Source organism: Ambystoma mexicanum, chromosome 6q (assembly GCF_040938575.1).
Source record: "Ambystoma mexicanum isolate Mex_15411 chromosome 6q, UKY_AmexF1_1, whole genome shotgun sequence".
Lineage (NCBI taxonomy): Eukaryota > Metazoa > Chordata > Amphibia > Caudata > Ambystomatidae > Ambystoma > Ambystoma mexicanum.
In genome coordinates, this window is record NC_090937.1 from 1,664,060,852 (window position 1) to 1,664,637,567 (window position 576,716).

General features: G+C 46.7%; 5 protein-coding genes across 6 annotated transcripts; all 5 read left to right on the forward strand.

Moving 5' to 3' along the window:
* The first annotated feature begins 15,099 nt into the window (after positions 1-15,099).
* On the forward strand, positions 15,100-16,185 carry LOC138515422 (uncharacterized PE-PGRS family protein PE_PGRS46-like). The gene has a single exon (XM_069630267.1). It carries the CDS (start codon positions 15,100-15,102, stop codon positions 16,183-16,185), a length of 1,086 nt encoding a protein of 361 aa, XP_069486368.1.
* A 3,719-nt stretch (positions 16,186-19,904) lies between these two features.
* On the forward strand, positions 19,905-21,500 carry LOC138515423 (uncharacterized PE-PGRS family protein PE_PGRS54-like). The gene has a single exon (XM_069630268.1). It carries the CDS (start codon positions 19,905-19,907, stop codon positions 21,498-21,500), a length of 1,596 nt encoding a protein of 531 aa, XP_069486369.1.
* A 36-nt stretch (positions 21,501-21,536) lies between these two features.
* Positions 21,537-21,920, forward strand: LOC138515424 (sericin-1-like). The gene has a single exon (XM_069630269.1). It carries the CDS (start codon positions 21,537-21,539, stop codon positions 21,918-21,920), a length of 384 nt encoding a protein of 127 aa, XP_069486370.1.
* A 12,130-nt stretch (positions 21,921-34,050) lies between these two features.
* Positions 34,051-274,766, forward strand: AUP1 (AUP1 lipid droplet regulating VLDL assembly factor). Of its 2 annotated transcripts, none has more exons than XM_069632508.1 (12): positions 34,051-34,307; positions 64,904-65,041; positions 71,382-71,532; positions 105,816-106,003; positions 106,661-106,733; positions 107,844-107,917; positions 166,861-166,927; positions 175,934-176,039; positions 176,199-176,354; positions 200,881-201,041; positions 228,200-228,288; positions 272,525-274,766. In XM_069632508.1, exons 1-12 carry the CDS (start codon positions 34,267-34,269, stop codon positions 272,571-272,573), a joined length of 1,293 nt encoding a protein of 430 aa, XP_069488609.1. In that variant the 5' UTR covers positions 34,051-34,266; the 3' UTR covers positions 272,574-274,766. The 2 variants fall into 2 exon arrangements, with proteins under 2 accessions (XP_069488609.1, XP_069488610.1); XM_069632509.1 differs by lacking the exon at positions 34,051-34,307 and adding an exon at positions 57,443-58,288 and having other exon boundaries at positions 272,525-274,442.
* A 178,758-nt stretch (positions 274,767-453,524) lies between these two features.
* Positions 453,525-542,429, forward strand: HTRA2 (HtrA serine peptidase 2). The gene is made up of 8 exons (XM_069632510.1): positions 453,525-453,971; positions 474,289-474,493; positions 475,847-476,041; positions 478,907-478,939; positions 490,363-490,471; positions 508,987-509,053; positions 509,698-509,793; positions 542,061-542,429. The coding sequence occupies exons 1-8, from the start codon at positions 453,553-453,555 to the stop codon at positions 542,224-542,226; spliced, it is 1,290 nt and encodes a 429-aa protein (XP_069488611.1). The 5' UTR covers positions 453,525-453,552; the 3' UTR covers positions 542,227-542,429.
* Positions 542,430-576,716: the final 34,287 nt, after the last annotated feature.

The window sequence follows — 576,716 nt, forward strand, 5'->3', positions numbered from 1 at the left end:
CCCTGAAGATGGATTTCCTACAATCCGAAAGGCATTGGCACTGACAACTCAATAGGAGTGTCTTTAGAACTTCTGAGCTGAATGAATGTGATGGCTCAGAAGCGGGAAAATTGAAATTGGACAACTGTTTTTGTTCTGTTTAGTATATGAATGACTTGTTCATATTACACTGCTATAAAGTGTACCCTACCTTTGTTACCTACAATATATGTTTTTGTTAGAGAGCATTCTGTCCAGAGCAACTGAAATGTTGTCCTTTGTTTGTGAATTATAAACTTACTTAGATATACTATTTTGGGAATTGAATTTATTGATCCTCACACCTCTTATACTTTGAAGTGTGGGAAGTTGAATTTGTTTTCAATGTGAATGATTTGACTTAATGTCACCCAGGTCAGCCTATTAACTGTGTTTGCTCCCAGCCGGATTGTTTGTTGACTGGGGGCCTTCAGTGAGATAGAGCGGGATGTACCAGGTGAACCACTTTAACACTTCAATACTTTAAACACTTGATTAAGTTGATCGCTTTTCTTTGAAATTGTTGAAAATTTGCCTTGCTGAACAACTACACCCATCTGGGAGTGCTTTGGTTTCAGTCAGGCTTAATCACTAATTGGGATATCATTCCCACTAGGAGTGCAGTACAGGGTTACCGACTGGCAACAGTCTGTGCATGTTTTGTTCCTGAGTATTCTGAATCTCGAGTGGCCTCGAGCTTCTCCCTGCTGCACCTGAATTATTACATACCTACATTACATACAATACATAAGACTTTTTGGGTCAATTTACTTTGAGTTACTTTAAATTATAAATTATAACTAGTAGTGCCTCCCACCTACTCTCCTTCCATATATTGGAGGGACATTTTTGGAGACAAATTTTGACCTCGGCTCAGTCCACTCTGATGGCTTACTTCCGTCTGTAACTTGGCCTTATTTCATTGCGAGCGTAGTGTATGTTGCGGTGGCTGTTGCTGTATATGAAATCGTGCAGCAATCCGAAATGTGCACTTTTAAACAAACTGGGGAGAGCAAAAAAGCGCAGTATAAAATTAAAATCACCAGACTTCGTGAGTTTGCATGGGAAATGTTTCTATAAAATTGACTGGGTACCCAACTTTAGCAGGGCACCGGTTTCCAAAAGTTAGAGAAAATATTCAAGAACAAGATGGAAAGGCACAACTGGTTGAATAAGTATGTTCATTTGGAAAAATTACACAGCTACACCTATATTCTACGTGTTTCCCATAAATACCTCCAAACCCAGCATTACCTGCTTAAATTGCCAAACTCGGAAGTGCACAGCTTTATTTTACGATTTACAACCAACCAACCCCCTTTATTAGTGAATAAGGTGCCTTTATAAAAATGCCTAGAGAAACCAGAATATGCTGTATCTGCAAATGTACTGAGAAATTAGAAAACCCACCACGTGTATTTACCCAATGTATACAGTTGGGCTCAAACTATATGTGTACATTGGGACATTTTGTTAGAGAATATGATGCCATTAGGTCAGATGACTTTTGGCGTTATTGCTTACAACAGATTCAGATACAGTACATCATGCATTGTTTGACCTATGCTTACATATAAAGGAAGCACTTTTGGCATGTTGAGTAGGAGGGAAAGTTTTGAAATACCCAGGAAGGCAAAATATAAATATAACAAATAATAAAATAGTATCTGATGTAGATGTTTGGGCAGATTACCACTCTACTAGGGCCCCTGCATTTAGTCTACTGTGTTATTGTTTATCCTGGAAGTATCTTCTTTTTACTTTCCTCTCTCTCTTCTCTTCTCTTCTCTCTTCTTTCTCTTCTTTTTCACTTTGGAGAATAATGCTATAATTACTATAGGAGGCCTATCTTTGAGAATGTCTGATCACTCAATAGTTTCATATGCGCAGCGTGACTTGATGTTTAGCTAATTTTAATTTTATTTAATTTTATCTAAGGATCTCATCATTGGATTAACTGACTATTTGACTGGTCTAGTTACTAAATGTGGAATGTTTAACTAACTATATCATTTGTTTGTTTATTTATATGATGTGAAATCACTTGTTTTTTTATTTTGGTGTATTTTGTATTTTCAGATTTTATTTGCCTCATTATATCTTTACATTTGTATTTTCTATTAATGAAATTTGTAAAAGCTCATTTTGGGCTAATACAAATAAAGATTATTATTATTCTCAAAGCTGGTGGAAAACCAGGAAACCTAAGTCTAAGGTGAAACACCTTAAGACTGTTGGATCTTCTGCTGAAGACTCCAGCATACATCCTAGTGTTAGGAGGGAAACTTCTACACAAGGTAAGATCAGATCTAAGAGGAAGTCGAAGCATGTACCTTGCTTCACCACAACCCCTCCAACTAAGATACCAGAGACCCAACATGCTCTTGTGAGAGAGGTGGTGAGGAATCATGGAGGCCCCTCTAGATCTAAGGGATTTCTTTCTAAGAACCCCTTGAAAAAGCCTATGGTAGGTTCAAAAGTTGTCACAACTTCTGTGGGATTGTTCAATCAGATCCCCTATATCTTTAATAAGAAAGATGTACCCTACAGTATGTGTAGGTCATATAGCTTGCAAATGAAAACCAATGTGAAAAAGTGCCATGGCAATGGTTACAAAAGATTGCTGGTGTTCTCAGCAGACAGTTTAACCGACTTGCAACAGGAGATCCATCCTGGTGAGGCTTAAATCCTCCTGTCCTTTAGTTTGGGGGGGGGGCGAGTGTTAGGGAGAATTTTCATTTTAGGGCTTAATTCCTCCCACCAGAGAGACCCCCAGCTCTTTTGCTGGACTTTAGGACTTTTAATTTTAACCCTGGAGTGAGTGAGACCTTTTTCTCACTCTCTCGTGTGTTTTGGCCTGATTTGGATGATATGTTACCTCTGTTCTTGGAGTCTGACAAACTCCATGGGCATCTTCTTTTTGTATGGTGACACACAGCATATTCAGGACAGTGTCACAGAGAAATCCTTTAGATTTCTCATAATGTTTGAATACCTTTTCTTCTGTGAACTACCGTTCCCAAGAGTAGTAAAGTGAAATGTACTTCACTTACCTTTTCCCTTTGTAGGCCCAGCACACCCCATCCTATGTGGAGTGCTGTGGGGCTACCTAGTAGCCTCTTATCCTACTCTCTCATGTAACAGTTTGTAAGTTACCCTCACTACTTTCAATGACTGTGGCATTGGTTTAATTTTCCTACCAGTGTGTCTGGAAGGGCAGGATGTGAGGGAGGTTCCCGAAACTCCCCTGTCCTTTGTCTCTAGGAATGCCTGAATGCAACCAGTACTGATTGGCTGGCTGGCTTGCTGTGCTTTCAGGACAGCCACCCTGCTGTGTGATTGACAGTCTGGGCTGTGCATGAATCGGAGAAACCTGCTTAAAAGGCAAGGGTTTTGGGACTAGAGGCAGAGTTGACCACTGGGAGAAACACCAGAGAAAAAAAAATGAACAATGCTTGCTGCATCCTCCTGGACCTTTGAATTGCCCCATGCAGCCCTGCTGCTATGCTGAAACTTCTTTAACTGACCGACAAGAGAAGCTCCGAAGGGACGACTTCGTCCTTTGGGTTAGTAGAACCAACTAACCCTGAGACGAACTCCACTGGACCATCTTCCCTGACCGGCTGTACTTCCTCGCTGCTGCGGGAACTGAGTGCCTGGGGTCGAGAAATCCATAGTCGAGTGAAATGTATGAAATCCAGCTAGAAGCTCTGGGAGTCTCCTAAGGACCCTCCAGAAGCAGGATGAGCAGAGCTCGAGTCCCCTCATCAGAGTGCAGGACCCAAGGAGTGAAGGAAGCCCAACCGGTATCTGGGATCTGCAGTGCTGCTGTTGACCCCGCGCTCACACCGTTAAGTGCAGCTGATCTGAAAAGAGCCCGTAGCTGCCAACGACCTCACAATTGCTGCTGCAGGAGTTCTCCAGACGACCTTCTTCTTGTCCCCACGACTGAGGCTCAGGAACCCAGGACCTGCATCACTACAACAGGACAGAATACAGCTGGAACACTCTTCTTCAAACCGGAGATTCATTGCCAGTTCATTGAACTCTGATCACTTGTGTCTGACCTACTTTAATGCTATGCCTTCCTTACATAACCAACATACACCTGGTGAGAAAACCCCCTGGAACCAATCCTGGTTCCTATTTTTGTTGAACCATCACTTTTTCCTTTTAAAAGACTTCCTAACACATTTTGGTCAAAGAGTGAGGGCAAACATAGGTTTAGACACAGATGGATTTTTCATCTTGGACTCTCAGACAATGACAGCCCATAGAAACATCAGTTAAGGGAAACATCCCTTTAGTGTTAGGGCCAGTTAGGCATTAAACCAACCCAGGAACTTAAGGAAATAAAGGTTTTCAAAACAAATATCTTTGAGTCTGTGTGTCTCTTGATACCATGCCTGTCTTACAGTAGTCAAAACCATAAGTAACCAACGTGGTTGTTTGCAAGAGTAAAAAATGATAGCTTGATACATGTTGTGAAGCAATGCAATAGGTATATTTCCACATAGCAAAATGTAATACATCTTGGCAAGGAGAAACACATAGGGGAAAGGTACATTTAAGGAAAAAAGGTATAAAAGCAAAGGGAAGAAGGTAAAGCAGTAGAAAGGTATAAAAGAGAAGAAAGATTATGAATGAGTACAATAGAGAGAAGCAGAGAGCATAAAGGAGTGCAAATTTAATTGGAGTAGCCAGAGGCTAGAACAAGATGGTACTAGCGAGATCAAAAGTGCATGAACAAGCCAAAAAGAATAAGGTAAAGGTCAATAAAGGCCTTATGAACGGGTAAGCAAATACTTAACTATCTTGGAGGAATATATTAAACAAAGATAGAAATTAACTTTATGAGGTTGCTACATCAGCGTCAATTTGATTCATGCGTAACCTGGATTTATCCCAGAGTTTATCAGAGGACTCGTGAATGGTTCAGAGTCTAATCTATTTGTGGAATGATGAGATTTACTATTCTTGAGTTTACAGTAGTTAGCAGAGCTGGATGCATGTATAGGCTGGAATATATTGGAGCTTGACGATTAAGAAAGAGATGAAGTGGGTGTTAGGTGATCCTCTGCACACCGACCCACTGCACACCAGAATACTGCTCACATTTCACCAACACCTCCTTTCAGGGTTCGAGGCTCATGTGATTCGGTTTACCCAAAGGACCGAAAGCTCCGTACCAGGTATGGTGTACGGGCTCGACTACAACCCTTCCTGCACTGGCAGTTGCCATGGAGAACATACAGCAGAAGGGGCGGCGTTACATCTCCACGCCGTTCACGTGATCCAGAGTGGCGTTCCTCACGTGACCTTGGTGGACGTCACATGACCCCGAAACGCACAGTATATAAGACTTGAGACACGGAACACCCATTGCTTCTCAGCTGTCTTCAGACCCTGTTTGGTGTTACGTTTTGGTTTGCTTTTCTGGTTTACCTTGATCCTGGAACTTTCTCGTGGACTCCTTCGGATTATCCCTTTGTACCTTTGCTTGGAACTGTTTACCTGTTGCTGGATTTCGGACACGAACCTGACTTGCCTTCGGATCATCCTTGGTACCTTGTTGAACTTCTACGTCATTTCCTTTTTGGGATTCAAGTCACGCCTTCAGTCTTACAGGTGGTTCATCCTGCATCCACACTTGTCTGCGGTCCTCATGTTATAGGGATCGCCTCATCTGAGTCTCGAACCTCCCTCCTAGGTTTCCTGGGTTTTCCAAACACCGGATAGGTAAGGCTATTCAGATTCTTTGGGTATCGTGATTATATACTGTAATTGCCTTGTACTTAACCTCATTCTTTTTGACAGCAGCCTTGCTGTTCCAGAGGTTCTGTGGATCCAGGAAGTAACATCTCCCACCTGTGGCCCCAAAGGTCGCACAGCGGGTTTCTTTTAGTTCCCCTGTGCGTCACTTGAGGACGGAGGTTTCTACGGTCTACACGACACTCAAGTCAGAACAGACTGAGAAGCCATATAGTCGTGTTAGACAATGCAGGGGTCCACGGAAGAACCCATAGCTGCTTTAGTTCAGGCAATTACAGTATTAAGGGCAGATATGGCCGCCGCTAATACGGTGATTCACCAAAGGTTAGATTCCATACAGAGTGTTCAGCATTCTCTCCCTGCAGACCCTGAATTCGGGGATGCTAGCACTTCAACCACACCGCCTCTGTTGGCAAGTACCCCAACTCCAGCTCCGGTGGTCCTCCCAACCCCTTCCCCTTTGGCTGCTCCTGAATGCTATCAAGGTGATCCCAAGAAGTTATGGACTTTCATCAATCAGTGCAAGTTACATTCCTTGTGCAGACCCCTGGCATTTCCTAATACCACCGCCAAAGCCGCTTTTGCCCTTTCCCATCTGGCCGGGATAGCTGCCACTTGGGCTAACCCTTTATTGGAGAACAATAGCCCGGTTCTCTATGATTTTGATTTGTTAGTTCAAGAGATGTCTCGAGTCTTTGATACCAGACACAAGGCACAGTGTAGGGATTTGGAGTTGTTAGAACTAACCCAGGCTAGAGGGACTTTGATAGATTACATCACCCGGTTCAACCAATTGGTCGCCGAGACATCATGGCCAGAAAGCAAGCGGGCGGTCATATTCTATAGGGGGTTGAATAACGCAATGAAAGATGCCTTAGCAGTAATTCCTTCCATGCCCACTGAGTATCAGGAACTAGTGGATCTTGCCCTGCAGGTGGATGCACGGCGATCAGAGCGCAGAGCTGAGTTGGGGGTTTCTTCCCACCCTACAGTTGTCAGTACCCCTGCTTCCAGTACTGAAGAACCTATGCAAGTAGGAGGTTTACGTAGCCCTATCACAACATCTGAGAGAGAACGTAGAAGGGTGGATAATGCATGCTTTTATTGTGGCACCACGGGACATTATGTGAAGGAATGTCCTCGACGTCCCAAGAAGAGTCAGGTTTTTCGGACGGCTCGACCTTAAATCCGGGGACCAGGTCGAGTGTTCAGTCTTCATCTCCGGGTACCCCTCTTGCCTTTGCTCGTGTCCAGCCCATCTTTGTACAGGCCACTCTTTGTCCCTCTACGGGTATTTCTCATGCAGTCACGATCATAATTGACTCAGGTGCCACTGGGAACTACATAGACATTGCGTTAGCCCATTCCCTCAATCTACCCTTAGTGGTAAAAACCCAACCTGACCCTGTTCAGGCTGTAGATGGCACTGCACTAGTCTCTGGTCCCGTTAGACACCAAACTGCACCTCTATTATTGACCATACAAGACATTCACACAGAGACGTTAAGTTTTGACTTGATCACCACACCTCAATTCGTTATCATATTAGGAATACCATGGTTACGTGAACACAATCCTCTGATTAATTGGCAATCAGGCACGGTGCTCTTCGAGTCTGAGATTTGTCAGAACTATTGTCTCCCAACCCATCAAGCAACAGATACTCCTTCTCGGGCATTGGAAGCTCTTGCTCAACTCACGCTGAATGATGATGGATCAGAGGTTGTGAATTCCCACACCGTTGGGGGAGGTGGTGTCAGGGATTCCATCTAAATATAACGCTTTCGAATCAGTTTTCGATCGCGGTTCTTCCGAGGTACTTCCCCCACACAGACCATATATTACTGTCCAATTGAATTAATCCCTAATTCCACCATTCCTTAGGGCAGGATTTATTCTTTGTCTCCCTCGGAAGAACAAGCATTGAAACAGTATGTACAGAATGCCCTACGACTTGGACATATCCGCCCCTCTACTTCACCAGCTGCAAGTCCTATATTTTTTGTACCTAAGAAAGAGGGGGACTTACGTCCTTGTGTGGATTATCGGCGTCTTAACGCTATCACAAAAAAAGGATAGATATCCAATTCCATTAATCACACCTCTTGTGGACCACTTATCCCATGCTTCTGTTTTCACCAAGCTGGATCTTCGCGGCGCATACAACCTAGTGCGCGTTCGCGAAGGCGATGAGTGGAAAACTGCCTTTTGCACCCGTTACAGCTTGTATGAATATCTAGTCATGCCCTTCGGTCTATGCAACACCCCGGCAACATTACAGCATTTTATGAATGACATATTCAGGGACATTCTGGACGTATACATGGTTGTTTATTTGGATGACATCTTGATCTTTTCACGGAATCTTGATGACCATGTAAAGCATGTCCGGGAAGTATTGTCCCGTCTGAGGGAACATTCACTATTTGCCAAACCCGAGAAATGTCAATTCCATAAAACGTCTGTTGAGTTTCTGGGCTTCCACATTACCTCTGGGGCTTTATCCATGAACGAATCCAAGGTTAAAGCAGTCCTAGATTGGCCAGTTCCTCAAACACTCAAGTCCTTGCAGGCCTTTTTGGGCTTCGCCAACTTTTATAGACGCTTTATTTCCTCCTTTTCCACAATTGTAGCCCCGCTCACGGCCCTGACTAGCCGTCAGGTACCCTATCGATGGCAGAAGGAACATCAAGAATCTTTTGAGGCTTTGAAAACCGCTTTCACTACCGCACCGGTGCTCCAGCACCCCAATCCCGATCTTCCATTCATAGTTGAGGCGGATGCCTCTTCTTTTGCTCTTGGTGCGGTATTGTCTCAGACATGTCCTACAACAGGCAAGTTGCACCCGGTGGCATACCACTCCCGTAAGTTTTCCAATACTGAGAACCATTATACTGTAACGGAGAAGGAACTCCTGGCTGTCATGGACGCCTTTCGTGTCTGGCGCCATCATCTTCTGGGGGCTAAACATCCAATCACTGTATACTCAGATCATCGAAATCTACAGGATCTGGCCTCCTTAAAGTGCATCAATAGCAGACAGGTCCAGTGGCATCTTTTCTTTTCCGCTTTTGATTTCCACATTATGCATCGTCCTGGAAACTCACATGGAAAATTGGACGCCTTGTCACGTTCTCCGGGTGGGGTTGAATTGCCAACCTTCCCTGATACGGTTCTTGGAAAGAGTCATGTGATTTGTCTCTGCACTCCCTCTTTGTCATTTATGATTCTGTACGAGCTTGGACGAGCAATCATTCCGATCAAGTGCGGGATTGGGACCCCGTTTATTCTGATGGTTTGCCTTTCGTACATGAACGTCTGTTTCTTCCCACGCCTGACACTCGTAACTTGGCCCTTGAGTGGTCTCATGATGCTCCCTTTATTGCCCATCCCGGTCAAGAGCGCACTTTGGATCTCCTAAAGCGCTGGTGTTGGTGGCCCTCTATGAAGCGCGATGTGGAATGCTATGTCAATTCATGCGCTGTTTGTGCCCAGGCTAAACATCGAAGAGGACGACCAGTTGGGCTGCTGCTTCCACTTCCGGTACTTCCAAGACCTTGGCATACACTGACAATGGATTTCGTGACCGATCTCCCCAAGATACAAGGTTTTGACACCATTTGGGTGGTGGTGGACACGTTCACAAAAATGGCTCGTTTTGTTCCTTGTAAGGGTATTCCTTCGGCTCCAGTCTTGGCAGACTTGTTTTTTGAACATGTGTTTGTGTTATTTGGACTCCCTTCGGTCATTGTATCTGATCGAGGGTCGCAATTCACCTCTCATTTTTGGAGATCATTGACTAAATTACTTGGCATCGATACCAGGTATTCCTCGGCCTATCATCCTGAGACTGATGGGCAGACCGAAAGGACGAATCAATCTATGGAGCAGTATCTTCGGTGTCTTATATTGCAGCAACAGGCCTCCTGGTTGAGCGCCTTACGGCTTGCTGAGTTCGCATACAATAACGCGGCTCATTCTGCTACAGGTTTTTCTCCTTTCTACGCCCTCTATGGGCAACACCCCAAGGTCTTGCCTGTCCCTGATGCTTCTGTCTCTTTGAATCCTGCGGCCACGGCTTGTTTTAGGGATCTGTCTGCTGTTCATGCTAGTACTGTGGTCCATTTTACTGAAGTGAAGGCTTCTATGAAGGCTCATGTTGACGGCAAGCGCCTGGCTGCTCCTCCCCTGGTGGTGGGTTCTAGGGTCTGGTTATCTTCACGTCACCTTCGCCTGGTGGGTTGCCGGAAACTACTGCCTTGTTTCGTTGGCCCATATGTGATCTCTCAGGTTGTGAATCCGGTGGCTTTTCGTCTGGTTCTCCCGAGTTCTTGGCGTATCCATCCTGTTTTTCATGTCTCTCTCCTCAAGCCTTGTCCTGATTCTTCCCGCCTCCGTGCCCCTGTAGCTCCGGTGTCCCTGGCCTCCCCTGATGTTTTTGAAGTGTCAGCCATTTTGGGTTCTCACTGGTTTAGGGGTAGGCTCCAGTATTTAGTGGATTGGAAGGGTTATGGACGGGAGGAGCGTTCTTGGGTTTCCGCTCTGCATCTTGACGCTCCTCGGTTGGTGGCCCGCTTCCATAGGGATCACCCGTCCTGCCCACGGGGTCGTGGGCCTTTGGGGGGGGCTATGTTAGGAGATCCTCTGCACACCGACCCACTGCACACCAGAATACTGCTCACATTTCACCAACACCTCCATTCAGGGTTCGAGGCTCATGTGATTCGGTTTACCCAAAGGACCGAAAGCTTCGTAGCAGGTATGGTGTACGGGCTCGACTGCAACCCTTCCTGCACTGGCAGTTGCCATGGAGAACATACAGCAGAAGGGGCGGCGTTACATCTCCACGCCGATCACGTGATCCAGAGTGGCGTTCCTCACGTGACCTTGGTGGACGTCACATGACCCCGAAACGCACAGTATATAAGGTATGAGACACGGAACACTCATTGCTTCTCAGCTGTCTTCAGACCCTGTTTGGCGTTACGTTTTGGTTTGCTTTTCTGGTTTACCTTGATCCTGGAACTTTCTCGTGGACTCCTTCGGATTACCCCTTTGTACCTTTGCTTGGAACTGTTTACCTGCTGCTGGATTTCAGACACAAACCTGACTTGCCTTCTGATCATCCTTGGTACCTTGTTGAACTTCTACGTAATTTCCTTTTTGGGATTCAAGTCACGCCTTCAGTCTTACAGGTGGTTCATCCCGCATTCACACTTGTCTGCGGTCCTCATGTTATAGGGACCGCCTCATCTGAGTCTCGAACCTCCCTCCTAGGTTTCCTGGGTTTTCCAAACACCGGATAGGTAAGGCTATTCAGATTCTTCGGGTATCGTGATTATATACTGTAATTGCCTTGTACTTAACCTCATTCTTTTTGACAGCAGCCTTGGTGTTCCAGAGGTTCCGTGGATCCAGGAAGTAACATCTCCCACCTGTGGCCCCAAAGGTCGCACAGCGGGTTTCTTTTAGTTCCCCTGTGCGTCACTTGAGGACAGAGGTTTCTACTGTCTACACGACACTCAAGTCAGAACAGTGGGCGAGGAATCCATCTGCGAAGACTCACGTGATTTGATTAGGTCAAAAGTTTCCTCAGGATTAGAGTACTGGTGATGCTATTTGGAGGCGAGGAGGTAATAATCATCCTAGTAGGAGTCTGGAGAAAAGCAAATTCTATTGCCCTGAAAAGTTAGAGGAAATTAGCTGTCTGAAGAATGAAACGTGCTTGCTGATGGCATATGAGACAGGTGATGAAAGGCCTAGGAGAGGCATTGTTAGTGAATTGAAGACTGATTCTTTGCGCTCTTTGCAATTCCAGAGCCAGAGTGAAAGAGCTTTTTAATAATTCAGGAATCCACTGACATAGGAACTTAGTACGGTCATTGAGGTTGGATCTTTCTGGAATTCTGTATATTCTAATGTTATCTCTTCTGTTTTTGTCTTCTAGGTTAGTGATGTCTGATTCCATTTGAAGTCATTTGTGCTGCATATGCTTTAAACCCTTCAATCTATCCTCAAGAGTGGAAATGCGCTCTTCAGTTTCATTTGACCTTCCATTAATGGAGTGATACAGTTAATACCACGCATGACTGAGCACTGTTTAACAATTGCAGAACCACGGTATGGAACGTGCTTCGAGTGCTATACCCTGACACTTCTGATATTGGAGCTTTAATGTCACGGAAGATGAAGGAGTCAGATGATCCTTTGATTTAAATTCAGAATTTCCAAGACTCCTGGGTGCTGGAAACTCATGAAATTTCGAGGGAAGTCTATACCCGTGTTTTACCATATATTGTGCCAAGAGCTGCCAGAAAAGGTACAGAAGCAGCTCAAGAAACTGGTAGGGATTGAGGCAAAGCCATGGTCTGAAATACAGTTGACCATTGCACACTATTGCAGACTGCTGCAAGAAAATAATATTGACTATACTGGCCACGAAAGTATATAAAGTTGACAAGGAGAAGTTACAATATTGTCAACTAGAAGTGCTGTATATAGGCCAGCTAATCCCACACGAGGGGAAAAGGGTTACCCCTGAAAGAGCTGAAGCCATTTCAAAGACAGCCAAACCACACACGATAAAACAAATGCAGAGTTTTCTCGGATTATGCAACTATGTCAGGCCATGGGTCTTTGACTACAGTTCCGATACAGACCCTTGTTACAAACCTTGAAGAAAGCAGGGGCAATAAAAGAAAAAATTGTGTGGACTGAGAGTATGGAACAAGGGTTTGTTGAACTAAAAAAGTTAATTTGTACGGCACCAGTGTTAGGGATTCCCGCTTATGCAGAGGAATTCTACCTGTTTTCACACATGAATGGCAGTGTTATGACAGCAGTACTCACACAAGAGAACCACGCTGGGGTACAAGCCCTTTGCATACTACAGTGGCAATTTAGATCCAGTGATGAGGGGTCACTTCCCGTGCAAACAAAGTTTGGCTGCCACAGCTTTCGCCATAGAGAAGGCTACAATCATTGTGATGGGATGCCCAATGACGTTATTCGTTGAGCATGCACTATTTGCCATTTAAGAGAAACCTAAAGGCACATTGACATCTCAGAGAGCTTCTGCTTATGAAGTGATCATACCAAATCCAAAAATTAAAATAGTTCAATGTAAAATAGTGAACCCAGCTATGTTTATAGCAGAACCAGTCACTGAAGGAGAGCCAAAACATGATTGCGCAAACTATGAAGAATTCTATGATGAGATTCCCAGAGTAAAAGAGGACAAATCGTCTTCGTTAACAGTTCTTCGAGGATCGATCAAAATGATGGACAAAGATATTCAGGTGCCACTGTGATGAAGCACAAATCAAATGGGGAATTTCAAGTACTCATTAGTGCACGATTACCCTCACACTATTCAGCACAAGCTGCAGAATTGTTGGCGTTGATACTGGTGCTCGAGAATCACGCAGACCAGGAAGTGACAGTGTACAGTGACTCTACCTATGTGACGTCAACAGTGCATGCAGGCTTAGTGCGCTGGAAAAGGAGGGGCTACCTCTAGGCGGATGGCACACCAGTGCAGCACGCAACCCAGGACAGGCTCATCAAGGCACAAGGCACTCTCACGTGGAAATCAAGCAGCAGACACTGAAGCCAAGCGTGTGGCGACTAAAGACAAAATAATCATGAGTGTGGAAATAACTGATGTGCATGAGAGAATGACTGTTGCACGAAGCGAGCCAGTACCCAGTTAGTGGAGCTTCAGGGGGAGGCACTACAGGAGGAGAAGAACCTATGGAAGCAACAAGGGTGTTCTTTAAACCCCTCCAAGAGCTTGTGGCAACAAAATAGCACTGGTAAACCGGTGATGCCTATAGCCTTATTGAAGATAGCACTGGAAAAGTTACACTATCCAGCGCACATGACAAAGAAAAATCTAGCAGCAACGATTACTTGGCAGAATACGTTGAATTTTTCATGGTGAACTGTATAATTTGCCAGAAGTTCATGGCTGGGCATACACTACATGTAATTAGAGGAGTTATCCCAAGGCCTAATGGGCCTTTTCAGCACTTGTATATCGACTACGTCGACATGATTCAAGTATGTAACGGGTACAGGTATCTAATTGTTGTTGAGTGTCCATTCTCTAGATGGATAGAAGCAGGTCCATGTACACACTCAGACTCTACCTGTGTGGCCAAATTCTTGGCGAGGGAGGTGTTTCCCAGATGGGGAGTGTGTGTAATCATGAGATCAGACAATGGTCCCCATTTTGTTAATGCAGTATTTGAACAGATCAGCTTGTTGCTTGGTATAAAGCACAGGTTTCCTCAGCGTATCATCCTCAAGAGAACAGCATATGTGAGAAGCTCAACGGCTTGTTAAAGGAAAGGATAGCCAGGTTGAAGCTTACTCTGAAGAAAGGATGGCTACACTGTCTTCCACTGGCACTGTATGCACTCAGAAACCAGCCTGGTTCTGACCATCATCTCACGCTGCACGTGAAATGATGGTCAGAATGCATGATGTACTGTACTGAATCAGTTGTAAGCAATAACTGTAGAAGAAGATAGAAGTGTTGGTGGAGTTAGCACAGAGGGCATGGGTGGAAGTGTTGGTGAGAGTGATGCTTCTGCTGAGAGAATGAGTGGTGCTGCCTCTGTAGAAGAAGATAGAAGTGTTGGTGGAGTTAGCACAGAGGGCATGGGTGGAAGTGTTGGTGAGAGTGATGCTTCTGCTGAGAGAATGAGTGGTGCTGCCTCTGTAGAAGAAGATAGAAGTGTTGGTGGAGTTAGCACAGAGGGCATGGGTGGAAGTGTTGGTGAGAGTGATGCTTCTGCTGAGAGAATGAGTGGTGCTGCCTCTGTAGAACAAGATAGAAGTGTTGGTGGAGTTAGCACAGAGGGCATGGGTGGAAGTGTTGGTGAGAGTGATGCTTCTGCTGAGAGAATGAGTGGTGCTGCCTCTGTAGAAGAGGATAGAAGTGTTGGTGGAGTTAGCACAGAGGGCATGGGTGGAAGTGTTGGTGAGAGCGATGCTTCTGCTGAGAGAATGAGTGGTGCTGCCTCTGTAGAAGAAGATAGAAGTGTTGGTGGAGTTAGCACAGAGGGCATGGGTGGAAGTGTTGGTGAGAGTGATGCTTCTGCTGAGAGAATGAGTGGTGCTGCCTCTGGATAACAAGATAGAAGTGTTGGTGGAGTTAGCACAGAGGGCATGGGTGGAAGTGTTGGTGAGAGTGATGCTTCTGCTGAGAGAAGTGTTGGTGAGAGTGATGCTTCTGCTGAGAGAATGAGTGGTGCTGCCTCTGGATAACAAGATAGAAGTGTTGGTGGAGTTAGCACAGAGGGCATGGGTGGAAGTGTTGGTGAGAGTGATGCTTCTGCTGAGAGAATGAGTGGTGCTGCCTCTGTAGAACAAGATAGAAGTGTTGGTGGAGTTAGCACAGAGGGCATGGGTGGAGGTGTTGGTGAGAGTGATGCTTCTGCTGAGAGAATGAGTGGTGCTGCCTCTGTAGAAGAAGATAGAAGTGTTGGTGGAGTTAGCACAGAGGGCATGGGTGGAAGTGTTGGTGAGAGTGATGGTTCTGCTGAGAGAATGAGTGGTGCTGCCTCTGTAGAAGAAGATAGAAGTGTTGGTGGAGTTAGCACAGAGGGCATGGGTGGAAATGTTGGTGAGAGTGATGCTTCTGCTGAGAGAATGAGTGGTGCTGCCTCTGTAGAACAAGATAGAAGTGTTGGTGGAGTTAGCACAGAGGGCATGGGTGGAAGTGTTGGTGAGAGTGATGCTTCTGCTGAGAGAATGAGTGGTGCTGCCTCTGTAGAAGAAGATAGAAGTGTTGGTGGAGTTAGCACAGAGGGCATGGGTGGAAATGTTGGTGAGAGTGATGCGTCTGCTGAGAGAATGAGTGGTGCTGCCTCTGTAGAAGAAGATAGAAGTGTTGGTGGAGTTAGCACAGAGGGCATGGGTGGAAGTGTTGGTGAGAGTGATGCTTCTGCTGAGAGAATGAGTGGTGCTGCCTCTGTAGAAGAAGATAGAAGTGTTGGTGGAGTTAGCACAGAGGGCATGGGTGGAAGTGTTGGTGAGAGTGATGCTTCTGCTGAGAGAATGAGTGGTGCTGCCTCTGTAGAAGAAGATAGAAGTGTTGGTGGAGTTAGCACAGAGGGCATGGGTGGAAGTGTTGGTGAGAGTGATGCTTCTGCTGAGAGAATGAGTGGTGCTGCCTCTGTAGAAGAAGATAGAAGTGTTGGTGGAGTTAGCACAGAGGGCATGGGTGGAAGTGTTGGTGAGAGTGATGCTTCTGCTGAGAGAATGAGTGGTGCTGCCTCTGTAGAACAAGATCGAAGTGTTGGTGGAGTTAGCACAGAGGGCATGGGTGGAAGTGTTGGTGAGAGTGATGCTTCTGCTGAGAGAATGAGTGGTGCTGCCTCTGGATAACAAGATAGAAGTGTTGGTGGAGTTAGCACAGAGGGCATGGGTGGAAGTGTTGGTGAGAGTGATGCTTCTGCTGAGAGAATGAGTGGTGCTGCCTCTGGATAACAAGATAGAAGTGTTGGTGGAGTTAGCACAGAGGGCATGGGTGGAAGTGTTGGTGAGAGTGATGCTTCTGCTGCGAGAATGAGTGGTGCTGCCTCTGGATAACAAGATAGAAGTGTTGGTGGAGTTAGCACAGAGGGCATGGGTGGAAGTGTTGGTGAGAGTGATGCTTCTGCTGAGAGAATGAGTGTTGCTGCCTCTGTAGAACAAGATAGAAGTGTTGGTGGAGTTAGCACAGAGGGCATGGGTGGAAGTGTTGGTGAGAGTGATGCTTCTGCTGAGAGAATGAGTGGTGCCGCCTCTGTAGAACAAGATAGAAGTGTTGGTGGAGTTAGCACAGAGGGCATGGGTGGAGGTGTTGGTGAGAGTGATGCTTCTGCTGAGAGAATGAGTGGTGCTGCCTCTGTAGAATAAGATAGAAGTGTTGGTGGAGTTAGCACAGAGGGCATGGGTGGAAGTGTTGGTGAGAGTGATGCATCTGCTGAGAGAATGAGTGGTGCTGCCTCTGTAGAAGAAGATAGAAGTGTTGGTGGAGTTAGCACAGAGGGCATGGGTGGATGTGTTGGTGAGAGTGATGCTTCTGCTGAGAGAATGAGTGGTGCTGCCTCTGTAGAAGAAGATGGATAACAAGATAGAAGTGTTGGTGGAGTTAGCACAGAGGGCATGGGTGGAAGTGTTGGTGAGAGTGATGCTTCTGCTGAGAGAATGAGTGGTGCTGCCTCTGTAGAACAAGATAGAAGTGTTGGTGGAGTTAGCACAGAGGGCATGGGTGGAAGTGTTGGTGAGAGTGATGCTTCTGCTGAGAGAATGAGTGGTGCTGCCTCTGTAGAAGAAGATAGAAGTGTTGGTGGAGTTAGCACAGAGGGCATGGGTGGAAGTGTTGGTGAGAGTGATGCTTCTGCTGAGAGAATGAGTGGTGCTGCCTCTGTAGAAGAAGATAGAAGTGTTGGTGGAGTTAGCACAGAGGGCATGGGTGGACGTGTTGGTGAGAGTGATGCTTCTGCTGAGAGAATGAGTGGTGCTGCCTCTGTAGAACAAGATAGAAGTGTTGGTGGAGTTAGCACAGAGGGCATGGGTGGAAGTGTTGGTGAGAGTGATGCTTCTGCTGAGAGAATGAGTGGTGCTGCCCTGTAGAAGAAGATAGAAGTGTTGGTGGAGTTAGCACAGAGGGCATGGGTGGAAGTGTTGGTGAGAGTGATGCTTCTGCTGAGAGAATGAGTGGTGCTGCCTCTGTAGATCAAGATAGAAGTGTTGGTGGAGTTAGCACAGAGGGCATGGGTGGAAGTGTTGGTGAGAGTGATGCTTCTGCTGAGAGAATGAGTGGTGCTGCCTCTGTAGAACAAGATAGAAGTGTTGGTGGAGTTAGCACAGAGGGCATGGGTGGAAGTGTTGGTGAGAGTGATGTTTCTGCTGAGAGAATGAGTGGTGCTGCCTCTGTAGAAGAAGATAGAAGTGTTGGTGGAGTTAGCACAGAGGGCATGGGTGGAAGTGTTGGTGAGAGTGATGCTTCTGCTGAGAAAATGAGTGGTGCTGCCTCTGTAGAACAAGATAGAAGTGTTGGTGGAGTTAGCACAGAGGGCATGGGTGGAAGTGTTGGTGAGAGTGATGCTTCTGCTGAGAGAATAAGTGGTGCTGTCTCTGTAGAACAAGATAGAGGTGTTGGTGGAGTTAGCACAGAGGGCATGGGTGGAAGTGTTGGTGAGAGTGATGCTTCTGCTGAGAGAATGAGTGGTGCTGCCTCTGTAGAAGAAGATAGAAGTGTTGGTGGAGTCAGCACAGAGGGCATGGGTGGAAGTGTTGGTGAGAGTGATGCTTCTGCTGAGAGAATGAGTGGTGCTGCCTCTGTAGAAGAAGATAGAAGTGTTGGTGGAGTTAGCACAGAGGGCATGGGTGGAAGTGTTGGTGAGAGTGATGCTTCTGCTGAGAGAATGAGTGGTGCTGCCTCTGTATAAGAAGATAGAAGTGTTGGTGGAGTTAGCACAGAGGGCATGGGTGGAAGTGTTGGTGAGAGTGATGCTTCTGCTGAGAGAATGAGTGGTGCTGCCTCTGTAGAAGAAGATAGAAGTGTTGGTGGAGTTAGCACAGAGGGCATGGGTGGAAGTGTTGGTGAGAGTGATGCTTCTGCTGAGAGAATGAGTGGTGCTGCCTCTGTAGAACAAGATAGAAGTGTTGGTGGAGTTAGCACAGAGGGCATGGGTGGACGTGTTGGTGAGAGTGATGCTTCTGCTGAGAGAATGAGTGGTGCTGCCTCTGTAGAAGAAGATAGAAGTGTTGGTGGAGTTAGCACAGAGGGCATGGGTGGAAGTGTTGGTGAGAGTGATGCTTCTGCTGAGAGAATGAGTGGTGCTGCCTCTGTAGAAGAAGATAGAAGTGTTGGTGGAGTTAGCACAGAGTGCATGGGTGGAAGTGTTGGTGAGAGTGATGCTTCTGCTGAGAGAATGAGTGGTGCTGCCTCTGTAGAAGAAGATAGAAGTGTTGGTGGAGTTAGCACAGAGGGCATGGGTGGAAGTGTTGGTGAGAGTGATGCTTCTGCTGAGAGAATGAGTGGTGCTGCCTCTGGATAACAAGATAGAAGTGTTGGTGGAGTTAGCACAGAGGGCATGGGTGGAAGTGTTGGTGAGAGTGATGCTTCTGCTGAGAGAATGAGTGGTGCTGCCTCTGTAGAAGAAGATAGAAGTGTTGGTGAAGTTAGCACAGAGGGCATGGGTGGAAGTGTTGGTGAGAGTGATGCTTCTGCTGAGAGAATGAGTGGTGCTGCCTCTGGATAACAAGATAGAAGTGTTGGTGGAGTTAGCACAGAGGGCATGGGTGGAAGTGTTGGTGAGAGTGATGCTTCTGCTGAGAGAATGAGTGGTGCTGCCTCTGTAGAAGAAGATAGAAGTGTTGGTGGAGTTAGCACAGAGGGCATGGGTGGAAGTGTTGGTGAGAGTGATGCTTCTGCTGACAGAATGAGTGGTGCTGCCTCTGGATAACAAGATAGAAGTGTTGGTGGAGTTGGCACAGAGGGCATGGGTGGAAGTGTTGGTGAGAGTGATGCTTCTGCTGAGAGAATGAGTGGTGCTGCCTCTGGATAACAAGATAGAAGTGTTGGTGGAGTTAGCACAGAGGGCATGGGTGGAAGTGTTGGTGAGAGTGATGCTTCTGCTGAGAGAATGAGTGGTGCTGCCTCTGGATAACAAGATAGAAGTGTTGGTGGAGTTAGCACAGAGGGCATGGGTGGAAGTGTTGGTGAGAGTGATGCTTCTGCTGAGAGAATGAGTGGTGCTGCCTCTGGATAACAAGATAGAAGTGTTGGTGGAGTTAGCACAGAGGGCATGGGTGGAAGTGTTGGTGAGAGTGATGCTTCTGCTGAGAGAATGAGTGGTGCTGCCTCTGTAGAACAAGATAGAAGTGTTGGTGGAGTTAGCACAGAGGGCATGGGTGGAAGTGTTGGTGAGAGTGATGCTTCTGCTGAGAGAATGAGTGGTGCTGCCTCTGTAGAACAAGATAGAAGTGTTGGTGGAGTTAGCACAGAGGGCATGGGTGGAAGTGTTGGTGAGAGTGATGCTTCTGCTGAGAGAATGAGTGGTGCTGCCTCTGGATAACAAGATAGAAGTGTTGGTGGAGTTAGCACAGAGGGCATGGGTGGAAGTGTTGGTGAGAGTGATGCTTCTGCTGAGAGAATGAGTGGTGCTGCCTCTGTAGAAGAAGATAGAAGTGTTGGTGGAGTTAGCACAGAGGGCATGGGTGGAGGTGTTGGTGGAAGTGATGCTTCTGCTGAGAGAATGAGTGGTGCTGCCTCTGTAGAAGAAGATAGAAGTGTTGGTGGAGTTAGCACAGAGGGCATGGGTGGAAGTGTTGGTGAGAGTGATGCTTCTGCTGAGAAAATGAGTGGTGCTGCCTCTGTAGAAGAAGATAGAAGTGTTGGTGGAGTTAGCACAGAGGGCATGGGTGGAAATGTTGGTGGGAGTGATGCTTCTGCTGAGAGAATGAGTGGTGCTGCCTCTGTAGAACAAGATAGAAGTGTTGGTGGAGTTAGCACAGAGGGCATGGGTGGAAGTGTTGGTGAGAGTTATGCTTCTGCTGAGAGAATGAGTGGTGCTGCCTCTGTAGAAGAAGATAGAAGTGTTGGTGGAGTTAGCACAGAGGGCATGGGTGGAAATGTTGGTGAGAGTGATGCTTCTGCTGAGAGAATGAGTGGTGCTGCCTCTGTAGAAGAAGATAGAAGTGTTGGTGGAGTTAGCACAGAGGGCATGGGTGGAAGTGTTGGTGAGAGTGATGCTTCTGCTGAGAGAATGAGTGGTGCTGCCTCTGTAGAACAAGATAGAAGTGTTGGTGGAGTTAGCACAGAGGGCATGGGTGGAAGTGTTGGTGAGAGTGATGCTTCTGCTGAGAGAATGAGTGGTGCTGCCTCTGTAGAACAAGATAGAAGTGTTGGTGGAGTTAGCACAGAGGGCATGGGTGGAAGTGTTGGTGAGAGTGATGCTTCTGCTGAGAGAATGAGTGGTGCTGCCTCTGGAGAACAAGATAGAAGTGTTGGTGGAGTTAGCACAGAGGGCATGGGTGGAAGTGTTGGTGAGAGTGATGCTTCTGCTGAGAGAATGGGTGGTGCTGCCTCTGTAGAGCAAGATAGAAGTGTTGGTGGAGTTAGCACAGAGGGCATGGGTGGGAGTGTTGGTGAGAGTGATGCTTCTGCTGAGAGAATGAGTGGTGCTGCCTCTGTAGAAGAAGATAGAAGTGTTGGTGGAGTTAGCACAGAGGGCATGGCTGGAAGTGTTGGTGAGAGTGATGCTTCTGCTGAGAGAATGAGTGGTGCTGCCTCTGTAGAAGAAGATAGAAGTGTTGGTGGAGTCAGCACAGAGGGCATGGGTGGAAGTGTTGGTGAGAGTGATGCTTCTGCTGAGAGAATGAGTGGTGCTGCCTCTGTAGAACAAGATAGAAGTGTTGGTGGAGTCAGCACAGAGGGCATGGGTGGAAGTGTTGGTGAGAGTGATGCTTCTGCTGAGAGAATGAGTGGTACTGCCTCTGTAGAAGAAGATAGAAGTGTTGGTGGAGTTAGCACAGAGGGCATGGGTGGAAGTGATGGTGAGGGTGATGTTTCTGCTGAGAGAATGAGTGGTGCTGCCTCTGTAGAAGAAGATAGAAGTGTTGGTGGAGTTAGCACAGAGGGCATGGGTGGAAGTGTTGGTGAGAGTGATGCTTCTGCTGAGAGAATGAGTGGTGCTGCCTCTGGATAACAAGATAGAAGTGTTGGTGGAGTTAGCACAGAGGGCATGGGTGGAAGTGTTGGTGAGAGTGATGCTTCTGCTGAGAGAATGAGTGCTGCTGCCTCTGTAGAAGAAGATAGAAGTGTTGGTGGAGTTAGCACAGAGGGCATGGGTGGAAGTGTTGGTGAGAGTGATGCTTCTGCTGAGAGAATGAGTGGTGCCGCCTCTGTAGAAGAAGATAGAAGTGCTGGTGGAGTTAGCACAGAGGGCATGGGTGGAAGTGTTGGTGGGAGTGATGCTTCTGCTGAGAGAATGAGTGGTGCCGCCTCTGTAGAAGAAGATAGAAGTGCTGGTGGAGTTAGCACAGAGGGCATGGGTGGAAGTGTTGGTGAGAGTGATGCTTCTGCTGAGAGAATGGGTGGTGCTGCCTCTGAAGGTGATGTTGGTTAGGCCAGTGCTACAGCTGAGTGCATGGTTTGTGGCGGCGGCACAGCCACTGAGGGCATGATAAGGGGCGGTGCTGCGTGTAAGGCCCTGGGTGATGGTGTTGGTTGCACTGGGCCCTGGGTGGCGGGGGTGGTGCTGCCGCTGAGGTCCTGGGCAGTGGTGGTGCCGGTGCTGCCTCTGCAGCCCTGGGTGGTGGTGTTCATGGGGCCAGGTATGACATTGGGGGCCAGGGTAAAGTGCTAGCGTGAGGGTGACAGAGAAAAGGTATGTGCAAAGACGTGCGTGGGTGAACATGCATGCTGCGCACCAGGAACAAGTGTTTGAGAGGGTGAGTGTGGGTGCAAGGGTGTGAGAGATTTTATTTATTTTTTATTTATTACATGTGTTACTCGACCAGACCCTGAGGTATCACGGCAAGGTTACAGACAGCTTAAAATACATTGTGAGTGTAAGGGGGGGGTGTGCATGCTGAGCCAGTGTGAGAAAACTCACTGTAATTGCAAGTGTACATGATGGAAGAGAAATATGGGAGTCAAAATAAACACGGGGCTAGAAGACAGATGGCCGTTCAGATTTGCAACCGGGAGGTCCAGTGAAAGGTTGACAAAGTCGAAGGGGGAAGCCAGAGGAATATGGTACAGTTGGGAAAGTAAACAGAGGCGTGAAGTGAGGACTTCGGGAGTTGCAGAGAGGAAGGGGCCAAGAAAGTGTTGGTAATAGGATGGGGGAGGGGGTGCTCAGTGCAGGGAATGGAGGCAGAAGGGGTCATTAAGGTGTCGTAATTGGCACATGGTAAATGGAGGGTCATATTGGCAAGGGGGGGTGAAATGATGAACGTGCTAAACAAATGGGAAAGGGGAGCCGAAAGAAAAGAAGGAGCAACAAAGGTAATGGACAACACTGACAATCTGGGTCCCTGTGTTCATGTGATAAAAAGGAATAAGCAGGAGACTGAGAACGAGAGATGGTATGACGATGCATAAGGACGATGTGAGGTTGTGTGGTTGTATGCTAGGCAGCGGCTGCAAGAGAATGTGTGTAAGAGAGCGAGTGTGCATGCAATGTTGGTGTGAGGGAAGTGCACATTAGGGTGAAAGAGGCACAGAGGGCGTCGGAATAGATACATTGAGGAAAGGAGGCAGATGGGGGCTCTGATTGGCAACGGGTAGGAACACAGGAATCTAGGTAAAACATGAGAAAGAGGTTTTTTAAAAGAAGAAAAAAATTTAAAAAAAGGAGGGTGGTGGATGAAAAGTGAAACAATGGCAGGTAAACGAAGGGTTAATGCGAGCAACAAGTTTAGCAGGCAGAGGACTAAACAAATAGAAGCAGTATGAGATTACAGGCCTGGGAGGGGCTGCTCACCTTTGGCCAGGGTCAACAGAGGTCTGCTGAAAACAGAGCCAAAGCAGATTCAGATTGAATACTTGTATTTATGCTCTGTGGGTTGTTGACATGGCCGCTATCCTATCTCATTCGGATTTAGAATGCCCCGGCAACCTTTAGGCTGCAGTCTCAATATGGCAGGGGCTCCCCCATTACTCACACACGCTGATCCCGGAGAAGCCTTCACTTGCTTCATTGGTGTAAATCATTTACCGACATCTTTTTCAAGAGGACCACATCAAGTTCCAAACCATGGGCATTTCAGACTGGATTATGAGCAAAATGTTGTAAAGGTACCCGAGGCCTTCGTGTGGCCGATTAACCTTTCAAATGAAAGGGTGTGTCTGCAGAGTTGTCTTTAGGATTACATGACGATAGGCGGGCAGATGCTAAAAACGGCAAGCAGTTGTTAAACACTTGCTCTCCAGACAGCCTGGAGGGAAATGTTTGATGTGTACATTTTCTAGACCATTCACATATTTATTTAATTTTCATTTTTATAGCGCTCAGAGAGCCCGGAGGCATCGAGATGCTGCTACAGGAATATATCTTAGTTGCGTATTTATAACGCGCTTAATACCCAGAAGTTTGGGATCAAACCTGTGCTGTTTCGTGTCATCTTGTTTACAAGGCGTGCACGTCACCGCTGAGCTATCCTCCTGAGACGCGGAGTAGCAAATCTCAAAAACGCCATAAACTGGGGGGTCTGTACATTGGAGGAAACTAAATAGAAGTGCACAATGGAATTGTGGACACTAGGAACCAAGTGACACAACAAGAGACCGTAAGAGAGTCAATGACGTTTAATGGTAATACACGGTATTATTCCCTAAGCCCAAATCAACAGGAACCACACCCAAGAGAAGATGGTAAGATCTACCAAACATTAGATGTGATAAAAACACTGCAAATGTAGCGATTGGGTGGCAGGTCCAACAGAATGTCACCATTTTCAATTCTAGACTAAAACACCAATAAGGCCTCCCACCATACAAAATTGTTGAACTAACTCACCTGGCGCATGGGCTACAGGGTGCATCGCGCAATCACCATAATAATATTAAAGCACAAAAATTATAAACAAAAATTTGAGGATGGATGAAGGAGACAATAAGCACCTTACACTGCGTTTAATGAGAATGTTATAATGAACAGCAGCTATCATGCTGGCCTTCTAATGATACCATACCTTTGTCTATATTTTTTCTATGCGCCAACAACCTAAACTTCAAATCGTATGTAACATGATGATCTATACTATTTTTATATCAAAATGTGACTTATGGACTGTGTATTTATAGGTTATGTAGTTATCTGTTATAAACTTTTCAACTCGTACATGTAAAGCCTTGAGGACGACCAAGTGTCGAAACACGTGTCGGCTGTCAACAAGTAAATAAAACTCGAACATAAAAAATGGTTTCTGTTAATTATCGTACTATATAGGAGAACACATTATCCTTGGCCCGTACAACATTACCAGTCATACCTCGACAGAACCACAAACCACAAGTACTCCACAAAACAAAACACCAAATCTTGCACAACACCACATGACGGCCAACAACCGCAAATCACACTTGCACTCAGTGAACGTGTATCCGAACTGAAGCTGCCAACAGCACATCACAGCTCTTTTTCCCACGCAATCCCACTAAACCCACCCCCTAGCATTACCGATCCGCCAGACAGGGTCAGCCATAGGATTTGCAGGGCCATGGGCAGCAACATGTGTGGGGCCTTCTTATCAGAGAAAATGAGACCACAACATTAATCTTTAATAACCATGGTAATTAAATAAACTGACAATTAGTGTATGAATTGTAACTGTTCATATAACTTATCGAAGCAATCAAAGCAAAACCTATTTACTGGGAACGTATTAAAGCAGTCAGAATAAGCAATTCTGCAGGTCTTCAAATGTTATCAATGGGGCTTTAGTCCGAAAAATGAGGGCAGGCCTCTTGAACAGACGCACAGGGACTGAACATATCCAAAAGTGACATATGCTAATTTAATTCAACTGGCCTTCCCCGATGGAAGAAAATTCACAATACAAAAGAGCATTGCCTTTAAAAAAATGAATCGTAAATAACCAAAAAAATAACCAGAGAGGAGATTTTCCTATAACGTTCCTGGCAAAGTATAAAAGGTGTGCCCCTTTTAAACGCACAATGGCTAATCCCCCACACTAACGTGAGATGGGGGTTTAGATTCTATTAAAGACAATGAGGTGATTATTATGCATAACAATCTTTACTCTGAAACCAAAGCAGCAAAGAAAAAAACTTTTACAAACAAAAAAGTTGTAAAGCACAGAACTAAATAGAGTTCAATTTCAATGCAAGGGAGCTCCCCAATCCATCATGGAGGACAGGCCATCCCCTGCAGGAGACCAATGAACAGGGACCATTCCTTATATAAATCCATTACTCTAATCCCAATTCCTCTTTCTTTGCTGCTGAAATACACAGCTAAGTCACTCCTCCTAGTTCTTGCCTTAGTGTTGAAGTTATGGAGTTTAGAGTATTCTTTTCGGTTATTTATGTATATTGAAAGTGATTTATGGCACTGTGCCAGTGAAAGAGTCATGTATTTTCTGACCCTCGACGCCAGGCGTCGAAAGTCTCTGGGGCCCCCAAGGGACAGGGAAAACATTTTTCCACGCACGGAGAAGGGGGGAAACAGCGGAAAGCACAGCCTTACACCCCTGTAAAGCCTAAGCAGACAAGCAAACACAAGTCTACCCTTGAAAATAAATCACCTGCTAAAGTAATACCCTGTTCCAGGGAATGGTCCAGTGAAGACATAGACAGGGTTATGTCTAGGATGTCTTCCTTGGCTGATTTTTATGATAAGAACCCAAAACACTTTCTTTCATATAACCCTCAAGGGGCCACACCCTCAGGCTCCTCCGATCCTATCCCGCTAAGTAAAAAGCCCCGGGTCGAAAGACCTGAACCTTTCGAGGTTCAGCCTTACTCCACTCCATATTCTACTCCACTCCCCAGTTATCAGGGACAAGTTTTCCCTGAAGAGGACCAGGAGTTTGCAATTATGGAAGAACAAACCGGGACAGATTACTATGCAGAGGATGAGGACCTGGAGGAGGGAGAAGATGAGCAGGAAATTTACAGAGTAGATTCCCCAGTACAAAGCGAAGCCCCAGTTACTGACTCTCCAGTTGATAACCAGCCCCTCCTTAACGAGGTTCTCGCTCGAGCAGCGGAACACTTCCACATCGACACCCACGGTGTACAGGAGGAAAGGGACTTCGCGGAGGAGTTTGTAGGAGAGAGAAGACCGGTCGCTCAGACCATCCCTATCCTCAAATCCATCCAACGAAGAATAGATCCTTCCCTGGTGAATCCTAACCTCACCAGAGCTGTCAACCCCCCACTCTACTAGAGGCATTGGTGCCACTCTGGCTTTCATTGCAAATGTTCCCCTCGACACCATTTGCAAAGTGGCTACTTGGAGCTCTATTCACACCTTTACTCAGCATTACTGCATTGACACTCATTCCAAGACAGATACACAAGTGGGACAAGCGGTTCTAAGACACCTGTTTGCTCATGACCCTTCTCACATCCCACCTCCTTCTTCTGGTACTGCTCGCTAATCTATGCACAGCATGTGATCTAAGCAGATTCCACAAGCCTCAGAAGGGATACATTACTCACCGTAATCGTATTTCTGATGCTTGTATCTGCTTAGATTCACATGCGACCCACCCTTCCTCCCCTCCGAGAGAAGGCGCATGATTGCTTGTAGTCTTACCTTTTCTGTCTATCTGCTTGGATTATCTGTACTCACGCTACTCCTCATGCTTCCTCATGTCAGAAAAAATACAATCTGAGGATCCTACACGCGTGAGGGATCTTGGGTACAGTGGACGTCACACTAGGGATAGTATTACTGGCACGCCTGTGTCGACGCCCATTTTCGACTTTCGAAAAACAAACTGTAATACTCCGCAGCTTCCACTAGATGTCGGCCTATGCACAGCATGTGAATCTAAGCAGATACAAGCATCAGAAATACGATTACGGTGAGTAATGTATCCCATATATATATATATATATATATATATATATGGTTTCAGGAGGCCTACTGTTCCAGCACACAAGCGACATAGCTCTGAATTTATATGTATGTGTATATGTATTTACATGTGTATATATATGTATTTATATATATATTTAAAAATTGATATTTTATTTGGTGTTTTAATTTGATATTTTCAGCTTATATTAACACCAGTTTGTCTACTGAAGAGCCTCATACGCTGCCATACTGCTGGTTTTTATTTATTTATTTATTTAAGTGCTGCTCAGAGCATGGATGATTTGCCTTCACTGTAGGTGCCATAACCTGTTTCAGTTTCAGGTTCTGCCTGAGTTCTATTGCGAGGTTAACCCCTCGTCTACTGCTGATTTCCACACCCTGCTGGGGTGAGCAGTTTCAGGTACACTGGCTTACTGTATTCCTCCCTTAAACTTGCAGTTTTGTTTAAGGGCGGCTGGTAACAGATGTCATCATCCTCCATGGAAAGGTAACGTCACCTGCTCGGTGGCAGGTTTCGCCTATGTTTTTTTGCTGCGAGGTGGCCTTCGTATACTGCTGGTTCCACACCCTGCTGGGGTGAACAGTTTTAGGTACACTTGCTCAGTGTATTCCTCGCTTAAAGTCGGAAACTTTGTTTGTGTGCTGCATATGGCTGTTTGTGTGCCATAACCTGCTCGGTTTCAGGTTCTGCCTGAGTTCTACTGCGAGGTTACCCCCTCGTGTACTGCTGGTTATCACGCCCTGCTCGGGCGAGCAGTTAGACGTGCACTTGCTCAGTGTATTCCTCCCTTAAGGTCGGCAACTTTGTTTGGGTTCTGCATATGGCAGATGTCATTGGTTTTTCTGTAAGCCTGCCATTACCTGCTCGGTTTCAGGTTCTGCCTGAGTTCTACTGCGAGGTTACCCCCTCGTGTACTGCTGGTTGCCACACCCTGCTAGGGTGAGCAGTTGAGACGCACTTGCTCAGTGTACTTTTGCTAAACAATAGGTTTAAGGGATGACTGGAAAACATTTGCATTTTTGGAATGGTCAGTAGCCTGCATAGCTCAGTAGGTATCGGCTTATATAAGGGCCGGGGGGGCCGGACCCCTGTGAGGGCGTAACCCCTCTTCTTTGGATATTTTATATATTTTATTTTATATATTTTATATTCTTTATTTATTAAATACTTTAAAGAAAAGAGTGTGTGGAGGTTGTTGTAAACAAACCCATGTGGGGGGACCTTCCTCTGTAGCCACTGGTGTTGACCTTCATCTTTTAGTTAAATTCTGTCGCCCTTTACCGTAGTTAGTTTCAGGACAACTCAGTCCTTTCCTTAGGTTTTGCTTTCCCCGATATCAATTGCTCCACCCAATACCTGTGCTGGTTAAGCTGCAGTATTTTTTCCCAACATGAGAAAGAAAAGATGATTCGTTATGCCTCTATTGAAGTCTGCAGGGCTTGAGGCTCTCATTAGTGGGGACGTGATGTCCCTTACTATTTGTCCCTTTGGACATTCATTATTCTATTGGACTATTGGTGGAGTCAGGGTCAGCACGAGGGTAACTGTTCAGTTTTGTTGCATGGCAAGTTGAGCAACCATGTTCTACTTGGAGGAAGTGTTTGGGAAACACTTGATGATATCAGATAGGCGAGTTGCCAAATAATAACTTTATGACGCCTGCCCCATGGTTTTCCTCCCAAAACTTGGCCTGTGGTTCAATTAACAGTCTAACAGTGTGTTGCACTTTCTCCTCTGCTCGAGGAGTTCAAGCAGGCTTCCGTACCCTCAAGAGCGTTGCTTAACCTCTTTCGTTGTATATATATAAAGACATATTTTCTACAGTGCACCGAATAGATTGCTCGTTTTCACATCCGTGCTGACCCTACTGATACAGATTCCTAATTTTGGAAAGGTCTAAATCAGTCTTTTATCCTGCTGAGATCGATAAATGAACACCTCACACCACACACCGTTCATAGTAGTGATATGCACCACTCGTATACCTGATGGTTCGTAGTATTGTATAAGTATTGTTTTGCTATGGACAATGTGCTTAATTTTTTCCTTCCCCTGATTCCCTTAGTGGCCAGTCAGCCTCACACGAATACAGAGACTCAGTCCTCAGGGTTTGAGGGGACAGTGGTCCCAGATTTCTTTCACAACCTGCATTTACGAGGCATTGATAATTTTCCCTGAGTTCTTTTCCCCCTCATTCCCATGCTCGTCATCCCTGGGGGAGATTGTATCATGATATACACCTCTTGGAGCATCTCCCGATGGTTTTCTGGTTTTCCTTGTACAGGAGTTCTGACTCGGGGCCAGTGCAGACTCGCACTGAGCATTTCCTTCCCGTCAGTTACTTTCCTTTGCGCTAATTCCTGGTATTTCAATAGGTTAAGCGGAGCCTGTCCACGGTCAGGGGATTGGTTAGAGGTGCTAGAGTGTATTTATTTCTCTTAAGGGTGTAAAAAAGGGGGTTTTAATGTGGTCCTTAGGGTAGCCCTCTTCTGGGTTGCAATGTTTTTCCCTTGGTTAAGTGGGGGAAGGTTCTCCTCATTTGTGAAGGCTCAATATTCCTTGGTGGGATAGAGGGGTCTGGGAGTGACACTAATCTCCCTTCCAAGTTATTATGACCCACTATCACGGTGCGTTCCAGCGTCTCTACATTAACTATCAGAAGGGGTCTGCCACTACGATTCCCAGAGGGCTGGGATATTCTATTTCGTTAATGACTTGATTCTCCTAGTCACCTGCATGGCAGGTGGACCTTTGGGTTTTCACAAGAGTTTGTTTTTACAATAAGGTGCCAGCTCAGGGTGCTGTGAGCTTCAAGGCTCTCCAAATTGACTGAAATAGAGGTTAAACCTCTTCTGGTGTGCAACTTCAGTTTAACTGTTTAGTGATCACTTCTTTGCAGTTTACAGTCTTATTAAGACTTTGGAATTTAGGTGTCCTTCGGTTAGTTTTTGATCCTCTAGGGGATTTATCACCAGGGAGGAGGGAACAAGGTTCAAGCACCGGGCATATCTACAAGGGGGTTTTAGATATCACTATAATGCTAGCGATTGGATGTAAGATACATTTTTCTCCTTGCCAAGTTTGGCCTCTTAAGGATCAGGTTTGTAAATATATGCCTCTTGTCATGGTAGCAGAGTTCTTCTTCGAGTGTTCGGGAGGTCTGAAGGTCTCTGTGTTGGCGGTTTGACAGGTTTAGTTTCTCAGGTGGGGTCCCGCTCTTCCATTCTGCTTCTGCCTCCAGAAGACATCCCTCCGTAGTATACACATATGTCTGAAGAAAATTGTGGGTTAAGGATGAGTCGTCCTGTTACAAATTTAAAAAATGACTTTTTACTCCCATTTTACCTCTTTGAAGATTGTCTTTCCCTCTTGGTTCCCCAGTGTAGTTACGTGACATGCCCTGTTTCTAATGTGATATCTTCCTTTTATGCATGGGATGGAACCTACAAGACTTTCACCCCTATGGGGTACTTTTCTTTATCTCCAGGAGAGGTAGGTGCTTATTTTTCTTTGGTTTGCTTTCTAGGTTCCCAAAGATGGTATGAATTTAAGTGTTTTAAATGTTTGATTGGACAACGGAGGCGTTTATTTCAGATGAGTTTTGTCCTAACCTATTAGTATAGGAAAACTTTGTTTAAGGGTTTTTCCCCTCTTTAACCAGTTGGTTTTGGCGGCCTGTAAGGAACGCTGGAATTGGCACAATTTCCTGTTTTTCTTGCAGTGGATTTGACGATGCCTTATAAGACAGTTTCTCGGGCAACCTAGTCTTGGGCAATTCTCTTGCGGTCAGCTGATTGATTTAATGAAAGCATTTTAAAAAATAAAAATGTTTTTCCCTTTCCTATTATTTTATTATATTGTTTTATTATATTGGCTCTATTGTATGGATCATGTTGTACTAATGAGACGCAAGGCTTTGAACTTGCATAATATGAGCTTGCTGTCTTGTCATAGAATGGCTAATCCCCCACACTAACGTGAGATGGGGGTTTAGATTCTATTAAAGACAAGGAGGCGATTATTATTATCCCACCCACCCACCCTGGGTATGATATGATATGACAATTTTGACACGCATGTACACAGGTGGTTCAAGAGAGAACATTGTTTGGTTTGTTGTTTTTCCCAACCACCCACCCTTCTTGCTTGTTGTTCTTACAGCCACGAGTTGAGGTTCTGATCAGGAGTGTGGCTCGCAGTTACAAGTTATGGAGTGCGTGGTACGAGAGCTTTGCTGGATTTGCCTTCATCGTTTATCATCTGATCTGTGCAGTGGACGTTTGGTTCAAGACAGCTACAGAAAGAGAAATTGGGATTAGAGTAATGGACTTATATAAGGAAGGGTCCCTGCTCATTGGTCTCCTGCAGGGCATGACCTGTCCTCCATAATGGACTGGGGAGCTCCCTTACATTGACATTGATCTCTATTTAGTTCTGTGCTTTACAACTTTTTTGTTTGTAAAAGTTTTTTTCTTTGCTGCTGTGGTTTCAGAGTAAAGATTGAAATGCATAATAATTGCCTCCTTGTCTTTAATAGAATCTAAACTCCCATTCACGTTAGTGTGGGGGATTAGCCATTGTGTGTTAAGTCTATTGCTTTTCAGCTCCGCTCAGGATAGGTCGTCCTATTACAGATTAATAAAACAACTTTTTTACTCCCGTTTTACCTTTCATGAAGATTTGTTTTTCCCACTTATTCCCCAGGGTAGTTATGTGACATGCCCTGTTTCTAATGCGATATCTTCCTTTAACACATGGGATGGAACCTAAAAAGCTTTCACCCCTAAGGGGTATTTTTCTTTATCCCCAGGAGAGCTAAGTGCTTATCTTCTTTGGTTTGTAATCTGGGTTCCTAAAGATGGTATGAATTTAAGTGTTTAAATGTTTTATTGGACAACAGAGGAGTTTATTATTCCGATGGGTTTTTTCCTAACCTATTAGTATAGGAAAACTTTGTTCAGTGTTTTCACCCCTCTTTTAAACAGTTGGTTTTGGTGGCCTGTAAGGAACACTCGAATTGGCACATCTTCCAGTTGTTTTTCTTGCAGTGGATTTGCTATGCCTTATAAAACCGTTATTCAGGCAGTCTAGTCTTGGGCAATTCTCTTATGGTCAGCTGATTGATCTAATGAAAGTATTTAAAACTTTTTCTTCTCCTGTTATTTTATTATGTTGTCTCTATTGTATTGATCATGTTGTACTAATGAGATGCAAGGGCTTCGAACTTGCAGAATATGAGCCTCCTGTCTTGTCATAGAATGGCTAATCCCCCACACTAACGTGAGATGGGGGTTTAGATTCTATTAAAGACAAGGAGGCGATTATTATCCCAGTCACCCACCCAACCTTGATATGATATGATATGATATGACATTTATGACACGCATGTGCACAGGTTTTTCAAGAGAGAACATTCTTTGGTTTGTTGTTCTTACCATCCACCCACCCTTCTTGCTTGTTGTTCTTACAGCTACGAGTTGTGATTCTGATCAGGAGTGTGGCTCACAGTTACAAGTTGTGGAGTGCGTGATATGAGAGCTTCACTTGATTTGCCTTCATCGTTTATCATCTGATCTGTGCAATGGAAGTCTGGTTCAAGACAGCTACAGAAAGAGGGGTTGGGTTTAGAGTAATGGACTTATATAAGGAAGGGTCTCTGCTCATTGGTCTCCTGCAGGGCATTGTCGGGGGGGCTGTTCCGGGTCACCGGGCAGCCCCCATACTCATGTCGGGGGCACCCGACGGGACACACAGGTGCGGCGATCACGCCGCAGACTCATGGGTTGCGGGTCATCCCACCCGCTCCGGATCACCGGAGCGCCACACATGGCCGGACTCACATGGCAGGGGAGACACACAGGGACGGCGTTGCCCGGCAGGGGCACCGTCCGGATGGCGTTGCCCGGCAGGGGCACTGTCCTCGAGCTGGGCCCCGTCCTTGTGCCCAGCGCATGCAGCGCAGCACCAGCATGGTGCGCAAAGGAACAACGCTGGAGCCTGATGGTGGCAAGACTGACGTTGGGAACGTGGCTACTGCCATGTGTCCCATGACAACATCCTGGGAGCTACCCTGCTCCCAGGGGTTTACTTTGCAACAGGCATGACCTGTCCTCCATGATGGATTGGGGAGTCCCACCTTGTATTGACATTGAACTCTATTTAGTTCTGTTTTCAAACGTTTTTGCTTGTAAAAGTTTTTTCTTTGCTGCTGTGGTTTCAGAGTAAAGATTGTAAGTTATGCCCTATTGTTATAAAATCCGAGGAAAAGAGCTCACCTTTTCCGTCTCAGGTCGAGTTTACTATTTACAAAAGGTACGGTTCGAACCAAAAACAATAACTCCTGCTTTCCATTTAGTTTTAGCTATTCAGAAGTGCACTCTGCACGGTCCATTTACTCCTATATGGAACGTGCCTTATCACTAAGGAGCCAACTATATAGGTGAATGGATTATTGCACCGGGTACATGTTTTTATCCTTCATTTCATTTATACATTCATGATTTTGTGATTGTGATGTATTTGTAACATTGTTCTACTTTTATCTTTTGTGGGCATGTTTTCAGCAGCAGCAGCCCTCTCTCTGTGTCTATTACCGCCTCCGTCATCACGCGGGGAGACACGTGATTTGACGTGGGCCGAGCAAGGCACTGACAGCTGAAGATGACGGCGCTCTACGACAGATACTCTGGTCGCGGTTTCCGCTCCCGGCCGCGTTGCTTCTCGGGAATTGTAGTCTATTCTTCCTTGGTGAGCGGCAGGTAAACAAGGCTGGTAACTGCTTCTCCCATCAGCCCCTGCGCCGCCCAATCGGGTCCGGCTACGGCAGCGGAAGATGGCCGCAGCCTCCCCGGCCTGACAGTGGCCCAAGGCAGCCGCAGGCCTGCGGGGCGAGCCATGGAGGCGCCACGAGTGGAGAGGCTGTTCCACGCGCGCAGGTGAGCCTGCCGGGAAGGGGCCCCCGGTGCTGACGGCGCGGGGGCGGGCGAGATAGACAGACGCTGGCAGGAGAGGGGACATGTCGCAACTCACAGGGACAGGCGTTGGCGGCGTGAAGGGCCACAGAGCTATTCGCAATAAGGGGAGGGCGCCAGCAGCAGGGTGGGGAACCAGCAGGGCCTGCTGAAGACGCCAGCAGCGGGGCTGAGGGGCTCAGCAGGTGCAGCAGGAGTGGGCGGCGTTTCCAGGTATAGGGTCATGCTAAGGCCCTTTGCACCTACCACTATGGGCCTCTGCTGTAGCGCGCACCATGGGCCCCTGGGGGATCTGAAAGCAGAGCGTGGAGGGGGTTAATAGGGTGTAGCGCCCACTATGGGCCTCTGGCGGATCTGAAAGCAGAGCGTGGAGGGGGTTAGTAGGGTGTAGCGCGCACCATGGGCCTCTGGGGGATCTGAAAGCAGAGCGTGGAGGGGGTTAATAGGGTGTAGCGCCCACTATGGGCCTCTGGCGGATCTGAAAGCAGAGCGTGGAGGGGGTTAGTAGGGTGTAGCGCCCACTATGGGCCCCTGGGGGATCTGAAAGCAGAGCGTGGAGGGGGTTAATAGGGTGTAGCGCCCACTATGGGCCTCTGGCGGATCTGAAAGCAGAGCGTGGAGGGGGTTAGTAGGGTGTAGCGCCCACTATGGGCCCCTGGGGGATCTGAAAGCAGAGCGTGGAGGGGTTAGTAGGGTGTAGCGCGCACCATGGGCCTCTGGGGGATCTGAAAGCAGAGCGTGGAGGGGGTTAATAGGGTGTAGCGCCCACTATGGGCCTCTGGCGGATCTGAAAGCAGAGCGTGGAGGGGGTTAGTAGGGTGTAGCGCCCACTATGGGCCCCTGGGGGATCTGAAAGCAGAGCGTGGAGGGGGTTAATAGGGTGTAGCGCCCACTATGGGCCTCTGGCGGATCTGAAAGCAGAGCGTGGAGGGGGTTAGTAGGGTGTAGCGCCCACTATGGGCCCCTGGGGGATCTGAAAGCAGAGCGTGGAGGGGGTTAATAGGGTGTAGCGCCCACTATGGGCCTCTGGCGGATCTGAAAGCAGAGCGTGGAGGGGGTTAGTAGGGTGTAGCGCCCACTATGGGCCCCTGGGGGATCTGAAAGCAGAGCGTGGAGGGGTTTAGGGTGTAGTGGGAATAGGCAGAGTCCTGATGTCCTGTTGACAGCTTCAGCTCGGTTTGCACCCTTTGCAGAACTTGGGTGCGATTTACAGGTCGGTGCAATTCCCATGTGCTGTTGTGCATGGCTATGTGGTGTTTGTCGTTGCAGTGTGATGTGGCAAAGTGCGTGCGGATTGCTGTGCGGAGATGTGGTCATTTGTTTGCATGTGAGAAATTTATGCAGAAATGGAGGTTTTAGGGTTGGGTTAGTGGTGCTTTTCTTACCTTGTTGCTTTGGACTTCGTCTCTGTCTGTCCTGTGTGCTGGACGTTCTGTAGCGGTTTAATTGCCTAGCGGTTTGTGGGCATGAGGTAGTGGCGGCCTGCACCGGCCTAGAGATGGTTAAGTTTGGGGTTTTGGGTGTGGGCGGCATGTCAAGAAGTTAATGAGGGTAGAAAGCAACAAGGTAGTGGAAATGCAAGCATCGTTTGGCGGTGGTGTACTCGGGGGACAACTGAATAGTGGCTCCTGGGTGCTCGCCCAGACCATAACACTTGATATTCATAGATAAGCATGGGGGTGGTGCATGATGAAGTACAAAACATATATAGCGCAATCATAGAAACTCGTGAAAATTAGACTAGTGAATATTGGTCACTCCTTTTTTATAGAGGCGGTAATATAGCATGCGGCATATGGCTTTCCGGGTTCAATTTATAACTGCGCTGGCATCGTGGGCAATTATTTTGCATGTATTTTTTCAAAATTCTGTTCAAAAGAGCTATACTCCTGAAACCTTGCAGTGTTTTACGTAATTCACATTCAAGAAAGCTATCCAGGAAATCCTGCAGAGTTGTAAACTTGCTTGGACAAAAGTAACCAGTAAGCTTTTTGCTACACTTCAGGGGTTAAATAATGAAATAAGGATTTGTTTTGCGGGAGCTAAAATCCGCTCGTGGGTATCTACCTCTACCCATTGAAGCAGGACATAACTTCCACATGACAGGCACACTATGTTATAATAAACGCTGTGCTCGTGCAGTATCCAGTGTTAGGCACACGTGGCGTACACCATGTGATGCCTCCAATAAAAGGGGTGCACCACTACATCAGTGAAGACCCTGTGAAACCAGCATTACTGTGACAAGTCCACATAGACCATGAAGAATCCAAACCCACGACTACATACGTAACCCGAGAAGATGGAGTAATGAGGCTCGAGCCTGGTATCCAAAAATCACAGCTAATGGATATCAGCAAGAAGGTATCCAACCGTACACCAGTTTCCCACCAAAATCACCACTTATGTCCATGTAAAGCAGGTATGCAGGAGGGGTCTGGCGTGCTGGCCCCAATAACATCTGCCAATGAGGACTACTGCAATGTCATGCCGGAACACGTTTGGGGAGTGTCTGCCGTGCAGGGCTCTCAACTAACAAGTCGGATCATGTCCAACAACCCTCGGCATGGCTGCCGAGGTTCTATGGTGGCCGTCCGCCTGTTCTCTGGAGTCACCAGTGCAGGCTTTAAGGCAGTGCTGCAAGTTTAGCCGCTGCATGAATATGAGACAGGCTGCCAAAGATGAGTAGCTCCCGCCCAGGTGAGAAATGAAATGAATGAAGTGGCTACAACCGCACTGAGGCCGGTGGTGTGAGGCTGCACGAAACAAAGAAAGGCTCCCACCTGGGAAGGAGGAGGGTGGCTTGTACCATTGACGAAGGGTGATCGATACCACACTTGAGAATACAACCCCCACGGATGATGACAGTGTGCTTCACCACAGGGCCCAGTCTAAGTGACCCAACAATGGACTTTTGCCACCACAGCAAGAAAGGGAACAGCACCGTTCCTGCACACCATAGAGGCTGCTCCCGATAGGGGAGTGTAAGGAGGTGGCCCGTAACCACAACCCGCCATCTGCCTACAGTCATCCCCCATGAGGAGCATGCAAGGTTATTAAGGGAGCGGGCGGAGGGGACAGCTAGATCCTCAAACGGCCTCGAATGGAAAAACGGGCACGTACCTCCTGAGGCTCAGGGTGTACAAGCATCCCGTCGGGTAAGATTACACGAACCCAACTGGTTCAGTCCAGGATAGAGATGACTAAAGAATACCATTAACAATTTCCTTCTCTGCATACACCTCTCAAACTCCAAACCAAACACAACCACAAACCTCTAGCGCAGCAAACCGCACGAACTTCACCACACTGCAACAACAAAACAAAAAAACACATAGACTCGCACATCAGCACACAACGACTACCGGCCGCATACACCCAGGCCCAGCCGACGGAACCACGGGGCTGAGGCTGCCAACAGCACATCACTGCAATCTTGCACTTTTCCAGCCTCCACCCACTAAACCACCCCCCCCCCCTCTTTCAGAGCCGCCAGAGCGCTAGGGGACCACTCCGGTGGTGAAAGTGTGCGGTACAAATGACCTTTAACATTAACTTGTTCTATGAACTGCAGCCGACGTGGTCCCTGGGTGTGACTTTCCCGGTTTACCATCAGTGCATAAAACCTTTTCGGCTGTGAACTAAGTGCTCTTGCCCAGGGGTTTAGCCTGGTGACTGTGATGTGCTGTCTGAAGTAGTGAAACTGTAGGTGCCAAATAATTTAAAATAGGTGCAGTAACAAGTGGGATCCCGGATGTTCTACATGCTTAAAGAGGACCCAGCAAAAGCTGTGTTTTCGTTGGTTCCATAACCATGCTTAAAATGGATCTAGTAAAGGCGCATTTCGTGCGTGCCCCACCTCTCCTGAACTAATGGTGTTTTGGGTTTGAGCAATGTCCAGGGTAAACTACCTGGATTTTTAAATGTATGTGGTTAGTGTCTTCCACCCCATGACTAATTGCATGATTATAATTAAGGCTTCCAGATTTCTGAAACCATCGGTCTGTATTCATAAAAATTGAGAAAAAACAGATCTTTCTGTCTGGTTCTCTAGGATGTCACTCATGCATCGCAGGCCAGTCTCATTGCAGATTGACTGCATGGACAGTGTAAAAGTTGTATACAAATAGCATTGACGTTCTTCAAATTACTGACAGCATACATCTTAAGGAAGCAGCAGTCACAGGAGCAACTGTTATTGAATAATGGAGCTAGCATTTCTTTCCTATATGGCTGCATGTGTGCTTTAAAAAATGAACAATAAATGCAGAAAAATTGGTTGCGAATTATCTTTTTATGACAAAAAATAAATGTGGATAAATACAGAAAAAAGTCCAACAATAAATATGGATAGACAGAGAAAAAATACCTTTAAAACCAGGAGCCTTAATCATAATTTGTTTACAAGTGTAAGGCATAAAATGCTTTGCCATGCGCATAACTGTACCAAGTGTCACATCATGTCGTTCTTTGAACATTTACTGTTGGCATGGGATGTAACATAAGCCTCTTCTGGGCTCGTGCAGAGTCACGTGATTGGCGCAAACCTGTATTCGCATGATTGACCTAAAAACATTTGATCTAATTTTTTTTTTTAAAACATTTTTTCAGTCGAATTTAATTATATGGGTAAGGGTATAGATTGGGTTGTGGGGAAGTGGGGTTGTCAAATTTGTTTTAGGTTCAAATAGACCCAAACCATGTGATGCATCCAATAAAAGGGGCGTCAGTTTGCCACCAAACTCAGACTCCTGTGTCCATGTATAGCAGGTATATTGTACTTTTTTGCTTGGTCTCTCCAGTTTTATTTTAGCTTTGTAAAGTGAGGTATCTGGTCTATACTAGAATTGTGAAAACAAAATTTCACTGAAAAGTGGAAATGTGTTTGTATTTGTTTTCACCTAGTGGTTACTCGTGCACACTAAAAGATGCATGTTTTGGGGGAGGTGGCCAAACGGCACATACAATGGCTTCTTAAGTGAGCGGCTCCTCGGAACAGCGCAAGAATTCATCAAATATGGGCACTTTATTTTAATACTAACATCTCAAAAGCATTGAGATACTTTATATAGCAGCAAGTCTTCATACCGCTGTGTTTCCAAGCTGAAACATCCACAGAATTCGGTTAAGAGACTTCGCTTGTGAGGAAACATGACACTAGTATCCCGCTGAATCCATCTCTCTCATATCTTCCTCTGGACTTCCAGGGTGAGGCAGGCCAGAGAGGATAAGGAAAACTGCCTCGTAACGTCCTTGGCAGCAGCACGTACATATTGCCGGTGAGTGCCTTATTCAATGACAACCCCCCCCGCCCCCGAGGTAATCTTCCCGAGCAGTTACCGAAATACGCTTTGCAGTGGCTCCCATTATCTCAGAGATAAGCTCACAGGGGAAGAGCTCTGGTCGCCCTCTTTATGCCCATGACTTTGTCCTTCGTTGGGCACCCTCTCGGGCGCTAACCAGAGTGCATGCTTTATCTCTCACACAGCTTCCTGCTTCGCAGCGTAATAAATCACGTTGCACCCCGGCTTCAACGTAATCTGTGGCCTACTCCATACTGGCACCCGGTTTCCAAAAAATATATTGCATGCCTCTTATTGAGTTAATTTATCTTTGACATATTTATCTGCATTTCTTTAAAAATATGTCTGATAACACCAAAGACAGCCCAATATCAGATATATCATCATTTAATGCGTGCATGGAGAAGATTCTAGAAGCGCTTAGCAATATTTGATTTTCCATCTCCATATTAGATTCTCATTCTTCCAACATTCAAGATGACATAAAGACTTTAAGTGCAAAAGAATTTTTTTTTCAGGCAGACTAGATGGAGCTGAGGAAAGAATTTCCGTTGTGGAAGGCCTTGAAAACATGCAGCAAAAAATTAATCAACTTGACACCACAGAATTAGAAGACAGAAACTGTAGTGACAACCTTATGTCTTTACAGGATCCTTGAGAACACAGAAGCAGATGACCCTATAGATTTTCTTACCAAATGGATTCCCTCTGCCTTAGGAATTACATTATCTCCCCCACTTGGAACTGCAACTGGCTCATCGACTAATACCTTGGTCAATAAAAAAACTCCCATACCATTTATTGCCTGCTTTCTGAGACGTCAGCAGCGTGCCAAACTTCATTAGCTGCCAGGAAAAAATCTCCTATTCTCTATCAAGGGCTTAGGATCTTCATCTCTCCAGAAGACGTCTCCAAAATTACCCAAACCAAAAGGAAGACACTTCTGGATGTGAGAACCAGCGAAAAAGTATAATCACCATACCGGATGGACCAACCAAAAAGAGCCCAGCGATCTCTACCCTGCTACAGTCTCTTCAATCTACTCCAATGAATACTACCTCGTTGCAATCAACATCCTGCTCCCCTTTGTCAGACCCTCATTCTCAATTTAGGAGATCAAAGAATCTACATACCAAGTTTATTTTCTGAAGTGTAGCAGATCCGTCTCATCTATCCCTCCAGATACCTCCTCTTACTCTTTATGTCCCAGAGACAAAGAATTCCTATTAAAACCTCGGCTCCTGCTCTCTGCCTTGTAAACCTGATTTTATTATGAGCAGTCTTTCACTTTATCCACATTTTCCTCTAACTAACTATTGCCTAATCTTGGGCATTACCTATAGCCCCTGTCCACTATCCCGTTCTAACTCTCACCTTGCTCGTGATCTTGTATCCTCCATGATACTTTTTTCTATTTCTGTTCTAATTGGATTCTTCTCATTCTGACTATTTATTCTTTCATACATGATTACATCAACCTTAATATATTCCTTGCATTCTCCAATCTGTTTTCCTCTCTTTTTGTTATGCCCCCTCCCATCTGTATATCCCCACACACCGTAGTGGCTCTTTATTGCATAAACAATTATTCCATCTATTCATGAAATGTAACTATATATATATATATATATATATATATATATATATATATTCATTCATGCATATTATATTGCTTTCATGTGTACTGCATACTCTGGCTAACTTATATACTTATTTATGATTACTAATGTCTATTAAGGTTACTTGGAATATTAAGGGGTTAAATCATCCCATCAAATGTACCAAAATTATTACTCCACTCACAAAAATGAAGGTTGATGTCGCTTGCCTTCAAAAGACTCATCTAGATTCAGACACTGAAAACCTCAAAGTCAAAGCTTCATGGAGTAGCCACACATGTTTCTCGAACGCCTTAGACAAAAAAGACCGGTCTTCATTCTGATGAACAAACACCTCACCTTGGCCCTCATCAGTGAAGATAAAGATCCAGAGGGCCGTTGGCTAATTGTCAAAGTGACTATTAACTTGCCATATATTTGCTATATTACTATAATTAATGTATTGGGCCCCCACACTCCAAACACCTGTTTTGGTCCGACTTTGTGTGCGGAGATGCTAATAAAATAATTGATTTCACCCTCATCGTAAATCTACCTCCAATTTTTGTCATCTCCAAATCCTGTAATACTTTTCTCAATATGATACATAACTTTAATTTGATTGACTCTTGGCGTTTTTGCCATCCAGACAGAAGACTTTACGTTCTACATTCTCCCCCACCCCCTAATCACTCTTTCTCTAGACTAGATTACATCTTCATTAGTCCTTTAACCTCTGCGATTATTAATTCCAAAATCCACTCCATTACCATTTCTGATCATGTTCCTGTCTCTATGTTAGAATGGATACCTATACCCAAACACTCCCCAAGATGGAAATGTAACTTTCTCTTCCTTAAGGACAGTTCCTTCAGTCAAAAAAACTTTTTTGAGGATTTCTTTCTCCATAATCGTCCAGAACATACTTCCTTTCATAACAATTGGAATGCCCTCAAAGCCACCATACAGTTTTATTTTATTCTCGGCTACTAAAAAACAGCAATCTGAATCCACTCATAACACACTATCAGCCTCCATTAACGATTTGGAGAGAACATACTATGTTAACCCAGATCCCAATATAGAAAAAAACGAATGAAACAACGTTTTGAATTCAACTAATTATGAACTGATAAAGCGGCTTATTCTGTGCTCTGCTCTAAATCTAAATTGCATGGTGATTCCAAAAAATCCAGCAAAATGTTGGCATATTATTTAAAAAGAGCGAAGGAAAAATCGCTCATCATTCGCGTCGCCTTTTTCTGAGGGTAACAGATTAACCAGTCATAAAGATAGGAGCCTTTCTGGACTTCTATATTCCTCCGACAGCTCTATAAAAGAATCAGAAACACTCCTTTTTTGAGAATAAGAAAAACTCCACTGACCCATAGAACGTTCTCCTCCTTAATACACTCATATCCTTAGCAGAAATTAAAGGAGCCATATTAGATCTTAAACCTAATGAAGGATTTGCCATTGATTTTTGTAAACCGTTTATTGATTCCATCCCTCCAAAACCTTTAGTTATATTCCTATTTTACTAATATCGGCCCAAGCCCTGGCTCCTTTGGCAAAGCCCTCCTTATATTATTCCCCAAGCTCATGCCTACTGATCAATCGGGTTTTATTAAAGATCGATACACATCCTCCAGCACTAGGTTACGTTTACATTTTCTATCGGTCCCAAAAATCTAATGATCCCGTGGCTCTTTTTAAAAAAAGTTTTAATTGAAATTAGCTGAAATTAATCAACTTTTTCAATCATTACATAAATTCATCAATAAAATTATCGAAAAGAACAGTAAAAATTCATCAATAAGAAAACATCAGAGATGACATAGCCAAACAATATACATAGTGACAATATACATAGTGAAAAAGAAATAACTACAGATAAAATATAAAAGAAATATAGAAAATAAAAGGGAAGAAAAAAAGCAACAATATAAGCTGAATCAAATAAGAACTCTATAAAGAGACCCATAAACAACTCATAAAGCAAATATCAGATCACATCGTGAAATATCATAACTCATCATAAAATACGTTTTTAAAAAATATGCTTTTAGCCTCTAAGTAGCAACATCTATCTTAGAACATAGAAACATCTCAGGTCTGCATGATTTACATATTTCCTTTAGTGCAAAGATCTTGATATAACAGCTTAAACTAATATCCGCATTCTCATTAGCTCATACTTTTATAAGAAGCAGTAAAGTATATTATATATCTTTTGACCAACTCGGAATCAATTCAATGTGTCTCTTCCAATTTCAAAGCATTCATGAAGTTTACTGTCGCCATCCAAATGCTCGTACTCTTAGTAGCGACTATTGCCACCCACCTATTTTCTGGTTTCATATGTGCAAGTATTCCATATGTTTAATGAAGTGTATTTGTCTTAGCCCCATCAGCGCAGGACAATCTACTATCACGTGTTCTAAAGTTTCCTTGACCTTGTGATTGCCACAGAAGCGACAACAGTTTTGTTTTGCTTTAATTTTCTGCGAGCTTGAACACCACGTGTTGCCCATAAGTTAAATGGAACTCGTAATATTGCACTTCTCAGAGAGGGTTTCGGTGCTCTGCAGAGATGAGGTTCCATATCTCTATACCTCTTTGGCCCAAACAATTGATTATTAAAGTCTTTATATATGAGACATGTGGCTCTTGTGTTTATCCAGTCCATCATGTACAGTTTTTTTGCTCGGTCTGGATTTGAAACTAGTGTATCAACGGTAATATCACCATTTGCCATTTTGGAGACAATATGTTTGGACCATAATTTTGGAAACGCCTGATGGGAAGACAGCATATACTGGGAGACAATCGCTAGCGTAGTCATTTGAAGCTGAAAGTAAACCTTTCCGAAAGAGGCTACACAAATGCCAATTGTACATAGCCGTCAATGATGTTAACCCCAATTCATATTGCAACCAAGGTCCTGGTGTCCCCTGTGGTAATTGAAGGGTTGATCGCCAGAATTTGGATTCTAATTGATTCAAAAAGGCAGATTGAATAACTTTTTGTGTTTCCAAACCATACAAAATTGTTGGTTACATTTTGAATCCAAAACATTACCGCTGATTTAATGGAAAGTGTACCATATTTATATAGAATACGTCTTGTCTGTGATATGGCTGAGGTTAATTTATGTTCAATTTTTCACATTTGGGAGTGGGCAGATGGAAGGCCATAAAAAATGAGGCCCAAGTATATGTACTTTGGTATCGCCTCAATAGTGGTAATCTCGATTTTTCATTTTAACTTGTTTGTTCACGATACTCTTGGTACGTAAAGTACAATTTTCTTTTGTAATTTTTTTTTATATTACAATCAGTTAATTGATGCTGAAGTAATCGCAGAGTGCTGTTAACAGAATCTGAAGCCCAATAGGTGTTTTGGAGACTAGTACCAGATTGTGCGTGTACCATGAAACGTTTATTTCGACGCCATTCAGTTCAGAGGAATCTGCCCTCACACTCTCAAAGATCCATTTGACATAATTAATGAAGAAATTGAAGAGGGCTGAAGCAAGAATACATCCCTGCTTCAGCCCTCTTGCTGTCGCGATGGCAGTTGATAGGGGCCCCATAGCTGTTAGCCTTATCTGCACAGAGGTATTTGAGTGTAGGGTATAAATAATATCGTGCAACGATGCCGGACATTCCTCCTCGATAAGCTTTGTCATAAGTTTAGTTCTAGAAACTGAATCGAAAGCGGGATGCAGGTCAACAAAGGCAAAATAAATGGGCTGTTTGGTTACTTGGGCTTGGCTTTTAATGGCATTGAGAGTGATGAGGTTTACTGCAGTCCCCATAACAGCAACAAATCCCGTCTGGTTTGGATCTCCCTGATTTGCCTGAATAGTCCATGTATTAAAGTCCCTTAGCACTAATCGTGAGAATATTTTGCCAGGTGCATCGAGCAATGCAATTGGACGGTAACTTTTAGGGTCCTTGTTTTCTCCCTTTTTAAATATAGGGACGATCAGCAAGGAGCGCCATGACATTGGCAGATGTTTAGTGAATAAGATATGTTTGAAGGTGTTCATAAGGATGGCAGCCCACTGTTTAGGGTTTTCTTTGAACATGTAATTGGTTAACCCATCTGGGCCTGCCGCTCGTGAAGATGATGATTTATTTATAAATTCTCTGACGATGTGCTCAGAGCACTCTAGTTGCCAGCATGAGATAGATCTACCTGTGTACAAGAAATCGCCCGTTTGCTCATCAGCATAGAGTCTTGAGAAATGTGTTGGCTACTGTGCTTCAGTGACCCCATTGACCTGATTATCAACCTGGCTCTTTGTAGTACATTTATTTAGCATTTCCCAGACCTGTGCTGAGTTTTTGTTATCACAGGCAGCCATAAAGAGTTCACCATCGGCTTGAAAGAGTTTGGCTTTCCTGGACCGTACCCAATTGCGATAGGAACACTTTGCTGATTTAAGAGCCTTGTCTCTTTCTACTAAAGGTAATTTGCGCAATTTTTGAATTTCTCTTCCATAGGCAGCTTTTCTCCTTGGCTCTTCTTGCACTAGATGCAGAAAAAGCCTTTGACTGCGTTTCTTGGATCATTGTTACATTCATTAGAATGGCATGGTTTTTCTCCTTACTTTATCAACCTTATTCAAATTTTATATTCTTCCCCTTCCACTCGAATCCTCACCAATCACTCCCTCTATCCTTCTTTCCAAATAAAGAGGTACCTGTCAAGGCTGCCCCCTTCACCCACATTATTTAACCTTGCATTAGACCCCCTTTTTGTAAACAAAATATAAGAACTAATACTAACATGAAAGTCTAACTTCTATGGTATTATTGAAGATGCCTATCGTCAGCCTTGGCAGATATTCTATCTGTCGGACCCTGCCTCGTCCATGCAACACTTAATCTTTACCATAAATATTTTCTCTTGTTTCTGGATACAAACTTAATCTTGATAAATCTGAAATGATGCCTCTTGCTAATTTGTATTTGTTTATTTATACAGCACACCTGGCCCAAGGGCATCCAGGCTCATCACTTATTTTACATGGTGGATTGACATACAAAAATAAATGGGTTACATGGCAGTTTAAAAAAAAAAAAAAAGCATAGTATACGGGTAATATACAGTAGAAGAGAAGCAAGCACACATTTAGTCATATAGGATAGCAGAACAGTGGTGATAAGCAAGGGCTAGTCGCCAGACACCAGGTATGTGCAGGTAAATATGAGGACCGTAAGATTGCAGGAAATATAAACAAGCAACTTTATACAATGAAGCAGAACAGCACAGATGGTGAAGGCATGTTACTAATGCATGTACTCTAATCAATACTCCACTGTTTGGTATGACATGGTAATCTTCTCATATCAAATACCTAGGTCTTCACATATCTAAAGATATTCGTACTACAATCACAACACCAACCTCTTGATAGAAAAAATTGCAACAGTGGTTTCTGGATGGTCACCCCTTTTCTTATCCTGGTGGCGACGCCTTGATGCTATAAAAATGATCAGCCCTATAATCTTCTATTCACTATCTATGATCCCTGTTGCAATTACAGCAACTTTTTACAAAAAACGGGTTACTTCTTAAATTCGTATGGAATCAGAAAACGCCAAGAATTGCCATTAATAAACTTAAACTCCCAAAGCCAAACTTTCAACTATAGCATCAAGATTTTATTCTATAACGAATTATCTTCAAACACTATGAAAATCATCTTAGAGATGCCTCCTTATGGATTTAAATAGAGGCAAATAATAATGCTGGGTTCTCTCATTTCTTAACCTCCATATGGCCTAATATCACCTTACTCCCATCTCTACATTTTCTTCAAATCCATTTGGAATAAACTACCTCCAGCTCTTTCTGAATTAGGAAACAATTTCCTTTGGTTTAATAAACACTGCCCTATCAAATCTAATCCTACTAATATACACAGATGGTACCTATTGGGTGCGAAACCTGTTCATAATTCCATAGAAATCCCTTTTGCACAGTGTTCTGTATTCTATACAATATCCCGGAATCTGACCTTTCACACATCTCATCTCAAATTGGGAACTAAATCCTTACCCACTAAAAAAAAAAAAGTCCCCCTCGCTCATTTGTCTAATTAGTAACCCTTCTGTTAAAGCTGCCAAAATATTTATTTCTGAATGAGCCCTTGTCTCCTAACTTAATTTCTAGTACCATTGGGCAATGGGAGCTTGACTGGTACTTTCAACCCACCTCAGAAATATGGTCAAAAATATGGAAACTATATTACTCAACATCTGTAGCAGCCAATTTAACTCACTCATTTCTTTATTTTACACCTTGAGATTCTTGCGCCACTGAGAATTGCAAAAGTAGCGGGTAACTCATCGAACAATTGCTGGTCATGTCATTTACCAAATGCCAATTGTATTCATTTAATTTTTTATTGTAAATTTATTCATGCATTTTGGCCAAAAATCTGGATATGCTTGCAAAAAATATTTAACTTTAAAGAACCTTTGTCACTCTGTAATCTTATGATCGGCACCATTGTTAATCTTTATATGCAACAGATTGAATCACCCTCATTATTTAATTATCAATATTGCGTACCATAATATTACTTATAACTAGAAACATACTTCCAACTTGTCTTACAACACCTGGTGGATCTGCTCTATGCATTGGATCAAAAAATGTTATGCATTTTCTATTGATTGCACAAATTTAACAAAATAATACTGATGAAGATTAATTATATATCAACGCCACTATTTGCTAACCCTTCCCTAATGTACTTTCTTGTTTGTCTCCCCTGTTCGTCCCATTATTAATTCACATAATAGCTTTTCTGCATTTATCATATCAACCTGTTCTATCAATTTCAATAGTTTAATGTTCACAAACATATACAATTTGTTATATTGTCTGTAAACTAACATGCCTAAAAAAACAAGTTACATTTTTCTTTTTAAAAAGAAGCAAGTTTACTCCTTCCATCAGGCAGTTAAAATAGTTTATTCCTGTGGTCCTATCCAACATACCCATGGAGCTGTGAGGGTGAAAGCAGGGGTACAAGATTCTACAAGTCTTTTCTTTTTTTTTTTTTTTTTTTGGGGGGGGGGGGGGGGAGTATGTTTACTCCCCATTTTAATTTTTTGGAGTAAAAGTGGCTGATCTAGTCATTATTTGTAGGGCTGTCCTCTAATGATAAACTTTGGAAGTGAGATTGCGATTTATGATCATTTATATAAATGGTCCGAATATGTGTAAATCTCTATTAGAATTGATGTATTGCAGCCTTACAAATATACATTCGTAATCCAGACCATCCGGCTGATATTAATGATTGTGTTTTAATGCCATCACCAGTCTGGCTATAGAGGAACCTTGGAAAGAGGAAAATATTGAATATGATAGTTTATTTATATAGAGCCTGTAGACAGTGTTACAAAGCGCTTCAAGGCAAGGGAGGGTACAAGGGAAAATACAATGATATTCTTACAGGCCATGAACAGTAAGGTTGGGAAATCAACTATCGTACTCGGCCTGACAACATTTCAGATAGTGCAAGAGCTGAGACATAGATGAGGAAGAACGGGAGGGGCAGAGTGGGAAAGGAAATGGAAACGAGACAGGCGACTACCGTACTAGGCCTGATGACATTTCTGGTAGAGCCGGAGAAAAACAAAAGGGGAGGGGAAGAGGGTTGCAGAAAGGGAGGGGAGGAACAAAACAAGCGACGTTTGTGCTAGGCCTGACAGCATTTCAGATAGTGCAGGATGGGGGGGGTGGGGGAACAGGTGGGAAAGAAGGGGAGAAAGAAGGGGAGGAAGGAGGAGACCGACACGGTTGCTATCATGCTATGTCCAAGGACAATTTTGATAGAGGAAGTGCATAGAAGAAAGTAAGGGGAGGAGGTGGGGGAAAAGGGAGAGGAGGAGAGAACAGAGTAAGCAGTGAAAGAGTGGAATGGCAAGAGGGGAGATTGAATACAATTGAAAGTCAGTAGTAACACATTATGTTGCAAGCCAGGATACAAGATGAAGATGGGAACAGCATGATTCAGGGCCACCATGAGTACAAGATGCAAAGGAAGTTCAGCATGAGAGTTGAGAAAGGGTGAAGCACACCGTGAATCAATGAAGTCCATAAAAGTCAAATCCTGTGTTAGCCACAAGACTGATGGTGAAACCAGAATGTATCGTGACAGACTCCTGCAGAAGTAGGCTGTAGGGCAGGGGAGGGAGCAGCATAGAAGAACCAAGAAAAACAGGCAAGACCTGTGTGCAGGAAGGGGGGGGCACAAGGAAACATCACAGGTGGACCAGAGGGGATGGCCTGTGGGGACAGAGGGAGTAAACTCATGTTGGTGCATGCTTACCTGCTTTCTGCGCAGGGGGTCGGGCCCTGGGTCGTCGTGGTCCAAACAAGAATTGCCCTTTTCTTTGTCTGCCCTTCGCTTTGGAGGCCCGGGTGAGAGATGCCCTTGATCCTAGAGTTAAGAACAGGAAGGAAGAGGCAGGGCTAAGAAGGTGGAGCGGGCTTAGGCAACGTGACCTAGATCCACTTGCCATCACCAGTTTGGCTATAGAGGAACCTTGGAAAGAGGAAAATATTGAATTCTGTATTTGCTGTTTGTCTTAAGGTATTCTAGAGTCCATGAAACATGCACAATCTGTGACGCTTTTGCACTTTGGGCATTTTGGATACGATCCAAGTTTTTTATCGTCTGAAATGTTTTGGGTACTGCTAATGCAGGGAGCACAATAGGCCTTACTGACTTTTTAAATGATTTGGTGTAATGAGGATTTTCATAGATTGTGTCTGCAATAATTTGATTTTCTTGTAAGTTTGTTTTTAATGCAAATTATTTAATTTAGAACTAGTCAACAAGTCATTTACTTTAGCATAATCATATTTGGCCATGTGGGGTTTTGCCTCAGCGTTCATATATAGAGTAAGCATTATATTAGATGCGTGCGTATATGATTGTGTATACATTTAAATCCCTTTATTTTCTTTGTTCTGGAATGTTGTATTCTCTGTTGGCACTTTAATTTCCTCTCTTCCCCATACCTATGTGTAGTATATGGCACAGGAGAGCGGATTGTCTCCATGTCATACCCTTCCCGTACGCAGAGAGAGAGGAATGTTGCATTTCAGACTTCTCAATGTCTGGATCCTTGCACTCTATTCTTGGATGGATCATCTTCATTTGTGTTATCCCTGGCATATGGCCTCAGCAGTTTTCCTCCTCGTTCATGTGCTTGCTTGTTCTCACATGCCTAGTCTTCGGCTTCTTTGAGGCCCTGCTACCTCATAGTACATGCCAACAAGCACCAAGCTTTTTGGTTGATGGTAGTCCAGTACTGGGTTTGGTTTTATCTTTGCATTATAGCACATGTAGTCCTGGATTTATCTCAGAATGCAAGTAAACACCAGGACTGGACTAGTATCTCCTGACTGGAATGGGGCATGTATGCAGCTTGTTAATAGTTCTTCAGTGTCTTGATTTTTCTTGCCTCCTCTATGTTCCAAATCGTTTCCTATGTGGTTGGTAGCGTGTTTGTTCACTTTGTTAATTTGGCATAACTGTCTCCGTGCCCCAGTCTGATATTTTTAGTCAATCGCCTTTATGGAATATGAACATCTTTCTATCACAGTTGATTTTTCATTCTTGTTTTGGTTAGTTTCAAAACTTAGTGTGTTCCAATGCAGTGCTAAAGGCATATTTGCATTTCCATCACTCGTGATCTAGAACATGGACGGTCCTATAGAAGTGTTTGCTGTTACTTTCTTCATGCACCTTTGTAGTACATTCCGGCCTCCCTTCTAGATCAACTTGCATTATCCCTTTTTTGTTTTATGATCCTGTTCACTTCATGGAGTGTAGTACAGTACTGTCAGTTATGTGGTGTACTGCACGATGCCCAGAGATTCCTTGCTGACAAACTGGGCACCATTGTCCACCATATATAGTGGCCAATGTTGGGGAGAATTTTCAGAAATGTGTTAATTCCCTTCTACCTTAGAGACCCCCAGCTCTTTTTGCTGGACTTTAGGACTTTTTATCTCATGTAATTTTAATGTGATTTTATTCTGTTTCTTTTGACTTTGGAGTCAAACTCCATTGGCATCATCTTTGCATTGTGACACACAGCACCTTCAGTGCAGTGGCACAGGGAAGTCTTTTAGATTTCCCAAAAGTTTAAATACCTTCTCTAGGTCAAACTATTTCCAAGAGCAGTGTGAAATTGACTTTACTTTTTGTAACTTTCTAGACCCAGCACACACTCTTACCATATAGGTTGCTGGAGGGGTTACTTAATATCCCCTTCGTCTAGTTTCTCAGGTAAGTTTTGTATTACCCTTTCCACAATTAATGGCGATTGACAGTGGTTTACATTTTACTGCCATTGTGCGTTTTTACCGCGGTATGCGTTCGCAGCCAGAGCAAGGCACCCATGGATGCCCATTTCATCAAAATGGCCCCTGTCTTTTTTCACCATTTCCTGAAGAAAAGGTCCTTCTTGAGATTGTCTGCACGCCAAACCAGGTTTGGTCCCTTTGTTCGTTTTTGTCTTTGGCGGGATTCATGAGTGAAACCCGCCTCTGGCTCCAGTATGTCTGGCAGGGGCAGGAAGTGAGGGAGATGCCTGAAACTAACTCCCTGTGCTTAATGCCCTTGGTTACAGGAATGCACCCAAAGGAGATTGGCCAGCTGGGCTGGCTCTCTGCCAAGGACAGCCACACTGATGTGTGAGTGACAGCTAGGCTGGAATGAATGGGAGAATCCCGCATAAAAGGCGAAGCTTTTTGGCTTGGAAGGCAGAGGTGGCCACTGTACGAATGAATCCGAAGAACTTGGAAGAGACGCCTGCTGCATCTCTTGGACTGTTGGTTTGCCTGGTGAAGCCCTGCTGCTGTGCTGAAGCTCCGAATTCGCTTCGACTAGAGAAGCCCTGAAAGGACGACTTCTCCACTTGGGTTGATGGGACCAATCAACTCCAAAGTAAACCCGTCTGGACATCCTCTTGAAGCTGGTTGTATTTCAGCTGCGGGAGTGCCAGGGAGAGGAACACCAGATTGTGTGCGTTGCTTTTAAGTCGGACCCGAGCGCTAGGAAGATCCTCTGGACTTCCCTGATGCAGGACTGACCAAGCCTGAGCCACATCAACAGAGCGCTGGACCCCAGAATAAAGGAAAGTCTGAAGTGGTATCGAAAACCACGGTGTTGCTATTTGCTGTCGCACATGAGGAGCTGAAACACTGAAGGATAGCTGAATTAAAGGTTGCCCATTGCTGCTGCTGACCTTCCCATTGCAGAGCAGGAGAACCCAGACGTCCTTCTTGTCCCCACAACCGAGGCCCTGGAACAACGGGATCTGCAGAGCTGTACACTAACAGAAGCCAGCTGGAACCATTTCTTCTAACAAGAGGTACTTTAAAGTCTAAGAGTACTTACTTACCGCTTGCTGTGTAGCCTTACTTGATCTCAGTTGAGACCTGTCATGGTTACCTTGCAGAGTTGCTAAAGCTTTGCCCCTCAGCTTATGGTCCTTTAAGTGTTCGATTTTCTACAAATATTTCTAAAAACTTGCCAAGACTTTTCTTTTTTTTTTTTTTAATCTGCAAAGATCTTCAGCTCCTCTTGACATTGTGCAATTAACATTGGTTGTCCTGGCTCTCTGAGAGACTCCTCTTTACCTCTGACTTTGTGCTTTGGCCTTTCCTCCAGGAAAGGGTTAATTTACTGTGAATTGGACGTTTTAAAAAAAATACTTACCAGTTTGTGAATGGTTTGTAACCTGTTTTATTCCACTATTCTAACCAAACTCAGTATTGCTCTAAATGTACCAGTGATAAATCAATGTCCAGTGCCCTAGCTATTTAAGTCACCTGAGAATGTAGGAAGTGTCTGTGTGCCATCCCCAATGGTTATAATCTGATTTAGAGAAAGTGTGTTTTGAAGTGTATTATTTATTTAAATATATATATTGCTCCCATCTGAAGAGGGCTTATACAAGTGAGTATGAAATAAATTAGTAATTGTTTCATCAAGAAACTTGAGTGTAAGTGTTTTATTTGAATAACTGCTCCAGTGACTGTCACGTTGGTGCTCACATTGACCCCTCTTCAGATACGCCCTGGCTGCTCAGCCACATTACCAACCTGTGTAGTTCAGATTTATACCAAAGGTTGGGTCAGGGTTATTGTAGTGCACACAAAGGGTACTGCATCCAATCTTGGCTAACAGCCACCTCGAAACATTTCATTGCTATCTTGTTAGTGATGCGTTCTCGAAGCTTTACACAATGGCACTCGTTTGCCATTGTAACGTGTGCTCCATGGAGCCGATGACTTGAACTCCTTCTTTCTCCCAGACTCGTGCTGGCACCGCATCGATGCTTGTGGATGTTCACTGGCCATCAATGGTCGTGCAGCTTTTTTGTGACTATTTTCTCTAGATGCCCTCATAGGCCTCACTTGGGCCTATTGTGGCAGGGCTGCATTGGTGTGCGGTGCATCCACCACTTTATGATGCAGATATAGGCTTGCTCTGCTCGTAGTTTCCACTCGCATGGTAACTCATTACTTGATGTAATAAAAGGCTACACTCATAAAGTGTCCAGTTGGGTAATGGTATTGTTGAATGGCCACAATGCTAGCTACTATGCACGCTCATTCACGTATATGTGGTCACCTGCAAGTGACAAGCGGGAGGCCTCGAATTTGGCGTGAAGACTAAGTGCCAAGTGTTGCCAAAATCAACTTGCAGTTTCTTAACTTCAAGTGAAATTTTTAGGCATTTTGAAAACCTCACTAAAGTATTAGGTTTTTAACTTGGGCACTGCTAAATTTTGACGGGTTGTTTTTGGTCCATTTATCTTCACCATAATCATATTGTCAGAGTATATCCGCCAACGGCCTGATTACTCAGTTATCAAAGTGTTCTCTTGCAGGCTTAGACACTGAATGAACACTATTCTGTTCTTTCAGAAAGCAAACCTAAATCAGTCTATTTCCATTGCTTTCCGTTGCACTTGGCAAAGATGATGCTACGAGTAGTAAGCATCAGCCATTTGGAATCTCCTTATGTGCTGGAAATGAGCCATTTTGGGTCTCCTTATGCAATGCAAACGCTTAGTTAGCTGAGCATGACGGTTACGTTTGTAACATGGTGTGGAATGAGTTAATCTACATGTTGCAAGTTTGACTCATTTGTGGTGATTTTTGGTTAGTTTACCTGGTCTTCACAGCAAAGCGTCCTTGGTTTCACGTTGTTTACCAGCATTTTGATTGTTTCTAAACACTTCAAACAACATTCCCCCATATATAGCATTTGATAAAATGCAATGACAGAGTTCACAATTGAGGGGAGAGGGGAGCTATTTAGCTCCTGCTTGTAGCCCAGGAGAGGCAAGTCTGACGCCGAAAACTGCCAGGAGCTACATCTGGCTCCCAAGGCCAACTGATGCCAAACAAACACCATGTGAATTTAACTCTATGCATCTGGTACAATATATACACATTTGGACACATCTATACAATATTTAAAGCATAAGGGGTCATAAATAATAGACACAATGTTATGTTTCCTTCATATATGCAAGTTAGATTTGAGGAACGCTATGTACTAGCTCCTCGTTCACCTGTGGTAGCTTCTAGTTAATAGAGATACCCAGGAGCTGTTTTTAGCTCCTACTTATCCAATCTTAGTTTCGAACCCTGACAGTTATTGAAATAATGATTTTGTGTGCAGGCAATGAAAGTGGCTCTGCAGCATCACTTAGCCAGCAGGAACTACCTGTGGCGATTGAGAAGCGAGTACAACTTGCGCCACAATTTGTTTCTTACGTGAGATGCCAACTATAACTCTTTCCAACACACACAACCCTATTATGCTTTGTGTCTTCCAGATGTGCCCTAGTGCTCCTTTGAACAGATTGTTAATGTCACATAGGCATGTTTGACTCTAGTGGCGGTGATCCAGAAGTCCTAATTATTTTTAATGTGGATGCTAAAAATATCTGTGGCTGATGTGAACGTGAGCTCTGCCTTCCCAATCAACACTGGTGGGAGTGTTTTGGTTGTTGTTCAGCCTTTTATTTATTGCCCTTCCTAGAGAGATGTGTCCTTTGCTATAATATGCCAAGTGAAGAAGCTGCAAGACAGTGCAATAATGGCTAAATTCAACCCCAACAGTTGTTCCCCCATTTACGCAGTAACTGCGAGCGTGAACCTGTTAAGTTTGGGTTTAATGAGGGGACGGGTGGCAGAGATAGCCGGTATGTTTGTTTCTGGCGGGTGTGGTGATTATAAGGGAAGGGTGGTGTTTTTACAGTGTCCATTGTAGATCTACATACGATTGATACATTTATGTTACCTGATAATACTAGGGTAGATGGTGTTTCTTTTTGCAAAGATGGGAGTTTCGGATATGCAATTTGGGGGATGTATGGATGTCTACAGGCATGTGTAATGAGTGACATTACGGTCATGACGTGGAACATTTGGTGTTCATGAATGCCAAAACATTCTGGCTGATAATGTATCGAGCCAAGCATTTCCATGCTGGGATTCTATTGCTCCAGGAGACCTATTTAGGCAAAGATGGGAATCTTCCCGGGGCTCTGTGCAGGAGGCTCCATAGATATGGCTTGTCCTTTTCTTTGCACTCCAGAGGCGTGACATGGGTCTCTCGAATTTAACCTGCCTTATCAGATGAGCGACACGGAAGGGAGATTGTAGCCAGTGCTCCAGATAAGATTTTGATGTGTAGTATTTTACCCCCTATTTTTAAAGGTTGAGCAAAAAGATTTTTTAGAGCGTAAAAACATGAGTCTCGTCCCTGATGGGAGTATTTTATAAACGAGTAGAAATGTTCTGCTGTAAAACACATTTTTGTGAGATACTTCTTAGCACCAAGTTATTCATGCACGTTAAAAAATAAATCTGACCTCTTCCATAATTAGTTTCTTCCTGCGGAACTACTGGTCCAAACACGTCCACGGATCTGTTTGAGTGAAAGCAAAGGCAGAAGCTCCTATGTGTACATTTCCCCCCTTTTTTTCGTTTTCTGGGAGTATCTACATTTTTTGGAAGTATATGCCTATTTTTAGGGAGTAAAAGTGCCCGATAAACCCCTTACCTCTACGGCTGATTCAAGCGGCTGCATGCTTGCGAATGAGGAGTCTCATAAATGCATGTGCCGCACATTGAAACGCAGAGGTTTTACAGGTCTGGGCAAATTCTATATATGCCTATCCTATATACGAAATTAAATGGATTGGCGACTGTTGTATCATAACATTGGCATACCACTAGGTAGTAATAGCTCCTGGAAATGAGGACTTTCATTAAAAATCAAAAGACAATTTTGCTATCGAACCTCAAAATACATGTTTGCTTTATTATGTAATTGAGTAGGTTTTTGTGTTTTCAACACATAAAATATACAGGAGAGATCAGATGGCCAGGCGTCGAAATGTGTATTCTGTCACAATGAAGAAAGCTGCTGCATGGTAATGATTTCCATGCAGTTTTGCACATGTCGACTGGATGTCACATGCTGCCCGCTATTTCTGCAATTGTGTTGTGCAGCCAGTCGTACACATGTGCTCAACTATCTCACCTGTGACACTCTCCAATGGTCAGGCTAACATGGCTTGGCTCTTTCCTTTTGAATGTCTCTTTGCACACCTTTGCACTTAGCTGGTTGCAAATGGTGCAGGATATTGCTTTACTTGACTTTTACTTTGTTTCGGTTGTTCCTGCACCCACAATCGCATCTCTGATAACCATTTGTGTTGTAGCTAAAGTTTTAAATAACCTAGATTCCTGGACGTTAGGACTTTTTAATTTTAACCCTGCAGTGAGTGAGACCTTTTTCTCCCTCTCATGTATTCTGATCCGATTTGGATTATGTTTGCTCCGTTTCTGGAGTCTGTCAAACTCGATAGGAATCTACTTTGTGTGGTGACACACAGCACTTTCGGTGCAGTGTCACTGAGAAATCTAAAAGATTTCTCATAAGGTTTAAATACCTTTTCTAGTGTGAACAAGGTTACCCCCCCCCCCCATCTCATGAGGTTGAATCCTCAGCTGCAGTATGCCCCGGTTTTCTTTTTTGTCATTTTCTGTTTGTGAGCTCTATCTTGGGGTTTGCTCTGCATGGTGAGCCAGGTTTGAGCCCATTATTTGTTTTTTCCTTTGGCAGGCTTCAGCCCGGAAACACCCACCTCTGGCTCCAGTGTCTCTGGAAAGAAAGGATGTGAGGGAGGTTACTGCCTCTTCTGTCCTTTTGTCTCTAGGAATGCCTGAATGCAACCAGTCGTGAGTGGCTGGCTGGCTGGCCGTCCTTTCAGGAAAGCCACCCTGCTGCGTGACAGCCTAGGCTGTGCAAGAATTGGAGAAACCTGCTTCGAAGACAAGGGCTTTGGGAGTAGAGGCAGTCTACCACGGGGAGAGACACCTGACAAAGAAACCGTGAACAAAGCTTGCTGCATCCTCCTGGACCTTTGAATGTCCTGCTGCTATGCTGAAACTCCTTCTTCTGGTCGACAAGAGAAGCCTCGGAACGGACGACTTCTTCCCTTGGGTTAGTGGGACCAGCTTAACACGAGACCAACTCCACTGGGCGATCCTCCCTGATTGGCTGAACTTCTTCACTGTTGCAAGAACTGAGTGCCAGGTGTCGAGAAATCTGTATTCAAGTGCAATGTCTGAAATCAGGCCAGAAGCTCCAGGAGTCTCCCAATGACCCTCCAGAAGCAGGACGACCAGAGCTGGAGTCCCATCACCAGAGTGCAGGACCCAAGGAGTGAAGGAAGCCCAACCAGTATCCAAGATCCGCTGTGGCGCTTTTAACCGAGCGCTCACACCACAAAGTGCTGCTGATCGGAAAAGAGGCCATAGCATCCGACGACCTCCAAATTGCTGCTGCAGGAGCCCTCTGGACGTACTCCCTCTCTTGTCCCACAACTGAGGCTGAGAAACCCAGGGTCTGCACCGCTGCAACAGGACAGAATCCAGCTGGACCACTCTTCTCTTCTACAAACCAGAGGTACGGTTTAGACTTGGGGTACTTGCCTCACTGTCTTTTTAGCTGTGCTCTTCTCAGTTGAGGTTTGCATTGGCTGCTTTTGAGAGTTGATTCCAGCTCTCCTTTCACAGGCGTAACAACTTGCAACGCCTGCAGGTGATTTCTAGAAAACTTTACTTTTTATCTAAGTGCCTCCGCTCCATAGACTGTGCTCCAATTGACTTTGTGTGTCCTGGCTCCCTGCAGACTCTACTAGTCCATTCACTTTGATATTTCTGTCCCTCATAGGTGGTAACTTGTTTTAGACTTATTGCTGGGAAAGGCTTGTCTAGACTTCATTGGAAGATTTAAGTTTACTCGCATGCCCTGAGAACCTGTTTAACCTTTTCCTTCTTCTATCCTTTTCTTTCTGCAACCTCTGAATAGTATAACTAGTGATATATAAATGCCATTACGATCCTTGTGAATGAAGTCACCTCCGGGTGTAGGAAGTGTGAAAAAAGCATAGTATCCAGTATTTGATTGTTACATATCTTGCCCTTTTTAAAGAACGCTTATTTAAAAATTGATGTTAAATAACTATTTATAACAAACCTTGTGTATTACTTGGCTACCTGTTTTTGAGAATTTCATTGATACAGCTCACATTCTCCCCTCTTGAGATAGTCCTGGCTGCTCAGTCACACTACCAACTTGTGTAGTACAGACCTATACAAAATGGTGGGTTACCTAATACCAAGCAGATAATTGTTGCGTAGTCTCATATTAGTACATCAGTTCTTACCTAACACTGCTAATCTATTAAATAGCACATCCTGTGTATCTAGTAGCTAGCTGACCAGATTCACATCACTTCAGAGCCTTTCCTCCATCCCAGCGGAGTGTGCTAGAAGCCCCCGCCTCCCCCCACCGAAGAGATTGTGGTAGAAATAGAGTTTTAGAAAAGGGTTACCAGTCAAATGGTCAAACATTTGGTCGACACCCAATTTGGTCGACACCATTTGGTCGAATGCCAAATGGTCGGAATTTTTTTTTTAACAACCCATTTTTTGGTTTTTTTTTGGGGGGTCCCCCCCAACCCCCATATATATATATATATATATATATATATATATATATATATATATATATATATATATATATATATATATATATATAAAAAAAAATTCGACCATTTGGCATTCGACCAAATTGCAGACGACCAGTTTGTTGTCGACCAGTTGACTGGACACCTTAGAAAAGCATATACCTGTCACTGTGCATCAAAAGAGAGAAAGCACTACACTCCTGCAGCGGGTTAGCCACCCACACAGGACAGATTTACTAATATGTACATTTATTGATTGCCTACTGTTCAAACCCCTACCAACCCATTCCTATGAACAACATTAGCCATGTACAGTAAGACAATCTACAGTACTTTAAATGGATCTCCACACCTAATACATATGCACACATTCTTTGCACTTGATTCTCAATAATGAACACTGACTGCTCTCACACACTCTCCCGTAAAGTGAAATAATGAGAAAGAAGTAATGAAAAGCATTGTCAATATCATTGTGACGACACCCAACACACTCAATATGCAAACGGTTATAAATGGAAATACAGCTGTAATTTTCTTGGCCTCTGTCTACGCAAGATGAGTCAACCATCTCAAAAACATAATGGCTTCTTGAAGGCTATTGTATGCCTAAATCAACTGGGCTTATGTTCAGAATGGGCGGTTGGTCGGTGCCACTCATTTTTATCTTACGTGAATATGAAGTTCAGTGGGGAAGTTTTGCCTTTCCATCAATCCACCATCTGGTGCAGAGTTCTCCAGGAGCTTAGCCTCCACCCCACCCCCCGTTTTGTTCAATTGTTATATAAGGACACTGCTCGCTTTTGGCCGACCTAGGTGTAAACCAACTACACTGATGACACCCAGCTAGTTCTCGTATCTTCTGGGGATCCTTTAACTGACACCTTCCTTGGTAATATTTACCAACAGATTGAACTCTGGATGTCGTCCAACTGGCTATGTTTAAATTGCAACAAAACAGATTTTTTTCTTTGGTTCAGACAGGTCCGGACAAAATTAAGCCTGTCCTTCAAGTGTTTCTTGATCAGTGACATCATTCCTGTTCAAACTAAGGTAAAGCCACTGGGCGTCCAGTTGGAGAAAAGTTTGAAATCCGAGGCCCCTGTCAAAACTTTAATTACCATCTTCGACTCCTCAAACATTTGCTCCTACATCTCAGTGGAGAATAGTGCCACCATAGTTCGAGCTACCATCACTCGGCTAGACTACTGTAGCCCCTTGCTAATCGGTGTATCTAGCACCAGTATCAAGAAATTTCAGATGGAAAATTACGCAGTACGCATGAATGTTTCCCGGTGTAACCACATCTCTAAACACCGTCAGAATCTTCATTGGTTCCCCATCAAGGAGAGAATCCTGTTCAAGACTGGAACCTTGGAGTACAAATGCTAAGCCCCCTGCCTACTGGATGTTAGGGAGAATTCTAAAAAAATTGCTAATTCCCTTCACCTTGGACCCCCCCTCCCCGGAGATTTGCTGGATTTTCAGGACTCGATTATTTTACGTGGAGAGAGTGACCCTTTTCCCCACTCTCGTATTTTGATATGTTTTACCCCTGTGTTTTCTTTGGTTATGGAGTCTAACCAAGTCCATAGGCATCATATTTTACAATTGTCACACTGCACCTTCAGTGCAGTGACACAGGGAAGTCTTTCAGCTTTCCCAAGGTTTAAATGCCTTCTCTGGGATCAACTACTGTTAACCAGAACAGTGGAGTGAAAGTGACTTCAGTTAGCCCTGTAAATGTCTAGACCCAGCACACTCAGTCTTACAATAGAGTGCTGGTCTAGCTACTCATGTAACAGTCAAATGTTCCCCCTTCCTCTCCAGAATGGCTGGTGGCAGTGGTTTTACAACGAACTACCATGATTTTTCCCGACCGTGAACTATTCACAGCTCCGGTAGCGTTAACTCGCAGGAGCCATGTTCTTCAAGATGGCACCCAGCCATCGTTACTAAAAACAGGTCCTGGTCGTCTTTTTTTCGACATGTCTTCGTGGAAAGGTCCTTCTAGAGTTTTCCTCTACGCGCAAAACCAGGTTTGGTCTGTGTTCATTCGCCTTTGGCGGGCTACAGGGGTGAAGTTAGCCTCTGGCTCCAGAGTGTCTGGGGTAAGCAGGAAGTGTGGGAAGTGCCCGATACTTCCGGTGCGTATTCTCATAGGAGACCCAAATGCACTCTGTGATGATTGGCTGGCTGACTGTCTGGCAAGGACAGCCACCCTGCTGGGTGAGTGGCAGCTAGGCTGGAATGAATGGGAGAGAACTGAATAAAAGGCGGTCTCTTGGCTTGGAAGGCAGAGTTGACCACTGGAACGAAGGAACCGAAGAAGAGCATGAAGAGGACGGCTGCTGCTGCAACTCCTGGACCGTTGGTGTGCCCGGTGAAGCCCTGCTGCAGGCCCGAATTGCCAAGTTCGCATCGACGGGGGGGACCCAAGATTGTGTCTTACTTGTAAGATGGCCAAAAGCGTTTGGTAGATCCTCTGGACTCCCACGGCGTTGGACCGACGAGCCTGACCCTCCTCAACTGAATGCAGGACCTCTGAAGCAAGGACAGTCCACCTTGACAACCAGGTTACCACTGCAGTAGCTGAAAAGCGAAAAGGCACTGAAATTGAATTTTTCCATTTGCAAGCTTTGACAAGTCCCAGTGCAGTGCATGAGTCCCCCCAACGTCCTCCCTCTTGTCCCCAAGACTGAGGCCCAGGAACAGTGAGATCTGCAGGAGCTGCCAGGAACAGTCATCAGCTGCATCTTTTTTTATTCATTGTAAGGTACTGAAAACTTCTCACTGTGAAAGTGCTTGAAACTTTCACAACTCGCAGATCTAATCAGCTTGTGGCCCAACATATGATTCTTGTTTTTACAAACTACCTCTAAGAACTTGTGCAGAGACCTTTCTGTTTAACCACCAGAACTGCTCTATCCTATCCAAGACTTTAGCCCATTGACTTTGGCCTAGCCTACTGAATTGACTCTTCTGGTGAACTCCAAGTATTTGCACTTTCTAAGAATAATTAGTCTTTCATGTTCTTACAACCTTTGCCTTTTATTCCCTTTTTAAAGCGTGTACAGTATTGAAGTATATTTTTGTGTTACTATATGATTGCCTCTTTCTAATGAGGTTATAATTGAACTGATATATAATTGTTATAGGAGAAACCTTGAGTGTAAGTCTATTTGAATAACTGTAATTACGAATCTGTGTAGCTCCACTACTGCTCACGTTTCCCCTCTTGAGATGAGCCTGGCTGCTCAAAATGCTACCTATACTGTGTAGTGCAGACTTGTAGCAAAGGTTGGTTTGCTTAAACCTGTAGTCCTAGTTGTGTGTAGTGTTCCTAGAGGGTACTGCATATAAACTTTGCTTAACTCTGGAAGACCTCTATTTCACAGTATTGTCCTGCCCGAACTGTTAACCTGCCTTTTGCTAGAGGAGCTATCTGGCCGGAGCATAAACGCATGCACAAACAGACTGGGAAGATCTTTCCCCATTAAGGCAGCACTTCCCATTGTCCTGAGGTATGAAGCTGTTTTGGCTACTTTAAGGGAATCGCCAGGAGAAGAGAGCTGAAGGCAGGATACATGGAGCCTGGATTGAAGGTTTGTGGTCTGTGCAATCCATAAGAATCCCAAAAATATAATTTCCAAATGGAAAAACCACGTATCAGAATCATCATGGGCTTTTAGCAAAAAGCAGCAAAAAATGCCATAAAACGATTTAGTGGCAATTGGTATTGACGGTGATGCAAACAGTACTAAATCTGCATGAAGTAGTTCCATTGGTGGTGAGCAGATTGTCATAGGTAGGATTGCTGCCATATGCAGATAATCAAAAAAGCAAAAAGAAAAGCTTTCAGTCTCTGCAGCCCAAAATTGCAATTTCAAATGCTTCAAAATCCCAGCGTTGAACCAGTATTCGCGGACAGCACTCCTGCTCCTTCACAAAAAACTGTCCCTTTTATAGCTTTAGCAGAGTTGTTTACCAGAAGTCTGAAGCTTTTTTCTTTTATTTTTTATCTCCAACAGTTTTTTCTACATACACCTGAGGATTGTGTATCTCGCAGGCACTATCTTGCAGGCACCAGACAAGGTTTATTTTTATCTCCAAGCTCCTTGAGTGAATTTATCTCTAGACTCATCAGGCAACTATCTCCCTCACGTCCAGCTGGAAGCCTTGTAGCAGCCCAGAAGTAGCGCTAGCTGCAGTGTGCGTAGGCGTTCCAAAACGACATCTCAGCATGACTCGAGGCACAGTAAATGCTAACCTTTTATCATACTTGTTGATATGTGATCATGAATCCATATCAAGTCAACCTACTTATTTCAAGCCGTGAACACGGCTTAAGACCATGCTCATTCACAGCTAGGGTGCACCACCCGGCTATACCGCTCTTCCACGGCATTGTTGGTAGAGCCAGAGTAGGCTGTAATCAGGTCGCCATTGTCATACATGGGCCCGTAGCTCTATGCCTCGCCCTCTGCGTTTGGTTAAATCCTGCTCAGCCTTCTCCTCTCCTCATTTGTCAGGATCTCTTCCTCCTCACCATTGCCGATATTTACCACCTTGTGCATGTTTGTATATGCATGTGTGTAAATAAATATATATGTATAGAAAGGCTAGATCATGTGAAAAAAATGTAATCTATCATTTTTGTTTGCATTCCTTGTAAATTATGTTAACGTAGACTATGTGCACGATTGTTTTTTTTTTTTTTTCTTCCCTCAAGTCACACTTTTGGTCCTCTCCGTTTCCAGTCCTTGTGCAGCCTCATGTCCCCAGTGCAGCAGACACACAGAGGACTGCCATTACAGTAACCGTGCTGTCCATTTGGAGTCTGATGAAAGTAGTTCCAGGCACACCTTGGCCTCAATGCTAGGTAGCAACAGCCCATGCACTTGCGAGAGTGCTTCTGTGGCCGCAGATAAATGGAGTGTATAGAATCGGGACAATTCCACAGCGCTGCCTTAACCATTTCACACATGGATCCCATTGGTTAATGTGCCTAGTACCTTCCCTCGCCCTACTCCTGATTAGCCGGTAAGATGGCTCAGCAGGTCATCTGTGTGTGATCTGGCGGTCCCAATCCTGGCAAGGCCAGCGCAGCATTTCATCCTTTTGAGGTAGAGAGCTCCTACTTCAATTGGGTGATAATTGTATGTGCACATGTTCTCTAAAGCTCTATGCCGTCCAGTAAGTGCAACGGGTCATTGTTCATATAGACACTTTAAGGTTATTCCACAGTACATTTCGATTTACACGCTCAAAGGGTGCAGTGGATATGCTGCTTTAAATTTGAGTAGGATTTTATTTTATTTTGTCTGGTCTATGCACAGCCATGTGTTTATGCTTGAAATATTGAAAGGCAACACTTGGCTCTTCTCCACTCTTACAGGTATTACATTGCAACTTACTTTTAAAACGTTCTCAATGTTAGGAACTGTTGCAGAGTAGTATGATTTAGCTTTTAATGGCTTCATATGAACTTGTCAAAGAGTGAACCTTGCATAGCCCGATGCCATTCTAATTTAATCTTCTTTTCTCAGGTTACCAAACGATGGCTTTCTCCTGCTGCTCCTCTTACTTTACTCTCCGGTTGGGCTGTGCCTTCTCGTCCTCCGAGTATTCATTGGTGTGCACGTGTTCCTGGTGAGCTGTGCTCTGCCAGACAGCCTTGTCCGAAGGTGAGAGCGCGTTTGTACCTTTTGCTTTCCCTTGTCCGGAAGGAAGTGTTCTCCTGTCATTGGTATGGGCCCTTCTAGCATTGGTGACTCTGAAATGGCATATAACGAATTGCAGACTGGTCTAGATTACATCAGTTGTGTGATTATGTTACCGAGTGTTGTGAAAGAATTTCCATTGTTTCCTATGGAACCCCATTCTTTTTGATCGGTTTTTGATGCTGTCCTGTTGTTTTTTTTTTTTTTTTTTTAATGTATATTTTTTTGTTGAAGGGAAGTAAAGCATTTACTTCCCTTGCCTTTTGCTCACATGTTATGTGAAAACTGATCAGTCCTGGGAAAAATGTGTTCCCTTTATGAATCTTTGTATTTTTAGCATTGCACACAGCACCTTACAATGCAGTGCAACAGGGATATGTTTGTATCGCCCTAGCGTTTAGGCATAGGACTTTAGGTTACTTTAATGTGCCTAAGGAAGCTGGTGGCAGTAGCTACATTTTTCAATTTTTGCGTTATTTTTGGTGTGCACTGTTAGGCATTGTATGCAGTACTCTTTGGGACCACTACACACAACTATGACTACAGGTGTAAGCAAAACCAACATTTGGCATAAGTCTTTACTTACACAATTTTTGGTAGCGGAGCTGAGCAGCCAGGCTTATCTCAAGAGGGAATGTGAGCTGTAAAGATGTTACACAGAGGTCTATAATCGCAGGTATTCAAATAAACTTACACTCAAGGTTTCTTGGTTAAACACTTATTATTCAACAGTCAGTTTTGAAACATTCACTAGAAGGAGGCAGTTAAATATCATTCATCAATACACTTCAATACTTTACTTGTTAAGTTTCTGAGGCATTCAAACTACTTTGAAGGAGGAGCAAAATTGCATTCCTATTATTTTGGAGGAGCAAAAAGGAATAGGTACAGAACATATAAATATTACAATTTCTTAAGTGCAGATACTTTGAGTTCACCAGAAGAATCAATTCAATAGGCTAGGCCAAAGTCAATGGGCTAAAGTCTTGGCTAGGTAAAAACGGTTCTGGTAAGTAAACTGTAAAGTCTCTGCAGAAGTAGTTTGTAAGCAGAAGAATTATACGTTGGGTCACAAGCTGATTAGGCTTGTTAGTCGCAAAAGTTTCAGACACTTTCACTATGAGCGGTAAGTACTCTTTTCACAGTGTCTTTCAAATTAAGAGCAAGATGCAGCTAAAGACTCTGTTCCTGGCAGTTCCTGCAGATCTCGCTGTTCCTGGGCCTCAGTCGTGGGCGCAAGAGGGAGGACGTCGGGGTACTCCTGCACTGCACGGGGACTGGTCGAAAAAGCTGATACTTGGCAAATCTTCAATTCCGGTAGCTGTAGTAAAGCACACAAACTGGTGTCCCTCTCCCTGGTTATTCAGTTTCCTGCAGCACTCTGAGGAAATTCAACCAGCTCCGAGAATGGTATCCAGGTGGCTTGCGGGTCGAGTTGATTGGTCCCACCAACTCAAAGGGAGAAGTTGTCTGTCGAGATGAACTTAACAATTCGGACCTGCAGCAGGGCTTCACTGGGAAAACCAACAGTCCAGGAGTTGCAGCAGCTGTCCTCTTCAAGCTAGTCTTCGGTTCTTTAGTTCCAATTGTTGACTCAGCTTTCCAAGCCAAGAGACTCGCCTTTTATCCAGTTTCCGCCCATTCATTCCAGCCTAGCTGCCGCTCACCCAGCAGGGTGGCTGTCCTTGCTGGACAGTTAGCCCGCCAATCACCACAGAGTGCATTTGGGTGTCCTAGGAGACTAAGCACAGGGAGCTTCGGGCACCCTCACCTCCTGCCCACCCCAGACACTCGGGCGCCAGAGGTGGTCTTCAGTCCTGAAGGCCACCAAAGGCGATGGAACAAAGGGACCAAACCTGGTTTGGCACGCAGAGCAAAACTCTAGAAGGACCTTTCCATAAAGAAACAGTGAAAAAAGACCAGGACCTGTTTTTACAGAGGGGGCTCAGACACCATCTTGAAAAACATGGCTCCCTTGATTTAACGCTACCAGTGTTTGCGGTCGGGAAAAATCATGGTAGTTCATTGTATAACCACTGCCACCAGCCATTTCTGTAGGAAAGGGGAGCATTTTACTGCTACATCTAGACACAGGGGATACTAAGTAACCCCTCCAGCACTCTAGGGTGTGGTGGGTCTAGGAATCTAAAGACTAGTAAAGTCAATTTGACTTTACTTTCTCTGGGAAACAGTAGTTTATCCCAGAGAAGGTATTTAAACCTTGGGACAGCCTGAAAAGGCTTCCCTATGTCACTGCACTGAGGGTGCTGTGTGACACACATGAAAAGATGCTATGGAGTTGTCTAAAACTCCATACCCAAAGAAAACACGAGTAAAACACATTTCAAAACACACGAGAGTGGGGAAAAAGGGTCGCACTCTCTTCAGGTAAAAAAATCAAGTCATCAAAATCCAGCGAAGTTGCTGGGGGTCTCTAAGGTGAAGGGAATTGGCACATTTTTGAGAATTCTCCCCAACTTGCGCATTAAGGTTTACCGTGCATGGTTACTAAACGTGGTTGGTGCCCTAAAATGGCCGTGCCATGATAATCTTGCTTCTTTAGCCATATTGTAGTTTGGCCTTTTCTTATAAGGTTTTGCGCTTTCAGGGGCTATTGAGCCTTTGTATGTGGAGGTCAGGAAGGGTGGATGGGGCTGTCCGGCCCTAGTCCACATCTTTTGTGCCAGAAAGTCTGTTTCTGAGATGGATGTGAAACCAGTAGTTGTCACTGATTGGGCAACTACTGGCTGTTTAAATGGTGCAGATCCTTGCCATTCGTGGGCTTGAACTTGATTCCAGCTTGAATTTTGGATTAAAAGGGGGCCTCTGCAGCTATTCTTCAAATCTACATTAATGCCAAGAATCCCTTCGAAGAGTAGGCGGCTGTAGACTCCTGGAGTGGACCAGCATCCCTACCAGTCTCCGGCCCACTGAGCCCTGCTCCTTTGCCTGGATCTAATCTCTCCCTGGCTGTTCAACCAGTATCTGGCACTCCTTGCTCACTGCATCGCCGCTCTCTACCCCAACTTTCAGTGCTGTGCGGACGATACCCAGCTCATTTTCAGGCTACCCTCGGCCGCCTCCTCTTCTTCCCTCATCTCTGACTGTCTGTCTGCTATCCAGGAATGGTGTGCTGCCAATGACCTCTGCCTTAATGCCAGTAAGACCGAGATTCTACTTATCGGCTCACCCACTGCCTCCTTCCCTGCATCTCTGGGCAGCCTCTGCAAGGCAAAAAACTTCGGCGTCTTCTTCGACTCCACACTCTCCTTCTCTCCTCATATATCGGACATCTCTAAGTCGTCACACTACCAGCTGCACCTCAGAGGTATCCTTCCTTTCCTCTCCTTCCTCCAGAAGCTCAGTGTCTCCCGAGCCCTGGTTCTCTCGAAGCTGGACTACTGTAACAGCCTCTATCTAAATCTTCCTGCCTCTTCTCTCCGCCCTTTGCAACTCATCCAGAACAGGACTGCGAGACTTGTCCTTGGCCTCGAGCCCAGGGACCGGATCTCTCCAGGACTGAAATCTCTACACTGGCTCCCAGTGGCTGCGAGGATTAAGTTCAAAACCCTCTGCATTGTCCACAAGGCCTTCTGGGGCCTGGGGCTTAAATACCTTCAACTCTCTCTTCCTAAATATCTTCCCTCCCGAGCCCTTCGCTCATCCGTCTCCAACTCCCTCAGGGTCAGCCGCATCTCGAAGCAACGAGCTGGGGGTAGATCTCTCTCCGCGGCAGGGGCCTCCCTCTGGAACAGCCTTCCTGCCTCCCTGAAACTTGAGGAGAACCATCTCCGGTTCCGGAAGCACCTCAAAACCTTCCTCTTTGCTTCTGCTTTCTCTTTCCCTCTCCCCTGCTAAATTCTTCACTGAAACTGCACTGAATCTGCAACTGGGCCCCCCCTTCCCAGCACTTGCCTGCACTTACCTTGCACTTGCCACCAGCTGGCCCTATTTATTTTATTCTACTTACCTTGTACTGCATTCCCCCCTCCCACTTTTTCCCTTCCCCCTACCCCTGCACTTGCACAATCTAAATGACACCTGGCCTAGTAGGATCGTTGTCTGTCTTCCCCTTGTTCCCCACCCCTCCCTGCCTCGTCGCGCCTTGAAACACTTGTGTATAGGCACGTTACAAATGCCATATCATATCTCTGAAGACCATGAGTGGTGCTACAGCCCTTGGACTAGTGGGACCAACTAGTCTTGCCCCCTTTTCGAGGATCCATCCCTTCAGAGCCTTCGGAAATGTCCCTGGACACCGGGCGGGCAGACCAGCTCTCTTGGGCTAATTTGACAGAAGTGTCGCCTTCCTGAGATCAAGTCTGTAACTTCAAGTCACCTTCTCTGCAAATTTCAACTTCCCTCCTTCAAAGGAGCTGCTGCTGTGAACGCGACTGAAAAAACTGCTGTAGTCAGCAAACCATGCTAGTCGCTAGAACTCTCCTTCCTTCATCCTGTGTCTTAAGAAGGCGTGCGTCATTTGATTCTTAATTTCTTCACTGATAAGTGGATTGCATCTTGCAGTCCCATATGCCTGGAAGAACACTAACTCCCACCGCAACAAAAGGCAGTGAAAGTAATTACAGCTCCTTTTTTCCTTGTACCGATTTCCCTTCATTATCTGAGACTATCGATGCTGAGGACATCGACTGGTTCCATGTCGGTTTGTTTTACGGTGAGGCCAGTGCCCGTCTGTGCATTTCATACATCTTTAGCTTAAATCAGTTGTCGCTATGGTAAAACCTGTGGACTCGACCAAATTCCGTGGTTCTAGTATTGAGAGGACCCGATACAGGAGCTGGTCAGACCGTGACCAGTGTCCCCCTGCATCGCTGTGCATCAGTGACAGTTGTCCAAAACAGCTTTCCTGCATTCAGTCCTGTTGAGTCCCCCTGAATTGAGTTTTTGTGCATTGTCCATCCGGAAGACCTTGCACCAGCATTTGTCACCAAACGGATAAGTGCTCGAACCTGCAACCCCATTGCATCGGGGACTGTAGCTGAAGGTGAGAAAAGCAACCTTGGACACTCTTCCGAAGACTTGCCTAGTCCTTAGAAAAATGGGAGTATGTGTGTACCATTGATTGCTCATGCAAGCATTCAGAAAGTGGGGGACACTTTTATTAGCTAGGATACTCTACCATTTGGAACTCTTCATTGGAACCCAGCCCTCCACTAATTCCGTCTCAAACTGTGGAGCTTTGGTGAACATTTGGGCGCAATGCCCCTTACATCTTAGGGATGGACATTTAAAGCTAGTGTTGCATCAATGTGGGCCTGTAGTGCTGCACACTAATAATTACCTTCCTTTGCAGATGTTTGTGTTTTTGCCCTACTCCAGTGATTGTACATATGTATCTTCTTGTGTGATATTACTAGTTGTCATTTTTCAGTGTTATGTGGCCATAGACAATCAGTTATCAAAATATTAAGTACACCTTACAAGCTCACCAACTCTTGAGACTTAGCCTAGACGACTCCTCCACCTACCTTGCTGTAGTTTGGCTACAGCTTGCAGAGTTGTCCCCTTCACTAAACCAGGTTGGCATTCTATACATCTATCCACCAGGCCAGTGTTTAGCTAATCAGTTCTAACAAGTGGCATGTTGAAGTAGCAGGGTAGCAGTATGGCATGGTGAGATGTAATGAGCCGATAAATGCTGATGGGTCTTGGATCTCAATTCATGACTTACTCAGGTAGCCATTGCAAGTTGATGTCTGGAAGGTTTAGAATTAATCTTAACCTCTGGCATTGCTCTGGCAACCCTCCAGACCATTGTTCTTCGCCTGCCCAGCCGTTTAAGGGGAAAGACCACATGCAAATAATTTCTGTCCCACCCCAAAAGGGGCAAGTCAGCCTGGACTGCTGGGTTGCATCCCTTCTGCACAAGATCACAAGCATCCCCAAACATGTTTCGGCATCAGGAAAAACTACAGCAAAAACAAAGGCGGTGATGGCTGGGTAATTCTAAACCTTCTAGCCATCACCTCTTATGTTTTATGCAGCAAACCATTTCTATGTGGGCACTTAACAGTTATTTCGCCAATGTAAGCCTGTATTTGAACTAACCAAATGAAGGTTTAGGTAACTTTGTTTTTCAATGCACCAGGCGATTTTTTAATAACATTTGAATCGACATTTCTTGCTGCTTTTTCTGATCCTTGACAATGTAGTTTGAAGTGACTAGTCTGTGCTGTGCACAGTCCTGTGAACTTTCACTGTAAAATACTCTACCTATTGTCTCTGTTGCAGGGGTGTGTGATGCTGTCCGATCTATTCTGTCTTACCAGGGTTTGTTTTTCAGGTTTATTGTGCGCATAATGTGCTCGTTACTGGGGATGTTAGTGAGCCAGAATGACCCCCGTCTGCGGGACCGGACTGTGAAGGTGTATATCTGCAATTACACCACCCAATTTGACCATAACATCATTAACTTCTTGTTCTCCTGCAACACGGTGAGCAGACTCCTCCTTTGGTCTTTTTTCAGTCTCTACTTATCCTGGTGCTCTCCAGTCTCATCTGTTGGCTGTCATTGAACTCTGAAAAGCAGTACATTAACCCGCTTCTCCATTCACCCACTTCTGTTTGTGTTCCCCTCTTATGTGACCATGGCTCTTTTCCATTCGCATCTTCTGTTTGTGAGCATGGCACATGGTCTCAATTAGGCCTCTGTTCCAGGTTTCTTTTGTTACTGTATCTGTTATGTTTTTTTTGTTGTCCCTCTTCGTGCAATACTTTCCCATCATACACTTCGGACAGATCCTCTGTGTAATGTGATGGTGTTTCACTGTACCTACATGTGCAGAAAAAATTGAAGTATTCAATTGATCATGGTTTTTATTCTAATCTGATCTATTAACCACTGAGGCCGATGTCGTCCCAACACTAGGGACTAATGCAGGTCCCACTCGTAAGGGAGGCATAGTATCAACAGTAAGTCTGACTCGAGTGACCACATTCCAATGGTGTTTATTGAACCTTATTTGGGTTTGAAAAACGCCTATCTAATCCTAAATCTAAAGAAGGGAGCAAGCTACGACAATCAAATAGCTACGACCATCAAATAACGCAGTCCTATTGGTGTCTTGTCATAATAAAAGGGCCTACACTAATAAACCTATTGCTAATGCTAATCTTACCTCTAAATACAAATGGTGTGGGGAAACCATGTTATGCAAAAAAGTTTTCAAGAAATGTCAGGATATTCAAGCCATTGGTTTCCCTCCCCCATGTTTTCAGCACGGGACAAGGTGGCACTCTCGTGCCTGGAATGGCTTCTCTAGCACGGGGGTGCAGTTAAAAAATAAACTCCATCACGACCTTCTGTACCAAGTCTCTTTGCCGTTCAAAAGTCTCTTTGAGAGACTGATGCAACAAACAAATAACAAAGTTCATTTACTTTCAGAATTCTCCTACGCACACCTTTCTCTGGTGATCTGTTAACCTTGGATCCCTCACAGCTGGACTCAGATCCACTTTAACGCAAAGTTCATTTTTCACATATAAACAATTTTCTTAGGATTTCCACATACCTCAGCAGAGAGGTTTTTGCAGTAAGAGGATTTAAGGATCTGAAGCCAAAAACACAGTTGTGAATTCCTTCATTCAGAAGACCAAAGACAGGACACTGGAAGTACTTTTGCAGCAAGGATCACAGGGAACGCTCTAGGCAAGGTTTTCATTGCGGCTGGATGAGGCTCTGGATTTGGCACCTTTTTCAGGAGCATAGAAGACAGAATATCGCTGGTCATATTCTCGTTGTGTGCATGGTCCAGCACCCTAACGAGGGGACCTTCGGACTGGAATCGTTCCTCCTGGAGATCTAGCAGGGTGCCAACGAAGTTTCAGCGCACAATGGCTCGAGGTCCCATGGTATTGGGGTATTGCTTCCCCGCAAGGCGGCAGCACAGCCGTTAGGTAAAATTTTCATAGCAATGCTGCATTTTCCTGTCCCATGTCAACCCCAGAACCTCTTGCTTTTACCGGTGGATTATTTTTCCCTATACCTCTGAGTGGGCCCACCGTCACAGAATCTTGTACTATTTCATGGGTGTAATTTTTAAGATTCCAGAAAGTGTCTTTTAAAAGTTATCCTCTTTGACAACTTTTTGGCACCAGGTTCCTATTGTTGCTGGGTTGCCCTAGGGGGGCTCCCCTTTAACTTTTTCTGGCTAACCTTGTGAGAACTACAGTTCACAAAGATAGGATCTTTGGATCCCTTTTACATTTTATTAGGTGAGACAGCACCCCCACCTTATGTGGAGTGCTGGGAGATGCAAAGTATCCCTTCATTTGTTACCAGGACAAACTTAACGTTTAATGGCTAGTGACAGTGAACCTTTTAATTAATTTGGTGCACCTTTAACGTGGGCTGTTTGCGTAGCTGTGGTGAAGGCACCCATGGGTCCTCACTTTACCAAAATGGCCAGTCTTCCTTTTTCGCATTTTAGCGTTACTTGTCCTTTCTTGTTCCTTCCCCTGACATCCAGGACGGGAAATTACTTTGAAGAATTTGTCTTCAGCAGGAGTGCTTTGGACTCCTGGAGGCCCCGCCCAGGCTACAGTGTGTCTGTGAAAGCAGGACGCGAGTGAGGAGTCCAAAACTCTGAAGCCCTTTGTCTTACAGCCTGCGTGCGAGATTCCAGTTCAAACTGGGAGGCTGGCTGTCAGAAAAGGATTGCCAAACCCCCCCCCCACCGCTCCCCAAGTTTGAATGTTGCAAGGCTATTTGGCTGGGTTCCTGCATAAAAGTCACAACCTGGAAGCTGAATAGGTAGTCGTCCACTGGAACATAATCGAAGAGGAAGATTAAGAATTTGGAGCTGAAACTATTTCCAGCGACCAGAGAGCCTGCTGTGTAACCAGATCCTGTTGTAGCCCTTCCTTCCAGTTGACCTGGGGACTCCAAAAACGATGACCCAGATCCTCGTGAGACCCACTACAAAGACCTGGATTTTGAGCCATTCAACTCCGTGCTGCATCCTTGCAGGGCAGCAATACCCCAATACCCTGGGACCTCGAGCCATAGTGCGGTGCACAGTCTTCCGAATCTCGCAGAAACTTCGTGGGCATCCTGCTGGCTCTGCAAAGGCACGCTTCCAGTCCGAAAAGTTCCCTCAAGTGCTGGACCTGGCAAACAACGAGAATCTGACCTGCGATATTCTGTCTTCTGTGCTCCTGAAAAAGGCACCAGAAACAGCCACGAGGAAACCCTTGCTTAGAGCCTTCCCTGTGATCCTTGCTGCAAAAGTCATTCCTTTCTTCTTAATGAAGGAATTCAATGACCAGGTTTTTGGCTGCAGATCCTGATGTTCTCCTGCTGCAAAATCCTCATCTATGCTGAGGTACTGTGCTGGCTTGGGAATTTACTTACCCCAAAAACTACACCGGAATTACAAGAGACTTAAGGCGTTTTCTGTGATTGGGCGGCCTCTCGTCCAGTGCACCCATGCACCTGCTGGACTCACCTAGGGTGTCTTCTCTGAAGCCCCTGGACCCTCTTAACTGTAAAGAAAAGTACCTGCTTGTTCGAACAGTCTTCCTTAGGAACTCTGAGTTTTGCTACTTAATAACCTATCGTGACCTGCCTGTTTGACACTAGATCCTAGTGACACCCCCTTCTGCCACTGAGGACACTCCTGCTCCAAGAACAAGGGGAAGACTTCTAAGATTTGGGCCTTTTGCATAGAAAAGAGAATACCTGTTCAAAAGTGACTTACTTTCAAAAGAAGTTGGTTGGTAACTGTAACACTGAGTTAATAGTTACAAAAGTTATTACCTTAGAAATGTTTTTCCATTCTGAAAAGGATATGAAATATCCTTCTTTTCTTAAACTGTTTCGCCATTCTAACTAAAAGTAGATGTGAGGGTATATTACTTACCTGTGATTTGGTTGTGCCTCTTTCCAAAAGTAAAGCTGTTGGTTTCACTTCACTATTCCTGTTAAGATACACGTATGAGTGTCCCAACTGGGTCTTGCTTTCCATGACTTGCAGTTAAGTCCAGAATGTCTGCATTAAGTTTTGCCTACCTAAATTAACCTCGAGTCTGTCATAAAGAGTAACATTGGGTTTTGCTTTCCCTGGTCTGTTTTAGACTGACACAAGAGTCTTACACCTGCCTTTAAGTGGCTGATGGCTCCTGTAAAAAGTGTAAAGGTTTTACTTACCTTGAGTATAACTGTTATCCTAAAATGAGTTGGTTATTGCTTCCCTTAGTCTGTGAACTGAAAAACAACTGTATTTGAATACTACACCACAAGGTTCAACTCCCCTAGAATAACGGTTTTATCCTGAATCAGAGTTATAGCTATTTTACTGTTACTAGAATAACTGTTCCACTATTCCTAAAAAGTAGATTGTCCAGTTGGCTTACTAAGTGATTTCTTACTGAGCGTCACTGTACAACTGCCAGGGTCTACGACCCCCTATATTACTGAAGGTAATCTAAAAAGTAACTATTGGTTTGACTTCCCTGGAACTACTGTTTGGTGTTCCAAATTAGGTTACATGCTTTGGTCTGGTCACCTTCAAGCATAGTGTTGTGCTTTTAGAATTAGTTATATATATAATGTGATAGTACTTATTGTTAGGTAAGATTTTCATAGAAATCGTAAATCTTCCTGACCTAGGTCAACCCCAGAACCCTTTACTTTACTGGTGGGTTATTTTTCCTAACACCTCTGAGTGGAAACCGTTTTCGACACCCACAGAATATTTTACTCTTTTTATGGGTGTCCGTTTTTAGGCTCCCCATAGTGTCTTTTTAAAGTTATCCTCTTTAGAAAATGTTTGGCAATACGTGCCTGTTGTTGCTGGGTGGCCCTAGGGGCTCCCCTTTTGCTAACATTGAGGGAAATGCAGTTTCCAAGGGTAGAAAGGATCTTTGGATCCCTTTTGCATTTTTTTTGGGTGAAACCAGCACACCCCACCTTATGTGGAGGGCTGGGGAGATGCAATGTATCCCTTTTCACACTAAAACTGTAACAATTCGGTTACAGGGACAAGCTTACCTTTTTAATGGCTGGTGACAGTGATACCTTTTTATTAATACGGTGCACCTTTACCGTGGACTGTGTTCACAGCTGCAGTAAAGGCACACACAGGTGCTCATTTTACCAAAATGGCTCAGGTCGACTTTTTTCGCCATTTTAGTATTTCTTGTCCTTGCTTGTTCCTTCCCGTGAAATCTAGGGCGTTAAATTCCTTTGAGATTTTTTTATCTTCGGCGGGAGTCCCCTGGACTCCCCGCCCAGGCTCCAGTCTGTGTATGTGAAGGCAGGAAGCAAGGGAGGAGTCCAAAACTCCACATGCCTTTGGCTTCCTCCTTGCCTGAATGGGGACAAATCCCAGTGGGGGGCTTGGACAACCAGACCGCCTCTTGTTGTTAAAGGCAGGGAGAGAATGCAGAAATTGTGCTGTAGTTCCTGTTAAATACTGCGAACCGGGAAGCTGAAGACAAGTCGACCACTGGAATTGAAACCGAAGAGGATGATTAAGGAAAAGCAGCTGAAACAATTTCGGCGACCGGAGAGTCTGCTGTGTAACCGGAGCCTGCGATAGCACTTCCTTTCAATCGACCTGGGGACTCCGAAAATGACAACCCTGACCAGAGCCTGGTGAGAGCCACTAGACTCAATAAAACCTGCATTTTTTACCATCCCATCTCCTCCCTCTTCTATTACCACCCTGCTCCTGGGCAGCCCTCTGCCCGGCAGCCCCCTGCGGCTAAGGGCCCCAAGGCTAAGGGCGACTCCTGCAGTTGCGGCTCCCTGTGTCTGCAGGTGTCCGCAGGGGACGCAAGGCGCAAGTAAATTTCGCCTTCTCCACCTTCTTCCTGCCCACCCCCGCCTGGCCACTGCATTCGCACGGTGTCTTCACCTCACTGTGTTCCACAGTTGTGGTAACTAGGGTTTTTCTCTCCTCGCAGGATTCTCAAACTTAGGTGGCCTCTCCACTGTGTTCCTAAAACACAATACTGTTGTTGTTTTGAAATGTGGTAATATGTCTTGCCGTTCCTTCCTGTCTGTGGGCTCTCGCATCATCTGTCTCCCCCTCCCCCCCCCACTCCATGGTGCTCTCTATCTCGCCTATCTTCTATAACTGCTTCTCTATTGATTATCCTGCTCTCCTCACTAAATCTGGTAGGAAAAAGTTTAAAAAGGACATCCTGGTCTCCAACCCAGGCCTCCCTATCGTTGACACCTACACTAGTGCCTGCTCTAAGGAAACTCTCACTGACATCCTCTTTTTCGTGCTTCACCTGACCTATGGACCCTTCATATGGTCTCTGTGCTCTCTCCTTTTTCCTCTTCTCCCATTAATGGTGGCACCCATTGGGATGTCCTCTTGGCCCCCTTCCGCTCCTCTAAGGCCATTATTAATGTCTACGCTAATGGGACAGTCTTGGTCCAAGGCCATCAGGCCAACCTTCACCTCTTTGATAGACGCTTCCCTCGCCTCATCAACTTCCTTTCCTTCCCTGCTGCCCCTCCCCCTCCCCCTTGTCTTCGGCTACCTTGCCTCTACCCTCCCTCCCTCCCTGCCCCCTCTCGCACTCCCTCTTCACCTCCTTCTTCTACACCTCCGCAGGGCGTACCTCTGATCTGTACCCCTCCCCGGAAGTCCTTCAAGGATGGCAACCTTCTCCACTTTGCCACTCGTAACTCTCGCTCTGCCATCAAGCATTCCTCCGATATCTGTCGCCTTCTTGAGGAACTGGACCTTGACGTCCTCGGTCTCACTGAGACATGGTTCACAGCCAGCTCTGTCACGAGCTTTGACACACTCCTACCTGAAGGTTACAAGACCCTCTCTGTGCCCAGGACCAACCGTGCAGGGGGGTTGTTGCCCTTATCTTCCCTGAGTGGATTCCTGCCACTGTCACTCCTACGCAGACCTACTCCTCTTTTGAATGTCTTGTCTGCCGACTCTCTCTCTCTCTCCTAGCCATTCCCTTACCATGGCTATCTATCGGCCACCTGGTCAAATTTCCTCCTTCCTCTCTGAGTGGGCTGACCTCTCCTCCTCACTCCTGTCCTCTACCACTCAACGCCTCTTTCTTGGGGACTTCAACATCCATCTAGATGCCTCCTGTCCCCCCCACTGGACTCTTTCGTGACCCCTGCGACTCTCTCTCACTCTCTATTCTCCCGTCTGGGCCTACTCATTCTGCAGGGCACACTCTTGATGCTCTGATCTCTTCTGACCTTCCCCTCTCTGTCCCTCTCTCCACTCCTCTCTCCTGGAGTGATCACTTTCTCCTATCCTCCCACCTCACCCTCCCTACCCCACAGGCAAAGCCACCCTCATCATTGCCACCCACCTTCTCGGTCATCCGACCCATGAAGCGCGTGTCAGTTGCGGCTTTCGCTGCCACCTTCTCGACCCCCTCGTCCCCCTTCGGCTGACTCCCACCCTGACACAGCCCTCTCCTTGCTCCACTCTGCTATATCTGATATTCTTGATATCCTTGCCCCTGTCATGAAAATCTGCCTGAAGCCCAAAGCCAAATGTAACTCCTGGTATGATTCGGATCTCGTCACCCTAAAACGCAAGTGCAGGGTGGCAGAGAGGAAATGGCGTGCTTCATGTTCATCCTCTGACAAACTGGTCTGCCGCCTGCTCCAAAGGCAATACCGTCTCTCTGTTCTCACCAAGAAGAGAGCCCTTATCCAAGCCCGCATCTCTGTGGCATCTAACAACTCGGCTGAACTCTTTAAAATCTGCAAGGAGCTTGCCAACCCTGCTGCAGTCTCTACCTCTCCTGTCCCCTCCCAGGCCCTCTGCACTGCACTGGCCTCCCACTTCATCTCTAAAACTCAGGACATCCTGTCCTCACTCTCCTCCTATCACCTCCCCCCCGCCCCCTCTCTTCCCTGCTCTTCCTCTGGCCCTTCTGCAGCCACCCCTCCTCCCTCCTTCTCTGCCTTTCCCCTTTTTTCTGCTGACGAGGTTTCCAGACAAGTCCGATCTATGAAAGTCTCGTCTAAACAGATTCACCCCTGTTCCTCCAACTATCGAGGACCACATCGACTCCCTGGCTCCTGCCCTGGCTGACTTTTGCAACCACTCCTTCGCCTCTGGAGTCTTCCCATCCCCCCTCAAGCACTCCCTTGTGCACCCTCTCCTTAAGAAACCCTCTGCCGACCCCTCCTGTCCGGCTAACTATCGCCCAATCTCCATCACTCCCTTCCTGGGCAAGCTCCTGGAGAAACTGGCCATCTCCCAGCTTAACCTCCATGCTGAAGCTGTTGATAGTCTCCATGACCATCAATCTGGCTTCAGAGCGGCCAGAAGCACGGAAACTGCTCTCCTGAACATCCGTGAGGACCTGCTCTTGAACCTCGACTCCAACACTCCGTGTGTTCTCATTCTGCTCGATCCCTCTTCTGCCTTTGACACTGTCAACCATGCCATCCTGCTCAACCGTCTCCGTGATAACCTGGGTATCACTGGTCAGGCTCTGGCGTGGCTGACCTCTTTCCTTTCCAATCGACCCTCCCAGGTCCAACTTGGGTCCTTCCTCTGACATCTTTTTCGCCACCTGTGGCGTTCCCCAGGGATCTAATCTCTCTCCCTGGCTGTTCAACCAGTATCTGGCACTCCTTGCCCACCGCATCGCCGCCCTCTGCCCCAACTTCCAGTGCTATGCGGACGATACCCAGCTCATTTTCAGGCTACCCTCGGCCTCCTCCTCTCCCTCCCTCATCTCTGACTGTCTGTCTGCTATCCAGGAATGGTGTGTTGCCAATGACCTCTGCCTTAATGCTAGTAAGGCTGAGATCCTACTCATCGGCACACCCACTCCCTCCTTCCCTGCAGCTCTCTGGCCGGCCTCTCTTGGCCCTCTTCCTGCTCCTACCTGCAAGGCAAAAAACCTCGGGGTCATCTTCGACTCCACACACTCCTTCTCTCCTCATATATCTGACGTCTCTAAGAAGTCACATTACCAGCTGCACCTCAGAGGTATTCTTCCCTTCCTCTCCTTCCCCCAGAAGCTCACTGTCTCCCGAGCCCTGGTTCTCTCGAAGCTGGACTACTGTAACAGCCTCTATCTTAATCTGCCTGCCTCCACTCTCCGCCCTCTGCAACTCATCCAGAACAGAACTGCGAGACTTGTCCTTGGCCTATTTGGCCTTGAGTTCAAAACCCTCTGCATTGTCCACAAGGCCTTCTGGGGCCTGGGGCCTAAATACCTTCAACTCTCTCTTCCTAAATATCTTCCTTCCCGAGCCCTACGCTCATCCGTCTCCAACTCCCTCAGGGTCAGCCGCTTCTCGAAGCAACGAGCTGGGGGTAGATCTCTCTCCGCGGCAGGGGCCTCCCTCTGGAACAGCCTTCCTGCCTCCCTGAAACTTGAGAACCATCTCCGGTTCCGGAAGCACCTCAAAACCTTCCTCTTCACTTCTGCTTTCTCTCTCCATCTCACCTGCTAAATTCTTCACCTAAACTGCACTGGTTCTGCAACTGGGCCACTCTCACCGACCTCGGTACTGGGCCCAGTCACTCTTCACTTGCACTGCCTCCCTGGCAACCCCTGCACTGCGGGACTGTCTCTGTATCCCTACAGCCCCCCCCCCCCCAGCACTTGTCTGCACTTACCTTGCACTTGCCACCAGCTGGCCCTATTTATTTATTATTTTATTTCTATTCTACTTATTTGTACTGCACTCCCCCACCCCTCTCCCCCTTCCCCTTTTTCCCTTCCCCCCCCTTCCCCCTACCCCTGCACTTGCGCGGTCTGAATGACACCTGGCCTAGTAGGATTGTTGTCTGTCTTCCCCTTGTTCCCCCCTCCCTGCCTCGTCGCGCCTTGAAACACTTGTGTATAGGCACGTTACAAATGCCATATCATATCATTGCTGCGACCTTGCGGGGCTGCAATACCCTGGGAACTCGAGCAATTGTGCGGTGCAGTCTTCTGGATTCCGAATCTCGCGGAAACTTTGTAGGCAATTGTCAGACATGATTTGAGTCTGAAAAGTCCCCTCAACAGAGTGCTGGACCTCGACGAGAATTTAACTGAAATGTTCTGTCTTCTGTGCTCCTTGAACAGGCGCCAAATCCACAGAACTGCATTCAGCCGTGAGGAAAACCTTGCCTAGAGCCTTCATCAATCCCTGCTCGAAAGTTCCTTCTGAGGTCTTGTTTTCAGTCACCACGACAAGGAATCCACTGACCGGGTATTTGGCTGCAGAAGTCCTGCTGCAAAGTCTACTTCAATTCTGAGTTACTGTGTTGGCTTGGGTATGTACTTACCTTAAGTCTCTTAGGATTTCTGTGTAGCTGTGGGGTGTTTTCTGTGAACGGTGTTGGTAAAGATCGTATGCAGTACCCTTCGGGTGAACTACAACAACCCTGTCGTCCTAGCAATAGGAACCCAACCTTTTGGTATAGGCTTGTACTACACAGGTTGGTAGCATGTTGTGCAGCCACGCTTATCTCAGCAGGGGGTCAATTTGAGCTGTAGGAGAGTTGCACAGTTTCACAGTAACAAGTATTCAAATAAATTTACACACAAGGTTTCTTGAATAAACAATTATTAATGTATTGATCAGTCAGTTAGAATAAGCCTTCTTCAGAAGGGGGCAATATAACAGGAACACTCCTACACTTGAAAAATACTCTTAATATTTCTAAATCGGTAAGTACCCTTTTGGAATGGCCCAGGGGCACTACCTACACCCTTGGGCGACTTCAATAGCTAGGGTACTGGGGACATTAATATGTCACTGTTGCATTTAGAATCAGATGTAAGAGTTTGTCAACGAGAGAGGTTATTATGATACAACCAGAGATCTCGCAAATATTTCTCAAAGCAGGCAAGTACTTTTGTAAGCCCCCAATGCAAAGTTAGTTAACCCACCCTTTCCTGGAAGGTCGACAAAACACATTCACAGTAGGAAGAAGTCATTCAGGGAGCCTGGCTAAGCCAGTCAATTTGAGCAAAAGTCTAGGTGAAACTGAAGCACTTCTCAGAGGTAGGTGAAAGTCTTGTACAATGTTTTAAAGTCTTTTTAGAAAGAATAATTCAAAGTAGGGCCACAAACTGTTTGACTTGTGAAGTCAAGAAGCTATTAGCAACTCTACACAGCAACCACAAGTCTCACCAACAGAGAACAAGTGTAGTTCCACAACAAGAGGTAAGTTCTCTTAGATTGTACAGTGCCTTTAGGTTGAAGAAAACAGTGTTTAAGCTCCTCGCGTCTACCGCAAATAGCAACACTGTGGTTTCTGTCTGTCGAGCTGGACTTGCATCTGGGGTCTAGCATTCTGAGGTGGCTCAGGCTCGGTCAGTCCTGCTTCCTGGGAGTCCGGAGGACCTTTCTGGAGCTCTTGTCCAACTTAAAAGCAAAGCACACAATCTGGTGTTCCTCTCCCTGGCCTTTCGGTTTCCAGCAGCAACTCTGTGGAAATTCATCCAGCGCCGAGATGATGTCCAGGTGGCTTAATTTGGAGTTGTTTTGTCCCACCAGGGGGGAGTCCTTGCAGGGGCTTCTCTGTAGATACGAATTTGGGGTTTCAGCACAGCAGCAAGGCTTCACCAGGCAAACCAACAGTCCAGGAGTTGCAGCAGGCGTCCTTCACTTAGGCCTTAACTTATATTATTACTTGCATCCCTCCTTCGGTGTCGTAGCTGCAAAGCTGTTCACTGCCGATCAAGAGATCCGACGGCGGTGCCTTCGACGGAGGAGGTTGTTCGGCGTTCGCCGAACACGTGGCCTGGCCTCGACGGCCAAATACAGTAGGGAGAGTAGGGTCGTGGGACATTTATTGTTTCTCTTTGAGAATGCCTTTCCCCTTCCCCTCCCTTTCCTTCGGGGTTGTTGTCACATGCAATCTGTTCCTCAGCTATGGAGAGGGACACCCTTTAGGTTTTGCCTGCGTTGCAAAGGCAAATTTACCTGGAAAGACTAGCATAAACGGTGTAACCGTTGCTTGCCCCTCGACCACAAAGATGATGGCTGTGCGGCCTGTCAGCTCCTTAAGCCGAAGACTTTAAAAGACTGTAGGGTCAAGAGGTGGGCAGCCTACGCCATGTCTAGGTCTGATTCATCACCAGCTGCGGCCGAAAGTGACAAGGAATGTGACAACCCGACATCCGTTTCGGAAGTCGTAGACCTCTCTAAGGAGCGTTCACGCTACTCGTCGTCTGTCCCCGGCCCCGACAAGCGCGGCTCACGCCCTGCTTATGGGGTTGAACACCCCGGCGACAAGGACGCACACAGAAAACCCTCCCATAAACACGGCTCTTCCTTGTCGAAGACGAAGAGGGCATTGGCGCCAACAGAGACGCAGGTCCTACCGGCGGCCTCCTCAGACCGTAAGAGTCTGAAGCCCCCCCTCGCAACCGCGACTGGGATACCCCCAGATAAGGGCGCTATCACTAAACCGCCAGACAGTTTAGTTGTCGAGAGCCTGGTGCGGATTATTTCCACCGATAGCCAGAGGCGGACGGCGAAAGAGATGTCAGTTACTGCTCATAAGGCCTGGAAGACGCCGAAAAGGCCAGAAGGAAGTCAGGAACCGCCCGCTCTGTCGAGAGGGACTCCCAGCCTACCAGAAGGCTTTTCAGAAGGGGAGGGGACCCTCTCTTCGACGTTATGGGATAGATCGAAGTGTTTTCTAACGGAAGGCCCTCCCTTTTCTCCCCCTGACCGCTCCGGGGTACCTCAAGAAACCCTAGTGAGACTCCAGTTCTGTATGGACAAAATGGAGAGGTTTATGGAGACTTAGAACCTTCCAACACCCAAGAGATCAAGAGAGGGACCTCCGGAGGATCCCAGGGCCAAGTACCCCAGGCTGTTTGATCCCCCCCCAGGAGGATGGAGATTTATGACCTCACGTGAGAGGACCCCCACTTTCAGGAGAATGACAAATTTTTAGGCAATGAAGGGGAATAAAACCTAGAGGAGGAAGGTTTTGAAGACAACCCAGTTATGTGTGATGGGGGCTTCGGAGAAGACCCAGAAGAAAGCGCTTAACAGCCCTGGCAGTCCCCATCAGCGTTTTCAGAACCTGAACCCATAAACCTGTCACCACCCAAAGACTCACCTATTAGGAATACATCACCTATAGACGATCAACCTACCTTTTAATGCACTCCTACGCAAGGCAGCAGCGCATTTCGAGATCCTAGACCGGGGAAACTTCTCCTGACATCGACTTTGTAGAAAAGATCATTAAGGAGAAACCCCCTGTCAGCCAAACCAGTCCCCTCTTCGCCTCAGTAAAGAGACAAATTATTCCTTCACTATCCACTCATGTTGATCAGAGGGGTCAACCCGAGGATAGAAAAATGATTGTCCTTCTCCATCGGACCCGTTATACATCAGGGGCCACTCTGTACCAGACACCTTAGTGGTGACAAATACCAGGAAGAGAGCAGGGGTCCCGCTGTCAACTAGCGAGGCACCACCAGATAAAGAGGGTAAAAAATTGTATGCCCTAGGAAAGAGGATTACAGCCTCAGCTGCCTTTTCCGCAAGAATTGCCAACAACTCCTCTTTGCTGGCAAGTTACGCAGATGCACAATGGAGCAAACTACGTAAGGACATTGAGGAGGTACCGGAATCCCTACGTACTCGCCTTCTAGCCACGGCGACTGAAGGGACCTTAGTCAACCAAAGCATCATTAAAAATACTCTGGATGCTGCAGAGACAGCTGGGCGTTCCCTAGTCCAAGGAATCCTACTCAAACACCATGTATGGCTACGTAATTCAGGCTTTAAACCTGAAGCACAAGCATCTCTTAATAATAAACCTATAGAAGATGCAAACCTCTTTGGTAAAGCGGTGGATGAGGCACTAGAGACCGCAAAGAAGGAATTTGACTCAATCAAGACACTAGACCATATTTCAAGGCCTCCCAACAAACGTGGTTATTTGACTCAATCAAGACACTAGACCATATTTCAAGGCCTCCCAACAAACGTGGTTATGGCAACAAAAGTTTATTTCGAGGCCAACGCCAGCAGCAGCAGCAGCAGCAGCAGCAGCAACAGCAGCAGCAATACTCTGCAGGTAACTGGTCCTCTAACCAAGGCACCAGTGGACAATATAACCAAAGAGGACAACGTCGTGGCAAGGGAAGAGGTTGGGGTCCCACCCCTAGAGGTTCCCAAGCCACCAACACCAAATGACAAAGATTTGGGTCCCCTCCCATGCTTCGCTGGTCGGGGGCTGGTTAACATCCTTTCTTCCAGTATGGGAGGGTATAACATCAGACCGCTGGGTACTATCAACCATAGCCCGTGGCTACTGTATAGAATTCAACAGTTCCCCTACGTACAGACCCCCAAGGGGATGATGCATGTCGCCAGAACACCTCACCATCCTTCTTCAAGAAGTGGACAACTACTAGAAAAAGGAGCTATAGAGGCCGTGCCTCTATCCCAGGTAACGGAAGGTATTTATTCAGTGTACTTCCTTGTACCCAAAAAGGACTTAACCATGCCCCCTGTACTAGATTTGCACCCAGCGAACAAATTTGTCAAACCTCAAAAGTTTTGTATGGTGACTCTACAGGAGGTAATCCCCCTGCTTTCTCAGGGAGATTATATGACAACACTGGACATGAAAGATGCATACTTATATTTTAATGTTGCCAGCGCACAGGAAATGCCTCAGGTTCATGATAGAGGGCAAACATTACCAGTTCAGAGTGCTACCCTTCGGCATAGCATCAGCGCCGAGAGTATTCACGAAGGTACCGGCAGTGGCAGCGGCCCACCTGCGCAGTTTGTCCATCCCAGTTTACCCTTACCTCGACGATTGACTCATAACGGGGGATTCTTACGAAACATGCTTCTCAAATACTCAAGACTGTAGACCTTTTGTTTCAACTGGGCTTCTCCATCAACGAGAAGTCCAACTTAGACCCCAGCCAGATCAAACAATTCCTAGGGGCTCTAATTTGAACAAAGGACGGCCTCATCTTCCCCTCCGAGAGGGTCCAAAACATTCTGTTTCAAATCCCTCTATGTGGCCGGTCAAGAGGTGACGGTACGCAAAGCACTGCGCTTACTAGGAATGATGGCGTCCTGTATTTATTTGGTACCTCACGCGTGCCTGCGCATGCACTCAATACAAGAGTGGCTCAACAGCCAGTGGTGTCAGGCCAGCGGACAATGGGATGATCTAGTGGTGGTCTTGCAGACCTTGGTTCTCTCGCTACGGTGGTGGTCGAAGGAAAACCTGGTAATAGGGAAACCATTCGCCACCCCTGCAGTGGAAGACACTCTTAGCCGCATCCCTCACAGGATGGTGGGGCTCACCTATCCCATAAGACTGCTCATGGAGTCTGGACTCCGAGCGTAGCATCCAAGCACATAAACTTACTGGAGCGAATATCTGTGTTCAAAGCATTGAAAGCCTTCGAGGCACACCTGCAAGGGAAGACAGTGATGGTCTTCACGGACAGCACCACAGCCATGTACTACCTCAACAAGCAGGGGGGGGCACTCACTCTCCAGGACTGTCCAAGCTGTCCCAGAACATCTGGAAGTGGGCTCTCAAACACGTTCCTACTGTCACAACATGTACCAGGTGAACTCAATCTGCTAGCAGACGAACTCAGCAGAGACTTCCCTCTGCCCTCAGAGTACGAATGGGTGTTACACGAAGACATCGTATTCGACCTCTTCACACAGTGGGGATTCCCAGAAATTGATCTGTTCGCAACTCTGGAGAACTCACAATGCCAAGATTACGCCTCCAGGTACCCTCAGAACCAATCCAAGGGGAACGGTCTATTGATTCCCTGGTCAGGGAAATTAGTTTACGCTGTCCCTCCCCCGACTCCCCTTCTTAACAAGATAGCGCACAAGATGCACCAGGAACAAGTTGCCATGATACTGGTGGCCCCTATGTGGGCCCGGCAGCCTTGGTTCGCTCACTTGATGGAGATGCCCCGATCTCCTCCAGTGAAACTTCCCTGCCCACACAACATGCTGTCACAGGACAAGGGCAGGACACTGCATCCATGCCCTCAGACCATGAATTTAGCAGCCTGGCTCCTGAGATCATAGAATTTGGACATTTACAACTCCCGCAGAGATGCATGGACATTCTCAGGGAGGCTAGAAAGCCTAACACTCGTCACTATTATTCTAGCAAATGGAAGAGATTTGTCATCTGGTGTAGGGAAGGAGCATCAACCCAGTATTGACTGCTCTCCCACACAAATTGGTCTGTACCTGACTCACCTACTAGACTCGGGCTTGGTGTTAACTCTAAAGTCCATCTAGCTGCACTTTCCGCATACACCACTTCCCAACTTAGTGTCATGGTGGAAGGTCCCAGTTATTAAAGCCTTCATGGAAGGAATGAAGAGGATCTACCCTCCCATAGCTAACCCCGCTCCTGGATGGGACCTAAATGTGGTACTAACCAGGCTCATGGGGTCACCCTTTGAACCCATGCACAAAGCAACACTTAAAGACCTCACTCGACTGCTTTTCTAATAGCGATCACCTCCATTAGGAGAGTAAGTGAACTACAAGCGCTCTCTGTACTAGACCCCTTTGTAACAGTTCACAAGGATAAGGTGGTTCTACGCACACATCCTAGGTTTGCACCAAAATGTATCTCTAAATTCCATGTCAACCAGTCAATAGAACTACCAACGGTCTTTCAAAATCCTTCAAACTTAGGTGAGAAGAGCCTGCATACACTGGATGTTCGCAGAGCAGTGATGTTTTATATGGAGAGAACTAGACCATTGAGAAAGACTAATCAGTTCTTTGTCTCGGTGGCAGCAGGAAGAGAAGGAGATGCAGTTTCGAAATCCACTATTTCTAGATGGATTGTACAATGCATCACTCTGTTTACCTCTTGCTAAGAGGAAACTACCCTTCAAGCCACGAGCACACTCCACTCGAGGCACCGGGGCTTCCATAGCTTTCATTGCAAATATCCCTCGAGTCCATTTGCAAAGCGGCAACCTGGAGTTCTGTTCACACCTTTACAAAACACTACTGTCTTGATGCACACTCTAGATCTGATTCCCAGGTGGGCTAAGCAGTATTAAGACATCTTTTCTCTACTGTTGCTTCTCACAACCCACCTCCAACTCCGGGTACTGCTCGCTAGTCTATGCACAGCATGTGATTCTAAGCAGATTAACAAACATCAGAAGACTTGCATTACTTACCATAAAAGCATTTCTGATGGTTGTATCTGCTTAGATTCACATGTGCCCACCCTTCCTCCCCGCTCGGATGGAAGGAACATAGACTTTCTTCTATATCTCTTTTCTGTACTCACGTCTAATAGGCTCCCTCAGGGCAGAAAAAAATAGAGGGGCCTAGACGCGTGAGGGATTGTGGGTACACTGCACGTCACTATAGGGATAGTGTTAGACACGCCTTGTCGACGTCCCCTTTTCGACTACGAAAAACAAAATGCAACACTCTGCAGTGACCACTGGATGTCGGACTGTGCACAGCATGTGAATCTAAGCAGACACAACCATCAGAAATGCTTTTATGGTAAGTAATGCATTATTATTTGCTTAATACGTGTTCCCTACACCCTGAAGTGACCAGGGATAGTATTTTCACGTAGCTATCGCACCAATATAATTTGTAGACGTGAGTTTCAGAAAGGAAGGGTTAAGGAAAGTAAAAGGTTACATCAGTTTCTACAAAAATGTGAGGAGAGCTGAATCCTCCAATGAAGTCTAGGTAAGCCTTTCCGAGCATTCACAGTATTTAACGAGCTACAAACTATGGCGGGACAAGCAGTACCAACATCGATGGACTTAGCAGAGTGCCTTTCGGGTGCCAGGACAGCCAAAGTCATTTGGACAAAGTCTAGAGTTCTGATGCACATCTTCGATAAAGTTTTTCACAAAGTCCGATTTGTTCACAGAAAATCACTAAAGACGCGCACACTGTTAGGCCTGTGCAAAGGGAAGTTGACATCAACTTAAAGTTAAGCAAGTGCAAATCTAAAGTGAGACCGCACGGCTCAAGTCAAGTACCTCCAAGCCAAAATGGTACCTCTGGTTAGAAGAAAAGTGGTCCAGCTGGATGTCTCCTTGCTACAACCATTCAGACCCTTGTTCCTGAGCCTCAGTCGTGGGGACAAGAGGGAGGCTGTTTGGAGGGCTCCTGAGGCAGTACTCTGGATGGTATTCGGCAGCTACGGGCTTTCTTCGATTCAGTAGCACTTCGTGGTTTCAGCGCTTTGCAAACGGCACTGGTGCAGTTCGAATATCTCCGGTTGTACTTTCCTTGCTCTGTCGTTCCTGGACTCTGGTGAGGGGACTCTGGATTTCCTGCTTCTGCAGTGTCCCTAGGGGAGGCTTGTGTAGCCTTTGACCGGCTTTGATCCACGGCAGACGTTGCACTCGGTTATGGACACTCGACCACAGGCATTGGGCTTCTGCAGTAAAGAGAGGCACAGTAAGTTGGGGATTGCGCCAAAGTGGAGTTCGTCTCTGGTTTAGTTGGTCCCACTAACCCAAGGAAAGAAGTCGGTCAGTCCTGAGCTCCTCGGTCGAAGTGAAGGTCAGCACACAGCTGGGCTTCACCGGGCAATTCAGGGTCCAGGAGTTTGCAGCAAGCTTCTCTTCACCGTTTCTTTCTTCAAGTGGTCGACTCTGCCTGTAGCCCCCAAACCATCGCATTTTAAGCACGCTTTCCTATTCATGCACAGCATAGGGTGTCAAATGCACAGCAAGGTGTATGTCCTTGCCAATCGGGACTGGTTTCGTTCAGGCACACCTAGAGACAAAGGAGAGGGGAGTTTCCTTCCAGACACTGGAGCCAGGGCGGCCTCAGGGCTGAAGCCCGCCAAATGCAAATCGCACAAAGGGATCAAATATGTCTGAACACACAGAGTAAAAGCCAAGAAGGACCTCACAAACAGAAAATGTCAATAACTGAAGACCGGGTCCATTTTGACAAAATGGACGCCCATGGGTGCTGTATTGCAGCTGAGGGAGTGGTAGGACACATTAAACCACTACCACCAGCCATTTAAAGTAGTGAGGGTAACAAAAAAATATGTACATGAGAAAGTAGGATAAGGGGTTACTAAGTAACCCCCAGCACTCCATATAAGATGGTGTGTGCAGGACCCACAAAGAGAAAAGCTAAGTAAGGTTCATCTTACTATTTTTGTGATCGTAGTTCACACAAGAAAAGGATTTTTTCAGTGACACTGCACTGAAGGTGCTGTGTCGCCATACAAAAAGCAGATGCTTATGGAGTTTGTCAGACTCCAAAAACAGTGAAAACGTAACATCCAAATAAGGGAAAAACACATGAGGGAGTGAGAAAAGGTCCCACCAACTCAGGGTTAACATTAAAAGTCAGAAGTACAAATAACTGGGGGTTTCTAAGGTTGAAGGGAATTGGCACAGAAATGAAAATTCTCCCCAACACCAACTAACATAAATGTTGCATTTAAAATGAGAAGGGGGATGCTCAGTATCCTCCCAGCACTCATAAGGTGGTGGGCGCTGGTCTCGCCTAACAAAATATAAAGGGGGTCCAAAGATCCTTTCAACCCTAAGGAACTTTAGTTCTCACAAGGTTAGCCAGAGAAAGTTGAAACGGGAGCCCCTATGGCAACCCAGCAACAATAGCCGCTTGGTGCTGTTAGAGGATAACGTTTTTAAAAGACACTATGGAGAGTCTTAAAAATGACACCTTTAAAGAGTAAAAGATTCTGTGAATGTCGAAAAAGGTTCACACTCGCAGAGTAATACAGAAAAATAATCCACCAGTAAAATCAAAAAGTTCTGGGGTTGACACAGGTCAGGAACATTTATAATTACTATGAAAATCTTGCCCAACACTTGCCTCTGGAGGTCCAACTAGAGCGCACCAAATTTTTGGGTGTATTCATTCACAGGTAGACTATGCACTGCCATTGTTGGGAGTACCCCTGGTATTGGTGGTTTGCAGCCCAGAAAGGTCACAGCACGTCGGGGGGGGGGGGGGGGGTGGAGGTGGGGTTTGGATCATTCTGCAGCTCATCTTATGACTAGTTGGTCCACTAGCCAAAGGGAAGGGGGGGGGGGTCTTCCTCTTCGGAGCTCCTCTGTCGAATCGGAAACTAGGGCCCGACAGCAGGGGTCTCATCGCAGTTACTGGAAAAGGGCTTGGTTGGCTTCAGATCTTCTGTTCCAGTGGTCGGCTTGCCTTCTGCCTCAGGAACCTCCCGTTTTATTAGGATTTCACACTCGTCCTCTGCAAACTCTGCCTGCAGTTTACAGAAGGAGGCAGGTGGCCGCTCCAATCAGGACAGCCAGCCACCCAGTGGGAACTGGTTCCTTTCAGGCATACCAGAAGATAATGATGGCAGAGTTTTGGGATCCTCCCATGCTTTCTGTCCTCGCACACTGGAACCTTGGCGGGCTACACAAAGGATTCAGCCAAAGACAAAAAACTCAGGATATGTCATTGCATAAGGTGCCTGTAAGTGTTTCTAGGTGTGACGAGACAAGGGAGGGAAGATGGAGGGAGGACAAAAACTTACCTTACTAAGCCTTGTGGCTGAATGCAACCTGAATTGCATGTATGTTGTATGCTTGAAGCGTAAACACAAACCATTTAGCCTGAGCTATTATTACAGGAGGACAGTTAAAATGCGCCCGAATTTCATGTGATGTGACAAGAAAAGTAGACCTTATTTATTGTGTACGTTTCAAGCATAAACGTTCTGTAAGCTGGTCCGGGTCTGCATGAGCATTGCCCTCCTTTCCTTACCTGTTTGTATGCCATTAAACCTATCGGCTGCTTACTCTGCCCTGGTCTGTGCTGCCACCTTTCTTTCGATGATGCCCCCTTGTGCCTGCAACATTTTGTTGTAATTTACTTTGTTTGACAATAACGGGCTGCAAACCAATAAAACGAAGACTCTAACTATTCCATTTGGCTCTGTTAACTGTCTTGTCCCTCTCGTCATTAAGCTGCTAATTTGTTTGTCGTTAGGACTTGCACCATGTTTTTTAGGTTTGCAAGCTGTGAGAGTTGCAATTTTCTTTCTGTAAACATTTCTCAAGCAGCGCCTTACTGGTCCTTGGCCATAGACCCTCACCGTTGCTGGTTTTGATTATTAACACATCACCCCTCATGTCAAGTTGGCTTTTTTCATTTACTTTCAGGCTTTTCACCTTGCATGATGGGCGAAGGAGGGTGGGGGGTGGGGCAAGAAGAGTTTGAGCTCTAAACGGCTTGCCACGGTAGGGGGCACAGTTGCCAGAAATTCTGCTTGCTACGGCAGATTGCTGCCTTAGATTGCCCAAAATTGCCCAAGACCAAGCCAGATTGGGGTGAGAGGTTGACCTAATTCGTAATTGAATACATGTTTAAATTGCTGTAATGTTGACTGGTGTGGGTTCATGGCCGCCCAGGTGCCCCCAAAAGTCACCTATGTACATCGTTTCATAGCCAGGGCCTTAAAATTGTTAGTGAAAATCTCCATACCTAGCATGGACAGGTGTACTCCATCTGCCCAGAACAAGTCTGGGGTTCCCACTGTTATGCTGCCATGCCTTATGAAATTCAAACCGGTGCCCTTGCAAAACATTTAGCCAAGGCTGAGTTCAACTTCCTTCAGGACTTTAAAGTTCCACTGCTTTATCTCATGCAGCACCTCTCCAGAACCACCGAAGTGGTATTAGTACCTCTGCTTTCGGTGAGGTAAATATTCCCCTTAAACCATTTTCTGCCACGCTTGGCTAGATCATTTCCTCCGAAGTGTTGGTATGGGAGGTCTTGAAGGGCCCCTAGGGGACCCTCGCATAGTCGAAACAATGCAAATCACCACACACGAACTGACACGCCAGACACAAGGTTGTATTGCCAAAAGCTACGGTTTATTGCAAAGCAAAAAGTCTCAGTTGGCCAACTCGGTCTCACGCCCCGCGACGTGTCTCCAGACCTCGAGGGACGCAAGAGAGCAAATAAAGTGCATCGGTTACATATATACAAAATGGACATCCTGCAATCAGTCATGACATGTTCATTAAGCCCATTGTACAGTTTCTTTGAACTGGGTCTGATGATTGCCAATTTCGACAAATATGACACCTTCAAACATCTATTTTAGCAACAATATGCAACATTGCGAGCCTAGAGACTTATTTCTTTGTTGAACAGAACACAGTGCTTCTGTTCTTGCAGGCAAGCTGCATACGGGGGAAGAGCCTCATTCCAGGACTTTCTATCTCCTATTTGCTATTCGTGTCCTGGGAGTCAGCACGCTCTGCTGGGCTTAGGAAAGGGGGGACCGGAAGAAAAACATAATTCAAGCCTTTAGCTGTTTCTTTCTAGCATTTCTACCATATTAACGAGACTGGCTGGCATCAGTGAAATGATTAAATGCTGTGTTGCTCTCCTCCAAAGCTACATTCGGGAGGGGATTGGGCATTCCTCTCTGGGGCTGCCTACGTTATGTTTCAACGAATAACTCCCAGCCTCGCGGCCTTGCTCTTTCGCTTTGAACAAAGTAATCGGTGAAGCAGAATAAGCTTCCGGCTAAGCAGTTTTAGACAAAAAGCAATGAGAAAACGTTAGTGAACAAAATGGCGATTCTAGCTACCTCAGAATGGCTGCACATTGGTCAAACTTATGGGTCTGTATTTCTGATGTTTAGTGCATGAGACAGTTGGTCGTCGGCCAATATGATACATTGCCATTGGTCGTGAGAGGTATCTATTTTTCTAGACTGACAGTCTCAAAGCCTTACAAATCAGCCAACCTATCATGCAAATCATCACACATCCCATTTGTACCCGACCACGTGATTGTGGTGTTGTGAAAAGGGGTGGAGTGGGTGGCATCCAAACACCCGTTGGCTCTCGCAATGAATGTGTGGGCCACTATCCGGGCAGACTTCAAGGGTGGCGGGGGGTGGACCTGTGGAAAAAATATGGGTTTGTGAGTAAAATCTTGTGCCTAATGTACCCCTTGGAACTCAACTTCCAACCACCCAGCTTTTGAAACTCTTTGCTCCCCAGCCTGCCAATCCAGGCTGCGGTGGCCTTCCCAATCTTGAAGGAGTGGGTACCGAATTCAGTCAGCTCCCAGCCCGTCCCCCTAATTGCTTTTTTTAAGGATGGCCTGCAACTGGAACCTACCAAGACCTAACATGCATTAATGTATTGCCCCTCGGTGGCCTGATACTTTCATGCATGTCCTGGCGATGCCTATTGGGCAGTGAACTTCATCTGCACAATACAAGTTAATTATTCTGCCTTTGCCCAGTTTGTCCGTTGGTCCGCTTTGGACTTTTTTGACATGATGGACATGCTATCCTTGGATAAACTTACATCGGCCTATTGAGAATTCTCAGAAATGTGCTGATTCTCCTCTACATTGGAGACCCCCAGCGCTTTTGCTGGACTCTTAAGACTTTGATTTTTTGCCTGCAGAGGGAGAGACCCTTTTCCCCACTCTCTCGTATTTTAATGTGATTTTTAACTCTTGTTTCTTTTGGTTGTGGAGTCTGACAAACTCCATAGGCATCTTTTACATTGTGTCACACAGCACCTTCAGTGACGAAGGAAAGTCTTCCAGATTTCCCAAAAGTTTAAATTCCTTTTCTTGGATAAACTGTTTCCAAAGTGAAATTGACTTTACTTACACATGTAACTTTATAGACCAAGCACTCACTCTCTTACAATAGGGTGCTGGAGGGGCTACTTGTTATCCCCTTTTGACTAGCTTCTCATATAACATTTTTTTTTACCCTTTCCTCGATGAATGGCTGGTGGCAGTGGTTTACTTTTTTAAAAAAATGTTTATTTTAACCCAAGGCAGGACGACAACCATATAGCATCAACAAGGCATGAAACACATTTTCAACAATCCCCTTCGACTCCCACCCCCCCATTCTTGGTCCGGGGCCTCTCCCCCCATCCCCTCTGGAAGTTACAAGGGTTTGTCCCGGGTGAAAAGGTCGGATTGTGGAAAATTGGTGATAGGGGGCTCAGTCCTCTCAGAATTCCCTTTTCGAGGGTATTGGGTCCTCCAACGTATTCCATATCTATGACGGTAATCACCACAGCTGTGCAGCTTCAGAAAACTTTCTGTGTCGATACGCTGTCCTCAAGCCGACGTCACTGGATGTTATAAGTAGGACGCACAACCAACTCTTATTAGTAATTAACTTTTAAACCCTCTCTTTTTTAGGCAAAAGGTCCAATCCTTTCAAAGTCTTTCCCTTATTCTCAGAAGTGTGGTCACTAGGGTCTGGTGTGGATCAGGCAGTGTCGGGATAGGCTCCTAAGTAGCAAAGGTCAGAGTTCCTTAGGAATACTGTTCAAACAAGTGAGAATTTTAGAGTTAGTGGAGGGTCCAGGGGCTTCACTGAAGACACCCTAGGAGGATTCCAGCAGTGAGCCTGGATGAACTGCATGACAGGCCTCCCTATCCCAGAAAACACCCTAAAACTACACAATAATCACAAGAGACTTATACCCAAGGCAGCACAGAAGATTTAGCAGCAGGACTACTTCAGAATCTGCAGCCAAAAACCTGATTCCTTGTTGTGGTGACCGAAAACAGGACCTTGGAAGGAACGTTGTATCAGGGATCAACGAGGAAGGCTCTAGGCAAGGTTTTTCCTCACGGCTGGATGCAGCTTTGTGGATTTGGCGCCTTTTCAGGAGCATGGATGAGACAATATTCCTGGTCGGATTCTCCTTGTTACAAAAGGTGCAGCACTCTGGTGAGGGGACGTTTCGGATTTGATTCGTGTCTCTGGAGATCCAGCAGGATGCCCATGAAGTTTCAGCGAGATTCGGAAGACTGTGCACCACACAATGGCTCGAGGTCCCAGGGTATTGGGGTATTACAGCCCTGCAAGGTCGCAGCACGGCATGGGATTGCTCAAAATGCAGGGTTTCACCAGGCGCTCATCGTTTTCGGAGTCCCTGGCTCGATTGGAAGGGCTACAGCGGGCTCTGGTTACTGGAAACAGTCTCAGCCGCTTTTCCTTACTCATGCTCTACGGCTTTGATATGATAGATTATTTATAACGCGCTTAATACCCAGAGGTTTCTAAGCGTAGTCCCTAGGTACCAAACGTGTGTTGTTCCACGTCGTCTTGCTTCCAAGGGGAACAAGTTGCCCCTGAGCTATCCTCCCGAGGCTTTGGCTCCAGTTGTCTACTTGTAGGTTTGGAGTATTTAACAGGAACTACAGCTCAACTTCTGCATTCTCTCCCTGCATTTTACAACAAGGGACAGTCTGGTAGTCCAATCGAGACATCCACCATGTCCCCCTCAACTGGGATTTGTCCCCATTCAGGCAAGGAGGAAGACAAAGGGCTGTGGAGTTTTGGACTCCTCCCTCGCTTCCCGACGCTCAGACAAGACTGGAGCCTGGGTGGGGTTTCCAATGGGACTCCTGGGAAAGATCAATCGCACAAAGGAATTTCCTGCCCTGATAAAAAGGGATCACTGCCACCAGCCATTGAAGGTAAGCTTATCCCTGTAACAGAATTGTTAGTTTTAGTGTGAAAAGGGATACATGGCATCTCCCCAGCACTCCACATAAAGTGGGGGGGCGCGGGTGTCACCTAATAAAATGAAAAAGGGATCCAAAGATCCTTTCTACCCTTGGGAACTGTAGTTCTCTCAAGGTTAGCCAGAGAAAGTTAAAAGGGGAACGCCTAGGGCAACACAGCAACAGGCAAAATGTTGTCAAAGAAGTTAAAATTAAAAAGGCACTATGGCGAATCCAAAAATGAAACCCATAAAAATAGTAAAGCTGAGTGTGGAAAAAGGTTCCCACTCAGAGGTATAGGAACAATAATCCACCTTTAAAGTAAAAGGTTCTGGGGTTCACACAGGTCAGGAAGATTTACCATTACTATGAAAATCTTACTTAACACTTAATTTGATTATTTGCAGTGGTGGCCATTGTCGCTGCTAAACACACACTGCAGTAAGCATACAAATGATATTCATGCGAGACCTCCGACCACTCGGTGGGAGGTCCTCTTGGCCTCCTTCCACTCGAGACCATCATTAATGTCCATCTGAATGCCACGATCTTGGTCCAGGGCCCTCAGCCCTGTCTCCTATTCGATAGTCGTCTGTGTCTCATCTTCCTTCTCCCGACACTTCTACCAGCACCTCTTCTACCAACACCTCTGGGTCCTGCACCACCTCCTTCCGTGACCTCTCTGGCACCCTCATCTTCTCTGGCTACCTTGCCATCTTCTACCTCCTCTGCCCATTCTTAGGCCCCTCCACCACCTCAGCAGGGCGTATCTCAAGCCTGTACCCTTGCACGTAAAACTTTCAAATGTGGCAACCTGCTCCACATCTCTCAAACACTCCTCTGACATATGCCACTGCCTTGAAGAAATTCACCTGGATGGCCTACAGAACATCAGTTGTGTTAGCAGCAATGGATGACCTTACCATTATAGTGGGGCAGTTGTTGGCTAGAAAGCAGGTGCCACCCCCCTCTGCGCCCCCCGCCTTCACCAGAAAACACAGAATTAAAGAATCAAAGAACACATTTGAAACTGCACTTTAAATTCTCCTGGAAATGCAGCTGGCACAAATAGTTGGCTTTGCTACACAAGTAGGGAAAAGAGGAGGCATTACCTTGCACCATTAGTGTGTCTTTAAATAGAATAGACTAGGTGATAGGAAAGCGTGTACCAAGATAGGGACTCGCAACACTAGTAGGGCATTAGTTTTTTTTTTTAATTTGATTTAGTTGAAAATCCAACTTTACAAATATATAAAATTCATCATTTAGTAATATCGTATGTTGCATTAACATCGCATATATGCATAAATATTAATAAAACAACAAAAATTGTAACATAAATTCAACTTATTCACTTCAAGATCATTTAAAAGGAAAAAAGAAAAAAAAAGAAAAATAAGACTTTAAGAATGTTTAGCAGATCATTACTCTATAATGAGAGTGCATGATTGATGCATTTTACATTCATGATTAGAATTTCGCTCATACGGGAAAGCAGCATCAAGAATATGAACAGTTGCAATTCTAACCGAAATGTTTAAAGTCCCAAATATTTCGGCCCAGAATTCGTTATCGGTTCTTTGAATACATTATTCAATAGGGCATTATTTCTATAGGTAGGGTCATGTTGCAGCATACCGATATGGACAAATGTCATGCACCAGGCCAGTAGGCCGCAAATAAATCCAGGGCTAATGTGTGTTGCAGAAGAAACCAAAGTGACAAAATGCCATTTTAAAAAATTTCACCAGCAGAGAATTCAACTGTGCTACTTTAAGAAAAGCCTAGTTGAACACGCTTGAATAATCGGAGAAAATGATGTAGCCGGCTTCACTTGGTGACTAAGCCAAAGGAGTGGCAATGCTGAGCTGTTGCAGGAGTGCACATGGCGGAGTAAGATATTATTGTGTTCGGTCAGTTGTCGGATAAATCAAGTTACAAAGGACAAAGCAAACCGTTTGAAGTTTAAAACATCCTTGGAAATCAGAAGTTGGTGACGATTCATATTTTCTGCGCCCAGCTAGGCGTGAAGGGAAGATGCAAGAAGCAGCTAATGAAAGAACAATTCAATGCTATGATGAAATCTTAACAGGGTGAGAGTAGGATGACGCTCTGAAATAATTATTCAGAAATGTCAAGAATAGGATGGCGACACAAAGGCCTTGAGCATGGTATAGGAGGTAACCTGGGCTATTTGATTTAATTAAAGTGACACGCTCACCCCCCCCCCCTCATATATGATGAGGTAGCACCTTTTTAGGGGAAGGTCCATGGGTGGGGGTCTTAGCTAACGATTGTCCAATCCCTAGCTACACATACAGGTTCCATATGTAGCTTAGTTGTGGGAGTCAATGAGCAGGAGCAATACGTTTTCATAACTGTTGACATCACAGGGACCCTTCTGTACTATATAAACTCCTGTTATCTGTTCAAACATTGGAGAATTCTGGAGTGGTAGCTTGGCTTTCATCTTGATTTTTCACCAGGATATTGCAGTACTAGTTACCCTACATTCAGCATACCACACTGCTCTCTTTGACAAATGTCGGTTAGAGGAAAATTTGACCTTTCATGACCCTCTTATGATCAGGGACAGGCGGTTCGGCAGGCCTTATTTTGCTTTACCCGTCTGCTGCCTTTGATTCCATCGATCATGGGACTTTGGTATCCAGGCTGCAGGGATGTCGGGACCAGTCTTGGACTGGTTCTGCGCTTTCTTATCTTCAGGTCCAAATGGTTTCTCTTCCTCCTTCTATAGGTTCTCAAAAAGGGCTGAATTGTAGGGTCCCACAGGGTGCTGCCCTGTCTCCCCCTGTCCCCACTTATTCAGTCTTTTGGGGTTTCAGTTCTTTTCTTATGCAGACATCAGTCATCTTTAGGATGGACCTGGACCAGACTGCGACTGCGGCCCAGCTGAAGCTGTCTCTGGATGCGTTCAGGGTCTGGATGGAAACAAATGTGCTAAAGCACAACAGTGGTAAGACCGAGGTCCTGAGTGTTGGACCCGCCGGAGCTGCTACTAATTTTACCTCTGATTTCTGGCCACTGTTAATGCGACTATTGCCAGCTCAAGTGGAATTGTCAAGGAACCTCAGCGTAAAGTTATGTTAGTGTTAATCGGACTTTATAGATAAAGACTATCTGTGGCATTGGCTTTCTTAATTTGAAGCAGTTAAAAGTCCTTTTTGGGATACAGATTCCAAGATGGCCGTGTGTGGGTAAGCAATGAGACCCCAAACTCCTGAATCGCGGCAGCTACCCAAACCCCCCCAGACTCTGCACCGTAGCGATTTAGCCCAAAGAAAGGGGGCGCTCCAGCTACATTCATCAGCAGGCCCCTCCGAGCTGCCGGCCTGCACGCTACGCACTTCACGAGGGACTGAGGCCCTCGGACCAAACGGAACACACGGGGCACCGGCAGGCTCATAACATTGGGCAAACACTGGCTCTGCCAGACCGAGCACCTCCCCTTGCATCGGAGGCCGCTCAGTAAGCGGCCCTTCAGGACCGGCACAAGGGAGAGGCTGACACTGCTACCCCTGCAGTACGCCCAGTCTAACCTGAGCACCTGAGCAGCCAATCCCTGGGATGGGAAGGGTGCCGGGGTCCCCCACGGAGCCGTGGATGTTCCAGGCAGCCCATCAGGACTGGAATAAGGGAGAGGCTGACAGTGCTGCCACGCCCAGTGGACCCGGAGCGGCCGATCCCCAGGATGGAAAGGGCGCCCGGGAGCCACGGATTATCCCGATGGCAGGGTGCCCCCTGAAGGAGCAAACGGCAGCAGACATATGCTGGCACGCCACAAGGTTGGGGGGAGACTGGGGCCAAACGGAGAGAGGCCCTGGAGGTGTGGTCCCCTGCGCAAAGACTGGCTGGGCAGTTCAGTCCTCCAGAGGAGGAGCAGCGGTGTCTGGGGAAGCAGTGGAGCGAGGGGGCCGACCGCCATAAGTGCAGTGGGGATCCCAAGAAGAGGCCCAGTGTCCCACAGAAAGGAGACTGCAACATTCGAGGGGTGGCCAGTGCTCGCACCGGCCACCAAACTGCAGAGAACCCCTGGCCGGCGAGGACTATTGGGGGCAAGGGGTCCTGCCCATGGTGGCTTCCTCCAGCCCAGTACACTGGAAGACCCAAGGGGTAGAAAGGAGGGCCAGCGGAATACGCTGGTGCCCAGAGGCGGGGAAAAGACCCCAGCATCTGGCAGCGTGACCCCCCAAAGCGCAGGAGGGCATGCAGACCCTAAGGGTACACAATTCAAAAGAAAGGGCGACGCCCATGCTCCGTTCCTGGGGACACCACACAGAAGACTAAAGCGCCACATTGATACGCCCGGGGAGTCCAAGGCCAACACAGCTGGCTGGCCCCGGGACTAGCGAAGGCAGACAGGATATGCCAGAGGCGGCACAGGGCCGCCACCCTACAATTCAGGAAACAGCGGCCGAAAATGCTCTGAGGCCAATTCGGTTTCCGGCCCCTGCTGAGGGTAGACTGGAAAAACACAGAATAGAGTTCTAGTGAGTGGACACCGGGATGTCCAGAAACTGGATCAAGGAGACCCTGTCCACCCACAAAACCCTAAAAAAATAAAATAAACACGAAGCAACTCTAGCGCAGACATGGGCCAGGGAGGCGGATGCTGTGGGGAGCCACACAGCAGGTGACTCTGCTACGGACACTGAAGCGGCCGCCCCACAGGAAGATCGTGACAGACTGGTGACTCACGCCTCCCTCAAACTCCTCCTGATAGAGCTAGTAGATAAGATCACTGCGGCGGGCCAGAAGAAAATGGACACGCTGAGAGAAGATCTGGCTGAAGGAATACAGGATTAGAATTAGAAGGGACATTAACAAAATCGAGTAGAGTGAACACCAACGAGAGTGCCATTCAGGACCTGACAGATTATGCGCGGAAAGCCGAATCCCTCCTGGAAACTCTTGCAGTGGCACCCATAACCTCGAGATACAGACTGAGGACCTGGAGAATAGGTCCAGGAGACCCAACATCTGGGTTAAATGTCTGCCAGAACAAAAGCTAGACCTAAATCAGGTGATGAAGCTCATCTTCGGGGATCTTCTGGAGGTAGAAGCGACCGAAGAGATCCAATTCGACAGGATGCACAGGGTAGGCCTGCTGCGACAGGAACCAGGGGCGATGCCGAGAGACGTCCTGGTGGCATTCCACAGCTACACGCTCAAGGTTCGAATACTAGCCAAAGCAAATAAAAGCCAAGCAAATCACCTATAGTGGGGCGAAAATATTCCTTTATTAGGAGCTGTCACAAATAACCCTCAACAAAAGGTCTCAGTCCTAGACCACCTGAGATAACAAGTCAGATACAGATGGACTTACCCTTTCGGACTGAGTGTTGCATGGCAAGGGAAGCAGCACAAGGTCACGACTTGTGAGCAGGGGCAGCCCTACTAATAGACTAAGGTCAACCCTTGCGCCCCTCAACCACCACCCATCACAAAGCTAGGAGAGCATGGGAATCGTCAAGTGTAGCCGAAAAAAGCAAAGAAAGGAGAAACCCACCCAGCTCCCAGTAGCCCGCCAAACTACAACGGCAAGAATTTGCACAAGGTTTGTGGCAGCGAGGTAACTGAGGCAATCGCCTGGGGAGGACGCACGCAGAGATAAGTGCTGTTCTTTAAAGTTAGAACAGTTCTTTAGAAGTTTCCCGCGAGGAGGGGTGGTGGTGGTGGTGGTGGTGGTGGTGGTGGTGGTGGTGGTGGTGGTGGTGGTGGTGGTGGTGGGGAGGGAATGGAATGGGAGAGGGGAAAGGGCAGAGGGGGAAATGTGTCTTGGAATGGGATTGGGATATCCCTCGTGAGGAAGATACTGGGGGGGTCCATGGAGGTTCAGCATCCGGGTCCACACGGCTCGAGGGGCTTTGAGCCAGCTGAGGAGTGAGGGGGTCAGAGGGGGAGAGGGGCAGGGGTGTTCTGGGAGTGGAGGATGCAGGTGGAGAATTCTTATGACGGGCACTAGAGGGGGGCCCTAAAATCCAGTCTCAGAATAAATGGGGCCAGTAGGAGGGCAGGGGCAACGAAAATGGCGGACACATCATCTGAGGGTTCGCTCTCTAAACGTGAATGGCCTAAATTTCCCGACCAAAAGAAAGAAGATGGAAAGATTTGTGAGGAGGGAGAACCTGCATATTCTTGCATTGCAAAAGACTCATTCATACGCGGGACACAGAGGATAAAACTGTGGGGATATAGGAGAATACTCCAGGTCACGCATACTACCAATAACTCATGACCTCGCTCTCCTCTTCCTCTCTTGGCCCCGCCCCTCCAGCCATCGCTCCCTCTCCTTTTTCTCTCTGACCACACCCAACAATGTTTCTAGAGCTATCTATGAAAGTGTCGTCCATGCAGGTGCTACCTGTTCCTCCAGAACCATTAAGGACCATATTGACACCCTCGCTCGAGCCTTGGCCGATTTCTGCAATCACTTTTGCCACTGGAACTTTTCCCTCAAGCACTCCCTTGTGCACATACTCCTGAAAGCCTTCTGGCAATGCTTACTGTCCGGCATTCTACCACCCCCATCTCCATCACTCCTTTCCTGGGAAAACTCCTGGAAAAGCTAGCCATCTCCCAACTTAATCTCAACACTGAATCAGTTGGTCGTCTCCATGACCATCAGTCTGGTTCAAGAGCAGCCAGAGGCACGGAAACTGCTCACACTAACCTTGATTCTAGCCTTCCTTCTGTCCTCATCCTCCTTGCAGGGACGACATTTCACCGAAATGCTAGGGGCAGCAGAAGTGACATCACACGACCCTTAACATCACAGGAAGTCATGTCATTTGACTCACTGGACGCGATGGAACAACCTTTCACTCCTTGACAAAACAGGAACTGGCATCACATAGCATTACACTCAAGTACACTGAAAATAGGGTAGAATATAACTAATGTGATCTACATTTCGTACAAGAATGGATCACCATATGTATCACTAATATCGGTGTACAGGCCAATATTACCAAATCCGTGTGAACGCAAGCGGATGTCCAAAGCCAAATGATAGTGATGGCTTATTATATAGCACTTGCGCTTAAGAGCTTCATATAGAACAAATACACTTACAATATCACCCAACCTGTGTTGGTACTAATTTATCATCCTCAGAAGGATGAAAGGCTGTGTTGGCCTTGCTGGGTTTCAAACCTGAAACCTGCAGATCACACACATTGCAGCAGCAAGTGCTCAACCACCTGAGCTAGTTTACCTGCTATAGTAAAATTAGCACTTGCATGTCTGAATGTTCTCAAAGTCAGAAAGCAAAATTACACTCTGTAGTGGATACCATTAAACGGTTAACTGAGATTTCATCTACTGTTTCCAAGAGCAGTGAAGTGAAATTGACTTTACTTACATTTTGTAACTTTCTACACCCAACACACACTATCTTACCATAGGGTGTTGGAGGGGTTATTTAGCATCTCATAACATTGTTACTCTTTATACAATTAATGGCTGGTGCCAGTGGTTTACTTTTTACTGCGGGCTGCTTTCAAAGCCACAGTTAAGGCACCCATGGGTGCCCATTTTGTCAAAATGGGCCCAGTCTTTTTTTGCCATTTCTTGTTGGAAAGGTCCTGCTTGAGATTTACACCCCGCGCCAAACCAGGTTTGGTCCCTTCTTTCATTTTGTCTTTGGCAGGATTCACAAGTGAAACCGGCTCTGGCTCCAGTATGTTTGGCAGGGGCAGGAAGTGAGGGGGGTGCCTGAAACTCTGTGCTTAATCCCCTTGGTTACAGGAATGCACCAAAAAGGTGATTGGTCAGCTGGCTGTTCAGCAACGACAGCCACCCTGCCGTGTGATGGACAGCAAGGCTGGAATGAATGGGAGAAACTTTCATAATAGGTGAGGCTTTTTGGCTTGGAAGGCCGAGTCGACCACTGGACGAAGCGATCTGACGAAGAACTTGGAAGAGACGCCTGCTGCAACTCCTGGACCGTTGGTTTGCCCGGTGAAGCCGTGCTGCTGTGCTGTAGCTCAGAGAGAAGCCCTGCAAGGACGACTTCTCCATTTGATTTGGTGAGACCAATCGACTCCAAAGTAAGCCCGTCTGGACATCCTCTTGGAGCTGCTTGCTGGAACCGAAGTGCCAGTTAGAGGAACACCAGACTGTGTGTTGCTTTTAAGTCCGACCCGAGCGCTAGGAAGATCCTCCTAAATCCCTGATGCAGGACTGACCAAGCCTGAGCCACCTCAACGGAGTGCTGGACCCCAGATGCAAGGAAAGTCCAGGGAGTTACCCAAGAACCACGGTGTTGCTATTTGTTATCCGAAGCGAGGAGCTGAAACACAAAAGAACCGCTGAATCGAAGTTTGTCCATTGCTGTCGCTGACCTTTCCATTACAGAGCAGGAGTCCCCAGACATCCTCCCTCTTGTCACCACGACTGAGGCCCAGGATCTGCAGAGCTGTAGAGGAAGAGGAAGCCAGCTGGAACCAGTTCTTCTGACCAGAGGTTCTGTAAAGTCTAAGAACTTACTTCTTGTTGTGTAGCCTTGCTTGTTCTCAGTCGAGACCTGTCTTGGTTACCTTGCAGTGTTGCTATAGCTTTGTCCCCCACAACATCCCAAAAAAGGATCACATTACAGCCACCAGAAAAAGGGCTCACTCTCTCCTGATTGGAGAGTCTTGAAGATGATCCTTTATTTATCACCCACAAATGTTTGAGTAGGACTGCCCCAGAAAATTGAAAGAGCAAAATCCAACAGAACAATATGATCCCTCCATGCCCACAAACTAGCCATACCAAGAGTGAAAAGAGCCCAACTGGGGGGAGGGGTAAGCTTTCCAGCAGTTGCAGTTAACCACTTGAACTCCCTCCATCAGAACTAAGAGCAGAGAACTCATACTGGGTCTTCCGAAAAACCTTGAAAACCTAGCTGTCTGCCTAAACTACTGTCTACCAGGATATTACCCTGCATGCAATGTCTTGAATGTCCTGAACTTCTTTTTTCTTGTCTTTTCTCAATGGATTACTGATATATACACACCTGTTATGAATCAAGCTTGTGTATAAATGTAACTGGTCTGCAACAGCGCCCCGGTGCCTGAGGGTTCAGGTGCTCTACAAATGAAATCAATAAATAAACAAGGGATGTGAGGAATGTAGAACCCTAGTGTCTTGATGCAGTGGTAGATGGGTTGGCTGAAAGCAGGTCTACACACTTAACCTAATGAAGCCTGGATTTCTTCCCTGTATATTAATGCTCTGTGCACCCCTCTCATTTTCTCTTTGTAGCCCATGCTGAATGGAGTGCCTGGCTTTTGGTGCTGGGCTCGGGGCTTCATGGAGCTGGGGACCACCTGGAGCCGATCAGAGCTGGTGGAGCACTTGAAGCAATATGTTTCCCAAGAGGGCAGCCTCCCCCTACTGCTCTTCCCAGAAGAGGTGGCCACCAACGGCAGAGTCGGCCTGCTCAAGTTCAGGTGAGTGCCGATGTGCATCCTTGAGAGGCACTACGGTGTGCATCTGCCGTTTTATTGCAACACTTGGTGATAGTAAAATCCTATAATTTTTTTCCAAGTCCTCCGTTGCTCCCTTATCCAGCATATAACCATTGCCATGATTTAAAGCTCACTTTCTGAGAGCAGCAGTATTGTATGACCTTATTGTGATCTCCTTCCTTCTGGACTTCCAAGAAGTGCCTAAACGTGAATGCTGTGATACTAGAATGTTGGCCCTCTAAACCACGCTTTGGAACAGACCAACTGCTGTGATGGTCTTTAAGAGAAGCTCTGTGTCCAGTTGGCCATGGTGCCGTAGTGACTCGATCCTAAGTGTGCCTCCCTGTGTGCTAAGATCTGCTCGGCCATTGGCTTGTGTGATCTATGGTGATTTTCATTTCCTACTGAATGACACTGGTCCTGTTCTCTAGTGCTTACGTTGATTCCTGTCTCTGCAGTGTATTCTTTTGGTTGCCTCCATGCAGGTGTGCCAGTATGCTTTGCTCCGAATTGCTTGTTCTTGTAGTTCTGCTTGACATACATGTGTAATCTGTGCCTTGGCGCTGAAAAGACCTACATATATTGTTTTGTTTTATCACAATTGCTGTGTAAGAGGTTTTCTTTGTTTTTTTTTTCTAGCTCATGGCCATTTTCTATCCAGGACGATGTTCAACCAGTAGCAATGCACGTTCAGAGACCATTTGTAGCTGCCGTGAGTGTGCGCTTTGCTGTGAAGAGGGTTGCAGGATTTTTGTGGTGTAGAGTTTTTAGTGAGGGATTCAAAATGGGATGTGTGAGTGCAGCGGACAGTGCATAGTTCCTCTGGGCCACAGCAAACAGAATTTGGAGACCGAGAAGAAGTGAGTGGGGAGGATGGAGAATTGAACCTGTGATGCTTACAGTAAATGGGTACACCCATTGGCTGGGCAATATGAACATTATGGAGGATGCTGCATGAGATGAACACCTTAAAGCAGACATATTATGAGCACAGGTGGGATTTCATTAGTCAAGATTTAGAAATGTATACTGGGAGCAGCAGAATGATGGCGCTGAGCTGGCATATAAGTTGGCAAAGATTTAAACCTCCCAACATAAAGTATGGTATGGTAGGAAAATGTACAAAAGACTGCCTCTTTTAAACAAAAAATTGGTATGGGAGGTTGTTGCACTTGCGCAATCAGAACCTCAAAATGCAGAGGTGAGCACAGGAATGGTGATTGGAATCTGGTGATATCTGGCAGGGCAGAGAAGGACCTTGATGTTTATGGAGAGCCCGTGTCTGGGCCCTACTCACTCCCCCCCGTTGACCCCACACATCTCTCTGCTAGGATAACATATCTATTCCTCTAATCTTATTTGTTGCAAGCATTTTAGTTTCCATCTCCATGGTGAATTTATTTCCAACTCTCTACATCTTGAGTGTTTGTTTCCTTGTCTTTAGGATTGATTTGCCACTCACCTCTGGGTCTTACCTCGCTCCTCTCCCTGTAGTTTGGCACCCTACTTGATATCTAAAGTTTGCAAACCTGCCCCCCTTCACTGATATCCCCTCACTCCCCTTGTCAGTAGGAGCTTGCACTCCATTTTATCCATCTGCAGCTCACCATAGTACCTTGTTTATTGACCTGCTTGATTGCCTCTATTAGAGCCATTCATTTCCTTCTTAGGCTTTACATAACATGGCATACTCTCCCACCAACCCCCACTGATGATCTGTCTTTTCTGTCGGTTCTGTATTCCTTTTCTCTCTTGCACCCTTCATCGTTGTGTGGCTTGGGTCCGATCATCTCTCATGCTTCTCTTCCTCTTTTCTCCCCAGAGTTTGCCAGATTCCTCTTTCGTGACAGAGCTGTTTTGGACCCTGTTTGTGCCCTTCACAGAATATCAAGTAAGGTACTAAATATCTCTCACTATCATGGGGTAGAAGGGGGGTGATTATAAGCTGGAAGACTGTGCCACTGTTGTCCGATTCTGTCTTCCCCCATAAGAGTTCTTCTTGGAATGAGACGACTTCTGTTTAATGGGCTTGTGTGGGACTTGGGTGACGATGCTTAAAAATGTACTTAACTGCTGTTAAACTTAACTTTTACTATGGCTAGTTAGTTCTGGAACTGTATAGGGCTATTCAATTTAAGATGTGTTTGAATCAATTTGATCATGTGATCTGTTCCTTTCAGGCCTTTCTGTTACAGTCTGTAGTATCTGCTATCTTAAAACCTGTCTACAGCACTAGGGCCAGGATTCCTTTCACTCCTCTGGGCAAGGTTCCCCTCAAAGGTTCCCCTCATATTGTATAAGGGCATTCCTTTGTTACAAGCCCAGCTCTCCTTTTGTAAGCTTTCTGGATCTCATAGAAGTTGCAAACTAACCCGTTCAGAATTTTATAAACGTGTGTTCTTTTGAAAACCTGACAATCTTGCAGCGCCTCCCCTTTCTCATTGCCATCATCTCCTCCCTCCCATGCTTGCTTCATTTAGGTTCGTGTTGAAACGGAATTACATTTTGAAATGTATGCATGCCCTTTTTAGGGCCCACCTAAACTATATGCTTTTTCCCTTTCTCTTGTTTGTATCGGTCCATTTTGACTTTCTTTTCTGGATTACAGTCCTATCTTTGGTGTTCAGAGGGACGTTGTTAAAGCAGAACTCCTATTTTGGGGGATTCTAGGGCCAATCTTTAGGATTCCTCAACATTTTGCTTTTTTGTCTTTATTTCATGGATCACTCATTTTTTTTTTTCTGGCCAGAGGGACGACTTCTTACCTGCTCTTTAAAGTCTGAGGCAGTACATAAGCCCCACTCTTGGTATAAGGCTGTAGCACCTGAGGATTTTTTGGCAGCTTGGACAGAGCAGACAGGCTTATCTTAGGAGGGAGAGAGGGCTGTAGCTTGGTACAAAGAAATAGTAGCATACGTATGGTCCAAAGAAACTCCTATACTATGTATTGTAAAAATAAAGGGTTTATTTAAATACAAGTAGACCAAGATAAATCTTGGGTAAATAATTACTATCACGTTTATATATACGTTTATATATAAACACAATTATAAAAACAAATTCAATACTTTAACCTTATTCATAATAGCAATCAGCAGTTCAAGGTGAGTCAAACCTATAACACATTCAGAATGTCAGCCAACTATTCATGGGGAGTAAAACCAGGTTATATATACTTTTAGAATACAATCAGTAATTGAAGTGTAGTTGATTGTGTCCGTCATGTAGTGACACTGTTATGAAATCACATAACATATCACCCCTGTATACTTCTTGCAACATTACATTTTAGAACTCAATTCAGAGCTAGTAAAACAACTCGTATACTTTCTGGAGGGGTCTTAGCTACTCGATTACCAGTTCTAACCCGATTTCTGAATGCAAGGGAGAATTCTCATTTCTGTGCTTATTCCCTTCAACCATGGAGATCCCAAGCTCTTTTGCTGGACTTGGGACTTTTTAATATTTTTTTTTAATTCAATTTTTATTGGTTTTTCGAAAACAGCATAGGTACGCAAATTACAAGATTTGGGCAATCGCCCTCAACAAATCAAACTATAAGCCATTATACCTGCGTTTGTTCCCCCCACACAGTATCTCTGCTGTCTGCTTATAGAAATGATGCGGCACAGGGCAGCGTCAATCCGGGTTTTCTCCGCCAGTGATCGACCGTTATAAGTTCCAAGGCCATTCGTTCCATGTCGGGGCTTGATTTTGGGCCGGGCCAAGGATACTTGAGGGTCTCAAGACGTGGCCTGTGTATTGCTAAACACCTCTTGAAATTGCAGCCAGTCTGTCTCTATTTGGGTGCTTGAGCCATGTAAAGCCGCAGTAAGTCTTTCCAAAAGGAATAGGTCTTTGGCAATCATCACCCATTCTTTCTTCGAGGGGAGGGCGGGGCCTCTTCCACGTTCTAGCGCGGGCCGCTCTGCTGCCAACAGTAGGGAGTGCGAGAGGTCCGGTAATTTTTCCCAGTGGTCATCCTTATGCTGCAGTCCAAACAGTATCAACATCGGTTCCAGTGGGAGCACACCTTCTCCCGCTTCTTTCAGCCAGCTAAGAAGCCTGGAGTGAGAGACATTTTTCTCGCTCTCGTGTTTTGACCTGATTTGGATTGTTTCCTTTTTGGAGTCCAACAAACTCCATAGGTATCTACTTTTTATATGGTGTGAGAGTGCAGCTTCAGTGGAGTGTCGCAGTGAAATCCTTTGGATTTCTCATGACGTTTAACTACCTTTTCTTAGGTGAACTACTGTTCCCAAGAATAGTAAAGTGAAATTGACTTTACTGATTCTCTTTGTAGGTCCAGCACACACCATCTTATGTGGAGTGCTGTGGGGGTTAGTTACCTAGTAGCCCCTTATCCTACATTCTCATGTAACATTTTTGTTACCCTCACTGCTTTTAATGGCTGGTAGCAGTGGTTTACTTTTTCCTGCCATTGTGCATTTCTACTGCCGGCTGAACCCTCAGCTGCAGTACAGCACCCATGGGTGACCATTTTGTCAAAATGGCACTGTCATTTTTCGCCATTTTCTTTGTGGTCTTTATTGGGTTTTACTCTGTGCGTTGAGACAGATTAGAGCACTTTGTCTTGCTTTTGGTGTGCTGCAACCCTGAAGCCAAGATTGTATGCTGTACCCTTTGGGTGCACTACAACAACCCTGATCTCGTAGCAATAGGAACCAAACCTTTGGTACAGGTCTGTACTACACAGGTTGGTAGTGTATTGTGCAGCCAGGCTTATCTCAAGAGGGGTCAATGTGCGCATTAGGGGAATTGGAGATTCAGAGGCAAGTATTCAAATACACTCTTAGACACAAGGTTTCTTGATTAAACAATTATGCATTTATTTAACAGTCAGTTTGAGTAAGCCTTCTTCAGAGGGGGCAATATAATAGTACCACAATACACTCCAAAATACACTTAGTTTCTCTAAATCAGCAAGTACCCATTGGGGATGGCACACAGACACTGCCTACACTATCAGGTGACTTCAATGGTTAGGACACTGTGGACATTAATATATCACTGTTGCATTTAGGGCAATACTTAGGAGTGTGTCAAAGAAAAAGGTTACTAGAACACAACAAGAGATTTCACAAATATTCTGAAGCAGGTAAGTACTTTTGGTAACCCCCAATGCAAAGTAAGTTGACCCCTTCCTGGAAGGAAGACCAAACACACAGTCAGAGGGAAGAAGTCATTCAGGGAGCCAGGCCAATGTCAATTGGGCAAAAGTCTTGCTGGTACTCTTGCACAATGTTTTAGAAGTCTTTGTCGAAAAGAAGAAATCAAAGCAGTGCCACAAGCTGATTAGTCTTGTGAGGTAAAGAAGCTGTTAGCAACTCTACAGAAGCAAACAAGACTAGTCACAAGAGGGAAGTTCTTAGACTTTACAGTACCTTTTGGTTAGAAGAACATTTCTAGCTGGCTTCTGCAGCTCTGCATAACCTGTGTTCCTGGACCTCAGTCGTGGGGACAAGAGGGAGGACGTCTGGAGTACTCCTGCACTGCAATGGGACAGTCGCCAACAGAAAAGGACCAACTTCTATTCAGTGGCACTTCACGGTTTCAGCTCCTCGTGTCTCAGCAAACGGCACCACTGCAGACTCTTGGCTTTTGAGATGGGCTTTCCTTGCATCTGGGGTTCAGCACTCTGAGGTGGCTTAGACTCGGGTCAGTCCTGCTTCTTGGAGTCCGGAGGATCTTCCTGGAGCTCTTGGCCAACTTAAAAGCAACGCACCCAAACTGGTGTTCCTCTGCCTCGCGCTTTGGTTCCAGCAGCAACTGCAGTGGAAATACAACCAGCTTCGAGAGGATGTCCAGGTGGCTTAATTTGGAGTTGCTTAGTCCACCACTCAAGGGGAGAAGTCGTCCTTGTAGGAGCTTCTCTAGTCAAGGCGAATTCTGAGCTGCTGCACAGCGTCAGGGCTTCACTGGGCAAACCAACGGTTCAGTAGTTGCAGCAGGGTTCTCTTCCAAGTTCTTCTTCGGATTCCTTCGTCCAGTGGTCGACTCTGCCTTCTAAGCCAAAAAGCCTTGCCTTTTATGCAGGTTTCTCTTCATTCCAGCCTAGCTGTCAAATCACACAGAAGGGTGGCGGTTGTCCTGTAACCAAGGGATTAAATAAAGGGAGTTTCGGGCACCTCCCTCACTCCCTGCCCCTGCCAGACATAGTGGAGCCAGAGGCGGGCTTCACTCGTTAATCACGCCAAAGACAAGATGAACAAAGAGACCAAACCTGGTTTGGCGGTCAGAGTAAATCTCAAGAAGGACCTACCCGAGAAGAAATGGCGAAAAAAAGAGACTGGAGCCATTTTGACAAAATGGGCACCCGTGGGTGCCCTACAGTGGCTGCGAACGCAGCCAGCTGAAAAAACACAATGTTAGTAAAAAGTACACCACTGCCACCAGCCATTAATTGTAGGAATGGGTAACATAAAAATGGGAATACCAAGTAACTCCTCCAGCACCCTATGGTAAGATAGTGTGTGCTGGGTCTAGAAAGCAACACATTGTAAGTAAAGTCAATTTCACTTCACTGCTCTTGGAAACAGTAGTTTCACCAAGAGAAGGTTTTTAAACCTTTGGTAAATCTAAGACCTCCCTGTGCCACTGCACGGAAGGTGCTGTGTGACACAATGTAAAGATGACTATGGAGTTTGGAGTCTGACAAAGTTAAAAAGAACACAGAATTTAAATAACATTAGATTACATGAGATATAACATTAGATTACATGAGATAAAGTCCTAAAGTCCAGCAAAAGAGCTGCGGGTCTCTCTAAGGTAGAAGGGAATTAACACATTTCTGAGAATTCTCCCTGACAAAGGTGTTTCAAGGGAAGTAACGGAGCCTATGACTATATTGGAAATGCACTAAGCAGTTTGAGGCAGCACTATCCTATTGCTACAAGTTTAGTAGAGCAGCAGCTGTTCAAGACAAGTTAACATAAGAGTGGCTTCATGCAACTCCAAGGCATATATTAACTCTAGGTAGTTTTAGGTCTGTATAAAGCAGCTCAGGGGAAGTAATCCCTATGGTACACTTTAAGAAGAACCCAATGTTATTCAAGGTAGGTGACCCTTTTGATAAGCGTTTACTCATTCATTTAATCAATGATGAAACAGTACCAACACGTATTACTTTTCAGAAGGGGGGGGGGAAACCCCATTTAAAGTGAGTAAAGCAACTGCTATACTTTGTAGATGTAACGCTCACCTGATTCTCGCAGAGGCGCCGGTCTTGACTGGGCGACTACCGTATCTTCAAAGGTGATGTGCAGCACCCGATTGGCTCTTTGGGCTGGACCTCTGTGCCCTGTATGCCTGACGTGCAGAGTAAGATGTCTGCAGATAGAAAATACGGGGTTAATGAACTGGGGTTATTGGGGTGTCCCTATCTCTTTCCTCTTCTCCTCTCCTGTAGACCCCCACAGGTTAACGCTCTCACCTTAGGTAAGTGAATGCCGAGCTCTCCATCTGCCTCGGGGCAGGGTGCTGTAGCCAGTTTCTTCACTGGATAGGTAGCGCAGGCCTCTTGACTTCAGAGGACTGCTTACCGTCGTTTACTGCACGAACGGTAAGTTTCGAGTAACTCAAATGTCTTTAAAGTCTTTAATAATGATGTCTTTTGTTTTGCAGGGTTCCGGCGATGGCGGATGACGGGCTGAAGTGAGTTGAAGATGGAGCCCGTGTGATGAATAGAAGCGCCTGGAAGCACGTAAGTAAGCGCTTGTTGCCAGCTTCACAAAGCGCTCCAACTGTCTTTTTATTTTGCAGGTACAAGTTCGCAGCGGCTGCAGGGTGCCGGGATACCCACTGGGTTAGATGTGGAAAGGAGTAATGGCACGTGAGTATTTTAGTTCCCCAATGTCTTTAAACGCACCTTGTTTTGTCTTTCAGATGCGAGATGCAGCGCCGACGGCCTCCGGAGCGTGCGAAGAGTAGGTAAGCCTTTGCCTTTCAGATGCCGGAATGCTAACCTGTTCTTTCTTGTCTTTATAGGTGTTGCTGAAGACTGGATTCAGGATGGTAAGCCTTTTTCCTTAGGCCCAGGACCGGATGCAGAAGACACGATGAGCGTTCTGCTGCAGAGGGTGCAGAATAACGCAAAGCAAGATTCATCCACCGGGTGTGGTTTAAATAGCCTCCTGTAGTGCTTAGGTGTCTCCTTCCACAGCCACGCCTAAGTAAGAAAAGAGTTCCTGGTAAAAAAAGAGTTCCTGCCTTCCAGAAGAGTTCCAGTGTTCTGAATCTATGGAGTGGCTCCAGCCCCACCCAACAGGAAAAGTAGTTCCAAACAGAAGAGGATCAGAGGCTCAACTGGCAGGCAAGTAAGCAGTATGGTCTGCTGCAGGTAAGTCCACCCAAGCATTATGAGCCCGGCGCTTCCAGCGCTGGGACTGGGCATATTTATGAGCCTGGTGCCACTGGCGCCAGGACTGGGTCCAAAAGGTCCCAATTGGGACTGGTTGGCACTCGTAACCTGGCTTATGGATCTGCTTCCAAGGGAGTTGGGAAAACCCTGACCTTTTGGAAGCAGAGATCATGACAGTAGAGGGCACTTGTATTTGTTTTATTTATATAGCACAGACCAGGCCCAAGGGCAACCAGGCGCATAAAGCATGACATATAGTTACAGTGGTTACAATAAATTGTGAACAAGATATACAATTGGCATTACAATTCAGAGCAACACAACACACAAAGCAGTATCTTTGGCAGATAGCTATCACACTAATTGTTTGAGCAAGTACTTTTACACTAGTGGTCTAAGAGCCAGCTTTGTAGGCAGGTGGAGGACGGCAAGTTCCAGAGATCTTCGTCTTCCTTTCAGAGTTGGTTGAGTGTTCGGGGAATTCTATGAAGGCTCCATATATGCGTTCCCCTTCACCTAGGAACAAGGTAAAGCAGTTGCCTAGTAAAAGCAAAATGTTCTGGGGTTGACACAGGTCAGGAAGATTTATCCTAGATAGGAAAGACTCAACCCAACATTGACGTCCGTGGATGTTTTGTCAGCAGCGGGAATCCTGTGGATTCCCTGTCCAGGCTCCAGAATGTCTGGAAAGGCAGGAAGCAAGGGAGGAGTCCAGAACTCTGCAGCCCTTTGTCTTCCACCTTACCTGAAAGGGGGAAAAACTCCCAGTTGGGGGTGGTTTGGCTGTCCTGATTGGACAGCCAGACCAACCCTTTCTGTAAAATGCAGGGGGAGAATGCAGAGGTTGTGCTGTAGTTCCTGATAACTCCGAACTTGGAAACTGCTGACAAGTCGACCAATTGAGCTGAATCCATAGAGGTAGATTAAGAAACCATGCCTGAGATGATTGCCAGCGTCCAGAGGGCCTGCTGTGTATCTTGAGCCTGCTGTTGAACTACCTACCAAGCAACCCGGCGACTCCGAAGACCACAAGCCCAAGCGAAGATTTGTTAGGAAGACTTGTCAGAAATGTGCTAATTCCTCTCTACCTTTAGAGACCCCCAGCTCTTTTGCTGGACTCTAGGACTTTGATTTTATACCTGGAGAGAGTGAGACCCTTTTTTCCAACTCGCTCATGTATTTTTTTTATGTGATTTGAACTCTGTTTCTTTTGGTTGTGGAGTCTGACAAACTCCATAGGCATCATCCTTTACACTGTGTCACAGCACCTTCAGTGCAGTGACACAGGTAAATCTTCTCAGATTTCCCAAAGGTTTAAAAACCTTCTCTTGGATCAACTTCCGTTTCCAAGAGCAGTGAAGTGAAATTGGCTTTACTTACACTTTAACTTTCTAGAGCCAGCACATACTATCTTACAATAGAGTGCTAGAGGGGTTACTTAGTATCCGCTTTGTCTAGCGTCTGATGTAACATTTCTGTTACCCTTTCCTCGATGAATAGCTGGTGGCAGTGGTTTACTTAACTACTATGGTGAGCTTTTACCGCGGGCTGCGTTTGCAGCTGCAGTAAAGCACCCAAAGGTGCCATTCTTTTGTCAAAATGGCCCCGGTCGTCTTTTCGCTATTTCTTTGTGGAAAGTTCCTTTTTCAGATTTATCCTGCACGCCAAACCAGGTTTGGTCCCTTTGTTAGTTTTGTGTCTGTCGGGATTCACGAGTGAAGCCTGCATCTGGCTCCAGGGTGTCTGGCGGGGGCAGGAAGCGAGGTAGGTGCCCGAAACTCCCTATGCTTGGTCTCCTAGAAGACAGGAATGCACTCTTTGGTAATTGGCCGACTGTCTGGCAAGGACAGCCTCCCTGCTGGGCGACCGACAGCTAGGCTGGAATTAATGGGAGAAATCTGCATAAAAGGCAAGGTTTTTTCACTTGGAAGGCAGTCGACCACTGGACGAAAGAATCCGAGAAGAACTTGAAGACGCATGCTGCAACTCCTGGACCATTGGTTTTCCCGGTGAAGCCCTGATGCTGTGCTGAAGCTCTCGACTAAAGAAGTCCTGTAGGGACGACTTCTCCCATTTTTTTTTCTTGGTGGGACCCATCAACTCCAAAGTAAGCCACCTGGATGGACATCCTCTCGGAGCTGGTTGAAATGCCACTGCAGTTGATGTTGGAACTGAATAGCCAGGGAGCGGAACACCAGATTGTGTGTTGCCTTTAAGTTGACCAAGAGCTTCAGGTAGATCCTCCGGACTCCCAGGAAGCAGGACTGACCTGCTTCAGAATATTTGTGAGATCTCTTGTTTTGTTCTAATAACCTTTTTTCCTTTAACATAAAGTCTGATTCTAAATGCAAACAGTGGTATATTATTGTCTAGTGTCTTAGTTACTAAAGTCACCTGAGGGTGTAGGAAGTGTCTGTGTGCCATCCCAACAGGATACTTATGATTTAGGAACATTGAGAGTGTATTTTGGATTGTATGGCGCAGAAGACATTAAAGAATTGGGACCATTTGGATTCCACCGATGGGGCTTTACCATGAGTCGCAGCCGTGATCTTTTCCATGAGAGATATGTCCTTGGCAGTTCTCACCCAGTCACTTAAAGTTGGGAGACGCATTCTCTTCCAGTGTCTAGCCCTTCGGGCCCTTGCTGCCAGGAGCAGGAAGTGAGCTAGTGACGGGAGCTTTATCCATTGTTCATCTCTTTCCTCCCGGCCAAAGAGTACCCAACACCTCTGTCCAGACCATCTGCACCTTTCGGCATGACCACCACATGTGCCAATAATTGGCTCTTCCTCCATTCCCCCACACCCGTGCCAGCAGTGGGGATCAACCGATGGGTATATCCTAGCGATGGGACACTTGGTCATACTGCCATCTGTGTAGCAATTTCACTGCGTGCATCTTGTATTGGCTTGCAATCGAAGTCTTGAAGGCACGCACACATCTGAGCCCAGAGTCTGTCCACCTATGTCACGACCCAGGTCCCTCCCCCATTTTGCTCTGAGATTGTCACCTCTCCCCTAGGTTCCAGTAGTGTCCTATAGAGTGTGGAGATCAGCCCCCTCATGTCGACACCAGTGTCCAGGATCTTCTCGGCCGGAGTGAGTTCTCTCCAAATCAGGGGTTTAAGCTTTGCGGCTGTGAATATATTAGTGAGGTAGAGAAGGAGGGGACAGGCGACCAATATTCAAGGCCTCCTCGAGGCTCTGTATATCAATGAATTTGCCGTCCCTTATCAGTTGACCTATTCTGGCAAGGTCCGCCTAGAACCAGGCCTGATGATGCTCTACTTCGTGGATCGAGTCCCTCACTGTCAGCGGCCAGATGTGCCTCATCGGTGAGGGCCAGGTGGTAATTTGGTCCGCTCTAGTTCCTCCAGCTAGGGCCTCCCACATGGTCCTCAGGAATGGATGGTCTCTAATTCGCCTCAGAAGCTTTTTAATGGGGACTCAGAGCCATACGGCCACTGTGACTGGGCGCAAGTGGTAGTTTTCAAGATAAACCCATTGCTTGTCCTTGTCCTCTCTTAGATGGGGTGGAGGGGTCAGGGCTCCAGGTTGTGCCACTCTGTAATATAATTGTAGGTCTGGGAGCCCCACTCCGCCCTTTTCTTTGGGGATTGTGAGTGTCTCATAACCCACCCTGAGTTTTCGGTCTTGCCATATAAATCTCAGGATACAGCGCTTTGCATCCTTTAAGGGGGCTTCAGGGGACCTGGTGGGGAGCATCTGGAAGAGGTAAAGGGCTCTAGGGAGAAGGTTCATCTTTATCGCGTTGAGTCTCCCCATCCACGATATCTGTCCTTTGCCCCATTTCTCCATCTCCACAAACAGTTTATGAAATAGTGGGGGGCAGTTAGCCAGACCTATATCTTCGTCTACTCGTACTAGGGTTACACCCAGGTATTTTATGCCCTCTAACTGAATGTGCAGTCCCAGGGATTTTAGTTTAAGGTTCCTCGCTGTATCTGGGGCGAAGGGGAAGACCTCTGATTTACCCACGTTCACCTTGAAGCCAGAGAAGCGGCCATAATGGTCTATAACCTGTAGTGCTGACAGGACTGACTGGGCCAGGTGTCTCAGATGCAACAGTATGTCATCTGCGTAAAGGCCGATTTTAAAGGTTCTCTGTCCTACGTCTATCCCTTTCACCCATTCTGACCCTCTGAGTTACTCTGCCAGGACTTCCATGGTCATAGAAAAGAGGATCTGCGACAGGGGGCAACCTTGTCTTGTCCCCATCAGAGTTGGAAGCTACGGGAAAGCCACCCATTAACTCTGGCTGTCGGCTTTTCGTAGAGGCCATGAATGGCCCATTGGAGTCCTTGATCCAAGCCAAATTTTCCAAGTACCCATGAAGGAAGGCCCAGGTTACCCGGTCAAAGGCTTTTTCGGCATCTATGCCCACCAGTATGGGGTTACCCTCCTTGGTCGCTGCCTCACGCATTAGATGTAATGTCTTTCTCATTGTATCTGCTCCTTGCCTCCCCTTTATAAGGCCCACCTGGTCAGAGTGGATACGCCTGGGCATCCAGTCCTCCAGTCTTGTGGCGATTACCTTAGTAAAGAGTTTAGCATCTACTTTTAGGAGTGAGATGGGTCTATTTTCCCTCCTTGGGATGACAGTAATTGGTGCCTTTCCCTTTTCCATAATATGCGTAAATAATTCTGCCAGAAGCCCTGAGAAGGTCTTGTAAAAACCTGGCGTAAACCCATCTTCCCCGGGGGCCCTCCTTATTTTCAGGTCCGCTATTGCCGCAAGGACCTCTTCCGTGGTGATTTGGGAATCCCACTCCTGGCCTCTCCCCTCTCTTGAGCACCGGCAGGGTTACTCTCCCCAGATAGGACTCTAATTCTTCCTCATCTGATCTTTACTCTTCCCTCGTAGTAGTTGGAGAATTCTCCCGCTACAGCCTCTGGTTTTGACTCAATCCCATCCTTCTTCCACCAGACTCCATCAACCCACCTCTCTGCCCGTTGGCCCCGGAGTCTGGCCGCCAACATTGTCCGCCTTGTCCGCCTTCTCATAGTATCGCTGTTTCAGGTAATGGAGACTGGAGACTACCTTTCCCATCTCTACCTCTTTTTTAGTTTGTGTCGTTTACCTTTTGCTGTTTCCAAGTCTCCTCTCCTACTTTCCTCTCCCTTCAAGCCTCTCCAGACAGCAAATTCCCCCCCCCCCCCACTTAGCTTAAGGGCCAGTAGAGTCCTGATTCTTCTCTTCGCAGCTCCTTCCCTCATCATGGTACCCTGCCAGGTTGTCTTGGCTGCATCCCACACCATCCCCCTTTCCACCTCCCCTGTGTCGTTAAGAGAGAAGTATTCTTTGATGGCCTCATCCATCTTTTCCTTGAAGACCGCATCCTTAGGAGCAAATCGTACAGCGCCAGAGGGATTCCTTTGCTTTGAGCCCTGTTATCGAGAGGGATTCCTTTGCTTTGAGCCCTGTTATCGAAAAATCTACCCCCACTAATGGAGGGACCAACTGACTGTGGATCTCTGCCCCATCTGCCCTAGAAGCTTGGTGGGATTCCATGAAGAGGTAATCTATTCTGATTTTGGACCCATGGGCTGCAGAATGAAAGGTGTATCCCCTGTGTTGTCGTATGAGCTTCTCTACAAATGTCCACTAACCCTTATTCCCACATGAAGTCTGCAAATTCCTGGTTCGCAGTCTCTCCAGACTCTCGGGGGGGAGGCGGGGGGCGATGGGCACCCCCACTGTCATCCAAACCTTTATCAGCCCACATGTTAAAGTCACCCCCCAGTACAAGGATCTCCCCGAGCGCCTCCTTCAGGAACAGCATCTTGCCCATGTTGGTGCAATAAAGAGACGCCATGGTTTTCCTGGTATTGACTGACTAAGTTCCCATAGACCACCAGTACCCTACCATCTGCTCTTCCCCCACAGAGATAGCTCGGACAGCCTATGTTTTTTATGAACCAGGATTCCAACACTCCCTTTCTTATCACCGCCAGATTCTCAGAAAGACTGGCCAACGTGGGAGCCTGGGATCCGTGTCTCTTCTCCTGCCACCAGTCTAGTTTCCTGGATGAAGAGAATATCTACGTACGCGTTTCTCTACCTAACTCACCCACGAAACGTTCTTTAAGGCCCTTCACATTGAATGTTCAATGTCCCAGCTTTTAATGTTACGGCCCGGCCATCTCTCAGGAGTAGCTAACAAGGAGCAACTGGTCACTCGCATTACCTCAGGCCCAGGAAAGTCTCTTCACAAACTGTTTTGTTCCTGGTCCGTGCACCGTCCCGTTCAATCTCCCCCTCCACTCCTTCCCCTACCCCCCCTCCCTCTATGAGAAACCTGTCTGAAAGCAGGCCACTGCGGATTGTGAGGCGGTGGTGAGGTCCTCTGTCGTCCTCACTATCGTCAGCCTTCCCCCGGCAGGGGTCCAACTTCTGCACATCCGAGCCTGGCGAACTTTGTCCTCCCATGGTTACTCCTGGTTTGGTCCCCTTCACGTGTCGGAGTGTATAGTTTCATAAACTTTCTTTTTCCTTTTTTCTGGTGGCACAGGGGCCCTCCGGGGCTCTGGAGGAGTCGGAAGGTGAGGTGTCTCCCTCACCAGTGTCTGGAGGGGTCCCCTCTCCCTTTAGGACCTGGAGCACCTGGAGGGCTTCCTTTCCACTCGTCACCCTGCAGTCCACTCCATTTCTCTCGAAGGACAGGGTGAAGGGGTAGGACCACCTGCATCTGATCTCATGTCCAGTGTGACATCGGGTAAGAGGGCAACAGTCCCTGTGTCGGGAGAGAGTCTGAGTCGAGAGATCCTGGAAAATTCTGATTGTCTCCCTCAAAGTTGAAACTCTCCAGCCTCTTTGCTTTCTTGTGCACCTCAATATTTTCTCTATAGCAGAGGAAGCGTACCACTATAGATCTGGGGCCCCTTCCCCGAGCACCTCCGCCTCTGTGGGCCCTCTCGAGATGGACCTCCTTGCCCCCCTCCAGGGCAAACAGCTGTTTGATCAGCCCCTGGATTTTCCTTCCGACCTCTGCCGCCGTCTCCACGCTCTGCTGCCTTACCCCAAGGATGCAAAGGTTGTTACGGCGTTCCCTATTTTCAAGATCGTCCATCTTTGGCACCATGTCTTCCTCTCATTTCAAGGTCGGTCAGCCTTGCCTCATACTTCTTGTTCAGGAAGTCCGTCTGCAGGTTATTTTTCATTCCTTCCATTTTCTCCAGTGTCCACTCTGCCCCTCAAGTCACAGATTGAGGCCTGGATATCTGTCCTAATTGCTTTAATTTCTTGAAGGATATCCTTGAGCTCCTTCCTCGTCAGTGTGGGGATTGGGGGTCGTCCCCCGCCGACATGTTGGCTGTGTGAGCCTGGTGAGGACCTTTTGGTACCCTCCTGATTGCAGCGATCGGATTGCCCGAGTGGGTATGCGGCTTGCTGGGAGGCTTGTGTGTAGATTAGCCAGATTCACCTTGTGGTATTTCCCCCTCGCCTCAAGCCCAGGTTCTAGGTGTGCTGTTCTGTCAAGGTACGTTCTCCCCCTTTTGTGCCACAGTCCCGGAGTAGGGATGTCTGCAGGGCCTAACCTGTGGGGCCTCTGACAGGGGTGCTCCCCTTTGAGTCTGGGTTCTCTTGGGATGGGTGTTGTGCTTGTAGGGTGATCCTGTCAGTTCCCGGGGACAGGGGTGTCCTTCCTGTTGTTTATCCCCCTTCCTTTCCTGCTTCGCCTCCCTCGTGGGGCTGATTCGGCAAGCTTGTGGCAGTTTCCTGGTAGCGTCCTCGCGAGGCCCAGCTGAAGCTCTCCGGGCCTCTGTGGGCCGACCACCTCCGGGAGCTCCTCCGAGGTTTTCACTGGATCTGTGCGCTTTGGGGCTCTGTGTTCGCTATTTTTGCTCTTCCCCTTGCCTTCTTATTTTCGCCCCCCTTGTAGAATCCTGGGCCAGAGGAGCGAGGGACAGTCGAGCCTTGGCCCAGCCTGTGTCTATTAAGTCTGTTGTCTATGGGCTGGTGTGTGATGCCCTTTCGCCTTTCTGTATGGTTCGTGGTGTCCGGTAGGAACACGTGGGTGCCTGCGTCGTTTGGTGATGCTCTGGTTTCGGGGCCTTGCTCCCCCATATCTGTGGCAGGTCCCGGGATCCACTGGGGCCTCCCGGGGTCCGTTGCGGCAGGTGTCGCTACAAATCTCGTCTGCTTGCCTGTCTGCTGGGGAGGTCGTCGCAGGCCCTGCAGCTCTCTGCGAGCTCCCTTGGATGTTGCCCTTCATGCGATGGGCCGTCGGGGGCTAAGTTGTTGTGGATGGGCTCGGATGTCAGTCCGCAATGCTCCCCAGGGCGGTGTGCAGTGAAAATATCGAGAAAAAGAATGTTGAATGACAAAAATGTCGAACAAAAAAGGTAGAAAAAAGTCATTTATTTTTTTACTTAGTTTTATTTTGGCTCTCGTATGTAAAAAAAAAAAAGGTAAAATCAAAAAAAAATTTAAAGGGGTGGGTTGGACCCCCATTTCGAATAAAAAACCTTTTTTTTCGACTTTTTTTCGATATTTTGAATTTCGACATCTTGATTTTCGAGGTTTTGACTATGAATCCCCCCGACCTCTCCAACATCTCTCCCTGATCGGGTGCCCCGTGCTGTGTTGCTGCTCACCTACCGGTCCTCCCTCGGCCGGGGGGGAGGGTATGCAGTGCTTGGTGGTTGTGTTCTGGTCCGGGGGGGCTATGGCACTCTGGGGCACGCTGTGGTGTCAGCCCCGGCTCACTGGGTGAGGGGCTCTCCAGAGCGCACCCTTTTGTTGGGTCTCTTGTCGGTTCTTCTCAGGCTGCTATCTTGGGTCGGGCTTGGTGCCTCGGCTGTGTTGGTGACTGGTGTACCCCCAGCGGGCAATGTTTCAGATTGTGACCAGGGTGCCCCGGCGCTAGGGCCTCGTGGTCCCCCACAATGCCCTCTGTCCATCCTCTGATGGGGCAGCGGCCCGGGGCTAGCACTGGTGTCGGACTCTGGTGTCGTCTAATCTCCTGTTCATGTCTCCCGAGGCCCTTTTCGGATGTCCAGGAGGGGGTTCCTTCTCAGGAGTGCTCCGGTGACTTTAGGCTCCGGACGGCTAATCGTCGTAGGCCCCCCACTGGGGTGTAGCAAGCTTCAATAGGCCAGACGGACGAAGGAGCTCTCGAGGTACACGCATCCACCATCCTTTGCGCCCCCTAGCGGTCTCCCAAGGATCTTGATCTTTTGATCGGGAAATCGAGATAAGTTGTCTTGCAATTCACCATAGGCTCTTGCTTCACGAGCCTAGACGTTTGTTGTGAATCGCATGTTTCGCACCAGTCAGATCTCCCTAGTTTTTTTTTTTGTTGCCGAGTTAGGATTATCTAACAGTGTTAACTGAATGTCATGTTGTTTCAAGACTTCAAGGCATTGTTTGCTCCACATCGATAAGACCGTGTTCATCCTATCGTTGCCTGGTTTATGTTAATAGCATTGTTTTCCTAAATTGGCTTAAAAATTCCAGCATATTCTTGCATGGATTGAAATTAATCCTAGTTCGTAGTGTATGCATACAGTTGGAGTTCCTTTTGGTAGTTGAAGTACCCTGGCCCAAAACATATTTTCCAATGAGCCCCACAGGTCATATGAGCATCCAAATGCATTCTCCGCGCCATACATTAGGGCTGGTACCACCTTTTGTTGATAGAAGTCAACAGTTGACTTTAAAGAGAATTTTCCATATTGTTTATAATGGAAGCTTGACAAGCCAGCTGCCAGCACTAGCTTTTCACGGTTTCCACCCATGGAGCATCATTTATATTGGCGTTGATCCTCATTCCTAGGTATTTTGTGTTTCTTCTGATCTTTACATTTTTCAAGGCGCCGTTTATTTTGTCTGTTATTTTTCCTCATTGTCAAGTTTTGGAGAATCATTATTTCGCATTTTTGTTTGTTGAATTTTTAGATTGTTGTTTGACACAAGTTTCGAGGACATCTAATTTGCGCTGTAACCCAATGGGAGTCATGTCAAGTAATAAGTTGTCGGCGTATATATGACAACTGACATGCGATCCGTTGATTTTGGGTGGAAATGTGCGAACCCCATTTAAGGCATCGCCGATATCCGATAAGAACAGACTGAAAATGATCACGGCCAAGGAGCATCCCTGTTTGTGTGGATTGGGGTGGATAAAATCACACTTTGGTCCAGTCTGATCGTAATAGTAGTGTCGGTATGGAGTTCTCTGATTGCATCCAAAAGCCTGGGTGGACAGTTCCAAGTGCTTAACCTTTTCCACAACATTCGTCTGATGCTATCAAAGGCATAGGAAAAATCAATAAATGCCATATAGACTTTAGTTCTAGTTCTTATAGCTTCCATCTTGACTAAGTTCAGGAATACGAGATTTAGGCCACATCCTGCACCCCTGACAAAACCGGCTTGTCTCAGGTCCACATGATTACTTTCTATGGGCCATTTTAGCAACTTTTGTTGTAGTAGGGTTGCGTAGATTTTTCCCAGTATGTCAAGGAGGGCTATTGGCCTATAATTTCATGGATTAGCTCCATCTCACTTCTTGAAAATCGGTACATTTACCGCACTTTTCCACGATTTAGGGGTGGCACGTTTAGTCACGATTCTCTCAAAAAGGGTCACACAGAAATCTGCCCATATCTCTGGGTTGCGCTTGATGGTGTAATTTGTCAGCCCGTCAGGACCTGGAGGTCTTGAGGCACGTGCTTTGTGGATTGTACTCAAGATGCTGTCTCTTTCGAACACCAGGTCCCACTGAGTGATTGTTGGTGGCTTCCAGTCATCATTGTCGCCGCTCTTACTAAACATTTCAGTATAGAATGTAACCCATGAGGCTTCAGGAACCAAGTTTGCTTGTAAGGTGTCTTGTGGAGAAAATGTGTTAATAATCCTCCCAGTATTCTGATGAATTCTTGTTCTCCATCTTTGCCATCATTAGTTCAGAGTTGTTTTGTAGCATCACTGCCTTATGCGCCTTGAACCAGTTTTTATATTTTTGTTTAGCAGCTCCAATCATGACAAGGAAACCTGTAGGGTCGACTCTAGAGAGGTTTCTTATCTCAAGGAGCATAGCTCTTTTTCACTGCTGAATGTCTAGGAATGTCTCAACAATGTTTATGTTGAGTAACAAATTTACGATGTTAGACCCTGATTTTGTTATCTGAATTGGATTAGCAAATGTTGATATTCTGTAGCATTCACTTCATGGTGAAAACCTGTTGTAATTTGGTTTACGTCCGCGTCTTTGAGGTTTAGTCGTATCCTACTGGATCAGATTGTCACTGTGTGAGGCCATTCTAGTCACTCTGGCTTACTAGTAGAGTTAAACCTCAACTTGACCATATCATGGTTGCTATGAGCCATGGGTGTGACCCCTAAGCCTATGGCCTTAATGTGAACAGACTGGGAAATGAAGATGTAATCAAGGATCGAACTTGGGTCTAGTCTTCATGTTGGACAGGCTGGAATATCGCCGATTAGGTTACCGTTTAGCATGGACCGCTTTCTTAAATCCATTTTGAGACACCATTGCAGTACAACCTGATCATGTGTGAGCATGGCACTCTTTGTCCTGTTGTCTTGTGTTCACAAAGTCAATGTTTAAATCACTGCAAATAATTAGGTCAGTGGGACCAAATTCTTCAAGTAACGAGTCAACCGTTGTATTTACTTGGTCTATAAAAGACACAGTTCCAGCAGATTCATGATTCCAGTATACATTAATGATATAAATGGACCCAGAGTCAATCTTGATTTCCCTTGAAGATGTAACAGTTGAAACCTGAATAAACAGAGGGCTGTTTACAGATTTCACAATCCTAAGCCCAGAGGATTTCCTTACAGCCGTTAGAAGTCCGGCCATTGGTCTTCCTTTTGATTGTTTTAGGGCCGGGTTTAAAGCCATTTCGAATCCTTGTAAGATCGGGAAATCCGTTATCCAGGTTTCCTGTAGACACACCAAATCTAAGTCATCTGACCAGGCTGTCTGGAACAGATTAGTACACCCTCTAGTATTCCAAGAGCCTAGTGTGTATGTAATAGTGACTACAGGCGCCTGGCATTATTTACTGGTTTTAGAGCTTAAGGCTGACGCAATCCAAGACCAGGTGTTGGTTTTGGCTGAACTTCTTGGGTGCACTTGTATGGGATTTGAAGTTGCTGAGGCTCTTTCTAGGCCTTCAATGGCTATCTTTATTTGATCGTCAACTTGAGGTTTTAGTGGTGTTTCTTCATTTTATCGACTTGCATGGATCCCATCAAGGGTGCCTTAGATGTGCCATCTCGTTCACTGACTGAGTCGACTGTTTTGTTTCCAGACATATTTCATGGAGCTGGCCTTTTGACAAATTTTCATGGTCTCAGAGGCTGCCATACTATTGTCTGCGACCTTAGATATCAAAACCAAGCGACATCAGTGTGGGCCCTGCATTTAGCACAAAGTCATATTATTTTTGATTGTAGGTGTAAAATCACTTTGTCGTTCCTGGTCTCATCTGTGAATTAAACTATGTTTACGTCCTCCGATTCAATTGCCCTTAAGCTAGGGACAAGATGGCACAAACGTAGTACGTTGTGACGATTTAGCGTTGGGTCATCAGTTTTCAACTTGTTCTAGTCTCACTCTGTGAAGGGCTGGTGCTTTTAAGGGGCCATTTTCAAGTTGGTACCCTGCTTTACAGCTACACTGTTGCACGCCATGTTGTCCACTTTTTCCTACACCTGAGAACTTGTTGTGTGGACCCATTTGTCTGGCCATTTTTAGAATCATGCTAGGTTCCCCCAAATACATTAGGTATCAGATGACTGACAATACAGGGCTTCCCAGAGCCTAATGTGCTCTTTGTGTATTCTGTCAAACAGGTTACCAAGCCTCAAGGATGTTGAGCCGCTAGCTGCTTCCATTTTTCATTTAAGGTCATAAAGGGGAGAGCTATACTTTCTTCTTTATTTTCGATTATTGGGATAGCTTGGGTAAATGTACATAGTCTTCGAAACTTAGGGGCTTCAGGCATGTGAGGTACCTTCGCTAAGGCCAACTTCAAGGCAACGTCATCAGGTACCTCGTTCATTATGGCATCTGGTACATTGGTCTGAAAGGTTGCAGCTTCTTCGTCCTCATAGGTTGATAAATTCATCAGATCGATCGACATGTCGTTGATGCAGATGGTTTCCAGAACTGCATCTAATTTTGGTTACTCTTCAACACCAAGATGATCGTTAGTTTGAGACTTTTTCCATTCAGTGTGTTGCCATTTACAGTCACGTGTACTGTTTTTATGTTGCGTAGAATTTTTCTCAAGCTGGCTCCTCTTCTCATTTTTTTTTTTTGACTAATTGTTTTTTAGTTTATTTTGTCTGAATTCCACTCACATGCAGCTTTGTAGATTTCTCGATTTAGACCAGAGGAGCTCTTAAAGATATCAAATATCCCAGGTTGTTCATTTGCATCCACAATTATAGCACTCGGACTATCAGTTTCTAATGCCAAGCTTTCGTTCCGACTTGATTGATATTTTATTTCTATCGCGCTCGTACACAAGTGTTTCAGAGCGCGACAAGGCAAGGGAGGGGGAACCGGGGAGAACAAAACGGCGATCTTACTAGGCCCAGTGACATTGAGAACGTGCAAGTGCATGGGAGAGGGGGGAGGGGAAAAGTGCAAAGCAGAGGAGAAACCAATAAATAACAATAAATAATAAAGGCAACAAACAGTGGTAATGCAGCCAGCAACTTGCAAGTTCTGGGTTTAAGGCAGCAGACAGGGTAGGTCTGATAAGTGCAGGAAGAAAAGGGAGGGGGGCTGTATGGGTACAGATACAGACCCCAGTGCAAGGGGTGGCCCGGGGGCAATGCAGGAGGGTGGCAGGGTGAGAAGGTACCTGGGCCCAAAAGACAGAGGATGGCCAGGTGCACAGTGCCAAGAGAGAACAGATCAGCAGGGGAGAGGGGGAGCGAAGGCAGAAGAAAATATGAAGGTCTTGAGGTGTTTCCGGAACAGGAGATGGTTCTCCTCAAGTTTTAGAGTGACAGGGAGGCTGTTCCAGCGGGAGGCCCCAGCTGAAGACGGAGACTTGCTGAAGTAGAAGCAATTTGTGGATTGTGTAAGGCTGGATTTTCAGTAGATTGACTATTTATAAGGGCCACAGAGTATGGAATGTTTTGCTCATCGGGTTGCGCAATAACGTCCTTTGGGCCAGAATGGGGCAGAGAAGTTATTTGAATTTTCGACCCTGTGTGCGTTTAGAAGGGGTCATGCTCTCCAGTAACTTCTACACTCTGCGTTTGTCGGCACCTTAGGTATAGCTCTGCATATGTCTCTGGTGCAGGCTGCAGGGGTTATTTCAACGGCCGTCCTCTTCCGGCATGTCGTCTCATTTGCTAAAGTATCTTCAGTGGCCCTGTCACAGACACGATTGTCATTTCTCAAGAGTTCACAACAGGGCAACGTGGAGTGACATAAAACACCGAGGTTTTTGTCTCCATGACCTGTTGAGGCGCCTTTTATTTTTGAAGCAACCCAATGCCTCCTTTGCCACTTCTACCAGTATTTCTTTTTTCTATGTTGGTGGTCTTCGTTTGGTAGTCATTTTGTTTAAAGAGGACTCTATTTTGTTGGTCAGAGTAAAGTGGGCATCTTTAAATTTGTCATCACTTTGTGTTTGTTATGGCAACCAGTGTTGAAGGGTCATTAAGGTTTTCATTGAGATGTTCGTATAACTTAATGAACGGCGCGATTGTTATCGCCATTGAGGACATTATAGTTTCTTGTAGCTCTCTTGACCGATTTAGGTCTCTAATGATGGTTTTGTCATGACTTGTCCCAGAGGAACTTAGCCTCACTCGATTTTTCACTCTCCTGATTTTTGAATCGGGGCGTTCCATTATAGAGCAGTCAGTTGTTGAACATTCAGATGAACACATACTCGCTTGGGTCCTCTTTCCCGAGCCTCCTGTTTCTATATTGAGTTGAGGATTGCCTTTTGTGGAGTTTCTCTTGAGTGCAGCTAATGCTAGGTGAAGTGCTGGTCTCAATAAGTCTGCGTTTTGCTAAGCCCCTAGACCATGTCGTCGTAAGTTGGGGGCACCCCGGAGTTACAAGCTTTTCGTCCTTTCCTTTCTGCGTAGTTTGCATATGACTAACCGGCTCATCTCTCGCTCTGTATTTGAGAGTTCTATCTTTATTAAGCCGTGTTAAGTCAAGCAAGAGTTTGTTCACCACATCCAAAGAATTTCTTCTGTTTTCCTTGGCAGGAACAACTTGTAAGTAAATTTGATTTGAGCTTTTTTGTGGGTCTAACTGATGCAGAGACAAGTCCGGACGATCAGTGGACTGAAAAAATACATCATCTTCTACGTTAAGATCCTTACTAGACGGTGCAACGGACACCAAATCAATAGAGGTAGCAATTGCACTGTAGAATTCGGACCGTCTCAAATATGGGTCAATTAGGAAAGTTTTTGTTGGATTTACAGGAGATGGGGAAGGAAGACTAGGCTCCCCAGACAGTTGGTCGTGTAAAGAAAGATCTTGTGCACAGTACACTTCAGTAGTCGCCAGTTCAGTACTGTTATGCACTTCATTGAGTTAGCTGTAGTTTTTTATATATTTTCCAGGCTAACATCCGCAGCTGAGGAACTGTAGCTGAGCCTAGCTCTGGGGGGGACGCATCAGTGGGACTGGAGCCATTCCTTTTCGTCGCGTCTGACTCCACTTTACAACGTCCAGCACCATCTGAAAATAACCCAGACTTTGACATCAAATCGCTTTGTGTAAGCGGCTCAAGGGGGGGCGTTTAATAAGTTCACACACAGCGATTGAAAAGGGCCCAGTGTGCCCAACACCTCCGTGCCCCCCATGGTGACAGCACTTACTTGAGTTTTGGGTGCAAGCACTTCAGCAGGTGGAGCTTCTACCGTCGACTCGAGTCTCTGCTGTGCTCGTGTCTTGGTAGTCAAGGCAGCTTTGTATTTCTCATGTGTGGAGCCACTCATGCTTAGGGTGGTTACAGCAACAGTTTGAGTCCGTTACAGGAGTTACAGAAATCAGCCCCAGAGTACGCAGTCTGCCACGGACTGTCACGGACACTGTGCCTGCTCCGTGGGGAGAACTGATCTGATGACGCCCTCATCAGCTGTAGCCCACGGATCAGGAGCTCTACCGAGTTGCATCTGACCCTGCAGGAGCAGCGGATGTCCTGCTCATTCGACATCAAATGGTAAGCGCTGCAGCCGCTGCATGTGCAATTGGAAAATCTATGCTTGTGCCTCCATATTACCGCACACAACATACCTTTATTGGCACTAAAAGCAAAATTCTACATTTGCAGTATTCTGCTGCTGATTTTAGTAACTTTGTGTCCACCACCATCCGCCTGGCACCAAGAGGCACCTATCACACCCCAAATTGGCCGACCGCTACAAGTATCTTACCCCCACTGCCTAACCAGGTCCAATAGTCACTACTGAGCACTGACTGGCTGTTGTGCCACTGTCCTCTAAACATCTACTTGACACCAAGATAATTCTAAGGTAACTCTCCCAGACTTCTGTACTTTGCCGCTGACTTTGCCATCACCTTGCCACTACAGGTGTCCAAACTTTTCTGTCCGCTCTATGCGCCCCCTCACTACGTTTTTCTCTCCATTATGATCATACTCTACTGCGAACATACTACTACGCCCCATGCTCATGCATACGCTGTATACTGATCAATGTTAACAGTGAGCCTGCCTGACAAATAGCCCGTTATGTGTAGCCTCGGGTTGCCTACACCTAACATTTGTGCCCACACTTTGTGTGCCCATACTCTGCTATTGCGTGCCCATACTCTGCTACAGTGTTGCCTAAACTTAGCCATGATGCTACCCATACCTAGCCAATATGTTGCCTGTACCTAGCATTCATAGCCCTATGCCTACCTATTATGTCGCCCATACTTAGCCATTGTTCGCCCATATCTCGCTACTGTGTCGCCCATACTTAGCATGTATAACCCTATGCCTAGTTATTGTGTCACCCGTACTTAGCTATTGTGCTGACCGTACTTTGATATTGTGCTGCCCATACTTAGATCTAGGATGCCTGTACACGCCTGCACATGCAAAACCGTCACCTACCAATTTAGATAGTAATTGCATTTAGGTTGCAATAGCATTTAGGTTGCCTACCCTAGTAATTGCATTTAGGTTGCCTGTCCTAGTAATTGCATTTAGGTTGCCTGTCCTAGTAATTGCATTTAGGTTGCCTGTCCTAGTAATTGCATTTAGGTTGCCCGCTCTAGTAGTTGCATTAAGGTTGCCTGCCCTAGTAATTGCATCTAGGTTGGCTGCCCTAGTAATCTGCATTTAGCTGGCCAGTACCCCAAGCCAACTACAATAGCTTACTATGCATCAACCACTACTCTACACAGTTCTATTCAGAACCATCCTCTATTTGACCACCCTTCAGATCTCGAATTTACCCCAGCCACAGACCCAGCTACCTCACAGAAGTGTACCCCAGGAGCAAACCATCATGGCCACTAATCCTTGTAGCCTCCAACAGCTTAACTTAAGACTCTGCGCCAGACTCCCAAGAATTTATGACCCGCTATCTAAGGCCAAACCCACCTCCAATCACAATAGGCATACCCTGCATACCACCAACACCCCACTACACACATAACATTGGCCGACAGACTACAACTCAACAGTCGAATCTTTAGGGATCCCATCCCCCCAAAAATGCCAGCACAAAATCCAGCCGTCCTCTACCCCAACCACCCTACCTGGAATAAAAGCGCCCTAATAAACGCCCGCTGTATGGCAGCCCATGCCACTGAAATAGCGGACATCATCCAACTTGAGAACCTAGATCTCTTGACCATCACAGAATCCTGGCTTCATCCCGCTGCTGGTCCAGCCATCATGCTAGCCATCCCAGATAATGACACTCTTATACGCATGGATCGCACCCCGTCTAGAGGCGGTGGCCTTGAAATAATTATCAGAAATCACCTAGCCCTAAGACTCTCCTCACCCCATAATACCAACTCCTTTGAATCCCTCACAACTAAACTCACTATTGACAACAACCAAACTATTACTATTCACCTCATATACTGCCCACCAGGCCCCTTAGGTTCCTTTGAGGAAGACCTTATGAACCTATTATCTGACAATCTAAAAAAAATTCTACCCAATGTCTTACCTTAGGCGACTTCAACCTCGGATTCAATGACCCTCGTGACCCTAATGCACTACAAACTAACAGCACCCTCGAGGAACTAGGATTTTCCCAAAAGATTTCTGATCCTACACATCAAAGGAAGGACCCTCGATTGGATTGCTGCACATAATTGCCCAATCACCATCACTTCTATAGTGCCTTTGCCTTGGTCTGACCACCACACCCACCAACAACAGCATCCTAGCTCCCACTGCACCCACTACAAATAAAAAAAAAACATTACCCCTGAAAACCTCACCCCCCTTATTCTACCCACCTTAAACTCCACCTCAGATCAGTCTGTCCCTGCCTCCATGGTAGAAAAGTACAACAAAGTGATGCTTGCCTCTCTGGACACTATCGCACCACTGAAAATTAGGAAGAGCAAACCCTGCCACCATTTAAACACCTGGTTCACTCCCCTACTGAAAGACATCAGACAAAAGAAACGCCAAAGCGAAAAAACCTGGAGATCAGACCCCTCCGACATCAATAAAAATAACCTGAAGAAATTAGCCACCCTCTACAAAAAAGAAATCATCCTTGCGAAACAAACATCCTACAACACCCGTATCACTCAAGCCCAATCCAACACCAAAGAATTATTCGCCATCCTAAAAGAAATAGAATCCCCTATCCAAGCTTCCGACTCCTGCCTCAAGGATAAAGACTGGTGCACAGGCATACACAATTTCCTTGCTAATAAGATAACTATGCTTCAGGCGAAGATTCACAACAAAAAAGCTTCCATAACTATCCCTAATACTGTCAACATAGGTACCCCCTCCAAGACTACCACAAATTAATTACTAACTTTGAAATCCACCCCTCCTCCACTCACACTTGACACCCCGCCCTTCCACTTCCGCAAAGTTTCCACCAAAGAAGTCGAGAAAGGCATCCTCACTCTCAAACCCTCCAACTGTCAGGGCGACCCATGCTCAGCCCAAATCATAAAAGACGCTGCTCGTGAACACACCCTTCATCACTAAACTCATAAACGCATCCTACACTTCAGGTACCATACCTAGCAATTTGAAACACTCATGGGTCTCCCCCCCCCCCCCCTCCTCAAAAAGCAAACCTTGGACCCCTCCATCCCTACCAATTACCTCCCCATAACCACTGTGCCGTTCCTACTGAAAACCCTGGACATGGTAGCTTACCTACAAATTCAGCACTACTTGGACCTTAACCACCTTATAGGAGTCTGGCAGTCCGGCTTCAGCCCACAACATGGTACTGAGACTGCACTCCTAGACCTTAAGGCACAAATAGACACTCTAAGAGATAAAGGCACGACTTCACTCCTACTACTCCTCGACCTCTCTGCGGCAATTGACCTTGTGGACCACGCAATACTCTGCAGCCACCTGGTCACGGCAGCCTGCTTCTCCCATGAAGCAGTCGCATGGATCTAGTCCTTCCTAGACAACAGGACAATGTGAGTTTTCTCCCCTCTAGCATCAGCAGACCCTGCACCCATCTCATGCGGCGTACCCCAAGGATCATGTGCATCTCCCACCTCTACAATATTTTCACAAAGCCCCTTTTCGATGATCTAGACGGTCTTGGTATCACCTATACTAACTATGCCGACGATACACAGATCCTCATCCCGCTGACGGGAGATTATGACAAGGATTTGGCCTTTGTGAACAGAGTCTACCTCATCATCCAGGCATGGATGGCCTCCCACGATCTATGCCTGAATGATGACAGAACTGAACTCCTCATTCTAGGCACTTCTTCCAACATTAAAAAACTAGGCCCCAACTATGACGCCTTCACAATTGACAATAACATCATTACTGTGGCCAAGGTAGTTAAAACCCTCGGCTTCTACATAGACTCTACCCTCACCTTTGTTAAACAAGTGAATGCCGGGGCCTCAGCTACTTACGACACCTGCAAGTTAATCGGAGCAGCCAAACCTTTCCTCTCAGCTAATAAATGCGTCATTCTAGCAAGAGCACTAATCCTATCGAAACTAACTATTGTAATGTCCTCTACATAGGTAGTAACAAATACATCACCGCCAAAATACAGACACTCCAAAACAATGCCCTGAGAGCCACCCTAAACTTCCCTAAGAGCGCCCATATATCAGATCTCGGGAGATCTACTAACTGGCTCACAACAAAAGACAAAATCCTCCTCACAACAGCATCACTTACACACAAATGTCTCAACCACGCAGCCCCACAATACCTCATAGATAGATTCACCAGACAAACAGCCTCTCGCCCCCTAAGAAAAGCTAATTCCAACCTTTTGCTAGTACCCAGATACAAACTTACTAAATCTGGCGGGAGCAGCTTCGCTGTCAAAGCAGCACAATTTTGGAACTCCCTTCCCCCTGCTCTAAGGGAAGATCTCCCCTACCGGCAATTCAGATACAACCTGATTCAATGGCTAAAAGATCATTTCTAATTTCTCACCCTATTGACTTCCAGGATCTTATGTATATTTTGTATTCTTGTTCTGCCTTATTTATGCCATACCTGCACTATTGTAAACTCGCTGCATATACCTTTTTGTGATTCTGTAATACCTGCATTCCTAAACCTACAATATATAGACCTGCGATTCTCCGACAATACATATCCACAGCAATGTAACCGCCGCTGTACCCCCATGTCTAATCTGTAACCTAAGTTGAACAACCCTCTTTTGCCTTAGCGCCCGAATACCCCCGGGGTCTGGTGCGCAATATAAATAAATAAAACAAAGAGTCACGCCTGGCAAGTGTAGAAACAAAGAAAATACTCCAGCAGGTTGTAGCAGGGCTCCACCTCGTTCACCTCGACACTCTGCCAGACTAAGTTAGATAGCACAGGGAAAGCAAAACCCAATGTTACACTTTACTGAATGACTCAGTTATTCTAGGTAGGCAACAAACGAGTACAGACTTATTCTGGATAGGCTAACAGCAAGTCAGGGGAAGAAAGACCCAGTTGGGGGACACTCATAAAATTACCCTGCAGGAATAATCTGGTGAAACGAACAAGAGGTACAACCTAATCTATCAGAGTAATATACCTTCATATCTACTTTCTATTAGAATGGCAAAACAGTTTCTAAGTAAGAAAATATGTTAACCATACTTTTAATAGTGCATTACACATCTAAGGTAAGTAAGAACTTTGTAACTGTTCACTCCTAGAGTTAGTTACCAAACAACTCTTTACAAGTAAGTCACGTTTACAAACGTATTTTCTTTTCTAAGCAAATGTCCCAATCCCTTAGGTCTTTCCCTTATTCTTGGAGCATGAGTGTTCAGTGGCAGATGGGTTGGGGGGAGGGGGTGGTTCACTAGGACTAGTGACCAACAGGCAGTGTCAGAATAGGTTCTTTAGTAGCAAATGTCAGAGTTCCTTAGGAAAACTGGGCAAACAGGCGAGTACTTTACTTCTGAGTTAGAAGAGGGTCCAGGTGCTTCGCAGAAAACACCCTAGCCGGATTCTAGCAGTGGGACTGGGTGCACTAAATGAAAGGCCTCCCCATCACAGAAAACACCCCACAGCTACACAGAAGTCATAATACTTAAGTTAAGTACATACCCAAGCCAATACAGTACCTCCGCATTGAAGATTTTGCAGCAGACTACTTCAGGGTCTGCAGCCAAATAACTGTTCAGTGGATTCCTTGTCGTGGTGACTGAAAACAAGACCTCAGAAGGAACCTTGCAGCAGGGATCGATGAAGGCTCTAGGCAAGGTTTCCCTCCCGGCTGAATGGGGTTCGGCAGATTTGGCACCTTTTCAAGGAGCATAGAAGACAGAAAATCGTGGTTGAATTCTCATTGCTACAAAGGCCCAGTACTCTGAGGGGACCTTTCGGACTCGATTCGTGTCTCCGAAGATCCACCAGGATGCCCACAAGATTTCAGCGAGATTCGGAAGACCGTCCCCCAGAACGATGGCTTGAGGTCCCAAGGTATTTCAGCAATGCAAGGTCGCAGCAACGCGTGGGATGGCTCAAAATGCAGGTGGTCTTGAGTCTAGTGAGTCTGGGCCATCATTTTGAGAGTCACCAGTTCGGTTGGAAGGAAGGGCTACTGCAGGCTCTGGTTACACATCGGGCTCTCCCATCGCTGGAAATGGCTTCAGCCGCTTTTCCTTCATCGTCCTCTTTGGTTTTGGTACCAATGGTTGACTTCTCTTCAGCTCCCAGGTTTGCAGTAATTTAACAAAAACTATAGCACAACCTCTGCATTCTCTCCCCGCATTTTACAAGAAGGGATGGTCTGGTTGTCCAATTGGGACAGCCAGCACCCCACTGGGATTTGTCCCCATTCAAGCAAGGTGTAAGACAAAGGGCTGGGAGTTTTGGACTCCTCCCTCGCTGCCTGCCCTCACACACAGACTGGAGCCTGGATGGGGAGCCCAAGGTACTCACGCTAACGATAAAAATCGCATAAAGGAATTTCCCGCCCTCGATGTCAGGGGAAGGAACAAGAAACAACAAACACTAAAATGGTGAAAAAAGTCTGGGGCCATTTTGGTAAAATGAGCCCCCTTGGGTGCCTTTACTGCAGCTGTGAACATAGCCCACATTAAAGGTACACCAAATTAAAACAAGGTGTCACTCCCCCCAGCCATTGAAGGTAAGCTTCTCTGTGTAACAGAATTGTTAGTTTGAATATGAAAGGGGATACCTTGTATCTCCCCAACACTCCAGATAAGGTGGATTGTGCTGGCTTCACAGAATAACATGTAAAAGGGATCCAAAGATCCTTTCTACACTTGGGAACTGTAGTTCACCCAAGGTTAGCAAATGGAAGTTAAAAGGGGAGTCCCTAGGGAAACCCAACAACTGGCACTTATTGCTACTAAGTTTTTAAAGAGAATAACTTTAATAAGACTCTATGGAGTTGGGGGACCCTGCCGGGGTTCCCTGGAACTGTTGCTGGGCCTGGGGACGGTCAAACCACATGGTGCATCGATGGCCAAGGCCGGGGAAAACACCTCCACCCGTCCTGGAGTTCTGGCTGGGTTGCGTTACAGCTTTTCCCTTCTGGGCGGTATTGGCACACTATTGGGATTCCCTGGTGGAGAAAAGCTGTAACACAGGCCAGCAAGAACTCCAGAACGGTGGCAAGTGATGTCCCCGGCCGTCGGCATCTGTTTCCCATTTGGGTGTACCGTCCCCAAGCATAGCAGCAACGGCAGGGAGCACCTGGCAGGGTCCCCCATACCTCCCCAGGGGGAAATTCTGTAACGCAGCCCAGCCAGCGCTCCAGGATGGGTGGGGCTGATGTCCCTGGCCGTGGGTGGCTGTCTCCCATGTGGTTTGACCGCCCCCAAGTTCAGCAGCAGTTCCACGGAGCCCCTGCAGGGTCCACGACCTTTCCCAGAGGGAGAAGCTGTACTGCAGGCCAAGCGGAGCTCCAGGAAAGTCGGGGGTAATGTCCCTGGGCTTGGGCAGCTTTCTCCCATGTGGTTTGACCATTTCCCCACGCCCAGCAGCGGTTCCAGGGAGCCTCAGCAGGGTCCCGTCCTTTCCCGGAGTGAGAAGCTGTAACACAGGCCAGCCAGAGTACAAGGGTGGTTGGGGGAATCACGTACCTGGCTTGGGCACCCGTATCCCATGTGGGTTGACCACCCAGAATTGGAGCGACAGCCCCATGGAGCCACGGCACCATCCACATTCCTCCATAAAAGTGACCTCTGTAATGCAGCACAGCCAGAGGTGCAGCTTGGGCTTGCGGATGGTCAACCCAAATGGGAGACAGCTGCTCCCAGGGAAACGCCAATGTTACGCTGGCATGGGGGACAATTTGTGGCCTGTTCCTGCAATTGAGTCCCAACCCACCAAAATACCTCCCCAGGCAGCCCACTCCCGCCCACTCCACCAACAATCCATCCACAGTCCCACCCACCCAACTGACCATGGGCACTAACCGTAGAATAATAAAAATCAGTACTCAACGGTGCAGCTGCTCACGTAGAAAAAGCTGTAAAGGAAACAAAATCATTTACCTATGGTCAGCCCAGCAAAAACAAAATAACTACTACTCTCTGATCATTTTGGGCCGGGGTGGAGAGGTCCACACCCCTTTCCACTAAAAAGATCCATGGTGGTTTAAGGGCCCTCCGCCCAAAAAGTTATATATTTTTTGATGAAACATTTTTTGTTTTTATATCGCAATTAAAACGACAATAACATGTAGGGACTAGCCTGTCCTTTCACAGGTCTAAAATAGCAAACGTATTACCAATCGCCCAAAGCATTTCCCAGAACCCTCTACATAATTATTCAAAATCGCACCACCCTTGTCTTGTGAGATCTAAGGCCCTCCTTTTTCCCACCTCCCCCATATTTTGGCAGCTTTGGTATGGCAGCCTCTTGCATTGTATAATCTATGCTCAATCATTGTACATATGTCCGTTGCCCATTGCGCCACCGTCGGGGACTCTGGGGCTCCACATTTTTGTGCTATGTTACGCTTCATCAGACCCGCTGCTGTGTTCAAAAGCAGCCTTTCCCACTTATTAAGAGCATTCCCATCCGGAATACCCAGGATTAGGATCTTTGGGTCCAGTGGTATATTACAGCCAAGGATCTTAGTGAGTTAATTGCAGCATGTGTTCCAGAAGGTGCGAATCCAGGGGCATGCCCATAGAAGCCCTCTCCACACCGGAGACAGTTCGGGTTTGGGGCCCTCCTCCAACTCTAACATCGTTCTAGGATAATACTCTATGCAAGATTTTTAGTTGCACCAGCCGGAGCCTAGAGGAGATAGCAGTCTCCCGCGGATGCCTGGATCTAGTCCTCTGGGTCCATCTCTCCCACATCCACCTCCCATTTAGCTTTCAAGCTCGTCAGTTCAGGTGTGACATAGGATGTGATAGCATTGTATAGGATGGAAGTGCAATTAGTGGGGATATATGCTGGCAGCATGTTACGTTCTATTGGTGTGTAGTCTGGGAGGTGTCCAGTCAACTGGTCGAAAAAAAACTGGTCGACTGCAATTTGGTCGACGCAATTTGGTCGAAAACCAAATGGGCAATTTTTTTTTTATTTATATATTTATTTTTCGGGTTTTCGTTTAGTAAAAAAAGGGGTTTTTAGAGAAAAAAAGGGGGTTGGGGGGGACCCCCCCAAAAAAATGAAAAAAAAGGGTTAAAATAAAAAAAAAAAAAATTTGACCATTTGGTTTTCGATCAAATTGGTTCGACCATTTGTCTGGTCGACCAATTTTTTTCGACCAAATGTCTGGCAACCGTCTGGGACATTGGCATTTGCAAGTATATGGGTTTTCAGGGCATGGGCCAGTTGTACATGGTGGTATCGCTCGGTACCCGGGAGTTGGAATCTTAGTTGCAAGGCCTCAAACGAGGTTAGTTTCCCTTCTTCACGGATGTCTTCAACTCTCAGAATCCCGGCCCTCACTCATCGAGGCCATGGGTCGTGTTTCCCTATTTCCAATAAATTGCTATTTTGCCACAGGGGTTGTGCCGCGGTTATTTTATTTTTCCACCCTACAAACCCATGCGCTTGTTTCCAAACAGTAATAATGTGAGTCGTGGTTGTTGTTGGTGGGTGTGGGAGGGGGGGTGGGAGGTCTCGAGAGAGCTTGGTATAGTAAATTCAGTGGGTCAGTATTAAGCGGCGAGTTCAGCCCTTATTTGGGGCAGTTCCCTGTCCCCATGTAGCAGGTTGTTGACCACCACGAGTTGTGAGGCCCAATAAGTTAACCAGCGCTCCACCCTTGACCGGGAAGAGAACGGATTTCCCCCAATGAATTCTTAGCCCGCTAAACTCACCAAAACGGATGAGCATCTGTGTTACTATCGGGCAGGTCCGGGCTGGGTCCCCCAAGTATATCAGATCATCTGCGTATAAGGAAGTTCGGTCCTCATGCCCCTCGGGCCATCTAAATCCTATCCAGGCTGCATTCTGGCGGAGCCAATGGCGAGAGGTTCAATCGCGAGGGCGAAGAGGAGGGGAGAGAGGGGGCATCACTGCCACGTACCTCCTCCCCAGAGGAAAGGAACGGGAGGGCCATCCATTCACCCTGACCTCTGCCTGGGTGTTCGTATAGAGTAGTTTTACCTATCCCAGGAAGCCGTCCCCAAACCCCATGCGTCTCATGATTTCCCAAAGGCTGTCCCACCGGATCGAGTCGAAGGCCTTTTCAAAATGAATTGCCAATAGGGCGAGTGGTGTATCAATTATTGGGGCCCGTTCTAATGCCAAGTGGAGCCGACGCAGATTCATTCGAGTTGACTTGTGTGGCATAAAGCCACATTGATACGGGTGGTTCAGGGTGTGGGCTACCAATTGCAGTCGATTAGCTAGGAGCTTGGCAAGGACCTTGGCTTCACTATTAATTAGTGAGATAGGCCTGTAGGAGCCGCACCTCTCCTGGGGTTTGTCGGGTTTAGGGATAACTACGATGGTAGCCTTACAGAAGTCTGGCGGGAGGGTTCCCTGTTCACGGGCGCCGAGCAGCATTTTGTAAAGGGGGGGGGGGCTATTTGGTTCCCGCTTAGCTTTTGCCAGGTTTCGGTCGGGAACCCATTAGGGCCTGGTGTTTTCCCTGCTTGGAGTTGTGCTAGGGCTTCGACTAATTTCGATTCAGGGCGATCGGAGTCTAGTTCCGCTCTGTTGTGCTGTCAATGATGGGAGTGTTATATCGTCTAACAGAGTTGGGTCGAGTGGTGATGTCTGGGCTCGATATAGTTCGGCATAGAATTGGGCGAAGGCCTCTATTTCGACATCCGCTTGGCACCTCTCGTTTCGTGGAGTGATAATTTCCCGGACATAGCATTGTCCCTCGTCTCTTTTCCAGCCGGGCTAGCATTTTGCCTGCCTTGTCCCCAAGCTCATATATTCTCACTCTGGAATCCCAATGGGCTTCTTTGGCGTTATCCAGCGTTATATTCCTGAGGCGCTCGGTGGCTAGTTTGAGGAACCCCTAGGTCTGTGGGGTTGGGTCAAGAATGTTTATTTTCTGACTATCATCTCCCTTTCTGCCTCTATTATCTTTTGGAGTCTCACTCTTTTTATTCGCTGTCCAGGAGATTATCTCTCCCCGCAGCACTGTTTTGTAAGCCTCCCATACTATTACTGGGTTGTTCACTGCAGGTTCGTTTAAGTATTCAGTAAGGCGGTCAATCAGTACGGGGAACCCAAGATAGTAATTGTTCAGTCTCCACGTTCTGGGAGGGGTTGTGCCGTGCATTCGCAAGTCTACTGTTAAAGGCAAGTGATCCGAGATTCCAGGAGGGAGGAACTCTGCGGATATTACCCTATGTAGGTCTGTGTTCGGGAGGAAAAGGTAGTCCAGCCTGGAGAGGAGCCATGGACTCCCGAGTGGAACGAGTAGCCCTTATTTCTGGGGTGTAGTTCCCGCCACACATCGCGAAGGCCCAAGGCAGATACAAAGTTAGACAGCTTTGTGGGGGTATCCGGGTTGCGCCCTCTGAGGTGAGTACGATCCATGGTATTGCACATGATGTCGTTAAAGTTTCCCCCCAGAATCCACCTATTGGGTTGATGTTTACCCGAGAGTGGTCAGGTCGTCCAGTAGTTCTTGCCCCAATCCGGGTGGGAGTATATCGACACAATGGCCAGTTTCTCGCCCCAGAGCGATCTCAGGATGGACACAACGACCCTGAGGGTCCTGTTCTATGATCTGCGGGGCAAATGGGACTCGTTTGTGTATGAGAATAAGGGTGCCCCTGGATCCCATTGTGTATCCCTCATGAAATGCGGTCTGGTGGTTGGTTCTCTGGAAGAGGGTGCAGTGTGTTCCTGCTAGAGGTGTTTCGGTTAACAGGGCCACATAGGGGGAGTGCCTATTCAACAGGTGTTTAACCAGGCGTCTCTTGATCCAATCGCTCTGCGGGGCGAGTTGTGGCTGCGGCATTATCTCCCTTTCCTGCTCCTCCACTCGGGGTCAGTGCTTTGCGCCTGTGTGCCCGTGCGGGTGTCCGGTCGGTGCTCCTATCTCTGGTGGAGCTGTATGTAATGGCTCGCCGCCTCTTCTGCTGCTGCTAATGATTGTTCCCCAGCTAAGGGGGGAGAGGTGATGCCGGGGTGGACTCTGGGTGGTCCATGGAGCGTTGGTGTGTCTTTATACCGCTTTTGGGGAGCCTGTATAGGGGTGCAATCCCTTTCCTTTCCCCCCGTGTCCTGCGGGGGGGAGGGAAGGGCCTTGGGTGTTGGTGGTATTGTCCCTCTTACAGGTCCTTCTCGCCGACTTCCAGCCTCGTCCCCCGTTGGGTTGTGGCTGCGTCTCAAGTGGAGGCTTTGTGGCGGCCCGGGCACCGACAGGGCTGCAAGTTTCGTCCGCTTGCTACTGCAGAGTTCCTCTCCCCTCTGTCTCTTCCGCGTGGGAGCTGCTCCTTCCACCAGCTCCAGACGGGGCCAATGCTGTGTGCCCGCGTGGATAGCCGATCGATGTTCCGGTCTTGTCCCCCGTAGCGATGTGCTTTGCTATGGGTCACCTCTTCGTCCGCTGCTGGTGTTCGCAGCGGTGGGCTCTAGGCGTCCCAGGAAGGTTGGGTGTGCGAATGCACTGCTTTTATAGGACCGTGTCGGGGAGCAACCCCTTGGTTGCTTTCCTCCTTCAGGAGACTTCCGTGCGCAGCGGGCACTGTTTTTTGTTTTGTTTGCCGCTAGGGTCCGTGTCCCGGAGTCGGCGGAGCCTCGGCTATCTACGGCACCAGTCGTCGTCGGCCATCTTGGAACCCGCTCGAGTGGGAGCCCGCCGAATTGCAGCTCGAGCCGTATCTGTCGGTTTGCCGAGACTCGGTCTTCAGCCTCTTCATGTGATAGAGTCGGATGGTGCCCCCATTCCGATCTCTGACCCCTATATATATTTTCTAATGTATTTTTTGTTTTGTCCCTTTCCTAGGGGTAGATGGGCACTTTAGTGTGCCCATATTGCCTCACAGTGGAGAAAACGTACTACCCCAGGCTTTGGGGGGGAGGGGGGCGCCCTGTAGCAAGATTTCTGGTCGCTCTCTCCCACCAGCCCAAATAGATTGGGGCATCTCATGTACCCCTTCCTAGTGGCAGAGATTTGCCCCCAGGGAGGGCTACATGAGGTGTCCCATCCACTTGTGTCCCCCTCAACCCCCAAATCATCTTTGTTTTCAAAATATTTTTTGTTTTGCCCTTTCCCTAGGGGCAGATGGGCACATGTGTGCTCATCTGCTTCCATTTGGGGGGGGGGGGGGGGGGGCACAACACGTACTGCCCCAGGCTTGGGGATGGGCCCTCTGCCAATAATTCCGGTGGCCCCCCATACCCCCCCACCCAAATGGATGGGCTCAGGGAGGGCTACATGAGGTGCCCCCCTCCACTTGGGGTGGGAGGAGAGGGCCAAACCCCATCCTTTAAAAATAAAATCCTGGTGGTCTAGTGGCCTCCCACCGGCACCCAAATCTACATTTATTTTTTGGCCCCTTTCCTAGGGGCAGATGGTCACCCATCTGCCCCCAGGGGGTGGGGGGGGGGGGCAATATGCTGCGCCCAATCCATGTCCAGCAAGGCTTCAAAAAAAGGGTTGTTGGAAGGGGGAGATCCTCCTCTTTCCAACGACACCTCCCTCGATCTGAACAGCACAATAGCGCCGCTGATTGAGGGGGAGGAAGGTGGACACTCGCCTTTCATTTTCACCACGGCAGCCAAAAATGGCTGCCGCTGTGAAAATGACTGTTTCACATTTGCATGTATTACACATGCTGACGTGAAACAGAATGAAATCCAACCCCTGTGCCGTGAGGAGAAGCCTCTTTCTCGTGTAGCCCGGGGTTTGGGTTTCAGTTTTGTGCGATCCCTGCGTTAGAGGAGCAAAGTGCCAAGGACGAGCTCGTCCTTGGCACTTAAGGGGTTAAATCTTCCAATAAAGTCTAGATAAAACCTTTCCCAGCAATAAAAGTTTAAAAACAAGTAATTACCTCTGAGGGACAGTAACTATCAAAGTCAAATGGACTAGTCTCAAGGGAGCCAGGACAGCGAAAGTCGATGGGAGCAATCTATGGAGCTGGGGCACTAATTGGATAACAAAGTTCTGAAGCTATCTCACTGAAGGGTCAAAAGCTGTTATACTTGTGGAGGGTAGGGTGAAAACAAGTGTAGCAAAAGATTAGCTACTGCAAGTCTTAACTGAGAAGAGCAAAGATAAACACACTGAGGGTAAGTACCATTTGTCTGAACAGTAACTGGTTAGAAGGGGTCCAGCTGGCTTCTGTCGTGTTGCAGCGATGCAGATCCTGGGTTATTGAACCTCAGTAGTGAGGACAAGATGGTGGCAGGCAGGTACGGGTACTTTTCAGATCAGCAGCACTTCGCGGTTTCCGCACGCGATAAGCGGCACCAGTGTGTTTCTTGGATGAAGGGACTCGAGTTATGGTCGTCCTGCTTCTGGAGGGTCCCCGGGAGACTCCTGGATCTTCTGGCCAGATAGCAGACGTTGCACTCTACTATGGATTTCTCGACCACTGGCACTCTGTTCCTGCAGCAGCAAAGAAGTACGCCCAGAGGAGTTTGTCTCGGGATTAGTTGGTCCCATTAACCGAAGGGAAGAAGTCATCACTTGCGAAGCTTCTCTTGTCGATTAGGAGTTACAACACAGCAGCAGTGCTTCACCGGGCAATTCAAAGGTCCAAGAGGATGCAGCAAGCTTTGTTTACTGTTTGGTTTTTTCTGATGTTTCTCCCAGTGGTCGACTGACTCTAGTCCCAGAACCCTTGCCTGTTGAACAGGTTTCTCGCATTCATACACAACCTAGGTTTCAATCACACAGCAGTGTGGCTGTCCAGACAGCCAGCCAATCGCGACTGGTTGCATTCAGGCATTCCTAGAGACAAAGGGCAGGGGAGTTTCGGGAACCTTCCTCACATCTTGCCTTTCCAGACACAGTGGAGCAAGATGCGTGTTTCAGGACTGAAGCCCGCCAAAGGCAAAACGAACAAAGGGCTCAAACATGGCTCAGCACGCAGGGTAAAATCCAAGAAAGGCCTTACAAACAGAAAATGGTAAAAAAAAAAGAGACTGGGCCATTTTGACAAAAATGATCACCCATGGGCGTTATACTGCAGCTGAGGATTCAGGCTGCGGTAGAAAAGCAAAATGGTAGGAAAATGAAACTACTGCCACCAGCCATTTAAAGTTGTGAGGGTAACATAAAAATGTTACATGAGAATGTAAGAAAAGGGTCTATTGGGTAACCCCACAGCACTCCACTTAAGATGGGGTTTGCTGGACCTGCAAAGAGAAAAGGTAAGTAAAGTCAATTTCACTTTACTGTTCTTGGGAGCTGTAGTTAACATTAGAAAAGTTATTCAAACCTTATTATAAATCTAAATGATTTCTCGAACACTGCACTGAAGGTACTGTGCGTCACCATTCAAAGAGCAGATGCCTATGGAGTTTGTCAGACTCCACAAACAGTGAAAACACATTATCCAAATCAGGTAAAAACACATGCGGATGTCAAAGGGTTGAAATTAGCCCTGAAGTCAAGCAAAAGAGCTGGGGCCTTTAATGTGGGAGGAAGTAGCACTAAAATGAAAATTCTCCTTAACATATGGAAATAGCCCCTTTACTCTTGAACAGTATTTCACCCAAGATATCGAGAGAAATTAAAAAAGGAAGTGTTAGGCAGAATTGCATGCAGTACCCTCTGGGACTACCACATACAATTAGGACTACAGGTGTAAGCAAAACCAACCTTTGGTATAATTCTGGTTCATCTCAAGACGGAATGTGAACAGTACAAGGATGTTAAAGAGAGGTCTTACAATCACAGTGGTTCAAGTAGGCACTTACACTCAAGGTTTCTTGGTAAAACACTTATTAATTTATTAGTCATTTAGAAAACCTTCACTAGAAGGAGGCAACTTAATATCATGCACAAAAACCAAACTACGTTTCTGGGTAAATTAGGCTCCCCTGAAATAGGAGCAAAATAGCATTTGTCACTTTAAATAGGAGGGCAAAGGCACAAGTTAATAGAATAGATCACTAATACTTTCTTAGGCAGTGCAAATAGTTTCAGTTCACTAGAGGACTCGATTCAGTTCAATAGGCCTAGCCTAAAGTCAATGGGCTAGTGTCCTGGATAGGAAAGAACAGTTCTTGAAGTAAACGGTAAAGTCTTTGCCAAAGTTCTCAGAAGTAATCATATGTTGGGTCACAAGCTGATTAGGCCTGTAAGTTTGGGAAAGTTCCACGAACTATCACCGTGAGAGATGCGTTCTCTCAATCGGGTTGGCACAGTACCTTAACATGAAGCAAAAGATGTAGCTGAAGACGTTGGTTCCTGGAAGTTCCTGCAGATCTAACTGTTCCTGAGCTTCAGTCGTGGGGACACCTGCAGTGCACGGGATCATCGGAAAACGCTGACAAAATGGAGTCATTTCAGTTCGAGTAGCTGTAGTCAAGCACACAAGCTGGTGTCCTTCCCCCTGGTTAATCCTAACTAGTTCAGAGAATGGTATCCAGGTGGCTTAAGAGTTAATTGGTCCCACCAACTCAAAGGAAGTCGTCCTTGAAGGGGCTTTTCTGTCCAAAGGAGCTTGGCCGATTCAGACCTGCAGCAGGGTTTCACCGGGCATACCAACAGTCCAGGGAGATGAACACCAGATGGAGTGCATTGTTTTTAAGTCGGACCCGAGCTCCAAGAAGATCCTGCAGACTTCCATGATGCAGGACTGACAAAGCCTGAGCCACCTCAACAGAGTGCTGGACCCCAGATGCGAAGAAAGTCCATAAAGGTTCTGAGAATCGCGGTGGTGCTGTTTGCGAGAGCCGCGAGGGGCTGAAACCGTGAAGTGCTGCTGATCTGAAGTTTACCCTTGTAGCCGTCAACCTTGCGTTCGTAGTGCAGGAGTCCCCAGATGCCTATCTTGTCCACACGACTGATGCCCAGAAACAGGATCTGCAGACCTAAACAGGACCAGAAGCCAGCTGGAACCAGTTTTCTTCAAACCAAAGATACTGTAAAACTAAGGGGTTGCTTACCTCTTCTCCTGTAGCCTTGCTAGCTCTCGGTTGAGACTTATCTTGGTTGCTTTGCAGAGTAGCGTGCAGCTTTGCCCCTCACAAGCCCTCTGGCTGTGGCTCTACAGCGATTTCATTTGCTTCAGACTTCTAAAACTTTGCAAGTCTTATTTACCTACCAGAAGTGCTTCAGTTCTCCTAGACTTTTGCTCAATTAACATTGGCTGTCCTGGCTCCCTAAAAGACTGTTCTTACCTCTGACTTTGTGCTTTTACTCTCCACCCCCTCCCCCCCCCCCCCACCCAGGAACGGGTTAATTTACTTTGCATTGGAGGGTTCGAAAAGTACTTGCCTGTTAAATCCGTCTTTTCCTTTTGATACTAAACCGCAGTATTGCTCTAAATGTACCCGTGATATAACAATGTCCAGAGTGTCCAAGTTATTTAAGTCACATCAGGGTGTAGGAAGTGTCTATGTGCCATACCAAACGAGTATCTACTGATTTATTGAAACTGGGAGTGTGTAGTTTTGAAGTAGTTTTGTTGCATATTTTTTGCTCCCTTCTAAAGAAGGCTTATTCAACTGACTGTTAATAAATAATTGTTGAATCAAGCAACCTTGAGTGTAAGTGTTTATTTGGATACTTGTCACTGTGCATCTCTGTGTAATAACCCTGCAGCTCACATTGACCTCTTGAGATAAGCCTGGCTGCTCAGTAACTGTTAGGGAGAATTCTCAAAAATGTTCCACCTTCGAGACCCCCAGCAACATTTTGAGGACTTGATTTTTTTTTTAACCTGGAGAGAGTGAGACTTTTTCCCACTCATGTATTTTAATGTTATTTTATACACTGTTTCTTTTTGGTTATGGAGTCTAACCCACTCCATAGGCTTCATCTTTTACATTGTATCACACGGCACCTTCAGTGCAGTGCCACAGGGAAGTCTTCCAGATTTCCCCAAGGGTTAAACACCGTCTCTGGATTCAACGGTTTCCCAGAGCAGTGAAGTGACATTGACTTTACTTGGCATTGTACTTGTTAGACCCCCCTATCTAACAGTAGAGTGCTGCAGGGGTTACTAAGTATCCCCTTTGTCTAAATGCTCATGTAACATTTTTTGTTACTCTTTCCTCAATTGACTTGCTGGTGGCAGTGGTTTTGTTTTGAACTACCTTGGTTTGCATTTACCGCGACCGTTCGCGGCTCCAGTAAAGTAACCGCTGGATGCTTCTTTTTCAAAGTGGTGTCCAGCCATCTTTGCTAAAATGGTGCCTGGTCTTTTTTTCACCAGGTCTTTGTAGAAAGGTCCTTCTCTGGAGTTTCTATGCGCACCAAGCCAGGTTTGGTCACTTTGTTAATTTCGCTTTTGGCAGGGTTTCTGAGAGAAACCCGCCTCTGGCTTCAGAGTGTCTGGGGTAGGCAGGAAGTGAGGGAGGTGCCCGACTCCTTGTGCTTAGCCTCCTAGGAGACCCAAATGCACTCTGTGGTGATTGGCTGGCTGGCTGGCTGACCGTCCGGCAAGGACAGCCACTCTGCTGGGTGAGTGTCTCTAGGCTGGAATGAATGGGAGAGAACTGAATAAAAGGCGAGTCTCTTGGCTTGGAAGGCAGAGTCGACCACTGGACGAAGGAACCAAAGAGCTTTAAGAGGACGCCTGTTGCAACTCCTGGACCATTGGTTTGCCCGGTGAAGCCCTGCTGCAGGGACTACTTGCCAAGTTCGCATTGACAGAGAGGCCCCTGCAAGGGCAACTTCTCCCTTTGAGTTGGTGGGACCAATCAACTCCAAAGTAAGCCACCTGGACACCCATCACAGAGCTGGTTGAATTTCCTCAGAGTTGCTGCAGGAACCGTATAGGCAGGGAGAGGGACACCAGATTGTGAGAGTTACTTTTAAGCTGGCCTAAAGCTTTTGGAAGATCTGCCGGACTCCCAAGCAGCAGGACTGACTAAGCCTGTTCCCTCAGAGTGCGGGACCCCAGAAGTGAGGACAGTCCACCTCGACAGCCAGGAACCGCACTTATTGCCATTTGCTGTATCGCAAGGAGCTGAAACGCGAAACAGCCACTGAAAGTAAAGTTTGTCGGTTTCCAGTTTTGACAGTGCAGTGCAGGAGTCCCCTGACGTCCTCCCTCTTGTCCCCATGACTGAGGCCCAGGAACAGTGAGATCTGCAAAGATACACAGGAACAGAAGTCACCAGCTACATCTCTTCTTCTTTACCAAGGTATTGTAAAACAAGTCTAAGAACGTACCTCTTACTGTAGAAGTACTTGTACCTTCCACAACTCACAAGTCTAATCCGCTTGTAGCCTTACATTTGATTCTTCTTTTCGTCAGACTCCTAAGAACCTGTGCAAAGACTTTTCTATTACTTACCAGAAGTACTTTATCCTATCCAAGACTTTTGCCCATTGACTTAGGCTTATCCTATTGAATTGAATGACTCTTCCAGTGAACTCTAAATGTATCTGCACAGCTTATATTTGTGGTCTCTTGTGTTCTAATAACCTTTACCTTTTACCTCCTTTTTAAATAGTATTCTGAATGCCAACATTAAGGTATTGATGTCCCCAGCACCCTTGTTACTGTGGGTGTTGCTTGTCTGTGGGCCATCCCAAAAGGGCCTTGTCTGATTCAGAAACTTGGTGTACACACACCTGCTCAGAGATGGGCTGTGAACCCGAGAGTCGGAAAATTATTTCGGCCTTCTCCTTCCGACTCTCTGTATATTAAAGGGCACGCCATCCCAGACTCACTGGTAGTGGCTACCACTCAAGAGGGCAGGGGTACCCCTTGCCACGGGAGAATCACCACCGGACAAGAGTCTAAAAGGTTGTATGCCCTGGGCAAACGTCACATCAGCAGCTGCATACACCATTCGGGTTGCTAATACTACGCTATTAGCAAGCTATGCTGATGCCCAATGGAACTTGCTCCAAGAAGGCCTCCAGGAGGTTCCTGAACCCGCCAGGACAAAGCTTCTCGCCATTGTTGCGGAGGGAAGACTTGTTAACCAGAATGTGGTGAACACCCTGGACACTGCAGAAACAGCAGGCAGGTCTCTTGCACAAGGGACTCTTCTGAAAAGACACGCATGGTTGCGTACATCGGGATTTAGACCGGAGACTTGGGCCTCCCTCATTAATAAACCCACTGAGGAGACTAACCTCTTTGGGAAAGCAGTGGATGAAGCGTTGGAAAGAAGGAGCATGAGACTATAGTCTCTGCACCAAATTACACAGAAACCCTCATCCCAGAGGGGTAATAACACTCAGCTGTCCTTTCGAGGACAAGCCGGTGCTAGTCAAAACAACTATGGCACGTATAACTTAAACACAAACATCTGGAAGCCCCACTTACTACCCCTCAAGGAGTCAAACACTGCAGAGGCCCCAATCCCAGAGGAGCCACATCCTCTGGTCAGAAATGAACACCAAGTCCAGGTCCCCTCCCATGTCTCCCTGGTCGGGGGGCGATTAACAATCTTTCTCAAGGCATGGGACGGGATAATTTCTGACCAGTGGGTCTTAAAGACGGTCGCCCACGGTTATTGAGTGGAATTCGCCCGACCTCCACAGTTCAGACCGCCAAGCTCACGGCACCCACTGGACCATCTGGAGATCCTGATCCAAGAGGTGGAAGCACTGCTGGGAAAGGACGTCATAGAAGCCATCCCTATTCTTCAGGTAAACGATTGTACCCAAAAAGGATCTCGCCATGCGTCCTGTTCTAGATCTGCGCCCAGCAAACAAGTTAATAAAACCCCAGAAGTTTTGCATGGTAACACTGCAGGAGGTGATCCCATTGCAGAAACGGGGGGAATTCATGGCAGCATTGGACATGAAAGATGCATACTTTCATAATTCAATGTTGCCAGCGCACAGAAAATACCTAAGGTTCATCATCCAGGACAAACGCTACCAATTCAAGGTACTCTCCTTCGGCATCGCCTCGGCGCCAAGGGTGTTTACCAAAGTCCTGGCAGTGGCAGCAGCACACCAGCGCAGACTATCAGTCCCAGTTTACCCTTACCTCGACGACTGGCTCATTACGGGGGACTCGTTCGATGCTGGTTTTTCGAACCCCCAAAAAGGGTAAATCTCCTTCAGCCTGGGTTTTTCAATGAATGAAAAGAAATCCAGCTTAGTCCCCAGCCAAGTAAAACAATTTCTGGGAGCGCTAATTCGGACAGAAGACTGTCTTGTTTTCCCCTCCAGCGAGAGGGTTCAGAACATGCTCTCGGATTCCTCAATATGTAGCCAGTCAGGAGGTGACGGTACGCAAAGCCATGCATTTGCTAGAGATGATGGCATCATGCATATACTTGGTTCCCCACGCGGGGCTGCGCATGCGTCCCATACAAGAGTGGCTCAACAGCCAGTGGTGTCAGGCCAGCGGACAATGGGAAGATCTAGTAGTTCCCTCGCCAGCCCTCGTTCTCTCGCTGCAGTGGTGGTCAAGAGAAAACCTCTTGAAGGGGGAAGACCATCACCACCCCTGCAGTGGAAGCCACTCACTACAGACGCATCTCTCACAGGGTGGGGGGGGGGCTCACCTGCTTCAGCAGACGGCACACGGAGTGTGGTCCCCTCAAGTAGCATCCAACCTTATAAACTTACTAGAGCTATTAGCAGTGTTCAAAGCATTGAAAGCCTTTCAGATGCAACTGCAAGGGAAGACGGTGCTGATCCTAACCGACAGCATTTGGATATGGGCTCCCAAACACAAGATGTTTTTCTTGTCCCAACATGTTCCAGGGGAACTCAATCTTCTGGCAGACGTACTCAGCAGAGGTTTTCCTCTGCCAGAAGAATACGAATGGTGACTGCACAAAGACATTGTGTCCAACTTCTTCGCAGAATGGGGTTTCCCAGAGATCGACCTGTTCGCTAATCAGAACGCCCAATACCAAGACTACGCCTCCAGGTACCCCCAGAACCGAACCAAGGGGGAACAGTCTCTGGATAACTAGGTCAGGGAAATTTGTCTACGATTCCCCAGACCCGTCCGAAACCAGGCTCATGGGAGCTCCTTTCGAGCCTATGCATAAAGCAAGTCTGAAAGACCTGACTTATGAGACAGTATTCCTAGTGGCTATCACTTCTATCAGAAGGGTTGGCGAACTACAGGCTCTTTCTGTTTTAGACCCCTTTGTGACAGTCCACAAAGATAAGGTAGTTCTGCGCACACATCCCAGGTTTGCGCCTAAATTCATTTGGAAGTTCCACGTGAACCAGTCAATCAAACTACCCACTTTCTTCCAGAACCTTACTAACATTGCTGAAAGAAGCCTTCACACACTAAAAGTGCACAGGGCAGTGCCGTAAGCCCCTGTGAGTGTATGTGTTCCCCTCCTTGCCGCCTGTGTCTGTGTGCCCCGCCTTGCCCAGTTAGTGCTTCTGTGCCCCCATGTCCCCTGTGAGTGTCTGTGTGCCCCTGTGAGTGCTTCTCTGCTCCCCATGCCTCCCGTGATGGTCTTTATGCTCCAGTGTCATCACTTGTGTCTCTGTGTGCCCCTGATCCCCCTCGTGAATTGCCTGTCTGCCCCTTCCCCCTTGCCCCCACCATGAAGCCCCCTTTTTTGCCTCTCCTACTCTTCCCTCCTCCCCGCCCCCTTGCCTCCTCCTGTTAACTTCCGGCACTACCTCAACTGCCGTAAGACACAGTAAATACATAGCTGCTTGCCTTTTGCATCCACCTTGCCTCCCCACCAATACCCCCCCCCCTTTTTCCTTGTTCCTTTTTCCTTTTTAAGCCTGGCACTATCCCAATTGCCTTTAGGCATAGTAATCATAGCTGCCTGGCTTCGCAGCCATCCTGCCCTCCCCTCCTCCCCATCTTTCTTTGTCCTGTGCACTTACTCTCATCATTTTTCCTGTGACCTTTGATAGCTTGTCTGTCTCCCCTCCTTCCCTCCTTGTCTTCTCCTCCTGCTCTCCCCCTGCTCTTTAAAATTTGTCTCTGACCTATTTTGACAGTAGCTTGTGGTGTTCCTCTCCTTCACTCTATAACCCCCTCCCCCTTTTCCCCCTCCTCCTGTATACTTCATGCACTACATCAATTGTCGTCAGGCATAGTAATGTTACTGCTGGTTTTGTTTCCTTTTCCCTTCCCCTTTGCCTTATCTGTTCCATGCACTTGCACTATCTGAAATGTCGCCAGGCTTATTACGATAGTTATTTTTCACATTCTGTATTGTTTCAAGGACTTTAAGAATGTAACTGTATTTTCCCATTTTCCCTCCCTCCTTGAAGCGCTTTGAAACACATTGTGTATAGGCACTATATAAATAATCAGGCATGTTTTATCTGGAAAGAACTAAACCACTAAGGAAGACTAAACAATTCTTCATTTCAGTGGCAACTGGTAGAAAAGGGGATCATGTCTCTAAATTGGCTATCTCAAGGTGTATTGTCAAATGCATCACACTATCTTAGACTCTTGCTAAGAGAGAACTGCCCTTCAAGCCTAGAGCACACTCTACTCGAGGCAGTGGGGCATCCATAGCACTCATTGCAAATGTTCCCCTTGAGTCCATTTGCAAAGCAGCAACCTGGAGTTCTGTACACACCTTTACAAAACACTATTGCCTAGACACTCATTCTAGGTCTGATTCTCAGGTGGGACAAGCAGTACTGTTCCTTCTCACAACCCACCTCCAACTCCGGGTACTGCTCGCTAGTCTATGCACAGCATGTGATTCTAAGCAGATTAACAAACATCAGAAGACATGCATTACTTACCGTAATAGCATTTCTGATGATTGTATCTGCTTAGATTCACATGCGCCCTCCATACCTCCCCGCTCGGGGTGGGAGGAACATAGACGTCTTACTACTTTCTCTTTATGTACTCGCTCACTATAGCCTTGGGCTCCCTCATGGCAGAAAAAAATACAATCGGAGGGACCTCGGCGCATGAGGGATTTTGGGTACTACACACGTCACGATGGGGATAGTGTTAGACACGCCTATGCTGACGTCCCCTTTCGTTCCCCGAAAGACCAGATGCAATACTCTGCGGTTACCACTGGATGTCAGACCATATGCACAGCATGTGAATCTAAGCAGATGTAATCATCAGAAATGCTATTACGGTGAGTAATTCATGTCATACCAAAGGTTGGGTTAACTATTGCCAAGAGCACAAGACTGGTGCAGTTTCCCACAGGGTACTGCATACAATCTTGCCTAACCTGGCACAAAGGAAAAGGTAAGGGATGGAAACAATAACAATAATAATAATAAATAATAATAATAATAATAATTAGGCATTTATATAGCGCTACGAACCCTCAAGTATCTGAGCGCTGCTTATTATTACCCACGGTGTGTGGTGCTCATTTATCGACCTCGGAAGGATGAAAGGCTGAGTTTGGCCCTGCCGGGATTCGAACCTGCGTTAACAGGCTCTGCACGGATGTCAAAGCGAGCGCTCTACTCGCTGTGCCACTTGACCGGCTTGACAATGGTTAACAATTTTCTCAAACAGGTAAGCACTTTAGAATCCCCCAATGTAATGTAGGTTAACCCTTTCCCAGCTATTCAAGCAGGGTATGTATGACTTTTTGGAGGGACAGTTGAACACAGAGGGCAAGAAGAGTCTTCAGGAAGTCAGGACTGCCAATGTCACTTGACGAAAATCTAGGGGAACCGAGGCACTTGAAGATTAGCATACACGTCTTGCACAATGTTAAAGAGTTTTGTTGTAAAAGAAACCACTGTTGGGCCACACGCTGGTAGGCTTGTGGAAGGGCAAAGCTTCAAGCAACTCTGTAAAAGGCAGCCAATGCAAGTCTCAATCTCAGTTGAGATTGCAAGCTGCACACCACGAGAGGGAAGTACCCCTAGTAACAGTACCTTGAGTCTGAAGAAAAAGGTTCCAGCTGGCTTTTGTTTCCGTCATTCCAACAGATCCTGTTGTTCCAGGGCCTCAGTTGTGGGGACAAGAGGAAGGACGTTTGGGGACTTCCTGCACTTAGATACGAAGGTCGGCGGCAGCAATAGGCACAGTTCAGATAAGCGGCACTTCGGTTTCAGCTACTCGCAAATTGCACCACTGCGTTTCTTGGACACCTTGTGGACTTGCCTTGCTTCTGGGGTCCACTGCACTGATGTGGCTCAGGCTTGGTCAGCCCTGCTTTGAGGGAGTCCAGCGGATCTCACGTCCGGTTTAAAGGCGATGCACACGATTCTAGTGTTCCTGTCTCCTGGCAATAGTTTCCTGCAGCAGCAATGAAGTACAGCCAGCAGAGAGAGGGGTTGCAGTGGAGTTAGTCTTGGGGCTGATTGGTCCCATCAACCCAAGGGGAGAAGTTGTCCTTGCAGGGCTTCTCTCGTCAATTAGAAATTCGTAACTACAGCAATGCAGCAGGACTTCACCGGGCAACCCAACGGTCAAGGAGTTTACAGCAAGTTCTTCTTCGTTTCCTTCATCCAGTGGGCGACTCGCCTTCCTTGCAAATGACCTCGCCTTTTTATCCAATTTTTTTATCATTTACACAGCAGGCTGGCTGCCTTCCAAGGCCAGCCAGCTAGCCAATCACCTTTGGGTACATTCCTGTAACCAAGGAGCTTAAGCACAGGGAGTTTCGGACGCCTCCCTCGCTTCCTGGCCGGCCAGACACGCTGGAGACGGGGGCGGGCTTCAGCAATGTACTCTGCCAAAGAGAAGGCAAACAAAGGGACCAAACCTGGTTTGGCGCGCAGAGTAAATCTCAAGAAGGACCTTTACAACAAGAAATGGCAAACAAAGACCAGGCCATTTTGACAAAATACTGTGGCTGCGTACGCAGCCCGCAGTAGAAACACACGATGGTAGAAAAAAGTAAACTACTGCCACCAGCGATTAATTGCAGAAAGGGTAACGTAACATACAAATGTTACATGAGAAGGTAGTCTAAGGGGATACTAAGTAACCCCTTCAGCACTCTATGTAAGATAGTGTGCTGGGCCTACACATTTAAAAGGCAAGTAAAGTCATTTTCACTTCACTACTCTTGGAAACAGTTATCCAAGAGAAGGTATTTAAACCTTGGCATAAATCCAAAGGACTTCTGCGACACTGCACTGAACACGCTTGCTTGGTGTTTCAATGTAAAAAGATGATGCCTATGGGGTTTGTCGGATTGCAAAAGAGAAAGTTCAAATCCAATAAAAATACAGGAGTGGGAAAAAGGTCCAGCAAAAGGTTCTGAGTTTTGAAAGCAAACCCCAATTTACAGGGGACCCATAATCCCCATAAACCAGAGTAAATGCACCCCTGTAGGGAATTAAAAGCTATGAGTGTACCTTACAGGTGATAACAAAACTTTAATCTATACGGATCAGGGAATTAAAAGCTATGAGTGTACCTTACAGGTGATAACAAAACTTTAATCTTTACGGATCATGAGGTTTGGAGGAAATGGCAGAGGACTCTGCCATTTCCAACCAGCACTCTGTCCTCTGTGGCTGGCTCCCAAGTCCTGAAGACTGGTGCTGGGCCTGGGGCTTAAATAATCTTGACTTGGTCACTGGCTACCAGCAGAGCGCCTTCAAAACTGTTCTTCTTGCCATAAAACGGTTGCTGCAGAGTCTCCAGTGTTGCATGGCCAGGTTCCGTTTGGGACAAGCTACATAACTTTATGCTACATATGCAGGAATACTTTGTTGCTTCTGTTTAGCTTAATTTACTGTTATAAATATTCATACATAAACACATCTTCCCACCATTCTCTCAACATTTAACAAAATTATATTTGATGTGGTCCAGTAATTCCTACAAAAAACCCTTGTTTTCCTAGAAACGCATGTTGTGCTGTACCTTTTTTTTAGTCTCCATTGGCTTGCGATTGATGGGAACAGCTGCTGAGTAACCTTGCGCTATCTACCAGCCTGCCTAAAGTCTATATTAAGCACAGCCTGAAACCACTGTGCTTTCAGCAAAGCTAGCTACAATTTAACAGTTTTACAAAGGTATCCATCTACATAGTTGTTTGCACCTATATTTCAATCCTCACTATCTTTATTTAGTGACCCGCCTCCCCCATGGACTCTTGTAGAGCTTGGAAAACAGTTAACAGACGTCTTGCCTAGTTCTAGAGCGTTGGAAAGTTTGGAAATTAAGGAAAGCACTAGGCTACTTCCAACAGTTTGACACAGGTGAGGAAGATTATTCACATTTATGAAAATCGCACCCCTCCCCACAGGTTCTGAAAAACAAATCTGCCATTACATTTTTGCTGTTCCCCCTTGATCGCTGTTAGGCAAAGTTTGTATGCAGTACCCTCTGGGACCACTACTCACTACTCGGCCTACAGGTGTAAGCAAAACCAACCTTTGGTATAAGTCTGTACCACACAGTTTTTGTTAGCGAGCTGAGCAGCCAGGCTGATCTCAAGAGGAAATGTGAGCTTGTAATGAGGTTACAGAGGTCTACAATCACGAGTATTCAAATATTCTTATACTCCAGGTTTCTTGGTAAAACGCATATTAATTTTATACACAGTCAGTTAAAAAACATTCACTAAAAGGAGGCAATCGATATCGCACAAATATACAATAGCACTTCACACTATCAGGTTCTGAGGCATTTAAACTACTTTGTAGGAGGAGGTGCAAAATGGCATTCAGAGCATTTGAAGTAGAAGCAAAAAGGCATAAGTTAATATAATGAATAATAGTTACTCTTAAACAGTGAAAGTAGTTTGAGTTCACCAGAGGAGTGGTTCCAATGAAATAAATAGGCCAAAGTCAATGGGCTAGAGTCTTGTAGAAAAAACTGGTTAAAGTAGTTTAAGCGGAAAAATATTTACCACGGTTCTCAGAAGTAGTTCATAGAAGAAAGGTTTGTATGTCGGGTCACAAGCTGACTAGGCCTGCAAGTTGCCAAAGTTTCACGCACTTAAGCAGTGAGAGGTACGTTCTCTCGGTCAGGTTTTCACAGTACCTTATATTGGAGAAAAAGATGCTGCTGAAGACTTCTGTTCCTGGCAGTTCCTGTAGATTTCGATGTTCCTGAGTCTCAGTCGTGGGGATAAGAGGGAGGACGTCAGGGGACTCCTGTACAGCATGGGGACTGGTTGCAAAGCTGACAAATCTTCGATTCTGGTAGCTGTCGTCAATCACACAAACTGGTGTCCTTCTGCCTGGCTATTCGGTTTCCTGCAGCATGCTGAGGAAAATACAACCAGCTCTGAGAATTGTTTCCAGGTGGCTTATGAGTAGATTGGTCCCAACTCAAAGGGGGAAGTCTTCCTTGAAGGGCTTCTGTCGAGATGAATTTAGCGATTCGGACCTGCAGCAGGGCTTCACTGGGCAAACTAACAGTCCAGGCGTTGCAGCAGCCGTCCTCTTCCAGCTTGTCTTCGGTTCTTTTGTTCCAGTGGTCGACCCTGCCTTCCAAGCCAAGACTCTCCTTTTAAACTGTTATCTCCCTTTCATTCTAGCCTAGCTGCCACTCACCCAGCTGGTTGGCTGTCCTTGTTGGAAAGTAAGCCAGCCAATCACGCAGAGTGTATTTGGGTCTCCTAGAAGACTAAGCACAGGGAGTTTCGGGCACCTTTCTCACTTTCTGCCCACCCCAGACACTCGGGTGCCAGAGGCGGTCTTTAGTCTTGAAGCCCGCCAAAGGCGTAGGAACAAAGGGACCAAAGCTAGTTTGGCGCGCAGAGACAAACTCTAGAAGGACCTTTCCAAAAAGACCGGGACCTGTTTAAACAAAGGGGGCTCAGACGCCATCTTGAAAAACATGGCTCCTGTGATTTTTAGCTACCGGTGTTCGCGGTCGGGAAAAATCATGGTAGTTTGTTGTAAAACCACTGCCGCCAGTCTTTTCAATAGGAAAGGGTAGCATTTGACTGCTATGCGAGTTTCTAGACACGGGGGATACTAGGCAACCCCTCCAGCACTCTATTTGAAGATAGTGTGTGCTGGGTCTCGTAATTTAAAAAGACTAGTAGTCAATTTAACTTTACATTTTCTGGGAAACAGTTTATCCCAGAGAAGGTGTTTAAACCTTGGGACAGCCTAAAAGGCTTCCCTGTGCCACTGCACTGAGTGTGACGCACATGAAAAGATGATGCCTATGGAGTTGTCTAAAACTCCATGATCAAAGAACACGAGTAAAACGCACACCAAAATACATGAGTGGGGGGGGAGGCTCACACTCTCTCCAGGAAAAAAAATCAAGTCCTTAAAATCCAGCAAAGTTGCTGGGTGTTAAGTTGAAGGGAATTAGCACATTTATGAGAATTCTCCCCAACAATCGCCTACCTCTTGCCCCTTTAGTTGCCATCCAGGGGTTGCGTGGCAAAGGTAACTCAGTGAAGTGTCCATGGCAGTCGCCACGGTTGCCCTGCTCAGCTCCTCTGTTTATTTATAATGCGCTCCATACCCTGGGGCATCAGGGTGCAGCAGAAAAGAATATGTTCAACTTAGTTACAGGGTACATAGGTACATGGTATACATAGGGAATATACAAGAACTTGGACATACTACAAAGTACAGGAATATACAGTGTGAATTGAGTAGTCAAATATCATAGAATTAAGTCCGTACAGTGTATATTACATGATCAAATGCCATAGTATTAGGGTGAGCATGATACGTCCAGAAGGCAATTCACCTAAGCAAACACATAGAAGGCGATTCAGTGAGCAGAGGGTTGGGTGTCGAGACCAAGGTAGTTATCATTCTTTTTTAGCCAGTTTGTCAGATTCAGTCCAAATTTAAAGAAGGGCTGGGGTTCTCTAATGTCAGGTGGTAAGGAATTCCACAGTTGCGCAGCCTTAACTGAGAAGCTGTGTCCTCCTATAGTCGAGAGTCTAAATCGTGGAACTTGGACAGTTCAAGTTGGCTGTTCTATTAGGTCTGCGGTTTGGCGGTGCGTTATTGTTGAGGCACTTGTGAGTAAGGGAGGCAATCTTTAAGTTGAATTTTGTCAAAAGTGGATAACCATTTGTGTTCTCTTCTTAGAGAGGATGTGTTCATTTCTGTTGATTTTAGGAGCTGCTCTTAGGGCATTGTGTTGTATAAATGTCTAGCTATTTCATGGTTTGCTTAGCCATGCTTATTCTAGAATCGCCATGCGAGTGAATGTTCTATTGGAATGTGGAATGTTTTAGCAGTGTTGTTGTTTCTTAAGTAAATTCAGTTAAGGCTGATATCCTGAATGTGTTGGGGGGGGGGGGGGCTTTATATGCTGTGCTTAACCTTGCACAATAAAAGCACTGAAAAGACATTACTGGCGTGTTGGCTTTTATAAGAATGGGATGTGTGTTCCTGTGAAGCCTGCCCCGCTTCATCAATCATCGATCCCCATGGAGACCCCCAACACCGGCTGACCGAAAGAGCAACGCTCGCCGTGTCTCATGCAGTGAAGAGGAACTGGCACCCAGCGTGTGGTAGCGTTGGTTTGCCACCTGCGCCTCGTCTATGCAGAGGAGCGGATTTGTGCTGACCCAGACAGCTGTGCCGATCCGAGTAGCGGAGGGAGCAGTGAGATGCCGGGCGCAGAATCTCATCCGGACCTGGAGGCGCGGCACGTCCTTTCAAAGCCCAGTGCACTGAAGGAGCTAGTTTTCGATCACGGCGCGGAGATCGCTCTACATTTTGGGTGAGGCGTGACATAGAACGCGTCCATACGTGCGCCTATCCCGTGAACTGTCACGTGTCCGGATATTGAGCAATCATCGCATTTCCTCGGATCGCGGCTCCGAGCAAGTGAGTCTGCGGCTGAATAAGCGGTCTCACATTGCGGTTCGGAGTGAACCTGCCCAGGGCCCCCTGGGGAAGGCATTCTGGGAGTACTGTGGTGCACGGAGACGCCCAGGTGAGATCGCACTGGGGAGGTGTGTCCGCAAGGGAGGAAAATGTTTTCCCAGCGGGAAAGAGTACTGACTTGCCTGTGTAATTCCCATAATTCCTTTGACAAGGGAGAACACTTTGAGGAGGACTGCCTCCAGTTTCGTGACGCCAATTATAACGAAAGGGGAGGCGCCATCTGTGTTGGTGCTCTGGTGCTGGACAAAAGATCCCAGGCGCTCATTTAATATCCAGTGTTGTGGAGTGAAGATCTAACATTGCGCTTTCTGGGGTTCCTGGTCCCCTAGTGTTTATGCCCACTCCGGGCCCTCTCTCTGTGTTTTATAAATGTCTAGCTATTTCATGGAAGCGTTGGTGTGCCATTGGGGGATAGAGAAAATGAAGAATTTCGTGTGGGGACAAGATTTTACCTTAAGAACAGACCATAAGCCTCTGAAGTCGATTTTTGAATGTAAAGGCCTTGACAAAATATCTAGGAGCATTGCGGCTTGGGTGACAAGGCTACAATGCCACAAATTCACAATAGTGGTGGTTGCGGGCAAAAAGAATGTACAAGCAGATCATGTCTCAAGGGTGAAAGTGGAGAATGGTGCCAGTGAGGGAGACAGCAATGGATATGGTGAAAATGAAATGGTTTTTGTAACCTTGGAAGGTATTATACAGAAGCAAGAATGGATTTGTGTTTTAGAATCAGATGAAATGTTGAAACGTGTGACTTTTGTAGAAGGATGGCCTGAAAATAAATTACTTACTGGAGAGGAAAGGTCACTATGGGAAGTAAGAATTGAATTGTCGGTGAAAGGGGGTTTGCTATTTCGGTGGGACAAATTGGTGGTTCGTGGAAGTTTGAGGGAAAAGTTGATAAGATCTGCCCATCAAGGACATATAGGCATGTGTAAAACGAAAGGTGATAAAAGCAGATTATTGGTGGCCAGGGATTGACCGTGAAATTGAGAGGGTAGTTGGTGCATGCACTGATTGTGTCAAATCCGGGAAAAATTTGTTAGCAGTTTCCCAGCCAATGGGGCAGACGAGCACTCCTGAGGGAGTGTGGCAGGATTTAGCGATGGATGTTTTGGGTCCGGTTGACATGGGGATGGGTAGAGGAAGGTTCATCCTTGCCCTAGTTGATACCTTCTCGAAATGGACTGAATTCAAGATTGTGAGAGAAGTCACTTGTCAACGTGTTATAGAATATCTGGAGCATGTATTTGAGAGGGCCTACCTAAGAGTATTCTCACTGATAATGGTCCACAATTCACGTGAAAGTTACTCTGGGACTATCTTGTTAAATGTGGGATTGGGCACAAAAGAACTCCTCTATATTATCCTCAAGGAAATGGTATGGTTGAAAGGGTAAATCGATGTATTATGGAAGCCATTTGAGGAGCAAATGCGTGTGGCCTAGACAGAAGAGTGGCGGTGAAGGGAAGGTTGTATGCGTTGCGGATGGCTCCACGTGTCGAGACAGGTATGAGCCCTTTTGAACTCATGAGGGGCCGTAAAGCAACACCATGGTGTCACCAGCCTGGTTGGGCAGAGCGAGAGAGACGGATGTGGTTGTAGATGAGGTAAAAAGGAAAATGGATGTGTGCAAAGGTAAATGGGTGGAGAGAGTCAATGAGAAATATCCAAAAAAGAGAACTGTGGTTGAAGTTGGTGATTGGGTTCGAATAAGAAAAGATGTGCTCTCGAAGAAAGGAGAGCCCCTGTACACTGATCCTGTTAGGGTTGTGCGAGTTTTCTGGAACGCTGTAGGGTTGGAAAGTGGTCAAGTCTGGAATATGTCCAGCGTTGCGAAGATTGAAAGATGATTTAAATTTTATTTGTTTTTCATTTATCTAAGACGAAAATCTGTGTTCTCGTATATCATTTTTGTTTGTAAAATGGGGGAGGGGGATGTGTTGTATAAATGTCTAGCTATTTCATGGTTTGCTTAACCATGCTTATTCTAGAATAGCCATGTGAGGGGATGTTCTATTGGAATGTGGAATGTTTTAGCAGTGTTTAAGTAAATTCAGTTAAGGCTGATATCCTGAATGTGTTGGGTCTTTATATGCTGTGCTTAACCTTGCACAATAAAAGCACCGAAAAGACAATACAGGCCTGTTGGCTTTTATAAGACATTGTTCTGGAGAACCTATATTTTATGGATAGTGTGTTTATTCGGTCCAATGTAGAGTGCGTTACAGTAGTCCAATTTTGAGAGTATAAGGTCCCTGGCAAGCATAAGGCAGCTATCTGTGGAGAGGAACTGTTTACTAGCTCTGATGAGTTTGCATGTGTATGCAGTGGCAGAGGCTAGGGAATTGACTTGTGAAGTTCAAGGTGGCGTCTAGGTAAAAACCTAGTGTCTTCACTTCTTTAGCTACTTTTGTTATTGCCATCAATAGTAAAGTTGGCATAATCAGTGCTAAATTTCGATATGCATGTTGGGGTGCCTAAGATAATAAGCTCAGTTTTGTCGTCGTTCAGCCATAACCCATGAGTAGCCATCCATGCCTGAACTATACTGTAGATTCTATTCACTAAGGCCAGATCCACGGCGTAATCTCCTTAAAGCGGAAAGGTTATCTGGGTATCTTCTGCGTAGTTCATGTAGGCCATACCCAGAAGGTCCATTTCGTCAAAGAGGGGCTTAGTGAATACATTGTAGAGTGTTGGTGACACGCAACATCCCTGTGGTACGACACAGGTTATAGGGATCGGGTCTGCTGAGGCCGATGGAGAAAAGACTCTCATGGTCCGGTTACTCAGAAAGGACTTGATCCAGGTTATAGCATCTTCCGAGAAATGGGCTGCGGAGTCTAGGTGGCTGCATTGGACTGTATGGTCAACCAATTCCAAAGCAGCCAAGGGTCTAGGAGGAGGAGTAAAGCGTCTTGGCCTTTATCTCTGCACTCATCTATTTGGGCCTTGAGATCAATTAGGGCCGTCTCCATACCATGTTGAGGGCGGAATCCAGATTGGCGAGATCCGTGTAGACGGTTAGATTCCAGAAAATTCTGTATTTGAATATATGCCACTTTGTCTAAAATGTTTAGAAGAAATGGCACAGTTGTGATGGGCCTGAAGTTTGTGGGAATGGCCTGGTCAAGGGTTTGCTTCTTTAATAGTGGCAGTACCCAAGATTCCTTCAAATGGAACATGTGGTGAATGAGGAGTTGATAAGGTTGGTTATGAAAGGGGGGGGGTTCTCTCGCAGCATCCTTGATGAGTTGTGCCGGGCATTGGTCACCTTCGCAGTTGGATGGTTTAAGTCCCAATATGACCCTTTCCACCTCGATGATCGATACTTTAGAGAAGCTAAAGTGTATTTCATGATCAGAATGTGGTGGTGGAACTGTACTCTGAGGGGTTTGAGGCATTAGAGAGGCTTTCTTGAGTGCAATTTTAGTTCGTAGGTTGGTGACTGTTTGTTAGGGCATGTTGGATACTGGAGCACCATTTTTTGTCTTTGGTACAGCGTTCTTGTGGTACAATGGGAGTTTCTAGTTCTTTCAAAATACTAAACAATTCTTTGACACTAGATTTAGATTGAGAGATTCTGTTGTTGTAGGTCTCCTGTTTGGCTAATAGGATGCCTTTCTTGTATTGGGTTGAGGCCTTGGTTAGGTTGAGTTTATTTTCTGCTGATGAGGGGGAAAGTCTCCAAATGGTTTCAAGCTTTCTTTTGAGCATCCTGAGTTTTTTTTTAGATGTGGGGTGTACCAGGAATTAAAATGTTTAGGTTTGCTGTTCCTTAGTTTGATCGGTGCGATCTGGTCGAGGGCTGTGTTCATAGCTTTGTTGTATTGGTCGACTAGCGAATTTGGGTCCATGTCATCTGAGGCCAAATTAAGTTTGGGCATTAAGAGGGGCAGCAGTTTTTCAGTTGTCATAAGTTTTGTGTTCCTTGTAGGCACAGGTGGGGCGAGTGAGGACTGAACCGTAGCTAGGTTAGTTGTCAATGTGAATAGTAGGAGATTGTGGTCAGTCCGGATCTGAGGTATAATCCGTAATTATTACTTCGCAGTTATATTCTACTATCCAGTCGAGAATTCGACCTTTGTCATGCGTGGGTAAGCTAACTTTCTGGGAGATACCCAGCTCTTTTAGAGTGATGGCAGTGGCAATTGAGTGAGTATCATTAGTGTAATTATAACCTAAATTAAAATCACCTAGCACTAGCGATTGGGAGGTTTTTTTAGGTTATTGGACAGGGTTGTGGAGAAATCTTCCACAAAGGTTCCGATGGGACCTGGTGGTCTATAGATGAGAAGGATGTTTAATATTTGTGAATTGGCAGAGCCAATTTAACCGTGAGGCATTCACAGGATTTCTTAGTGGGGGATGTGACAATTCTCATGTCTAAAGTGGACCTGGTTATAATTGCTATTCCACCACCTCGAGAAGTGTCTGTCTGCTTGCAGGATCGTGTTGTTGTCGGGGATTGCCAACGATCGGGCTGGGCCAGCCGCCTCATGTAGCCAGGATTCTGAGATGGCTAAGAAGTCCAATTTATCTGTTAGAATAATATCTAATATCTCAGTTGCATGGGCGACTAGAGACCTTAGCGTTTATGAGTGCTCCTTTAAGATTAGGTCGGTGACTTTCTAAGGTAGGGTGGGCGGTACTAAGACTGTCTTTGGACATCTGTTTAGTACAGTTCAGTGTAGGTTTTTTGTGATTGGTAAGATTTGTATTTGGCTCTACAATTACTTTCTGGGATTGGTGCTCTTTTAGTTTAATTGTTCAATTTTTCTGGCTGGTAACTCATGCAGTTTGGATAGGTGAGCACATAGTCTTAGGTTTCTGTCAGGGGTTTTGCATGGTATTTGTATAGTACGGTGTTCATGATACTGGTTCATTTTATGTGCCATATTCTGCTTTTGAGAGTCTTGCAAGGTGGGGCAGGTGAGATAGCTTGAAGCTTTCATGGTGCATAAGGACCGGGTGCTGGTTTTAATTGGCAGGCTGTAGGTCTGTAATTCTAGTGTGCAGGAGGAGGCTATGAAAAGTGGTAACCAGGCTATCATCCAGAGGGTGCCTGATAAGAGTTTACCTGGAGCGAGAATGTACATTCTGGTAAATGAACAGTGGGCTGTCCAGGGTGGACCAGATATGCTACCGGTCTGCTGATTCTAGGGCGCCATGTAAAGGTGCGGAGTGGGTAGACTCTGGTCAGCGACTCTGGTCAGTAACGTTAACTACCTATGATATTCCCCATGGTATGTAGTTGCAGAGGCGGTATTAGAAGGTGGCGGACATCATGCCAATGCAGTTTGTAAGTAGCTAAGTACTAGCAGACCAGATGCAGCCTCTGATGGCTGCTGTTGTAATTCTGTGCTGTTCTTTAGTAAGATGAAGAACAAGTTTGCATTAATGGCTCCTTGGCCCTATACACAGTACTGGGTGTGCTTATTTCTTTGAATTTAAAATATTCAACCTGCCCCCTCTCATTTTGTTTGGATGACTTATGACCTTTCACCTTTTTCTTCGTTCTCAGATGGTTGCCAACAGTTTGCAAACGGGAAGGAGAGTCGAATGAAGAGTTGGCGGTCCGCGTGCAAGAGGTAGTTTCTGAAACATGACAATAGTTTTGTCATAATTTGGTTCGCATAGACAGCAGACACTTGATATTGAGTGGGGTGCTGCCGTTCAGTGAGTTACTGGACTGTTCAGGTTAATGTGAAATTCATGCAACCGTGTCACCTATCGCACTTGGTCACTAGTGATTGTGTCATCAAAATGAGGGCTGTTATAGCTCCATTGTTTACAAATGGTTCATCCACCCAAAAAGTGGATGTAAAATAACTGCCACTGTCGCTTTAACTGTGAATACACCCTGACCCCCACTCCACAGCTCTGGTCCCTCTGTGTCCTGCTTTTTGATACAAACGCAAGGTGGCTGTGCTACTATTGTGTAATGTACGCCATTGGATTGACTAGAATGGTTTGTACAAGCTGATATAGTCGCTGTTGGGCAGAATTGCATACAGTACCCTCTGGGACCACCACACACACAATTGGGACTACAGGTGTAAGCAATACCAATCTTTTGTAGAAGTATTTACCACACAGTTTGGTGGTAGCGAGCTGAGCAGCCAGGCCGATCTCAAGAGTGAATGTGAGCAGTACATGTAGTTAAGGAGGACTTTCAATCACAGTGGTTCAAGTAGACACTTATACTCGAGGTTTATTGGTAAAACACTTAGTAATTTGTTTACACAATTATTTATAAAACATTTCACTAGAAGAACACTTATTGTAGACCAATACACTTCATTGCAAATCTCTAAGCTTTTGAGACAGTTTGAGCTCCCCTGAAAAAGGAGCCAAATGTCAGTTCAGTTACTTAGCAGTGAGCAAAAAAGGACAAAAGTAAGTAGATTATATATACTTTCTAGGCAGTGCAAATAGTTTCAGTTCGTGTTGGGGAGAATTCTCATAAATGTGCTAATTCCCGTCACCTTAGAGACCCCCAGCAACTTTGCTGGATTTTGAGGACTTGAATCTGTTTTACCTGTAAAGAGTGCAAGCCACCCTCTTCCCCCCCCCCCCCGCCCACCCTTTCATGTATTTTGATGTGTTTTACATTTGTGTTCTTTGACTTTGGAGTTTTAAGATAACTCCATAGGCATCTTTTCATGTTTTACCCAGCACCCTCAGTACAGTGACACAGGGATGTCTTTTTAGACTTCCCCAAGGTTTAAATACTTTCTCTGGGATAAACTACTGTTTCCCAGAGAATGTAAAGTTAAATTGCCTTTACTAGTCTTTTCCAAATTCACAGACCCAGCACACACCATCTTACAATGGAGTGCTGGAGGGGGTTACATAGTATCCACTGTGTCTAACCGCTCTTGTAGCAGTCAAATGCCACACTTTCCTATTGAAAAGGCTGGCGGCAGTGGTTTTACAACGAACTACCTTGATTTTTCCCGACCGCAAACACTGTTAACTAAAAATCACGGGAGCCATGTTTTTTAGATGGCGCCTTATGACCCTTAGTTTAAATGGGTCCCGGTCTTCTTTTTTCGCCATTTCTTTTTGGAAAGGTCCTTCTAGTGTTTGTCTATGCGCGCCAAACCCGGTTTGGCCCCTTTGTTTGTGTGCCTTTGGCGGGCTTCAGGACTGAAGTCCACCCTGGGGTGGCCAGGAAGTGAGGGAGGTACCCGAAACTCCCTGTGCTTAGGCTCCTAGGAGACCCAAATGCACTGTGGCGTGATTGGCTGGCTGACTGTCCGGCAAGGTCAGCCGCCCTGCTGGGTGAGTGACAGCTAGGCTGGAATGAAAGGGAGAAAACGGTTTAAAAGGAGAGTCTTGTGGACTGGAAGGCAGTCGACCACTGGAACGAAAGAACCAAAGACGAGCTGGAAGAGGGCGGCTGCTGCAACCACTCGACCGTTGGTTTGCCCGGTGAAGCCCTGCTGCAGATTCCTCCACCTCCAATGTGTGGGAACCTGCTGCTAGCCATTTCCATCTCATGCCATTCAGTGTTCCTTGTGGCCTTTGCTGCTATCATAAAGTGGTTATTATTTACTGCCTGCCCACATAGATTTGGTCTGCCCCTATTTTGACTTCTGTAAAGTACAGCTGTAATACCCCATTTCCTCTGAGCCCATTTACTCATAAGGATTTTACATTTTACTGCAAAATGTAGTGGGGGTTGGGTTTAGGTATTTCAAAATGTGAGGGCTACCCGGGGGGTAGCAAATGTGCTTTGAGGAACTGGCTACGAGGAAAACGCATAGATCCAAGTACAGCAATGCATCTCATTTCAGGTTCTCATGCTGTGCAATATGCTGCCATCTAGTGTTGGGTCCTGATGCCATGCATTTCTCCAGCATTGGATCTTGTAACTTAAAAATAGTATTTTCCCTATGGAAAAAATTGTTGCCACCTTGTGTCCCATCAATGTCGTTATGGGTGCTTTGGGCAGCACCGATGGGACGTCAAGTGTATAGCTCTGCCTCCACAGCTCTTCCCCTCAGATTTCAACCGTCTTCCAAACCGTTAGGATTACAGAGAATTCTTTTTGTGAGAAAATACAACTTCACTTCAACTTTCGCTGCTTCCAGCCTTCTGATTTAGGAAAAGTGTTTCCGGCCCCATTATGGAATCCTTGGGTCAGAAGAAATCTTTTTTTTCAGACCATGTGAGACCTGAGCCTCAAGAATGTTTACGAGGGAGACAGGCACTCGGGAGTGCCTTTTATTGTTTGTACCCTAACCATTCGGCCGAAGATTGCGATATCTGTCAAGGGTTCTTCCAAAAAACCCTCAAGGACAGGAATAGATGCCTAATTGATTGGCTAAATGAAAGAGCTTATCCAGCGTCGGAGGTCGGCTCTTCACACGGTGGCAGGGCTACCATTCCCTCAAGCAAGAGGTTGCCTTCACGCCAAAGATCAAGATCTGAAGAGCAGCTGCCAAAGAAACAGAGGACAGGTGAGACAAGATCCTCTTCTGGTCAGGATAAGGCTGTCCTTTCTTTACCTTAGAAAAGGCTTTTGTCGAGTGGTGAGGATAGTTTTCCCTGGCTCAGGACACTTCCATGTCACGCTCGGAAGGACCAAGTGACAAGGGCTCACACCCGCAAAAATGTGCAAACTTGGCCCAAAAATCTGCATCGACAGAAAAATCGAGGCAGACGTCCTCGTTGGCAAAGAATTCTTCTTCTACTGGTGATAAACATCACTCATTGTCCCATGGGTCCTCATCTGGCCACTAGTCATCAAATCCAAGTTGTCATCCAGGCCGTCTACATCGGCGACATTGTCGGTGACTAAGCCAACATCCACGGCAGTGTTGCCTCCATCAAAGTCTGGACTACCATCGCAAATGCATCGACGGCCTTCCCGTCGACTACCACCCTGTCCACTACTGTCCCGACGACAACCACACCGTCGACACACAATCCGTCGACGACGGCCCGTCGATGCCGAAAAAGAAAAAAATTCCCTGCCGACGTGTACATGCTCTACTGGACCGGACAAGCCTAAGTCCTGTCTCCCAAGGGCAGATCAAAACAGACAACTGAGCCTATACTACAGCATGAAATTACACCTGATTTTGAGGCACCACCTTACGACGATCAGGCGTTCGAGTCAGTTTCCCAGCGAGGAGGTTCACAACCACCTTTTCCTGATCCATCTATCTTGGGCCTGCAGCGCCCAACTCTGCGCCTTCCCTGCCGTCCATCAATAGGCATGGGTGTTGCCCCCTCTAAATATACTCTCATCTCCATTTGTTGATGTCTATGCAAGTACTCTCCTCTGCAATCTCTCCTAGGACAACTGGATGCTAGGCTTCCCATGCCTCAGACACCATCAGGTCCACCATTGGCAAGCCCGCCGATTACTCCTCGCCAGAGGGATACGTCCGACTCCTTATGAGACCAGGGTTTCGCCTCAGAAGGCAATCCCCGGCTAGACCACCTCCGTCCCCTAGAGCATTTAGTGCTTGTAGGGAGCACGAGGAAGGAGAACTGGTTGACTTGGACTATGACATTGCCTCACAGGACACGCTTTCCACCGTCTCTTCTCCAAGGAGAGCGGACACTTGGGATACAGACCCAGACCAGGATGCTCTGAGTAGTCCAGCTCAACTATCCCCTCCGGATGACATAGCCAGCATGGAATGGAATGCCCCTAAGGCCTGTCTGGAATTCGGCCTTATTCCAGAGGAGGAAAAGGATTGCTTCTTATTCGATCACATGAGGGAAAAGGAGTAAGGATATCTTTTCAATTCCAATACTAGTTCATGTATGGCAGGAGGGCCTCAGTACAATGAAGCACCCTCTTATGAACCAGCAGTCAAAGGTCACCTGGAAAAAGGTTTAAAGCACCCAAATCCACTCCGAAGTGTTTAACATCACAACCAACGCCAGAGTCTGTCAGCGGCTGCCAGCCGAAAAGCACGCACCCAGCAGAAGTGTGCCACTCCACCAGATAACTATAACCGCATGTTCTTACCCTAGGAGAGACTGTCAAAGCTGCAAACGCTCTGGCCATCGTTGCAAGGTATGACCACGAGATGTGGCATCGTCTTGCTTCACTACTGGACCACCTTCAAGAGCAGCAGAGGAAAGAAGCAATGCTTTTGGTGCGAGAGAGGTAGGAGGCATCGAACCATAGCATAAACATTGCGGTAGACCTGGCCGAGACTGGCTTCAAGCAAATTAACAGGGTGGTTCTCAAGCAGCAAGCTCGACAGATTTCTGCCAGGAAGTACAGCCCAAGGTTGTGGACATGCCTTGTGAGGGGGGGGAGAATCTTTTCTGGAAAAAGATAGAAGAGGCTTTGAAGAACATGAAAGCGGATTCGGATAGAGCAAGATTTCTTGCGGCTCTACAGAGCAGGAGGTCCTTTTGCCCTTTTCGTTCATTTCATGGAGTCTCATGAAACGCAAGATATTCAGGTTCTTGAGACAACAAGGGATACAACAGATCCACATACTATTCCCAAGGCTACAGGCGTACCTTTCAAACGGCCTAGTGCAATAAGGACTACCAGGGCTAAGGAAAACAGATCTTCCTCCTCACAAAGAGGACGTCCAAGCAAAGCACAACAATGACTGCCACAAGGGCAGTCAGATATGAGGGAAGATGGCGTTCCACCTCAGCGAGTGCCGTTCAATATCCACAAACATATGGGTCCTAGATGCTATCCAATACGGCCACTTGTTGGAGTTCAAACGTCCACAATTTCCCATTCCTCCTGTAACGTCTCAATCTCACCTACACATCTCACATCGAAGTTCGTCTCATGTTGCAAAAAATGGCCATTGAGAGGTTCCCCTCTCGGTAAGAGGAAAGGGCACCTCTTCCAGGTTTTTCATAGTCAAGAAACCAAACGGAAAGTGCCGCCCAATTCTAGACCTGCGGGCCTTGAACGAAAACAAAAGAAAACAAAATTTTGGGATGCTAACGTTGCAAGACGTAATAATAAATGCATCCCGAGGAGTTCTTAGCGTCTCTAGATCTCGGACGCTTACTTTCACATACCAATTCACTCAAGGCACTGGAAATTCCTCAGGTTCACAGTGGGCAACAGCCATTTCCAGTTTTCTGGTTCTCCCCTTTGGCTTAAAATCAGCTCCCAGAACATTCACCAAATGTCTGGCTTGTGTAGCAGCTTTCCTACGCAGGAAAGGCCATCACGTCTACCCGTACTTTAACGATTAGTTGGTTCGGGGGACAACTTGCCAACAGATGTTGGAATCTCTCAACAGCACAATTCTACTATGTCTGGACTTCGCCATCAACTACAGCAAATCCTGATTGACTCCCTCAAAGAGTTTGGTCTTCCTGGGAGCACAATTCCAGACAACCCACAATCAATTAAAACCCTCGGAAGAGAGAATATAGAAATTGTTAGCGCTATCGGGCTCTTTTACACCAGACAAATCTGTCATGATCCGCTCTTATGTCTCTGCTAGGCACCATGTCGTCTTGCACCCCTCTCATGCCAAACGGTCAGCTTTACAAGCGCCCAGCACAAGCATTCCTCTCATCCAGATGGTCCCAGACCCAGGGCTCCTGGTCGGACAGAGTAGTCCTCTCTGCCCCTGGCAGAAGCTTTACGGTGGTGGACTCGCACTGTCAACATCACACGGGGCATGCCCCTGGTAGAACTGGACTTCCTTTACACTATCCTGACCGCCACACAGATGGGATGCGGGGGGAGGAGGGGCTCATCTGAACCAGTTCCAAGTCAAATGCCTGTGGTTACCTGCGGAGACCTCTCTACATATCAATGTCCTAGAGTTCAGGGCGGTACACTGGGCTCTCAAATCCTTTCTCCCCCCCATCAAAGACTTGATGGTGCGGGTTCCCACCGATAGCACAAGAACAATGTTCTACTTGCGCAAGCAGGGAGGAACACGCTCAGAAATCCTATCCCTAGAATCTCAAACCATGTGGCACAGGGCCATTGAGCACGAAATTCAGATCCTGGCGTTCCACCTACCAGGGACTCGGAACAAACATGCAGATATCCTCAGCAGGGACTCCTCCCAGACACACGAGTGGCAGCTGAACAGCTCCCAGGTGTCAAGGGGCCTCCCCCCCTCCCCCCCCTCCCCTCCTCTAGACCTTTTCGCCAGCCCCAAAAACAAACAATGCCAGCAGTTTGCCAGCAGGGTCCCTCATCCAAACGCCTGAGGGTATGCATTCTCGTTTCCTTGGACCGATATGTTTCCCTACACATTTCCCCCTGTTACTCTCTTGGAAAACAGTGCAAATGATTAGCAAAGTTCCCTGCAAAATCATCCTAGTAGCCCCGTCCTGCCCGAGGCAGACCTGGTTCTCTGACCTGCTTCACTTTGCAGTGGATGATCCGTTACATCTAGCCTCTCAGCCAGATCTCCTATCTCGGAACAAGGGACTTGTATGGCATCACAACCCTGGCTCCCTCAAATTGGCGTCATGGTTGACAAATCAGAGTTCAGAAATCTAATTATACCCCAAGACTGCCGCCGCATTTTGGCCGCGGCAAGAGCTCCATCGACCAATACATCATATAGCCGGAAGTAGGAAAAGATTTTGCTCTTGGTGTGCACCACACCCTAACCTACAGCCTTTAAGTGTAACACCTCAACTCCTTCCTCATCTTTTGTTGGCGAAGGAGGGTCTGGCAATATCTTCTATCAAGGTTCACCTTTCGGCGATATCCAGATTCACACGAAAAAGAACATCTACCCCACTTTACAGCAACGGATAATTAGAGCATTTCCTGAAGGGGCTTTTCAGAAACTTCCTCCAAGGAAAAGGTTTCCTCCTGTTTGGAGTCTAAACCTAGTTTTAACAGCCCTCATAAAACTGCGGTTTCAGCCTCTGTCATTACATTTCTCACTTTGAAAGTAATCTTTTAGGTGGCCATTACGTCCTCCAGACGAGTATCAGAACTGCAGGCTTAGGTCATCAATCTACCGTACCTGCGTTTCATGAAGGACAAGGTAGTTCTCTCTACGAACCCACATTTCATTCCGAAGATTCCATCGGATTTTCATAAAAACACTTCTATCGCTCTTCCAACCTTTTTTCCTAATGCTTCTACTCCGGCTGAAACAGCTCTACATTCTCTGGACATTCAGATTAAGAGAACTTTAAAGCACTATTGGACCATACAAGATCGTGAAGATCCTCCAATCAGCCCTTTGTGGCTTTTGGCCCTTCCAATAAAGGTAGGCCAATTTCAAAGCAAGGTATGTCACGGTGGGTGGCCTCTAATATAAGCCTTCTGCCACACAAAAGCCGACTGACCGCTACAATCAGCTCCCAGAGCTCATCCCACAAGGTTCACGGCAGCCCCCGCAGCTCTATGGGCAGGCATTCCAATTGGAGACATTTGCCAGACAGCAACGTGGGCAGTGCCTACTGGCACTACTGGCTGTATCAACATGCTGATGAAGTACAGATGGGACGAGCGGTGCTTCGGCGTCTGTTCCAGTAAGGTAAGCCCTGCAGCTTCGGGTTTTGTTCTGCTCCTGTCTTTTGCCTTAAGGTTATATGCTGCTTCAGTAATATGACGAAAAAGGTGTGTCCTGTTTGCCTGATATGCATCTCTACTGCTATCTAGTCACAGCATGTGAATCTATGAAAATTCCAATGCTGGAGAAGGGAGTAGTTGCTTACCTGTAACTCCATTTCTCCACCATTGGTATCTTTCATGGATTCACATGCACCCTCCAGCCTTCCCCCTCAAAAATCCTCCTTCGAGCTTCCTCCTTTTGGAGAGGTTTAAATCTGAGGGGAAGCTGCAGAGCTTATACACTCGACATCCCAATGGTTCTGCGAAAAGCACCCATAGTGACGTTGATGGGACACTCAAGGTGTCAACGTTTTTTCTATAGGAAAACTATTTAAAGTTACCAGGGTTTTCCATTCCTGATGGGGGAATATTCACAGCATGTGAATCCATGAGAGATACCAATGCTGGAGAAATGGAGTTACAAGATAAACTACTCCCGTATGTCCTTCCTACCCCTAATTCTTGGTGCTCTGAACTTTCCACAACCCTCTGCATATGCTCTGGCTAAACTGAAGGGTTTTGTTTTGCAGTATCAGGAATTTGGAACTAGGAGTTTGGACCTAATTCTCTTCAGTTGTAGTTTTTTCATATTTCAAACTCTTGTGAACTGATAGAGAAGAAAAATGACGTTCTCTGGTACGCATGATTTGGACAGCGGAATCCTGATTGATAGGAAACCACGCATTGCGTGATGGAACCCTTTACTGCTTGCTGTTTCCTTTTCCAAGGCGATACATGGAAATAGGATTGAACTCCTTTTTTTAATAAGTTCTTCTCACATGCACACTGAAGTCTTCAACTCTCACACTGCTTTTACCCGACACTATTGAGGGAAAAGAATGAGGAGATGAAACTTCATTTGAAATGACTTGTAGCATATAAGTGGCTTTGCCGAGTCATCTTTTCGGCATCTCGAGTTTGTTTGAAACTAAGACTATTGTCAGTCCCTCTAAATTGTGTCCTGTACTTGTGATCTTATTTGGTTTTTGGCGTGTTTTATGCAGAGGAGTAATAGTCTTTCCTAACTTAAGTTTTTCTCCTACAGTTGCTGGCGGTGGAGCTTGGTATAGTTTCTACGCATTTTACACCTGCTGACCGAGCAGAATATCTGAAGCGGCTGAGGCACATCCCACCGGAAACGTCCACCACAGGTCTGTTATGCCTGTGCTGAATGAGCCAAGAGGTGCAGATGAGACATTTCATTTTGTCCTTAAGACCTTGTCTTAGTTGAAGACTGAGCAGTGTTCAACAGCTTGACATTGTGTACCAAGCTTGCTGTTTCCACTGAAGTCTTATGTTTTGCTTTTCAGCACGCAACCGCTCTATGGGAGCCAGGGCAAGGGTGCCTGCCAGCTTGAGTGGTATAGGGCTGTTTGCCCAGGAAGATGGGCGGTTATCTGGCATGGCCCAGCAGGTAAAGGAAGTGCTGCCCCATGTCCCACTCAATGTCATCAAGAGAGATCTAAGTAAGTGGACTACCAAATGAGTGCATCAGAATGCCTAAAGGTACCTGTTGCGTGTTGCTTTTCTGTAATACCCATGTATTAGCAATTTTTATGGAGTGTGTGTGGAATATGTAATACTTTTTTACCAGGAGTTTTAAGCAACTCATTGTGTCAGCCAAAGCTCTGAAATAGTCTTGGAACCCATGGGTACAGACACAAGCCTCAATAGCTGCCTGGAGCTCTGACTGTGTTCACTGCAGTGCCTCCTGTTGTCATTACGGACACTTTAGAACCTTTCCTTTTCATGGTGACCATTTCTGTCCTCTCGAAGAAGAGCCTACATCTCTGCAGCATCTAACAACTTGGCTGAACTTTTCAATATTGGCAAGGAGTTGGTCAATCCTTCTGCAGTCGCTCATGTCTCTCCTAGGCCATCTGCATGGCCTTGGCCTCTCATGTCACTGCTAAAACTCAAAACATTCTGTCCACCCTCTCTTCCTCTTCTTCCACTCCTGGCCGCCTGAGGCTGTCTCTCCTCCTTTCCCCTGTTCACCCCTGACAATGTGTCTAGACAAGTCTGATCTTTGATCACACTATAGGTTTGTCTCCCGTTGCTAGGAAAGATTGTATGCAGTACCCTTAAAGTGCACTAGAACAACCCTGACCTCCTGGCAATAGGAACCCAACCTTTGGTATTAGTCTGTACTACACAGGTTGGTAGCGTGTTGAGCAGCCAGGCCTGTCTCAAGAGGGGTCTATGTGATAGATTCACAGGGACAAGTATTCAAATAAACCTGCACACATGGTTTCTTGATTAAACAATTATTCATTCAACGGTCAGTTACAGTAAGCCTTCTTCAGAAGGGGACAATATTATAGTAACACAAATACATTCCGAAATCCACACTCTTAATATTTCTAAATCTGTAAATAGGCTTTTGGAATGGCACACAGGCACTGCCTACACCCTTGGGTGAATTTAGTAACTAGGACACTGTGGTCATTAATATACCACTGCTTACATTTATAATCAGACTTAAGCGGTTGGCATAGGAAACGGTTGTTAGAACAGAACAAGAGTTCACACAAATTTTCTGACGCAGGTAAGTACTTTTGGTAACCCCCAGTGCACAATTAGTTAAACCTTTCCTGGAAGGGAAGACAGAACACAATGTCAGAGGGTAGAAGATTAATTCAGGGAGCCAGGCTAGGCCAAAGTCAATTGGGCAAAAGTCTAGGTGAGCTGAAGCACTTCTTGCAGGTAAGTAAAGGCCTTGCACAATGTTTTAGAAGAAGAAATCAAAGCAGGGCCACAAGCTGATTAGGTTGGTGAAGTAAAGAAGCTGTCAGCAACTCTACAGAGCAACCACAACTGGTCTCGCCGACGGAGAACAAGTGCAGTTACATGACAAGAGGTAAGTTCTCTTAGACTGTACAGTACCTTTATGTTGAAGAAAAAGTGCAGCAGACATCGGTTCATGTGCAGCTCTGCAGATGCTGGTGTTCCTGGGCCTCAGGCATGGGGACAAGAGGGAGGACTTCTGGGTACCCCTGCACTGCAATGGGACGGCTGTCGCAATGGGCTTTCCTTGCATCTGGGGTCCAGCACTTTGTTGAGGTGGCTCAGGCTCGGTCAATCCAGCTTCCTTGGTGTCCGGAGGATCTTCCCGGAGCTCTTGGCCAGCTTAAAAGCAATGCAGACAATCTGGTGTTCCTCTCCCTGGCTATTTGGTTCCAGCAGCAACTGCAGTGTAATTTTAACCAGCTCCGAGAGGATGTCTAGGTCGCTTACTTTAGAGTTGATTGGTTCCTCCCCACCCCCCCCCCCCCATCTCAAGGGGAGAAGTCGTCCTTGCAGGGCTTCTCTTGGCGTTTCAGTACAGCAGCCAGGCCTCACCGGACAAACCAACGGTCCAGGAGTTGCAGCAGGCGTCCTCTTCAAGTTGTTCTTCGGATTCCTTCGTCCAGTGGTCGACTCTGCCTTCCAAGCCAAAAAGCCTTGCCTTTTATGCAGGTTTCTCCCATTTAGTACAGCCCAGCTGTCAGTCACCCCTTGCCAGACAGCCAGTCGGCCAATCATTTAAGAGTGCATTCCTGTCTCCTAGGAGACTGTTAGGGAGAATTCTCAACAATGTGCTAATTCCCTCCACCTTGGAGACCCCCAGCAACTTTGCTGGATTTGGAGGACTTGATTTTGTTAACCTTTCCTCAATTGACTTGCTGGTGGCAGTGGTTTTGTTTTGAACTACCTTTGTTTGCATTTACTGCGACCGTTTGCGGCTCTTGTAAAGTAACCGCGGGAGCCATCTTTTTCAAAATGGCGTCCAGGCATCTTTGCTAAAAAGGTGCCCGGTCTTCTTTTTTCGCCAGGTCTTTGTAGAAAGGTCCTTCTAGAGTTTCTCTGCACGCTAAACCAGGTTTGTTATCTTTGTTCATTTCGCCTTTGGAGAGAAGGTCAGGGCTAGGCAGGAAGTGAGGAGGTGCCCGAAACTCCTAAGAGACCCAAATGCACTCTGTGGTGATTGGCTGGCTGCCTGTTCAGCAAGGACAGGCACCCTGCTGGGTGAATGACAGCTAGGCTGGAATGAATGGGAGAGAACTGAATAAAAGGCGAGTCTTTGGCTTGGAAAGCAGTGTCAACCACTGGATGAAGGAACCAAAGACGCCTGCTGCAACTCCTGGACTGTTGGTTTGCCCGGTGAAGCCCTGCTGCAGTGACTACCTGCCAAGTTGGCATAGACAGAGAAGCCCCTGCAAGGATGACTTCTAGTTGGTGGGACAATCAACTCCAAACTAAGCCACCTGGACACCCATCGCAGAGCTGGTTGAATTTCCTCAGACTGCTGCAGGAACCGTATAGGCAGGGAAAGGGACACCAGATTGTATGCGTTACTTTTAAGCTAGCCTAAAAGCTTTTAGAAGATCCTCCGGACTCTACAAAGCAGGACTGACAAAGCCTGAGCCCCCTGAGCAGGGTGTGGGACACCAGAAGCAACGACAGTCCTCCTTGACAGCTAGGAACAGCGCTTATTGGCATTAGCTGTACCGCAAAGAGCCGAAACTCGAAACAGCCACTGAAAGTAAAGTTTGTCGGTTGCCAGTTTTGCCAGTGCCAGAGTAACTGAATCTTTGTGTAACGCCACTACAGCCCACATTTCCCCTCATGTGTTCCCAGAGGGTACTGCATTCAAACGTTGCCTAACAGACTAAGCACAGGGAGTTTCGGGCACCTCCCTCGCTTCCTGCCCTCGCCAGACACCCTGGAGCCAGAGGCGGTCTTCACTCGTGAATCCTGCCAAAAACACAACGAACAAAGGGACCTTTCCACAAAAATTATGAAAAAAGACTGGGGGCATTTTGACAAAAATGGCACCCTTGGGTGCTTTATTGCAGCTGCAAAAGCAGCGTGTGGTAAATGCACACCACAGTAGTTAAAAGTAAACCACTGCCACCAGACATTCATCAAGGAAAGGGTAACATGAAAATGTTACATGAGAAGCCAGACAAAGGGGACACTAAGTAACCCCTCCAGCAGCCTTTTGTAAGATAGTGGGTGCTGGGTCTAGAAAGTTGCAAGTGTAAGTAAAGTCAATTTCACTTAACTGCTCTTGGAAACCGTAGTTTCTGATTGTTAATCTGCTTAGAATCATGTGCTGTGCATAGGTCCGACATCCAGTGGTCACTGCGGAGTATTGCATTTTTGTTTTTCGTAGTCGAAAAGGGGACGTCGACAAGGCGTGTCTGTAACACTATCCCTATAGTGACGTGTGTTGTACCCACAATCCCTCGCGCGTCGAGGTCCCTCAGATTGTTTTTTTCCGCCCAGCTACTGGTCGCCTTTACGCGGAGCTCCTCGAGAGACATTGCAGATTTCATCTCCTCGACCTTTGGTCGTTTTCCTATATTAATATAGAACATATCGATCCCCCCCCTCGACGCTGTTGTGAAGCTGTCTCCGCCGAGCAAGATCTTCGACGGAGGGGACGAGCGGAGGAGATCCTTCGGCGTTGCCGAACACGTGGCCTGGCCTCGCAGGCCAAATACAGTAGGGAGAGTGGGGGTCGTGGGACATCTCTAATTCTTTTCTGAGAATGCCTTTCCTTTCCCCTTCCTTTCCCTTGGGGTGGTTATCACGTTTTATTGCCTCGGCTATGGAGGGGACACCCATTAGGTTTTGCCCGCTTTGCAAGGGCAAGTTTACTTGGAAGGACAAGCATTCACGGTGTAACCGCTGCTTGCCCCTCGATCACAAGGAGGAAGGTTGCACGGCTTGTCGGCTTCTTAAGCCGAAGACTCTAAAAGACCGTAGGGTCAAAAGGTGGGCGGCCTGCGCTATGTCGAAGGCCGACGCTCCACCCACCGTCGCTACCTCCGACAGTGAGGAGGAACGTGATACCACGACCTCCGCTACGGAAGTCGTAAACCCCCCTAGAGAGCGCACACGCGCTTCGTCGTCTGTCCCCGGCCCCGACAGGCTCGGCTCACGCCCTGCTTATGGGGATGAACACCCCGGCGACACTGACGCACACAAGACCACACATAAGCACACAACCCATGGCTCTTCTTTGTCGAAGGCAAAGAGCATCAGCGCCCAAGGAGACGCAGGTTTCACCGGCGGCCTCCTCGGACCGTTCGGGTTCAAAGCCCCTCTCGCAACCGCAGCCGCGACCAGCGACTGGGCTTTCGGCAAATAAGGGCGCCGCCCCCAAATCATCGGCCGGAGCGCATCAGCAGAAAGCGCATGCCGCCGTAGAGCGTTCGACACCCATAGCGTCGAAACCACAGCTCTCCGCTGACAAACGAGTCGCTGAGAGCTTGGCGAGGATCGTGGTAGCCGACGCCCACAAGCGTACGCCGAAAGACATGTCGAGCGCTACGCAAAGGTCGAAAGACACGCCGAAAACACAGGGACGATCTCCTTCAGCCGAAGGGATTCCCAGCACACCTGAAGGCTTTTCGGAGGGCGACGGGACACTTTCCTCGACGTTATGGGAGAGGTCGAGTCGTTTTCAGCTACAAGACACCAATTTTCCCCCGCTAGACCGCTCAGGGGTACCCCATGAAACCATGGAAAGGCTCCATCTCTGCATGGAAAGAATGGAGAGGTTTATGAATGCCCAAAACCCTCCCACTCCAAAGAGAATAAGAGAAGGGCCTCGGGAGGACCCCAGGGCCAAAATTCCAAGATTAGTCAATCCTCACCAGGACACAGCCTCAGACTTCCACAGTATGTATGACCTCACTGGGGAAGAACATTATTTTGAGGAAGAGGATGATTTTATGGACGAGGAAGACGGACGGAACCAGGAGGAAGGTCTGGAAGACAGCCCAGACTTGGTAGGAGAAGGCTTCGGAGAAAATCCAGAAGAAGGACCTTCTCACCCCTGGCAATCACCATCAATATATTCCGACACTGATGTCCTGAACCTAAATCCTCCTGACATTTCACCTGTTAGAAACATGTCTCCCATTGACTATCAACCCACATTTAATGCCCTGTTGCGCAGAGCAGCAGCACACTTCGAACTGGACACTGGGGAGCTCTCCCCTGAATTAGACTTTGTAGAAAGGGTAATTAAGGAGAAACCCCCGGTCAGTCAGACAATTCCCCTCCTCGCTTCGGTGAAGAGAAGAATCATCCCTTCGCTGTCCACACCCGCACTAATCAGAGGGGTCAATCCTAGAATTAAAAAACTTTTCACTCCTTCACCCTCAGACCCGCTGTACATCAGGGGACATTCCATTCCGGATTCCCTGGTAGTAACCAACTCAAGAAAGAGGGCAGGGGTACCACTTTCCACCAGTGAGCGCCACCTGACAAGGAGGGCAAACGGTTATATGCCCTTGCAAAAAGAATTACATCCTCGGCCGCCTTTTCGGCAAGAATTGCCAATAACAATTCTTTGCTCGCTAGCTATGCGGACGCGCAGTGGCCAAACTGCGCAAAGACGCCGAAGAAGCGCCGGAACCATTACCTATACGCCTGCTTTCAACTATTGGCGAAGGAACCCAGGTCAACCAGAGTATTGTAAAGAGCTCTCTGGATGCGGCAGAAACTGCGGGACGTTCCCTAGTTCAGGGAATAGTCCTAAAACGACACGTATGGCTGCGCAACTCGGGGTTCAAACCGGAGACACAGGCGTCTTTAATAAATAAACCTGTTGAAGACTCAAACCTCTTCGGGAAAGCGGTGGATGAGGCTCTGGAGATGGCTAAAAAAAGAGTTTGATACGATCAAAACTCTTGACCAAATCTTTAAGCCCGCTACCAGGCGCGGCTATGGCAATAAACGCTTTTTTCGTGGCCAACGCCAACAACAAAACCAGCAGCAACAGTACCCTGCCACCAATTTCCAGACCAATAGTGGCCAGTACAGCCAAAGAGGACAGCGCCGGGGCAAAGGAAGAGGGCGAGGGTCCACCCCCAGAGGTTCCCAAGCCCCTAACAACACCAAGTGACGCGAAGATTCGCGTCCCCTCCCATGCAACACCGGTCGGGGGCCGGATAACATCCTTTCTTCCAGCATGAGAGGGTATAACGTCAGACCGCTGGGTACGTTCCACCGTAGCCCACGGATACTGCATCGAATTCAACAGTTCCCCAACATACAAACCCCCGAGGGGACGACGCATGTCACCGGAACATCTTGCCATCCTTCTACAAGAAGTACAACTACTGCTGGAAAAAGGAGCCATAGAGGTCGTGCCTCTATCTCAGGTAACGGAAGGTATTTATTCAGTGTACTTCCTTGTACCCAAAAAGGATCTAACCATGCGCCCTGTATTAGATCTGCGCCCAGCGAACAAGTTCATCAAACCCCAAAAGTTTCGTATGGTGACCCTACAGGAAGTAATCCCACTGCTATCACAGGGAGATTATATGACAACATTGGACATGAAAGATGCATACTTTCATATTTTAATGTTGCCAGCGCACAGAAAATACCTCCGGTTCATGATAGAGGGCAAACACTACCAGTTCAGATTGCTACCCTTCGGGATAGCATCAGCACCAAGGGTATTCACGAAGGTACTGGCAGTGGCAGCGGCCCACCTGCGCAGGTTGTCCATCCCAGTTTACCCTTACCTCGACGACTGGCTCATAACAGGGGATTCTTACGAAACATGCTTCTCCAATACCCAAAAGACTGTAGACCACTTGTTCCAGTTGGGCTTCTCCATCAACGAAAAGAAGTCCAGCCTAGACCCCAGCCAAATCAAACAATTCCTAGGGGCTCTAATTCAAACAAAGGACAGCCTCGTCTTCCCCTCCAAAGAGAGGGTCCAAAACATGTTGTTTCAGATCCCTCAATATGTGACCGGTCGAGAGGTGACGGTACGCAAAGCAATGCGCTTGCTAGGCATGATGGCGTTGTGTATTTATTTGGTACCTCACGCGCGCCTGCGCATGCGCCCAATGCAGGAGTGGCTCAACAGCCAGTGGTGTCAGGCCAGCGGACTATGGGACGACCTAGTAGTGGTCTCGCAGGCCTTAGTTCTCTCGCTACAGTGGTGGACAAAAGAAAACCTAGAAAAAGGGAAACCCTTTGCCACACCCGCGGCGGAAGCCACTCTAACCACAGACGCATCCCTCACAGGATGGGGGGCTCACCTATCCCATCAAACTGCTCACGGGGAGTGGACTCCGAACGTAGCATCCAAACACATCAATCTTCTGGAGCTACTAGCGGTGTTCAAGGCGCTAAAAGCCTTCAAGGAACACCTACAAGGCAGGACAGTGATGGTCCTTACAGACAGCACCACAGCCATGTATTACATCAACAAACAGGGGGGAACCCACTCTCCAGGACTGTCCAAACTGGCCCAAAACATATGGAAGTGGGCTCTCAAACAGAATATGTTCCTTCTGTCACAACATGTACCAGGGGAACTCAATCTGCTGGCAGACAAACTCAGCAGAGATTTCCCCCTGCCCGAAGAGTACGAATGGCGACTGCATGAAGACATCGTCTTCACGGAATGGGGGTTCCCAGAAATAGACCCGTTCGCAACCCTGGAGAACTCACAATGCCAAAGTTACGCCTCCAGGTACCCCCAGAACCAATCCAAGGGGAACGGTCTGTCGATTCAATGGTCAGGGAGATTTGTTTACGCTTTTCCCCCCCGACTCCCCTTCTCAACAAGGTAGTGCACAAGATGCACCAGGAACAAGTAACCATGATACTGGTGGCTCCAATGTGGGCCCGACAGCCATGGTTCGCTCACTTGATGGAGATGTCTCTATCTCCCCCAGTGAAACTCCCCTGCCCGTACAACATGCTGTCACAAGACAGGGGCAGGACTCTGCATCCATGCCTCCAGAACATGAACTTAGCAGCCTGGCTCCTGAGATCATAGAATTTGGACATCTACAGCTCCCGCAGAGATGCATGGACATCCTCCGGGAAGCCAGAAAACCTAACACTCGCCACTGCTATTCTAGCAAATGGAAGAGATTTGTCATTTGGTGCAGAGGAAAGAGCATCAACCCAATTGACTGCTCTCCCACACATATTATTCTATACCTGACCCACTTATTGGATTCAGGTCTAGTGTTCAATTCCATTAAAGTCCACCTAGCGGCACTTTCTGCATACACCACTTCCCAACTCAACGTGTCGTGGTGGAAGATCCCTGTTATAAAGGCCTTCATGGAGGGAGTAAAGAGAATACACCCCCCCGATAGCTGACCCAGCTCCCGGATGGGACCTTAAAGTGGTACTTACCAAACTCATGGGCTCACCATTTGAACCCATGCACAAAGCAACTCTTAAAGACCTCACTCTTAAGACTGCTTTTCTATAGCTATCACCTCCATCAGGAGAGTAAGTGAACTACAGGCTCTTTCTGTTCTAGACCCCTTTGTTACAGTTCACAAAGATAAAGTGGTTCTACGCACTCACCCAAGGTTTGCTCCAAAATTCATCTCAAAATTCCATGTAAACCAGTCTATAGAACTACCAGCGTTCTTTCAAAATCCTTCCAACTTGGGAGAAAGGACTCTGCACACACTAGATGTGCGCAGAGCGGTCATGTTCTACATGGAAAGAACCAGACCACTGAGGAAGACTAATCAGTTCTTCGTCTCGGTGGCAGCAGGAAGAGAAGGGGATGCAGTTTCAAAGTCCACTAGTTCTAGATGGATTGTTCAATGCATCACTCTCTGCTATACTCTTGCTAAGAGAGAACTGCCCTTTAGGCCAAGAGCACATTCTACTCTAGGCAAGGGGGCGTCCATAGCATTCATTGCAAATGTTCCCCTTGAGTCCATCTGCAAAGCGGCTACCTGGAGTTCTGTGCACACCTTTACAAAACACTACAGTCTAGATGCACACTCTAGATCTGACTCCCAGGTGGGACAGGCAGTATTAAGACATCTTTTCTCTACTGTTCCTTCTCATAACCCACCGCCAACTCCGGGTACTGCTCGCTAGTCTATGCACAGCATGTGATTCTAAGCAGATTAACAAACATCAGAAGACAATGCATTACTTACCGTAAAAGCATTTCTGATGGTTGTATCTGCTTAGATTCACATGCGCCCACCCTTCCTCCCCGCTTGGATGGAAGGAACATAGACATCTTTCTATATTTCTCTTTTCTGTACTCACTCACGTCTAGAAGGCTCCCTCAGGGCAGAAAAATACAAACAGAGGGACCTCGACGCGTGAGGGATTGTGGGTACAACACACGTCACTATAGGGATACTGTTACAGACACGCCTTGTCGACGTCCCCTTTTCGACTACGAAAAACAAAATGCAATACTCCGCAGTGACCACTGGATGTCGGACCTATGCACAGCATGTGAATCTAAGCAGATACAACCATCAGAAATGCTTTTACGGTAAGTAATACATTGTCTTATCCAAGAGAAGGAATTTAAACCTTGGGGAAATCTGGAAGACTTCACTGTGTCACTGCACTGAAGGTGCTGTGTGCCACAATGTAAAAAGATGCCTATGGAGTTTTTCAGACTCCCCAACCAAAAGAAATGGAGTTCAAAATCACATTAAAATACATAAGCGAGTGGGGAAAAAAAAGAGCCTCTCTCTCTCCAGGCAAAAAATGAAAGTTCTAGAGTCCAGCAAAAGAGCTGGGAGTCGCCAAGATAGGGAGAATTCTCAGAAATGTGCCAATTCCTCTCTAACACCGGTCACATGCGGTGTACCTCAAGGTTCCTGCGTCTTCCAAACTGTATACAACATATTCACAAAGCCTCTTTTTGATCGACTCGATGAACTGGATGTCACCTACACTAACTATGCAGATGACACCCAGATCCTCATACCGAGGCTCCTACGACACAGACTCTGAATCATTACATCTATCAAACAATCCAAGCCTGGATGGCTCTTCATGGGCTTTGTCTCAACAATAAGAAAAAGCTCCTCCTCATATGCTCCCAATACAATCTCAACAAACTATCCAACTCCTTCAAATCATGTAACATATATGGCAACACAGTCAAGGTGTTGAATGAAGTAAAAACCCTTGGGTTTTACCTTGACCCAACAAGTCAATGCCACTACCTCAGCTGCAGCTTACACATCCAAGCTTATCACTGTCTGCAGACTGTTGAAATGTGCGAATTCCTCTCTATCCTCGAGACCCCCAGCACTTTTGCTGGACTCTAGGACTTTTACTTTTTTAACCTGGTGAGAGTGGGACCTTTTCCCCACTCTCATCTATATTACAGTGCTTTAAACTGTTTCTTTTGGTTGATATGTTATTTATAACGTGTTTAATACCCAGAGGTTTCTAAGCGCAAACCCGTGTTGCTTCGTGTCATCTTGCTTCTAAAGCGAGCACGTTGCCACTGAGCTATCCTCCCGATTCTGACAAACTCCATAGGCATCATCTTTTACATTGTGTCACAGAACCTTCAGTGCAGTGACACAGGGAAGTCTTCCAGATTGCCAAAAGGTTTGAATACCTTCTCTTGGTGAAACTACTGTTGCCCTTTCTACAATGAATGGCTGGTGGCAATGGTTTACTTTTTCTTACCCTTGTGTTACCGTGGGCTGCAATTGCAACTGCAGTAAAGCACTCATGGGTGCCCATTTTGTCAAGGTGGCCCGGTCTTCTTTTTTCACCGTTTCTTGTTGGAAAGGTCCTTCTTGAGATGTACTCTGTGCGCCAAACCAGGTTTGGTCTCTTTGTTCGCATTGCCTTTGACAGGATTCACGAGTGAAGCCCGCCTTTGGCTCCAGGGTTTCTGGTGGGGGCAGGAAGTGAGGTAGGTGCCCGAAACTCCCTGTGCTTAGTCTCCCAGGATACCCAAATGCACTCTGTGGTGATTGGCCGGCTGACTGTCTGGAAAGGGCAGCCACCCTGCTGGGTGACTGACAGCGGGGCTGGAATGAATGGGAGAAACCTGCCTAAAAAGCGAGGCTTTTTGTCTTGAACGGCAAGAACTCGAAAAAGACGCCTGCTGCAACTCCTGGACCGTTGGTTTGCCCGGTGAAGCCCTGTGCTATAACTCCAAATTCATATCGACTTAGAAGCTCCTGCAAGGACGACTTCTGCCTTTGAGTTGGTGGGACCAAACAACTCAAAGTAAGCCACCTGGACATCCTCACGGAGCTGGTTGAATTTCCAGAGTTTCTGCTGGAAACCGAAACGCCAGGGAGAGGAACACCAGATTGTGTGCGTTGCATTTAAGCTGGCCAAGAGCTACAGGAATATCCTCCGGACTCCCAGGATGCAGGACTGACTGAGTCTGAGCCACCTCAAGAGTGGTGGACCGCAGATTCAAGGAAGTCCATCTCGACAGCCAGGAACCGCAGTGTTGCTATTTGCGGTAGACTCGAGGAGCTGAAACACCGAAGTGCCACTTGTTTGAAGATTGCCAGTTGTGGTCGGTTACCGTCCCATTGCAGTGTAGGAGTCCCCACACTTCCTCCCTCTTGTCCCCATGACTGAGGCCCACGAGCACCAGGATCTGCAGAGCTGTACAGGAACAGATGCCAGCTGAAACCATTTCTTCTAACAAAAAGTACTGTACATCTAAGAGGGCTTACCTCTTGTTGTGTAGCCTTACTTGCTTTCAGTTGAGACTTGTCTTGGTTGCCCTTGAAGCGTTGCTTACAGCTTTATCCCTCACAAGCCTCACAGCTTGTGGCCCTTCAAGTGAATCTTATTTCTACAAACATTTCTAAACATTGTGCAAGACTTTTACTTGCCTGCAAAGAACATCTTCAGCTCCGCTATACGTTGCCCAACTAACTTTGGCTGTCCTGGCTCTGTGAGACTCTTCTTTCTGACTCTGTGCCTTAACCTTTCCCCCAGTGTTAGGAAGAATTCTCATAAATGTGTCAATTCCTCCCACCTTAGAGCCCTCCAGCTCTTTTGTCAAACTTTGAGACTTTGAACCTTTAATTCTGTGTGTTTTACTCTTGTGTTTTCTTTGGTTATGGAGATTTAGACAACTCCACAGGCATCATCTTTTCATTTGTCACACAGCACTCTCAGTGCAGTGGCACAAAGAAACCTTTTCAGGCTTTCCCAAGGTTAAATACCTTCTCTGGGATAAACTGTTTCCCAGAGTAAGTAAAGTGAAATTGACTTTACTAGTCTTTTTAAATTCCTAGACCAAGCACACCCTATCTTACAAGAGTGCTGGAAGGGTTACCTAGTATCCCCTGTGTCTAGACACTCATGTAGCAGTCAAATGCTACCCTTTCCTATTGAAATGGCAGGTGGCAGTGGTTTTACAACGAACTACCATGATTTTTCCCGACCTCGAACCCCGGCAGCATTAAATCGTGAGAGCCATGTTTTTCAAGATGGCGTCTTAGTCCCCTCTGTAAAAACATGTACTGGTCTTCTTTTTTCACCGTTTTTGTGGAAAGGTCCTTCTAGAGTTTTGCTCTGCGCACCAAACCAGGTTTGGTTCCTTTGTTCATTCACCTTTGGTGGGATTCAGGACTGAAGACCGCCTCTGGTGCCAGAGTGTCTGGGGTGGCCAGTAAGTGAGGGAGGTGCCCGAAACTCCCTGTTCGTCTCCTAGGAGACCCAAATGCACTCTGGCGTAATTGGCTGGCTGACTGTCTGGCAAGGACAGCCACCCTGCTGGGTGAGTGGCAGTTAGGCTGGAATGAATGGGATGAAACTGGATAAAAGGCGAGTCTCTTGGCTTGGAAGGCAGAGTCGACCACTAGAACTGGAACATCAAGTCTCCTCCGAAAGCCTCCAACTTCAGACCCTCTGACTTCTGGAAACCTGCAATAAATAAATCTAATGGTTAGACAGTTGATCTCTTTTCTATCCTTGATTACCTGACTACCTCCGCCATCAGCTTAGAGGTAACTCTAGTTCATCTTTCTTTTCTTTAAATGCTCTGTTCACTTGCTGAAGACATTCATGCCGCTGTGGCTTTTTATAAAGTTCAAGTTACTGTAGACAAACACTTTCTCTGGCACACTTCCTAAGTTCTGTATTTCTTGTAACATGTGTCTATTTAACTCAAGAGTCCCTAGGTCTCTTGACCACTGAAAAAAGGTTAATCCCTTAACCATTTACTGCTTTAGTTTCTCATCAGTTTTATCCATAGCTCCTTTTAAAACTGACATGTCAATGCTTATTTTTTTTTCTCCTCATAGTAAGGAAATTAGCCCTTCAGTTTAACAGTGCTGTTTGAATCCTGCGTTTAACACTCACTGCAAACTTTTAAACTTGAGAGATTTCTGACTTTTACTTTCTCACTATAATCAGATGCCGCGCTGTTCAGAATATTCATCAGCTTCCCCACAGCCTTGAAATTTCCTCATGATGTAGATTCATCTTTGGGTCCTTTCCTTTAAAGTGTGTATTAACGAAAAGCTAAGAGTGCTTGTAAATAGAAGCATTGCTTTCCACACACTCCAGATGACGTATGCGCTCAAATTACATGCGCACAATGTTTTTTCTCCTTATAGGCTTACTCGAATCCACTGATGAAGGCGCGCATCTAAATTTCACACGCGCATTGCTTTTCTCTTAATCTATTTACAGGGAACAGCTGACGATCATGCGCACCTATATTTTGCACGCGCAGTCGTCAATCAAACGGAGCAATACACTCACCAGATCAGCAGAACCATTCACAACTAAGTTCACTTAAAAACTAGGTTCAACACATTACTTAACAATGTCTCAAGGCTCTTCTGATTTTCTGTTAGTTCATTCCTTAAGAGATTCAATTTGCAATTCAATTTCTTTTACGTGTAATTTCACAAACATAGCTTTTCTTTTGCTGTCACTTATCTGAGTCTCTATTTGCAGATTTTGTCAGCGGTTAATTCCTTGTTGCTTATTTCTTCAGTTTATTCTTCGTTTCAAGATACTTTCTAGGGAGGTTCATGTAGCTGTGACCTTCCTGGAGCTTGACTTGAATGAAAGGCAGTTCCAACTACCTCACAATACTCACTGGATCAATCATTGGTGTTCAGTAGAATTACCGTCTTGTGTTGACACAAACCCTGCTGACTGTATGCATAGTTAAGGAATAGAACTGGCTATAGCCAACACCACCATCAGAGAAAACTCATCTTCCTAGAACCACAACACTGTCCCATGCCCTTAACCTTCTTTTAGCTGCGATATTGAATGGGAACCTGAGAACGGGAACCTGGCAACATTACTGCATTGACACATTCTAAAGCAGATTCAAAAGTGGGACAATCGGTGCTAAAACATCTATTTGCTGCCCACCACCTTTTCCAGATACTGCTTGGTAATCTATGCATAGGGTGCGTGCACGTGAATCTAAGCAGATCCACAAGCCTCAGAAGGGATAGATTACTCACTATAATTTTATTTCTGATGCTTGTATCTGCTTAGATTCACTTTCACGCACCCTTCCTGCCCTCCTCAAGTTGAAGGTGCATAGATGTTTCTTGCTTTATCACGATTTATCTGCTTTATTACATCTGTACTCATGTCAGAAACCAAACAATCTGCGGTCCCTCTGTGCGTGACGGACCATGTGTACTGTGGACGTCACACTAGGGATGGTATTACTGGCACGGCCAGTCGATGTCCTTCATTTGAGTTTCTAAAAACAAATAATGTAATACTCTGCAGCTACTGCCAGATGTTGACCTATGCATAGCATGTGAATCGGTACAGTATTGGATACAAGAATCAAATACGATTACGGGGAGTTATGTATCCCATATACTGACCAATAGGGTCTGCTGCCCTTTGATTACTTATTGTATTCTGAAAGTATATCTAACCTGGTTTTACTCCCCGAGAATAGCTGAATGCCATTCTGAATGTGCTATAGGTTTGTCTCACCTTGAACTGCCGATTGCTATTCTTTGGTTTGTAAACCATAAGTATTTAGTTGGTTTTTATAATTGTTTATATTATATGTTCTTGTTCGATTTATCTTGGCCTACTGTATTTAAATAAACCCTTTAATTTTACAATCCCTAAAGTTTCAGTGTTTCTTTGGACCATATGTATGCTACTTTTTATTTTTATTTTGTAATTTTTTTTTTGTAGTCCTCTCTCTTAATGTTAGGAAGAATTCTCAGAAATGTGCTAATTCCCTTCATCTTAGAGAACCCAAACAACTTTTCTGGATTTTGAGGACTTGATTTTTTTTACCTGGAGAGAGTGTGAGCCTTTTTTCCCCACTTTCATATGTTTTGATGTTTGTTTTTACATTTTGTGTTCTCTGATTATGGAGTTTTAGATAACTCCATAGGCATCATCTTTTCATGTTACTCAGCACCCTCAGTGCAGTGACACAGGGATGTCTTTTAGACTTCCCACAGGTTTAAATACCTTTTCTGGGATAAACTACTGTTTCCCAGATAATGTAAAGTTAAATTGACTTTAGTCTTTTTAAATTCCTAGACCGAGCACACACTATTTATTTTATTTATTCGCATTTGTTAAGCGCACAGCAGCCCGTAGGCATTGTGGCGCTAATTACAGAAGAAGTTCATATCTTAGTTACAGCAGTCACGTGAAAACATACAGTATAGGTGGCATTGTGGCGCTTGTAAAATAGGTGCAGAGGACATGGCTGTGAGCAAGTACATACGGTGAGCTAACAGCTAATTGAAGAGTGTCGTTTTTAGATTTTTCCGGAAGGCATGGAGAGGGGTTTCAGCTCTGAGGGCTGTGGGTAGCGTGTTCTAGAGTTTAGGTGCCAGATAGGGGAATCCTATTCCTCCTGCTTTGGCCCTTGAAATCCATGGCACAGTGAGTTGGTTGGTGTACTCTAGTCTGGTGGATTGTGTTCTGACTAGGGTGTCTGATAAGTAAGGGGGTGCGGTAAGGTTGATGCATTTGTGTGCGGTGGAGAGAATCTTGAAAGGGATTCAGTCTTTAACTGGTAGCCAGTGAGCATTTCTTCTTGCTTGAGAAATGTGATCTCTTTTAGGAATACTGAGAGCTGCTCTGAGGGAGTTGTTTTGAGTGGTTTGGAGTCTGGCTAGGTTATTTTTGATGTACCAGCTAGGAGTGAGTTGCAATAATCCAGCTTGGCTCCTATGGTGGATCTCGCAATGGAGAGGCAGTTATCTTTAGTTAGACGGTTTTATGGCATTGATCAGTTTGGTATTCAAGGCGGAGGCCGATACAATGGCGCTAACTTGTTAATCCATAAATCGAGTAGCATCAATGTGGACTCCGAGCGTTTTAACTGAGGATAGGACTGGGATGACAGTTGTCCACGCAGAAGTTTTGAGAAGTTGGACCCAATTTGGCTAGTGTGGATTTTTGACCGAAGATGAGGATTTCAGTTTTATCCCTGTTGAGGCATAGGCCATTGGTGGCCATCCAGGCTTGGATTGTGGAGTAAATTTGTTGAAGGGTAGAAGCGTCTTGGAGATAGCTCTCGGTGAGGGGAAGGAGCACCTGGGTATCAGCATAGTTTGTGTATGTGATCCCAAGTGCATCCAGTTTATCAAAGAGTGGTTTTGTGAATAGATTGTAAAGCGTTGGGGCAGTGCAGGATCCCTGTGGAACACCACAGTGTATGATAGGGGGTTCAGCGTTTGCTATATTGGAGAACACTTTCATGGCTCTGCCTTCTAGGAAGGAAGTGATCCACGTTGCTGCGTGATTGGAGAAGTGAGCTGCATGCGTGAGGTGGTTGGTGAGGGTGCTATGGTCAACGAGATCAAACCCCGCGGAGAGGTCTAGGAGCAGGAGTAAGGCAGGCTTACCCGTGTCAAGGATGGAGGTGATTTGGTTTTTCAGATCTAGTAAGGCGGTTTCCGTTCCGTGTCCTTTGCGGGACCCTGATTGTCTCTTTCCAAGGATTGAGTAGGTTTCGAGGTACAGTTGGATTTGCCTGCGGGCAGCCTTATCTAATATTTTAAGAAGAAATGGGACGGTTGTAATTGGTCTGTAGTTATTAGGTTGAGAAGGGTCTAATGTAGGTTTATTAGGAGTGGACGTACCCAGGCCTCTTTGAGGCAGTTGGGGACTATACCTATTTTGAACGAGGCGTTTATGAAGGCGGTAATTATAGGAGCGAGTTGCTCAGCGCATTCTTTGATGATTTTAGGGGGGGCCATACATCGCCCTTGCATAGCGATGGGTTGAGATGTTTTAGGATGTCTAAGACATCAGTCTCAGATATTTCAGTGAAGGAGAATTTAGGAGAGTTATTACCTGTGCGCTTAAGGTGTGTTTGCTTCTGGAACTTCTGCTTAGGTAATGCTTTGTAATGGTCAGAGATTTTGTTTTGGAGGAGGTCTATTTTTTTTTTTTTTATCATGGCGGCGTGTATGCTGGCGCACCAGGCTTCACTATCTTACACTAGAGTGCTGAAGGGGTTACCTAGTGTCCCCTGTGTCTAGACACTCATGTAGCAGTCAAATGCTACTCTTTCCTATTGAAATGGCTGGTGGCAGTGGTTTTACAACGAACTACCATGATTTTTCCCGACCTCGAACACCGGCAGCATTAAATCGTGGGATCCATATTTTTCAAGATGGCGTCTGAGCCCCCTTTGAACAGGTCCCGGTCGTCTATTGTCGCCATTTCTTTGTGGAAAGGTCCTTCTAGAGTTTTTCTCTGCGCGCCAAACCAGGTTTGGTCCCTTTGTTTCATCACCTTTGGCGGGCTTCAGGGCTGAAGACCACCTCTGCCGCCCGAGTCTGGGGTGGCCAGGAAGTGAGGGAGGTGCCCGAAACTCCCTGTTCGTCTCCTAGGAGACCCGAATGCACTCTGGTTTGATTGGCTGGCTGACTGCCCCTCATGGACAGCCACCCTGCTGGATGAGTGGCAGCTAGGCTGGAATGAATGGGAGGAAACTGGATAAAAGGCGAGTCTCTTGGCTTGGAAGGCAGAGTCGACCTCTGGAACGAAAGAACCGAAGACCAGCTTGAAGAGGACTGCTGCTGCAACTCCTGGACCGTTGGTTTGCCCGTTGAAGCCCTGCTGCAGATCCGAATCGCTAAGTTAATCTCGCCAGAGAAGCCCTGCAAGGATGACTCCTCCCTCTGAGTTGGTGGGACCCATCAACGCCTGAGCCACCTAGATACCCTTCTCGGAGCTGGTTGTATTTTCCTCAGAGTGCTGCAAGAAACTGAATAACCAGGGCGAGGGACACCCCAGCTACCGGAATTGAAGAGGTGCCATGTGCCAGCTTTGACCAGTCTCAGTGCAGGAGTCCCCCGGCATCCTCCCTCTTGTCCCCACAACTGAGGCTCAGTAACAGCGAGATCTGCAGGAACTGCCAGGTACAGAAGTGTTCAGCTGCATCTTTTTCTTCATTGTAAGGTACTGTGAAAACTCGACCAAGAGAACTTACCTCACTGTGAAAGTGCTAAGAGCTTTGGCAACTTGCAGGCCTAGTCAGCTTGTGACCCAACATATGAATCTTTCTTTTACAAACTAATTCTGAGAACTTTGGCAAAGACTTTTCTGTTTAACTACCAAAACTGCTTTATCCTACACAAGACTTTAGGCCATTGACTTTGGCCTAACCTATTGTTTTGAATTGGCTCCTCTGGTGAACTCAAACTATTTGCACTGTCTAAAGGCAACTGTAATATTTGTTTTATTAACCTATGCCTTTTTACTTCTCCTTCAAAGTAGTTTAAATGCCTCATACCTGTACCGTGTAAAGTACTGAAGTATATTTTTGTATGAACTAGATTGCCTCCTTCTAGTGAATGTTTTATAACTCACTGTTGAATAAATGTTTAACCAAGAAACCTTGCGTGTCTGGTTATTTGGATACTTGTGATTGTAGACCTGTGTGTAACATCCCTACAGCACACTTTCCCTCTTGATCGGCCTGGCTGCTCTGCTCCGCTACCAAAAACTGTGTAGTACAGACTTATAACAAAGGTTGGTTTTGCTTACACCTGTAGTCATAGTACTGTGTAGTGGTCCCAAAGGGTACTGCATACAAACTCTGCCTAACAGTGCATCAAGAAAAGGGGTAGGGGGAAACGGGGATGAAGAAAAACAAAACCAGCGTTCCTACTAGACCTTGAGACGTTCAAATCGTGCAAGTGCTGAAACAAAAATGAAGGGAGGGGAAGTAAGTGCTTCAACTGTGCACAAGCAATGAACACAGTTCAATACAAGTGAATGGAACTGTCAGTCACTTAGATAATGTTCCGTTGTAAGGAAAACTCGCTCTTCAGTACTTGCAATATACTTCTTTGTAATGCTTTTCAATGATTCTAATACTTGAGCAGTCCACCCCCTAACTAGTTCTTTAATGTCAGTTATGGGAGGGATGCAAATGTCATGTAACAGAAAAGGCAAAGTTACTTTCAAGTAGAATGCTTTAGTGGAATATAAGTTAATAGGGACATTGGAAAGGACTCCCTATGGGTGCCCAAGCTGCTAGGCCTGGGTCCTGGGTGAACACAAACACTTGTCGCACAGGGGTGACAATTTGGCTTGAGGCAAGTACCTTAGCGGTACTGAAGAAAATACAGCTGGCTTCTTTCCGGTGCAGCAACAAATGACCCGGTCTCCTGTTCCTTGGTCTCGTGATGAAAGGAGTGACTCTAGAAGTGATGTTGCAGCAGCCGTGCAAATGGACCCCTCAGCAAGGTATTCTTCAGTGTCTCACATCGGTCTGCAGTTTTAGTGTATTTTTACAATCTAGAACGGTTACCGCCTGGTCGATCTGCCTCGGTTCTGCTGTCCTACACTCTGGTAAGTGGACTTTGAGGGCAGCCGGGGCCTTCTTCTGGATGTTTAACTGGAGCTCACCAAAGTTATGGAAGGATTTGTGCACTGGAAGACTATGCACTGCAATTGGGTCGGAAGTCCCCGGGTATTTGCGGTTTGCAGCCCTGAAAGGTAACAGCACATCGGGGATGGCACGTTCTGCAAATCGTCTTATGGCTAGTTGATCCCACCAGCCAAAGGAAAGGAGTTTTCCTCTTCGAAGCTCCCATTCTGATTAGAAATCTTGGTCCGGACAGCAGTGGTCTCTTCATGGTTACTGGGCGGGTCTACTGGCATCTCTGGTCGTCTTCTGCTCTGCTAGAACAGTTCTTCAACTTGCCTTCTGCCTCAGGAACCCCTCTTATCAGGATTTTCCTTTCATTCTTCTGCAACTCTTCCTGCAGTTTACAGAAATGGGTGGCTGGCTGTCCAATCACGACAGCCAGCCCACAGTGTGAACTGGTTCAATTCAAGCACATCAGCAGACAAAGGGCAAGGGAGTTTCGGGCTCCTACCCGGCTTCCTGTCCTCCGACAAATTCATACCTCCTGAGGATGGTAGAAGGGATAAACAAGGACAACCACAAAAGAAATGGCGGAAAGAGACGGGCACCACCATGTTAGAACATAGGTGACCCTCCTGTGCATAACTGCAGCTGTGAATACAGCCTGCAGTGGAAAATTCAGTTAGGGTTGGCCCTTCTTCCTGTATGTGTGCTGTGCTAGGACTGATGTCATCTGTAGAGAGTTGGTTGTGAGTGGTGAGTGTGAGGTTAGAATGTTTGGACTTGAATTGGTCCAAACATTCTAACCTCACACCCAAGGCCGTTAGAGTATGTGAGCCTGGGTGGTGGGAGCCAGTGGGTTTGTGTCCCTTGTTCCTCTTATCTCTTAATGACTTGATAACATCTGATCATTGTAACTACGAAGCTAATAAAGTAACCACCAAGAGTACCTGTCCTGAGTAACCTGTGTCCTTGATGAGTGAACCCTATGGCCGAAGGAGTGGTCATAACAATTGGCGAAGAGGATGGTCCAAGGTATGGTGAAGGAGGACCTCGGATTGGACATCATGAAAGCAAAGAGAAGCGGGTAACTGTATGATGTCTTGTGAGAGAGAAGACTCTTATGCGGGGGGTGCAGGAAAGAGCACAAAAGTGAATGTTAGTAGAGGGGGAGAGCCCACTGCCCCCATGGATTGTTTAGCGCCCACCACCCAGGGCTGTTGGAGGTAGCTTGGCCCAAGAGACCCCTGGGCAGAAGTTGGAGAGGCACCCAGGAGTGTCCTGTCAGGAACCTGTGTGTGGCACCTGCAGAGATTTGGAGTGATTGTCATGCCAGAGGGGCAGGGTGCATCAGTGGTGCCAGTAATGGATAAAAGGCTGCCTGTTCGTGGATCTCAAGCAGGAGTAACTAGGAGAGCTATGCTAAGAGGCTTCCCAAGACTGAGTTGGCTCTGGCACGGCATGGGAGAAGTGGCCTCCCTGCGCTTTAAGCATTTGGAGACTGTATGCTGAGACCGTCGAGTGGTTATGGTGCCACAGCGTTCCAGTGCCTGGATTTTGTTTTGGAGGGTACTGCTGTTCTGGCTGAAAAAGGGTGTTTTGCCTTGCGTGACAGGCGAACTGAGAACGAGTAAGCAGTGGTCCGCCCTCAGCAGGTGACCGTTGGCAGGGCAGAGCTCAGCCAGGTTCTGCTGCTACTTTGAGACTAGTGACATCACCGGGAAGACACAGGGAGATGGTGATGCAGCGGAGTGTTGGGCCTTCAACGTTCCCGATGGAACACAGTGTGTTCTTCCCGGCACAGTCTGTGTTCCGTGCGGCAAATGGATTTGTGGCAGAGGGAGCGTCATTGGAGGGAGATGTCTGTATTAGAGTAAGGCACCTTGATTCCAGAGTCGGCATGCCCACGCAGGCCCCAACGCCACTAGGAAATAAAGATATATGCATTCTGATGTCTTCAGGACAGATTAACAGCAGTCTCAGTTGCCGTTGAAGATGATCGTGGTCAAGCTTTGGGTGTGCGCTGTGCAGACTGGGCCGCGCAGCCAATCGACAATGTTGAACAAGGGAATCGATCGGCCCATAATGCAAGTGTGGCATTGGGATATGTTGTCCCTGATGTTTCTGTGTGGACGATATGCCGATGTGGACGCTACACTGTGGTTGGGGAAAATATTGGCAGTTGTAAGGGAAGCACGTTATGGACGCTTGGCTGCCACCGTAGCAATGGGGTTTGTAATGGTTTGATGTGGTCGCTGTGTAGGCAACGCTATAATTCTTTGCAGTTTAAGCAGAATAGCAAATTGCAGTGTAAAGCTTGTGATGCACAGTGCTTTCAATTCTGATGGTTGGATATGGCAGCAAATAGGAGGAGAGCAGTGTTTGGGTATGACCGTTATGGGATGCAATCTGGGTTTGACTGTCATGGAATGCAAGTTGAAAGAATGTGTACTTATATGAGATTGTAATGTACAATTGAATTAATGGTATAGTAGATTTAAACATTTTTGAGGCATTCTAGGTTTTAGAGTTGACCCTAGTTGGCAACATGTATTTTTAGGTTTGAACAAAAGGTTTTTGTGTCACTGCTATGACAGCATGGGTTTGATTGTGTATTAAAGCCACACCTCTTACACCACACACAGAGTGGAGAGATCCATATTATGTTAACATAACATTTTGAGACATTTTCAGTTTTTAGAGTTGCCCGTGTGTAAGCAACATGGACTTTTGGGACATCTGCAATTAACAATGTATTACGCAATGCTATGCTTTGAATAACCATTTTGAGATATTTGTAGGTTTGTTGCATTGGTGTATGTTCATGGATGTGTAACCCAATATTTCTGCTAGGGTGACTGCAGCGCTGACTTTACATTCTATGTATGGGTTGGCTGTGTTTGTGTCTTTGTGTTTAGTAGGTGAGTGTTTAGTGCATGACCGTGGAGTGGTCGAGAAACTCTGTGGAATTGGAGCTGTTTTATGTATGGTGATTTGTGGCTAGGTGGAGCCCAGAGGTAACTAGCAGGGGACTAGTACCTGAGGCTTTGCGAAGCTTTGATGTTGTGTTTTGTGTCTCTGTGGAGGCCAGAGTTATCTAGTGGGGACTAGTACCTGAAGCTGTGTTCACTTCGGGGTGATTTGATTTGTGTAGAAGGGCTCAATTTACTGGCCAACATTTGTAGCGTTTTGCTGGTGGTTTGTTTAGTGACAGCTGGTTGCCTTTCTTTATTGGTGTGATTAGGTGAGTGATTGACTGGTGACTTGGTGTGTCTGTTTTGCTTAAATTTCTGATTGGATGTAACAGTGGTATGAGTTGTGTTCCCTTGTTGTTCCGGGTAGATTGTTGAGTTGTTAGTAGGTCTCATGTGTTGTTGCGACAGTATCTGGTCTTCCCGGTTTAGGGAGTTTGTGCTCCGAAGTGGCAGTTCGAGGTTCCTTTGTGGCAGGGGGAGCAGAAGGAGTATTGTGGTGTTTTGATTGGTTAGGAGCATAGTTATGGCAGCTGGGTCTGTCGTAAGGATGTCGGTTACGCCTGTTGGCACAATTTCCCGGATGTTTGTGGAACATGGTTGAGTGTGAGGAGTGTTTGGTTGGGTGTGTGAGGGCATGCCTTTCTGCAAGAGGAGGTGGTTAGGTTGGTCTCCTCTAGCAGTGCTCGAGGTGTACTTGTATGTTGTTGGAAAGGAGGTGTTAGGGTTGGTCTCCTCTAGCAGTGCTTGAGGTGTGCTTGTATGGTGTAGGAGAGGAGGTGTTAGGGTTGGTCTCCTCTAGCAGTGCTTGAGGTGTGCTTGTATGTTGTTGGAGAGGAAGTGTTGGGGTTGGCCTTCTTCCTGTATGTGTGCTGTGCCAGGACTGATGTCATCTGTAGAGAGTTGGTTGTGAGTGGTGAGGTTAGAATACTTGGAATTGGTCCTAACCCAGGCCGTTGGAGTATGTGAGCCAGGGTGGTGGGAGCCAGTGGGATTTTGTCCCTTGTTCCTCTTATCTCTTAATGACATCTGACCCTTGTAACTAAGAAGCTTAAAAGGTAACCACCAAGAGTACCTGTCCTGAGTATCCTGTGTCCCTGATAAGTCAACCCTATGGCCTAAGGAGTTGTCATAACAGGGACTCACTAGGAGAGGGGATTAAGCAGAAAACTGATATATGGGATCAGGGAATCCGAAAGCTAGCTTAGACTTTGTGAAATTAGTAACAGTTGTGTGCAGAAGAGGACTCTGGGTATGTGCTAGCTTTATACTGCTCTTCCACTTTACTTATTTTATTTACCCCTTCCGTCTCCTCACTATAGATTTTCTCCATCTTTTGTCTGCTCCTTGTCTGACTTAAGTTAATTGTTTTTGACCTCTCCAATCGAATCCCGCACTGCTAAAACGTTGAACTTCTTTTGCCAACAGCAAAGACCAGCTGTGTGGACACCACCATTGCCAACCTGCTGGAAGGGACTGTCTCATTTGCAGCAGAGGACACAAGTTCCGGCAGCACATCTGAGTTGGCCCTGTCTGCCACTGGTACAGAGCTGAAGCATTCCCTGTATGGCAGCACACAATCGCCCAAGGTATTTTATTTATTGGGTATTTATAATGTGCCTATACAGAAAATGGTGTTTCAGGGTGCAACAAGACAAGAGTGGGGAGGGGGATAAGAGGGTGGGGGGTGAGTGTGAACAGGGATGAAGAAAAACAAACTGTCCTACTAGGCCTTGTGATTCAGATCGTTCAAGTAAAAAAGTGCAGGGGAGTGGGGGCAGGTCCATGGGCTAGGCGAGTGCTATGGGTGGGGAGGCCAGGTGGACAAGTACCAGGGGAATGCAGTGTCTTCAGGGGAAGACGCTTCATGTGCTGAGAGGGCGGGGCTTGATGGGCTCAGTGGGGGTGCAGCCCAGCCAGGCTAGTGCAGTGAAAGGGAGCACAGAAGGGCAAGTGCAGGTTAGAGGGGGGTGGCGAGAGGGCCAGGTGGATGAGTCTGGAGAGACCAAGTGCTGTAGTAGACTGGTTGAGGAGGGCTGGTGGAACCAGACAGCTAGTCAAATGAGGCAGAGGGGGGGCATTGGTTGTGGAGAGGGCGATTGAAGGCGGAAGAGAAATGCAGTTAATTGAGGAGCTTCTGGAACTTGAGGAGATCTGGCTCCTGTCTGAAAGGGGCAGGGAGGCCATTCTAGAGGGAGGTACTTGCGGAAGAGCGAGATGTACTAACCACACTGCTTGAAAAAGTGACTGATCTTAAGAGTTGGAGCTAGAAGACATAAGGGCTCTAGCAGAGAGGTATTTAGAGAGTGCAAGTTGGATAAGTGGGGTCTCCGGCCCCAAAATGGCTTGTGAATGATGCAGAGGGTCTTGAACTTGATCCTTCGCAGCAACCAGGAGTCAGTGGAAAGATTAGGGCTGGAGATGCTGTCCCGAACGGAGGATTTAGGCAGATTGAGGAAGAGGCTGTTCCAGCCGAGAGAGGACCAGCGCTCTGGAGACATTGAGTGTCTGGGGGAAGGTGAGGAAAGGGAGACAGCCTCTGATGAGGTGCAGCTGGAAGTAGACCTCCTTAGCAAGGTCTGTAATGTGAGGAGAGAAGGGGAGATGGGAGTCTAAGATGACACCAAGGTCTTTTGACTCACAAGAGGGAGAAGGGAGGTGGCCCATTAAGGCGGCCATGGCGTAGGAGGAAGGAGCTGGGGTCCCAATGAGAAGGATCTGTTTTATTGGCATTAAGGCATTGATAGTTAGCAGCACACCGTGCATGAATAGCAGTCAGTCAGGAATGAGAGGGAGGCAGTGGAGGGAAGCTGCATGTCTGTTTTGTCCGCATAACATTGGAAATGGGGAGAGAAGGCAGAGATCAAATGGGCTAGAGGGGCAAGGTAGACGAGCCACAGCGAGAGGCTAGAGCTCTGGGGGCCGCCGGTCAAGCGTGTGATTGGGGAGAGAAAAGAGGCCAGTGAACCTGGGACGCTCGATCAGAGAAAGGCAGTCTACCAGTCCAGTGCAATGTCTGTGATGCCAAGGATATCACAGCTGGTTTATGAAGGTGGCATGAGTGACTTTGAAAGGCAGAGGAAAGGTCAAGCAGGATGTGAACGGAAGGAGAGTTGGAATCAAGATGAGAGCAAGTCCTCATTGTTGTTGGAGTGCAGTTTCCATGCCTCTGACTGCTCAGAAGCCAAATTGCTGGTCGTGGAGACAACCAGTAGATTCAGTGTGGTGGATCAGCTGGGAGATGACCAGCTTATTCAAGAATTTGCCTAGGAAGGGGGTAATGGAGATAGGGCGGTAGTTTGCTGGGCAGGAGGGGATAGCAGAAGGCTTTTTGAGGAGAGGATGCGCAAGAGTATGCTTGAGGAGTAACAGGAAGGAGCCAGTGGCAAAGGAGTGATTGCAGAAATAAGCCAAGGCTGGAGCAAGGAAGGCAATGTTGTCCTTGATATTTCTGGAGGAGCAGGGGAATCACCTGTTTGGAAGAGACTTTCATAGAGAAGACTTGTCTAGAGACCTCATCTGGTGATATGGGTGAGAAATAGGGGAGGAGGTAGGGGGCAAGTTAGGCCTGAGAACAGGTGAGGAAGACAGGATGGGTGTAGAGGAGAGCGAGGACTGGATGTCCTGAGGTTTGGTTATGAAGAGAGAGAAGTGGAGACTACAGTAGGATTGGCGAGTTTCTTGTAGATTGTGAACCGTTCAGCCATGTTAGTGGCCTCAGACGCGGGCTTGGATATAGGCTGCCGCCTTTGAGCAAATGGAGTCTGTATTGCCTTTGGAGCAGGTAGTAGGTCAGTTTGCCAGGATGTGCTTGAAGCCTGCCACTTGGGTTCAGCAGCTCTGCACTTATGTTTCGGAGAGGCTAGGTTGGCGTAGTACAAGGTATTGCGCTTGGAGTCAGGCTTCATGCGGATCCTCATGACGGGGGCAAGGATGTCCATAGTGTTGGAGAGTGTTGGGGAGAATTCTCAAATGTGCTATTCCCCTTCTACCTTGGAGACCCCCAGCTCTTTTGCTGGACTTTAGGACTTTTAACTTCTAACCTAGAGAGAGACCGACCTTTTCCCCACTTTCTCTTGTATTTTTCTGAGATTTGGACTCTGTGTCTCTTTTGAATTTGGAGTCTGACAAACTCCATAGGCATCATCTTTACATTGTCACACAGCACCTTCAGTGCAGTGGCACAGGGAAGTCTCTCCGATTTCCCAAAGGTCTAAAAACCTTCTCTTGTATAAACTGTTTCCAAGAGCAGTTTAGTGAAATTGGCTTTACTTACATTTTGTAACTTTCTAGACCCAGCACACACTATCTTACAATAGGGTACTGCAGGGGTTACTTGGTATCCCCTTTGTCTGGCTTCTCATGTAACATTTTTGTTACCCTTTTTTCAATTAATGGCTGGTTGTAGTGGTTTACTTTTTACTACCATTGTGTGTTTTTACCGCAGGCTGCGTTCACAGCTGCAGTAAGTCAAAAGGTCCCCGGTCTTGTTTTTTCACAATTTTTTTGTTGGAAAGGTTTTCTTGAGGTTTCGGTTTGGTCCCTTTGTTCGTTTTGTCTTTGGTGGGATTCATGAGTGAAGCCTGCCTCTGGATCCAGGATGTCTGGCAGGGGCAGGAAATGAGGGAGGTGCCCGGAACTCCCTGTGCTTAATCCCTTTGGTTACAGGAATACACACAAAGGTGATTGGCGGGCTGGCTGTCCTGGTAGGACAGCCACCCTACCGTGTAATTGATAGCTAGGCTACGAATGAATGGGAGAAACCTGCATAAAAGGCGCGGCTTTGTGGCTTGGAAGGCAGAGTCGACCATTGGACCAAGGAATCCGAAGAACTTGGAAGAGACGCCTGCTGCAACTTCCGGACCGTTGGTTTGCCCGTTGAAGCCCTGCTGCTGTGCTGAAGCTCCGAATTCATTTCGGCTAGAGAAGCCCTGCAAGGACAACTTTTCCCTTAGTTTTGGTGAGACCAATCAACCCCAAGTGAACTCACCTGGACAGCCTCTCGAAGCTGGCTGTACTACTGCTGCTGGAACCGAAGTGCCAGGGAGAAGAACACCAGTTAGAGTGCCTCACTTTTAAGTTGGACCCTTGCCTGAGCCACGTCAACAGAGTGCTGTACCCCAGATGCGAGGAAAGTCTGAAGTGGTAATCAAAAACCGCAGAGCTGAATTGAAGTTTGACCGTTGCTGCTGCCGCCAACCTTCCCATTGTGTTGCAGATGAGGCACAGGAGCAACAGGATCTGCAGAGCCACACAGGAACCTATAGCCAGCTGGATTCACATGCTCATGAAAATTCCCCCGTCAGGCTGGGAATCCTCGGTAAAGGAAAAAATGTTTGTTTCACTTCTGAACTGTCTTTCTCCTAACAACCAATCGCTGGTCTCTGGGTCACGCTGCCCCCAGCTAATGACTGCCCTCTACCTAAGCCTCTCCTCTAGCAGCCAACATCAAATTTTTACCGCACGTTCAAGTGTTGGGAGTCCTCGTGCTATAGCTCTCGAGCTTCTACTGCGTTTTGCGATTTTTCTAAGTTCTACTCTATTTTTTATTTTTCCGGTCACTCGAGCCCCAAGCTCCATCGATCCATCTTCCGATTAACGGGGACCCGTTTTCGGATTCTTCAATGCCCCTCGAGGGCGATTTTTCGTCCAGTTTCTTCTTTGAGGATTCCAGTAGCTTCTTCAGACCTACCCTGTGTGGAGATGGCAGAGAAGGAAGACTCGGCGCCTCTGTCCAGGATTTGTCCAGGATGCGGCCTACGGAACATCTACTTGGATGATGGGCACGCCGTGTGCCTCTACTGCCTGCATTCAGACCAGATTCACATGGAAGATGACTGTGCGTTTTGCCAGGATATGGTCCACCACACCATGAAGGACCGGCGCAGGCGCCTCACCGAGTGGCTCCAGGCCAAGGCCGGGTCCTGGCAGCATGCCTCCGACCAGCCACAAGAAGTCTGAGCGGTGTCCTAAGACCTTTGAGGGCACCCCAACGACGGGGGCCCAACAGAAGGCCAAGCACAGCGAGTCAGCGGGCACCGGAAGCGCCGTTGCGACTGTCTCCCCGGCGGCCAGGGCGGGTACAGCATCTCCGTCACCTTAGAATATGAGCCAACACTCCAGGTCGGCGAAGAAAAGGAAGTCTGACCACCTGGGTAAGCTTCTGGAGAAGCCCCAGACGGACCTGTCAAAGAAGGCCAAGGGGGAACCGGGCGCTGACCCTCCACGCAAAATGAAGCCCCCTAGTTCGACCAAGGCCGTGCAGGCCCATGTTCACCAGGCGAAACCATCCATTGAAGGCGTGGTGGTGTCCCTAGAGAAGGCTGCTGACGTGGGTGCGCAGGGTATGGCCCCCAAAGCGAGAGTTAACCTGTCGGCCAGGAGGGAATGGTCGTTCCAGCCCATAGAGAAGACACCGGAGAAGGGGATGCCCATCATTTTCCCCAAAACAGTCTCCCCTGGTCGAAAAGAGGGAGGGGGGGGGGAATGGTAGTCCTGCAGTGCACTGACATCTCCTCTGAGGAGCTTTCTACTCTCCAGCCCATTTTGGAGGAGAAATGTGTCTAGGCCAAGGCCTCTGGGACAGGCCCCGACGAGGGAGACGTAGATGGTGGCAACAAGACTGACTAGGAGGAGCAGGCCGTAGAGGAGTTGGCGACCCCCTACACCGCTGCCTCCATCTCTCCCACCACAACCCCCAGCGGACAGTTCGGTGGATATATTCTCCAGGCACTCCACACCTTGTGTTCGGAGATTTGGATGAGGATGCCCCTTCCACTGATGGAAGACCCAGCGGCACCAGAAGATCCCGCGGCACCCGGTCCATCAGTTGCGCCCCCTACTAAGAAGAGGAGAGTTCACCCTCCACTACCTTTTCACCCGTTGCCCCCTGACCCTCCCCACCCCCCCACCGAGGAGGATACGGACCCAGATACAGCGACAATGAACGGGCACGGACGATAACGGCAGGTTAGGAGACCTCCGTCTCCGCTGCACAGAGCCTCACCGCCCGACGAGATCGGCTCGTTCCATGCCATGATTTCTAGGGCCTCGCATTTGTTTCAACTGACCCCTGAGGAAAAGGAGGCTTTCCTGTACCAACGCCACGAGGCAAAGAGGAAGACCATGCTGTCGATTCCTCTGTTGGACGACATTTGGGACGAGGGGCTGTCCCTTATGAAGAACCCGTCCTTGGCCCCGGCGAAAAGGGACCGGTACGAAAGGTAGTACAGGGTGCCGGACTCTGCACCCAAGTGTTTGAGGTCCCAGCCTTCCCCAGATTCAGTAGTCTCAGTGGTGGCGAGGAAGAATTCATCTGGCTCTGCTGCGTCAGTGCCCTCCTAACCCAACCCTCACCCCTCACTCACCCCAGAAAGCGAGGGGAAGAAGTTGGATGCCATGGGATGAGTCATCACATCACCAGCAACGACCAAGGCGGCCAACACCATCGCCATTGTGGCGCACTACGACAGCTCTGGTTTAAAATCGCTCCCCTCCTGGACTTCCTTCCCGATAAGAGATCGAAAGTGCTGGAGATCCTGCAGGAGGACGAGGTGGCATCGGACCATGCCATTATAGTGGCCACGGGCATTGCCTACACAGTATTCCGCCAAATGGGGAAACAGTGTTTGCCTTAGTCATCGAGGATGGTTGAGGGCCACCATCTTTCACCAGGAGGTGCAGTCGAGAGTATTGGACATGCCCTTCGACAGGGATAATTTGTTTGGAAAGACCGTGGATAAATCCCTTCAGGCCATCAAAGTAGACACTGAGACGGCTCGTGCCTTACGCACGCTTCAACAGCAATGGCTATCCTTTCAGGCCTCCAGAGGGAAATCCTAAGGCCCCGTCAAGGCCTTTTGCAGAGGATCGACCTACAGTCAACTGTCTCGCTCTTCGGCCCAGGAGGCCTACAGCAGCCGCAGCAAGTCCAGAGGAGGTCGCAGTCATTGCCAAGGTACCCAAGGCGGCGCCTCCGCGACGAAGCAAGATTTAACCGGCCGGTGGGAGACCTGCTGGCGAACTTCGTCAGCGTGTGGAAGTCCATCTCCACCGACCGTTGGGTGCTGGACGCTCTGGCCCATGGACAACCTGGAATTCCAACAAAGGTGTCCGCGCATACCATCCGTGGCCAGGCAGGAAAACCACGTCGCTTAGTTTCTGCTGGAGGTGCGGGCCATGCTGAAGGGCGCGATAGAGCTCGTGCCAAGGAGGCTCCGGAGTTTACTCCCGGTACTTCCTCATCAAGAAGACTGGCGGTTGGAGACCCATCATGGAACTCCGCCGCCTGAACAAGTACATCAGATCCCAACAGTTTCAGATGGTCACCCTTCAGCACGTGCTGGGACAGCTGGAAGAAGTTGATTTCCTGTTGTCGCTGGACTTGGAGGATGCCTACTTTCACATCCCCATTCACAAGGGACACAGCAAGTTTCTGCGCTTCATGTTTCAAGGGCAGCATTACCAGTTCAAGGCCCTTCCCTTCGGATTGAAGTCGGCGCCAAGGGCTTTCACAAAGTGCCTAGCACCGGTGGCAGCACAGCTGCGTCTACGAGGATGCACGTTTACCCCCTACCTGGACGACTGACTCATCCGAGCAAAATCTAGGGTGACCGCCGTCTCACACACGGCGGAAACCACCCAGCTGCTGACTGAGCTGGGGTTCTCAGTGAACTATGCAACGTCCTGCTTGGTGCCATTGCAAGACACACAGTTGGGGAGAATTCTCAAAATGTGCTAATTCCTCTCTACCTTGGAGATCCCAGCTCTTTTGCTGAACTTTGGGACTCTGTACTTTTTAATTCTGTTTGGTTTATGTGTTTTTCTTTTGATTGTGGCGTTTTAGACAACTCCATAGGCATCTTTTTTTTTGTCACACAGCACCCTCAGTGCAGTGACACAGGGGAAGCCTTTTAGGCTGTCCGAAGGTTTAAATACCTTCTCTGGGATCAACTGTTTCCCAGAGAATGTAAAGTTAAATGGACTTTACTAGTCTTTTTAAATTCCCAGACCCAGCACACACCATCTTCCTATAGAGTCCTGGAGGGTTTACCTAGTATCCCCTATGTCTAGGAACTCATGTAGCAGTCAAATGCTACCCTTTCCTATCGAAATGGCTGGTGGCAGTGGTTTTACAACAAACTACCATGATTTTTCCCGACCGTGAACACTGGTAGATAAAAATCACAGGAACCATGTTTTTCAAGATGGCTTCTGAGCCCCCTTTGTTTAAACGGGTCCCTGTCTTCTTTTTTGCCATTTCATTATGGATTGGTCCTTCTAGTGATTGTGTGCCCGCGCCAAACTAGGTTTGGTCCCTTTCTTCCTACGCCTTTGGCGGGCTTCAGGACTGAATGCTGCCTCTGGCGCAGAGTGTCTGGGGTGGGCAGGAAATGAGGGAGGTGCCCGAAACTCCCTGTGCTTTGTCTCCTAGCAGACCCAAATGCACTCTGGCGTGATTGGATGACTGTCAAAGATGTGGAATACGTTGGAGGAACATCCAGTCGAAAGAACGTTACCAGTTGGTAAGTAACTAGTTATTTCCAATGTTGTTCGATGAATGTAAACGCACCTTTGTCCTGCCGGAATCTGAATGGTTCTGCTATGCACAACTGTGGCATTGGGCTTCTCCCTCATGACGAAGGGGGAGGGAGGGGCTACCAGGCCACTATCTGCCCTTGAACTATCGTTCCAAGAGGGGTTGCCACTGGGTCGGCTCTCGAAGGTCTATAAATTGTTGTACACAGGTGACCCAGTTATGCGCCTGCCATATAGGAGTAAATGGGAACCTGACTTGAGTGGGCCCATTGAGGACGAGGTATGGCTGAGAGTATGGGGTAGGATGCTTTCATCTTCCAGATGTTTCACGGATGGGGAGTGTTCCTACAGATTTTGCTACAGATGGTATCTCACTCCAGAAAGATTGCACCACATTGTTGGAGATTATTCTACTAATTGTTGGCGGGGTTGTGATGCTGTGGGCTTTGTCACATGGTGTGGTTGTGGCCTGTTCTGGAAGGAGGTACTCTCTACAATAAAGGACATTACAGGATTGTCACTTCCCATGGACCCATGGGTGGTAATTCTGTGGGATGCGGGTGCCAAAATACTCCCACTTACTGGCCCAATGGCCACCCTGATTTCTCTTGGCAGCGAAATTGACATTTGCCCGATCCTGGAAGTCTGAGGGCCTGGTGGCCCAAATGTGGTGGGTTAAGAAGTGTGACATCTTGGTTGCTGACAAAATGACGGCATTGTGTGAAGGGCGGTACGCCAAATGTCGCAGTCTGGACCCCATTCTTTGACTGTGCTGAGAATTACCCTGCGATTGTTGCTACTGCCCTCCCTTGCTACAGCACTTTTCTTCCTTTTGAGGCTGTTCATTCTCTGTAAGAGCATTTTGGCACACACTGTTGTGGGGGAAAGGGTGGAGGGTTTGGGTTCTGCCTTGCATAGAGGGCATCACTTGCTTTGGATGGTTCCCGTCACCTGAATTCCCTGTACCGTACCTGTCCTTTTCGTTTCTGTACCCACAACATGTTACATAAATGTTTTTTGGGGAAAAAATTTGAGGTTCCTGAGGTGAAAAGCAAGTCGACCACTAGAAACTGAAGTAACCGATGCCGACTATTAGAAATGCCAGCAGACCCTTTGCAACACCGTGAAGCGACCACTGATGTCCTGACCCAGTTTTCCACTCCACAGAGCAACTTCTAAAAGGACTCCTTCCCTTTGGTTGTTGGGACCAACCAGCCCTGAGACGAATTACAACTCGAGCCATCTCCTGAGGTGCTGTGCCTCGCCAAAGCTGCAGACCGCGATAACCAGGAGACCTCTGACCCAATTGCAGTGAATCGTCCGAGAGGCCGAATCTGTCCAAGTCGGTGTGCTGGGAAAAAGGCACGAAAACGTCAAGACTGACCAGAGAAGCTGAAGAAATCCATGCCAAGGGCCCTCTCTTGAAACTGCTGCTGAGATCTCCCTGTCGGACACCGTCCTCTCCTCTCCTCACCAGACCGAGGAATCCAGAGACCAGGTCAGTCTGTGCTACACAGAGGAGAATACAGCCACAAACAGTTCTTCTAACCTAAGGTACTGTGGGGTAAAAAGTTATTGCTTACCTTCAACCAAGAAATCGCTCGATTGTTGGTGTGCACAAAGAGATTTCCGCAGTGTTCACTCTTACCTCTGACTCAAGCTATTGGCTTGTCCCTTTTTGAGAGTCCTTTTAAAGAGGTCTCCAACGTTGTGTTAATTCTTCTAGTATCTTATCCGAGAGACTGAAAGTATCCTCAAACATTTGCTGTTCTGGCTGCTTTGTAAACTTTGAGCCCTCTCCGAACTGAGTTTTACATGGTTGGGGAATCAAACTTTAAAAACGTTAGTTTGCTACGAAACCGCTTGAAGAACATTAAGCTATGCTACTGCATGGCTAACCAACCTTTTTCCTGCCTAAAAGACTTTATCGTATGTGGTTTTGCTAACGTAATACAATTACTGTATATCTTTGACTTTGCGCTAGTGTGCATTCATAACAATAATAATGTAGACTGTCATTGGTGTCAAACTCTGTAACAATGGTACCGTGAACTACCAACTAAGCAATGGCCTTTGAAAAGTGTTTAACATTATTCCCTATGTATGTTGATTAAGTGATCAAAGTAATTTAAGACCTACCTTGTGTAAATATAATATATTTTAATATAACTTTGGTGTAAGTGTTTCTTTGTACTACTGTACTAACTGGCGGTACGCCAAATTTCGCATGATAAGCCTGACTTCTCTGCTACTCTACCAAGTTTCCATGAGTAGTACAGACTGGTGCTAAGGGTTGTAGACTTGTATACCATTGGGATCGTTTTATGAAGTCTTACTTCAGTTGGACTTTAGGAAAACTCCCTAATCCAAGGTGGAGGGAGAGGGTTGGAGATGGGGATGTTTGCTGAGAAGAGAGCATCCAAGGTGTGTCCGGTTGAGTGAATCGAACCAGAGGGAAGAATGAGGAGGGAAAGAGTCACTGAGGCTGCGGAAGTTTCCAGAGGGTGCATCAGGGGGGGGTCGAGGTGTGTGGTGAAGTCTTAGGAAGAGACGCTTGGATGTGGAGGCCAGGAAGAAGAGGTGAGGTCAGACCACTCCGAGAGGGAGACTGGACCAGTGGTCCTGTAGATGAAGGCAAGATGAGATGAGTGGAGAGACACCCAGCCTGCAGACGCTGCATTAGTAGCAGGGAACATCAGGGCCACTCTCCCCCCAGTTCAGTTGTACCTGTGTTTAGAGTGGCTCTTGTAGCCCTCTAGGAGGAGTGTCAAACGGTGCTGGCGGAGAACTACGTCTGTGAGAGCGAGGATGTCGAGGTTGAAGTCTTCAAGGAGATTGCAGGTGTCAAAGGAGTGTTTGAAGGCAGAGCGAGAGTTAAAGTAGCGAAGTGATATGTGATGTGGCATTTATAACGTGCCTGTGCACTAGTGTTTCTAGGCGCAACAAGACAAGGAGGGGGAGAACAAAGGGAGAACTAAAATAACGATCTTACTAGGCCGTGTCATGCAAATCGCGCAACTGCAGGGAAGAGGGAATGGTTAAAGTATCAGAGGGCAGGGGGACAGGGGAAGTGCAACTAACTTGCGTGCGGGTGGCTCATAAGTGCAGAGAGAAGGGACTGTAAGGTTACAGATACAGACCCTTAAGTGCTAGAGAGCCCAGAGGCAGTGCGAGGGCAACAGGACATGCAGTGGCCTGGGTTCAGAGGGTGACCAGTCAAGTCCATCAGCAGGGGGAGAGGGACAGCGGAAGCAAAAAGGAAGGTCTTGGGTTGCTTCCGGAACCAGGGGTGGTTCTACTCAAGTTTGAGAGAGGCAAGGAGCCTGTTCCGGAGGGAGGCCCCAGCTGAGGAGATAGATATGTTCCTAACTCTCTGCTTGGAGAAGCGGCTGATCCTTGGAGAGTTGGAGGTGGGTGAGCAGAGAACTCAAGGATGTTTTGGACGAGAAAGTTGGAGGTAGAATGGTCCCAGGCCCCAGAAAGCCTTGTGGGTGATGTTGAGGATCTTGTACTTGATCCTTGGAGCCACAGGGAGCCAGTGAAGAGCTATCAGAGCTGGAAAGATGATCCCTGGACTTGAGGCCAAAGACACGTCTCGCATTCCTGTCCTGGATGAGTTGTAAAGGTTGACGAGTAGAGGCAGGAAGATTTAGAAAGAAGCTGTTGCAAGGAGATGGTGAGTTTCTGGGGAAAGTGAGAAAGGGAACAATACCTCGAAGGAGGTGCAGCTGATAGTTTGACTTCTTAGAGACATCAGAGATGTAAGGAAAGGAGATGGTGGAGTTGAAGAGGACACCAAGGTTCTTGGCCTCACAGGAAGGAGCAGGAAGAGGGCCCAGTGTGGGTGGCCGAGAGGAAAGGAGGGGAGAGGGTGTCCTAAATGAGGATTTCAGTCTTACTGGCACTAAAGTAGAGATCATTGCAGAGTCATCCGCATAACATTGAAAATTGGAGCAGAAAGTAGAGCTGCAGTGGCCAAGATGTGCCAGGTAGTGGTTGAAGAGCCAGGGAGAGACGTTAGACCCCTGGGGAACACCACAAGTAGAGGGAGGTATAGAAGGGAGGAAAGACCCCAGTTGGACCTGAGTTGATGGGTGTGAAAGGTCAACCAGGCCAGTGCCTGTTCTGTAATACCAAGCTTGTCGCAGAGGCGATTGAGCAGGATGGCATGGTTGACAATGTCAAAAGCAAATAGACCAAAGAGAATGAGGACAGAACGGAGATTAGAGTCAAGACTGGAGAGCCAAGTCTTCATGGGTGTTCAGGAGAGCAGTTTCCATGCTTCCGGCAGCTCTGAAGCCGGACTAGTGGTCATGGAGGCAACCAACAGATTCGGTTTGTAGATTAAGCTGGGAGATGGCCAGCTTTTTCAAGTGGTTGCCCAGAAAAGGAGTGATTGAGATCAGGCGATAGTTGGCCAGAGAGGAAGTATTGGCGGAGGGATTCCTTAGAAGGGGGCGCACAAGAGTGCCTAAGGGGGAGGGGAAATTTCCAGTGGCCTGGAGTGATTGCAGAAATCTGCAAAGGCTGCAGCAAGGGTGTTGATGTGGTCTTTGAGGGTTCTGGATGAGCAGGGGAGAACCTGCTTAGACGAGACTTCCATAGATTAGACTTGTCTAGAAGCATCATTAGCGTTGAACAGGGGAAAGAGGAGAAAGGAGGAGGAGAGATGGCCTCAGACAGGCCAGCTGTGATAGAGGAGTAGGAAGATGAGGTAGAGGAGGAAAGGGTGGGCAGGATGTCCTGAGGTTTAGTAGTGAAATGAGAAGCCAAGGCTGTGCAGAGGGCCTGGGATAGAACAAGAGGTAGAGACTGCAGAAGGATTTTCTGCCAGGAACTCGGAAAACTGATGCTGATGGATCCTGCAGGAGTGAAGCTGGTCCTCCAGACCCCCTAAGCCTGCCAGCCCAACAATCCTGATTCCTTAAAACTATTGGACTGGCAAACCCAAGGGGAAGGGGGAATGGAGAAAACAATTCACAAACTCCTACTGCTGCACTTCTGTCTGTCTTCAATGGAATGTCTTTGGTGTATAACAGTAGAGAACCTAAAATGAAAAGGCAATCTTTTTAAATATATATTCTAAATCTCTTCACATGACTAAACTTCCTTAATAAATACTAATCTAGTTACCTGTAGCCTAAGCTTGATAGCCATTAGGCTGTTTCTTAATGTGTCTTAGAAAATTGACTGTTGACCACTGTAAATGCTTTTCTTCTCAAATTGTAGTATTGAAATCCAAAAGAACTTCTTAATAGTCTTTTCACTTTAAAACTCTTCCATAGCACACAAAATTATTGTCTTTCAATAAATAAATACCCAAAAGGATTTACTGCTATTGAAATTGTCTTTTGAAAATTAGAAAATAAACTTTGAATAAAGTTTCTTGTTTAAATACCTGGCGCTTCATCTGAATATTAATAGTCTGATCTGCTTTCCGAAATAACAAAAAATCGGAAGAAAAATACCTTCAAAATTAACTTTTTTACTTCAGAGTCTCTCGTAATAAACGTTACGGAGAAAAATGAAATAATCTATAATCCAAAATGGCCGCTGTGACGCACACGACGTATCCCAAAATGGCTGCAACGCACGCACAACACTGAAGGGTTCTTTACTCTAATAGCGCGCATAAACAAACTGCAAGATACGCACTGCCTGAAACACGTGTCTCGCACCCGTATAAAGTTACTAAGTTAGTAATGTTAAATGTTAAAAAAGTAACATGGCAAATTAGAACCGCTCGCCCTATTAATAAAAATACGCAGAAATTGAAGTTACAAAAAAAATCCAATTTACAAAATGTACAGTTCAAAATTACAGTTCCATAAAACTTAGTTGATAAAAAACAAATTCTTGAATCCTTTACAAAATAATTACTGGAAGTCCAATTTCACTTAGCTTAGTCTTTTTCTTGAAAACAGGATGCTCAGCTGCACTGCAAATAGAGGGGGTAATTCATGGATTATTTGCGCTGAAAAAAACGGGATGTGTGCGCCATTCTGCCTGCAAATCCCCATTTGTTAAACAGGGATTTGCGGGCAGAATGGCGCACAAATCCCGTTTTTTTCAGCGCAAATAATCCATGAAATACCCCCAGAATCTCTTGAGTTTTTTCTTTCTTCAAAGAGGTGAAAACTAAGTATTCAGTAGTCTACAACTTTTAACATGAAAACTAATACTTTATTCACTGGAGCTTAACTAAAACATGACCTACTCCGGTAGAAACTTTAATGAAAGGCAGTTTAGAACTATAATGAACATTCCAAATGACAACACAATGCTGACTGCTGTAATCTAAACCAATCACTGCGGGAAAGGTGTTCCACCATCTTGGCTTGAGAGAGTTTCATCTTTCTAATTGAGAATTAGTTAAAGGAAGATGAACAAACTTAAATATGAAATTACTACACTCAAACCAGAGTTAATCTAATGCTTAAACCTCCCTTTCTAACTCTCCAGAAATAATGTCTGAAGCGCCCAAATCTCCTAGGACCCTTGCAAATGTGAGATACATAATGTGAAAACCTGACCGGATTGGCCAGCTCCTTGCAGATTCTGAAAAGTTCGGCTGAGGTGTTTCATGCTTCAGAGATGTGGGATTGAAAGTAGTCTCTCTACTTGGAGAGGACAGGGAATCTGCACTGCCTTTGGAGCAGGCAGCAGGCCAGTTTGTCAGGGGGGTGCGCCAGATGCCCTTCACATCCGCTCTACACATGTGTTTAAGGGCGGCGAGGTTGGAATCGTAGCAAGAGTTGCACTTCGATTTGGGCTTCAAGCGGATACTCATGATGGGGGGGCAAGGACGTCCATAGTGTTGGAGATGGAGAGATGAACGTTAGAGAGGGCTGTCTCAGGGTGTGAGTCTGCCAAAGGAGGAGGGGAGAAAGTAGCAGCGACCGCCTCAACTGACGCACACTTCATGGGTCGGATGACCGAGAAGGTAGGTGGCAGTTCTGGAGACGGCTTGACCTGCAGGGAAGAGAGGTGGGAAGAAAGGAGAAAGTGATCACTCCATGAGAGGAGTGGTCAGAGGGTTAGAGAAGTAGAGGTCTGAGATCAGAACATCCAGGGTGTGCCCTGCAGCGTGAGTCGGGCCAGAGTGAAGAATAGAGGGAGAATTTCAGAGGTTGCGATAGTCCTGAAGGGCTGGTAGCATCCAGGTGGTGGTCAAGTCTCCGAGGAGGAGACGTTGGGAGGTAGGTAAAGAGCGAGGAGGCAAGGTCAGCCCACTCAGAGGAAGGTGACCTGGCCATGCGGCCTGTAGATGGTGGCCACAGTGAGAGAGGCCAGAAGAGATCGAGAGCCTGCAAACCAGGCATTCAGAGGAGTAGTGCTGCATTGGAATGATCGAAACTGGGATCCACAGGCTGAACCCCCACCGGGACAGTTGGTTCTGGGTTCGGGGAGGATCTTGTAGCTATCAGGAAGGAGAGTCCAAACTCGTGGCAGAGCTAGCCGTGAACCAAGTCTCTGAGACAGAGAACATCCAAATCAAGCTCTTGCAGGAGACGGCAGATGTTCGAGGAATGTTTGACAACTGAACGAGTGAGTAGCGACATGGAGCAGGTAGAGGGTTTGGGGTAGTTGGGCTGGAGGTACACCCTGCGGAAGTGTTTGAGGTGCTGGAGGTTGGGCAGAGGAGGAAGGAAGAGAAGGCAGGGTAGTCAGAGAGGTTGCCAGAGGGGTGGCAGAGGGAGGCAACAGGGTGGCCAGAGAAGCAGCAGGGGGTGCTGCCAAAGAGGTGCCAGAGGGGTGAGCAGGGATAGCAGGAGAGGAAAGAAAGTTGATTAGGTGCGGGATGCGTCTCTCAAAGAGGAGATTGGCCTGAGGGCCCTAGACCAAGTTGGTGCCATTTAAGTACACATTAATGAGATCTTGGAGTGGAAGGGGGCCAGGAGGGCCACCCACCGGGTGCCACCATTAAGGGGAGAAGAGGAAAAAGGAGAGAGAACAGAGACCATATGGGGGGTACAAAGACTTGGAGAGGTAACAGTGGATCAGTAAGGGTCTGTCTGGAGGAAGCACTGGTATAGGTATCAGCAAAAGGGAGGCCTGGGCTAGAGACCAGGATGTCCCTTTTGAGTTTCTTCCTGCCAGACTTACTGAGAGGGGTAGGATAGTCGATAGAAAAACAGTTGGAAAAGATGGGTGAAACCGAGAGAACCATAGGGGGTGTAGGCAGGGAGGAAAGCGGGGGGTGGTGGGGGGCGGTAGGGAGAAGGAGCCCAGGCAGAGGGAGGAAAGGTCATGCAGGGGAGGAGGGGTGGGGCAGACAGGAGGGAGGCAAAGCGGAGTGACAAAGGGAGGGGGGGCACATCCAAGAACGGAACTTCAAATCAGATGCAGTTCAGAACCATCAAAGAAAAGGGCACAACAGGGAACCTAGAAGTAGAGAATGCAGATGTAGTACAGAACCACTACACACAACTAGGACTACAGGTGTAAGCAAAACCTGCCTTTGGTAGAAGTCTGTACCACACGATTATTAGTAGCGAGCTGAGCCGCCAGACTAATCTCAAGAGTCAATGTGAGCTTGTAAGGGTGTCCCCAGACGTCCTCCCTCTTGTCCCCACGACTGAGGCCCATGTACACTGAGGTCTAATGACACTTATACTCAAGGTTTCTAGGTAAAACACTTAATTGATTACACAGTCAGTTAGAAAACATTCACTAGAAGGAGGTAATCAATATCACACGGAAATATGCTATAGTACTTTACACTATCAGGTTCTGAGACATTTGAACTACTTTGAAGTAAGAGCAAACTGACATTCAGAGCATTTGAAGTGGGAGCAAAAAGGCATAAGTTAATAAAACAAATAATAATGTTCACTTCAACAGTGCAAATATTTTGAGTTCACCAGAGGAGTTGATTCAATGCAATAGATAGGCCAAAGTCAATGGACTAGTGTCTTGTATAGGTAAAAACGGTTCTGGTATTTAAACGGAAAAGTCTTTGCCACAGTTCTCAGTAGTTCACGGAAGAAAGGTTTGTATGTCGGGTCACAAGCTGACTACGCCTGCAAGTTCCCAAAGTTGTACGCACTTTTGCAGTGAGAGGTAAGTTCTTTTGGTCGGGTTGTCACAGTACCTTAGATTGAAGAAAAACATGCATCTGAAGATTTCTGTTCCTGGCAGCTCTCGCTGTTCCTGAGCCTCAGTCGTGGGGACAAGAGAGAGGACGTCGGGGGACTCCTGCACTGCACGGGGACTGGACGCAAAGCTGGCAAATCTTCGATTCCGGTTGCTGTTCTTAAAGCACACAAACTGGTGTACTTCACCCTGGTTAATCCTAACCAGCTCCGGGAATGGTATCCAGATGGCTTACGAGTTCATTGGTCCTAGCAACTCAAAGGGAGAAGTCGTCCTTGAAGTGCTTCTCTGTCAAGATGAACTTGGCAATTCGAACCTATAGCAGGGCTCCACCGGGCAAACCAATGTCTAGTAGTTGCAGCAGCTATCCTCTTCCAGCTCGTCTTCGGTTCTCTCGTTCCAGTGGTCAACTCTGCTTTCCAGTCCAAGAGATTCATCTTTGAACCAGTTTTCTCCCATTTATTCCAGCATAGCTGCCATTCACCCAGCAGGGTGGCTGTCCTTGTCGGACAGTCAGCCAGCCGAACAGGCCAGAGTGCATTTGGGTCTCCTAGGAGACTAAGCACAGGGAGTTTCGTGCACCTCCCCCACTCCCTGCCCACCCCAGACACTCTGACGCCAGAGGCGATCTTCAGTCCTGAAGCCCGCCAAAGGCATAGGAACAAAGGGACCAAACCTAGTTTGGCACGCAGAGACAAACACTAGAAGGACCTTTCCATGAAGAAATGGTGAAAAAAGACCAGGACTTGTTTAAACTGAGGGGGCTCAGACGCCATCTTGAAAAACATGGCTCCCGTGATTTTTAGCTACCGGTGTTCGCGGTTGGGGAAAATCATGGTAGTTTGTTGTAAAACCACTGCCACCAGCCATTTCGATAGAAAAGGGTAGCATTTCAGTGCTACATGAGTTTCTAGACATAGGGGATACTACATAACCCCTCCAGCACTCTATTGTGTGCTGGGTCTAGGAATTTAAAAAGACTAGTAAAGTCAATTTAACTTTACATTCTCTGGGAAAGAGCAGTTTATCCCAGGGAAGGTATTTAAGCCTTGGGACAGCCTAAAAGGCTACCCTGTGTCACTGCACTGAGGGTCCTGTGACACAAATGAAAAGATGCCTATGGAGTTATCTAAAACTCCATAATCAAAGAACACACAGCAAAATACATAAGTGGGGTGAAAAGGCTCACACTCTTTACAGTTAAAAAGAATCAAGCCCTCAAAATCTAGCAGAGTTGCTGGCGGTAAGGTGAAGGGAATTAGCACTTTTATGAGAATTCTCCCTAACAGTGCCCATTTCGTCAAAATGTCCCTGGTCGTCTTTTTTCGCCATTTCTTGTTTGAAAGGTCCTTTTTGAGATTTATTCTGCGTGTCAAACCAGGTTTGGTCCCTTTATTCGTTTTCTTTGCCGGGATTCCCTGGTGATGCCCGCCTCTGGCTCCAGCATGTCTGTCAGGGGCATGATGTGAGGTAGGTGCCCGACTCCCTGTCCTTCCCTTGGTTACCGGAATACACCCAAAGGTAATTGGCTGGCTGGCCGTTCTCGGAGAACAGCCACCCTGCTGTGACAGCTAGGTTGCGAATGAATGGGAGAAACCTGCATAAAAGGCGAGGCTTTTTAGTTGGAAGGCAGTCAACCACTGACCGAAGGAATCCAAAGAAGAACTTGGAAGAGATGCTTGCTTCAGCTCCTGGACCATTGTTTTGCCTGGTGAAGCACTGCTGCATTGCTGAAACTCAGAATTTGCCTCGAATAGAGAATCCCTACAACAGACTACTTCTTCTGTTGGGTTGGTGGAACCAATCAACCCCAAAGTGAACTTGTCTGGACATCCTCTCGGAGCTGGCTGTACTTCCATTGCTGCTGCAGGAACCGATTGCCAGGGAGAGGAACACTATATCGAGTGCATAGCTTACAAGTCAGACCCGAACTCCAAGAAGATCCTCTGGACTCCCATGAAGCAGGACTAACAAGCCTGATTCACCTCTACAGAGTGCTGGACCCCAGATGCAAGGAAAGTCCATTAAGGTATCAGAGAACCGCGGCGTTGCTATTTGCGAGGAGCTGAAACAGCAAAGTGCAGCTGATCTGAAGTTTAACCATTCATGCCGCTGACCTTCCATTTGTAGTGCAGGTGTCCCCAGACGTCCTCCCTCTTGTCCCCACGACTGAGGCCCAGGTACACAGGATCTGCAGACCTGCACAGGAAAAGAAACAAGCTGGAAGCGGTTAGCACTGTAAAACTAAGCAGACTCCTCTTGTCGTGTATCCTTACTTGCTCTCAGTTGAGATTTGTCTTGGTTTAGTTTATTACTTGTATTGCGCACCAAACCCACAGGTAGTCGGGTGCATCGCATAAGATTACTCACAGCTTAGTTGTACATAAAAAGATATTGCAGTAACAAAGTTGTTGTTTGCAGTCAAAGAGCATAATAATAGTTGACATTTTTACAATTTTTTTTACAATTTTCATAATAGCGTAGAGAATATATATACATTATATACAAAATGAATGAATGCAAAGTCTTTATAAATGGCATACCGGTTTAGGTCCGAAGTAGAGGAGGGTGAGATCTGGGTGAAGAGGGCAAATGCCAGAGTCACGCTTAGCCATCAGAATCTTTGAACATTTTTATAAGGGTGTGGCAAAATTTTGTGTAAGAGGGTTCTAGTCTGAGTGAGGTAGGGAGTGAGTTCCATAGTTGGGTAGCCTTGACCTGGAAGCTTTTACCTCCCACTCTGGCCAGTTTTAATCTGGGGGTCAGGAGACAATTAGTCTTTGAATGTCTAGTTAGTCTTGTCTCGCGTTTAGTAATGATTCTGTCCATGAGATAGCGAGGGGCTACTTTGTTGACACATTTGAGTGAGGGAGGCAACTTTGAGTTTTATTTTGTCAATCGTAGACAGCCAGTTGTGAGCTCTTCTGGTGTCGGAAATATGGCCTCTCCTAGCAATTCCGAGCGCAGCTCTGAGGGCGTTGTTTTGCAGGAGTTGGATTTTCTTAGTAGTTTGCTCACCCCAAAGTACATGGCATTGCAGTAATCGAGTCTTGATAATATGAGAGCTCTAGCAAGGGTGATGCAGCTGGCATTGGAGAGGAAGGTTCTGCCAGCTCTGATTGATTTACAGGTATAGGCTGTTGCCGAGGACAGCGAGTTTACCTGTTTGTTAAACGTTAAGGCAGAATCCAAGTAAAATCCTAATGTTTTTACTTCCTTGGCAGTTGTAATAATGTTGTTGTCGACGCCAAAGGCAGAATAATTTGGGCTTAGTTTCTTTAATGATAGTTGTGTACCCAGGATGATCTGTCTTGTCATCATTCAGGCATAGTCCATGGGAGGCCATCCATGCCTGGATGATGAGGTAAACCTTATTTACTAAGGCCAAATCCTTATCATAATCACCGGTAATTGGTAGGAGGATCTGAGTATCATCTGCATAGTTAGTGTAAGTGATACCCAGATGATCCAGATCATCGAAAAGGGGCTTAGTGAAGATGTTATATAAGGTAGGTCGAGACACATGAACCCTGGGGAACACCGCACGTGATGGGGATAGGGTCAGCAGAAGCAATAGGAGAGAACTCATGGTACGATCACTGAGGAAGGATTGTATCCAAGCAATGGCTTCAGGGGAGAAGTGTGCTGGTGAGTCCAAGTGGCTGCACAAGACCTGGTGATCGACCAGGTCGAATGCAGCTGATGGGTCCAGGAGCAAGAGGAGAGTCGAGTCACCCCTGTCCCTGAGGTCATCAATCTGGGCCTTCAAATCATTTAACGCAGTTTCAGTCCCGTGTTGGGGCCGGAAGCCTGATTGTCTAGATCCCAGCAGATGATTGGATTCCAAATATTTTTGAATTTGTAGATAGGCTATTTTGTCTATGATTTACAGGAGGAATGGTACTGTAGTGATAGGTCGGTAGTTCGTGGGAATTAGGGGGTCTAGAGTTTGTTTCTTTAGTAAGGGGAGCACTCAAGATTCCTTGAGGTTGGTGGGGATGCGGTTGGTCCTAAATGATCACGGCACCCTGGTTTAGAAATGTTGATTTAAGCTGTTACAAGGCACTGTATTGTCAAAGTGTTGGACTAATTCCAGTGCTTTTGCTGCATCTCTACTGCACCCAGCCTGTGGCTACGGCATTGTTATGTGCGACTGAATGCTACTGTACCCTAAACTAGGCGTGCTCTTTTAGACGCTATCACATTACTATTAGTTCAGTGCCCCCCTCTGTATTTTGGTAGAGAAGTGATGACACAAACATAGATACTGCCATAGGGCACTGTACTGCTAAGTGTCTCCCTAGACTATTGTATCTGAGTCTAGAAGTGCTGATTCCAACCTAGATGTTGCCACAGGGCATTGTACTGCTAAGTGTCTCCCTACACTATTGTATCTTGGTCTAGAAGTGCTGATTCCAACCTAGATATTGCCATAGGGCACTGTACTGCTAGTGTCTCCCAAGCTCGTTGTATTCTGACCTAGAAATGTTGACTTAAACCTAGATATTGCCATAGGGCCCTGTACTGCTAAGTGTCTCCCTAGACTATTGTATCTGGGTCTAGAAGTGCTGATTCCAACCTAGATGTTGTCATAGGGCACTGTACTGCTAGTGTCTCCCTAGCTCATTGTATTCTGACCTAGAAATGTTGACTTAAACCTAGATATTGCCATAGGGCACTGTACTGCTAGTGTCTCCCAAGCTCGTTGTATTCTGACCTAGAAATGTTGACTTAAACCTAGATATTGCCATAGGGCTTTGTACTGCTAGTGTCTCCCTAGCTCATTGTATTCTGACCTAGAAATGTTGACTTAAACCTAGATATTGCCATAGGGCACTGTACTGCTAAGTGTCTCCCTAGACTATTGTATCTGGGTCTAGAAGTGCTGATTCCAACCTAGATGTTGTCATAGGCCATTGTACTGCTAGTGTCTCCCTAGCTCATTGTATTCTGACCTAGAAATGTACTTAAACCTAGATATTGCCATAGGGCACTGTACTGCTAAGTGTCTCCCTAGACTATTGTATCTGGGTCTAGAAGTGCTGATTCCAACCTAGATATTGCCATAGGGCATTGTACTGCTAGTGTCTCCCTAGCTCATTGTATTCTGACCTAGAAACGTTGACTTAAACCTAGATATTGCCATAGGGCACTGTACTGCTAGTGTCTCCCAAGCCCGTTGTATTCTGACCTAGAAATGTTGACTTAAACCTAGATATTGCCATAGGGCACTGTACTGCTAGTGTCTACCAAGCTCGTCGTATTCTGACCTAGAAATGTTGACTTAAACCTAGATATTGCCATAGGGCACTGTACTGCTAGTGTCTCCCAAGCTCGTCGTATTCTGACCTAGAAATGTTGACTTAAACCTAGATATTGCCATAGGGCACTGTACTGCTAGTGTCTCCCAAGCTCGTCGTATTCTGACCTAGAAATGTTGACTTAAACCTAGATATTGCCATAGGGCACTGTACTGCTAGTGTCTCCCAAGCTCGTCGTATTCTGACCTAGAAATGTTGACTTAAACCTAGATATTGCCATTGGGCACTGTACTGCTAGTGTCTCCCAAGCTCGTCGTATTCTGACCTAGAAATGTTGACTTAAACCTAGATATTGCCATAGGGCACTGTACTGCTAAGTGTCTCCCAAGCTCGTCGTATTCTGACCTAGAAATGTTGACTTAAACCTAGATATTGCCATAGGGCACTGTACTGCTAGTGTCTCCCAAGCTCGTCGTATTCTGACCTAGAAATGTTGACTTAAACCTAGATATTGCCATAGGGCACTGTACTGCTAGTGTCTCCCAAGCTCGTATTCTGACCTAGAAATGTTGACTTAAACCTAGATATTGCCATAGGGCACTGTACTGTTAGTGTCTCCCAAGCTCGTCGTATTCTGACCTAGAAATGTTGACTTAAACCTAGATATTGCCATTGGGCACTGTACTGCTAGTGTCTCCCAAGCTCGTCGTATTCTGACCTAGAAATGTTGACTTAAACCTAGATATTGCCATTGGGCACTGTACTGCTAAGTGTCTCCCTAGACTATTGTATCTGGGTCTAGAAGTGCTGATTCCAACCTAGATGTTGTCATAGGACATTGTACTGCTAGTGTCTCCCTAGCTCATTGTATTCTGACCTAGAAATGTTGACTTAAACCTAGATATTGCCATTGGGCACTGTACTGCTAGTGTCTCCCAAGCTCGTCGTATTCTGACCCAGAAATGTTGACTTAAACCTAGATATTGCCATTGGGCACTGTACTGCTAAGTGTCTCCCTAGACTATTGTTTCTGGGTCTAGAAGTGCTGATTCCAACCTAGATATTGCCATAGGGCACTGTACTGCTAGTGTCTCCCTAGCTCGTCGTATTCTGACCTAGAAATGTTGACTTAAACCTAGATATTGCCATAGGGCACTGTACTGCTAGTGTCTCCCTAGCTCGTCATATTCTGACCTAGAAATGTTGACTTAAACCTAGATATTGCCATAGGGCACTGTACTGCTAGTGTCTCCCTAGCTCGTCGTATTCTGACCTAGAAATGTTGACTTAAACCTAGATATTGCCATAGGGCACTGTACTGCTAGTGTCTCCCAGGCTCGTCGTATTCTGACCTAGAAATGTTGACTTAAACCTAGATCTTGCCATTGGGCACTGTACTGCTAGTGTCTCCCTAGCTCGTCGTATTCTGACCTAGAAATGTTGACTTAAACCTAGATATTGCCATAGGGCACTGTACTGCTAGTGTCTCCCAAGCTCGTCGTATTCTGACCTAGAAATGTTGACTTGAACCTAGATATTGCCATAGGGCACTGTACTGCTAGTGTCTCCCTAGACTATTGTTTCTGGGTCTAGAAGTGCTGATTCCAACCTAGATATTGCCACAGGGCCTTGTATTGCCATTATACCTAGCACCCCTAAAATGTACACTACCAGGAGCCTATTGCCCTGCATTACTCTTGTCCTAGCCACCACTCTGCTAATAAATACACTGGTTAATTATCCCTATCCCACCATCATACTAGCATCACACCCACTTGGGATTAATGTAGAAAGGCTTTCTAAACTAACCATGCAAGAATTACTGTTATCACTACCATGCATGACCCCTGTTAGAAACAGCAGACTCCGGGCAAGACTGCCTAAATTGTATGAACTGCCTGCCAGAACACTAGCACCTAGCAACAACAAATCCCACATTTCACCTAATATTAGTAAAGGTAACCAACCACAAACACAGACCGCATCACCGGCCTACCTGGCCATACTCTTAAAGGCGCCCTAATAAATGCCAGATCCCTGGTAGCACACGCCATTGAGATATCGGAGATTAGAACAACTAGACCTATTAGCAGTCACTGAATCCTGGCTGCACGCCGCTGCAGGCCCATCATTATCACTAGCTATCCCTAAAGCCTACACCATCCTCAGATCAGACAGAACTGAGGCACGAGGTGGAGGAATTGCACTCATTGTAAAAGACTTATACCACACCTGGATACCAATTCCAGCTTGAACCTATCAGCTAAGCTGAACCTAAATTGCACCCAAACCCTTACAATCCACCTAATAATATATAGACCACCAAATTCCATTGGGACCTTCGAAGATGACCTATCCAATATCATAGCAAACAACTTAAAATATTCTTCCCAAGGAATTCTATTAGGAGACTTTAACTTTGGATATAATGACCCTAAAGACGCACATGCATCTTCTGTGGCAAATATCCTTACAGAACAAGGTCTCACCCAAAAAGTATTGGACCCTACACACTCAAAAGGAAGAACTCTGGATTGGATAGCGGACCACAACTGTAATGCGACCATCTCTTCCAATTCACCTGTGTTATGGTCAGACCACCATCGCATAACCTTCACCCTCAACACTGAGAAAACTATTGCCCCGCCCGCGCCTCTAGCTCCCCCAGTCCCTACTCGCAACAAAAAAAGCATCACTTGCGATAAACTACTCCCCCCTGATCTTACCCACCCTTAATGCCCTCCCAGAAAACTTGGGACCAGAGGCCTTGATCAAAGTATTCAACAATACTATGACCACCTCGCTGGAGACAATTGCGCCACTTAAACTTAGGAAAAGCAAACCTAAGGCGCACCTCAACTCTTGGTACACACCCCATCTAAAAACATTACGCACTAAAAAAAGATCATGCCAATTACTATGGATATCCCACCCTTCTGAAGAAAATAAAACAAATCTGCGCGCTATCTCTGCCCTCTACAAAAAAGAAATTCTCCTAGCCAAACGTGAATCCTACAATTCAAGAATAGCCCAAGCTAACTCCAGCACTAAGGAACTCTTTGTTATCCTCAAAGAACTTGAAGCACCCATCCCCGTACCTGACAATTGTGTCAAGGATAAACCTTGGTGCTGGTTGCCCTTGCAAAGTTGTTTGCAGCTTTGCCCCTCACAGGCCTCCCAGCTTGTGGCCCTACAGTGATTTCATTTGTATTCCGAAACTTCTAAAACATTGCGCAAGACGTTTTACCTACCTGCAAGAAGTGCTGCAGCTCACGTAGACCTTTGCTCAACTTACATTGGCTGTCCTGGCTCCCTGAAAGACTCTTCTTACCTCTGACTTCGTTCTGCCTTTCCCCCGGGAAGAGGTTTTTTTACTTTGCATTGGATGGTACTAAAAAGTACTTACCTGCTTCAGGATATTTATTAACCATCGTTTTATTTCCTCAGCCTCTTCTTTTGACACTAACCTCAGTATTGCTCTAAATGTAACAGTGGTAAATTAATGTCCAATGTCCTAGCTATTTAAGTCACCTGAGGATGTAGGAAGTGTCTGTGTGCCATCCCAAATGTGTATTTGTTGAGTTAGAGAAACTAAGAGTGCATTGTGAAGTATGTTTGTTGCATCTATATTTCTCCCTTCTAAAAAAGGCTTATTCAACTGACTGTTTAATAAATTAATAATAAGTTAACCAAACCTTGAGTGTAAATGTTTATTTGGATACCTGTCACTGTGAATCTGTGTGATAACCTTACAGCTCACATTGACCCTTCTTGGGATAAGCCTGGCTGCTCAGTCACTCTACCAACTTGTGTAGTACATGCTTATACCAAAGGTTGGGGTTAACTGCCAAGAGGTCAAGGCTGCTGCAGTCTCCCTCAGGGTACTGCATACACTCTTGCCTAACAGTCACCCATGGGTGCTGTACTGCAGCGGAGGGTTCCGCCTGCGGTACAAATGCACACTGGTAGGAAAAATTCAACCACTGCCACCAGCCGTTTAAAGTAGTAAGTGTAACAAAAAATGTTATATGAGAAAGTAGGATAAGGGGCTACTAGGTAACCCCCCCCCCCCCCCCCCCCCACCCCCCCCCAGTACTCCACATACGATGGTATGTGCTGGACCTACAAAGTAAAATGGCAAGAAAGATCAATTTCACCCTAGTATTCTGGGGAACAATAGTTTACCCAAGAAAAGGTATTTAGACCTTAAGAGAAATCCAAGTGTTCTCTCTGTGACACTGCACTGAAGGTACTGTGTGTCACTATACAAAAAGCAGATGCCTATGGAGTTTGTCAGACTCGAACAACAGAGAAAACATACAATCCTAGTCAGGGACAAACACTGGAGTCAGTTAGAAAAAGGTCCCCTTTTCTCAGGAGTTAAAAATTAGTCATAAGTCCAGCAAAAGAGCTGGGGGGCGGGGGGGTCTCTAAGGTGGAAGGGAATTCAGCACAGAATTTTAAATGCTCCCTCTTCGTGCCCCTTATCCCCCCCTGCTTCCCCAGCTCCCCTCATGTTTCTCCTCATCTCACCTGCCCTAATCTCATCCGCCCTCTCGTCTTGCATGCCCTCACCCCCTCACCTACCCGAACCCCCTCTCCCAGCTTCTCACCTGCCCCCTCTCTCAACCGCTCACCCACTCCCAGCCCTCATCTAGCGGGCTCCTGCCATCACACTTTCTAAGCTCTCTGCAAGCCTTGTAAACCTGCCTTGGGTGGAAAGCATCATGTCTGATTGCTCAAGACGAACACAAGTGTATGATTTCTCTAAATCTAGTGGGTGTTGCGTTTGTTTGTTATGCACTGTTTGTTATAACTGTTTCAAGGTCACTCAATTTTATTTCTCTCCACAGCCCACAGCTAAAACCTTTGCTCGCTCTCCAACAGCAAGGCATCTGTCACTTCAGGAAAGGAAAGATGCCCTTTACGACTATGCAAGGAGGTATGGCCGATTTGTAGGAAATATTTACATATTTAAAAAAATCAGAGTAAGACAGACCTGTTTGACTGAACTTGCTTTTTTTTTAACAACCGTTATCAATGATTAATAATGAAGCTTCCATGCTAAAGAACATGTACTTTTTATGGTAATGCATTTCATGGATCCATGAAAACTAGATTGTTTACGTTACAACATAAAGTGTATGTGTTAGGACAGTTTTTCTGAAGTCCAACCATTCAATTGACGCAGTACTAGACTCACTCTTAGTATAAGGCTGTACCATCTTAGTATATGGTAGCGTAAACGGAGCAGCCAGGCTTATTTTAGGAGGGAGAGAGGGCTGTAGAATCAGTACAAAGAAATTGTAATACACATGGTCCAAAGAAACACTGACACACTGTGTATTGTCAGAATACATGGTTTATTTAAATACAAGTAGGCCCAGATATATCTTGGGTGAGGTGGGGGGGGGGTGGAATAAGTAAAATCACATATCATGCATAAACATTAAAAAAAAACACACTATGCTTGAAGTTACACAGACCAAAGCATATAACCTTATTTGAAACACCTAACAGGAGTTCTAGGGATGTCAGACGAATAGTTACTTTTTAGATTACTTTCAGTAATATAAGGGTAGTAGACCCTAGCAGTTGTACTGTGACGCTCAGCACGAAATCACTTAGTAAACCAACTGGACAATCTACCTTTTGGCAAAAGTAGAACACTGATTCAGTTATACTAGGTGAGTAAAACCTAAGGATGTAATATTCTTAGAAGTGCTTTTGAGATGAGCAATAACTCGTGTAACTTATTTTAGGATGGCAAACCGCTACCTCCAGTAAAGTAAAACCTATGCACTTTTTAAAGGAGAGATTAGCAATTTAAAGGCAGGTATAAACCTCAGACTGTTTTTGTCTAACACAGACCAGGGAAAGCAAAACCCAGTGGTACACTTTGTATATGACTCCAGGTTATTCTGGGTAGGTTAAACCTAATGTAGACTTATTCTGGACTGGCTAACAGCAAGTGGGGGGAAGCAAGACCCAGTTCGGAAAAGTATGCAACTATTCTCTGAAAGAAATAATTAATGAAGCCAACAGCATTACTTTTGTCTCAGCTAATTAACAGGTGAGTGAAATAAGTCTAGGGGAGCTGAAGATCTTCTTTTCAGGTAAGTGAAAGTCTTGCATACTGTTTTTAGAAAAGTTTGTCGAAATAAGATTCACTTGAAGGGCCACAAGCTGGGAAGCATGTGAGGGGTAAAGCTGCAAGCAACTCTACAATGGCAACAAGACAAGTCTCAACTGAGAGCTAGCAAGGCTACACAAGAGGTTAGTCCTCTTAGGTTAACAGTACTTTTGGTTAGAAGCAATGGTTCCAGCTGGCTTCTATTCCTGTACGGCTCTGCAGATCCTGATGTTCCTGGGCCTCAGTCGTGGGGACAAGAGGGAGGATGTCTCTGGACTCCTGCACTGCAATGGGAAGGCCAGCGGCAGCAATGGGCAAACTTCAATTCAGCTGCACGGTTTCAGCTCCTCGGGTCTACAGCAATTGGCAAAACTGCGGTTCTCAGATATCACTTCAGACTTTCCTCGCATCTGGGGTCCAGCACTCTGTTGAGGTGGCTCAGGTTTGGTCAGTCCTGCTTCAGGGAAGTCCAGAGGATCTTCCTGGCGCTCAGGTCCGACTTAAGTGATCCACTCGGTATGGTGTTCCTCTCCCTGGCACTTTGGTTACAGCAGCAGTGGAAGTACAGCCAGCTCAGAGAGGATGTCCAAACGAATTCACTTTGGGGTTGATTGGTCCCACCATTTTGGGCTAGATTGTATAGAGTAGCCTTTGTTCGAATGGATTGTGTCCTCCAACGTATTCCTCATCTTTGACATGTAATGTCCACAGCCTGGCTGCTTTGGAAATTTTTCGGCTGAGGGTGCCCTGCGTCAATTGCGTCGAGCTGATGTCCCTCGAAGACCTCCGTCGAGGCTGATGTCATCGGATGTTATAAGTAGCACGCATGGCGCCCGTAGCCTCAGTTCTGTTTTTTCCGCAAACATGTTTGCTTTGTTAAACTCAGCGCGCCTCGTGCTTATTGTGAAGTTACTGTTATGTCTTAATCTTCTACCCCGACAACCTCGAAGTCTGGATTTAAGTGTCTGGCCTGCGGTTCCAAGATTTTGATCACAGATCTGCAGTGGATTTGTCTGTGATGTCTCGGCAAGTGCTGGGGAGAATTCTCATAAATGTGACAATTCCTCCCACCTTAGAGCCCACCAACTCTTTTGCCAAACTTTGGGTCTTTGAACTTTTTTATTCTGTTTGTTTTCTTTGATTATTGAGTTTTAGATAACTCCATAGGCATCATCTTTTCATGTGTCACACAGCACCCTCAGTACAGTGACACAGGGAGGTCTTTTAGACTTCCCACAGGTTTAAATACCTGCTCTGGGATAAACTACTGTTTCCCAGAGAAAGTAAAGTGAATTTGACTTTACTAGTTCCAAATTCCTAGACCCAGCACACACCATCTTACAATGGAGTGCTGGAGGGGTTACATGGTATCCCCTGTGTCTAAATACTCATGTAGCAGTCAAATGGTACCCTTTCATATTGAAAGAACTGGTGGCAGTGGTTTTACAACAAACTACCAGGCTTTTTCCTGACCGCGAACACCGGTAGCTAAAAATCGTGGGAGCCATGTTTTTCAAGATCACGCCTTAAGCACCTTTGTTTAAACAGGTCCCGGTCTGCTTTATTTACCATTTCTTTTTTTTTTTTAAAGGTCCTTCTAGTGTCCGTCTCTGCGTGCCAAGCCAGGTTTCGTCCTTTTGTTCGTGTGCCTTTGACGGGCTTCGGGGCTGAAGACTGCCTCTTGCATCTTGAGTGTCTAGGGTGGGCAGGGAGTGTGGAAGGTGATCGAAAACCTGTGTGCTTAGTCTCCTAGGGGACCCAAATGCACTCTGGTGTGATTGACTGGCTGACTGTCTGGCATGGACAGCCACCCTGCTGGGTGAATGACAGCTAGGCTGGAATGAAAGGGAGAAAACTGTTTAAAAGAGTCTCTTGGGCTGGAAAGCTGAGTCGACCACTGTAAAGAATGAACCGAAGAAGAGCTGGAAGAGGACGGCTGCTGCAACTCCTGGGCCGTTGGTTTGCTCGTTGAAGCCCTGCTGCTGGTCCGACTTGCCAAGATCATCTCGACAGAGAAGGCTTTCAAGGGCGGCTTCTTCCTTTGAGTTGGTGGGACCAATCAACTCATAAGACACCTGGATACCATTCTCAAGGCTGGTAAGGATTAACCAGGCAGAGGGACACCCGTTGGTGTTCTTGAATCTACAGCTATTGGAACTGTGACTCCATCTTTGTTTTTTCGACGATCTCATGCAGTGCAGGAGTCCCCCCGACGATGTCGTCCTTGTCCCCACTACTGCGGCTCAGGAACAGTGAGATCTGCAGGACCTGCCAGGAACCAACGTCTTCAGCTGCATTTTGTTCTTCATACCAAGGTACTGTGCCAACCCGATTGAGAGAACACCACTCTCGCAGTGAAAGTTTGTGAAACTATCCCAACTTGCAGGCCTAATCAGCCTGTGACCCCACAAATTATTCTTTTTTGCCTAAACTACTTCTAAGAACATTCGCAAAGACTTTACTGTTTGATACCAGAACTGCTCTTTCCTATCCAGAACATTAAGCCATTGACTTTGGCCTGGCCTATTGACTTGAATTAAACTCTTTTGGTGAACTGAAACTATTTGCACTGTCTAAAAAGTATGAGATCTATTTTACTTGCCTTGTGCCTTTTTCTCCTTTCTAAGTAACTGAACTACCATTTGGCTCCTATTTCAGGGGCGCCCAAACTGTCTCAAAATCTTAGAATTTTGTATTGAAGTGTATTGGTTTATAATATTAAGTTGTCTTTGTCTAGTGAAATATTTTACAAATGATTGTGTAATAAATTACTAAGTGTTTTTACCAAGAAACCTTGAGTAGAAGTGTTTACTTGAACTACTGTGATTGAAAGTCCTCTGTGTAACTACTTGTACTGCTCACATTTCCTCTTGAGATAAACCTGGATGCTCAGTTAGTTACCAAAAACTGTGTGGTACAGACTTATTCCAAAGGTTGGTTTGGCTAACGCCTCTAGTCCTAATTGTGTGTAGTGGTCCCAGAGGGTACTGCCTGCCAAACAAAAGTTCCTTCTAGAGTTTGTCTGCGTGCCAAACCTAGTTTGGTCCCTTTATTCGTTCGCCTTTGGCAGGCTTCAGGAGTGTAGACCGCCTCTTGCGCCTGAGTGTCTGGGGTGGGCAGGAAATGAGGGAGGTGCCTGAAACTCCCTGTGCTTAGTCTCCTAGGAGACCTAAATGCACTCTGTGGTGATTGACTGACTGGCCCGCAAGGACAGCCCCCCTGCTGGGGGAGTGACAGCTAGGCTGGAATGAATGAGAGAGAACTGATTAAAAGGAGAGTCTTGGCTTGGAAGGGAGAGTTGGCCACTGGAATGAAAGAACCGAAGATGAGCTTGAAGAGGACGGCAGATGAGCTTGAAGAGGACGGCAGCTGCATCTCTGGACCGTTGGTTTGCCCGGTGAAGCCCTGCTGCAGGTCCAAATCGGCAAGTTCACCTTGACAGAGAAGCCCTGCAAGGACGACTTCTCCCTTTTTGAGTTGGTGGGACCAATCAATTCAACAGTAAGCCACCTGGATACCTATCTCTGAGCTGGTTGCAGTTTCCTCAGAGTGCTGCAGGAAACTGTATAACAAGTGAGAGGGACACCAGCTTGTGTGCGTTTCTTACAGCCACCGGAATTGAAGGTTGCCAGTTGCACAGGAACAGCGAGATCTGCAGGAACTGCCAGGAACAGAAGTAATCAGCTGCATCTTTTTCTTCATTGTAAGTTACTGTGAAATCAGACTGAGTTCTTACCTCTCGCAGTGAAAGTGCTTTAAACTTTTGCAACTCGCAGGCCTTATCGGTTTGTGACCCAACATATGATTCTCTTTTACAAACTACTTCTGAGAACTTGTGCAGAGACTTTTCCGTTGAACTACCAGAACCGCTTTATCCTAACCAAGACTTTAGCCCATGTACTTTGTCTTAGCCTATTGAATTGACTCTTCTGGTGAAATCAAAATATCTACACTGTATAAGAACAATTGTAACCTTTCATGTTCTAATAATCTTTGCCTTTTATTCCTCTTGAAAAGTATTCTGAAATAGTATTCGAGGGTTATAGGTCAAATGTTTGAATCAAAATGATCGAATGACAAAAGGGTCGAGTCAAAATGACCGAAATAAAGGGTTGAATATTTATTTAGGGGGGGTTCCACCCCCAAACCCTGTTTTTGGTGTAAAAACATCTTTACCTACACTAAAGCAAAAAAAATATACATTTTAAAAATAAATTCAACCCTTTTGTTTTTGGTCGTTTTGACTCGACCCTTTTGTCAGTCGACCATTTTGATTCGAACATTTGACCGGACACCGTCTTGAAGTGCATTTGTCTGTTATATAATTGCCTCCTTCTTATGAATGTTTTATAACTGTCAAATAAGTATTTATCAAAGAAACCTTGAGTGTAAGAGTGTATTTAAACACCTGTGGTAGTAGACCTCTGCGTAACATTACTGCTCACGTTGCCCCTCTTGAGATGAGCCTGGCTGCTCAAAACGCTACCAAAACTGTGTAGTACAGACTTCTGCCAAAGGTCTGTTTGCTTATGCCTGTAGTTAGTTGCTTGTATTGGTCCCAGAGGGTACTGCATTCAAACTTTGCCTAACGGCGAGAGCCACGATACGGAGGAGTGTTCAAAGTCAGTCGTTGACTGCTAAGGCCTTGTGGGTACGAATGGGGAAACTGAAGGTAGGCAAGGTATCCAAGCCCCGTAAATCCTGGCCTGCTGCCTGAGGTGACTCTCCTCGGCGGAAGAAGTCAAAGTGGTCACGCTTTAGGAGTGGTTCCTGCTGCTTGTCCTCATCGAGCCGTCCCAGGAAACGGCACCATCAGTCGCCTTCCTTGTCTTCGTCGGACGCCTCCCCAAGACGGATGGTATGCCCATCCAAGTCATCGACCCCGGCGGCGTGGGATGCTTTCTGGGTGGCAATGATGAAAATGTTTGATAAACATAGCACTGTTCTGCCCGCACCTTCTAATGAAGCTGGCAGGGAAAGTTCTCGGCCGGATACTTGCGTGCCTTCGAAGCCCGGGTAAACGGCGTGATAAACACCGGGAGCCTTTGCGGCCCCGTTCAGACAAGGCTTAGAAAGATCACTCGAGACGTGCCAAGTCAAGGTCTTTGTCTCCGGCAAAACCTTCGACGCCCTTGAAGACATCGGCGCCATGCCCATCGGGTTTTCAACCCCGGACGTGCCGTCGACGCCATTGTCCACGTCCGAGCCATCGATGCCGTCTGGGCCAATTTTGCCAGTGAATGTCCCTGTGCAAGGGGACCCTCCGAGGAAGGCTACTGCTAAGTCCTTAAGGCCTGTAGCTGATGAGCGCTTCTCTCCTCTCCTGAGGAAGGATTTATTTTAGGTCCCTCAATGACATTTGAGGAGGAACAATCTGAGTATGTTGTCCTTTTTGGTCTCGAGTATAGGACCCCGAATGCTCCTGATTGCCTTGTTTCAGAGGAGAGCCGGATGGAAGATGTTTGTGAAACCTTGCACAATGCCAGTAGTATTGGCACTTCCCCTGAGCTGGAGTTTGGCAAGCCAGACCCAGGGGAGCATGCCGACTCCTCATATTGTAGGCTCATGTCTAGAGTTGTGGAGGATCTGGGCTGGTCCAGGCCTCCTGTGCACTTTGAGCAAGATGATCTTAGGGATATTTTGGTTCAGGGTCCATCTACTGACCCTGTGTTGATATTTCATATGGCTCTGCAGAAAGGGGTGGCTGCCAATTGGAACGCCCCGCAAGCTAATCCGGCGGTGTAGAAGTGTCTGACAAAGAAATACTGTCCATCCAGTAGCAACCCTGGCTACCTGTCCAACCTCCCCACTCGGGAGAGTTTGGTGGTCCAGACAGCTACGACTACCTCTAAGCAGGCGGTGTACCCTGCAATCCCTCCTGATAGGGACGATAAGCGTATGTATCATGTTAAAATCGGCCAACTCTACTTGTGCCTTGGCAAAGTTTTCACACACTCTGTGGAATTGCATTACATTAGCGGCTGAGCATATTCCTGAAGGGGAAGAAAGGGAGGGCTTCTGGCTATTCAGGTGTTACTCACCACTCCGAATAGGTCGAAGATGTGGAGAACACGACCTTGGAGGTGTTGGTAATATAGAATTCCGAATTCAGCCTTCCATCCCAGCTCCCCTGAGTACAAGACTCAGGCTTCCTCAAAGAGGGGCTCTTTTCCACAATGTACCTCTCTGCTGTTTTAGTTAGAACAGACAGAGGTGTCAATTGAGTAAAAGAGCGGGGAGAACACACACCGCCAATACCAAGATATTACAGTGTTGATGTTAAACAAGTGATTAGAACAGTAAAAATGATTGGACAACTACCTATATGGATATTGGAGTGGAGTTGCGTTTCCCCGGGATAATCTACAAAGAATAACACGAATGAGTGGAATAAATCTAAATCAGTATTGTTTCCCACTTTAGCTATAGAATTGATAACTGACCTGAGTAAAGATAAATGAAGTAAGAGGAGGAGTCCAGTATTCTGAAGACGACAGGAGAAAATAACAGGGAAGTTAGTATAGGTAAGTAACCCCGAACGGCACGAGAGACGCACTAGGATCTGGTTGGTGCAGTTCAGGAAAGCGTTCATGTGCACTGAAAAGCAATCTCACAGGAAAGTCACTCAATGTCCCAGAATCCAACAGAGGACAATGTCCATGGAAGACAATAGATATGTACCTGAGTACACGGGTATAGTTGAGTAGTTGAGATGATCCGAATGTAGACCACAAAATTGGTGTGCAGAGCGGCAACCAGGGAAGAACCGCAAGACACAGATGAGTAGCGTTCCGAGTCTTAATAACCAGACGATCACAACAAGAACAAGGGAAAAGACGAAGCAATCCAAATTTCAGGCAAAAGGTCAAAACCAGGAGTTCAGATAAGGATTCGTGTAGGGAGACACGAAGAGGAAACGGATGAAACCGCGTGTAGCAGCAACGAGCCCCTTGGAAGATGGTGGTTTTATAATCGTAAGAGGGGCGTGGCTTGCTGTACGTCTTCCACGTACAAGGCGTGTCAGGTGACCTGGAGTGCTTCGACGTTTGTACAGACGCCATGGTAGCTTGTACCTGGACCATAGAGGAGCCTGTAAAGAAGTTGTATTCTGCAAGGATGCTGGCGGGGAAGTCTGAAGTGTAACATCAGGCTGACAAGGATGCCATGTGTGAATCCCTTCAGTCTGGGTTGGACTGTGTCAGCAGGTCCATGGCTACGAGCACCGTGATGCGCAGGTTTGCGTGGTTGAAGTCTGGTTTTGCCCCAGATGTGCAGGCTTGTCTGCTCAACAGGCCCTTGACAGGTCTCATCTGTTTGACAGCAAGGCTGACGAACCTTCAGAAGTGGAAGACCTTGAAAGCAGCTGCCAAATCTTTGGGCGCTGCTGTTGGACAACCTCAGCCTTTTTGTCCTAGGGGGGACAACAATGGAGGGGTGGGTCCTTTTGCTTCTACTCCTCATTTGGAAGGGCGAGAGAAATGGCCAGTCAAAAAGCCCAACATACATTTCCTCATGGTGGATGAGGTAGAGGTGCCAAAGCCGCTCAGGCAGCAGCCTGTTTGCCATCAAGCTCTGCTACTGCCGCTTCAAAACCGCTCTGAGGCCTTTGGTCACAGCTCACCAGTGGGAGGGGGTGGGGGTGGCGGCAGGCTGTCTCAGCAGCTAGAAGAGTGGCAAGTATTTACTTCAGATGCGTGGGCTCTGGAAACTATAGACCATGGCTACTGCCTACCTTTTCTACAACTGCCTCACGACAATCCACCGGGGAATCACTCTTTGAAGGTTCCAGATCCGCTCCTTGTGCAGGAAATATTGACCCTGCTGGAGAAAGGCGATTATAGAAACAGTGCCTGCGGCGGAGAGGAACAAGGGTTGGTATTCCCCGTATTTTGATTCCCAAGAAGGACGGAGGACTGAGACCCACCTTGGACTTGCAGTGCTTGAACAAGTTCCTCAGGAAGGACAAGTTCAAGATGGTCACTTTCTCAGATCCTTCTGGCCCTCCAGCTTCAGTATTGGCTGGTGTCATTGGACCTGCAGGATGCATATTTTCATGTGCCGAGCCATCTCCAGCACAGGAAATGCCTGAGGTTTGCAGTTTGCGGCTTGCATTCTGTTTTGGGTCCTGCCATTCGGGGTGACCTCCGCCCAAGGGTTTTCACCAAGCTCGTGGTGGTGGTGGTGGTGGTGGCAGTGCATCTCAGGAATTGGGGGGGATTTACGTCTACCCCTACCTGGACGATTGGCTGATGAGGGCGCTTTCTCCCGAACAGGCCTTGGATCATCTCAATGTCACCTGCTACTCCCTTCACAAACTGAGCTTCTCCCTCAAGTTCAAGAAGTCACATAGGACACCTTCCCAACAGCTCCAGTACATCGGGGCTGTGTTGGACATGTCCTATGGGGAAGTGCTCGCCACCTAAGGTGAGGGCTCAACGCATTCTACAGATGGCCACCAAATTTCAACATGCCCAGAGTCTTCCAGCTATCGAATTCTTAAGGTTGTTCGGCCTCATGGCTTCCTGCCTTTTTCTAGGTGCCAGAGGCCCGACTGAGAATGAGATCCCTTCAATGGTTCTCAGGACGCAATGGTCTCAATTCTCAGGCAAGATGATGGATCTCCTTCGGATTCAGATTCGTTTCTCACAGGATCTCCTGTGGTGGGCCTGCAAATGAAATCTCATGAAAGGAGAACCTTTTTGGCACCCGTGGCTGGAGGTAACCATAGTGACGGGCGCTTCCCTCACAGGGTGGGGGTGAGGTCACACCAACAATCTGACCATCAGCGGTCGTTGGTCTCCATCGGATTCCAAACCACACATCAATCTTTTGGAGCTGAGAGCAATCAGGCTAGAACTGAAGAGTTTCTTGCCGCCTGTACAGGGGAAGAATGTCCTGATAATGACGACAACACGGTGTACCACCATCCTTGGAACGGACAGGACCCACTCACATGGAGGCGGTGTCGCAATCATTGCCAAAATTGCCAACTTAGATCTTCCCCATAGAAAACATTGAAGGCTATGAAATTGTGCTTGCTAAAGCCCCCATAAATGAAAAAACTACCATCAAGTGATATATTGATCTCCAAAGGTCACCCAGAGGTTGACATCCCTCAACTACTAGCTCCACTCATAAAACCCAACACCAAATGTATCATCTTGGGGGACTTCAATTTAGGTTTCAATGATAGCCATGACTCTAAAGCAGAAGCACTACTCATCCCTGAAAGATATGAGCTTTATGCAATTAGTGAATGCCCCTACTCCTATCAAAGGAAGAATTTTAGATTGGATCCTCTTGCTCAACACATCTATAACCATTGACTCCATCTCTCCGCTCACTTGGACAGACCACTAGAACATCAAGTTCACCCTTAGTCCCTCTGAACCACTGTTAATCAAACCGAAAACTACCAACTCCTACGAAACCAGAAATTCCTGTAATCTTACTCTGGAAAGTCTAGTGCCGTTGCTCTCCAAAGCTTTAGACACCATCTCAACCACCAGCAGACACTTACCACAAGTGCCTCACCTCCACCATCAATGTTGTAGCTCGTCTTACCACCAAAACAAAACGCTCCGACAAACTGTCTTGTTTCTGGTTCAATGACGACTTAATCTCACTCCGGAGAATTAAACGTGCTCTTGAACACGCTTTTAGAAACCACCCCACTACAGTCTAAAAAAGCCTTCCAGGAGCCAAATAAACCCTATAAAACAGCCATCACCCACAAAGCGAATGCTTCCAATGCTCGGATTAGTAATGTCGCCTCCCACTCAAAAGAATCGTTCTCAATCCTAAAAGAATTGGAAAATCCCTCCCCAGTCTCCAATCCTACCAATGCCAGTAAAGAGTGGTGCACCACTATTCAAGAAGCCCTAGCAGCTCAGATTGAACTACTACAAAACAATAATGCAACTACTAGCGGATAGACCCGTCTGTATCAATCAACCCCTGTCAACTCAGAATACCAACCCACCTTTCCACTTCACCCCAGTCTCGCATAAAACAGTTCTTGATACCATATCTAAACTCAAAGCTTTGCATTGCAAAGGAGACGCCGTCCCAGCACAATTAGTTAAATGGTGTCCCATTAGCACTAACTTTGTAAATGCTTCCTTCAATACCAATCGAGACCCAGCAAGTATCAAAGAAGCCTGGGCCGCTCCCCTTCTAAAAAGAAAACCACCCTTGACCCCACTGTGCCCACCAACTACAGACCAATAACTACAGTTCTGTTTCTTCTTATCCTCGACAAAATAGCCTATAATCAAGTCCGAGCACATCTAGAACAGAACCAACTCCTTTGAACCAGGCAATCAGGATTCCGCCCTAATTACAGTACAGAAACGGCCCTCCTGGACCTTACAATCCAGATGGATACCATAAGAGATACAGGAAACTCTGCATCCTTCTCCTATTAGATCTATCCGCAGCTTTCGATCTAGTGGACCACAACAAACTCTGCTCTAATCAAAGACTTCAACTTCTCCACAAACGCTACCACATGCATCCAATCCTTTCTTGCAGAAGGCACCTCCAGAGTTTCCATAGGTAAAGAAGCTGCTGACCCTATCAGTCCCCATCTGTGTACCTCAAGGCTCCTGCCTATCACCGACCCTCTAACGCCTACACTAAACTCTTTTCTCAGCCCTTGATGCTATGGGTGTGTCATCTATACGAACTTTGCAGATGACACCCAGATCCTCATCCCTCTTACAGGGGACTACACACAGGAAACTCAGACTATCAACACAATCTATGCCATAATTCAAAATTGGATGGCTCTAAACAGCCTCTGCCTCAATGATGAGAAGACCGAGGTGCTCATCATAGGACGCCAGTCTAAAATAGCTACTCTCCATCCGACTACTCCTCCATCAATAACGATGGCACTATGATTCCCGTACTGAAACATGTCAAAACTCTAAGTGTGTACACATTAACGCTTGCTCATCCTCCACTTCCTATACCGCAAATCTAATTGCCCTACGCCGCCAGTTCCTGACCCCCACCAACTGCATCACCCTGGCTAGGGCACTGATATTATCAAGACTTGATTACTGTAATGATTTATTACTCGGTACATCTAGCTCTAACCTTAATGAATTACAGCTAATAATAAAGCCCTAGGGGCCGCCCTCAGAATAAAAAAAAATCTGACCATATTTCCAAGATCAGAAGAGACCACCACTGGTTGCCCATTAGAGCCAGTCATCTTTAAAACCCTCTGCATTACCTTTAAATGCCTCCACAAAAATTGACCCATTTACTTTAACCATGCATTAGCCAAAAAAACTCCCAAAGATAACCACGCACTTTTAGCTATCCCTGGTACAAAAAGAGAGCAGGTGCCAGTAGCTTCCAATATATAGCCCCCCCAAACATTGGAATATACTCCCTCCTTGTATCAAGAACGAGGAAACGCTCACAGGTTTCAAGAAACTACTTAAAACCTGGCTGTTCAACCAATTCCAATAACATCCACTATTATGCTACTTCGATAGAGAACGCCATCTGCGCTGCACCCCTGGTTGCTGCAAATAGCTCTGATTATGCATGCTTTCTTCTCTGCCCGGATTGTTAATCTACAGTCTTCACCACAGCCTTATGTACCCCTGTATCTACTGTTGGAATCTCAACTAACTGCCTGATTAGCCCCTCCAATGAATGTTTTAACAACCGGTCTGTAACCTCGCCGTGATACAGAAGGGTCTGGGCGTGTAACAAATGCAATAAATAAACACGTTTATTAAGCATTTTTCCCTGGATACTTCACATGTTCAGGATGTGGCCTTTGGGGAAGGCTGTACTTTACTCAGCCATTTAATTGGGTATATCTAAATTCTTCTCCCTCCTCTAGTCTTGGATACTGCTTTGGGAGTCTGTCAAAGATGAGGAATATGTTGGACACAATCCATTCGAAGAACAAGTTACCAACTGGTTACGTTCTTTCGACTGGATGTTCCTCCATCGTATTCCTCATCGCCCTCCCAGCCTACCCCTCTGAAGAATTTCCCGTGATGTTGCAACTTTCGTTCCAATAAGGCTGAATGCAGTCAACGCTATTTTGTGCACACATGGCCTGCACAATGATGGGGGGAGGCATGTACCGAGGCTACGGGCGCCATACGTGCTACTCCGATGAAGTCACCCTCGACTGAAGCCTTCGAGGGACATCGACCCGATGCAGTGCGCCCTCTGCCGAAAAATGTCCAAAGCAGCCAAGCTATGGACATTACATGTCCAAGATGAGGAATATGTTGGAGGAATCCAATCGAAAGACCGTTACCAGTTGGGGAAGTAACTATCCTGACCTGCCAGTTGGACGTCAACGCAGAATATTTTGCAGCAGGAGAACTTCAGGATCTGTAGCCAAAAACCCAGTCGTTGAATCCCTTCATTAAGAAGACAGGACGCTGGAAGTACTTTTGCAGCAAGGATCATGGGGAATGCTCTAGGCAAGGTTTTCCTCGCGGCTGGATGCGGCCCTGTCGATTTGGTGTCTCTTTCAGGAGCACAGAAGACAGAATATCGCTGGTTGGATTCTCGTAGTTTGCAAGGTCCGGCACACTGGTGAGGGGACTTTTCAGACTGGAATCTGGCCTCTGGAGATCCAGCAGGATGCCCACGAAGTTTCAGCAAGATTCGGAATTCGGAAGATGTCACCGCACAATGGCTCAATGTACCAGGGTATTTGGGTATTACAGCGCTGCATCTGCATCCATCGCTCCAGTACCTACTGGAAGAGGAAATCGGCTAACCCAGTGAAGCTGTGGGAAAAGCCAGCAAAGGTGCAGGAAAAGGTCTGACCTGCCGCAGAAGGCACAGGCGGCTAAGGTGATTTTGACGTTCCAGTTTGAAGTGGATGTTAGGGAGAATTCTCAGAACTGAGCTATTTCCTCTAGAGACCCCGAGCAACTTTTATGGATTTTGAGGACTTTAATTTTTAACCTGGAGAGAGTGAGACCCTTTTTCCAACTCTCTTGTGTATTTTTGTTATGATTTGAACTCTTGTTTCTTTTGGTTGTGGAGTCTGACAAACTCCATAGGCATCATCTTTTACATTGTCACACTGCACCTTCAGTGCAGTGGCACAGGGAAGTCTTTTAGATTTCCCACGGTTTAACTACTTTCTCTTGGATAAACTACTGTTTCCAAGAGCAGTAAAGTGAAATTGACTTTTGCTTTTGTACATTTCTAGACCCAGCACACACATTCTTACAATAGGGTGCTGGAAGGGCTACCTAGTATCCCCTTTGTCTAGCGTCTCTAGCAATCTTGTTACCCTTTCCTCACTGAATGGCTGGTGGCAGTTTCGTTTTTAACTACCGTCGTGTGCATTTACAGAAGGCTTTGTCAAAATGGCCCCAGTCTTCTTTTTTCCCCATTTCTTTGTGGAAAGGTCCTTCTTGAGATTAACTCTGCGTGCCAAACCAGGTTTGGTCCCATTGGTTGCTTTGCCTTTGGCGGGATTCATGAGTGAAGCCCGCCTCTGGCTCCAGGGTGTCTGGGGTAGGCAGGGAGTGAGGGAGGTGCCCAAAGCTCCCTGTGCTTAGTCTCCTAGGAGACCCAAATGCACTCAGTAATGATTGGCCGGCTGACTGTTCGACAAGGATAGCCACCCTGCTGGCTGATTGACAGCTTGGTTGGAATGAATGGGAGAAAACTGAATAAAAGGTGAGGGGTTTGGCTTTGAAGGCAGAGTCAACCACTGGACGAAGGAACCGAAGAATAACTTGAAGAGGACGCCTGCTGCAACTCCTGGACCGTTGGTTTGCCCGGTTGAGCCCTGCTGCTGTGCTGAAACTCCAAATTTGTATCAACCGAGAAACCCCTGCAAGGACTACTTCTCCCCTTGAGTTGGTGGCACCAGTTCACCTGTACATCCTTCTCGGAGTTGAATTTCCACAGTTGCTGCTGGAAACCGTATAGCCAGGGAGAGGAACACTAGATTGTGTGTTGCTTTTAAGGTGGCCTAGAGCTTCAGGAAGATCCTCTGGACTCCCATGAAGCAGGACTGACCGAGCCTGAGCCGCCTCAGAGTGCGGGACCCCAGAAGCAAGGAAAGCCCATCTCGACAGCTTGGAACCGCAGTGTTTTGCTATTTGCGGTAGACGTGAGGAGCTGAAACACTGAACAGCCACTAATTTGAAGATTGCCGGTTACAAGCGGTGACTGTCCCATTGCAGTGCAGGAGTCCCCAGAACAACTCCCTCTTGCCCCCACGACTGAGGCCCAGTAACAGTGAGACCTGCATAGGAACAGAAGTCATCTGCTGCACTTTTTCTTCAATTCAAAGGTTCTCTACAAAGTTTTAGAGAACTTAACTCTTGCTGTAGAGTTGCTTGCATCTTCTACCCCTCACAAGTCTAACGGCTTGGGGCCCTACATGTGGTGATTCTTTTCTTCAAAGACTTCTAAAACATTGTGCAAAGACTTTTTTACTTAACTACCAGAAGTGCTTCATCCTAAATAATACTTTTGCCCATTGATGTTGGCCTAGCCTGTTATACTGAATGATCCTGCTGTGGGGGATCCAAAAGTATTTGCCTGCTTAAGAATATTTGTGGTCACTTGTTCTAATAACCATTTCCTTTTACCTACCTATAACAGTATTCTAAATGCAAACTGTAAGCTATTCATGTCCCCAGCACCCTAGCTATTGAAGTCGCCTGAGGATGTAGGTTGTCTATCGGCCATCCCAAAAGGGTCTTTACTGATTTAGAAACCAAGTGTACCGTATTGAATTGTATTTGTGTTACTATTATGGTGCTCCCTTCTGAAGAAGGCTTATTCTAACTGACAAATGAATAATTGTTTAGTCACGAAGCCCTGAGTGTGTGTTTATTGGAATACTTGTCACATTGAATCTCTAACTCCCCTACAGCTCACATTGACCCCTCTTGACTTAAGCCTGGCTGCTCAACACGCTACCAAAACTGTGTACTACGAGCTTATACCAAAGGTTGGGTTTCCTATACCTGTAGTCTGAGTTGTTTGTAGTGTTCCCAGAGGGTACTGCATACACGCTTTGCTTAACAGCCGTTGTCTCTCCTAAGGTGGCACGCAGGCCCCGAAGCAAGATAAAACCGGCCAGGATGTCAGGACCCCATCCATGCACCCCGGTGGGAGGCTGGCTGGCTGGCGGGCGGGCTTAGTCAGCAAGTGGAAGAAGATCTCCACTGATTGCTTCTGGACACTCTTGCCCAAGGACACACTCTAGTTCCAGCGGATCCCTCTGGTGGCCTGGCAAGAGCAGCACATCACTCAGCTCCTGCAGGAGGTATGGGCTATGATAAGAAAAGGGGAGATACAACTGGTTCCAAAGCAAACCCCCGTCCCCCCGGGGATTCGGTGTCTACTCGAGATACTTCTTGGTAAAGAAGACTGGTGGCTGGTGCCCCATTCTAGACTTGCAGTGTCAACAAATACAAGTCCCAGACATTTGGAGGGTCCTGTTGCAACACGTGCTCGGCCAACTGTAAGAAGGGGACTTCCTGACGTCGCTAGATCTGGAGGATGCATACTGCTGCGTCTCCATTCACGAAGCATTGGAAGTTCCTGCGCTTTGTAGTGCAGGGAAGGCACCATCAATTGAAGGCCCTACCCTTCGGACTGAAGTTGGTGCTGAGGGTGTTTACGAAGTGCCTGGTACCAGTGGCGGCCCATCTGTGTCCAGAGGGGATACACATGTACCCATGCCTCGACTGGCTCATCTGGGGCAAGTCAAGGGAACTGGCCGTTGAACACACGTAGAGGACTGTCTAGCTGCTGACGTTTCTAGGATTCTCTGTCAACTAGCCCAATTCCTGCTTGATGCCATCTCAGAACGTGGCACCCTCTGAGGAGTGGATAGCAGCCCTGCTGGGCAAGGTGCAACGGCTGTTATGATATGGCATTTGTAACGCACCTATACACAAGTGTTTCTCTGACTCTGTTGACTCTGAAGAATGCCGTGGTTCGGACCATCAAGTCGCTGCTCAGCATGTTGTTGTGCATACATCTGATCCGGCTCTGCAGGTTCCGGATGTGACCCCGTGAGGAGTTCTTGGACGTTTGCTGGATCAAGGTGTCCCATGGGTTCGCAGATAAGATTGCTCTTGAAAAGGAGGTCTGCTGAGCGATAAGGTGGTGGGGCGTACGCTCGAACGTTGCCATGGCACCGATTTTCAGAGCACCCTGTACCAGGAGACAGTAACCACAGATGCTTCCCTGGATGGCTGGGGAGTCCACATCGGATGTCTCCATGCCAGAAACATGTGGCTGCCAGATGAGAGGGAATCTCCACATCAATATCCTCGACCAGTGTTTTGGGCCCTCAAGTTGTTCCTTCCATCTGAGGCGCAGGCTTTGTGGCACTGGGCTTTGCCCAAAAGATGTTCCTCTTCCCCTTTCACCTGGCAGGAGTCTAACATTGCCAACTCCCTCAGCAGGGAACTGCACTCCTGCCACGAGTGTGAACTTCGACGGGACCAAGTGGACCGCCTCTTCTGCAAGTGGGGCAGACCCCCAGATTGATCTGTTTGCGACGGCGTTGAACTTCATATGCCAGAAGTTTGCCAGCAGATTCCACCAGCCGAGGAGCATGGGGGACGCGTTCTTCCCGTAGGAAGTTCTGTTCCTATATGTGTACCCTCCGTTGCCTCTCCTGCTGCGAGTCATAAATCAACTCACAGTGCCGATGCAGGGTGATCCTCAGCGCCCAATCGTAGCCGAGGCAGATTTGGTATCCCGACCTTCTCAGCCTGTCAGTGTCGCCTCCAGTCAAACTGCCAGTGGCTGCGGATCTACTCACCAAAGGAGGCCCAATTCTGCATCACGGCCCAGGATAGCTGAACCTGAAGGCTTGGCTTCTGCAGCCTTGGTGTTTGGAGGGTACAAGTTGCTGGCGGACTGCAGGGGGGGTCCTTGCCAGAGCATCGTCCCCTCTTGCTATGGACACAAGTGGAAGCTTTCCACTATGAGATGCTGGGCACAGAAGATCAATGCTCTGAGGGTCGCGGCTCCGCAGATTCTTCCGTTCTTACTGTCCTTGGCCAAGGCGGGGGCTGCACACACCCTTATCTGCTGCCCACCTCCTGCTACACAAGCTCTCCAGAACGGCCTTCTCTTTGGTCCCAAAGTCTCATCAAGGAGTTCCTCAAAGGACTGTTTTGATCGGTCCTGCCGGTGAAGGGTCCTTCCCCAGCATTGGAACGCAATGTGATATTGATGAGGCTCACAGGGGCGGGGGACCTTTCGAGCTTATGCATGAGGCCCCCCCCTCCAGATTCCTATCATGGAAAACTGCTTTCCTCGTGGCCATCACATCTGCCAGGAGGGTGGGTGATATCCAGGCCTTATCCTGCGAACAGCCGTATCTGACTTTTCACGACTGGAGTGGTGATGTGGACAAACCCCTCATTCATGCCAAAGGTTCTGTCGGAATTCCACCTCAAAGAGCCTTTGGTGGTGCCTGTTTTCTTTCCCAAAACCTTTGTCGCAGGCTGAAAGGATTTTGCACTCTCTGGATGTTGCGCGTCCTCTGAAGTTCTACGTGGCATGCACAAAGAGTTTTGTGCTGATGTTTATTCGGTATTTAAGATCCTGTGAATTGAGGCCAGACCCCACGCTGTAGAAGGAACAAGTTACTTACCTTTTAACTTGTGGTCTCCAGCATGGGTCTTGCATGGATTCACATGCAAACCCTTCCCTCTACCGCTCTTCTTGGTCGTACTACTACTTTACGTGCGACCAAATCTGAAGATGGCTGCTAGAGGAGGGGCTTAAGGAGAGGGCAGTCATTGGCTGGGGCAGTATGACCCAGAGTACAGTGATCTGTTTAGAGGAAAAATACAGTTTGTAAGTGAAATAGAAACTGTTATTTTTCTTTTAACGAGCATTCCCGGCCTGACGGGGAATATTGGTGAGAATGTGAATTCCTTGCCAGACCCATGCATGAGAACAATAGTTACAGGTAATTAACTTGTTCCAGTACATTTGACTTGACCTCAGGCTATTGGCAAATAGCCATGACCGATCATGCCAAGGAGAAAACTGCATGGTCTACCCGGGGAGGCTTATACCAGTTTAGGGTTATGCCTTTTGGACTAAAGAATGCACCTGCTACATTCCAAAGGATGGGGAGTCAGGTTCTGAATGGGTTAAAGGACTTTTGCTTGGCATACTTCGATGACAGTGCATTGTTCAGTCCCACTTCAGAAAACCATCAACTTGGGTATGTTTTGCAGGCTCTTGAACAGGCCCATATGACCATAAAAGCAAGGAAATGTCCAGTAGGTCAGAGCAAAGTGGTCTTCTTTGTTCATGTGGTAGGAGGTGGTGAGTTTAGGCCCTTGCCTAGTAAAGTACAATCTGTACAGGACTGGGCTGTCCCCCACTACTCCAACCCAGGTAGAGCCTTTCTAGAACGTGCTGGATACCACAGAAACATTGCGAACTATGGGACCATAGTGTCGCCCTTAAATGTCATTGCCTCTCTAATTCCCCAAGACGGTCTAATGGAAGAGTGTGCCAAGGCATTTGAATAGCTGAAACAAGCCCTCTGCAACGCTACATTCTTGAGAGCCCATGATTATAGCCAATCCTTCATTGGAAGCATCTGTCTGTACAATACGGGGATAGGGGCAGTCTTGGGTCAACTGGATGAGCAAGGTAGAGAACACCCTATTTCCTTAATGAGCATAAAGCTGAAGGACTATGAAACGGGGTGGGCAACAATAGAGCTAGAGTGTTTTGCCATTGTGTGATCATTGAAGAAGTTTAGGCTATACTTGTATGCTTCTACTTTCCTTATTCAAAGTGACTACCCACCCTTAAAGTGATGCAAATGAAATGGGGGGAACATCCTAAATTGTTAAGATGGTCTGTCAGCCTCCAAGGGTTTGATTTCACCATAGAGCATAGGTCAGGATGTAATCCCCAAAATGCTGATGGTCTCTCCAGAAAGTATGACCGACTGAAATAGATGTATCCAGGAGTGCAGGTATGTTGCTAAGGGGGCTATAGCCCCCTGTCTCTTGGTTGTAGCCCCAGGTAAAAGCTCAGGGGGTTACAACCAAAAGGCCTGCTAGCCCCAGTTCCCGACAGTCCCAACATTGTAGCCCCGGATCTTTTCCAGACGTACCAACATCCCTGCAGGAGTGGATGAAATCATCCTGTCACTTAGTATGGGGGGGGGGGTTCAGTTTTGGGGAGAATTGCCAATTCCTTCAACCTTTGAGACTCCCCAGCTCTTTTACTGGACTTGGGGCTTTTGATTTTTTTCTTTCTCCTGAGTGGGACCTTTTCTCACTCACGTATTTTTCCTGACTAGGATTTTTGTGTGATACTGTTTTTTTGGAGTCTGACAAACTCCATAGGCCTCTGCTTTCTGCATCATGACACATAGCACCTTAGGTGCAGTGCCACCAAGAAGTCCTTTGGACTTCTTAATGTTTAATTACATTGACACGTATCCATTTAGTGCAATCCCTGACTTGCTGCGCCTCACCAGAGCTGCAGAAGCTCAATGCCAGGAAGGCATTGTCTTGCTAAATCTCAATCTGTCAATCTTTATGGGCATCCAGAGGAGCCTACAGAAGCAGAATCTTATCTAAAGTCCAGGACTGAGGGAGCAAGACACTTCCAAACTGAGCTTTTAATTCTTCATTGGAGCGGAGAAAAGGTGCCAAAACGGCGAAGTGCCACTGAAACAAAGGAAATCCATTGATGGGGAGTCACTCTCCCGAGTACTGCTGCAGGAGGCTGCCAGATGGCCTCCCGTTTGTCACCACGACCAAGGTCAAGGGGCTGCCAAGCTGTAGCAAGGAGGAATCCAGCAGGAACAGTGTTCTGCGATCAAAGGTACTGTGGGGGCATTCATCTTTTAGCCATAAGTTGTGCTTCCTACATTTTGGAAAGTGCTTTTGTTACACGTTGAGTTGCACCCAACTCACCTGTACTGGCCTAACAGCTTGTGTTGGGTAGGAGCAAGCGCCTTTGGCAAGGGCCTGCTGCACGGCCAAATCACTTTGCAAATGAGGCAAGACTTCTAAGCACTATAGAACTGAGAAAGCTTTTTTCATGCAAAATAATCACACACAGGCATGGCCAGTCACTAAATATAGGTTGGTAATATTTAAAATATAATGTACAAATAAATTAGATGAAAAACACGTGTAAATGTTGTTCTGTGTAGTTTTGAAAATTCATGTGAAAGCACACGGTAAAGTCAAGCTGTGCTAAAAATAGATTAGGCAGGCTTGAACAGAGAACGCGGCTGACCAAATGGTCCTGTCAATCACAGGCCAATGGAGGCACGACGGAATACTATGGGAAAACCGGATTCAGCACAACATAGTAGTAGAAAAGTGTTTTTCTGTAGACCACATTGGACCACATCAAATATAATTTTATTGAGTTAATGTTAAGAGAATGGCGGGAAGATGTGTTTATGTAGGAATGTTTATAACAGTAGATTATGCTAAACGAGCGACAAAATATTCTTGCATATTCAGCATACTGTTATGTAGATTGTCCCAAATGGAACCTGGCCATGCAACACTGGAGCCTCTGCAACATCCCTTGTATGGCAAGAGGGATAAGTTTGGAGGAGCTCTACGGATATCCAGTGACTAACTGAAGAGTATTTAAGCTGCCGGCCCAGGAGGAGTCTTCAGGAATTGGGAGCCAGCGATGACAATGACAGAATGCTGGCCTGAAATGGCCCTCTGCCATTTCCCCAATCCTCATGATCTTTAAAGATTAAAGTCTTGTGATCACCTGCAAGACAGCCTCATGACTTTTGACCCCTAGACGGGTGCATTTACTCTGGTTTATGGTGATTATGGGTCCCCTGTATTTTAGGGGTGCGCCCTTGTAAAATGGGGCTCGCTTTCACTTGTGCCCTCTACAAAGTAGCTCACTTGAGCTACAGTGATTTCTTCCTAACTTCCTAACTTTGTCAAGACTTTATCTTAGAAGATGTGCATCAGAACTATTGATTTTGTCCATTGACCTTGGCTGTCCTGGCTCCCTAAAGGCACCTTTCTGAACCTATTGGCTTTGGAAGTACTTGTTCCTTTGTAATTGCTGACACTATTGCTGGGATGAAAGTCTACTTCCCCAGCATGGGTTCTGGCTTGGATTCCCATGCTCATGAATATTCCCCGTTGTCAGGCTGGGACTCCTCGGTAACAGAAAAAATCAGTTTCCATTTTGTTTCCGAACTGTAGTTCCTAACCAATTGCTGAGCTTGGTCATATTGCCCCTAGCAAATGACTGCCCTCTACCTTAGCCCCTCCTCTGGCAGCCAGCTTCAGATATTTACTGCACGTTCAAGTTTTGGGAGTCCTTGTGCTTAGCCAGGAGATGACTGCTTGCATGCTGAAGGATCGACATAGGCAGCTGAAAGAGTGGCTACAGGCCAAGGGCTCTGCTCAGGGTGGATCCCAGGAGCATGCCTCTCCTGGATCCAAGAAATCTAAGCGGGCTTCTCAGACCTTTTGAGGGCACCCCTCCCGCAGGGGTCCAACAAAAGGCTAAGCACTGCGAGTCCACTGCCACCGGAAGCGCAGGTGCGGTGGGCTTCTCGGCGGCCCGTGATCGTCCGTCTTCAGAGACTTCAGTCAACGCTCAGGATCTTCATCCAAGAGGAAGTCGGACCATCCAGGCAAACTCAAGGTGGCTCCGGAGACTGCCAAGGAGAAGTCAAAGTCCAGCCCGCCCTTGCCGGCAAAGGCAAACGGGAACCGGGGCTCCGACCAGCTCTCTAAGGAGAAAGCCAAACATGAGAAGTAGTCTGTATCGGCTACGAAGGCCAAGCAGGACAAGGGACCGGTTCTGACCGCCAAGGCCCAGGTAGACCCGACGAAGGCCCCGCCTCCCATTGAGGTAGTGGTGGCGTCCCTTTTGAAGCCCGCGGATGCGGACCCGCAGTGCGCACTTCTGAAGGCTAGAGTATCCCTTCCTCCCAGGAAGAAGGCTATGTTCCAGCCGATCCAGAAGACCCCGGAGAAGATTCTGGTCATCTCCCCGAGACTGTCCCTCTGGATGCGAAGAAAGGGGGGGGGGGACTCAGAGGTTATTTAGGGCACAGATATTTCCTCAGAGAAGCTCACCTACCTTCAGACCATACAGGAGGTCATTGACAATGAGGGAAATGTCGGAGTCGCGCCCTACGACGAGGGCGCCAATGAAGGCGACGCCAAGGAGGATACCGTCGGGTAAGGTGACGGAGAGCCCAGGGACGATGGGGGGGGGGGGGGGGGCCTTGGCCCTCTCCCTACGCCCCGCCCGCCTACATGCCTTCCACCTCAACTACCCCACCTAGCGACCTCTCAGCGGACATTCTCTGTACTCTACACATTCTGGTATCCGAGATTCAGAGGAGGATGCTGGTTACCACTCCCCCAATACCCCACCCCCCCTCTCCTTACTCTGGTGTCGGCCAAACCGCTGGAGACTGGGGAACCACCGGCTAAGAAAAGGAAGAAGCACCATTTGCTTCCTTGTCATCCTTCACCACCCTTTCCCCCTCCGAAAGATGACAGAGCCTGACAGTGACCACTACGGGCACAGATGATGGCTAGCTGGATAGGGGGGGGTGACTGCCCGTTGCCTCCGCCCAGGTCGTCCCCTCGGACGAGATTGATTGGATCTTTCCATGCCATGATCACCAGGGCGTTGGATCTGTTCCAACTCAAGCCAGAGAAGGAGGGATTCTTATACCAACGAAGCGAAGAGGAAGCCCATCCTTTCAGTCCCCCTCTTGGATGACATTTGGGGCTGTTGGGGAGAATTCTCAAAATGTACTAATTCCTCTCTACCTTAGAGACCCCAGCTCTTTTGCTTTGGGACTCTGTACATTTTAATTCTGTTTCTTTTCTGTTTATTTCTTTTGGTTATGGAGTTTTAGATAACTCCATAGGCATCTTTTCATGTATGTTACACATCACCCTCAGTGCAGTAACACAGATGTCGTTTTAGACTTCCCAAAGGTTTAAATACCTTCTCTGGGATAAACTGTTTCCCAGAGAATGTAAGGTTAAATAGATTTTACTAGTCCTTTTTAAATTCCTAGACCCAGTACTCACTATCTTCCTATAACGTGCTAGAGGGGTTACCTAGTATCCCCTGTGTCTAAAAACTCACGTAGCAGTCAGATGCTAGCCTTTCCTATTGAAATGGCTGGTGGCAGTGGTTTTACAACGAACTACCATGATTTATCCCGATCGCCAACACTGGTAGCTAAAAATTGCGGGAGCCATGTTTTTCAAGATGGCACCTTAGTTTAAACGGGTCCCGGTCTCCTTTTTTGCCATTTCTTTTTGAAAAGGTCCTTGTAGAGTATGTCTCTGCACGCCAAACTAGGTTTGGTCCCTTTGTTTCCATGCCTTTGGCAGGTTTCAGGACTAAAGACGGCCTCCGGCGTCTGTCTGGGGTAGGCAGGAAGTGAGAGGTGCCCGAAACTCCCTGTGCTTAGTCTCCTAGGAGACCCAAATGCACTCTGCCGTAATTGGCTGGCTGGCTGTCCGGCAAGGTGAGTGACAGCTAGGCTGGAATGAAAGGGAGAAAACTGTTTAAAAGGTGATCTCTTGGACTGGAAAGCAGTCGACCACTGGAACGAAAGAACCGAAGACGAGCTGGAAGAGGACGGCTGCTGCAACTTCTGGACCATTGGTTTGCCCGGTGAAGCCCTGCTGCAGGTCTGAATCCCCAAGCTCATCTTGACAGAGAAGCCCCATCAAGGACGACTTCTTCCTTTGAGTTGGTGGGACCAATCAACTGGTAACCCACCTGGATACCATTCTCGGAGCTGGTTAGGATTAACCAGGGGGAAGGACACCAGCTTGTGTGCTTGACTACATCTACTCGAATGAAGATCTTCTATTTTGCTGGCTTGTTTGACCCCTCCCCGTGCAGTGCATGAATCCCCCGACATCCTCCCTCTTGTCCCCACGACTGACGCTCAGGAACCAACGTCTTCAGCTGCATTTTTTCTTCATATTAAGGTACTGTGCCAACCCGATTGAGAGAACTTGCCACTCGCTGTGAAAGTTCGTAAAACTTTCCGAACTTGCAGGTCTAATCAGCTTGTGACCCAACATGATTCTTTTTCATACAAACGACTTCTGAGAATATTGGCAAATACTTTACCGTTCACTACAAAAACTGCTCTTTCCTATCCAAGACACTAGCCCAGTGACTTTGGTGTAGGCCTATTGAACTGAATCAAGTCCTCTAGTGAAGTGAAACTATTTGTACTGCCTGAGAAAGTATTTGTGATCTATTCTGTTAACTTGTGCCTTTTTACTCCCATTCAAAGTTACTGAAATGCCATTTTGCACCTATTTCAGGAGAGCCTAATTTACTCAAACGTATTGGTTTGGTATTGAAGATTGTGTATAATAAGTTGCCTCTTTCTAGTGAATGTTTTCTAAATGATTGTGTAATAAATTAATCAGTGTTTTACCAAGAAGTCTTGAGTGCAAGTGTCTACTTGAACCACTGTGATTGTAAGATCTCTGTGTAACATTCTTATACTGCTCACATTCCGTCTTGAGATGAGCCTGGCTGCTCAGCTTGCTACCACAAAACTGTGTAGTACAGACTTATACTAAAGGTTCGTGTTGCTTACACCTGTGGTCCCAGAGGGTACTGCATGCAATTCAGCCTAACAGGGACGAAGGATTGGCGCTCATGAATAACCTTTCTACAGCCCCAGCGAAGAGGGACTGCCTGGAGAAAAAGTACATGGTGCCGGACTCTGCTCCAAAGTGCTTGCAGGCCCAACCGTCATCGGGCTCTGGGGTCTCTGCAAGGGCCGGGAAGAATTCTTCGGGTTCTACGTCTTCGGCTGTGTCCACCCCTCCTGACAATGAGGGCAAGAAGTTGCATGTGATGGGTAGACAAGTGACCTACTCTGCTGCGACGACTATCAAGGCCTCCAATTCCGGCACTATCGTAGCGCATTACGACCGGGAGCTGTGGTTCAAGCTCGCTCCTCTGTTGGATTGTTTCCCCGATGATAAGAGGGCAGAGGCATTGGAGATCTTTCAAGGAAGTGAAGTGGCGTCAGACCACGCCATCACGGTGGCCACGGACATCGCAGACGCAGGATTCCGGCAGATCAGCAACAGCGGTGGCTTAAGCCGCTGTGGGGGGCTCAAGGTCACCAACTTTTGTCGGGAGGTCCATGGTTTTGGACATGCCCTTTGATGGTGATAACCTCTGCGGGAAAGCGGTGGATGAGTCCCTGCAGGCTATCAAAGCGGAGACGGCACGTGCCCTAGGCACGCTACAGCAATGATTGCTGTCCTTTCGGTCCTCTGGAGGAAAATCTACCTGCTCCTCAAAGTGCTTCGGCGGAGGATCCTCTACTTACCGTCAACCTTCCCCTTCCTCGGGCAGGAGAACAGGGGGCCGCTTCAAGAACTTCAGAGGTGGACGCCATTGTCGTCGGGGGCTGCAAGGCAGCCTGTCTACCTCAAAGCAGGGATGAACCGGCCGTGATGTCAGGCCACCATCCGTGCACCCCTTTGGGAGGCGGCTGGTTACCTTTGTCAGTGCGTGGAAGTCCATCTCCACCGACCGGTGGGTGCTGGACACTCTTGCCCACGGACACTCTAGAATTCCATTGGAAGTACCCACGGATACCACCAGTGGCCCGACAGGAAAACCATATGCCTCCGCTGCTGTTGGAGATCCGGGCCATGTTAAATAAAGGGGCAATAGAGTTGGTCCCACAGTGGCTCTGGGACTCGAGTGTACTTAAAGTACTTCCTCGTACGAAAGAAGACAGGGCCTAGAGGCCCATTCTCGACCTGCAATGACTAAACCGTTTCATTAAGTACCAGAAGTTCTGCATGGTCAACACAAACTCGGAGAACAGGAAGAGGGAGACTGTCGTTGCTACACCTGGAGGATGTGTACTTCCACATCCCATTCACAAGGGTCACTGCAAGTTCCTGCGCTTCGTTGTTCAGGGGATACATTACTAGTTCAAGTCCCTTCGCTTTGGGCTGAAGACGGCACCCAGAGTCTTCACGAAGTGCCTGGCGCCGGTGGTGTCCCACCTACGACTGCAAGGGATTCACATCTACCCCTACCTGGACTGGCTCAACCGTGCTGGATCGAGGAAAGTCAGTCAACCACACGGCGAGGACCTGCTAACGGATCTGGGATTCTCAGTGAACTATGCAAAGTCCTGCTTGACTCATCGCAGGACGCTCTGTTCCTAGGATCCCGACTTAAGTGTTGTCTGGCGTCACTGTCTGTGGCAAGGATAGTGGCCATCTTGGGTAAGGTGCAACGGCTGTTGGCATTGATGGTCCTCACCGCAGCGACCTTCAAGTCTCTGCTCTGCATGATGTCGTCATGCATCTCTCATCCGGCTCTGCAGGCTACCGATGCGTCCACTACAGGAGTTCCTCGACGACCATTGGAGACAAGTGTCAGGAAGCTTCCAGGACTAGATCACGCTCAATGAGAACTTCTGTCGAGTGATAAGGTGGTGGAGAGTGTGCCCTCATCTGTCCGGAGGTGTGTATTTCCAGACCCCACCACACCAGGAGACTGTCAGGATGGATGCCTCCCTGGAAGGATGGGGAGCTCATACCAGAGGTCTTCATGCCAGATGCCTGTGGCTGCCGGAGGAGAAGACTTTGCACATTAACGTGCTGGAGCTACGGGCAGTGTTTTGGGCCCTCAAGCCCTTCCGTCCTAGGGCAAGGTGGTGCGGATCTTCACGGACAATACCACCATAATGTTTTACATCCAGAAGCAGGGGGGGGGGGACAGATCCCCGGCGTTTTCCGAAAAGGCGCAGGACCTATGGCACTGGGTCATCGCCCAGGGGATGTTCCTCATTCTGTTTCATCTGGCAGGAGTAAAGAACACAGTCGCTGACTCTCTCAGCAGGGATCTACGCTCTTGCCATGAGTGGGAGTTTCAGCAGAACCAAATGAGCCACGTGTTCCGCAGATGGGGCAATCCCCAAATTGATCTTTTTGTGACAGCGATTAACACCAAGTGCTGGAGCTTCTTCAGCATGTTTCCCCAGCCGGGGAGCATGGGGAACACATTCTCATTCCCCCTGGGACAGCTTGTGTCTCTGTGTGTTCCCTCTGTTGCCTTTTCGACTCATCAATCAACTCGGACAGTCCCGGTGCAGGATGATCCTCGTCGCACCAGCGTGGCCGAGGCAGATCTGGTACCCGGACCTTCTCAGCATGTCGGCATCCCCTCCAGTCAAGCTTCTGAAAGTGAATCCCAACTTAAAGGGGCACCCCTTAAATATTTGTGGGTACCTCCTGGTCACCCTCAAATCAGAGTAAATGCACCCCTCTAGGGAATTAAAGCCATGATATATCTCGCAGGCGATAACAAAACTTTAATCTTTACAGATCATGAGAATTGAGGGAAATGGCAGAGGACTCTGCCGTTTCCGACCAGCTTTCTGTTGCCCGTGGCTGGCTCCCAGGTCCTGAAGACTGGTGCTGGGCCTGGGGCTTAAATACTTGACTTGGTTACTGGATACCGGCAGAGCTCCTCCAAAATTGTCCTTCTTGCCATACAAGGGATGCTGTAGTCTCCAGTGTTGCATGACCAGTTTTACTTTTAGACAAACCTATGTAACATACTGCTGGCTCTGCAGGAATACATTGTCGCTCTCGTTTAGCTTAATTTGCTATGTTATAAACATTCATATATAAAAACATCTTCACGCCATATTCTCAGTACTTAACTCAAACTTATATTTGATTTGGTCCAGTAATTTCTACAAAAAAACCCCTAGTTTTCATAGTACTCCGTTGTGCTGAATCTTTTTTAGTTTCCATTGGCCTGTGACTGACGGGAACAGCTGCTGAGGTTACCTTGTGCTCTCTGCCAGCCTGCCTGTAGTCTCTATTTAGCACAGCCTGAATTCACTGTTAGCAAAGCTAACTATAATGTAACAGTTTTACACGTAAATGTTTGCACCTCATATGTCAATCCTAACTATCTTTATTTTGTGACTGGCCACGCCTCTGTGTGATTATTTTTGCATGGAAAAAAAGCTTTCCAGGTTCTATAGTGCTTAGAAGTCTTGCCTAATTGTAAAGCGCTCGAGGGGTGCAGCAAGGCGTTAGCTCCTCCCCAACACTTCCAGTGGTAGCGGATCTTCTCACCAGGGAAAGAGGCGCAGTTCTGCACCACGACCAGGATCGCAGAGCCTGAAGGCCTGCCTCCTGCAGCGAGAGTTTGGGGGTTACGATCTCCCAGCAGACTGCAAGGAGGTGCTTGCCATGTCATCGTCTACTCTAAAATGCTACAAACATGAATGTAAGAGGTTTGCCGTTTGGTGCTGTGCACAGATCAACCCTCTGCGAGCCACGGCTCTGCAGGTGCTACCATATTTGCTGTCGTTGACCAAAGCGGGACTGACACATGCCTCCAAGGTTCGTCTGGCATCTGTCTCCCGCTGCACCAGATCTCCGGGACGGTCGTCATTATGGTCACACCGTCTGGTTAAGGAGATTGTCAAAGGACTCTGTTTGTTCCCGCCGGTGAAGGCTCCAGCCCAGGCGTGAACTCAATGCGGTACTGACTAGGCTCATGGGCCCTCCATTCTAACCTATGCAGACTGTTCCACTGAAGTTCTTGTCCTGGAAGACTGCGTTCCTTGTGGCAATCAACTCTGCATGACGGGTGGGTGAGATTCAGGCTCTGTCCTATAAGCCACTGTACTTAACTTTTCACGACACAAGGGTCGTGCTGCGGACGCACCCCTTCTTCATGCCCAAGGTGCCGTCAGACTTTCATCCAAACGAGCCCTTGGTGTTACAGGTTTTTTTAAATTTTATTTTATTTATTTATTTATTTATTTGGGTGGCTCCTTCGTCGCCGGCTGAAAGGACTTTGCACTCGCTGGATGTGGCTAGAGCGCTGAAGTTCTATGTGGACCGTACAGAGTTTCCGGAAGACGTCGCAATTTTTTGTGAACTTTGGTCCTGTGAACCATGAGGCTTCCATTTCCAGGTGGCTCTCAGGCTGCATCACTCATTGTCACTGGTTGGCAAACTGACCGTTGCCTGGCTATCCGAGAGCCCATTCGAACAGATCGATCGCTGCTACTACAGCGTTCCTGTCTGGTGTGCCCCTGCTTGACATCTGCAGGGCTGCTACGTGGAGGTCGACTCACACCTTCACGAAATTCTACTGCGTATAAAGCGATTCCTGGGAGGAGTTCAGAGTCTGCCAAGCAGTGATGCACACTGTTCGCTTGAAGGTGAGCCTGGTGAGGAGGTAAGGGATGCTCATGTTGAGCCTTGCCATCTGCCGTGGTTGTCTGTGTACACTGCTATGTATTCTTTATTCATGAGCGTGTGAATCCATGCAGGACCCCATGCTGGAGAAGGAACATGTTACTTACCTGTAACTGTTGTTCTCCAGCATGGGTCTGGCATGGATTCACATGCAAACCCTCCCGCCTACCCCTCTGCGGCTCTTCTCTTGTTCCTACTGCCACTTTGTGCTACCGAATCGGAGGATGGCTGCCAGAGGAGGGGCTTAGGTAGAGGGCAGTCATTGGCTAGGGGCAGTATGACCCAGAAATCAGTGATTGGTTGTTAGGAAATACAGTTGAAACACGAAACGGATTTGTTACCGAGGATTCCCCGCCTGACGGGGAATATTAATGAGCATGTGAATCCAGCCAGACCCATGCTGGAGAACAACAGTTACATGCAAGTAACTTGTTCCTTGCCGCCCTTTGGGAAATTGTAATTGTTTTTACAAAAGTGTTGAAAGTGTACTCTACATCTTATTCTAACTTTTCCTTCCTTAACTCAATTAGTAACCAAAGTGCAATATTGACCTTTACTGAAGTCACTGCGTGTGCTGGTACACGTGTTGGCATAAGAGAAGTCTTTACAAACTTTTGTCTTTTAAAAACTGAGTCCCAACTTTGAATGTTACTAGCAGTTGATGCTTTTTATATGCATGCTTATTTAAGCCTTGTGTATTACATGCTATGCATAGGCCGACATCTAGTGGAAGCCGCGGGTTGTTTTCGAAACTTGAAAAGGGACGTCGACAGGGCGGGCCAGTAATACTATCCCTAGTGTGACGTCCACTGTACCCATGGTCCTTCACGCGTTAAGGTCCCTCAGATTTGTTTTTTCCACCATCGTGAGCGTTCGCATTAAGCAGAGTTCAAGTTCGGCTAACGCCATTTGCTTCTGCAAAGTTTCAAACATAGTCTCTTTCTGTCCTTTTACGCCTGATGCTGTGCTCTTGCCGTGGTGAAGAACAGGGAAAAGGACAGGCCTCCGTCGGACAAAGTTGGCTTTCGACGGACCCCTTTCGGCCTTGGAAGGCCCAACGGGCCTAGGCCCTTACAGTAGGCAGAGTGGGGAGCAGTCATTATAAATGTATTTTTTTTTTCTTCCCTTCCCCTTATCGCCTGGCTGCCTTCCCCAGACATGGATAAGACGCCCTTTAAGTTCTGCCCAAATTACAATAAAAAATGTCAGTGGATCGACAAACACAGGGTCTGTAACCTAGGTTTAAACCGCAACCACGACATAGAGCACTGTCGAGCTTGTAAGCTCTTTCGACCCAAGACGCTTAAAGATCGCCGAACGAACCGCTGGACCCATCACGCCATGCAGGCTGAGACCGCCATGGACGTGGAGGGAGTCCCTTTTGGGGAGAATTCTCATAAACGTGCCAGTTCCTCCCACCTTGGAGCCCTCCAGCTCTTTTGCTAAACTTTGAGACTTGGAACTTTTTAATTCTGTTTGTTTTGTGTGTTTGTTTTCTTTGGTTATGGAGTCTAAACAACTCCTTAGGCATCATCTTTTCATTTGTGTCACACAGCACCCTCGGCAGTGCAGTGGCACAGGGAAGCCTTTCAGGCTTTCCCAAGGTTTAAATACCTTCTCTGGGTTAAACTACTGTTTCCCAGAGTAAGTAAAGTGAAATTGACTTTACTAGTCTTTTTAAATTCCTAGACCCAGCACACCCTATCTTACAAAAGAGTACTGGAAGGGTTACTTAGTATCCCGTGTCTAGATACTCCTGTAGCAGTCAAATGCTACGCTTTCCTCTCAGAATGGCTGGTGGCAGTGGTTTTACAACTAACTACCATGATTTTTCCTGATTCTTTTTTTAATTTTTGGAGAAAAAAAAATTTTCATTGTGGGAGCCATGTTTTTCAAGATGGCGTCTGAGCCCCCTTTGTTTAAATGGGTCTTGCTCTTCTTTTTTCGCCATTTCTTTGTGGAAAGGTCCTTTTAGAGTTTGTCTCTGCGCGCCAAACTAGGTTTGGTCCCTTTGTTCCTTTGGCGGGCTTCAGGAGTGAAAACCGCCTTTGATGCCCGAGTGTCTGGGGTGGGCAGGAAGTGAGGGAGGTGCCCAAAACTCCCTGTGCTTAGTCTCCTAGGAGACCCAAATGCACTCTGTGGTGATTGTCAGGCTGACTGTCCGGCAAGGACAGCCAACCTGCTGGGTGAGTGACAGCTAGGCTGGAATGAATGGGAGAAAACTGAATAAAAGACAAGTCTCTTGGCTTGGAAGGCAGAGTCAACCATTGGAACGAAAGAACGGAATACCAGCTTGAAGAGGACGGCTGCTGCAACTCTTGGCCCGTTTATTTGCCCAGTGAAGCCCTGCTGCAGGTCCGAATCGGCAAGTTCATCTCGACAGAGAAGCCCTGCAAGGGCGACTTCTCCCTTTGAGTTGGTGGGACCAATCAACTCGACACTAAGCCACCTAGATACCAATCTCAGAGCTGGTTGTATTTTCCTCAGAGTGCTGCAGGAAAACCGAATACCCAGGGAGAGGGACACCGGCTTGTGTGGTTAACTACAGCTACAGGAATTGAACATTTGCCAGTTTTTTTTATCAGGAGTCCCCCCGACGTCCTCCCTCTTGTCCCCACGACTGAGGCCCAGGAACAGCGAGATCTGCAGGAACTGCCAGGAACAGAGGTCATCAGCTGCATCTTTTTATTCATTTGTAAAGGTACTGTAAAATCACCTCTCGCAGTGAAAGGCTTTTAAACCTTCCCACCTCACAGGCCTAATCAGCTTGTGACCCAACATATGATTCTTCTTGCTACAAACTATTCATAAGAACTTTTGCAGAGACTTTTCCGTTTATCTACCAGAACTGCTTTATCCTATCCAAGACTTTAGCCCATTGACTTCTATCTATCTTGGTTTTTATGCTGCGCAAAATCACCCGAAGACCTCAGAGAGCTCACAAAGACGAGACATTACTTAGAACAGATAGCAGGAGGAGGGGCGTGCACCAGAAGCTTGCAGCATGAGTTACCCAGTGCTATCATCAAACAACTATGTCTTAAGTTGTTTTCTGAATATATTAATGGATGCAGAATTTTTTAATGACAACAGCAGTGAGTTGTAGATCTTCGGAGCCCAAAAGGTGAACCTAGTACTACAGATTTCTTTTGAGTTTGGCACGGTTGTAACAGCTCAAAATTACTGTTGGACCGCAACTGTCTCCTGATAGGTGCTTTCTGTATTTTATCTGAGAGGTATTTCAGAGCCATCCCGGACAGACATTTGAAGACAGTTACAGCAATCTTAAATTTGATTCGTTGTCCGACTGGCAGCCAATGTAGATTCCTCTTGGCTGCTGACACCTTTGAATGTTTACTTAATCCATTGACTGCTCTAACAGCTCCATTTTGAATGGTCTGTAACTTGCTTATATTGGACTTAGAAGTACCCATCATCAGGCTGTTGCAATAGTCAAGTCTATAACGATTGCACCAGCTAAGCCAAGATAAGCTTGGATAAGTATGGACGAATTTCCCAGAGACGGTTGGAGAAGAACGCACATGTGGATTTAAGGTAGGATGTATGTCTTTTGTAGGAGAGATGAACCCATGTAGACCCCTAGGGTCTTCGCATGGTCAGAAACCTTAATAATACTGTTGATTTTAAAATTGAGATACTTGTCATCAAGAAATGTAAGTCTCTGAGGGGTGCCAACAACCATGAGCTCCGTTTTGGCTTCATTAAGAGCCAATGAGTTAGATGCTATCTAGGATTGTATTGCTGAAAAGACATCTTACTCTGCACGCATCTTGTTCATAATTTCCAGGCCGAATGAACACCAGCTGGATGTCATCCGCGTAGTTGGTAAAACTGACACCCATAGAGCGCAGCATGTCGCGTAAGAGTTTGGAGAAAATATTAAATTGAAGAGGCGACAAATGAGATCCTTGTGGAACGCCACATAAGAGTGGAATAATTAGAGGAGAGAAATTCCCCTTGACGACAGCTGCTGATCTAGGGCCTAAAAAAGGATTTGAACCAATCTTCTGTGGCCTGTGAACATCTACCTACTGATATAAGTCTTTCGGCAAGAAGGTCATGGTTGATCAGATCAAAAGCAGAAGAAAGATCCAGCGAAAGGAGAGCCGGATTACCATTCTCTATAATAGACGCAATGTTCTGAAGGTCCAAGGAGGGCTGTCTCAGTGCCATGATTGGCCCGAAACCCAGACTGTTCCTCCGCAAGAATATTATTGCTTTCTACAAAGTTCTGATATTTTTCATAGGCAATCTTATCAATGATCCTCTATAGGAATGGTACATTAGTAATGGGTCTGAAATTACCCGGAATCCCCGGATCAAGGTTCTCTTTCTTTAGTAAGGGAGTAATCCAGGCCTCTTTGATATTATTAGGAATGTATGATTCATCAAAAGACTGATCGACAAAATGAGTGACCCAGGGGGCTAATGGGGCAGCAAAATCTTTAGAGATTAGCAGGGAAAGCATCGCCTTTACAGGAAGATGGCTTTAGTTTATGAATAATCTCCAGAGCTTCCAGTTCTGATACTTTAATGAATGTTTCCTGTTGTAAATGAATACCATAGGTCAGAATCTCTGATACAACAGGAGGATTGGGAAGAGTGTTAAGTTTTTCTTTGATAGCCTGTTGGTGTTTCTCGGTTTTGAGATTGAAGCCATCATGGATGGCTTGGCACCATGCGTTGCTTTCTTGTGGTTGGCTGACGACCAAGGGATTCTTTAGCTCCTCCAGGATGGAGAAGATTTCCTTACTGTGTGATTTAGCCAGATGAATTTGATCCTTAAAATGGTTAGCTTTGGCATCGAAGATGGATTGCTTATAGCTTTTTACAGCGTGTTTGTAACACTAGGTTTTCCAAGGATGGAGCTTTTCTCCAACATCTTTCAACAGAACGTTTGATGTGTCTTGCTGTCGGAATGTCTTCGGAAAACCACTTGTTCTGATTAATGGATTTATTCGGTTTCGCGGCATTTGGGGGGGGTGGGGGTCAAGCTTGTCAAAGATTGTTATTAGCTAGCCTAAACAGTTTGTGGAATTCATCAAGAGGATGGTGTTCTTGATGAGAGGGAAGAAGAGGAATAACCAGTTCTTTAAAAGCGGTGTGCGTCACATTTATTTGATTATGCCAAGTCTTCAAAGGAATGTTGATGTTCTTAGTGCAATTACTGGGTCTTGGAATCACACATTCAAAAGTAATGAGATGGTGATCGGGCCAAATACATTCCGTGATAGTAGAGCTACTAGTGGGTAAGTTTTTAGTAACAATCCAGTCCAATATATTGCCATTTTTGTGGGTGGCACTATCAATTTGTTGTTGGAAACAATGGATTCCAATGCTTGGACTAAGTCCAGGGCGACTTGAAGAGGGTTTTTGTACCAGAAGTTAGTCTCCAAGAATGAGAAAAGGGGTTGAATCTTTAGATATATTGCCAATAATGGCCAGAAGTGGTTCTTCAAATCCAATGGATACTCTGGGAAGGCGATATAACGGTATACTAATGGAGGAGGTGGAATTGATATTTAGTTTAACCATAAGAGCTTCACAGTTCTCAGACATCCAGGTCTCCGTGAGAAATAGAATGTCGAGGTCCAAAGATTTTATCTCCAATTTCCACTGAGTGCTTGACAAGAGAACGGGTGTTCAAAAGATAGCTCTTTCGTTCCGATGAACCCATATGTGTTGTGGGATTGTGGTTATCTATATTAATGACAGAAAGGGAAGCGCAGAGTACCGAAGTAGGTTGAGGGAGCCAGGTTTTAAACCAGTGGCCTTCTTATCTCTGCAGGGACATGCGGTTTTATCAGGAATTTTTTCACAGCCTCCACAGAAGGGGAGGAGGAGACAGCCAGGGACGTAGGAAGGTCAACAGAAGAAACATCCAACTGATTCATACATTGCACACTTCTTACGTCAGAAGCCTGTTTTGCCTGGTTAATGGCATACAGAACTTCTTGTAAGCCCATTTCCTAGCAGAGTAGACGGCAGTACTTCTTCGTACCTTCTACGGACCGCTACTGACTGCCCCCGATGTGCCGGCGCTGACTCGCCAACGTGTCACGAAGTATGGTGAGAAACTACAATCCAGAAGGGAGTTGTAGTTCTAACACACTGTGGTTCAAAGGGGGAGAACAAGGTCCCCTGATTCAGGAGATTACTAAAATGGTTGGTATTACTTTTCAAGGAAGGCGGCACAGTTTTAAAATGTTAATCCAGTGTGTCACTATGAGACACTAAATAAAAGCTGGCCTAACGAGCAGTATTCGAACTACAGTACTCTTCAAAGGGCTAAGCACAGATTTAAAATAAACAATTCTACACAATTATAAAAAAGTATAAAAGCAGGCATGCTCAAATAGGTATTACCAAGTGAGTGGGTAGCCGGTGTTTAAATACACCGCTACCGATTGCCCCCGACGCGCCTTTCGTGTCAAGAAGTACGGTGAGAAAACTACAATCCAGATGGGAGTTTGTTCTATCCTATTGAATTGACTCTTCTGGTGAACTGTAAATATTTACACTGTCTAAGAATAACTGTAACCTTTCATGTTCTAGTAATCCTTGCCTTTTACTCCTCTTGAAAAGTATTTCTGAAATAGTATTGAAGTGTCTTTGTGTGTGATATATAATTGCCTCCTTCTTATCAATGTTTTATAACTGACAAATTAATACGTATTTATCAAAGAAACCTTGAGTGTAAGAGTTTACTTGAACACTTGTGATTGTAGACCTCTTTGTAACATCATTACTGCTCACATTCCCCTCTTGAGATCAGCCTGACTGCTCAGCTCGGCTGCCGAAACTGTGTAGTACAGACTTTACCAAAGGTTGGTTTTGCTTACACCTGTAGTAGTTGAGTAGTGGTCCCAAAGGGTACTGCATACACACTTTGCCTTCCAGCCTGCAGCAACGCTGTATTTTTGGACGGTGATGTGGGGACTACACCCGGCAGAAGGAGCACTACATCTTCCCACCACACTAAACGCACAACCTGGGATTCGCCGTCTAGGGGCAGATCGGTGGATTCCCTGTCCTCTGGGCACTCCAAGTCACGGTCGCCTCCTGTCTGGCCCCATAAGACTAAAGACGCCACCCACAAAATTCCACAACCGAATGTCAGCGTTTCGTCAACCTGTAGGGAAGCCTAAAGATTCAGGGTTATCTCACCTGATTCAAAAACGTGTCCCAGAAACCCGTATTAGAGGTTCTAATTCCAAAAAATCTTCCTCTAAAAGCCCAAATCAGAAGGGCAAATCCCAAAAGACCAAGACCCATAAAGAGAAGTCTCAGAGGGTGGAAGACACTGTAACTGCCCCACAAGAGTAGGAAGGAAGAGTGTGTCCAACAAGATTGGGGCTGGGGGGGGGGGGGGGGCATTAAGTCAGGCCCTACATAATAAAGATCCTACCCAAACACCTACTGAACCTTATTTGGGGGTCTTCCCCAGCTCAGCGGTCATCATAAGACATAGTTAAGTCTAGAATGGCTTTCTTTGCAGACTTAAAAAAAAATAATAATAAAAAAAAATCCTAATGCTTTGGAAAGTTTTGAAAATACACCTCCAACTGATCAGGCCTCAAGCTCCCCGCCCAGGGCTTCCATTATTCAACCCCTGTTTTCATCCCAACCTCCAACTAAAAGGTCTCGCACTGCAGACCTTTATGACATGCATGCAGATGGAGGAAGATCGGGAGGAGGATGAATACTATGATGGGGATGATGACGATGAGTCAGAAGTTTACACTCTCCTATTCCATGAGACTCCCCTTACCTGATTCCCCAGTGGATAAACAGCCAGTCTTTAATCTATTAAAGCAGCTGAGCACTTCGGAATTGAAACCCACAACACTCAGCAGCTCAAGTATTTTGCAGAGGATATCCTGGGGGACAAAAAAAGCAGCCACCCAGTTTATACACATATTCAAGCCCGTTCAAAGGAGGATCCAACCCTCTCTTGAAACGCTCAATCAAACCAGGGCAGTCAATCCGCGAATGGAAAAACTATTCCTGGCCAGCACCATCTGATCCATTATATATCAGAGGACAGCTTAAACCAGATTCACTGGTAGTCACAACTACCCGGAAGAGGACGGGTACACCTCTAGCCTCTTTCAAAGCTCCCCCAGACAAGGTGAGCAAGAAGCTCTACACCGTGGGTAGGAAGGTGGCAACCTCGGCAGCGTACCAAGTTAGAATCGCCAACAATTCCACACTGTTGGCGAGCTAGGACTACAATAAATGGGACGTAATTTCAGCCCTTGGTGATTCTGCTCCGGAGCCTCTACGAAGTAAACTTGCCCTTGTGGCAGCTTAAGGCAAAGCTACTGCCAGCAGTCCGCTAAAGAATAACCTTGACGCTGCAGACCTTGCCAGACGCATAATTACGGAAGGAACCATTCTTAAGCGCCATGCTTGGCTTTGCCAATGTGGTTTTAAGATGGAGGCACAGACAACGTTGCTCAACATGCCAGTGGAACCAAATGTACTATTCGGCAAAGCAGTGGAGGATGCTCTAAAGTTGGCCAAAGAAGAGTATGAAACTCTCAAATCTCTTGGCCAATTTACCAACAAACAACTGAGCAAAGAGGCGTAAACATTTTTTTCATCGATGACAAAACTCCCAAAGAGGCTCAGGCTATGGTCAAAACCAGAATTCTGCATGGAACAGCAACCAGAGTCAAGCGTCCCAGGGCTATCCTGGAGGCCAGCGAAGGGGCTGCGGCAGGGGGAGAGCCTCCACTTCCAGAGGTGGAGGAATGCCTCCCCAACAATGACAACCCACTAGTGGTCCCCTCCCCTGCCTCCCGAGTAAGGGGACGAATTTCAAACTTCACCCACGCATGGGAGGGAATAACTATGGACAAGTGGGTGTGATCAACTGTAGCGTTAGGTTATTGCGTGGAGCTCATAGGAACACCATCAAACCTCCCTCCACGCCAAAGGAAAACATCAAGAGAAGACCTCATCTTAATAGAAGGTCAACGTGCTGCTCCTCTAGGACGCTATCGAGATTGTGCCATAAAATGACGTAAACAAGGCTGTTTATTCAACAATTCTTCCTTGTACCAAAGAGATCTGACCATGCGCCCAGTATTAGACTTGCACCCTGCGAACACTTATGTAAAGCCACAAAAGTTCTGCATGATAAGGCAACAAGAAGTAATTCCACTGCTAAAACGGGGAGATTATCAGCATCAGCGCCAAGGGTATTCACCAAGGTACTGGTGGTGATGCATTTGCGCAGGGAGGCAATCCCAGTGCACCCCTATGTGGACGACTGGTTGATCACAGGAGAGACTCCCCACCTTTTCAGACTAAACACACCAGGAACCATAGATCTTCTCTTCCAATTGGGCTTCTCGATAAACGAGAAAAAATTAAGTCTTGTACCAAACGCATCAAAACAGTTCCTAGGAGCTGTATTGGACACAAGTATAGGCTTGGCCTTCCCTTCCATGGAATGAGTGCAGAACATGCTTAATCAAATACCCCAGTATCAAGCTGGTCTCCAGTTAAGCGTACGCAATGCTATGCGTTTGCTAGGCATGATGGCATTGTGCATATATCTAGTCCCACGTGCACCTCTGCGCATGTGACCAATGCAGGAGTGGTTGGTGAAACAATGGTCTCAGGCAATTGGTCAGTGGGATGATCTAGTGGTCGTTTCACTAACACTGGTACACTGGCCAAGAGAAAATCTGTTGAAGGGAAAAACCTTCCACGGTTCGGAAGCGCAAGCGATTGTCACAGCACACGTGTAACTCTCCATGTGGGGGGTGGGAGCCATTATATTCACCACACAGCCTGAGGACCCAGGTCACGGCACAGGACCATATCGACCTGCTGGAACTGCTAGCAGTACTCAAAGCACTCCAGGCATTTGAGATGCAACTGACGAACCAGTCAGTTCAAATTCTGATGGACAGCATATCTGTGATGTTCTCCATCAACAAACGGGGGGTGCACACACACTCACTCTTCCTCCAAGACTGTCCAAGTTGGCACAGAAAATATGGAAATGGGCACTCGGACGAGGAATATCCCTATCCTCACCACACGTTCCTGGGGTACCCAATACTCCAGCAGACTCTTTGAGCAGAGATCCCCTAACAGAGGAACATGAATGGCAACTAGACTTGGGCGTCATAGACCACATCTTCTCTCAATGGGGTTACCCCACAATAGACTTGTTCGCTACAGGAGAAAACAAACAATGCCCAGACTGTGTCCAGGTTCCCACAGCCCAACGCCCTATGGATGAACTGGTCAGGGAAATTTGCTTATGCTCCATCCTCCTATTTCAAACCCACCACCAGGATGGGATCTCAATGTAGTGCTAGCAAAGAACAATGGGGAAGAGGGGGGCATTCGAGCCTATGCAAAAGTCAAGCTTTAAACACCTGCCATACAAGACTGCCTTCTTAGTGGCTATTACTTCCATAAGAAGAGTTAGTGAATTGCAAGCATTGTCAGTGCAGGAAATAGAACTATGCAAAGAAGAGGGTTTGCTCTCACACTGCGCACACAACTAGTTGTGTGCGCAGTGTGAGAGCAAACCCGCTTCTTTGCATAGTTCTATTTCCTGGTGGGCGCTTGGCAGGCTCCCATTACAGCTCTCACCCGCAGCCCATCCACAACCCATATATTTGGAGTCAAAGTGCTGTACCTTGCTGGCCTTGTTCTGCCAAACTTCTTGTTAATTGTCAGTGCAGGACCCTTTCTTTATCATACATAAAGATAAACTGGTTTTATGTACTCATCCTAGGTTCTCCCCTAAATTAATTTCTAAATTCCACGTGAACCAATCTATTGAGCTTCCAGCTTTCTTTCAGAGACAACTAGCTCAGCTGAGGTAAAACTTCACACACTGGATGTGAGTAGGGCGGTCCTTTATTACGTAAACAAGACCAGACTGCTTAGGAAAACAGATAAACTGTTTGTCTCCATAGCACCAGGCAGAGAAGGAGACTGCTTTTCTAAAAATGCCATCTCCAGATGGATAGTAAGATGTATTCAATTGTGCTATTCATTATCAAGCAAAACTCTGCCTTTTACACCGAGAGCTCACTCCACAAGGAGCACTTGAGCTATTCTCGCCTTAATCGCAAATGTTCCCTTAGACAGCATTTGCAAAGCAGCTACATGGAGCTCAGTACACACCTTTTACTCAGCACTACTGCATTAACACACATTCCAAGACAGATACACAGATGGGACAAGCGGTTCTGAAACTTCTATTTGGCGCTACTCATGGCCCACCACCTTCTCCTAACACTGCTTGCTAATCTATGCACAGCATGTGATCTAAGCAGATTCCGCAAGCCTCAGAAGGGATACATTACTCACCATAATTGTATTTCTGATGCTTGTATCTGCTTATAATCACATGTGCCCACCCTTCCTATCCTGGGAGGTGCATAGATGTTTTATGAGCTTTCTGACTATATCTGTCTGGCTACAACTGTACTCACACTACACGCAACCTCATGTCAGGATAAGAGAATCTGAGGGACATCGACGCGTGAAGGACCATGGGTACAGTGGATGTCACACTAGGGATAGTATTATTGGCACACACTGTTGACGTCCCTTTTCTAGTTTCGAAAACAACTGTAATTCTCTGCAGCTTTCACTAGATGTCTGCCTATGCATAGCATGTGAATCTAAGCAGATACAAGCATCAAAAATACGATTACGGTGAGTAATATATCCCATATATAACTTTTTAAGTGTGTTGGTGTTACTTAGATACTTGTACTTACTGATTTCAATTCTACAGCTCACGTTAACACTCTAAAGATGGGCCTGGCTGCTCAGTCACACTACCAACTTGTGTAGTACAGGCCTATATTAAAAAGTGAAATTACCTAATGCCAAGAGATGTCTTGTGTAGTCTCACACCAGTTGGACTGCACTAATTCTTACCGAACAGGTTCCCGAGTACAGAGTTAAAGACTGAGTGTGGAAAAAGGGTCCCACGCGGGAGAATTCGATTTTAAAAAAATGGGTCCAGCAAAAAGTGCTGGTGGAGATAATTTCACTCAAAAAGCAAATCTAATAGTTCTTTAGCCAGGCTATTTCTAGACGTCAAACTTGATGGAAAGGAACGGTTTAACCAGTGTTTATAGTGGATATTGCAGGGTCTTTCTGATTTGAGGGGGGCTATTTTGTTAAGTGCATAATGTCATTGTTGAGAATGGAAGTGTGTATGGGAGGTGGTAGGTGTTCTGAGTAGTTAGGATTTATCTATGAGTTTGGTTTGTTGGCAGAGTTGTGTGGCAGGTCAGGTTGTCTGATAAAGTGAGTGTGGAGGGGGATAATGAAGTGTGGAAAATCGATTCTGGGATTTGTGATCTGACGAGCTGTGATTTTTGCTTGAAATGAAAAGGTCGAAGGTGTTTGTAGTCGTGTGTGGTGTAGCTGATGAGCTGTGTGACGTCAGAGGGCATGAGCGGAGTTACATGGTGGCTAGAATGGGGGTTGTACGTACAGGAACTACCAGAGTTGAAATTGCTACAGTAGATATTGGTGCAGGGGAGATATGGTTGTTAATGTCGGTCCCGACTGTGTTGGCAATTTTATTTTTTGTACCAGCCTCTGTTGATACTACAATCACTAACCCAAGGGTGAAGGGTGACCCACCTGACCATAAGGGGAAGCCGAAGTATAGGTAATGTGTCCGGGGCGACAAAGTTTAATTCTCGTAGAGGAAGTGGGTTGACACAGAGGCACAAACAAAGCTCCAGCAAACACACTAGACTGATATTTGAACAGATTTTCTTAGATTGGAGTTTGATGTATATATTTCTCTGTGGAAGTATTTCTGGTACACCAGCATATTATAAAAACAGTAAGTCCTATAAAAGAACTCCCCTAACTGCAATGTCTATATCTGGGTCCCAGCAGAAAATAACAGTGGGTTGGGCTGATGAAAAGTGGGAGACCATGAACTCAAACTCTTGAAAGCAGGTAAGTACCCGCTAGTCTGCACAACTAATTGCCGCGTTCCAAAGACACTTACACATTCTTCACCCCTTTTGCTACACACAAGCACCTGGTGGGCCTATATTCAGAACGGCACCATCACAACTGGACCACAACTTTAACAGGTTATTTTCCTTTGGGATGAAAGCTTTATGCTTATCTTCGTCATATTAAACAACATAGGCTGTGTAATATGCTTTTCAAAGGGCCAATCGCAACTGCAACTTGTGCTGACTCCAAATGTGTCCGCTGGTCTGTATTGAGCAGAGGGTGAAATGCCTGCTGTAGTTAAAGGCCAAAGTAAATTATAACTTTAGGTACCGGTTTTGGGCAGTGCCCAGACCTTCTGGCCATAGTGCTCACCCCCCCCCACCCCCCCCCCCCCCCCCCCCATGACCTTTTTCTGCTTACATTAAACTTCAATAATTTTGTCACCCCGTAATAACTGACACATGAAGAGGCCAGCATGCCTGGTTGTGGCAGTGAACTCTGGGTTTCCATCTACCTAATGAAATGGACCCTTCACCAGTGCACAGAGGCTGGAGATGAATGTTTTAAAGTGTTGGCGATGTGGAGGATCTGTTCAGTGTGCTTATGGTGTGATTGAAGGGCAATGTCAACATCTTGGTACTGTCTGTTCTGGTAATGTGCATGCTCTGCTCACTCTGGTGGTGCTCTTGATTTGTTGTGCACAGGGTTTGGAGTACAAATTGTGTTTAATGTCTCACTCATTGCCTTCCTTACAGCCGATACCTTCAGAAATATGGTTCCCCTTCAGAACAAGAACAGGCGTGATAAGTGTCTGAGATGACTACCAAACCTTCAATACCTTGAGCACTTGAAGCCGAAGGAAGATGACGGACCTTCACTTTTTGGGAGGATTGGGATGTGGGGGCATTAAGAGAATCCTGCTCCATCTCTTGAAAGCAAATTCTCATTGCCCGTTGTGTGTGATCTGTACAAGTTGAACAATCCGAGGTTTGACAGCTAGTAATGCACAGTGTGCTGCTAGAAAGGAGGTGGGAACTTGACACTGTGCGTGCATGGCGTTTCTGCATGAGTCCACTTTCATGCTCTTCCCACTTCCTCAGTGAGCAGCAATGTGTTAGTACAGAACCTAGGAGGCACACAAATATGACTGTAACACATCTATGAAACCTGGTGCAGCACAGGGCCTACAGCCCGTTCAAGCCCTACAATGATTTTCTACTTCAAAGATACAAAATATAGATGCATTCTTTACAAGTGTTCTGCTTCATTGTGTGGAATGCAGTGTTGTCTTCCCCTCATTGTCACCATGGTTGCATTTCTGTTGCCCTACACGTGCCAATTTCCTGGATTATAATGGCTTCCCAGAAGGATGATAGTTTAGTGCCTTTGGCACCAAGCAATACACATTTCAGCATTTCGTTTTGCAGAAACATGCAATGAAGGATGTCTTTACCAGGTTGTGTCGGCTAACCAAAGAATGTACTGTGAATGGCAGTATCCCCTTTTGAAGTATGTACCCACTCCTGTAAGATTTCGCAATCGGTGCAATTCTTATTTTCTTCTTGCCAGCATTGCTTCCAAACATTTTGTATGCCTGGTATTTGACCCCTCATACTTGGATTGTTCTATTTTCCTGTACGTGAGAATCTGGTCTACTCCACACATGACAAATGTGCAAAACCGTAAAGAAAGAAAACATTGGTAAGGGGTACAAATGTAGATGCTTGGTTGGTTCCTAACGTTCAGAGCAGGTTTTTAAAGTTGGGACAAGACAATCTTCCAAGAGTGAGCCTTGTGAGTTCCATTACTGCTTTGGTTCAGAGAGCAATTGGTCATACTGAAAAACCCACCTGCCACTGTTCATTGGGTATCTGGAGCATGGATGCAAAGCACTGCCTTTCCTACCCCCCTCTGTGGCAATGCTTCTGGAAATGCACTCTAGAAGCACTGTAAATGTCCACCTGCCCTTATCCCCAGCTGTAGAGTGCAACCTCTACAGCTGGTAGCATTATCCATGGTGGTGTTCGCATCCCCAGCTGTAGAGTAGAGTAGTGTAACCTCTACAGCTGGTATGTAGCATTATCCATGGTGGTGTTCTTGAAGTGCCGACCCAGTCGAGAGTTCCTGCTCACATTCAATGTTTCAAAACTCTGTGGTAAGTGTAATGTGAAAAAGGATCATGTTTTGGTAACTCATTGCACTGACAAACTCCATCAAGGCTGCATAGTTTTGCACTCTGTGCAGGCTAGACAATCCATGTACTGACTTGTGCATAAATGTTTCATATGGTTAGCACAGGGTACCCAGCGATCTTGTAAAGCCTTGTCCTTAATTGGGATGCATGTGATTGATGGCTGGGTGTGTTTTGACCTTGTATTGCAATTGATTTGATGAGGCATCCTCCAAGAGCAGGATGGAGCTGGCCTACTGGTTTTCTAGTAGTGGGTCATGCGAATATATGGTTGGTAGAGGAGACTTTGAACAGCTTGTAGTCTTCCTCACCGAACCATTGATGGAATCGTAACGCATAGAGAGCAGTTTTCATCATGACTGCCATCACAGAGTGTGGCCTGTATTGGAAATGAGTTAAGTGTTCAAAAAGGACGTAAAAAATGTTTGTTTTGCAGGTTATTGGGGTTATCTTTATCAATAAACACAAGTTTTTGGATGAAATTTAACTCCCTAATTGTTACATATTGCTGATGTGTAACAGACCAAAGGAGCATAGACTTCACCTCTACAAAAAAATAGCTGTCCAATAGTCTTAGATTTCAAACTGAAGAATACTACGGTATCCTTAGAGTTTAATACAGTTTGCCTAAAAATGAATGTTTGCAGATCTGTTCTAAATTGACACTTTATACATAAACTTGATGTCTATTGATTGGGATGGTTTAACTTGTTTATATCAACTAAGTGCTTTTTGAATTAGTCACTATGACATATGACCTACAATGCACCGCAGCATTATTTAGATAAAAATGGCCTTTTAAATTCCCTGCTCCCTAGCGGGTTGTTAATTTCTTGCACCACGTAGAGTCTGTCTCCAATTTCTTTCTCTTAAGGGACTTTGCAAGCGCCTCTGTAGACCTGGCACATTGAGGAAACGGGGCTTTCTTGGGTCTGATTTGCTCAACACAAAGGATGCATCTAATTCATTGTAATCCGTTTTCAAAAAATACCTCCCCTGCCCACAATGAATGGCTCTGTTCCTTGGGGAAGATGACTCCTTTCTAAAAGGGATGGTCGAAAGAAAGCTGGCCTTGAATTCACTTAATTCCAAATGACAGTTACCAACAAGAACACGAATACAATTTTTTTTTAAAATTAAAAACCTACAATACCTGTGTTTAAAATCGTATATATTGGAGGGGGGGGGGGGGAGATTTTAAAAGGTATTCTACTACCCTGTGAGTGTGTATTGTTCTAGAGCGAGTAATTTCCAAGTGGATGCACTCTTAACTATTCACAGAATCTCCTGCACAGGTGTACCAGTTTAATTTTTTTTTTAAATTTAATATAAATCCTTTTCATTTAAGCTTGGTATATAAGGCACGATAAAACCAATACAGATTGCCAACGTTTCAGCGTAAATTTCCTCACAGTTCTGCGCCCATGTGAGTTCAGTCAGCCATAACTTGGCTGCGTTCCTGTCCTTCCGCTTTTGCAGTACACATATTTTAGCCATCATGCACCCAATATTTTCAAACGCCCTGAGATGATTGACCGGGAAACTAGCCCAAACAGCATGCAAAGAGAGGAATGCTCTAGTTGAAATCATCCTTCCACTTGGCACTATTTTCAGAAAGGCGTCCAAGAATCCCGCTAGATGAGAGCTGCCACAAAACATGTGTAAATGGTTAGCATTATGTGAACAACATCTCGGGCATTCAGAATTTCCCTTACAGTACATTTTACCAAGTTTCTCAGGTGTAGTATACAATCTATTAAGCATCTTAAATTGCATTAGTTCAAATCTTGAGTTCAATGATACATTTTTAGTATGCAAACACATTTTGAGTTCTGTCCTCCAACTTATTCCTCATCTTGACATGTAATGTCCAGCTTCGGAAAACTTTTTTGGCAGAGGGCAGCCTGCGTTGACAACATCCTGCTGTTGTCCCTCGAGGACCACTGTTGAGGGTGACATCATCAGAGGTAAAAAGTAGCAGGCATCGCGCCCGTTGGCCCTCGTTCTGTTTTTCCGCAACATGTTTGCTTTGTAAGAAACTCAGCGCACTGCGTATTTGTAAAGTATACGTCTCTCGTTATCAAGATATTGACTCGTTATGTTTGGTTATTTAGACCGTCAACACCTTGGACCAGTTTCAAGAAATGCAAGCACTGTGGCTCGAAGATGTCCATCACAGACCCACATCGCGTTTCATGTGGTGCCTCAGTGAGGGCCATGAAACTAATATGTGTTCCAAGTGTAAATCCTTGCCTGAATAGGCCTTGAGGGAATCAAAGGGGAAGCGCCAGGTAGAAAAAGTTTCCAAACCCCCTAAGTCCCGACCTGCTAGGCCTTCGACCAATGAGTTGAGAGACCACTCTCCTCAGAGGAATAAGGCCAAGCGTTCTAGGTCTAGGAGCGGGTCCTGTCACTCATCGTTGAAGAGAAGGCACCGCTGTTCGTCTTTGTCAGATGGTTCCACCGAGAGGTGGCATGCCAGTCCAAATAATCTACTCCCAACGCTTTCTGTGTAGAAATGTTGAAGATATTTGAAAAACAAGATCCTGCTCTACGGAAGCTGAAAAGGAGAGGTCTTGGCTTACAACTTGCACGCCCTCGAGCCGGAGTCAACTGTGTGATCCTCAATATGAGCACTTGAGGCCTCGATCGGAAAAGAAATTCAAGGATAATTTGGGGTTGGGGGAGTCGAGATCGTCAACACCGTTGGTGCCCATTGGGTCCTTGACCCCTATTAAGCCACTGATGCCACTGTGGACCTAGATGCCGACATTGTAGATACTGGCTGCACCAATTTTGCCAGCTCAGCCACCAGTGCCTATTGGACCTCCAAAAAAAGGCACTGATTAAGACAGTCGACTTCTTCGGCAATGTTGTAACCTCTGGTTTCTAAACCAGAGAAGATCTATACTTCTGCCAAAAGATGTTATGAAGTCCCTAACTTCCACATTTGAGAAGGAAGAGCGCTTGTATGAGGAGGATGTTTTTTTTGGACTTAGTACGGAATACCTTATTTCTGACAAGAGTAAAATGCAATGTCTCTGACAACTTGCACAATTCTAGTGGCATTGACACTTCTCCTGAGCTGGAGCTCGGCAAACCAGAACCAGGGGAGCAGGCGGACTCCTCGTACAGACAGCTCATGTCTAAGGTTGTTGAATACTTGGGTTGGTCTAGACCTCCAGCCCCATATGATCAGGATGATCTAACCGACATTCTGGACAAGCGTCCACCTATTGATTCAGTCTTACCTTTCTGTGTGGCACTTCAAAAAAGGGTGGGCAGGAATTGGGTGACTCCGGAAACCAATCCGCAATTTGACAAACATCTTACAAAGAAATACTGCCCCTCCAGTAGCAACCCCGCTACCTGTCAAAACACCCCACTCCTGAGAGTCTGGGGTCCAGGCAGTTACGGCTACCTCTAAACAGGCATCCTACCCTCCCATCCCTCCTGATGGGGACGATAAGAGTGTAGATGGATGGGCAAGGAAGGTAATTTCTGCAGGGAGCATGGCATTAAATTCTGCCAACTCCACTTGTGCCCTTGCAAAATTTTCATACACTCTGTAGGAATGTGTTTTTATGACAGCAGGGCATATTCCCAAAGAGATGAAAGGGACAGCTTCTTAGCTATTGTTAAGAAAGAGTCTCATGAGAGGGGGGAGGGGAGTTCACATCTACCCTTACCTAGATGATTGGCTGATCAGGGCGTTTTCTCCTGAACAAGCACTGGATCATCAGAGAATTACCTGCCACTCTTCACAGACTGGGCTTCTTGATCGATCAAAAGTCCCATATGACACCTTCCTGAAAGCACCAATATTTCGGAGCTGTGATAGATACATCCTTGGTAAAGAGCTTGCCACCCGAGGTGAGGGCTCAAGACCATCTTCAGATGGTGACAAAATTCCAGAATTTTCCGGCTGTCAAATTTTTGACGTTGCTCGGCCTTGTGGCATCCTGCATTTTTCTGGTGCCGCAGACCCGTCTGAGACTATGGTCCCTTCAATGGGCTTTCAGAACACAATGGTCCCAATTCTCAGGAAAAATGTCGGACTGCCTTCAGATTCCATCCAGAGGACAAAACTCTCAACCTTCAAGCTTGATTTCTGAAAGGCTGAGATACAAGGATTGGGACCTCCCGGATGACGTAATGGAGGTGTTGTCATCTTTGGCCAGGTGGCCAGCAACAAAATCTTTGTGCTGTTGAAATAAAATTTGCGACTGGTGCAGAGAAAAGAATGTTGATCCTTTTCAGTGTACAACTCCAGATGTCTTATCCTTTTTGCTTTCATGAGCACATAAAGGTCTTCAGGTTGGCACCATTGAGGGATACTTGGTAGCGCTTTCAATCGTTAAGCTCTCATCAGACGAATGCTCCTATTTTCAAGATCCCATTGGTGACTCCATTTCTAAAAGGCCTCACAAATGTGTTCCCTCCATCTCCTTTTCAGGTTCCGGTCTGGGACCTCAACGTGGTTTTACCGTTTTGATGTGCTCCATTTGTATTTTTGCACACGTGTCCATTGAGGTTGTTAACCTTTAAGGCAGTACTATTGGTTGCTATAACATCAGCCCGTAGAGTGAGCGAATTGCAGGCACTTTCTACCTTTACTGTATTCCACAAGGACAGGTTTGTGTTACGGCTAAAACACTCTTTGTTTAAGGTAGTTTCTGACTTGCATTTAAGTCAGAAGATGTGCTACCAGATTTCTATCATCCACCTCATACTGGGAAGGAAGAGGAAAGGCTCCATAGATTGGGCCCTAGGAGAGCATTAAGCTTTTACGTTTCCAGAATGTCAAAATTGAGAGTGGATGACCAGCGCTTTTTAGGCCAGGCTATTTCCAAACAGACCTTATCTAGCTGGATTGTCCTCGCCATATCGGAGTTCTATAGACTGGCAGGCAAAGACCCTCCTGAGGGTTTACGAGCCCATTCCCCCAGGGACAGCCCTTCAGAAGGGTTTCCCTGTTAACATATATTATGATGCGGCAACGTGGTTATCAATACACACGTTTACAAAGCATTATTCTTTGGATACTTCCCATGCTCATGAGGTTGCTTTTGGTAAGGCAGTACTTTTAAGATTGTCAGTATACATAAATTCCTCACCCTCCTCCAATCATGGATACTGCTTTGGCAGTCTGTCAAAAATGAGGAATACGTTGGAGTACACAATCCATTTGAAGAACGTTACCAACTGGTAATGTTCTTTCGACTGGATTTTCCTCCAACGTATTCCTCATCACCCTCCCAACATACCCCTCTGTATTTCCCTTGCTATTACAGCTTTCGTTCCACCAAGGCTGAGTACGGTCATGCCTGTGTTTATGGGCATTTCTGCTGCACGAGGAGGGGAAAAACATAACTGAGGCCAACGGGTGCTGTGTGTGCTACTTATAACCTCTGATGGCGTCACTCTCTAAGGATGATTTAGAGGGACACCAGTTCGATGTATGGTACCCTCTGGAGAAAACGTTTTCTGAAGCTGGACATTAAATGTCAAAGATGAGGAATACATTGGAGGAACATAGTCGAAAGAACGTTACCAGTTGGTAACTAGTTTTTCTCCATTGAATGTCAATTCAACCCCAAAATCATCTGCCCATTTGAGTCTAGCCCTGTGAGCTGCAGACAGCACTTTGTCAGTTTCGTTCTGTGCGTTGTAGTAAGGAGCCCTCAGCAATCCCTGGAGTTAGATATATACATCAGTTCAGCTTTTTCGGGAGGTTCAGCAGGGTAGTCAACCCACCATTTAGAGATTGCAGTGCAGATCCTGTAATAATGCATCAATTCCGCCACTGTATTCCTATGCCCCTGCCGCCAAGTCTGTGGTGTGATTAACTTCCCATCTGGAAACCTATCCGCCAATGCTCAATAACCAAACTTCCCCACCGTGCTGCCAGTGCTGTGTCCCAAGTGGTTCTTAATCACAGATACTTCCACAGTGGGAGCAATTTGCAATATGGCCGGTCTGCTCCATTTATGGATAGGAAGGAGTGCCAGGCATACACCATAGCCATCACCGCGTCGAATTGGCAGCTGTCTTCATAGTTCAGGTCCAGAATTAGTGTTCTAGTATCAGTTTCCCATGTGGCTAATTACTCCAGTATTATAAACATGGGGCGGATGGGGGTCACCTCTATACCAGTTGGTAGTAAACTGGGCGTGGGCAGCTAGCCAGTATGTTTCCAGGTGCAGTGCTTTGAATACCCCCACTGCCCCCATATGAAATGGCATTTATAACGCGCCTATACACGAGTGATTCAAGGCGCGATGAGGCAAGGGAGGGGAAATGGGAAAAACATTGATCCTACTAGGCCAGGTGACGATGAGATCGCACAAGTGCAGGGGAGGGGGAGGGGAAGAGGAGGGGGCAGTGCAGTACATAGGATAACAGTAAAATAAATATAAAAAATAAAAGTGCAGACATCAGGTGTCGGGGGGCTGTAGGGATATAGGAACAGTCCCCCGAGTGCAAGGGTTGCTAGGGGGCAGTGAAGGTGTGCAACTGGCGGGGAGGGGACCTGGGTCTGAGATCAGAGGATAGCCATGTAACCAGTGCAGTTTCTGATTCAGCCAGAAGATCAGTGGGGAGAGAAAGCGGAAGTTATTGAGGAGCTTCCAGAACAGATGTTTCTTCTCAAGTTTCAGAGAGGCAGGGAGGCTGTACCAGAGGGAGGCCCCAGCAGAGGAAAGGGATCTACCACCAACTCGCTGCTTGGAGAAGCGACTAACATGAGGGCGTTGGATACGGATGAGTGAAGAGCTTGAGAAGGAAGATATTTAGCAACAGAGTTGAAGTTATTTAGGCCCCAGAAGGCCTTGTGGACAATGCAGAGTGTTTTGAACTTGATCCTCACTGCCACTGGGAGCCAGTACAGAGATTTCAGTCCTGGAGAGATACAATCCCTGGGCTTGAGGCTAAGGGCAAGTCTTGCTGTCCTGTTTTGGATGAGTTGCAGAGGGCGGAGAGTAGAGGCAGGCAGATTTAGAAAGGGGCTGTTGCAGTAGTCTAGTCTAGAGCGAACAAGAGGTCTGGCGACAGTGAGCTTCTGGGGGAAGGAGAGGAAAGGATGAGTACCTCTGAAGAGGTGCAGCTGGTAGTGTTAATTCTTAGAGACGTCTGAGATGTGAGGAGAGAAGGAAAGTGTGGAGATGAAGATGACCCCAAGGCTTTCAGCCTCACAGGTGGGAGCAGGAAGAGGGCCAAGAGAGGCTGGACAGAGAGTGACAGTGACTAGGCTGAGCGGGTGAGTGCAATGTTGTAAAGATCTTCAATGTTTTGCCCTCCTGGGCTTTGAAATTATTGCGTGTGTCTGAAATTGTTTTTTTCCTGTCCGTGTCCCCTGTTCTCCCGCTTCCCCTTCCCTGTTGTTCTCCTCCTCCCTGCCCGCCTCACACCCCACCCCACCCGCCATTTGGCCCATCCTCACTTATCACTGGCCAGCCCCACGGCTAAGGGCCCTAGGCCAAGGGTGGCTCCTGCTTGGTGGCTCCCTGTTGTGGACTGCAGGGGACGCCAACTGCCAGTCACCTCCCTTCTGACCGCCCTGCTTACCCCCCTTCCACTTACCGGTGGTTTATCTCCTGCTGTTTCAAATTGTATAAATTGCCTGTATCAGTACCACAAATTGCATTGTGAAACCTAGGCCTTTTCTCCCTCTTTAGGATTCTCAAACTTAGGTGTATCTTCTCTCCTGTCTTAGGATGTCCATTTTCTGAGCTCTCATCCCGAGTGCTGTCGTCTTGTCCCATAGCTCTTCTCACTTACCTCTCGTTGCCTTGTCTGTCTACCCTAGGGTCCCGCCCCTCTCCCTCCCACCCCCCTCCTCTCCCACCTACTCTAAGTGTGCTCTAAGTCTTTCCTATCTTTTCAAACTGCTTCTCTATTGACTATCCTGCTCTCCTCACTAGGTCTGGTAGGAAGAAGTTTAAAAAGGACATCCTGGTCTCCAACCCAGGCCTCCCTATCGCTGACACCTACACCAGTGCCTCCTCCAAGGAAACTCTCACCGACATCCTCTTTGTCTTTCCTTCACCAGACCTATGGACCCCTCAGATGGTTTCTGTGCTCTCTCCTTTCTCCTCTTCTCACATTAATGATGGCACCCGTTGGGATGCCCTCCTGGCCTCCTTACATTCCTCTAAGGTCATCATTAATGTCTACTCTAATGGGACCGTCATGGTCCAAGGCCCCCAGGCCAACCTTCATCTCTTTGATGGACGCTTCCTGTGCCTCATCAACTTCCTTTCTTCTCCTGCTGTCCCCTCTTGCCTTTCCCCTACTACCTCGCCCCGCCCTTCTGCCTCCTCCTTGTCTACCTTGCCTCCCCCTTTCCTCTCTGTCCCCTCTTGGACTCCCGCTACACCTCCAAAGGGCATACCTATGATCTGTACCCCTCCCCGGAAGTCCTTCAAGGATGGCAACCTTCTCCATATTGCCACTCTAAACTCTCGCTCTGCTGTCAAACACGCCTCTGATATCTGCCGCCTTCTGGAAGAACTTGATGTCCTCGGTCTCACCGAGACATGATTCCCAAAGCCAAGTGTAACTCCTGGTATGACTCAGACCTTGTCACCCCAAAACGCAAGTGCAGGGTGGCCAAGAGGAAAGGGCGTGCTTAATGTTCATCCTCTGACAAACTGGCCTGCCGCCTGCTGAAAAGTCAATACCGGCACTCGGTCCTCACCAAGAAGAGATCTCATATCCAGGCCCGTGTCTCTGCTGCATTTAACTACTCGGCTGAACTCTTTAAAATATGCTGTCAAACACGCCTCTGATATCTGCTGCCTTCTGGAAGAACTTGACCTTGATGTCCTCGGTCTCACCGAGACATGATTCACGGCCAGCTCTGTCAATAGCTTCGACACTCTACTACCGGACGGCTCAAAAGCCTCTCCGTGCCCAGGTCCATCCGCTCTGGTGGCGGTGTAGCACTGATCTTCCCCAAGTGGATTCCTGCCACTGTCACTCCTACGCAGGCCTACTCCTCGTTTGAATGCCTCATCTGCAGGCTCCCTCTCTTCCCCCCTAGCCAGTCTTACTGTGGCTACTATCTTTCAGCCACCTGGCCAGATTTCTTTCTTCCTTCCTTTCTGCGTGGACGGACCTCTCCTCCTCACTCCTGGCCTCTACCCCTCAACTCCTCCTTGGAGACTTCAACATCCACCTGGATGTCTCATGTCCTCCCTCTGGACTCTTTCCTGACCTCTGCGACTCTCTCTCACTCACTATTCTCCCCTCTGGACCGACTCATTCTGAAGGGCACACTCTCGATGTTCTTATTTCCTCAGACCTTCCCCCTCTCTGTTCCTCTCCACTCCTCTCTCCTGGAGTGATCACTTACTCGTATCCCCCACCTCACCCTCCCTACCCCTCAGGCCAAGCTACCTCCATCACTGCCACCCACCTTCCGAGTCATCTGACCCATGAAGAGCGTGTCAGTTGAGGCTTTCGCTGCCACCTTCTCACTCCATCCTCCCCCTTTGGCTGACTCTCACTCTGACACAGCCCTCTCAACGTTCCACTCTTCTATATCTGATACTGTTGATATCATTGCCCCTGTCATGAGAATCCACCTGAAGCCCAAAGCCAAGTGTAACTCCTGGTATGACTCAGACCTCGTGACCCTAAAACACAACTGCAGGGTGGCCAAGAGGAAATGGCGTGCTTAATGTTCATCCTCTGACAAACTGGCCTGCTGCAAAGGCAATACCGGCACTCCTTCCTCACCAAGAAGAGAGCTCATATCCAAGCCCGTGTGTCTGCTGCATTTAACTACTCGGCTGAACTCTTTAAAATCTGCAAGGAACTGGCCAATCCTGCCGCATGCTCTACCTCTCCTGTCCCTTCTGCACGGCACTTGCTTCTCACTTCATCTCTAAAACTCGGGACATCCTGTTCTCACTCTCCTCCTATCGCCTCCCTCCCTCTATTCCCTGCTCTTCCGTTGGCCCTTCTGCAGCCACCCCCTCCCTCCTCTGCCTTTCCCCTTTTCTCTGCAGACAAGGTTTCTAGATAAGTCTGATCTATGAAAGTCTCGTCGAAACAGGTCCACCCCTGTTCCTCCAAAACTATCAAGGACCACATCGACTCCTTGTCTCCTGCCCTGGTTTATTTCTGCAATCACTCCTTTGCCACTGGAGTCTTCCCATCCCCGCTGAAGCACTCCCTTGTGCACCCTCTTCTTAAGAAACCCTCTGCCTACCCCTCCTGCCTGGCTATCGCCCAATCTCCATCACTTCCTTTCTGGGCAAGCTCCTGGAGAAACTGGCCATCTCCCAGCTTAATCTCCACACTGAATCTGTTGGTTGTCTTTATGAGCATCAGTCTGGCTTCAGAGTTGCCAGAAGCACGGGAACTGCTCTCCTGAACTTCCGTGAAGACCTGCTTTCCAACCTTGACTCCAACACCCCTTGCGTCCTCATCTTGCTTGATCTCTCTTCTGCCTTTGACACCGTCAATCATGCCATCCTGCTCAACGGCCTCTGTGATAACCTGGGTATCACTGGTCAGGCTCTGGCGTGGCTGACTTCTTTCCTGGTGTGAGTCAGCCCTGGGAGGAGGGTGAGAAAGTGGCCTCAGATGACACATGCTACATGGGTTGGATAACCGAGAAGGTAGGTGGCAATGCTGGAGTTGGCTTGCCCTGAGGGCTAGAGATGGTGTTATGGGAGGAAAGGAGAATGTGATCTCCCCAGGAGAGAGGACTAGTGAGAAGGATCAAAAGGGGAAGGTCAGAAGAGATCAGAACATCTAGTGAGTGCCCTGCAAAGTGAGTCGGGCCAGAGGGGAGAATAGAGAGTGAGAGTTGCAGAGGTCATGAAAGAGTCCAGTGGAAGGACAGGAAGCATCCATAAATAAGAGCCATGTCCTACACATTTTTATGCACTGCACCCGCATGCCACAGGAACTGCGCAAGTGAGATATGCAGTCTGGTTAAAAAAGGCCTTGGCAGGCCATACAGGAATATTCACAAAGATGTGCAGAAGTTTAGGCAATGGGACCATCTTTATTAAGGCCAACCTTCCTGCATGTGTTATAGGCAGCGCTTTGCATCTGGCCGGTCGAATTTTCCAGCCGTCGAATTTTTGACGTTGCTCGGCCTTGTGGCATCCTGCATTTTTCTGGTGCCGCAGGCCCGTCTGAGACTCTGGTCCCTTCAATGGGCTTTCAGAACACAATGGCCCCAATTCTCAGGAAAAATGTCGGATTGCCTTCAGATTCCATCCAGAGGACAAAACTCTCAACCTTCAAGCTTGATTTCTGAAAGGCTGAGATACAAGGATTGGGACCTCCCGGATGACGTAATGGAAGTGTTATTTTTGTCCAGGTGGCCAGCAACAAAATCTTTGTGCTGTTGAAATGAATTTTGCGACTGGTGCAGAGAATAGAATGTTGATCCTTTTCAGTGTACAACTCCAGATGTCTTATCCTTTTTGCTTTCATGAGCACATAAAGGTCTTCAGGTTGGCACCATTAAGGGCTACTTGGCAGCGCTTTCAATCGTTAAGCTCTCATCAGACGAATGCTCCTATTTTCAAGATCCCATTGGTGACTCAATTTCTAAAAGGGCTCACAAATGTGTTCCCTCCATCTCCTTTTCAGGTTCCGGTCTGGGACCTCAACGTGGTTTTACCGTTTTGATGTGCTCCATTTGAACTTTTGCACACCTGTCCATTGAGGTTGTTAACCTTTAAGGCAGTACTATTGGTTGCTATAACATCAGCCCGTAGAGTGAGAGAATTGCAGGCACTTTCTTCCAAGCCACCCTTTACTGTATTCCACAAGGACAGGATTGTGTTACGATTAAAACACTTTAAGGTAGTTTCTGACTTGCATTTAAGTCAGAAGATTGTGCTACCGGAGTTCTATCATCCACCTCATACTGAGAAGGAAGAGGAAAGCCTCCATAGATTGGGCCCTAGGAGAGCATTAAGCTTTTACGTTTCCAGAATCTCGAAATTGAGAGTGGATGACCAGCACTTTTTAGGCCAGGCTGTTTCCAAACAGACCTTATCTAGCTGGATTGTCCTCCCCATATTGGAGTGCTATAGACTGGCAGGCAAAGACCATCCTGAGCGTTTACGAGCCCATTCCACCAGGGACAGCCCTTCAGAAGGGTTTCCCTGTTATGATGCGGCAACGTGGTCATCAATACACACGTTTACAAAGCATTATTCTTTGGATACTTCCCATGCTTGTGAGGTCGCTTTTGGTAAGGCAGTACTTTACTCTGCCCTTTAAGATTTTCAGTATGCATAAATTCCTCACCCTCTTCCAATCATGGATACTGCTTTGGCAGTCTGTCAAAGATGAGGAATACGTTGGAGTACACAATCCATTCGAAGAACAAGTTACCAACTGGTAATGTTCTTTTGACTGGATTTTCCTCCAACGTATTCCTCATCGCCCTCCCAACATACCCCTCTGTATTTCCCATGCTATTACAGCTTTTGTTCCACCAAGGCTGAGTACTGTCATGCCTGTGTTTATGGGCATTTCTGCTGCACGAGGAGGGGAAAAACAGAACTGAGGCCAACGGGTGCTGTGTGTGCTACTTATAACCTCTAATGGCATCACTCTCGATGGCTGCTTTAGAGGGACACCAGCTCGACGTAGGGTGCCCTCTGGCAAAAATGTTTTCTGAAGCTGGACATTAAATGTCAAAGATGAGGAATACATTGGAGGAACATAGTCGAAAGAACGTCACCAGTTGGTAACTAGTTCTTCTCCATTGAATGTCAATTCAAGCCCAAAATCATCTGCCCATTTGAGTCTAGCCATGTTAGCTGCAGACAGCACTTTGTCCAGTATCGTTCTGTGCGTTGTAGTGAGGAGTCCTCGGCAATCTCAAATGACGCACGCTACGTGGGTTGGATAACCGAGAAGGTAGGTGGCAATGCTGAAGTTGGCTTGCCCTGAGGGCAAGAGATGGTGATATGGGAGGAAAGGAGAATGTGATCTCTCCAGGAGAGAGGACTGGTGAGAGGGATCAAAAGGGGCAGGTCAGAAGAGATCAGAACATCTAGTGTGTGCCCTGCAAAGTGAGTCGGGCCAGAGGGGAGAATAGAGAGTGAGTCGCAGAGGTCATGAAAGAGTCCAGTGGAAGGACAGGAAGCATCCATACATAAGAGCCATATCCTACACATTTTTACGCACTGCACCCGCATGCCACAGGAACTGCGCAAGTGAGCCATGCAGTCTGGTAAAAAAAAAAAAAAGGCCTTGGCAGGCCATACAGGAACATTCACAAAGATGTACAGAAGTTTAAGCAATAGGACCCTTTTTATTAAGGCCAACCTTCCTGCATGTTTTATAGGCAGCGCTTTGCATCTGGCCGGTCTACTATCTGCGTAGCGTTCTTGTGTAATGTACTTCTCTCACAGGATAGAAGGCTTCTCCCTAGAGACAACCCCCCCCCCCTAGGTATTTAATACTATCTGGGGACCAACGGAGGGGATATTCACCTCTAGGTTCCTGCGTGCACTTTGTTAGGGAACATTTCTGATTTCGTATAATATATTGTGAACCCTGAATATTCATCCAATCTTGATAAGTTGTGGATGATCGGTTTGAGATTATTCTGTGAGTTCCTAATATAGAGCAGATCGTCAGCTACATATAGTGAAATTATTTCCGTAGGGCTCCTAAGACATTGTTACACCTCGACCTTTGCTATATCACACCCCGGGGTCTACCCCGTGCCTCTTCAGTCTCCCGCGTTAACAAGGACATTTGGGGAGCTCTATGTAAGGCCAGAAAGAGGGACAAGAATGTGATTGCTCTTCATAAGGGGCTACGGCGCCGTCATGCACCTTTTTTCTCACGCTGGCAGCTGCCATGGAGAATAGCTGCAACAAACTACATTTCCCAGAAAACCTGTCATGGATTGTATTTCCCGGCATTAATACGGGAGCCTCATTTTCGAATATGTCACGCCTCCTTGTTGAATTTAAACCATAGCAGTTTTCAGAACGCCGCTTCTGTTCATAGTTACAACCGGCATTTTCTGAAGTGCTCCTTCTGTACCTTAATTCCAGAAGTCTCCTGTTTTTTCCGTGTACCGACCATGCCTGCACACGGACTCCTACATCTTGATTCTACTTTGGTATTGTTTGCTGACCGTCTGTGTACCAGACCCCTTGCCTGCTCCACAGACTCCTGGATTGTGATTTTGTTGTGTTTGCTGACCGCCCGTGTACCAGACCTTTTGCCTGCTCCTGGACTCCTGGATTGTGATTTTGCTACCGCAACTTCCTGTTTGAATACCATATCTCATTTGGCCACGGACTCTTGAAACCCTTCCTCAGAGTGCTTCCGTTCTTCTGGGGAATAACACTGGTAAGAACAATTCTTCATTTTGGAATCCTGTCTTCATCGAACTGTTACCTCATCTTTGGATAACATTGCTTCATTTCTAAAGTGCATTTTGGAACGCTTTGCTGTGGTGCACCATACCGAAACCAGTGCGACCCTCGTTCCGTCCGGGGATAGCTACCCTACTAACCTTCATTTTTGTTTTGTTTTATACTTTCGTTGTTTCCCAGGATTCTTTACACTACTCTTACTTCCACCAGTGGTAAAGTATATTTCCTTGATTACCATCATTGGGCAGTTTCACATTTAGCTAGTATCTAAAGTCTCTTCTGCTTTATAGGTTGCTTCAGGTCCTTTTTTATGGCTTAAGGGGAACTCACTCAGGTACTCTATTAAGGGTAATAGTCTTGGGGGAAAGCCCGGGTTAAATCTGACAGAATATTCATCTCTTGTCTTTTCTTTACAGCTGGGTCCGTGGCGGTGTGTTCTCCCCGCTCTTTTGATTGATCGGTCCCCTTGTCTGTATAGTTCAGCAGGTGGTCATATCAGTTTAAAGAGTTCATTCCCTCACAGAGAGGAGGCTCGGGTGGAGGCTCCAACCCAAGCTCCTTCAAGCAACTCTCCAGCACAAGAGGACCGGTCTGTTTTACACACTCCCCATACCGGTGAGTAACAGACGTGTACTTTTTTGACTAGAGTTGTAGCAAACCAGGTTTGCCTTTGGTTCGATGACTAGGGCAAACAAAATGGGGGACGGGGTAACCAGGCCGGTTGTCCCTCTGTAGAATAATTGTCTGAAACGCATGAATTGATGAGAACCCTGGCCAATGGACAAGTATATAGAAGCCTAATGTATCAGAGCATTACTGAGCCCAGACCATTTTGTCCAACACCACAAGAAGGTATTCCCAAGAGACCATATTGAATGCCTTCTGGGCATCAGTCGTTGCTGCTACTGCTTCAGATTCTGGGTTCAACCTGGCCATGACATTAAACAAATGTTGGATGTTAAGGGATGTGGAGTTGCCTGGGATGAACCCGGCTTGATCCTGGTGGATCTTATGTGGCATTAGTGGGAGCAAGTGATTTGCCAGCACTTCAGCTAACATTTTTGTGTCTACATTAATCAGTGAGAGAGGGTGGTAAGACAAGCACTCATTACTGGGTTTAGGCAGCGTAAGTAAATACAATTACACCACTATCCCAGCACCGACGAAGACGAGAGCGCAGAAGCCCTCTCACACCGTGACCTGCATCCTACAGCCAAGAATCTCCTGCCTCGTGGGATCACTGGTGGGATCAACCTCATCATTCATGGAGTAAGCGTTACTCTCCTAGAACGCCCCTCCATGGTCGTCAAGTCTATACATTCAGCCTGCACCGCGCTTCATCGACTGGCACCAGCTGACGGCAAAAGATTCTAAGATAGCTGCCCTATTCGCCGTGCAACCTTCTGAGGCCACTGAGCCCCCGCAACAAGGATACCCTGATTGGTTAACCTATATCTTCATAAGCCAATCTGTTTAACCGGAGGCGGAAGCCAGCAGCTGCACCCTAAGGGCTCCTTCCAAAGGGCCCGTCTGTCCTGGCTGTACGTGCCGGGCCCGACACTCTGCCCTTCCTACACAACCCGTGAACGTTAAGTACCATTAGCACATCTGTATCTGCTACCAAGTCCTCACACCCCCATTACCCTTTTGTCTGAGACCTTGAGTCTCTTTCTGCTTGTTGGCTCCACCACTATCGCAGAGCAAAAACGCCCTCCTAATCCACAGCCACTCCTGGCCCCCCTCGCCTTTTGCCACATATCTACAATTAGTGAGCTCTTTCAAAGTGCTCGTCCTGTAGAAGTACCGCCACTGCTGTCTTGAGCTGTCAGTCGTTTTCTCCTGTGTTAGCGCTGTTGCTGCACGTTGCACGCTTGACTGCCAACATTAACCAATGTGAGTATCAACACAATTCTGGTAAACCACTTGGTCCATAACTTGCCTTAAACTTGTCTTTGCTGCTCTGCATACTACTTATTGCCTACACCCTCCCACGTGCTGCGCTGTGCAGGCACTGGGTGAGAAACACATTTCCACTGAACGGTTTCCAATTTGCTGTTCCATTGTATTGCTAATGCGCTGTGCATGCACTGCGAGTATCGCATGTATGCAACTGAACTTATGTCAAAACTTGGTCACTTTGCATTTGTAATGCTATCGCACTGTGTCTTGATTACACCTTGTTGCACACCCTACGCTGGCCTGCTTGATATGCCATCTGCCTTCATAAATTCCTGTCTACTGATTCACCGTACGGGCTGCCGGTTTCCCCTGCTAGCACCCACACCAACTCACCTCAGTCTCCACCTCCCTAGTTAGGTCTGACTCCTCGGCCTCATGGTGCCCAGCCAGGCCCCTCCTGCTCCTCAGGTTGGAGCACAAACTGCGTAACACTGAGGATGTCCGTCCCACACCTTTCCTGCCCCCCTTTTCGTACACAACTAGCCAAAGACCAATAGACTGCATCAACCTCACTAACCCTCCTAGTGTCAGACTAGCTAAGCTGCAGGGCCACTATGACACCCCCCCTGCACATCTCACACCCAAGGCCCACTCCTATGAGAAACAATCTACTAGGAGCATGCTCAGGGCAAAGGACAGCATCTGCTGCTAAACCTAAACAAACAAGGCATTCCTACTCCCATGCCCCCACTTCTGCCCAGCCAAATTACTTCACAAAGTCACTACAAGGATACTGCAACACTTGTCCCAATTAATAACCTTATCATACCCCCAGCCGCTTCCATTCTTCTCAAATGCGCCCTTATCAACGCAAGCTTACTTCCGGCACATGCCACAGAGACCTACTCACCGATATGGACCTGGATATGCTCGCTCTCACTGATATTTGGTGTTTGGAAGGAGCCTAGTGCTTTTCTTCATTCCCATTCGCTTTAGAATCGGAAGACTTTGGTTAACTGTTTTCTAAGCACTACAAGAGTCCAGGAGGGAGGAGGGTCACTAAATGAAGGTAGTTAGTATTTAAATATAAGGCACAAATAATTGTTTAGCTGAATATATTTGTAAAACTGAACGGTGCTTTGGGATTAGCCAACAACACTTTAAAACAGCAGAATCCTCTGTGCCAAAAAGAATGCAGCCAATGCTAAAAATAGACTGCAGACATTGCGTGGGGCATGGCTAGGTCTGACAGAGCACACAAGGTAACTCAGCAGCTGTTTTTGAGGAGGACATGCGATATGTGCCAGCATAATTATGGACTGTTAATCCACATGATGATGGGTTACTGAGAGATGTAACCCCTGTACAGATTACAGTAAGGTGCCTAGCACAAATCATCCAGTATGTGGATGATCGCTTGGTATGTAGTGAAAATGAACATCAGTGCAGGAGGGATTCTGCTGCATTATTGTAATTGCTGGCTCACAAAGGGTACAAGGCTCTCTCCCTCTTTCTCTCTTTCATTTTCTTTCTTTCTCTTTCTTGATCACTTTTTTTTCTCCTCCAGGAACAGGCAAAGATGGCTGACAAACCTCTGTTATGTAGGGATAAAATAAATAAACCTGTCATGTATTGTAGAAATGTAGTAGTATAATTGTTTTGTATGACACCGGTTGTGGCTGTTGGGGTGGATGAAGGTATGTCTGTTATATGGGTGGCCATATAAAGGGGGAGAGGGGTGGACAGTTGGAAAATAATGCTAGTATAAATAGATCTATGAAACAAACACACAATCACAAAATGTCTCACTTTTTGCCGGCCACCCAGACAAGTTTTCTTAGAACAATGAAACGAAGTATGAATGATGTATGATTTATATAAGAAGTTGGTATTTGACCCCATTCCTGCCGTCCAAAATGTAGAAACATTAAATAGCTGGTACTCTGATATGCACATTACAGGAAGGAATATAATCAATGAAAACTGTTGCGTGTGTGCACTTATCCCGCACACATCATGGACTCCTAAGGTTTTAGTTCCACTTTCCGTCCCAGTTACAGAGGCAAAATGCCCAGTACATCTTGCACTATACAGGATAAAGGGACCATTCCATGCACATAATGTGCAGTTGAGGAGCATTGATCTCGACCCAGCATTATGCAATGGCAACACAAAATACCGCCATTGTCTACAAGGACCATATTTTTCCTTGAGAGGTTACTCAAATGACAATTACAAATGGCAGGACACCACAGTGATGTGCCTGGCAAATGGGCCTATCGGGTCCAGTGGAGACGCAATATCCCAAATAGAGACTGTGTGGGTAAATATGGTCCCAACACATAACAAGGCTGACATGGATTGCAACAATGAAGAAGCCAGTGCGAATAGATAGAGCCAAAAATGTTGAACTTCGTTTTAGCAATGAAGGAACAGTTCCTGGTGGCGCAAACACACAGTGCAACCACACTCTAGTGATCCCTGGTATGATGAAAGGTACAGCAGCAGTGATGGATTACTACTGGTTTTGTGTCCAGCTAGCCTACCTGCACCTCCTACCATCTTGGAGGGGCAAGTTTTCACTGGCCACCCTGCACTCAGTGCTACTAGTAATCCTGGAAGAACACCTGAAGGGAGAAGAAATACCTGTCTATGTATCAACAGCGATTCTAGCACCTAAAGAAGCAGAAAGAAGCTTGCAGATCACACAAGAATTTGGTATGCTGCCAGAAAAGGGACGATTTCAACGGCGGGGAAGAAAGAAGAGCTCAAACTGTCTCAAAAGACTGTTTCGCACTGCTCAGAGGAATACCAGACGAGTATCAGCTTTTTAGCTCAGCAAAGACTTTTTCATCTTTTTTGGATCCTGGGGTACAAGCGGATGCTGCACTTTTATACCCCGGAGGATGCTCGGAATGGATCACTATCCACATCATCAAGGCAGTGCACTATCTAGGTGTTCAAATGAAGAAAGAATGTGGAGTTCAGAACAGATTGGCCATCACTTGCCTTTGATTGGGTCCTGTCATGGCTGGGGGCAGCAGTAAAAATACTGATTCCTGTGATCGTGTTCTTCTTTCTCTTCTGCATGTGCCAATGGTGTCTCCAGTGTTTTGTTCATATAATCCCTAATAGTGCAAAGGGGATGGTATTCATTGGGAGATCTAAAACACTTTGCCATACAATAAAAGGCGAAACTCAAAAATGAATATTTCTGGGGTTGTGGAACTGTGGGGTGGGGATGAGTTTGTTACTGTAGAAGTAACGAAAGGGGGTAATGTTGGGAAGGATCCTAGTGCTTTTCTTCATTCCCAAGCACTCTAGAATTGGGCAAGACTTATGTTAACTGTTTTCTAAGCACTAGAGTCCAGGGGGGAGGGTGGTCACTATATAAAGATAGTTAGGAGTTAAGTATAAGGCACACAATTATTTAGCTGAATATATTTGTAAAACTGTTAAAGTGTATTTAGCTTATCTCAAAGCATGGTAAAACGGCAGAATCCTCTGTGCCAAAGAAAATGCAGCCTGTGCTAAAAATAGACTACAGTCATTGCGTGGGGCCTGGCTAGCTCTGACGGAGCACACTAGGTAACTCAGCAGCTGTTTCCCATTCATCAAAAGCCCATGTATTCTAAATGGGGAGTGAACAGATTTAATGCATGACATACAGAATTATGAAATTGTGTTTAAAGGTGTAGGACCACATAAAAATGAGTAAGATGAGTGGAGTATGAATGAAAATGTTACTCACCAGCTGGCTGAACTGGCCGGGGTGTTGCTCATGACCCCTGATCTATAGGATTAGGGGGAGCTGCTCTGTGCTTGTATAACCTACCAATAAAGGAAGGTAACCAGAACCAGGCCTCCTCAACTAGAGGTCCTCTTTCATGCAATAAACCCCTCTGCTGTTTAAGTAATAACAGATAAAGGGGTTGATTACCCAAAAGAGCGGGATACCACACCGCTGCATCAAGGCTGTAAAGGAAACAAACTGATGAGCATAGCAATGAGGATACCTTAAAGCCTTGAACTGGAGAACAATGGTATGGGAAACGGTAGTACTGAAGGAATCGACCCCTAGGGAAATGGAGATCTAATTTCTACCACACAAGTAATGCAGGATACCCTTTATAAGCTGTTAATAAGGAAAGCTTATCCTGAAGGGAATGAAGGAGGCTGTATAAGTATGGAACAACGACAGTGTAAAATAAAAAAATGGGAAGATTAGCAACAAGTTCTCCCCGGGTGGCATGAGGAGTGCTGCAAGAGCCGGGTTGGTGCAAGGAAACAGGATAGCGTCCAGATTTGCACATAAATGGTCCAACACACACCGCTGAAACGCAAGTCACTGTGAGATCCAAAATCAGGTTCCACTAGGTCAGTTACAGGGGATGGTTCCTAGGTTGCAGCTTGGTTAGCCAATGGTAAACTACAGATGAGGTAAGACTAACAAGGAGGGCGCTTACCTAAGTTTGTTCGGTATGCTCGTAGGAGAGCACGGAAGTCAGGTGAAATGGCAGGAATGGGTAGCGTGCCTGAGGACAGATGGCTTGGAGAGCGGCGTGTTCGTTGTGTGATCCAAACCCGGGAATGACCGAAAAGGAAGACCCACACCACTACCAGCGCCAGATGGAGCAGTTCGGAAACAGGCAGGTGACGTACTGAGGCGTTTAGAAGGAGGAGACCGTAGGCAGTCCGAGTCGATCCAGGAGAGAGACGTAGCAAGGGAATAGGCAGAGGAAGTCCGAAGTCGTAAATGAAGATCTGATAACAAGGAATAGACTGATAGAGTAACACTTAATTAGAAGCGCCTTTCAGGAGCGAGAGGAGCGATTGAATGGGCTCAGTGGGAGGCAGAGCTTGCGTGAATGTGCAACACGCTGCAAGCTTGTCACGTGACTGGGATGCAGATTCTGATTCCCATACACAGAGATGCTTCGTCTCCAGAGCAACTGCCAACGCTGTAAGCATGGAGCAGCGAATCTCCTGGCCATATAGAGAGATGGATACCTAATGCCCGGGAACCATGCAAGCCGCAGGGTCGTAGATGTAACAGAAAATTTGGTATAAAAATGTTTAGTTTTTCCTGGGGGTTAGGCCTCAAGGGTTGTAAAAATTGCAGGGCTGCCTATGTAAGGTATTAATACGTTAAGTAGCATTATTGCCAGAAATTGCTGATGATAAAGGAAGACATTGCAGCATCCCTTTCATCGAAGAACAGTTTTGGATGAGCCATGCGAGTATCCAGTGACCAAGTTGAACAGTATATAAAGGCGCCTGCTTGCCATTAGTCTGCAGGAGCTTGCAGCGGTTGGGGGGACAGAACAGACCATTGAGCACCAGAGTTCTTTGCTCCTATCCTCATTTTCTGTAAAGATTAATGTTTGTTATCCTTGCAAGATGAAGACTCATGGCCTTAATTTCCTAGAGGGGTGCATTTACTCTGGTGTGAGCATGATCAGGGATACCCCAATATATTTAAGGGGCTCCCCGTAAGATGGGGTTCACTTTCATTAGCTACATGAAGCTGCTGGCCCTGCCATAGATCTAGCCCTCTCACCAGGTTACAACATATTCCGTAAGGATAGAACCACCAACAAAGGGGGTGGGTGGGTTCCCTCATCGCCAAAAACTCCCTATACATCAGAAAAACTAACTCTGCATCTGATGAGCACTCCAATGCTTTATCTGCTAAACATTCCATTTCACCTAATATCACCATCTCCCTTCACATTATTTACCGCCCCCCTGGACCTACACTCTACTTCCAAGTGAACCTCCTCCACCAGCTAGGAGATAACCTAAAGAACACCACCAAAGAAATCCTCTTGGATGACTTTAACCTCGGCTTCAAATACCCCAAAGGCAGGCCAAGCACAGCATTTGCCAAAAGCCTTCCTCCAAAGAGTCACTGACCCAACTCACACAAAAGGTTGCATATTGGACTGGATAGCTGACCACAACTGCGCCAAAGATATCAGCTCCAACACAATCCGCCCCTGGACCGACCACCACCTCTTCCATATCCCTACCAGTAACATCACCAAAGCTAATGCCTCTGCACCCCCAGCTCTGGTCAGAACCTCCCGCTTCAGGAGGCCTTGGCTTTGAAGCCTCTCTTCTCCAATGACCCCTTAGCTCTGATAGAGCTCTACAACACCACCATCAATTAGATCAGTAGTAGATGCTAAAACCAAGAAACACTCTTAACTCATGGTTCACTCAAGAGCTTCTAGAATGAATATCCCTGAAGAGATCTGTGCTCACCAAATAGCACTCCTGCCCTATGGACTGAACACTAGAGGCCTACCAAGCACTCTCCACACGATATAAAAAAAAGTACCCTAGCTAAAACCTAATCCTACAACTATAGAATCGCAAATGCAAAATCTGAGTCTAAAGAACTCTTTGCAATATTGAGGCAGCTGGCCGCACCACCAACTAATACACAGGAAACCGTAAAAGATTAAACCTGCTGCAACAATATTCAATCTTCCATGCTGAATAAAATTAGCACCCTCCAGGAAAAAATCAACTCCCACTATAATGCTCTGCCTAAAGCCAGCAGGCCTTTAACATCAGCCTCCAAACTGGACTTAAGACAGGAAGGTTTTCTCTTTCAGAGAAGTAACAGACAGAAGTACTCGCCATTATGAGGCATAGTGTTTAGTCTTCTACACAACTTGCATTGTTAGGTGTAGACCTCTCTCCCACCGTACAGGATTCTCAAGTCTAGCTGTGTTTAGTCTTGTACACAAACTACATTGTTAGGTTGCTGTGTTTAATCTGGTACACAAACTGCATTGTTAGGTAGCTGTTCTTAGTCTTGTAGACAAATTGCACAGTTAGCAATAGGCCTCCCTCCCGCTGTGCAGGACTCTCAAATCTAACAGTGGTCCGCCTTCTACGCAAACTGCATTGTTAGGTCGCTGTGTCTAGCCTTGTACACAAACTGCATTGTTAAGTTGCTGTGCTTAGTCTTGTACACAAATTGCATTGTTGGGTCACAAAGGTCGTCCTGTTCTACCCTGCACTCAACCTGCACCCTGAAATTTAGTCCTCAAATCTGTAAAATATTCATCAAGGCACCATGTCATTCACTGCAGCTCCCCGGCCCCAGTGAGAGCCTCTGCAGTCGCTCCTTACCCCCTCTACACACAGCTCACCCCCCTTCCACAGCGCACATCCAACTGAGGCCCACCCCGACCCTTTTTCGCCCACCCCAACCTTACCCCCCGCTTCAGACTGTCACTCTCTCGCGTAGTCGCAGATCCTGCTCTGCACAATTAAGAGCAGCAAGATGGAGAGAATGGTCAGATGGCTCCCGCCCTCAAAAAAACACAATCCCTGACGCAGCACACTCACATTCACCCCCAACACAACTACAGACCACTTCCACCTCCCACTTCCCCTCACTGAGCGCAGCAAGAGAAGCTTTAGCCAACACCCCTCGCCAGAGAACCACCCTCTCTCTCCCCCACGCCCATGACCGCAAATAATACAAGGAAAGGGCGAGACTGCAGGCACCTAATGCCCCTTGTAGAATCTCTGACACAGCTTGCAACCACTGCCACCCCAAAACAGGAGCAAAACCTCACTGCCCGCACCCAACCCAGTCCTAGCTCTCTTCCCTTCCTTCCCCGACCACCTACTCCAACTACCCCTTCATCCCCACTCTCCTCCTCCACCCCTCCTTTCCTGCCCTCACTGCCTCTCCCTACATCAGACCCTGCCCTCCCCACAAACACCAACCCCCCTCCACCCATAAAGGCGTCCCTCCAAATATCCTGCACCCTCATCAATGCCAGGTTTGTCTCCAAAAATGAACTCCACATCTACGACCTCATCACAGAAGAAAACCCAGACATCGTCTTCATTACTGAGACCTGGTTCTCTGATGACTACGAACCTCTTGTGCACGAGTCCTTCCCACCTGGCTACACTCACTGTTCGTAAGAGATCTCGTAGGGGAGGTGGCTTTGCAATACTACACATAGACCAATTTAAGCTATTAACCATCGACACCTCCACCTGCACCACTGACTACGAATCCCTCCTTCTAAAACTCCAACTCGCACATCCACCTCACAGTTTCCTTCTCATCTATAGACCTCCCGGCTATAACAATAACTTTGCAGACACATTTGGCAAACCTCTGGCCACCAATCTCATCCAACACCCAACTCGCTACCCTAGGAGATTTCAACATATGGTTCGACTCACCATTAAACCCCATGACGTGGTCGCTTAGATACATTCTAGACCCACTAAATCTGAAAAATCACACATCCACTCCCACCCACACCCTTCATGCAATATTCAGCACCTCAAACATATCCACCCAATCCCCGGGTCCACTGTCATCACTCAGCACTCTGTTTCACCATACCGCTCAATTCCCTGGCCAGCGGCCAACACAGAACACGCCCCCCACAAACTGCCCCCTCCATTTTCATACTATGGAACAAAGTGGTAATCACCCCAGATCTTGAACTCTCGCTCCGCAACTCCCTCAACTCACTCTTCCTAGCGGAAGTACCACCAGCGATTGACTCCTTTGACTTCTGGCTTTCCAATGCCCTCAAACCCCTCACCCTGTCAAAACGTTCCTCTCAGAGATTTTGACCATCGCCGAGCTGGTTCTACCCCCAATCTCAAAACTCTCAAGCACCGTCTGGAACGGGCCTGGAGAGCCGACCCTTCAGCCCAAAACAAAAATGCCCTAGCAAGGACAACCAGAACCTACAGATCAGTAATCAAAAATGCAAGAAATCATATGGTAACCGAATCCAAAATGCCTGCAAGGTAAGGAAGGAACTACATAAAATCATAGCAGAATTCAGATCACCATCATGTTCTCGGCTGACCATCCCAAGCCCTATGCGACACCCTTTCGCTCCACTTTTACAACGCTAACGAAAGACACGCCATCATTGCTAAATTAAAAATCCTACTCCAAACCCAACCCCAATCTCAAACTTCTTTCGACTTTCTCTCCCATCACACTTTTTTTTTTCCCACGCACCAAGAATTCCTCTCACTGTGAGCGGCCAGCTGGCCGTCAGGCTCCCTGGAAGTCCCGTGTCCACCGACATTGCTCAAGAAAATACTGAGCGGCATCTGTGCAGGTAACATCGCTCGCGCAATCCTTAACAACTCACTCACTTCTGGAACCTTCCCGAAAACCCTAAAAACATCCTACGCCAAACCCATTCTCAAAAAAACGATGCTGGACCCTCTTCTTCCCCAAAACTACCGACCTATCTCCAATACACGCTACATCGCCAAACTGATTGACGGCGTGGCTTACAAACCGCTTGGCCATTTTGCTGAATCCAATAACCTCCTAGACCCAGCCGAATCAGGTTTCAGACCACTAAGGGGAACAGAAGCCTCCCTAGTCCCCATCTGGGGCAACCTAAAAAGAACAGCCTACGCAGATCGCTGTGCGGTCCTCATCCTTCTCGACCTTTCCACAGCGTTCAATACCATCGATCAGATCATTCTATTAGACAGACTACAAACACTAGGAATCAAAAACACAGCCCTGTCGTGGATCTCTTCCTTCACCTCTAACCGGTCGCAAATCATGCACCTCGACCAATTCACATCCATATAACATCCAGTCTGCAAAGCTGTTCCCCAAGGAGCATCCAGGTCACCACTAATCTTCAATTGCTACATACAACCCATTCCTGCAATCATCCGTTTTTACAACCTTACCTGCTACAACTACGCAGATGATAACTGCCTAGATGATAATTGTCCCGGGAGGATAGCTCAGTGGCAACGTGCTCGCTTTGGAAGCAAGACGACATGAAGTAACACTGGTTCGTTCCCTGGATCCGCACTTAGAAACCTCTGGGTATTTAAGCGCGTTATAAATATGCAACTAAGACAACAACCAAAACATTCTGTAACAGTTCCTCGATGCCCCCAGGGTTGTGTGAGTACTTTAAAAATGCAAATAAATAAATAAATACCCAGATCATCCTCAAAATCCCAAATTCCGAAGGATCCAGCAGCATCTGCATAGTTCCTCTCTGACATTGATCACTAGATGACGACCAACCACCTAATCCTCAACAGTGGGAAAACCGAAATCCTACTCTGCAGGAAAACGTCCCTCATCCCCCAACCTATCTCTTGGCCCGAATCACTAGGACAAGCACCAGCACCCTCAAATGTGGTTAAAAACCTTGGATGCGAATTCGACTCAGATCTATCCCTCACCAAACACACCACCATCCAAAACCGGTTTCTTTCATTTACATATACTCAGGCGGATTTTCCCCTACCTCGCCTATCTCTACCGTTTCTCGGCAATCAACTCCATCATCCTTTCCCACCTCGACTATGCAAATTGCCTCTACCTAGGAGCCCCTGCATTTCAACTACGGAAACTCCAAAGAATCCAAAATGCGGCAGCACGCCTGCTCATTAACCTTCCCGCCAGACAACACATCAGCCCTACCCTGATAGTTCTCCACTGGCTCCCTATTGCTTGACTCACCACCTTCAAAGCCATGTGTATCACCCAGCGCGCAATCCACAACACTGACCGTGTACTCCTAGAAGATGAAATTGTCCCTTACCAACCGTCCAGGAACATCCGATCTCGCAATGCATTTCGTCTAGTGATCCCACTGCATAGCTCCATAAGACTTGGCAGCTCCTCCTTCTCCGTCCAAGCGCCAATCATCTGGAATTCCATCCCACTACACATTCACAACATTGAAACCACCTGCAATTCAGGAAGGCCCTTAAAACCTGGCTCTTCCCAATACTCTCCTAAGCCACTGCACCCCATGAATACTACACTAATATACGCCTCCGATCACAACTCGCGGGCCGGCAGCCCTCGCATTGGTTTCACCTCACACACCTCCACTCGCCTCTTAACAACACTTCCCGCCATCTAGAACTTCAGGTAAGCCAGCAGCTTTCGTTGTGGCTTTCCTGATCCACCAACACCTTCCCACAACAACATTCCAACCCTACAAACACCCAAGCTAAGCCAGCAGCCTTCGCTGTGGCTAAACTCGCATCACACTCACTGCAAAATCCCTGCCAACCGTTCCACATGAGACAATTAACAATTAGATAGAGATCCTGGCTAGCACACGCATATCATTAACTATTCACTCCCACTGTCAACCCGCACCGCTCACCCTGGAAAGCTCCCACCACTAGCAACTACCCCCCTCCACATCCCTACTCCCCCCTCACATCCCTACTCCCCAAGCTCTAGGTCCTATAAGCCCTCGATGACTGTTACATTATGGATTTTTTCTATACAATAGGCTGTAACCTATGGCCTTTCTTGGCTAGGCCCCCCCTCCACCTACACAAATACACACCGTTTGTTCATTTTAGATGAAGACCCCCAGCACCTCGAAACCGGGGGCCGCGGTCACGCTCGCCTGGTCTCCACGGGGGCGTAGCACGTAGATGCACAAATGATGGCCACGTGGGCGTGGTACTGCACAGTTGATGATGCTGCTGTGACTTTTCCATTGCTATCACCCTCACGAGGTGTTTGTCTGCAAGATCCAAATAAGATATGAGCCACTGAGTGGGGTTGAATTGGACCCACCTCCTTCAGCACCTGATACCCTACTCTCTTGATCTCACCTTAGAGTTTTGTATGGTAGACTCTCCGTCCTGCAATCTAGCAGGGGCCCAATTAATAGTCTTTCCCAGGATCGAGTTACTTCAATGGTCCGATGAGTGGTTGTCGAGTCTTGGAGAGCTGGGTAAACAGGTAAGTCTCTATGCAAATAACTGCTTGGTATAGGTGTTTAAAGTCTTAATCTTGCCTCAACCCCTTTTGATCTGTGTATTTCTTTTCTTTCAGGCGCAGCCTCGAGTGGATTTCGAATGGATATTCAAGCAGTTTTAAGATGCAGAGCAGATTTCCTTCAGGTGAATTGAAGCGCAAGCGCAAGGGCAAGGCGCTGTAAGTCTAAAATACTGGTTTTCCTTCTGTGTGCGACTAATCTGTTTCTTCTTCTTTTTTGCAGAAACGGCACAGCGTCGGAATGAGGAATGGATGAACCGCTCCGAAGATGCTCCGGAAGAATGCTGAACCTGAGTGCGTCTTGCGGCCTGAACGAATACCTTCCCTTCAGCTGATGTGGATGTCCGGGAGCGGCTGAAGAAGCAAACGATGGCAAGATGCTGCAGGTAAGGCTTTGCTGTTGTACTGACTTGTTTTCTCTTGCTTTTCTCCTTTTAGGCACCGATGGATGAAATTCTGAATGGGCGTGGCTGTAGAAGTTCGAGGACAGGACCGACACGGTGAGCGTTACGCTGCAGGAGTGCAGAATAATGCGAAGCGTGTTCTGCCTGCAGGGCGTGGCTTAAATAGCCTTGCAAGTAGTTCCAGGTAAAGTAGTCCCTTTACCACATCCTGTTCTTCAAGTAAAATAGTCCCTCAACCCCACCCAGAGAATGCTGAAAGGCTCAACCTCACTAGGCTGAGCAAGTAGTTTCATGTGCTTCATCCCATCTTATGAGCGGCGCCAGGACTGAGTCCAAGAGGCTCTGGAACACTCCCATGGGGCTTGATATGTCCTTATGGGAGTCGATGACTGTGGGGGGCCCATCGGTTCTTCGCACGAACCATGACAGCCGCCTACACACCTTAGAGGATTCTCAATCTTGGTGCAGCCTCTCTTGGCTTACTATATGACGAAACATACTGCAGGGGGATACCCGGGACCCTCTTCTCAAGGACTCTCCCTACGTAGCCCTCTACTCAAATTTCACTGTTAGTGTAGGTTCTAGCTTGTTTAGGCTTGTACTCGATTGCCTTGTCAGGTGTAGGCCTCTCTCCCACTGTACAGGACTCTCGGATCTAGCTGTGTTCATCCTGATTCCTAAATTCTACTGGTAAGTTTACCCTCACTCGCACTATATACAACTCTCGAATCTACGGTATGTATATCTCACACCACTACCGTGGACACAGGCCGCAGGCACAGCCAAGCAATCCTGCATGATAGAATACGCCTATGGCTATGCACATCCGGCCTAGTGCACACATAGCCGCCCTGACTGAAACACCTGACGTACCTCAACGCCTCTACCACTAGCATACAGCGACCACCACACAAAATGAATTTGGTATAGCTGACCCACATAAACTCTCTCAACAATAGCAATCTATCTCTAACCCTCAACAGCACCCACTTCTCTCGGGCTGCTTCGTCGAGCCTTGCCAGCCACCCAAGTCCTAGATCGGCAACTTGCACACACACGCATCTCCTAAACGAACCCCCTAGAAGACTCCAACATCATCAAATATGGTCAATAAGGGCGTTCAACCGAGGAAAAAGCACATTGAGGCCACACAAGTTAGGGAAGAGCGCTATATAAGTAACAAAAATACAATACAATTTCAAACCATCTCCCTGCAAGGGCGACATCTGCCCTGCTGCCCTCATTAAAGAGTGCACAGACTCCCTAGCCCCATTCCTCACTGCATTTATCAATGCTTCTCTATCATCGGGTATCATCCCCCCCTGTCTCAATGAGTCGTGGGTATGCCCTCTGCTAAAAAAAAAAAGTTTTAAACTCTGGATCTTGATTTACCGAATAACTATAGACTCATAACAACAGTACCTTTTTTGCTAAAGACATTAGACAAAGCTGCATACCTATAAATCCAACAATTTCTTGAAGGTAACAACATTCTGGGTAAGAGGCAATCAGGGTTCCGTCCATGACACGGTACCGAGACTGCCCTACTCGACCTTAAGAATCAACTAGAGGAAACTATGGACACAAGTAAACCAGCTTTACTCCTACTCCTGGATTTGTCTACAGTTTTCAAATTAGTAGATCACAAGACTCTCTGTAGACACCTCCAAGAAACTGCCCACTTCTCCCCAAGCCACCTCCTGGATCACCTCCTTCCTCGAAGGAAGACTTGTGCGAGTGTTGTCTGACCAAGCCTGTGCTGCCCCTGTAGTATCCGCCAGGGTTCCTGTACTCCGCCTACTCTGTACAATATATTTACACTACTACTTTTCAATGATCTGGCCAATAACGGCATATCATATACCAACTATGCAGATGATGCCCAAGTCCTCCTCCCCCTCTCTTGCTCCTATGAACAGGACGCTGCCACGCTCAACAAAACATATGCCTTTATCCAGGCCTGGATGGCGGCCAATGGGCTGTGTCTCAATGGGGACAAAACAGAATTACTTCTGGTAGGCCCAAAAGAAATTCCTAACTTGCCAGCCAATACAAGTCCTTCAGCATTGAGAACACCATAATCACCACGTCCCCAGCAGTCAAAACACTAGGAGTTTACATAGACTCCACCCTTTCTATAGCATGGCAAGTCAACGCCATCTCATCAGCGGCACTTTCGACCAAGATCATAAACACTGTAAAACCTTACCGCTCCACCAAAAACTTCCTCAACATAGCAAGAGTCACCATAGGAGCTAAGCTGGACTATTGTAATGTCTTGTTCCTAGGCACATCATCCAGAAACCTCAACCAACTACAAACTACCCAAAATAACGCCCTCAGAGTGGCACTGAGCATTCTGAAAATGGAGCATATTTCCCAGGCTAGACGTGACGCCCACTGGCTCCCTGTCAAAGAGCGTATTCTCTTCAAAACACTCTCACTCACATGTGCCTTGCCCACACTGCTCCCTCCTACCTTTATGATACAGTATATTTTATTTGTATAACGCTCATACGCAGGTGTTTCAGAGCACGACAGGGCAAGGGAGGGGAACAGGAGAGAACAAAACCAACGATCTTACTAGGCCAAGTGACATTGAGAACGCGCAAACTTTCAGAAAGAATCCACCGTGCTAACTCCAACAGACCCAAGCGAACCCAACATTCTTACCAGCTTTCTGCCCCAGTCTTTAAAAGAACCAAAGCAGGGGGTGCAAGCTTACTCTTCTTAGCACCAAAGAATTGGTAAGCTCTACCGCTTTCTCTTAGGAAGGAAACCTCCATCACAAGGTTCCGAACCAAGTTCTCTTCAGCTAGCCCTGCCTCATTCTAACTCAAGAATTAACTGTTTCCCATGTAACCCTGGAACCTGTCTATGCATTACTGCCTGACTGTACCAATGCCTGTATGTATCCTCTAACTGTATCATGTCTTCACCATACAAGTCCTTACTGTATCTGCTCCCTGTACCATATTCCCTAAGCAAGCCTTCTGTAACAGCGCCACAATGCCCCAGGGCCGATAGTGCGCTTTATAAACTCAAATAAATAAATAGCTTCCCGTAGAGATTCCGGCTAACCTGTGGTCCAGTATCAAGTTCATATCACCTCCGCAAAGGATAGGGACTCCAGTATAAGAGGACAATATTACGTCTATTGCGTGAAAATAGTCTGGGGAGTTAATATTCAGTCCATATGTATTTAAGAGCAAAATCTCGATTTCCTCAATAATATCAAAGACAATCACATACCACCTCTCGGGGTCAATGTAAACCTTTTTCTCAGTAAATTTCAGTGATTTATGGATGAGGGTCATCACTCCCTGTGGCGGAGTCAAGTAAGAGGTGAGGTATCTATACCCTCTGCCCAGAGGGATGCTATTCTGTGACAGACACTCAACATGGCGTGTGTTTCGTGAAGGAGGATATTAGCTTTGTGTCTGTTCACGTATGCCATGATTTTCCTTGATTTGGTGAAATTCCCCAGCCTCCTGACAATCCATTACATTGATCCGCGTTGCGTTACACCACTCCTAGAATTGTGCGTTTGATTTCCCTCGTCAATACCCTTAGCTCCCTTGTAGACCTCCTTGTGACCTAATTTCACATGCCGATCTGGCAAGACATTTATAGAACTCTCAACCAGCCCATCCCCAACTGCCCATGCTAGGCTCAAACTGCTGCCATCTCCGCACCACCCTCCCAGCCCACGCTCACTGTCAGCCCCAACCCTCCTAACCCATCTCCAACCCCGATTTGACTACCACACAACTCAAAGGTTAAACATTAGCACCAACAAATAACAAGCAAATGCTATGGGGCTTACTGTTGCCGCTGTGGCACCAACTTAAAAATACGGCTGAGCCATATAAATCGATGTGGCGATAATCCTTCAAGAAAAGGTACTATTCTCTTGTGTCTTGTGGAGATGACAGTTGTTATTTGGCAAAGAGTCAGTCAGCCCAGCAACTTATCCTCTAAAGCTTCATTGTTTGGACCGGTAAGCAGAATCTTAGCCTTGATCAATTTTACTGCCTCCTCTGGTAGAGTGAAAAATTATAGCTTCTCCTGAAATTGAAAGCAAATGCGAGCTCGGAACAACATTGCATATTGGAGGTTTTATTCCTGTAGCATCTTCTTTACCACCAAGAATTGCTTATTGTCTTGCTGAACTGCCACCGAGAAGTCTGGGAAAGATCCGGGTAATTCGGGAGCCCAGCCGTAGTTCCTTCTTGTCCCTAGCAAGCCTAAGTAGTTGGTCTCTGTCTCGGTAGCTAAAGATCTTTGTGATATTAGGCCAGGGGAAGTCGCCAGGTTTCAGTCTTGGTGACTGTTAGAAAAGAATTGACTCCTGTGGGAGTCTACACAACACTTGTGCTCTTAGTATTGGGTAACCCACCTTTTGGTATAGGGCTGTACTACACAAGTTGGTAGTGTGACTGAGCAGCCTGGCTTATGTCAAGAGGGGTACATGTGAGCTGTAGAGCTGTAGAAATGAAATTCGCAAATACAAGTAACACTTAAACTCAAGGTTTTACTTGAAATAGTTATTTAACATCAGTTTTTAAATAAGCATTCTTTAAAAAGGCCAATATATGTGACAATGAAATATACTTTAAAATACTTTTCCAGAATCACCACAAAGCTAGTAGATACTCTTTAGAGATGCTTTTTACACACTTCCTACACCCTGAGGTGACTTCACTAACTAGGACAGTGATGGTATACTTTGTAGATCCTGAGGTTGGTAGAAAGGAAAGGTTAAGGGAAGGAAAAAGGTTAAACGGGTTCTCAGAGCATGTGAGCACAGACATCTTCCAAAGAGGTCTAGACAACCTTTCCCAGCAATAATAGTTTAAAACCAAGTTATCACCTCTGAGGGACAGTCATTATCAAAGTAAAATGTACTAGAAGAGTCTGCAGGGAGCCATAACAGCCAAAGTCTTTTGGAGCACAGTCTATGGAGCTGAGGCACTTCTTAGATGACAGTCGTGCACAAAGGTAGAGCGTTTGTTGAAGAAAAATCACTGTACGGTCACAAGCTGTTACACTTGTGAAATGTTGGAGCTAGAATCAGCTACTGCAAATCTCAACTGAGACAAACAAGCTACAGACAAAGAGGTAAGAAGAAGAGGATCCAGCTGTCTTCTGTCCTGGTTGCAGTGTTGCAGATCCTCTGTTCCACCGCCTCAGTCGTGGGGACAAGCGGGAGGACGTCTGGAGGTATCCTGTACAGCATTTCGGAGGTCGGCGGCAGCTACGGGCGCTTTTCAATTCAGTGGCACTTTGCAGTTTCAGCTACCGGCAAATAGCGCCACCTTGGATCTTGGACACTGGATGGGTTTTCTTCACTCCTTGAGTCCAACACTCTGGTGCGGTGACTCGAGCTTGGGTCGTCCTACTTTGGGAGGGTCCACAGGATCTTCCTGGAGCTTTGGTCCGGCTTAAAGACGTTCCACGCTACTACGGATTTCATTACCCCTGGCTCTTGGTTCCAGCAGCAGCAGCAAAGAAGTACAGCCACTTGGGGAAGGTCTTCCAGTAAAGTTTGTCTCTGGGTTAGTTGGTCCCACTAACCCAAGGGAAGAAGTCTTCATCTCCGGAGCTTCTCTTGTTGATTCGGAAAAGGAGTTTCAGCACAGCAACCCAATTAGAGAGGGTTGGGTTGGTATTCCCGGTATTTCCTGGTGCCCAAGAAGGGAGGTGATCTCCGTCCCATCGTGGACTTCCTGAGATAGAACAAATTTGGGATAGTGACTTCCTGAGATAGAACAAATTTGGGATAGTGACGTTGAGAGAGATTCCCCACGCTCTCGAACTACAGGACTGGCTGGTGTCAATAGACCTGCAGGACGCTTATTTCCATGTGCCGATACATCAGAAGCACAGGAAGGTCTTAAGGTTCCTCATAGGCGACGAGCACTATCAGTTCTAAGTGCGCACCTTTGGGTCGACCTCCGCGCCAAGCGTCTTCAACAGGCTCATGGCGGTAGTTGCTGCTCACCTCAGGAGATACAGAGTCAGTGTATTTCGGTATCTTGACGACTGGCTGATCCCAAGGAAGTCAGTGAGGCAGGTCTTGTCTCATCTGGAGGACATCTGCCTAATACTGCACAGGCTGGGCTTCTCCCTCAACTTGAAGAAGTCCCACTTAGCACCAGTGCAGCGGCTCCAGTTCATCAGAACAGTCCTAGACACCCGGGTAGGCAAGGCTTTTCCTCCCGAGGAGAGAGTCAGCACCATAGCCCAGATGGACCTGTGCAGTGAGACCTTCCCCCCTGAGGCCATTCTGATCCTGTGGAGCCCCGTTGGAGTGGGTGTTCGGTTTTTCGAGTGGCTGTTGAAGTCCTGTTGGAAGCCCACGGCCTGCGTGCGGGAGGTCTTTCTCTGCCGCTTCGACTTCCCGTGCTGATCCTGGGTGAGAGGCTGCGGCTTGTGTGGTGGAGAGACCCCCGGATGGCGGCGGGATTACTGTGGGTCCGAGAGGGTGAGAGTCTCTGTTTGCTCTGCTGCCCGCGGCGGCGCCGGCGGGGGAGGTTGCGGAGCGTGGCGGCCTCTGCTCAGGTCCCTGAGCTTGCTCCTCGTCTTGGTTGGTGGCGAGGAACCTGGGTGGAGGAGCCCTATCCACTGGGGGAGGGCGGCTGTGCCTCCCCTTCTTTACATGCCTGTGTGGAAGCTGTGCTGAGTGAGGCGGTTGCCAGCTTCCATTAGCAGCAGTGTGTGATTTGGAGACCGCGCCGAGGGCAGTACTGTTTCAGCGTTTCTCCCTCGGCTCTGACTGCCCATCCTAAGTGCCCCTGCATTGCTTCTATCAAGTGAACGCACGGTACTTCATTTATGCACTTACCCCCCCGTCTGGTGTCTGGACTCTTTCTCTTTGAAGGTGGTGGGTTCCCAAGATCTCTTCCTCCTGGATCCTACCCTATGTAGAGGTCTTCAATGTGGGAGCTCTGGATCCTGTTGGTTGCAGTGGGTGTCTACCTGGATTGTAGCTTCAGACTGTGATCTTTGCCCCCCATTTAAACTGTCTTTGCTCTCCTGGCTGGCCCCGAGGTGCTTCCTGCAGGCATGGCTCCCCTCCAAGTTCTTGCTCCTTCAATTCTGGTGCCCAGACGGGGTGCTTCTGGATGTGGGGAGAGCTCTGTTCTACTTTTCTTGTTCCTGGAGCTGGTTGGAGGATGGTGTGGCCCTAAACACTTTTTTTTTTCCTCTGTGGCCTCGCTATAGCTGCGGAACGCTTCTGGGAGCGGCATAGGGTCCGCCCTCGAAGGCCGTGTGGGTCTTTGAGGCGGTGCTTTCCTCACTTTCAATGGACTGGGCCAAAAACTTGCAATATCGTCCCTCCCCACTGATGTCTCGGGACAATAGTCCCTCGTCTAAGACTCCCCAACCAGAGGACATGGAGACCCAGACGGTGAATGGAACAATGATGGCTCTGTTGGAGGAGATCAAAGGCTTTAGAGCTGACATCAGTAAGAGATTGGACACGCCAGACAAGAAAGTAGACTCGGTCAATGACCGAGTCCAAGCTTTGGAAGCAAATCAATCCTCGATTGACATTCTGGAGTCCCAACTAGACGTTCGTCTGTTGGAATTGGAGAGAATAGAGGAGAAGATAGCCCTCAAGTTGGAAGACGTAGAGAACAGAGAAAGAAGATGTAATTTGCAGTTTCTGGGAGTCCCGGATCGAGATGGGGAGACGCCTGCGGACATTATTAAGACTGTGAAGGCAGTAGTGAGCAAACTCTTTGAGGGAAACACTAATGAGCCAACCATTGACAGAGCCCACAGAACGGGTTCCCCAGCGAGAGGCCATAGATCGATTCTGGTAAAGTTTCATTACTATTCCGAGAAGGCTAAAATCTTGGATTTGGCTCGGAAGAGGAAGACCCTGGAATGGGAAGGCTCCAAAATTTCAATTTACCAAGACCTATCAGCCCTCACCCTATCCCACAGGTGCCTGTGTATCCCCCTAACGAGGTGGCGATACAGATGGGGCCACCCGTTCTCTCTCTCTTTGAAGTTGAAGGGTATAAGTACTCTCTGGTATCCAAGCCTGACATACAAAAAGTATCCCAAGAGCTTTTGGGGGATCAAATTGCGAAAAAAAAAAGAGAGGCAAAAGGAGAGTGTGCCTCAAAGAGCCAGGCACTTCCAAGCAATTTACAGAGAGGCGGCGGGTTCGGGGCCACAGGAAATTCAGGAAGATGGTGCCCCCGTCACTCGGTCAGCCGGCACCTTAACTGACTTGGGTCTCTATTGTCTCATCTATTATTAAGGAGGGGTGGGCTTTGGAAGTTGTTGACCTCTCCCCAGATTGATTGTGGTTTGCTGGGAAGGGGATAGGGTCTGGAATCTTTGTGTTTGGTTTTCAGAGTGGGGGGGCTCAGAAAGTTTAAAAGTGTCTTGTTATGTATTACCCAGATGGAGGTGAATCCTGGTGGCCTGGCGAAGCAGCAGTTTTGATGTCGCAAATTGTCCAGGCGCTCGCAAATGGGGGTGGGTGGATTTTCTTTGTTGCTTGGGGAAATTTGCAGGGGCTGGGGTCTCTCCTCTTTGGCAGAGTAACAACTTAAGGGGGAACCAAAGTCAGTCTTGCAAGGGGGGGGGGAGATTTGGGGATTTTTGTGTTTTGTTCATACTAGCGTGCCATTCTGATTTCCCCCCTGGCTGACCCCGTTCAGTTACTGACACTAGGCTCATTGAATGTACAAGGTCTCAATTCTCCACAGAAGCGTTCACTTACCATTAGAGAATTCAACAGATTGAAACTTGATTTTCTCTTTCTTCAGGAGACTCACTGGCTGAGGGGGGGGGGGGGCGTCCTTGAAGGCAAGGCCGCTACAGAGAGTTTTTCACTCTTCATGCCAGTCTAAGAAAAGAGGGGTATCAATAATGGTAGCAGCCAAGGCGCAATTCATCTTGAAAGCCCAATGTAGGGACCCAGAAGCGCGATTCATCATGATTAAAGGCGAAGTTAAGGGCTCCAAGGTGACCCTAATTTATGTTTACGCTCCCAACGAGGCCCAAGATCGTTTTTGGTTGGAGACGAGGTCTAGAATTGCTTCTTTTGCTGAGTGCATCCTAGTGGTGGGAGGGGATTTTAATATGGTCCTGGACCCTGATCGGGATAGGTCCTCTGAGCGGCCTTTTCTTGACTCTCCTTTACAGAGGCGGCTAGCCACCTCGTTTCAAGAAACCAATACTGAGCTTGGGCATCGAGATCCCTTTTTCGATTCGGAAAGGTCATCTCCCTGCTTTCACGTACTTCTCCAAAACCCACTTGTCGTACTCTAGACTTGATTATATCTTACTAGAAATAACTCTCTGTGAGCAGATCACGGAAGTGAAGGTGGAGGTGACGCCCTGGTCGGACCACGACCTGGTAAGGGTTCAATTGGGGATGCCGAATAAGTTGGGGTTCCAGGGTAGATGGGCCTGTAACTACCTCTTGTTGAAGGATAAAGAGCTTTATCAATCTATCCAAACTTCAATCAAGGAATTCTTTGTAATTAATGACAATGGGCAGTTGAAGGCCGAGGGGGTTTGGGAAGCCTTTAAAGCCACTATCAGGGCTGTTCTCATTGGGCTGGGGGTGGCGAGGAAACGGGAGAGGTGCAGGGAGGAGAAACTGCTGAGGGATAAAATCGAGGAGCTGAGACCGGTGGGTAAACTTGGGTCACAGATGTACCCAGGGAAATTGGCGGAACTACAGCAACTGAAGGGAACACTGGCTTCTCTATTGATAGGTCAAACGGAGAGAAAACTTGCTTTCCTCAAGCAACAATACATGGAGAAGGGAGAAAAGGCCGAATAAATCCTGGCCTGGAGACTCTGGGAGTCCAGGAATAGAAAGCGAGTGGAAGCACTAACCTTGCCTGGTGGGGCGATCTGTAGGGATGACCCAGAGATTGCGGAACAGTTCCGACTGTATTATGAGCACTTTATACCTCCGAATAAAAGGGGGATGGGGAGGAGATAGATAAGTTTTAGACGCCCTCCCTTTGCCACGTCAACCCCCTGAGAAGTCCGATCCACTCGAGAGGCCTGTCACTCCTCATGATGTGATTGATACAATCTCCTCCATGAGGTCGGGGTCGACTCTGGGAGATGATGGGTTTACCATTGCTTTCTTTAAGTCCTTTCGGGGTTCTCTTGTCCCCTTCCTGGCTAAGCTATTCAATGCAGTTTTGGACTCGAGCAGCATCCCCTACTCAATGAGCTCAGCCCGCATTGTCATTCCAAAGGATGGCAAAGCGTCAATCATATCATCCTATTTCGCTGTTTAACACAGACGTAAAGGTCCTATCAAAGCTGCTGGCTAATAGGTTGGCTCCGCTCCTCCCGTCATTGGTGCATGTGGATCAGGTAGGCTTCATTCCCGGGAGGCAAGGGGGGGGATAATATTCGGAAGTCCCTCGACTTAGTACATGAAGTTGCCATTTCAGGGGATTAGGCCTATCTGCTGTCCTTGGATTCAGAGAAGGCCTTTGACCGGGTTGAGTGGGCTTACATGAGGAAAGTCCTTCAGAAACTGGGCTTGGGGGAGAAATTTTGTGGCTTGATATCAGCTCTTTATAATGGTCCGTGAGCTAGAGTGACAGTGAACGATAGTTTCTGCGGCCTTCTCTCTATCTAGGGGAACCCGCCAGGGTTGCCCGATTTCTCCCCTTCTTTATGCCTTAGCCATGGAGCACTGGCTCCTGGTATAAGGGAGCACCAGGGAATTACGGGAGTATGCTGTGGGGATTTTGAGTTTAAGCTTTCCCTATTTGCAAACGACATCCTGGCGTACCTAACCAAACCTCGGTCATCGCTCCCGAACCTCTTTGGCTTACTCCACAATTTGGGAGATTTTCGGGTCTAAAGATTAAACTAGGGAAATCCTCATTAATGCCGATGGGTTCAACTGACACGGAGATAGAGGGGAGAGACTCGTGAGGGGGTATGAGGATAGAACAGGAGACTTCACCCTACCTAGGTGTTCTTCTGGCGAGACACCTGTCCAAATTATTTGAACTGAACTATCTGCCAGTGTTAACTAAGATCAAGTCGGATCTGCTCTGCTGGGCCCCCCTGACCCTCTCGTGGTTCGGGCGGATGGCATCAGTTAAGATGAACATTTTGCCGCGACTTCTGTACCTGCTCTCCGCCCTCCCGACCCCTGTCCCGAAGCCCTTTTTCAGGTCCCTGGATCTGGCGATCCGGCGCTTCATTTGGAGGGGTAGGAAGCCTAGAGTAAAATCTCACACCCTAAAGCTCCCGAGATCTCATGGGGGATTTGGCCTTCCGGACTTTAGGCTCTACCACAAGGCAACGCAATTAAGAGTGCTACTGGAACACTCGAGAGATGACATGAGGACCTATTGGTCCTACATAGAGGATGTACAGGTTCACTCTAAGAAGGTAAGAGATCTTCTCTGGTCCCCGATTAAGCTTCTCCCTCACAAGGCCAGGAATCATCCTACCTTAGCGGTCCTATGGGAGGTATGGAGGGATGACCAGGAAAATGCACCTCTCTCGACCTGGCCCTCCCCTTTATCCTCTCTTTGGGGTCCCCTATTTGATCTGGGTGGTCGAGGCTTCAGGCAGATGCACGCCTGGTCGGATTCTGGTCTGGCTCAACTTTTCCATCAGGGTGAGGTCATTAAATACCCTAACTTAAGAGAGGCACAGTCCTAATTACGGCAATGCTTGAGAGCAGACAGGGGTTTAAGAGCCATTGGGAGACTGGGTTGGGAGAGGTTATTGATGAAGCAACCTGGTCAGCCATTTTCAAATCCCTCTTCGCAGGGAATTTATATACAGTGGCGATCGAGCATAACTCTAAGGTTCTTCATGCATGGCACCCAGTCCCATCTAGGCTCGCTAAAATCTACCCGGGAGTTTCACCTCCTTGTCCGAGGGGATGCGCCCTTCTGGGCTCATGGTTTCATTTGTGGTGGGAGTGTCCACTTGTTCATGTTCAAAGACCTTGGCCGTGAGGCCAGCGGTGCGGGTTGCACTCCTATATCCACTTAAAAGTGGCTTATTTCAAGTGAGTCAAAAAATCAATCTCACTGGTACACACAATCTGATGCAGGATGCTTGTATTATATATGTACTATTTATTCGAACAAAACAGAAAATGTTGCCAATTACTCTTTCCTCTTAATGCAAATGCTTTCTGGGATAGGCCAATGCATTTCGGACTAAATCCTTCATCAGGGCCTGTATATAGTCATAAGTAACACAAATTGAAGTCACAAAAATACCAAAAAATAATAAAACAAGCAATATCAAGTCCATGGCCAAAGTTGTCAAGTATGCACAAAAGTGCAAAACATAGCAGTCAATGAATATCACATTACCAGAGCATTAATCCCACATATAAATAAGTAAATACGTATCACCAATAACATGAAGTAAAAGTGCCACCATTTCATACCCATCAGTGCACAAACCCGTAAAAAATATTAAATATACGTACGGAAACGAGGAATGTTGGAATATTAAGCGAATAACCATACAAGAGGAGAAAACACAGAAATGTCATTTAGTCATTACCCAGGGTCACATTACTTAGGCATAATGCTAGGGAACTTATATTTACACTGACCTGGTCTCCCTGTAAACAAATGAAACCTTCAAAAATGGCTGCGCGTTCACTAGCAGAGATCGCAGTATTTCCTCTGGCACGAACAATTTTCAAAACAACAATCTGTAAATATATGTATCCATTAGGTAGTACTCTAGGTCTACTCTGCTTATCATCCATACTGCTGGAGGCACGAGCTTACCTGATGTTGTGTAGAGACTCGTCTCAATACACGGTGTAACCGCAGAAACGCGCGTTTCACTGAATGTCTGCTGTTGTTTAAAGGTTGTCATGGAAACCCCATGGTGCTAATACCTTTGCTAGGCCAACCAAAATTGGCGGCCATATTGGAATGGTGTATTCGCTACTTATCTCGAATGAATCATAATGGAAATTCAAGTGTACATCACAACAATACATAAATCCTCTAATTTAGGATTGACACATAAGCCTGTGCGTTCTAATTATGAAATATAGCTGAAAAAATAATAAAAATTAAGAAACATCCCATTACATAAAAGAAGAACTCTACTTGACGAGACTGATATAATAAAGAATCTTCAATATACAAAACCTAATGTTTATGTTGTGTCTATCTATCGTGGACACGGGAAAGAGCAGAGGTAAAACTAGATAAGGAAAAGGAAACTGATGTATCAACGAATCACGTCCGTGCGATATCTGGGATCGCTGCTGTCTGAAATCCTTAAGTGTGGCTAGTGCCTCATTATCAAAGAATGTATCAGAAAAAGTATGTTATAAACGAAAGCAAATAATGAAGACACACATGTTTCTTGGGAGCTAATATACTTCGAAAGTAGACACGTGTACGAACGGAAAAAAAGGGAAGAAAAGGAAAAGAAAAGGAAGAATGACTACTCGCTTGTCACGTGCATATAGTGCGATAGAAAAAAAGGGTGGTAAAATAACGAATGAGAATTAAAGAGTAAAGTATAACAAACTGCTGTCTGGGATCCTCATGAGCGGTGGTGAGTGCACCTCTCTATTCAAAGAAAGTGGGTAGGATAACTGTAAAAGCTACTAAGCAGCTAAAACTCTAAAAGAAACTCCCTTCTTGTTAACTGCAGTTATTAATATTATGTTACCAAGTGCCAAATTTCACCCCACAGCACAACCCTTTCCTTAATGTAAAGGATAATACATCTGGATCGCATGTTCAAGAAAACATTGGAATCATCCGGAATGATAGAATGTTAATAATTAAAATCACATACATCCAGATCGTATGTTTAGAAAAACATTGGAATCATCCAGATTGATAGAATGTCAATAAATAAAATCGCATAGTAAACCCCTGTGAATGTAGACAAAAGTAACAGTGATAACTCAAGACCAGCTTTAGAGACCAAATCAATTCATACTACAAAATTGAGTCTTACCTCTCAAAATCCCCGATCCTAGTTGGATAATTCATTGATGTGGGAAGTCTGTCTTTCTGTATGCTAGCATGGACCTTCAATAAATTCTAACACATAGTTATAACATCTCAAAAAAGAAAACATTCTCATAGAAAGCAACTCAAATCCAACTCCTCGTTAATTCCATCAGGAGCAAGAGCATCCAATTTGTCTATCCAAAAAGCTTCTTGTTGTGCCCTCCATTTCTTCATATCTTTGTTATGTCTTTTCGTGGATAACACCTCCAGTACTGCATATCTCAATTGTGTAAGAGAATGTCCATTTGCTTTAAAATGTCTTGCCACAGCCGAAGTCATGTTATTATTGCGGATACATGATTTATGTTCATTTATTCTTATCCTTATTTTACATGCCGTTTCTCCTACATAATAGATGCCACAGGGGCATCTAATGGCATAGACAACATTCTCTGACAAACAAGTTGCATGGTACCTCAACTTAATCTTTGCGCCAGTTTTAGGGTGCATTATTGTATTTCCCTTCATCACATTGTTACAATTGCTGCAACTCATACAAGGATAAGTACCGGGGTGTTTATCTGGTTTTCTGTTCGAGTCTTTGCCTCTTGTATTCACCAACATATTCCGTAAATTATTGCTTCTTTTATAGGCAAAAATGGGTAGTTGTGGGAACAGATCCTTAGTTCGGGAATCACTCGTCAAAACATTCCACCTGTTCCGAATTATGTCCTTTATTTTGTTACTTTGTATAGCATATGTAGTAACAAAGACGAGTTCAGGTTTAGTCTTTTCTTTTCTTTTTGTGAGCAATTCTTCTCTAGTCATTGTTCTTGTCTTAGCAGTTGCTGCTCGAAGATCAGCTTCAGGGTAACCTCTTTCTTTTAATCTTTCTTTAAGATGTTCCAATTGTCTCTCGCAATCTTCTGGATTGCTAACTATCCTTTTTATTCTTAGCATTTGGCCAAAAGGTAAGCTGCGTAACATGTTCGGAGGGTGGAAACTCATACGGTGAAGGAGATTGTTGCGATCAGTCTTTTTTGTGTAAAGCGTGGTATCGATCCTGTTCCCGTTGATCACTGTTTGTACGTCTAGATAGTGTACATTAGGATCACCAATTTCAAGTGTGAATTGTAAACGTGTATCTATGTTGTTAAGGTATCCTAAGAAACTATCCAAATCTTCTCTTTTGCCTGACCATATTCCAAAAATGTCATCAATATATCGAATCCAAGTTTTCAAATACGGTTTCCATCTTTCGTTTTCAAGGATATTCTGGCTTTCAAAAGCATACATGAAGCTGTTGGCATAAACTGGCGCCATGGTTGCCCCCATAGCTGTTCCGGATATCTGTCTATAGTATTTGTGATCATACTGAAAACAAGAGTGTGTGGCAATAAACTGTAGTAAGATCATCAGGAACTCCTTGTTTGCTCTGATATCTCCTGTTTGAAGTAGAAGATTCTGGACTGCTTCTTGGCCTTGATCATGAGGTATACTGGTATATAAACTGACCACATCGATTGTAAAAAGGATATCCTTTTCTTCCAATTGTATCTGGTTTAAGTATCTGTAAGAAATGAGTGGTATCTTTAACATAAGTAGGAGTATTTTGTATGATGGGTTGCAAGAAATAGTCTATATATGTGCCAAGGGGCTGTAAGATACTCCCTGTCGCTGCCACAATTGGTCTTCCCGGGGGTTTTTTCATCCCTTTATGTATCTTTGGCAAGGTGTATAGATGCGGCATTTTGGGGTGAGCTGTGAATAAGTATGATTTAGTTTTTTCTGTGATCCATTGATTCTCCAAAGCCTCATCTAAGAGTAATTTGAGTTCATTTCTCACTTCCAAAGTAGGATCGTGTGACAATACTTCATATGTATTTACATCCGCTAGTTGTCTGAGGCATTCATTGTGGTAGTCTCCAGTGTTCTGTATTACTATGGCGCCACCCTTGTCCGCTGGCCTGATTGTGATGGATTCGTCGGTAAACAAACTTTTAATTTGGGACTCTCCTCGACTCAAGTTATATCTGTTGGGATTTTTGAATTGGATCTGGGATAAGTCTTTCAACACCATTTTTTCAAAAATATCTATGGCCGGTATATGGACCGGCGCACAAAATGTACTCTTGGATTTGAACTCTAAGTACTCACTTTCTGGTTCAGGAATCGGTGCATTAGCCGTTTCGGAAAAAAACGTTTTTAATTTTAATTTACGTATAAGTTTATACAATTCCACTTTTGTCTGAAATTTTGTGGTGCTATGTGTAGGTACAAATTTCAAGCCTTTCTCTAATGTTCGAACTTCTTGATTGGATAAAATCCGTCCGGACAGATTGACCACTAGTTTCGACTCATTTGTTGCCTGGTCTGCACTCCTTGGTATCTTTTTCCTCTTCCCCCGCCTTGTCCTCTTCCTCTTTGGTCTAAAAAACCTTCCCCAGGGGTTTGATTTATGGGTTGTGATGGTCTTCTATCTCTTCCTGACCCACTTGCTGTCTCGTTTTCAGTGCTTTGTTGTGGTCTCTGTTCAATGGTGTCCGATTCTGAGCTACTATTGTCACTGGTTGGTCTCTGTGGTCTTATATTTTGCTGCGTGTATTTATCTGCCCAAGTATATACTTCATTATTCAAGTAATCGTACGTATCTCTTCGGAATTTCCTCACTTTCCTAGCTTCTAAGTCTTGCTCATAAGTTTTCAATTTGGTGTTAATATCCGCCAGAATTTCTGCGAAAGATTCACTATTAGTTACTTCGGTGATCTCCTGTGACAATTTCTCAATCTCACTTTCAAGTAGTTCGATATTACCTGATAATTCTTTAATGGTAAGCAGAATTAAGTCGAGGGAACACTTATTGAGTATCTGTTCCCATTTGTCCACAAATTCCTTGCTCTCTTTGCATAACGTAGGGCGTAAAGGAATTCTTAGTCCTCTCGGGATCCGTTGTACTTTGTAGTATCTGCCCAATGTAATCGCATGTAGCTTTCTATTGATTAGTTTTCGTATTGAGTATTAAAGTTGTTTAATTTTGCTTGTTGGGTCGTTAGTTGTCTTGGTACGTGTGGTGTCCTTGATTAGTCCCAGAATCGCATCTGCTTCATCGGCTGTGAAGCCTAATGTTTTCGCTCTTTTATCTGTTAGATGTTCAATGTCTTCATATGACATGTTCACTGTGGTGTGCTGTAACTCAAAAGGATTCCACGGATGAGGAATGCAATATTGGGTGATTGAAGTGAGAACGCACAACCAATCTTTCGTGATATCTTCTTTAATATTTATGTAAAAATTCTTGGAGTTCAGGGTGCAAACCCGCTGTAGATTGTGCCTCCGTGGAATAGCACTGAAAAATGACAATGTTCAAAGACCTTGGCCATGAGGCCAGCGGTGCGGGTTGCACTCCTATATCCACTTAAAAGTGGCTTATTTCAAGTGAGTCAAAAAATCAATCTCACTGGTACACACAATCTGATGCAGGATGCTTGTATTATATATGTACTATTTATTCGAACAAAACAGAAAATGTTGCCAATTACTCTTTCCTCTTAATGCAAATGCTTTCTGGGATAGGCCAATGCATTTCGGACTAAATCCTTCATCAGGGCCTGTATATAGTCATAAGTAACACAAATTGAAGTCACAAAAATACCAAAAAATAATAAAACAAGCAATATCAAGTCCATGGTCAAAGTTGTCAAGTATGCACAAAAGTGCAAAACATAGCAGTCAATGAATACCACATTACCAGAGCATTAATCCCACATATAAATAAGTAAATACGTATCACCAATAACATGAAATAAAAGTGCCACCATTTCATACCCATCAGTGCACAAACCCGTAAAAAATATTAAATATACGTACGGAAACGAGGAATGTTGGAATATTAAGCGAATAACCATACAAGAGGAGAAAAGACAGAAATGTAATTTAGTCATTACCCAGGGTCACATTACTTAGGCATAATGCTAGGGAACTTATATTTACACTGACCTGGTCTCCCTGTAAACAAATGAAACCTTCAAAAATGGCTGCGCGTTCACTAGCAGAGATCGCAGTATTTCCTCTGGCACGAACAATTTTCAAAACAACAATCTGTAAATATATGTATCCATTAGGTAGTACTCTAGGTCTACCCTGCTTATCATCCATACTGCTGGAGGCACGAGCTTACCTGATGTTGTGTAGAGACTCGTCTCAATACACGGTGTAACCGCAGAAACGCGCGTTTCACTGAATGTCTGCTGTTGTTCAATCATTCTGGCTGGAGCTTCAGAGCTGGTTCAAAGATATAACGGGAGTCCCTCTATCCCTTCACCTGATAGCTTTCCTCTTCGGTGTTTCTCCTGAGGGCGACCGCCCGAATCCTCTCCCCAGAGTGGTCCAAGCCATGCTTCGAGCAGGGAGACTGGCATTAGTCCAAAAGTGGAAATGTGTCTTACCCCCGAGAAGGCCAGACTGGATGTCCAAACTTTGGACGATATTCACTTATGAAAATCTCTCGGCCATAACGCATGACTCCATGAACTCTTTCTTACAAGATTGGATGGGCGTTCTCCTTCATGAGAACTGTGAATCGTTGAGACTATAACTGTGCTCGAGTATGCTCGCTTCTTATGCAGTTGGTTTTTTCCAGCAGTTGTCAATTTACTTGTCTTTTTATTTGAGCCTAAAGTGTCAATATGTGCTTTGTCTTGGTCCCGCTTTAACGTAACTCTCGAGACTCCATTGCCTACTTGGTTTTGATTGATTCCTGTGCGGGGGGGAGGGTGGGGCCAGGGGAGAGGGTTGTTTCTCGCAATACCAAGAATTTATTATTGCGATTTATGCTGATGGTTTTGCTTTTTTTTATTGTAAAAGTTTCAATAAAATTTAAGTGAAAAAAAAATGTAATCAACTTGTGACTGTTATTGCTGTAAACTCCTTTAAATCAACTTCCTCCTTAACTCGCACTTTCTCTTCTCACAGATTTCCTTAAAATTAGTGTTTTTCCCAAAAATTATTATTAATACAGTATTTAAAAACTTGACTTACTGCTTATTCTTTTTATAGTTCTTTCCTTTAATAAATACCTTTCACGTATCTGAAGAAGTCTCAAAACTTGTTACAAAAAATAGTCTTGATCCAAATCTGAAAAAATGCGTCTCCTCAGGCAATGTCTTTATCTGTGGATCCCTTTGACACAGAGCGCAGCGAAGAAAATAGTCAAAAATCCAAAATGGCCACGACGCACACACGAAACTTGTGCGCTAAATAGATTCTTCGTTCCGCATGATCCGCTACGCAACTAACTTTAACTCAATTACATTAGATCTAAAGTTAGTACAAGGTTAAAACACAGCGAATCTGATCCGCATGCCTTGTTGGTTATTCTAATAAAAATATAACGCGCAAGCAGAAAATGGAAATTCACTCTACTATCTATTGCTTGTTACCTGTATAAGTTTAGTTTCATTAACTCATATGAACATAAAAAATTCTTCTGAAGTCCTTTTACATAACATTCACTGTTCCAGGTAAAACCTTAATTAGATGAACGCTGTTCTTTCCTTTAAAAGACGAAAACCTAGTAATCTTCAATATAAAACTGAAAGTAACTTAGCTTTATCTTAATTTAGTGGACTCTTCAGATCTGCAACACGGTAGCCAGGTTCTCAGAATATCTCTTCTGCTGCAGGTGATTGCGAATGTCGGATAAAGCCTTTAGCAAGATTTTACTCAAGGTATTCTTTTAGGAACTCGTTTTCCTTCTCAGTAAGAATGGCCGATGAGGAGGTAACTAATTTGCTTCCTTTTTATCAAAAACATCCTGAAAATCCTTATAGCACTCAGGTAAAACACCAGCTACAGCCCCCACAACATGCTCCTTTACCAACCCTGCTGCCAAACGAAATCCAACTGGTTTAGACATTCCTTCCTGACCTTCCTCCGAAACTTTCCCCAAACATTGTTCTCTACAATAGCCTGATTTAAACTCCACAGTTCTTTTTCCCCAATCTATCATAGGATTATTTAACAATAGCCAGGGCATGCCTAAAATTATCTGTAACTGTGGTGCATCAATGAGTTCAAACACAGTCTCCTCACTATGTTCTTCCCCAATCTTCATGTTCAGTAAACAAGTCTTTTGTGTTATCAACCCAGAAGTAAGTTGTGTTCCATCCACTGCTCAGACCTGCTCAGGTACTCTCTTTTGAACTACTGGAATTCCCAATCTACCGGCCAAACCAATATCCAAGAAATTTCCAGTTGCCCCACACATGGACCACCACACTTAAGCTTACCTTCCCAAGTAAAGGATATGTTTAATGTGTGCTGTGTGGATTAGCTGTCTGGATTGTATTTGCCATCTGTTGTCCTCTTCCAGCAAATGATTGAAATCGTCTAGGGGTGAGTGGGCATCTCCCTACACAATGGGTACTGTCACCACAATAAAGACACAAATTCTCCTTACGTCTCCTGTCTTTTTCTTCCTTGGACAAGGGTGGCCTAACGGTACTAGCTTGAACATCCCGCACCGGACCCTTAACCTCCTTCACCACCTGATCTGTTCCGGAACGCTCACTCCTGAACCATACCCTATTCTCAGAAAAATGTCTTTGCTTTTCCAACCTTCTCTCCCCCAATCTCACATCCAATTGCATTACCAAAGAAATCAGATCTTCACAAGAGGTTGGTCTCTCTACAATAGTTGATAAGGCGCCTTCTAACTCATCACACAGACCTCTATAAAAGATGGAAGCTCTTTTCTTCAGGCCAACCACTCTCTAAAACCAACCCCCTAAACTGAGTAATGTAAGTCACCAACTCGCGATTACCTTGACGCAACTCTAAGAGCTCATCATCTACACACTTTGTGTTCTTCTATCGAACATCTTCCCAAAAGCTGCCATAAAATCCAGCCAACATTGTAACTCGACTACTCCTCTCTCAACTAAAGGCACAGACCAAGCTTCTGCTTCCCCAGTGAGATGAGAGATCAAAATGCTACCCTGGAGATTTCTGTTGGAAATGATTGTGGTCTGCACATGTAGTGCAATTCACACTGCATTAGAAAAGATTTGAATTTCCTGAAATCTCCTCCAAATCTTTCCAGGGGTGCTAAGGGTGTAGTAACCATTGTTACTCCTGACATAATAGGAGATCCTCTTTCCTTCTCCGCAACTACTCTTGTCTCATTAACATCTTCTCTTTCAGGATACAAATTGGCAGTGGTCCTTCTAATCCCAAACTGAAACCAGAGGCTCCTGCTGAATCTCCCTTTTTAACTTGACAATTCAACTCCTCCAACTTAACACCCAAGGATAAAGTCTCCTTCCTAGCCTCCCTTAGTTCTTCTTTAACTTCCAATAAAATCTTTCCCAAAGTTGCTAAACTCAACCCAGCCTCTGGGTCCATCTTCACTCAGGCAGGATCCAATTTGTGGGCCTTTCGTTCTGTCAGAAACTGATGCTGAAGGATCCTGCATGAGTGAAGCCCAACAATCCTGCTATATAAAACTATTGGACAGGCAAACCCAAGGGAAAGATGGATGGAAAAAAAATAAACTCAGGAACAACTTCTGCTTGAGTCTCTGCCTGTCTTCACTGGAAAATACAGGTTCAGTGGTTGTCCTAAAAAGGAAGTACAATTTTTAAATATTTATTCTCACCATTTAACTGGACTATCTCAAAGGTAAGTAATTCTCTTTTATTTTAACCCTCATACCTGTTGCCTAAGCTTGATTGCTTTTAGGCTGCTTATAAGGAAGTTCTAGTGCTGAATGCTGGCTTCATGTAAAATGTAATGTTCAACTTGTAACTGTTATTGCTGTAAACTCCTTTAAATCAACTTCCTCCTGAACTCGCTCTTTCTCTTTTTCGTCTCACAGATTTCCTTAAAATGAGTTTTTCCCAAAAATTATTAATACAGTATTTAAAAACTTGACTTACTGCTTATTCTTTTTATAGTTATTTCCTTTAATAAATACCTTTCACGTATCTAATGAAGTCTCTAAACTTGTTAAAAAAATAGTCTTGATCCAAATCTGAAAAAATGTGTCTCCTCAGGCAATGTCTTTATCTGTGGGTCGCTTTGACTCGGAGCGCAACGAAGAAAATAGTCAAATCAAAAAATCCAAAATGGCTGTGAAGGACACGCGACGTCGTAAGGTCCTTTTCTCTTAACTTGCACGCTAAATAGATTCTTCGTTCCACATGATCCGCTACACAACTAACTTTAACTCAATTACATTACATTAGATTTAAAGTTAGTACAAGGTTAAAACACAGTGAATCTGATCCGCAGACCTTGTTAGTTATTCTAATAAAAATATAACGCGCAAGCAGAAAATGGAAATTCACTCTACTATCTACTGCTTGTTAACTGTACAGGTTTAGTTTAATTAACTCATACGAACATACAAAATTCTTCTTAAGTCCTTTTACATAACATTCACTGTTCCAGGTAAAACCTTAATAAGATGAACGCTGTTCTTTCCTCTAAAAGACAAAACCTTAGTCATCATCAATATAAAACTGAAAGTAACTTAGCTTTATCTTAATTTAGTGAACTCTTCAGATCTGCAACACGGTAGCCAGGTTCTCAGAATATCTCTTCTGCTGCAGACTTCAGACTTCTTTCTTGACTTCAATATATTACAGTTGGACAAGAACTAGCAAATATAATTATCTACACTTATATCTTTTGAAGACTTTAACTTTATTTACTGGAGCCAACTATTCTATGACCTACTCAGAGCATAACTTTAATGAAAGGCAGTTCAGAATAATACTGAAAATTCTAAGTGACAACACACTGATGACTACACAAGTCTGCACCAATCACTGTTGAAAGGTAGTTCCACCATCTTGGCTTTGGGGGGCTAAGTCTTTTTGGATGAGGAACAGTTAAGGAAAATAAACTTTAGCCCTTAAACTGCTACACTAAACCCAGACTCAACCTAGTACTTAAACCAACCTCCCCTTCTAGTTCTCCAGAATGAATGCCTGAAACGCCCACATTTCCTATGATCCTTAAAAATGGGAAGAATATAATGTGGGAACCTGACACTGACCTCTTCAGGCCTTCAGGTTGGCATGGTCAAATGGTATTTGGCGGCCGTCTGTGTTCAAGAGGTCCCCAAACCAAAGTTCCTTTTTTTACTATTCCGGTCACGGGCCAGTTTGTGAAGGGCCTTCTCAACAAGTTTCCTCCAACAACATGTGTTCTTCATGATTGGGACCTTAATCTGGTTTGGACCTATTTGATGGTGGCTCCGTTTGAGCCTATGCATTCATGTCCTTTGTGGCTGTTATACCTTAAGACAGCCTTTTTTGGGGTGCAATCACATCTGCCAGGAGGGTTAGTGAACTGCAAGTCTTGTGCAGAAAACCTCCCTTTCTGAAGTTCTTTTGTGAGAAAGTCTCTCTTAAAGTTAGACCCGGATTCCTTCTTAAGGTGGTTTCAGAATTTCATCTGTCCCTGTCTATTGATTTACCTGTTTTTTTTTTACCTACCTCCACATCCCTCAAAAGAGGAAGAGCGGTTCCACCGCCTAGACCCCAAGAGAGCATTAAGCTTCTATGTTGCCCGCACGTCTGAGTTTAGGAAATCGTACCAGTTGTTCATTGACCGTTCCTTGTCTTGAAAAGGTCTTGCCATCACTAAACAAACCCTGTCACGCTGGATTATTTTGTGCATATCAAAGTGTTACCGATCGGCAGGCAAAGAGCTTCCAGCTGGCATCAGGGCCCACTCGGCCAGAGTGGGGTTCCTGTTAGGGGATTTATGCTGGGCGCCCACTTGGTCATCCTTCCACACATTCACCAAGCACTATGCCTTGGATGTTGCACAGGGAGATGATGCAAAGTTTGGTAGGGCGGTTCTACAGGATCTACTGGTTTAAATGTTTCTGCCCTTATCTGTTATCGTAACTGCTTGATGAAACCATCATGATTAGGAATCTGTGGGAGAAAAGCAATCCATTGAAGGAGAAATTACTCACCGTAATGATCTTACTATGAATTCTTCCCTCATCAACCCTCCCATCCATCCCTGCTCAAAGTTCTGTGGGCTGTCCCTTCTGTCCAAACGAGAAGGCATCTGGTGATGGCTCTGGCATGACCGCTTCTGTCTCATTCTAAAAGATTTTTTTTTAAAGTCAAACATTGTTGTGGGGGTTCACCCCTGTTGAGATGTATCCTTGTTTATGTTTGATGGCTGGTTAGCCTGCTCCTGTGGTTTTGCCTTCTGCAGCGTTCAATCGCGGGGCGAGAAAATTGGAAGAACTGAAGCTTGGGACATAGTAATGTGCTATATATACGATGCCTGATGTCAATTCCGGAGCCGACGTTCGAGAGCCAGACAAGACGGATCGACAGCTGAGTCGAGGTCCAATACGCCCCATGTCGAAAAGCTTCTGAACAGCAGAGCTGGATGAAGGATGTATATCATGAGAAATTTGAGGGAGAAGAATCCATAGAAAGATCATTAGGGTGAGTAATTTCTCCATCTACATGCCTTGATCGACTTAGTGATTTGCAACGACCACTGCTTAACACAAAGGAGTGGTGAGTGATCAATCCAAATTGACCCACTCCCTAGACCCTCTCCACAGGTTCTGGTTGTCTCCACTGAATCTCAAGGAGAACCATTGCAATTGTGAGCAATCCATGGTCCTCTTACTGAGAAGGAAAAATGACGACACTGGTCTAACCGTTTATGATTATACTGTGGCTGACAAGGCCATTTTCTGGATTCTTGTCCAGTACGACGACCCCCTTCCCACCCCCCAGGTCATCTCAGAACTAGTGGGCTTGCTGTCTGAGGGGGAAGAAAACAGCAAGCCCATTTTTCCACCTTCTTTTCCAGATTCCTGCTAGGGTCCCATGCTTGCAACTTGTCTCCTGGATGTGGAAGTACACTTGTTTAATCATACCACACAACAGGACATCTCTACCATGGTATTACTAGGTTCTGGAGCCTCTGGGAACTACATCGATCAAGACTTTGCCACCCTAAATGGAATACCTTGGTGAAAAAAGCACCTGGCTACGGTGGCTCTAATCGATGGGTCCCTGATATCTTCTGGTCCTATTACCCATCATTCTGTACCAGCCACATTAAACATAAACCAACACATCTAACTACTAGCTTTTGATCTTCTTCAGACACCCATATCCCTTGGTGTTGGGACTTCCATGGCTCATCTACCACAATCCTTAATTGGGCCACGCAAACACTAATATTTGGTACTACGATGTGCACCACACGTTGCTGTTCATGGTCTCCTAAGATGGTTCCCATGCTTACCAAACCTATTGAATTGATCGCTAGAGTTTGTTTGGTTTAGGGAGTACCACCCTAATACAACAGGTATTTGAGAGTATTTTCGAAACCATAAGAAATTCCTCTTCCCCTGCATTGACCGTTTTCGACTATGCGATTTACTCTTCTTCCTGACAAGGCAATACTAGATGGTAGGATTTATTCTCTGACCCCTAAAGAAGGTCTGGAACTTCAGGACTATATGAAGTATTACTTCCAGAAAGGATACATTGTACTGTCTCAAGCCCTCCTGCAGGTGCAGTGTTGTTTTTTTTAGCCTAGTCCAAAAAGGAAGGCATTTTACTGCCCGGTTTGGACCTCCGGGAGCAAAACATCACCTGCAAGGATCAATATCCCTTGCCCCTTATCCAAGACATCCTGGTGTCCCTGAAGTATGCAAAGTTCTTCATGAAATTGGATCTACTCGGGACATACCACCTTGTCCGAAATAAAGAGGGAAATGAGTGATAAAATGCATGTAAGACCTCCCAGGGGCATTTTGAATACTGAGTCATGCCCTTTGGGCTGTGTAATGCCCCATCTGTTTTCCAGAGATTTATGGATTCTGTGTTTGCAGATCTTATCGGACTGTGTGTGGGTGTATCTTGATGACATACTCCTCTTTTCTGCCACTCTCAAAAAAATATCAACAACGTGACAGGTTCTATGTTGTTTGGAAACCAATCACCTATTTGCTAAACCTACTGTGTGTCTTTCACCAACGGAAAATCAACATATTGGATCATTTCATAGGCGACCAGGGAATCCAAATGCATACTACTAAGATCCAGGCCATCAAGTAATGGCAAAGTCCATGTGATCGAAAACCCACGCAATGATTTCTGGGCATTGCTAACTATCATTGCCAATTTTGCCCTGATATCTCTGGACATAACCCGATTTGCTACAAGCTAACCAGCTTGTTCATTGGGATCAACCTGCTGAAAAAAGATTTTCGGACCTTAAAAAGGGCCTTTATGTCTGCACCCGTCCTCTGACATCCTAATGACAGTGCCTTTTATCATTGAAGCCGAGGCCTTCGACAGAGCAACCAGGGTGGTTTTATTACAAACCGATCCCAACACATCAGTGGAACGAACACCCGGTTGCCTACTATTCTCGAAAGTTAACGTATAGTGAGGTGAACTATGCAGTGATTGAGAAAGGTGCTTTTGGCGATGAAGGGAGCTTTCGAGCAGTGGTAAGACCACATACAAGCAGCATGACATTCGGTGACAGTCTGCACTGATCGCCTTAACCTACAGCATCTGCAATCCTTGCAGTGTCGGGAATAGTCATCAAACCCAGTGGGCACTTTTCTTTGCCCAGTACGATTTTCGTATAACACACATTCCACACATAACAAATTCTTCTAGTGTACGTGCAGATGCCTTGTCCAGATTGTTAACTCCTGAACCCATGTCTGAAAGTTACCCTACAACTCTACTTCCAACCAAACACTTTGTGGGTGTTATACAATTGTTTTTGGACCAAATACGTAAAGCTACAACTACAGAGCTGATGAGACTCCAACTTGCTAGCCTTCAGGAAGTCACTATGAAGGATGGATTGATGTTCTTTTCCAATCGGTTATATTTGCCAACCTCTGAACAATACAAAACAGTCCTTCATGTCCTACACAATGCTCATCAAACCGGGCATAAGGGAAATAAAACCACACACATGTTAATGTCCTGTTAATTCTGGTGGCCAGGGTTATAAGGCAAGTGGCTTCTATGTGACATCATGTCCGGGGAGATGCGCTTGCTACTGGGGTACCGTCCTTGACTCCAGGGACAAACACCAAGGAGTTCAGCACAGCCGGTGAGTCAGAGGGAGAACCGATAGTAAACTAGACTGTGTTGATGGAAGGTTTCAAACAGCAACAGGATATGAATTGAAAGATTGTGAACAAAGAACTTGTGTGTTACTGAACTTTTAAGAAAGCACAGGAAAAGCTGCAGTGTGGTCCAGCACACATGGGTGCTCATTCGAAAGACTGGCTCGTCCCCTTTTGTTGAAACTACAAATACGAGGAGGCCCTAAGAGAGCCTGGCATAAGAGGTCAAAGTGATCATACAAGGGTTAAGTAAAACCCCTTGTACAATCGAAAGTCTTTGACACGTTGTCAAGAGGAAAGTGAATCCTGCATTGTGATATGGAAAAGTGAATTGGGTATCTGGCAATTGTGAACCCGGCTGAGGGATTCCTGCAAGTCGGGGGAGGGGGGGCATAATAACCCTGTGAACATTGTGTTGACAGGAGTGAACCTGACTGAGGATTGTCCACAGTGAATGATTGTTTAAAAAGACATTGAGACTCTTGAACACTGCAGGTGATAATATTTTGAGTGAAAGGCCGTAGTGAACCCGACAGATGGAGGATAACCTTCAAGAAGGATCTGAGCCTAGTTGAGGGGGATCCAGGGGTGAAGAGTCCTCACCCAATGTAAAACATTACAGAAAGGAACCTTTTGTTTTGCTATTGTTGAGACGTCAGGCCTTCCGAGGAGACTGTGTGAAACAGACTTGGCCACAGAAGGTCCTGATATCGCTGAAAAGGATAGTAACCTCGTGCTGGGGAAGTCCAGGTGTGTGCTGTGCTCAGGAATCCCACCTTGTCCCATGCTAAACATGGGGAAGGGAGACCCCAGCTATACCATCTTGATTTACCATTTTGTGAACACTTTCTTTTCTGGTGAACATCATCCCACACTATTTTGTAACTTAGCTGTAAGGATTGATAATAGTGTGTTTTTTTTTGTATAGGCCTTTTTTTTTTTACAAGGTGCCACTAGAACTGCCTTATTATTATTTGATGGTCATAGCTTGGTCCCATCTCAGATTTAGGTTTAGATTAGGCGTTTTTTTCACCCATTTATAATAAACACCCTTGAACTGTGATCACTTATGTCTCTTTACTGTTGCCACCATGAGTTCCTTACACTCCTCCTCGTCCCATTACTTGCTACTTACTCTCTCATGTTATTCTTATCAGATTCCTTTTCAGTCACTCTTTTCTCTCTGACACCCTTAGGTTGTCTACCTTTGGGAGTTCCCATCATCGCTGTTTCATCCACCTCCCGGCCCAGTGTTTAGCACTTCTTCCCCAACATGCTAATACCTGGAGGTGAGCCCTTGGTGTGGGTGTACCAGACCCTACTCTTGCCGGGTTTCCAAACTTTTGGGATGGAAGGTAGCTGTGTCTTCTGCCTGCACTGACCACAAAAACAACATTGCCGCTCATCGATTCCAGCACCGTGTCACAAGTCTCTCCCCATCTCACCTGTTTTTGTTGAGTACTTGTGACCTTCTGGGATTTCTTCTTTTTTACGGTCCGGGATTTGTATAGACCCGAACGCTGATGTTCGGGGTCCAGCGTGAGGATAGCGGTTCAGTTTCCAGGAGTGTTCAGAAAGTCCAGGGTAACACCAGGAAGCAAACAAGTTACGCTCAGAGGCACGGAGGACCGTGACTGGAGCGCAGAAGGATTTCCAGGAGTTTGGAGAGGGTACGGATAGGACGGGAAATCAAGGAGCTGGGAACAAGGAATCAAGCGAGAGCCCCGATCAAACTCCGGCAAAGCACGTCCGACTACAGGTAGCGGTAGCGTTGAGACGCGCAGAGCCGCGGGGACGTGTCTCTCTTGTAGGATGAGCAGCGTGGAACGCATAGACTGATCCGTAGCGTTCCGTTCCGAGTGGCCATGTTGGAAGGAATACTGCATGCAATCCTCTGCGAGTCAGGGACCAGGAGGACGAGAAAGACGTAGACGACGGTTCATGACAGCATGCCTCCTCTGAAAACCAGCTCCTCCGGGTTTGCCCGGATGGATCAGATGAAATTTGTCGATCCAATCTGGGCGCATTCATGTTTGACACTGGTTCCCACGTACGCTCACTGGAAGGGTAACCTTTCCACTCAACCAGATATTGTAGTTGACCTCGTCGATATCTTGAGTCACAAATCCTGGAAACCTCGTATTCCAGTTGATCATTTACAATAACAGGGTTAGATCTAGGAGCTGTTCGGGATGACTGAATGTATGGTTTTAGCAGAGAAGTGTGAAAGACTGGATGAATCCTTTTCCAAGATTCAGGTAACTGAAGTCGAAAGGCCACTGGGTTGATGATTTCTTGTATGGAAAAGGGACTGCAGTATCAGGGAGCCATTTTATTAGGGCGCAGGTGTCTAGGAAGGAGCTTCGAGGATAACCAAACCTTATCTCCTACTGAATAGGGAGGTCCAGGTCTTCTCTTAGAGTCAGCATAACGTTTGACATCTTTTCAGGCCCTTTCTAGGTTTTCTTTAACCTCCTTATGGACTGTGATGAGGTTTTCGATCCAGGAGTCTACTGCAGGTACTAGGGTAGGATGTGGGAGTACAGAGGGTAGGACAGATGGATGGAATCCTTGACTACAGAAGAAGGGACTGGTCTTGATAGCTGAGTGATCTGAATTGTTATAAGCAAACTCGGCCATAGGTATTAGGAGTGACCAATCGTCCTGAACTTTGATGGCGAAACATGTAGGTATTGTTCGAGAGTCTGGTTGACACGCTCCGTGGCTCCATTGGTTTGTGGGTGGTTGCTAGAGGATAAGGCACGTTGGATTCCTAGAATTACGACACACTTGCTTCCAAAACTGAGATATGTACTGGGGCCCTCGGTCAGAAATAATTTTGGAAGGCAGCCCATGAAGTCGGAATATGTGTTCCAGGAAAATTCCGGCAAGATCTGATGTGGAAGGTAGTTTGGATAAGGGTGTAAAATGAGCCATATGAGTAAACAAGTCAATAGTGACCATGATTGTTGTGTAGCCTCTAGAGGGTGGTAATTCCATGATAAAGTCAGTGGCAATGAATTCCCAGGGTCTTGTTGGTATTGGTGGTTGGAGTAGGAGTCCGGCCGGCTTCTTATCATGTTTGTTCTGATTGCAAACGGATGTCTGGACATGGATCCTAATGTCATCCTTCATCTTCGGCCACCAAAACTGTCTTTGTACTAAATGGAGAGTGTTGGTAATTCCACAATGTCCCGAATGTAAGGTATCATGACATAGCCTTGTGATTCTTTGTCTCAGTCCAGGAGTGGGAATAACTAGGCGATTGTCCTTGAATAAATATCCGTCCTTGCTGTTAGATTCCATCTGTTATTTCTCTTGTGCTCCTTCCAGAGGTCCGAAAGTCGATTTTGGCCTTGGATATTCTCCAGGAGGGTGAGTGCTTGGGCAAGAAAGATTGTGTGGGGAAACATTTTTGGAAAGGTCCGATCCTCCGGGTTTTCATTGTCAGGACGTCTGGAAAGGGCATTGGCAATTATATTCTGTGATCCAGGGACATGATGGATGTGGAACTGATACTGGGCAAAGAAGAAGGCCCAACGGACCTGACAACTGTTCCTACATTCCAAGGATTGTAGAACTTGAAGATTTCAATGGTCTGTACGGATCTGGACTGGATGCCTAGCTCCCAGGAGTAGATGTCGGCACTCTGTAAAGGCTTGGCGGATGGCTAATAGCTCCTTTTCCAAGATGGAATAATGAGTCTCACTGGGAGTCAGAGTTTGTGAAAGGTAAGCAATGGGGTGCTCCAATTTGTCCTCAAATTCCTGTTTTAGGACTGCTCCTAATAGCATATCCGTGAAACGTTGAAAAACTGCAGGGGGATTAGTAAGTCCAAAGGGCATGACTAGATATTCAAAATGGCCGAAGGGGGTTCAAAAGGCTGTTTTCCATTCGTCACCTTCTTTTATACGCATGAGATGGTAAGCACCCCTTTAGGTCTAATTTAGTAAAGATTACTGCACCTCTGACTGATTCTAGGATATCCAAGATGAGGGGTAAGGGATAACGGTCCTTGAGAGTACACCGATTTATACCACGGTAGTCCAAACATGTTCTGAGTTCCTTGGTATCTTTCTTTGGAACGAAGAACAATGAAGCGCCCGCTGGAGATTTGGATGGGCGTAGGGTACCATTTTCCAGGTTACTATCCAGGTATTCTCGGAGAGCCCTCTTTTCAGGTTCAGATAATATAAACATTCTGCCGAAAGGAATCACTGCAGAGGGATCGGTATCGATGGCACAATCCTCTGATCTGTGAGGAGGGTAGAGCTTGAACTATATCAGTCGAAAAGACATCAGAAAAGGCTTGGTAGGCTCTGGGAATCTGGACGATGTTAGAAACGGTGACTGGACTTTGTTGGTTCTCTTGAAAGTCTTCAGAAGGCTTCGGTACGGTATCCAGGGATAGGCAGTGAGCCATACAATATTCAGATCCAAGAAACAGTGAGCCGGCTGCCCAATTGATGTAAGGATTGTGCCTTTGTAGCCAGGGCATTCCGAGAACCATCGGATAATGGGCTGATTTAATGAGGTCAAATTTGATCCTCTTTTGATGGTGATTAATAGAAAGTAGAATCTCTTTAGTCGGAAGGGTAATGGGTCCTGAGGAAAGAGGCCTTCCATCTATGGCCTCTACTGGTTGCATTGTTGCTCAGCTTTCATGTAGAATGTTGTGCAGTGACCCAATCTTGATCTAGAAATACGCCCATGGCTCCGCAGTCAAACAATGCCTGGATGAGCGCAGAAGGATTTCCAGAAGTTTGGAGAGGGTAGGGATAGGACGGGGAATCAAGGAGCTGGCAACAAGGAATCAAGCGAGAGCCCCGATCGAACTCCGGCAAAGCACGTCCGACTACAGGTAGCGGTAGCATTGAGACACGCAGAGCCGCGGGGGCGTGTCTCTCTTGTAGGCTGAGCAGCGTGGAACGCATAGACTGATACGCAGCGTTCCGTTCCGATCAGCCATTTTGGAAGGAATACTGCATGCAATCCTCTGCGAGTCAGGGACCAGGAGGACCAGAAAGGACATAGACGACGGTTCATGACACACCGCTGATAAGAGTGCACGGACACTGCAATTCCACAGCAAGGCATCCGGAAAATGTCCCAGTGACCAATGTACATGACAAGTGCTTCCTTTGTATTGGAATTATACTCTGTATAGCTCTTTTGTTTCTTCGTCTCAGTGCTTGACGCACAGGCATTCTTTATCATTCCTTTGTTCTTACTCTTCACAGTACCAGTCTGATTGTCAACTGATGGGGTTGGACTGGGTGTTTGAGGATAATGATAAGGGAGTTCCTCACTGGAAAGGGAGGGGAGTCTCTCCCTGAGAGGTCCCACTTACTGCCGCCCTAGGGCGCACGTTGCTTAGTGGCTCACCCCCTTGGCCTCACAGGAAGTGCCCCCACTTGGAAGAAGTTACTGAAACACACGATTAGTAGCAGGCCCCAGTATATCCATGGAAGGAATGTCAACAATGGGTAATGGTTGTAATGGGGAGGCCGGGGCTGGAGTGGTTGCAGTTTTCTGACATTTCACATGTCAGCACAACATTTTTTATGTCTTTGAATATTCCCAACCAATAAAATCTAGGGGTGATTTGAGTAAGGGTCTTTCCTACCCCTTGATGTGCGGCAGTTAAGTGGGCATGTGCCATTTCTAATACAATTTGTCTATGACTACATGGGATCGGGATCACTAGTTGAGTTCGATAGACTCCCTCTGGGTTCACTTCTCCCCAAGATAACAGTCCCTTTTTTAAAAGGAAGGGGTAGGTTTTACTACGTCTGAGGTTATTTTTCCAAAGGCCTCCGTAAGAACTGGTTTGTTCCTCTGGGCGAAGGGTAGAACGGGTAAGGGGGCTGAAGCCCCTCATTTGGTCTTGGCACCCCGGGATCAGGAAAGGGGGGCTGAAGCACATCAAGACACTGACGCTGGTTTTCAAGAGACATCAGTTTATTCTTCTCAGTGGACCAGGAAACAGCATACTAAAGAACAATCTGCAACTCCCAACTTCCCTGGGCTCTCAGCCCCTTATATACAATCTTAGAAAGTGAGGTAATGCAATGACCAATGTACAACCTCTTTTCCGGTCTGTGATTAGTGGCCTACCTGCCACTCAGAACTAGTTTAAACAGGTCACATCTGACTCATTCTACACCAGTGGACCCTTCATGAACTTCTATGAAAGATATCCACTGACCTCATCATGACTAGCAGAAATCTACCATTTTAGAAATTGCCTGACCATGCCTAACTTATCACAAAATGGTGGATCCATCTATTTTTTTTTATCAGAACTTGGTACCTGCTCCGATTTGAATCTAGATTTTTAGTAACTTATGATAAGCATATACTACTTAACATACTTTCTATCGCACAGACATTATGACCCCAAACAATATACGTCACCCTAAAAATGTGTTTTCTTGCCTTTTAACCCCTACAAATCTGATTTTTGCACACTCGGGACTGTTAATCATCCTGATAAACTATCTATATTCAGTTTGTGGGGGGTGGGTTTTATGTCCTATACATTCAGTTTGAGGGTGGAGGGGGGGCTCATCCCTGTACACCCACCCGCTGGATTGTATTTAATGAATTACTCAATACATACCACTACAACCATGTCCACCTTCCTCAATTTTCAGTGTATTTACACATCTCTGTCCTAATCATTCTTATCTGTGCAACAATGTGTTTCAATATGGGAGGTATTGTAAAACATTTCTACGTCAGTATTAACACATTATACCCTCCTGGTCAAAACATGTATGTGCCCCTAAAGAATACCTTTGTTTACTTTTATCTGAGTCCATTACCCAATTAACTGTAAACTAACTATATGCCTCAGATAATTTTACAGCCACTATGAGAATTTGAGAGAGGGTCTCTCTTTGAGGTAACCCACCAGCCTGTTTCTTTACACAATATCCACGTGTGGCTCATACTCCACATTCTTTCCGCCACTCCCATATCACAACATTTCCTGGTTCCCCATTGTCTTCTCCAATTGAATTTTTACAAGTGCATTTTCTTTTTCTTCTTTATTCATTGTTTGTCGTTATACCTTCCATCTGACTCGTCTTGGCTTGGACTCCATAGATCGTCTTTATCCGGTTGTTTTTGTCCTTTTTTAGGCTTCCTTACAGCAAATGTCTGGGCCTTTCAGTGCATAGGCCACTTTGTTTTTTAGTTTTTGAGTGTCTTTTTCACTACATTATGACCATGGTTTCACAGGTTTCCCCCCTTCTCACCTGTCTGTGTTCATTCTTAGATAGTCTTCCTGTGCACAGTGCGTGTCTTGTATAACCCCGTGCGAGTGTCCTCTGGTTCCAGCGTGCACTCAGCGTCCCGAGTCCTGGATCGTTCAGAAAGTCCGGGAAGTCCAGGAAACAGCGAAGCGTGCACTCTGAAGAGAGTACTCGGAGGTCCAGGATGCAATAGAGGGCAAAGGAAAGGTAAGAATGTGGAGGTAACAATTGGGAACCAGAAGCCAGGAAACAAGAGGTAACGAGAGCGAACTACGGCAGCACACGTCTAGCCACAGTAAGCGGTAGAATTGGGACGCGCAGAGCCGCGGGGGCGTGTCTGCTTTATAGAACGTGATGCGTACAATGCGGAAACTGATGCACAGCGTTCCGCGTTCGGTGGCCATGTTGGGAGTACTACTGAGTGTAAGCCTCTATGGGTCGGGGACAAGGAAGTCCAGAAGGGACGAGTCCGATGGTTCATGACAGCATGCCTCCTCCGAAGGCATGTTCCTCCGGGTTTGCTGGGGAGTATAAGGTGGTACCTTTTCAGTAATCTGGGGGCATTGAGGTTTGAGAATGGTTCCCAGGTGGGTTCACTGGGAGGGTACCCCTTCCATTCGACCAGATATTGTAGCTGACCACGTCTGTACCTGGAGTCACATATTCTGGTCACTTCATATTCCAGCTGGTCATTGACAATCACAGGTGTGGACCTTGGAGCAGTCCGGGAGAACTGAGCGTATGGTTTTGGTAGAGACGTGTGAAACACTGGGTGGACCCTCTTCCAGGAGTCGGTAGGTTGAGTCGGAAGGCCACTGGGTTAATAATTTCCTTTATGGAAAAGGGACCATAGTACCGGGGGCTAACTTATTGGGTCGTAAATGCTGAGGCAGTAGTTTCGAGGATAGCCAGACCTTATCACCTACTGCATAGGAAGGCCCTGGTCTTCTTTTGGAGTCTGCATAGAGCTTGGTAGTAGCTCGGGCCTTTTCGAGGTGTTCTTTGGCTTGCTTGTGTACGTTGATGAGGTTTTCAATCCAGAAGTCGAGTGTAGGTACTGGTGTAGGATGTGGGAGCAAGGATGGTAGAACCGAAGGATGGAACCCTTGGCTACAGAAAAAAGGGCTGGTTTTGACAGCCGAGTGATCCGAATTGCTATAGGCGAATTCAGCCACAGGTATTAAGAGTGACCAATTGTCCTGGACCTTGCTGGTGAAACAACGAATATATTGTTCCAGGGTTTGGTTCACACGTTCAGTAGTTCCATTGGTCTGCGGATGATAACCTGAGGAGAGGGCAAGTTGGATTCCCAGTATACGGCATAGGTGTTTCCAGATTTGGGATACGTATTGAAGTCCCCTGTCTGATATGATTTTGGAAGGGAGCCCATGAAGTCGGAATATGTGTTCCAGGAAAATTCCAGCGAGTTCTGCGGAAGATGGTAGTTTATATAAGGGCGTAAAATGAGCCATGTGGGTGAATAAGTCAATGGTAACCATGATAGTTGTGTATCCCCTAGAAGATGGCAATTCCACAATAAAGTCCATAGCAATGAATTCCCAGGGCCTTGTTGGTAGTGTTGGTTGGAGTAGGAGACCCGCCGGTCTCTTGTTGTCATGCTTGGTTTGATTAGAGATTGCGCAGGCTTGGATATGAACTTTCATTTTTGGCCACCAAAACTGTCTTTGTATCAAACGGAGAGTGTTGATGATGCCACAATGTCCTGAATTAAGGGTATTGTGGCAGTGGTTCATGATCCTTTGTCGCAGTCTTTGTGTGGGAATAACCAGGCAATTATCCTTGAATACCCATCCTTTGTTCTAAGATTCCATCGATTCTTTCCAGTAAATTCCTTCCAGATCTCAGAGGACTGGGTTTGAATTCGAATGTCTTCCAGGAGGCTGATTGCAAGGGCTACAAAAGTTGTGTGGGGAAACATCTTGGGAAAGGATCGATCTTCAAGAGTTTCGTAGTCGGGACGTCGCGATAAGGCATCAGCAATTATGTTGTGAGTTCCAGGGACATGTTGTCTTTGGAACTGATACTGTGCGAAGAAGGCGGCCCAGTGGGCTTGACGACTATTTCTACATTCCAAGGATTGTAGAACTTGAAGATTCCGATGGTCCGTACGGACCTGAACAGGATGTTTTGCCCCCAAGAGTAGATGGCGCCAGTCGGTAAAGGCTTGATGGATGACTAACAGTTCCTTTTCCAGGACATAATAATGAGTCTCGCTGGGAGTTAGGGTTCTCGAGAGATAAGCGATGGGGTGTTCTAACTTGTCCTCGAGTTCCTGCTGGAGAACTGCTCCGATGGCGAAGTTGGAGGCATCCGTCTCCACTATGAAAAGTCGATCAATGTCAGGTTGAGCCAAGATGGGGGGCTTGTGTAAACTCCGATTTCAATCTTTAGAAGGCTTTATCTTGGGCTGCTGACCAAAGAAAGGGAGTATCCTTCTTCAACAGTGTAATGATCGGTTGAACTATCACCGAGAAGGAAGGTATGAATTTCCGGTAAAAGTTGGCAAGCCCCAGGAAGGATTGAATCTGTTTTACGGTGTTTGGGACTGGCCAGGATTGTATGGCTTTTACCTTTGAGTGGTTCATCCCAATTCCTTCTGGACTAAGGACAAATCCTAGGTAGTGAACAGTAGAGACATGGAAAAGGCATTTCTCTGGTTTAGCCAGGAGTTTATGTTCACGTAACCGCTGTAGAACTGCCTTAACATGCTCTTCATGCTTGAGATGGTCCTTGGAGTATATCAGAATATCATCCAGGTAAACTATTACGAAGAGGAACAACATATCGGAGAACACCCGGTCCATGAAACGTTGGAAGACTGCTGGAGCATTGGCGAGTCCAAAGGGCATAACCAGGTATTCAAAATGTCCGAAGGGTGTTCTAAAGGCTATTTTCCATTCGTGACGCTCCTTTACACTGATTAGATGGTTGGCACCTTTGAGATCCAATTTCGTGAAGACTATAGCACCTCTCACCGCTTCCAGGATATCCGAGATTAAGGGGAACGGGTAGCGGTCTTTGAGGGTAAATTGGTTTAAACCACGATAATCAAGACAAGGCCTAAGCTCCTTGGTATCTTTCTTGGGAACAAAAAACAACCAAGCTCCCGCTGGAGATTTGGATGGTCCCATGGTGCCATTTTCTAGATTGGTATCCAAGTATTCTCAGAGAGCCCTTTTCTCTGGCTCCGATAGTATGAACATCTTTCCAAAAGGAATCACTGCTGAAGGTTCAGTATCAATAGCACAGTTTTCAGGTCTGTGAGGGGGTAGATAGCAGTTGAAAACAAATCAGTGTAATCCGGATAGGCCCGAGGAACCTGGATAATATTTGAGACTGTGAATGGGCCTTGCTGTTTTGTCAGCGCACCTTCTGGGGATGTTGACGAGGAATCCAGGGATAGACAATGAGACATACAATGTTCGGAACCAAGAAACAAGGATCCTGCTGCCCAGTTGATGTATGGGTTGTGCTTCTGCAACCAGGGCATACCCAGTACCATTGGATAATGGGCAGACTTTGATGTCAAATTTGATAACCTCTCTGATGGTTTATGGAGAGCTGGATCTCTTTGGTTTGTAGGGTGATGGGTCCTGAAGAGAGGGGTCTTCCATCAATAGCTTCTACAGGCTGCATGATGCCTCGAGTTTCATATGGAATGTGGTGGGAAGTGACCCAATCTTAATCTATAAATATCCCGATGGCCCCACAATCCACAAATGCCAAAATGGGGTAAGTTTCTTTCTTGGATGGCGATAGAAAGGCCTGCAAGATCACAAGATTGCTTTGTCCAGGAGAGTTCAGGGATGGAATAGATGTATAGCAAACATCTCTCTTCCGAAGCTGTGCTCCATCTAGGATCGGGAGCTGGTGTTTCCCGAACACCGTGGAGGAGCTAAAGGACATTCTCTCACAAGATGTTTATCTGAGGCACAATACATACACAGCCCAGTGTGAATCTGTTGCATTCTTTCTTGCAGGGAGATGGGTCCACGGAAGGCCCCCAGTTGCATAGGTTCTGGGTTTTTAGTGGGGGCAGGAGAGGGCTCAAGTTTAGTGGAAGGTTCTATGGAGGCCTTTTGGCAAGGTATTTTTCTTCTTCTTTTCCGCCTTCCTTTCCTGGATACGGAAGTCTATTTGTAAAGAGAGATCCATACGAGCCTGGAAGGAACCTGGGTGAGCTACCCTAGCTAGCTCATCTTTTATTTCCTCATTCAATCCTCTTCGAAAAAGGGTAAAGCAGGCCTCCGGGGACCAATCTGCATCCTTAGCCAGTTGCTTAAAGCGTGTCACATAGGTCAGCATATCCTGGGAACCTTGTTGGAAATCCAGTAATCGTTCCTTGGCACTGTAGACCTGTTCTGGGCAGTCAAACATGGCCTTTAGAGCCTGTACGAACCCATCATAGCCATCCTGGAGGGCATCTCCAGAAGTAACCAAGGGCATAGCCCAAGATAACGCATTCCCAGAAAGATGCGAAATCATAAAGCCCACCTTTGCCCTGGCGGTACAGAAGTAATAGGGCTTAAAGGTAAAGTGGACTAAACACAAATCAAGGAATGGCAAAGGTTTTTTGATGTATCATCATATTTATCCACTACTCCGCCCAGCAATACACTTTCCTTGGTCGCGGAATCACGTGACAGGACCGTTTTAATGTGGCATTCTAGGCTTTGAGATTCTGAACTTCTGTTGTTAACTCCTGCATGCCGTGCATACTTCATGCGCGGCATGCAGGAGTTAACAGAAGTCTTGGACTGCCGCCTCCATGTCCGTATCCGTGTCGGTTTGTTGGCGTCTCAATCTGTCACAAGTTTCCCCCCTTCTCACCTGTCTGTGTTCTTTCTTCGATAGAGTCTTCCTAAGCACAGTGCGGGTCTTGTATAACCCCGTGCAAATATCCTCTAGTTCCAGCGTGCGTTCAGCGTCCTGGATCGTTCAGAATGTCCGGGAAGTCCTGAAAACAGCGAAGCGTGCACTCAGCAGCGAGTACTTTGAGGTCCGGGATGCAAGAGAGGGCAAAGGAAAGGGAAGAATGTGGAGGTAACAATTGGGGACCAGGAGCCAGGAAACAAGAGGTAACGAGAGCGAACTACGGCAGCACACGTCTAGCCACAGTAAGCGGTAGCGATGAGACGCGCAGAGCCGTGGGGGCTTGTCTGCTTTTTAGAACGTGATGCGTACAACGCAGAAATTGGTACACAGCGTTCCGCGTTCGGTGGCCATGTTGGGAGTACTACTGAGTGTAAGCCTCTATGGGTCAGGGACCAGGAAGTCCAGAAGAGACGAGCCCGATGGTTCATGACACATGGGGCATTCGACCACTTCTTGGGGAACTCAACGATATGGGAATTTTTACAGGGGAATTGTCCGCTGTTATAACTGCATAGCAGACACATTTGTGTGTGGATATCTGGTGAGGTCCCTCGACCCTTCTCTCTGCTCATAGGTTTGTGTGCCACCAATTGTCCAAGTATATAGATTCCTCGTAGCCCATCTGTAATATAAAACAATGAGTTTCCTTTGAAAAACAAGTATGTCTCTATCGTCAATACATTTTTTCTCGACCCACCCTTCTACTCTTATGTGTCTTTCACCCCTTCCTGTCTTCTAAAAAAAACTCCATTATCTTAATGTATGAACATCCCTGCCTCCTAGAAAAAATGTCAACATGTTGTGATGATTCCAAATGTGTTTCTCATCCTCCACCCGACATCCAACATGGCCGCCGATTCTGTAGCCAGAAATCGCCCACTCCGTGATCCTGAGGAAACCAATTCCAAGATGGCCGCCGCAGCGGTAACCATCGCAAACGCACAGCACAGGCTAGTTGTTCTCTCCCAGGAAGCCTCTCAATCTTCCACCTTAACTTCCTGTTTACCTCCTTATAACCCAGCAACTTCAGAAGGAAGAGGCGTTGCTACTCTCACAGGAGCCGGCACACGCTTCGTAAGTCCGCTTGCTAGAATTACGAAAAGCTCTCTCTTCCAAACAATTCCTCTACTCCATACTCACGTTCTTGTTTTCCTCTCCTCCCTTTGATTTCAGAAGGTATTACGGAACCCTTCTTTTTCATTTCCGGGATCGGATTTTCATCTAAGCACGCTTAGAACCGGAATCCTCTTCATACCTCCTTCTAGTGAGTTCCTAGGTACAATCTGTGGTCCATCTTGTTTTCGGTGATCAGACTTCGGCTCTTCATTCTTCATCCTTCCTTTCTAGCGATATCCTGTTGGAATTCTTTGGACGCTTCTTTTCTACTCAGGCTGGCTCAAAAAAGACTTGAAAGAGAAAGGGTAGGGTTACCTCCTTATCCATCCCGCTATTTCAGGACTATATTCATTTATCCTAATCTTATGGGTTCTCTCTTTCTACCATTATAGAATCACTTACCTTTTACTTTCCAACGGAGATCCTTTACCTCTCCGCACTCTTCCTGTTAGACGCATGGTAAGCTTCTAAAACCTTTCTATAGGTATTCTTTTTTTCACCAGACTATCAGGATTAACTGTGTTTCTTTTACTTACTACATGTAGCCCAGTAACTAAAACAACTCGCCTAAATCAGCAGGAAATCAGCCAGAAGAATACCCAGATCAACTTTCCTCGCCTGGTCTTCACAGGGAAACAACGTACCCCAGCAGCTCTTCAAGGGTTTTATTCCCCACGAGGGTTTCCCTCAGGGTTTCACTGAGGACAAGCTCTTGCAGGTCCTTTGAGAAATCCTCAGGAGAATTTCTCTTATTCTTCAAAGGATCACACCTATTCGTAGAAACACCAGGGGTTCTTCGGGTACCTGTTCATCCTGCAAGATCCCAGGTAGGTGGTCTTTGCTTCTTTTCCAGAGTATTTTGGAACAAATTTGTTGTCGATTCTTAAACAACCATAATAGTCATAACAGTTAGCAACGCCCGAGTGTACATTTGTTCCTTTTACGCTGGGCAAGAGGCATAAGAATCACAAATCATGGATTCACAACAGCAGCAACAGCAACAGCAAATCCAACAGCTGATTGCTGCCGTTCAATCCTTAACTACTGAAGTACAGCAGTTAAAACATGAGAATAATTCCTTAAGACAACTCCAACAGCAAACGGCCCAACAGGCTGCAGCCCCTCGTACCCCACACTGCTCAGAAGTTCCTCCAGGACCCTTACCTGGAGGACAGTTTGATGGTAACCCGCATAAGGTTAAGGAGTTCTTAGACTCCTGTACTGTGCAATTTGCCTTTAAAGCAGCGTATTTTCATACCGATAGAGATCGTGTGGGATATATGGTCGCACAAATGACTGGACCAGCACTGGCTTGGGCCACACCATTAATCACTAACAATAATCCCATTTTAGATTCTCATACTGCATTTTGCAATAGCATCCGTACCATGTTTGGCCGTCAAGAGATTCGTGTGGCTTCACAGGAACACCTCCTAGATCTAAAACAAGGAAGTTTAGACATTTTGGCTTATATAACCAAATTCAAGCAGATGGCAAGTGAAACCACATGGTCAGATGACGCTCAAGTCACACTCTTCAGAAGGGGATTATCTGAAGACCTCAAAGACGAGGTGTCTCGGGTCCCACGCCCCACTACACTATCTGAATTCATTGCATTGGTAATGCAAATTGATTACCGCATGAAGGAAAGAGTACTAGAGAGAAAGAAGGGAAGGAATACACGAATTACGTTCGCTCCTTCTTCCCGTTCACAGTCTAACGATGAACCTATGCAATTGGGTACAACAGCTCGAGGTCCTTTGACTCCCGAAGAAAGAAACCGTAGGAGGACCTTGGGTTTATGTATGTACTGCGGTTCGAATAACCACATGGTACAGGATTGCCCAATTACACCACCTAGGCGTTCGGGAAACGCCAGCTCCCGGCCGTAAGAGGAACCACGGTACGGGAACCAGCATGTAAACAAGGTTCCTCTCCAACATCCTTCTCATCCTTCTGTACCAGTCAGAGTAATTCTCAGATGGTGGTACTCATGGTATCCTTCTCTTTTGGTAATCGTCTGCTTCAAAACATACCAGCTCTAGTGGACAGTGGAGCAGCCGGAAATTTTATTGATGATCAATGGGCCATTTCACACGGTATTCCTAGGTCCTCAAAGGTAGAGCCCATTCCAGTGGAAAGTGTGGATGGTAGTCCCTTGATTTCCGGGCCCATCAAGGATCATACCAACCCCTTCATGATGATCATCTCAACTCATCAAGAGATTCTTACATTGGACATTATTCGAACAGCCCATCATCCGGTAATTCTAGGATTACCGTGGTTAAAGAAACATAACCCGTTTATTAACTGGACAGCTGGATCTTTCTTTCTGGGATCTGAATACTGTATCACCCATTGTGTCAAGAATCAGCAAACGGTGAGGGTTGATTCGGCTCCAGTACCCTTGAACAACCAATGGGTAACCTCTCTTAACCAGGTTTCTGGTCTTCCAGAATGTTATCATAAATTCCAGGAAGTTTTCTCTGTCTCAGAATACACTCAACTACCCCCTCACCGTAGGGATGACTGTTCAATTGAGCTGGTTCCTGACCAGCCATTACCTTTTGGACGAATGTACATCTTGTCTGAGAACGAAAAGGAGGTTCTTCGTGAATATCTCAGAACCCATCTAAAAAATGGACTGATTACCGAATCCACTTCACCTGCTGCTGCCTCTCTGTTTTTCGTTTCTAAAAGAAACTCCAAGGAACTCCGTCCGTGCATAGATTTCCGTGGACTGAACAAAATCACAGTTCCAGATAAATACCCTATGCCATTAATACCCGACATCCTTGAAGCAGTCAAAGGGGCCAACATCTATACCAAATTAGATCTCAAGGGTGCATATCATCTCATCCGGATAAAACCGGGTGACGAATGGAAGACGGCATTTCGAACTCCGTTTGGACATTTTCAATACAGAGTAATGCCTTTTGGTTTGTCCAACGCCCCGGCTATTTTCCAGAGGTTTATGGATCATATCTTTGCAGACCTGTTACTCCACAATATGGTCGTCTATCTAGATGATATCTTGATATTCTCTTTCAATGTCCAAGAACATCAGAAACATGTTGAAGAGGTGTTACGGCGGCTCCAACAAAATCATTTGTATTGCAAGATAGAGAAATGCTCCTTCCATCAAACTCAGGTTACCTACCTAGGATATGTTCTTTCGGCCAGAGGAATGGAAATGGACCCTGAAAAGGTTTCTGCAGTTCAAAACTGGCCCACTCCCTCTTCCGGCAAAGACATCCAACGCTTTGTTGGATTCGCAAATTTTTATCGAAGGTTTATTCCCGAATTTTCAAGGCTCACCCAACCTTTGACAAATCTGCTCAAAAAGGGAATAAAGTTTTCATGGTCCCCTACTACAGATCAAGCATTCAACAAACTTAAGGAGTTGTTTACTTCAGCCCCTATCCTGTTGACACCGGATCAATCCCGCAGGTTCATTGTTGAAACTGATGCCTCTCAGTACGCCCTAGGTGCTGTTCTGCTTCAACTTGATAATTCTAATCAAGAACGCCCTGTAGCGTATTTATCCAAGACACTTGCCCCTGCTGAACTGAACTATACAGTTCTGGAAAAAGAACTCCTTGCCATCAAGCGAGCCTTTGAAGAATGGCGCCATTTACTCTTAGGGGCCAAACATCCAGTTGAAGTCAGGACGGATCATCATAACCTTCGGATCCTTCAATATGCACAAACCTGCAATAGCCGCCAGGCTCGTTGGGCTCATTTCTTTTCTCCATACAGAATTACTTTTTCATTTATCCCTGGAAGGGACAATTCAAAAGCTGATGCTCTTTCACGCAAGGAACACCTTCCCAACGAACCATTTAAAGCAGAACCCATCTTTCCCCTTACGGCTTCAGGGCTACAAACCACATCAGATTTTTTGTCACGACTCAAGATTCAATCTAGACACATTACCAAGGACCAATTATCACGTGCCAATAGAATGACCTTGACCAAGGTTGATGATTGCTATTTTCATGGAAATAAAGCTTTCATCCCCACTCGACCCCTCCAAAAAGAAGTCTTGGACATGTGTCACTCTTCATTGACAGCGGGACACCGTGGGTTCCTATCAACTCTGGAATTGATGTCACGTTATTTCTGGTGGCCGACATTCCGGAAGGATGTCAAAGAATATGTTGGATCCTGCCCTGTCTGCTTACAAACCAAGGTTCCTCGAAAAGCACCTCTTGGAGAATTGGTAAAGATGCCATTACCCTCTCGCCCTTGGCAGATAATATCAACGGATTTTATCGTTGACCTCCCACCTTCCGGGGGTTGCTCCACTATAATGGTAACCATCGATACCCTGACTAAGATGGCTCACTTCACTCCACTTGTAGGATTACCATCGGCAGCACGGATGGCTCGCATCTTTATCAGTAACATCTTCACGTTACATGGTTTACCCGAAACTATCATCTCTGACAGAGGGTCACAGTATACCTCACGATATTGGAAGCTTATCTGTTCCCATCTTGGTATTTCTCGGGCTCTCAGTTCCGGCTATCACCCCCAATCCAATGGCCAGACCGAGAGACTTAATCAAACACTGGAAGGATATCTCCGAAGTTATGTATCAGCAGCTCAAGACAACTGGAAAGAACTTCTACCCATGGCCGAGTTCACATATAATAACTCATACCATTCTGCCATTAAAACAACTCCTTTTAATTGTACTTATGGATTCAACCCCACATCTTTCCCCACTATGAAGAAATCTGAAACCAAATTTCCAGATGTGGACTCTCTAATGCTTCAGATACGTCACGGGCATAGTTCAGCCTTGACAGCACTACAAAATTCTCAAAACAAAAGAAAGTATTTTGCAGATCGACACAGAACCCCAGCTCCAGTGATTAAAAAAGGAGATTGGGTATGGCTATCCTCTAGGTTCCTTCCTCGCCATCTAGTACCATCCAAACTCTCTCCACGATTCTTTGGTCCATTTCGGGTCATTTCAACTATTGGTACAGCTGCCTTTAAACTCCGACTTCCGGTCTCCTGGTTCCGGATTCATCCGGTCTTTCACGTCTCACAATTAAAACCTGACAATCGAAGTACTTTTCATCCTGTGGTCTCGGTTCGCCCTCCCCCAGAAATGTGTAAAACCGGACCAGAATATGAAGTTAAAGAAATTTGTGACTCCAGATATCATCGGGGTCGGCTACAGTACCTTGTGGACTGGAAGGGATATTCTCCTGCCGACCGCACATGGGAACCTGAAGCTGCAATTCATGCTCCTCGCCTCGTTAAGAAATTTCACCTCAAACACCCGTCTAAACCGGGAGGAAGCAGGTCTAAAAAGGGGCATACTGTGATGATTCCAAATGTGTTTCTCATCCTCCACCCGACATCCAACATGGCCGCCGATTCTGTAGCCAGAAATCGCCCACTCCGTGATCCTGAGGAAACCAATTCCAAGATGGCCGCCGCAGCGGTAACCATCGCAAACGCACAGCACAGGCTAGTTGTTCTCTCCCAGGAAGCCTCTCAATCTTCCACCTTAACTTCCTGTTTACCTCCTTATAACCCAGCAACTTCAGAAGGAAGAGGCGTTGCTACTCTCACAGGAGCCGGCACACGCTTCGTAAGTCCGCTTGCTAGAATTACGAAAAGCTCTCTCTTCCAAACAATTCCTCTACTCCATACTCACGTTCTTGTTTTCCTCTCCTCCCTTTGATTTCAGAAGGTATTACGGAACCCTTCTTTTTCATTTCCGGGATCGGATTTTCATCTAAGCACGCTTAGAACCGGAATCCTCTTCATACCTCCTTCTAGTGAGTTCCTAGGTACAATCTGTGGTCCATCTTGTTTTCGGTGATCAGACTTCGGCTCTTCATTCTTCATCCTTCCTTTCTAGCGATATCCTGTTGGAATTCTTTGGACGCTTCTTTTCTACTCAGGCTGGCTCAAAAAAGACTTGAAAGAGAAAGGGTAGGGTTACCTCCTTATCCATCCCGCTATTTCAGGACTATATTCATTTATCCTAATCTTATGGGTTCTCTCTTTCTACCATTATAGAATCACTTACCTTTTACTTTCCAACGGAGATCCTTTACCTCTCCGCACTCTTCCTGTTAGACGCATGGTAAGCTTCTAAAACCTTTCTATAGGTATTCTTTTTTTCACCAGACTATCAGGATTAACTGTGTTTCTTTTACTTACTACATGTAGCCCAGTAACTAAAACAACTCGCCTAAATCAGCAGGAAATCAGCCAGAAGAATACCCAGATCAACTTTCCTCGCCTGGTCTTCACAGGGAAACAACGTACCCCAGCAGCTCTTCAAGGGTTTTATTCCCCACGAGGGTTTCCCTCAGGGTTTCACTGAGGACAAGCTCTTGCAGGTCCTTTGAGAAATCCTCAGGAGAATTTCTCTTATTCTTCAAAGGATCACACCTATTCGTAGAAACACCAGGGGTTCTTCGGGTACCTGTTCATCCTGCAAGATCCCAGGTAGGTGGTCTTTGCTTCTTTTCCAGAGTATTTTGGAACAAATTTGTTGTCGATTCTTAAACAACCATAATAGTCATAACACATGTATTTTGGTTCATTATATACCAAAGCTACTAATCCTCTCCCTTTTTCATACACATTTACTTTTTTCTTACTGTATGCTGTCTGATTGCTGGGACCTGGTTTGTTTTAAATAAATATATCAAGCTGCATCTTTTTTTTAGGTAATAAATACATTAGCCTGTCTCATTTTTGCCCTTATTTTTTATGGGCTTCTTGTTATAAAAATGATTTCTCCTCTCTGGAGGACATATTTTCCTCCTAAGGTCGACGCTTTCAGACCAAGGAGACAAAAAACAAACAACGGACAGACAAGTTAAGACATGAAAAGAACGGCAGCGTCTTCTTTTCTTCTAGGCGCACCCGCAGCAGAAGAGGACATCACTGTAGAAAACCGCAATAGAGACAAAAGTCATCCGAGAACTGGCAAGGAGGGGGTCAAGTTTCTTCCTAACCCAAAACCTTTCTCCTTGCTGCTAACAAAAATGTTTATGTATGATCATTTCTCTTTTCTTTCAGCCCATTTTAACTTATAGGCTTTCTCTTATTCGTTGGTGCACATAATAATCACACTTCTCATTAACCCTGTACAATGCTAGGGCTGATACTTACTCTTATTCTATGCTTTGCTGACCAGTCTTTGTCTGCTCTGCTGCAAATGCTTCATCAGCTTTGCTGCATGTGCTTCATCAACTTTGCTGCACGTGCTTCATCTTTGCTTCGCCATCATCCTTTCGATTGCGTTGGACCACGGTCGTTTTCCTTCTGTGCTGTATTTCTAACCAGTTTGAGACACAATAAACATCTTGCTACTCATTATCTCCTCCTTATCCCATTACCTTAATCTAGCCTACCCCTGTTTTTCTGGAATCTGGCACTGATTCGTACTACGTGACTTCACCTCTTATCATGAAACTACATTGTTTTGCCTATCCTAAACAGTTCCTATACTTTTTGTCAACTCTTCCCTTTTTTGGCGTCCTGCAAAATACCAAAAAATAAAAAGGTTACCCACCTTTTATTTGAGATCTTCTATGTCCTGCGTTTGTCTGAGTTGGGCATGCTTGCATCTATATGTCAGGGTCTTCCCCTGTTCTCACCTGTTTGTCCTTGGTAATCTTCTTCTTTGGAGGTCTCTCAGCGTTCCGGGATGTCTGGGATTTATACAGGTAAGTTCGTTGGTCTTCCGTATCCAGTGTGGGGACCGTAGGCAGTCTCAGAAGGAGACAGAAATTCAGGATTCCGGGAAGGTAAGAATCAGGTAGTCTATGTCCGGGATGATGCGCGGAACCAGGAGGGGAACAGCACCGCTCACAGGAAACGGGGCGCTAACACGAGTGTGGACGTTACGAGAGGTTTCCGGGAAGGATGAAAAAGCGGTCTCGGGTGGAGGCAGAGGCCGCGCTAGCACTTCTAGAAGGAAGAGGAGGGGAAGGATATCGGGAGGTAGATTGTCTGTGAAGGAAGGAAAACAACGAGCACACTAGCTGCGAACTCGAAAAGGGAGCGTTGAGACGTGCAGCGCCGCGGGGGCGTGCCCGTTTTCAAGAAAGCCAGAGTTCCTGCATAAACGCTGAACTGCTACGTGTCAGAGCCGGCGGCCATGTTGGAAGGATAGCAGCTCCAATGTTGCGGTGTATCATGGACCAAGAAGTCCAAAAGGGGTGTACACGGCGAATCATGACAGCATGCCCCGTCCTGAACCTTGTCCCACCGGGTTTTCCCGGATGAGTTAGATGGAATCTACGCACTAAACGGGGGGCATTCATGTGGGAAACAGGTTCCCATGTCCGTTCGCTGGGAGGATATCCCTTCCATTCCACTAAGTACTGTAGTCAACCTCTTCTATATCTAGAGTCACAGATCCTGGAAACCTCAAATTCAATCTGGTTGTCGATAATCACAGAGTTAGAGCGATGAGCTGATCTGGTGGATTGAATGTAGGGTTTGACCAAAGTATGAAAAACTGGATGAATCTTCTTCCAGGAATCCGGTAACAGAAGTCGATATGCCATGGGGTTGATAACCTCTTTGATGGAAAAAGACCCATAGTATTTGGGGGCCAGTTTATTAGGTCTTAGATGTCGAGGCAAGAGCTTGGAAGAGAGCCAGACCTTGTCACCAATTCCATACATAGGGCCAGGTCTCCGTTGGCATCCGTATGTCTTTTAACATCCATCCTGGCCTTTTTTAGGTGTTCTTTTACATTCGTCTGAATAGTGACCAGTCTGTCAATCCAGGAATCAACCGACGGAACCGGGGTGGAATGAGGTAGGACTGTTGGCAGGACAGATGGATGGAAACCTTGACTGCAGAAGAAGGGGCTAGTCTTGATGGTAGAATGATCAGAATAGTTATAGGCAAATTCGGCAACTGGAATCAAAATCGACCAATCATCCTGGACCTTGGCTGAAAAACACAGCAAATATTGTTCTAGGGTCTGATTCACTCGCTCTGTTATTCCATTAGTCTGGGGGTGGTATCCAGAGGACAAGGCACGTTGAATACTTGACATGTGACATAGATGTTTCCAGAATTGGGAAATGTAATGAGGACCATGGTCTGAAATGATCTTAGAAGGAAGAACATGTAGCCTAAAGATGTGATTCAAAAATATCCCTGCCATTTCTTGAGCTGTTGGCAATTTGTACAAGGGGATGAAGTGAGCCATGTGGGTGAACAGATCGATTGTAACCATGATCGTAGTGAAACCCTTGGAAGCTGGCAATTCCACAATGAAGTCGGTTGTGATTACTTCCTAAGGACGTTCTGGCAAGGAAGGTTGAAGTAGACCTGCTGGCTTTCGATTATCACACTTATTCTGGCTGCAGATAGGGCAGGCTTGGACATATGCCCTTACGGTGTGGATCATGTTAGGCCACCAGAACTGTCTTTGAAGGAGGCGAAGAGTGGCAGTAACTCCTCGATGCCCCGAATGGAAGGTATCGTGACACAGGTTTATAACCTTGGTTCTCAATTCTTGCGTGGGTACTGCCAGTCTTTTATCCTTGAAGAGGTAGCCGTCTTTAGTGGCTAAATTTCATCTGTTTGCTTCGATGTAATCCTTCCAGAGATCAGAAGGTGGTGTTGCCGCACGGATATCTTCCAATGGGAGTTGGCTTGGGCCACAAAAACACTGCTGGGAAACCTCTTCGGGAAGGCGCGGGCCTCCACCAGCACGTAATCAGGGCGCCTGGATAGTGCATCGGCAATTACGTTATTAGTGCCAGGAACATGATGTATGCGAAACTGATACTGAGCAAAGAAAAAGGCCCAACGAGCTTGGTGACTGTTCCTGCATTCTAAGGATTGCAGGATCTGCAGGTTTCTGTGATCGGTTCGCACTTGGACGGGAAATTTGGCACCCAGAAGTAAATGGCACCACTCAGTAAAGGCCTGCCGTATGGCGAGCAATTCTTTCTCCAGAACTGAATAGTGGCTCTCGCTGGGGGTTAGTGTTCGAGATAGGTAAGCGATGGGATGTTCCATTTTATCCTCAGATTCCTGTTTTAGTACAGCCCCAATTGCATGTTCTGAGGCATCAGTTTCTACCAGGAAGGGTTTATTGATATCCGATTGTGCCAGGATGGGACTTTGAGTAAATCGCTGTTTTAGCTCCTGAAAGGCTGTCTCTTGAGCATCTGACCAAATGAAGGGAATGTCTTTCTTTAACAATGCTACTATCGGGTGTACAATATCTGAGAAGGTTGGAATGAATTTCCAGTAAAAATTGGCAAGTCCCAGGAAGGATTGGATCTGTTTCACTGTTGTAGGGGCTGGCCAAGAGAGAATAGATTTAACCTTGGCGGGATCCATTTCTATTCCCTGGGAACTCAGAACGAAACCTAGATAATGAACAGTTTAGGCATGGAATAGGCATTTTTCTGGTTTGACCAGGAGTTTGTTCTCTTGTAAACATTGTCAGACTGATGTCACGTGTTCCTGATGTATCTGGGAATCGTTGGAATAGATCAATATGTCATCCAAGTATACTATGACAAAGAGAAACAGCATATCCGAAAAAACTCTGTCCATGAAGCGTTGAAACACTGCGGGGCGTTGGCAAGCCAAATGGCATTACCAAGTATTCAAAATGCCCAAAGGGCGTCCTGAAGGCGGTCTTCCACTCATCGCCTTCCTTTATTCGGATGAGATGGTAGGCGCCCCGTAAATCGAGTTTGGTAAAGATTACAGCACCCCGGACGGCTTCCAGTATGTCAGAAATGAGAGGCAGGGGGTAACGATCTTTAAGGATGCATTGGTTAAGGCCCGATAATCCAGGCAGGGTCGAAGTTCCTTGGTGTCCTTCTTGGGCACGAAGAACAAGGAGGCTCCGGCTGGAGATTTAAAGCGTTGAATGGTTCCATTGGCGAGATTGGTATCCAAGTATTCCCGTAATACCCTTTTCTCAGGTTCGGAAAGGATAAACGTTCTTCTGAATGGTATCACGGCAGAATCTTCTGTATCGATTGCACAATCCTCTGGTCGATGAGGTGGTAAAGATTGGACAATGGCTGTAGAAAATACATTGGAATATTGTTGGTAGATTTGGGGTACTTGGGAAATGTTTGAAATACGAATGGATGGTTGTTCGAGGATCTGGGGTTCCATAGATAAAGTCTGCACCATGTTTTGGGATAAGCTATGAGACAAGCATAATTCTGAGCCTAGGAATAGAGATCCGGCTGCCCAATTGATATACGGGTTGTGTTTTTGTAGCCAGGGCATTCCCAGAACCATGGGGTAGTGTGCTGCTTTGATGATATCAAAACAAAGCATCTCCTGGTGGTTGTTTATTGAGAGCATCAGCTCTGAGGTTTGCTGAGTTATGGGTCCTGAGGGAAGTGGTTTCCCATCAAGTCCTTCTACAGCTTGGATTATTTATTTGGTTTCACGAGGAATGTTGTGCTTTAAGGCCCATTCGTGGTTCAAGAACACTCCCATGGCACCGCAGTCCACTAGGGCCAGGGTAGAATGAGTTTCCTTATTGGCGGTTGTCAAGGATGTTTGCAGGACCACCAAGGTTTTCACTCGAGGGGAATTCAAGGAAGGAACAGAAGCAGAGCAAGTATGTATCTCCCGAAGGCTGGGCTCCGCTCAACATCAGGAGTTGGCGTTTCCCGAACGCCTGGGTGGAGCTATAGGACAGTTCTTTACGAGATGTTTGTCTGAGGCACAGTACATGCAGAGTCCAGTATTAATCCTACGCATCCTTTCTTGTGAAGATATTGGACCCTGCAAGGAGCCCAATTGCATGGGTTCTGGATCAGGATAGTGCTGTGCAGTCGTTTCCTTTTGGCAAGGGTAGTCCAGAGATACTTTTGGAGAGGCAGTCCTTGTTTTTCTTTTCTCCGCCTTCCTTTCCTGCATACGAAAGTCGATTTGGAGGGACAAATCTATTAAGGCCTGGAAGGAACTTGAACGGGCTACTCTGGCTAGTTCATCCTTGATTTCGTCATTCAGGCCCCTCCAAACCAAGATAAAACTCGCCTCTTGGGACCAATCGGCCTCTTTAGCCAATTGCTTGAAGCGAGTTACATAAGACAACATGTCTTGGTTCCCTTGTTAAAACTCCAGGAGCTTTTCCTGAGCACTGTAGAATTGTTCAGGGCGGTCAAACATGGTCTTAAAGGCTTCTACAAACCCATCATAATTGTCCAGGAGTGGGTGTCCCGCATTCACCAGGGGAGTATCCCAGGCCAAAGCATTACCGGCGAGATGTGATATTATGAATCCCACCTTCTCCCGGGTGTGGGAAAATAGTAGGGTTTAAATGTGAAAGGCACCAAACAAGAATCAATGAAGGATCGCAGTGTTTTAGAGGAACCGTCATATTTGTCCACTATGCCCCCTACCAGGGCACTTTCCTGGAGCGCCGAATCTCTGGAGAGCACAAGTTGTTTTAGCGCAGCATTTTCGGCCTTGAGGTTTTGCACCTCTGTGGTCAGTTCTTGCATTCCTCTCATGAGGTCCTGGACAGCTGCCTCCATATTGAACTCTGTATCAGGTCTTTGGCGCCTCAAACTGTCAGGCTCTGCCCCTGTTCTCACCTGTTTGTCCTTGGTAATCTTCTTTGGAGGTCTTTCAGCGTTCCGGGACGTCTGGGATTTATACAGGAAAGGGCGGTGGTCTTCCGTATCCAGTGTGGGGACCGTAGCCAGTCTCGGAAGGAGACAGAAGTTCAGGATTCCAGGATGGTAAGAATCAGGTAGTCTATGTCCGGGATGATGCGCGGAACCAGGAGGGGAACAGCACTCCTCGCAGGGAACAGGGAGCTAAAGCGAGCGTGGACGTTACAAGAGGTTTCCAGGAAGGAAGGAAAAGCAGTCTCAGGCGGAGGCAGAGCCCGCACTAGCACTTCTAGAAGGAAGAGGAGGGGAAGGATATCGGGAGGTAGATTGTCCGAGAAGGAAGGAAAACAATGAGCACACTAGCCGCAAACTCGAAAAGGGAGCGTTGAGACGCGCAGCACCGCGGGGTGTGCCTGTTTTCAAGGAAGCCAGAGTTCCTGCGTAAATGCTGAACCACTACGTGGCAGAGCCGGCGGCCATGTTGGAAGGATAGCGGCTTCAATGTTGCGGTGCATCATGGACCAGGAAGTCCAGAAGGGGCGTAAACGGTGAATCATGAAACTATATGCTACTCTATTTACACCTATTTGCACCTATCCTGGAAAAATGGCTACATAATTGAAACACTGTGTCCCTATCTGCCTCTTTTTCTGTTACTCACCTGGGTCCTCTTACTCCTAATAATGATCATCAGTGTGTCCACACCCTGTGGTGTGAACCAGTACTTAACCTCTTTTTTTCTTTTCTCCCTATTCACTAGCACTTACCTGTGTCATAATATACTGGGCCTCATGAGTCCGGCAGTAGCCGTCTCAGTAATTACCGGCACGGCTGCTAGTGGAGTCATGAATTTACTGGCACCCGGCAATCAAGATCTACCGGGGCATTCCAGCCCCAGCGGACCCGGTAATTCCCCTTTGCTGGGTGCCGGTAATAATTACTCCCCATTCCCATTGAGCCCCATAGGGCTCAATGCGAATGGAGTGGATGGATGCTCCGGCACTATTCATGAATGATGCTGGTGCCTCTGTCGAGGTCTGCTCGCGTGTGCCGTTCTGCCCGCCAGGTGAGACCTGGCAGGCTGTAAGGCACCCGCAAGCAGACCTTGTAGTTTGCCTCTCCGGTAACAAAGGTACCAGCAAGCTTACCGGTACCGTTGATACCGGACTAGCAAACTCATATGAAGGCCCACTGTCTCTTCCCCTATGTTCACGAAAGGTCCATGATCTTCGTCTATAAAATAAACCAACATCATTACATACACTTAAATAATGGTATTTTACTTACCCTTGTATGTTCTCTTGAATTGTTTCTGTACAAAATTTTCCTTGCACGGTTAACTCTATTTTGGTCAACCATACCCTTTTGGTCCTTTATTAATCCCATCATTCTTTTGTATTGAAATGCACAATTCATTTTCAATTTTTGGCCATCAACCTTCATTGGTGCTGTTTATTTTACAAATTATTTATTGCTTTATTCCAAATTGATTATTTTATGCTCCCTGTTACTCTATCCATTCATCCAATAATTTCTTCATCTTTCTTTTATTCATTTTTTATTTATTTATTTTATTTTACCCGAATAACATCAATTGTTTAAACTGAGATACTTACTCCTATACTGTTTAAAGTGAATTATTTATTTTCATCTTTTCCTAATTCACTTTTATGGACCCACGCCAAAAAGTCCCAAAGTCCACCTGACATTTTGACACGCTCTCCAAATCTTCCTTAAATTATACTGAATGCTGCTATATGTAATAAAATGTTTACTTTCCTTTCTTTTTAGTGTGTGATGTTCCTAAAGAAACACCACTTCATCCTTCTGTAAACCATATCTAAATATGTCATCATTAGTGATGTTTAATCAACCTGGACCTTTCTCTTGAAAACCATCACTGTCCTCTGTGGTCCATTTGTATTATTCATTCCTTGATCATTTGCCATGTTTCCTTATACTATGGCTGTTTCTAATTTTATAGGGGTCATCTGTCCCCCCTCTTTGTTTGTAAATATCTGTGGCCTGAGACTAAATTCATCAAATACTCTCACCACTTCTCCACTGGGTCACATAGCCTTCTGCAGCACTGTGCTCTCATTACAACAATAAAAACCTCTCGTTCCACCAGAGACGTCTCATAGGACCTCTTGCCCTGTGCACGCCACTATGAATTCACCCATATCTAAATGGTGAGTTCTCTAAACAAAACGCACTTTCCCTTAATCACCTATACAAAATCATCATGTTTAGGCTTGTATCATCCAATCCCTTTCTCAAAACAATGACAGGTGCCTGTGACAAATGTAACTAACACACTATCCTCCATAGATTACTAATTCATCACTAGGTAAGAAGACTGTGTTTAACAAAATCCTCAATTGTTCTAATAATCATTCAACACTTTTCTGTCGTTACTGCATGGACATACAGTCCTAATGTCTACCACTAGAACAAAGATTGTTCTCCCTTTGCCATATTAATTTTCGGCACACCTTGAGGCTTAGTGCCACTAAGAATTCTGAAAACACCTGAGGCTTTCCCACTGTGGGTGCATGCATACCCTTGCTTTTTGTGAAAGCATTTCTTCCTTTCATAATGACACCTTCACTCCTGTGTGTCACTATTTATTCCATGTTTGCCCATTGCTGAGTCTTTATATGGGCTGACTGCACTTGCCCTCTGCAGTAAATCTGTTTTGTACTGCTGCACTCCCAGAGCTCATGTCTGATATGTCTAATCCTGGGCAAACCCTTCCTTGACTTGTGAGCTATATACTGGGGGTGTGCTGTCCCCCCTTCTTGAGAATTGCCAAATTCTGCATGAATCCTTGGCTTCTACACATGCGTGCAAGGTGCCCTGACATACTGCATGTGCAACATACAGGAGGTCTCCTAATTTGCCCCTCCTACTTGATTTGACTATTATTCTGCATGCTTTGAAACCCACCTTGGTTACTCTGGAAATGTCCCTGATTATTCTGGAAGCATCTACCTCGGAAGCGTTCCCTACCTTGTGGTATGAATCCATTATTACTTTGATCAACTGCCTTGGTTATTCACCTGTGGCATGCCTATGGTTTACTGCAAACCAGAACCTTCTCCACTAGTCAACATCGCCCCTTCTGTGGCGTATTTTGACTATTTCTTCTGCACTCATTCCGCCTCTTTACCTTTCCGAGCATCATCTTTCTGTCGATTCTTCTCCTTCAATAATCTGTAATAATTTGCGATGGTCTGCTCTATTTCTGACCTTGGCTTTGCTTCCATGCCCACCAATTTTTTTGAGCTGCTTCTGTTCTCGCTCTGGCAACCCTTGACATCATTATAGCTCCTATATCTGATGTATCTCTAAGCGCTTTCCAAACTGCCGCTCTCCAGTTATCAGATGGTGCTCCATCATGAGCTGTGTTCTGCATAGTCACTGTTACTCACCGGACGGGAAGTATACCAAATCGGTGGTCGGAAGGCACAGGACTGAACTATTGATGGAAGAGCTAGGTCGGGGCCTCCAACCTAGCCTCCTCTCTGTGAGGGCACAAGACCTTTTTAACGATATGACTCTCTGCTGGGTCGGACCAGGCAGAGGGACTGATCGCTCAAAAGGGCGGGGAGGACACGCCGCCAAGAACCCAGCTGTAAAGGAAAAACAAGAGGTGAGCAATTGGAAATTTAAGAAAGATCCCTTTCCCTCGATACTACTTTCTAGTAGTACCTGAACTATGCCCTCCCCTTGTTTCAAGGCAACCGGAACCACCTACAAGTAAGAGAGGAGAATATAACCTATCCTGACTATAGTTGTCAATTAGCTAAGGAGAATGGATAATCATACAAAAGAAAACCCTTACCACTGATGTGCTGTTGAGTCTGTAATGTCCAAAGAGTTAATGAAAACGAAGTGCAAAATAACAAATGGGTAGGTTAGTTAGGGAAACTGAACCCGGGTGGAACGAGGGCCGCACTAGAGTCGGGTAGGTGCACTATCCGCAAAGCGTCCCTGTGCACTACTGAAGAATGTCCAATGGAAGTCTGATTGTGGAAAGAGGATGGTAACAGCAACAATAAAGGACACAATTGAGTTGGAGTGTTGCAGGTGATATAGTTCAGCGGCAAGGTACAATGAGTACAGGAGATGTGCTTGTTAGCAAGTGGTGAAAAGAAGAGTCTTACCGATGCCGTGATCAGAAGGTTCCAAAAGCGGCAGGCAAAAGCAGTCCGTGAAAGAGGAAACAGGTCTGGTACACGGGTAATTAAAGTAGGATTGAAGACGGAACTTCTAAATACCGGGATGCAACTTTAATCAGAAGCAGCGTTTCGCCCGGTTCCGAGGTTTAAATCGGGAAAGAGAAGGCGGAACCGGACAAAACCGAGGCTCACGCATCATCGCCTCTGAGCTGACAGCGGGAGGTGGAAAGCTGGGAATTGTAGTCCAAACTTGCCGCAGAGTGCTGCGGAGTGAGCCGAAGCCACTATTTTCCAGGGCAGTTGCCAGTGGGCGTAGAATGGGTTTGCAATATGACGCATACCCTTACGGAGGGCAATAACCTTCCTGCAGGCCTGCCGAGGCGTAACAGTGACACTCTAGTGTCCTACTTTTGACCAAACATAGTCTGCTCTCTTCTTAAGGATAGTGGCTAGAATACCTTTAATATCTCCTATAGCTAACGTGTTGCCTCCTGTAATTTTTTCTAACTCATGTATCCATTTCCCAGCACCAGAAATTAAACTTGAGAGTTTACATCTTAAATTGTCCTCATCCATTTGTGGCAATGGTATATATTGTGGTCTGGCTCCTCCTTTTCTTACCAAAGGAAACTGCGATATCCCAAACTCATATCCATCTCATCCCCCATAGTCTGTCTGTCCATAGCAGGGACAATGGTTCCACACCGCCTTCTACCAGGTAGCAATCTTATCCTGCTTACATAACGTGGTGAGTCCCCCCCTCTCACTTTGGGACTGACCTCCAGGTTAATCTAGCCACGCCAGACATTCTGACACCCTCTGTTTTTGTAGTTCTGGGTACGACCATTCCATTTCTTTGTCTAAGAACACCCCTCCCCTTGGGATCATATGTACTAGCACCCTGCTTCTTTTGAAAAGGTTTTCCCCCAACTTGATCTGACATATTTTTGTCCCCAACTAATGTCACTCTCACCATTCTAGTCTCCATTTTAAATCAACCTGTACATAGAAGCGTTCTATGCTTGAGGCAGAACAAGCCTCTCATATTTTAAATGTGTCCATCCTGTATATTCTTAGTTTTCATGTGTATATACACTGTACCGTCTGTCATCTCATGTATTTAATGCACATAAGGAATTCTTCTGATTAGCCACGTTTGCACATTCATCATTCTGCATATTTCTGAAATCTTTCTTAGTTTTTTCTGCAAGCCTTCTCCTCCTTTAAAATCTGTTCCCTTTGCTTTTGAGCATACACACATCCCTTCCTTAACTCATCTGGCGCTTAATTATTTGCCCATAGCAAGCCCACTGATTGCCGCATTCCCAACTTTCTTCATCACTAGCCAGCCTTGATTTTCGCAGACTTTTCCTCAAAGCTGCCCAGAATGTGCGATAACTACTGCATCCTTCTTTGGTGATCTTACTGGTACTTCCATGTGTTCCGAAAATGCATTCATATCTACTTCAAACAATCTTCGCTTATGACCGCAGTAAAATATAATTACTGTTCCCTACTCTAATAATCTTAATATTTAAAAACACGCACATTTCTGCCCTTCTTATTTTTTCTCTAAAGATTACTAACAAAAGCCTCGTGTGTGTGTGTGTTGTGCATACGTGCAAGGATGCATTGTCTGTAGAGTACTGATTGCCTAAACTCCCATAAAATCACCTGTGCACATGTGTTATGTGTTAATATGTACATGAGTGTATGTGTGTACACGCATGCAATGGTGTATGAGTGTGTGTATGTGTTTGCCTTCTCTCTTCTGTCAGTGCATCTACATGAGTGCCTGCCCATATTGGTACAGTTTGCTAGTACTTTCTTCAATGCTTACTGCTTCTTTAAGCTAAATACAACATTATTCCATTTTTGTCATGTGCCTCAAAAATGTTGTTTTTTTATCATTTACATTTTGTCATTTATCATAAACATCCACTGTATTTAATTCAAATAACATCTATTAGTACCTTGGTCTTTTTTTTGCTGCATTTTGCACACAAAAATACATTGAATCTCAGCTACACTTCTCCCAACCTGTGAGATCCTAGACAAATTTTTTCCGATTTTGTCTACACATTTCCTCAAATTTTACAGACATAATATACAGCACTGGAAACATTGCTCCCTTACTTGCCACTTGTCTACTGTGTTTCAATTGTATTTGGTACAACTTTTAAAATGTGCATGCATTGCACTTCATGCTATTATTGCAGTACAAGATTTCTCCATTTCCACTCCCAATCTTCTCCTCATTCTGGTTATCTAAAATGCCCTCTTGTTTCCTTTTGGCAATCTGTCTCCTTTCCTCTTCATGGTGCAATAAAAGAAATCAGTCAACCGGTGTATGACGCAATAACCTATGGACATTTCTAAGTGTCCCATGTTTTTGCCACACATAAAACCAATAATTTATGGGAATTTCTCTAAGTGCACCCAATTAAAAGCATTCATTGTCAGCTAGCTAATATGACCAAAACAGTTCCCTCACAATGGAACACAGCCGATGCAAAAAGTGTTCCAATAATTCTCCCTCCACATAAAACCTCCACCATTATTTTACCACGTGATCAGTCAACCTCTTATAATTAGAAACAGCTCTTGTAATTCTTAAACATTGCATCAGCGTGGCTTTCCCCATCCTACACATGGCTTTACTGCCGTGAATAGCCTTAAATCATACAGGCAACAACTTCAACTTATTCTATTCACCTTCAGTCTAAATACATCAACTTCTTTCAGCATACCTATCACTAAGGAGTTAACTTGCTCCTTTCTCAGACAAGGACATTCCTTACATCTGTTTTTCATCATTATTCATGGTCATGTTTCCCGCGCATACTGCCTGAATTGGATTTTACTCAAAAGACTGTTTAATGTGAACATATGTTATCTCCCTAACTGTGTTGGCTGTTATCTTTTAATCCTTTAAACAAACACTGTCCTCCTTTCAGCAGTGCACATCTATCTTGGGCAAATGCCAAGCTACACACTTCAAAAAATCTCTCCTTTTCTGCACAAGAGTTATTTTTAAGTCCTGTATATTTCTCAGCTCTGTTCATTAAGCAAGAAAGGAATGTACTGGCACATTTACAGCTCTCTTGTGAGCTTCACAGCCAGCTGAAGACTACTCAAACGCTACCATTTTCCATATCTTGTCAAGTCTTATCTGGTCTCCGTTACCAGCAAAGCTAGTGCGGTTTTATGTCGCGTTAAGTTAATTAAGTAGCTTAATCTGTCTATTTTTTGCAAATAGAAGAATTAACCCTGTATTTACTGTATTCTAGTTTTTGCAAGGGTTCAAAGATGATCACTTTTTCAAATTTTTTCTGCAAATTCTCGCTTAATATTGCATATTTCATAATTTAAATGACACCCGAATACACATTCTCATCCTTCGATCATAGACCCGGGCATTCACTTCTTAGCAATCAAGGTGGGAGGTACAGTGCTAGTCACTGCAGGGGTTAAAACTGCTTTTATTTTTGGAAGTACTAACTCGCTGTTTGCCCGCCTGATACCTTTTGTGTGAATGAAGCAACACATGACTGCCCTATAACAATTGCTTTACTTGTAGCCACAGAAACTGCAACTGTAACAGGAACTGTGGTGCCTAGCTGATAGTTTTGCTGACACTTTGACCTGTTTTGAAGAAAACCTTCAGTGCAAGCCTCTAAGTGCTAAATTCAGTCCAAGCACTGTTAGCTAATAGACGCTCCCATACAACTCACCTGCGAGTCCCTGCTAGTGCAAGTCCTTCGAGAGATTCTGAAACTCACGCCGAACACTCTGCTGACACTGGGGCTCCGAGTTGTACAGTTGCTTAGGCAAATGCCAGCCACTTCGCGGCGCATGTTAACCTACTCTTTAATACAGCTCACGTGAGTAGAAGGCTGTTCCAGCCTCTGCCATTGGCTGAAAGACATATTGGGACTTCAACTCCCAGAAGCACCAAGATCCCTCTTAAAGGAACGTCAGGCGCTTTAGCGCCAAGCTGGTCTTGCGCCGGTCCTCGCCATCCACGGCGTCTGGTGCACACCACGCTGCCCAGGAACCGCAGCTAATTAAAAACAACCATGGGGCAATTATCCTTTGACATAGCTGCTACCATCATGCTTAACTACCAAAACACAAAGCTCGCCAAAGCAGCTTGTGACTCAATCCTCGAAAGAATCAGCCCTGACAAAAAAATTACTACCACAGAAACACTTGCAATTAAGAGACGTGAAAAAAGAACATCACAGACCTTCATCAATAATAAAGTGCCCTCCCAACCTCCTCCAGATCTAAAGATCCGTCTCCTCAACACCTGCTCCCTCAACAAACACGGCATCAGTGTTCATAAGATATCTGCGGAAAATATTGATATCGTGTATCACCAAGACCTGGCTAAAAGAGCCCGTCAGCCCCACTTGCGACCTAGCAGTCCCCGAGGGCTACACCATATACTACACCAACAGAGAACCAGGACAACGGGGTGGCGTGGCCGTTATTGCCAGGGACACCATTCAATTGTTCCCGACTAAAATACAATGTAATGGTACAGAAATCCCCCAAACCAATAATAGTAGCCTCAACTAAAAATTTTTTTTGAGATTCTATTTATTAATGTGTTTATAAATAAACTTTTCACATCTTACATACATGTATACATCATTCAGTAATAAAAAAAGAAGCCATGCTAAGAACCATACCTAAATGCCTAAAATGCAATCAATAAAATCAATTCTAAAACATTTTTATATACATCCATGAATAACCAATCTGCATTTCTACCTCTAAGTATATATACAAATTATGCCATTACTTTACATTACGCTTAGCTCAGATGGAGATATCCAGTCTTTTCTCAATCTCTAACCAGACATTGTACATTGCTATTAAACCTTTCAGTTTTGTGGAATTCAAGATACGCCACCAGAAGATTTCCTCCTTAATGTGTTCAATCTTATGCACAAGATCCCCGTAATATCTGGAATAGATGTTTACCATTCTTGAGCAGCAAGTCAGAACATGTAGCCCCGTCTCAATAGTTGCTTTGTCCTCACATAATCTACAGCATCGCTCCTCAATCCTTAATTTATTTATTACACCAGTGTTTTCGAGTACTGGTAAATAATTAATCCTAACAAGTAATATAAATCTTCGGAGTCTGATGCTTGGACATAGATTTAGATACTGTTGAGGTTTTTTATATTTATATAAAATGTATTTTACAAATTGGTATTTTCTCAGCTGTTCTAAGTGAGTGTAATTGTTGATCCAATCAGCCAAGTCAACTTTCCTTGAAAGAGCAGATTTAGCTGCTAGGGAGAATATCTCCTGGCTACAGTTCCAGTTTATCATATGCATAAAACTTTCAATACTGGTTTTTAAGGTCGATCTCTTTGATTCCATATGCAATTCTTGCCACAATGAAACCAGCAATTGATTACTAGAGGTACTATTGAGATTCAAATAAAATTCTGTCCATTGATTCCAGTCTGATAATGGCCATAGGAATACAGGTTGGGAGTCCCAGCACTTTTCTCCAAAATTTACCCTCCACAACCTGTAGCCACTTTAGATCAATTTTTTGAAGTGCCCCAAGGCCATAGATCATCATAGGGTTAAACACCTGCTGGAACAAAAGCCGTGCAGCCCAAATGCTAAATCCCCCATGAGTTAGAGTGAAACGATGGACTAAGGCTGTTATTTGAGCTGCCCTAATTTTACGCACTTGGACGCAGTGCACATGGTCATTAGTCATCTCAAACTCAATGCCTAGATATCTATAGGAAGGAGTGTAGCATATAATCGATTCCAGGACTTCAAGTCTGACACGTGCAATCTTTTTGTTAGCGAAGACCATTACTTGAGTCTTTTCCAGGTTAATTTCCAGCTCGTTATTCTTACAATATACCCAGAGAGCTTCCGCCGATCGTCGCAGACCACTGAATGTGTGGTCAAGGATGACAAAATCGTCAGCGTAGGCAAGTACCGGGCATCTGTCTACCCCAATTCGTGGGGCACAATTATGTACCTTATCAAGAACTAAAGGGAGATCATACACAAATAAATTATATAGCGTTGGTGCCGTGACACACCCTTGTTTGACCCCCCGATTCTGTACAACTTGAGCAGTCAGATTACCCTGTGTATCAAGTTTTAAGCAGACTGTGTTATTATCATGTAAGAGTGTGAGATAATACATTAGACCGTCAGGGCATCCCAGCAGTTCTAATTTGGCCCAACGCAACTCTCTTTGTACTCTGTCAAAAGCCGCTTTGAAATCCACGAATAAAACGTATATCGGGGGGTTACCCATTTTCCGTGCATTCATACGCAGGGTATCAAGAATAAATAAATTATGCGTTGTGGAGTAGCCTTGCCTAAAACCACTCTGGAATCGATAGAAAAGACCTTTCTAGTCGATCCAGGTTTGAAGTTCTTTTAATAGGAAACTGGCGAAAATGTTGCCCGTGCAATCTAACATGGACAATAATCTGTAATTCATTGGCTCTAGCTTGTCTCCCTTTTTATGTATGGGGATCAGTAATGCCTTACGCCAAGAATCGGGTATTTTACCTTCAGGGAAGACTTTGTCAAACAAGATCTTTAAAAGCTCTGCCCAAAACCTCGGCTTGCTTTTCAAAGTTATATTTGCCAAGCCATTCGGCCCCAGAGCTTGAGATGATTTTAAAACTTTTATTTTATCAATAAGTTGATTAATCGAAATCGAGAAAGGAGGCATAATCTTCCTTATAGGATTGACTTTGTCTTCCGTCTCAATGTTACGTTCTAACAGGAATGTTTCCCATCTCAGGGCACTAATAGGATTAATCATAGAGATTGTCCTATTGCCCCGGGCCTCCCCAAGTATTGCCCAGATATTGCGCGTATTTTTAGTGCATAATATACGTACCGTGTCCTGCCACTGCTTAAGTTTATTTAAGTATCTTTTTTGTTTGATCCACATTTTATACTTATTCTTAAGCAATCTGCTCGATATGAGGAAGGACTGCATATTGGGGGAGAAGATCTTAGCTTTGCGAATTCCTATTCTAAGTAATCTCTTGGCGTCCCTGATTTCTGAGTCATACCCGTTTGCCTTCTTTTGCTTAGACCATGCTAATCCCACGTTTACAGAATTGTATTTAGTAGAAAAGGTAGATATCCAAGTCTCAATGTTGTTAATTGTCATTTCCTGGAAAATATCAATCTCTGGCTGACTTGTCTCCGTTATATGGAGAGCAGCTTTAGCTATATTTTTCTCAGACCAATTTATACATACGTGTGGCCGCATGATTCACCCTCAGAGTACCCAGAGATTTAAATGCATGTTTACTTATGTACGGGGTAATTGTTAATGAGAGTGAAGCATGGTCACTCCACGTATTCTCTAATACAAGAAAGTCTCTAACCAATACAGCCAGTTCAGGGCTAACAAAAATATAATCAAGATTACTCTTACTTTTACCGTTCCCCCAGGTTTCTTTAACTGGACTGTCCCCCCTCGATCTTCCATTAATCGTTTCCATATCCCAGAATTTGAAAAAGCTCAACCACTGCAATCCCTCCGTATCAGTTCTCACCTGGCGCATATTACTCTCAGCCCTTAAAAAAGGATTACTCATGGACCATTTACCTCCCCCCATGTGACAATTAAAGTCCCCCATAATCACAATCAGTTTGTTTCCCTGCTTAATAGACCATTTAATCATAGTCTCATGCAAGGATTCTTGGATTGCTTCGGTATGGGCCGCACCAGGAGGGGAGTACAGAATAATTATCAAGATGTTTACTATGTGATCCACAGTCCATAATTCAAATTCCACGGCAATCACAAATTCGCCTGAGTTGGTCTCAATCTGGCGGGATTTTACATTATGCTTAATTCCCACGATCAGGCCCCCGTAAGGTCTTCCCCTTGGCCCCTTATTCACCAAAGATTGGTAAACTGTATATCCATTTATCACAACTTGAGAGGTCGACCATGTTTCCTGTAAACAGAAGCAGGGGAATTTAGTCATTATAGTTAATGAGCCTCCTGCTTGAAAAAGATGGTTAAAACCCCTACAATTCCAGGACATAATAGCAAAATTTCAATCTTTGTTTAGGACCGCCGGTAATGCTTCCACCAACCACTTCAAAGCGTTCTGAATATCCTCTATCTGAGGGGATCTCTCTTTCATTCCCAAAGGAATTGGAGTGTTATTCTTGATCTCCACAATCTTCTTTCTGGGACAAATATGGTCTTCCTTTCCAGGATCAGCGTCCAATTGTACATCCACCTCCACTAGATTGTCTTTATATGATCTCATATATAGAATGGAATTTACAGTGGAAAGCAGAAACGTTATTATTCACACAAGTTAGGGGTTCAATAAATTCAAAGTCCTCAGATCTTAAAACTCTCAGTTGAGGAATTGAATGTAGTCTAGTGAGTAATTCAGTTCTTGTGAGCCAGTCTGATTCACTCTTTTGATAGAGGTTTTTGATGATACATATACTACTCTTGCTTTCCTCCTGACTCCTCTCAGCCTCTTTCGTAGTTGAGCTGTCATTCTCTCTTATCGGAGAGGTCATACTTCTACTATGAGGAGTGGAAAATGAATCTGGTAAAACAATAGAGTTTTCTGCAACACTATTAACTTCTTCTTCTCCCATAAATGAATCTGGTAAAACAATAGAGTTTTCTGCAACACTATTAACTTCTTTGGTCTTTTCTGCAATTAACCAGCTGGTTAGGTGGCCCTCTGTCACCAGCTTAGGCTTCTTTGCCCGTGTCACTTTTTTTCTAGCTTTTTTTGTGATCTTAGTAGGTGCAGGAGATAGTGATATTGAGGCTGCAACACACGGTCTCTTCTTCATGGTTGCCCTTATGGCCATTCTCCTCTGCTTTGGGGAGGAAAAGATCTCAGAGTTAGTCGGCTCCTCTATATCATGCACCGGGTTTGCATTATTTTCTGGCTCTGCTTCCACTATAGCCATCGCAACTGACAAATTATTCTCCGCATTGTCGATCTCATTGCGGTTTGCTTCATTTACCATAGTCATATTGTTGGTATTTTCCAAAATGCATCCACACATTTTTAATAATATTTTAAGGGCAAATTGCAGTGACGCCACTGATGCTTGTAACTCTTTAAATCCGTCCATCGAGGTGTAGGAGTCATTCGATGGATCCTCTTCAGACTGGTCCACCAGTGCTTCCAAATTCGGTGACACGGATAGCCTAGCTGCCCCGTTTGGTGATTGCGTCAAATTTGACAATTGGGTATTCATAGCCTGTGCTTCCGCAATATTCATTACTGCTGGAGTCATCTGCCTTTGTATTGAGATGCACATATCCAGTAAGGAATTATTGTCTATCTCTTTGTTTATTGTCTGTTCCAGAGAGTGATTATCCAGATCGATCAGAGGTATCACACAATGTTCTTGTGGAGGGTTGCCCTTAGCTGGGGGATTGGGTTGGAAGAAGGAAGTGATCCCTCCCGTTGTTACCGGGAGAAGTTTTTTGTTTTTACCCATCTTGTTATCAATTCCCAGCAGCGGTTCTTTCTCTTTGGTCTTACGCAGATTGTATCCAGGGCCCATGGAACAGGTGGTCATAATCTCTGTCTGTTTCTTTATACAGTCCCACAAAGGATAATAGGTATCTCTTCTACCAATGATGTACCGTTGCTTTCGATTGTTAATTATATAGAATCAACAGGCTTCACATCGTGGAAAGAGAAACCTTGTCTACAAGGACAGTAGTCAATAACACGCAGCGTTCTCACCTGCACTGTTTTAGTCCCGGGGATCAAAGGGTTATTTCCTGCAGTCTCCCCGTCGTATCGCAGCTTTTGTCTACTTTACCTCAGTTCACAGTTACCTATAGCACCTTCTATCAACTTTACCTAGTAATGACTTGGTAAAAGATAAGCAGTAAGTGATAAGCTATGGGACTACTATCCACTCAGGGCACTCGCCCTAGTGGATAGAGTCCCTAAGTGAACTTATAAGTGATCTTATACCCTTATACCTGGGCCGGGTCAATCTACCATGACCAATAGAGGGAGCCAATACTGCCTGTGATTCTACAGGCAGTTTCTGCATGCTCACACCCCTTTTTATCGAGCTCCAATTTAAGGGGCAGACCTTACTGGCTCAAGGTGCTCATTAAATCCAGGTTGCCACTGCTTGTATTCGCGTTATACAAGCCTCGTATCTGCCCTCGCCCCTGTGCGAATCAGCTGTAATCACCGCACGGTGTCTCACAGCAGCAGCCCAGCAACACAAACTAGGGCTCTCCCTCACACGCTCCCAGACGAGCAAACAAACGCTCCTGTGTGAGACTGAAAACAGGCGGAGAAACACGTGCCAGCTAATACTTCGGTAAGGAACAGCTTGAGGCAGCCAAAAGCCAGAAGCCCTGCCTCACCTTACCGTCACTTTCAGCCGTTTGCTGTCTGCCTTCTGCCGTCTGCCTGCTGTATCGTACCGATCCAACAGCTAGGAGGAGTCAGAGGAGTCGGCTGTAGCTGTGCTGTAGATTTGCATATATCCGACGTCTCCGATGCCTCCGACACGCTCTCTAGAGTCAGGGGTTAAAAGTCTGACTGGGAGATCAGCTACTCCGTCGACTTCTTTCAGTGGCGTACAGTCGCCTATTGTCAGTCCAGAGGAAAGGACCTTCGCTGATGTGTCAAGCCGCACCTCATGTGAGCTGCGAGCCGTAGCCGTTGCAAAAGCTCAAAGAATCCAAGGCCGCTTCCGACACTGTAATTCTCTTCCAAGGAGTGCCAAGCCTCCTCAGCCTTGGAAGAAGAGCTTGCTGCTCGAAACACGTGTTGGCTGTCTTCAAACTGCATTAAACTACGCCTAATTGAGCATTATAATTCTTGGTTGTATGCGCAATTCTTGGGAGCAAACCAATCCTCATCATAGTTTATTTATGTGCACACTGTAGGCAGGGTGTTCACACACTGCTCCCATCTGCTGCCCGTCAACCATCTTACTCTTTGGTCAAGTGTGCCTGACCTCAAATTGTCCTTTCTGCCACACTCTCTTCTTTACCAATTACGCTGACGACACTCAGCTGGTAATTGAACTAAGTGGAGACCATCAAAAGGACAACAAAAAACTAAGCCTAGTTTACAAAGCGGTAGAGCAATGGATGGACCAAAATTGGATGTGCCTAAATGGCAACAAAACAGACCTTATGGTTTTTGGCTCCAATCTAGTCAGATCTAAGCTCCATCCCGCATACAACACCTTCACCACCAAAAATACCCAAATTAAGGTCCTAAACAAGGTTAGAACCCTAGGGATGATGCTAGAAGCATCTCTGGGATCAGATGCCCAAACCCTTTACATTAAAAAAACGTGCTCATACCACCTCCGCCAGCTACCATCTTATCTTGCTTAGACTATGGCAATGCCCTAATTCTAGGATCTAACAAAAACTGCTACCACAGCTCCCAAGTCCTGCAAAACAATGCAGTGAGAATCATTAAGCAAAGAACCAGGAATCAGCACATCAGCGAAGCCAGGAAGGAACTTCATTGGCTAAACATTGAAGAGAGAGTCCAATTTAAGTCCCTCACGCTCATGCATAGATGTATTTTCAGAAAAGCCCCTGCATACCTGAAAACTAAAATGATTCCATACAAACCCGCCAGAGAGCTAAGATCAGCCGAACAAGGACTGATTGTGGCAGCTCCTTTCAGACTTAAAAACGGGGCAGGTAAATCCTTCCCTATAACTGCAGCAGGCCTTTGGAACAACCTCCCTGGCCAGATAAGGATGGAAGCCAATTACCAACACTTTCGCAAACAACTGAAAACCCACATCTTCAAGTAATACATACACTACAACCTGCCCACCTACCTATGCAGCTCCAATGTCTCGTGCTACGTGTTTTTTGTTTATCATTTGTCTTTCGTGTTCTTGTCACTGCGCCCCGAAGCTCGAGAGCTACCGGCGCAATACAAATAAATAAATAAAATATTTACACACTTTTTCTCCATAATCACTTTAATTTCTGGTTTAGTGCCAATTTTACCTCACCTAAATAAATATCTTCTTAATTCCACAACATAAACAAATGTACAATACACAACACATAATACAATTTGACAAACATGACAGACTGGCCGGCCACATATATCTCGGTCTTCTCTTCAAGACTTATCCTACAACTAAAATATACCCTGATTGGGATGTGAACCATTCTCTTTAAACTTGTCTTTAACCAAGTTCGTCACCCACAAATGGGGCTCTAGATACGGTTCCTTCTGTTACGTCTTCATGACGCAGGAAACTGGGCGTACTCTTTATTGTGGCCTCTCCTCATGATATCTCTTAATTGCTTGGCCTCTCCTCAAGTCAATTACTTAACACTCGATGCTCATCGTCGCAGATCACTTACCCCATCCCCGTTAATTCTAAGCTACTATATTACACTCAAAACCTTTTTTACCCCAAAATAAAAAATATGTTTCTAAAGACCCACCAAAAAATAATGCTTCAAAAATAAATAACTTTTCTGAGAAGGGTCCCCCAATATAATTAAATAATTTTTCGGAATACCCCCAAAAATGACTCAAAATAGTTTTTCTTGAAAGATTTCCAAAAAATAGCCCCCGCCAATCCCCAGCTGCCAAGGCGTCTTCCCATGCGATCAGGCCTGTGTGTCCCCTCTCCTTTAGTGATTTGTGGGCACCTGCAGTATGGCCCCCATCTCTTTCTCCCCCCCTCTCCATCCTGATAGCCTGTAACTGTATTTACAGATTCATGATATTGAAGAAAAAAATCTTCTTAGGGCTCGTGGCTTGGCTCGCCATGTGACTAGAGGGACCGGACACCCTCGTTTGGTCTTGGCACCCTGGGATCAGTTAAGGGAGGCTGAAGCACATCAAGACACTCAAGATGGTTTTCAAGAGACATCAGTTTATTCTTTTCAGCGGACCAGGACACAGTATACAGCATACTGAAGAACAATCTGCAACTACCAACTTAACAGGGCTCTCAGCCCCTTATATACATTCTTAGAAAGTGAGGTAATGCAATGATCAATGTAAAACCCCTTTTCCCGTCTGTGATTAGTTGGCCTAACAGGCACTCAGAAGTAGTTTAAACCTGTCTCATCTGACTCATTCTACACCAGTGGATTCTTCATGAACCTCTATGAAATTTTTTTAGCCACTGACCTCATCATGACTAGCAGAAATCCACCATTTTAGAAATTGCCTGACCATGCCTGGCTTATAACAAAATGGTGGATCAGCCTATTTTTGATCAGAACTTGGTACCTGCTCCGATTTGAATCTAGATTTTTAGTAACTTATGATAAGCATATACTAAACATACATTCTATCGCACAAGACATTATGACCCCAAACAATATACGTCACCCTAAAAATTGTTTTTCCTGTCCTTTTAAGCAATACAAATCGGATTTTTGCACACCCTGGACTGTTGATCATCCTGATAAGCTATCTACATTCAGTTTGAGGGGTGTGGGGTCTATCTCCTATATATTCAGTTTGAGGGGGAGGGAGGGTTTGTCCCTGTGCAGGGCTACCTCTTCAGACTCTTTGCTGATCTCACTCCTGGGAAGGTCTGCTTCACCAAACCCTCTAGATCCTCTGTCAGTTTAGGTTTGGTCTGCTACTTCTTGTGGTAACGGGAATGGGGCTTTTTCTAGCAACCCTTGTGCCACTTTTTCTAGTTCCTTGACAGTATAGGCATCATTTGCCTGGTTCTGCAGGAGAATTTTAATATCCCCTCGGAAGTCAGGGTCTATGATTCCATCCATAACCTCCAAGTCAACCCAGATTTGGAAGCTAACCTAATATAGGTTCTTCAGGAAGGGGTCTGTGTCAACCCGGTGGGGATTAGCCGTCTCTTGCCAGAGAATACATTTATTTCTTCAGTGCCCTGTATGTCAAACCTGATTGACTCCTCTGTTGCTACTGTTTGTGCTTTGTTCAGTTTCAGAATAGCATGGGTTCCCAACTTTTATCATTTGGTATACATCCCGCCTCTGACACCATATGTGGCAGATCAGAAAAAGGACGCAGACTCTCGGGTGGCATCTTTAGAATAACTTTATTAAAAGATATAGTGAAATCCTGACTATCGCTATGGGACAGTCCCTACCTACTTCACCAACTAAGGTGCTGGTCAGTCGTCTTGAAAGGTCCAGAAATTAATGAGTCCACCATCCAAAAAATGAATGCTACCTGACACTACCACTAAGTTGAACCAAAAAAAGAATAAGGTCAGGAGAATGTCTCCCTTCTCCTGACAGGTGCTTCTTATAGTATTCTCTTTCGTCTTTTAAAACTCCTGTTTAATACGTGATTTTCAAATAGACTTTCGTGACTCCTCATGTTAGCTCATACAACTCTCTTAACAAGCTCTTGCTGCTCCCTTTCTTTGATGTAATGACTTTCCTTGAGTCTGATCGGTTCTTTAGGTCAATCTTGAAAGGGTTTGCATATTCAGGCAAAATATAAGTCTAAGGGATTCTTATTTATCTTGTAGGTATAGGTCCCCTTTCTCTCCTCCGTATTCTCTTGCCAGTTATTATTTGTGAAGGCTTCTTGGGCCTTCTGCTCCTTGTCTTCTGTCATTCTTCTATACCATTCACTTCACAAAGGGTTAATCGTCCCTTCTTTACATACTAATACTGTACTTTCTTGTGAGTTGTTTATCATAAAGGCTTCCCAGACTTTCTCACTTTCTTTGACATGTGTTTCAAACTCTCTTACAGTTCTCTTTCCTTCACCCAGGAAGTTCGTTTGTCCGATTTATTTTCTTACTTTTCTCATTTCTGCTGTGATGAGTTTCATCATTTTCATAATTCTCGCCTTGTTTCCGGTTCTCTGTTACCTTCTCGTTCAAGTGGGAACTTCTCAGGGTTGCATACGGTTTGGGTCTCTCTGGGGGTTCTCTTTTCTTCATTCGTTTCCTTGCTGTGGTCTTTACCCGTTGTTGCTCGTCCTCTCTCCCAACTTCGGTATTCAGCTGTAGCGGTCTCTCTTTGGTAACATGGGCAGCCTGCCCACCACTGTGATATCATGGTCACACCACTAATCTGGTTCTGCATGGGTCGGAGTCTCATCCCCTTCAGTCCCCACGCAGCTCCCTTCTCAGCTGCCGGCTTCCCCCAACATGAATATTGAGAAAGGAACTTTTCTCTGTGATTTCTGGTTCATCAGGTCCTATGAGGCAAGAGACTTTGCACAAAAGAGACTTGTGCACAGAAGTCCCTGCTATTGGAGACAAAAACTGTAACCTCATGCCAGAGAAGCCCAAGAGTGTGCTGTGCTTGAGTGACCAGCCTTGTCCTGTACTAAAAACGTGGGGAAGGGAGACCCATGGCCTAAAAACCTGACCTATCATTTTGTGAGCACTTCTTTCTTTTTGTGAACATTATCCCTCACTATTTTGTAGCATAGTGGTAAGAATTGGCAATAGTTTTCTTTTAGCATAGGCCCTTTTTATTAGACTAGACTCCACTAGGACTCTTATTATTTTTTGATGGTCGTAGTTTGCTCCCATCTTAGATTTAGGTTTAGACAGGTGTTTCTGACACCCATGATAAAGTTCAATAAACACCCTTGAACTGTGATCACGTGTGTCTGTCTTACTTTGAAGCCATGCCTTCTTTACAGTACCCTATTAATCGGGGCAACGCCACCCTGCTGTTGATTTGGCAGGTGCTGCACTTGTATATCAGATGCTTGAGGCTGCTTGTTATATGTATGGTGTTGCCCCTGTATGTACCCTTGACCCTGTTGCGGATACCTTAGCCCTTGGGGTCTTTGGGGCCCTTGGCCCTGATGCGGTGACCCGTAATTATACCCCATTTGAAACGAGCTCCTGCATTCCCTTGCAAAATGCCCCCACCTCAAACAATTCCAACATTGCGATGGTCTAAACCGACCCCCGCTGGGCCCAAACTCCCCTTCTCTTGCTCCTCGGAAGTCCCCTCTTCCTCGCTGCGGTCCGCCTTGCTGCCACTGTGGGGCGGGATACTGTTGCCCCCGCTCCACTGTCCTTGCCCTCCTTCAGCCCAGAGCACAGCAGTGGTGGCGCTTACGACCTGTTGGGTGCTCTCTGTCGCCTCCACTTGTACTGGCGTCAACACAGGTGCCTGGACAACAACGTTTGCCAATTTCTTTTCTACCAGTTTTGCTTCCTCTGTTTGATGCCTTTCGGCTGTTTTCCTGTCCCGCTCCTTGATTCTTTTGCAATGGTGCACCATTATTTTCTGTATCTCCAGCCACACCTTTGCTTCTAGACCCACAATCTTATCTAATGCCTTCTGCACTTCCTTTGGCAAGCCCCTCTTCACAATAAAATAGAAAAATGGTATTAAATGATCCCACGGTCCTCCCGTTTCAGCTCTCCACATCTCTTGGAATTTAAGAATGAATTTAGCTGGGTCCTCATCATTGCCCATTATACACTACATCAGGGACTGTAAATCAGGGGTATCTGGAAAAGCCCTTTTTACCGCATCCCACACCTGTGCTCTAATTCCATTGAACTATGCTCCATCATGTGCATTGTCCCCCAGGTACCCAGCTTTCACCCACACATCCCCGGCCTGGTCCCCAATTATAGCAACCATCAAACTCTTGATATCGCCCACTGTTAGGGGCACTCCTGATCTTTGCTTTTCAAACTCATATATCCACTTACTCGCCCCTGCTGTGAGCTGTGGAGAGCCTTGATCAAGTTGCTTTTATCCATTTGGCGCCAGGGTTCATTCTGTGTCCTCCCTGCCCCCTTATGTTTGTCGCATTGCATAGTCACTCCACTTCCCACACCCTTCTTCATACTTTCCCTTTTCCTTGCTAACACCATCCAGCCAACACTATTCCTCAGCCTACCCCCCACAAGCCTTGCACTTAGACGGTTATTCTCAGCCACCTCTTCACCCCTTACTTCTTCACCCTCTCCCTCATTAAACGTGCCAGTGTCGTCCTCCCTCTCATTGCTTCCCAACACCGTATTCTCCTGTCCCAAGAGTATCCACTCACCCTTTCTTCCCTCCTTCTCAACAAATACACTTCTTATTCCTTCAGTATCCATCCTGTGCAAGAAGTCCCCTGATTTCCATTCTTCTGATCTGCTTTCTGACACCCCTGCATCCCTCCCTTCACTTGGGGATAACCGCAGCCTGTTTATCTCTTCTTGCAACTCGGCCAACATTTCTCAGAATTCTCTATGCCTGACATTTGCGGGTGTCGATACTTCCGGCAGGAGGTACATATCGGGTTGGGGGAGTGGTAGCCTCTGGTGTTACTGGTGCCGAAGGTGTCTCTATCACGGTGGGCACATATGTTGGATTTGTGCACCCTTCTGTGGGACACGCTGTGAAGGGATATAATCCCCTGCACTCCGCTGGTGCCCCACCCTGTCCTCTCCTCCTGCACTTGCCATCTATCTGTATCTGTGCCTCTGCTGTGTCCCTTGGTCCTCTGTGTCCTCGAACATTTGGCAGCATGTCAAAATGTATTTTCTCTTCTGTAGTTGTTTCCCCTTATACTTAGCTACTAAGAACGTGGACATATGTTCCAAGGCACTCTTATTGTGGGAGCCCTGCTCTGGCCACAGGCAGTGTCTCCCTCCTCCCGTTTCCGCGATCCACTGCTTATGGTATTTTTCCACCCTGTCATGATACAGTGGCAGTGCCTTGTACATATACTCTATTGGTATTTCTCCCAGCATGCTGGTGATGTCTATGTCTTACTGACCCCGCAAAGCCCTGCTAACGAGCCTCGCACGCTGCCGCTGCATGTGACAAAAAAAAGAAAAAAAAGAAAATCAACCCCCACCTTTTTCTGTCCCCCTTCCCCATGCACACACACTACTTCACACAATCATCCAAAGCCATACCATACCACACACAATTAATGCCCCTGCTAGGGCTTGTTCTTTATCTAATAAAACACAAATACAATAAACTCAAATAACAAACTAAAACAGCAACCACTAATTATTCCATGTCTACTATTTATACAAGACTGTATCCCTTCTTTAAATAACATATTTTATCCTGGTACCACCTTCCCTCCCCTTTCGAGGAGGGGCTCCCTGTCTTACCTTTGGTTTACCGAAATAATCTCTTTGAAATACTAACACCAATAAGAAATAACACACACCACACCCATGTGACATCAACGACCTCACTCTGGACGTGTTCACACTCTCGTAATTTCCCATGCATCTGTCCCATTCTTATTATCGCTTTCAAGAGTCATCTTAAATGCGTGTGCTCACCCAAAATCCTCTGTCACGGGGTTCTAACACCGGCTGCACTCTCCTCGCAGCCGCACCCGCTTCTAAGGGCAGAGAGCACTTCTCTTAAAATGGCTTCTGCTAAACCACTCAGAACATGTGTTTTTTTTCGGGACCGGTCGCTGTAGGTGGGCGAATCTCCTTCTGGAGAAGCAACGTGGAAGCCTCCGCAAATACGGGGGAACTCGGATCACGTCAGGGTCACCAATTGAAGGCACGCCCATGAATGCTCATACCAGAACAAATACAACCTGCTAGGGAAAAAAGGTCCAAGTCGATCTTGTAAGGATAACAAGTTTTAATCTCAAACAAAAATGAGAGCAACAGCAAAGAATGTTCTGCTGAAAAAGGGTACATGCAGAGGCTTAAGAAGAGACACATCATTGTGACGCAACACCATACAGTAAAAACCTGCGCGGCTGGTTGGTGTGTGTCTATAAATGATCCGCCTGCTCCATAAGTGATGCCAGGCCATTGGTTCCTGTCATGGTCACGGCACCAAAGTCACAAAAACCACACAGGGGGCCTGGGTTTGGACACAGTCCTGGCGTCTTTGGCGCCAGGCCAATGAACAGGAACACTTCATTTGGGTGCAAGAGTGCTTTTATTATTGGAACTTTCCATGTACTTTACTTTAGGAGCAGCCCAACGTGTATAACATTGGGTGTGGCTGCTTCCCTGGGTTGCTTTGCACGTGCTGACTCAGAGAGTGGCAAGGTGTGGCAGGCAAGCCAGGCCTGGTGGGCATGTCCCACGAGCTCAGCTATATAAGCTGCTCCAATCCTAGAGGCTGGCGTTTCATGTTATTCTGCACTCGCATGTAGCGTAACGCTCTCTGCCGCCTGGGTGCAGGCTTACCTCTTGGAATCCAGCTTCCTGCAGATTACAGAGTGCAACAGATGGAGATGAAAGGAAAATTCCTGGCCCGTGGATATAAGCAGAATGAACTTGACTTAGCATCCGACAAAGTTGATGCCTTGTCACGAGAGACTCTATTGTCAGGACAGAATCCCAATAATAAGAGAGAACGGAAGTCACCGGTATATGTGTCCAAGTTTTCTACACAAAGTAACAAAATTAAGAAAACCATCATGAAACACTGGAATATCTTTAAGAATGACACTCGAGTACAGGATTTGTTCAGCGAAAAACCAGTCTTTGCATATCAACGCAGCAGGAACTTGAGAGACGAACTTGTACAAACAAAACCCACAGCAAAGGAACCTGAGACACAGCGGACTGGAACATTTCCTTGTCCTCACTGTGTTAACTGCAACTTTGTCATGAAAGGGAACATCATTAACCATCCGAAACGGGACAGAAGATTATGCTTAAGACTTATGGCACATGTGACAGTAGTAACATCATCTATGGCATAAAATGCCCATGTGGGAAGTTCTACGTTGGACAGTCGACACGAACCGCCAAACTGAGGTGGGGTGAACACCGATCCTGTATCCGCAATGCAAACACTAATTCAGCCGTGGCATGTCATTGGGTGGCTAATGGACATAACGTGTCACAGATAAGATTTGTGATTTTGGAGGTGTTAACCAAGAATAGTCCTCATGAGGATTTATGCCAACGTTTGAATCGCAGAGAGACATATTGGATAGATAAACTTGGCAGATTGGTACCTAATGGACTTAATGAGGAGATCAATTTTCACTGTTTTCTCTAATTGTATGTTGCATTTTCTGTTTGGAATAGTACCGAGGTGCATGTGGCACCATAACTCAAATGACTTGAATGTTGATGGTTACCTATAATTTGTTTAATACTACTAACATATGAAACTATGATCCATATGGTAGTGCCCTGCATGCTGTGCATCCTCATCCAGGACCCAAGGTGTCGTCTGTCTGGACGTCACCACTAGCGGCAATACAGATATTTCTGTATTATCTCATTTAGGTACACATGTATGTTGTATAACACAGCCACTTGGTTGGGATTTATGAAACAGCCACTATTGTTGTTTTTTCCGTATGACCTACCTTCTCCTATTTAGATATGGATTCCAGTATTTTATCTGTGTCAACTATTCTCGGTTTTTCAGATTTTTCCCTTTTATATGATTACTTTTCCTAGTATCAGCCCAGGATGCTTGTAAATTACATTTTTGTACCAGAATCAAGCCCTACGGCTCGACTGCAGACACGGATCGCGGCTCGCGCCCTCTACCTAGGAGCCGCAATCACGTGTCCCATAAAACAGGGTTGCCCGGCAACGCGCCGATGCAACGAAGACAGTCTGCTTGCAGCAGACGCTGAGGGGACAGCTCCGCTTCGTTTTTAGGAAACGGTAAGCTACTTTCAACGCCGGTCGAAACTAGATGCCTTTAGTCAGGCTCTGTAAGGCCCCCTAACATTTACCATCTTATCCACAGACGCTGACTGCGGTACAGCGATCCGTTTTTGAAGTTTAGAATACGCCATTATTGATTTACCTGTTCCAGGTAACGGACCATTTTCCTTCCATTTTGACCACATAACACTATTGCTCACTGCAGCACTGATCTGTTTTTCCTTATTTCTTTTTATTCATTTCTGACCTGCCTATTGATTCTGCCTACATCACGACTGGGTATGTGCAGCATTATGTTTCCTAATACTTTTGATGCTTATGTTTACAAACACGTGTCTTTTTGGATACATATGGATACTTATCATGATATGGTTTGAATTACATGTACATGTGATGTTTAAATTGATCAGACTTGCCCTGATGAAGGAATTGTTGTATTCCGAAATGCATTGGCATAATATAAGTCTAAGGATGGAGTGACTTGTGGCATACTCTTCCTCACTAAGAATAATATTAGTGACTACTTGTTACTTTTTTCTAAAAACTTTGGTTTGACAGATAAAACCAACATTTAAAAACTACTACTATTTGAATTTTTTATGAGTTATCCCTAATGTTCACACTAATTGCATACAGCAAATTGCAACTTACGTAAAACCCGTACTGGGACTCCAGAGAGCGGCTGTATGATTAGGCTTTAGGACTGGCACAAAGTAGGTTCTGGGGCACTCTAACCTCCATACACACATTTCACTCACTCCCTTTCGAGTCATATGATTGTAGCTCAAAGACATGCAATGGCCGTTCTCTTTGAACATTTCAGGACTTATTACTTTAGGGTTGGTGGTCAAAGGGCACCTGGTGCCCTGGAATTCAGGGATATTGGGGTTTAGTCAGTTATATGGGCTATAACTCGTGATCGTCTGGGGATGGGCTGGGTCATGCTTTGGCCAGTGAGAGATAACATGCACTCCAGGCACCGGTCTATGATTGCGGCCTTATAGGGTACATTTCTTTTCGGTAAAAAACATCTTTGCAACACTGTTAGAACAATGAATGAGCTTTATGGCGGCCTATACTAATAAACCTATTGCAAATCCTTACTTCTAAATACAAATGGTGTGGGAAAACGATGTATGCAAAAGAAAAATGTTCAAGAAATAATATGTCAGGATAGTTGAGCAGTTGGCTTCCCTTCACCAGGTTTTCAGCATGGGGCAAGGTGGCACACTCGGGCAGTAGATCACACTATGGCTTCTCTGCTACGAGGATGCAGTTAAAAAAAAAAGTCTCTTTCCCAATAAAAAGTCTCGTAGTGCATGGGCTTAGTCAGGCCTGCTACCACACAGTTGTTCTTCCTGGGATAGGCCAGCAGTGTCCGTCCCCTCTGGTTGGCAGTCCTGGAGTTCCAGTATCGGTTTTGGCATTGAGGTCTCCTCCGATGATTGTTGGAACAGTGGTATCCATCAAAGCATCCAGGTCTCGAAGGTCCTAGCTGGGTTTAGATGCCATGTTAGTTTGTTTCTTCGCCCGGGAATAGGCTCAGGGCGAGGTTTGCCACCATCGTCATGGTGGGGTCGATGTTGAGCTCTGCAACAAAAGCTGCTATCTTCACAATGATGGTCTACCAGTTGATGGAGTTCGCTGTTCCCTCTTCCTGTGCTGGCGTGGCAGATCGCGGCGGGTTGGGTGGTGAATTTAGGTCATCGGCATAGCTCAGCCCGAATGTGGTTGATGTCCTCTGGGTCTTCGCTGGGCCTTGCCCTAGTGGCGGGCGAGGTGGGTTGTTCCTCTCCGTGGCAGTTGTTTGTTTCTAGTCCTGTTTTTAGTCCTGACGATGTGCAGTGCTTTGGTGTGGTTGGTGCGGTCCGCTGCACCTCTGCGAGTCATGTACAGTGGTTGCTGCATTCCATGGTGCTTGCAGTGGTCGTGGCGTCCTCCTCTGCTGCTCATCCTGTTTTACTCTGGTCAGGACCGGGCCTCCCCGGTAGCTGGTAGGGTGAGGTCCCTTGCAGTTGGTGCAGTTGGTGCAGGTTGTCAGCTCTGTTCAGTCTCGTGGGCAGTGTTTCGATTCGTGGTTCTCCCCACATCACACGCAGCGTGGCTGTTACGCTCAGCTGCTGCTCAGGACTGCTCCTGTGAGAATATAAGGGGACGTGAGTATGCCAGTCTGTGATCCAGGTCCCCTTCCAGACCCTTCCTCCCAGGACGTGATTCCTGTAGGTTGCGCTGCTCCTAGAAGGCTCACATGATGATTATTATTGATGTGCTCTCCATCCTGCTACTTCCGGCAGGGGCGCTTGTCTGACTGAAACCGAATTCCTTCACTGGTCCCTGCACGTGGTAGTCCAGTCCAGCTGCGACTAATCCACTTCTCTCCAGGTGAGTGTTTGTTTGTCTTTCCTCGCCTGTTTGCTTTCAGCCTGCTTTCACTGTATTTGTATAGCTCGTTCCTGTATTGTTGTCCGCTACTTCTTTAATGTCGTTCTTTTGCTCTCTCCCCGTGTAGGTAGTATTGCGGGCCCTGCAGCAGTTGCGGAGCTAGAGATGGCAGCCGGAGTGAACGAGGAATGAACCCACAATGGTTTGGTTAACAGGTAAGTGGTCTTCTAGGGATGTGTGCGTGGTTTGAATGCTGCGCGACCCTAGACTGATGGGTGATAGCTGTCTAACCTTGTATTTCATCTTCTTCACAGGAATCGACTTCATGGATGAGGAGCGCGGAGTCTGGGTCAAGATCGCTGGGTTCCAGAGGATGAGTCTGCAGATGAGATGATGAACGCCGGATTCCAGGAGGTGAGTATGCAGATGAGATGATGATAGCCAGATTCCAGGAGGTGAGTGTGCAGATGAGATGATGAACGCCGGATTCCAGGAGATGTGAGTGCAGGATAAACGCTGGGTTCCAAATAGTAAGTAAGCTGGTCCAAGCGGCGGTGAGCGTCACGTTGCATGAGAATGCAAAGTAACGCAAAGCGCTGGCATTGGGGATGGAACAGCTTATATAGCTGAGCTCCTGGGGCCACGCCCACCAGTCCTGGCCTGCCTGCCACACCCTGCTACTCCTAGAGTCTACACGTGCAGCCTCGGCCTGGGGAGCCACACCCCAACAGTATGCTCGTGGAAATGATCCCGAAATAAAAGCATGTGGAAAAGTTCTTGTAAATGAAGCGCTCTTGCACAAAAATAAAGTATTCCTGCTTACATCCTTACATGAGCCTGGCGCCTTGAGTCCAGCCGGGCCCCCTGTGTATATGCGCCATGTGACCCATTACCTCCATCACTTGATGGTGTGGTATCTGTGCTCTTGGGCCAGTGATCATTAAAGTGGCTCCTGGTGGCAGAAGGCAGATGTGTGGCCAGTGTGCTGGCAGTTGAAGCCCATGATCGGTCCTCGTCTGCCCTTCCGTGCTTCTGTGGTGACTGTGCAGCTGCATAGCCGTGTGATCTGTCAGGTCAGCAGGCCTTCCTTCGCTGGTTGGTGCCAGGGGGCAACAAACAGAGGGAATTTCCTACTCTTGGCCGCTGGTGAAGTCAACAGTATGACGCTCTTCACTGAGAGGCAGTGCTCTGCAAGTTCCTCTGAGATGTCTCCAAAGCTGGTGTTTGCCGGGAAGCCAAATATCACAAACCTCTGGGACCTCATTCGCTCCAGTGGGAAGGTGTGATACTGTAGGTCCTGTTTGGTGAAGGCGTCCTTCACGCTCCTTTAGTCCTCAACTGTGGTGAGCGATATCTTCACATGCTCACCATGAGTCTTGGTCGTGAAGGTTGGTTCAGCGCCCAGCCCTCAGAGCCAGTCGACCAGGTCCTTGTGCGTCTTCAGGCTCTTCACAAACACTGGTGGAATCCAGATCTTCTTGGGTGGGAGGGAAGTCTGCTCGTCCGCTGTGTCGCCAAATCCTGTGCTAGGTTCTTCATGCTCTAGAACAATATATTTGTTGCTGGTGCTCACGCCTGCAACGGATGGTTCAGCCATCTTCTTGAATTTTAGTGGTGATGTGACTGGTGATGCGTTTGCATAAGTTTTCCGCTTGTTACAGATGGTTTCCATGCCTTGCATATCATCTTCTGCGTCCTGGAGGTGGGGAGTCTCAGGCGCCAGGGCCGCTATGCTTGCTCTGGAGAAAATGAGAGAAAGTGGAGAGAAGGGATAGAAAAGTTGGAGAGGAGTGGAAAGCAATAGAGGGGAGGGGTAGAAGATAAGCAAAAGAGGAAGAAGGTGGAGTGCTCTTATCAGAGCAGTTTGTTATAAGTAGCTCTTGATTACCCTAAAACCAAAAAACAAAGAAAAAAGGTAATTGCAATAATCAGTTCAGGAGTGCCCTAAAAAAGGACAGTTGGGAGGTGCACGCGATGTACAAAAAGCTCTTGTGCAAGATGTGAAGCATGCTCCTGAAGGTTGCTGCTCAATGCAGGAAGCAGGCTACTAAAGCGCTACTTGCCACCACTAGATGGAGCAAGAGACCGATTAAGGGTCCCCCTGTTATGAGGAAAGGCCGGGCTCAGACTCGCTGCCGTTGCACAATCATCTCCTGATTTAGCGTCTCGAAATTGACTGTCTACGATGCAGAGAGCGCGGGCTGATGAAGACCCGACCTCTATCCTCCCAATTGGCTGTATCCAGATCGTCATGGCTTGGTTTATAAGGCGGAGCAACAGGAGTACTGGGGGCTCCTTTGATTGTCATATCGCACCCGAGACCATCATGCCGGTGAGGCACCTGGATCAGGAAATGAGGGGTGACCCCCCCCCACCCCTGATCAACTGGGCAGATTCAGCCCAATGGTCCTCAGGAATCCAATGCGCACCCCAATGGCATCATTGCATGAGTTGACCGGTCACCTGCAGCGCATAGAACAACGGCAGGAGACACACTGGCCACACTGGTGGAGCAACACCTGGAGGAGTGCAGGCTCCAAAGCGAGGAGTCATGGTTGCAGCTGGAGAGCAACGAGAAGTCAGTCCGCAGGTTAGTATGTGCCATTGGCTGTTGTGCTAACTCAAACATGTTGATGTCCCAAAGGGTCCGTGAGGGCAACAACGTGCAATCCAACATCGCAATAACAATGTAGATGGCCATGCAGGCCTTCCTGAGCCGCATAACCCCACAGAAACCTGCCTAGCCCTCCACCAGCACAACTATATCAAGCTCCCTGGCAGGCAGCCCCAGGAGGAGGTCCACGTGGCTGTCTGGGCCAACCCAGAGGGACATACCTGGGCCCAAGCGTGGGAAGAAATAGAGTGTACTCTGAGATAGCAAGGTTTCTCATGTTACCATATTGTGTCTTGGGCCTGGGCGGTGGATGGGCACGTTGGGGAGGTGGGGGTGGTCCATAATGGGAGTAGCTAGTTGGGGCCTGGGCGGTGGGTGGGTACATTGGAGAGGTGGGAGGGTAAGTGTGGGCATGTTTTCTCATTGCACATGTTCCTATTTGATGTTTTCTTAATACACTGGTTTATCACAAGTGGATAATCTTCTTCCGTGTGTGTTTCAATCATTTAATCTGAGTGTTCCAACCTGATATGCACCATGTGCATTTGAATTTAATCAGAAAAAATGATCAATAAGTGCTCCTTGTGAATGTAGTCCATCAATGGCACCCCGGCCTTGTTGTACACGCATCCCATCATCGTCCTCTTCATCCTCATCTGCTGGCTCCATGTCCGGAGGCAGTGGAATGTTACTGCGTATGCACATATTGTGCACCATGGCACGTACCAGCAGAATTTTGCCTACCTTCACGGGGCTGTACAGCAATGCCCCGCTGGATCGGCTGAGCAGCGGAACCTGGCCTTCAGCAGTCCAAAGGTCCGCTCTATCATGCCCCGTTTCCGTATGTGTGCCCGGTTGTAGGCCTCCTCATGCATGTTCCGTGGCCGTCGGATGTGTGTCATAAGTAATGGCGTGAGTGCGTATCCAGCATCACCTGCATGGGAGTGACAGTAAGGTGATATGTTGGTGTTTGTGGTTTGTTTTTGGCAATGATAGCATGTACAGACTCTCTGCATACGATCAGCACACAACATAGTACAACACACAGATGTGAATGTGCTATCTGGTCTATTTACTTTGATGAACTTTTCAATTTTGCACACTTGGGTCACACATTCTTACAGAGACTGTTTTGTCTGATGTCTCCATTTGTGATGTGCTGCTAGGCAACTACATGTCTCATTCATTACAATTTACACAATGTTGTGTTCAGATGTACTAGGTGCCTCATGTATTGTAAGGTGCTGCCAAGATCTGCGTCAGGCAGATGCAGCCCACACAATTGAAGAGACTACGGCGCACAGCACGATGAGTAGCCATCGTGCACATGGGTATACCTACTATTTTTTCACCTGTGGAGATACTCACTCCCACATATTGCCATTGCATGGTCTGCCACTCCATGGCTTGTTTTTATTTTATCCCAATTAGCCAGGGCATGTATTCCTGTGACATGGCATACTGGCCTTTGCCTGTTGCAGCATTAAGCTTGATGGACTGTGGTGAGTGTCTACTGCCCCCACCCCACTACACAGAGGTCATGAATTGGTTGTTCTACTCACCCAAAAGCCAGGTACACTGTGGTGAGTGTCTATTCTCCCCCCCCACTACACAGAGGTCATGCATTGGTTGTTCTACTCACCCAAAAGCCAGGGACACTGTGGTGAGTGCATACTGCCCCCACCCCACTACACGGAGGTCATGAATTGGTTGTTCTACTCACCCAAAAGCCAGGGACACTGTGGTGAGTGTCTATTGCCCCCCCCCCACTACACAGAGGTCATGCATTGGTTGTTCTACTCACCCAAAAGCCAGGGACACTGTGGTGAGTGTCTACTGCCCCCCACCCCCACTACACAGAGGTCATGCATTGGTTGTTCTACTCACCCAAAAGCCAGGGACACTGTGGTGAGTGTCTATTGCCACCCCCCACTACACAGAGGTCATGCATTGGTTGTTCTACTCACCCAAAAGCCAGGGACACTGTGGTGAGTGTCTATTGCCACCCCCCACTACACAGAGGTCATGCATTGGTTGTTCTACTCACCCAAAAGCCAGGGCAATTCTCCCGCATAACGTGCCATGTACCCTGGCAACGTGGAGTTCCGCAATACCATAGAGTCGTATGTGGATCCCGGGAAACGTGCACAGCAATGTTTGATGAGTTGTTGTGCATCACAGACAATCTGCATGTTGAGGGAGTGAAAATGATTCTGATTGCGATAGACCACCTCAATTGCATGTCTGACAGTCAACTCCACATGCGTGCAATCTAATGCACCAATGCAATTAGGCATGCCGGCAAGGGCATGGAAGGCCACTTTGGTGGCATTGACCTGTGCAGGGATTCGGGGTAGGGCAATGTGGTCTGACACATGGCGCAGCAGCGCATCCAGTACCTGGAGGAGTATCCTTGAAAAACAGGGTTGTGACAGCCCGGGCAGCTCCCCAACATTGTGCTGATAGGTTTCAGTGGCAAGAAAGTGCAGTACCGAGACGACCTTCAGCAGGGGTGGAATAGCAGACCGGATGTTGATTATGCTGCTCATGTCTTCATTGATGAGGATGACAATTGATATTATTGTGGCCCTGTCAAGCCGGTATAATGTGTGGATTTGACTTGGGGTCAGGTTCCAGGGTGAGGGCCAGATGCACGGTATTGGTGGCTGCCTGCGGGGTGTTACCTGCTGTACATTGATGTTTGGAATGGCCACCAGTTTCCTCATTTGCCTCCTGTGCCTACCCCTCCTCCTCTGCCTCACTTCTGCTTCTACCGCCACTGCTGCTTGCAGGTTTCCCATCCCAATTGCTGCTAGGCCTACTGCCAGCATTGTTCTGTTGGGAGGTAGGTTGGGTGTGGGTGTGGCCCTTTTGTAGTTCCCAGTGGCCAATGATGTGCATCAGGCCTAATTGTGTACACCTGGGGATTGTTGCAGCTCACCTGGCACTGTTTAACACCTGGTAAGTGTGCCGGTATTAAAGGTTCGGTGTTCACGGTGCTACCGCCGGTGTTTTCCTGTACTTGGTACTCGTAATGTACCCGGTATAACGCTGTGCTGGTAATTCAGGGAGGTCCGACGAGTCGTCCCGCTGTTTGCGGTCACAGGGCTACCGGGTTCGGTAACACTGGGGATCACTTTGCGCTGACGGTATTTACGCTACCAAAGTTCTGCATGTGCCGGTCCGCTAAACGGTGCCAGTACGGTGCTACCGGCACACTTGTAATGAGGCTAAATGACTCTGAGCACAGACTTTTTTCTTCAACAGCCACAAGGACTCCTATGGATGCCGGAACTGCAACAATTCTTTGCGCTTTGAACTTTACCCTAACAAACTTTTGCCTTAGGATTACTCCAATTCCAGTGTTGATATGGTGACGATTCTAAATAAGTTAACTTTTTTGTAAGGTTTTATATTGGGATTGGCAAAATCAATTTCCCTGTCACAGAACAGGGATTTGTCACATTCTGTTATGAGTGTTGGAAATCCTGAGCAAGAACACAAGATGGTAAATAAGCGTAAATTGGAAACGCTAGTGAAGTCTTGCAACGTCAACAATCCCCCAAGCCCTGCTTTTGATATCAGAGAAGTGGACCCGGTTTTTGGTGAGGGGTCTACAGTTAGGCAGGTTACCCAAAGTAAAATCAAAGTCACTACAAAAAATAAAGGTCATTCAAGCGATAATAATAAGCTAATCCAGCAGGCTGCTATGATTAAGAAAACAGAAAACATGAAAAACCCTTACCAAAGTTAAAAACAAGGGTTCACGAAAATTCTTGCGGCGATTACGTGGGATAATATGAGCGGAAGTCAGTGAGAATGAAACTAGTGCAATGCATTCTGATGACTGGAAAACTGTGGGTAATTTTGAGACAGGCAGGGGGCTGAGGGGTGGCGATACAACCCTCAAAGAAATCGTTATCCAAACCAAACAAAGGGGGCAGAAAAAGGGTGTAAACCATTAGCAGGTAAACAGGCTATTACCCATTATCCAAAATCTGCTAATAGTCGTAAAGGGTTTTCAAATTTGTCATTGGATTTGAGCTTCTTAACCGTAAATCCAGATGACCTTGATGACCTGGGAGAAGGGGATTCTTTTAATGACGTTGGTCAAGACATGCATTGTCCCGGTCCGCCTGTGAAGGAAATGAGAATGCCGGAGTCATGTGATGCGGTAAGTGTTGACTGAAGGAATAGGAATAACCCAATATTGCCTTCCTTGCCAACGGTGTTTGTGGGCCGTCCACAGGGTGATCGGGGCAGTAGGCTGAGTGCTAATGAATTCGAATTAGCCAAACATTGCAAAACTGTCCCGGTAACCAAACGGGCTAGGGGAAAATGTGGGGACGTTCATAACCTTGGAAGAGAGGGGCCCCATTATAACAGAACGGTTATCCTCCCTTTAATCAAGGTGCCTAAGCAACAGATGTTGCAGTCTTGCCCTCAACCAAGACACATATTGAGACCTTTGTGACTTTGGAAGAATGACACAGCACAACGAGTATCTCCCCCCCCCCCCCCCCAGGGATGGCTTGAAAAAACAATATCCAGTTAGACCAGTCGCTAAATGGCAAGGTCTTCATGAACGCTATGGTAGGTTCCAGAAGGACTCCAAGTTAGTAGATCTCTGCAATGACTCCCCCGAAAATACACTGTACATGGAACGGATTTTTGAGGCGTATGGGTGCCCCCCCTCAATAGGCAGTATGTGCTGAATTTATTTGAGGACCTCGGACATAATCCTTGACACTAACCTTTTTCTTCCAGTTATGTTGCCCTGTTATGTTGTAGCTGCTTTGTGCATTTCTGAGCTGGAATTCTCTATGTAGCATTTTATCGTGATTTAAGATCTGCTAGTTATTGTAAAGCTAGTATTGTTTAGGTTTGTGCTGAAACATATTGCAAAAAACACTATCTAGATTTGAAAGCATAGCTCCAAGTTAGGATTTCTAAACTTGTACTAAAACACATTACTGAATCCTGCCATTTAGTTCCAAAGACAACCTGCCAGTCACATTGTTGAAAATGTGCTGAAACACCTTGCTAATAAAGCTACCTAGTTTTGAAAGCTAATTGGCCAGGCAAATGTGTGAGTTACATTACCTACTTGTAGTGTGCATAAGCTCACTGAAGTGTGCATGTGAGACACGTTTATATCCTCTGTAAAGGTCGGCATTTCTTATCATCTAAATCAACGCTTTTTCCCTTTTGCCATGTGATCACTGGGCCGGAAAACTAGAGTTTCCATCTTCTCCAGCTTCCTATTTGTCCTTCGCCGGCCGGTCATCGACGTGCTCGGCTTCTTGGCATACAGCTATCTACTTGTTGTCTGTTTTGACTAAACTGTGCCATCTGTGCCCAGCCATCCCCTGCTCCTTCCCGGGCCAGGACACACGATTGCGCTTATACTAAGTAGACATACTGACATACACAGACCTGTAGTGGTCGGCACTGCTTCGGACTCTCCCTCTGTGTTGCCCACTATTGTTTTGTATTATGTCTAGGCACTTAAACGTGTTCATCGCCCCTTGTTTTACACACACCTGAGCTCTCCACTAAGTATGGGGTACCCAGAGCAGCTCAATCTACTCCTGGTGCTCCAACAGTCCTGTAAGGAGGGCAACTGTGAAAAAGATTGTTACAGGCTAAATTGGATGACCCATTGCTCAAACCCTCGTCTTCAGGGATCAGGTTAACTGCTGCTGGCTCATCAGGGGTTCGGGCCCTCCCAACGCCATCTCGGAAGATGGCCGATCTTAGTGCGAATACACATCCTTTTTACTAACTCGCGTCCTTACCTGATTCTAACCCTCTGCAGTCAGATGGATGGAATCAGCTGCAGTGGTGAAACTTGTAAAAGGGAGTGTTGAAGACATTAAAAAGAGCCTAAGCATGTGCTCGACTTCCACGATTTTATCGCGGACAAAGATATTGACATCATGTGCCTCAAAGAAACCTGGCTCACAGATTCTAGTGGCCCCAGATGGATAGTCTATATTCTGCGGTACGGGGGTGGGAAGGTTGCTTTCATCATTAAGAGCAAGTACACATTCTTTCAGTTCCCTTGTTATTGTCAGGGGTGTGAAATATTGCACATTAAAACTACGCCCACCGAAAACCGCTGTGTTGACCTCATACTGCTTTACCGGCCACCATCGTCAATTCCAGGAGTTAATGAGGAAATAGCCAACCTTCTTAGCGGCCTCAGTGGTCCCAACTGCTCCAGCCTATTCCTAGGAGACCTAAACTGTTGGTGGGGCAACTCAGCTGATAAGGAAGCCCTTGACCTGCAGAGGTCCTTTAGCAATCTTAATGATATCGTCAACAACAGTGAACCCACTTCGGATAAAAACAACATCCTTGACTGGGTGGTGCCCCATAATCTGATGACGAATATTGATAAAACCTGGTCTGACCACTATCTTATAGGTTTCTACATCTCTGTATATGGACTGCTACCCCAGACTTTTAACAATTCCCAAAAAGTCTTAAGTGGGAATTATAATAAGACATTGCCTTGAGCATACAGATTCTTATGACGCAAACAACGGATATAGACTCATGTGACTGTAGTATCTGCTTTCTCATCCACTTCCCAAGAGTTGGTGGACAGATTAGCCCCCATCAGGTCTAAACAGGTGATGGCAAACCCCGGCTATCAAAAATGGTTTACACCAGCAGTTAAAATCCTCTAGAAAGAAAAAAGGAATCTGGAGGACATCTGGATAAAAAAAACCACAGTGGAAAATAAAAACAACTGGACGGCAGCAGAAGAATCCCATAACAATCTATTCTAAATGACGAGCAAGACTTTTATAATGACCACATCAACAGGGCTCACAACTCCACAGGAAAACTTTTTGAGATCCTTAAATCCTATGAGAAGCCTAAGGCTTTGGCCGTCACCATTCAGCCGACGGCAACGGATTGCGTGGAAGTGCAGGATGCTTTTGAGACCAAAATCCTCAAAGCCGGGGAAAAAATTCTGCTCACACGGTCGCAAATCGACACGTCCCCAAGATCTTTGACCAATCACGTTCAGCTACCTGAATCGGATAAATTTGTCTTTACTCCCATCACAGTTTCACATATGAGAAATATGCTGAACACTGTGTGACAAATCTCATGTGCCGAAAACATTCTTTCACCTAGGATTTACTTGAACACCAAGAGCGGTTCATTCCATTCTTCACGCGTATAGTTAATGCTTCTTTTGCAGATAACCATATCCCTGAAGCTATTAAAGTAGTGACGTCACTCCTCTGCTAATAAAACCCAGTCTAGACCCTAAAGATCAAAGCAATCTTAGACCAATTACTAACAGTCAGTTCCTGTTGAAACTCCTTGATAAATGCGCAACTCCAACGCTTTGTGGAGGATAAGAACATCTTCCATAAACAACAATCAGTTTTCAGGCAAGCGCACAGCACAGAGACAGCACTCATCGACCTGCAGACCCACATTCTAAAGATAATGGACAATGGGAAAGCGGATGAGCTGATGCTGCTTGACCTGTAGACAGCTTTCGATTTACTCGACCGCGACAAACTACTGCGATCGCTTGAACAGGCTGGTAACTGCTCAAAGAGTGCGGTTGATTGGATACACTCATTTCTCTCGAACTGCTTGTCTAAAATCCATTGGTGCAAAGCATTTTCACCTCTTGCTCCTCTCAATTGCGGAGTACTAGAGGGGGCAATTCTATGACTGGTGCTCTTCAATTTGTATCTCTGTCCTTTATGCTCTTTGTTATAAGAATCTGGTGTAAAATTTACTAACTATGCCAATGACACTCAGTTGGTCCTCGAGCTGAGCGGTAATTATACTAAGGACTCCACCAATATTTACGGCATCTATGATGCCATCGAGGCATGGATGACCATGAACTGGATGTGCCTTAACGGCAGCAAAACCAAACTACTCATTTTCGGCTCATGGCAAGCTTGCGACAAGCTGAGTGCTGAGTTCACAGCCTTTACAATCAAGAATAATATTCTGCTGCTTGCCAAAGTAAAAACCCTGGGTATCACCTTGGAATCATCACTGAGCACAGAATCCCATGTGAATCAGATTAGCCAAAACTGGCAATACTATCTACAATTACTTAGACATATCAGGCCCCTGGTCAATGGAAAGAATTGTTCCACTATTGCCCGTGCCACTATACTCTCAAGGCTGTACTATGGTAATGAGCTCCTGATAGGAGCTAACACTGCCTGCCTGACAAAATGTCAGACAATTCAGAATGACGCTGTGCACATCATTAAAAACATACCAAGAGGTGAGCACATTACGGCCGGAAGAAGAGACCTTTACTGGCTGGCGGTGAAAGATCGGATTGCTTCCAAAGCAGCCACATTAGAACACCTCTTTCTCTTTGGAATTTCTCCCCTTTTATCTAAAATTGCTGGTATACCGATATGCCCCCAGTAGGCCCTTGCGTTCGGGAAACAAGGGTACGATTAACGGCATAGCCCACAAACGGTCAAATGAGCTAGGCAGGTCCTTAACTGCTAGAGCTGCTAAACTCTGGACCAGTCTTCTGACTGCTCTGAGATTAGAAAGAAGCATTTAAAGTTCCGCTGAGCTTTGAAAACCTTTCTCTTTAAGTGCGCAACTCTGAGAATCCTGTTCCCATCTGTTCTTTCGTGTATGTCCCATCAACATTTTGTTGTCCTTTGTCTTTATGTTGGCGACCTGATGCCTGTGGGCTGCGGTGCCCTACAAATCTATAAATAAATAAAATAAATAAATAAATGCAGGTTGAATTTGTCAACTCTGATCGGGTTGATTTAATTCCACTTATCGTTGTTCTCGACTGGTCAGAATGGCGGTTTTGGAAGAAGCCAACTATTTGCATGCATATGGTTTTGATGTCTTCGAAAAGTTGCCCTCGCCCTCTCCTAAGGAGGGGGCTTCTAATGACCTGACTTTTAATGCTATTGGGTCGGATAAAACTGGTGGGTTGACACCTCTAAAAATCTATGTTTCAAATGATTGGCTAGATAGTCGCCGGATCACTTTTAGGCGTCAGCCAGATGACTGGGAGCACTTCACGCGATCCCTGCATGCACAGTACCCGGTAGGTTTCGGGGACAAATGAAAGACTGGGATACAATTGATATGTTGGAATACCAGGGGGCATGCTCATTATACGTTTTCATCTTTTGACAATTTTTGCGGTGATGCTTATGACACTGTGTGCTTACAAAAGATGTGGCTGGAGGTGATAACTGTAATTGATGGTTTTACGACATGTGTTGATAAAGCTTGCGGAGGTCCTAAAGGTCGACCCTACAGTGGTCTTTTCTGTGCAGTTCGAAATAATTTGGGATACCATGCCCCCAAGGTTGATCTGAATAATCCCGATATCTTGGTTGTTAAATTAGAGGTTACTTCGCCCTTATTCGAAGTTAGCTCCATCTATATTCTGATTAATGTATATCTCAATCTCAAGAATTGTTCAATTTCAAATTTCTTGACTCAATTATCAGATATATTTGCTTATTGGGCTGAAGAGTGTAACACTTTCTTTCTACTAATGGGTGATTTCAATAGTGAATGCCTGGAGGAATCATGGTATGGTCTAGCACCATGCTCTACGAAGAAGTCATCTTTGCGTGAGCGGGGTGTGCTTATTCTGACAGAACTTGATATTTGTGATATGCCCTCCCTAAATGGTGGCATAGTGGAGGACCAGCCACGCCAGGTCACTTGGAAAAGCACAAACACAAAATTGACTATCGATTATGTGTTTGTTTCAAGTGGCCTTTTGGCAAACTGCTTACAATTAAAGGTTAAAGACACCGAGGGTAGTGACCATAGGCCCAGTCTCTAAAATTGATGGTTTCATCCCTGAGGGCCAGAACGACCAATGACATCTAGTGGAAGTTAGAGAAAGGGATAAGGCTCTTGTATGGCGGCCCAGCGAGGTTAGAGGGATCGATAAACTGCTGGCCTTTTGTCTAGTGAGGGGGGAACCAGATGTTGTGAATCCTCATTACTACTCAGAGGCTGTGCAGCAGGTATTGGGATGCTTTGTGGGAAGACTGGATCCTGCTAGGGAACAGTTTCGCTCCAGAGCCACTCATGCATTTGATATGTTAATACAGACCCACAAAAAAGTGTTACGTAAAAATATGAGACAGCTTCAAACTTGTAATTGTGACGATTGTGGAATCAAAGTGTGCAAACTTAAGTTAGCAAATAAAAACAGGCTTAGGAGCCATAAGTCCATACAGACTCAAAGAGATGCAGAGACCATGTTAAGTGTAATTTCAACTGGAAAATTCAGGGAAGTTTTGGACCCTTTTGAAGAACCTGGGGACTCAATTGGCCTTACAAACAAACCCCATTTGTGATCAGGTTTGGGTAGACCACTTTTCCTCCATATGCAGGGCTATGGTAAAGGTAACTACTGATATAAAGACGTTGGATACCCAATGGACTTTGGATTTTGATCGGCATGATATTGTTGGATTGATCAAGAAATGTAAGAACTCCAAGGGCCCTGGGCCTGATGGTTTAACAAACATAACCTTCAAATCCGCCGTGGAAGTTTGGTTGCTATTCTTATGTAAATTGTTCTCAAACATAATCCATTACCGCTCTATCCCATACTCATGGAAGGGTGCACATATAGTGGTTATATTTAAAAAGGGGGACAGAATGAATCCCATCAATTATCAACCTATTTCCTTGATGGATGCCAGCAGTACAATGTTCTTGGTGCTCATCTTAAGAGATCTGGAAGCATGGGCAAATGGGGCTGGGCTAGTTGATATGGCTCAAGTGGGGTTTAGAAAAGGTGTGGGTACATATTTGAATTGTCGGGTTCTGACGTGTCTATCTGGAATAGCCAGGGCTTGCAACAGGCTGATATTTTAAGTTTATTTGGCTCTGTTGCAAGCCTTTGACTGCGTAAATGGTAACGTCACAGAATGGATAGTGTAAGAAACCCGAATGTGTCTCCCTAGCTAGTCCCCGGGATCTGTCATCCGGTGACCAGGACACGGCCATCGCTACTAGATCCAGTTCTTGGGGGTGAACGAGTGCAAGAGGATCACCTGGGTGAGGGGTCCTCGGGGAGTGGGACACCTACAGGTGCTATGCAGTATCCCCCTTCTTTCAAAACCTCCCCCCCCCTACCACGTAGGATGTTCTGAATCAATGCCCCCCCTTTTCCGACACAGACTCTTTTGCACACCACAGAGAACAGACTAGCGGTATACCGTTGTTTCATCAACAGTTATTTTTACGACTGCCTTTTTTTTTTTTACCAGTACAGATTTACAGGAAAGGAAATCAAAATTTTGGGGGAGTGGCAAAGGGCAGATAAGGGGTTGGCGGGGTCGGTAATAGTTCAAAATAGGTGCGGGAGGGGAATTTTGGGGGACTCCGCCAAACGAACATTTCGATGACATTTTTTGTAATTTTATACTCGTAAAAAGGCAGTCGTTAAAACGACCATCATTGAAAGAACATAGAACCGGACTAACACCTGAGCCGTTTACCTAACATGTCCCAATACAAGGGTCAGGCATGGTCAGGCAATTGACCAGAATCACACACATCTGACAGCCATTTCCCTTCCCCACGGGGATAAAAGGTGTAGCACGAAAGCACACTACGACCAAGGCAGACTGCACAACGAGACAGCTATCCAGGCACGGCAATTCAAGAGGAGGAGAAAGGCAGCGAATATCGAGAGGCTGAGAAGGAGAGAGACAACCTTGCCCTTTCTGACCCAGACCAGTGAAACCTCTGCAGAAGGAATTGTAAGACTGCAGACAATAGCTCAAGTGTGTTTCAGCAGATGTCAAAGGTACACGGAGCGTGCCTATGCTGATAAGCAGGACCGAGGGAGGCACCTGCTACCGTAGTACCAGCCTCGACTCCGGATATGCTGAGAAGCTAAGCTGTTCATCACAGTCGGTGATTCAAGGGGAGAACCGATAAAATCCGAACTGTGTTGAATGAAAGCTGCAAAGTAGCAACTTCGGGGAAGTTCAAAGAACTGCTAGGATAAAGGAGAGACCAGCTGCAGAAGGATCCTGCATCGTGTGGGTGCATCATGTGGGTGGTTACTGAAGAGACTCTGGTCAATCCTGTGTTTGTTGAAACTGCTAGTACCAGAAGACCTTTGGAACGCCGCATAGGAACGGTCAAAGTGGTCATACAGTCAGTAAGTCTTTTACCCACAGGTGATTGAGAAAGACAAGATTGATACAGTTCGCAAAGGTGAACCTGGCAGGGGGATGTCGACCGAAAGGGGGCGAATCCTGAAGAATTGTTTAAAAGACATTAAGATTCGTGAACCAAGGAAACGCCATTGTGAACCCATAAGCAGGAGGCTGAAAATTGAGAAGGTTCTGCGCCCGGAAGAGGGGGATCCAGGAGTGAGCCATTATCACCCTAACTACGTATAAAAAGAACTTTTTGGTTTGTTATTTTCTGACCCTCAAAGGCAAGAGACTTATTGCAAGAAAGAGAGACTTGGCCATCGAGGTTCTTGAAGGTTAAGCGCGGAACTGTCGTCTAATGCTGGGGAAACCCGAGAAGTGTGCTGTGCTCAGAGGTTCCACCTTATCCCTTGCTCAAAACGTGGAGAAGGGAGACTCTGACTACTGCATCCTCACCCATTATTTGTGAACACTTCTTTCTTATGAACCCTATCCCACACACTTTTTGTAATTCATTAAGGATTGGAAATAGGTTTTTCTTAGTATATAGGACCTTTTATTTGATACAATGCCACTAGGACTGCCTTATTTTCATTTGATGGTCGAAGATTGCTCCCATCTTAGATTTAGGTTTAGATTAGGCGTTTATCTCACTGTGAGGAATTTGACCATCTGCACAGGGAGAGTGCGTGCCCCTGGGATTTTTGTTTTGTTGTTTATTTAAAAGAATGAATGATGGGAGATCAACCTCCAGAAAAAAATTGGGGCCATTCAGCCAAATATTTTCCACGCTCACCGCACAACAGATAAATAGTCATGTACTCTGGGAGGACACATCTTACCAGCACCACCCTCCCCTGTCATGTATAGCTGACACCTGACAGCTGTAGGTACATCAAAAGCCTCTGGCCGTGGTCAGCCTGATTAGCATTTCAAGGCCCCATGGATTTGCGTCTCCATTGTTACACCTTGCTGTTGGCGGTGAACACTGAAGAATGTTTATTGCCAGGACTCTGGAAGGCCTGGGTGCAGGAAGTGACAATGGAGACCAGAGACCAACACCTCTTTGTAATGCAATGTGTCAACTTGGTACTAACTCCCGTACTTGGTATGAAAGGTCAGTGAATGTCCTGTCTGGAACCACTCCTTTCAAAGCAGGGAAGTATGTGAATTGTGGGAGACGAAAGTCTGCCTGCATCCCCCTTTTTCAAAGGAGGCCCATTTTGTGATCAAGCACTGCATAGGGCTCAGCTAATTAGGGCGACACTTTGATGTACATCTTGAAACACTTGCGTATAGGTGCGTTGTAGAGGAGGAGCCAGGTATGCCTAATCCACCTAGCCCGCCTACACTACCTGGGAAGTATGAACCAAAGTATGTGACATATACTACACCAATCAAAATGCAAGAAGGAGAGCAATGACTCTGTGCAGTATCCATAAGAACACCTATACCTAAGGGAATCTGGGAAGTGAAGTATCCATTAAGGAAACCATACCTACATCCAAGACAATATGATGGGCATTTGAATGCAATTCCTGATGAAACAAGGAAACTGAATGACCAGATTGAATTGTGACATCATACAAAACTGAATTGAATCCATATATAGAAGATAACAAGACCAGAGAGGCAGACGATTTATGAAGAATGAAGAAGTACTAAGGATAAGGAGTTCAAGATAAAGAGATTTATGCCATAAGCATGATGAAGATACTTATTTTATTATTTTTTTTTATTTTATTTTATTTTAGTATTTGTAGAGTGCACTACAGACCAGAGGCAACGAGGCGCTATAAGGAGATTTAAAGAAGGCTTGCTTGAGGGTTACAATAAGCAGCCCCAGAAGGTATACTTAGGTAGATTCAGTTACATGGTTACAGGCGATATACAGTACAATTACATAGTTACAGCAGGTATACAGTGAAAGTTACAGTTAGTTACTCATATTCTTTTCTAGGTAGCACGAGGCATAACAGAGAGTGTGCTAGGTGATATAGTGGAGGTGCAGACCTAGACTGACGGGCTATTTTAGACAAAGAGCTGGGTTTTTAAGGCCTTGCGGAAGGCTGTGTGAGAATCAATTGATCTCATCTGAGCTGGGAGGTTGTTCCATAGGGTCGCCGCCATGGAGGGGAAGCTGGTGCCTCCTGCTCGTACTCTGCGCGTGTGCGGGACAGTGATGCGGTTAGCATAGGCTACTCTAGACGGTCTGGTGACTGTTTGTCTGATAATCCTCTGTGTCAGATAAGGGGGGGCTTGATCGTGCAGACATTTATGTGTAAGGGCCAAAGTTTTGAAGACCACCCTTTCCTTGATGGGGAGCCAGTGTACCTGCCTCCTGATCCCTGAGATGTGTTCCTTGCATGAGGTGCCAGTAGCAGCTCTTAAGGCATTATTTTGTGCAATCTGGAGTTTGGTGAGGTTTTTTTGGGAGGTTCCAATAAACAACGCATTACAGTAGTCCAGTCTGGAGCCGATGATGGCTTTGGCAATTGAGATGCAGTTTTGCTGAGATAGGAAGGGCCTGATGGCATTGATGAGTTTGGAGTGATATGCTGCGGAGGAGGCAACAGCATTGACCTGACCGTCCATGGTGAGGCTGGGTTCTAAATATACACCCAGTGTTTTGATGGTTTGGGAGACTCTGATGGGAATATTATCCACGGTGAAAAATTGATAGTTAGTGTCAAGTTTGCTCAGTGTAGATGGGGAGCCGACAAGCAGGAGTTTGGTCTTATCACTGTTTAGACAGAGCCAGTTCTCTGCCATCCATGATTGGATGGTGGCATAGATCCTGTTCAGTGTGTCCAGGTCTGTAGTGTAGTCACCTCACAGGACCTGTGTGTCATCTGCATAGTTTGTATATGAGATGCCCAAGGAGTCCAAAATCCTGAAGGGAGGCCTCGTGAAGAGATTGTAGAGTGTGGGGGCTATGCAGGAGCCCTGTGGGACTCCGATTTTGATGGAGCTGGGCGTAGCGTTAGCGGAGTCAGAGAAAACCTTCATTACCCTCTCTTGAAGGAACGAGGAGATCCAATCGCATGCTTTGGTTGAGAAGTGGGCTGAGTTTGTGAGATGGTGGCATAGCGTTTTGTGTTCGACCAGATCGAAGGCCACAGAAAGGTCAAGGAGCAGGAGGAGAGCTGGTTTGCCTGCATCTCTTAGGTCATCTATTTGATTTTTTAGGTCAAGTAGTGCCGTCTCGGTACCATGTCGAGGGCGGAAGCCCGACTGGCGTAGGCCAAGGAGGTGGTTGTCTTCAATAAACTTTTGAACCTGCAGGTAGGCTGCTTTGTCCAGGATCTTTAACAGAAAAGGGACGGTTGTGATGGGACGGTAGTTCCCTGGGATGGAGGGGTGGAGAGAAGGTTTTTTTAGGAGAGGTTTGACCCAAGCTTCTTTTAGAGAATTCGGTACATGCGATGATTGATAAGAAGCGTTGATGAAGGCAGTGATGATAGGAGCCAGGGCGGGAGCGCCATCTTTGATAATGTGGGAGTATCTCCCTTGCAGTTTGAGGGCTTAATGGATTTTATGAGTGCAATGACCTCACATTCAGTCGCGTTAGAGAATTCAAATTTTGGTACTTGACTGGGAACGTCTGGCGATTGGGCTGGAGGAGCTTTAGTGTGATCAAGTAGAGCGGATAGTGCTTTTTGGTGCGCTAGGATTTTGGAGTGTAGGGTATCTAGCTTGTGTAGTATGGCTGCTTGAATTTGGTTGCACCATGTCTCATCTTTGGTAATAGTGGAGTGTGGTACGGATGGAGATTCCAATTCCCTGAATATAGCGAAGATTTCCTTGGTATCAGAATTGGTGTTGCTAATCCTAGTGTTATAGGAGTCGGCCTTAGCCTGTGTAGTGGCTATTTTGTAGTCTCTGGAAATAGACTTTAAGGCAGTTTTGTTTGTCTCAGAGGGGTGCTTTTTCCAAATGGTCAGTAGCGCTCTCTTCTTAGTACGGAGATCCGCAAGTTCTTGTGTGAACCATGTGTTGGATGTTTAGTTTTTGTAGTTTTTTTTGCGGTGAGAGGTGCGATGGCATCTACCGCTGTGGTTATCACTTGGCTGAATGTGTCAGCTAGGATGGTGGGATCATTCGGGAAGGGGGATTGAAGAGCTGGTGTGAGCAGATGTGGGAGAAGCGAATCCTTTGTTAGTTTTTTAGAGCTCCTTGAAAGCCCTGCCGGCAGAAGGATGGAAGGCCTTGCAGGTTCTGGTGAGGTGTCGACGTGAAAGTTGATGCAGTGGTGGTCAGACCATGGGATGGGAGATTTGTCGTGGAGTAGGATGGGACAATTATGTTGTGTCACCCAATCTAGTGTGCGTCCTTTGATGTGTGTGGGTTTGGTGATAGCTTGGCTGAATCCTAGAGAGGCAAGCGCCTTTTGTAGGGATTGGGCGTTGTGGTCCTTGGTGTCGTTGAGGCCTAGGTTCATGTCGCCCAGCAGCACGACTTTGGATGTTTTTTTAAGGTTGTCCGAGATTGAGTGGATAAGGGCTTCCTGGAAGTCATTTGCGGGTCCTGGGGGGCGATACACTAGATTGAATGCAATGGTAGTGTTGTGGGAGATTGTGAGTTTGATGGGTAGGTAGTCTGCGTTGAGGCCTATTTCTGCCTGTGTTCTTCTAATGTCAAGGGAGTCTTTGGCTATGATGGCCACACCTCCGCCCCTCTGTCCTGTCCTATCTTGTCTGTAGATAGTATAGCCATCAGGAATGGCCAGTGAGAGGGCAGGTCCGGAGGTGTCTTGTAGCCATGACTCGCAAACAAAGAGTAGGTCAAGCTTGTCCCTGGTGATAAGGTCATGCACATCGAGTGTATGTGCAGGGATGGAGCGTGCATTTACTAGGGCACAGTTCAGGCTGGTCAGGGAGGGGCTGGTGGGCTGTGAGTTAGAAGTGGCAGCTGGGACAGCCCTATTGTTAACAGCATTAGTGGGCATAGCAGTTGTGGTACCAGGGGGATAAGGGCCAAACATAGCATTAGCATCATCAACAGTGGGCGTAGCAGTTGTGGCAACAATAGCATCATCAACAGTGGGCATGGCAATTGTGGGAATAGGGGCAGCAAGGCACATCGTAGCATCATCAACAGTGGGCATAGCAGTTGTGGGACTAGGGGCAGCAAGGCACATCGTAGTATCATCAACAGTGGGCATAGCATCAGTATTAGCATCATCAACAGTGGGCATAGCAGTTGTGGGAAATGGGGCAGCAGGGCCCAACCTAATGACCGCAGCCGAGGTGGGTAGCAGGCGACTTAGAGTACATTTGTGTGAGAGTGCAGTGATTGACCTAAGGGCCTTTGTCTGTGTAGGCATGCTGAAGTTCTGAGCATGCACATGTGAACGGGAGCAGTGGCCGTGGATGAATCTCGTACCAGTGCGCGCATTCCGTGAAGCGAGGCTGGCCTGGTGGCTGTAAGGGGAGGGCATCATATGCAGCACGGAGCGGTAGCCTAACAGTGCAGTACTTAGTTACTTTAAACGTGTAAAGATGCAATGAAATGCAAGCAGCAAAGCAATCATGAAGCTATCCAAATGCTTATAGTAAATAGATTGCGGAAAGCGCCAACATATACATATATAGCTCATAGATACATATGGATTGAATAAAGAATGAAGTTTCCACTACGTATATAGCAGTCTTGAACAACAAGGAAGGCCTCAAATCAGTGTTGCAGGTCCAAAAGCAATTGAATTAAACAGAGTATATTTCAGCTAAGGGGTTGGATGAGCCAAAGAGCCAAGGTCTTATCAGAACAAAAATTGGCTGACATTAGATACAGTTAACGTGAAAGAACAGAAGCTCCTGTTCAAGAAGGTCAAATGAAAACAACAGACATCATAGGACTATTGAGGAATAAAATCAAATACAAGAAAAGGCTCGAATCGTGATGTCCAGTCACGTGATGGAAGTAAGTTGGTTGCATGAGGAGATCACACCTACGCACAGAAGCCAGACAGTACCATACTCCTTAAAAAATCCCAGAGAACAATACAGACTCAAGGCCAACTTCAAACACTAATTGACACCGAAAAATTGAGGTGGAGAAAGAGTGTACTTTTAATTGGTGGGAAGCTGGTATCAAAACAAGCTCACCTGCACCTGGTTGTTCAGTCTGCATGCTGCTCACGTAGGTGGAAAGTTATTGACGGGGGTTAGAAGACAACCAATTGTAGAGGACCACGTAGTTGGCGTCCTATAGTTCATGTAGCCAATGGGACGTCATATATATACTGACGTTCATAGTGGCCCTTATGAAGAGAGGGCTTAGTTGCCCCACCTGATGTTAAATATCTAATTATTTCTCTCTGTTACTCTATACAGATATTACACCTATACTTAGTAGTTCACTTAGAGCCAATCCCGCTTCCCGATAGGTTTTAGAAGTGTGCCACGCAGGATGATGTTGGTAATGACGCAATGACCAATGAATGGTTTAAAAACCCAGCCTTTTTATGAAATGATTGAGAGTTGAGTATCGAGCGATTGCTGATGTTCATTGTACTCCCTGTTTTACTTAAATTAAAGCAAACTTACTTTTTGCCAAACTATTTGTGTCGTCTGAATTATTGTTGTTTGATTAAAATCTGCATCCTCATCCATCTCCAGGGTATTGCTACTCATCTTAAAGGGCTGGAAGTCTCCAGTTCACTTGGTAGCAGAGGATGGTTAGATAATATACCATCGGCCGTCCACATAAGTAAACTTTAGGGTCTCAGCAATATCGCACGACCTTTGCCATTCGGCTAACAGGACATGAAGCTCCCGTAGATCGTGGTTAGAATAGGACCCAAATCTTGCAAGACGGGTATGACGGGACCCCTATTTTAACATAAGAACCCCTCCCACATCTACGCGAAGCGGATCGAAAAGCAGCTTGAAGAGACGGTAACAAAGGCAGTGATCCCGAGAGTCAGAAGATGAAAACATGCGAACGGTGAGTGAATAAGACCAAAGAGAGTGGCAAAAGGGATGCATGCATAGTAAATAATGGAGAGTAACAGAGGGAGGCGGGATAAAATATAATGAAAAAGTAAGAGCGTAAAATATATGTATATGGGGAAAGATATTGACTTGAGTGTTGCCAATTAATATATGAGGAAAACAGTCGTGAGGTGTAGCCACGCTATAAGGATACGCCCTGTTTCCTAGATTTTAAAGAATGCTAGCAGAAGCCTTAATTCAGAGCCCCCTTTTTATGAGGGACATATAGGAGATGAGACGAGTTTAAAGACTTAAGAATTGGCTTAAGTTCCAATCGGAACAAGAATTAAGAGGGTAAGACGAGTCCTAAGGAAAGGCTCATGAGGTGCACGCATATGTGACCGGTCAAGTCTGTCTGTTTTGTTTTATGTGGTTGGAAAGTGTGATGATGTTAGAGCTGGAAAAATAAATGTTTTAAGTGATAAAGAAACATGAAAGTTCAGATGCTAAAAGTGTTTATTTTAAGATTAAACTGATTGGTTGTTTTCTAGCAAGATTAAAGTAAAAAATTGCAACGGGATTGGAGCTTGTGACGATTGGTGCTTGCTCATAAGTGTATATTGATTGAGACACAAATTGAAAACTGTAACTAGAGCATAAGCGAAGTGGTAATAAAAAGAGAAGTAAAAGTTAGAAATGGAAGAAGTGTATTAGTGCATCTTTGCAAAGAGCTACCAAAGCACGCACTTAAACTTAAACAGTATAGTGCAGAATGGGTTAAGGGGACTGCAGACAAAATGTTTATGCCATGGCCCCCGGGCGGGTCATTATCGAGAACAGTTCTACAGCATATGACGACATATTTGCATGCTGCGTACACAGGAAAAAAGTTAGAAAAGCGCCTAGCGAGTCTAGAGCTTTGGAAAATGTATGAACACGAGAAGGAGGAGGAGCCTCCTTTAGATTGGATACTCAATATATGCAAAGATGGAAGAGCCTTCTGCTCCTCCCGCCCCCGTCTGAAATAAAAGACGAGACTAAGAAAGACGAACGGTTATACCCATTAAGAGAACTTAAAGCAGCAACGGTATATAGTAATCCGTCATACGAGTCACCTACGCAAAGTAGTGACAAAGGACCAGAGAAAGATAAAGAGAAAGATATCACCTCCAAAGTCCCGAGGGACAAGGAGAGACGCGATAAGGAGAGAAGTGATCATGCAAGCACATCTCTAGACATAAGGGGAGAAATAAAGAGATGGAAAGGAGATGAGGATAAAACTGATGAGATAGCGCTTGTACAGAACGAATGGTTGGGAGGTCAGATTTTACTTAAACCCGATGGTAAAGGCATTGAATATGTAGGACAAAGGGGAGATCAAGACAAACTAGATAGAAAGGACAAAGAAAGGGAGGAACGATTAAGAGACAAAGGAGCGAGAAGAAAAGATAGACTAAGATGAGAACAGTTATATCAAGATTAGCAAGCTAAAAAATAAGAGAGACCAGAAGAACAAAGAAAGCATGATAATAAAAGAAAAACAGCCAAGGAAAAAGAAAGACTAAAAGAGAAAAGAAAAAAAGCTGATGATCAGGAAAGGATAAGTGAGAAAAGAATACAAAGGCAAAGGGATGAGGAAAAGCGAAGGGCAAATGAACGAAGGGATATGAAAAAGAAAGAGGAAGATAAAATAAGAGAAGAGGTGAGAAAGCACACAGAAGTCGATAATAAAATGGAACGCAAAAAGAGACAGAGAGCACACGATCTTGAGTATTTGGAAAGGGAAGTTAGAGATCCCAATCCACAGGTAGACTGGGAAGACATAGAGAAATTATTTCCTGAGTCTTGCCATTTCCAGACACGTATAGAGTAAATCTGGAAGACGAATTTGACTCGCAAAGCATTGGGGAAACGATCGATAAAGTATATCACAAAATGCAAGCCGAGAAAGAAGCACAAAGGAAGGGAAAAAATGAGTGTCTTGAGAGTACTCAGTTGTATGACACGGAGGAAGCCTCCTGTAGCACGAGACAGAAGAAGCTGTCTTTAGACAGGTGAACATTAAATAGAGATGACGATGAGAGGAGTTGCACGGGTTGGGCACAAGAAGTATCAGACAAAGAAAGGGAAACCTACTCAAGCGAAGTTAGAAGTTTAATATGTGAGCTAGAAGAACATCCTTCACTGGATAAAGAAGTAAGATGGTCGGATTTAAAATTACCTATGTGTAAGGCATCAGAGCCACTGACAAATGAGAGATGAGAATGAGTTTGGAGCATCGCAGTTCCCCTTGTTAGAAAAAGGTGAAGCCAGGCCACAGTATATACCATGGCCCCAAATGGGCAGGGAAAACTTAAAATGTAAACTCCTGAATTTAACTTCTGGCACTGGAAAATGGATACATGAGTTAGAAAAAATGACGGGAGGGAATACATTAGCTATAGGAGATATTAAAGGTCTTCTAATCGCCATACTTGGTGAAAGAGCTGATGACATATGGATGTTAGCAGGTTACCCTGGTGTGACTACAGCCAATACTGTGCATGATGGAGCTCTGTTTAATAACTGTAGAGCAGCGATTTGGAAAGCGCTTTGAGCGCTATATCCAGACACGTCCGATATAGGAGCGATAATGACAAGAAAAAGGAAAGAAGGAGAGGATCAATTGCTTTATATTTGAAGTTTTCAAGACACATGTGCTCTTGAAAATCGTGAGGCTTAGGGGAAGTCTATACCCGTATTTTATCATATATTATGCCAAGAGCTGCCAGAGCAGGTGCAGAAGCAGCTCAAGAAATTAGTGGGGATAGAAGCAAAACCATGGTCGGAAATTCAGTTGACCATCGCACATTATTGCAGATTCCTGCAAGATAAGAATCGCAAAAAGGGTGATGCACGAAAAGGTGAAGAAGCAAAGTTAGTGCAGAAAAAGTTATCCAAGTACGCCATTAAAGGGGCAATGTTAACTAATGTGGGCGGTTCAAACCCACAGCAAGCAGTACCTATGCCACAAGTAAATAACCAAAGACAGTTTGATCAGACAAATAATCGATATGCTCTAACAGGAAGCGGATATCGAGGGAGAGGTTGGCAAGGTAATCAAGGGCATTGGCAGAATAATCAGGGAAGTTTTCAGAATAACCAACAAGGGTTTCCGAATATGCAAAATGGTCATCAAAACATGCAAAATGGGCAGATGGGAAGACACCCGCTTGAGTGTTGGACGTGTGGAATGATAGGGCGCATAGCTCGTATGTGTAGAAGCCAAGGGATGCTACAGAAGGCTCAGTTTTCAAAACAGGGAATGCCAAATTCACCTGCATATTCGCAGCAGAGCAGAAATGCAGTTGTGCAAGATCAAACAGTGCAGCAGCAAGTGCAAAGAGTGCAGCAAGGCTTGCAACCACAGCAAGTAACAGGTAACCAACTGCAAGGACAATCGCAGCAATCTCCTATGCAACTTCAGAAAGGTGTCACTGTTGATGGAGGAAATCCATTCACCAGTGATGGAGTGAGGCTGTACCCACAATAGGACAGCTCACTGGGAGACCTGATGTGTTCAGTCCTATCTATTACGCTGAATCCTCATGAGGAGCCAAGGATGGACGTAATTATAGGCACTAAAGCGTACTCCTTCCTAGTGGACACGGGTGCGATACAATCATGTATATGCGAGGGCAAATTTTGAATGTCTGGCGATGCAACAAATACTCAGGGCTTTACAGGAGCTACAAGTCATGTTCCTTTTACAGAAGAATTACCAGTCTCTATAGGAGAGTGTGATATGAAGGTGCCACTGCTTTATTCAAGGCAGACGACTGTCAACATATTAGGACAATAGTTAATGACAAAAATTAATATGACCATTTTGTATACTGACAATGGCGTAGTATGCTCAACACCGGGAATGCACAATTTAAATGTGTGCAAAATAATCAGGGCATACGCAGGGCAAATAGCGCCTAGAGCAATACCATTAGAACTTGAAGTGTCCATTATGGGATACGCATTCTGTTAACATGGCTGCCAGGTCTAGTAGGCAGGACCATGAGAATACCAGATGAGTTTCTACTTAGACCACAGATACCTATGGATGAAGATGAGGGGCAAATGTTCCCCTTAAACATAGAAGCAGCTATAGTCCGAGGAAATATGGCTTTGCTTGATGCAACTGATGACAAAGGTTGACGATGGTGCACAGTAATTGCCATTGAGGAAGGCCGCAGAGTGACTGACGTCACTGATGAAGAATTGTTCCAAGTTGACAAATCTGACGATTTTGTGATATTTCAAATGTGCATTACTTATTGGGTCAAAGCGATTAAAATAGAACTCCCGCAGAGCATGATGCTAGTAAAGAAGCGTCCTGAATATTTTGATGAAGATATGGTGAAAGTGCCAATTTCATTGTGGACTACAGGCACCTATGACGTAGGCTTACTGAAAGGAGTTGAAGATTATATTGAAACCATGAGTGATTTCACCTCAAGCTCGCCAATATCCCATGTCTCGAGAGGCAGATGAAGGAATTTTCAAGACGAATTCCGCCATGATGGACCAAGGTATCTTAGTGACGTCAGAGTCACCATGTAATACATCAGTGTACCCTATTAAAAAATCAAAGGGGGGTCTTGGAGACTAATTCAAGATTTATGCCCAATAAACAAGATTGTAGAGGCCGAGTTCCCTCTAGTCCCTAACCCGTCCACAATTCTATGTAATATACCTGTTGATGCACGATATTTCATGGTGATTGCCTTGAAAAATGCATTTTTCTCAATCCCATTGCACAAAAACTCCCAAGATTTGACATCATTCACTTTTAGACAAGTGTGATTAAAAAGCACAAGGCTGCCCAGGGGTACTGTGAGTCCCCATCGATTTTTAACAGAGTCCTCCAGATGGATTTGAGCAATATTGCTTTAGAAAGCGTTGTGCAGCAATACGTAGATGACATTTTAGTTTGCAGTACCACAGAGGAATAGTATAGACACAATTCTGTTTAGCTTATAATTATACTTGCTGACAAAGGATATAAGGTTGACAGGGAAAAGTTACAATATTGTCAACAAGAAGTGTTATACATAGGCCAATTGATTTCACATGAGGGAAAGAAAGTTACTCCTGAAAGAGCTGAGGCTATTTTGAAAACACACGATAAAACAAATGCATAGTTTTCTAGGATTATGCAATTATGTCAGAGCATGGGTCTTTGACTACAGTTTGTACACCCGGCCGCTTTTACAGGCTTTAAAGAAAGCACAGACGATGAAAGATAAAATCGTGTGGACTGAGGCAATGTAAGAAGGGCTTGACACACTGAAAAAAGCCATTTGCACAGCTCCCATTTTAGGGATCCCCAATTATGCATTATTCTCGCATACAGATGGTACTTTTATGACAGCAGTACTTACACAGAGAACTATATTGGGGTACATACCCCTTGCATATTGCAGTGGAATTTTGGACCCAGTATTCAGAGATCACTTTCCATGCAAGCAAAGTTTAGCAGCTTCCGCGTTCGCCATAGAGAAAGCTACAAACATAGTGATGGGATTTTCCATGACGTTATTTGTTGAACATGCGTTATTCGCAATTTTGGAAAAACCAAAAGGCACATTGACTACACAAAGGGCTTCTGCCTATGAGGTAATCATATCGACGCCAGCGATTAAAATAGTCTGATGTAAAATAGTGACTCCAGCTATGTTTATAGCTGAGCCAATCACAGAAGGAGAGCCTATACACGATTGCGCAAACTATGAAGAGTTCTGTGATGAGCTCCCTAGAGTAAAGGAGAATACACTCACAGGGGGGAGAGATTGTCTTCATTGACGGTTCTTCAAGAATCGATCAAAATGACGGGCAAACATATACAGGCGCTACGGTAGTGAAACATTTGACAAATGGAGAATTTCAAGTGCTTGTAAGTACTCAATTTCCATCACATTATTCAGCACAAGCTGCAGAATTATTGGTGTTGATACTCGCAGTGGAGAATCACGCAGACCAGGAAGTAATAGTGTACAGCGACTCTGCCTATGTGACGTCGACAGTGCACGCAGGATTAGCGTGTTGGAAAAGGAGGGGCTACCTCCGAGCGGACGGCATGCCAGTACAGCATGCAGCCTTATTGGATAGGCTCATTAAGGCACTACAACTTCCAGTAGACATAGCAGTCGATAAATGCGCAGCTCACATGAAAGGGACAGATTTTATCTTGCGCGGAAATCAAGCAGCACACGCTGAAGCCAAGGACATAGCAAATACAGATATAGAAATGATGAATGTTCAAACCATTGATGTAAATGAAAGAATGACTGTATTATTAAATATGGACGAGAGATATAATCATAGCCTGAAACACAGATAGTAGACCTCCAAGGGGAGGCACCGCCAGGGGTGTTACTAGGTCTGGAAAACACCCGGGGCTAAGCTGATGTCAGAACTGTTGGGACTGGGGGCTAGCTAGTCTTTTGGCTGCAGCTCCTGAGATTCTATCCGGGGCTACAACCAAAAGATCAGGGGCTATAGCCCCCTTAGCCCCCCCCTAGCAACGCCCCTGGGCACCGCAAGAAGAAAAGAACTTGCGGAAACGAAGAGGGTGTTCGTTAAACCCCTCTGAAGCATTGTGGCAACAAGACAGCACTGGTAAACCAGTAATGCCTATAGCCTTATTGAAAATAGTGCTAGAACAGCTACACTACCCAGCACATACAACTAGGGAGAATCTTGCTGTAACCACTGCTGGAGATTGGTTTGTACCAAACCTTGTGGAACTTGTTGCATTTTTTATGGTAAACTGTATTATTTGCCAGCAGTTCACGGCTGGGCATACACTATGCATATTAAGGGGGGTGATCCCAAGACCAAATGGCCCTTTTTAACACTGGCATATCGACTATGTCGACATGATACAAGTTTGTAATGGATACAGATACCTTTTAGTTGTAATATGTCCTTTCTCCAGGTGGATAGAGGCAGTTCCATGTACGCACCCAGACCCTACCTGTGCAGCCAGGTTTTCGGTGCGGGAAGTGTTTCCCAGATGGGGGGTGTGTGATGTAATGAGTTTGGATAATGGACCTCATTTTGTTAATTCAGTTTTAGAGCAGATCACTTCGCTGCTCGGACTAAAATATACGTTTTCTACGGCTTATCATCTGCAAGGAAATAGTATCTGTGAAAAGCTCAATGGCCTGTTAAAGGAAAGAATAGCTAATTTGAAGCTTACTTTGAAAAAAGGGCGGTTGCACTGGCTACCACTGGCATTGTATGCATTAAGGAACCAACCAGGTTCTGGCCACCAGCTTACACCGCACAAGATTGTGACTAGCAGGAGAATGAGAACGCCTTTAATGCCTCCATGCTGAGTTAGAAGTGATGCTCAGCCAACGTCATAAGTGTTGGGACTTAAATTGCAAAAATACTTGAACTGTTTAACATCTAGTTTTTCTGTGATTTCAGGGCAGTTTGGATCTTCCTGGGTGACACAAAGATCTACGCCAGCGAGACACCTCTGCTTACATCCCACCACGAAGAAGCTACAAACATCGGGGAAGAAACACAGCACATGCAGACAAGATCCATGACGAGGAAGAAGGATGCATAACCCGAAAGGTGGAAAGCTTGAAGAACTTTTAGTGGACTGTGGCTTAATTTGGACATTCCTTTTTCAGCTATAAATAAAAGGTTAAAAGGACACATTTGAACACTATGCATCTTAGTTGCAGAGTAAGAGAAGATTTGCATTCGTAAAAACCACAGGAGGTTATTAACTTTGGATTTAGCACACTTAAGGCTTGATAAGAATAAGGATATGCCAAACTTTGATCGTGGACACAGCAATTGGAAAAGAATACAGTATCCTGATTCATTCCATAAATTGCTCTTGTTCGGAATTACTCATGGTGTTACCCAGTGGTGACCTTTCTAGGCATAGACTTACGTACTTTGAGTTGGTATTACGTACGTATCCGTCACTGGTGGAGAGAGCTTGTCGCAGTCCAGATTTTCTTGGCAATACTAACAACAAAGAAATTGTTAGAAGACTGCTCATAATCATCACTGAAGAGTTTTTGAAGTTGCCTGAGTTCAGTGAAGAAAACACAAATGCCTCTATCACATGACGCAGCACATAGACTGGTCAGTGTGGAGTACTTTAGTTTAATTGAAGACTACCCGCATCTCGTTGGAAGGAATACGGTTGCGGTGACATTTCTTCGGGACCAAAGAAATACTACAAATTTGAATGTGATCCTGGAAGGCATCATAATCCAGGTAGCAATCTATTCTGAAAGAAACCACAGAGCTGTATAGAAACTTTTCTCCGAAGGACAGAGGGACAGATTGAGAAAGTGATAAAACTTAAAACTTTGTTCATGCTGACAGGGAAGCTACAATGTCATCTGGTCTGAAGCAGATTCGAGGTATCAATTGGGAACTGGTAAATGAAGCCGAATTCATAACAGCTTGCAAAAATCATCTTTTTTCACGATAAAGGAACATTTGCACCGTGACTGGTGGAGAAATTGGTTCCAGAAAGCAGCTAGTTGATCAAGGGTGAATGCTGCAGAAAGATAACAAGTTCCAGTAGCAATCTAAGAAAGCAGTGCCATTAAAGAAGTGTTTTTCCTTCCTTAGCATCAAATGATCGAGATGGGAAACCAGAGCAGCAATTTTGTGCTGCCCCAAGAGGACAGACAGTCACATTGCCCTAGAAGCTGATGCCGCGGGCTCACTTATCACTGTATTGTTTACACATGTATTGTATTCATACTAATATTGCTTTCACTGACAGTAAGAAATGAATTCTATATAGGAGCACATGATGCAAAGGTTCCTATATATGTGTCTGAGCAGAAGGAAAGGGTAAATGTGGCAACTACAAGGCAACCCAGGCCATTCGTAGTTATTCCCATCCCTATAAAAAACGGACAGATACCCGAGATTGAAATGGATGTTTTTAGTAGTGCATCACACACAGCATTTGTTTCAAACACTACTTTTGAACGCCGGAGACAGGGTCGGCAAAACAAGCAAAATAAGGGATTGACAAAGGTTGGGCCCACACAGATAATGGATGCAGACACACCTGATCCAGTGACAAGAATCCCAAGCACAAGTCCCACAAGACAATCACGTGCAGAAATGATAGCAGAATCAATATGGCCTTTCATAGCCATTGCAAGAAAGAGAGAGAGGGATAAAGAAAGACTTGCTGAACTTTCTTCTACTCAGGGAACTAGAATGGATGTTCCTGCAAATCAACCAGCCAGAAGAAGTTACTGATCTATTCAGAGATGCAGTCATAGAAAACTACATGAAGACTTTGAGAATCAAAAGAAGCACCTAAGAAGACAATTATGAACCAAATGGTTATCTGGACAGCACAGCACACTTGGAAAACAACATATGGTACCAACAGATGAAAGACATTGGAAGAAGGATGTCAGATGAGGACTGCTTTGTATGTGCACTTCTGCCATACACCATGGGGAAGTCAAAGATCTTCATACCAATTGAAATTGATGTCCAGACAGCTCATTGCCTATCGAATATATCACTTTGCAAAACAAGAGGTCATTTTATGGGAAGCGATGCTTCTCTTAAATTGGCAACTGAAAAGACAGATCCAGATGAAGATGACTAAGTACAAAATATAAAGACAAGAAACAGAGCCCATACGAGTAATCAAGTGATCAGATATGAGAAGCCTGGAGCGAAAGGAGCTGGCATTAGATGGGAACTGTACAAAAAATTTGATGTCAAAGGACAATCAGCAGAAGAAGCTCACAGATGAAAGAACAGGGGACAAATGCACATTTGGGGAACAGTATTAGCACCAAACGGATGGGAAAAAGGAGTGGTAATCTGCAGAGCATGGATGATCATTGGATAGCACAAAGAAACAATTGAGAATGCACAAATGTTATGCAGGCCATTATGGCCAAAAATGCTAAACTGCTAACATGGGTCAAAGACAGGGGAGGACCATTGCAGATAGTACCACTAGAAAGTTCTAGGTTTTGCTTCAGGAACAATGGTACAAGAAAAATGGGAGAAAATCAGCACTGTGGACGAATATTCGATGCACCAGGAATGGTGCATGGAACAGCAGTAATCATGGATCATTATTGGTCTTCTGGATCAAAAGCCTACATCAGACTGCCTAAAGATTGGGGAGGAATTTTCACATTGGCGAATATCCATCTTCCTGCATTGGTGATTCCTAAAGGTGACTAGAACATTGACAGTTTTCCAAAAGCAGATGCTCATCTAAGAAAAAGGAGATCTGTGGAATTAATAAGTCGAACAAAAATAGAGAACTATTTCTCTGCTAAATCGATAGAAGCCTTTGATGCCATCCCGGATGAACACAGGCAGTTCAGCCAGACCTCATCAGTGTTCACGATGATTTTTATGCCAAGAATCCAGGTCTGAGCAAATACCAAGGGGTTACAAATTACCAGATGGGAATTGCTGCAGACAATTAACACAACTATAAAAGGATTCAATGAAATCAGAGAACAACTGAGAGCTGTAAGACTAATGGCTCTCCAGAACAGATACGTTTTGGATATGATTACAGCCATGGATGGAGGTGTTTGTGCCAAAATTGGAGAATCATGTTGCATATTTATACCTTCTCACGATGACGAAAATGGAACCTTGACAGATGCCATAAACATGCTATCGAAACTCCATGGCCAGATGATAGAAGTAGAAGATATTGCTGATGACAGCTGGTTTGGAAATCTTTTCTCATGGGTTCCACAATGGATGGCAGATATGTTCAAATTTCTTGGAGCCTTGCTATTACTAGTGATGCTTGGATTCTGTGTGATCAAGATAATAATCTTGCAATGCAAGAAGACAGCAAAGAACGCTATAGGGATGAAGATCATGATCAATGTTGAACCAGGATGGAAGCCTAAAGACTTGACTGATGAAGAGATCAGAGACTTTGTGAAGTTTAGCATCCATGCACCCGAGGGAACGAAGTTCCTGTATCCAGAGGAACACAGAAAATATGTGGGAAGATGGATCTACTGCAGTCCAAGTGGACAATGCACACTCATGACATAGAACAAAGATGAGCATGTGAAATCAGCTGGATGACTGAAGGGAGTCTTAAATATATGGATCCCCAAAAGACACTTCTTTAGACCAGGATGTCTAGGATTAGAAGATGATGTGAGAGTGGTCGATAAATCGCCCATGGGGGGAGTGTAGAGGAGGAGCCAACTACCGCTACTCCACCTACCCAGCCTACACTTCCTGAGAAGTATGAACCAAAGTATGTGACATATACTACACCAATCAAAAGGCAAGAAGAAGAGCAACGACTGTGCAGTACCCATAAGAATACCTATACCTAAGAGAATCTGGAAAGTGAAGTACCATTAAGGAAACCATACCTACATCCAAGACAATATGATGGCCATTTGAATACGATTCCTGATGAAACAAGGAAACTGAATGACCAGGATGAAAGGTGACGTCATACAAAACTGAATCGAATCCATATATAGAAGATAACAAGACCAAAGAGGCAGACTATTTATGAAGAATGAAGAAGTACTAAGGATAAGTGACATCTTGAGTACAAGATAAAGAGATTTATGCCCTAAGCATCATGACGATGCTTACTTAGTTTAAACGTTTACAGATGCAATAAAACGCAAGCAGCAAAGCAATCATGAAGCTAGCTAAATGCTTATAGTAAATAGATCGCAGCAAGCACCAACATATACACATATACCTCATAGATGGATCTGTATGATTTTTCCATCACAGAAAACTCTGTGACGGAAAGGTTTGCATGGGAAATGTACGCACCACCAAAGGTTTGTACATTTCCCATGCGAACAAACACTGCAAATGACTACATACCCACACCCCCCCACACCCACACCCGCAACACACTCCCACCGACACCCCCAACATAAACAACCTTTTTTTCATGCTATGCCCCTGCGGCGCCAGTTCCCTTTCACTTCCATTATTGGGAACCGGTGCCACAGGGTCCTTTTTCTTTTTTTTTTTTTACGGGCAGTTGCAGGGGTTTCGCCCGCAACCCCTGTTTGTTTAGTTTGTTTTTATTTTTCTCGGGTATGCTGCGGGCTGTCCCCCGCAACACCCCGCTCACTATACCACACAGTATAGTGAGCGGGGTTTTGTGGGGGACAACACTGGAGCCCCCGTTTTTTTTTTTTTTTTTTACTTACAATGTTTGGCACCAAAGGTTCGAACTTTTGATGTTCAGACCTTTGGTGGTATGCATTTTGGACTTTTTGTACAGTCTGACCTTTTTTCGGTCTGATCATACAATTCCTCATAGATACATATGGATTGAATAAAGAATGAAGGTTCCACTACATATATAGCAGTCTTGAACAATGAGGAAGGTCTCAAATCAGTGTCGCAGGTACAAAAGCAATTGAATTAGACAGTATATTTCAGCTAAGGAGTCGGATGAGCCAAAGAGCCAAGGTCTTATCAGAACTAAAATTGGCTGACATTAGATACAATTAACGTGAAAGAACAGAAGCTCCTGTTCAAGAAGGTCAAGTGAAAACAACAGACGTCAGAGGACTATTGAGGAATAAAATCAAATACAAGAAAAAGCTCATATCGTGGTGTCCAGTCACGTGATGGAAGAAAGTTGGATGTATGAGGAGATCACACCTATGCACGGAAGCCAGACAGTACCCATACTCCTTAAAAAATCCCAGAGAACAGTACAGACTCAAGGCCAACTTCAAACACTAATTGACACTGAAACATTGAGGTGGTGAAAGAGTGTACTTTTAATTGGTGGGAAGCCGGTATCAAGTCAAGCTCACCCGCACCTGGTTGCTCAGTCTGCATGCTGCTCACATAGGTGGAAAGTTATAGACAGGGGTTAGAAGCCAACCAATTGTAGAGGACCATGTAGTTGGGGTCCTATAGTTTATGTAGCCAATGGGACATCGTACATTTAGTGATGTTCATAATGCCCATTTTGAAGGGAGGGCTTAGTTGCCCCCCCTGATTTTAAATATCCAATTATTTCTCTCTGTTACTCTATACAGATATTACACCTACACTTAGTATAGTATTGTATTTCTTTATTTGTATAGCGCGCCTGGCCCATACGCATCCGGACGCATATCTTCAGTTACATATACAGGTATTATAAGTACAACCAAAACGCATGATACAGTAAAGGTACACAAAGCAATAAAAGATAAATGCAGTACAGGCAAATTACAAAACAGGTGTACAAGAAAATAATCTGGACGAGAGCAAGAAGATACCCCCCGGAGGAGATAGGGCCGCTACATACAGGGGTTGTCTCGTTGTCACAGTTTAGCTTTGCTCTTGAGTGAGTGGAAAGAGGGATCTGACCTGAGTGTGGTGGGCAGGGTCTTCCATAGCTTAGTAGCTAACTCAGGGAAGCTGCTTCCTCCTGCTTTCTGCAGCTTAAACCTGGGAAGAGCAAGCAGTGGGCTTGGGCAGTTCTCTCTGGACGAGTGGAGGTGCAGGGTGTAAATCGGCTGGCAAAATAAATGGGGGCCTGGTTGGCAAGACACTTATGGGTAAGAGCCAACGTTTTCAAGGAGATTCTCTGGGCTACAGAGAGCCAGCGCAGGTTGCCTCTGGTGTCAGATGTGTGCTGATTTCTTGGAATGTTTAAGGCTGCCCTGATGGCGTTGTTCTGTGTGACCTGCAGTTTATTCAGGTTACGTTGGCTAGTCCCCAAGTAGAGTGCATTGCAGTAATCAATCTTCGAAATGATAAGTGTTCTGGCTAGGATGTGCTGTTAGCCTTAGAGAGAAAGGGACGGCATGCAGTAATGAGTTTGCATGTGTAGGCGGAGGCTGAAGTTACAGAGTTAGTTTGCCTGGATAGTGACAGGGTGGAGTCAAGGTAGATGCCTAAAGTTTTGGTATCGTTAGAGACCTTGATGTTGTTGCCATCGACGATAAAGGACTTGAATGCAGGATCTAATTTATTGAGATGATACTGAGAACCGAGGATGAGGAGCTCAGTCTTATCATCATTGAGACAAAGCTTGTGTTGAGCCATCCAGGCCTGGATGACCAAGTAGACATCATTCAGGGTTTTGGTGTCCGCTGTATGATCTCCAGTGATAGGGATGAGTATCTGGGAGTCATCGTCGTAGTTTGTGTAGGTGACACTCAGATAGTCAAGAATATCAAATAAGGGTTTAGTGAACACATTGTAAAGTGTCGGCGAAACACAAGAACCCTGGGGAACGCCACAACGAGCAGGTGAATGCTCGGCGGCAGCTGAGGGGGAGAAGACCCGCATAGATCTGTTATTTAGGAATGATCTGAACCAGGAGGTGGCAGAGTCCGAGAAGGTGGCAGCTGAAGTGAGGTGTTGACAAAGGATTTGGTGGTTGACCAGGTCGAAGGCTGCTGATGGGTCTAGTAGGAGTAGCAGAGCCAGTTTCTCTTTGTCTTTCAAGTCCTCAATTTGTGTTTTCAAATCGATGAGGGCAGTTTCCGTCCCATGCCTGGGCCGGGAACGTGATTGCCTAAGACCAAGGAGTTTGTTAGATTCCAAGTACTCCTGTATCTGTAGGTAAGCAGCACGGTCCAATATTTTAAGTAAGAAGGGAACCGTGGTAATGGGCCTAAAGGTGGTAGGTATGCTGGGGTCAAGGGAGGGCTTCTTGAGAAGTGGATGACCCACGTGTCTTTCAAGTTGTCAGGAACAATGCCTGTATTGAATGACGTATGGATGAGGGTCGTAATAAAAGGAGCTAGTTCACGTGTGCCCACCTTAATAGTGGGTGCTGAACACAGGTCGCCTTGTCAATTTGAAGGTTTGAGCTTGTTAATGCTATTTTCAAACTTTGTAGTGCTAAGTGGTGAGAAGCTGAAAGGCTTGTGTGTCTGAGAGGTAGAGGTGGTGGTGCGTGTGGGGGGAAGACGTTGATGGTCAGTCTGGAGACAGGTTTGTTTAGCGTTAATTTTGGACTGAAGTGTGGCAATTTTGCCGAGAAGGGCAGTTTGTATGCTTGTACACCATGTACTGTCTTTGCTACAGGTGTCAGGAGGAGTTGCTGGAGATTCAAGTTCTTTAAGAATTTTGAAGAGCTCTTTGGTGTTGGACTCAGCTTGCATAATGCGTTTGTTACAGGTGTCTTTTTTGGCCTGGAAGATCGCCTCTTTATAGTTAAGGGATGCTATGGTGAGGGTGTCTTTATTGGCGTTAGAGGGATGGCTTTTCCAGCGGGCTTCAGCTGCCCGTTTTTCTTTGCAAAGTACTCTTAGGTGTGGTGTAAAGGTGAGCGCGAGGTTTGGGTTTCCTAAGCTTGATAGGGGCAATAATGTTCAAGGCTTTAAGCAAAGTTTGTTTAAAGGTGTCAACTAATACTGTAGGATCAGTGCATGATGAAGCAACATTGTTTAGTAAGGGTAAGATGAGGGGGAGTAGCTTTTCCCTTGTTATGTCCCTTTAATTTCTAGTATGGATAGGGGGCAGCAATGTCTTGTTTGAGGCAATTGTCTGTGGCTTTAATGTTGAATGTAATCGTGTGGTGGTCTGACCAAGCGCACTCTAGGTTGGCCTGTAGATTAATGCTGCAGTTTATGTCGACTAGCCAGTCGAGGGTTCTCCCTTTGGAATGGGTAGGTTCCCAGATGTGGTGGACGAAGCACAGGTCAGTTAGAGTATTGGCCAGGTCAAGAGCTGTTGGGTCGTTAGGGTCTTGGAAACCAAGGTTGAAGTCACCAAGTAGGATAATTTGTGATTTGGTTTTAGTTTTATCAGCTATGATGGACATAATTTCATCCGTGAAGGTAGTGACGGGTCCAGGTGGTCGGTATTTGAGATGTAGGGTGGCAGTTTGGTTAAGTGAAATGGAATGTTTGTCTGGCAGTAATTCTGCCGATGGGATTTGTTGGTCTCTGATGCCTCTGATGCCTGTGGAGCTTTTGTGAATGAAGGCGATACCTCCGGATTTCGACTGATTACTATTGCGTTCACATCTAATGATGGTGTAACGAGAGGGTATGGCGAGGGCTAATAGTGGTCGAGAGGCCGCATGTAGCCAAGTCTCTGTTATGGCCAGGAAGTCAATGTCTTGGCTTGTGATGAAATCAGCAATGTCCAGGGCATGCGCTGGCAGTGAACTGGCATTGATCATGGCCCCCCTTGAGCAGAGTTTCTTTCGGGTTGTGTTGGACATGAGTGTTAGGAGGTGAAGTTATAACGACCACAAGTGATTGTGTGGGTGGTAGTATTTTTTGTGATGGAACTATAGGTGTTGTAAAAGATCACTTCTGAGGATGGGAGACAGCGCAGAGGAATCTAGAGCCTAGTCTGCTATTCCTGAGGTGCAGGGCGCAAGGTTTGTTAGGTGTAGGTTTGGTTGCAAAATTTTCAAACCATAGTGCAGGCGAATTCAGGAAATGATTGCTAGTCAAGGGCGTATGTGTCTTTGAGGTGTCCGTGTAGAAGTGACTCCGGATTGCAGGGGCAGGGGCGGGCACCCTCTGAGATATAGGGCGGATGTAGTTCGGGCTGCTAGCTAAGTGAGACATGGTGAGTTTCAGTATTTTATTTTATTTATTTATTTTTTTCATTTATTACACGTCCAGACCCTGGGGTATCATGGTGTGGTTACAGACAGCTTAGAAGTTAGTCATACAAATGGAGAGTGTGCATAATACATTATTACAGCAAGCAGAAAATGAAACAATACAATCAATTACATTATTTACAGAGAGGACAAGTGAGCTTTGTGCTAATATTGGTTGAATAACCACGTTTATAACAGTTTTTTGAAGTCGGGGAGCAATGTCTCTTTTTTGATGAGGATGGGGAGGGAATTCCAGTGTTTGGGTGCTAGGTCCTGGAAGCTGCAACCCCCCGCTCTGGTATTTTTACACCTGGGAGTAACTAAAAGTAAATTATCGTTAGACCTTAGAATTCTAATCGATTCTTTTGTCTGGAGGGCATTGTTGAGGTAGATCGGGGTTTTCTTGGAGAGGACTTTGTGAGTGATGCAGAGGGTTTTAAAAATGATTCTGGCTTTGTGGACCTTCTTCCTTATCTTAGTGATGTGTTCAAACTTTTTGTATCCCTAAGGCTGCTCTTAAGGCTTTGTTTTGAATCAATTGCAGTTTGCTGAGATTGGTGTTAGAGGTCACTAGTAATAACACATTGCAGTAATCCAACTTGGATAGTACCAACGCCCTGCCAGGGTGAGGCAGTTGGTCGGAGTCAGAAATTGTCTACTTAATGCTATGAGTTTGGATGTGTATGCTTCTTTGAACAAAAAATGGTGGATATTCAGGAAAGTATTACTGAAGTAATGACTATAGAAAAGTGGGAAAAACCTGGAGAAGAGATAGAGGTGGAGGAAAATCAGGAAGAAGAGGAGAACTTTTGTTTTCAGGCCATTGAGAAGGAAACAGCACAAGCTCTAATATTAAAACTAAAACCCACAAAAGACCTGGCCTTTCCTATGCCAGCTTGTACCGCCATTCGTTTGGCGGCTAACCTTGCCCCATTTATAACTTCATTTATAAATAAATTGTTGAAGGAGGGCGGCGTTCCACGCTCCCTCAAAGGAGCCTTGGTAAAACCGTTATTGAAGAAGCCAAATTTAGACCCGATGGTGCTGAAAAATTATCACCCAGTGGTCAATTTATGTTGGCCAACCAAAAATTTGGAAAAAGTGGTTTGTAGCCAATTTCAGCAGTTTATAGATAGCAAAGACCTGTTAGACGAATGCCAATCAGTGTTTCGCCCTAACCATGGGACAGAGACCGCCCTCTTGGCGGTCCAGGACGATCTACTGGAAGCTGCAGACAGAGGAAATTCTACTATACCTTTGATACTTGACCTGTCTGCGGCTTTTGATACGATCAACCACAAGACCATCCTTCAAAGGATTGGAAAAATAGGGAGAGCTGCCAAAGTAGTGGTGGACTGGTTCGATTCCTTTCTGCAGGATAGAACCCAACAGGTGACCCTGGGAGCCTTCCTATCGGAACTAATACAGCTGAGCTGTGGAGTACCCCAGGGGTCAGCGCTTTCACCTCTGATTTGTAACCTGTATATTCGACCACTGTTTGACATCTTGAGGAAACATGGCCTACGTTTCCATTCTTATGCCGACGATACACAGATTTATGTGGAGACAGTGAATCTGCCCGAAGCATTCGAAGGGATTAATAGATGTATGCAAGACATAAAAAAATGGATGGCATGCAACCAGTTGCAGCTTAATGCAGCAAAAACAGAGGTGATACTGTTCAAATCAGAGAAAAAGAACAAAAACATAGAACTAAATATGAGACCACAGATTCTGGGCGAAGAGATTCCATTCGCAAAGAAAGTGAAAAACCTTGGATGTATATGGCAAGAGAATCTGGCTAGTGAGGCACAGGTAGGGGCCAAAGTAAAAGCTGCATACCATTCCTTACAGATGCTCAGGAACATACTCCCCTTCATAGCAGCCCAAGATCACTCTGTGGTTGTAGGAGCGCTGGTAAACTCACATCTTGACTATTGTAATAGTCTCATGATAGGGATTCCAGCGAAACAGATGTTGAGACTCCAGAGGGCACAGAATGCAGCAGTTAGGCTTATAGCCCACTTAAAGAAAAGAGACCATGTTTCAACATCCCGGAGAGCACTCAATTGGCTTATGGTGGAGGATCGAGTAAAATTTAAAGTGGCATGCCTCATGTATAAGTGCTACTATAAAACTGCACCCAGTTACCTGATCACAAGAATTCACCATCACTAACCTACTAGAGACCTCCGGTCAGGAGATAAACTTCTGGTGGATGTTCCACGTACCAAATGTACCTCGAAAGGTGATAGGAGGTTTTCTGTATCTGGCCCAAAAGTATGGAACGAGCTACCCGTTGCCATACGATCATGTAAGTCTCTAGAGGGTTTCAGGAAAGAGTTGAAAACCTACCTATTCAAGTGAACCTAACTATAGGGCATATACAGCCCCCCTCAGCTCCCCACAGCCGAATGTCATTTCTTAGTTAACAACTGCGCCCAAATGCAGTTTGGTCTGCCTGGTGCGCGTTTAGAAATAATCAAAATAAAAAATAAAAAAAATCAAGTGGAGGAGAGGGTAATGATATGTTTAGGCATGGTGAGGTTGGCGTCTAAGTAGACACCTAATGTTTTTACTTTCTTGAGAACTGGGATAAGAGTTCCATCGATACTGATCGAAGAGTAGTTTGGGTTGAGGGCAGCTATTTTGGAAGGGGAGCCCACGATGAGAACTTCAGTCTTTTCATCGTTGAGGCAAAGACTATTTATCGCCATCCAGTTTTGAATGATGGAATAAATGTTATTGATGGTCACGGTGTCTTGGTCATAGTTTCCTGAGATGGGTATGAGGATCTGGGTGTCATCTGCGAAGTTAGTGTAGATGACACCCATATCGTCTAATGCCGAGAAGAGGAGTTTAGTATAGGCATTATAAAGGGTGGGAGAGAGACATGATCCTTGTGGTACTCCAATGGGGACTGGGATGGGATTGGCAGCTACTTTGCCTATGGCAACTCTAGAGGTGCGTTCGGCAAGAAAGGATTTCACCCACATGGTGGCATCGATGGAGAAATGGAAGTCCTTGGCTAATGCGGTGCACAGTTTGTCATGGTCCACGAGGTCAAATGCGGCGGACAGGTCTAACAGCAGGAGGACGCAGAGTTTCCCAGAATCTCTGATACTGTCCATTTGAATCTTAAGATCCAGGAGGGCCGTTTCCGTACTATGGTTGGGCCAGAAACCTGATTGTCTGAATCCAAGAAGATGATTCTGTTCCAGATGGGTTTGTAATTGCGTGTAGGCTATTTTATCTATGAGTTTGAGTAGAAAAGGGACCGTTGTTAGTGGGCGATAATTAGTGGGAACTGTGGGGTCTAGAGATTTTTTTTTAGAAGTGGGGTGACCCACACTTCTTTGATGCTGGTTGGTACTGTATTGGTACTGAAGGAGGAATTGACAAATTTAGTTATGGTGGGGGTGAACGAGGAAGCACATGCTTTGACTAATTTAGCTGGGACATTATCCCCTTTACAATTGGATGCTTTTAGCCTGGTAATGGTGTCAAACACTAGTTCTTGAGATACCGGTGTAAAATGGAATAGCGAATTGGTGTTATCATTGACAGTAGGGGTGGAGTTAGTGGCTAGAACATTTTTGTCTGCTAATGAGAGTTTTTTGGTATTTATTTTATTTTGTAGCACGACAATTTTGGAGGAGAGTGCATCTTGAATAGTGGTGCACCATTCTTTGCTAGAGTTAGTGTGAGTCACTGTTGGGATGGGATTTTCTAATTCTCTAAGGATTGAAAACAGTTCTTTGGAGTCTGATGCAGCATTGCTGATGCGTGTGTTGTAGGAGTTGGCTTTATGAGAGATGATGGCTGTTTTATAGCTTCTACTAGCGTCCTTGAAAGCTTTGGATGAGTTGGGTGTAGGGTGTTTGTTATGGGCATGTTCAAGAGCCCGTTTGGTTTTTCCTAGGGCGGCTAGTTCATCATCAAACCAGAAATGGGACTTTTTGTTAGCACATCGCGCTTTAGTTGTGATGGGTGCTACTTCATCAATGGTGAGGGTGAGGCATCTGCGGTAGTAGTCAGCAGTGGTACTCGGGTCATTACTGGTGGTGACTGCGTTAGATGCTAGGGTTTTGTTTAGGGTGGGGACAAAGTTCTCTACGGTGAGCTTTCTGGGGTTTCTAGCTTCGAAAGTATCCATAACTGCTACCTTAGGAGAACAGGGTTTGTCACGCATGAGGGTGAAGATAATACAGTGGTGTTCTGACCAACTAAGTGGTGTAAGGGTGTCAATAGTTAGTCGAGTATTAAGTGAGAGGACCCAGTCAACGGTTCTGCCCTTACTATGAGTGGGAGCATTCACCATTTGGGTGGAATTCAGGTCTTTGAGTGCTGTGTGTAGAGCTATGGCTTTGAGGTCTTGTTCATCATTAAAACCTAAATTCAAGTCTCCTAGGATAATGCATTTTGTGTTGGGCTTGATGAAAGATGCAAGAAGAAGTGGGATGTCTATATCGGGATGACTATTTGAGCTGGGAGTTCTATAAATCACAACAAAGTTAATTGTAGTTTTTTCATTCATTGCAGATTTTGCTAGTAGCAATTCATACCCTTAGAGGACTTCGATAGAGCTTGATCTGAGTTGCAGATTAATTTTGGCTAAAATGGCTACACCGCCTCCTATGGTATGAGTTCTATCAGCTCTGAGGATAGTGTAATCAGGTGGAATGGCCAGAGATAGTAAAGGTCCAGAGGCTTGGTGAAGCCAGGATTCCATGATTACTAGTAAATCAAGGTGTTGTTCTATGATTAAGTCATGTATTTCGATGGCATGTGCTCCAAGAGATCAAGCGTTAATGAGGGCACATTTAACATTCATGAATGTTTTGGGTTTCATGGCAATTACAGTCTTTGACGTTATGGGGTGAATGGCCTTAACCTGAGATTTAGTAGACCCGGTGGTTGGTGGCTTGTGCTTTTTGTTTTGCCAATGGTCATTGAATTTAGGTGGGTTGTGTGCTGCGGGTGTGGCTGTGATATTATAGTGGAGCAATTTAGTACGTGATCTTAGGCAATAGGCTCTGTCGTTCCTGGTACTGGGGTAAGTTTTAAGGCCTAAAATGGTGTTAGCTGTGAGTGCATGATCTACCACGTGTATCTCAAAGGGAGTGGGCTGTATAGGAAGGCTGTATGAGAAGGTGTATATGTACTGAAGGGTTAATCTCCTACTATGTGTGGGACTGGGGAAAAAGATCAGCAAAAACCAACAAAGTATGTCCCCACAGGTGGTAATCTATTGGTGGTATGGTAAACCTATTACCTATGTACACCTTATTTTCTCTGAACAAGGAGAGCAAAGACATTTTGCACAAAACTATTTCAAAGAAAAGGATCACTGCTATCTGGGTGGACCAGTCCGTAATTCCAGATGGTGTCCTAATTCTATCTGTCTGTTCAAACTAACATTTTACATGCATACAATAATACAAATAAATGTCATTGTCAAAAATCTTTTCCTTTAGTTTTGTCACTTAACTAAACATAAACTCTGACCAGAGGTTTTATAAATGATTTTCATTTTTTAATATAAAACTTAAAACAATCTTTCATATAGGAGCCTCAGCTGTATTTAGCAAAATATTTGGCGGTGTTCTTTTGAAGTAGGCTCAGCTTCAAATACATAACATATTACAAAGAAGCAAACAATGTCTGAGGAAATCATAAACCATAAAGCATAACAATAATGAAAGACAAATAAGACAAAAGCAAGAGAGGCTATAACGTTAGGAAAAACAGAAAAGAAAAAGAAGAAAACTTTCCATTTTGAGAAGACCACTGAGTATCACAAAAGTTAAATTTCTCTCCTATGTCAAGGGATGTAATATGATTACTCAGTTTCCACCCTATTGCAATTATAAGAGACCACAAATATATGTTCCAAGGGTACCAAAAAATAAATAAATTCCAGTTTATTCCTTATGGAGATATGAGATAGATGGCTGGTGTCAATTTAGTTCATATATTCACACTTGCCAGTGGTTTCTTACAGTACTGCTCGGGTCTACGTAAAGGGCCTGACCTTACTAATATAGGCACAAGCACCACCACTGCGTGCCAAAAAAGGTCAATCAGGTGTGGTCAAATACGTTTCGGCGTGATGGTCTAAACAGAAAACGCCTTCCTCAGGACCAAAGGTCAGATGTGAAAGAAACTTACCCCTAGAAGAATGAACAAGAAACGGGGGAAATTAGGAGTAAAGTACAACCCAAATATAGCTAATAAACGTCTGAGAAGAGTCTAATTCTATCCCAGAGTAGTTACACATAAAAAAACTAAAAATGGACACAGTCAATATAATGTCTGAAAAAGGAAAAAAGAAGAAAAAAGCATAGTCACCCGATCCCAATGTGTAGTCATTTAACATTCACTAGAGGATCGTGCATCAAGAAAACAGAATAGAAGATATACCTCATCGTGAATGAGTGAATAACCTTGAAGAGTAGAGAAGCCACACTAAGCTATCCACAGGGAAACAAGTCCCGTTTATAGACAGAAATGCCTAAGATGGAATGAAGCTTGAGGAACTGAAGAATTAATTGAAAGGAGGACAACAGGCATGCACAATGTGCCCAAAGTGTCCACAACCAGAAGAAGTGCTTTTACCTCAGGTGGAGCTATAAACAAATGGCTGGTGGCTAAGCCCAGCAACCCACAATAATAGCACTGTAGTGTCGGCTCACTACGATGCCCTGGGGTGCACTACACCAAATGTAGTCTGCAATCAAACCAAGTGCCTGAAAGAGACAAAGCAATCAAGCCAAGTTATATGTATATCTCTCTATAAACCCTAGGGTCTTAGGGGGTATATAATATTGTCAGACCGAAAGGTATAGCACATAAAGAAAAGGCTGTACCTGGAGCTGTAGGCTGTAGGCTGTAGGCTGTAGGCTGTAGGCTATGGACATCATAAAAGGCTGCGTGTTCTCATGTTCACTAGTATCCCCACAGCCACTGTACGCTTGCTTCAAGGTACGCGTCTAGAATGAAAGCGCATTGTAATGCTCACCTGGTATCCACAGGGATGTCACTCAGCCTGTTCTGACCTCTTACGACCTCAAACCGTTCCCTTGAGTCTACTCGACTGCAGACTGGGCCTGAAACACAGGATTGGTAGAGTTTAACTCCCTATTATCTCTGTGTGCTTGAACCTCTTCTTCCCCGGGGTCCAACCCTTCCCTTTGATCCACAGCTCACCTTGTTTTCTTGGAAAGTGTGCTCTCCGTCCTGCTTTCAGCGCAGGGGCGTGTTGATTGATTCGGGCTCATTGCTGCCTAGTTACTTCATTGGCAATAGTCCGACAGGTAAGTATAATGAGTCTTTTGAACAGTTCTCCAACTTCGTTCCTTTCCTTCCTTAGATGATGGCCGGCGTACGGGGATGGCGACATGCTTCTAAGAGGAGTAGCGCTGAAGGTGAGTGAGAGCGGGATGCGTGATGCGACCCTTTCGTGTTTGTATTGAACGCAGTTCCTTTTTCTGTGTCTATTAGGTGCTGCAATGTTTTCAGCGTGGATGCCGGTTATGAAGAAGAAATGCGGTGAGTAAGCGCGGTATGCAGCGCCTCTAGATGTTTCCACGCTAACCTGGAGTGTCTTTTCCCTCTTGCAGATGGATGAGAAGTTCCGGAGACAGAGTTTCCCCAGAGCTGGGATTCAGGTAAGCATTTGAAGCTTGTACAGTCTTTAAAAATAAGCGAAGATTTGCTGAATGCTTACTAATGCTTTTTTCTGTTCTTTTCCCTTTTTCTTAGGAAGCGGCGTGCCGGGATGGGAATGACACCGCCGAAGATGCCCGCAGAACAGAAGAAGTGGTGAATGATGGGCAGAAGCACCGCAAGGTAAGGCTGTTCCTATCAGTCTTCTTGTTCTTGCAGGAGCTGAGCGCAGAAGAAAGATGCAGGCCTCCTGGAGACCGATCCGAACACGGTGAGTATCATGCTGCAGGTACAGAAAACACAAAGCATGTTTCTCAGACTGGGCGTGACTTAAATAGTCTCTGGGTATCCCAGGTGTCTCTGGGCTGAACCACACCCAAAAGACTAGACTGCACATGCAGTTCTGAGAACCAGAATATGTGAGGGCATCCATCTTGTCCCCATCAATGCACTACAAGTCCAATCGCCAATGTTATCCTATGGGAGTGAGTGAGTCTGGTGCCACAAGCGCAAAGTCTGACTCCAAGTGGGTCTTTGGAGGGATGGAGAGGCCCTTGAGGGCCATGTAAGTGATCGTGGCCTGGCTCCAGCCTGGCATCTTGGAGGGCTGGGGACATGAGGGGTAGGAATCATGACACGCATACAGAATGGTATGTCCAAAAAGGCGCTATCACTGTGTTGTGCCCGCGGTTGTAGTGAAAGGTCATAATCATATATTCGCCACGAGCATGTTCTTACCGAGTTAGTGGGATAAAGTTGAATAACTGTCTCCGCTGTAATCAGACGGGCAATCCTTCAGGAAGCTGGACGCGGAATGCAAAGTTGCTGTATCGTCCGCGAAAATCATTGAGTTTAGGTAACATATGGCAGACGGTCCACGTTGCTATGGTGATGCGAGGCTGGTCGCACGACCTGTGTCAGAGGGATTACACCACAGAATAGGTAATAGTGGTGGTGAATCATCGAGTTGAATAGCGTGTGCCAGAATGTCCTCATTTCTATGGTAATCTGGGGCCGCTAGTACAGCCTATGTCAGTGGAAGAGCGCCATATTCTAAATGGTGGCCGAGCATGGAATAGCATCCTGCAGACGGCTCTCTTTGTATAAACAAATAAAACAGTAATCTAAAGTCGAGGGTCTAGTCAGTTGCTAAACCTAATGGAAATAATATCCATTGTGTGTAAGCCTAGATGTAGCTTTACTAGTGCCCCCCAACTGATACTTATAGAACAATGCAATAATGCAACAGAAAAAAAAGGAGAAATGTTGCAGAATATAAGGCCAAGTTCTGTATGGCGATAGTTAGATCCTAGTATGGACAGGATGGTCCATGTACTATCCTGTAACTCTACAGGGTTAAAAAACACAATATGGACCGATGTCTACATGATGGAACAAAACAAGAAATTCGATGGAGGACAAATGCCAGGAGACCTCTAGCTAATGAAGTATCATGTTTGTCATTAAACAGGTACAAATCGCCAGTCTATGTATTCCGGTGGTAAGACTGAGCCGCCTGTCAGTCAATAGGAATAGAGAGGCACTGTAGTAGCCATATTGGAGCTCAAATAGCTAACGAAAGAAAGTGTGGCTGAACTAATAGTCAATATGGTGTGGTGACACTAGCTTCTGGATTGGATCACATCGGGAGGAAGGCTAAATTGATGAAGATGTCCGAAATCACTGTTGGAATTGATAGGAGGGAGCTTCTTCATTGAGTCCTCTCAATTTGTCTAGGGTCCGCAGCCAGCCGGTGAATCCATCTGGATTCTTTGTTGTTCAAGGCTCTCTGGGGATTAGAGCTATTTTTCACAATATCTATCACCCACCATTGAATGTCTTCAGGGGAATGGGCAAAAGCAACATAATGGGACACCATTGGTGCTTATGGTTCTTGCATCTTATCCTGGATCGATGCTCATTGATTCTTATGTGGACTGGTCTTGTGGTCTGACCCACACATCTCAGTCCACGTGGACATTGGATGCAGTATATTACATTTGCTGTTTTGCAGTTGGATAAGAAGCGTATGTCCCATATTCTCTCCTGGATTTTGAAATTGGACATTTTCTTTGTGAATTTGCAAGCACAACAATTTCCATAAGGGAAATGGCCTAACAATGGTCGTAGAGTTCTATGACTTGTGTTAGTCATACCATGACTTGTGGAATGAACCAATTTGTCTGTCAAGTTTCTAGATCTTTGAGGGTTTGCCTTTATCTTGGAGGCAATTACTCACCATTGACCAATATTTCAAATGTATCTTCTTGATCGCAAATGATTGTGTGCTATATGTTATGCGGTTCTGGGTTTGATTCCTCGAGTTCCGTGGGGGTGAATCTCACTCTTTTGAGGGAGTGGGATACCAATTTCTTCGGGTAGCCTCGTTCTTTCAAATCACTGGCTAGTTTGTTGGCATGTACATAGTAATCAGCAGTCTCTGTACAATTTCTTCTAAGTCTGAGAAATTGACTAAACGGCAAATTCTCTTTAAGGGATCTTGGATGAAAACGCTTAAAGTGTAAAAAGGTGTTTCTGTCAGTTGTATTTTTGTGCATAGAACAAGCCAGATGTCCCACTTTAACATTAATACATAAGTCCAAAAAATTAATTGATGATTTAGAATGTTGCATCGTGAATTTGATGGTGTTATGTTGACAATTCAAGTAAACAAGTAAACAAAGAATTCCTGTAGGGACTCAATCTTGCCCCTCTGGAGAAAAATCACATCATCGATATATCTATACCACTTTCTAATATGTGGTTTATAGATATTGTTTTCTGAGAGGACATAATTCATCTTAAAAGCAGCCATAAACAGAATCGCAAGGCTGGGAGCAAAAGCTGCTCCCATTGCAGTGCCTCTTGTTTGCAAGTAGAACTGTCCTGAATAGACAAAGAAATTCCTTTGTAATGCAATAGCCATCAATTCAACTATGAAAGCCGCTGGAACCCTATCTTGGGTCCCCAGGGGGGAGTGTGAAAAAGATGGACTATCTCTATTGCCTCCTCCTGAGGGATATTAGTGTAGAGCAGTGGTCTTCATACTTTTTTGGCCTGGGTCTTCCCTGAGCAAAGTTTGGGCAGGCCAGGCCCCCCCAAAAGTGCCAGACAATATAGCTATGAACTTTTGTGTGCCGTCACCGCACTCTACTCCCAGTACAGACCCTGGGCTCTCCCCACCCAACTCCCACCACTATCCCAGTGCTGCCGCCCATCCTGCTCCCACCACAGTCCCATAACACAAGCATACACACATCCATACACATTTAAATAAAAAATAAATCGCCATAAACATACCTTCTGCAGGGGCCTGCGGGTGGTTGCTAAAATGCCCCGCTCCAGGTTGCTCTTCCCGTATGTGCAAGGAGGCGCAGGTGCACCCCCTCGCACAAACATGCATGCAGTGCCCCAGCCAGCATTTCCAATGAGCTATGCAAGGCTGGCGAAGCAAAACACCCTCAGAGTTGCATGGCTCAGTGATCATGTGCGGCTGGGGAAATGAACTGTCAAAGGCAAACAGTGTTTCCCTTTGACAGTTCAGCCAGCCCAGGAGCACTCCCTCAGCTTGAAAAAGCAGCTGAGGGAGTGCTCAGTGTTTCACTGGGCTGGCTCCTCGGCTTCTCCATAATGGGTGAGGTGGCCAGTGGGTGGCGCCCCTTCACCCATTATGGATGAGCCGGCAGGCTTGGACTGGCCTATAGGGCAATAGGGCGAACCATACCAAAAATGCTAGTGTAGGCCAGTCAAAATGGGTTACTTCACTATGCAGCTAGTAGTTTTGAGCATTGTTGCTGAATAAATATTCTTTAAATATCACAATTTGTTTACATTTGAACAAAAAACAACTCCTTGGGTACTATTCAAACAGTCTGATTAAAGGACTGAATATCCATTTGCAACTGCTGGTCATTTTTTTCATTGGTGCCTAAGAACTTTTTATGGTCCAGTCTGACCATGTGAGCTGCCCCTTGCCATTTCCTTCAATCTAAAAAAAAAAACTAAAAACATTTGTTTGTTTTTTTACATTTCATGCTGGGCTCTGGCGCCCCCCCTGGGATGCGGCCGTGCCCCCCTGGGGGGGCGCGCTCCACAGTTTGAAGACCTCTGGTGTACAGTGACGTAATATCCATTGTGACTAAAAAGTCCTGGTCACCATCGAACGGTTCACCCTCAAAGATTTTTATGGTACCTGTAGTATCCTTCAGGTATGTAACAGTTTGTTGGCTGATTGGTTGCAAAAATAGATCCATAAACTTACACAGAGGTTCCAAGATGGAACCACAGCCTGTAACAATCGGCCTGCCCGGTGGGTGTATTTGCTCCTTGTGAATCTTGGGGAGACTGTAGAAGGAGGGAGTCCTTTTCTCTGAATGATTTAAATATTCAGGTTCTTCGTTAGTAATCCATGATCGATCTGCTGCATATTGAGTGACGTCCCTGATCTCTTTTTCTATGTCTGATGAAGGGTCCTTTCTTAAGGGACAATAACTTTGGGTGTCTTCCAAAAGATCTAAGGCCATACGATTGTACCTTGCCCATGAGATGAAGGCAATAACTCCCCCCTTATCTGCAGGTTTGATGATCAGATTAGGATGAGATGTTAGTTCTTCCAGTGCTTTTGTCTCTTTGTTAGAGAGGTTATTTCTGACCTGATGATTTGTATTCTGGAGTCTTTTTAGATCATTCAGAACACATTTCTCAAATAAGATAATTTCTTACGCCACCTGATTGTTTTATGGAGTAAAAGCAGAGGGGACCCTCAGTCCCGTCTGTTACAGTTTCTCGTTCCCCATGTTCACAGAAGAAGTTACTAAGTCTAACCTTTCTAAAAAATTGTTTCATCTCCACTTCCGTGGAGTACCAATCCGTCCTATTGGTAGCGACGAAAGAGAGGCCCTTTGTGAGGAGCTGAATTTGTTGGTCTGACAATGTTATCTCTGATAAATTAAAACTGGAATAGTTTGAATTTCCATATTTGTCACTCAAGGGGTAACCATTGTTTCTATTGGTTGTAGCTTCTGCTGCGTGGTTGTTGCCACCTTCTGCCTCCCCATGTGTCCCATGGCTGGCTGTAAAAATCCCCTTGATAACCCCGAAACTGGCCTCTCCCTAAAAAGGCCTTTGACTCCTAGATCTGAAGGTTTGTTAGGTCCCAATTGATGTTGGTCTTCTCCTTCAGTATGAGAAGGTGTAGACAAAGGAGGTTATGAAAAGAAGAAGCCTAGAAGTGATTCGCGTAAGGTAGTGCAAACACATAGTGAGCTGCAGCCTGGCAAGGATTGGGCAATAAGGATAGCGCCAAGGTGAGCTAGCCGGTCAACGTATGTGAAATGCACAGTTAGTACGTATATGCAAACAGAGGTGATGGTGGCAGGTTCTATTCTCTATTCAGAAGGTATTTCCGTTGCAGATGCGAGGTAGAAGGCACGCACGTACTCGAGTTGTTGACCATGATATTTCAAAGGGAGCCAGAAAAGCATTCAGGCTTACAGTCTAATACACATTAGTATACAGATTATCGTGCTAGTGAGTTTCAGGTTATACTTAATCGTGTGAACTAAGAAGATAGCAGAGTGCAGCAAAGCAGAAAGACAGAGATTAGTCAGGTTCGCCGATGATGGTAAAGTACAAAAATCAGAAAGTGGCGATGCAAACCAGCAATAGTTATGGAACACGCAGTGGGTACGTGAGCGAGGTGGATGAGCGGTAAAAAGGAGCGGGAAATAGTGAGAATGGAACAGCACAAAATGCGCACACTACTTGCAAAAGAGGGGGCAATTCTGTGTAGGACACAGATTTGTACCAAAAGAGGAGTGGTTAGTGGGAGTGCAGTGCCGAGAGAGGCTACCCCAGCTACTCAGATATGGGAACAAGGGTACAAATAGCACACAGTGCAGTAGTGAAGCAGACAGTCAGTATGAATAATGAAATCAACGGACAGCAGTACAACTTTAGCAATGCAGCATGAACAGCGATAGGTAACAGTGGTGCAATATATAGGAATTATACAGCTATTTGTGTATGTTATTGGATGCAGGTTAAATTAGACAGTGAGTAAGAGGGCGGGCCAGAACTAAGTAGCAGATACGGCCGTAGTTCAAACAAGATATAGAACATTGTAACTAAGAATATGATGGATAATTGGACTCGGAGGCAAGTTGGCAGGGGGATATTTTCGATCATGGAGGTAACCAATGCATTAAGCAGAGTCATGTATGTCTTCCAGGGGGGTGCTTACCAGGCAGTAAGAGTCCAGACAATGGTAGTGAAGGTGAGCAGCTTATCCTCAGCGTGAACAGGCAGAGTTACTGGCCCTGGCCTCTGTCAACTCTGGACAGGCTCTGGACAGGGAAGTGCCTTAATGTGTGTGCCTTCGTGGGTGGGCAGGCTTATTGCCTGCCGGCAAGGGATTAGCTGGCTAAAGATGCTTGCAGCCAATCACGCACAGAGGTAGGTCCTGGGTGAGGGTTGGAGCCAGGTTGCAAGAACAAAGATACGGGCAGCCATCTTGAAGCAGCTAAGCTGGCTAAGTAGTTCACTTAATGCCAATCCCGCTTCCTCATAGGTTTTAGAAGTTTGCCACGCAGGATGACGTTAGTAATGACGCAGGTTAGCACGTCAGCGATGACCAATTAAGGGTTTAAGAACCCAGCTTTTTTTATGAAATGATTGAGAGTTGAGTATCGAGCGATTGCTGATGTTCGTTGTAATCCCTGTTTTACTTACTTACATTAAAACAGACATACTTTTTGCCAAGCTATTTGTGTCGTCTAAATTATTGATGTTTGATTATAATCTGCATCCCCATCCATCTCCAGGGTATTGCTATTCATCTTAAAGGACTGGAAGTCTCCAGTATTGTAAATGGCATATCATATTATAGCAGACAGGAAGATAGGTGGGACTTAGAAGAATATGTTGTCATCCTTCCCCTGTCTGTTGCCAAGCACTCTGATTCTGTCCTGAAGCATCACTGAAGATTGTTGGTGGGGACCTAGTATTGGTTCATTAAGGTGGGCTTAGCCTGCACCAATCCCTGGGCCCCGTTTGGCTTTAAAAGCGGACTGACCCCTCACTGATCAGATCATCTGAAGACTTTGCAAAGAGTAACAAGAAGGACTCATTTGGACCTGAGCTGAATGTACAGTCTACCTTACATCTTCCGCCAGTGAAGGAAGGCCAGGAGTTCCAAGAGGGAAGCAAGATCCCTCCCCTAAACATCTCCCAGGGAACAGAGAGAGATACCAGACTTAGAGGACCCGTCCATCAGCTCCAGAACCAGTTCCCAGCCTGCACACAGCGTGCCCAGCTAAGGTCTGACAGCAAGCTTCCTAGGAGGGAAGTGCCAGAGAGTCTCTGGAGAAAGGACAAGGCCGTTGCCTGCAATCACTCTCCTGAGCTTTGGGCTGTCCTCCTTGAAAGGACACAGGCCCTGTGAAGAGGCTAAGAGGAGTACCACACAAGCATCATCCAGCATCCATCTTTTTAAGGACAATTTCGAGACAGTCAAGTCCTCGAAACGCATCCGGCTGCACTGCTGATTGTTGTCATGCAGCAGTCACCACAGCCGTCCGAGATGCCTCGACCAGCATTCCAAATCTGCCAACCAGCACAGAGACAATGATTCTTGTCCCTGAGCTGCCGCGCCGGAGAGCCTGCAGACGTCCGTCCAGCTTTGCTTGCCGAACTGCCTGCCGCCTGGTACCCGCAACTGTCTCCTTCCACTAAATCTGTCTCACAGGCTGCAAAGCGCCCTGAAACAGGTCGAGCACCAAGAACTTCTTCAGAAAATTGTGGTCTGGCCCACCTGGTCTTTCTCTGTAGGCCCCTAGAGACAGTTACGACCCTTTGCCCCTTTGGTGTTGAAACCAAATAACCCTGAACAATAAGACTGATTGCTTTACCAACTACCCTCTTGTCAGTATCCAGAGTGCAACCCTCTCCTTTGTAAAACTGTCTGTCCTCTGTTTCCTTTACAGTCTGGGTTGTAATTGTAGTGTGCTACAACTATCTGTTGTAGTACTAATAAAGTAGATATTCTTAAACAACCTTGACTGGACAGTCCCCTTTATCATTGGGTAATAATTGTATTTTCGCTGTGTTGCCACTAACCAGCGATCCATGACGTTGTGGAGATAAGCCTGCCGTTCCTTCCACGTTACCAAAATTGGACAAGGAGGTCTTAGAATTTACTTGTATTCCAATCTGTTCAGATCCTTTTTGGTGTACTTGAGGTGTGGGGTTGATTGATGGTTTAGAAACCGATATTCATCCCTGGACCACTGGTGACCCGGAAGTTGATTCCTCACACTCACCCAATTTTTCAGTTTAATAAACACCTTTGAACTGTGTCCATTTCTGCCTGTGTTCACTGTTGCCACCATGAGTTCCTTACAATAATGACGGATCACGGATTAATACAAGGCTGCGTGTTGGCACCCTTTCTGTTTAACTTCTATATCCATGATTTGTGTAAATGCCTCATTGGAGTTAACTCTAACCCCCCAAAAATTTATGCAGGCAATATCACAATGTGTGATCAACCAGCAATTGGTCTGGAATGGGGTATTGATGCTGTAACACACTTTCTGGGTGATTTGGGTCTGATAACTAATGACACAAAACAAAATTGATGATCTTAAAATTAAACGGACAAGCTCATAATAGATGGTACAGTTTTGGCTTCTTGTTAGGTGGAGTAAAGATCGAAACAGTTAAGGAATTCAAGTATCTGGGTATGCTATTTAGAGAACTTAAGAACAGAGACTATACACTAAAATAGGGGATATCTACGATGACTAGTATGTCTGCCCAGTTACGAGCGTTGGATAAACATTTTGGGAGATTTTCCATTAAACCCATAATCCAGTTGTGTACGCAAAAGATTGTTCCTAGACTGCTTTACAGAGCCCAATCATTAGATGATACTGCTGGTTGGGACAAAATTGAGGCCTCTCTGTGGCGGAAGACCTTGTCATTACCACAGGGAACTTCGATTTGTGCCATTCGACATGACTTGGGTCTCTCATCTTTAGCAGTCTGTGTTGTGTTGCAAACTATACAGTAATATGCCAAGGTCCAGTTGCCCCCCTTTAGCTCCCTATTTCAGGTAATTTGTGAGCAAATTGATTCAAGAATCTGCAGAGTTTTAAAAGAATGGGACAATGCTTGCAGGAACTTTCTTCTGAGTAACGACATTACAGTAGAAGACTTAATGTATGCACCTAATATAATGAAGTGTAAACATTTTAGCGCTGATTGGATTGAAAACCGTAGAAATCTATCAGTATTCGGGCATTTTCTGTGTTACATTAGAGCCTCAGGTTGTGTTTCATCAGACAGCCGTGGCTCAATTTCAGGAAACAGTTTTTAAGATTCTGCTTTCATCTGTATCTAAGAAATGTAGTAATTGGTGCTAGAATGGGTATGCCCTGCTCTGAGAGAGGTTGTAGGATATGCAGGGGAGATGTGGGGTCTCTGAGACTTCTTGTTATTGACTGTCCCTGTTTAATATTGCTCCGAATTCAGTTGTTTACGAAATGTGTGAAATTGGGTGTGTGTCAAAGACCAGAATACTTTTGGCACTATATTTTAAATTCAGAAAGAAAATGTTTGAGTATTGCAGTGAAGATTTTTTTTAGAAATAGCTTTTAAGGAATTTGGAATACCCAGAGAAGGTTCAAATTTGAAATTAATAGATGATTTTATCTCATTTTTGTTATGTGTTGTGTGATATTTTTGAAATGTGTTATTTGCTGTTGTGAAATCTTGTGTATTACTTCTGTTGTATTGTGAAATTGTTTTATGAAATTGTTTTGCAAAAGGTTTAACTTGTTTAAGCCATATTGCAATAAAATATATATAAATAGGTGCATACAATTGTCCCTTTGGGCCCACCCGATAAGTACCATCGGGTCCACCAGTTCGTTCTTTTCCCTGACTCTTGGCCCATTTGTAAGATCTTAGTGAGTGTCCTACTGTAGCAAACATCTTGTCCTGGCGGGAGCGCCAGGACCTATACAGGCCCTTCCTCACATCTTTCACATACTTCCCTCATAAATGTGACAATTTTTTCATCTATTTCGTAGTATCTGCAGCCCCTTCAGGTAGGTGTGGTCTCGGGCAATCCATCCTCAATTTGCTGCTGACTTCTTTTGCCAGAGTCGCCTTTAGACATTTCTTAAGATAGGCTGCTGTCTTCTTTGGTGGTTCCCATTCGGAAGACCGGGGGTGGATCAATGCTTCAGGGTCAAAGTCTTCACCCTCACCATCCTCCTCGTTATCCACTTTCTTTTTCTTTGGCGCTTTTTGGCCGTCCTATTGCGAATACCTCCTCCTCTCCCAACCATCATCCTCCTCGTCTGAGCTATCGGATGATCTATCTTGCCAACCTCTAGGCCGTGCTCTGGCTCTCACCTTCCTTCTCTTTTTTTTTGGTGAAGTACCCGGGGAGGTATGCGCCTCATCTGCCATATGGGCTGTTTTACTGCACCCTTTTACTCTGCCCTGTGCTTTAATCCCTTTCAGATCCTCTAGCCCTTGCCGGGCCTCCATCACAGCAATTTCTTTAGAGCCCTGTCCCAAAGAGGTTCCAGGGCCTTCTGCAGCACTTGGGTTATTTCTGTGAGACTTCTCTTTTGGCTAATACTAGCCTTTCCCTCATCACTGAAGGAGGCCATCATTAGCACAATACAGGGGATTATATATTGTATGAACGAGGGTGATTGGTCCTGTCACCTGTCAAGTATGTATATATAACCTTGTTCCAGCTCAGGCAGGCTTATATCTCTATAGCAGGTTTTACCTGGGACTGTGCCCGTCAATATAAAGAGCTGCAGTGGCTGTGCCAGGGGTGCCTTTCTCGCCACCCGCGATCTACCGTTCATGTTGCTGGGAGCGTGTCAGTGTTCTGCGTGCATTATCTTATAAGCAGCTGGCTGATGTCCAAAAGGCGTCGCTACTTTTAAATCCTACCCGGTATGTATTGAGGGCTCGCCCCGACATGATCACAGATGAAGAGTGAAGCGCCCGAAATACGCGGTCCCGTCACTCTTCCCTTTTCCGTGACTGCGCTGCGCTATGTGGATACTCAATGTCGTTGCGGCAGCTGGAGCCCCATCCCTGTTGCGGCCTCAACAAATCTGTCAAACTCTTCGCGGATATGCTCCGCCAACAACACCACTCTGAGCATGTGCTGATATAATAAACCACAGTAATTACCATTAAAACACATACACTAAACCATTCACACATAACATTATAAAAGTAATCGTGTACTTAACTTGCAGCCGAGCAGCAAAGAAAGAGGAACTAATGGAGGATGTACAGTGTGTTTATTGATATGGACAGTTAACGATTGGTTATGTTTGTCACATGGTTATTTTCAGAGACCAATAATATCTTGGACTACAAAAGAATTGGGCATAAACTGGGATTTGAAGTGTGATCTTTTTTTACTGTTATATTTTTGTTTTTGTTTATGCTAATCGAGTAGTAAAATGACAGAGAAAGCATAATCCGAGCCTCTGGTCTTGACATAGAATTTGGAAACAATGCTTTCTACTTCTGTAGCTGCAAACCTCACACAATCACATTATTTTATTTTATATAGTTTATTTAAGACTCCACCGAGTGGCCAAAATTACAAATTGAAATCATAATTTGTGTTTCTTTTCAACCCCCTATCACTGATTTTACCCACTCAATCTTTTATTACAAATTGTTTTTTTCCTTCTGGACACTTTTATGGAACTCTTTCCAAAATATTTTTAATTTTCAAGAACCATTATCACTGTTCAATGTTATTATCGGTGTATTAGCTACTCCTTTCCTGTCATCATTTCCTCTCATGAATTATTTAATTTTATGGTTGATGTTGCTGTTCACCTAATTGCATCCAACTGGAAAAATGCACAGAAACTATTGTACAATTTATGGTAGAATTCAATATGCTCATACAACAGAAATGAAAAATTGTTTGCACTATCTTCCAGAATGTTACCTACATTTTACAACAAATGCAATGTTTTCAATCGCTACCCGATGTAATTTGTTCTTTTCATTTGATAGAATCACCCCGTCCCTTCTCCTTCCTTAGTTTGTCTCTCCCTGTTTATCTTAATTCATTCAACAGATCACATTATTAACCTATTCTGAAACTATATACCAAGGTAAAAGTTTACTTGTTTCACTTTTGTGTTTAATACATTTTTATTCAGTAAACAACAAGAACAATTTCTAGTTCAATCAAGTGCATTCATTTTTGTATTTGCTATTCTATTTATAACAACTTTCAATAAAAATCAGTTAACAGGAAAAAAAAAGAATGTGTAACGTTAGATGCCCCCAAAGTGTTCTCCCTTCCCCAGGCAGTCCCTGGCGTCAGCCCCAGTCACCCCAATGTTAGTTTACGTGCACCCCAGACTTGTAAACACTGATTTCTTTGTCCCTACTGCTAGTTGCTTTGTCCCTACTGCTAGTGGCTTTGTCCCTAGTGGCTTTGTCCCTACTGCTAGTGGCTTTGTCCCTTATGCTAGTGGCTTTGCCGCCAGTGAATTTATCCCTACTGCTAGTGGCTTTGTTGCTAGTGGCGTTGTCTCTACTGCTAGTGGCTTTGTCCCTACTGCTAGTGGCTTTGTCGCTAGTGGTGTCATGTCTCGTGTTTTTCCTTACCTGCATCGGGTTACCCTCCGTAGATCCTGGTCTTTGCCTTGGCGTCTGTCACAGTGCGCAATACGCTGTAGACCTAGACAGGACTGCATTTCCCAGCAGTATTAGTGTACGGCGGTCATGTGATCTCAACCGTAACGTCCCTGCGTTCCTTAATGCATCCTTATTTATGTAAGCCTCTCCTCGGTTTCGATGTTCCTAAACCGTTGCTAAGTGTGTCTCGGAAAGTAGCGTTTTCCTGATTTCTACTCATCCTGACATCTGTTTCTTTGTTGATGACCCGGACCGTTCTTCTGACTTCCCCACGGAACGCTCCTTGACGGCTTTCTGCCTTGATATTATTTACGGCTACCGACTCCTGGCTTTGTTTATGGACTTCTACGGCTTTCTCCTATATGGCTGGCGCTTGCTCCCTAAAAGAACCCTTACTCACTACAGTGCCCATACTACACAGCACACTCTCAACAGGCCCGTCGCGTAACAAAGCTTTTACTCAAACAGCTGTTCCAACGCGCTCCTCGCGTTCTACTCGCAGGACTGGTGGTTATCTGTCTCACAGTCTCTGGAGCTTAACAGATTTAGGAGCCTAAAACGCCTGTCTGGTATGGGTCCTGGGATTGACCCCATGGCTGCTCTTATGCAGGCCTTTTCTGCTCTACATACAGACATGGCGTCCGCCCATGCGACTTTGCATCAAAGCATGGACATCCTACAGAGCTTTGTGCAGCCTTTGCCTCATGACGAGGTATTTGGTAAAGCTGCTGCAGTCGCAACCCCCCCCCTCTCCCTGTCCCTCAACCTTCTGCTCCAGCCCTGATTGTTTTACCGGGGCCTTTTCCTTTAGCCCCTCCTGAACGATTCAACGGGGATCGTAAGACCTAGCATACTTTTGTTAATAAGTGCCGGTTACATTTTATATGCCGCCCCTTGGCATTTCCAGATGCCACCACAAAAGCTGCTTTTATTCTGTCTCATCTAGGGAGGAACAGCTGCAGCCTGGGCTAAGCCACTATTGGAGACCAATGCCCTGGCTTTGTATGATTTCGATACACTCATTTAGGCTATGGACACTATGTTTGACACACGGTACAAAGCACAGGCCTCCGATTTAGAGTTTCTTGCCATCAGCCAAGGAAGACAAGACCTCCTTTCATATCTCTCCCGGTTTAATCAGTTGGCGACAGAAACCTCCTGGCCTGAGCAGAAGAATGCTGCAATCTTCTATAAAGGACTGTCAGATGAATTGAAAGATGCTCTATCAGTGTTTCCATCTATACCCACGAGGTTTCCCGAGTTGTTGGATCTGGTGTTACAAGTGGATGCTCGGCTTCGGCAACGCTTCGGATTCCTGAGTTCTGCTCATCCAAGAACGATGCGGTTTCCTTGTCTTTTCCTGGAGATCCGGAAGTCATGCAGATCGGGGCAACTAGAGGCCCTATATCAAAAACAGAAAGGGATAGACGGATGGCCAATAATCTTTGTCTGTGCTGTGGCCAAACCGGTCATTTTATCCGTGTTTGTCCCAAAAGACCAATCAAGAGTGCGGGAAACGCCAAGACTCGTCCTTGAACCGAGCCGGTAGGATGAGTCAGTCAAGAGACGGCTCGGCTGGTCCTCTGCCTTCCTCGCATGTTTACCTATCCATGTCATTCACAGCATCTGGCATTACAACGTTTTCTAGTCCGGTGATGATTGATTCTGGTGCTAGTAACAACTACATGGATAGTCAACTAGCGAAACACTATGGGCTGCCTATCATATTAAAATCCAACCCCGAGGAAGTCTGCGCTGTTGACGGTTCACATCTTATCTCAGGGCAAGTAACAGAACAAACAAGCCCTATCGAGATGTCAACCACTGAAGGTCATTCTGAATGGGTCACCTTTGATCTTATCTCAGCACCACAGTTCGGGATAAACTTAGGCCTCTCTTGGCTTCAGGTGCATAATCCTATCATAGAGTGGATTAAGCAAACAGTTCAGTTTTCTTCCACTTTTTGTACCGCACAGTGTCTTCGTACCCAAGATACAACCGTGTCATCCCCCTGTCTCGCTATGGTGTCTAACATTCCCTCAATTAGTGCTACCGTAGAGGTACCATCTCCTTTTTTACCCCCGGAGTACAGCAAGTATGCAGACGTCTTTGACAAGGGACTCTCCGAACAGCTCGCTCCACATCGGAGATACGACTACCCCATTGATTTAATACCTGGGGCAGCCATTACCCATGGTCGTGTGTATTCCCTTACCCAAAAAGAGGAAGACCACCTTCGAGAGTATGTGGATAAGGCGTTATAATTAGGGCACATACGTACTTCACGGTCTCCTGCGGCCTCTCCGATATTTTTTGTGCCAAAAAAGGATGGGGACTTACACTCTTGTGTGGATTATAGAGCCTGAACAAGATCACTATTAAAAACCAATCTCCCTTGCCTCTCATTTCAGAGCTCCTTGACCGTCTGTCCTCATCCACCGTTTTCACCAAGCTGGATCTGTGAGGCGCATAGAACCTCGTATGGATACAACGGGGGGATGAATGGAAGACCGCTTTTAAAACGAGGTTTGGGCTGTATGACTATTGCGTCATGCCTTTTGGCCTTTGCAACGCTACGGCCACTTTCCAGCATTTCATCAACAACATCTTCAGAGACATGCTGGACTGTTATATGGTGGTCTACTTAGACGATATTCTTATCTTTTCAGGTACGAGACAACAACATATACACCACGTACGCTCAGTACTACAGTGCCTTCGTGACCTCTCCTTGTTTGCTAAACTTGAGAAATGTACATTCCACGCAACATCAGTGGAGTTCCTGGGTTTCCAAATATTAGCTGAAGAAGTGCACATGTGTTCTTCTAAAGTAAAAGCAGTGCTAGAATGGCAGGTCCTAACATCTCTTAAAGCCCTGCAGTCATTTTTGGGCTTTTCCAATTTTTACAGATGCTTTATTGCATCGTTTTCAACCATAGTGGCTCCTCTCACTCGCCTGACCAGTCCTTCTGTCCCTTTTTTATGGGATGACGATGCACAACAGGCTTTTCAGACCTTAAAAGTAGCCTTTACATCTGCCCCCATTTTGCAACACCCGGACCCTTCTCTTCCCTTTATAGTGGAAGCCGATGCCTCTGCCATCGCAGTCGGGGCTATTCTTTCCCAGATATGTCCTTCCACACAGCGCTTGCACCCAGTGGCATCCTACTCTCGGACTCTATCCCCTGCGGAGCGGAATTATACTATCATGGACAGAGAACTGCTCGCAATTAGAGCGGCATTCTAAGAGTGGAGGCATCACCCCTTGGGAGCCAGGCATCTGGTCACCGTGTACACCGATCACCGTAACCTGCAGGCCTTATCTAACAGCATGTGCACCAATGCACAACAAATACGGTGGCACTTGTTTTTTACGCCATTTGACTTTACAGTCACGTATCATCCAGGTCCTTCAAATGGAAAGGCTGATGCCTTGTCTTGTATCGGTACGGATCTGGAGACTCCAAAACCAGTGACACCTATCCTGCCTCCCGGATCAGTGGTTTGAGTATGCTCGGTTTCCTCTTCTCTTCTGGATCGTCTACGACAGTGGGTTAAGGACCATTTATCAATGACCACCTCGCTGGGTGTCACTCTCGTCTCTGGTCTTCCTTACGTGAACGGGTTACTGTATCTTCCAGACACCCAATCCAGGCTGAATGCCCTCGAGTGGTCACACGATACCCGTCTAGCCACTCATCCGGGTCAGACAAAACCTATGAACTCTTACATCGGTGGTGTTGGTGGCCCGGTATGCAGAGAGACACCAGCCTATACGTTTCTAGATGCGCTACATGCGCCAAGTGTAAGAACCAATCAGGAAAACCAGTGGGTCTTTTGCAGCACATGCCTTTGCCCTCACGCACTTGGCATTGGTCACGCTTGACTTTGTGGTAGAACTCCCGCCTGTTAAGGGCATGTCAGCCATCCTGGTAGTAGTGGACATTTTTTATGAAGGTGGCACGTTTCATTCCGATCATGTGGTTCAGTTCTTTGGTTTGCCCAGCGTTATGATATCAGATCGTGGTTTGCAGTTTACATCACGCTTTTGGCGTGCCCTGACCAAATCTTTGGGAATCGATGCGCGTCTCTCATCCTCATATCATCATCAGACGAATGGAAAGACCGAACGCACCAATGCAACAATGGAACAATACCTTTGCTGTCTTTGTTTACAGTTCCATTCAGATTGGCTATCAGTCCTGGGGGCGGCCGAGTTCGCCTATAACAATTCCCGGCATTCCTCGGTGGGCTGCTCCCCGTTCTATGCTTTATACAGTCAGCATCCACAAGTTTTACCCCCAATTTTGCCTGCATTGTTACAGGTGCCTGCGGCTAAGGCAATGCGCACTACGCTCATAACAGTCCGTGCTGCGGTCTCCCACCACCTACTCACCGCCCAGCAACGGACCAAGGCGCAAGCCCACAAACATCGCAACCCGGCACCCGCCTATAAACAGGGCGACAAGGTCTGGCTCTCTACCAAACATCTGAACCTAACGGGGAAGCGTAAACTACTACCCCGTTTTGTGGGCCTGTATGCAGTATTCCAGTGCATCAACCCTGTTGCTTTTCGCCTGGACATACCAACTCATTGGCGAATACACCCTGTGTTCCCCGTCTCCTTACTTGTTATGTCATGTTATGTTATATTGCACTTATATAGCGCCTTATAGACCATTGGTATGGTCTGAAGGCGCTGGTAGGTTGAACGCCCTTGGGAACCGAAGTTCAGATCAGTAGAGAGAGCAGGGAGAGTCAAAGGTGCATGTGAGCACCGTGTATGTGTGCAGCTCATGTGGTATTCGTGTAATAGCTGCTTCTTAGCGGTAGGTGTGGTGGTTGAGAGATCAGGAGAATGTGTTCGTTCTGGCAGGTTTTTATCCAGAGCGGTTGTGGCTGCATTAGGCCTGAGGAGAACGCCTGGCTGGGGGTGTGAAACCAGCAGTGTTTGATGTGGAGTAAGCAGCGGATGTTGGAATGAGAACAGTTATACTGAATGGTGTCATAGTATCCCTGTGTTCTAGTTGAGTGGTGATGTAAAGGAGAGAGTAAGCGTGGTGGTGTGATATGATGGGTTATATGCTCTTTCCACGTTCTCAGCATTCCAAACCATACTATATACGTCACGCAATTCCACCCGCTCCAGTCCATAGCGTGCACTCCTATCCATTCATGCACCCCAGTCTGGTCTAATATACTCCTGCCGCCCCGCGTGCTCTAGTCTGCCCCGTGCATGCCCTCTTGTCCGCCCCGTGCATGCCCTCTTGTCCGCCCCGCGCATACCCTCTTGTCCGCCCCGCACAAGCCCGCTCCGCGCTTGCCCTATTGTCCGCCCAACACATGTATTCTTGTCCGCTCCACACATGCACTCTTGTCTGCTTCTTGCTCTACGCATTCAGTAGCTCTACATATTCATCCATTCTATGCACTCATCAGTACTGGATGCATCTGTGCTCGTTCGTTCTACGTACTCATCCGCTCTACGCAACACGTCAGTTCACTCAGGCCATTCGATCGCTCCAGGCACTTGTTCGCTCGAGGTACTCATTCGCTTTACTATGCATTCACCTGTTTTACACACTCACCCCCACTACGCACTCACTTCCACTCGCACTCACCCCTCTATACATTCATCCCCTCTACGCATTCATCCCCTCTACGCATTCATCCCTCTACGCATTCATCCCTCTACACATTCATCCGCTGCACGCACTCGTCCGCTTCACGCGCTCATCCCCTCTCCGCACTCATCCGTTTTAGGCACTCGTGTTTTTCACCCATCCAACGGTAATATCCTGTTCTATATATTCATCTCTACACCCATCTGTTTTAGACCTTCATCTGCTCTGCATATTTATCCTCTTCATATACTCCTCAGCTCTATACATTCATCCTCTTCATATACTCCTCTGCTCCATACACCCATCCGCTCCATACACCCATCCGCTCCGTACACCCATCCGCTCCGTACACCCATCCGCTCCGTACACCCATCCGCTCCGTACACTCATCCGCTCCGTACACTCATCCGCTCCGTACACTCATCCACTCCATATACTCATCCGCTCCATACACCCATCCACTCCATACAGTCATCCGCTTCATACACTCATCCGCTCCATATACTCATCCACTCCATACATTCGCCAGGTCTGTGTATTCACCTGCTCCGACGATCTACACACTCACTGCATTTCCGTATTCATCTGCTATCCATATTCGTGGGCTCTACATACTCATCCGCTCCACATACTCATCTGTTCTTCACACTCATCCGGTTTACGCTTGTCCGTTCTGCACATTCATCTGGTATGCGCATTCCTGCATTCTACTCGCTTCTCAGAAATGTACGCACTCACCCCCTCTACGCACTCACTCCCTCTACGCACTCACCCCCTCTACGCACTCACCCTTACACATACTCATCCTATATTTCTACTCGCCCCCTCTACGCACACCCCCATCTACGCACACCCCCCATCTATGCACACACCCCCTCTATGCACTCACCCCCTCTATGCACTCACCCCCTCTATGCACTCACCCCCACTTAGCACTCACCCCCACTTAGCACTCACTCCTTCTATGCACTCAACCCCACTTAGAACTCACTCCTTCTATGCACTCACTCCTTCTATGCACTCACCCCCACTTAGCACTCACTCCCTCTATGCACTCACTCCCTCTACGCACTCACCCCCTCTACGCACTCACCCCCTCTACGCACTCACCCCTACTTAGCACACCCCCCCGCTTAGCGCTCACTCCTTCTATGCACTCACCCCCTCTACGCACTCACCCCCTCTACACACTCACCCCCTCTACGCATCAACCCCCTCTACGCATCAACCCCCTCTACGCACTCACCCCCTCTACGCACTCACCCCCTCTACACACTCATCCCCTCTACGCACTCACCCCCTCTACGCAGTTCACCCCCTCTACGCAGTTCACCCCCTCTACGCAGTTCACCCCCTCTACGCAGTTCACCCCCTCTATGCACTCACCCCCTCTATGCACTCACCCTTATACATACTGACCCTATATTTCTACTCACCCCCTCTATGCACACCCATCTACGCACACCCCCATCTACACACACCCCCTCTACGCACACACCCCCTCTACGCACACACCCCCTCTACGCACACACCACCTCTACGCACACACCCCCTCTATGCACTCACCCCCTCTACGCACTCACCCCCTCTACGCACTCACACCCTCTACGCACTCACACCCTCTACGCACTCACCCCCTCTACGCACTCACCCTTATACATACTCACCCTATATTTCTACTTGCCCCTCTACGCACACCCCCCATCTATGCACTCACCCCCTCTATGCACTCACCCCCTCTATGCACTCACCCCCTTTATGCACTCACCCCCACTTAGCACTCACCCCCACTTAGCACTCACCCCCACTTAACACTCACTCGTTCTATGCACTCACCCCCACTTAGAACTCACTCCCACTTAGCACTCACTCCTTCAATGCACTCACTCCTTCTATGCACTCGCCCCCACTTAGCACTTACTCCTTCTATGCACTCACTCCCTCTACGCACTCACTCCCTCTACGCACTCACTCCCTCTACGCACTCACTCCCTCTACGCACTCACCCCTACTTAGCACACACCCCCACTTAGCGCTCACTCCTTCTACGCACGCACCCCCTCTACGCAGACACCCCCTCTACGCAGACACCCCCTCTACGCAGACACCCCCTCTACGCGCACACCCCCTCTACGCACACAGCCTCTACGCACAGACCCCTCTATGCACACACCCCCTCTATGCACACACCCCCTCTACGCACTCACCCCCTCTACGCACTCGCTCCCTCTACACACTCACTCCCTCTACACACTCACTCCCTCTACACACTCAGACCCTCTACGCACTCACCCCTTATATATACTCACCCCTTATATATACTCACCCTTATACATACTCACCCTTATACATACTCAACTCCATACTCACCTTTATACATACTCGTCCCCTCTACGCACTCGCCCCCTCTACGCACTCATTCAATTTCCCCACTCATTTGAGCTATGTAGTTATCTATTCATCCATTCGCGCATTCTTCCATTCAGCGCATTCATGTGTTCCATCTGCTTTATTGATTCTAACTATCTCATCCATGCCATTCATTTCGTTTATTCTTTCATGCATTCCATCAATTTCATCAGTTTAACTCTTTTTACTGTTACCGTATGGTTTATTCTTGTCGACGCTTTTACTGCTTTGATCTACTTTATGCGTTTAGTTCCGTTTGTCCTTCTAGTTTATATTAGGGGTTATTAGCTATCGACTTCTCGCATCAGGTAGTTTGTTGGATTGGTGTCATTGAGTTGCTGTTAGACTGTTTGGGTTAGTATGGTACGGGTTGGTTTTATGGGAAGAGCCAGGTTTTCAGCAGTTTGCGGAACAACGTTAAGTCCTCAGTTAGGCGGATGTGAGGTGGGAGTGAATTCCAGTGTGGGGGCCAAGGCTGAGAATGATGATCCGCCTAATCTGAGTTTGTCTTTGGTATGACTAGGGGGCCAGCTGAGCTCGATCTTAGGGTGCGTGGGGGGTGGTAGGGTTTTAGTTTGTCTTGAAGGTATTGAGGTCCTGTTTTATGCAGTGCTCGATGGGAGATACATAAGGTTTTGAAGGCCACCCTTCGGGCTACTGGAAGCCAGTGCAGCTTCGTCCCTTTGTTTCTGGTACCCGGCTTCCCGCTCACCCTGTCCCAGTCTCTGCACGTGATGAGGATGAATACGAGGTACAGGCTATCCTGGACACTCGTATACGCGGCGAACTGCGCTACTATCTGATTGACTGGAAAGGCTATGGGCCCGAGGACAGGACCTGGGAGTCGGTTTCTAACCTTCATGCCCCCCAGCTCTTAGCGCCTTGTGGTCGGCCCGCTGACATTCCGCCGCCAGTAGCACATCATTGCGGAGGGGTACTCTCATGTCTCGTGTTTTTCCTTACCTGCATTGGGTTACCCTCCGTAGATCCTGGTCTTTACCTTGGCATTTGCCACAGTGCACAGTACGCTTCAGACATAGACAGGACAGCATTTCCCAGCAGTATTAGTGGACGGCGGTCATGTGTTCTTCACCGTAACGTCCCTGCGTTCCTTAATGCATCCTTATTTATGTTAGCCTCTCCTCGGTGCTCCTAAACCGTTGCTAATTGTGGCTCTGAAAGTAGCGTTTTCCTGGTTTCTACACATCCTGACATCTGTTTTGCCGACCCGGACTGTTCTTCTGACTTTCCCACGGAACGCTCCTCGACAGCTTTCTGTGGCGAAGGGTGCAACCCAATCTCTTCCTCCCCTGTAAGCACAGTCTCCTCACCTGAGCTGTCTGAGTTGTCGGTCTCTTGTAGGCGTTGTCGTGCAAGGTAGTATCTCCCCTTCTTTAGATGGATATGATTGTCACGGATTGAAGCCACAGTGACTGCTGTTTGAACAGCTGCTCCGTGACTCCCTTTCCGGAACCAAGCCAGAAATCAGGGAAAAACCCAAAAGGGAAAAAACCCTGTGGTGTAGCGTCGACCCTTCCAATCCAGATGACAGGACAATCGCTGATAGGAGCAATGGAGAGAGGGAAAGCAGCAGAGTTCGTAGCTAAGAATGTCCAAGAAGTCGAAGCCAAGGAGTAGCTGTGTCAGGGAAGTCGGAAGCTCCTTGTGGCAGTTCGAAGATATGGCACTGGATCCAGGAAGAGGGAGAAGGTAAGCAGTAAGCACAGCTCAGAGGAGCCCAGCAGAAAGAGAGTATGAGAAAATCCCCGAAATAAAGAGAGAGAAAGAGAAAGAGAGAGGCGGATACTGCCGGAACAGAACCCGCCAGGAGATAAAGCACAGCAGCGTACCGCTCGGAGCAGCGGTAGGAAAAATGAAGCGAAGAGTAGCGTTCCGAGGAAAACAGGAACACAGGAGGAAACCCTCTGGCAGATCCGAAGGCGGACGGCAGAGGATCGGAGCGAGGAAACACGGAAACAGGAAAGCATCCAAAGGGGCTTGCAACGCAGCGTCAAGCCGGGAGGCGGGGAGTTAAATACTCCCAGTGGCGATGCGCTACGTAACTAGAGCTGGAAGCAAGACTAAAACACCCTACCTCTGTGTCTCCAGCTCCAACGCGGAAGTATCCGCCAATTTCGGCTATGGGTGTGACGGCGGATGACACTTTCTCCCTTGATATTATTTACGGCTACAGAATCCTGGGTTTGTTTATGGACTTCTATGGCTTTCTCCTATATGTTTGGCGCTTACTCCCTAAAAGAACCCTTACTCACCACAGTGCCCATAATACACAGCACACTCTCAACGGGCCTGTCACTTAACAACGCTTGTACTCAAACAGCTGCTCCAACGCGCTCCTCGCGTTCTACTCCCAGGGCTGGTGGTTATGTCTCACAGTCTCCAGAGCTTAACAAGTGGCTTTGTCCCTAGTGGCTTTGTCCCTACTGCTAGTGGCTTTGTACCTACTTCTAGTGGCGTTGTCCCTGCTGCTAGTGGCTTTGTACCTACTTCTAGTGGCGTTGTCCCTACTGCTAGTGGCTTTGTCCCTACTGCTAGTGGCTTTGTCCCTGCTGCTAGTGGTTTTGTCCCTACTGCTAGTGGCTTTGTTGCTAGTGGCTTTGTCCCTACTGCTAGTGGCTTTGTACCTACTGCTTGCATTGTCGCTAGTGGCTTTGTCCCTATTGCTAGTGGCTTTGTATCTACTGCTAGCATTGTCACTAGTGGCTTTGTCCCTACTGCTAGTGGCTTTGTCCCTAGTGGCTTTTTCCGTACTGCTAGTGGCTTTGTCGCTAGTGCGTTGTCCCTACTGCTAGTGGCTTTGTCCCTACTGGTTAGTGGCCTTGTCCCTACTGATAGTGGCTTTTTCCGTACTGCTAGCATTGTCGTTAGTGTCTTTGTCCCTACTGCTAGTGGCCTTGTTTGCTAGAGGCCTTGTCCCTACTGCTTAGTGGCCTTGTCCCTACTGTTAGTGGCCTTGTCCCTACTGCTAGTGGCTTTGTCCCTACTGCTAGTGGCCTTTTTGCTAGAGGTCTTGTCCCTACTGCTTAGTGGCCTTGTCCCTACTGCTAGTGGCTTTGTTGCTAGTGGCCTTGTCCTTACTACTAGTGGCTTTGTTGCTAGTGGCTTTGTCCCTACTGCTAGTGGCTTTGTTGCTAGTGGCCTTGTCCCTACTGATAGTGGCTGTGTCCCTACTGCTTAGTGGCCTTGTCCTTACTGCTAGTGGCTTTGTTGCTAGTGGCCTTGTCCTTACTACTAGTGGCTTTGTTGCTAGTGGCTTTGTCCCTACTGCTAGTGGCTTTGTCCCTACTGCTAGTGGCTTTGTCCCTACTGATAGTGGCTTTGTACCTACTTCTAGTGGCGTTGTCCCTGCTGCTAGTGGCTTTGTCCCTACTGCTAGTGGCCTTGTCCCTACTGCTAGTGGCCTTGTCCCTACTGGTAGTGGCTTTGTTGCTAGTGGCTTTGTCCCTACTGCTAGTGGCTTTATTGCTAGTGGCTTTGTCCCTGCTAGTGGCTTTGTTGCTAGTGGCCTTGTCCCTACTGCTAGTGGTTTTGTTGCTAGTGGCCTTGTCCCTACTGATAGTGGCTGTGTCCCTTCTGCCAGTGGCTCTGACTCCTTGGTGGTAGGTGAGGGCTGCATCCTTTATCTTGCTTTCGTTTTCAGCGGTCCTCCTCTTTCTGGAATTTAATGAGCTGTACGCTGGGACCTGTGGCTTTGCTGCGAGCGGAGCGGGGGCAGAGGGCGGCCATCTTGAACTTGCGCCGCCCCCATGCCAGCGAACGGTGTTATTTCCAATTGCAGTCTCATTTCTAGGGAAATAGAAGCGTAATGTTAAATCATTCTCCATGTATTGATCTTCCTTAATTTGTTAATTTGTTAAGTTGGGTGCGCTCTGAATATAAACAGCATGTGTTTGTACATGAAGATGAATGAACCCTAGACTGTAATGAAGTCCGGAATGAATGCCATTTCCGGGTGAGTGATTTCTAAGTATTCTCCGCGAGGCGCTCGGTGGTGCGCGCAGGATTTTCCCCGCGCAGCGCTCGGTGTGCCGACAGTCCCGGTCGCGCGCGGATCCATTCCAAGATGGCCGCCGCGCTGCTGCTCCTTTCCAAGATGGCCGCCGCGCTGCTGCTCCCCGCCGCCGGCGCCCGGGCCGGGACTAGAGTCCGTCTTCTGTGTCGCCGGCGGGCGCCGCTGTCAGAGACCCATGGCGAGCTGCTTGTGCCGGGCGGCCCTGCTCCGCGGGCGGCGGCTGCTGCGGGCGGAGCCGCGGGGCGCGCTGCGCGGCGCGCTGCGGGGCCTGTGGGCCGGTGCAGGCGGAGGTCGGGAGGAGAGGGATGCCGGGGCGCGGGCCGGGCTCAGGGCGGCCCTACTGGGGGGAGCGGCGGCGGCGGCGGTGGCGGCAGCGGGGCTTCTGGGGGTCCAGGGCCGGAGGAGGGACGGTGCGGGCCCGGGCCTCCTCCTGCTGCGGTGCCTGCTGCCCGAGGTCAGCGCGGCCCAGCCCATCCCCGCCGAGCCCCCCGCCCCCGGGGCGGCCCACGACGGGCCCAGGCGCCGCTACAACTTCATCGCCGACGTGGTGGAGAGGTCGGCGCCCGCCGTGGTCTACATCGAGATCCTGGGCAGGTGAGTGCAGAGGCGCCCTGTGCATAACCCTGGGCAGGTACTGTGGGTGCAGAGGCGCCCTGTGCACGGCACTGGGCAGGTACTGTAGGTGCAGAGGCGCCCTGTGCATGGCACTGGGCAGGTACTGCAGGTGCAGAGGCGCCCTGTGCATGACCCTGGGCAGGTACTGTGGGTGCAGAGGCGCCCTGTGCACGGCACTGGGCAGGTACTGTAGGTGCAGAGGCGCCCTGTGCATGGCACTGGGCAGGTACTGTAGGTGCAGAGGCGCCCTGTGCATGACCCTGGGCAGGTGAGTGCAGAGGCGCCCTGTGCATGACCCTGGGCAGGTACTGTAGGTGCAGAGGCGCCCTGTGCATGACCCTGGGCAGGTACTGCGGGGTGCAGAGGCGCCCTGTGCATGACCCTGGGCAGGTACTGCGGGGTGCAGAGGCGCCCTGTGCATGGCACTGGGTAGGTGAGTGCAGAGGCGCCCTGTGCATGGCACTGGGCAGGTACTGTAGGTGCAGAGGCGCCCTGTGCATGACCCTGGGCAGGTGAGTGCAGAGGCGCCCTGTGCATGGCACTGGGCAGGTACTGCGGGTGCAGAGGCGCCCTGTGCATGGCACTGGGCAGGTACTGCGGGTGCAGAGGCGCCCTGTGCATGACCCTGGGCAGGTACTGCGGGTGCAGAGGCGCCCTGTGCATGGCACTGGGCAGGTACTGCGGGTGCAGAGGCGCCCTGTGCATGGCACTGGCCAGGTACTGCGGGTGCAGAGGCGCCCTGTGCATGACCCAGGGCAGGTGAGTGCAGAGGCGCCCTGTGCATGGCACTGGGCAGGTACTGCGGGGTGCAGAGGCGCCCTGTGCATGGCACTGGGTAGGTGAGTGCAGAGGCGCCCTGTGCATGGCACTGGGCAGGTACTGTAGGTGCAGAGGCGCCCTGTGCATGACCCTGGGCAGGTGAGTGCAGAGGCGCCCTGTGCATGGCACTGGGCAGGTACTGCGGGTGCAGAGGCGCCCTGTGCATGACCCTGGGCAGGTACTGCGGGTGCAGAGGCGTCCTGTGCATGGCACTGGGCAGGTACTGCGGGTGCAGAGGCGCCCTGTGCATGGCACTGGCCAGGTACTGCGGGTGCAGAGGCGCCCTGTGCATGACCCAGGGCAGGTGAGTGCAGAGGCGCCCTGTGCATGGCACTGGGCAGGTACTGCGGGTGCAGAGGCGCCCTGTGCATGACCCAGGGCAGGTGAGTGCAGAGGCGCCCTGTGCATGGCACTGGGCAGGTACTGCGGGTGCAGAGGCGCCCTGTGCATGGCACTGGGCAGGTACTGCGGTTGCAGAGGCGCCCTGTGCATGACCCTGGGCAGGTACTGCGGGTGCAGAGGCGCCCTGTGCATGACCCTGGGCAGGTGAGTACAGAGGCGCCCTGTGCATGACCCTGGGCAGGTGAGTGCAGAGGCGCCCTGTGCATGACCCTGGGCAGGTGAGTGCAGAGGCGCCCTGTGCATGACCCTGGGCAGGTGAGTGCAGAGGCGCCCTGTGCATGACCCTGGGCAGGTGCTGCGGGTGCAGAGGCGCCCTGTGCATGACCCTGGGCAGGTGAGTGCAGAGGCGCCCTGTGCACGGCACTGGGCAGGTACTGTAGGTGCAGAGGCGCCCTGTGCACGGCACTGGGCAGGTACTGTAGGTGCAGAGGCGCCCTGTGCACGGCACTGGGCAGGTACTGTAGGTGCAGAGGCGCCCTGTGCACGGCACTGGGCAGGTACTGTAGGTGCAGAGGCGCCCTGTGCATGACCCTGGGCAGGTACTGCAGGTGCAGAGGCGCCCTGTGCATGGCACTGGGCAGGTGAGTGCAGAGGCGCCCTGTGCATGACCCTGGGCAGGTACTGCGGGGTGCAGAGGCGCCCTATGCACGGCACTGGGCAGGTACTGCGGGTGCAGAGGCGCCCTGTGCACGGCACCGGGCAGGTACTGCAGGTGCAGAGGCGCCCTGTGCATGACCCTGGGCAGGTACTGTAGGTGCAGAGGCGCCCTGTGCATGACCCTGGGCAGGTGAGTGCAGAGGCGCCCTGTGCATGACCCTGGGCAGGTGCTGCGGGTGCAGAGGCGCCCTGTGCATGGCACTGGGCAGGTGAGTGCAGAGGCGCCCTGTGCATGACCCTGGGCAGGTGCTGCGGGTGCAGAGGCGCCCTGTGCATGGCACTGGGCAGGTGAGTGCAGAGGCGCCCTGTGCACGGCACTGGGCAGGTACTGTAGGTGCAGAGGCGCCCTGTGCATGACCCTGGGCAGGTACTGCGGGTGCAGAGGCGCCCTGTGCATGACCCTGGGCAGGTACTGCGGGTGCAGAGGCGCCCTGTGCATGACCCTGGGCAGGTGAGTGCAGAGGCACCCTGTGCACGGCACTGGGCAGGTACTGCGGGTGCAGAGGCGCCCTGTGCCTGACCCTGGGCAGGTACTGTAGGTGCAGAGGCGCCCTGTGCATGACCCTGGGCAGGTGCTGCGGGTGCAGAGGCGCCCTGTGCATGACCCTGGGCAGGTGCTGCGGGTGCAGAGGCGCCCTGTGCATGACCCTGGGCAGGTGCTGCGGGTGCAGAGGCGCCCTGTGCATGGCACTGGGCAGGTGAGTGCAGAAGCGCCCTGTGCACGGCACTGGGCAAGTACTGCGGGTGCAGAGGCGCCCTGTGCACGGCACTGGGCAGGTACTGCGGGTGCAGAGGCGCCCTCTGCACGGCACTGGGCAGGTACTGCGGGTGCAGAGGCGCCCTGTGCACGGCACTGGGCAGGTACTGTGGTTGCAGAGGCGCCCTGTGCATGACCCTGGGCAGGTACTGTGGTTGCAGAGGCGCCCTGTGCATGACCCTGGGCAGGTGAGTACAGAGGCGCCCTGTGCATGACCCTGGGCAGGTGAGTGCAGAGGCGCCCTGTGCATGACCCTGGGCAGGTGCTGCGGGTGCAGAGGCGCCCTGTGCATGGCACTGGGCAGGTGAGTGCAGAGGCGCCCTGCACGGCACTGGGCAGGTACTGCAGGTGCAGAGGCGCCCTGTGCATGGCCCTGGGCAGGTACTGCGGGTGCAGAGGCGCCCTGTGCATGGCACTGGGCAGGTGAGTGCAGAGGCGCCCTGTGCACGGCACTGGGCAGGTATTGTAGGTGCAGAGGCGCCCTGTGCATGACCCTGGGCAGGTACTGCGGGGTGCAGAGGCGCCCTATGCACGGCACTGGGCAGGTACTGCGGGTGCAGAGGCGCCCTGTGCACGGCACTGGGCAGGTACTGCGGGTGCAGAGGCGCCCTGTGCATGACCCTGGGCAGGTACTGCGGGTGCAGAGGCGCCCTGTGCATGACCCTGGGCAGGTGAGTGCAGAGGCGCCCTGTGCACGGCACTGGGCAGGTGAGGGCAGAGGCGCCCTGTGCACGTCATTGGGCAGGTACTGCGGGTGCAGAGGCGCCCTGTGCATGGCACTGGGCAGGTGAGTGCAGAGGCGCCCTGTGCATGACCCTGGGCAGGTGAGTGCAGAGGCGCCCTGTGCACGGCACTGGGCAGGTACTGCGGGTGCAGAGGCGCCCTGTGCATGATCCTGAGCAGGTACTGCGGGTGCAGAGGCGCCCTGTGCATGATCCTGAGCAGGTACTGCGGGTGCAGAGGCGCCCTGTGCATGACCCTGGGCAGGTACTGTAGGTGCAGAGGCGCCCTGTGCATGACCCTGGGCAGGTGAGTGCAGAGGCGCCCTGTGCAAGACCCTGGGCAGGTGAGTGCAGAGGCGCCACGGCACTGGGCAGGTACTGCGGGGTGCAGAGGCGCTCTGTGCATGACCCTGGGCAGGTGAGTGCAGAGGCGCTCTGTGCATGGCACTGGGCAGGTACTGCGGGTGCAGAGGCGCCCTGTGCATGGCACTGGGCAGGTACTGCGGGTGCAGAGGCGCCCTGTGCATGACCCTGGGCAGGTACTGCGGGTGCAGAGGCGCCCTGTGCATGGCACTGGGCAGGTACTGCGGGTGCAGAGGCGCCCTGTGCACGGCACTGGGCAGGTACTGCGGGTGCAGAGGCGCCCTGTGCACGGCACTGGGCAGGTACTGCGGGTGCAGAGGCGCCCTGTGCACGGCACTGGGCAGGTACTGTGGGTGCAGAGGCGCCCTGTGCATGGCACTGGGCAGGTGAGTGCAGAGGCGCCCTGTGCACGGCACTGGGCAGGTACTGCGGGGTGCAGAGGCGCCCTGTGCATGGCACTGGGCAGGTACTGCGGGTGCAGAGGCGCCCTGTGCATGGCATTGGGCAGGTGAGTGCAGAGGCGCCCTGTGCATGGCACTGGGCAGGTGAGTGCAGAGGCGCCCTGTGCATGGCACTGGGCAGGTACTGCGGGGTGCAGAGGCGCCCTGTGCATGGCACTGGGCAGGTACTGTAGGTGCAGAGGCGCCCTGTGCATGACCCTGGGCAGGTGAGTGCAGAGGCGCCCTCTGCATGGCACTGGGCAGGTACTGCGGGGTGCAGAGGCGCCCTGTGCATGGCACTGGGCAGGTACTGTAGGTGCAGAGGCGCCCTGTGCATGGCACTGGGCAGGTGAGTGCAGAGGCGCCCTCTGCATGGCACTGGGCAGGTACTGCGGGGTGCAGAGGCGCCCTGTGCATGGCACTGGGCAGGTACTGTAGGTGCAGAGGCGCCCTGTGCATGACCCTGGGCAGGTGAGTGCAGAGGCGCCCTGTGCACGGCACTGGGCAGGTACTGCGGGTGCAGAGGCGCCCTGTGCATGGCACTGGGCAGGTACTGTGGGTGCAGAGGTGCCCTGTGCATGATCCTGAGCAGGTACTGCGGGTGCAGAGGCGCCCTATGCATGGCACTGGGCAGGTACTGTAGGTGCAGAGGCGACCTGTGCACGGCACTGGGCAGGTACTGTGGGTGCAGAGGCGCCCTGTGCATGACCCTGGGCAGGTGAGTGCAGAGGCACCCTGTGCATGGCACTGGGCAGGTACTGTAGGTGCAGAGGCGCCCTGTGCATGACCCTGGGCAGGTGAGTGCAGAGGCGCCCTGTGCATGACCCTGGGCAGGTGAGTGCAGAGGCGCCCTGTGCATGACCCTGGGCAGGTGAGTGCAGAGGCGCCCTGTGCATGGCACTGGGCAGGTACTGCAGGTGCAGAGGCGCCCTGTGCATGGCACTGGGCAGGTACTGCGGGGTGCAGAGGCGCCCTGTGCATGGCACTGGGCAAGTGAGTGCAGAGGCGCTCTGTGCATGGCACTGGGCAGGTACTGCGGGTGCAGAGGCGCCCTGTGCATGACCCTGGGCAGGTACTGCGGGTGCAGAGGCGCCCTGTGCATGAACCTGGGCAGGTACTGCGGGTGCAGAGGCGCCCTGAGCGTGATCCTGGGCAGGTTCTGCGGGTGCAGAGGCGCCCTGTGCGTGATCCTGGGCAGGTACTGTGGGTGCAGAGGTGCCCTGTGCATGATCCTGGACAGGTACTGCGGGTGCAGAGGCGCCCTATGCATGGCACATCTAGATCCTGGGCAGGTACTGCGGGTGCAGAGGCGCCCTGTGCATGATCCTGGGTAGGTACTGCGGGTGCAGAGGCGCCCTGTGCATGATCCTGGGTAGGTACTGCGGGTGCAGAGGCGCCCTGTGCATGGCACATCGAGATCCTGGGCAGGTGAGTGCTGAGGCGCCCTGTGCATGGCACTGGGCAGGTACTGCGTGGTGCAGAGGCGCCCTGTGCATGGCACAGCGAGATCCTGTGCAGGTGAGTGCAGAGGCGCCCTGTGCATGGCACTGGGCAGGTACTGTGGGTGCAGAGGCGCCCTGTGCGTGGCACTGGGCAGGTACTGCGGGTGCAGAGGCGCCCTTTGCATGATCCTTGGCAGGTACTGCGGGTGCAGAGGCGCCCTGTGCATGATCCTGGGCAGGTACTGCGGGTGAAGAGGCGCCCTATGCATGGCACAGCGAGATCCTGGGCAGGTACTAGAGGCGCCCTATGCATGGCACATCATACATCGAGATCCTGGGCAGGTAAGTGCAGAGGCGTCCTGTGCATGGCACTGGGCAGGTACTGCAGGTGCAGAGGCGCCCTATGCATGGCACATCTAGATCCTGGGCAGGTGAGTGCAGAGGCGCCCTGTGCATGATCCTGGGCAGGTACTGCGGGTGCAGAGGCGCCCTGTGCATGATCCTGGGCAGGTACTGCGGGTGCAGAGGCGCCCTATGAATGGCACATCATATACATCGAGATCCTGGGCAGGTACTGTCTTAAACCAGAATTAACCTCCAAAGTGACAAGGCAGCTGCAAGAGGATGATTGTTATATGAACAATATTCCTGGCTGTTGCTCAATGCCCACCTTTTGGACACCCAAGACATTACCAGGCTGTATTTTGTGGCGTTGTCTGCCGGAACTCCACCATCTTGATGTTCAGTCATGTCCTACTTGGCCAGCACAGATCACCTCTCTAGCGCTAACTGCAGGTTGCTGTGCAACTTGAACAATGCATTTGTTCTGTAATGTGTCATGACTCGTTTAGAAAAGCATTCCCATTTCATGCTCTTGTGTCATGAAGCCACCAAATGATTGCCCCCCATCCGTGTTTGCAATTTATTTTTAACAGCCCCGCATTGGTGGTGCCCGTTCTCAATTAACTTGCTAATAAGTCATTGGGATTGTAGAGATGGAGGGGACCTGGAAAGACTGCCGAAAGGGACCCTGAGCAGGTTAATCAGCCAAGTCATTGTTCTCCATGTGAATCTTAGAAAGCCGTGCAGGCAGTGACTCCTATGTCGGGCTCTTGAGCAGGACTGCAGGGCGACTCAAAGAAAAGGATTGAAACCTCCATGATTATTTTGGGTCAAGTGTCTACTTTGATCGGTTGAGTGCGAAATCCCCAGACCTCTGTCAATGGAGATCAAAACCACACCACTATAAAAAACCCCTGTCCTGAAACGTGAACGTGATGTTGCTCAGGTAGACTATTCTGTGAAGGATCTCCTTTATGTAAGCAGGTGAAGAGTTGCTTCAGAATCTTGCTGAGAATATCCTGGAGTAGCGTTCTATAAACAGCTGATAGTATAGAGACTGACCTGCCATCTGTAAAGATCCTCTCATGCACAGTGGTTGAAGTGTACGAAAAGAAGTAGTGGAACTATGTTCCCTACTGACCTGCCCCAGCTCTCCAAAAATCCCATCGCCACACACCCCCAATACAAACCCCCAAACACATGCACATGGTGTTTAAGAGAACGTTCAGTGCAGTGCACTTGAAGTGCAAGTTTCAACTGCTTTCTATACTTTTATTTTAAAACAAAACCATTCCGGAACGTCCCAGTCTGCCCCAGTCCTTTTGCAAGAGAGGAGCTGCAGCAACGACCTGCGTTTGCTTTTCACTGTGTTGGCCCCTTTAAACGTTTGACTGAGGCTCCTAGACTCCGCCTTAAGGTGTTGGCGGGCGCGGAGTCCCGAGGAGAGTCCCAGTCCGCTCCCATACCGTCCAGGCGTCTGAAGTATGGTTGGCCCTTTCACTCGTCTACGCACGCTGCTAGAAAGACACGTGACTAATGACAGAATGATGGAAGGCAGCAATGAAAATGCCGCGGTTACTAGCAGCAAGGTAAGCGGAAATGTGATGAATAAACATTTGCATTTGCCTTTGGAAGATTTGAAACTGACCTCAACCGAGGGTGTTCCCTCGCTAAAATCCCTAGCAAAAACGATTGTTAGCGGTAATGGAATACAGGCGGCACATGGAAATGTGCTCAAAATATATCAGCACTGCCACAAGTTGAGTTGGTAGTAGAAGAAATAAACAATGGCTGTGTGGCAACAACAGAAGGTGCTCCATTAATAGATGCTGCTCCAGTTGCATGCTATAAATCCAACTTACGAGCGGCAAATGAGAAAACATTAGCAGCAGTGACTTCAAATGGAAACACTGTAGAAAGCAACCCTGTCGATAAGGATGTCAATTTCACTTGCGTTTTTGAGTCAAAAGAGGCTATGGGTGATAAAGCTATAGAAATAAATACGGCTTCATTTTTATCACCCTTTGATGTAACAGACCACGAGCTTCTCCAAATTCATGTATCCGCTGATTCAGCGAGGCTCAACACGTTTGTGTTTAACCCCCCACTTAATCCTTCACTTCTAGTAGAAGACGAATGTATGTCATTACAATGTCCACACGAGAATCTATGCGGAAACACAGCTCTTCAAAATGAAGTGATTTACGCTCCGAAATTGCATGTTTTGCAAAATGAAAGGACAAGCAAAAAGCCTTTAATGCTGCTTTCAGAAAAAAATGTGCTGCCTCGTCTTAAGTTTGAAAAAGACTGAAACTAAAGGAGAAGAGCTTTCAAAAAAGCATTCTGATGAAACAATGGAAGCTAAAAGAAATTCGCAAAACAAAACGAAACACATTCTGGTGCACAAAAATGCTATGCAGACTGAAGCTTGTCAACATTGTAATAGTCAGATATGTCAGCCAACCAGTACTGCTTCGCAACTTGTGGAATGTCATTCCTGCACAGAAACGATTAGCAGTAGATTGACAAACAGCTCCAGTAAACTTGAATAAACTATCAGGGCATGATTTAGTAGCTCGCGAAGCACGTTTAGCGGAACGTTTGACAGCTGATTATCAACAAATAAAAGACAAGCTAATAAACAGCTTCAGTTCTAAATTAGAGACAAAATCTCAGTCACAGTCGAAACCTACAACGGGCGACGAGGAGCTGCGAAAGTTGCAGCAATCAATCTTACATTTGCGAACAAAGACTCAGACCCAGACAAGTACACCTCTGTCGAAGGGATTGATTTTAAAAAATCAAGCTGCATTGAGCAATGATGTTACCTTACTAGAAGCTCCGTCTATAGGTTTGGCAACAAAAAGTGTCTCTCAGTCGCACTTGGACACTAGTATGAGCTCTAACATAACACAACCAAGTATTGACCCTGCTCAAACATATGATCACGACATGGAACGGAGCAATAAAGCGAGTCTATCAGTGTCACCAGGATTGGTGATATCCTCGTCAGAGAACGTATAATCCGATTCGCCACCCTCCCCTAACTCCTCACCTTCGTCTCTTCTTCCAGTACCTTTCTTCCCTTTACTTCTTGGTCGCTCCTTTTTTTTATGTAGGTAGGGACGCCCACGTAAGGAAGCCACCGTGTACCCAGAAAGGGTTTCCGGTGCCTCCTCCCGGGAGCGCCGGTAAGGGGAAAAAGCCAAAAGGCACAAAAAACCCCGAAGCGACCTGTGTGAACTCTCCTTCGGAATGAGCTGGAAAGTGCTGGAATGCAGTCGGCTGAAGCAGATACTCCGTGGTTATTATGATGAAGCTCCGAAGGAAGGTAGGTAGAAAGTAGAACGGAGTCTCACAGGGAGAACCAAGTCCAAAGGTTAAGCGCAATGAAAAGGCAGTCCTTAAACAGGCCGGGATCTGGTACACGGGGGATCACAGAGGAAGGTATCCGAATCAGAAGAATCAGCTATCCAAGAAAACAAGCCTAGGTCTGGTACACAAAGAGGCAGGCAGGGGGAGAAAACAGGAAGGGCAGAAGGCAAGACAAGGGGAAAAGGAAAAAAGGACCCGATAGAAATCGGGTATAACCAGCAGTGAGAGAGAGCAGGCGAAAAGGCAGACAGCACTAACAGGGGAAACCGGAAGCGTTGCAACGCGTACACAACCCGGAAGGAGCTGTATTTATACTCCGGGCCGCGTAAGCGCGCATACGCACGGGCGGAACTGAAAGTGGGCGTGACAAGCTACCAGTGTGCACGGCCGGATAATGTCCGCGCCACCAGCGGTTCCACAGGCGCCAAGTACCGCGTGGCATGACAATCAGTGGCTGCAGGCATTCAAATACATAATAATGTGCTGGCAGCAACTTCCCTAGCACTAAACCCTTTTACGAAACTGTATGAGTCTTTAAATGGCTCTATAAAAGAACAAGGTACACAACTGTCTACCATCCTGCAAAAATTGGAAAAACTTGAACAAAATAACAATACCTTACAGTCTCGAACCGAAAGAGAAGCTGAAATTTCATCGCAATGGCATTACCGGCTAGGTGATCTAGCATCAAGTGCGCACACCGATAATGCAACCCTTATGAATGCTGTTCTTGAATGCATGAAATGGCTGAGGCATAAAGACAATAAGGAAAGTGGGCAGCTTGGAACACATCCCACTCAACTTACCTCCCGGTCACCAACTTCTGCTAAAAGCACTGGATCACAAACTGTGTCATGTAACGCTACGAGTGAAATATCAAATGTGCCAAACTCCGATAGAGCAGTAGGTCCTGCTGTTTCTGGGAAGAAGCAAATCGAAACTCCCACTATAAATGTTCCAGCTATTGTGGTGAGTCATGTTTCATTCCCAAATGACTTTGTAAGCACTAACACATTAAGGGAGGTTTTGGTAACTGACGCTAACCAACTGAGTAAGCAGTCAACTGAAGAAAGAGCGTCAAGTGAGTCAAAGCAGCCATCCTTTGGAATCTTTACCGGTTCCGCAAAGAATTTGGAGGAAAAGCGTCTTGATTCAAATAAACCTAAAGATGTACAATCAACATCTAAGGCTGCAAGAAAAGGTGCAAAACGCAAATCAACTAATACCAAACAATTTGTACGAAACCTACCTACTCCTGAAAAACTGGGGCTATTTGACCGTAATAAAATGAAGAAATTACAGATGAGACACCAAGAGCAAACTGATGTGCCATCCAAAGTGTCAAAAGCAGCTGATCAGAAAACTGCTACCAAAATACAAAAATCAAGGAAAAGAGCCCGAATCGATTCAGATTTGGAGATCAGCAAGCGACAAGACGAATCAATCGATTTATGTGATCTTTCAACATATTCCATCGAATCAGATAATACTATGAGCTCTATTGGTGGAAGAGGGTCGCAGCATCAGGCCCAGATGGCTCAAGAAGCTAGTGTGACCACAGGTGGTGGACCTAATAATCAGGAACCAGCTGATTTAGCTAGTTCTAAAGTCCCGGAGCGTGGAGTAGGAAAAGTATCAAGGAATGGAGGATTGAAAGCCTTGATGGTTGCCTCAAATCCAAGCGTTAAAGATGTGACAGCAGACACTGCAGAAAGGCCTGATCAAGCCAGATATTCAAATAGCCATAAGTTTAATCCAAAAATGACTTCAGCTCAAATGAAGATTCAAAATCAACTCAAGAATAATATGAGGTCAGGGTCCTCTGATGGTAAAAAAACAAAGACCTGGAAGATTAGAGTAGAAAATCTCTTTCCTGATGACAAGGACATCAATTTGAACCGAAGAAATTTGATGCACTTATTGCACACAATCCCATCACTTCGGACAATTACTTCGGATGATATTGTATTGTGGAATACATTTCAGAGGATGTTGCTGATAGAATATTCCTGCACATAAAATCGTACGCAGTAGAAAAAACTCTATTCGCTGCAAAGGATGAGCTTCTAGCTTATGGTTTTGACATCCAGGTGGAAAAGCAGCAAACTGACCGGAGGGAAATAAGTAATTTGTCATCAGCGAGCGCTCAATCCTCAAATGAATATAGAAGAGATGTTTTAAAACAGCACTTTAAACTGAAGTCACCAAAATCATCTAATGAAGTGCGATACCTACAAAGAAATGACAAAAACTCGAGAGGAAATGCAAACTTTAGGCAGACCTCATAACTTACATTTCTCAGTGGAGAGGAAACGTGTGATATAATCTCATGGAACACCAGAGGTTTTCATCATCTATTCCAAGAATGCTCTCTACCCATGGAGAATAATTTTGTAATATTTCTACAGGAAACCTGGTTGCGTGAAACCCCAATAAAAGATGGTTATACTATATTACTAAATGCAGCTGGTAAAAACAGATTAGGACGGCGTTATTCGGGGCTAATAACACTTGTTACCAATGCTTATTGATGGAAAGTTATCGAAATATATAATCCAAACATTTATGTTCAAGGAACGTTGCTGGTGATGGAATCAGAAATAAAAGTGGATGTGAAATGTCTATATTGGAATCCAGTCACGATATCTACAGCACAACTTATTAACGCTGTCACGACAATCATCGATCAGTGTTTAATAACATGCTCAAATCTTGCCATAACAATTTGTGGAGAATTCAATTATTCTTGGTATGAAGATCGGCAAGTAAGTTCATCTGTAGCCCCCTTAGGGCTGACAAGAGGTGATTATTGGAGTTAAGCTCTAAAAGCAAGAAACTGCGAAATGGTAAATGGCAGAGTACAAAGTAATATTCCACCTAGTTTCACATGGCAGCGAGAGAGCTGTAAAAAAACAATAGATCAGTTCTTTACATTGGTCAAAAATTGAACGTTTGGATATACACAAGTCATCTAAAAGCGATCACCATGCACTGGTATTGACCATACAAATGACAAGGTGTGGTGTAAAACTAACGTATAACTGTCCACTTGAGATAAATCAAGGAGCCAACAGATTAACAATAAACAATCAACAAATACAGATGCTGAGCAAAAATGTAAAGAACTCGTCTAATGATCTAGCGACAAGAATAAACTTTTCTCCCTTGCTGCAACAATTCTGTATGAAAAAACAACAGCAAAAGAATGTTTGTCCAACTAACAAATATGTATTCAGTGCGCTGGTTAGCTCGGAAAAAAAACAATTGGCAAAAGACATAAGACTTTTGAAAAAAAATGGAGGCTGTGATATGGCGATTAAAATCAGAAAACGAAAGGTAAAATATCGAAACTGGCTCAAATCATTTAAATTAATAAGAGATCAAGAAAGAGCAGAACTTATGTTGAAGTTGATTGTACAACATAAAGTAAAAGATTTTTGCTCTATCCTGAATACAGGATCACTATGCCAAAAGGCAAGACTAGCGAATGGTATTTCTGCATCTGCCTGGGAAGAGCACTTCATTCTAGTCTTTAACGGCAAACTGGGAAAAATAGAAAAAGTAAATGTGGTCTGTCCAGAACCTTGGGATATAGTTGAATCAAAAGATACAATTTTGACATTGATACAAAAATTTAAAAACTCACGCGCGGCAGGCCCTGATGGCTTGTCAAATGTGATGTTGAAAGAAAAAAAGGAACTTTGGGCTGACTTCATCGAGAACCTTTTCCAACTGATATCGACATCAAAAACCATTCCAGCATCGTGGACAACATCTGTTATTGTGCCTATTTTTAAGAAGGGTAATAGGGACGATCCGAACAACTATCGCCCTGTTGCCCTTCAGGACACTATAGGAAAAATATTTGCAACATGTCTGCAACAAAAGTTAACGTCTTGGGCATATGCATCTGGGCGAATGGATTGTAGAAAAACAGGTTTTACTAAAGATACAGGAACGGAGGTGAACTTGTTGATACTAAGCCTATTAAAGCTTGACGCATTGAAAAATAAAAAGAACTTGTTTATAGCTTTTATAGACATGCGTCAAGCTTTTGACACTATAAACCGTGATAAATTATGGATGAAACTACAATCATGGTCTTGCCCGCCAGCCTTGCTTCAACCATTGATCCCGTTACATAATGATACCACTACAAGAGTTCGCTTGGATGCTACAGGAAATCTGACAAATGAAATAAAAACCTCTAAGGGCGTTAAACAGGGGTGCCCATTAGCTGCCCTATTGTTCAAACTATTAATTTCAGATATTTCAGGCAATCTGGAAAATACTCATCGATTTCCACCCAAAGTGAATGGTCAGGAGATCAGCTGGGCATATTACGCAGATGATATCGTGTTGTTCGACCTGACCCAAATTGGTCTGCAACGACTCTTGAACAATTTAGTTGCATACTTTCAAGAAAATGAGCTTGCAATTAATACGAAAAAATCTAAAATCATGGCAATAACATCAGGAGCAAAAAAGAAAGTCAACCAGTTTAAGTGGTCTGTAGCAGGCGAGGCAATTGAGACAGTATCAACAATCCGATATCTAGGCGTGCAAATAAACCGCTCGATCTGTGAATCAGTATGGGTAGCAGAATTGAAACGTCGCACGTCCATATTTTTGAATATGGTAAATTTACCCTCCAACCGCTACGGACCTTCTATATACAAAAAGTAATTCCCATAATAACGTATGGGGCGGAAGCTGGTTGGAACATTGACCATCGAATTTGGGCCATCTTGGAAGGCAAATTTTGGAAGAAAATATTGCGACTTCCAAGCAGTACCCTGATTGTTGCAATAAGATATGAACTGGGCCTGGAACCATTACATGGAACAATTCAATGGAAATCAATTGCAGCTTTACGAAAGATGTAGCTATCAAAAATTGCTCCAGCGTACAAAATATTTGAATCAACGACTAAAAATCCACATGGAGGAATTCTCTTGTCTTGGGCAAATAAAATCAGGAATATCTTGAAAATAGCTGACATCTCATGGCAAATGGTAATAACAACGCCACAACTCGCAAAGAAAAAGTTACGGCAATGGAACTGGATCTCAAACGAAGAACAGCTTTTGTCAATGTCCTCATCCCTGAACTTGGGTATGTCTTGTAACTGCCTAGACAAAGTTCCAAGATATCTATCAAGATTTCCTTCCAGATGGCATCGGAACAAGTTTCTGAGGCTGCGTTTGAATGTATATAAAACCAAAGAAGTTTTGTGGAGAAGAAAAGATCCGAAGATCGTTGACAATCTATGTCGATTCTGTACAATGGAAATAGAATCATTAAAACATCTAATCATGGAATGTCCCACAATAACCACTCAACGAATTTGCTTTTTGGGCAGATTTGTATCACCTAACATTAATATGGATGAGTGGTGGTGGAGGGTGCTAACTGGAAACAATGTGATGTTAACTTGTGCAGTGATAGATTTTTTGGAAAAACTTCTGGAGTAGGGAGATGTCCCGTAACATCTTGAAGCATACGGGTTACAGTATTGGTTGAACCCATATGTATGTGTGGACCTATGTGTGTCTTAATCATCTAATGAAGTGTATTGTGATGTGATTGTTTGTGTTTTGTAATTAAAGTTCGTAAAAAACTAATTGTTACAATAAAAAAAAAAACTATAGCAGCGGTAAAACGTAAAAAAAAGAAGTAGAGGAGCACCGCTCCCGCTCACTTCGACCACTGCTCATGGAGGCCTTTTCTGCATGCCAGTCATCTTTCGCAAGGGCATCCCTTATAAAGAAGCGGCTCCCTGTTTTCAGTTTATTGTCTGGAAAACATTACCGTTTGCCGCTTTGGAATCCTAAAGCAACCAACACCCAGTCACCACCATATGTCACAGACAACTGCTCCCTTCACCAGAAAACCACAGTAAACAATCATTTAAGGTCCTGGTTTTCCTGGTTCAAATGAAACATTCCGTACTGCAACATGAGGTGGGGAGGGCCTGCTTCAGAATCACACTAGCATGTTGTCAACAGCGTTAAGAAATGAACCAATAATGTGCCAGCTGTTGATGCAAAATAAACTGCTTACTAGACATACAAGTAAGATGTAGACAACTAGAAACATATGCTGGGTTGCAACAGGTTACAATTACTTGGGCTAGGGGTGGTCCTAACAGAATATCATCATGCCCATAGCCAGGGGTTTTATCTTTGTCTTTACAAAGATCAATATTTAGGATTTTTTGGATGCTGGTAAACCTGCAAAAGGGTTTTTCTGGGCTCTGATAAATACTGGTTTTGTGAGGTGAAAAATGGCACTCTGGGCAGTATGCTGAGGAATTAGAATACAGGTCTGGCAGGACGCACGACTTAAAAATAGATATACGAAGGCGACCTCTGCAGACGATCCTCAAAGTGACACTTTCATTGCTTGAAACTGTGTCTCCACTCCTAGTATGGTCCAGGAACACAAAACTCTGGCACACTGGCGTCAGTATCCGTGCTACTAGTGATCACGCCCTACACTTCCAGGACAGCACAAGCTCGGTTAAGCGTGTGTGCGGACGTACAGGCACTCTGAAACATGTGTGATGTCTTCCCATGCTCCAGATTGGGTGTTTGTGTAGCCTGCAATCTCTTAGGAAAGTGACCGCAACACGAGACTGCACTGCTCAAGGTAAGCTGTTGCTCGGTCTGGTGTGCGAGCAGCTCTGTTTCTAGATTTTTTTCCAACTTTCCTTAACTGGTTTTGGCACTGCACTCTGGCTTCTGGTTTTTGGATACCCTTGCTGATCTTGTCTGTATACGGGGTAATTCCTGGTTTTTGACCCTGCATCTGGTATTGGTCTGCCGCTTAGCCCCATGCGGTGGAAACCTTGATAACAGAATTTTTTTGTTTTGTTTTTGGTAGTGTGACGAATCCCGAGGTATTGTCACTGCTTTAGATTGGGAAGCACCTTCCCATGAGGCCAGGGTTGTGAGGCCTCTATCTGATAGTCCTGCTGGAGGTGGTGCTCAGCCGGTGAATCTCATTGGGAGGGAGGACCCCATCGAGAGCAGTTTCCCTGTAAGCAAGGCATAAAATAAGAGTGTCGCATAGCAAGTTGCTATGCAATTCTGTAGGTTTGCTAATTAAATTGACACTTGTGTGGCAAAGCTATCACTTCAAGTTACCTTGCTCAATGAAAGCACTGCTCACCCTGAATTCCTCTCTGGCTCCCTATGCCATCTACTCTGCTTAGTCTCTTACTTGCTTTCCTCTTACATTATGAATACATAAGACTAACTAGATGTTTACGCAAAAGAAGTATCAATAGTTGCATCCAGACTGTACATTCGACACATCTACTACAATACCTTACACTGTAGTTGGCCTCCAGAGCTCACTTTGCTCTACGATTATGCTTTTTTGCAGTAAATGTCAAATAAGTTTCACTGCACATAGCTGGCAGCAGTGTGCTAAACTGAGTGGGTTTGTGGTGACAGACAATTTTACAGAAGCTTCTCTTACGTTTTTTCAGCCGTTGCTATGGGTCGGGTGTATTTCTTTTAGGTCAAGCAGGTAAACTAAATTGCTTAACCTGCAGGTCTAGTGGAATTTAAAAGTATTTGCAAGGCCTGATTCGTCTCGCTAATATTTTCTTCGGCGGTACACAAACATGCTGTATTGATGCTCATTTTATGTTTTGGATGCTAATTACTTCTGGCAGGAGAGTAAACCAAGGATGTGGGCGGAACGGGAGTCCGATAAAGAGAGCTGTGGGAGTGGCTAGCAGAAGGGAGTCTGGGTCTCGCGTGGGGATGATATTCCTCCGTTGCTGGGGTGTAACAACTATACATTCACAAATTATCCGCACAGACTTTGGCAGGGGTGGAAGTGGAGTTAGATAAAGAAAGCTGTGGAGGTGATCAGTTGAAGGGGTGCGGGATCCACATGGGGCAGATGTATCCCAATACAAGAGACTAAGAAACATACACTTAGCTCTCACAAGTTCTCTCCTCAGACCTCATGAAGGCACTCCACTGTACGCTCACACCTTTTTGAACTGCAAAGCTGGGCTGCAGGTCGGCAGCTGAACAACATTCTTCCATTTCACTATGTATTTGGTTTGGCTTGTGAGGGACAGGTTAGGATTTGGACAAAGGACGGTGAACATTACTTTGGGTATTCTGACACAGTATCAATAGCTAGTTTTGTTGAGGCAGGGAACCCCCTCTTAGCGAAACAGATAGTTAAGATTTCCTTCAACCCCCCCGCCGCCGCCTTTTCTTTGAGCGTAAACATTTTTGCCAATCAACATACCACCCTTGTGTCCGTCTTACTCCTAGACCCTCACAGTAAGTGACCATTTGGGAAGAACTTTACTGAAACAGTCGGATGCATGGAGTAGGGATCGGAGCCCTGGACGTTAAGCACGAATCCAAGCCAATTAAACGGAAATGAATCAAGACAGACTCTGGAGACAGACTAATTGATAAAGACCAGCAGCAACTGGATGCACAACGCGATGCCATCCGCAAGCCTTATTAGGGAAGATAACAGGATATGCACACCCTGAGACGAGAGTCACTGACAAGAAATATCAGCACATACGCCTCCGATTCTGCCCCATAACCAAAGAAGATATCTGTATATGCCACAAATGGCCTTGAAAAAACCACCAGCGCGAGACCTCAGGCCATGGAGCTGGCACATCAGGCTGAATTGAGGTCACAAACCTACTCACACACCTGAATGTCTAAGATACAAAGTGCAAATGACATTACATGCTTATGCGATAAGCCTGCAAAGAAAAGAAATTACTGCTGAATACAACACCTGCACCAAGACACGTTCTGATGTGTTTTATTTATGAAGCATGTGAGTAGCGTTTCCAATGGGGCCTCTTTCCCTGCACCCACTGAAGCAGGTCCTGCGCTTTTGGAAGTCTCATGGAAGCTTGTTGTGTGGATCCCTGGCATGTGGGACAGCCCGGAGGGCAGAAAGGGGAGCTTTCAAGTGATGGTCTGCTTTCACTGATCTTTACAAGTACACTCCAAATAGCGGAGCCACAATGTTTTAAATTAAATGCTTTTATGTGCCTTATTTTTATATCGCAAATAGAGAAACAGAGGTCTATATAGGTCAGAGAGAAAAACATAGGTTGCGGCATTCTAACACGCCCTCGGGTAAATGACTAATAATGATCACAGTATAATATGGGGGGAAGGGGAGGCACTTGGATCAGTCCAGATGGCCCACCCGTATTATAGACTGATGAATTCTCTTTATCCCTAAACCCTTTCAGTGCCTGTACTTGGCATTTGTTGCATCCTTCCTGGCCCTTCCTTCTATCCATCGTGTGCTTGACCCTATGATACGTTGTGGAATGCCTTGTTTTTTGTTATTTGGAATTCTATGATACATTTTTGGAAAATGAATACCCAAAAATTATACAGACCTAGAGAAGGTCTAAAAGTCAACTATGATGTATTGGCTTATGAACAGCAAATGTTACTGGTGTCATTTCCTAACTGCAGATTCCATACACACGTTCGAGTGCCCAGAGGTAAGCCAGCCGGGGAACTTAATCGTAAAATTGGAGACGGTATCCCTAATTAGTGCCCGAGTATTCAAAAGAGTACAGTGGCTGATAAGAGGCCTTCTCGAGAGCTTAAACTAATTTTACCAAGCTAAAATCTCAATTTAGCAGAGAGGCTGCCGAATGTATGCCGAATGGTTCCTATATCACGGGTATATTTGGCGACACAGGAGCCATTCCCCGAGCGCTCAGAACTTCGTCTGCACTTGTACAGATGGTGAATGTAGCACAGGTCCGTGGACCTTGAGCTGCAGTGCTCTGACAAAGCCGTGTGCAGGGGAAACATTTAAGTGTAAATTCAGATTTGATATTGTAGTACATAAGTAGATGAGTGCTTTATTCTGACGTGCTTCAATGACGGATGTGAACTTTATAGTCGCTGTCTTCATAGCTAAGGATATGGGGACATACTTGGGATAGGATTACTCGCTAACCTGGTAGCCCCGACATCAGAGTGCAGGATGTGACTGTGTGGGTTAGGTCAATTGAGATGTAACCGTTTGTAACACGCGGGAAGCGCCTCATCAAGACAGGCAGTGTACCAGACAGTGGCAGCAGGGAATTCTGCTAGCTGTAGTGTAGAGCCAGCCAGCATCCAACTCTCCCCCATTTTCAATGTTAGCTCTCAGTGAGGAGGGGGAGGGAGCAACCATCAGTATGGCACTCTAAAATTAGGTAAGAGTAGCCCAGGTGCAGCCCCTCTGGAGCCCCATTCTCCAGGTAGATGTGCAAACAAAACGAGAGGTGGCAGGGGCGCTACTCTGGGTCCCAGTCACAGTATTCTCAAACAGTCCAAAGATGTTCTCCTTCTAGTGTGCTTTCATGCCTCAGCAATCTTCAGGGAGGCTGATTGGATGCAGGGTTCCATGTAATACTGTCCTGGCAAAAATTTCTCCTGACAAAAAAGTCGCAGTTTTTTGTGGAGGCATTATTACATTTAACATGCGGAGGACACCCTTGCAACCCGTCCCCATACATAACGTCGTAATGGCTTTTCCCGGCGACATTATGTGTGGGGACGTTACCTGATACCGAATGCAGGTGGTCAGAGTTGAATCCCGCTGGCGTGTGTGCTCTGTGTTTAGTCTGTGTGTATGGTCAGGTGTAAATTACACTACAAAACGGTAGAATTAATAACCAATTCTCAAAGCTGTGGCACCACTCTAGAATCTGTAAAAATGTTATAGTTTTGTTTGTGGAACTTAATGTTCGTGATCTAATAAAATCAAAAGCTTAACTGCTGCTGTAGTAATTTCCCTAAAGGCACATGGGCACATGCGTACATATATCATCTCTAGGGTGACGCGGTCACACCATCTCCTTCTATATTTGAGTGTGAAGGACATGAGATACCATAGAGAACAGGAAGGTTAATGTTATGCGGCTGTGAATACATTCTCTGATGTTTTGTTTTGTGGCAGGCACCCGTTCTCAGGCCGTGAAGTTCCCATCTCCAACGGATCCGGGTTCGTTGTCTCCCAAGATGGACTCATTGTGACCAACGCCCATGTGGTGGCCAACAAAAGGCGAGTGCGTGTTAAGCTGTCCAATGGGGAGATGTATGATGCTGTGGTGCGTGACGTGGACCAGGTGGCAGATATTGCTACGATAAAAATCAACGCCAAGGTAAGAAAGGGCCCGCCTAGCATTGTTCTCCTCTTAAGCGCCTTGCTTCTTCCCTTTGCCTGGATTATGCTTTATGCATTCCCTCTGCATGGCTGCCCTCTGTTCCCTTTACTGCCTCTTACTCCGTTCTCCACTGTGAGACTGGTCGCTCAATCCCTTACCCTTCTGGTCTCTCTCAAGAAGCACCCCTCTTTCCTCCCCCACCCTTTCCAAAGTTGCTCTGGAATGCCCGTCACTCTGTAATGACCTCTGTGAGGAAGCACCTGCAGATCACGCGAGATATGCAGAATAGTGGGTGTCTATTTTCCATATCGTTGACCTCTTGTGACCCGGTCTGAGAACTGAAAGGAAATCAAAAGGCAGAGAGAAGTAAACAAAGAGCTTGTTTGGCCGGAAGAGGGGAAATGAGAACATAAAAAGTACTTCAGTCTTGCACTTGCAAGTTAATATATTATGTATCTGTGATTATTGAAGATGTATTTAATATCAAACCTCATATGACTCTCACAACCAATACAACTACCAGCACACATCCGAGGCACCGAGTCCTACCCATATGGTTACGACAGGCGGGGCGTCTCGATTCGAACCAATCTCCCACACGCAAATCAATGCACACAGACGCCAGTTCCTCCTGGTTATGAGCTTATCCTATCATCACTAACATACCCTGCCCTCTTACAGAGGCACGCGAGCGCCTGAGACTACCCTCAAGTGGTAGCTGTGCTTGGTATAAAACGCAACACAACAAAACATCTGTTTTGCTGTTTCCAGCTCCTTTCCTAACTAAATGTGAAGCAGCGAGACATCGAGGTGGATTTTGAAATACAATCAATATAATGTGATGCACAATGAAGGAATCAAATGTCTCTTAAGGCAGGCTCGATTTTCTGCAATTGAATTGGCGTATTGCACTCAATAACGAACCGCAAAAATAAGCAGCAGGCTTCTCGCACCATGAAACCTACTCAGTAAGAACACTGACGTATCAACCCTTGGAAGGACACCTACCTCCTCCTACCTTTTACAGGCTTCATTAGAACCCCAACCCCCCAGCGACTTGTCTTACTGGTGTCCAGTTACATGTTCCATTTTGCTGACTTCGTGAGCTCCAATCAAAGGCCTCCCCTCCATAGGGCTGATCTGCTAATCTGGGAATGGATGTCTCTGCGAACCTGAAGCACTTTGTAGTGCTTGGAGACAGTGTGTTCCCTTGATTCCCCAGCAGGACCACCCTCTTTCAGTGTGAATGTTGGCTGGCGCACATGTGACTGATCGTTTGAAAGGAGATGGGCCCTATTGCTGCCTTCTATTATTAAGCCTCAGTTTACCTTTCCCCTTCTTTCTCAACAGCTACCCCTTCCCACGTTGCCGCTGGGGCGTTCGGCGGATGTGCGCCAGGGTGAGTTTGTAGTGGCCATGGGAAGCCCCTTTGCGCTTCAGAACACCATCACGTCTGGGATTGTGAGCTCGACACAGCGTGGGAGCAAGGAGCTGGGACTCTCTGGATGTGACATCCAGTACATTCAGACGGATGCTGCCATCGATGTGAGTGGGCAGCGATGCCCAGCCGAATATTACCTTTTTCTTTTTCCTTCTGTTTGGCGCACTCTGAATTTCTTGTTTGGATGGTTGTCTTCGCAGGCAAATAATGTGGCTGAACATACTGACATACGTGTTTGTTATGTTGGCTTCATTTCACTGTGAGACACGTTGCTCTAGAATACTACTTTTATATGTTAAAAGTTCTTGTACCGCGCTCTGTTGCCACCTGCGTGGTTTCTTGGCGCTCGGGCGAATCTGTAAAGCAAGGGGGGAGAGGGTGGGATAAGTTGGTAGGACCGAGCAGGAGAAAAGAGCAAGAAAGCTCTCGTGCTGTTGGCAGCTACAGTTCTGTTTGCACCATTCGCTGAGTGTAGGTGTTTTTCGGGTGGTAGCCATCATGTGCTGTTGAGCGAGGCAGTGTGATTTGTTTCGTTGTTGTGGTGTAGTGAAGTGCATGCGGTTTGTTGTGCTCTGGAGCTATAGTTGTGTTTGGTTCAGGGTTTTGAGAGGAGTATGTAGAAGGATGAGTTTTAAAAAAAATATATATTTCTTTTTTTATTTTAGTGGAGTTGGTAAGTGGCAGTACCCTAGTCCTCCTTCCTCTGTTTTGACTGCCTGCGGCATATACCTCGTCCCCCATCATACATCCTGGTGGGCTACAATTACCACTGTTGCGTGCAGAGGTGTGGGTCCTGAACAGGGCTGTTCAGTGGAAGCACCAACTCCACCACCGCCCCATCCCTTCCCCCTTGGTACATCCTGGTGTGCAGCAAACGCCACCCCCACCCCCTCGCAGTGACGTGCTCCATGTGCCCGATGGTCCATCAGTTCCTAGTTCGGGACACCTCCTCTTTTCCCTCTTTCATCTAAGGCCCTCTATCTGTGGTCCAATTCAGTGAACCCATCTTGCTCCCCTGTTTCCGGTTTGACCCTCTATGGGGATGGGTACACCTGTGTCTCCCTCCCATTCAGACACCTCTCTACTTCTGTGTGCTCCACTCCGGCCTACTCCCCAGTCCTTTTCAGTTGTATTAATTTCATGGGGTGCGAGTGTTGCATTCGATTCCTTCCCGTTCTGAGTCGAAGAGCCGGGTTTTTAGAAGGTCCCCCATGGTTTGTATGTCTCTGGGGAGGGAGGGCCTATGTTTTGCGGCTAAGTTAGAGAATGCTGATCCACCAAGTTTTTCCTCTCGTATGGTTTAGGTTCTAGGCGGATGTTGTTGCTGGAGAGATCATTGAAAAGCTCCTTGAGTTTTTCATTTTTGTGGGAAGGGCAGAAAGTTAGCACATGCCACTAGCCTTTGGCTAGTAATGATGGACTCCTGGTGAATATACATGGGTGCTGTGTGTATGTGTAGAGATAACGTGACAACTGACATTTTATGGGTGGCTAGTAGCTTGGAACTTTTGTGGGTATTTGTTAAGCTCGTGCCTAGGCTCCATAGGCTGTCGAGTATGGCACATTTAGCCGCCCTGCAGGGATGACCGACACATGCATGCTGTTAGATATAGAAGCACAAGACATTGAGCCGCCCTGCAGGGATGACCGACACATGCATGCTGTTAGATATAGAAGCACAAGACATTGAGCCGCCCTGCAGGGATGACCGACACATGTATGCTGTTAGATATAGAAGCACAAGACATTGAGCCGCCCTGCAGGGATGACCGACACATGTATGCTGTTAGATATAGAAGCACAAGACATTGAGCCGCCCTGCAGGGATGACCGACACATGTATGCTGTTAGATATAGAAGCACAAGACATTGAGCCGCCCTGCAGGGATGACCGACACATGTATGCTGTTAGATATAGAAGCACAAGACATTGAGCCGCCCTGCAGGGATGACCGACACATGTATGCTGTTAGATATAGAAGCACAAGACATTGAGCCGCCCTGCAGGGATGACCGACACATGTATGCTGTTAGATATAGAAACACAAGACATTGAGCCGCCCTGCAGGGATGACCGACACATGTATGCTGTTAGATATAGAAGCACAAGACATTGAGCCGCCCTGCAGGGATGACCGACACATGTATGCTGTTAGATATAGAAGCACAAGACATTGAGCCGCCCTGCAGGGATGACCGACACATGTATGCTGTTAGATATAGAAGCACAAGACATTGAGCCGCCCTGCAGGGATGACCGACACATGTATGCTGTTAGATATAGAAGCACAAGACATTGAGCCGCCCTGCAGGGATGGCCGACACATGTATGCTGTTAGATATAGAAGCACAAGACATTGAGCCGCCCTGCAGGGATGACCGACACATGTATACCATACTGTTAGATATAGAAGCACAAGTAGTGGACAGTCACCAGAATGGGAGAGCTTGCACGGATGCTCGAGGCGCGACGCAAACAATATCATTTTTATTCTTGCATGTATTTAGTCTATAAAGTTTTGCATGGGTGGCACTATTAAGCACTTGATCTTGGGGTGATCAGTGACTCCTTTGCAATGCATTCTTCCTTTCAATATTATTTGAAGATTGAAGCATTTGGCAGATCCTTTGAGTGTGAGGTCTTCTTTCTGTGTCTCTCTCCCTCTCTCTCTCTTTCCCTCTCTTTCTCTGTTTCTCTCTCTCTCTTTCTCTCTCTTTCTTTCTCTCTCTCTCTCTCTTTTTCTCTCTTTCTCTCTTTCTCTCTCTTTCTCTCTAACACTATGCTGGTTTCTGCCGTCAGGAAACTGTAATGTCTCCCTGACCTTTCTATGAAAGGGCAGTTGCACTCAGTGTCTGGGTGGGAGTCTATTGGCAAAACTGTATTTGCCTCCTCAGAAGATGCTGTGTTACTAAAATAATTCTAATGTGGACAAGAGAATGAAACTAATGGTGTATCTCTTTCTTTACAGTTTGGAAATTCGGGTGGTCCCCTCATCAATCTGGTAGGTGTTTTCCCACTGGGAGTGGGCTTGGGCTCTAGTGAAGGGTTCGGAATGTTGCTCCATGGGGAAGCAAGGTCTCATCCCATGCAAACAGTTTGTGGCCCTCAGGGCAAACCGAGAGGCTCCTGCTTATCGGGAGCGCATGGAGACCTAAATTTAGCAGCGGGGGTTGGTTACTGGTGATGGGAGGGGTCACCTCAGAAAATGGGCAGGGCAAACCTTAATGCTCCGCCCCCACTGTTCTACTCCCAAGGTCTAGTTTGGGGACCAACTATCAAATAGTGCATATTAAAGCGCAATATGCAGAGAGGCCATGGAAGCCTTTCTTGAAGAGTAGCAGCTTTAACGTTTTACTCTTTGTTCATGTAGATTTTTCTCCCCAAACGCATTAAAATCTCCAGTTTCAGGAAAGGCTTTCCTGCCCTCTCTGCCTAACAAAATGCAAGTGTGCACATCCATGAGTGCAACTAGGCTAACATGTAAGTGGCGGGGGGGCTAACCCGTCAAATGTTGGGGAGGCGCTAACTTTAGAGACAGTGGGGGAGGGGCAAACATACTTGTGTAGGGGCATCTAACTTCATTACACATTCTAGTGAGACTTTTCTAGTGCAGCTTCAATGTTACTATCAGTTAACTCTCCTTATAACTGAAAGCACCCACTTGAGGACTCCTGTGAGAATGAGCCGTCTCTCCCCATGCACCCCCACTCTTCCACGCACTCCCTGGCATGCAAGTACTAACCCCACATCCCGATTTCAATTGCCCAATGTATTCATCTGAATGCAGGTGCTAACAAGGACATGCTTTACGTAACCAAGGTTTCCACAAAGCACTTCAAGGGACCAGACCACTGGTTCTACTCATTTCATAACATATCCCCAAACCCATGGAAGATGATAGCTGGCATTCAGGAAACTAATCAAAACCCTGCTGTTCACCTGAGCCCTCCTTAGATCACCTGACTGCTGCACTCCACTACCACAAGCTAGTGCGCTCTCCTATACCAATTTCTCCACTTGTAACTAATGCAGCACTGTTTATTAAGCCAACTATCTCTGCGTAACCAAGCCAAATATGTGAATATAAGACAATCTCTGCAACAGCGCCTGCATGCCTGCGGCTGCTCGTGCGCTTTACAAATGCAAATAAATAAATTATCACTGAAGACTCGGGTGCTTTTGACCTGCACCCGCCTGTTGGCACCATCACTCCTGATGCACGTCACAATGCCTTTTTAAAGTCCATACAAAGCTTGCATTCGATTGCAAAAGCACACCTTCTTCGAATAAAAACAGTTTTCAAGTGAGGCAAATTCAGTAGAGTCGGTGCTGCATCCGGTGCCAAGAGTTGTTTATTTGTGTTAAAAGGGCTGTATTCAGAAGGTCTTGTCTCCAGTGAAGGGAAGCATGGCACACACGGATAACTGCAGCTCACAGGTAGAACCATATCTCTATTCTCAAGGGAGTGTGTTGCCTTTGGCTGTGTCTGGGGTGTCAGTTAGCAGAACCTGTGCACTCCTAGCCAGTGGCGCAACACCATTCAGAAGATCGGCTCTAGCCCCCCCTGGCTGAGACCTGCCGGGCTGTGGCCGGACAGAACTGGACACCAAAGTTAAACTACTTTGCTGTTAAGAGGCCCTGCACAGAAGCCCGCCCCTTAGCTCACATTTCGTGGAGCGGATGTCCTGGTGCCCGATTAGCTCACTGACGTTACGTGCCTGCTGCTTATGGGTATGGGAGTGAAGTCCTGCGCTGTGGCGCTGGTGTGCGACCCTCAATTTTTTTGTTTGTCCTGAACTGGTACACTAACCTCTTTCCGTATTGAGTCCTAATCCAAAACTTCACTGAGGGTGTATCTATGTGCAGTTTCTGTCCTGGGTTAAGAACTGTGGCCCTTTACCTGCTTGGGCTCAAGAAGACGGGAGCGATACTATGTTGCAAGTGGCTCATGTGCTCTTCCAAGTAAATGTTAGGCATGATTGTATGCAGTACCCCTTGGGTGCACTACAACAACGCTGACCTCCTGGCAATAGGAACCCGACCTTTGGTATAAGACTGTACTACACAGGTTGCTAGCGTGATTGAGCAGCCAGGCTTATCTCAAGAGGGGTGCTGTGTGCAGTAGGGCAGTTACACAGAGATTCACAGTGACAAGTATTCAAATAAACTCTTAAACACAAGGTTTCTTGAATAAACAATTATTAATTTATCAGTCAGAGTAAGCCTTCTTCAGAAGGGGGCAATATAACAGTAATACTCAAATATACTTCACAAAATACACACTCTTAATATCTCTTAATCATTGAGTACCCTTTTGGGATGGCCCACAGACACTACCTACACCCTCAGGTGACACAATAGCTAGGATGCTGGGGACATTAATATATCACTGTTGTATTTAGAATCATTTAGGAGAAAGTCAAAGGAAAAGGTCATTAGAACATACAAGAGGCCACTAATATTCTTAAGCAGGCAAATACTTTCAGATCCCCCAATAAGAGTCATTCGGTGGAACAGGCTAAGCCAAAGTCGATGGGCAAAGGTCTATATGAGCTGAAGCACTTCTTTGCAGGTAAGTAAGAAAAGTCTTTGAACAATGTTTCAGAAGTCTTTGAAGAAAAAGAAGAATCAATGTATGGCCACCAGCTGTTAGAGTTGTGAGGGGTAGAAGATGCAAGCAGCTCTACAGCAAGAGGTAAGTTCCGTCAGACTTTACAGTACCTTTGTATTGAAGAAAATGTGCAGCAGATGACTTCTGTTCCTTTGCAGCTCTGCAAATCTCACTGTTCCTGGGCCTCAGTCGTGGGGACAAGAGGGAGGACTTCTGGGACTCCTGTGACTCCTGTACTGCAATGGGATGGTCACCGCTTGCAACATCCACTCTTTCCAACACGTGGCACTTCGGTGTTTCAGCTCCCCGTGTCTACCTGTCAGGTTGGTCAGTAATATCCTCTTCTTCCACTGAGGACTCCGTCTCTCCCACCTCCCCTTCCTCCTCACCTCTACTTTTCCACCTGAGTGCCGGATTCTTTCTTCTCTCCTTTTTTTTATGTAGATAGGGGCGGCCGTGGAAGGACACCACATTGTCACCTTATAGGTGGACTGTGGCCAATCCTCTGCGTTAGCCAAATGCGGGGAAAAAGCCAGAGGCGCAAAAAACCCCAATGGATTCTCCACGGAATTCAAGGTTGTTGCTGGGTTCCGGGTTGACTCTGAAGTATATCCACGTGAGGAGTCTGGTGGACAGAGACTGACACCGGGCGATGAAACTGGAGAAAGGTGGCCCAACGTGAGTATTCTGCTGAAACTGTAGACGGCTGCAGAGTGTAGCACCTTGAACACAACGCAGTACTGAAGGATCAGGAAGAAGCAATCCGGGGTCAGGCGCAGGTCTGGTACACACGAGAGGATAACGAAGACAAAGGGTAAGGCAGAGCAATCCAAAGGCAGGCCAGGAGTCGGTACACGGGAAGCCGGGAACAAAAATGCAGAGGGGCAGAAGGCAAAGAGACGGAAAGGAAAGAATACTAAGAAGGAACCAGAGAAAAGAAATGGAAGACGGAAGGAACGGGAAACGGGAGAGAGGGTAGCAAGGAGGATGGGAGGAAGAATACTAAGAAGGAACCAGAGAAAAGAAATGGAAGACGGAAGGAACGGGAAACGGGAGAGAGGGTAGCAAGGAGGATGGGAGGAAAAACAGAGAGAGAGAGAAAACAACAAGGAAGGGAAGGAGGGCGGGCAGAAGTGAAGCTCGAAGCTAGAGAAGGGAGCGCGGGCAACAGCAAGTGGCAGAACCAATGGACGTTGCAAAGCGTCCGAGAGCCGGAAGTGGGGAAAGAAAACAACCGGCATTTGACGCGTAGCAGCAAGAAACTAGACATGCACGCGACGCTGCGAGGAACGTGATGGAAACATCAATGGCGGACAACGTTTCCATCGGTTCCAAACCCGCCATCTTCCCCAAGTCGTGACACTACCGCAAATAGCAACACTGCGGTTCCTGGCTGTTGAGATGGCCTTTCTTTGCTTCTGGGGTCCCGCATTCTATTGAGGGGTTTCATTCTCGGTCAGTCCTGCTTTCTGGGAGTCCGGAGGATCTTCCTGGAGCTCTTAGCCAGCTTAAAAGCAACACACACGATCTGGTATTCCTCTCCCTGGCGTTTTGGTTTCCAGCAGCAACTCCTTGGAAAGTCAACCAGCTCTGAGAGAATGTCCAAGTGGCTTACTTTGGAGTTGATTGGTCCCACCAACTCAATGGGAGAAATCGTCCTTGCAGGGGCTTCTCTGTCGATGCGATCTTGGCATTTTGGCACTGCAGCAGGGCTTCACCGAGCAAACCAACGGTCCAGGAGTTGCAGCAGGCGTTCCCTTTAAGTTCTTCTTTCAAATCCTTTATCCAGTGGTCGATTCCGCCTTCCAAGCCAAAAGCCTTGCCTTTTATTCATTTCTCTCCCATTAATTCCAGCCTAGCTGTCAGTCTTCCAGCAGGGTGGCGTCCTTGCCGGACAGTCAGACGGCTAATCACTCCAGAGTGCATTTGAGTCTCCTAGGAGACTAAGCACAGGGAGTTTCAGACACTTTTCTCAATTCCTGCCCACCCCAGACACCCCAGAGCCAGAGGCGGGCTTCACTCATGAATCCCACCAAAGACAAAGTGAACAATGGGACCAAACCTGAATTGGCGTGTAGAGTAAATCTCAAGAAGGACCTTTCCACAAACAAATGGCAAAAAAAGAACACTGGGGCCATTTTGCCAAAAATGGCATCCTTGGGTGCTTTACTGCAGCTGCGAACGCAGCCCGCGGTAAATGCACACCACAGTACTTAAAAGTAAACCACTGCCACCAGCCACTCAGTGAGGAAAGGGTAACATTAAAAATGTTACATGAGAAGCTAGACAAAGGGGATACCAGGTAACCCCTCCAGCACCCTATGGTAAGATAGTGTGTGCTGGGTCTAGAAAGTTACAATTGTAAGTAAAGTCAATTTCACTTTACTGCTCTGGGAAACAGTAGTTTATCCCAGAGAAGGTATTCAAACCTTTGGGGCCACAATGTAAAAGATGCCATAACCAAAAGAAACACAAAGTTCAGAAATCACATTAAAATACACGAGAGAGTGGGAAAAAAGGGCTCTCGCTCTCTCCAGGTTAAAACAATAAAGTCTTCAAAATCCAGCAAAGTTGCTGGGGGTCTCTAAGGTGGAGGGAATTAGCACATTTCTGAGAATTCTCCGTAACAGTCAATAATAATAATTAGGAAATTAGTATAATTTTTGGATCAGAATTGTTCCTTCCAAATCATTGAAACTGCTGTAGATGAACGTTTTTCTCCACTCGCATTTACATTCCTATATCTGCAAGTATTTGCTCATCTTTACACCGCAAGAGGGATTCTTACAAGAGGGGCTTATTTTCTTTAGAATAAACATGACTTTGGGACGCTATCCCCGCTTGGTCCACCGTGGTAGCTGCTGAACCCAGAGGAATACCCAGGATTGTCCAAAGAGTGGGGCCTTAAGCTAAAGTAGTTCAGGGTGTACAGTGACATTAACATCTGTAAATTCGGTGAAGCAGGCATGCTATCAAGAGAGATGACACAGACAACATAAATTACATTTCAAACAATACATTATTTAAATGTCAGCATGGTGTAAGGCCTAGCCTGCCCTATAACTAAGGTAAGGGTGTTTCCTGCCTAAAGAAAACTAAGGGTGGTCTGTCTGTGAGTGCAGATATAAAAGTCTGTCTGTGTCAGAACCTATTCTTGCCTTCACGTTTAGACATCAACAAGGTGTGGGGTGGTTCTTAACCAAAGAAAATACTGTTAATATGTAAAGTCTCAGCTGTCCTCAGCGTTCTTCTTAGGCTCCCTATCCCAAGTTCCATGTCTCAACAATGTTCTGCCAAGTCTTGATGCTCCCTTCCCCAAGACAGCGTTTCTCCGTTCTTTCAAGTCTTGGTGCTCCCGTCCCCAAGACAGCGTTTCTCCGTTCTTTCAAGTCTTGGTGTCCCATCCCCAAGACAGCGTTTCTCCGTTCTTTCAAGTCTTGATGCTCCCTTCCCCAAGACAGCGTTTCTCCGTTCTTTCAAGTCTTGGTGCTCCCGTCCCCAAGACAGCGTTTCTCCGTTCTTTCAAGTCTTGGTGTCCCATCCCCAAGATTTCACTGTAGTCCGTATACTGATTTCGTTCGCTCAATGTTCAATAGAAGAAAACCCTAGGTCAGCTGGACCCGCCCTCTGGCTTGCTTTACCATCACTTCACAATTCCCTGTGGCTTACTCGCAATGTCTTTTGCTTATCATTTAAGGTTCCCTGTTCTAGGCTCAGTTGTCGGACCACACGGTCCACCCATCACAGGTCACTGAACCATAAGTTCCCCTTAGATCTGTTTGGCCACTCGCATGCTATTCTGCTTCGGCCTTTTGATTTCTCACACTTGTACTGCTTTTTGGTATTGTAACACTCTTGCCTGTCAGTCTGTACCTTGCCACAGATTTAGGATTCTTTCTCAGATTGGTTGTTAGAATACTCAAGTGATTGATTAATATTCCATATGCTTTAGTTCTGCTCACAGGGCTGTCTATACACAGTCTGACATTCAATATGTCGGTCTCCCTTTAAATGTTTGTTCAGTATTCAATATAACGCGGTTTCATTCAAATAGCAATTTCCATTCAGTTTGGTGTTTAATAAAGTTTGTATTTACTTATGTTCGTGGACCGTTACTTGCCTGCAGACCCCTGGGTGCGCACAGGTCCTCTAGTGTCCTCTGACACTCGCTGGTTCTTCGCCTCCCCCCAACGGCGGTTCCTGCTGCTCCATTTCACCTTCTCCGTAGCCAAGAAGACCACCCAGGCTCTGCTTACTTGCCAGGCAGGTCTCTGCACATGCCTACTTCCTTGTTGCTCCACATTGGATGCTAACCACGTCCCTTTTGTTCCCAGCATTTCCCGCAGCTCGAGCTGCACCAGGGCTTGTGTGGGCACGGACGGCTTCCTCCATGCTCATCGGATTGACGGCTCCAGCCTTTCAATTCGAAGGCTCTCGGCCCTGCATCCACCACACAACCTGCTGACTCCAGGTCCTCCGGGATTGTTGCCCGCATTCAGACAAACCATCTACACTTTGGACACGCCCGCTTTCTCGTATTGGCCGGTGTTAACAAGCATTCACTTTGGAGATTTTTGTCACGCCTTACCACAGCACGACAGCGCCGATTCTGCAGGATCGAGTTTTAACTCCTGTGCCAATCTCGGGGTATAATCCCTTTAACAGTGGATTCAATACCTTGGCGCGTCCTGCCTCGTAGTGATTTTCAGCAGCTTTCACCTACATCTCGCCTCTACGCCCGCAACAACTGTTGCTGCCAACGTCTGTTGTTCTCAACTTCACTCCTGCCCTTTCCTCCCTCCCTTCACGTCACACCGTTTTATACACACTTGTAGTCTCTTGGATCTGCAGGTGAAAGTCCATTGACTGACCTTTTCTGGGACATGCCTGACCTTTTAAGATGGTGTTTTAAAGTCCTCTTCTTCATTTCTGTACCCAGGTGGTGGTCATGAGTGGAAATGTGCATTAGTCTTAGCAGCCTCTTCCCCGTCTTAGTATTTGATTGGAATGAATGAGGGGAGGTGGAATAGGGTTGACAATATGAAGGTATGGGGGAGGGTAGGGTATGTCATCTTTAGAAAAGAGGGGCATACCATGTCTCGCCTTTGGGTGGCCTCTCCCCAATCACCGTCCACCCCGGTGATCCTCCCTTGCTTGTCCACCCCCAGGGTCGGAATCCAACAGCGATTGCCTTTCCCTGGCCACCTGGGCAGAGGATCCAATGGGAGAAAATGTGAGTATGTACTCAGGTTTCTCACAATGCCCCCACAGCGCTGGTGAGTGGGCATTTACAGATTTTGGGTGGGTGTTGCCTGCTCCGGCCCTAACCTGTGCCTCTGGGTGAACCATAAACTCTCCCATTGACTTTAAATTGTCATGGTCACACCTTAAACATTGAACTGTAATTCTTGTCAAAAGTTACTCCCTGTAAATCTGCTTTGCCTATTGAACAGCACAAACCACCGCATCTACTAATCTATTGTATGTACCGTCCCTTTTTGAGTGATAGTGCTACACTTTCCCATCAAGCCTGCCTCTTTGATTTCTTTACCATGTTTAGCAGGCTCTGCACATTCAGGTGGGCTTTAGGGGTAACCATGCTCCCTAGTTGTGGGTAGATTTCTCTTATGTCGAACACAGGGGCAGCAATGACTCATTCTAGCTATCAATTTGAATGTATTTGAATTATTGTTCAGGGCTGGTCCTACTCGAAGGGTGTGGGAGGGCTTTAATAGGTTCAAAATTGCACGAGGTGTGAGGTAAAACAAGTTACAAAATGTTTTCCGGATGTTTTAGGTGGATCCTACCAATGTCCTGGTTGGAGAATTGTGTATGCGAGGAACACTTTTCGTACATATGGGATATGAATGTTGTGTCCTGTGCTCCTAATCATGGACCTACTACACAAGTGCCTCCACGAGTACTCACCCCTGCTCTACAGAGCGAGTTATGGATGGTTGAGTGGTCTGTTGCATTAAACCCCTTATCCTATTTTAATTAATTCTGCCACCATTTATCCCAATGTCTTCAGTGCTCTGAATTGACTGTTGCTGTTGGAGAGAATTTCACACAAAAAGGGATTTTACTCCATCTGCGTGTCCCTCTGCACTTTTTACTGGAATCTTGCTTTTTTTATCTGACTTTGCAGAGTGAGTCAGACTTTTTTTTTTTTTTTCTTTTCCTCACTTATTCAGGCTTGTACTCTGTATTTGAGAAACTTGTTATATCTCTTTTGGAGTTATGCTTTCCTCCAACTTTATGGAATCTGTAATTTCTTTTTTAAAGAACAAAATAAGTCATATTTCAGGATAATTAGTTACAATGTAATTAGAACAATGAATAGGTAATCAGCATGGATCGTATAATAAAAACAAAAAAAGATTGCATAAACGATATGAAAAATATCAACAGGATCTTAGAGTGTCAAACAGAACTTTGATACAATATTGTCAAAGGTACCAATAATGCACAGACCGACACAAGACACAGGACACAACACAACACTAACCCACCCCCACCCACTCTTAAAGAATTAAAACATAAGCAACCTAACTCTGGTCAAATATTAAACATAAAATTCATTAACAATACTCCATTGTTCATTATAAGCCTTGGCTCTATGCAATTTACCAAATTCGATCTTCTCAAAACGCGAAAGGAGCTGCACATGTACTAGCCATTCTTCAATGCATGGCATCTGTAATTTCTGATTGCGGCGCACAACACTTTCTGTGCAGTGTTGCTGGGAAGCTTCTGGAGCTTTGTTTGTTATCCGGGCAGGGGGATCTTTTTCATTCATCCTGACCTCTATTTTGTGGATTCAGCACACCCCTCCTTATGTGGAGTGCTGAGGGGACACCATGTATACCTTTTTCAGCGTATCCCGTAACTTTCTAGTTACAGTGGCAACATTTCTGAGGGGCAGTGGATATTTTTCTACCAGCGTTTGTGAACTTGTGATGCAGACTGTCTTCACAGCTGCAACAGGGTACACTATTCCCTTAAAAACAGTGACTGTACTTTATTCTCGCCATCTCTTGACTTGTCCTTTGCGAGGATGACTTCTACCTAGCTGGGTGAGGGTGGTCTCGATGAGTCTTTTGTCGTGCGCGAGTTTCCCTTGGAAAGCCCGCCAAGGCATTTAAAGGACAGGAAGTGGGGGAGGTGTCTCAAACTCCCCTGGTCTTTGTTCTACTGTGTGCATGCCTCCAACCAGTTCCAACCGGGGTGTGGGGGCAGAGGGGCTGGCTATTCTTCTGGACCGCCCATTCCCCGGATTTGCATGAGAGGCTTGTGGTGTGATTGGTGTGCTTAGCCAGGTCATCACCATAAAAGGCGAGGGTCTTGGAACTAAACCTCTGTGTCGACCACTGGACTGAATATCGAAGCAGAACTGCAGCCACGTCCAGTGCCAGCTGAGCGCTGCATCCTGACATCAACTTCTGGATGACTAGGAAGACCTGAAAAGGACTACTTCCTCCCATGGATTGGTGAGATCGAGCAGCCCCAAACTAGTTTTAATTTGATCCATCCCTGGAAGAGCTGCAACCTCTGTGGCCTGCAATCACAAATACCCAGGGTCCTGTGCCATTTTGTAGTGCAACATCTGCTGAAGGTCAGTGTCATCTATAACTTGGTAGGCATCCTTCTGGACCTCCAGTGACTGGATCCCGCTCCAGAAATTCCCCTCAACTGAGACGAGGACCGAGAAAGGGCACAACCTCTACCGCATGATAACCGATCTGCACTCAGAACCTGTGAAAGGCTCTGTCAAATGTGTATTTCAACAATATCACCATTAGAGGGAGCTGTTGCCTTATGTTACTACTCCTCCACGTAAAAGGAGCAAGATCCTTTCCTTTACAAAAAAAGACACCACATAATATATTTACACTCTGAAAACGTCTTCCTTTACGCACATTAGGCCGTGTACATGGGCTTTTCCACTAGTGTTTATATTGATTACAAGTGGGTCAGTGTATCTTTGAACAAGCTTGTATGCTCTGAGTCCTGTGTGCCTACCTACAACCCTCTTCCCACTTAGACTAAGCCTGGCTGCTCAACCATTGCTACCAAACCTTTTGGATAGTTCAGTTCAGGGCAAATATAAGAATTGAAAACCTCTACATCTAAGAGTGAGTCTTCTCTAGACCTACCATACGTGGACGTTTGTAAAACTACCTAACAGTTGCACATTAAAGTATACCCAGTTGAGAATGAGCGCTCAGTGGCTGAGTGGTCTCTAGCTGAATATACTTTCCTTTCTCTTATCAATTCGGAGAGCTCTGCCTTTTTCTGAATGTCCTTATTTTAGCAGCCATAGTTTTGTGTCCATGATCGGCATGGCTTACTTCAACTCTGTTGCTTTGGGCAGTTAGTGTTCAGATAGCTTGTTTTACTCCTGTTATCCAGCAGAGAGGGTTGGGGGTGTGGGTGGGTGGGTGGTGGGGTCTGTGAGATCTTTGAGAAAGTTAGTGTTGAGGATCTATAAAGATGTGTATTTTCTCTGTTGCCTGCTTTGTGCTTCTGTTCACAACGTCTTTGGCTAGTTGTTGTGTACCTCCCTTGATCTCTGTAGTTTTTGATATGCCTCATGATCCTCATGAAACATTTTCAGAGAACCCGCCAAGCCGGAGTATATACTGTTGTTGTGTTTTGGTACCAAAAGAAACTGATAAAAAAAAACGAATCTACAATGAAACCATGAAACTATTACTGGTATTGAACCATCCAAATGAGTAGTTTTAAGTTTTCAAAAACAGTTTCCTGTTGGTACAGTTCAACGCTGTTCTAACATGTCTGTTTTGTCGTAGGACGGGGAGGTGATTGGTGTTAACACAATGAAGGTGACGACTGGGATATCCTTTGCAATCCCTTCTGACCGACTCCGGGACTTCCTCCAGAGGGAGGAGCAGAAGAAAAGTAAGTTTTACTTCCAGCCATTGCTGCACCTGAGTAGTCTCTTCCAACACCATGGTGTCTGTTAGTGATGGTTTTACTGCATTTTCCCAAATTGGGGAAAGCGGTAAGTGGATGAGATATTAGTGGATGAGATCCTGCACCCATTCGTCACCGGCCACAGGGTCGACCCCGTCCCCTGGTCGGACCATGACCTGGTCCGAGTCACCATAGCAAGGGGGTGGCTAAGCGACTGTAGGGGGCGATGGAAATGTAACGACTCCTTGTTGAAGGATGAGGTCCATGCTCAGGAGGTACTAGATGCCATAACGGAATTCTTCGAGCTTAACGATAATGGGGAGGTAGGCTCACACACCCTAAGGGATGCCTTCCAGGCAACCTTAAGGGGAGTCCTCATCAAAAAGGGAGCCCAGAACAAAAGAGAAAGGGAAGGCCAGGAGAGGTCTCTGAGAGAGAAAATAGCCCAACTCCAGCCGGGGGGCCCCCCATTAGAACCCTTAGATCGCGATCAGGTAGCCGCCCTGGACGACTGTAGGCTCCAGTTGAAGGACCTCCTCCTACACTAAAACAGAAAGGAGTCTTCAACTGGTTAAGCAAAAGTATTATGAAAAGGGGGACAGGGCGGGTAGGATTCTAGCCTGGAAACTGAGGGAGATACAGAGAAGTAGAATGCTGAAAGCAGTGAAGAACGAAAAGGGGTCGATAGGCCATGACATGCCCCACATAGGAGAGGCCTTCCGCCGATGCTATGAAAAATTATACTCCTCAGAATACAACGGGGGTGAGGCAGAGATTGAAGGGTTCTTGAACTCTATACAAATCCTGGCCCTGACTAGGGAGATGCCGGAGAGGTTGGAGGGTCCGGTAACCGAGGACGAGGTGGAACACGTGATCAGCGGGATGAAGGTGGGCACTTCCCCGGGCAAGGACGGCTTCACAGTGTACTTCTATAAAAGGTTTCGCTCAACTCTAGCCCCACACTTAGTAAAGGTGTTTAATGCGGTGCTGGAGGGGGGGGGGGATTCCATGATGGATGCCATAATTGTAGTGCTGCCCAAGGACGGCAAGGACCCCACGGAGTGCTCCTCCTACCGCCCAATATCTCTGTTGAACATTGACGTAAAGATCCTAGCTACGGTATTTGGGAGGCGGATGGAGGAGATACTGCCGAAACTGATCCACGGGGACCAGGTGGGGTTCATAAGGGGAAGACAACATCCGCAAAACTATAGATTTGTTCCATTATGCCCAGGGGTCAGACCTCGATGTAAGTGTCCTCTCCCTAGACTCGGAAAAGGCGTTCGACAGGGTTGAGTGGAGATACATGGAACATTGACGTAAAGATCCTAGCTACGGTATTTGGGAGGCGGATGGAGGAGATACTGCCGAAACTGATCCACGGGGACCAGGTGGGGTTCATAAGGGGAAGACAACATCCGCAAAACTATAGATTTGTTCCATTATGCCCAGGGGTCAGACCTCGATGTAAGTGTCCTCTCCCTAGACTCGGAAAAGGCGTTCGACAGGGTTGAGTGGAGATACATGGAACTCCTCCTCCAGAAAATGGGCTTTGGCGTACACATTAGGGAATGGGTGGCTGCGCTGTACAGAGCCCCGAGGGCAACGGTACAAGTGAATGGCAGGTTGTCGGAACCATTCCCCCTTTCACGGGGAACAAGGCAGGGATGCCCACTCTCTTCCCTGATCTATGTCCTTACAATGGAACCCCTGGCCATAGCAGTTGGAGCACACCCGGACATCAAGGGGGTTAGGAGAGGTGAAGTAGAATTCAAGCTTTCCTTGTTCGCGGATGGCATTCTGGCTTACCCGGTGGATCCTGGCTTCTCGCTCCCCCCTCCCCGCCCCCTCCTGTCCCTGATGGCCGCATTTGGGCGTTTCTCGGGGTTAAAGATTAACACATCTAAATCAGTTCTGCTGCCCATGAGAACACGGGACCCGGGCTTAGACCCCCTTGACAGGCTCAATGGGATAACAGTGTTGAAGGTCTCTATCCGATACCTGGGTGTTCTCCTCAACAGGGATCTATCAAAACTTGCCCCTACCAACTATGAAACCGTCATGGCAGGGATCACCCCAGACCTAAGGAAATGGGGCTCAATGATTCTGTCCTGGTACGGCCGCATGACGGTAGTAAAGAGGAATATACTACCGCGTTTACTGTATCTCTTCACTGCTCTCCCAACCAGCGTCCCCGACCAAACCTTTAGGGTTCTACAGAACACGGTGCGGGAGTTTGTATGGCAGTGTAGGACCCCGAGGACCGCGAGGGCTGTCCTGACCTTACCAAGAGAAGAGGAAGAGTTTGGGTTGCCAGATTTTCAACTTTACTTTCGTGCCTCCCAGTTGCGCGTCCTCCTACAACACATGAAAGAGGGGATGGGAACCTATTGGTCCTACTTGGAAGACATGGACGCCCACCCTCTTAAAGTTCGAGACCTCCTGTGGGCCCCACGCAGGTTCATCCTGAACAGACTTAAATCCCACCCAACACTGGGAGTTCTCTGGTCTATCTGGAAGGAGGGCCCCCAGACGTTGTGGCCGTCCCCGATGTCCTCACTCTGGGGACACCCCCTCAAACTGGGAATTAGGTTGTTCCGCAATACACATGCCTGGTCCGACTCGGGAATAGAGTGGGCGGGGCAGATGTTCAGGGAAGGGGAATTCCTAGCATATGAGGAACTGAGAGACGCTCTTGGACAGGGGTCCCTCTCCATATTTGAATACCTCTGCCTGAAGGGATCCTTTGTGTCCAGTCATGGTGCCAAAACTTGAAGAGACAGCTGACCCCCTTTGAGAAACTACTTGACACAGCGTCCTCAAGGGGTGTACAAAATCCTTCACACTATTAACCTAGTGGAGAGGAGGGGCTTTCGCACATTTTGGAACGATTTAGCAGGAGAGGTGGTCTCGGAGGAGGCCTGGACAAGGATATTTAAAATAGCATTCCACAGGAATTTATTCACAGCAGAGATGGAATACACCTTCAAGATTTTGCAGGGGTGGCACAGAGACCCCGTGAAGTTGTCAAAAATGTTCTCGGGAGTGTCACCCGAATGCCCAAGGTATTGGGACCAGGCCGGAATGAGGGGCCACATGTGGTGGCACTGCCCAAAAGTACAGGCGTATTGGGAGATGGTAAGGGGTTGGATCTCTGAAGTCTCCGAGGAATTAATCCCCCAGAACCCTCTGACGATGTTGCTGGGTCTCCCTCCGGAGGACACGGATATATACAGGTACCCAAGAATGTGGGAAACAATGCTGAGATAGGGAAGGGTGGCCCTAGCGCAGAAATGGAAGAGCCCGGAGACCCCTCAAAGGAGGACTGGCTGAAAAAGATAAAGAATATGTTCTTAATGGACAAACTAACGGCAATGATGAACAATGACTCCAGCTCATTCCAAGCGAACTGGTATGGGGTGCAGCAGACCTGGGGATGGGACATTCACTGAAGTCTGGTAGGTGCCCCGGCGGGGGCTGACGGGGATGGGGCCAGGGAGGGACTAAAGATGGACCGGGCGCCCGGGGGACGGTGGACAAAATACAGCCATAAAAGAAGTCAACAACCACATTTACACCCAAGCTCCGGACACAATGAGCCTTTAAGGATACTCCCAAAATTATGGTTCAATTTGGATTATGTTACTAGGGGGATGGGTTCGTATTGGGGTGGAGGGGAGGTGGGTTCAGGGGTTATTGGGCCGGTCGAATGTTTATCCTTTGAACATGCATTGAGCCCGTTTGTTATACTAAGAAAATGCTAAGAAAACTAAAGTTTAAAAAAAAAACATGATAAAGCATGTGATGAGAGGTAACATTAGAATTCTATAAAGGCTGGCAATAAGAACAAATATATCCTTGCAAATGACTGAGGCACAATTCAGTCATTATTCTGCTTGAACTAAAATGGCGCTGGGAGCGCTCTGAGCCATGATGGATATTTAGTTCATGCCGCAGTGAAAAGCTGCACACATTTTGCGGAGTATTAGATTCACGATGCTGAGAAAAACATGCTTTCCTTACCAGGTATGCGGTCAAGGACATTTCTGCTGGGAAAGCTAATTTTGTTATGGTTTGCTACTGTTCTCCGTGGAGCGTGTTTTTAGAGAAGGGAGGCACTGCGCTTCTTGGGGGGAGCTCTCGATTGACCCAGCTGGCAACCGACGGCTGTTCCTCAACTGCGCAAGTGCAATTTCCAGAAGGTTCGAGAATTGACTCCCCTTTTGTGGAGTGTGTATATATGCGGAAGCCCGGAGGTGGTCAGGTGAGACTTCAGCCGGAGAAGGACGCTTACGTCCGGCCCTCCTGTGAGCTGTGGTGCTCTCGACTGGCTGTTCCCGGGGTCTTCCAGTTGCTTCTGGGCGAGATGAGGAATTCTGTTAACGCTCACGGTGATTTATTTCCTTTTGAATTCTTTACTTCTTCTGTGATGTTTGTCCATATTATTTTTTTGAGTTATTTCTGTGTACTTCTAAGCTTTGAATAAATAGCCATATAAGAGCTGATTATTTTCTAAGAATGCATGGCTGTGAGTTATTGCGTCTGTCTACGTTCGAAGCATTTGCTCTGTAATTGCATTGGTGATTTATGTTTGTTCCGTGCACTTTGGGGAGAGCAATACAGTCATATGTAACCAACCAAAGTCAATACTACAATTCTGGAAAAAAAATTTAAGAAAATAAAGAGAGAAAAGTACTTTCAAAAAGGAAAAAGTGAAGTAGTCTCGTTTCAAATTATTTTTATACAAGCAAAGTTGGCAAACATCAGAAAGATACCAAACCCAGAATTAAGTTTCTCCATTATTGCTACGGTCACAATAAAGGTATCTGAAGTAACAACAACTACCATAAAGAAAAAATAATTCCTTAAAAAACGAAGATTCGCCCAGGACTGAATGCCTATCAATTAACCGGACAAAGACTGTGCACATGTAATGATGTGTTTACATGATTTACGGCGACGCACTACTCGAATGGCTGATGAAACTGAATGAGTGGACCTGGTGCTGGAACAGTACTTCTGTGCTTCTTAGTACCAGAGCCTTTGGCAATCAGGAATACCTGCTGATGAATGTATCCATTAGTATGCATTGTACTCTAGAACAGGCGTTTACACACTCTCACGCTCTCCTGATTGCTTTCATCATCAAAACATCTCATTTGTTGATGAACCAGTCTGGAAGATACAAGATATTCACTGGCCTTTTAAGAGAGCATGAGTGGTATTGAGCGCTCAACAATATAGAAAATAAAACCATGTTGATCATTTAAACATGCCCATTCACCGGAGGATGACTTGTAAAGCAGTCACTTACCAAACATCTTTAGCTTTCCTTTTGTATTCAAGTCCCACACTGAAAAGGAATTTATTGGCAGAGAGGACCTATATGCTCCAACTTGGCCTTCTATAATCTCATTTGAACAAACGTGTGCCAGAGGATTCTGTAAGGCCTTGTGCGGTCATGCACATATCCTGAAAACTTGGTTAATTAGTAGAGTCCAACTGGGGTGGGACTACACAAGACTTATCTCTTGGTATTGGGTAACCCCCCTTTTAATATAGGCCTGTTGGTAGTGCGACTGAGCAGCCAGGCTTATCTGGGGGTAATGTGAGCTGTATAATTGAAATCAGTAAGTACAAGCATCCAACACTTGCACACTTGAAGTTATATATGGAACTCCCTACTACCCCATCTCAGAAGCATAGAGTGACACCTAGCATTCCGTAAAGCTGTTAAAAGCCTGCTGTTTTTATGAAAGGACTGTAGCTTTCACCTGCACTGTAGGTTACTGTATCCTGTAACCACCCTTATGTATCGTCTCTAATTCTGTACTGGAATAGGTTACATTATGTTAACTAACCTAGAGCAAATTACTGTCCATGTAACTAAGTCACTCTCCTGCAACAGCGCCTCGATGCCTCTGGGCTGCTAGTGCACTTTATAAATATAAATATAATGCATATTTATACCCAAAGATATTTAAAGCATTCTTTAAAAAGCAGTAATTAGCTGTAATATTAATCCCAAGTTAGTATTCAATTCAAAAAGTGAACAATAAAGCAGGTGAGTAATTAATTCATATGTTAGACATGTTCCAGTAGCCGGAGGTGAGGTCAGTGGAGGTCAGTATAGCATTTATATAGCATCACATTTGCATTATTGAGTTTTTCAGGAAGGGAAAGTTTAGGGTTAGATCAGAACAGACTGATGGGTTATAAGAGCAGTTAGATTCTCAGGCAGTCAATTATCCCAGCATTACATTTAAAACTTGTAAAGGAACACGCACTGCCAAAGCCGATCGGTTCAGGAGGCGGCCTTTAGGGAGCCAGGATGCTCTTCCTCTGAGAAATATGTTCTTAAATAGTTTGTGTTAAATGGAGAAATCGCAGTAACTCGTATTCCTCACAAGAAGAGGTGGAGGCGTCCTCTTTCTGCGAGATCATTTCCCTTCTGCTTCTTCTTGACCTTTGTCTTGTCTCGTAGGCGGTCCTTCAGGATGGAGGTCTGTCCTCACCAGCTGCCACCATGGCTTCCCGTGAGACAATCTACGGGAGCGAGTAGTGGCTAGTAGTGGCGGTCTGGGAGGACATGTCCAAATAGAGAGGGGAAAAGACAAATGGCGCAAAAACCCTCTTGCTGAATCTTCAGCAGATAGGACTAGGTCCTTGGCTTCATGATAGTGTTTCTGAAAAGGAGCTGCGTCCTTGGATGAATGTACTGACGTTAGACAGGAACTTCTGCTAATGCAGTAATAGCAACAGAGCGCTCTGTAAAGAGTTATGGTAAGCGAGACTGCTAATGAGTAGTACAGGGCTGCATGTGGAGAGGAGAGCAGCGTAGCACGCAAACGCTTACTGACAGGAAGCAGCAAACAGAGAAGAGTGATCAGAAAACAGCAAGCAAAGTCAGTCGGTAGCCAAGCGGGAAGAGGAGCTAGGCAGACCGAAAGGGGACAGGCGTCTGACGAGAGTCGGCAGACTGGAGAACGGAAAGCACAGTGGAACGCTGGAATGACAGCAGAGTAAAGTGCAGTCGGCAAGAACAAAGAGTATCTGCACAAAAGAGAGGTGGATTAGCGTCTTACCTGTGGAGCGAACTTCGAGAGTTGCAATACACCCGTCTCTGGGTAGGAGACGCCTATAAGCTCTTCTTTGGTACAGGCGGCGTCTATCTTACATAAAGAATAGGCTGCAGCCTAAGAAAACGTAGTGGCATGGTCTTGTGTGAACAGCAGGATGTGGCTGGAAATGCTCTGGGACTCCGGTGCCATCGTTGCCACAGCGACCATCTCTGTGCTGTGACAGCAACCTAAGAGGAGTGTCAAGACGTTGTCTACCGCGTGGACTAAAGTACCTCCGTCCCCAAGAACCAGCCAGGGAGATACGAGTTGTTACTCGCTGACCGGTTATTGGGGCCACAGGTGGTTGGAACAACAGCACCGGGTCCCCAGGTAGCTGTAAAGGAAACAGAGCAGGTTAGGCACAATACATTGGGTGTGCACAGGCATGCAACTCTAGGAGCAGAAAACAGGCGGTGAAGCAGGGGAGGGGCGAAGAACTCCTGGTTCTCAGGAGTCAATCCCCCATACACGGTTGGTGCAGTGTTGTTGTACAGGTAGGGTCCGGCCACCAGTACTGTATGTCCAGTGGGAAGAATGCTAGAAGAAGTCCCACCAAAGGAACAACGTAAGTATCCAGAGGGATGCAGGAGCAAACGAGAAAGCAGTTCGGTTCAAGACACAAAAGGAAGGTCCAAGGCAGTCAAATATACAATCCGAGGTCAAAAAAACATTATTTATTTGTTTGTACATTTATGAAGCTCACAAAACCCAAAGGCATCTAGGCGCTGAAGCAATCCAAGGAGGAAATAACAGAGTAGGCAAGTTCAAGGAAGTCCAGAAGCGAGAGTAGCCAAGGTCCGGTATCAGGAAGACAAAACGTAGAGAAAAGCAACGAGGAACGCTAAATGCCGGGCAGGAACACAGCTGAGAAGCACTGGGCACCGCGCTGAGCGTTCATTTATGCTCGTTGCTTTGGTAATCGATCGCGTGACTTCTTGTGTGTCACTTAATCTGAGGCACGCATTTCTTTGTGTATCGCTCAGTCACCTGGGCAACTGCAAGTGAAACCGCGGCTGACACTGCCAGAAACATGACCTCCGTGAGAGGACCATGCCCCCACCATGACGAAAACGGCAAGTACGCTGGCTCTGTTGTCAGGGGTTTATTGGATACTTGACAAGGAGTCCCCATTGGAAAGCACAAGCTGTAAGGCCAATGCAGGTACATTGAGGTCAACTTAGTGTAGGGTTAAATCGCACTCTCAAAGATGGGAAGCACTGCAAATGGCAAAAAGATAACATACCCCAAGCCCTACAGTACCTTGAAAATGAAGAAAATGTTCAGCTGGTTGCCTTCAAGATGCAATGCAGTAGACCCTTGTTCCTGGTCCTTGGTCATGGTGATGAAAGGGAGGACGTCTGACTGGCTCCTGTGGCAGCACGTTGGAGTGGGACTCTGCAGCGATGGATTTCCATCGATTCAGCGTCTCTTTGTGGTTTTGGCGCTTCTTACTTCTCTGGGGTCCTCTGGATACCCACGAAGATCTGTCCGGATTCAGACTTCGGAAGACAATGCACTCCCAAGTGGTCGAGGTACCACAGGTATCGGGCTTCCCTGATGATTTGGAAACTGGGTCAGCACAGCTGCACGGCTTTACCAGGCATTTTGCGGTCCAGGTGGGTCCTGCTGGCGTGTCTTCTCATCTTCTGCTTTGGATGTTGCCCTCCAGTGGTCGACACTGCTTCTAGTGCCAAAAACCTCGCTTTTTATGCAAGTTCCTATTCATTCACAGCCCTAGGCTGTCAATCACGGAGCAGCAGCTGGCCAATAGGAACTGCTTTCTTTCAGGCACACCTAGAGACAAAGGACAGGGAAGTTTTGGTCCCCTCCCTCACCGCCCGCCTTTCCATACACAATGCAGCCTGGGTGGGCTGGAGCCCACCAAAGGCATACTACATAAAGGACTCAACCATGATGCAAACAGAGTAAAAGCTCAGAAGAAACTAACAATAAATGGCGAAAAAAGATGGGGCCATTTTGAAAAAATGTTCACCCTTGTGTGCAGCACTGCAGCTGAGGTATCAGCCTGCAGGTACATGTCACTAGATAGTACAAAAGAAACCACTGCCACCAGCCATTCAAGTGAGTTAGTGTAACAAAATGTTACATGAGGAATGGGTTAAAGGAGTTACTATGTAACTCCCCAGCACTCTGTTGTGATTAGTCTTCCTGGACTCTGCCCTGAATGCATGGAACGTTGTGAGTGATTGATGTAGAATCCAGAGTGAGAGAATGTTGTGAGTGGGTTCCGAGGATGTCAGTTGAGAGGATGTGACTACTGAGAGAGGATGCCGGTGGATGGTTCCCTGTCTTTATACTTACCTGATTTTATGTACTTTATCTAATGTATTTGGAACCAAGCAAAGGATTTACAAGCTCTTAACAAGATGTCAGAGTATTTATTGGCCAAGGACCTGCAACAACATTGTCGACGAGGATGCTGGCTGTGCTGGGGGTACAGCACCATAAAGGGGACATCCACCGCCCTCCAAACCCAAAGAAGGTCCTCTCTCAGGTAGGAGCGCTGCAAGGGTACCTTGCGGCTAGAGAGGCCCAGCGTTGGAAGTAAAGGGGACAGTGCCAGGGCCAAGGGCTGTGAGGTTTCAGCAAGTTGCCAAAGGACAGTTGGTCCCAAGGGGCTGCGTGGAACATTTGAACATTTGGTTGGGCTAAAGGCCCATAACAAAGTATTTGGAGGGGCCTGGTGTCCATCTGACTGTGGAGGCCAAAGAGGCAGACGGAGTTGTGCTGCAGGAGGCAGTTGAAAGACTGACTGCGGAGTCAAGTGGAGCTACAGTGAGTAGAATACTGTAGTGGAGTGTCTTTTGCCTTGGAGGTAGACAAATCGTCCATGTAGACAAAGGGTTATAGACTAGTTAAAGTGCCTTACCTGCTCTCCTGTAGAGCTGGCGGAGAATTTGGAGTCGAGGAGGCGAATTCGGAAGTGTTTGAGTGTCCGTCATGAGAGACAAAGCGCAGCCCATGCTGGCAGAAGAGACTCTGATGTTGTGTGAGCTGCCGTGTAGCTGTGGACAGTTTGGAGTGCAGAGCAGCGTGAGAAAGGAGGCCTAGGCATCTACTGGAGCCGTATTGTATGCAGCGGGGATCTGCTGTGGTTGCAGTGACCCTTGGGACACGGAGCTCTGTCATCTCCGACGGCTCACCTGAAGTGGTGACGTTGGGTAGAGTGCCAGGGGAGTTGGCGATCGCTGAAGTGTACCGGATATGTCACTGTGGCGATTGCTGCTCGCTGGAGCTTAAAGAGAAGAGAACCGTACAACATTAGGAGACGTTATGATGTCCCGTCATTCATCACAAGGTTCTTTCTTCAGATAAGGGGAATCGATCACATTGAGGATGGCGCTGCTAGAGAGGAAGTGGCAAAACAGTAAGAACTGTACACTAATCGTTGAAGTGAGGTGGGGTTGCACAGTGCCGGCGCAATCCAAAGGAAGAATAATGAGGTTGGGTGCGCAGAGCGTAACCTGGTCAAAGGAAGGGTAATGCGACCCATCAAGCGAGGAGGGCCGGAAAATAATTACAATACAAGTGAGTTTTTAGTGATGAGGGCTAAAAGTACTGAGGAGCAAGACAATCCATACAAGTGCGAGAGGGACAATAAGGGAGTTCTACAACTGTCACAAAGGTAACGTGAAGGGCTATGCAAAGACTGTTGTGGGTTAGTCCCGGAGAGAAAGGTGAAGCAGGAGGTGCCTTTTTGAATTCAAGTTTCTGCTATATATGTGATGTAGTTTTAGAATTGCCAGGATGTAGTTCCCTTTCAGTATTGCAAGAATTGGACTGTGGAGAAGGGAGTGGGTTCAGGCTACCTCTTCCTCTGAGATACTTACAGGTGTGGCACAAAAAAATACATGTGAACAGATCCTAGTACTTGAGATCTGTGTTTTTATTGTAGTAGAACACAGCCTTAAAAGTACACAAACTTATTTATTTACACACAAGGAACAGTTTCCTTTTCTTAACATACAAACATATAAGTACAAAAGTCCATGTTGACATTATAATGTGTCATCATATGATGTAGCTGTTTCATCGACATAAGCAATGTGAGGATTAGTACATAGTGGCTGAGAGTGCAATGTTACTAGACATGCACCTATCGAGTCGACACTCAAATAGGTGCATGTCTAGCTATGAACAAAAAGAGATGTTGATAAAGTAATGTCCTATAGCTTCCTCAGGACTCGTTAGGCAGAAAAATGTAGATTGATCTTCCACATGTCGTTCATGGGGCCAGAGAACTGTGGGAACATAAAAGTGTGGGTTTTAAAAAAGCCTACATTGATTAAGAAAACATGTAGTTGTGCCTTAACATACCTGTTTCGAGATATTTGGTGTCTCAGGGCAGGATTGATTGTCAAAATGGCGGAATGGCGTCTCTCAGTGCGCCAAAACGAATGGAGTCAAAGGGCTCCGGTTGCACACATAGTGCTTTATCAACATCTGTTTTTGTTCATAGCTGGAAACACAACTTTGAGTCTCGACTCGATAGGTGCATGTCTAGTAACATTGCACTCTCAGTCACTATGTACTAATCCTCACATTGCTTATGTCGATGAAACAGCTACATCATATGATGACACAATATAATGTCAACATGGACTTTTGTACATATGTTTGTATGTTAAGAAAAGGAAACTGTTCCTTGTGTGTAAATAAATACGTTTGTGTACTTTTAAGGCTGTGTTCTACTACATTAAAAACACAGATATCAAGTACTAGGATCTGTTCACATGTATTTTTTTGTGCCACACCTGTAAGTATCTCAGAGAAAGAGGTAGCCTGAACCCACTCCCTTCTCCACAGTATAATTTTTCCTCCAGATTCAGGCTCCTCTATAAAAATAAAAGAGGAAACCCTTTTCCCTCCTTTTACAAACCTTGCAAGAATTGGATCCAGATTTGTTGAGATTTTTCTTAAAGAAATTTCAGTTGAGCAAAGAGTTATAAATGTGGATCCACTATTTCTGTTAGTTATATCCTAAGTAGATGTGTTGTTCATAGATTATAGGATAAGTTTAGTTGTGATGTGAGGCCTGTGAAACTTGTCAACAGTAGGTTGTAATGACAGTGTGTGCTGGGTTTGGTCTGCACTGAGTGGAAATGAATTTGTCGTGGCCTTTGTGTGGGAAATTTAGAGCTGTGAGTGGAGTGAGATATACACCATGTACAATTTGTTGTTAACCGTTTCTTTCCACAGCGGGACTTTGATAATACATTTTAGTTTGTATGGACTGATTAGTTCAAATAGGACATTGAGGAGTTGAGTATTGTGAAACTTGTTACAGTAACTTTTGTTTTCACAGGTTGGATTTCAATGAGAAAAATGCGTAATTTAATGAAATGCAGAAATGTTTAGTGAGGATAGAATGTGTTTTGTCTGAAATGTATTGTGTATGGTTGTGTTGGATGTTTTGGCTCCCCCATATGGAGGTGAGGAGTGTGGTCTGTTGGCACAGGCATCTAGTCGGGTGGCGACACCGGGACACTTTGTGTTTCTCTGTTTGGTGTTGGCTACCCAGGTATTTGGAATAGCTTGCCGTGTGGAATGGGGCACATGTTGCTTTGGGCAGCTTTTGAGCTGAGTCTGAATGTTAAATGGGGTTTAGGGGGCCTAGAGAATGGTGACTGTGTGGTGTACTGCGTGTTGGGCAGATATGGTGTGGGGCCGGTTGCCCGATATTGTGCGGGAGATTTGGAGCGGTATAATACATTCAGTTGTTGGTGCCACTGCCTCACCCAGTAGAAAAAGGCAGAGTCATTGTATGGTGCAGAAATTTGTCCCACTTGGTGAGGACTGTCACGGTGTCTGTGAGGGTGCGCTGTTGAGAATTCTAGTGTACGAGTTTAGAGATGTACTTGTGTTGGGACTGTGTGTTTGTATGGTGTATGTCTCTTGCCTTGTTGGTGTTGTCTTGTTGTTGATGTTGAACGGGGAGATATGTTGTGATTATTCTTCCCTGAATTCATGGAACGCTGTGAGTGATTGAATTTAGAAAACAGAATATATGATATGACATGACATTTATAACGCGCCTATACACAAGTGTTTCAAGGCGCGATGAGGCAAGGGAGGGGCAACAGAGGGAAGACGGACAATGATCTTACTAGGCCAGGTGACATTCAGATTGGGCAGGGTAAAGGGGAAAAGTGCTGGGGGAAGGGGAAGGGGTCAGTACAATACATGAGATCAACAGTAGAAAATATAGAATGAATAGAAAGCAATAGGTAAAGTGTGTGGCCAGCTGGTGGCAAGGGTAAGTGCAGACATCAGGTGTCAAGTGCAGGTAGTGGACTGTAGGGGATACAGAAACAGTCCACAAGTGTGGACGGTGCCAGGGAGGCAGTGCAGGTTTCAAATGGTGGCAGAGATGACCTGGGCACGAGATCCGAGGGTGGCCAGGTAACCAGTGCAGTTTCAGTATCAGCCAGGAAGTTGGCAGGGGAGAAGAGGAGGAGAAAAAGCAGAAGCAATGAGGAATGTTTTGAGGTGTTTCCGGAACCGGAGAGGGTTCTCCTCAAGTTTTAGGGGGGCAGGGAGTCTGTTTCAGGGGGAGGCCCCAGTCGAAGACCGAGATCTACCACCAACTCGTTGCTTGGAGAAGCGACTGACTCTGAGGGAGTTGGAGGCGGATGAGCGAAGAGCTCCAGAAGCAACATATTTAGGAAGAGTGTTGAAGGTATTGAGGTCCCAAGCCCCAGAAGGCCAATGCAGAGGGTTTTGAACTTAATCCTGCTGCTACTGGGAGCCAATGCAGAGATTTCAGAGCTGGAGAGATACGATCCCTGGGCTTGAGGACAAGTCTTGCAGTCCTGTTTTAGATGAGTTGCAGAGAGTAAAGACAGGCAGATTTAGAAAGAGGCTGTTGCAGTAGTCCAGCCTAGAGAGAACCAGAGCTCTGGAGACAGTGAGCTTCTGGGGGAAGGAGAGGAAAGGAAGAGTAGGTGCAGCCGTAGTGTGACTTCTTGGAGACGTCAGAGATGTGAGGAGAGAAGGAAAGTGTGGAGTCGAAGATGACCACAAGGTTTTTAGCCTCACAGGTGGGAACAGAAAGTGAGCCAAGAGAGGCCGGCCAGAAAGTGACAGGAAAGGAGGGAGCAGGTGTGCTGATGTGGAGAATCTCGGCTTACTGGCATTAAGGCAGAGATTATTGGTGGCAAACCACTTCCGGATGGCAAACAGTCGGAGATGAGAGAAGGAGAAGTGGTGGCGGAAGAGGGCCTGAAAATGAGTGGTCATCCGCATAGCACTGAAAGGTGGGGCAGAGAGCGGCAAATGCGGTGGGCAAGAATTGCTAGATATTGAATAGCCAGGGAGAGAAGTTAGACCCCTGGGGAACACCACAGATGGAGCTAGAGAAGAGGAAGGACCCAAGTTGGACCTAGGAGGGTTGATTGGAGAGGAGAGGTCGGCCAAGCCAGGGCCTGATCAGTGATACCCAGATTATCACAGAGACGGTTGAGCAGGATGGCATGGTTGACCATGTGAAAGGCAGAGCAAAGATCAAGTAAGATGATGACACAGGGGGTGTTGGAATAGAGGTTGGAGAGCAGGTCTTCACGAATGTTCAGGAGAGCAGTTTCCGTGCTTCTGGCAGCTCTGAAGCCAGACTGATGGTCATGGAGACAACCAACAGATTCAGTGTGAAGATTACGCTGGGAGGTTGCCAGCTTTTTAGGAGTTTGCCCAGGAAAGGAGCGATGGAGATTGGGCAATAGTTAGCCTGGCAGGAAGGGTGGCAGAGGATTTCTTAAGAAGAGGGTGAACAAGGGAGTGTTTCAGCGGGGAGGGGCAGACTCCAGTGGCAAAGGGGTGGCTGCAGAAATCAGCCAGAGCAGGAGCCAGGGTGTTGATGTGGTCCTTCGTGGTTTTGAAGGAACAGGGGTGAACCAGTTTTGACGAGACTTTCATAGATCAAGCTTGTCTAGAAACCTCGTTTGAGGAGAACAGGGGAAAGGCAGCGAAGAAGGGCCAGAGGAAGAGCAGGGAGTAGGGGGAGTGGAATAGAGAGAGGACAGGATGTCCGGAGTTTTAGAGATGAAATGAGAAGCCAGGGCTGTGCAGAAGGCCTGGGAGTGGACAGGAGAGGTAGAGACTGCGGCAGGATTGGCCAGCTCCTTGCAGATTTTAAAGAGTTTGGGCAAGTTATTAGATGCTGCCGAGACGCAGGCTTGGATATAGGCTCTCTTCTTGGTGCGGACATGGAGCCTGTATTGCCTTTGGAGCAGTGGCCTAGGATGGACCCAGTGTCTGCAAGCCTGGAGGTGCCGAGTATAAACTGCGCCCAGTAAATGTTGCCTGGGCGGGCAGCGCAACAGTGACTGGTCTTCTGGAGCGGATTCGAGCCATTGCAGGTGTCCTGGGCTCTGGAAGGGGCCATGCCTGTGGTCGGTTTGTGCGTCCAAAGCAAGTCAATGCGTAACGATTTGAATATTATGGGTGATTGCAATCCAGACGCTGCCGCAATGGGTGATTGTAATCTGATGAAATAGTTTCATGTGCCATTTAAGCAATCCTAATCAGGGGACATAATGTACCATGCGCATCATGAAATATTTGAATTAATACGCATTGAAATGCTTTGGAAGAACAAACAGACCACATGATAGAACAAGGGTGAAAACTATTTAAAACCCGAGCAGCAATTTGAGGATATGTTAAGGCATCCTAGCTGGATAACTATTTCTAAAGACTATGAATTTAGGGCAATTAATTCAGTATTAGGATTTATGCAGATAAATTGTACATGGGGAATTAGGAATGTGGTTTCTGTAGAAAATGTCTACTGTATGTGTAACTAGGATTGAGTCTACTAGACAAAGCCCGGTTGGGCGAAACATTGGCGTGTGCGGTCTAATCAGTCATTGTAGGAAATGGACTCGTAGGATATGGAAGGATATTTAGGTCTAATCGGTCATTGTATGAAATGGACATTTAGGATCTGGAAGGATATTTAGTCATGTTGATTGATTTACTATAAATTGTAAACCACAGACCATTCGTGTCTGGATTCTTGCTCTTCATGGTCTACATTGGTTGTCTTTTAGTGTTTCAACCGCCAGATCACTGTGCTGCAGTAATGGCAGTGTGTTTGGGTGCCATTAGGATTGCCATATCTCAGAATTCCTTTTTGCACAATAATGTTTAGTTTGAAGAGGGGGGGATGGAGCGGGGGGGGGGGGGTGCAGTGTCCTGGTCAACTAACACTTCGGATTTAGACTGTTTTAGGATGTGATCCCAGTTGGGAATTGGAGTTTGGGTTTCATTCAGTGTGTGATTTATTTTCTGTATCAATTCCAATATTAGTTTGCTGGGGTTTGTGTGTGGGTGGTAACCTGTTTACATTCAGGGCATGTTACAATTTTCTTCTTTGCTGGAGCGTGTTCGTTTTAGGTGTTCAGGCCGTGCTAGCTATTCATGTTTCCACCTAAGTGGGTGTGGCCATTTGGTGGTATTGGTGTGATTGCTTCGTGGTCAGTGTCTTATCGCCATGGATTTTTCCTAGTTCCGGTTGTTTCCGCAGGTGTGGAGTGCATTGGATGACTCCACTGTCTTTGGTGTTGGGAGTTTTGTGAGAGTCTGTATTGGTTTGCGTGCTGGCCACACGTAAGTTATCTGAGAGTTGGTATGTGAGATGTGAATCCTTCCCTTTTTTGATTTTCGGGGCGGAGAAGTGTTGTAATGGGCTTTGGTGTGTGATGTGGAATGCTGGCGTGTGTTGGGTGGCCAGGTTCTATAGTTCTGAGAATGTCCGTTATAGGAGACGAGCTGGCAAGGATGGATGCTCCAGTACTCTGTCCATTGATCTTACCTGTTCGCTCGCAGTCAGGGAATAAATTCACCAATAAACATACCTCCTGACTACAGCGTGCTGTGAAAGCACACAAACCCCATTACTTCACTGGCGACTGCATTGAATCCTATTTTGCAGCATTTATTTTTACAGTAAAATGCGGGGGCATCCGCCCCCCGCGAACCCTCACTCAAACCCCCCACCTTCTGTGTGCCTAATAGCAACCCAACTACCTATTTGTGTGTAAAAACTGTAAAACCAAAATGTAGTGTAAACTGGTTTAAACTAGAAGCTCTACAATGCCGACGTAACAGAGAAGTGAGCATGTTGGTGGCAAACTGGAGTTCGCACAAGTAGGCATAATTGACTGCAATGGGGTTTTGGAGCAATCTACTATTCTATACTTAGCATTTCATCTTTACAAGATTGAGATCAGCATCTTCAGTTTGCGAAAGGAGCCCCTGTTTTCAGTGCTGTAGAGCAACAGGACTGGCAGGAAGCACTGTGGAAAGAAGCATTGACAGAAATGTGTGCCTTTATTTAATGCTACTTCGAGCCTTGCACCTTTCTGCCACTACATGCCCAGGGGTCCAGTCACATGCCTACCTTTTTTACATATGCCAATCTGCAGCCAACCTATGTCCACCTCCAGCCATCAAATTGTCGGGTAGATCTCCTATGGCAAATGCAGATGTGTAGGATAGGTACGGCCTCATAGTCCCAGATACTCCTATCATCTGGTGGGTTTCACCACCGCATGACCAGATGGATCATCGTTCCCTCAGTGCAGAGGCCTAGCAGAACTACATTTTCCAGAATACACTTTGCAGAAGCCTCCACGCCTCTATGCATTCCAGGATGCACCTTGCCTCACAGCGCACAGAAGTTCTAATAGCATAGCACTTCCCGGAATTCCCAAACATGGAAGATAAGGGCAGACCAGTCTTTTATATATTCATGTAGGTGACGATAAATAAAATAAAAGTGAGGTGGGCCGTGAACATTTCCTAATGATCTTCCTGTTGTAAGTGTGACAAGGCATTGTGGTGCGTTCACAGGAAGAGGTATTGCTATTAGAAAAAAGGGAGATCGGGCCACCTGTCAAGTTGGAGTAATGTGTTCCCTTCTCCAGACCACATCTTGTAAAGCACAATGCTACATCAGAGACAGTCAAGAGCAGAGATACTGACAGACCTCTCGTCTGAAGAGAGATGCACGGACTGATGCAAGTACAGTTGGGAAGGATCAAAGGTGAGGCCATATGCTGGACATTCAAATCCTTTGTGGATACACGCAGAAGGTCCAGCAGGGATGCTTCTAGAAAGAGGTTCAGAGACCAGGTACAGGGAAGGTTTGCTGTGTTGCCCTGCAGGAGGGTGCTCGTAGACAAATCGGGGGCCCTTTTAAACATGCAAAGGGCAATCATGCAAGTGAAAAGACTGAGCTGAAGACCTTGGTGGCATCTGGTATTTTGCAGAAAGCAGGGCATGTGATAATCAAGGCGACTCTTAGTTTTTATCTGACATAGCTATTCCTGTAATGCTGTATTCTCCCCTTTCTCTCAGGTTCTTGGTTTGGCCCTTCAGCGAAGCGGCGTTATATTGGGGTGATGATGCTGACCCTGACCCCCAGGTAAGGCGATCTGGTTGTTGGGAAGATTGCTATTGATACGTTTGGAGATGTGCTGCTTCTTTTGGGCTATGAACTGAAACATAACAGGGGGAGGGGGGTTGGATTATCCCAGGGGTTATGGGAGCATGTTCAGCAGATCTGATAGGTTTTTGTACCGGCAGGGGCTAGTGATGGTGCATTTCACACCCCTGGAGTCCCAGCTTACCTAACAGGCATTTGAGGCTTTCACTGCCTCACCCCGTCACATTTCTCTCTCATTTACTATGCTGTTTTCACTGTGATAGAGCCTTGTAAGACTGTCTTTGGGTGTCTAGCAGGCCTACTCACAACTGTGATCTCTAGGACTGCTCCTTGCCTTTCCTGATATCTTTGCAGATCTGCCTTATCCGTTCCTACTGTATGTGTTCCTAGGGAGTGTTATCCCTCCCACTATTCTTTACCCTGGGGACCTTGTCACAGCATCCTATAGATGTGTTAACAGACACAAAAAGTGGCTGAATAATGGTTTGCTTTGGTAAATAGTATAGTGTTGCATGCCTACCGTGGCATGAAGTTCACATACAGGGAGCTTTTACTATCCAACGCCCTCTGGTTTGCTTGTGGTGTTCCTGAGTTGACACTTACTTCAATGTCTCTCTTTGTAGTATTTTAGCTGAGCTGCGGCTTCGTGATCCATCCTTTCCCGACGTGACCTATGGAGTCCTTATCCACAAAGTGATCATCGGCTCTCCCGCCCATCAGTAAGTCATCCGACTCCACTTCTTCCTTGTAAAATGTTTTTCGTTTGGTGAGGGGAGCTTGTTTGCTGATTAAATTCCTTACAGCCCTGGCTGAAAACTTCCAGCCTTTCCCAGACTCAATGGAATGGAGTGGCTCGAAGTTAGTGACCAAAAGGTGTTTGTTCTTGCAGTGCTATAAGACCTTCCGCTAGTTTCCTGGAAAGTACTCCATCCCCGGACTTTCCAGCCAGAAGGTTGGTAGGGACACTTGCAGGGTTGCCAACTCAGTAGGCGGATTCCTGGGTGGCAATGTCCAGCAGGTCACTTTAAAGTTTCCCTAGAAGCTGTTAGAGAGTCTGCACTTCCTTGTGGAGATGCTTGTCTTCACCCAATTGGTAGGCATCCGAACAAAGCTGTAGTGACATCTTCAAGTTGGACAAAGATGCTTCATAAAGGTGGCCTCAATGATGACTCCCCAAAATGGCCTCAAAGATAATTCAATTTAGAGGGGAGATGGTCTAACCCCCTTATGTAGCACCTTCGGTTGGTCTGTTGAAAAGGCTTCTGTGGGGGCGTTGTTGAGCAGACTACAAAATGGCTGCCTAGTTGAAGAGCTCCGTGCCCAGCAACTTCTCATCATACTCCATCGGCGGCGATACATCATACCCTGTATCGAATACACTTGCCAAGTGCAGAGCAGTCCTTGAGCTAAACCCACGCCTAATTTTGAAAGGAATCGGACCTCGGAGGCCGAGTTGTGGCGCCCGGACTTCTGCGCCGGGAGGGCCGTGAGAGGCCTTCCCCGACCTGCGCTCTGCCCTCGCTCCTGGCGCCTGAGGCACGCCCGCCTGCCTACATGGCTCTCCAGCCCCTCCGCGAAGGACCCAGTGGCGGTGCCAGCTGAGAATCCACCCAACAGCCCCTGCACCTGTGGCCGCTGCAGGCTGCCGAGCTGCGTCCCCTCCCCGGCAGAGGATTGATACGCGATTCGCCCCGTGGTGTGCTGTGGGAGACCTCCGCCCAGTGCCGGCCACCTGCGCCCCCCTCTACCCCCCCCCGTGTGCCTGCAGGCTGGGCCCAACACTCCGGGCAGCTGAAGACCAGTGGCTGTGCTCGCGCCGTGCGGATGCAAGTGCCGAGGCCGCTCCATCCACTGCGGGGCCCGTATCGTGCGCCACCAGGACTGCTGTGGCCAGAGGTGAGGAGCTGGGGGGCTGCGGCACTACAGTTGCTTTAATCACATTACCGGAACACACAGCCCCCAGCTCCCACGCTCGACTACTGTTGTTACATTAGGATCATACCCCTCCGGCGTGTGAAGTGGCCCCACTGTCTGACATCCAGGACTCGCCCTGCCACACAACAGCCTGTATCCTCTACCGGGCGGCCAAAGCTATACTGGGCCGGCTGGCAGATACCTCTTAGCGTGCAACGACCACATTGTTGGAAGAGGGCTTCCCCCCTAGCTTCTCCCCCAACGCTGCTCCATATAAAGTGCGCGCACCTATCGGTGCTTCTAAAGTATCATTACCGGCCAGTGGGGGCCTCGATCCTAAGCCACGGCCCATCCCCCCCGACACGGAGCACACCATACCCTCTAGGCAGGGCCAACGGGGCGATTCCCCCCTTGCACCTCACCTAACGTGCCCACACTTGAGCGTACTTTGAACTTGAGGCCAACTCTGCCCTCCCCATGAGATCGTCTAACCTTGGAGCCCCACTTCTGCTACGCTTGGGCCCAGTGCTCTCCAGCTGACCCAGAGGGACGGACACAGTGCCCTGCCCCTGACCTGCCAGCTCCCGCTTGGCCCCCCTATCAGACCACAGTGAGGGTAATCCCGGCGAGGATCCCCGTCGGCGCCCATTTTCGCCTAGACTGTGTCTACCCCCCATACCACCTGGCGCTGTTGTCCCCTGGGCCTACCAGACCTCCCCCAGAACTGCTCAAGTGACACCTTCCTCTATCTCCCATCAATACCACCTGCTCTTGGGATGCCAAACAAGCACTGCGTAGCAGACGGGGACCATGGACAAGTTTACCAAGCCAGCGCTCAGGGTGGACCAGAGCGCCACCCCCTCGAAAGATGCCGACGCGGGGACCCCGCTGGACCCCCCCCTCAAACTGACCTGACAACAAGGATGGAGTCCATGGCAAAGAACTTCGCCTCCTTCCACGAGAAGTTAGATGATATAAACGCTAATGTTGCCTCACTTAGGTCGAAGCTGGACCAGCATGGCACCAGGATCACCGAGGCCGAATCCAGAATAGGGGCAAACGAGGACTGCATACTCACCCTCCAAAATACTGTGTCAGTGTTGGTGCGCGACACGAAGAGCGTCAAAGCCAAGTGCGACGATTTCAAATCGAGATCACGCAGAAACAATATCCGCATGGTGGGGGTTCTGGAGTCTGCACTCAAGGGCCGCATGGAGCTGGCGGTCGAATCCCTCCTCAAAGACCTCCTTGGCGACCCTCTGCTTTCACCATTCTTCACAATCGAGCGGGCCCATCGCTCACTCACTCCTCGCCCCAAGCTAGGTGATTTCCCCAGGCCAATAATAGTGAAAGTCCTCAGCTATAGGCACAGAGACCATATATTGCGCCTTGCACGTGAGAAGGGCGAACTGAGAATGGACTCGCAAATAATTAGAATTTTCCTGGACTTCCCGGTGGGGGTCCAGGCGTAGCGCAGACAATTTAATGGGGTGAAGAAAATGCTTTGTGAAAGGAACATCGAATACGCAATGTTATTCCCGGCGTGCCTGAAATTCACCTACCATAATAAGCTCTACTTTTTCACGGTTCCGGATAAAGCAGTCAAATTCATCGAATCACAGATCCCATTGGAAGCACCTGATAACGAGCTGATGAACAACGATTGAGGTCGCCTATACCACCAACATACAAGGTCGACCACATCTTTCCTTGCTTACTACCATCCTTCACTATCCTTCCACTGCAACACAGTGCACTAAAACACTGATGCTGGCCTGGGGGCGCTTTTTTCGCACCGCATTACTTGCTTGATTGGGTTCACGGCAGTGGCGACCCCCATTGCTATTGCAATACTGGTTCTCTTGTTTGGTTCTCAGTTTCGCCCCTGTTGGGCAATTGGGTTGGAACGGCCAGATTGGACATGGCACCCTGACTTTTCTGTTTTGGGTGGTGCCTACCGAGCGCTGCCAAGTTGGGGTCAGCATGCAGTTGGTCAGTTCAGGGGTTGGAACGATCACACCGCCAGCCTAGACCGGGCGGTGAGGGTGGGGGGGGTGAATGTTGGGAATGTTACGCAAAAAACGGCAGGAGGGAGAGGGCTGGTTTGGTAGACAGGAATGAGCACACCGCAACAGCACACATGGTGGTGATCTGAGATAGATCCTTCAACCGGGATGTTCCATGAACTATTAGCATGGCTATTAAAATTATGACTTGGAACGTTCGGGGGCTGACAAATTTCACAAAGTCTCACAGAATCGTAGCATATGCTCAAAGACACGGAGTCCAGGTACTCCTACTACAGGAGACACATGCTCTGAAACTCCTATTAGCAAACCTAGCACTGTCCTGGGGCCCCAACAGATTTTATACCCAGTATTCCACCCAATCCAGGGGAGTTCTAACTCTGATCCACAAATCTGTAAAACTCACACTCCATACCTCCCACATCGATATGGAGGGCAGGTATGTGATCCTCCACTGCACCCTGGCCAACGAGGAATGCTTGCTCATAAATTCATACGGCCCAAACACTGACTCCCCGGAATTCATAGATGCAGTGATCACCATCCTTATGAGATATGTGGCAGCCCCAATTATATGGGGTGGTGACATGAATCTTATACTTGACAATGTCCTGGACAGAACGACCACTACCCGCAGAACCACGTCCCGAGCCGCCAAACAACTCAACACACTCATGAAGTCCCTAAAACTGCACGACATATAGAGAACGCTCCACCCCCAAGAGAGAGACAATACTTTCTACTCAACAGTACATGATAGCTCCTCAAGAATAGATATGTTCCTGCTGCCAGGATGCCGGGTGGGGAGGGTGACGGATATCAACATTCTTGCACGCACGCTCTCTGACCACTCCCCGGTACTGATGCAGATCCAACTGGGAATTACCTCATCCTCCCGCCCTGCCTGGTGCTTTAAATCTGAAGCTTTAGTAGATATTGTCTTCAAAGCCGAGATCCTAGCGGATATAAACACCTTCTTCGAGAACAACAACATACATGATACGCCTGAGGGGACCCGTTGGGAGGCATTTAAAGTATACATCAGGGGGATGTGCTTTTCTAGGGAGGTGGGGGTTCTCAAAGCTATAAGGCAGGCCCTAAACAACTCCGAAACTAAGCTTAAAACTTTAGAACAAGAATACGCCTCCGCCCCTGCGCCGGCAACCCTTGCCAGGATCAGATCAGAACTAGAACTATGAGTCGTGAGACCTTGGTGAGGTGCGATACTAGGCTCGACCTGTTGCCGCAAGAAAGTATGGAGAGGGTGACGGACTTGGAAGAACCCTGGCTAAATTGGTGCGCACTGAGGGAGGGAGGTCCCGAATAGATTCAATTTTAGATGGGCAAGACTCACGGCACTGGTCGGACCAGGCCATCATTGACACTTTTGCAACCTTTTACGCCAACCTTTATGGCCCCCAGAGGGAACACACAGCCCATGACCTGGACGTGCTGCTAGACAGTATTCATATGTCCCTCATCTCCTACAGCACCAGCGAACAACTTGATGCCCCGTTCACCCTAGAGGAGATAGTTCAGGCAATTTCAGATCTCCCAAAGATCAATGCCCCTGGCCCCAATGGGCTCACATCTGAGTTTTATCAGGAACACGTGGCCATATTGGCTCCCATACTGTACGGGGTCTGGACTGAATAACTCTGGATAGCCACCCTCCCTCCCTCCTTAAGGGAAGCCCTAATAACCGTCCTTCCCAAACTGGGGAAACCCCCTGATGATGTGGCTCCTATAGGCCTTTGTCCCTTATCAACACAGACATGAAAATATTTGCCAAAATAATAGCAAATAGGTTCCTCCCGTTCATGCCCCATCTGGTCCACGCTGACCAAAGCAGATTTTTCCCGGGCCGCTCTACCGCACTTGATATCCACAGGCTTTTCAATGTAATGTCCAGAATTGACTCGGAAGCGGATGCAGTGACGGTCACATTAGATGGTCTCATGGCAATACTTATGGGCCGTGCTGGGCTAAGTGGGGGTGGGACCTAACATGATCTCCTACATAAAACTGCTTTATACAGGACCGATGGCCAGGGTGCTAGTTAACTCTCTTCTGTCTGCTCCCTTTGCGTTACACAGAGGCACCCGGCAGGGATTTCCGTTCTCCCCCATCCTTTTTGCTCTCGCTATCGAACCCATGGCGGACCACATCAGAGACCGACACATTCACAAGGGCATTCGCCTACAGGACACGCCAGTAATCATCTCTCTGTATGTTGATGACATACTATTATATGTCAGAAACCCTTCCACGCACCTAGACCCAATCATCCGCGATATCACAAAGATAGGCACGTACTCTGGATCACCATCAACTATTCCAAGTCGGAAATATTCCCGGGTATCGGGTACGTAGGGGTCCAAGTGTCACTTACCAAACCCTCCCTGCTGGCGGATAACTACGAGACCACAGCACAGCTCATAGACTCCAAAATGATTAGATGGCGCAACCTCCCACTGTCACTTGCAGGTAGATTGTCCCTAATAAAAATGATAGAGGTCCCCAAGCTCCTCTACATCTTTGCTAACGTACCAGTATGGCCCGAGAAGCAATATTTCAAGAGGCTCCATACGGCGTGCGCCCAGTTCCTTTGGCACTCCGGGGCGGTCTGCAAGAAGGGGCAACACATGACCCTACCCTATGAGAAAGGGGGTTTCACAGCCCCAGAGTTAACACTGTACTGGATCGCGGCACAGGCCCAACATGCTACCCACTGGTACGCACATTTGGATCCACCCCCACACGTCAAACTTGAGAAACTGGCGGGTGATGGGAGCAACGTCATGACCCTAATATTACACCAAATGTTGAAAACGGACGCCCCTGCAGACCCTATAGCCATGACGATCAGGGCCTGGAGCAGCATGTTGGAACCGCAACATGAGCAATAACCATACTACAAGTGGCTCCCCATTTGGCACTTTCCTGGACTCTCCCACACACACAACCAACATATCCTGCGACATTGGGAGAACCTGGGCTATCGAGCGCTGACAGCTTTATACCCAGACGGTAATTTCATCACCCCCCAGACCTGGCGTCCTGAACACTCTAACTCGGCGATGGAGCTACTGCAATACTTCAGGCTAAGAGCAGCAGTCCGCAAAATGTGGCCCTCCTATCCAGACGAGCCCCCAGACACACCCAAACTCCAGTACATAGCAAATTCTGCATGCAGTAGAGGTATAGTATCATTTCTGTATAAAATGCAGAAGGGAAAATCATTGGATGAATCCGTCAACCCACGAGCAGCATGGGCTAGGGACTTGGAACTGGAAATCACCGATGGGGTGTGGGGAAAAATGTGCACACATACGCGCAAAGTCTCACTTAACGCCAGATTCCGGTGCATACAATATAAACACCTCAACAGACTTTACTACACACCGCGCAGAGTAGTGAAATTCACACACACCTCGACACGAACTTGCCCAAAGTGTAAGTCTGAAGAGGCAGATCACATACATATGTTTTGGTCCTGTGCTGCGCTGAGCGAGTTCTGGATGAAAGTGACAAAAGTGACGAAAGCGCTATCAGAGATCATTGGATCCCCAGTGGAGCCTGATCCACTAGCTCTGTTCGGAATATGGACTGACGGGGGATACTAAAAAAATGTCAACATTTCTAAATATGAGTGCCATTGTCGCCAAAAGATGTATATTACAATGCTGGAAGCGCCGCTCACCCTCCTCCCCCCCCCCCCCATCGGTTCCCTCCCTATGACATCCCGCCCCAAGAATGTGTGGACTGAGTTCTGCAGCTATTTAAACAACACAGACGAAGTGGAGTGGAGCTCCACACCCCCCCCCCCACCGGGTCCGCCTGACGCACCGTAGACACTGAGTTCCGTATGGTCCTGCGGGCTACTGGCCCTCTTCCCCCCCCCGGTTGCACTGATCGAAGATATTGTATGACATGATGCCTAACTGTGTTCGTGCCGCTTTTATATATCTCTGTGAAATTAATACTGTACCTGTCTTGACCGCCTGCCATTTAAATACAAGTTTTAAAAAAAAGAAAAGCCTTCTGTAAGAGGTTGATTCTAACTTGTGTAACGAGAGTTATTCATTTTACTGTCATCGCCCAGAGTTCCTTCTTGCAGGAAGTTATGGGGGGTGTTGTCCCGGAGTGGGGCATGGGCATATTAAAGATGGCTGGCCCCTTCTACAGTGTGTAGGTGGTCTTGACTTGTAACATTAGTTAAAGCAGCATATTTGAGCCACACACCCAGCCTTAATGCAAATGCTTTCATATAAAGTAAAATGCAACCTGCAAGATTTGTTTTAGCAATGTTATATTAAATCAGTCTTTTTATGCGAGACTTTGGGATGAGCACCAATAAGCTTGAAGTCAGAACGCTGCAGTCTTCTATTTAATTTAAAGTTTCCTGCTCTCCAGGCTTTTCTGGGATGAGCGCCAAGTGTTCTGATAAATAGTAAACAAGAGATAGCGGTGAGAAAAGAACTACATGACCACAGAAAAATGACAGACATCATTCCTGAACAACTTTTAAGTTGTTGAGAAACCTTAGGTTGCTAGATGTGCTAAGCAGACCTTGCTTGGTTGACACGTGATACTGCTGCTACAGAGCAAGGCTCCTTCTCCCCTTGTTTAGACATCTTTTGGCTGTTTTAGGCGTTACCAGTGAGAGCTTAGATAGTATAAATAAGACTGGTTTTAAGCACTGCCTGCAGTTGTTTGGCGGATGGGCTGGCAGGAAGACAGACGAGGGGACAGAAGAATGGCTGGAGGAAGGAGAAGCAGAGGCCTCCCAGAAGGGTGGAGGTCAAGTCACTCCTTTTTTTCCTTGCTGGATTCTGGAGCTCCTATATTGGAATTTTGGCTGTTTTGAGACATTTTGAGTCCCTCTGTCTATTGACTTTTGAGCAGGATGGGGAATAATGTTTTCTTTAGCACCCAAGGCAAGGCAACTCACAACCTCAATTCTGATTGGCTGATGTTTTCACCATGGTTAATCCCAATTGACATACTGTTTGTAAAGCATGTTTTCCTATATTTATGCTTTTTGATGAAAACACCATGTTGATGTCTATCAATCGTTTTTGACATTTTTTGGCATTTGTTCTTGGATTGTGTAAACTACTTCACGTATCGCGTCTTTTTCCAGCTCTCATCTCCCTACCCTCTACAGGTATTGAGTATGAGAGGCATTTTACCCTTCCTTGATATCACATTAAGGAAGGTATTGATTGAGGCGGGAGCTTCTACGAAGATTGCTGAGCAGGATATGTGAGGTCACCTAGGACGACCTGGTGAGGGAGCTAGTTGGTTTTTAAGGGGACTATCCTCTCTTGGAGAAAGTAGATCAGTCTTAGTTTTGATTAATGGTAGAAGCACGGACAATGATATCCTCTTGTATTCTGAGTGTGTTGTGCATAGTGACCATAATGGTAGAAATATTTCTTTATTACTTATTTCTTATAATTAAAAGAGTAGCTTTTTATGAGTGTGAGAAGAATTCACTGATTGTTCATTTCTGAGTGATTTGTTCATTGAGTGGTTTGGTCAGACGTATTTGAACATGCACATTAAGAGTGAGGCATCTATTCAAATGTATTGTATAGTGATGGGTTATATCTGGTACATGTCTTTCAATACACATATGAAGGGTTACTGGATGGTGTGAGCAGTGGACTAACAATGACATGTGTAATATGAAGGCTTTTAGCCCCTATGGCGATAAAAAAGGCATTATTATTAATACCACGAAATCTAACATCTTGGTGTTCCATGCATGCCACAGAAATGTGGCTAACGGAAGGATTCTAAATTCCTCCAAAAATTGGTCTTAACACATATGAGACCAGAGGAAAGACCCTTGCATTAGAGCAGGTGATAGCAAAGACTAAGCATATGTTATGCCAAATGAGGTCATTGCATCGACAAATAGGTTTTATGATGCAAAAGTGGTTCCTACCATCTACTACGGGCGTGAGACTTACTACCAGCTGGCTGAATATGATTTTGACAATTTGGAAGGGTTGCTTTGGAAAAGCACATTGGGGCTACCAAAATCATTGCCCATAGCAATCATCCGAACGGAACTGGCCCTGAATTCGTTAAAGTCTAAAAAAGGCTGGGAAAAGACAGTTGGAATTGTTTATTTGTAGAGCGCTTATACACCAGTGACGTGCTTCAAGGCCTGAAGGGAACCAAAGGGTACAGTCGTCGTTATTAGGCCTTGAAGATTCCGAATGATTTACAATAGCTAGCATGCTAGGTCAGGGGCATATATACCAGCGAAGTGCTTGACACGGAGTGAGGGCAAAAGGGAGGGGGCATACAGATAAATAAACTACAGCACTGGCCTGGCCACATTTCAGGTTGCTTGGTAGTTGGTCATCAATGCGCCTATGCATGAGTAATTCAAGCACGCCGAAGCTAGGGAGGGGAGACAGAGGGAGGACTGGACAGACTGCAAGGTCTTGGAACATTCAAGGGCAAGGAACGTGCAAGTGCGCAAGACAGGAAGTGCGAGGGAGGGGAAGGAGAACATGTGCGCCCAGTCCAGCAGGGGCCTGGGTTAAGTTCAGAGTGGGTGCCCCTCTGATGGAGCTTATTTCAGTAGTGGCAGGCAGAGTGCAGAGGCCCAGAGGCAAGTGCAGGACTGGCGGGGGAGCCTGAGACCTGTGAGGCACTGGAGGTGCACCAGGTGACCAGTCAGCTAACTGAGCAGGATGGGGAAGAGAAGGAGGAAGGAAAGAAGTGAGGCAAAAGGAGGTTAGCAGGGGAGAGGGATAAAGGAGTAAGAGAAGAGGTAGGTCTTGAGGAGTTTCCACAACTTAAGTAGGTCAGGCTCAAGGCGGAGAGAGGTAGGTAGGCTGTCCAGAGGGAGGCACTTGCAGAGGCTAAGGATCTACCCCAAATGCCTATTTGGAGAAGCTGTTCACCTGCAGAGAGTTGGAGGAGGCCGAGCGGTGGGCTCTAGAAGGAGAGTATTTGGGTATAAAGCGTTGTAGATAGTAAGGGCCCCAGCACCAGAATGCCTTGTGGACTATGTAGAGGGACTTGAGCTTGATCTTTGCAGCCACAGGGAGCCAGTTGAGTGATTCCAACGCCGGAGAGCTGCAGAAGTTAGCAGCACACCAGGACTGAATTGTGGACAGTCAGGGATCAGCAAGGAGGAGGAAGAAGCCGAGGGTAGCCTGAAAGCGAGCTGTGTGTCATCTACCTAACACTGAAAGTTGGAGGTGAAGGCACAGAGGCCATGTAGACATTAAAAAACCAGAAGGATAGATTAGATCCCTGGGGGACACAACAAGTAGAGGGGGTGATAGCGGAGAGAAAGGACCTATGTTCTACCTGGGAAGGATGGTCGGAGAGGGAGAGGACGCAAGCCACGCCATGGCCTGATCCTTGATGCCCAGAGTATCCCAGAGACTGGTGATCAGGATGTTGTGATTTACTGTATCAAAACCAGAGGAGAGGTCAAGGAGAATGAGGACAGAGGGAGAGTTAGAGTCAAGGTTTGAGAGCAGGTCTTTATGGGTGTTCAGAAGAGCAGTTTCCATGCCTCTGGATGCTCTAAAGCCATGCAGACGGTCATGGAGACACCCAACAGATTCAGTGTGGAGGGTACACTGAGAGATCGCCAGATTCTCCAGGAGTCTGTTCAGGAAAGGAGTGATGGAGATCGGGTGATAGTTAGCCAAAATAGAAGGGTCTGCAGAGGGTTTTTTTGAGCAGAGGTTGCACAAGAGAATGCTTGCGGGAATTGGGGAAAACTCCAGTTGGCGAGGGAGAGGTTGCAAAGTTCTGCCAAGGCTGGAGCTAGAGAGTCAATGGTGTCCTTGATGGTTTTGCGGGGGCAAGTGTCCACCTGTCTGGAGGAGGCTTTCATAGACCGGACTTGTCTAGAAACCTGCTCAGGTGTGATGGGGGAGAGGGAGGAGTGTGGGGGGGGGGGCGTGGTAACGGGGGCCCAGGAGATGCTAGTGCATGAGTGGGTGCGCAGGTGAGAGGGGAGGATGTCTTGCGGTTTGGCTGTAAAGTGTGCAGCCAGGGCACCGTAAAGGGCCTGGGTGGGTGCAATGGAATATGAACGTAATGGGGTTGGCCAGCTCCTTATAGACTTTGAAAAGTTTGGCCGTGTTGTTGGACGCCGCTGAGATGCGGGCTTGAAGTTATGCTGAAAGATTTAGAATCTGCCTAAAAATTCCATCTTATAGCAGATGGCCAGGTCCCGGTCCTCCATTGAGTGTTTTGATCCAGTCAAGTGACATCTATCTGAATACATTATCTACTAGTATGGAGGAGGCGGCAAATGGTAACTTGCCCGCTAGGAAAAAGATCTGTCTCCAGGACTGGATCAGCACTAACCTACAGAACCTATTCCGAATTAAAATTAGGTTGTTCGGGCCTCCCTTCTATTGTATCCCTCTTGGCCTTTGCTAGAACACGGCTGCGCTTTTGGTTAAACTTGCTGCCGACTAGGGAGAATAAATGTTGCAGGAAGGTTGAAGGGGTGGGTGATGGAATTTGTAGCCGAGGTTCTGTCTCGGTGGAGACCCTACGACAGTTGGTCTGTGATTCCCCCGGGAACGTTGCTTTTGGTAAATGTATTGATGGTCGTAAATGACATCCTTGGCTCTCCCTTTGGGAGCATAGCCACTCTGATTATTGTTCAAGATGATTATGTATTGCTCTGTGCTCTTTCATTCCAAAATTGTAATTGTAAATTATTTTCTTGATTTTATATGTTGATTTTACTGTAAATGTTAATTGAATTGATTGTATGTAATAAACGGCGTTAAGGCCTATTCATGTAGACTAAATGGCACTAAATAAATGTGACCGTGGTAAACCTCCACCTGGGCAGATGAGAGATTAGCCGCCGACTGCAGGGGTTGCTGCCTACTCTCTTTACTGATGCAGTGATGGGTCTATGTATTTCCCTACCCCTAGCTCTACCACAGCCCCTGCTGGGAGGTGTCTTGGACAATCCCCTGGGGGTGGAGGGAAGGCTCTGGACGTAGGGGTTATCAAAATAATGTCACTCCTCCACTTACACTGGACTCATCCACGTCCTGTCTGCTTCTGATAAAGGAACACCAGTAAATCCCTTCATGGTATGACTTCCCCGTTATGTTGCAGAGACCCCTTTTGGACCCCCGTAGGTTCCCAGCCGAGAACCATCTGTTGAGGGTGACACTCCCAGTTCCAGACACAAATACGCCAATGGCTCTGCATCTTCCGGTCACAATAGTAACCAAGGGGATATTATAAAAGACATCACATGGGAGTTTGACAATTCATCTTTATTTCTTCATATTACACCATATCTAATCAGATACAGGCTCATGTTTCTTTTTAACCAACGCCCAGTCACCTGAGACATCTGGCTAAGTCTGAACATGGGTTCCAGTGCTTTTTAAAGGCAGCCCATGGCTGTTGGACTTAATTTCATTCCAGCTGACTGTTTAGGGAGGTATAGGCTACTCTGTATCTGCAGTCTGACTGGGTAAGTCGCACTCTAGCTGCTGGCATGTCACTTAACCAGGCCCAGCAAAGTACACCATTTCAATACTTTCCAGCATGAAGCATTGGAAAGGGAGTTCTGTTTAGCAGAGCACACTTTCTGGGACTTTTCACATAGCAAAAATAAAAAATTGCACACCCTCTTGGATGCCATTCTGTCACACAAGTTGTACGCAACCTGGGCTCTTGAGTATGGGTCAGAAAATGTGCTGTTTATTCCCGATGAGGGGATATACATGATGGCAGTCAATGACTCGTGCGTTGAAAGTTTGGGAAGCGACACCTTAAGGCTTAAGCAGAGCACTCGCAGGAGTGCATGGATAGGCACTAAAGGAAGACAGATTGCAGTCTGCAAATCGACTTTTCCTTAGCCCAAAAGGCCCAAGCTTTGCATCGAGGATCATGGAGCCCAGCATGCTGAAATGCCCTTTTGATACGATAGCCAGAAAGACAACTTTATTCCTTTCCCGCTGCTACATTAGTCAATATGAAACTTGAAGAAATGCAGCACCAACATGATTGCCCATCTTGGCGTTGTCAGTGGTGGTGGGCAGCCCTATTTCAACCATCAGTAAGAATCCACACACGAGGGTACCGAGCAGACAGAACCTCCTACCCAAGATCGGAGGAAGTAAGTACGTTACCAACCTTCCGTTGATGAGCTTATTGACATGGCTCCTGTAACACGTAAACACAGGACTTTATTGCTTTGTCGCAGTTTCGAATGTCCAGGAGGCTGGCAGACCTTCCTTCCGACTTCTCCAGCCCCTCTGAATCATTCACGTGGATAGTCAAAGGGAGGGGGGTAACACCGCTAGGATGTTCTCCTTAAGCTTCAAGGACAATAACAGACTGGATTCATTTACCTGAACAAAGTTCACTAGCTCCACTCAATGCGTCCCCAGACCTACCTTGAGACTGATATGAGGAAATGGAAATCCTACACTGATGGATGCAGTTCTGAGTGAAGTCCACAATGGGGGAAAAGAACAAAAAGCAAAATGAAATGGAGAGTTTGAATGGGCCCAACCCATGCATCACGAGGGTGCAATCTATATGGACAAAGAATACAGTTTGCAAGGTGCATCCAGGGGAATCGAGGAAAAACAAACACAATCCACGTACCAAAGAAAGAGTCGGCAAGTTCCACTTCCAAGGGGTAATCTAACACCAGATCAAGAAGACAAAGCCAGGGGTTCAAAACAGCCAGAGGATCCAGAAAGTCCCAGACGCCAAAAACGGCCGAGAAGAATCCAAAAGAAGGTTACAGGCATGAAGCAGATTTTCAGAAAATCCTGAAGAAGGGAGAAGCACGGAGTACGCTACTCGCGGGCAGGAACTATAAGTGGTTGCGAAGCGCTTCCATTTTGTGGCTATGTCGCTTTAGCGTGAACGTGACGGCATGTGCTGATCATGTGGGCGATGTGATTTGCAGGTGGCGTCGTCAATCACACCCCAGGCGCCGCTGGAGACGCCACAGAAACGGGGCGGTCTCTCTGCAGAACAGGAAGTATTGTCGCTGCATGACAGTACCTTTCCCCAAGACCCCTATACCATGGGGGTGATCAGGGTGAAGACGGTGGAATAGAGTAACTAGTCTAGGAACATGCACATGGATTGCGAGTACTCTGGTCCTATGCTCAGGCTCGTCACCTTTCCAGTTCAAAAGATGCTACAATTGACGTTTCACTAAGCAAGAGTCCAATATCTTGTTGACCTCGTATTCTTCTATCCCATCGCATCCACTACTACTGAAGGGGTGCGTTGAGGTAGCTGTAACTTTTCTGAACAAGGCTTTACTAGATAGACATGGAACACAGGATGTACTTTCCATGATGGGACTATCTGGAGCTGGGCTGTTACAGGGTTGATAATACGAGTCACGACATAAGGACTGACATATCGGGGTAGCAGTTTCTTTTTCCCCTTTGAGGTGGTGTTCGGTAAGATTTTCATAGTAATGGTAAATCTTCCTGACCTGTGTGAACCCCAGAACTTTTTGCTTTACTGGTGGATTATTTTTCCTTCTACCTCCTGAGTGGGAACCTTTTCCCACACTCACAGAATGTTTTACTCTTTTTATGGGTGTCATTTGAGACTCTCCATAGTGTTTTTTAACGTTAACCTCATTGACAACTTTTTGGCAATAAGTGCCTATTGTTGCTGGGTTGCCCTAGGGGCTCCCCCTTTTAACTTTTTCTGGCAAACCTTGTAAGAACTACAGTTCCCAAAGGTAGAAGGGATCTTTGGATCCCTTTTACATTTTAATTGGTGAAACCAGCACACCCCACCTTATGTATCCATTTTCACATTAAAACTGTAACCATTCTGTTACAGGGACAAGCCTACCTTCAATGGCTTGTGACAGTGATACCTTTTACTAATTCTGTGCACCTTTACCACAGGCTATGTTCACAGCTGCAGTAAAGGCAACCAAGGGTGCTCATTTTACCAAAATGGCCCCTGTCTTGTTTTTTTGCCATTTTAGTGTTTCTTGTCCTTCCTTCTTCCTTCCCCTGACACCCAGGGCGGGAAATTCCTGTGTGATTTTTATCTTTGGCGGGAGTCCCCTAGACTCCCCGCTCGGGCTCCAGTCTTTCTGTGAAGGCAGGAAGCGAGGGAGGAGTCCAAAATTCCACAGCCCTTTGTCTTCCTTCTTGCCTGAATGGGGACAGATCCCAGTGGGGGGCTGGCTGTCCTGATTGCACAAATAGACTGCATCTTGTTGTAAAATGCAGGGAGAGAATGCAGAAGTTGTGCTGTGATTCCTGTTAAATACTCCTGGAACCTGGAAGCAGAAGACAAGTCGAGCACTGGAACCGAACCCGAAGAGGATGATGAAGGAAAAGCAGCTAAGACGATTTCCAGCGACCTGAGAGACTACTGTATAACTTGAGCCTGCTGTAGCCCTTCCTCCGAGAACGACGACCCAGAGCCTGGTGAGACCCACTAGACTCAAGAAAACATGCATTTTGAGCCATCCCACGCTATGCTGCGACGTTGCAGGACTGCTATGCCCCAATACCCTGGGACCTCGAGGCATTGTGCGGTGCATGGTCTTTCTGAATTCCGGATCTCGCGGAAACTTCGTGGGCATCTTGCTGCATCTCCAGAGACACAAATCGAGTCTGAAAAGTTCCCTCACCATAGTGCTGGACCTTTATGACAGCGAGAATCCAACCAGCAATATTCTGCCTTCTTCTGTGCCCCTGTAAATGGCGCCAAATCCACAGAGCCGCATTCAGCTGCGAGGAAAACCTTGCCTAGTGCCTTCCCCATTGATCCCTGCTGCAAGTCCCTTCCAAGGTTTCAGTCACAACAAGGAATCCAGTGACCAGGTTTTTGGCTGCAGATCTTGAAGAAGTCCTGCTGCAAAATCTTGGCTTGGGTATTTACTTACCTTAAGTCTCTGTGATTTCTGTGTAGTTGTTGGGGTGTTTTCTTTAATTGGGAGACTTCTCGTCCAGTTCACCCAGTCCCACTGCTGGAATCCTCCTAGGGTGTCTTCTGTGACCCTCAACTAACTCTAAAGTAAAATACTAACCTGTTTATAGAAAGAGTATATGGGGTTTACTTAGCTTGACTTAGCTGTGTGCCATCCAAAAATAAGTTTGAACAGTCTTCCTAAGGAACTCTGACTTTTGCTACTTAGAACCTATCCTGACACTGCCTAGACCCTAGTGACCCCCCACCCCCCCTTCTGCCACTGAGAACACTCATGCTCCAAGAATACGGGAAATAATTCTATGGGATTGGGCCTTTTGCCTAGAAAAGAGAACCAGTGTTTAAAAGTTTACTTACTTGTAAAAGAGTTGGTTGGTAACTAGCTCTTGAGAGTGAACAGTTACAAAAGTGCTTACTTCCCTTGAATGGGAGTTTCACTATTCTGAAAAGTATATCTAACCTCTTTCTTTCCTTAGAAACTGTCTCGCCATTCTAACAGAAAGTAGATGTAAGGGTATATTACTCACCTGTGATTTGGTTGTGTCTCTCCCCAAAAGTAATGATATGATATGGCATTCATAACGCGCCTATACACAGGTGTTTCATGGCACGACGAGGCAGGGGGGGGGGGGGGACAAGGGGAGACTGACAACTATCCTACTAGGCCAGGTGTCATTCAGATCGTGCATGGGAAGGGGAAGGGGGAGAGGACAGTGCAGCACATGGGATAAGAAATAATAACAATAGGTAAGGTACGGCCAGCAGGTGGCAAGTGCAAGGTTAAGTGCAGACAACAGGTGTCAAGTGCCGGTAGTTCGACTGTTGGGATACAGAACAGTCCCCAAGTGCAGGGTTGCCAGGAGGGCAGTGCAGGGTGTGACTGGCGGGGGGTGGGGGTGACCTGGGCCCGAGATCAGAGGGTGGCCAGGCAACCAGTGCAAAGTCAGTGTCAGCAAGGGAGAGGAGGAGAAAAGCAGAAGCAAAGAGAAAGGTTTTGAGGTGCTTCCGGAACCGAAGATGATTCTCAGGTTTCAAGGAGGCTGTTCCAGAGGGGGGCCCCAGCCGAAGAAAGAGATCTACCACCAACTCATTGTTTGGAGAAGCGACTGACCCTGAGGGAGTTTGAGGCAGGTGAGCGAAGAGCTCGAGAAGGAAGGTATTTAGGAAGAGAGAGTTAAAGGTATTGAGGCCCCAGACCCCAGAAGTCCTTGTGGACAATGTAGAGGGTTTTGAACTTAATTCTCGCAGCAACAGGGAGCCAGTGTAGAGATTTCAGTCCTCGGGAGTTACGATCCCTGGGCTTGAGGCCAAGGACAAGTCTTGCAGTCCTGTTCTGGATAAGTTGCAGATGGCGGAGAGTAGAAGCAGGCAGATTTAGAAAGAGGCTGTTGCAGTAGTCCAGCTTACAGAGAACCAGAGCTCTGGAGACAGTGAGCCTCTTGGGGAAGGCGAGGAAAGGAAGAATACCTCTGTGGAGGTGCAGTTGGTAGTGTGACTTCTTAGAGACGTCAGAGATGTGAGGAGAGAAGGAGAGTGTAGAGTCGAAGATGACCCCAAGATTTTTATCCACACAGGTGGGAGCAGGAAGAGGGCCAAGAGAGGCCGGCCAGAGGGCTACAGGAAAGGGGGGAGTGGGAATGCCAATGAGGAGAATCTCAGTCTTACTGGCATTAAGGCAAAGGTCATTGGCGGCACACCACTCCTGGATAGTAGACAGACAGTCGGAGATGAGGGAAGTAGAGGAGGAGGCCGAGGGTAGCCTGAAAATGAGCTGGGTGTCATCTCCATAACACTGAAAGTTGGGGCAGAGAGCGGCAATGCGGTGGGCCAATAGTGCCATGTATTGGTTGAACAGGCAGGGAGAGAGGTTAGACCACTGGGGGACACCAGAGGCCTCCCTCTGGAACAGCTTCCCTGCCTCTCTGAAACTTTAGGAGAAGCATCTTCGGTTCCGGAGAGGAAGGACCCAAGTTGGACCTGAGAGGGTCGGTCGCAGAGGAAAGAAGTCAGCCACGCCAGAGCCTAATGCTGTTGGTTTCACTTTATTATTCCTGTTAGGATAATTGTATGAGCATCCCCTGACTTGCTGTTAGCCTGTCTAGAATAAGTCTGCATTAGGTTTTACCTACTTAGAATAACCTTGACTCATTTATAAAGAGTAACATTGGGTTTTACTTTCCATGGTCTGTTTTAGACACACAAAAAGAGTCTTGGGTTTATACCTGCCCCAAGTTGATGATAGCTCCTTGAAAGAGTATATGGGGTTTACTTAGCTTGACTTAGCTGTGTGCCATCCAAAAATAAGTTACAAGAGTTACTGCTTATGTCGGATCTGTGTTTCACTGATCTCAAAAGCACCTGTAATTGAATATTACATCCTTAGGTTTTACTCTTCTAGTGTAACTGTGTGTTTTGACGAAAGTAGTTTTACTGTACCTAGAATAAGTGTTCCACTATTCTCAAAATGTATACTGTCCAGTTGACTGACTATGTGATTTGTTGCTGAGCATCAAGGTACAACTGGTAGGGTCTACTACCCTTGAATTACGAAATGTAATCTAAAAGTAAACATTGGTTTTTACTCCCCAAGAATAGGTGTGACCTATACTGAATGTGTATGAAAAGGAGTGACTTCCCTAGAACTACTGTTGGGTGTCCCAAATAAGGTTATATGCCTTGGTCTGTGTAACTTCAAGCATAGTGTTGTGTTTTTATAATTGTGGTTATATATAATGTGATGGTACTTATTTTCCACAAGATTTATCTGGGCCTACTTGTATTTAAATAAACAATGTATTTTTTACAAAACAGTGTTTCAGTGTTTCTTCGAACCATTTGTATTACAATTTCATTTGTACTGATTCTACAGCCCTCTCTCCCTCTTAAGATGAGCCTGGCTGCTCTGTCTATGCTACCAATGAACTCTGGTGGTTCAGTCTTATACTAAGAGTGGAGTCTTGTACTACCTCAGTTGAATGGTTTTACTAAGCCCTTAGTTGGACTTCATAAAAACTATCCTAACAGGTGTAAATGTTTTGGGGCTAACCAAACCAGACTACCCTGGGCATACATAGAGGACGCCTGCCTTTTTTGTTTAGTTTGCGTATTCCAGGGTTTTCTTCTGGGCCCTTTGGAGGTGCATTGATACAGTGTAATTTACTTCCATAATGTGGGCAATGCAATGATTGTCTACGAGTACATCCACCTCTGGGTTTTTCACAGGACAAACCCGAGGGTGCTGCCCATATAGGGCGTAAAAGGATTAACAGCACATAGAAGTGTCCCACGTTGTTATATGCACATTTGCCTACATGTAGTCAGGAGACCTTTGTGTTGACTGTTGTCACAGACAACGTAGATACTGCTTGTCTGATTTGCATGCTCTTTTTGACAGTCCATCTGTGGATAGTAAGCGGTCGAGCAGCCAGCGTCGATGCAAAGTAGTTTCGTTAAAGCTTTCCAGAATCTGGAAGCAAACGGACAACCTGTCTGATTGTTGTAGTAGGAAGACTGAAGGAGCAAAACAAATGGCGAAAAAACAAAGCCGACAACTTGGGTGTAGATGGTATACTAGAACATGGAACAAACTTATCCATCTTGGAGAATTAATCAGTGACTAACCATACAGTATCATAGCCAAGTGGGCTGTAGATCTACAGTAGAATCCATGATGATCAAAATAAGAACGTTTCGGACATGAAGCAGTAGATCAGAAAAGCAAAACGAGTATGCAACCCATGGGCAGGAACACTAAGACGTTGAGAAGTGCTTCTGTGTTGTGCTGCTGCCGCTTTAGCGTGAACATGACGTCACAAGCCGGACCGTCCCTCTGTGGAGCGGTAAGTACGGTCATCGCATGACACCTGTGATGAATCCAGTGGAATCATTACCGATCTCCCGATGGTAACCTCCTCCTGTTTGGCATGGGGACGGCACCCGCTTCCTGACCCTGGTGGCGGCTATATGAGGGAGGATCCCATGGGAGAAGACAGCCGCTGGGAAGATGTCCTGGCTCCATTGGGTTAGACATGGTATCCCCCATTTCCCCATGATAATAACATCCCCATGTCTGAAACCCTCATGGCCTATTGTCATGCATCTACCCCTTTTCCTGTGAACAACTGGAAAACCCCTTCAGTCTATGAACTAAACATGTCGATCTGATAGAATTCCTTTTTTCAATTCCACTTGTCAATCAGAACTGACTTGCCATTAAAGCCTTTTAAAAAGGCTTATTTCATTTCCACAAGTCAATTGTCAACAATGGACTTCGGTTCACAGAATCCCTGAAATACTGGGACGAGGAAGATGGATCGAGCAATGTGGAACAGAAGAGACTGTAAGCTCAGCGGGCGCTGTAGTGTTTCCTGGAATGCACCTGTGCCCAGGAAATTTAAGCAGCCCAAACCAAGAATCGAGGACCGCTACTGTGGTGACTGCCGAGAGGGAGCTGCACCTCTCTATGAGGACCGGTGAACCGAAGAGCGGGGACCGAGATGATGGAGCCACGAGGCTCACCGATGTGGAAGCTAGAAGCTGCTGAGCCGAGAGAAGCTGCAGAAATGCCAGGCATTCCGTGATGGATCCCTAGGCATTCACAAATGAAGGAGAAGCAGCGTTACGCTTACTGAAGCCCACAGGTCTGGCAAATGAAGGAAAGGTGGCCGCGAGAAGGATGCAGACTGGAATCCTCCATCTGCAGATCACGAGAGAACATCACGACGCCAAGACTGGTGAGTCCACCAAGAAGCAGTAGGGACACTGTGGCATATCTCAGGGCGAGTGGGGAAAATATGAGAATCACTTAATTGAAAAATAGAGTGTACATATTGAGTTTAAAGCACAACTCTCCCCTGCCCCCTGTTCTAATGTATGAATCTACACCATGCAAATACTTTATAACCAGGGGAAGGTATCGGAGGGATACATTATCCAACATTTTATAATTACCGCTTTTAGAGCAGGTGGAGAATCCAGGCAATTGAAATGGATTGTGTTACACAAGAAAGAGGGGGAAAAACACATCACCTGAAGGGTAGAGAGAAAGAGAAATAAAAGTTTTGGTGTTCTTAAAGAAAACATTATTGTAAAGCCAGACCTTTTTTGTGTGGTAGTTGCCAAGAGAGGCCCAGATATCTTTGTGTTCAGAAACCTCAAGGAGTGAAGAAGAGTCCAGGAGAATGGAACTACCCTCCGGAGCCAAGACTTTCTTTATTGAAGAACATTTGTTTGAACCGTTTATTCTTCCTTTATGAACACTTTTTTTAACCTTTCAGTGTTGAAGACCTTATCCCTTTTCACCTTCTAGTTTAGTTTTAGTGTGAGGGTCAGAATAGAACTTTGGACACAGCACCGTTTTGTTTTTGACATCCTGGCACGGAGAGGGCGTTAGTTTTAGTTTGGCAAGGAAAATTCGTCTTAGAGCAGGGTCAGAGAGGCCTTGTCCAAAGCACTTTCATTTTCAATAAAAGCCTTTAACCAAAAACATGGAAAACATGTGTCCGAGTTTCATGACTACTCACCCACCCACCCATCCCTCTACACGCTTCCTCTGTGTTCCTTTCATGGAATTGGCTCTGTGCCTGATGCATGTCTGGGATCTCAAACCTTGCACCTGCCAGGAGATTAAGGTGTTTCTGTATATTTTATACTTGTCTAAGTCTGGGTGCACCATGATTGGTAAAACCTACAGGAAAGTGTCCCTAATTGGACCCCTTTCTTTGTTATCCCACTTATTAAAAACTATGTAATGGCCTTGAAAGGTTATCATTCTGTAACAAAAGTCACTGTCATGGGACTTTAAACCTGGCCACGCTCCTATATCCCCACTCCTCTTCTGACCCCATGCATAGGATTGGCTTGGGGGTGTTCCTTCAGCGAGGATAATGTGACCCCTTCGTGGGACTTGACACCTGGCCACGCTCCTATATCCCCACTCCTCTTCTGACCCCATGCATAGGACTGGCTTGGGGGTGTTCCTTCAGTGAGGATAATGTGACCCCTTCATGGGACTTGAAACCAGGCCAAGCTCAAATATCCCCAATCCTCTTGACCCCTTCACTGACATCCAGGGTGGGAAATTCCTTTGTGTGATTTTCATCTTCGGCGGGAGTCATGTTGACAAGGCTGTTTGATTGGCTGGGTTCCTGCATAAAAGTCTGATCCTGGAAGCTGAAGAGGTAGTCGACCACTCAAACCAAAACCGAAGAGGAAGATGAATAATTTGCAGCTGAGAAGATTTTCAGTGACCGGAGAGCCTCCTGAGTAACAGGTGCCTGCTGTAGCCCTTCCTTCCAATTGATCTGGGGACCTCCAAAAAAACGACGACCCCGAGCTTGGTGAGTCCCACTAGTCTCAAGAAGACCTGCATTTTGAGCCATCTCACGCCGTGCTGCAACGTTGCGGGACTGCAATACCCCAATACGCTGGGACCTCGAGCCATTGTGCAGTGCACAGTCTTCGAATTCCAAATCTTGCTAAAACCTTTTTTTTTATATAAATATTTTTATTTTATTTTGTAAAATCAAACAAACACACTACAACTGTTTCAAAACATAGAAAGCATCATATTCCAACACATTTTCAAACTCCCCAACGCCCCCTCCCCCCCTTAAACTAGAGCTGGTTCTCGCATGTCGTTTACGGGAACATCATTGGGTGGCACAATACTTAGGCAGCCATCATCCGGGTCCTCTGTTTCGTTGTCACCCTGGTGAGGGTTTGCCAACGAGGCCACCAATTGCCGCCAGGCCAGCAAGGGCCCTACTTCCTCCTCGCCCCCCCTAGTGACCGCTTCAAACCAGACTACTGATTCAGCTTCCACCCACCTCAAGAGGTCTGTCCACCATAACTCCACCCTGGGTCTATGGGCCGCCTTCCAGCCCATGGCAATCCTACGTTTGGCCAAGACATAAGCCAGGTCCTTTATCTTGCTTATGTGTTTCAAATGCCGTGGTCTAGGGAAAAGCCCAAGCATGCATGACCAGGCCGATTCCACATCCAGCACCACCCCCCCCCCCCCGCCGGCCAGTTTCGTCTTGACCTCGTCCCAAAATCTATGCACCTCTAGGCAAGCCCAGAACATGTGTAGCAATCCCGCATTCACCTCCCCACACCTGGGGCATTGCTGCATAGCTGATCCCCAAAACTTTGCAATCTTCCCGGGGGTTAAATAAGCCCTGTGGGTAACATACAGTTGAAGCTGTTGGAATCTCGCGTTCCGGGACACCTTTCTGTGGTACCTCTGAGCCCGTTCCCACTGCCCCTCCGTCATGGGTCCTCCCACCTCCTCCTCCCAATCTTGTCTCAATTGGAGCAACTCCTTCCCTGCCCTTACTCGCAGGAGCTCATATATCCTCGATATTTCATGCCCGCCCTCCGATACATCATACATGGTTTCCAGGGAGGCGTCTGGGTCTTCTGCTAGCACTGTCTCAGGCCATCTTTCTCTAGTCTTTTTCACAAGCCTAGTGTAGGTTATATATTGGCCACCATGTACTCCCTTCTCTTCCTGCAACCTCTGAAAGTCCACTGCCTCCCCTTCCTGCCATATGTCCCAGAGGGTGGCTAGGGCTACCTGTTCCCAGTATCTGCGGACCGATTCAAGTAGTTGGGGGTCGCTCCCGCACAGTGCCGCCAAAGGGGCCTGCTGGGAGTACGGCTCCGAGTCCCCCCCAATCTTCCATGTCCTGTGCCAGATCTCCCAGCCCAGCCTCAGTAGCCGCCCCTTGCCCACCAGTTTGTCTCTGCCCAACCACACCACTTCCATCAGAAAGTATGGGGCTGTATCTCCACGCAGGAGCCTGGCTTCCGCCGAGTCTTCAGCCGAGAGCCACCTGGCCACGTACTGCAGCTGCCTCGCCAGGTAACAGAGTCTGAAATTAGGCAGGCCTATCCCCCCCCCCCCGTCACATGGGTTCTGGAGCTTCCACAGAGCCACCCTATTCCTAGAGCTGCCCCACACGAAACCCCTACACACGCTGTGAAGTTTCGCAAATAGGCTCCTGGGTATCAGAAACGGGACGTTTACGAAGAAGTGCAAAAGTCTAGGCAGGACCACCATCTTGAGCAAGGCTGCCCTCCCCATCATGGTCAGGGGCAATCTGGACCAGAATACCATGCTGTTCTTGATCTCCTCAATCGCCGTTTCCGTGTTGTGCTTGTGTTCTGCCTCGACCTTGTGGTAAATATTTATTCCCAAATACCTAAATGTCACGGGCTGCCATGGTATTGACAGGACAGGCAGCCTCTGCACCGGGACATTCCTATATCTGCCCAAGGGGAACAGACTGGACTTTCCAGGGTTCACCGATATTCCCGAGAGGATGGTGTACCGTTCTATTACCTCTAGCACGTACTGTAGGTTTTCCACTGGGTAGCGCAAATAAAGGAGCATATCATCCGCATATAATGATATCAGATGCTCTCCACTGGCAGTGTTTATGCCCACCTCCCCATATTGTTGTCGCAGGCATATTGCCAGCGGCTCCAATGCCAGTATATATAGCATGGGTGACCAGGGGCATCCCTGTCTGGTCCCCCTGCCTAGTTGCCAAGAATCTGAGACTATGGACCCTGTCTTGACCCTCGCCATCGGGGTGCTATAAAACAACTGGACCCATCTGAGGTATCCAGGTCCCATTCCGTACCCCTTCAGGACCGCTTTCAGCCAGGGCCATCGGACCGAGTCGAAGGCCTTGACCGCGTCTAACGACACTATAGCCAGCTCACCCGTGTCTTCCACAGTTTGGTCTATGACATGGTGTAGCCTCCTGTGGTTATTGGTGATGTTCCTACCTGGAACATATCCCGTCTGATTTGGTTGTATCAGTTTCTTAATCACCCTCTTCAGTCGATTAGCCAGCACCGCCGTGAGTATTTTGCTGTCCTGGTTAAGCATGGACAACGGTCTGTAAGACCCGCGCTCCACGGCCGGTTTGCCTGGTTTCAGGAGTGGGATGATTACAGCCTCACGGAGGGACAACGGGAGTTCTCCCTGCTCATAGGCCTCGTTGAAAGTAGCAAGCAGTGGCAGAAGCAACTCTTGCTGGTATGTTTTGTAGAACTCGCTGGGCAGCCCATCCGAACCCGGCGCCTTGCAAGTGGGCAAGTGCCGAATCACTACCTCCAGCTCGTCCGAGGTGACGGGTGCGTCTAACTCAGAACGTTCTAGATCATCTAAGGTGGGCAGCTCAATGTCCCCCAATGTGTCCAGTATATCTTGACCCATATCCTCCCCCGTGTCCTCATACAAGTGTCTAAAACTTAAGGAATTCCTCATTTGCCTCTTTCTGGGTGTTGCATATGCAACCTCCCTCGCCCTGAATCTCACTAATCACCGAGCGGGGGGTCTCACTCTTATAAAGCCAAGCCAGCAGTCTACCCGGCTTGTCGCCCCCTACATGTATCCTCTCCGTATATTTGCACAGCCTATCCCAGAGTGCGCTGCAGGACAACTGTTCCTCCTCTACTTTTGGTTCTGTTATCATAAGCGGTGCTCTCGCAACGCGTGAGCTCCTCTAGCTCCCTTTCCGCCTCCTGGAGCTCCCTTTCAACCCCACCCCTGTAGCCCCTTAGCTTGGGAAATGGCTACCCCACGCACCACCACCTTAAACGCTTCCCACAGTGTGCCCACAGAGCCTACGCTTCCCGTATTTGTATCAAAGTATTCTTCAATGGCATCCCTCAGGCCCTCCCGAAACCCCTCTTCCTGCAGAGCAACCTTGTCTGCATCCTCTTGGATCTCCAGAGGCACAATTCCTGTCTGAATAGTCTTCTCAACGCAGTGCTGGACCTTGCAAACGACGAGAATCCAACCGGCAATATTTGTCTTCTTTTGTGTTCCTAAAAAAGGCACCAATTTCGGAGCTGCTTCCAGCCGCGAGCAGAACTTTGCCTAGAGTCTTCTCTGTGATCTGTGCCTCAAAAGTCCTTCCGGTGTCCTTTTTTTGTCTTCTTGATGACCGAATTCAACGACCGGGTTTTTGGCTGCAGATTCTGAAGTCCTCCCGCTGCAAATCTTCTGTGCAGAGATACTGTGCTAGCTTGGGTATTTACTTAGCTTAAGTCTCTTGTGATGCCTATGTAGTTTTGGGGTGTTTTCTGTGATTGGGAGTCCTCTCGTCCAGTGGAGCCAGGCCACTGCTGGAATCCTCCTAGGGTCTCTTCTCTGAATCTTCAACTATTTCTATTGTTCACTTGATAGGCGCTTATACAGGAAGCCAATACTGTTTCAAAGCACCCAAAGGGCAACAGGGAGGGGACAGGGGATGATAGAAAATGGAATGACATCAATAATAATCTATTAATTAAATAAACCAAAGAAGATAGTGGGGAGGGGAAGACGAACCTACTATGCCTTGTGAGTGTTAGGAACGTGCAAGTGCTGAGGGGAGAGTGGTAATGGATAGGTGCTGTGGTGTTCATAGAGCAGCAGGTGAAGTCCTATGCAGAAAGGGGTAAGTGCAACCTCCAAGGGGAGGGTGAGCTGAAGCAAGTGCAGTGGATGTATAGCAGCTGAGATAAGAAGTTGGAGGTCCGGGCCCCAAGGATGCATAAGTGCCCTGCACTTCAGTCATGCAACTTTGCGATTAGCAAGAGAGAGCGGGAGTGAAGGAAGAGAGAGAAGTTCTTAAGGCGTTTCCGAATTATAAGGATGTCCTGCTCAAGAGGGGAGGGAGTGGCTGTTCCAAAGAAGGGAGCTCTTTGAGGAAGCCAACAACCACCCGCTCTCTGTTTAGCAGACCACTTCACACACAAGGAGTTTTATTTATTTTTATTTATAAGGTGCCAGTCAAAGGCCCAGAGGCATAGTGGCGCCAACAAAGACATACGAAACAAAAAGAGACAAAGGCATATGCAGTTGGTGCCAGAGGAACACGGGTGTCTAGGGGGGGTGAGTATTTGGTCAGAAAGAGTTGCAGATAGAGTGGTGCCCGGCCCCAGACAGCCTTGTGGATGATGCAGAGGGATTTGAATTTAATCTGTGAAACAACCAGGAGCCAGTGAAGACTTTTTAGGGCAGGAGAGATGCGGTCCCTGGGCTTGAGGCCAAGGATAAGTCTCGCTGCTCTATTCTGGATTAGCTGGAGGGGTCGCAGAGCCTGTTAATAGTCAAGCCTGGAGATAACCATAGCCCGGGTAACATTGAGTCTCTGGAGGAAGGTGAGGAAAGGCAGAATTCCTTTCAGATGGAAGAACTGAAAGTGGGACTTCTTGACAATGTCCTGAGTATGATGGCTGAAGGAGAGCGAGGAGTCGAAGATGACTCGGAGATTCCTGGCCTTCAAGGAGGAAGCAGGGGGAGGACCCATGGAGGAAGGCCAGAGAGAAGGGGAGAAGTGGGGTGCAGGGTTCCCAATAGGGAAGATCTGTTTTGCTGGCATTGAAGCATTAGAGGTGCATCAGGCCTGGATGGCAGAGAGGCAGTCTGGGATGAAGGAGGGTGCAAGGGTGTCTGTAGGAAGTTTGAAGCAGAGTTGTCATCCGCATAGCACTGGAAGTTGGGAGAGAAGGAGGAAATGAGGCGTGCAAGCAGAGTAAAGTAGATGTTAAAGTGCCAAGGTGATAGAATGGAGACCTGGGAGGGTGCCACAGGTGGAGAAGGAAGTAGGGGAGGAGAAGGGGCCCAGTGGAAGAGCGATCGGTTAGGAAGGAGTAAAAGTAAAGTACTTACTTGTTCTAACAGTCTTCCTTAGGAACTCTGACTTTTGCTACTTAAGAACCTATCTTGACCTGCTTGTTGGACATTAGACCCTTTTGTGTTTCGCGCCTTCCCCCTGCCACAGAGAACAATCATGCTCCAAGAATAAGGGACGACTTCTAAGGTTTGGGCCTTTTGCCTAGAAAAGAGAATACATGTTTAAAAGTTGCTTACTTGCAAAAGAAGTTGGTTGGTAACCGTAACATGGAGCATGAACAGTTACAAAAGTTATTATCTTAGAAACGGTTTCGCCATTCTAACAGAAAGTAGATGTTAAGGTTATGTTACTCACCTGTGATTTGGTTATGCCTCTTCCCAAAAGTAATGTTGGTTTCACTCCACTTTTCCTGTTAGGTTAAATGTATGAGGGTCCCCCACTCAGCATCTGGGTCCCCTGTCTTGCTGTTAGCCTGTACAGAATACGTCTTCCATAAGGTTATTCTAGGTAGGTAAACCCTGAGTCATTCATAAAATGTGAAACTGGGTTTTGCTTTCCCTGGTCTCTTTTAGACAGACCCAAAGAGTCTTAGGTTTAGAACTGCCTTAAAGTTGCGGATAGTTCCTGTATAGGTTTTACTTACTTTGAGGTAGCTGTTTGCCATCCTAAAATGAGTTACAAGAGTGTTGCCTACCCTAATCTGTTTCACTGATCTCAAAAGCGCCTGTAATGGAATATTGCATTCTTGAGTTTTGCTCAGCTATCATAAGTGTGGGTTATCACAAACGTTGTTAGAGGTTTTTACTGTTCCTTGAATAAGTTTGTCACTATTCTGCGAAGTATATTGTCCAGTTGATATTACCAAGTGATTTCTTGTTGAGTGGCATGGTACAACTGCTAGGGTCTACTACCCTTATGTTACTGAAAGTAATCTTAAAAAGTAACTATTAGTTTGTCTTCTATAGAACTCAGGTTAGGTGTTCAAATAAGGTTAAATGCTTTGGTCTGTGTACCTTCAAGCATAGTATTTTGTTTTTCTATAATGTGTTTATATGATCTTTGGTAGTACTTATTTCCCCCAAGATTTATCTGTGCCTACTTGTATTAAATTAAACATTTATTTTTACAATACATCGTGTTTCTTTGGATCATAGGTATATTACTATTTAATTGTACTGATTCTACAGCCCTGTCTGCCTCCTAAGATAAGCCTGGCTGCTCTGTCTACGCAACCACAAGCTCGGTGGTACAGCCTTATACTAAGAGTGGAGTCTTGTACTGTCTCAGTGAGTGGTTTTACTAGGCCCTTAGTAGGACTTTAGAAACGCTGTCCTACAGTTGTTTCGTTACTGTAGGCATCCAACAATGGTTGTTAGTTTCACTCTCAAGTGGTATAGTGTCTTCTGTGAGCAGACTGTCTTGTAGACCTGTAACCCAGCTGTCCTCCCTGGGTCAAGGTTGGGAAGCCCCATGGTGACCTTGAGAATGTTGAATGTTAGCTTTTGACCCAACAATTTGCGCTCCTGTCGTGTCGCTCCCTTTTTTTTAGTGCATTGTTTCTTTGCATTTCCCTGGTTTCCAGCCACATTTGAAGCCGACCATCTGTCCATTATTGCTCCCACTGTTGCCTGGTTTCCAGCCATATCTGAAGCCGACCATCTGTCCATTATTGCTCCCACTGTTGCCTGGTTTCCAGCCACATCTGAAGCCGACCATCTGTCCATTATTGCTCCCTCTGTTGCCTGGTTTCCAGCCACATCTGAAGCCGACCATCTGTCCATTATTGCTCCCTCTGTTTCCTGGTTTCCAGCCACATCTGAAGCCGACCATCTGTCCATTATTGCTCCCTCTGTTGCCTGGTTTCCAGTCACATCCGAAGCCGACCATCTGTGCATTATTGCTCCCACTGTTGCCTGGTTTCCAGCCACATCCGAAGCCGACCATCTGTCCACTATTGCTCCCACTGTCGCCTGGTTTCCAGCCACATATGAAGCCGACCATCTGTCCACTATTGCTCCCTCTGTCTCCTGGTTTACAGCCACTTCTGAAGCCGACCATCTGTCCATTATTGCTCCCACTGTTGCCTGGTTTCCAGCTACATCTGAAGCCGACCATCTGTCCATTATTGCTCCCACTGTTGCCTGGTTTCCAGCTACATCTGAAGCCGACCATCTGTCCATTATTGCTCCCACTGTTGCCTGGTTTCCAGCCACATCTGAAGCCGACCATCTGTCCATTATTGCTCCCTCTGTTGCCTGGTCTCCAGCCACATCTGAAGCCGACCATCTGTCCACTATTGCTCCCTCTGTTGCCTGGTTTCCAGCCACATCTGAAGCCGACCATCTGTCCACTATTGCTCCCACTGTTGCCTAGTTTCCAGCTACATCTGAAGCCGACCATCTGTCCACTATTGCTCCCACTGTTGCCTGGTTTCCAGCTACATCTGAAGCCGACCATCTGTCCATTATTGCTCCCTCTGTTGCCTGGTTTCCAGTCACATCCGAAGCCGACCATCTGTCCACTATTGCTCCCACTGTTGCCTGGTTTCCAGCCACATCCGAAGCCGACCATCTGTCCACTATTGCTCCCACTGTTGCCTGTTTTCCAGCCACATCTGAAGCCGACCATCTGTCCATTATTGCTCCCACTGTTGCCTAGTTTCCAGCCACATAGGAAGCCGACCATCTGTCCATTATTGCTCCCACTGTTGGTGCCAATCTTACTGCATTTACCACGTTGCCACCCCGCCATTTTCTTTTACGGTCGTGCTTGAATTCACTTCTTTGCAAATGAGACTTTCCTTTGTTATAAACATTATTTACACAACTGCTTTAAGGATTTATTTTGTCTCACAGATTCTACTGTTATTCACAGTATACTTATTTTCTTATCCAGCCAAAATGCTGTCCGCAACTGTAATTCGGCATGTAAATGGAGTTTACACATGGTTACTAATGCTTGGATGCCATCCTACAATTACCCTAGTTACTTTCTTTACAGAGAAGCTCTCGTTCCCTGATCTAATGGAACTGGCCATGTCTAAGTCCCTTGAGATCCTCCGCTCGCCTTGCTTGCTGCCCATCGCAGTTCAGACCAACATAGACGGAAGTCACTGGAATCATCTACTAACTTGTTCATCTTGGTTCTTACGATTGACCACATCTGACATGATAAAGACTAGACTACTTTCTAATCCTACATTATCTGTTGAACGTGTCTACTAGCTGCTTCTAGGAAAGTCGTAAAAGGTTTGCCTAGATTTGGATGGTATTGCCCACTCATAACCATGGAACGTGGGACGGAGTAATTCTGGCACTCATGAGGCAGCAGAAACAAAACCACCTCTGTGCTTTACTGAGGAGTGAGTGATATGTGCTAGTTGGTAAACCGGGTGCCCATTGCATGCACATTTGCTGACTTGAAAGTCCAGAAAGCAACAACTGCATGGATAGTCGCATCACTGAACTTGCTTTTCACATCTCTGTAGAGGCCATGCCCCAGCTACCCTTACCACCTGTTATCTAGACAACAACACAAATGGTCCTTAAAGTGCTGCCACCAACGCTGATTGTTTTACTACCTAGATGGACACTGAGGGTACCTTAGGCATTGTGGCTTAGGAGGTGGTGTGTCTGTAGCAGCTTTGGTGAACTCCTGCCGTGGGGCCGTAGAATCATTCTTTACCTGCCAGTGGCCTGCGTAAGGTGGTATTTCCCAAAAGCTGCAATGCATGAATGCCAAGCAGCTGGCAAGGATGGCTGGTTCACAGTTATCTAGGAACTCTTGCTAGGTAACCCAGAATACATTGCAACATCCTGCCTCAGTGTTGAGATTGAGTTTCCTTCTGTTTGGAGTACCGTGTTCTCTATAGTTTAGAGTTTGGTGAAAATCGATGAACTGCCCCTTCAGGCCCTACCAGACTCGCTTCCAAATAGTCTATCTGCCAAACTCAGAGCCTCCACCATACAGGAAGGAAACGGACTACATGAAAAGAGAATGTACATCTAGATCAGTCTGATTAGCTCTATGAAACCTGGCAGATGTGTAGTATTTAATGGGCACGTTTGGTGGGAAACCTGCCTGTTAATGTACTGCAGTGTTGGAAACTAATGATCAACACATGATCTTAGGATGACTCGGACAGGATGCACTGGATCCAGTTCATGTTGTTAGGCTTTGAAAGTAGGGCACAATGTTTATGTACTGAGGTGCAAAGCGAAGTATCCCACCCCTGGAGAGACCCCACCATGAGTGTCCCTCCTTCCCAATTCAGTCTTGATCTCTTCTCAAACCACATGAGATGTGGAACCAAAGGCTCAAATGTTTTAAATGAATGTTGGAAAGAAGGGCTTTAATGATCCTAATAGATCAGCCTGCGATATTTCTTTATTTTAATTCTGGGTTCCATTGTGGTTTCTCACTGACTCTAATCCTCCCTCCTTGCAGGGCCGGCTTGAAACCTGGGGACGTTGTGCAGGCAATCAATAGCCAGACTGTGAGAACGGCTGAAGACATCTATGATGCTGTGCGCACTCAGCAAAGCCTCACTGTGACAGTGAAACGGGGCTATGACACTCTGATGATGAACGTGACACCAGAATACGTTGAATGAAGAGGATCCAGGCCCATCGGAGAAACCAAGGCCTAGGAGAGGCTCTGGCAGGGATTAAACATTCCCGCTACGCTGCGTTGCCACCCGCTCTCCAGTTCCCAATGTTAGCTAAAAGGAAACTCCTTTTGTTTTGAGTTGAAAGCACTACTGCAGTGGGACAAGACCAGCTCCCATGGTCATCATGAACATGTTTTAAAAGAAAATATCCTCTCATGGGAGAGCAGAAGGATTTTGTTAAGTAATTCTGGATTTAAATAAACGGCTCATGCATCGTGTCGGTTCCACTTAAGCTTTCTACCTAATCAGCAATACTCCTCCTCGCATTTGCTTCTAGATCCATTGAGATCTGGTTTCCTGATAGAAGATGCCTTGCACTATAGTGTATTGGTCCGGAAACGTCTGCAGGGGGACTCCTTGCTCTCCGAAACCACGTGCAGGCTCTAATTGCAGCACTGACTGGAACGGAACAAGTTCTACACGCCACTTTGCCAATCCCCCATCGTGCACCTTAACAAGTTGCCAGTCACTAATGTATTAATGTTTGAGCAATAGAAAGAGTGGAATGCCCACAGGGAAGGAACAAGGAAAGTGCAAATACAAGCCTGGAACAGTTGGGGGGAGAAAAGAGGGTGATGTCAAGTTTGAGAATAGTCTGGACAAATTAAATGTATTTATGACAGTAGTTCTTTTCAGTATGTTCATCACAATATTGTATGATGATCTCACTGTTAAGAGCACAGATGCACAGTTTGTGAATATAAAAGATGACTGAGATTTAATAAGCATTCTTTCAATCAAAAACTGTGTAAGCAGGATGAATTCTTTTTCTGATTAATGTAGTTTGTAATAGTGAAATTAGTTGAGGCTGGTCTGCACAACTATAGGAACACGATCACTAGGCGCCGCAGTGGCGCATGAGCATGACACAGGAAAAAAGCCAGATTCTTCCAATTGGACCACATTTTAACCGGTCAATTCCACATTGATCCACAAAATGGACAGAACAGTGAGCTGTGTAGAAAACCCTTGACAGAAACACGTCCCGCTCTTGAATCTTCCCCCAAGGCGGTCTGTGTGAGACAATGCACGTATGTTTGCTAAGGTGGGAGAAGCCCCTTTCCCTGGGTGCAGTATTGTCCAGACTTGTGAAATTTGAGGGACTTCTCATCCAGGTAAAGCAATTTAATCTGTGGCCACAGTATATTTAATTTCCTGTAATCTCTCTTACCTGCACCAGCTGTCCAGCAGCATCATGGGGCTGGATCAGTTGGAACGACACTGCAGCCCTTCTGCATTTTCATGTTGCTACTTAATGTTCAATGCATCTTCAGGCCTCCTCCACAATCTTCATTACCTTCTAGCCTCTTGTGGACCTGAATGACTGACCTACCCAAAATGATTTTGTATTTTATTTTTTGTATTTCTATAGAATTTCTATAGCGCTTGATGCTTACTCGCTGTACACAGCAACCAGCTGAGCAAATAATCAGAAACTAACAGATCAATGAGTAAGAAGAGTTTTAAAAAGAGAGAAGGAAGACATGGAGTGTAATGGAAGAGGGAGAGAGTACCAGTTCTTAGGGGCCAACGAATGGAAGCGCGAAAAGGCACAGGTGGGCGAGGAACAGTTATGAGAAAGAGATTCAGAAAGAAGTGAATGAGCAGAAGAGTAAAAAGGGATTGGAGAGGAGATCAGGAGGAGGCAAGGCCATTAAAGCAAACGATTTTCAAAAGAAAGCAAATTCAAAGTGTCTCGAGCAGAAGTAATAAAATAATGAGGTGCAAGTGTACAAAGAACCCAAATTGAAGACTGGTAATTAGAGTGAAGTGGGGCAAGATGAGAAGAGGAGTAAAACGGGCGAGAGAAAACTAGTGTGAAAATTTGTAGCAGAGTGAAAGGTAAATAACCGACGCTCTTGATGGCGACGGGAGCGAGAAATACAAGACATATGGTAAGACGGACAATGAAGAGTCAAGCATGATGCCAGGGCTATGGACACAAGATGTGGGCAGAGGGAGGGTCCAAGACTTTGTGCTTTGGGGTGGCTTGTATCCTCTTGCTCAGTGATACTTTCTGTCATTTCATGAACTTTACCATTATTAAGGCTTTGATCTGCTTTATTAAAAGGTGGGGGGTACATGGTTCACAAATGTGTCCTGTGAGCATCCTCCAATGAACCGCAATAACTGATCGCAAAGGTATTCCTTGCACCATTACCAAAGCGGCCTGCTTTTCTGACTACTTCGCATACCGAGTGCAAGACCATGTTGCGATTGTGAGAATTACCCAGGCTAATGGGACTTTGAATAAAAAACATGTTGACTGAATATAGGCACATTAGTGAGGTATACACATACTGCATTTGTTTTTTTAATGTTTCATATTTTTGTTATTAATGCGCAGGTGCCTCTTGTTTTCATGGCAGTATCATTTCTTTCTATGTTTACTGATGCTGTTTGCCATTATCGCTAGACTGATCTAACCTTCAAGATTGAACGCACCACAGACTGTGATGTGCAGGGTACTAAGCAACAGTTTGTATTGTTAAATTATACTTCTCTAGCATGGATTCACATGCTCATGATTATTCCCTGTCGTCAGCCTGGGAATCCTCGGTAAAAGAAAAAGGTTTCACGCTGTATGTCTGTCTCCTCTAAACCAATCACTGTCCTCTAGGCCATACTGCCTCCATCCAATGACGGGCCTCTCCCTTCGCTCCGCCCCTGGCCATCTTCACGGTACAGTGTTGGGAGTCCTCAATTTGCTCTCTGAGCTGATTTTGTGTTTTTTCTTATATTTGACCAAAATAGTTCGAATTTTGGCTGATTTTCTGTTTTATTAATTCATTTTTTATTTTAAATATGTTTATTTTTGGAACAAGACAAGGGGGCAGCAGTACATTTGGGACAGGGGCGCCTAGGAGAATGGGTTCGGGTTCTAGATTTCTGGATGTCTGGGTGATTTCTGCAACGATAGCTAAGCATTGCTTCCAAAAACTTTGGGCCTTTAGGTAGGTCCACCACATGTGAACAAAAGACCCTATCTGACCACATTGCTCCAGCAGGCCGGGTCGAGTGCCTGGTTCATATGGTGGAGTCTCGTGGGGTGGGGGGTAGTACCAGCGCAGCAGGATTTTGTAGGCGCATTCTCTGTTGTTGATGCAGGTGGATGATGAATGGCCGCAGGGCCAAATATCCACCCAAGATTGGTCCTCTGTAGGGTGGCCTAGGTCTGCCTCCCATTGTGCCATGGATCGAGTTTTTGAGGTAAGAAAATCCTTCTCGAGACGTTTGTATAAGGTAGAGATCTTGCCCCGGGTCGGGAGATCTTTGAGAGTCAGCTCTAGGGCTGTAGGGGGGCGATTTGCTGCTTGGCTGGTTTGAGGGTGGGAGCACCAGTGACGTAGCTGGATGTATGTGGATCTATCCTTTTCCTGGAGCCGTAAAGTTTATTTTAATTGTTCGAAGGTACGAGGCATTCCTCCTTCGAAAGGCTGCCACAAAGTCTCTAGGCCCCCTTCAATCCAGGTTTTGAGCTTTTTGGGGTTTACCCCGGGTGAAAAAGCTGAGTTCAGAAACACCAGGGACGAGGGGCTGAGTCCTCTTGGAATCCCCTTCTGTTTTAGGGCTCTGTCCCAGATGTTTATCCCTGCCATTGCCGCCGCATCGGGGGTGAAATGTGCGGGAGAAAGCATAGAGGGAGAGTAAGGTGCGATTGTTCTAGGTCCACCCACCTTGGGCGATTAGTGAATGTCTGCCATGCCTGGGTGCACGCCAACTGTGCTGCCATCTGATAGCCCTGTAAGTCTGGCACCACTAGGCTGCCAAGTCTTGCATTACCTATCATCATTCCTTTGGGAATCCTGGCTTTTTTTCCCCCCTCCAAATAAATTGTAGCATTTTCCTCTGCAAGCTTCGGAAGGCTGGTGCCGGGAGGGATGAGCATGCATATAAGAATCTGGGGAGCAGGTTCAGTTTGTAGGCAGTAATCCGGCCCATTAATGATATTTCTTGTGACTCCCAGTGCTTCAGATCAATTTCCAGTTCTTTGAAAAGTGGGGGCAAATTCACGTGGTAAACGTCTTTTGGATCGGCTGGAACCTGAATTGGGATCAAGGCTTCCCTTTCCCCTGGGGCTATACCTATCCCTAGGGCCGCTGACTTGTTGAAGTTGATGGAGAATCCAGTAACCCTTCCATAGCTGTTTATTTCGGCTAGAGCGTGCGTCAATGAGGAACAGGGTTCTGAGATGGTGGCCAAGACATCATCTGCGTATAGGGCCAATTTATGGTGTGAGGAGACAACACGGGGGCCCACGATGAAGTTATTCAGCCTGATTCTTTGGGCAAATGGTTCCATAATTAGTGTGAATAGGAGTGGGGATAATGGGCATCCTTGTCTAGTTCCACAGGATAAGGGGATTGGAGTGGATAGAGTGCCATTGATCCTAAGAAGGGTTTTGGGCGACTTATAGTTAGCCAGGACCATGGTGGAAGCCCTCCAAGGTGAGCCTCATGAAGGTCCAGACCACCTTGTCGAACGCTTTGGTTGTGTCAAGGGCCATAAGTACTAGTCCCTGGGAGGCCAGGTCCACCAAGATCAGAGCTCTACGAATGTTATCGCCTGTAGATCTATTCTTGATAAACCCGGTTTGATCGGAATGGATTATATCGGGCAGGATATAGGATAGGCGTGTTGCTAGGATCTTGGAATAGATGTTGGCATCAATGTTCAGCAGGGCAATTGGTCTATAGAAGGCAGGATTCCTTGGGTCCCCTCCAGGCTTGGGCAGGAGGACAGTAATTGATTCTTGCATGGAGGGGGTTATGACACCGTGTCCCTGAAGGAATTGAAGAGCTTTACTAATGGGGCGAGCAGCTGGGGCTTAAAGATCTTATAAAATCTGGTGGAGTAGCCATCGGGACCGGGAGCTCGGGATTTGAGGGACTTTATAGCTTCTTCTACCTCCTCACCTGAGATTGGAGCGTCCAAGATGTCTCGGGCTGAATCTTGCAATCGGGGGAGTGCTGCTTTCTGTAAATATTATGTTTGCTCCTCCAGTTCTCGTGCTGGAGTGGTCATCACCTGCACCAGATGGTCTGCTGCCAGTCGTTTTTCCTGTTCGGCATACTGTATTCTGCCCTGCGGGTCCCGCAGTCCGATGATTGAATTGTTCTTTTTCGCCTTGTCAAGTTTGGCCACCAATAATTTGTTCGCTTTATTGCTCTTTGCATAGTAAAACTGCTTGGCTTTCGCTAATAGGTGTTCTGTGTGTTCGGCGTAGTGGGCCTCAATCTTTTTCTGCACAGTGCGACTAGCTAATTGTGTCTTTGGGGACCAACCTTTCTCCTTGTGAGTCTTCTCTGCTTTCTGGAGTTCATCCTCGAGGATCAGGCTGGCTTGTCGCATTTTCTTGTGGAAGGCTACCCCCTGGGCTATCAGCTGCCTGCGTATTACCGCTTTCATAGCGTCCCAGGTGTTAGCGGGGGAGGTATCTTCTCTTAGGTTTTTCTTTTAAAAATGTCTTGATTGACGTCGCTATCAAGTCTCTTAGCGGCATTTCATTGAGTATTGGGTCTTACAGCGTCCATCTGCGGTGGGGGGTGGCTCATGTACTGGTATCTCCAGGGTTACTGGGGCGTGGTCGGACAGGATCCTTGAACCTATGGTTACGTCGTTGGCGTATGCAAGCATTTGTGGGGATACCAGAAGGTCTCTTCTGGAGAATGTCCTATGGACATAGGAATGAAAGGAGAAGTCTTTCCGAGGGATGGAGTACCCTCCATGAGTCCACCACCTCTAGGGATCTAAATAGGTGTATGAGTGCCAGTGCAGAAGTAAAGTCTCCAGAGGAAGACAGGTGTGATGACAGGTGTGATTTATCCTTCGCGGGATCTGGGACTCCATTGAAGTCGTCACTCATTACTATCCAGGCCCGTCAGCCAAAGCCTTGAATAGATTATTGCAGGCATTCAAACTGTCCGACATATGGAGAGCCCTACATCCATATTCCCGGGGATATTCTCATTACACTGCCCCCAAAGATCTCTATACTAGACTATATTTTTACAGAGGAAGAGAGACTGGGTGAATTAAAAACAGCGGAATACAGAGCGCGAGTGTTATCAAGCCATGCTCCCTTAGTGGTCACGTGACAAAAATCCCCTCCTAGGGCATGCATCCTGGATTAGAAGCGAATCCCTCAGAGGTGCAGTGTTTCCGGGAACATTTAAGGGAAGGGGTGAAGGATTACTTCAGAAACAACACAGGGAGTGTAAGCTTTGTTGGTACACTGTGGGAAGCCTTGAAAGTAGTGATTAGGGGAACGGTGATAGCTAAAGCCAATGGAATGCAAACCACGATAGAAAGGGATCTATATAAAGCTTAAGCCAGGTTGCAGGCTGTGGAGGGCTCGGGTGACCCGACCAGAGAGCGGGCCCAAGAAGTTGCCCGTCTGCAGCAGGAATGTTTGGAACACTGGTAAAGATTAGGCAAGCTGAGCTATAAGAAATATGTAGAAAGGCAACATTCGGAAGGGGATCACCTGGCACGCTTGCTGGCCTGGCTATACAAAAGGGAGTTTAAGCGGGATATGATACGAGGGGTTGCAGGGGGAAATTGCGAGGTTTGTATGATGCAAGAAAGCATAAACAAATGCTTTTATGATTATTATAAGGAGTTATATGCAGGACATCAGCAACACAATTGTCAGAAATAGACTAGGCCCTGGCACAGAGAGATCTTCCCAAACTAGATGTAGAATCAGCAGGCAGGCTAGAGGCCACTATAAGAGGGCTGCCAACTGGAAAAGCCCCATGAGCAGATGGATTTTACAAGGAATTCATAGCATACGTTGCGCCCCCGTTGCTAATGATGCTGAACGAAGCGCTGGATATGAGCACACTACCAATGTCGCTGAGAGAGTCCATTATCGTCCCATTGTTGAAGCCCAACAAGCCTGACACTGTTTCTGGATCTTGCAGACCCCTATCGTTGCTTAAACAGGATGGGAAGATACTTACGGCCCTAATGGCCAATAGGCTCAAGTCAGAAATATCTAAACTTATACACCCTGACCAGTCGGGATACATTCCAAGCAGGAATATTACATGTAACTCAAGGTGGTTGCACCATGTCATTGACCGTACCCACGCCAGGGCACACCAGTACGCCGTGGCCTCGCTTGATGCGGTCAAGGCTTTTGATTCAGATGGCCATGGCTGCTAGCGCTTCTTTAGAGTTTTGGCATGGGGCCAACATACATAAAATGGGTACAGCTACTATATAGTAGTCAAATAGCTAGAGTCAAGACCGGCACCTGCATCTCAGACCAATGGCTGTTGGGGAAATGTACCAGGCAAGTCTGTCCATGGTCTCATATGCTATTTATACTGGCCTTATAGCCGTTAGTGGTGTATATCAGGAAGGAATATCGTGATGCTGGCATAGTTATACATGCCAATAGTAATTTAATTTCCCTATACACTAATAATCTGCTTTTATACTTACAACACACAGACACAAATTATATTTTAGATGTGTTTGAGCGCAACACAGACCTATATGGCATCACGATTAATGCACAGAAATCATGTTTGTTCTCTTTGGTAGGGTACAGGGAGAAACCTCTGTGCTACCGATTAAGTGTGAGGTGGCCGCGTTTAGATACCTGGTGGTGTATATTTTTCATGACCCTAAGTCAGAACACTTACAGAAGACTGTAAAAGCGGTAGAGAAAGTAGAAAAATCTATGGCTTTCTGGTCCAGATTGCCACTATTGCTGATGGGGGGGCAGCGTTGTTGAAGATGGTGGTGTTTCCGACTGGACACGATAGTCATGGCTTTCTGTGTCACATCTCGAGATGCCGGATGGCACTAGCTAAATTACAGAGGCCGTATGATCAAGGAAGTATAACAGATTGCAACTTTGTAGCATAATTTGTGGCGTGCCAACCGCAATTTGTTACAAATTGGCTTTCGGATGAGCAGACCCAAGACACGTTGTTGCTATAGCCATTATGCACCCCATTCTTTTTGAAGGAGGTGATATGAACTGTGGCACCGCGTGTCCCTAAACCTCCGCTGCTTCTGGTGCTTGGTAGGATGATATGGCATAGGGCTTGTCACTTCTTGGAGAAGGAATCGCCCTACTCCCTGCAGGTTCCATTGGTGACACTAAAACAAGAAGACCCACAACTCGGACTAAATGTGAGTAAGTATTGGGACCCAATGCGAGTGGTGACGGTGGGAAAGACTGATGGACTTTAGTACACTCCCCTCAGAAATAGGCATACCCAAAGGACAGTGTATAACACACGGTGCACTCCTAAACAGATTAAAGCAGAAGTGGCCGGGCACAGATGGGAAGATGATATGATAGAAACACTGTATGACATTTCAGTGGGTGGACACGCAGTGCCGAGAATATATGAGGTGTTAATGTTGCGGCGGGGGGATATGCCTATACAGACCAGGCACAACTGGGAAGTAGACCTGCAGGAGCAATTGACAGACTCAGTCTGGGGTAGTGCATTAGCTTATCACAAAAAAGTATCCAGAAACGCGAAGCTTCAGTTGATTCAGTTATATGTCACTCATACAGCGTATCTAACCCTGAAGATCGCCAAATTTATTAAGGCGACGGAACAGACATGCCCAAAATGTGAATTTTTTTAATGCGGACCTGGTACACCTGTTCTGGGCTTGTACGAAGATCCGACAATATTGGGAAGAGATAACCCAGGATTTAGTCAAGGCAGGCATAATGTTGGACACAGGTTCTCCTGCAGCCTGTACTCTCAGCATGTTTGCGCGTCCGAAGCAGGCGAGACAGGTTAGTAAGTTGAAGGACCCGGCATATATTCTGCCGAAACGGAGGATAGCGATGGGTTGGAAATGACACAGGGCCCGGAAGTGCGCCTGTGGTGGAGCGACCTCCAAAAATGGACACTAGCTGAAACCTCAGTGTGGCAAGAGGCGGCCCGTCGTGGCCAAGGAGAACAAAATGTAGATTTAGATTCCTGGAAGCATATGGTGCAGGAATTGATGGCTTCGGTGCACAATGATACGCAAAGGGTCATGGAGACCCCATCACAGTAGGCGGTCTAAGGCCAATGTTCATATTTAAGACAGTTGGAAGCAATGTGTAGAACCATGTATATGGACTAGGCTGGGTTATGGGTGGCGGCTGTTATGGGGGTGGGGTTGCACAGACACAATTGGCTGTATAATGTCATGCAATGTATATAAGAGTCTGTAAGTTACACTGCTGTTCGTAAATCAATAAAAACTTTTTTTTTAAATTAAAACTTTAGAGAATGCAATAAAGCCAGACAAACACATTGAGTGCTTTGTGAACATGTGTGGCAGCATCATCAAAAGCTGAGGTGGCAGCAGCAAAACTACAGACTAAGTGCATTGATGTAAGTGTGGATCCCCTGATGCACAGCCACTGATGTAGTGGCTGCTTGCATGGTCTGCAACAAGACTGCCAAGTGCTTTAGAGAAGGTGTGGAACCCGAGATACGTAGCAACTGATGTGGCTCCCTGCATGGTCCACAACAAGACTGTGACAAAGTGTTATAGTGAAGGGGTGGATCCACTGATGCACAGCCACTGGTGTAGTGGCTGCTTGCATGGTCTGCAACAAGACTGCGAAGTGCTTTAGAGAAGGTGTGGAACCCGAGATACGCAGCAACTGATGTGGCTCCCTGCATGGTCCACAACAAGACTGTGACAAAGTGTTATAGTGAAGGGGTGGATCCACTGATGCACAGCCACTGGTGTAGTGGCTGCTTGCATGGTCTGCAACAAGACTGCGAAGTGCTTTAGAGAAGGTGTGGAACCCGAGATACGCAGCAACTGATGTGGCTCCTTGCATGGTCCACAACAAGACTGTGACAAAGTGTTATAGTGAAGGGGTGGATCCACTGATGCACAGCCACTGATGTAGTGGCTGCTTGCATGGTCTGCAACAAGACTGCGAAGTGCTTTAGAGAAGGTGTGGAACCCGAGATACGCAGCAACTGATGTGGCTCCCTGCATGGTCCACAACAAGACTGTGACAAAGTGTTATAGTGAAGGGGTGGATCCACTGATGCACAGCCACTGATGTAGTGGCTGCTTGCATGGTCTGCAACAAGACTGCCAAGTGCTTTAGAGAAGGTGTGGAACCCGAGATACGTAGCAACTGATGTGGCTCCCTGCATGGTCCACAACAAGACTGTGACAAAGTGTTATAGTGAAGGGGTGGATCCACTGATGCACAGCCACTGATGTAGTGGCTGCTTGCATGGTCTGCAACAAGACTGCGAAGTGCTTTAGAGAAGGTGTGGAACCCGAGATACGCAGCAACTGATGTGGCTCCCTGCATGGTCCACAACAAGACTGTGACAAAGTGTTATAGTGAAGGGGTGGATCCACTGATGCACAGCCACTGATGTAGTGGCTGCTTGCATGGTCTGCAACAAGACTGCGAAGTGCTTTAGAGAAGGTGTGGAACCCGAGATACGCAGCAACTGATGTGGCTCCCTGCATGGTCCACAACAAGACTGTGACAAAGTGTTATAGTGAAGGGGTGGATCCACTGATGCACAGCCACTGATGTAGTGGCTGCTTGCATGGTCTGCAACAAGACTGCCAAGTGCTTTAGAGAAGGTGTGGAACCCGAGATACGCAGCAACTGATGTGGCTCCCTGCATGGTCCACAACAAGACTGTGACAAAGTGCTATAGTGAAGGGGTGGATCCATTGATGCACAGCCACTGATTTGGTTGCTGTCTGCATGATCTGCAACGAGACTGCAAACAAAATGCTTTAGTCAAGGTGTGGATTCCTTGATGTGCAGCTACTTATGTGGTGGCTGCCTGCACGGTCCGCAACAGGCCCGCAGAAAGAGTGTCTTGGTGTATGTGTGGAGAAGCTGTACATATCCGTAGCAGAAGAGTCTGGAGCTATGAACACAGTATGTAAGGGCGCAGGTTCTTAAGCTCTTCTGCAAAGCACTGCAGATTTAGGGCACGCAGAGGCAGGAGACCGGTGCGCCAGCCCACATTGATTAGGAAGATCAAAGAATTGAGTGGAGACAGTTTTATAGAGCCATTCAAAGAAGCAGTTCTAATGACGGGAGGATCAGACAATCCTGATAAATTTGCAAATATGCAGAGAGCAATGTGTGAGGTCAATGTATTAAATATGCCCCTCGACCCCATGGCAGACCCTTGTGTAATAGCATCATTCCGAGTAGCACATATTCAGTGTGCAGCTACACTCCCACTGTGCCTGGTACCTTTTCTGCGCAAGATACAAAATAGATCTGATTGGATGGTTCAAGACCAAAATGGACTATAAAGAAAATACCATTAAAAGCAAAGTCCTAGTAATGTGTGGACCGTCCAGCCTTTACTTGGCGACACCAAGCTCGATTTGAAATCGCCATAAGGAAAGGTGCCGTAGAACAGGTGCCGACTGTGGTCGAGGAAGAATTAGTAGTGACCAGGGAGTGGGTTCACTCAAAAGCTACAGGCAAAAAGCAAACCCAGGTTAAATGCAATGTTACAACCTTTCCCCAAGATGGCTTCTGGAGCATAAAGGCGAGAGACCCGAGGAAGCTGCGCCAAATGGGTAGTGTTCGGGAGCTTCATCAGTTTTATGCCAAATCCCCTCCACCTGTGAGACCCGCCAGCACTTTTTGCTGGACCTCTGGATCTTTTCCATTTGAATGAGGGGAGTATTTTGCCCCTCATTCATTCTTTCTGCTTTGACCGTGGGAACCCTGTTCATTTCGTTTTTACTTTCTTCTATGGAGTCCTACTTTCCTCCATACATTTTATAAACTCATTTGTGTTTCACTTTTGCAGTACACAGCACCCTCTGTGCATTGTAGCTGGGGGCCCTTTGGGCTCTCCTTTTTATGTTCTTTTATTTTCCTTAAGAACTACTGTTCTCAAGGTTAGAGGGCTACTTTTTATCCTACATAGTTTTTCCTTTTGCTACATCAGCACACACCACCCTATGTGAAGTGCTGAGGGGTTACCTAGTATCCCCTTTTCTCTCTGCTTCTGTAACATTTCTTACAGTAACAGCCCTACAGTTGTAGCTGGTGGCACTGGACATGTTCTACCGACTTTTGTGATATTTTTACTCGCAGGCTGTATTCACAGCTGCGGCTAGGCACAGGAGGGTCACCTTTGTTCTAACATGGTGGCTTCTTTCTTGTTTTATCATTTCGTGTGTAGTTCTTTCTTGATCCTTCTACCATCCTGGGAGGGGGAGGTCCTGATTTCAGTTTTCTTTGCCAGGAACCCTTTGTGTAGCCCACTGAGGCTCCAGCGTGTCTGCAGGGACGGGAAGCAGGGGATGATGCTGAAACTCTGCTATGCTTTGTCTTCTGATGTGCCTGAAAGGAACCAGTTCCCACTGGGGGACTGGTTGTCCTGATTGGACAGTCACCCGCCCCTTTTATGTATACTGGGGGGAGAGTTTGCAGAGGAGTGAGTGTGAACTCCTGATAAAAGGTGAGCTTCCTGAGGCAGGAAGGCAAGTTAACCACTGGAACAGAAGAAGAATTCCACGGTCACCTGCAGCACCTTCCAGCATCCGCAAAGAGACCACTGCTGTTCTGACTTTGTTTTCGAATCCACAGCGGTGCCCCGAGGAGGACTCTTCCTTCCCTTTGACTTGAGACCACTTGACTTGAGACCACCTAGCCATAAGACGACCTGCAGAATGAGCCATCCCCCTGCGTGCTGCGACCTTCCTGGGCTGCAAACCGTCAATACAAGGGGACCTCCGACCAATTGCAGTGCATTGTCTTCCCGTGAACAAATCCTCTCAGAACTTTGGTGAGCTCCAGTTGGACCTCCAGAGGTAAGATCCCCCTCCTCAAAGTCACCTCACCAGAGTGCAGGACCGAAGAATCGAGGCGGATAGACTGGGTGGTAAATGTTCATCCACTGGGCCGGTAAAAAAGCACCAAAACTGCAGACCAATGTTGGAGTATGAGGAATCCTTTGCTGAGAGTCCTTTCTCTTGACTGCTGCTGCGACATCCCTTCCAGAGTTCCTCCTTTCGTCACCACGACCAAGGAACAGGAGACAGTGACCACCGCTGCTGCACCGTGAAAGAACGAAGCTGCATCTTCTTATGCCTCAGGTACTGCAGGACTTAGGGTAGTACTTACCTCAAGCCATTTTGTTGCTCCTATGTTGCTGGAGTGCTGATTCCAGTGTTTGGGTTTTCACCCATACCGATCACCGTGGCCTAATGCTTCTGTGCTTTTTAGAGAGCCTTTCCAAAGGTCCCTGAAACCTTTTTGACCAACAAAAGCATTCTACTTACTCATAATCAAAGCATCCTTTGGAACTTTACCTTTTATGCTGCCTTTCCTCCAAACTGACTTTGAAGAACTCGTACGTAGTTATGGACGGACTGGTAAAGCCTTGAGGCCATGGAAAAGAATTACAAGCCTATGAAAGTGTTCAACTGCTATTGCTGAATAAACATTTTTATTCCTACAACAGAACATTTTCTGAGGTGCTATAATAAGTGATTTTACTTACCATTGAACTGTGTTCATGATCTGTATCCTTCCCTACTATTGGTTTACTCACCTGAAGTATTGCTGATGTTTTCTATGTTGTTGATTAGTTTAAATAGTACTTACTCACCTGAATATAACTTTGCCTTCTGTATATAAAATACATGTCTATTTTCTCCAGCATGGATTCACATGCTAATGAATGTTTCCCGTCGTCAGGCCGGGAATCCTCAGTAAATGAAAAAACTGTTTCACTTTACTTACAAACTGTATTTCTCCTCTAAACCAATCACTGGGCTCTGGGTCCTACTGCCCCCAGCCAATGGCTGCCCTCTCCCCAAGCACTTCCTCTGGCAGTCATCTTCAGATTTTTACCGCACGTTCAAGTGTTGGGAGTCCTCAGGTTTTGCTCCATGAGCTGTTCTACGTTTACATGCTTTTTTCAATAAAAGTTACATTTTTGAAAATAGAGCCTGTGTGCTCTTTTGCTCCTTCGCCGACAAGCGGCGATCCATTTGTTGGTGAATTTCAATGCCCCTCAAGGGCAAGAATGTCGAAGTTTCATTGAAGATTCCAGAAAGTCATCAGACTTACTCCGCACTCTGGACCATGTCGGAAGAGAAGAAATAGGGTAGTTCCCTTTTCAAGCTCTGCTCCAGCTGCGGACTGCGGAATGTGTTTGTAGAGGACAAACACCTCCAGTGCCTCTACTATCTCCATCCGGATCACAGGGAAGCAGATTGTGAAATCTGCCTTGGGTTCTCCAGGTGAACCATGAAGGATCGTCTCAGTATGATGGTGACGTGGCTCAGCGCCAATGCCTCTGCCCCCTGCTGCAAGCAGGGGCATGCCTCACCCAGGACAGGCCAGTCCGGATAGCAGGCTTCTAAGTCCTTTGAGGGCGCTCCATCCATGGGGGCCCAAGACAAGACCAAGCACTGCGAGTCAGCTTCCGTCGTGGTCGGCAACCCAAGCGGGTCCCGCAATGGGCAAGGCGCGCCCATTGTCTCCATCTGCCTCCATCTCCAGCCACGTTCCAGCTCATACTCAAAGAGGAAATCGGCTAACCCGGAACAGCCCAAGAAGACGAAGGAGCGGGAAAAGGCAGCCGACCTGCCTCAGAAGGCCCAGGTGATCCAGGTGAAGTCGACGATCGAATTGGTGGCAGCTGCCCTCTCGAAGGCCAAGGGTTCTGACCCAGTCAAGGTAGCCCCTCCATTTCCCAGAAAGTCCCTACCTCAGAGGCGGGAGTCCTTGGCCGGTATACACGCATTTCGCCGAATGAAATGTTATCGTGGGACATTTCATCGCCGGAATTCTCATCGCCAGAAACCCTTTTTAAAACAAAATATTTTTTGGTGGGTGTTTTGTGCGGGTTGGGGTATGATTGTTAAAGTAGGGGTGGGGTCTGGGGTGGGAACCCCCCACATAAATAAAAAAAAATAAAAATACAGGGTTTCTGGCGATGAGATTTCGGCGATGAAATGTCCCACAATGACATTTCATTCGGCGAAATCACGTAGAACCCCTTGGCCAAGCTGGTAGAGAGGACACCTGAGAAGAGGAAGCCATCCCTAAGCCTGAACCGGACTCCTCCGGATGCAAAAAAAGGGGGTGAGTAGACCTCAACTGTACTCCAGGGCACAGATATTACTTCCTCAGACGAGGATGACCAGGTGTCCGTACAGGGTCATCGAGGATGTGGGGGACGACTATGCCAACGGTGGAAATGCTAAGGGGGATGACGACGGAGGCGGCGGAAATGCTGATGACAATGAGGGAAATGCTGATGACAATGAGGGATGTGTCACTGGACATTCTTTCGACCCTACACACCCTGGTATCAGAGATTCAAAAGAGGATGCTGATGGCACCGCCGGCTCCGGACCAGCCTCTGGCAAAAAAGAGGAAACGGCACCCTATGCCGTCACCTCAATGTCGACACATGCCTCCCCCCCACCCTCTTAGGGACATGGGGACGGACACGGAAGATGACATGACCACAGCGGGCAGATCACCGCAGCCATAAGCTTCTGCCCTGGAATAGGTGGGGTCGTTCCATGCCATGGTCGCCAGAGCATCTGAACTCTGCCAACTAATGCCGGAAGAGACCAAGAATGAAGGGTTCCTATACCAACAGCGCAAGGCCAAGAAGAAGACAATCTTGGCGGTGCCTCTCCTGAACAATGTTTGGGAGAAGGGCCTAGCTTTGATGAGAAATCCGGGATAGAGGCTGGAGAAAAAGTACTGGGTGCCGAAGTCTGCATCCAAGTGCCTACGTTCGCAGTCTTCCCTGGACTCAGTGGTTTCGGCGGCAGTGAGAAAGAAGTTGTCTAAACCTTTGGTTTTCATCCTCCGTTCCTCCGGATAGCGAGGGGAAGAAGTTAGATGCCATAGGAAGAAAGGTGATCTACTCGGCGGCATCGACAGTCAGGGTGGCCAATGCACTTGCAATCCTGGCCAGGTATGACAGGGAGCTGTGGTATAGGAGGACCTCGCGGCTGGAGTTCCTACCCGACGACAAGCGGGTCGAGGCACTTTCCATCCTCATCAGATGCCATCACGGTGACCCAGGACGTCACACACATGGTTCTGTCAGATGGGGAACGGTGGCTGCCTCTGTCGTCGTGGCTTGCTGAAAGCCACCAACTTCCATCAGGAGGTCCAGACGAGGGTGCTGGACATGCCCTTCGACTGGGACAACCTCTTTGGGAAGGCCGTCGACGAGTCGCTGCAGGCCATTAAGACTGACATGGAGACGGCCCATACCCTGGCCACTCTGCAACAATACTGCCCTTCCTTTCGTGCCTCCGGCGGGAAGTCCGACAGATCGTCGAAAGGTTTTGGTGGAGGGTCCTCGTACCATCAACCCTCCTGGTCCATGACGCAGGAGGCCTACAGAGGCCTTTCCAAGGCTTTCGGTGGAGGTGGCACGCAGGTCCCTGAAGAAAGATTGAACCAGCCACGATGTCGGGCCACCACCCATGCACCGTGGTGGGAGGCTGGCAGGCGGGATTCGTCAGCGAGTGGAAGAAGATCTCCACCGACCGATGGGTGCTGGATACTCTCGCCCACGGACACACTCTAGCGTTCCAGCAGAAGTGTCAGTGGATACCTCCGGTGACCTGACAGGAGCTGCACATCCCTCAGCTCCTGCCGGAAGTACGGGTCATAAGAAAAGGGGCGGTAGAGCTGGTTCCACAGCAACTCCGGGGCCCCGGAGTCTACTTCAGATTCTTCTTGGTTAAGAAAACCCGTTGCTGGAGGCGCATTCTAGACCTGTTGCGCCTCAACAAATACCTCAAGTCCCAAAAATTCAGGATGGTCACGTTGCAGCATGTGCTCGGCCAACTGGAAGGAGACTTCTTGACGTCGATGGATCTGAGGACGCATACTTCCGATGCTTCTCATGAATGGGGACGTGAAAGTTGCTGCGCTTTGTCGTACAGCGAAGGCACTACCAATTCAAGGCCCTCCCCTTCGGACTGAAGTCGGCACCCAGGGTGTTTACGAAGTGCCTGGCACCAGTGGCTGCACATCTGCGTCCACAGGGGATTCACGTGTACCCGTACCTAGACGACTGGCTCATGCAGGCCAAGTCAAGGGAAGTGGCAATCGAACACACACAGGGGACCGCCCGGCTGCTGACATATCTGGTGTTCTCCGTCAAATATCCAAAGTCCTACTTGATACCATTGCAGAATGCGCTGTTCCTGGGGCCAGACTCAACACAGTCTCCTGCCTGTCGGCTCCCTCTGAAAAGAGAAAATAGCGGCCATGCTTGGCAAGGTGCAACGGCTGTTGGCACTGAAGAGCGCTGCGGACCATCAAGTCGCTGCTCAGCATGATGTCGTCATGCAGCTACCTGATCCAGCTCTGCAGGTTGCGGGTGCGACCCCTTCAGGTGTTCCTGGACGCTCGCTGGATCCAGGTATCCGGAGGTTTCACAGACAAGATTACTCTTGACGAGGAGTTCCGTTGAGCGATAAGGTGATGGGGCGTGCGCTCCAACATCACTGGTGGCACAGGATTTGAGAGCCCGTTTCAGGAGACGGTCACCACAGACGTTTCCCTGGAGGGCTGGTGAACCCACACCAGACATCTCCACACAAGAGGCCTGTGGCTGTCGGAGGAGAAGGATCTCCAAATCAATGTCCTGGAGCTGTGGGAGGTCTTCTGGGCCCTCAAGTCATTCCTTCTGTCCCTCAAGGGCAAAGTGGTGAGGGTCTACATGGACAATACTACCACAATGTTCTACATTAGGAAGCAGGGGGGCACTAGATCCCTAGCACTCTCCAGAGAGGCGCAGGACTTGTGGCACTGGGATGTTGCCCCAGGGATGCTTATTGTCCCCTTTCCTCCTGACGGGAGTCAAGAACACCGTTGCTGTCTCCCTCAGCAGGGAGCTGCGGTCCTGCCATGAGTGGGAACTTCGACATTATCAGGTGGACCGCCTCTTCCTCAAGTGGGGCAGACCTCAGATCGATCTGTTTGCGACGGCAACAAATTCCAAATGCCAGAGATACGCCAGCAGGTTCCACTAGCCGAGGAGCATGGGGGACAAGTTTTCTTTCTCGTGGTAAGCCTGTTCCTATATGAGTTTCCTCTGTTGTCTCTCCTGCTGTGAGTCATCAATCAACTCAAACGGTGCCGATGCAGGATGATCCTCATCGCCCCGGCGTGGCCGAGGCAGTTTTGGTACCAGACCTTCTCAGCCTGTCGTCGTCACCTCTGGTCAGGCTACCAGTGGTCGTGGATCTACTCCCCAGAGAAGGAGGCGCAATCCTGCATCTCAACCCAGCGTCTCCGAACCTGAGGGCTTGGCTCCTGAAGCCTTAGAGTTGCTGGCGGACTGCAGGGAGGTCCTTGCCAGAGCCAGAGCGTCGTCGACTCTTAAGTGCTAAGGTCACAAGTGGAAGCGCTGTGCTGCGTGGTGCCTGGCGCACATGATCGACCCTCTGAGGGTCACAGCCCTGCAGATTCTTCCGTACTAGTTGTCCTTGGCAAAGGCGGGAATGGTGCACGCCTCTCTCAAGGTGCATCTGGAGGCTATCTCCCGCTACAACAGATCTCTAGGACGGTCTTCTCTTCGGTCCCACCATCTCGTCAAGGAGTTCCTCAAAGGACTGTTTCAATCGTTCCTGCCGGTGAAGGTTCCTGCCCAGGCGTGGGAAATTAACGTGATGCTGACGAGGCGCATGGGGGCCCCCTTAGAGCCCCTTCGAGCCTATGCATCAGCCCCTCTCAAGTTCCACTCATGGAAGACGGCTTACCTTGTGGCAATCACATCTGCCAGGAGGGTGGATGAGATACAGGCCCTATAGTGAAAAGTCCCTATATCTGACTTTTCACGACTCGAGGCTGGTGATAATGACGCCACCCCTCCTTCATGCCAAAGGGTCTGTCGGAATTCCACCTCAACAAGGCTTTGGTGTTGCCCGTGTTCTTTCCAAAACCTTTGTCGCTGGCTGAAAGGACTTTGCACTTGCTGAATGTGGCTCGTGCTCTGAAGTTCTGTGTGGCACGCACAAAGAGTTTCTGGAAGACTTCTCAACTATTCATGAACTTTGGTCCTAAGAACCATGGGCAGGCCTTGTCCAAGACTTCCATGTCCAGGTGTCTCTCTGGCTGTATTACACACTATCATCGGTTGGCAAACTGACCGCTGCCCGGCCAACCGAGATCCCATTCCACCAAAGCGATCGCTGCGACGATGGTGTTCCTGTCTGTTGTGCCCCTGCTGGACATCTGCACGGCTGCTACGCGGAGGAGCACACACACCTTCACAAGATTCTACTGCGTCGACAGGGATTCCAGAGAGGAGTCCAGGCTCGACCAAGCAGTGCTACGCAACCTGTTTGCTTGAAGGTGAGTCTGTTTTGAAGATGAGAGTGCTTCCGTTGAGCGTTGTCACCTCACATGGTTGTGTAATGTTGTACTGCTATGTATTCTTTATTCATGAGCATGTGAATCTATGACAGACCCCATGCTGGAGAAGGAACAAGTTGCTTACCTGTAACTATTGTTCTGCAGCATGGGTCTGGCATGGATTCACATGCTAACCCTCCTGCCGTCCCCTCTGTGGCTCTTCTTTGTCATACTGCCACTTTACGTTCATACCAAATCTGAAGATGGCTGCCAGATGAGGCTCTAGGAAGAGTGCAGTCATTGGCTGGGGGAAATATAACCCAGAGCCCATTGATTGGTTTAGAGGAGAAATAAGGTTTGTAAGTGAAAGTGAAACAGTTTTGTCTTTTACCGAGGTTTCCCAGCCTGACTACGGGGATTATTCATGAACATGTGAATCCATGCCAGACCCATGCTGGAGAAGAATAGTTACAGGTAAGTAACTTGTTCCTTACTATAACTACAAGTGTGTAAGAGTTTCTTAGGAGGGGTATGTGAGCTGTAGGTAAGTCCAAAGACAGAAGAATATTTAACGTTGCAGTAAGTTACTGAGGTACATGCTTATGGGTCTGGGGTTACATACAAGTGAGCAAGGGTTGGAATTAAATGTGCTGGATGGTGAGAAGATTGGGGGAGAAAGATTGTGAGACCAGCACGATATTGGACATAGCAATAAGAAACTCATTATTTATTCAGTGATTAATTCTGGTAAATTCTCTAACATGTCTGCTACCTTTTTCAAAAGGAAAGGGATTTCTTGCGCGTGCATCTGGCTAGAATGAGTGAATTGTTCCATTTCTGCAATGACTCCTGGGTTCAGCGTGTGACCCTTTTCTGGGCAAGAGAGGGATGCATATGGGAGGGTCGGCGCTAGACATCTTGAATAAAAGCTATAAAGTGAATGTATAATTAGACCACCTTTGCATGCCATTAAAACTCGTAACTTTGGTCTCCATCGCCACCTAACTTTAAACAGTGACAATCTGCTTGCTGAGACCTCAACTACACTTATGGGTCCATAGTTATGCCAAAACTATACACTGTGTATTAGCCCTTGCTACAGTACCAGGGTAAAAGTTGGTAAAAAGTCAATGTTTATCGAACACTGTGCACTGAAACCCAAATGTAACCTGGGAGAAGTGTACTGTAAAAAAACAACTACTTAGTAGACCAACGCTGCTGTGCAAGTTTGTAGTTTCAACACAAATGCTGAGGATTAGGCATATGTTTTGCTCTTAATATGGTGAATGAGCTTTTACCCATCATGAAACACATTGAAGCCAACACCCAGGTGTAGCACAGACAAGGCTACGAGCAATGTGATTGACGATGCCCTACAAATCTTCAACGATGGTCCTCCTTGCCTCCTGTTTCCTCTTGACAGCATTTCACAGAGTAGACCGCCAGACTGTCCCCGACATTCTACATCGCTACATGGGGGTCAGGAAGATCATCCTCAGCTGGTTCAAATCCTACCGTGCTAACCGCCAAGAGTTTGGACAAATGGATTCCTCCAGACCACCAACTCTACCCACCACCTGTGGAGCCCCATAAGGATCCATACTCTCCCATGTGAGCTTCAGTCTTTACATGGAACCCTACGCTCTCCCCACAGCATCCACCTCCATCAATTCACAGAAGACACTCCGCTCTACCTCAAGATACCCTCCATTGAAGACATCCTTAGGCTCAAGGCTTGCCTCACATTGATCCAGTCCTGGATGTCTAGTGCTTACATGAGGCTCACTCCCCTGCCCAAGACCGAGGCTCAACAGAAGCAAATACTCTTACCTCCGGAACAGGCTCACCTTCAATTCCTACTGCTTTCCGACAATACCAAACACTTAACATCCAGACCTGGCTCTATGCTATGAGCCTTGAGGGCTTCACACTATAGCTGGCTAACTGTGCCAAGTCTCTTGGTTTGGACATCGACAGACACCCCGTTCACACAACATATAGCAAGAAAGACACAAACTGCTTCCCATCTAGAACTCTGTGACAGAAGCCTGCAAAGCGCCCTGAAGCCGACTCGACCCTGTCGAGCACCAAGAACACCTACAGCACAAGGTACATTGTAGTTCTGTCCCCCTGGTCCTTCCCGGAAGGCTCCTAAAGACATGTTAAGACCCATTGCTCCCTCTTTGCTGACTTAAGTATCCAGAGTGCATCCCTTTTCCTTCTTTGAAACTGTCCGCTGAATTCCTTTACAAGGTGGGTTGTAATTCGTAGTGTTGCTAGAACTGTCTGTTGTGATATAAATAATGTAGATATTTTTGATACAACCTTGACTAGTCCCTTTTATCCTTGGGTAATAATTGTATTTTCGCTGTGTTGCAACAAACCAACGATCCATGACCTTTCAGAGATAAACCTGCCGTTCCATGTCCGTTACCAAAATTGGACAAGAAGGTTTATAATTTGCTTGTGTTTCCAATCTGTTCCTATCCCTCCCTTCTGGTGTACTAGAGGTGTGGGGCTGATTGATGGTTTAGAAACCGATATTCACCCCTGGAGCACTGGTCCCCCGGAAGTTGATTTAGGTTTGGAAGCGCATTCTGCAGGAGGAGCAATGGCTACTGGAGGATCCCTAGTGGGTGCCAGGCATACCTAGTGGGTGCCAGGCATACCTCGTGGGTGCCAGGCATACCTTGTGGGTGCCAGGCTGGAGGATACCCAGTGGGTGCCAGGCTGGAGGATACCTAATGGGAGCCAGGCATACCTAGTGGGTGCCAGGCATACCTTGTGGGTGCCAGGCTGGAGCATACCCAGTGGGTGCCAGGCTGGAGGATACCTAATGGGAGCCAGGCATACCTAGTGGGTGCCAGGCATACCTTGTGGGTGCCAGGCTGGAGGATACCTAATGGGAGCCAGGCATACCTAGTGGGTGGCAGGCTAGAGCATACATAGTGGGTGCCAGGCTGGAGGATGCCTAATGGGTGTCAGGCATACCTAGTGGGTGCCAGGCTGGAGGATACCTAATGGGTGCCAGGCTAGAGCATACCTAGTGGGTGCCAGGCATACCTAGTGGGTCCCGGGCTGGAGGATACCTAATGGGTGTCAGGCACACCTAGTGGGTGCCAGGCTGGAGCATACCTAGTTGGTGCCAGGCTAGAGCAAACGTAGTGGGTGCCAGGCTGGAGCAAACGTGGTGGGTGCCAGGCTGGAGCATACCTAGTGGGTGCCAGGCTGGACCATAACTAGTGGGCGCCAGGCATTCCTAGTGGGTGCCAGGCTGGAGCATACCTAGTGGGTGCTAGGCATACCTAGTGGGTGCCAGGCTGGAGCATACCTAGTGGGTGTCAGGCATACCTAGTGGGTGCCAGACTGGAGCATACCTAGTGAGTGACAGGCTGAAGCATACCTAGTGGGTGCCAGGCTGAAGCATACCTAGTGGGTGCCCGGCATACCTAGTGGGTGCCAGGCTGCAGCATACCTAGTGGGTGCCAGCCAAACCTAGTGGGTGCCAGGCTGGAGCATACCTAGTGGGTGCCAGGCTGCAGCATGCCTAGTGGGTGCCAGGCTGGAGCATGCCTAGTGGGTGCCAGGCATACCTAGTGGGTGCCAGTCTGGAGCATACCTAGTGGGTGCCAGGCTGGAGCATACCCAGTGGGTGCCAGGCTGGAGCATGCCTAGTCGGTGTCAAGCATACCTAGTGGGTGCCAGGCTGGAGCATACCTAGTGGGTGCCAGGCATACCTAGTGGGTGCCAGGCTGGAGCATACTTAGTGAGTACCCGGCTGGAGCATACCTAGTGGGTACCCGGCATACCTAGTCGGTGCCAGGCATACCTAGTCGGTGCCAGGCTGGAGCATACGTAGTGGGTGCCAGGCTGGAGCATGCCTAGTGGGTGTCAGGCATACCTAGTGGGTGCCAGACTGGAGCATACCTAGTGAGTGACAGGCTGAAGCATACCTAGTGGGTGCCAGGCTGGAGCATACCTAGTGAGTGACAGGCTGAAGCATACATAGTGGGTGCCAGGCATACCTAGTGGGTGCCAGGCTGGAGCATACCTAGTGAGTGACAGGCTGGAGCATACCTAGTGGGTGCCAGGCATACCTAGTGGGTGCCAGGCTGCAGCATACCTAGTGGGTGCCAGGCTGCAGCATACCTAGTGGGTGCCAGCCATGCCTAGTGGGTGCCAGCCATGCCTAGTGGGTGCCAGCCATGCCTAGTGGGTGCCATACTGCAGCATACCCAGTGGGTGCCAGGCTGGAGCATACCTAGTGGGTGCCAGGCTGGAGCATGCCTAGTGGGTGTCAGGCATACCTAGTGGGTGCCAGTCTGGAGCATACCTAGTGGGTGTCAGGCATACCTAGTGGGTGCCAGGCTGGAGCATACCCAGTGGGTGCCAGGCTGGAGCATGCCTAGTGGGTGTCAGGTATACCTAGTGGGTGCCAGGCTGGAGCATACCTAGTGGGTGCCAGGCATACCTAGTGGGTGCCAGGCTGGAGCATACCTAGTGAGTACCCGGCATACCTAGTCGGTGCCAGGCATACCTAGTGGGTGCCAGGCTGGAGCATGCTTAGTGGGTGCCAGGCATATCTAGTGGGTGCCAGGCTGGAGCATATCTAGTGGGTGCCAGGCATACCTAGTGGGTACCCGTCTGGAGCATACCTAGTGGGTGCCAGGCATACCTAGTGGGTGCCAGGCTGGAGGATACCTATGGGGCCAGGCATACCTAGTGGGTGCCCGGCTGGAGCATACCCAGTGGGTGCCAGGCATACCTTGTGGGTGCCAGGCTGGAGGATACCCAGTGGGTGCAAGGCTGGAGGATACCTAGTGGGTGCCAGGCATACCTAGTGGGTGCCAGGCTGGAGGATACCTATGGGACCCGGCATACCTAGTGGGTGCCAGGCTGGAGCATACCTAGTGGGTGCCAGCCATACCCAGTGGGTGCCAGGCTGGAGCATACCTAGTGGGTGCCAGGCATACCTAGTGGGTGCCAGGCTGGAGGATACCTATGGGACCCGGCATACCTAGTGGGTGCCAGGCTGGAGGATACCTATGGGACCCGGCATACCTACTGGGTGCCAGGCATACCTAGTGGGTGCCAGGCTGTGGAGCATGCCTAGTGGGTGCCAGGCATATCTAGTGGGTGCCAGGCTGGAGGATACCTATGGGGCCCGGCTGGAGCATACCCAGTGGGTGCCAGGCTGGAGGATACCTATGGGGCCAGGCATACTGGTGAGACCCCAAGTGGGGTCTATAGGTCAAAGGATAGACTGGGAGCCGGGAGGAATCTTCTGTTGCTTTAATCAGATGATACATAGGAGATTATTCAGATATATTCAGGATCAGAGCTGAGCCCACTGGCTCCCACCACCCAGGCTACATAATCTCAACTGCCCCTGGGTGGAACCCTCGCCACACAGCATTCCACACAATCCTACCCAAACACTCCATTCATGACATCACCACTCAGGCACTCATCATACATGCAAGAAGGTGGACAGAGAGGAGGGAGTATCTCTCTTAACTCATACCTAGTGAGTGACAGGCTGGAGCATACCTAGTGAGTGACAGGCTGGAGCATACCTAGTGAGTGACAGGCTGGAGCATACCTAGTGGGTGCCAGGCATGCCTAGTGGGTGCCAGGCTGGAGCATACCTAGTGGGTGCCAGGCTGGAGCATACCTAGTGAGTGACAGGCTGGAGCATACCTAGTGGGTGCCAGGCTGGAGCATACCTAGTGAGTGACAGGCTGGAGCATACATAGTGAGTGACAGGCTGGAGCATACCTAGTGGGTGCCAGGCATGCCTAGTGGGTGCCAGGCTGGAAGATGTTATGTAGGCGGCAGGCTGGTCAAACATTCACCTTCAAGACAATCGAGCAAGTTGCTACGTTAGTAGTGATTGGGCTTTAAAGGAGAATAATACAAGCCTCTGGTCTCGCCATAGAATACAGATTTCCGTACTAACATGAAGGAAAGCCATGATTCTATTAAAGACAGAGAGACAAAGGCCCTCATTTCGAGAGTGCCGGTCCGGAAACAAATGCAGAAAAAAATGCTGGCAACACTGGATCCGGCATTTTTTCCGGACCAGCACACTCCGAGTTTGCCGGTATGGGTAGTGAACTACGATCAGGCCTGACCTGTCGGGAGTTCAAGCCCCTACCAGCAAGGAATAGCCTCTATCACTGGCACCCTTACTGCTGGTGCAGGTGATGGGGGCTAGCCCATTCCATGGATCCATGGAGTCCGATGGGACTCGATGGAATAGGAACTAACCGCCGTTGCTGGCACCGTAATATCCCGGTAACATTAAGATATCGGGAGTCAGTAACAAGAGTTTGCCGGTAGCACCGGCAGGTTACCAGCAAACTCGTAATGAGGGCCAAAGTCTTTTCCCACCGGCGCAAAAATCAGGTATTTATTTGCGGCATGATCAATGCGTAACGTTTGGATATTAGTTTGGAAATGTGAGGTATTGGGAAAAACCTACAGTATGATGGCTTTTGAGGATGAATTATCAGAAGTATTCATACTCGTTAACTTTAAGTATTTATGACATTGAAGAACTCACCCAATTTTAAATAGAAGTCTGACTGTTTAGATTTCAGTAACATGCGAAATCGGAGTAACAGAGTTTCAGTTGGGAAGTCCATGAGGTTCAAGAGAGTTCAATAAAGCATGACACCAGGGCTGGTTGCGCCAAAGAAGAGGACGTGGATTCTGGTTGAAGGATGATATATGCCCAGGTGGATTGTGAATGGTGGGGGCTGTCACATGTTTTTTGTGGTTGAAGTACTCCTTTCTCTTGGGTGTTGTTGGGGAAATGTGAGTTTTTTGAAGATGCTGTTCTCTGCATTAAATATGGAGAAACATAATACGAGTCTGTATCTTTATTGGAATCGTGACTTTCCGGAAGGGGATTATTTCCATTTCTAGATGTATTAATTGGCACCACTTTTTCAGTACTTTTTAACTGATCAATATAGTTCATATTACTTGATACACACGATATTCTTCACAGTTATCATTTAATCCGAATTCCAATCACCAACATGTAAGATGTTTTGACTGAAGCCTAAACATGGCTAGACTTCATTCAGGGGGCATTATTGCTTGTTAGTTGCATGCCATCGATAGATATGTGTTAATTTGAAGTTCATCCTGAGAACAAATCACAAATTAATGCAATAACAAGGAGGCTTTTTTAACACTTAAAATCATTTCCAAATCCATAAAGGTTTAATGTAAGCGTCAGATGCAGCAGCTACCTTTAGTGCCAATTCTGATATCGAGCTCAAAGTTGTGCCATCCGGTAACTGTTCACAACTCACTGTAACAAAAAACGATAAATGTATAGTTCCTGTAGGAGTTGAATAGTTCTACACATTAACTTCATATGTAAAGATTAACTTTACAAACTCGGTGATTACCTCATTCCCTCATAAAACCCTCAGTTTCTGAATGATCAACCCAAAGTCATGTTCCTCTCCCACTGTGGGGTGATGCTCTGACCAAGGTACACCATTGCTAAATTCAGTTCCCCCCATAATTAGTGGTTAGATTTAGTGCCATGTTAAAGAAAATGTTTGCTACACGTTCCTCGTCCCAGGCCCAGGGAGTGGAAATGATGGCTCTCTGAAAGGGTGCAAGAGACCTTCCCACTTATATCTCACACTTCTAGAAACTAGTTTTGGACCTTTATTGGCTAGAGCAATCTCAAATCCCCTTTTCAACATGGGCTTCAGAATGAAATCCAATACGCTCCGATGAACGTGCATTCTGCCCTGCCAACCATCTCATTAAAGTGGTGCCCAATCTAAGAATTCATGCCGAAGGAAAAACAAAAGCATTTGACCACCCAGTCCATTTCCCATTAGTCCACTGGGCCACACCAAACCTGTGGTCATGAAGAGTACAATCCACACCCATGCAAAGTGTTCTGTATAGGAAAGAAACTGGAGCTGCCTTGAAAATCTATGTATTGCGGAACTAAAGACCCCTTGAGCCGACTATCCCTCATCCAGTTCGGGAAACACCCCAACTCGAAGATGAACACTCCTTCAGGCACATCCAGGCACCCTCCCCTGTTTCACTTGTCCTGATTCTTTGTCCGAAAGCATTCACACACAGCTACATACTCTTTGAATTTATGGGAACGTTTGATTCTGTTTTCTGCCTTCATCCAGTCTAGAGCCACGTGCAATTGCAATTATATAGATCTACAGTCCCCCAGTAAATATACTATTGCCATGTTCCGAAAAGTCCAGCTAAGCAAATCTAGTTCCTTGATGGCTCTCCATTTACATTCAGGGACATCACCCATGTGGGGACATGACCATTGCTCTGTGAACGCGTGCATTCACAAGCCCGCGTGCATTCACAAGCCCGCGTGCATTCACAAGCACTAGTTCATTCATTTTGAACTCATTGCTGTATCAACCCTACAATTAATCCTGAGAAATGCTTAGTTGTCCAATCAGAATCCCAGCATTGACTGGCACTGACTTTCCTGACCCAACACATGTCTGCTGGGCTCCAGAGTCCACCGCCAATGTTCCCTGAAAAGCTCTGGGATCCACAGTTGTCACAGCTTCAATGAACACGATACCACCAGCGTACCAAGCTTTTGCTGCTGCTTTCTCATAAACGGAAGCTGGCAAACTACTGCCACATCGATCGTGCCATGTAAGCCTTGCATTTTGATTCTATCGCGCCCTATTACCTCTGGGTCTGGTGCACGTAATAAGTGAATAAACACATAAACATACGACTGCTCAATCAATCTAGTATCCGACCAAAGAATTCCCCATGGACGGATATGCTGCTTATTCCCAGAGGAGAGTGTTCCGAAGTATTCTATTGCCAAATCCCTCGCTTTTCGACCTTACCTGCTGGGGCACCAATCCCTTTCATTCAGAATTCAGGAGAATTCTGGCCATGGATTAACTTTAAAGGATAAAGTCTGATCATTGCCAAGAACCGCTAAACATTGATGCTCTTCCCAACATTGAGTAGGTCCAGGATGCAACACTGTTTGCGAGGCTTTGCTGGGATCTTACAGCTTGCTGTGCATTCAGAAAGAGCAATGGGAAGACTGCTTTTAAGATGAAGTATTGTCGATTCGAGTACATAATCATGTGCCTCCACATTTGCAATGCTCCAGCACTTTTGAACACATTTCACAAATGCATTTTTAGGTTTGTGTGGAGTTTCTGTGGCGCGTACCTTCTCCCAATATTAACAAGGCCACTTTGACCAGGTTCAGGATGTATTGCAACATTATGTAAATCAGTTATAACACAAGCTGGAGAAAGGCAAACAACACCAAGAGTACTTGGACTATCTTCAAACCCACCATGGGGTGAAGATGAACACGGGAGATGCCATCGGTCTTAGAATTGCCTAAACCCACCAACTTCATGGAACTGCCCCAATTCTTGGGATGTGCCACCCTTTGCCGATAATTCATTCAAGACCTTTTGAGAATGGCACGGTCACTTAACTAACTGGCGTGAGAGTATGTTGCAGGCTTATGGGACACCACCATACTGAATGCCTTTAGTTCAGCGCTGTCTTGATTTACCCAGATACTTGCAAACAGTTTGAAATGGGAGCAAACGCTTTCAGTGTTGGTATTCGAGCTTCATTGTTCCAGAAAGGGAAAGATGAGTCTCTGCACCCTGTGGCCGATCGCTCAAAAAAAGTCAACACTAGAAGAAGTCCATTATCTTGAGTGGATAAAACACTGTGTAACTGCAGAATTTAACCTTTCCGAGAGAAGCCCAATGTTCCAGTTTTCCAATGTCCCAGTCTCTGGCACCTTTTACACATACATGCTGCCTCATCTCCGTTTCACCTGTTCCATCTCCACTGACCCGGCGTGTCCGATACTTATCCTGCAACCCGTTCATCCAACCACCTTCGGAGCAGTGCAATGTTTAGATAAACAACTCAGAGGGACTCTGCACATACATGAAGTCAGCTAGCTCGTTGTATAACAGCCAGAGTTTCAGCTGATCTCAGAAAGGCAGCTGTACCTGTAAGATCGACTCTAGGTGCCTCTGCTGGAGACTTGCTGCAAACTACTCAAATTGTGTACGAGTCAAGGCTGTGTGGTCATCCCAAGGAAACCAAGACCTTTCAGTGTTGGCTCTAGTGGCCTCACATGGGAAAAGACATTGAAAACGATGTATGTATAGTTTGCTTACAGCCGAAGGGAACTTACCAACTACCTGCTGACCTCTTATAACTAATGAAGATACCGGATAAGCTTTGGGAGGTTGTTACTATGGACTTGATTGTAGAGTTATACTGTCACACACAACCACATATCTATCCAATCATTAACACCGATTCAATAATAGCACATGGCAATTGCAGTGTTGCCCTCTCTGGAAAATCTGGCATTTCTATTCTTGCACCATATTGGCTGCCTTCATGAGACTTGTCTTGGCAGGGTGATCTCAGATCAAATAACCTAGCTTACTGCCAGGTTTTGCCATACCCTGATAGAACTTACTTAACAGTCAATTATGTCACCACCTTCCACCTGCATACTGATGGTCAAATGGAATGAATTAACCAGGTGATAGCACAGTATCTCTGCTGTTATATTTCACAAGATCAAGGCAACTGGAGTGAACTACTTCTGCTCGCCCAGCTTGCTTCCAATAGCCGCTATCACATCTTCATAGGCATGTCACCCTTCTGATGTCTAACCGACCCCTATCTCCACATGTTTATTTATTGGACATGTGTATGGTGCCTATACACACGTGTTTCCAGGTGCGACAAGACAGTTGGGGGTGGGAGAGGACATGGGAAAGAAGTAGAACAAAAACGGTTATATTGGCCTTGTGACAATCCTAAGTGCAAGACAGTGGTAAGTGTGGTGGGTGGTGGATAGAGTGAGAAGTGCAGGAGTGGGGTGCCCAAAGGGAATGGGTGGGCAAGTGCTGGGGGGCAAGGCAGCAAGTGCCAGGGGAACGCGAGGGGGAAGGGAGGATGAGTGCACTGGGCAGGGGACCGGTTTCGGGCTAGTCCGGGGATGGGAGCACGATGGCAAGTGCTGAGCAGACTGGAAGGGGGAAGGGGTAGTCGGGCCCCTGTATAAATCTGAATGGACCGTATCCCAGTCACAGCAGCAGAGGGAGCGTTAGAACGGGAGAGGGAAGGAAGAGGAGAAAAGAAAGTCTTGAGACGTTTACGGAACTTAAGGAGATCCGGCTGAAGTCCGAGGGGGACAGGGAGGCCGTTCCAAAGGGCGGGACCGGCTGAGCTAAGAGGAAAGGCATCTACCTCCCACTCTCTGCTTGGAGATACAATTGACCTGCATGTTGCCAGTCCTACCAACTGCACTTCAGTCCAAGTAGTGCAAGAGTTAACCAAAACGATAATCTCCATATATCTAGACCCCTCTTGTGTTAGACTTGTCCTGATTCTTTGTCTGATGCATCCCCACATGTTTACATAGAGAGGTAGGTGCATACAGCACAACGTGCCATTAAACAGACAAAAGAGACCTACATCAGCCTAGATGATCGTAAGCGGCAACCGGCTCCTAATATGCAGTCCACGACAGTTTGGCCGTCGCCTAAAATATTCAGATTCTGTCACTGCACACCAGAGTACATGCACCTCTAATACTTCCTTCTCATTCTGCTACCCCTGAGATTCAGCTCTCATTTTATTACCACCTGCAAGGCCACGAACTCGAGTATCTACCTTAATGGAAATGTCCGAAGACTAAAAATACTATCCTGGCAACCTGCTTCTCGACTGTCTCCTAGACTCAAATGGATCCTTCCCAACCACTGAAAATGTCTTGTCATTTGTGGGCAGGAATGTTATGTGGCACCGATTCTGTCACAGATGAACTATTACATAGGCTGTGTAGCTCCCTGGAGGCACTGCAATGGTTAACACTGTTTGTTTTCATTAGCTGTCTGCAAAGGTCCCATTACCGTGTGTGCCCTTAAACCTGCAATGTCATTTGCCACCATTCATCTCTTCTACCTGCCATGATGCTGAGGAAGGCGTGGCCTGCCAAAAACTTTAGCTCGGGGACCCATCCCTGCTTCAATTCCAAGCCCAGTTTGTCTCTACTCGCTCAAGCTCCCTCTTGCCATCTTCAGCGCTTCTCTCCTCCAGTTAGAATAGAAGCCTGCTGGAATGTCCAACTCGATAATACTGCACTCTGTGCAGAATCTGATGATGTGTGTGATAAAAGAACTCTGGGAAACTCAGTTACTGATTTCTTCACCCCTCCGAAAATTGGTTTTTCACTATGCAGCTCTCTCTGAACACCCAAGGAAAGACTGTTAGGTAAAATGTTCATATTTGTGAATTGGTAACTATTTTACCTTGTCCCTAGGTGAAGGAGAACATTTTTCCCCTCTCACCTGGTCTTTTACTCTTTTTTTTAATGGGTGACCTTTTTATGTCTCTCCATAGTGTGTGGTTGAAGTTATAGTTTCCTGCAACCTTTGGGCCTAGCCCTTTGGGCTCCTCTGTTAATTTCTGTTTCATGTACTTGGGTGAACTACTGTTCCCAAGTAGGAAAGAGGGATTTTCATCCCCTTTACATTTTGTATAATTGTGCCAGCTCACCCCACTTTGCGGGGAGTGCTGGGGGGATACAATGTATGGCCTTTTTTTACTGACCTTTAAAAATGTTACCATTGCAAGTTTACTTGAATGGCTGGTGGCAGTGGTTTTACATTTATGACTTTTAGTCTTTAATACTCGCAGTCTGTTAGCTCAGCCTCGGTAATACACAGAAGGGCCACCATTTCTGCTAGAATTGTGGGCTCTTCTTTTTCGCCATTTGTAGGTATGCTTGTTGTTTCTGAGGTCTGCCATTCTAGGTGGGAACAACCTCAGTAAAGGTTTTGTCTTCGACGAGAATCTTTTGGATTCCCCGCCTGGGCTCCAGAGTGTCTGAGAAGACAGGAAGCAAGGGAGGAGTCCAAAACTCTGCAGCCCTTTGTCTTCCACCTTGCCTGAAAGGAACCAAGTCCCAGTGGGAGGGGGGGGGGCTGGCTGTCTTGATTGGACAGCCAGACCGTAGCTTTCTGTACACTGCAGGCAGAGATTGCAGAAGTTGTGCTTCAGGTCGACCACTGAAGCTGAAGAGGAAGATGAAGAAAGGATGTAGCAATTTCCAGGGATCAGCGAGCCTGCTGTGTAACCAGAGCCTGATGTAACCCTACCTTACAATTGACCCGGGGGTCCCGAATGAGACAATCCAGAGGCTGGTGCGATCCGCTAGTCTCAAGAAGACCTGCATTTTGAGCCATCCCACAACATACTGCAACCTTGCTGAGTGGCAATACCCCAATACCCTGGAAACTCAAGCCATGGTGCGGTGCATGGTCTTCTAAAGTCTGAATCCGTCCAAAACTTTGATATCCTCCTCCTGGCTCTCCAGAGACACTATTTGAGTCCCTGACGTCCCCTCACCAGAGTGCAAGACAGAGAGTGTGAAGAGAATACGACCAGCGATATTAGTTCTTCATCTGGCTAACCTTTGCTGGAAGCCTCCTCTGACGACTGCTCCTGCAAGTTCCCATCCAATGTCCAGTTCTTTTGCCTCTAGACCAAGAATCCAGGGACTGGTCCTGTGCTGCTGCATCCTGAAGGCATCCACTCGGAAGCTCTTTTCTCCTAAGGTACTGTGTGTGCTTGGGTAATACTTACCTTAAGTCTGGTGTGCATCCGGTGAGTCTGAGTGGGTAATTTGTGTGGTATGGAATTTGCCCATACCACTTGTCCAGGCCTAATGTTGGAACACATATAGGGAGCTTTGTCAGAAGTCCCTGAAAACTTTAACTCTGAAAGTGAATACTGACTTGTTGAAAAAGGCCTCTAACGTTTCTGTAATTGAAACCTATCTCACCCAGCCTACAGCGGACTCCAGTCCCTCTTCTGCCTCCGAGAGAATTCATGCAATAGACTAGGGAAAGACTGGATAAGAAAAGGCTTCTGTCTTGAAAAGTATAACACGTGTAAACGCACTTACTTGCTGAAAGAATGAGTGTGGTAACTGTGCCTCTGTGAAAGAAAAAGTTACAAAGTGTCCTTAAGTTATACTTACCATTGAGTTGCATTGTGCCCTCTAAAATGTATATAAGTTATTTTGAATGGTGTTTCCCTCCTTCTGAAAAGGAATAGGTGTTGGTGCTGTTTAATCATTGCTTAACTGAATGAGTGTAAAAGCTTTCCAATAAGGTCTACCTACCTTGAACAACATTGTGTTCTTTATAAAGTGTAATTGGGTTTTGCTCCCCCTGGTCTGCTTTATACAGACCCAAAACAGTCTTGGTGCTAACACTTGTCTTTGAGTTGCTTGTAGCCCCTCTTAAAAGCATATAGGCCTTATTAGCTCTTCTACACTTGCAAGCCTGGGTTGTGCCCTGGGTTGTGCTTCCCTGAATAGTTTTGGTGCTATTCTAAAATAGTTTCACAAAGTTCTTACTTACCCTAGAAACTGTATTATACACTCCTTAAAAGTATACTGGGTATAACTAGCTATTAGATAGCAGATAGGTATGTACCAATAGGTCATTACTTGCCTTGAAAGACATTGGGTCTCATTACGCGTTTGGAGGTAGCCATGGTGCTGTTAGCGCCATGGCTGCCTCCAAACTCGTGTCCGTGTTCCTTCATTGGGGACTTACCGGGTCATTCCAACCTTGGAGGGCCCGGTAAGTCCCCATTCAAAATACCCATCCCTCTTCCCATTCCAGCCCCCATAGGGCTCAATGGGAATGGGGAGGGAGCTAATAACGGGCCTGTTATTAGCCCTTTGGTCCATTAGCGGCTCCCGATAAGTGCGGCTGGTAAAACCAGCCGTCCTTAGTGGGACCCGCTAAAGGACCTCTTAATGCGGCGGTAAGGGGTTAACGGCACCGGCACCCTTAAGCCCTTACCGCCGCACTCGCAATGACCCCTATTGTGTCTTTAAGTGTAATTGGATTTTGCATTCCTGGATAACGTTCGTGCTTTCTAAAATAGTTGAGTGTTCATACAGAAAGTATACGAGCTGATTTACTACCTCTGAACTGAGTTCTAAAAATTAATGTTGCAAGGT

What these genes read in the sequence shown, in the direction of transcription:
- LOC138515422 (XM_069630267.1), top strand. Translation starts at nt 15,100, where the DNA reads ATGGGTGGAAGTGTTGGTGAGAGTGATGCTTCTGCTGAGAGAATGAGT.
- LOC138515423 (XM_069630268.1), top strand. Translation starts at nt 19,905, where the DNA reads ATGGGTGGAAGTGTTGGTGAGAGTGATGCTTCTGCTGAGAGAATGAGT.
- LOC138515424 (XM_069630269.1), top strand. Translation starts at nt 21,537, where the DNA reads ATGGGTGGAAGTGTTGGTGAGAGTGATGCTTCTGCTGAGAGAATGAGT.
- AUP1 (XM_069632508.1), top strand. Translation starts at nt 34,267, where the DNA reads ATGGAGGCGCCACGAGTGGAGAGGCTGTTCCACGCGCGCAG. An exon ending in AGAGACCATTTGTAGCTGCC is followed by an intron (nt 106,734 to 107,843) that starts GTGAGTGTGCGC and finishes TTTTCTCCCCAG; the next exon opens with AGTTTGCCAGATTCCTCTTT. An exon ending in CTTTACGACTATGCAAGGAG is followed by an intron (nt 228,289 to 272,524) that starts GTATGGCCGATT and finishes CCTTCCTTACAG; the next exon opens with CCGATACCTTCAGAAATATG.
- HTRA2 (XM_069632510.1), top strand. Translation starts at nt 453,553, where the DNA reads ATGGCGAGCTGCTTGTGCCGGGCGGCCCTGCTCCGCGGGCGGCGGCTG. An exon ending in TACATCGAGATCCTGGGCAG is followed by an intron (nt 453,972 to 474,288) that starts GTGAGTGCAGAG and finishes GTTTTGTGGCAG; the next exon opens with GCACCCGTTCTCAGGCCGTG. An exon ending in ATCGGCTCTCCCGCCCATCA is followed by an intron (nt 509,794 to 542,060) that starts GTAAGTCATCCG and finishes CCCTCCTTGCAG; the next exon opens with GGCCGGCTTGAAACCTGGGG.